Source organism: Gopherus flavomarginatus, chromosome 1, assembly GCF_025201925.1.
Source record: "Gopherus flavomarginatus isolate rGopFla2 chromosome 1, rGopFla2.mat.asm, whole genome shotgun sequence".
NCBI classification, from domain to species: domain Eukaryota; kingdom Metazoa; phylum Chordata; order Testudines; family Testudinidae; genus Gopherus; species Gopherus flavomarginatus.
Window position 1 is genome coordinate 349,192,840 of NC_066617.1, and position 576,716 is coordinate 349,769,555.

A 576,716-nucleotide genomic window follows, 5' to 3' on the forward strand; every position below is an offset into this window, starting at 1 on the left:
TTTATCAACACCCTACTAACGTTGGGGTGCCCTTCTCTCATTGGTTACTAATTCTTTTACCTCAAATTTATTAGCGTAGCAATCCATTAGTTACTATGGTATCCATGTGGATGGACATCTGCTGATATTCCTAACTTTAAAATATTGAAAACTGGTATAAAGTAACATCTTGTGGTTTTCTGTTAGCCATTTAGTCATACTTGTGTATTGCAGCATTCTATCTTGTGATACCTTATGATCTAGGGCTACTCTTAGTTAGCTGCTTATGCTAAGGTTTTTGGGAGCCATATGCCTTGATTAGTTTAGCTAAACTATTGTCTTACAGGCCTTGAGGCTTGTAAACTCACTGCATTACTACCTTAACTTATACTAAAGCCTTACCTATAAGCTACAATATAACCCTTGCAAGGATTTTTCCAACACAATGATTATCTACAGATAATGCTACAGTGATTATCACAGTTTGTCCTATCACTCTTATGTTTACGAAGATGAACAATTTTGGCATCCTTTAAGTCCTGTGGCACTGACTCCTGCTCCCAGATAATGTGGAAGACCCTAGTAAGATGTAGTCTCCAGTTCATCAGTATGAGGGAATCTGGGAGGGAATGAGAGCCATTCTGTGGTCTCCCTGCTAAGAGAGTATGTGGAGGTGTAGAATGTCAGTCATTCTGTTGAGTGGAAAAGGGACAGGAGCTCTGGGTCTCTTTGCTATGAAGGCCAAAGAAAAAACCAACATGGGTTTTGGAAGAAGCTGTGAAAGGACCTGGATAGAGGCAGCTGGCAGAATGGGAACCCTGGGGTGGGGAACTTGATATGGACTTTCAGGATAGAACAGGAGGGTTGGCAATAAAGAGTTTTCCTGAATTATCATGTGCAGAGGGGTTCTGAGGTTAGAGAGCCTAACGTAGTTAAGTCAAGTAAAGGAAGTTAATGGACTGTAGCAGAATGGAATAAGAGATCTTTGGTAAGGGAGCAGAGGTTTGGAATGTGAATTGGTCACTAGCTTCCTGTTTTAGGACCAAAAGCTGGGACTTCTGAGCCAGGGTGGTCAGAAATTCCAATTCTGTCTTCCCACCAAGGAAAGAAGATCACACAAATGTGGAAAACCTGTGAACAAGGATGGATTGGTTCAGACCCTTTCTGGAGAGCCAGTGACATTACCTAGGGTGAGTTTTGGTTTAGCTGCAGAGCTAAACTACCTTATTAGTGAAGAAGGCTGATGCAGTAGTCACTTGGGAAATAAGAGACCTTACCACATTCCCCTATTAGGCTTATGGTGCAAATTATGAGATAATCTTCCTTAGTTACCTATGGCAATTGGTAAGTTTTTAAGGGTGATCATCGAAGCCCTAGTTTGTTAGAGATACACATGGAAGGATTCAGGGGCGGGGGAGAGGAATTATCATCCATTTTAATTATTTGAAATGACAGATTAATTAAAAGTCACAACTTGTACATTTTGAGTGGGCCCTTGCAGAAACTGGCACTAACTCTGCTCAGAGATCCTGTGTGTCCTGTAATATGGATAAACCAGGTAAGGAATCAACGAATGCTGTGGTCTTCTGGCTAAAAAAAAAAATCTTCAAATTTTGGATAAACAAAATCAGAGAAACAATCTCTTTTCTGTTAAGTTAGAAGTTAAAAATTCTTTCCAAAGCCTTTTAGAGTAGGCAGTCTAACCCCCACCACATCTACTGTAATCACAACATATATAAAGCTTAGAGCTGGTTGAATTTTTTTTTGAAATTACATCAATTTGTTTTCCATTGAATTAGAAAAAAAAAGAGAAAGAAAAAATCCCCTCAAAATTCATCACTTTTTTCAATCAGCTTTGCTAAAGAGAGAACATTTAGCCTAGATACATTCACATACACAATTTGAGAAGCATTTGGAATTATAAAATCTGTTTAGATGAAATGTTTTGTCTACTTGCAAAATCAGTTTAGACCAGAGACTGCAAATTTCACATGGAGCCCACACTAAACATTGTGTTCATCTGATTTTAATACAAACCCATAAATGTATAAAATTCAAATGTGTTTCTTTTCCACAGTCACCTAAGAGAAGTCAAGTGTTTTGGATTGTATGAACTGTTGGGGTACTACTGAAAGCAACTAAATATGAAGGCCCTGAAATTGAGACACCCCTCAAAATGCATTCACAGGAAAATTTCTAATGAAGTTTCTCTGTCATGATTCACCACTGAGTCAGCAGGGGTCCTTCCGCAACGTGCTGACCAAATAGACTCACTGTACTGTGCAGTTCTGTCCCTGGGCTCCTTTCTACCCAATCCCTTGAGCGAGCCCCTCCAGTCCTTCCAGCTCATCTGGGTATTCGGCTGCTGGCAGCTCCAGCTCCCCCTCCATTTCCTCCAGCTCCTCCAGGTACTCGGCTGCTGGCAGCTCCAGCTCCCCCTCCGCCTCAGGGTCCTCCAGGTACTCAGCGGCAGGCAGCCCTGGCAGCCCCTGTTCTTCCTCCAGGTCAGGTTTCTCCTGGTCCAGGGCCTCCCCTGGACCAGCAGCAGGGTCTGAAGGGAGCAGCCAGCGTTCTGCATCTGCCTCCCTCCGTGGTGCTGCTCTGACTGGGCTAAGGGCCCCGCCCTTTATACTTCTTGTTCCACATCTCCCCTTCTGGCTGAGAGAGTGGCTTTTTACCCGCAGGTTCGGAGAGAAGCCACTCTGGCTCCCTACGGAAGACAAAACACATAGTAATATGTCCAAGAATATGAAATACAATCAACCTATAGAGAATTTAAGGAAATGTAAGGGTACTGGCACTATTGTGGACTTGCCCCATCCATGCCTTTGGGGAAAGGATAATAGCTAGCCTGATTTTGTACTCCCCTCCATAAACTCTCTTGTTCAAATGCTGGTCACTGATAATTTTAATGATTATAGATTTCTTGAATTGTTTGTTAAAAGGGATGTATTAAGACATGAAAGGTCCTGGAGGCCACTCATGACCTGGATCCGTGAAATTATGTTTAATTTTTTTTTTTGCTAAAAAAACAGAGAAAAAGATTGAGTAAAACTGCAGTTTGGCAATGTGAACAGTTTAAATGTGTCATTGGCTCACAATCTGAAAAATAGAGAGGAAAAATTCCAGGAGTGTCAAACCCCAATTAAAGAGGAAGGTATGTGTAAAAAAAATGAATTGGCTTTTAAAAGATTACCACTAAAAATCCATTTACCTTAATATTTAAATCTTTGATGATTTAAAATATGTAATTACAAAGGTAAAGTAAAGGTCTAAATTAGCTGTAACCACTCAAGAAAGAGATCTTGGAGTCATACTGGATAGTTCTCTGAAAACATCCACTCAGTGTGCAGTGGCAGTCAAAAAAGCAAAATGAATGTTGGGAATAATTAAGAAAGAGATAGATAATAAGACAGAAAATACCATATTGCTTTTATATAAATCCATAGTATTCCCACATCTTGAATACCGCCTGCAGATGTGGTTGTCCCATCCCAAATAAGATATACTGGCATTGGATAAAGTTCATAAAAAGGCAACCAAATTAATTATGGGTATGGAATGGTTTCCGTATGAGGAGAGATTAATAAGACTGGGACTTTTCATCTTGGAAAAGAGATGACTAAGGTGGGATATGATTGAGCTTTATAAAATCATGACTGACATGGAGAAAGTAAATAAGGAAGTGTTATTTACTCCTTCTCATAACACAAGAACTAGGGGCCACCAAAGGAAATCAATAGGCAGCAGGTTTAAAACAAACAAAAGGAAGTATTTTTTCACACAATGCACAGTCAGTCTGTGCCAGATGATGTTGTGAAGGCCAAGACTATAACAAGGTTCAAAAAAGAGGTAGATAATTTCATGGAAGATAGGTCCCTCAATGGCTGTTAGCCAGGATGGGCAGGGATACAAAACCATGTTGGCTAGATTGGTATAGGAATCAGGGCTGACCTTACCATGAGGCAAACTGAGGTAGCTGCCTCAGGTGCAAGACTGTGTGGGGGCGCCACTAGGACCCAGAGTGTAGAAAATTGGGTCGGCTGCTGGTGCATATGTATTCTCTCTGCTCTAGCTGCACAGAGATGGTGGAATGCTGTGCTGGAGGAAGGAGGGCACAAGAGACATAACAGGGAGGCAGAAGAAAAGATGAGAGGAAATAACAGAAAACAGCAGAGCTGCAGGGAGAGAGAGGCAGAGGGGCCTCTCATGTACCTCTCTAGCATCCCGAGGAGCCTGGACTGATTAACATGAACTTCTCAGGGAGCTTCCTTTTTCCTGCTGCTTCCTTGAACCCACTTGAGGAGAACAGGCAGTCAACTGAAGTAATAGGAGCCAGTTAGGCCCTTAAGATGCTAATATCTTCCCTCACTCAGGCCCTGCTACCAGCCTGCTTATTTGTCCTCTTCAACTGAGTGTTGAGAGCCACTATAGCTGGCACAAAACAGCAGTCATGAGTGAAAGAAGAAAACACCCCTCTGGGGCAGCATTCAGAAAAAGAAAGAAAGCAAAGGAAGTTTTTCTAGCTAAGCAGGAAGGAGCTCTCCTGAGATACACAGACACAAATGTTCATGGTGAGCCTTTCTCCGTGAGCCTTCCGGCCCCAGTGAGGATGTGAGTGGTGAGAAGACGCCTGATCTTCCAGTTATTCAGAGTGCAGGTGACCTGGCAGCTACTGCAGCATCCATATCTCCATCTCAAATGGATGTAACCATGCACATTCCTGAAGAAAAGGGTAGATCACAGAAGAGTATGGTGGAGGCGCAAGAAACAGCTGCTGCTGAGTTTAGTTCCTTAAGTCAAGATGGTCCAGGACTGTGGACCCACCTGAGCAGTAGCCTGAGGGACTTCCTTGTGCTGCATTGGCCACAGCAAATGAAAAACTTCATGTTCCCCAAAGACGAAAATAGAAGTTTCCATCCAACACATTACTGGCGTGAAATCCCCAGTGGTGACAAAGTGGAGAGGCCATGGCTTATGTACTCAGAAACCCAGAATGCTGCATACTGTTTTTGTTGCAAACTCTTCTAGTCTAATGTTCCAGCCACATTGGGTTCTACAGGAACAAAAGACTGGAAAAATCTGGCTAGACACCTGGCATGCCATGAAAAGGCAGCAAATCACCAGAGAGTATTCCATAGGTGGAAAGAGCTTGAGATGAGACTAAGGTTAAAGGCCACCATAGATGATCAGCATCAAGAGAAGATTGCATCAGAGTCAGAGGTGAAAGTAAGCCAGTATGGTCTGGTACGGCATACCGGCAAGAGCTGGTACACTGTGCTAGACTAGACCGGCTTCCCCGGTGGTGATTTAAAGGGCTCCAGCCGCTGTGGGGAGCCAGCCTTGAGCCCTTTAAATCACTGCCAGAATCTGACAGCCAGGCTTGGGTGGGAATTTAAAGGGACTGGAGCTCCAGCTGCTGTGGGAAGCCCCAGACCTTTTAAAGCGCCACCGCTGGAGCTCTGGCAGCGAGGCTTGGGTAGCGCTTTAAAGGGCCCAGGGCTCTCCACAGCAGCCACAGCCTCTGGCCCTTTAAATCCCCACTGGAGCCCAGCAGCTGGGCTCGGGCAGGGATTTAAAAGCCCCGGGGCTCCTGCCGCTGCAGGGAGCCCCAGACCCTTTAAATCACCACTGGAGCCTGGCTGCTGGGCTTGGGCAGGAATGTAAAGGGCCTGGTGCTCCTGCCGCTGCGGGGAGCCCTGGGCCCTTTAAATCACCGCTGGAGCTCCAGCAGCAGGGCTTGAGCGGGGATTTAAAGGGCCCAGGGCTCCGCAGCAGCCGGAGCCCCAGGCCCTCTATTTTGCCCCACAACCCCAGGGCTCCCAGCCGTCTCTGCAGCTGGTAGTTCCGGGGTGATTTAAAGGCCCACGGGCTACCAGCCACAGCCGGAGCCCCAGGGCCTTTAAATCTTTAAAGACCTCGCCTCTTCTGGTTGAGGCCATGCCTCTTCCAGTTGAGGTCATGCCCCCCCTCAGGACTCCGGCATACGGGTAAGTCCTTTCAGTTACTTTCACCCCTGATCAGAGCCTCTTTACTGGCAAAATGTTCTGAAAAGGCTCATTTTGCCATAGTGAGAATGCTTGCTACCCAAAACCTGGCACTGCATGGCACTTCAGATCAGCTGTATGTGCCAAACAATGGAATATTCCTTAAAATTGTGGAGTTAATGGCTAAGTTTGAGGCTGTATTCCAGGAGCATTTATGAAGAGTCACCACCCAAGAAATGTACACACACCACTACCTTGGAAAAACAATTCAAAATGAGATCATACAGTTACTGGCAACAAAACTCAAACAGAAGATTGTGGCAGATCTGAAGTCAGCAAGATATTACTCTGTTATTCTGGACTGCACAGCTGACATCAACCATACGGAACAAATGACTTGAGTGGTGCATTTTGTAACAACAACAGAACCTAGTGAAAATGTCCCTGCAATGGTGACTGTCAGAGAGCATTTTCTAGAATTTATTAAAGCAACAAAGAATCCTGTGGCACCTTATAGACTAACAGACGTTTTGGAGCATGAGCTTTCGTGGGTGAATACCCACTTCGTCAGATGCATGTAGTGGAAATTTCCAAGGGCAGGTATATATATATGCAGGCAAGCTAGAGATAATAAGGTAGTTCAATCAGGGAGGATGAGGCCTGTTCTAGCAGTTGAGGTGTGAAAACCAAGGGAGGAGAAACTGGTTTTATAATTTTTGTATATTGCTCAGATATTAGGAATGGCAATATACAAAAACCTGTAGGAGAACACTTCAACCTCCCTGGCCACACTATAGCAGACCTTAAGGTGGCCATCCTGCAGCAAAAAAACTTCAGGACCAGACTTCAAAGAGAAACTGCTGAGCTTCAGTTCATCTGCAAATTTGACACCATCAGCTCAGGATTAAACAAAGACTGTGAATGGCTTGCCAATTACAAAACCAGTTTCTCCTCCCTTGGTTTTCACACCTCAACTACTAGAACAGGGCCTCATCCTCCCTGATTGAACTACCTCATTATCTCTAGCTTGCCTGCATATATATATATATACCTGCCCCTGGAAATTTCCACTACATGCATCTGACGAAGTGGGTATTCACCTACAAAAGCTCATTTTCCAAAACGTCTGTTAGTCTATAAGGTGCCACAGGATTCTTTGTTGCTTTTACAGATCCAGACTAACATGGCTACCCCTCTGATACTAGAATTTATTGACATTGATGATACTACAGAAGCTGGTATGACATATGTGCTTCTTAAAAAGCTGGAAGATACGGGAATTGCAATAGCTGACATGAGAGGTCAGAGCTACTATAATGGTGCCAATACGAGAGGAAAGAACAGAAGAGTGCAGACATAGATCCGAGAGTTAAACCGTCGAGCTTTTTTTGTTCCATGCAGTTCTCATTCATTGAACTTGGTGGTCTGTGATGCAGCACCAGCTTCTAGTGAGCCTGCTGAGTTTTTTAATGTAATTCAAAGCATCTATGTATTTTTCTCTGCATCAATTCATCGATGGCAAATTTTGAAGCAACATCTGGGAACATCCTCTCTGACACCGAAACCACTGAGGCCACACAATGGGAAAGTCGAGTGGAGGCAGTAAAGCCTATCAAACACCAAATTGGGAAGATAGATGATATCATAGTTGCCATTATGAAGGAACTGTTCATGGGAGAACAGTGGCAGAGGGAAATGGAATCACCAGAAACATACATAACTTCAAATTTCTGTGTGGCTTAGTGTTGTGACATGACATACTGTTTGAAATAAATGCTGTAAGCAAGAGACAAGGTGTTGACCTTGATATATCTGGAGCAATGGAACAACTGGACAAAGCAAAGTCATACCTACAATCTTACCAGTCTGATGAGGGATTTCAAAACGTTCTGAGGAGTGCACAGAAGTTGGCAGGGGAACTTCACACTGAAGCTATTTTCCCACCCATTCAAGAATACAAGAGTCACTGAAGAAGAAGACATTTTGATAACGAGACATAATCCCATAAGAGACCCCAAACAACAATTCAAAATTGAATTCTTTAACCAGGTGCTAGATTGTGCAGTACAGTCAGCTGAAGAATGTTTCATGCAGCTCAGGAAACACAGCAGTATATTTGGGATGTTGTATGATATTCCAAAACTCCTCACTATCCCTGAAGAAGACTTGCACGAGCAATGCAGGGCACTAGAGACAGTGTAGACACATGATGACATGTGTCATATTGATACGAGTGATTTAGATGATAAACTGAAAGCCCTTTCAAGATGCATTTCAGCAGGTTCAACTCCAAAGGCTGTTCTGGAATATATGTGCACAAATAAGATGACCACCTTCTTTCCAAATGCTTTTGTTGCTCTGTGCATACTTCTAACACTTCCTGTAACAGTTGCCAGTGGAGAACGCAGCTTCTCCAAGCTGAAGTTAATAAAAACACATCTATGCTCCACAATGACACAGGAGAGGCTGGTTGGCCTTGCAGCCATCTCAACAGAGCAAGAGCTGGACCAGACTATGGACTTTCAGGAAGCAGTTCAAATTTTTGCAACCAAGAAGGCACGGAAAGCACCACTTTGATTATTCAAACAGATAAAAATGCCAGTGTTTACCATGCAGACAAGAAAAGTTACATTTGCTGTTCAGGCATTTGAAAGTTAAGTGTTACTTAAAATTTTTGAACAAGGCATTTTAAGTTGTTAGTTCTCCTTTATCGGGATAGGTAGCAGAGCAGTACGATGAGCGGAGTAGAACAGGAAGAAGGCAGAATTGAGACCTTTCAAAGTTTTGGCCCAAGCGAGGAGATATGGGGAGTCATTTGAGCTCTCCGTCTCAGGTGTCAAAATATTGTGGGCCGGCCCTGATAGGAATGGAACACAACTAGTCACAGAGGCTGATATCCTCTGAAATCTATCTGTGTAACAATGTCACCTCTTGATTACAGTTGCTATTACAGAAAACTTGCAAATTTATTTCTCACTTTCCCTGCCACAAATTAAAAAAAGAATGTGTATAAGACAATAGTACATACATAGACATCCTCAAAGACTCCATTTCCAAGGAATATATACAGGGTACCTCAGATACTGGTGAGACACTTGCATGCCTGGTGACCGGCACGCCTTCTGGACTGCTGCACAGAAGTGCAAGACAAATAGATCTGCCGATGTGATGCCCTAAGAGCTACGCAACCCATCTGTGGTATAAATCATAGTAATGAGATGGAAACCCAATAAAGAAGTCATCTTGACTGCACAGTACAGCTGAATACCTGGAATGGACATCAAATATATGCCACGTATATGGGAAATGGAGAACACTGTGTGGTCACACAATTGTTAAAATACATTTATGAAGGGAAACGATGCCCAATCAATAGTTCAATTGGGGTTTTATTCCTAAATTTGGAATTATCATTGGATCAGTCAAAAGCAGACTTGTGCCCACATTTGTTGAATGAGTAGTGATAAAAAGTCAACCAAGTTTTCATTCAAGGTTATGGAATTATGCCCTAATTTTACAATACCTACTACTATATTGAATCTACATTTAAAGTTTTTGGTAAAACAAAATACAAAATATTTAATTCACATGCAAGAAAATAAAATATAGTATAATCAAATAGAACAAATGTTAAAGCCTGTTAGCTAGTGAAATCAAATAATTACAATTAGGAAACATCCAGCTAAGTCATTTAGTTTTAAGACAGTGTTATTGATACAAGTGTTGATAATTGTAGTAATGCTTCTAATATATTGTAAAATAAAATGTATGTTAAAGGATTGGCTAAAAAAAAAAGGAAAGAAGCATTGGAGTATACCATTTTACATCATCGTGTAAATTAAGCGACACACTTGAAAAACATTATATTTCAAAATGTGTTGAGGGAGGAGACTATTGGGATACCATTAAAAGGAATTGAATATCAAGGCTCTAAAATTGAGACACCCCACAAGATGCATTTACAGAGAAATTTCTAATTAAGTTTCTTTGTAACGATTCACAAATAAAACTGGACTCAATGAAAAAAAATGAGTTTAAAAAAGATAAGAAATAACATATACTGATTTAGAACATTGAAATCTAAAATGAAGAACAGTTAATGGTAAGATTAAGAGTTTTGATAGTTGCATTTTTAATGATTTGTAATTATGAATAGTGAATGGGTAAAGATGAGGTAACACTTAGGTCTAAATGTGGTTTTGCCAATTCTTCTTTTACACAGAATTATAAAAGATACAAGAACATGTAATGATAAATACCTCCTCCACTCTTTTTTCTGGGCAGACCCAAGCCAGAGTGGCACAAAACAACGTAACTCAGAAATTGAAAACACAGCAGGAAAAATACAGTAGTTGGATAATTGAAGCTTGAGCATATGTAATATGTGGGTTACCTAAAACTCAAACGGCAGATGTACAAAAAAACAATTGGATAAAATTTAAGTAATTGGTAATGTAGAAACATATAAAAGTCCTAAGTGAACATGGCCCAAACTGGAGAAACATGGGACCAGAAACTGAAGAACAGGACTGAGGGACAAAAACAAAGGATCAGTCAACATGATGACTGTCATGGAAGGTCTAAGGCTTTCCCAGTGCTACAAAATGTGGTAACTTGGGCCAACTTATCATTTCTGTCTTGTCTGTTCTTATTTGTCTGGCATAAATGTATGTCTGGACACTCTAAGTGACAAGAATTCTATCTGAAATTGTATAAATAATGGTATCTGTAACAAAACATGTCTGCATAAATACTACACATAGTTATCAGTGGAGCTCAAACCTGGGACCATCACCTATGCACCCCTTTTCTACGAGAGAGACAGGAAAACTGTTAACTTCTAATACCATGTCTATACTACCCCTTATGTCAGAAAAACTCATGTCACTCAGGCCCAGGGGTATGAGCAACATAAGTTTTGCTGGCATAAGCACTTGTGTTCACAGAGCTATGTTAGCAGGAGACTCTCTCACTGACATAGCTATCGCTGCTCATTTAGGTGGCTTTATTATGGTGACAGGAGAGCTCTCTCCCATCCGCACAGAGTGGCTACATGAGCTATCTTACAGCAGTGCAGCTGTCTTGCTACAGCTATTCCGCTGTAAGCTTGCTAGTGTAGACATGGCCTGAAGTGTCACTGGAGCCAACCACAATATGATGCTATTCTCTAAAACCAATGTATGACAATAGGATGAATGAGCAGAGATATGTGAGTTGATGCTGCTGGGGACAGATGTGAACTGGGATTACTAACAGCCATTTAGAAGTCTGCACTCCTGAGGGTGAGGCATTTCTGTTGAGGTTATTCAGGTAAATACATCTCATTCTGTGATGCACTGGTCATTTGTAAAGAGCATGAACCCATCTTTCTTTACAAGCAATTGCAAGCCAAAAACTGTCCACAGCTGGCAAACAGCTAGAATGAGGCTTCGACCCTAGCTTTAGAACAAACACAACTCTAAGAAAAGACTAACTGAAACTTTTTAAACAAATGAGGAGCAGTTTTTGAGAGGCTACAGCTTGATGCTGATGGCACTCAATCAAGGACAAATACATTATTACTGGAGGTGGAAGGGAAATAATTCTCCCTTAAAAGAAAAAATCTGTCTCCTGATTACTCACTCTAATCAGACGCACAAGTATTATTCTTCTCTTAAATTAAAAGCAGATGAACAACAGAGTATAATATCCCCAGTCTTGCAATCAGATACAGACAAGTGACAGCAGTCCCTGTCTGAAACCTGCTCATATGGCTCTTGTTGCAGGATTGGGGCCTAAATTCAGAACAACATTAGAAAGTGCAAATAAAATAGCAGATGGCCAAAAGCAGGAGCCATCAACCTGGGAAATGGCTTGGTTCCATGAGAGTTCTGTTTAATTAAGAATAGGCAATACCTAGTATAGTCACAGGAAGCAAAGTAACATACATTAGTTTTTATTAGGAAATGTTCTATGGGGAGATTTTGATAATACACTACAGTACAGTATTGCATGTTACATGAGCAATGATATTCAGGACATTCTACACCCCTTATGCAGTGCATCACAGCAAGCTATTCTGTAAACATGTACCAAACAATGCATGCTTGATTTAGTGTTAGCACCTTAACATCATTGCTGGATTACAGGTGGCTTTTATAAATTTGACTGATAAGACACATTGTGATCATCTTCACTTTCCATGAGTAAAGGCTGTGTTTCTGCAGCTCTTCCCCGTCTCTTCTTCCTACACCCCAGAACAATAAGTCCTGTGATCAGAGCGGTAATTATGCCACCAACCACAGCTGCTCCGACCAACCACTGCCAGATCTGACGGGCTTGCTCCAGGTAGGGCATCAAAAAGTCCTGGAATGAGTCAACTGCAAAAAAAAATGACAGAACTCATTTTATGCTATGTAATGCACTGTCAGTTTGTGGAAGATAGCAGTTATATGATAGCTCATGCTGGAAAACTTTGAATAATACTAATGATTTGTATTGCTGTAGTACCTTTTATCTCAAGGTCACACAGTATTTAAAAATCTTTAATAAATCAAGTCTCTCCTCATTCAATGAGGTAGATAAGTATTATCCATAACTTACACATGGGAAAACTGAGGCACAAAACCTACCAGCCTTTAAATGACTTCACCCAATATCACACAGGAAATGCTGGATGAAATTACAAATAAAAGTAGTGAAGAAAGTAAATAAGGAAGTGTTATTTACTCCTTCTTATAACACAAGAACTAGGGGCCACCAAAGGAAATCAATAGGCAGCAGGTTTAAAACAAACAAAAGGAAGTATTTTTTCACACAATGCACAGTCAGTCTGTGCCAGAGGATGTTGTGAGGGCCTAGACTATAACAAGGTTCAAAAAAGAGGTAGATAACTTCATGGAGGATAGGTCCATCAATGGCTGTTAGCCAGGATGAGGAGGGATACAAAACCCAGCTTCTACTTTGCAGTAAAGCCGTGGTTCTCAAATACAAACAGGCTTATTCTGTCCTAGTTAGGAATCAACTCAGTCTGATTTCTCTTCAGTGATTATTTCAGTCCATTATCTCAAGGGCACCACGAGAGTCAAAGCTCTCAGTTTAGCTCTTCATCATGTAGCACTATAAATGTACACAAGACTCTGGAGTAGGAGACCAAACGTGATACTGCTCACCCAATAGGGTTTCTATTCCATGGGATGGATTCTCCATTACCCTGGCTGTTTTGCATTTATGCATTTTGCATTTTTGCATTTATATCTGAGGAAAGTGAGTGCACAGGGCTAACATGTTGGTTTGGTAATATTTTCCACCTATTTTATACTCTGCACAGATGTAATGTCTACTCAGGGTGCCAGGTAGTGGAAAACGCATCCCTCAAGGTAAAGAATGGGGTGGAGTCCCTAAAGTCTGAGTTAGTTGCATAATCAGGGTGGACAAAGAGGCATTCTTTCTGAAACATGATGAGTCTGAGTATGGTCTTGGTTATACTGGTGAAAATCTACAGTAACTCATTGACTTCACTGATGTTGCACTCTGGATTTACACTGGTTTAATTGATGTCAGAATCTGGTCACCCAACTCTAGTTATTTTCACTGGTGGAACGAAGAGAATGAATCCAATGCGAAATTTATTCATCAGTTTTAATTACAGTTGAGAAAAATATTCAATGAAACCAGGCCAAACTTTAGATGAACCCCTCATCCCCCTCTGGGCTCTTTATGCAGGGTAAAAGGGCCAGAAAGGTATAAAGGGTTGTCAAAGCCATGTATCTGACTGGTTGAGGATTCTCCCAGCCCAGAATTGAAGACGACAACCATAAGTCTGCCCTCCAAAGACCACCTCGCAAGCCCTGCCATAGGGAACTTGCCAGGGGCAAAGCTAGAGGCAGAATAGGCATGTTGAAGGCAGAACTGCCGCACAAAGCACTTCAGAGATCCCTGGTGGTGCTGTGATCCACAGGGGACCACAACTTAGACAGGCCCCCAGGCACTTCAGCCCCTGGTGCAGCCCCCAAAATGGGAAGTGGTTGCTGAATAACTTGCCGTCCACTGAAGAGTCCTGGGATCCATTTAAAGTAGACCCAAGATGGTCTGTGGTTTCCCTGGGAAAGCATGAACTTCTGCAATCTTGACTGACTTGTTTTGATGAAACCAAAATGTCAAAACCAAACTCATTAATGCTGGTGTGACTCCTTAGTGAAGCACAACTGGTGAATTACTCACAGAACCAGTTATAACTACTTATAAGTTATGGGTGAGGAAAGCATAAACTGTTGGATGACTATGCACCCATGCAGTTGGAAATTTACTCAGATGTTTAGAAGTAAGGTTGTTGATAGTAAAAAGGCTGGGAGTTAGTGCTGTTGGATATTAAATATGGAATACCATAAGGATTGCATTTTAAGTCTGAATTGGACCTCACCTCAGCCCTTAGCTATTTTCATTTTAAGCTTTGCATGTGTGGAATATGGCCAGCAGATTTTTAAAGATAATGTATGAGGTGACTTAGACAAGCTGTTCTGGAGAAATGGGGCTCAGAAAGCATAAATATTAATTATGCTTTGAATGTCCTTGTAACATTCTTACTGCTTCTGTCCCACAATCACTTGTCCTAGAAACTTCAGCTGAGGTCACTCAAAGCACCCTTTTAGAAGGGAAAAGCAGTGCTGGGAGCTGTATACTGGTGTATTCCAAATGGTCAGTTGGTCTCTAAAGGAATTTCAAACAGCACTCAATGATTAGTGGGAACCAACACATTAATCTGAAAAAAAAACAACAAGTCTCTCTAGCCCTTTTCTTACGAAGACAGACTCCAAAATGAAAACCAAATCAATCTCTAACATATATATCCTCACAACACCCCTGTGATATAGTTCCCATTTTACAGATGGGGAAACTCAAGCAGTGAAAGATTAAGTGACTTGCCCAAAGCCACGTAGGAAGTCAGTGGTAGAACAAGGAGTTAAACCCAGGTTTCTTGGATCCCCAGAGAGCACCTTAACCACTAAACTATCTTCTATTGCAAGAAAGAGTTTTCCCTGCGATGCTCACATCAAAATTAACCTCCTCCCCTACTACTGTTCTCTCTCTAGTCCAGGGTTGCCCTTTTGTAGGAACATTTTCTCCCAGCATGCCTTTCTGGGACTGGCCCTCACTCAGTAGAGCCAAGCAGCTACAACTCTAAAGGGGCCATTTTGGAGTTGGTTGTATTTTCCTCTCTTCTAGCTAGTAAGTACCTGTTTTATTTCCCCTTTCTTATTGTTGAGTAGATGGCACTTTCTCACAGTCACAGCTATTTTCCATAAAATAAAGGGTTTGTTGCTTTTTTTTTTAAAAAAAAATTCCTATCCATTCTATACCTGCCAATGTATGGGTTTATTTTAGCTCTAACTCTAATTCTAAATTTCCTGGCTTTTAAATGGCTAGTTTTTGTTTGTTTGTTAATACTGTTATTTCAAAGTTTTCCTTTTACCCTTAAGTTTCTAACAATGGCTATTAGAGAGCAAGGTGGGTGAGGTAATATCTTTTATTGGGGCAGCTTCTGTTGGTGAGAGAGACCAGCTTTTGAGCTACACAGAGAACATCAGGTCTGGGAAAGGCACTCGGAGTGTCACAGCTAAATACAAGGTGGAACAGATTGTTTAGCATAAATATTTAATGCATATTATAAGAGACCGTTCAAGGTGAAGCATCCAGTTAACATCTCGACAGTCATAGGACAAAAAAGGGAGGTTAGTGGGTTACAGATTGTTGTAATAAACCATAAATCCAGTACCTTTATTAAGTGAATGATTTTTAGTGTCTAGCAAAGTTATAGTAAGTGGATGTGCTCTTTATTGTTCCAGTCGCTTTCCTATGACCTTGTCTTGCTCAGTTTTTTTTCCACCTGTTGGGCCACAGCATATCTGCACTGAAAATTTCTGGCCCATTGTCTCTCATATGTTTAGACAGTAAGCTATGTAGGGCAGGGGCTGACTTGTTATACCACAATGGGGCCCTTATCCCAGTTTGGTGCATCTAAGAGTTACAGCAGTGCAAACAATAACTGATATGAATACATTCTCTGATCCTTGACTCTAGTTAATGATTTTTGTCTGAGAATAAGAAGAGAAGAAAAATCTAAAACGAGTGATAAAATAGATGCTTTGTGGAAGGGTAACAGGAAGGAGCATAGTTCTTGAGCATTTTAACATACCTAAGAACTTATTTAAGAAGTATAAGAAGCTACTTATGTTGTCGTCCTTATGAGTCTGGCTGATATGTAGAAAGAGTATGAGTGGCTTGCTAGGAAGTATAAAAATATGAACCTAATTTTTGAGAAAAAATGTGAGATTTTGAGGTCTTAGCTGCAACTTATTCTAGGATGAAACTCTGCTTCTCTCATTTTTTATTGGATTCTTTCAATCCCTTTCCCATTTATGTTATGCCTTTTGCTATAAGATTGTGAGTATAAAGAGAACTGTGTTGTGTACATATATTGTATTGGGGTTTTAGGTCTGTGTGTACTTGTGTGTTTACACACACATCACAGAATCAGGAAATATTTTAGCTCCTTAAGTAAATTGGAGCCGGAAACTTATCATGGAAATCTTGATACTGTCAAAATGATACTGAAAATGAGCCTTGTTGTGCAGTCCTCCTTCCTGCAGAGTTTGACTGGAACAAAAAATGTTCCTCTGTGGCTTCTTAAAACCTTACACTGTTCTGCAACCATCTTTTGACTCCATCATTATCAATCTGGAGGACAAGGGCTCCTCATTTGTCAGCCTTATCCTTGGTAAAATGTAACGTGGCACGGGGCCAGCTGGGGCTGCTGCATGATCTAACAGAGGGGAACTATTACTGTCTTCCATATTACCACTGACTTAAATGCAGTTAAGCATGTCTCTGCCCTGTTTTAACCTCAACCAGCACAGAATTTCTCTAACAAGCTAGAGGCCAGTAGCCACCTCCAGGCATCTACTGCCTGTTTTCAGTTTCCTTTGCCACAGAAAAGATCCATGCAATCGCTACCTTGAAGTTACCATGGCAACTCGGATGCCAGAGCACAGAGTGTCCCCAGAGGCAGTGCTAGCCAACTGGGGGCCCTAAACAGGACCATTTTACTCCTCCCTTACACACAACACATACTACTAATTAACAGGGGGTCCCTTTGAACTGCTCAAGGACCTAAGCAATTGCTTAGTCTGCTTATGCCTACTAGTGGTTCTGGCCCAGTGATCTGTAATGCACACCAGTAAAAATCCGTTTGTTCCTGTACATGTATGTCTGCCGATTAGAACCCCCCAGAATTCCAAAGACCCAGTTACCACAGTCAATTACTTTAATCCATAATACTGCCAGGTCAGAGAGCACAGCAAAAATGGCCCCTCTGAAACACTCAGAGTAAAACTGGGTGATTAGGAAATGCCAGTGAACTGAAAAATCCATTAAATAAATAAATGAATGCATAAATAGTTTGGGGTCCAACAGAACATTTTTTTGACCCCAAATGAAACACTTCATTTCAGTTTTGATCATTTTTTTTAACATTTAAAAAAAATCTTTAAAATAAAATTAAAGGAATTTTCTGAATGCAAAGTCATTTTGAATTAAAAAAAATCAAAATGTTTTGTTTAGAAAATGTCAAAATGAAACATTTAGCTTTTGGATTTTTTTTTTCCGGGTGGAGAAGGCTCTGACACAGACAATTCAATGAAATCAACATAAATTCACAAAACATGTTGGTGTCGCTGAATCTGCATTTTTCAACAAAAAAAGTTTTGAGTGAAAAATTTAACCCAGCTCTACTTGAGAGACACTTTGGTGAGTCAAATTCAGTTCAACTTATTTGTTTGTGTTTTAATTTAATAAACTTAAAAGACTCATCCTAAATGCTAGGTGCCATTGTCATTGATTAAAAATGAACTCTTAATTAAGCTATTGCAAAACCAAATAGCAACCAATCCTGCCTCCTGACATCTGACCATCAGTTAGTAACAATTACCAGCAAAATCTCCCAATCCCTCAGTTTTCCAGAGACAAATACAAATAATAACCCCAGCACAGTCCCCACATTCAATTTCTTAACTGCCTATTTTCAAAAACAAACAACCCTGCAATCATTCATTGTGTCTCTGTTGCATTCGTGGAACTATATGGACTCTCTCTGGTGGCTGCTAGGAGTGGTAGAAAAAACCACTCCTATTCCCAAAAACAACGAGGAGTACTTGTGGCACCTAGGAGGCTCCTTGTTGTTTTTGCTGATACAGACTAACCTGGTTACCACTCTGACTCCTGTTCCCAGTGGCTTGTCTAGCACAGTGCTTCCTGGAGATTTTGCCAGAGTGGTGTTTCCCTGAAAAATAGGCCAGTGCACTATCGGTACAATAGAACACTAATAAAGGACAAATCCACCTTCAAATTTAGAAGTCCCTTTAGTGGTACAAAGCTGTAACAAACCTGCTGGGACTTGGAGGATGGAGCACGGGTTGCAGGAGAGAAGAGTTTGGAGGAAGCACCAGAAAGTTAGTCAGTGTGCACGTGATTAGGATGCTAGTTCAATTGCAGCATCTCTGAAAATAGTTCTCTTAATAAAGAATGTGTTTAGTTTGAGAAGAATAGTCATTTTGTGCTATTCCTTGATATGTGATACATGATACAACAGCCTTTTGAACATTTCTTCTACCCAACCTGGGTCTAGGATAAGACCATTTCAGGGTTAAGTTTGGACACATCAAAAACAAAATTCAGCTGGCTAGCAAAAGGGAAAAAACAAAAGCCATTGAATCATTTATTCATTCACATACACCCAGGATATGTTGGCAATGACTTGCTGCTTCCTGTCATATGCATTTCTATTGCCTTATCCAGTTAGCTATTTAACACCATGTTTAAAAGCAATATTTGAGACCACAAAGAAATTGTATGCATCTAGTTCAGCCTTGCAAAATTCTGCTTCCCCAGGGTGAGTCATTATGTGTGTTTGTTTGTTTTTCTTGATGGACAAAGAAAATGTCAGTCAGATTTTAATCGCCATTAGTTATGGGGGGGGAAGGCCAGGAAAGATTTATTTATTTATTTATTCATTCATTCAGCCAGATTCTTGTTTGCTTAGTCCACTTTGTAATCATGGCTGTAGAGATGGTCAGTGGAGAATTCCTGCTGTGCGAGGGACATTTTGGGGGCAGGGCATTGCTGAGAGGATCCTGGTGCTTGATCGTCCATTGTGGAAATTAGAGTGGCTCCCTTGAAGTTCTAACTTGTGTCAAAACTGGGCAGATCAGGGAGCCGTGACTGGGTCCCTGGCAGGCCTTCTCTCACTCTGCTTGGCAGCAGTTGAGAATCAGTTCCTGTGTGTGTAGGCTGGTGAAAAGTTTTATTATCATTTTTAAAGGCTAGGCTTCTACCTCTCACTGCAAAATCACATTGCAGTAGGTTCCAGCATACACACCTACCACTGACGACACACACACACAAAATGGTTACTGAGAAAAATTGGTTACTTTTGTATCTTTAAGTGATATCAGTCAAATGTTCCCTGATGTATCTATAGCACAATAGAGCATGTTTTCTTCTGATTTACCCAAAGTTAACAATTACATTGACAAAGCTGCTCTTTAACAGCTTGCTCATCTTCATTCCAAGAAAGAAGGCTGGCCACAGCTATACAATATCCAGTGTTCTCCAGTTATATCTTTTCTTAATTTGTTCCTGGCTTCCCAAATGATAGTTGCCTGCTACAAAAGGACATGCAGGTAAGGAGAGAAGTTAACTTTTTAAAATCCGTATTTCCTGTTATCAAATAAACAACTTTAGCTAATATCCAAACTTTCCACTCCTATTCCCTCCTCTCTAAGGCTCATTTTTTAACATTGGTTTCCTCCTCCTTTTCCAATTAACCTTATTTTTCACTTTCCAGAGCCTGAGGAAATTCCCATGATTGAAACACTGTCTTATTTTTTCTTTTCTTTTCTAACTTGATAGTCTAATTCTTTTTTTAGTCATGCAATTTAGGGATTTAAACTGCATCCCAAGAGAACAGTTAACATGCACTGTTGATTTTAATTACATCCTATCATCCAGGCATCTGCATTTTATCTCACCTAGCTGTTGCCATTTTATTGTCAGCTCTCCAGTTCCAGAGCCCTTGTCTGTTCTAGCCATAGTGTATGCTGCTGAATACCTCAAAGATGGAAAGAGTCATCAAGGTCTCTTGAAGTTGGCATGGGTCTGTCTGTGTGCTACTATGCTGCTGGTCAATTTGCCACAACAGGATACGTTTGAGTGGAGATGACAAAGTTCGATTCTGGAGATGGATTTCCCCAAAGTCATGGTTGTCGGCAGTCTTGTCTCTCTGAGAACACCTCAGACTAGGCCTTCAGGAGCACACCCAATATCCACCAAACTGCAAAGCTGCACTGCAGGCCTATTAAGCATCTGTGATGCTGGTAGGCCAGATGCCAGCTCTTGCCAAGAGCTAACAAACTCGTAGCTGGAGACCAGACCAGTTGTCCTCTGTGTTAGTTTTGCTCAGAATAGGCATTAGTCTTATAGGAATGTATTTAGTGTTTAGACTCTGTGGAATGCTTGTAAATTGCTGCATATGTTAATCTCACTTGTAACGTCTGTATTCCATGCCACAAGAAAACATGTAAGTTTTGCTTTATAACTTTGAGGATGTTTTCTCTGAACGTCTGAACCCAGGCATGGGAATCACAAAAGATTGGTTAATGGCCCTATTGCACCTGGGAAATACTACGTTTAAGGAAGCTCATCCTGTGGACTTGGAAGCTGAATGAATGAAATAAAATAAAATCACAGGAAAGATTTTCATCTTTTTGGCTGTTTAAACTTTGACAGGGCCAGAGACTCTAAACTGAAGCTAGAGATCACCAGGAGTTGCCTCCTGGGTCCTCCGTGAAAGAGGTTTTGAACTGACAAATCACTTCAACTCTGTCACTCTTAGGATTTAGATGGTAACTCATTTGTGTGTATTTGTTTGCTTGCTTTGACCTATAAATAACTTATTCCCTTTTCCTAGTTAATAAACTTTTAGATAGTTTATTACAACATTGGTTACAGGTGTTGTCTTTGTTGTAAGATCTAAGGTACCAAGTGATCTGGGGTAAGTGACTGGTCTCTTGGAACTAGAAGCAACCTGAATGTGGTGTGATTTTTGGTGTGAGTGACCATTTATCACTAAGTCAGGTTTGCGTGGGTGGCAAGATAGACTGGAGAGTCTAAAGGGACTGTCTGTGAGTCCGTGGTAAGACTCTTATAATGATCCAGGAGTTCACATTTGTTACTAGCTTGGTGAAATCTAATTATCGACCACACCACCAGTTTTGGGTGTCTGCTCTGTTTGTGGCAGTCTGCCCTGAGGTAAGGCAGCTGTGAGCCACTCCAGACAGTATCCATATACAATTTTAATCACACTGCATTATCTTTTACTCTGCCTGCAGCCCAGCATCACCTGCACTTCTCTTCACCTGTATCTGTTGAAGTTACAGCATCAAACACCTTAGTTAAGTATTTCAAAAATGAAAACTTGTATTTAGGCTACTAGGTTTATATTTAAGTATCTGCCTGACTCCTCAAAAGTGTGACTCAGCCATCAATACCTAGTGAGGTCACCAAATATCTCCCATTGATATTAAGGGGAGCTGTTGGGTGAAAGTTTGGCATGTGTCTAAAAACGGATTCAGGAGTTAGCTTTAAGGAATTATTTCTGGAAATAACTTGGCCTAAGCTTCAAACACTAGTACTCAGCATCCTGTTTGTACTATAATAATACATATTATGGCAGGCAGCACCAGGTGGTGCTGTTACAGTCTTCCAAGTCTTTTATTAGCATTCAAGCAAATGTTCAGTCTTGGGAAGATAAGCTGTGTGGTGGCATTAATTTTCTTATGCAAGGTGAGTGGGATCGTGGGCTCCTTGCCTCAGCCGGAGTTAATTCTTGGGGCACAGTTGGTTCCTGGGATTGGGCTATGCATATTTGCATTGTAATTCATGAAAGAAGGGATTACTCTTTGTGGTCACCTCTGTTCCAGCAAGCATATGTCTAAATAAGACACTCTGAATATATGCAGAATCCACCTTACTGATTTCTTCTCCACTGGGAGGCTAGCCTGCAAGACTCCAGACATCTGCTACTGCTCAGCAGAAGTGGAGCAATATAATTCCTGTCCTTGACTGACTCTTTCTCACTGGGTCTCTTTCCATCTTTATATGTCTCCTACCTCCCTGCTCATGTTCTATCTATAATCACAGTTAGTCACTTCATTTCAACATCTTGACTGAATCTCTGCTATTGTCACATCACTCCTTTCCTCCATCTGCTTTGAAATAAAACTTTTATTTGACCATTCCTCATTCTCCTTACTCCTGTCCCATTACCCATCCTCCTACTCATCAGCAAGGTTCTGCATTAGCTTCTATCTCTTCTCAGACCATGATCTATGAGAAAATCATCACTGCTAATTTTTTTTGGCATTGTACCTTTTCACTGTACCTACCATGCAAATCAGCCGTAGCTCCTTGCCTTTGATCACAGAGTCATCTTTTCTAGTCCTTCTTGATCACGTTGCAGCATTTTGGTGTCTTGTAGCATATGAGCTCGAACAAGAAGCCAGCACTTGTCTCTCTGAGGCTATGTCTACTCTTCAAGTTGGAGATTCAAATAGACATACCTGCACTAGCTCTGATTGAGCTAGTGTGCTAAAAATAGAAGTGCTGCTGTGGCAGGAGGGCCTAGCCATCCTCAGTAAAATTCCATCCAAGTCACTAGGTACGTACTTGGGCAGCTGGCATCTCCTGTCACCTGTGCCACTGTGGCTCTGTTTCTATTTTTAGCATGCGAGCTCAATCAGAGCTAGCATGGGTATGTCGCCTCAAGCTTGAAATTATACCTCCAGTTCAAAGTGTAGCTGTATCCTTACTGTGAATCCAGCGCTTCTGACTAGGGAAAAGCCCAACTCCAAACACTCAAACCCACCTGAATCTTTGGATATCCAGAATCTGAATGTTATCGCTCTGGCCTATTTTTAATTTTGAACCAATTATTTCTTTCTAATAAAGAATGACAACTTAGGCTCCAACCCTGCAACTGGGACTGAAGAGGGACTTGAGTGGCACATAGACCTTGTGCAGGTTCTCTGTACACGGATGAATTTCACCCTTACTGCTGATCTTTCAGCAGAAATAAAGAACCATCTTAACCCACCCTCCTGCAAAGCAGCTAGAAAGGACAGACTTGATTTTGTCTGCAGTGTAGTTGTAGCTGTATCAGTTCCAGGATATTAGAGAGACAAGGTCACTGCGGTGGTAATATCTTTTATTGGACCAACTTCTGTTGGTGAAAGAGACAAGCTTTCTAGCCACACAGAGCTCTTGAAAAAGAGGTCTCTCACCAACAGAAGTCAGACCAATAAAAGATATTACCTCACCTACCTTGTCTTTCTAATATTGCACTTAATCACTTTTAGTTCTTTTTTATACCAGATTCCTCCTGTGTCTGATTTCTGGTATACTTCTGCAGTGCTAATGTATTTTGCAGTGTTTTGAACTTCCTCAATATTTGGCATTTTTTCTTAAAGCCCCAGTTCCTGGAATTAAGTGATTGATGTGAAAATCACAGTTTTCATTTAAAAATAAATGAAAGCTTCTAGTTCAAGAGAAAAGCTTGAAATCATGAACCCTAAAGATTCAGAAACTAGAATACAAAATAAGCCCCAAATGTATCACTTTAAAACCACTCTTGAGATTTTTTTTTTTCAATCATAGGAGAAATACTGATTCCTGCTTATGCTGTAGTTCTAAAATGGGCATCGGATTAGCTAGGACAATGATACTTGAAATAATCAGCCATAAAAATAAGTTTTGGGGATAGCAGTGAATCACAAGCTGCTAGACTGTGTTTAACAAAAGAATTGAATGAGCAGGCTGAACACTATTTTGGAGCAGTTTACTAAGCATGCAGAAGTCAGACGCTATCATTAGGAAGCAAAATCTTTCGGAGGGCCAGAGCTGCCTGAAAGTACTGTAGTATTGTTCAGACAGAGTGAAAAAGGCTATTCGGGTAAATGTTAGTCTTGCTAAAATGTTTCTGCTCCCTTTGATATATGATTACTGGACTCTTGGCTGCCGATTGTGTTTGCAACTGAACAGACACATTCACAAAAGATTGCACAGTTCCTTGATCTCATTCATTTCTTGATACTTTATAAAAGTCTTGATCTTCTAGCTGTACTTTGTGTCCCAGGTTTGAATCTCTGATCCAAATGCCCCTCAACATTGGTCTAATCATCCCATTGGCCTATCTTAGTAATTGTCGAACTTAAGTCCAAGATCTGAATGCTCCTCAGCTCTGGGGAAAGGTTAGGTCTCGAACAAAATTTGTCCTTTATCTTAGTGCATGCAGATCTTACTGAAGCCTACACTGCTAAATGGCCCCATCCTATATATCAATACTATTTCTAAATCATGCACATTTAATTCATTTTAAGTTATAATAAAGACCCTCATGTAGCCCTTTAGTTGCATTCTGTAAAAATCAGAGGAGTAGCCATGTTAGTCTGGATCTGTAAAAGCAGCAAAGAGTCTTGTGGCACCTTATAGACTAACAGACGTTTTGGAGCATGAGCTTTCGTGGGTATTTTGACGAAGTGGGTATTCACCCACGAAAGCTCATGCTCAAAACATCTGTTAGTCTATAAGGTGCCACAGAATTGTTTGCTGCTTTTACATTCTGTAAAAATGACACTGCGTATCTCATGGTGAAATTCATCACTGTGCAAAGAGCCCGTACAAAGCTCATGAGTCCTACTTAAGCTTTATTTTGAGGACTTAAATAGTTCATTGGCCGTTTTCTGGGGTGAAGTTAATCCTCGATAATTAAGATAACAGATTTATTAAGTTTCCAAGTATAAAAGGTAATTTTCCAGCTGCCGGTCCTGAAACCTGAGCCTGGGATCTGAAACTCCAGCCGGGTTCTGTGTGTCTTGCAATTGTCACCATTAATAAAGAATCTGCAGGACAGATTCTGCCCTCAGTTATGCCTCTCAGTTATGCAGTTACATAGGACCAGATCTTTGGCTTTTTAAAATTGGCATTGATTTAAGGAGCAGTGCTAATTTACAACAGGCCTGTGGCCTTTGTATTAGGCCCTCAGTGAAATCTGACTTAGTCCAGCTGTACTCATTGGGTTTGCACTAGTATAATTGAAAGCAAAACATGGCCTTGCCTTTGGATTTTTTTTAATAATTCTGTTGATAATTACAGCCTCCCATAGCTGCCTGTGTTGGCTGTGCAGTACTGACAGATGACAAACTTCCTTTGGTCACTAAACCAATCAGATATAACTGCGAATATTCTCACCAAATAAATCTGGTTAAGAAGGCACCTTTTGAACTTAGTCTCTTTACAGATATATGCTATATAAAGGTGGCAGATTCAGAATTTGCCTATCACTAAACATTACCTGGGTCTGCTAGATATTCATAATCATATCCCAGCTCCCTTGATGGGGTAAAAAATTCTCCATTTCTGTAGAGAGGAATAAATGGGACCATGTAATATTCGCGATTGTGTCCAATGGGTGCATTGGCTGCTGGGTAAACTTCTCGCAGAGGTCTGTGTCTTCTAAGCCATTGTTCAAAAATACTGTAGAAGAAAGAGAATGTGGATTAATAAGAACAATGCTCCTCTTTACAAAAACAGAGAAACTCAGTGGGCCTGATTCGCTATCTTGATCCCCGAGGAGTGATTAATACCTGTCCAAAGTGAATTTGAGGGTATGTGTAAAATGCTATCAAATCAGCATGGTAGCAATTTACGCCTACCAGGTTCTCAGTTAGCACAGCTGTAAGTTCCTGCACAAAGTGCAAGCCAGTGAAGACTCAAGCCTGGTATCTGCAATGCTTTGCAGATACTGATTATGTTTTATAATTCAGTGACTGTAATTTATGCAGCAATTATAGTGTAATTACATTGTGGTTGTGCTTTCTGATAGTTAATTACTACTAATTCACATAACCAGAATGTTAACTATGGGACTGAATTAAGTATATTACTGCTCCTTTGATTTCATACTTAATACATGTGCTCTTTAGAATCTAGGCACATTATCTGCATTGCATTTACACTGTAATCAGTCTAAGCATTCATTTATTATAGCAGGTTGGTAGCACTATAGTTAAGGTTGAGACTAGCTTACTTTTAAACAACTGATTTCTCCAAGTGGTCTAAAATCCACATGCTTACTTAGATTGTCTTGAAAACTGCTGGCCGTCATGATGGCTTGGGGCAGTGTTAGTGGTCCAAATTGAAGGTGGTTTGAACATGGTGATTTGACATACAGCCCCTCCCCCCTCAAAATCAGGTGATATCAAAATGTCATGGTTCTTAAAGCTCAAGATGACATGCTGTGGCCACTGAACTCGAACAGCACCACTGTACTGTGAGTTGGAGTCCTGGTAGCTTTCTGAGAATGTGTTGTGCATATTTATTGCTCAGCTCTGTCGGAGCTCCTTCTAGAGATTATGCTCAGGGAACAAAGTTTCTGGCTTATGAGCTGATATTTCAAAGTGCTCTGATATTCACATGCATGCTCAGATTTTACTTAAGAAGTATCATCTAGGAAAATGACATTAAACAGAGGGAGGACAAAAGTTTGTGGTAAACAGAAGCATTATGGTAATGAAATCATGTGGCACAGACCTCATCCATTTCCTGAACAGTGGGACTGACTGAAGAAAAGTAAGTAGCTGTGACTCTCATCAATGTCAGCATTACCAAAAGGGGTTGCTGAGCATCAGGAAAAGTTCTAGTCTAAGGACTGGGGTAAGGTTGACACTGGCTGATACAGTGTCAGGATACAGACACAGAGCAGTAACTCAAGTTTATCACAAAAAATAAACACAGACACCATTACTCATCTCAATTACACAAACCAAGGGATCACACATAGAGTTCTTGGGGAAAGGGAAATGTCAGACACTAGAAAAATGTAGTCACGTGGGCTATGGTCCTTTTAAAAACAGTCATAGCAAACATCCAGTGATATTTTTTACGCCACAAACTGCTGTATAAAATTAAGCAGTGGAAAAGCTACAATAAACTTTTACAAATGATACTCTAACCCAAAGGGCAGAATGTTTGGCCATCTTTCTCACCTCCTGTTAAGGTGGCACCAGATTTTCATTTCAACTGTGATACTATCACTTCACCATAATAGTGCTGTGACATATTAGGAGTAGTGGTATGAGCTGCGGTCATTTGGTCAATGGTGTCCTCAGATAACCCCCATCCCCCTCTCCCTCAATAAGGAGCTGATTTTAATAGTCAGAATGCTCTAAAATCCACAAGCATAACTGATAGCCTTGAAAACTTGTATGCCACAACAGAGGCTAGTATACAGTTTGTGATGCAAATTTGGGGTAATTTGACCAAGGGGTTCCCAAGAATACAGACCCCCCCACCCTCGTAACAGGAGCATCTTTTAATTTTTAAAATACTCTAGAATCATTGTGCGTAGTACGATTCTCAGAATGGGTATACTACTTGGTACAAATTTGGAGTCATTTGGTCAAGAGATTCCTAATATATAGCCCCTCCAGCCCCCATTAAGGAGCTTATTTTATTAAATCCACATGCATAGAGAGATTGTCTTGATAATTCATATTTAACAGGGGTTGGGTTGACAGTATGGGGGAGGGGCTGGGAGGAAGAACACCCATTGAGATGAATGAGTTAGTTCACACTTAGAACTATTGTCAGGCAGCATTCATCTCCATGGGCTATTCTGATTTGTCTGAGAAGAATGGGTCACTTTACACCTCTTTAATCCTCCTATGCCATTGAAGCTTGTACAGAGCCCCTTCTCCCTATATTAGCTCCCTTGCTGGTATGGGGCTCTCCTCCATTTTCCTTGCTCCTCAGAGACCATCAGTTACCACCTGCCTTCCACCCTGTAGTCCTACAGTGCTACTGGGGGCATTGATGAGCCAGGAGGAGGGCAGAGGTCATAGCTGAGTGACAGTGGAAGCCTCTCTCTGCCCCCTAAAAGATGATCCCCCGTCATGACCTCCTCATTCCCACCACTTCCTCAAAATAAAAAAAAGGGGAGAAATTCCCTGTTTAAAACTTTGCCAATGCAGAATTAAGGTCAACCAGCAGTGCCTTGTACCCTTCCAGAACAGCTAGTGTACCTATGCTTAACCTTCTAGAAACCAGGAAAGTAAGAGTTAATGTAAGACAAACTTAAACCTCTGAAAACTAGGAAATGTGGCATTAAGGTACACACTAGCTCTCCACCCTCTGCAAACCTCAGCACGGGAACCTGCGAGTTAATTCTATTAAAATCTGATGCAGGTTTCTGCTCAGAAATTCACAAGGTGCTGAGTGGTATGGGGAGAAGATGTTCTGTGGCTCCAATCCCTCCTGTTCACATCAAAGCCTTAGGGTGCCAAGGAGGAGGTCATGCAGTCTTTTGAGGTAGGTCAGTAAGGTACAGAACCATGGCTTGGGCCTTTTGGCATGAGTTTGATTCCCTCTGTGCTACCCAGCTGTTAATTTCATAGAATCATAGAACTGGAAGGGACCTCGAGAGGTCATCTAGTCCAGTCCCTTGCACTCATGGCAGGACTAATTATCTAGACCATTCCTGACAGGTATTTGTCTAACCTGCTCTTAAAAATCTGCAATGATGGAGATTCCCCAACCTCCCTAGGCAATTTATTCTAGTGCTTAACCACCCTGACAGTTAGAAAGTTTTTTCCTAATTTCCACCCTAAATCTCTCTTGCTGCAATTTAAGCTTCTTGTCCTCTCCTCAGAGTTTAAGAAAAATGATTTTTCTTCCTCCTCCTTGTAACAATCTTTTACATACTTGAAAACTGTTATCATGTTCCCTCTCAGTGTTCTCTTTTCCAGACTAAACAAACCAAATTTCAATCTTCCTCATAGGCCTTGTTTTCTAGATCTTTAATCATTTTTGTTGCTCTTCTCTGGACTCTTTCCAATTTGTCCACATCCTTCTTGAAATGTGGTGGCCAGAACTGGACACAATACTCCAGTTGAGGCCTAATCAGCTTAGAGTACAGTGGAAGAATTACTTCTCGTGTCTTACCACACTCCTGCTAATACAGCCCAGAAGAATGTTCATTTTTTTTGCAACAGCGTTACACTATTAACTCATATTTAGCTTGTGGTCCACTATGACCCCCAGATCTCTTTCCACAGTACTTCTTCCTAGGCAGTCATTTCCCATTTTGTATGTATGCAACTGATTGTTCCTTCCTAAATGGAGTACTTTGAATTTCATCCTAGTTCTCTAGTTTGTCCAGGTCATTTTGAATTTTAATCCTATCTTCCAAAGCACTTGCAAACCCTTCCAGCTTGGTATCATCTGCAAACTTTATAAGTGTACTCTCTATGCCATTATCTAAATCACCTACAAAAGCTCATGCTCCAAAACTTCTGTTAGTCTATAAGATGCCACAGGACTCTTTGCTGCTTTTACAGTCTCTGGGAATGGTTTTCTAACCACTTTTGCATCTACCTTATATTAGCTCCCTCTGGGTTGCATTCCCTAGTTTATTTATGAGACGGTCATGCAGGACAGTATCAACAGCTTTATTAAAATCAAGATATACCACATCTACCACTTCCCCGCCTCCACAAGGCTTATTACAATGTGAAAGAAAGCTAACGTTGATTTGACATGATTTGTTTTTGACAAATTCATGCTGACTGTTATTTATCACCTTATTATCTTCTAGATGTTTGCAAATTAATTGATTGCTTAATTATTTGCTCCATTATCTTTCTGGTAATTCCCTGGATGGTCCTTATTTCACTTTTTATAGATGGACACTATATTTGCCATGACTTTTCGAAGATAATCACTAATGGCTCAGAGGTCTTCTCAGTCAGCTCCTTGAGTATTCTAAGATGCATTTCATCAGGCCCTGGTGACTGGAAGACATCTAATTTGTCCAAGTAATTTTTAACTTGTTCTTTTTCTACTTTAGCCTCTTACGATCCTACCTCATTTTCACTGGCATTCACTATGTTAGACATTCAATAACTACCAACCTTCTTGGTGAAAAGCAAAACAAAAGTCATTAAGCACCTCTGCCATTTCCACATTTTCTGTTGTTATTTCCCACCCCTACTTGAGTAATGTGCTTACCCTGTCCTTGGTCTTCCTCTTCTAATGTATTTGTAGAATTTTTTCTTGTTACCCTTTGTCTCTAGCTAGTTTGATCTCTTTTTGTGCCTTGGCATTTTTAATTTTGTCCCTACATATATTCAATATGTTAGGTTTTGTGTCTGAAATCCCTGTCCTGATCTCCAGGTGCCTACACTGCAATAATCTAACCACACAAGGTGAAATTCACACATTAGCAGCATGTTCATTGACAGCTCAGGAATATCCTTGAATGGGGAAGGGAGTGATTGTCATAAACAGATAGCTAAGGGTTAATGTTCTTTTACCTGTAAAGGGTTATCACAGGGAACCAAACACCTGACCAGAGGACCAATCAGGAAACAAGACTTTTTCAAATCTGGGTGGAGGGAAGTTTTGGGTGTGAGTCCTTTGTTCTTTGTCCTATGTCTGTGCCCTCTTGGCTCTGAGAGTGATTTTTCTATTTCCTGCCTTTCTAATCTTCTGTTTCCAAGTTGTAAGTACAAGGATAGTAAGACAATAGGTTTATATTGTTTTCTTTTGTATTTACATGTGTGTAGTTGTTGGAATGTGTTAAATTGTATTCTTTTTGGATAAGGCTGTTTATTCATTTTTTTCCTTTAAGCAATTGACCCTGTATATTGTCATCTTATTACAGAGACTATTTTTAATGTCTTTTTCTTTCTTTTTTTATATAAAGCTTTCTTTTTAAGACCTGTTGGAGTTTTTCTTTAGTGGGGACTCCAGGGAATTGAGTCTGCAGCTCACCAGGGAATTGGTGGGAGGAAGAAGTCAGGGGGAAAATCTCTTTGTGTTAGATTTACTAAGCCTGACTTTGCATACCCTCTGGGTGAGGGGGAGAGATTAGATCTCTCGGTACTTGTGTTTCCAGGACTGGAAGCAGGGAATCTCCTAGGGTCATCCAGGGAGGGGAGCCTGGGAGGAAGTAACAAGGAAACAAGGGGTGGGGGTTATTTCCCTTTGTTGTAAGACTCAAGGCATCTGAGTCTGGGGGTCCCCCAGGGAAGGTTTTGGGGAGACCACAGTGAGCTAGGCACTGTATAATTCTTAGCTGGTGGCAGCGATACCAGGTCCAAGCTGGTAACTAAGCTTGGAGGTTTTCATGCTAACACCCATATTTTGGACACTAAGGTACAGATCTGGGAAAAAATGTTATGACAGTGATCAGATACAAGGGGTAGCCTGTCCACCCACTACATATGGGAGAGGAGGGCCCAATGCTGGCTTAGAAACTGCTGTTGCAGAGGCATACTTTGGGAACAAGCTAAGGGCGAGATCAATGAATCTATGCTTAGATGGATTCAGGGGTTGGAACTACCAGGAAGGTGCAAGATAGAGCTGTGAGTCACACTTCAATCCAGCTACAGTGACTGGTGAGGGGCTGTGGAGAATGCTTCATGCCCTGGCCATTAGTTGGAGATATGTATTTCAACCACAGGTAATTTAATCTTTATCAGTTCAGGGAAAGGGTTTTTCCAGACGACCCCAACAGCTGAACTCAGCACTAACATGTCTGTAAGCTACACAAGGATTCTGCATGCAAGTTGCACCTTTTGTCATCGGAGAAAAATGGCTGACTCTAATTCAGAAACATTCTGCTTATGCTGTCAAATTAAAGCTCTCTCCCAACCAGGCGGAACTAGGACCAGAACCTCAGTTCTTTTTTTAGGACCAAAGGATTTAATAGATGAAAGAGTTGCTGTGTGCATCCACCTTGTCAACCCCCCAAAATGAAGGTATTAATCTTGATTACATTCTTCATTCATGGTTCTCATCTTTAGCTAATTTCATCAGCCCTGTCTAGAAGAACTCTCTTGTCAGAATAATAATGCTCAGCGGAGGCAATCAGATTGACAAAACTGAACAATTATTTCAAAACTTTAACTTCTATTTAAACAAAAAAAGGAAGTTGGAATAGAAACTCTTGGATCAGCTTAAACTTCCAGAAAACAGTTTGCAACATAAAAAGGTTCAGTGACCATTAAATAAATGTGCAAAACCATACAGGATGGATGGTTCTGTGGTTAGAACACTAGACTAGGGCTTGGGAGACCTTGGTACATCACTTAGTCTTGTCTCAGTTCTCCATATGTGAGATGGGATAATAGTACTTCTCTGTCTCACAGGGGTGTTGTGAGGTGCTCATATACATATGGTACTGGAAACTATAGCAGTATCTTTAGACAGAAGTAGGAACTAAAACCAGAATTTTTGAAGGTGGGTGATGCTGTGGCTGTCTCAACTTATGGGTGCCTCAGTTTTTGAATGCTCAGCCTAGGATGCCTAATGGGTTTCTAAGCTCTTTGGTTCTGAACATCCAGCCTTTGTAAGGTGTCTAGAGTCCGGAACTTAAACTGCGAGTCACTGGAAAACCTGACACTAACCAATATGCAGTTTCACAAACTAAAAGGGAGATTCTCAAAGGCACAACAACTGGCCCACCAATGCTTATGCCTTTGAATATTATTTGTATTATGGTAGCACCTAGGAGCCCTAGTCATGGACTCCATTGTGTTAGGCACAGAACAAAAAGGTGGTCCCTGCCCCAGGGAGAGCTCTCCCACCAAATCAATACATCACACATGCATTTTGCCTTTGTTGACAGAATCTGATCTCTTATATAGTGTAACCAGAGACAATGTGGGCTAGTAGGTAGAGCAGGGAACTGAGAGTCAGGAGACCCGACTTCTGTTTCCTGGCTATGCTAATGACTTGCTGCGTGACCTTGAGGAAATCACCACACCATGTCACCATGCCTCATTAAAATGATTTAAGGTTCTCCATTGACTGTTGCTATATATGTGCAATGTGTTGTTATTACTGTAGCAAAATAACTACAGTAGTTATTCATAAATAGACATTTAGTACCATTTTAATAATATTAGGAAAAACTTTTTAATTATAAGGGTAAATAAGTTCTGGCATAGGCTTCCTAGGGAGATTGTGAAATCCCCATCACTGGAGGTGTTAAGAACATGTTGGACAAACACTTGTCAGGGATTGTCCAAGTTTATTTGGTTCTGCCTCAGTGCAGTGGGCTGGACTTGATAACCTCTCAAGGTCCCTTCTAGCTTTACATTTCTAAGATCCTATTCTGAACTTTGCCACAGACCTGCTCTGTAAATTTCAGCAAGGTCACTTAACATCCAGGTGCCTCAGCATCACCAGGTGAAAAGGGATGGTAAATGATTCCCCAAGATGAAAGGTAATGAAGAGTCCCACTAGGTTGACACTTCAATTGTTTGAATTTTTATGCATGATTGTGTTCTGTTGAAATGTACTTTGCTTTTGCGAAGAGCTTTTATACAGTGAGTTGTAAGGGGCAGACCTTTCCCATGCAAAGAAAATTAAACCCATCCATAAAAAGCAGGAATATAAATTTTTCCTGTGATTACATATCAGATGGATTTGAATCTTTTCCTTGTAGCACTGTCCAGTACATACCAGATTATAGAAAATTAACTGAAATGAGCCTTAGTGGAAAATTAATTTTAAGAAGGTTGGTTTAGGGGTTCAGGGACGGGGGGAGGAGGAAGACAAGAGTCGTTTGATGGTGATTTTTTAAAAAAAGCCACCAAAAAAATGCTGGATATGTATTGTTCCATGAATAATATATGCAGCACAGATTATGGCTAATGAAACAGTGATTCAAGAAAATGAATAAGCATATGATAAAAATAATCACATTTGCTGCCAGTTAGAAAGATAAAGGATAGCATAAACTGCATTGCTGCATGTAATTCCATTATGGCATTAAATAATGTGCTCTCCTAGAACATGTTGTGCACAAGAACATATTGTGTACAAGAAGAGAATCTTAAAACCTGGAACAAGTGATGTAGAATAACTGAAGGAGTTATTTCCATTGTAAGTCCTCTGAATTCTCTGTTACTGGACATTTTAAAATCATGGTTAGATGCTTTTCTAAAAGACATGTTGTAGTTCAAGCACAGTTATTGGACTTGAAGCAGGAAGTCATCCAAGGAAGTCCTATGGCCTGTGTTATGCAGGAGGTGAGACTAGATCAGTAATTTTCAACCTTTTTTCAATTGTGGACCCCTAAAAATTTTTGAATTGAGGTGCGAACCCCTCTGGAAATTCCACCTGTGGTTCGTGGACCCCTACCATAGAAATCTTAGAGCTTGTCTTCACTATCTGGGGAAGTTGACCTAAGTTAGGCTATGTGAATAATGTAGCTAGAGTCAACGTAACTTAGGTTGACTTACCCGGGTGTCTTCACTGTGCAGCATCGACAGGAGACATTCTCCAGTTGACTTACTCTTCTGTGAGATCAGAGGGGTAGCCGTGTTAGTCTGGATCTGTAAAAGCAGCAAAGAATCCTGTGGCACCTTATAGACTAACAGACGTTTTGGAGCATGAGCTTTCGTGGGTGAATACCCACTTCGTCAGATGCATGTAGTGGAAATTTCCAGGGGCAGGTATATATATGCTAGCAAGCAAGCTAGAGATAACGAGGTCAGTTCAATCAGGGAGGATGAGGCCCTGTTCTAGCAGTTTGAGGTGTGAAAACCAAGAGAGGAGAAACTGGTTCTGCAGTTTGCAAGCCATTCACAGTCTTTGTTCAATCCTGAGCTGATGATGTCAAATTTGCAGATAAACTGAAGCTCAGCAGTTTCTCTTTGAAGTCTGGTCCTGAAGTTTTTTTGCTGCAGGATGGCCACCTTAAGGTCTGCTATAGTGTGGCCAGGGAGGTTGAAGTGCTCTCCTACAGGTTTTTGTATATTGCCATTCCTAATGTCTGATTTGTGTCCATTTATCCTTTTCTGTAGAGACTGTCCATTTTGGCCGATGTACATAGCAGAGGGGCATTGCTGGCATATGATGGCGTATATTACATTGGTGGATGTGCAGGTGAATGAACCAGTGATGGTGTGGCTGATCTGGTTAGGTCCTGAAGAAACTACAGCATCTACTCAGGACACTCCCTGCACTTAACACCAGAAGAAATCAACATACTCCTAGAGCCCCGACCAGGGTTATTCTATCTACTACCCAAGATCCACAAACCCGGAAATCCTGGACGCCCCATTATCTCGGGCATTGGCACTCTCACTGAAGGACTGTCTGGATATATGGACTCTCTACTCAGATCCTATGCCACCAGCACTCCCAGCTATCTCCGTGACACCACTGATTTCCTGAGGAAACTACAATGCTTTGGTCACCTCCCAGAAAACACCATCCTAGCCACCATGGATGTAGAGGCTCTCTACACAAACATCCCACACACAGATGGAATACAAGCTGTCAGGAACACTATCCCTGATGATGCCACAGCACAACTGGCTGCTGAGCTCTGTGCCTTTATACTTACACACAACTATTTCAAATTTGATGACAATATATATCTCCAGATCAGTGGCACTGCTATGGGCATCCGCATGGCCCCACAATATGCCAATATCTTTATGGCCGACCTGGAACAACGCTTCCTCAGCTCTCGTCCACTCACGCCCTTTCTCTACGTATGCTACATTGATGACATCTTCATCATCTGGACCCATGGGAAGGAGACTCTGGAAAAATTCCACCACGATTTCAACAGCTTCCACCCCACCATCAGCCTCAGCCTGGACCAATCTACACGGGAGGTCCACTTTCTAGACACCACGGTGCAAATAAGTGATGGTCACATTAACACCAGCCTATATCGAAAACCTACCGACCGCTATGCCTACCTTCATGCCTCCAGCTTCCATCCCGGACACATCACACGATCCATTGTCTACAGCCAAGCACTGAGGTACAACCGCATCTGCTCTAACCTCTCAGACAGAGACCAACACCTACAAAATCTCCACCAAGCATTCTCAAAACTACAATACCCGCATGAGGAAATAAGGAAACAGATCAACAGGGCCAGACGTGTACCCAGAAGCCTCCTACTGCAAGACAAACCCAAGAAACCAACGGGACTCCACTGGCCATCACATACAGCCCCCAGCTAAAACCCCTCCAACGCATCATCAAGGATCTACAACCCATCCTGGACAATGATCCCACACTTTCACAGGCCTTGGGTGGCAGGCCAGTCCTTGCCCACAGACAACCTGCCAACCTGAAACATATTCTCACCAGTAACTGCACACCGCACCATAATAACTCTAGCTCAGGAACCAATCCATGCAACAAACCTCGATGCCAACTCTGCCCACATATCTACACCAGTGACACCATCACAGGACCTAACCAGATCAGCCAGACCATCACCGGTTCATTCACCTGCACATCCACCAATGTAATATACGCCATCATACGCCAGCAATGCCCCTCTGCTATGTACAGCGGCCAAACTGCACAGTCTCTACGGAAAAGGATAAATGGACACAAATCAGACATTAGGAATGGCAATATACAAAAACCTGTAGGAGAGCACTTCAACCTCCCTGGCCACACTATAGCAGACCTTAAGGTGGCCATCCTGCAGCAAAAAAACTTCAGGACCAGACTTCAAAGAGAAACTGCTGAGCTTCAGTTCATCTGCAAATTTGACACCGTCAGCTCAGGATTGAACAAAGACTGTGAATGGCTTGCCAACTACAGAACCAGTTTCTCCTCTCTTGGTTTCACACCTCAACTGCTAGAACAGGGCCTCATCCTCCCTGATTGAACTGACCTCGTTATCTCTAGCTTGCTTGCTAGCATATATATACCTGCCCCTGGATATTTCCACCACATGCATCTGAAGAAGTGGGTATTCACCCACGAAAGCTCATGCTCCAAAACGTCTGTTAGTCTATAAGGTGCCACAGGATTCTTTGCTGCTCTTCTCTGAGATGTGTAGTATTGGGGTTGACTGAAGAGCGCTCTGTCATCGATTTAGTGGGTCTTCACTAGACCTTCTAAATCGACCCCTGCTGCATTGATTGCAGCAATGTCGATCTCCCCGTAGTGAAGACCAGCCCTTAGACTGAAAACTAACTGAACAGAATTAAACCATAAATGTCCCATGTGCTTGGCACAGCATTTGATGCAGCACCCTAAAATGGATTTTAACTGCAGGATGAGAGAATGAACCCTACATGACCGGTGTCACTTAATGCACTACTGGAAGGCTGTCAGACACTGCAGTGTTGTGTATCCTATAAGACCCTGTATGGAATAGAATACTATTCTAAGCTACATCAGGGCTATCTGATGGACTAGCAGGAACCTACTACTTAATTCATTACATTCAGTCTAAAGATCACCCTGCACCTGTATTAGGAAAAGGTTGAGTTTGTCCGGCTTAGAGAACATTAGCTAGGTTTGAACTTAACTATTCAAGGCAGTCTGTTTATTAAATGAGTCCAAGTCAGCAGTATCTCCACAGAAGTGTAGGAGGAGATTCTGTTCCTTGATATAGATACAACTGTGGGCCTCTTTCTCTTCTCATTTTCAAAATGTTGTCACCTTGTTTGCTTAGGTAGCTGTTCCTATTTCACACCAGTGTCACTGGGTATGTCTACACAGCAACTAGACACCTGTGACTGGCCTATGCTAGCTGGCTTGGGCTCACAGGGCTTGGTTTGAGGGGCTGTTTTATTGCTGTGTAGACTTCCCGGTTAGGGCTGGAACCTGGGCTTTAGGACAGTGTAGGGAGGGATGGAGGGGCCAGAGCTCAGGCTGCAGCCTGAGCTCAGAAGTCCACACAGCATTGAAACAGCCCTCTAGCCTGTACCCCACAAGCCTGAGTCAGTTGGCCTGGGACAGTCACAGGTTTTTCTTTGCTGTGTAGACATACCCAGTAAGATCAGAATTGTGCCCTTCTATTGTGTGTAAAACAGGGCCGGCTCCAGGCACCAGCATTCCAAGCTGGTGCTTGGGACGGCAATGTGAAAGGGGCGGCAGTCCCTGTTGTTTTGCCCCCAGCAGCGCACCGAATTGCCGCCCTGGACGGCGGGGGCAGTCCCTGTGCCCTTAGGGTAGCAGGCGCTTTTCCGCGGTGGCGGCAATTTGGCAGCAGCTTCTATATTTAGCTGTCCGGGGAGGACTCAGCTAAACTTAGAAGCTGCCGCTGAATTGCCGCCACTGGGGAAATGCGCCTATCTGCCCTAAGGGCACAGGGACTGCCCCCGCCGCCCGCGGCGGCAATTCGGTGCGCTGCTTTGGATGGTGAAAACTGTAGAGCCGGTCCTGGTGTAAAAGACAAACTAGGTATAAGGGGGACTATGACATCCCTGGCTTTCCAAAAGAGGAGGAATAAGGATTTATAAATGCAGTCTGTGTTGCATGAATAGATTGTTAACTTAAGAATCATCCTCCGAAAGGTCTTATTTCTATTTGGTTCACCAAAGCCACATTTTGCATCTAGGGGGGAATAGAGAGAAGGGAATGGGATATCACTTGAAATAAGAGATGGTACAAATGCCAGCTGCTCCAAAGTTTTGTAACTAGTTTCCCCTGAAGAAAAAGATAACAACATAGTGTCCAAGTAGATTAAAATGGATGGCCACAGAGGTTGCTGGATTGCCTATGTGGAACGTACTTCTGTGCTCTGTAATTTATTTCTTCTGAGCTTGTCATTATTAAGGTGCAAAAGGGCCTCTAAGCACATAGATCACAACCATAGATCATTTCTTTTTGATGAATAAATTCTGCCTGCATGTGGGTGAGAAAAATACCATTTTTCCTGTGATTTTTACAGTATGATCAATTATGGCAGCTATGACTGCAAAGGTGCGGTGGGAAGGAAATTCAGGGTCACATCCATTGTCTGTATCAGAGTTTATCTGGATCAATTGAACTGTGGAGAGAGCTCTCTTCTCTCACAATGAGATTTCTCTCAGCAGCGCCTGATGGCAAAGTAACCTTTTTTTAAAAAATCACTGTTTGCATAATATGTAGCCCGGGCCGTAATCCATTCTATAACTGCCCCAGGTGGGATATGGACACACTTGGGTGGGAATGTTATGGGACCTTTGCTTACATTGAACATACTTACTTGAGAAAGTGCTCACCAGTTGACAGATTGTTAAGGCCAGAAGGGCTAGTCTGACCTCCTGCATAATACAGGCCAGAGGACCTCACCTTGCCTTTAGCCAAGGGGTTAGGTTACTAGTCTGTGACTTGGGAGGCCTGGGTGCAACTCCCTACTCTGTGTGACAATGGGCAAGTTGCTAAATTTCTTTGTGCTTTGGTTCCCCATTTGTGAAAAGGTGGTACTAGCTCTGCCCTACCTCCCAGGGGTGTTGTGAGGATAAATACATTAAGGATTGTGAGTTGCTCAGATACTGTGATAATGGAGGCCATAGAAGTACTGTATCTCAATAGATGTAATGGTTCCAAAAATCACTACCTAGGCATATGATTCACCTCTCAAACTAGACTGGGGGATTTTGTGAGAGATCCTGAGGCACGATGCCCTCTCTCAGTTCCTCTGGGACAGCACAGCCAGCCCCCAAGTCAGAGGTGTGCCATAAAAGCCACAACCCCATTTGGTTCAGCACTGATAGTGCGTACAGCACTGTATGAAAAACTAAAAGGAGACCATCCCTTCCCAAAGAGTTCTCAGCCTCAGAAACAGACACAGAGAGGAGAGGTTACATTGTGAGATCCACAGGAGGGAGGGAAACCTTAAACGTAACTGAAGTGATTCTGATAGTGAAGACAGACTGGCTTGCTCTGCTGTAGATGTGCTTAATCAACACCTCAGAGCAAGTGGGGTGTAGATATTTCCTTTAGCTACTGTAGTCTTAAGATGAAAACCATATTTTCCAAAAATTGCTGTCATACACCCTTTACCAGCCTTCAGAAACTTTGAAAGCCCCTAACCAAGCCCTTCTCTGGCCCATCTACTCTGCTCACTTTGGTTCCTGTGATGTCCTGTCTGTGACATGGTGGCTTTCAGCACAGCAATGGCTGATAATAAAGCAATTTTGTTATTCATTTGGGATGTGCATTGCTGCCTCCCCACTGTCCAACACATTTCCACGCTGCAGAGCAGTCTGCTAGATGTGCATGCTTGCCCTGGCACACTGCTCAGCATGGGTTTTGTAATGTATGCAAGGAGGGAGAGAGGCAGAAAATCTGACAAGCAGTTGCTGACATGGAAGCATTGTGAAAAATGTAATTAATTTGTGTGTAGGCTTTGAGAATAGGGAAATATCCTGAGACTGCTTGACAGCCTAAGACATCTTTGAGCATAGAATCACATTTTTCTAATATTCTTTTAGAGTGAGGCTAAGGGAGTTAGGTACCAAAAATCACTGGTGTCTAACTCCTTTAGGCATATTTGGAAATCACAGCCTTAATGTTTTTTCATGTTAGCAATTAGTGTATTGTTATTTGTATTACAATAGTGCCCCAACTGAGATCTGTACAGAACATGACAAGAGATAGCTCCTGTCTAAAGAACTCAAAATCTAAACAGGCAAGGGTGGGAGGGGAAACAGAGGCACTGAGAGATGAAGTGACTTGCCCAGGTCGCCCAGTGACTGAACTAGGAATAGAACTTAGGTCTGCTGACTCCCAGTCCACTATAGCTCAGTTCAGCTAGCTTTACATAAAAGGAAAGTGTTATGTACATATTAACCAAATGCAAGGTCATGCTGGGGCTGTGAAAGGAAACTGTGTGATCTCTAATGACACCCAGAAAAAAAGGTACAGTTGATACTCCTGAGGGAATTCTGCACCACTGCACAATGCAGAATTTTGCAGAATTTAATGTGTTTTGCCCAGAATTTCCTTTCCCCAACAGAAATGGGCTGCAGAGCTGCTGGCTGCCACTAGGGGATGCTGGACCCAGCAGAGCCCTGTTTGCACATAGAAGACACTGACTGAGAGTGGGGAAGGGAGCTAGAGGGTTCCTGGCAGCTGCAGTTCCCAGCGTGCCCTGAGGGAAGGAGACAGGCAGGCAGGAAACTCCACACAAGCCTGGGACCCAGCATCAGGCTGTTTCTCCCCCTGGGTTTCTGAGTAGTGGAGTGGTGGTGGTAGTGGTCAGGACTGGGGGCCCCATGGCTGGGTCTGAGGAGGAGGGTGCAGATGTCTGAGCTAGGGGAGCCCATGGATGCATTCTAGGTGTGTGTGTCTGGGCTAGAAGGGACCCATGGCTGGGCTGTGGGCGGGGGTGGATGCGTTCTGGGTGTGGAGGGATGGTAGGTGTCTGGCCCCCAGCTGGGCTCCGCAGGGGGGCATGGGCAGAGAAACAGGAACTGGGTTGTCATAGGGGTTTCTTTAATACTCTACTCTTGAGGGAATTTTTGTGTGTCTGTATTGTTACAGACATACTTGCCGATAGGTATTTTGAAATAAATTACAAAAATAATTGAAACTGGCGTGATTATGTACTGTTATTTTGACAAATAAAATTTGCAGAATTTTAAAATATTGTGTGCAGAATTTTCAAGTTTTTTGGCCCAGAATTCCCCCAGGAGTATTGCTACCCCTTTTGACCCAAGCAGTTAGCTACTGTCCTTGGTCTTGGTGATTGTTTCCATTATTAGGAGAAGTTGATCAATCAGTCAGGTATGTCTCTGTTAGGATCTGTTTATTGACAAAATTCTCCCTGAGCTTTTCTCAAGGTCATGCTTCAAGTGTTAATCTGGCTGTCCTTGGTTTTCTGCTGCCTTCTCTGCTTTTATGGTGTTTCTTGACTGCTTCTCTCTCTCTCTCAGGGATGCCGGGGGGGGAGGGGGCAAATGGGGAAATTTGTCCCAGGCCCCGAGCCCTGCAGGGGCCCCGATGAGAGTTTTTTGGGGCCCTGGAGCAGGGTTCTTCACTCTCTCCAGGGGCCTTGGAAAACTCTCGCAGGGCACTGGCCCCCAGAGCTTCTTCCGCTCCGGATCTTCGGTGGCAATTTGGCAGCGGGGGTCCTTCCACTCCGGGACCTGCTGCTGAAGTGCCCTGAAGACCCAAGGTGGGGTGGTCCTTCTGCCCTGGAACCTGCCACTGAAGTGCCGGTTCTTGGCGGCAATTCAGCGGTGGGGGGGCCCCACTGCTGAAGACCCCAGGCCCCCTGAATCCTCTGGGTGGCCCTGATCTCTCTTGCTCTCTTTCTCTCTCTCACGCGCGCGCGCGCGCACACACACACACACACACTTGCCACCAAAACAATATCCATCTCCCTGTATTTGTGTTCAGTCCTCGCTGAAACCCGTCCACCCACAGAACTCAGTTTCTGATGGACCTTACACAGACCTATGTTTTGGGTTTTGGCTCCTATTATTTGAGCTATCTCACTCCAAACAGGGCTTAACTTCTTACAATTTATCCTGAATGAAGGGCAGCTTTTACATTCATCAGCCTCAGAGAGATTTCACCCAACTCCCAGCATGATGATACTGTATATCATCATCATGCTGAAAACTGTTATGGAATGATCCAGCAGTTGGAAACACTAGGGGCTATATTGTTGCAGAACATCACAGCCCTGCCCTGGGAGCAGCACAGAACAGCCCCAGAGGCAGTTATTGTACCGCTCTTGAAAGCATTGCAGAGTCTAGCACTCAGAGTAGTCCTGTGTAGTCCTCGCTGTCCTTGACTGCAAAGATTTTAATTGTGCCTGGCCCTTCTGCTGAGTTCAAGTCAGGGAGAGACTTCTCTTATGAATGAGTGGGGAACAGACTAGTGCTAACCCTCCCAGACACAAACAGATCAGGACCATGAGTTGACAAATCTTTGACATGAAATGTTACGGGTTTACTGTGACTTGGATGGTGGTGCATTTTTCATGGCTGCCTCTTGAACTGCCTTTGTCTAGTAGATCTAATATGACTCCAAGCCACAGTTCATGCAGTTCCAGAGAATATGATTTGTCATGTCATCATTTTTGCCAATATATCTGACAAAGCAACATGAGACTCCCTGAGCCCCTATTGAGTGAAAAATGCAATAAAACTTAGCATTTATTCAGTGCTTTTAATCTTTGCAGTGCTTTATAAAGATTAACCAGTTAATCCATGTACTAATGTCATACAATCCCTGTTTAACCACTGTGACTAAGGTACTGGATTCAGGTGATCCTGATTCAGCTGCCAGCTCTGCTACACGCTTCCCGTGCAATTTCTGGGCAATTCACTTAATCTCTCTCTCTCTCTCTCTCTCTCTCTGCCTGAAGTCTCCATGAGCAGATGGGGGATAATACTATCTTTCTCCCCACTCTGTCTCTTTTTCTATTTTGATTATAGTCTCTCAAGGGCAGGGACTCTAGCTCACTTTGTGTTTTAGGACAGGTTGGAAACCTGAAATGTTTCTCATAAGAAATTTCAAATGAAAAATCCGATAGTAATTTTTCAGCTGAAAAATTTCAGTTTTTCCTGTACACTCTTTTGAATTAGTTTGAATAAAAAAGATCATTTTTTGTATCAGCATTTCAAAATAAGATAACATTTTCCTGCCGTTTTGTGGTTTAAAAAAACCCCCCAAATGATATTTTAAGATGAAATGAAAAAAAGTGTTGCATTTCAAAATGTTGTTTGGAAATGAAAGCTTTTATTTTGACATTTCCTGTGAGGAAAATTGAATTTTTTTTGTTGGAATGAACATTTTTCCAGAAAAAAATTCTCAAAAAAAGTTATTTTTTGGCGGGAAAAATACCTGCACAAAATATTTTGACTATATAAATTACCTTGTACAACAGGTCACTAATTTAACTGGGGCCTCTAAATGTTATTTTAATACAAATAATAAAAATAAGCTGAAGATCACAATACTTGAACGAGATTACACCGAGACATAGAGCTCCAGCCTGCCAGTTAGGCAGCCATCCAGGATGGGCTGTGAGAGCACCTGGGGAAGGGGAAAGAGGAATAGGACATCTGGCATTTCTGTACAGCCTTGACCAGGCAGAATAGTGGAGTTCTCATGAGGCTCAGAGGATGGTAGCTAGAGGAGTGCCAACTGTACCTATTTGGAAGAATATCAGTGGCCTTCACTTACAGTGTCTCCCTCTCTAGCACCCTTTGGGTGGTAGTATGCTTAATTTTGTGTCCTTAGACGGTAGAATGATCACACATACACACATGGACACACATCACTGTGTAATGCTGCCTCCTAAAGCAAGAATTTAGCCCTAGATGGCAGCTAGCAAAAAGATCATCATACAGCCAACAGCAATGTCAAAATTTGGATGCCTACATGTTTATTGTGATGTGAAACTTCAAAGTCAGTAATGTTCCAGTTAGGCTCTGAGGCCATCATTGAGCTTAGTGAAATCCAAAAATGTATCCAATTACTAGGACCTCAGTTTTATTTGACTGTACTAAATTCTATTATTTGTGAGACTTGGGTCCTACTAATGATGGCTTGGTTGAATAGGTGGATCCAATCCAACAGTGCTGTAAATAGGCTGACAACAAATCTAAGAGAGTTGTGGATAGGGCTGGTCAAGCAATGATATTTTTATGGTAAAAAATTTCAAATAACCCCCCTTTTTAGGAGTCGTCAGTAATTTTTTGGGGGTGTCATTGAATTTTTTGCAGAGGGGGAAGGAGGCTGTTGAAAACCCAAACCCAGAAATTTGGGGGGTTTTGGCTACCAATAAATTGAAAGTCTGGGGGTTTGGAATCTTCAGTTTTTTAACAAAAACCTGAAAAGTTTTGACAAAAATGGAAATTTGTTGATGAAAATTTCTGTTTTGTCAAAAAACTGTTTTCTATCAGGAGGAAAAAAAAAAACCCAAAGCAAAATGCGGCATTTCGAGCAGTCCTGGTTGTGAACAAGAAGTTCCAGTGCCTTCTGCTCATTATCCACTAATATCACGTGACAGCTTCTCCAAATGGGGTCCATCCTTTGAGTCCAGCCATTTCAAGAAAGGATGAAAGCCCTGATGAGTTATGTTCAGGCTTGCTTTGTGCTTATGACTTATGCCACTACTTAGGGGTCAGCAACAAAACCCTGTGGCCTGAGACCACTTCTGAAACTCCATTTCTAACACTGGATGCTTTGCTTGAATCATCCGCATAATACCAATTAATAATTGTTATGAATCACGTTTATTATATAAACATGCCTAGGGATCAACTAGTAGTGCCTAGGGGTCAACTAAGAGTGTAGTTTGTGATCCACTGTCAGATCCTTTTCTGCGGAACTCTTTCCTAGGAAATCATTTCCCATTTTGTATTTGTGGAATTGGTTATTTCTTCTCAAGTGGAGTACTTTGCATTAGTCCTTATTGAATTTCATTCTGTTATTTGAGACCATTACTCCAGTTTGTAAAGATCATTATGAATTCAATTCCTGTCCTCCAAAGCACTTGCAACCCCTGCTAGCTTGGTATCATCTTCAGACTTTATACATGTACTCTCTATGCCATTATCCAAATCATTTATGAATATATTGAATAGAATCAGGCCCAGGACAGATTGCTCTGAAATCCACTCAACGTGCCCTTCCAACTTGACTGTGAACCATTAATAACTACTCTCTAAGTACAGTTTTTCAACCAGTTGTACAACCACCTTATAGTAAGTTCATGCAGATCACCTGCTTTTAAAAATTAGAATCTGAGTTTGGTCCTTAGTTACCAACTAATGAGCAAATAATAGGTGAAGAACCCGATCCTGCATTGACAACAGAGATGCTGTGTGGGCACCAAGTTACTCCAATCTAGCTGTATAGGTGGGACTGAAGAAGGGACTGTATTGCTAAGTACCCCATTAGCATAAGGCTCATCTCAGACACATGATGTTCCACCTAAATCTGCTGCCCTTCCCCTTTTTATATCCTGCACACTTTCAGGTAGGGGAGAATGTGACTAGGAGATCCGCTATCACTCAGTATGGAAGAGCATCCGTAGTGCTTGTCAGAGAATTTCAGCCCTGCCTCCCAAGATCCCACCCACACTTGGGGTTGAACATGTCATGGCAGAAGACTGAGGTAGAGAACATCAGAGCTGGGCCACCAGAATCCCCCGGTGCAGGTGTAGTCAAGTTCCATGGACAAAGTTCGTGAATTAATCTACCTAGGCTACAAGCAGAGTGCAAATGGTTTCAGCAAACCGGACCTTCTTGGAATAATGGGTCTCAGCACTTCCTTTGTGAAGTCCATATCTCATCTTTGCACTGAGACAAAGTTCAGGATCTATCAAATCTGTATTGTTATATGAGTCAGAAATCTAAATCCGCTCTTAGAAGTGGACTTGGAGTGTCTAGCCAGCGCCAAATCCTGAAAATAAAGTGGTTTGGCTTTGATTGAAATGTCACAATCTCACAGAGATCTGGCCTTCCTCAATTGCTCATTATTTTCAAAAGTGGCATTGCTCTTTGACTGTCACCAGGATGGACAAAATCACCCCCAGCATATTGTGCTGTCAAACTTTATCAACACATGAAGGGATGCATGTCATGACATTACCTGATGCCATCTGCAGGGCCATGCCAGAGATTTGTGGAATCACAGGGTTGAGCCAGATCTGGGTACTTCACTACACAGTCCCTAGTGGAGCACCGTCAACCATGGTCACCCTGGCTGGTGCAACGGGTCCACAGTAGATTATACATGTTTGATGGTGCCTAGTGCTTTGCTTGCACTTGTTGGTAGACTCCACTCTACATTTGTGCTGGAGCAGAGCAACCATGCATATCCTGCTGTGCATCATGTGCCTCTATGTAAAATCAATTAAAATCCATCTATTGCCCTACTTCTGTGGCCCCCATAACCATAATAGTTGAGCACTTCATCATCATTAATGTATCTGTCCACACAGTAACCGTGTTAGATAGAGAGATATGATGCGGATCCTCAGGGTTATGCAGACATCTAACTTCCATTGATCCAAATTAGGCACCTGAATCACTTGTCCAAGTTCACACAGGGAATCTGGTGGAGTGGGGAATTGGACCTGAATCTCCTGAGGCTATCACCAAGGCTATCACCCAATGCACTGGACCATCCCTCCTCTCTGGAAAAAAGTTAAAGATATAGCACAGTTCTCTGCCTCTACGAGGATCTGAAGGTCGACAGCAGTGGTTGGTATCACTGTCTGTATATACCTACTTTCACTATAGGCATTTTGTTTTTTAAATCTCCCTTGTATAGGCCATTACCTCACAGGTCTCCTAATGTTTACTAAGTACTCCAGTGAGTAGGGAACTCCTATTGAAGTCTTTAGACAGAGAGGGTTAGAAATAGAAACCCACAGACCCAACACTGTAATTACAATCGGAGTTCTAATGCATTCTGACTGAAGCAAAAAAGTTGAGCTTGAGACAAAACTTTTCCCACAGCTGCAGTGATTATTGTTCTCTCTTTCTACACTATTCTTTGTATGCCCACCTGCCTCTCAGAAAAGGAATCCTCCACAGCCCTTAGACTACGTAGGAGAGGAACAGTTTATTAAATGTACTGTACTTACCTATCAGTCACCTACTTATTAATTACAACTAAAAGCATGATTCATCTGCCATGGATAAGGCTGCTAAATAACCCTAATCATGCTAATGTATTTTTTGTCACTTATGCAAAAGGCAGCATTATTACCATTAGCTGCAAGTGTTGGTAACATTTATTCTGCCACAGACAGTATGAGGTTGCACCATAGCTTTTACATTGTCTTCACAGTTGTGTGCGGTGATTTACTTTGTCAATACCAATAGGATCCCAGGATGTTTTCTTTGCAAAGTTTATCTTAGAAAATTGATAATTATTACAGTTTTTGAAAGTGCTCTTAATAACTAAGAGTGGGCCTATGCAACATGTAAGCCTTGATTTCAGTGAGACTGAAGTGATGCATAGGTCTTGTTCTGGTCCCACTGTGTGGGGTGAATTCCACCTGGGAGGACTCTGGCTGTAGGCATTTAATAAATTCTGAAATTATTGAAAGACTAGGCACTGGTCTTCTGCTCTGAGGATTGTGGTCTCATGTCAACCATCCTGTTAAATCTGTCCTGGGGCAGCTGGGATGGTCAGTAAGGAAATATGGGTTGCAGTGTGTGGAAGGCATCTCCTTCATCTTGCCGAACCAAGCACTTCCCCCTCTCGTGATGGCGGGCCTGGGATAAATTAGCCCCAGCCCACTCTGGCAGCATTCATCCTCCCCCTTTCTGTGCTCCTTTGGCCATATTCCCTGGGTAGGCCCCAGGGCAGGCCTAGAGGATGATCCTCCACCAAACAAAAGAGGAATAGTCCCATTAACACAAAACCAAAGGGTGATACCTTCCCCTGCCTCCTGGCTGGGGCTGGGTATTGCCCTGTAGTCTGCCCCAGGATATCAGTCCTTCCCCTCGCAGGTACTCAGGTTTGTCTGCTTCCCCTCCGGGAGAAGCTTACTTCCCTGCTGCCAGTAGCCTAGTAGCAGATCGTCTCTCTCTCCTGGTTTTAAAAGGTCTCAGGCAGCCCTTAACTGGATCTAGGTATTCCTAATTGACCCCATCTCAGCTTATAGGGAAAAGGGCCTTTAACATTCTAGAGCTAACATATATCTGCCTTCCCACACCGTCTTGCAGCTGTCGGATTTAGTCCGTGAGTCAGTGAGAAAGGGCCTGACTTTGTCACAAGTGTCTTTAGTACACAAGTGATTCTCAGCTTTATAGTTTCACCTCTTCCAGCCCAGCTAGCTGATTGATTTACTGAGCAGAATGATGTGTGGAAGAGGGCAGGGCTTGAGAAAACCACTCACCCTCATAAGCAGGAATTTTTCTGTGGGGGAGTGACATCAACTTTTGCAGAATTCATTTTAAAAGAAGAAAAATATATTTCTAGGGCCAGATCTTCATCTGGTGTAAATCTGACCTGGTTCCATTGATGTCCATGAAGCTATTTTAATTTACAACAATAGAGGAGCCCTCTGCTGCCTTCCCAAGTCTGCAGACAGACTATTCCAGTGTCTCTGCTGCTGCTCAGAGCTTCTACAAGTACAGCAAAAGGAGATCTGACCAGAATCTTGCTGTTTTCCATTGCTGCTATTCAGAACCATGTGGGCAGCCACATAGCTGATAAGAATTTGGTAAATTTCAACCTATTTTAAAAGCATTGCCCATCAGATATTTACGATTTTGCAGTTGTCTTTTGATTAACTGTCCATGGTTCTTTCTTGCTTGCTTTCTGGTCTTTACAAATGAATAGCAATACTATAGTACAAATATTTGTAGACACGTATATAAAAATATTTTGGCAAACAAAATATTTTACATTTTTAATTTCAGCTTCAAATCTTGGAAAGTCACAGAAATCACAGAAGTGTAGGGCAGGAGGGGACCTTGAGAGGTCATCAAGTCCTTTACTTTGCACTGAGGCAGGATCAAGTAAAACCATCCTGACAAGTGTTTGTCTAACCCGGGGATTGGCAACCTTTGGCATGCGGCTTGCCAGGGTAAGCAGGTTTGTTTACCGGCCGTGTCTACAGGTTCGACCAATTGCGGCTTCCACTGGCTCTGGTTCACTATTCCAGGAAGTGGTGCAGGATGAGGGATGTGCTGGCTGCCATTTCCCGCCACCCCCATTGGCCTGGAGCAGCAAACCGCAGCCAGTGGGAGCCACGATCAGCCAAATCTGCGGGTGCAGCAGGTAAACAAACCGGCCCGGCCCGCCAGGGGGCTTACCCTGTCAAGCCATGTGCAAGAGGTTGCCGATCCCTGGTCTAACCTGTTCTTAAAAACCTCCCATAACAAGGATTCTATAACCTCCTTTGAAAACCTATTTCAGACCATAACTAGTTAGAAAGTTTTTCCTAATATCTAACCTAAATCTCCCTCCTGTGAAGTAAGCAGATTTCTTCTTGTCCTACCTTCAGGGGACACAAAGAACCATTGAGCACTGTCCTCTTTATAACAGTCCTTAACCTATTTGAGAACTATCAGGTCCCTGCTCAGTCTATTTTTTTCTCAAGACTAAACTTGCCCAGTTTTTTAACCTTTCCTCATAGGTCATGATTTCTAAACCTGTTCTCATGTTTATTGCCGTCTTCTGGACTCTCTCCAATTTGTCCACATTCTTCTTAAAGTGTGGTGCCCAAAACTGGACACAGTACTCCATCTGAGTGCTGAGTAGAGCAGAACAATTTCCTGCTTCTTAAATACAACAGTCTTGTTAATACAACCCAGAATGATATTAGCCTTTTTTGCAACTGCATGTTAGGGACCAGGACATAGGTGGTCTAGCCTACTGGTCAGAGCAGGAGTCAGGTGTAGTGGTCAGAGCAGGCGTCCAGGTCAGGGAACTGAGTTGAGAGTCAGCAACTGAGTCAACTGCTGATTACCAGAGCCAAGGATCAAGCCAGAGTTGGCGTCAGAAGTCAGAGCTGGGGTTAGAGCCAGGAAGTGAGGCAAGGATCAGGCATGGAGCAGGAGCATGGTGGGAACTAGGAGAGAAGGAAGGGCCAGGAGTGGAGCAGAAATCAGGAGCAGGATTGGGTGTAGAATCCAGGCATGAGCAGGGTCTGCTGTTGCGGCTGCTGTGGTAAATCACCTAGTTGCTCAGACAACTTCCTGTGCTTCCTTCTGGCTTAATTAGCATGGCTGGACTAATTGGTGGAGCTGGTGAATCCTCCAATCAGCGCTTTTGTGCATGGTGCCTTGGCTGAGGCTGTGGTCCTGCTAGCTCCTTGGCCCTTGGGATTTCAGAAGACTTCAGGTGGCAGCCAGCATATGATGGCTGTCTGGGAACTTGCAGGCCTGCACATCTCATGTTGGCTCTTATATAGTCTGTGATCCATTGTAACTCCCGCAGATCTTTTTCTGCAGTACTACCATCTAGCCAGTTGTATTGTGTTTGTGCATTTGATTTTTCTTTCCTAAGTGTAGTACTTTGCATTTGTTTTTATTGAATTTCATCTGGTTGAATTTCATCAGTTTGACAGCAAACCATTGATAACTACTCTTTGAGAACAGTCTTTCAACCAGTTGTGCACCCACCTTACAGTAATTTCATCTAGACCATATTTCCCTAGTTTGCTTATGAGACTGTCATGCCAAAAGCCTTGCTAAAATCAAGATACATTATGTCAACAGCTTCCCTCCATCCACTAGGCCAGTAACATTGTCGAAGAAGGAAAATAATCCTTCTTTTAGCAAGTTTGTCCATTGTTTGCAGAACTGAGGTTCTTTTCCTGTTTCTAATGAACCTGGCTTCCTTCGGTTTGATTTTCTTTTTGCCTGCACAACTACAGCTCCTTTCTGTTCCAGCTGAAGACATTCACAGTTTTGTGCGCCACACTGAAAAGTTGGAATTTGACATTTTTGTTTATGAACAATCAATATGATTTTTTTTCTTGTGAATGATCGATTCAAACAAAATTAATATTTGGAATTGAGAGGAATTCCATCGGATCATAGCAATGTTAAAGTAAATCACATTTTTGACTCAGACTCCTTGACACTGAATAAGTTTCTATTCACCACAAAATCACTGAATTATTATTAATACATTTGTCTAGTTTTCAACACTCTTTTAATACGCAAAAAGAACAGGAGAACTTGTGGCACCTTAGAGACTAACACATTTATTTCGGCATAAGCTTTCGTGGGCTACAGCTCACTTCTTCGGATGCATAAAATGGAACACACAGACAGGAGATATTTATACATACAGAGAACATGAAAAGGTGGAAGTAGCCATACCAACTGTAAGAGTCCAAACAATTGAGATGAGCTATCATCAGCAGGAGAAAAAAAACCTTTGAAGTGATAACTGAGATGACCCATAGAAAGTGTGAGGAGAACTTAACATAGGGAAATAGATTCAATTAGAGTAATGACCCAATCATTCCCAGTCTCTGTTTAAACCTAAATTAATTGTATCTAATTTGCATATTAATTTGAGTTCAGCAGTCTCTTTTTTTGGAGTCTGTTTTTGAAGTTTTTTGGTTACAAAATTGTCACCTTCAAGTCTATCACTGAGTGATTACAGAGGTTGAAGTGTTCTCCCACTAGTTTTTGAATGTTATGATTCCTGATGTCAGATTTGTGTCCATTTATTCTTTTGTGTAGAGACTGTCTAGTTTGGCCAATGTACATGGCAGAGGGGCATTGCTTTTAATGCGGTGAACATTCATACAAGTATGAAAATTACAACATGATTTCTGTCAATTAGACTAAATTAGCGAAGAGCTCAGTTATCTATGTCCGAAAATATTGTAAGCTTAATAGCATCTAAATTATCTGAAGTTTGATACTAATGTAAAAAGCACATTTTAAATACACAAAACAGATCAGTTTTATGAGGAAAAGTCAAACTCACCTGTCAACAAAGGCATGGTGAAGGATAAAGATAGGATCATTAGCAGATCCTTGTACCTGGGACATTGAGCCATTCATATAGATGTGAAGTGCATTATGTAAACTGCTTTGAGACATGTTCGCTATTCCAGTCTGTGGATTGGCAAAGCCTATATGTGAAAAGGAAATCATACACTGATATGAAGATGTGCTTAATTATTCTTTCAGTAAAAAAGAAGCTCAAAGTACCTACTAATTAGATTTCATTTATGTTCAGCTCTTTAGTATAATACTAAGATAAATGTTTAAAGAAAGAACATTAGTATACTTGGAAAGCACATCAGAGATGACATTAGAAGAAACTAAATTAAAACTACTGCCATAAAACTAAAGCAACATGCCACTACATGAACTACTTAATTGATTTATATATTTAATTCTTTGTCCAATATTTCTGGCTATTAAAAAAGCATTATAAGATCCCAATCTTGCAAATATTTATGCATGTGAGTAACTTTATTCATATCAATATGAAATTTATTTGGGCCCAAACCTACTAAGGGAATTATTTAACTGACTTACTGTATCTCTGACAAATCACAGATAACTGGTGAAGCAGTAAAAGTCTGAGAAAGGAGATTGACCCTGGCAATTACTAGTCCATAAGCTGTTGTGTTTTGTGATACACTTAGACTGCAAGCTCTTTGGAGCAGGGATCATAGTTTTATTATGTGTGTACAGTGCTGAGCACTTTTCCCTGACTGGGGCCCTTAGGAACCACAACACTGCAAAAAATAGTAGTAGTAAAAGGATAGAACAAATAATTGGTGATGTCATCCCCTTCCATAATCAAACGTACAGGACAGGGCTCTGGGGAAAGAAGTCTCTTTGAGGATTTCCCTGAGGATTGGACTTTTAAAAGCCACAGGGCCCATCCCCAAACCCAGGAGACACTGGAGAATATGTGACACCTGGCCTCTACTCTAGGGGCCATGTGTCCCCATACTGGTTCTGGCCCTGGTAGCCTCTGGTGGTCCCTTCTGGCCTTAAACTCTATGAGCCCTGGCCTATCTTTCTGCTAGCACAGGTGATCCCTAGCCAGCAGGAGATCCATCAGAGTGTCAATACGGCACCGTATCGTCTCTTTCTGGGAGTCTCCATGGCTATGTCTACACTGCAATTAAAATCCCATGACTGGCCCATACCAGCTGACTCGATCTTGTGGGGCTCAGTCTAAGGGGCTGTTTGATTGTGGTGTAGACATTCGGGCTTGGGCTGCAGCCAGAGCTCTGGGACCTTTCCACCTCACAGGGTCCTAGAGCCCAGGCTCCAGCCTGAATCCAGGCATTTACATCACAATTAAAGAGCCCCTTAGCTCAAGCCCTGCCAGCCCGAGTCAGCTAGTACACGCCAGTCACAGCTTTTTAACTGCAGTGTAGACATACCTCATAGTGTCAGGGTTAGGATAATCTGTATAGGTCCTCCTGGGTCCTGTCCTGCTCATAAGGTTGGAGGACTTTCTAATTGCACAAACGCAAACATCTTTGCTCTGCCCCCTTCCCCACCTCCCTTCTGCACCCCTCCAGTTCAGACCCCTACTCGCTCTCCCCCACCCTCACTCCTTTTCACTGGGCTGGGGCAGGGGGTTGGGGTTCAGGAGGGGGTGCGGGCTCTGGGCTGGGGCTGGGGATGAGGGGTTTGGGGTGCAGGAGTGGGGTCTGGGCTGGGGCCAAGGGGTTTGGAGTGTGGGAACAGGCTCAGGACTGGTGCAGGGAGTTCAGGTGCAGGAGGGGGTGCAGGCAATGGCTGGGGGTGTGCGCTCTGGGGTGGAGCCATGGATGAGAGGTTTGGGGTGCAGAAGGGAGCTCAGGGCTGGGGCAAGGGTTTGGAGTGGAGGAGAGGGTGTGGGAGGAGGTTTCTATCTTGGGTAGGGGGTTGCGGTGCGGGTGGAGGTGCAGGGTCTAGGAGGGACTTAGGGTATGGTGGGGTTCTGATGTGGGGCAGGAGGTTCGGGGTGTGGGCAGCGCTTACCTCAGGCAGTTCCTGGTTGGTGGTGCAGCAGAGCTAAGGCAGGCTTCCTGCCTGCCCTGGCTCCACACTGCTCCCAGAAGCAGCTGCCATGTCCAACCCTTAGGCCAGGTGGCTCTGAGCAGTGTGTGGTACCCATGCGTGCATGTGCCTTTCCCAATGGGAACTGCAGAGCTGGTGCTGGGGGCAGGGGCAGCACGTGGAACTTCCCTGATCACCCCTGCGTGCTGGTCATTTCTGGGGATCTGCGCAGAGCCAGGGCAGGCAGGGAGGCTACTTTAGCCCCACTGCACTGTCAACCAGGCTTTTAACAGCCTGGTCAGTGGCACTGACTGGAGCCTCTAGGGTCCGTTTTTGACCAGGCATTCCAGTCGAAAACCGGATGCCTGGGAACCCTAGCTACCCACTGATGCTATAGTGGAGTATTACTGAGGTTGGTGTTTGTTTCTTTAACCTAGCCTACTATGCTTCTACTCTCTCTTCTGAATCACTCCTTAAAGCACTCTATCAGAACACACACAAATTCTAGGGCTCCCTGACACTGAAGTATATCAGAACAGACAGAAAATCTTTTAAAAATAAAAATGTAACAAAAATAGTGGAACTAACGAGATGCCTTCAGCGCTAAACTTCAGTGCTCCATCACTTTATTGTCACATCTCATCCCTGTCCGTACATTTTACACTGTAGATTGTAAATGTAGTAAGGCAGAAACCTTGTCTCTTTGTTTGTCCGGAAAGTGCCTTGCATGCTTTGAGAACAGCATAAATCATAATATCTCATAAGTGACCTGGGAGAGTATTTTATTATATCACGAAGCAGTAAAGTCATGGGGGAAGCAGAATGGTCTTGCACAGTGTTTCTCGATGACTGGTCCATGGACTGCTGTCGGTTCCTGAGAATTTCCTGACACAGGTTGGGGAAGGTAGCAAGCTGGTTCCTGGAATCAAAAAGGCTGCAAAACACTAATCTAGTGTATAGGGCCCTAAATGGGGATTTTGGAGACCTGGGTTCTACTCCCAGCTTTGGAATTTGATCTTTTTGTGTGGCCACTTCACCTCATTTGTCTGAGCCTTGTCTGTTAAGATTATAAAATCTTTTTGGGGTCAAGGTCTGTTTCTTACTATGTGAATGCATGGTGTCTGGTATAAATGGGGCCTTATTCTCATCTGAGGCCTCCGGGTATAAGTGCAGTGCTTCTTATAGAAGGAATAGTCCCTCTCCATATGACTAAAATTTTGAGCTCATTTCCAGTTGTTGAATTCTCACAATGATGTTGACAAATCGAAGGTCCTGGACATAGTAGGGGAGGAGTGGAATTACCTAAGGTGGTAGATAGGGAAATAATTAGTGATTGGATGAAATTAATATAGGGGGAATTTAGATCAGGAAAAGCTTCCTGATAGGAAAAATTAAGCTGAGGGGAAGTGATGGGAGCCACATCACTTAGAAATTTTAAAACTAGGTTGGACAAAACACTAGAAATGTGTTGTATGGGGCAATCTGGCATGGACAAAGAGGTATGTTCTGCTTCAGCCAGAAGTTATTGGGTTTGTTAGAATTACTGGTGAAATTTTATGGCATTTTTTTTTCAGGAGACCACACTAGATGATCCTAATAGTTCCTTTTGGTTTTAAAAGCTATTAATCTAGGTACTTAATAACATGGCAAGTTTCTTTCAGCTCTGACTTCTGTGAAATGGTTCTATGAAAATCAGCTGAAAAAGATCTACTAATGGATAAGACTTCAGACCCTTCACTTATATCGTACTACAGCTCATTATGGAGGGCAAGGTTGAAGGGAGACTGGTAGAGTACTATTTATATTGCTTCTAGAGTACACTGGCCAGGAAAACTAGATGTTCTGCACTAGTCTTAAAGAAGCTTTGACAAGTTTCAGCCCTAAAAATGTTAGCACTTGAGTTATCGTATGAACAGGGTTATACAGAATACGTCTGTATACTAAGATGCACTGAATCAGGGCAGCCTCTTCAGGGGGACATCTCCCAAAGAGCCAGTTTTGCCTAATGTGGACATTGTCATTCATACCAGCTACTGATTAACTGGTAGAGTCTTAGCACTAAAGGCTTAGGTCATGTTTAATACTAAACTGTGGGCTCTTAATGCGGAAGATTTCATATAAATATTAAAGGAGGAAGAAATAAAAATTAAATGCAGTGAATATCACTTTTACCAGTCTGCTTTTACACAGTACGACCTTTACTATGATTTCACTTGAATTCTTTTCAGACTTGTTTGAAAGGGTCTCAGGGCAACCATTTACTCCGGACAATGGGTGATGAACCAGGCTGAGCCAATTCAGAGGAATCTACAATACGAAAAGAATTTCGTAGCACTTAGGGAAAATTATATTTCCACGAGGAGGAGAGGGAGTGAATCTGTAATTCACCACTACGATAAATCTCAAAAGTTCTTGGAGGGAAGCCCCATTAGAACAAGATGTGCTAGAACCAGTAGTTATGGCTGGATCATATGTTATTGAGGACAATAGGATCTTTGCCAGTGATTTAAATTGGAGCTGAATAAAATTCTTAAAGTCCATTGCCTGGTTCTTCTCTTGCTCATAGCACTGTAAATCAAGAAATCAGTGGTTCAGTGGGATTGAACTGACCTCAGCGAAGCTGTGCCAATGTACACCAGTTGGAACTGTGGCCTAAAGTTTATTAGATTGAGCTGATAGTGCCACCTCAGTTGCCCAACACTTTCCATTATAATTCTATATATGCAGTCTTCATAAAGCATTCAAGTGTATCAGGTGTCTGTCTTTTAACAGATGCTATTTAATAATACTAACAACAGTCTAGCAGCAGAGATCAGGAAACTCCATATACCATCAGTCAGGGACACAGCTATATAAATATAGTGCAAGTCAAGTAGTGTCTTCCTTCTCTACTCCTCAATTGCTGCTGAATTGACATTTGGTAGATTTCAGAGTGTATTCAGGGCTTTGATAGTATTATCAACATTAATTACTGCAGTGATGCAGCAAATGTCCCATATATCATACCACCTCCTGCATTCTTTTGGTCTATTATTTAAAATCTGTGACACTCCTTAAGCTATTTAACTATTTTCAGGGTTATTGGATTTTATAAAGGCACTTAAGTAAAATTCACTTTGCACTATTTCCAAGTCAAGTGCTAAGGACATCAATCACTTTGAAGGTGGAATTTCACTATGTAAGGTGCATACCTGGGTCTCACTGGCTCTCACACATCTGGGGATGCACATTTGGGGATGAATGTGACTGTAAGAAGAATTCCATGGTGCAGAAAAGCGCACAGTCAAACTGATGTATCTATTTTAAATACATGAGAAGGGGAAAGTAAGGCTGCTATGGGCACTAATGTAGCATAGCTTCAAGGCTGTAGCTATGCCACTGTAACCCCATGGAGTAGATGCAGATTACAGCAACAGCGGGAGTCTTCCATCATCTGTAGGAACCAAGCAACCAGTAGCTAGGTCAACAGAAGCATTCTTCTATCTATCTAGCTGCTTCTACAATTGGGGTTAGGTTGGCATAACTACAGCATTCATGGGGGTGGATTTTTCACACCTCTGAGTGCCATAGTTATGTAGACCTAAGTTTTAAATGTACATCAGGCCCAAGATAAATAACATGATTCTAAGGGTCGGCTCTTCAGCAGATTATGGAAGATCCTGGCATTATACCAGTTTACGTAAGCTGAAGCTCTAGCCCTTAGTCATCTTTTTATAAGAGACATTTCAGGGCTAAATTCAGCAGTGCCTAATCCATCCTGTTTCAGCCAACACTCCCATTGGTTTCTGTTGGGATCTCGCTGGAGTGAGGAAGTCACAAGGACTGCAGAATTGCCCAAAGGAGCTATAGTCAACAAAAAGCTCAGAGCTGTCTGATTTGGACCATGTCATCCCCTCCACAGTGACTGTAAATGACTATTATGGAACTTCAGTGTGGGCCTGGACCCAACAGTCTCCCTGAAATGTGCCCTTGGTGATGACACTCCAGAGTTTGGCAACAGTCTCTGATTGCCGAGCACAAACTTATACCTCATTGTTCACAAGTTTGCCCCCCCTTTGTACTAAGCATATGCCAGGAGTGATGTTCATATAGGCTAGGGCTTAAAGTATGACAGCACTACTGACACCAAACCATAGACCGAAAAAAGTGCACATCTCTGCCTCGGACAGCTATAGTGATCCATTTTTGGTTTTAGGTGATGCATGTTAACAGCTAGATTTATATTCCATACTCTACCTGTGTGCCCCATATAATCAGGCATGTTTCCCAGGAAGAGCTAGCATTCACAAAAGCTTTTAAAGTGTTTGCCTCTCCTTTAAGGAGCATTGCACAACCTATCATTGACTTGTTATTTTTCAGTTCCATTGGATGGCCATTTCACCATGTGAGTGAACAGTTTGTGCTGTAAGTTCCTTTGGGTGGGGGTTTTATTGGCTGATGTTGAACTTGTGGTTGGTACTCCGATGTAACATACATTCTGTCAGCCTAAATAGTCGTCTTTTTAACTTAGCCATTGGATTGCCACTGATGTTGGTAGCTACATGTAACAATAATAACATCTAGCTCTTACACAGAGCTTTTCATTAGTAGATCTCACTGTTTTACAAAGGAGGTCACTTGCATTATCCCCATTTTGCAAAAGGGGAAACTGAGGCACTGGGACTTACTCAAGGTCACTCAACAAAAGAGGTGGGACTACAACCCTACTCCCCAGAGTTCTAGTTTACCAGTTTAATCACAAGATCACACCATAAACTTTATTCTAGCATATGATTACTCTGATACTTACCTCATACTGGTGTAAAGTAGGAGTCATTCTGCTGAAGTCAATGGGTTTGATCCTGAACTCCAGTTCCACTCATGTAGAACTGGAGTAACTCCATTGAAGTAAATGGAGTTATTCTGGATTTACAGTAACTGAAATAAGAATCTGACCCTACATACAGCAAGTTTGTATCGGTATAAAAGCTGAATAAGATCAGAACCAGACCCTAAGTATCTGGGCTCTAGAGTTCTTGTAAAGCCGCGAGGGTAGCAGGTATCTTGTAATGCAGTGGCAGAGGAGATGACACTGTGTTGTCCTGTGAATTCATAAGCAGAAGAAACAGGCTGGACTCTTCAAAATAAGGCTTTAAATAAGAGCTACATAAGATAACAGAGACTGAAGCTGCTACTAGACTGTTTCCAACAGGTTCTCACTAGCACCAATCCAGTTCTCTCTAACATGTTTTGCTCTTAAAGGTACAGTGCATACTCCTAACATCTCCCCTTTCCAGCAAAAGCAATTCCAAATAATTTAGCGTACATACCAACTGTTTCTCTACAGATAGCACAACATCTCAACTTTGTTAGCAGCGCTCAATGAGCCTTTCAGATGCCCTGCACAGTCTATCAGATCTGTGAGACTCCACTTTCGGTCCATGCACTAGCTGGCTCAGCAAACTGCTCTGGTTTCTGGTCCAAAAGATCCTCAGTGGTTTCCTCAGTGCTTTGTCCTGTAGCTGTCAGTGAATTATCTGCCTCCTTATCTCCCTCTTCTTCAGAAAGATGTTGCAGATGTCTCCTGCTCCTCTGAAAAGTATGTCTGTCAGGAATCTATATCTGATCAGATCATGGGGTGACCTCATGAGTCACTACTGCCCTCTGTGCCCAGCAAGTACCATCATGAATCCGCACAGCATCTCTGAGCTTCAACAGCTCTAACGGACACTGTGACAGAGGCTCCAGCATCTTTATTTACACTTACGTTGCTTATACACATCTAAGTCAATATTGCCATTAAGGGTTGCTACTAAGTTAGGGAGTCTGGTTCTCAACTTCCTGCCAAACAATATCTCTGCAGGTGACAGTCCATGACTCACTGGTGCTGCTCAATAGTTCAATATAGCCAAATATGGATCTGTACCTATGTGAGTGATCTTTTTCAAAAGTCATTTAACAATTTTCACACCATTCTCTCTAAGGCCATTGGGTTGAGGATATTTGGGACTTGAAGGTACATGATTAAACCCATACTCTCTAGCTAATTTTTTAAATTAATGTCTATCAAACTGTGGACCATTATTAGACATGATAACTTCAGGGATTCCATGCACATCATAACATGTTTTGATGTGATTTTTTTTTTAAGAAAACAACCTTGGGATAATGAGAATAATAATCCAAAACCAAAATAATCCAAAAGTTTTTACCTGCATATGCAAAGAAATCTGCACCAACTTTAGACCATGCCCTGAACTGTTCATTGTTTATAAGCATAGACTGTTTTTCCTGTTCAGGTTGATATTTTCGACCTTTTGCACATTTGAACATTTTCTTTATCTTCATTTGTGGCCAGCACAGTATCTCTCTGGCTCTGTGTTTACATTTCTCCATGCCCAAGTGTCCTTAATGTATTCTTGTGAGCATGTCAGCTTGTAACATCTTAGGCACTACTGTTCTATATCCTAAACAAAATGCCATCAATAACAGGCAGTTCTGCTTTGAACTCCATATGCCACCCCCCAGCCCACACATAGCCTATGACTTCCAGGGTTTAAGAAGATTGCTATTTTCTGCTGATCTTCTTTCACACCAAAGCCAGCTTGAATCTCTTCCAGGAGTCTGCTGCAGTACCTGAGAGTTTCAACTCCGTGGGGATTTTTAGTTGCTCCACCTCTACCATGACTCCTTTTCTCCCTCACCGCAGTGCTTTCTGGTACCATGTGGTGTCTTTCGAATTCATAAGAAGGAAAAACAGGCTGGACTCTAAGTAGTAAGGCTTGATTAGAACTTCCCAGTTTTCAGTCTGGTGAAGCTGCTGCTAGACAGCTTCCAACCACATCTCCCCACTAGCACCAGTCCAGTTCCCTCTAACACAATGGTTCCCAACCTTTTCTCTACTGCGGCACACCTTGATACCTTTAATTATTTTGAGCCACACCACCATATTGTCTGCAAATGAACTTGCCTTTTTGTTGCCTCGGTTTACCGCCCTTGCCATTCACTGTCTGTATGATAAAGTTAATGATGGTAACATTAGAATGTTAACATTTATTGTACAAACTGCGACAAGTATTTTCAGTCAACTCACGCATTCATACCAACAAGATGCCAAATAAAAATAAATTGTTTTAATATATGATGAACAAAAAATAATACAGAAGTTGTACCAATCAATAAACATCAGCTAAGGATATTATTATGTATCAAGACTTATGGCATTACCTTTTCATCTTTGAGGCACTTCGTCTTCTTTTGGATGGCTTTGGAAGTGAACAATATCAAATGCCGAACTCCAAGTCAGAGATCCAAGCCAAGCACTGTCTGACATAGAATGGAACTCTGAATTCAATAAACAAAGAAGTGCTGCACTCTGTGATTTGGATGACTACAAATTATATACACAATTAAAAATAAATAACAAAAAAACTTTCGAGACGTCTGAGCTTGTCTTGATGTGCAGTCTTTAACTCTCAGAGGAAACGTGGACAGTGCCTCTCTGAGCTCTTGATCCACCAACCACAGACATTCTTTGTTTCTTCCTGATGTAATTCAGGCTTGGAATATTTAACTTGCACAGGTATGTTGTTGAAAAGGGCAACAGGCTGGAGGCAGCATGGTCACAGATTACAGGATATTTGCCTCCTACCTTCCACGAAAAAGAGTCTAATGGTCTATCATCAAACTTTATTTTCAAAGTGTGGTCCATCTTTAATTTGTCACACTGACCCCAAGCCATTATTGTAACATTCTTAGTGCTTTGTGTTGCAGAGGAACTCCAAGGATTTTGGACCCAGTCTGTATTAATAGAAGGAAAATATGAACTGATTTTTTCTTCCAGACTTTTCAAATGCTCAGAAATGACATTGACCAAATTACTGCCAGCAGGATCTGCTGCATTTGTCAAGAGGAACATTTCTATTGTTCCTTTTGCTACTTTTTCACACCAGAAGGCTAACTTAGACCTAAACCCATGCTGTGCTGGAGAGAAGATGCCTGGTTTCACCTGGCATTTTCCTGTTCAGTTCATTGAGACAGCAGAAACTATCAATCAGGTAGGCAAGCTTTGGGCAACATGTACATAGATTTGATTGCTGATGTGCCATTGATTTCTCCACAGTTAGGACAATTTTGATCTCCTCTCTCAGCTCATACAAGTGTGAGAGAACTTTTCCATGGGAAAGCCAGCGTATTTCAGTGTGCAAAAGTAAACTTGGGTGCTCCACTCCTGTTTGCTTACACAGCAAGGCGAAAAGGCATGATTTTAAGGGCTGGGATTTTATAAAGTTCACTATTTTTAGTGCTCCATCCAACACTAACAACAGTTTTTTTGGCAGTGTTTTGGTGACGAGAGCTTCACAGTGCCGGAAACAGTGGCTCACCAACATGGGGTTTTGTTCCCTCACCTTGCTTACAAACCCCTTCACTTTGTCAGTCATGGAGGCTGCTCCATTGGTGCAAACGCTGATACAATTTTTCCAGTGAAGTTCTCTTTCCTCAAAGTAGACTGTTGTCACACTGAGTATTTCCCTTCTAGTCATGTGACCTGGCATTTTTTTTGCAAAACAAAACCTTTTCTTTGATAATATCTCCATCAACGTACCTTGCATTAGCCAAACATTGAGCATGGCCACAGATATCTGTCAATTCGTCAAGCTTTCTGCTTGATTTTAATTTTTCTTGGACCACCATCTCAATAACACTGGCATGTCATCAGTGCAGTGACGTATGTTATCTGAAAGCAGAACTTTTTCAATTTCCTTGGCTGCATATGCACCTAACGATTACTCTCATGATTTCTTTGCATGCTGGTAAAATTGATGTTTCTGCGATTGTATGTGGCTTTTTTGCCTTTTCTACAAGCTCAGTGGCCACATATCTTGCTTCCAGCACTTTGTCAGAAACAACTGCACAGTCGATCACCAATCATGCTTGATTTTCATTCTGATCCCTCAAATGCATAAAAAAACATGTCTTCTTTGGCAAGGGATAAATGTTTGCTTGTAAGGTGTCATTTTAACTTACTTGGTACCATGGCATGGTTTGAGAGTTTCTCCCTGCACGCAAGACATTGTGGAAGAGGGCAAGATGGTTCCCCTGTAGACTAAAATCCTTATTGCAGATAGCTCTCACAGAAGTGTTGCTTCACTAATTTCACTTTTAGTTTTATGTTCATCCCTGCAAGTAGAGGTAGAACAGCCAAAATCTTTTTCCTTCAAATATTTGTCCATTTTTGGGTCATAAATTGAAATTCAATGCTGTCACTGTTGAGATTTGTAAGATCTGAAAAGCACACTGACCACCATTTGATTCCCATAACATCAAGTTCATATGAGTGTAGACTCAATGTTACGCTATCATAGGCCATTCTTAATGTGCATTCATGAGCCAAGCCAGAACAAGGCTAGTAGGGTTAAAATCAAAACAACCATGGTGGCTAATGTTAGATCATGATCTGTCTTTTGTGCCAAAATTAACGTTTTCAACAGTGGAATCTAACATTAAAGCTAAATATAAGAACTCTGGACAAAAGCATGCTCAGTGGAGAAAGTGACACGCACTTGAGAATAATATTTTGGCATGACAAGCAATTAATAATTAATCATTTCTTCTCATTCCCAAAATATGAATAACTTTCTTTGCAGTTTTTAAATGCAATATAAATAATGGCAATGCTGTTCTGGCTCAGGCTCATTCTAGCTTTTAACCCCAGTCAAATGTAAATATAAAATTTAGGCTTGAGTCGTATATCTTTTTTTTTTTATATGCATCATCGTCAAAGGCTCATTGCAGCACATTGCATTCGTCAGGGTGTGCCGTCTTTGCTTACTTTTTACCCCTCTTAACCTCACTTTGGGGACTGGAATGTTACGCATGCATAATATTGAAAGGGGCCTCCTTGTGGAGAGCAAAAGTACAGAATGTGATCTGGCTCCGACACTAATTAAAATATCAGGGAAGGTTTAGTACTCGCATGTAGTTTTTAAAAAAATTCCACAGCATGCCTCTTCCGCCCTGATGGCTGGGAAACACTGCTCTAACATGTGCTCTGCTCTTAAAGGCACAGTACATTCTCCTAACAACAGTGGCAGTGTTATGTAAGCTGGCAATTTAAAGCTTGCCATCTGAACACAACTAAAAATTAGCCAGTCACAATGACACTCCTTACTCATGGTCGTGAGCATAAACTTGTGGAGTGATCTTCTATGCCCATCAAACATATTTATTCAAGGAAGGAGCCTCAGCAAGAAGCATCCAGACTCCCATTCTTCATGTGGCTTCGTGTCTATGTTTTATAGGATGAGACCTCATGATTCTGTCCCTTTCAAAAGTACAAATAGCTTCTCGAACCACATGGTCACAGGGGTATTGGCTGGATTCTGTGTTCACTTACTCATGATTTACATTTTTTGGTGTAATTCCATTGAATTGACATTAATGTAAAACTATTGTAATAGAAGAATTAGATCTGGTGACTTAGAGGTGGAAGGGAATGCATAGATCACAATCTATTAGAGTCAAAGTCCCTTAAGGCATTCAGGGGACTTGCAGTGTGCAAAAGTCCTGTGCAACAGCCTTATGCGCACATAAAGAGTGTGCACCATTTTTGCTGAACAGAACCTGTATATGCTGTTCTGAAAATCTGGTCTTATATTTTGCTATTATTTGTTTTTCTGTTTAACTCTATTATAAGAAGAGAGCTGAAAAACTTACTTGAAATTGACATTGTGTTGGGTCTTGATTTGGGACTAGATGTCATGTGAATGCAATTATGGTTCTTGTATCGACCTAGTCCTGTGTCAGTACCCCTGCCCCTCTCCAACACCCTCCACACCTGTTCCCTAGCAGTGTGGCTCCATTTAGACTTTGCTACAAGAGCTTCCAATAGCCATGACATCTCCCTTAAAGGGAGATCCCCAGAACAGACAGAGGGAGCCTGCAGAAGTGGACTGTGTTGCCTTCTTTGTGTAATCTCTGCAGAATGGACAAGGTGAGGAAGTTCATGCTCTTAGTGTCACCACAGATTCAACCTCTTCTCCCCAGGCCCATCTTTCCCTAAGGTGGATCCTGGAGCCTGTGAAGACCCCTCTGCACAGTTCAAGGAGCAGGGTAGTATCTGACCATCCTTCCCACCCCCTTAAAACCAATACAGGAATTATCCTATCATGGATCTCAATGGGCCACTTAGTCTCCCTTGGAGTGTAGCTGAAGCTCCTTCACTGGAACCATTTAAATCTGGACTAGCCAAAGCCCCAGTTAATATACTGCCAGCAGCCATCATGCACCGTCTTTCTATGATTCTTTTAAATTAGCATGTGTGTGTGGTGGAAGAATAGATGTTGGGTTAGAAGAAAGATATCAGTGTCGAACTTCTGTGGGGTTATGATAAAGAACAGCGGATTTGCCGTATATATTGTAAAATATGCCTCAATGTCCTTTCAGCTGTAGCATAATCCAAATAAAAGCAATAACCCATTCACAGTGGTGTTAGGAGCACACGTTATGATATTAACAAGTCTCAACACAAACTGCTGTCACTGTGCGCAGCAGCCATGAAATTAAAGTGATGAAGAAACAGCATTGGAGAAAGGGTTCAATGGATTAATCAGACAAAACATTGATTGCTAGTTTAGCAGACTGCAAAATAAGAATGAAAATAGGTCTTCCCAACCTATTCAGGTACTGCAGGTTGTAAGTGTTTTCTTGATTATTGTGCAATTTTGTTGAGCATCTGTACTACTGCCTTTTTATATATCTTTGAAATATTATATATATTCTGGGATAGCTCTTAACGTGTTTTGTGATGCATGTTACATGAAGACACTATGCAAAAATAAATTCTAATTGTAATATGAATCATAATGTCAATACTCTAACAATCCTTGCCTGCCTTTCTGACATCCAGAAACCAATTTAAGCTCAGCAGTGGAAAAAACTGAGCTCTTCAATTTTTTTTTCTCCAAAGTCCTTCACACTCCTTCCATTCTCATGAAGCAGGGACAACACTTTCATCCTACCTGTCATTTGGGCCTACATTTGGGTGTCTTTTTTGACTCTTCTCTCTCTGTACACTCACACGTCCAGGCTGTGTCCAGGATTTGCTGCCTTTTCTTGTGCAACATCTCCAAGGTCCAGCCCTTCCTTTTTGTCCTTGCTGCTAAAACTCTGATTTAGGCCCTCATAATTTCATGTTTTGACTACTTTTATCTCCTCCTTTCTGGCCTTGACATCATCTCCCCCTGCCTCCCAATACTTAAATCCAGTCAAAACACAGGAGCAAAAAAAAAAAAAAAAAAATCAATTTTCCTGGTTCTCTGGCTTGTTTGTCCAGCCATATCACCTCCCTCTTTCCAAAAACTCCACTGCCTCCCCATTTTCCACTGCATCAAGCACCAACTATTTCCAGGGCTGAGGTCATTCAATGTCTGAAATCTCTTGTGGCTTCAATGGAGTTACTCCAATTTTTTTACCAGTATGAGAGGAGACTTTGGCCCACAGTTCTGATATGAGAATACTTCATTGTATGTTGTGAAGGAGGCAAAGTGTTTTATGCATAAATTTAAAGGCTTCAACTGCTGGTCCTTGCTGCAACTTTCAGTGTTGTGGTGGAATATGATCATGGCCCTTTGTTGTGTCCATGTTCTGTGAGAAGGTTACATACCTGCCAACCATATGAGGCATTAATGGAAACATGTCCTGCCCCATGCTCTGGGCATATGAGGCAGCACTGAAGCAGTTAATACACACATTTTATAAATAGAAATAATCTTCCAGTATCATTAGCAAGGTAGCAAGATTCAAAAAGGGACTGATATAGTTAATTGTGCCTTTTGCAACGTTTCGTGAAGGCAAAGTTGCAATAAAATATTAACATGCTACATCTTATATTTCTTATTACTTACTCAGGATGAGGTTAATATATAAGGAACCTGGCTAAAAAGACTCTGGCTTGCTGGCTGAGGTGCTCTCCTCCTTTGAGTACGCTAAAAAGAGTATCCAAATTTCTAACTACCTATCCTCTTTTTGGTGATTTCCTTGTGTACGTACTTGGTGTAAAAGTTTGTCCTTATTTTACTATATCACTTCCATAGGAGGAGAAGTCACACTTTTCCAATAATGTGCATTTTTGGAAGAGATATTAAACCTCATGTCTCAAGGCTTAACCTAATCTCTAACTATGGGTATGTCCACACTGCAGAGAAAAAGCCATGGCACTGAGTCATAGTGCCCAGGTCAGTTGATTTGGGTTTGTGGGGCTTGGGCTGCAGGGCTAAAGATATCAGTGTAGACTTTCCTGCTTGGGCTGGAAACTGGGCTCCGAGCCCCTCCCTCCTCACTAGATTTACAATCCCAGGCTCCAGCGCAAACAGAAACATCTGTGCTACTATTTTTTAGCCCCTCAGCCCAAACGTCACAAGTCTGAGTCAATTGACCTGGGCTCTGACACTCGGCACCAGTGTAGACATACCCTGTGTAGATATGTCTATGCAGCAGCTGGAAGGTGTGATTCCCAGTATGGGTAAACGTACACATGCTAGCTGTGCTCAGGCTAGCAGACTAAGAATAGCAGGGTTGCCATAGGGGCTTGGGATTGCCACCTGAGCACACGCCTAGGACCTTGGATGGGGTTGCACTCAAGCGGGTAGCCCGAGGCACCATGTGTGTTGTTACAATCACATTGTTATTTTTAGGCACTAGCTTGAGTGGAGTTAGTGCATGTACATCTAGTTGAGCTGGGAATCACATCTCCCAAGCTGCTGTGTAGACGTACCCTTAGAGATTTCCAGGAGGAACTGTGAGATCAGGTATATTATCAATTCCACCCCATGAAATCAGTCCAAGCTGCCCCAGGTTTACAGGCTCTACTTATTTATAAGTTACAACTTCCATCTTGAAACAGCATTATTCTATATCCCTGGAAAGGATCACTCTATGACTGGAAATGCCATAGTAGAATAAAATGTGTTACCTTCCAAAGTGTTTCTGAAGCTGAAATTGGCCAATTTATCCATGGACCCTGATTCGTACTGAGTCAACGTTAGACAAAATTCAACCTCCGCTGAAGATGGGAGCCTAGGTGTCCTTGCTTTATCATGGTTCCCAGGGTTTCGAAGTATAGGGCCTTCATTGGTGGCATTGCATAAAGCCTGCCGGCTGTTGTACTCCTCAGATAGGCTGCAAATTACCTGTGTAAAATATCAGCACAGTTGTCTTGGTTACAAAAAGGATAAAAGCAAACATTATTTTACTTTTCAGAATAAGTTCTGTGACCTATAAAAACTAGAGCAGAAAATGCAAATATGATACCCTCTGTATACGAAATGATGTGTGTATTAACTACAAACTGCAAAAATGACTTTTATGTAAGTGGCTCCCTTTCATATGACAAGCACATGTAACATATTTAAAATTGACCCACACTTAACATTTTGAAATTATGTATTTTTCCCCGTATGAAATACACATACCCTTGCCACTTGGGCTAGGGGCAAATTCAGCCCTCATTTAGAACATAAGAACGGCCATATTGGGTCAGACCATTGGTCCATCTAGCCCAGTATCCTGTCTTCTGACAGTGGCCAATGCCAGGTATCTCAGAGGGAATGAACAGAGCAGGAAATCGTCAAGAGATCCATCCCCTGTCATCCACTCCCAGCTTCTGGCAAATAGAGGCTAGGGGCACTTCGAGCATGGGGTTGCCATTGATGGGCCTAGCCTCTATGAACTTATTTAGTTCTTTTTCGAACCCTGTTATAGTTTTGGCCTTCACAAATCTCCTGGCAAAGAGTTCACAGGTTAACAGTGCACTATGTGATGAAATACTTGCTTTTATTTGTTTTAAACCTTCTGCCTATTCATTTCATTGGGTGATCCCTAATTCTTGTGTTATGTGAAGGAGTAAATAACATTTCTTTATTCATTTTCTCTATACTAGTCAATATTTTATAGACTTCTATCATATCCCTTCTTAGTCATCTTTTTTCATGTTGAAAAGGCCCAGTCTGTTTAATCTCTCCTTTCTATAGATGTTGTTCCACATGCCTAATAATTTTTGTTGGCTTTCTCTGTACCTTTTACAATTCTAATATACCATATATACTCGATCATAAGCTGGTTTGTTTATAAGCTGACCTCTCCGAAGATGGATAAGTAAAAATGGAAAATGTTTATGACCCGTTCATAAGTCGATCTTTATAATTCAGGGGTCAGCAAACTTTGGCCCCTGGGCTATCAGGATAAGCTGCTGGTGGGCCGAGATGATTTGTTTACCTCGAGCATCCGCAGGCACGGAGGTAAACCTAAGTAAACAAAGTGTCCTGGTGTGCCAGCTGCTTACCCTGACAAGCCAGGACAGCAACTGGTGGGGAAATTTTTTTGCGGGGAGAAGCTGGGATTCAGGGGAGTAACCCCTGTAATCACCCCCACATGACCCCATCTCTAGCTCAGGACCCCCACACTCTTCCCATCCCATCGCTTCACACTTTATCTGGGGAGGGCCAAGGGAGGATGTCTCTGGCCTGGCTGGAGCTGCTCCGGCAGGCTGGGCAGCGCGGCTGCAGCCTGGTCTGAGGTGTGGGGCCAAGTGGCATGGCTGCAGCCTGCCAGCCCTGGAGCTGCAGCTGCTTCAGAAGTTGGGGTGAGAGCAGCGTGACCAGAAGCAGAGAGACTCTGGTCCCGCCTCTTCCCTTCTGTCTCTGCTGGCTGTGCTGCCTCTCCTTGCCCCCTCTGTTGGGGGTAGGGACTCTGTCCCACCTCTCCCTCTCTATACCCGTTCATATGCCGACTCCCTTCTCTGGTGCTTCCCTTTTTTACTAAAAAAATTCAGCTTATGAACAAGTATATATGGTATCTTCTTGAGATGGGGAGACCAGCTCTGCGTGCAGTATTCAAGATGTGGATGTACCATGGATTTATATAGAAGCATTATAATATTTTATGTTTTATCTATCCCTTTCCTAATGATTCCCAACATGCTTAGCTTTTTTGACTGCCACTGCACATTGAGCAGATGTTTTCAGAGAACTATTCATGACTCCAAGATCTCTTTCTAGAGATGTAACAGCTAATTTAGACCCTATCATTTTGTATGTATAGTTGGGATTATGTTTTCCAATGGACATTACTTCACATTTATCAACATTGAATTTTATCTGTCGTTTTGTTGCCTAGTCACCGAGTTTGCAAGATTTGTTTGTAACTCTTCACAGTCTGTCTTGGATTTAGCTATCTTGAGTAGTTTTGTATCATCTGCAAATTTTGCCACCTTATTGTTTACCCTTTTTCTCAGCTCAATTATGAACAACACTGCTTCCAATACAGACCTCTAGGGGACACCCCTATTTAGCTCTCTCAATTCTGAAAACTGATAATCTATTCCTATCCTTTGTTTCCTATCTTTTAACCAGGTACTGATCCATGAGAGGATCATCCCTCTTATCCCATGACCACTTACTTTACTTAGGAGCCTCTGGTTATGAACCTTGTCAAAGGCTTTCTGAAAGTCTAAGTATACTGTATCTACTGGATCCCCCTTGTCCACACGTTTGTTGACCCCCTCAAAGAATTCTAGTAGATTGGTAAGGCATGATTTCCCTTTACAAAAGCCAGGTTTACTCTTCCCCAAAAAATCATGTTAATCTATGTGCTAGATAATTCTGTTCTTTACTATAATATCAACCAATTTTCCCGGTTCTGAAGTTAGGTTTATCAGCCTGTAACTGCCAGGATCACCTCTGGAGCCTTTTAAAAAAATTGGCATTGCATTAGCTATCCTCCAGTCATCTGGTACAGAATCTTATTTAAATTATAGATTACATTCCACAGTTAGTAGTTCTGCAATTTCATATTTGAGCTCCTTCAGAACTCTTGGTGAATCCCATCTGGTCCTGGTGACTTATTACTGTTTAATGTATCAATTTGTTCCAAAACCTGATTCTGTTACTCAGTACACTGAGAGTACCTTAAACTGCAAGTTTTCCCATTGAATAAGCACAGTTGGGTCTTAGTGCAAATAAGGAAAAGGGCATACTGGTCTATCTTCTTAAATTGTCTCTGCTTTATTCTCTGACATAGCCTTCCTGCGTGAATGTGGGCAAGTTGCTTAGTGTCTGTGTGCTTTATTTCTACATCTGGTAAATAAGGATAACCCCACTTCCTTACCTTGCAGGGATATTGTGACAACAGATACTTTGAAGATTGAGATACACTCATGCTGTGGCAATGGGGGCCATATAATGATTTTAGATGGAAATATACTAATTAATATACTACAGCATGATTTTCTTAAAAGATTACATTTCAGCTCTGAGTAATGCCATCTGTAGTGCAGCTGCTTTGTGCCAATATCACCAATGCACAAGTGCTTTAAAGTTGCCCACCAATCATCCCCAAGAACAGAGTGATGTTCGGGTGATGTAGAATCATGGGTCTTGAAGGGACCTTGAGAGGTCATCTAGTCCAGTCCCCTGCACTCAAGGCAGGATTAAGTATTATCTAGACCATCCCTGATGGGTTTGTCTAACTTGCTCTTAAAAATCTCCAATGATGGAGATTCCACAATCTCCCTAGGCAATTTATTCCAGTGTTTAACCACTCTGACAGTTAAGAAGTATTTCCTAATATCCAACCTAAACCTCCCTTGCTGCAATTTAAGCCCATTGTGTCTTGTCCTCTCCTCAGAGGTTAAGAAGAACAATTCTCTCTCCTCATTGTAACAACCTTTTACATACTTGAAAACTGTTATCATGTCCCTTCTCAGTCTTCTTTTCTCCTGACTAAATAAACCCAGTTTTTCAGTCTTCCCTCATAGGTCATGTTTTCTAGACCTTTAATAATTTTTGTTGCTCTTCTCTGGACTTTCTAATTTGTCTACATCTTTCTTGAAATGTGGTGCCCAGAATTGGACACAGTATACCAGTTGAGGCCTAATTAGCGCAGAGTAGAGTGGAAGAATTACTTCTCGTGTCTTGCTTGCAATACTTCTGCTAATACATCCTAGAACGAAGCTTGCTTTTTATTCAACATTACACTGTTGACTCATATTTAGTTTGTGATTCACTATGACCCCCAGATCGCCTTCCACAGTACTCCTTCCTAGGCAGTCATTTACTGTTTTGTATGTGTGCAACTGATTGTTCCTTCCTAAATGGAGTACTTTGCATATGTCCTCATTTAATTTCATCCTATTTACTTCAGACCATTTCTCCAATTTGTCCAAATCATCTTGAATTTTAATCCTATCCTCCAAAGCACTTGCAACCCCTCCCACTCATTATGCCCTTCCAGCATGACTGTGAACCACTGATAACTGCTATCTGGGGACAGATTTCCAACTAGTTATGCACCCACCATAGAGTAGCTCCATCTAGGTTGTATTTCCCTAGCTTGTTTATGAGAAGGTCATGCCAGACAGTATCAAAAGCCTGATTAAATTCAAGATATACCACATATTTCGCTTCCTCCTTATTCACAAGGCCTTATTCACTCTGTCAAACAAAGCTATCAGGTTGGTTTGACATAATTTGTTCTTGACAAATCCATGCTGACTGTTGTTTATCACCCTATTATTTTCTAGGTGTTCACAAACTGATTGCTTAATTATTTGCTCCATTATCTTTCCGGGTACAGAAGTTAAGATGACTGGTCTGTAATTCCCCGGGTTGTCCTTATTCCCCTTTTTATAGATTAGAACTATGTTTGCTCTTTTCTAGTCCTCTGGAATCTCTCCTGCCTTCCATGACTTTTCAAAGATAATTGCTATTGGCTCAGATATCTCCTTAGTCAGCTCCTTGATATGGTAGTAGTGCAGTCTTAGCATCTTCTATGCATAGCAGCTCTTCCCCACCTCAGCTGTTTGCATAAAATAAGTGACGTGGGGGAAAAAAAGATGTGTCCAGGTTTCCCTGTATCTTGGCTTCCATGTTGGCCTTGTGAAGCCTCACACAACTAACACAAGTTAGGACAAACCTGAGACTACTCTAACCTATGACAGGAACCTACCTGATACTCAGTCTGCCCAGGACTGGGGAGAATTTAATGGCTTTCGGTAGGCAGGAGATCAATTTAGATGATCTAATGGTCCCTTCTGACCTTAAGGTCTATGAAATCTATGAAAATGAAAAAGTGGAATAGTGGCTTAAAAGCTCCTGGAGTTGCACTGTGTGCTCCTCAGCTGTACCCGAGGATCTGGGCCAACAACTGTATCTGTTTAACGATCCTCCCCCCTACAAAACAAACAAACAAAACAGAAAAACCTCTCTATCCCCACCAAAACACAAAACTCTGTGACCAATTGTCTGCCTTGTCTATGTGCTTGGTCATGGCATGTGTGGAAAGTGGATGTGCAACAGAAAACAGGCCAGGGAGAAATTCCCAAAGAATTCTTTCATGCTGATTGTATATTTGTATTTAATGAAATAAAAGACTGAGCAAGAAGGGCAAGAGGCATCCTGTTAGCATGAAGTGGAAGAAAGTAGGATTGTTCATCCTTAAAGGCAATGTCAAGACCAGATGTATCAGTATCACCCAAAATCCAAAAGGCATTTGATTTATTTTTTAATAATTAACCTTATTTTTCCTCCCTTAAAGCCCCCTCTTATGTCTTTAGGATGTAAGTAGATGGGATATAGACTTTGTTACTCTCTCTCTATAGCAACACCTATGCAATTCTGTTGTCCTCATTATGGTCATATGAGTGTAACAGAGCAAACTCTGTCCCTCGTGTTTGTCTGTCATATTTTACCTTTTCTGCAGTGAGCTGTACCTTTTCTACACATGCAGTGCTATACATTATTACCTTTAACAACAAACAGTATACTTAAATTTGACTGGTGATGGGGCCCAAACCGCCCCCAAAGAATCTATGCCTTGCACATAAAAGTTCAAAATAGGGTGGGAAGGTAATGGCTGACTACGATCATGATAGTTTTCCAGAAGGTCAGAGTGGAAATGTGGAATGAGCAGCTTGGATAGGCATGTAGTGAAAGGTACAATGTTTGCTAGTACAGATAGGCCAGGGGTAGCCAACCTGAGTTTGGGAAGGAGCCAGGATTTACCAATGTACATTGCCAAAGAGCCCTCCATCAGCTCCCCCCTTCCTCCCGCGCTCCAAGCTCCTCCTACCCACCCGCAGCCCCGCTGATCAGCGCCTCCCCCTCCCTCCTCGGACCTCCAGATCAGTTGTTTCTTGGCATGCAGGAGGCTGGGGGTGGGGGAGGAGCAAGAACAGGCTCAGGAGAGGGGGCGGGAAGGGGTGGAGTGGGGGCAGGGCTTGTGGCAGAGCCAAGGGTTGAGCAGCGAGCACCCCCTGGCACATTGGAAAGCTGGTGCCTGTAGCTCCAGCCCTGCAGTCAGTGCCTAAACAAGGAGCCACATATTAACTTCTGAAGAGACTCAAGTGGCTCCAGAGCCACAGGTTGGCCACCCCTGAGATAGGCTCTAGAGAATTCCCAGCACAAGCACTTCTAAAATCTGGGAGAAAAGCCGAAGGCGATTAAAATAAAAAATCAGAAGCCAAAGAGAGTTGTTTACTTTGCAGAAGGTAAGATGTGGCTTTTGAACTTCAGGGTGGCAGAGAAAGGGAATCCTGGCTCTTTTCAATTTTATTTGTGTTTTTAGTCCTATGTACTATGTGATGAGGTTTTATTAATGTTGTTAAAGCTAACATCATTAGTGGGCACAGTTTGTATATGCCAATTTTAATATCTAGTATGACCAAGTAGGGTCGAATATCAGAGGAGTAGTTGTGTTAGTCTGTATGCACAAAAACAACGAGGAGTCTGGTGGTACTTTTAAGACTAACAGATTTATATGAGCATAAGCTTTTGTGGGTCAACTCCCCACTTCTTCAGATGCAGCTTATGCCGAAATAAATCTGTTAGGCCATGGCTGCACTGGTGCTTTACAGCGCTGCAACTTTCTCGCTCAGGGGTGTAAAAAAAACACCCCCCTTAGTGCTGCAAGATACAGCGCTGCAAAGCGCCAGTGTAAACAGTGCCACAGCGCTGGGAGCGCGGCTCCCAGCGCTGCAAGCTAAACCCCATGAGGATGTGGCGTAAGTGCAGCGCTGGGACTACACTCACACTTCAAAGCGCTGCCGCGGCAGTGCTTTGAAGTTTTGAGTGTAGCCATACCCTTAGTCTTTAAGGTGCCACCGGAGACCTCGTTGTTCAAGTAGGGTCAGTAAATTATAAGAGAGAATGTTAAGAGAACACTTTCATGACAAACTGCCACAAAATATAAAATATACGCAAATAGTAATACTTAGCTCTTACGGAAGGGATTGAACAGGGCACATTCTATTTTTAAAAAAATTTTAAAAACCCTCTAAGTTAAAAGATTATTATTTAGGATGCAAAGTCAAGAATTTTAAAGTTAGGAAATGCCAGATTTACCATTGCCTGTTCAACCTTAATGATCCTAATACACATGCCGCGAGGGGACAGACCATTTTTAATTAGTTGATCACATGCTATTTTTTTTCCACAGGACCCCTGCCTTATTCAGTGCACAAGATGGATGCACAAGGGGTCAGAATGAAGGTTATACAGGCAACAGTAAAATAGGTAAATCCTAACTTTTGACCTCTTGACTTTGCAACTAAATAAGGCCAGCACATACTGGCTACTCCACTGATTTACATCAGCTGAGTATCTAGCCATAGATTCATGGATCCAGCTTCTGCTCTCTGTTTAAAAATCAGAAGTAAATATAATGCAATAAAATGTGTGAAAAAGAATGGAGATGAAACAAGTATCAGGCCTTCAGTGTTCAAAGTCAGGGCTGCATGTTCTGGGGGGAACAAAATCAAGGATGATCCAAGTTCAGGCACCACTTCTCAGAAAGAGACAGGCAGATCTGGAGAGCCCTAATGGTAAAGTGAACAGTTTTTACAGATTATTGTTAGTATTATAGTAATGCTTGGAGGTCCCAACCAAAATCAGGGCCCCATTGTTTAAGGCCTGTAAAAACACCTAGTAAGAGACAGTCCATGCTCCAAAGAGCTTCCTAACTAAATAGACAAGACAGCAAAAGATGGGGGGAAAAAGGAATTGTTGTATTCCCATTTTACTGAGCTGCAGAGAGATGTTGTGACCTGCCAAAATTCCATGGGAAATCTGTGTATCCAACTCAGAGTCCTCAAGTCCCAGTCAGGTCCTTTAACACACAAGACCATCCTTTCCCCTGGTCTTATTTTTGAAATGTGTCAAACAAATTCATCTCTGATGTCACTTCATTAACTTCAGTTGGGCCTCGTGTGTTAAAACTCCTAGGGCTGCTGCTGTTGGAGATAAGAATGTGTTGCCCTGCAATGGGTTTCATCCCAACTCCTGGATGGAACCGCATTGGAGTCCATGGGGCTTTGCAGGAGTCTGCTTGCACAGAGCAGTTTTTAGAACCACAACCTAGGAGGGTGAGAGAGAGACAGTCAAATCATAAATAAATGTAGGACACTCATATGCACTGGGATTTTTATCATTATTCATTCTATAAATAGATAAAGTCCCAAATATTTCCATCTGCCTCTCAACCTAGCCATCATTACTTGGCTGGCTTCTTATAAGCATTCCAGCAGAGGGGGGATGCTTATATGAAATCAAGTCGCTCTGGGTCAAGAAATGTTGATTTAAGAAAAGAGGAGTGAAAATGACTGTCTGTCACTTTCTATCAGTTTTGAGCCACAAATCAGACAATCTGGCCTTAAAATTAGACTGGGTGTCTTTCTAGCAGTGGTATTCACTAGTTCAAACAAAAGTTACGGACCTAATGCAGAAATTTTTTGGTGAGGTTCTGTGGCCTGTGATATGTAAGAAATCAAACAAGATGATCATAGTAGGCCTTTCTGGCCTTAAAATCTATGAAAAATAGGCCTTTGTCACCCCCCTTTCTCCTAATTCAAGATCAGGCCTCCCTTTTAATAATTGCACTACTGACGTTTTTCTCTTTTGGAACAAATACATAGATTCACACTGGACAATGCTCACTCTTGCAATCATTGCAAGGCCCGATCCTCAGCAAGCGTAAATCACGGCAGCTCCATTGAAGTTGTTATGAGCATACACAATAGCTGCATTTATAGAAAGAGTTAATAGACAGAGTGCCAGTAGATGGCACTCAAGAATATGTAGCATAGTTCCTGGGTTTAATAAAACTTCTTGTTGTGCTCTGGAAATGGGTTCCTTTGTAGAGCTCTTCATATCATCTCTTAGAACAGCTCAGTGAACTTTGCTAATTTGCACGAGCAGAGGAGCTGACCCCAAGAAAAAGGGTCTGATTCTCCACACTTTCAAATGGAATATTAAGGTTAGGAAATATTTGTAAAAGTTTGGTAGCATTTACTGTGACTTTCACACCTTTCTTTAAAGCTGTTGTTTTTTTACCTTAACCCTTAGGCCCTGATTCTGCAGTTGTCTCTCTGCAGACAGATCCCTACACCCATGTGGAACCAGTTATAGGACTGGAGCCTTAGACTTTCTTCAGTCTTGTTTTAAACTTTTATAAATAGCTTATTTTCTTTACTGCAAATATTTCATTTTTTAATGCCGGCATTATTTGTGATAATTCTTTAAGGTTAAGCCAATGAGAACAGTGACATGCACTGCTTACAAACATCAAGCCAAAGTTCTTATGTTAATTATGATAAATATTTTCTCAAATACATGGGAAGCTGTTCAAATATATACAGATCTACGCATTAAAGGGAGAATAAATGGAGGGCTAGATTGAGCCTGTGCTCATTGCCTTCATTAGGGGGTGGTGTATAACTCAGCGTCTCAAATCTTTCACTACTCCTGCCTGGATCCCAGGGGATAATAATTCACACCACCTCTTTGCTAGGTATATATGACTGCACTTCCCTTCAGTTCCACTGGCCAACATATTGAGTGGAGAGAGCCCCTCCCCACCTGCTTGCGTGGGAGTGGGAATGGGACTGGGCACGCAGCCGCAGCAGTCACCTCACACCTGAAGTAAAGATGCATGGAGGCTGCCCAGGGGTATGACTCTGCATGACTGCATTAGGGCCTGGCACAATCAGGCCTTCATTAGGTGCCATCCAAATGCAACTCACTCACCAAACGTAGGGAGATGCGAGAAGAATCCTGAGCTATTGTGGAACAGAACTAACTGAACTTTGGCGATCCTATGACGATAACATCCTGTCTTTAAAACCAAGCAAGGAACTCTGATAGAGATTATGCATATTTATATCCGATTAAGAGCACATGAAGAGCTCTTTTAAACATTTGTGGGACTGAAAAGATAGATTAGCAAATGGACCGAAGAAAAATGTAGAAGTAAAACTTCAAAGAGATTGTAAGAGACAACTCTACCAGGGCATAAGGTGACAAATTATCATCAGTCTATGAATTTCTGACCTCTACGGCATATGCATAAATTAAAGGCGCTACTGAAAGTGACAAGACTGACGCAAACCCAGCCTCTATAAGGTATGTTCTCCATGTTCAGTGAACTTTGGTTGAAATTCCTCCCTATGCAGAGGAGCAGCCCAATGCCTGAGGACATCTTACCTCCCAACAGCACTGGAGTTTGCTAGCATGGAGTGGATATTATTGCGAATCACTGCCGAAAGATTAGTTCACTCTTGCTGGTATTTTCCTTCTGGTTTGCCAGGGTATAACATTGTGCTGCTTTTCTGGTGCCAGGCCATGCTTCTTTGGTGTGGCCAGCCCTGCACACCAAATGCACACTGACCCTGTCTCCTACAGAACAGATCCCTTTTCACTGAATTATTAGTGTGCATTAGCATTGATGAAAAATCTCACCTGGGAATTTCTAAACTTCTGATCATTTCTGTCATTAAGGTTTATTTTTTTTACTAGGTTTCTTTACAGCTACATATGTGGGGAACAAACTAGCAACTATAGGCCAAACTCTCCTCCAAGATGTGAATCCAAAATAAATCCGGTGAATGAAATCAGTGGCATTACTCTGGGTTTACAACAATATAACTGATGGGAGAATCTGGCCCACGCTTCTTGTTTGGGGGCTTTCTTTCTATTCATTTCTCTGCGGCACATAGAGCCTAATCTCCATGGAACACAGCATGTAGATTCATTTCTGCTTGGCATGTAGATTCTAATCTCTCTGTAACACAGCATGTTTCAGATTTAAAATCCCTGTAAGTAGACAGCAAGGAGACTAATCTTCATGACCACCTGATTGACAGCTACTTCCTCACAAACAGCTGTCAGGGGGTTATTTTTTCCTTTTGAAAATGAACCTGTGCAGCAGATATGGTCTTAAACTTATTGTGTTGTGAGTTGCAGTCAGAGGCATAAGTCAGTTTCTGAGATATGGGTACCTGTGGCTAGGAAATGGAGTTAGCTTCAGGGCCTGAGCCGCAGCTTCAAAGTGCTGTCTATACAGGCATTTTTAGAGCACTACTGTGAGCCCCGCTTGCATAAGTCTATCAAACCAGCCTGGGAATCTTAGCTTGCTTTTGCTTGCTCCAAACCGCTGTGTGGATATATCCCTTGGCTAGTGCCCTGTGCTCTGGAGCATCCTTCCTGTCCTGGTTTGGTCACAATAGCCAAATAAGCAGACAGCCCTGTACAAATATGTGAGATGAGATGTGAGGGGTAGTTTGGTTTTTTGTTTGTTTGTTTGCTAAGCAGATATCTTTAAAACAATGCTTGCAATTTTATTCAAAATTTAAAAAAAAATCTGCTTTAACCTAAGAACACTTACCCCCCAAAAAGGGCACAATAAATACTGGAGCAAAGGAGGATGGGCTCTTTTTTTGTTTGGTAACTGGAGGGTGGTGTTTGTTTGTTTTTTTTATTTACAAGTTTTGAATGTGGGTAAAAAATAGTGCTTGGAATCATGCTCTGGTGGCCCCCTTAACTATGCAGCCATCAATCCATCTCTGCGATAAATAGACTGTGCCTAGTCCTTAACTAATGTGCCCAAGTATCCCACTTGCACACCCCTTACAGAGGTTGCTCACCATTGCCGTCCCCAGGCACATCCAAGGTGGAAAAATACTACTATACTGATTCAGCAGCATTTTACACACATTTGCACAGGTGTAAATGTCTGCATGGAGTGCCAGTGTAGTGGAGAATCGAGCCCAGGGTGAAGACCTTACATTTCTGTGACTGAAAGCAGAACTTAATCCAGTCTGGTCAATTACTTCCTCTAGGTCAGCCTATTTTTCAAGATGCCAGAGTACACCAGGCCCAATCCAATCTAGCTGCTTTCCATTACGGGAGCAGGACAAAGCAGCCAATACCAGCAACTCCGGCTAGAATTTATACTGTATTGTCTTATTTTGTCTGCAATGTACCTGGCACCCAAACCCAATCGAATATAACGTTCAATCTCAATAAACAGAGCCAAATTCTGCTTTTACTTTCACCAAAGCGAATCCATGGTAACTCCATAGACTTTAATAGAGTGACTCTAAATTTACCCCAGTGCACCAGAGAGCAGAATGCGGACCAAAAACATTCAAACAGGGCACAGTGCTTATTTCTATTAGCCAATACATTACGTTGAAGAACTAAACCCCCCCACCCCAATCACCTCTCCAACTTCCATGCAAAGCGTCTGCTTTCTTTCTCCCTTGCCCCGGATTTGCATGGGATTGTATAGCTCAGTACAGCATTAATGAGTGCATATGGGTTTTCTTTAAGACAAAGAAATCTAAAGGCCATAGTTCAGCCATTAGTTACAAACACCTGCAAGGATAAGGTTAACTCTAGAGTCGAAAAAACACCATATTAGCTGTTCCTAACAGAAGCAGGAGTCAGAAGTCTTTCTTAGATGATAAACATGAGAAAAAAAACATGGACAGATAATTCACTCAACTAAGTGGTAGCAGTCGCATGCTGAAGAAAAAAAGTGAGAGGAGGGAGCTGGAATTTCAGCATGCAGGCATGGGTATCCATGTTGCCATAGCAACTTTGCAATGGAATAAAGTATTTTGCTCCTTTCTTTAGAAAGAGATGCTGTGCTACAAATAGGCACTTTATGTTTTTTTAAACAAATCCATAACAACCCCTTGAGTGTGCCACTGTGTCTTAATTTTCCTAATGCTGCAGAATCCGCAGTCATTATTTTATTGCATTTTGAAAGGGCATTGTGGATTTTAAAAGGACACTGTGATACTTCTTTATTTTAAAGTCATTTTTAGCTGTTTCTCTTCTCTTCTCTATCACTTAGATTGCACTATTAAAAGCCTGAATTCCTACACATCTCTCAACCCTCCACTCCCTTATTAGTTTGTCCTTTGTTGTTTGAGTGGCAGTGCTTTGGCAATCAGCATACACTGCACTAGATCTATGCCTGCCTTCCGGCTGAAGCTTAGACTGTTTGTTTCCTTTTAGTTTTATGGAATGAGATTCTGATTCTAGTGTCAAACTAAGGCACTTCACTGACTTCAGAGTTACTCCATTCTAAATAGAGCTGGTTGGGAATTTTCTGACAAACCTTTTTATGTCAGAAAATGGCAATTTATTGAAGCCAAAACTTTTCATGAGAATGTATCTGTTGTGATACAACTTTTGTTGGGAAAAAATGTTCAGGTCCAGGAGGGAGGGAGGGAGCAAATGACTCACCTGAGAATGGCCCAATGGTTAAGGTGCTCACCTGGCACGGGGAAGACCTAGCTTCAAGTCCCTAGTCTATCTGATTGAAAGCAGGGACTTGAACTTGGACCTTTCACATCCTGGATGAGTGCCTAACCAGTGGGCTATGGAATCAATATCATATTTCTTTTCTTTCTTTTTTGGGGGTAAAAACCTTTTAAGATCTTGGTTTCATCCAAATGCAGACTGGAAAAAATGGTAGAGGTCTGGAATACCATTTTATACCCATCTCTAATTGTAAGCCATAGTAACATTTGGCCTCAGAGCTACTAAAACAGTGGTCTCAAATGTATTTGATCATGCCCCCAACCCCTTCTATCTATAGTCGCTTACGTCCTTCCACAAGTGCATATACCATCACCCAGCTCTGAACGCAGAGCAGAGAGCAGCAGCTGCTGGCCAAGCACCCAGCTCTGAAGCCAGCTCCACACCAGCAGCAGTGCAGAACTAAGAGTGGCAATGTGAAAAGTGATATTTGTCAATATCACTTTTCTCAGCAGAGTTAGTGCCCCATTGCCACCCTTACTTCTGCACTGCTGCTGCCACCTTCCGGTGAGGGATTTGGGGGAGGGGCAAGGAGAGACCAAGCCTGGGCTGCCTCTTGGTGAGGGTTTGAGGGGACGGAGAAGGAGAACCCTGGGGTGGCGGGGCTCCGGCTGTCACCTCAGGGGTGGCAGGGCTCTGGCTGCTCCCTTTATCCCATCCCATCCCCTCCACTCCTGGCTGTGCATGGCCCTTCTGCACGAGCTCCAGCCGCACCAGGGCTGACAGCCAGAGCTCTTTTCAAAATAAAAAAAGGGAACGCAGCTCACACCTCCCTCAACAGATTCCCGTGCCTTCCTTGGGAGCCTGCCCCATAGTTGGAGAACCACTGTACTAAAGGAACATCTGTCTAACTTGTATCTTGACCACATGCTTCCCATTTCAAAACATGATTCTACTATCTTGCCATTGTAGTTCAGGAGTAAATCCACTGATGTCAGTAAAGTTACACATGGGTGTTAGAGGAGAATCAGAGCCATTGACTGTGAAGTCATAGTTAGAACTGGTTTGAAAGTTTTAAAAAATAGGCACTTTAAAAAATAGCACCAAGTGACTTACATGCCTAAACCCCATTTTCAAAAGTGATTTAGGAAATGTTGACAATGGGACTCAAGTGCTTTTGGAAGTTTTACCCCAAAACTAAACATTTTTTAAATATGCTGCATCCCCTCTTCCCCACAGCAGTACTTTTGTGCTCAAGACATACAAAGACTTTACTTTGATGAGATTTGTCTTATAAGAGAAGCTTTCTTCATTTAAAGGATATCTGAATGACAGCCAGCCTGAAATGGTAAATTATACAACACCACTGGTTTTCAAATGTACTATAGCAAAGCTTTTATGTGCTCAGACACTACATTGATAGGGAAGCTATACATATCTAGCTAAATCAGCCAGACCTTTGAAAGGGTAAGCAAAGCACCTCTCTCTCACCCCTCCTGCTTTGTAGGAAACAGTATTGTGTACATGTGGAGACAGCTAGAAACTTGCTAATCCTGTAAGAATATCTGCACCCTGTTACTATTGACCTGTCATCCAGTGTGCTATATATGTCTTAATTAGACTTCACACTCCACAGGGCAGGCACAATAGGCCTGATTCTAGTTTCACTTACACCAGTTTCACACTGGTGCAACTGCATTAACTTCATGTTATTTCTGGTTTAGACCAGGAAGAAATCAGACGCGGGTCTGCTGTATTCTCTGGGTGAGATCCTGGCTCCACTGAAGTTAATGACAAAACGCTCACTGACTTCAGTGGAGCCAGGATTTCACCCCATGTGTTTAAGTGCCACATGCACATATGGGACTATATAAGTAAAGTTCTGCAGGACTTTGCTAGTTGGAATGAGAAAACCACTCTCTGAGACAAATGACATCTTTCTATATATTGGACCAATTTCAGTACTTTTACCATTCTGAACTGGTGTCAATCCAGAGGAATTCCACTTACATCAATCCTCTGATTACACTGCTGTAACTGAAAGGAGCCATTGCATCAGTTCAAAATACAAGGCCAGATTCATTGGTATATTCTGACTACTTTGTGCTACTCTGGTGATGCAAAGCAGCCACAAATCCAGCTTACCAGTTAGCCAAGTTTGTCTTTGTTTTGTGACACCAGAGCATCACAGAGCTGCTGGAGCATATTGGTGACTTTGTCCGACAGTCTGTTAAATCACGGAAACAAAGGACCAGATCCTCAGCTGGTGTAAATTGGTGTATCTCCAGGTAAGTCAAAAGAATAATGCCATTTTGTACCAACTAAGGACCTAGCCTTTAAAGTTTTAAACTCCAAAAGTGCATTGCACTAGGACACTACGATGTATATTTGATGCACATCAGCTAGATAAATAAGCAAGACTATATTATTTTATAGATTCAGCTGAACTGTGTTTGAAATGTAGGAAGACTCCAAGTGCTAAATTTTTAGCCCATTTTAACAAGGAGATTAGCTTTTATTTTTCTTTTGAATAAATCACAGGACTTTATTTGGAAATGACAACTGTTAACAGCATCGCCAATCCTTTTGGGTGCAATAAAGATTTTTCACTTTAAACTAGATAAGCTTAATTGGATAGTTTAAAAATCTTGGCTGGAAAAAGAGGTTTTGAGGGGGTAGGGGGTGGAAAGCCTTTCAGATTGCAAAGCACATTGATGACAACTCCGTGCCTTTGTTTCCATTGCTCAGACACTAACATTGCCATGAAGAGGCTGTGTGCCGGCGACTTGCATACAAATGCCCTACTTTCTCTTAGCTGGATGTCTGTATCCAGCACTGTTGCAATGTCCTGTTATGCACCTTGCTTTAGGAGCAGTGATGCACCCAAAAGGTGATTTAGGATTTTTTTTTGTGAACTAGATTTCCCTCTTGCCAAAAGTCGATTAGCATGTGATATATCAGATCTCTTAGCATAAAATCACTCTTCCAGCCCTCCCTCCCTGCCAACCAGTTCTTACCTGCCATGAGGAGAAAAAGGATGCTGGGCTGAGTAACTGAGGGTTAGTGGGGTGTCTGCCTCCCATCAATTCGTCAGTGCAGACATCGCAGCCTTCGGCATCTCGCCAGTCCCAGTAAGGAATGGTGAAGTTCTCATCTCCTGTGATCTTCTGGATCTCGTGTTCCCACAGCAGCAAGAACAGCCGATGCCAAGGTAGAAAACCTGGGGCTTCATGGGCAAAATCAATATCCCTCCATATGCTTGACCCACCCAGCAAGGTGTCATGAGAGACGTAGTAATGCATCCATACGAAGAGGTCGTAAACGTTGATGTTCCTGAACATGGGGGTCGAGCCATTGTTCATCTGAGCATAGGTGCCACTGGCGATGACGTAGTCCTGGCTGGGGGTGTGCTTTGCCAAGTTGAGGTAGGCAAGGAACTTATTCTTCTCTCTGTTACTAAGCTGGAAGATACTTCTTCTCATGAGCATCCTCCTATTGGCACAGTTGGGCCCTGAGAACCCAAACCTGCACCCCCCGCAGTTGAATCCCATAAAGTTGCTGTTGCATTGGCATGTTCTGTTATAAAACACAGCAGGCCAGTCCTCTCTGTCATCCACCCCTGTGAAGGGGAACTGCGGCCCGAGTGGGGCACGGGACAGAAGGATCTCCTGGCAGGAGCCCCTGCCCGAGAGTTCCCCACAAGGGGACCCGTCCCCAGCCCATAGTGGGCAGCATTCCTTCCTCAGCAGGCTCTCTGAAGATGCACAGGCTCGGGGGAACTGCCCAGATGAAGGCTGCAGAATCCCCAGCAGGAAGCCCAGAGCCAAGAGACACATCCTCACACAACAGCAGGCAACCTTCAGTGCTGTGGCTCAGTGCATGAATAGATCTAACCCCTGCCACAGCCCTGCATATGAAAGAAATTTTTCCCCTCTGGTGGGAAAGTTTCACTCCTGACTTTTTTTTTTAACTGTGCACCTTTCAATCTCCTTCACCATCGACTACACGTACACACAATTCTCTGTTAATCTGATTATCACATGTTCTGGGTGAAATCCAAGTGACTTATTTTCCCCTGGCCCTTTAGTGTTCAACATACACAGACTTATTATAAGCAGTCATCTTCTGTCTGTCACATGATCCTTTTCCTCTGACAACTGTAGACCAAGTAAAACTTGGATATAGAAATAGTGACAGCCGTTTTAATTCCTTGTTTGCTTATGTGCATTAGAATAATGATTTGGTTTAAAAAAATAGATGAAGTCTGTTGAAATAAATAAGCACAGCAAATCTCTGGATTAAAATAAACTTTATTAATTTATTTTTAAACTATCCCCCTCAATCTGAGACTCATAAAATGATCCTATTAAAATGAGGCTAAAGAGAGTGTGAAAGTAGGATCCAGTGCAGAATTAAGGGTTTGGTTTTGGTGACATGTGTTCAGACTGAAAACACTTCTCTTCCTCTTAGCGTGATTCACTGCAGAATAACTTCACAGAATCCCTTCTCGGACAGAAGGTCCGATTATACATGTCCTCATCCAGTAGCTATATTGAGATCAGTGCAGCTATGATAGTTATTCTGCATGCTTCCTGGCTTCCTCCATTAGTAAAACTTAGTAGTAGGGAAATTACAGGGAGAAAATTGCAGGGGAGAGAGTCAACCTGGGACAGCGCTGCAGCCATCCATACCCTGATCTGGAAAAGGGACCGTGATTTCCCCTGGGAGGGAGTCTGCAGACACTGGATCTACATGCTGTAACTGATGTTACATTGGCTGTGTTCCAGACTATCCACAACCCCTTTCTTCTTCTCCGCTGGCCTAAGCAGAGCCTAGCTGTGCTGCACGCAGGGTGCGGGAGTGTCCCCTATGCTTGCTTTGCAGCAGCACTGCAGTCATACCACTGTGTGTGGATGGGGGGAGCCTTCCACTGCCCCTATGCTGCTGGGTGAATCACACATTTAGAAATTTCCCTCCATCTTGTCTTTTGTGAAACTGGGGTTTCTTGTTATTGAGGAACATTTTTTTAAAAGCAGGGGGATGGGATTACCACTGACTGAGGACAGCTGAGAGTTTCTGTGTGGCTGGAGCATCAGCCAGGCAGGGCAAGGGAGAACTTGGCTGGGGAATGTTGCCTTTTGCTGGAATCAGCAGGTCAGCACATGACCCTGCTGAGGAGCACGAGGTGCCTTAATCCTGTTGCCGTCTATGCTCCAGCAATGCAGACAGATTATCACAGGGTCTCCGTGGGCTCGGGGTCTGCGGTTTGGGGTTGCTTTTTTAATTGCTTCTAACCCCACTGATGTTTATCGTGCTCTCTCCGTTATTCATCTTTCCTTTCTCATGCTAGGCTTGTTGTATATTGCATGACAGAACTGCCACCCATTTAGTTTTCGGTATCAGGACGCTTAGCAAACATGTGCAATTCCATGTCTTTAACTAGCTCTGCCAGGTTCGCTGGTGTAGAGCCAGATAATTGAGAAGACACACAGAAAGCCAGGCAGGAAGGGGGCTAGGGAAGGCTCTGGGTGCACGTTTCACACTGAAGTGCAGAGAAGAGAGGTGCATACACACACGTGTGTGTACACATGCTTACTTTAGAGATAATGCTGTTTTTCGTATTCTATTGGAGTTCCTTGTTCAATGGTCAGAAAAAAGGTGAATCTGAGGCTTTACCACTGTTTCCTGACACCACGTTTCTGAAACAGCTGATTTGCAGGAGACTCCATGCGCAGAGTATAGGCCCCAATAGGACAAGTTATAAGCTTGTCTCTCTCCCCAACAGAATCAGATCCAATAAAATATAGTATCTTGTCCAACTTATCTCACATTGAATCAATGGCAGGATCAGGACTTGAAGGTGGATTTCTGGTCCCATGCTGTAACCTCTAAGCCATGCCATCCCTATAGCTGTCATATGTTGCTCTCTGAATTAATTATGTGAGCCATACTGTTAGAAACCAAATTGCACAATCAAAATACAGAACTATAGAGATCGCACGAGAAGTCACACTGATGTGCAGAAATAGATCTTAATGCCCACTGATTTTCAAATCCATCCAGTGTGTTTTCAGCCCATTCTACTTCCTTTAAGGGAGAAAATGAAAATATATTTAAAAAGGGACATTTCTCATTTGGAAAAGGTCAGTGAAAATAACTTCAGCTCCAAACTGCTGACATTGCAGTAGTTCTTTTCTCGGTTTCACGTTTCTAGTAAAATTACTATATGTTCTTAAAGTCTTTTAACCTGTGTGTCACTGTGCTGATGCTATCTCTTAAAATCATCTTTTAAAAAGGTTTTTAGGCAATTCTGTCCCTTAGAGTTTTAATTGTCTCCTTGGGAGCTAAATAAGTCAATCTGGGATGGTGAAGGGGGTTTGGGAATCACTCCTGCAGTTGCAATGGGTTTTATCACTGATGATAATTCAGTATAATGTTGGATAAAGGGATGTCAGAAGAACACAAATGACTTCGAGAAAGTTAGTGCAGACCAGGTACAGTAGAAAGAAGAATCACACGGGGAAAGAGTTGAAGATGTGACCCTTTGAGTGACACAAGTAAAAGGAATTCTTAGGTAATGTCTACACTACACAGCTTTTAGGGACATGGCTGTGTTGCCACAGCTGTACTGCTAAAAGTCGTGCAGTGTAACCTCTGTTTGTCGGCGCTCCTGCCTTCTGAAGACTTCCACCCCCAACGAGGGCATCCACGTTGTTGCAGGAGAGTGCTCCTGCTGGTAACGTGCAGTTCACACTGGCACTTGTAGCGGCAAAACTTTTGTCTTTTGGGGGGGGAGGGTTTAACACCTCTGAAAGACACAAGTTTGGTTGTTCAGTTGCCAGTGTAGACATAGCCTTAGGAAGGAGCAAAAGGAAGAGGGAAAGAGTGGGAAAGACAGCAAGAGATAACATAAATAGGTCCAAATGGTGCTGTGTGTTGCACAGGTGTCGTGCTACTGCCTATTGGCTAGATTCTGCACCCTTACTCAGTTTTGGAGGACTCATAGATGGGCCCTTCTGGCATTATAGTCTGACCTCCTGCACATTGCAGGCCATGGAACCTTGCCCACCCACTCCTGTAATAGACCTATAATCTCTGGCTGAGTTACTGAAGTCTTCAAATTATGATTTAAAAATTTCAAATTAGAGACTCCACCATTCACACTAATTTAAACATGCAAGTGACTTGTGCCCCATACTGCAGAGGAAACGAAAAATAACCCAGGATCTCTGCCAGTTTAACTCAAGCTAAAATTATTTCCCGGCTCCAAATATGGCAATCAGTTAGACCCTGAGCATGTGGGCAAGACCCACCAGCCAGACACCTGGGAAAGAATTCTCTGTAGTAACTCAGAGTCCTCCCCATCTAGCATCTCATCACTGGCTAGTGGAGATACTGGCTGCTAGGAATCGCAGATCAGCTGTAAGCCATTGTAGGCAATCTCATCATATCATCCCCTCCATAAACTTATCAAGCTCAGTCTTGAAGCCAGTTAGGTTTATTGCTCTCACTGCTCCTCTTGGTAGGCTGCTCCAGAACTTCACTCTTCTGATGGTTAGAAACCTTTGTCTAATTTCAAGTCTAAATTTCTTGATGGCCAGTTTATATCCATTTGTTCTTGTGTCACATTGGTACTTAACTTAAATAACTCCACTCCCTTCATGGAATTTGTCCCTCTGATGTGTTTGTAGAGAGAGCAATCATATCTCCGCTCTGCCTTCTTTTGGTTATACTAACCAAGCCAATATCTTTGAGTCTCCTCTCATAAGGTAGGCTTTCCATTCCTGTGATCATTCTAGTAGCCATTCTTTGCACCTGTTCCAGTTTGAGTTCATCTTTCTTAAATATGGGAGACCAGCAACTGCACACAGTATTCCATAAGAGGTATCACCAGTGCCTTGTATAATGGTACTAACACTTCCCTATCTCTACTGCAAATCCCTTGCCTGAAGCATTCTAAGATTGCATTGGCCTTTTTCATGGATGGATCACATTGGTGGCTTATAGTCATCCTATGATCAATCAATACACCCAGATCTTACTCCTCCTCTGTCATTTCCAACTGGTCAGTCCCCATCTTATAGCAAAAATTCTACTTGTTAGTCCCTAAGTGCAGGACCTTTTGAAATGATGTTGTCACGTACTGAGTGAGGGTGAGAGAAAGGGAACAAGATCTGTGTGATCAAGAGTGCAGTTTGAGCCCTAGGATGGAAAACGGAGACAAACTGGGATGATAACATAAGTACAAAAGTTTGAATCCAGATTCTATTTCATCCAGAACTCCAGTAGGTGGGTGAGTGAAGAATGGAAGGTTACATAAGATTAGATAACATTTTGATTCTATTTTTTCAAAATAAGAGGTCCAAGCCATTACTGAGTGGCATATAGGTAGCCCAGTACGTTTACATTACACACAATTAGGACTAAAGTATTAAATTTCTCCTTAAAATGTAATCTTAAGGTAATAAAAGAAATAATCTCTGGCTGTTCAGTAAGAGGACTTCACCAATTTCATTATATTAAGCAGGACTCTTTAATAAGAAGCAGATGATAAATTACCATGATCCATCTATTTAGCCTAAAACAAATACCTTCAGACCTATAGGAATGATATTTAGGAGATGAAGCTTAAACACACTGGTTTAAATATATGAAAGGAGCATGCTCCTGGCAAAAAAAAAGATTCTGAAAGTTAGAAGTAATCAAGTTTTACCTCCAGACCAGCATACTAATGTCCTGCAAGCACAGCTGATGACCTGATTGATGTGTACTCAGTCATAACTGGAGAGATGGTTCCCTGCTCTAAAATTCAAGACAGACACAATTCTATTAAAACCTGGGAAGTGCAGTCATTCAAATAAATTGTCCCAAATAGGCAGAGGAGAATCCAAAATTTGGTTGATTTCCAAGGAAGAACAAGCCATCACAGTCTAAATATTACAGGAGTCTTCTAAGATTAAAGGAGTTTTGATGAAAACAAGAGGTTTATTAGGAAGCACTTGTGTGATAGTCCAAGTGAAGTTAGGTATAAAAATCTATGCAGAAAAGAAGTCATGCTATGCAGAAAAGGTGCGGCCACAGTCAGAGAGTAACACAGCAATATATTGGTTCACATTGGATTTTCCAGGGACCAACAGATGAAAAAAAGAAGGGATTATGATCTAAAAAGGCTGGGTTTAAATGGACTCAGGGCCATCTGTACAATGGGTGCCCCAACACTTGCAGAAGGGTTGGAAAGACTTTAGCTTACTAGTTTTCCACAGATTAATGGGCAACTCCTGGTGTGTTTAGAGTGTATTTAAATCTGTTTGTTATTTTTGTTTTCTTTGTAATGCTTTTACTTTAAGAATAAATGTACTTAGAAAGAGCTGTGTGGTAATTTGCAACTCCCGGTAAAAACACCATCATTGTCCTCTGAGAGCATTGCACAAGGGCTGGCTTTCAGGGAGATGGAGGATGGCAGGAGACTGCATAGCCTTAAATCCCCCAGTCAGAAGGGTGTGGAACAAGGTTCCTGGCCTATAGACAGATGATGGCTAGAGACCTGACTGGGCACTCCTGGAGTGGGCCACAGAGAGAGAAGATACAGGTCCAATTACTCTGAAACTGTGACAACAGTCTCCAGTGACTAATACTCACCTTGCCTTCACATGCAATGGCCTAATAAAATGTAAGAAGTACAGATGCAATAAACAGTAGATATGTACATTTCTCTGAGCGTGTTTAAATACCCTCCCAATTTACTCATCATCTGCCCAAAGTTTCTTATGACTCCTGATGATGCTCATGAGAAGAATGTTAATAGTTCTTCTGTATGGAATGCTGGAGCAAGAAGAATAACAACATTAAAAAGTTTGGGTCAGTTGATCCAAGTAGAAGTAAATTGAGCTGTTTGGGGGGGGGAAAGGGAAAATAATTGACTTTTTTTTTTAACATTTTTTTCCAATTCTTGTTTTTCAAAATTCAAATGATTGATGTTGAAAAATGTTTGGATTTTGATATTTCCAAAAATGTTGTCCATCTTTAAAGTTAGTCAACATAGGGTTGGGGGGGAGGGGAAGACAATTTGTGAAAATGTCATTGTAAGTTCATGGTGATAAATCAAATTTTGAAATTTAAAAATTCTGAAACTTTGAAAATGTTAACAAGCTGTAGTCAGAAAAATCTCAGTCAGAATTTTAGGGCAGAGGAGACCACTGGATAACCTAGTCTGACCTCCTGTATAGCACAGGCCACACACGCCACCCAGCACCTGCACACTAAACCCAACAATTGAAATTAGCTCAAAGTATTACAGCCCACAGGAAAGTAGACTATTATGCCACATAAAGAGAATAGGAGAGACTGAAGTACACCACTGGCCCCAGGCCAACACAATGGCAGGAAATGGATTAACTGACCTATAATGAGATAATCCTGGAAAGTGACCCATACACATGCTGCAGACATAAACTAGAACTGAGGCCCAGGGTTGCTGAGCCCTACCAGAACAAGCAACCCCATCATACAATCACACTCCTAAATGGTCCATCTCTCTCTGAAAACCATGAAAGTTGTTTGCCCCCACAACTCCTATTGGGCAGCTGTTCCAAAACCTCACTCCTCTCATGGTTAGAAATCTTCTGATTGCCAGCCTGAATTTGTTCATGGCCTGTTTATATCTATTTGTTCTTGTGACATCATTGTCCTTTAGCTTAAATAGCTCTTTACTCTACCTGGTGTTTATTCCCCTTGACATATTTATAGAGAGCAATCATATCCTCTCTCAGCCTTCTTTTCACTAGACTAAGTAAACCAAGCTCTTCCAATCTCCTCCCATAAGATAGGTCTCCATTCCCCTGTTCATCCTTGTAGATTGTCTCTGCACTTGTTCCAGTTTGAATTCATCTTTCCTGAACACAGGTGACCAGAATTGTACACAGTATTCCAACTGAGGTTTCACCAGTGCCTTGTATAACGACGTTAATGTTTTTCCAGCTCTACTGGGAATGCTTCACCTGATACCTCCAATGATCACATTTACCTTTTTCTCAGCTGCATCACATTAGTGGCTCATAATCATGCTGTGATTGACCCACACACCCAGGTCTCTCTCTTCATCCTGTCGCTTCCTGCTGATCACCCTCAGCTTATAGCAAAAGTTCTTCTTCTTAGTTTCTAAGTGCATGACCTTACACTTTCTGCTATGGAATTTCATCTCATTTCTGTCACTCCAGTCTTTAGTCATTCAGATCTTCCTGTATAACGTTTTTGATGTTCTCCTCCATATTGATGATGCCTCCCAATTTTGAATCAACTGGTTTAATTAGCACACTCTGACTTTCTGTGCCAAGGTCATTAATACAAATATTGAATAAGAATGGTCCCAAGACCGATCCTTGAAGAATTCCACTAATAACTTTCCTCCAGTCCAATAATTCCCCTTTCAGCATAACCCACTTCTTTCTTTCCTCTAACTAGTTACTTATCCACCTTATAATGCTTGTACTGATCCCCATCTTCTCTAATTTAACTAATAATTTCCCATGTGGTACCATGTCAAATGCTTTATTGAAGTACAAGTATATTGAATCTATTGCATTTCCCCTATCTAAAAAAAAGAGTTATTTTCCCAAAGCAGGAAATCAGGTTCATCTGGGATGATGTAACTTTGGTAAACACAGGTTACATTACATCCCCTTTGCCACCACTCCATGAATTTAATTATTCTTTCCTTCACAAGTTGTTCTAAAGCCTTACATACTACTGAGGTCAGAATAACAGCCTGTAATTGTCTGGATCACTCTCTCCCCATCCCTTAAATATAGGTATGACATTAGCTATTCTCCATTCACATGGTACCACCTCTGCATAAAAAGATTTATTAAAAATCCTTGCTACCGGACTAGAGGATAGGAAATCTTGTGCATTCTCATTCAAGGTCTTTTCTTTAAATCATCTTATTTGATAAGGTTATGTTTTATTCCTCTGTAGAATAAGATCTGTGGCTGTTCCCAAGATCTGCACAAATTGGGATGACTGTATTTGCAAATTGGATCTCGGCCTCATGGCTAACCTCCTGCAGCTTCCTCTTGAAGCACCTGCCTTCCAGAGGTTCTAGTGAAAGGGGCAACTCAGATGAAAGAACTCTGACTGGGGCTGCATTACAAGGGCATTTCCCAGAGGCCACTGCAGGAGAAGGAATGCTGCAGAGAGTGAATGTGCCCTGCATTCCCAGTTCACAGCCTCTGAACCTGCTGAACCCCATGCAATTCTCATGCAGAGGCTGGTCTTAGAGGCCGGGTCACCTTGCTTCAAGGGCAAAAGTGTGGGAAGGTAGTTCATGGTTGGGGGTCTCTTGCTTTATTTTGCTTCCCTCTGTTCTGTATAACAGAGGGTATCACATGGCTGTTCATTCCTAGACCATAACCAGGGGAAAACACATAGTAAAAAGCAGGCAATTTATAATAGCTTCACTCCTATTTCTATAAATTGAAACTTCTCTCTAGCATATGAGATTGGAAGAAAAAGGCATATATTATTCAGCATTCAAAAAACCTCATTAACCTTCCATAACTCTGTCTAACTGCTCCAAGGTCCAACAGCATTGAAGACTGAGAAATAGTAGATGTAATCTCCGATTATTTTCCCCCTCCTAATGATCAGCCTAACAAAGAATCCAATTGCATCAAATTAGACTCTCTGTATAGAAATTCACTAACTGATCCTTAGCAAACTATATAAATAAGACCTTGAAGTGTTTCTCAGTTTTCATGGAATGCCAAACAGAAATCTCAGCTCCTCGTTTTGAAAAAGGCTCTGTGTAAAAGAAGAATTGATATGTAGCCTGCCTATGCCAGAAAACATTAGGGAAAATAAAGATGTTTTCACCCCAAAATAATGTAGTTCTGCAATGATAAAGCCACAAAAACACAGGTGAAATCCTGCTCCTGTTGAGGCGAAAGGGAGATTTGGAATTGATTTCCTCGGGCCAAGAGATCACCCTGTCACTATTGTAGGACTGTACATTACCAGATGCATATTCACTGAAATCTATTCCTAACCTGGGTCACCAGTGGAATCAGCAAGGGGAATCCAAAGCTTTGCTCTGGTTACTCAAGCTGGGACCTGGGTTTGTCTTTTGAAGATGAAGAAATTGAGAAGTCAACAATTGATTTGTTCCCAATGAGTACTCAAGGGAGGATAAGTGTGCAAAGAAGCTCCATGCAGAGAATGTGATGCCAGATTTTGAGGGCTTCCATGAAGTGAACTAACAACACTAGTATTGAATTTCACTAAATGTTTTTCACCAACCTCTTCCATTCCTTATGGAAGACGGTGTTATATTCTCCTGCAGATGTTGAGCTTTCCATTATTTATAGCACATACTGATTTTGAAGAAACCGTAGTGTTTTCTCTTCTTTAAAAACTTTCAGAGAAACATTTTTTGTCTAAGTGAAAATGGTCAATGGGTCCCATACAGTGACATGCCATCAGTGGAGATGACATTGATAATTGCTCTGGTGGGTTTTAAACGTTATTAAATTTACATATAAATATTAATTATGCTTTTATAAACTGGATAAGGTTAATAGCACCAGCTGACCTACATATTCTGCGGGAACTGTGCACTGCTAAAATGATATAATTGCAGCATCAAAATATGATGAGAGAAGCATATTCTTCATTAAAACGAATGTTGCTTAAGGCTAAATTTTCTCCTCAGTTAGCAGTCTGAGAATACCCATGAAGGTTTGTGGGATGTAGGAGGAATGGAATATTCCACTCTCAGACTGCAGATTGCCATCAGAATCCTCTCTTTCAGACTTAGGGCTCCAGTTGCATCTGCTGCATTCCTTGCCCCATCCCCAATGTGTCCCAACCTGTATCCCCCATACTGGGGCACAGGGAGCCCCTATGAAGCTGTTCTATATATTTTAGAGGAGGAGTCATGGTATGTTTACTTGCAGTATGTTATTCAGCCACTGGATGGCTCTGTTGATTGGCCATTCAGAGTTCCAGAAAGATTGTGGTGAACTGAGGAAATAAAACTGGGACTCAAGCTGTTTTGAAGCCTTTTTCTTCATGTCTATTCTTTGTAGTTGTTTCCCTTAATTCATTCCTCCTGTTTAAGATGACTGTGATTCCAGCAGGAGGTAACGTCCCACCATGGAACCCGCCTCCTAAATTCTACTCAGTCTCACTGGGTTGGTTATGATCAGGATCTTCCACAGCCACAGGAATCAGGATGGGGGATGATTTGCCCACCCCCCAGTAAACTGTGCACATAAATATGTTCCTGTTGAAATCTTATTAGGAAAATAACTGGTATATTTGCACAGTGAGTTATAGAAAAATCTCTTCAAGGTATGTGAATTATTAAAATGTTAAGGCCAGATTCATCAAAGGGAATCAGTAATTATCAGGGGCTGATATTTTGATATGAATTATGAAGCCCTTCAAAAATACTTTGTCAATAGTAAGTCAAAAAAATTAATAGCACTGACTCAGTTTCACAAGACTTCCATTAGCATTCTTTGGGAACTGATAAAATGTTCTGTGCCAGACTCGCTCTTTGATGCCAAAAGGAGCCTTGTGGGTGGACCTTCATAATTTTTTCTTGGGTAAATTAAAAACTACCCAAAGTGCTCTCCTTATTTCGAGGTCTGGCAGGTGCTGAGCACCCTCAACTCTCACTGCCATCAATTTCTGTGTGTTAAAATATCACCATGATAAACTAAGCATATACATACATAGAAAGCAGATAGATGCACCACACTATATACGCATACACAGAGAATAGAGATGTGTATGTGTAATATGTTTGTGTGTATAACTACACACACACACACACACACACACACACACACACACACACGATTGGGGAAGTGATCAAATCACTGAGTTTATTAATCTTTGGCTAATAGAAACTGTGATGAAGCATGGAAGGGACTTTTTAGGAGTCAAAGTTTAGTGTGAACAGAGGCAAGACCTGTTTTTGGTTACACAGTAGTGTGGCCTATAGTCAGTTTAGTTGGTTAAGTTTATAATTAATAGTTTGGAAAGCTGGTGTATTGTTCATTGAAGAGTGAATTGTTTTTGTTTACTGACATTGTAAGGTTTAGCAACTAATTACCACTGGCCATTTTTAAATAATGAAATATGCAGCATTTTTGTGGATTTTCAAATTGGTAAAAATTAATAACATTCCATACTCTGATCCCCGATTTTGATCCCCTGGTTTTGGTGCTTGGACTCAGGCACTGGCCTTGACCTTGGCTTCAGTGCTTGAACCCAGACTTAAATTCATGGACTCAGACCCTGACCACTGGGCCTGACTACTCAAGCCTCAGTTGTGACACTGTGGCTCAGCTCTCCAGCCACAACCCAACTCATTTGCTCTTGTCCATAGCCAGTCCCTAACTGCTGGGCTCCCTCCCTTTCTGAAGCAGGTGTGGCAGTGTGGGGCAAAATTAAACAGGACCAGCTATCCCTTAAAGGGGCAGGCTATCCTGTTACACCCCACATTTTTCGGATTTGCTCAATGTTTCTGCATTTAACTGAATGGTGTCAGCTTTTTTATACACTAATAACAGGGTTCAATGAGTATAATTCATCTTTTGGGAAGAACAGACCTATCTCAGAAATAGGCCAAAATGTATAGGAAACTAGACAAATTTGTTCTTAAAATAGGTCTAATATTAAATGGCCATTGTCAACTTACATTAGACAGTAATGGGGGGAGGAGGGAAGTCTTGAAAATTCTTTTTGCCCCTTGCTTTCTTTCAAATATGTACCAGTCCATGGCTCTAAGTACATATACACGCTCGTTTAAGAAACAAAAATATAGATGTCAAATATATAGTGCGAATGGAAATAAATTCACTGGTCTTTCACATTTAAATAAAACCAGGTTTTTTAGTGGGACATTCCTTCTTGGTACATGGACACAAACACAACAACGTTGTGCTAGTACATGAAACCCGGAAAGTGAAACTAACATGCATTGGATTAGTTCAGTTTCATTTTTTTCCAATCTGTGTGAAACACAAAAATTAAACAAAGATTCTAAAGGAGATATTTGAAAGGTTTTTCCAGACTTTGTAATCTGTCAATAACACAGGTATGTACATGTCTGTAAATATATTGGGCCAGAACCGGGCTGCATGGTAGAAAACTTGGTGGAGCATGCATCAGCAGTTGTAAAGGTGGCTTAAAGTCTTGAGTGCTTTTCCCCAAGCCTGAAATGTGGTGGTGTGTGGTTTATTTTGTTTTATTTTAAGCACTGGGTCAGTCCCTAGCATAACCAGAGCAGCCTTCAAGCCACTCTAATTATGCCAGCTCCCAATGGCCCCCACGGGGCCATTCTGGCACCTGTAACTCACCAGGCCATAAGGATGTCACATGCCTTTTCCCTGGCCTATTCCCTATGCTGGTAGTGGGTGGGAGTGGCATAAGAGCAACTTGGGAAACTCTGTGCCAGCAGAGGAGTTCCCTGTACAAGGAGAATCTGAAAATGGTTGGAGCTGCTGTCATAAACAGATAGCTAAGGGTTAATGTCTCTTTCACCTATAAAAGGATTAACAAACAGCAACCTGAAACACCTACCAGAGGATCAATCAGGAAACAAGGCTTTTTCAAATCTGGGTGGAGGGAAGTTTTGGGTGTGAGTTCGTTGTTCTTTGTCTTGTGTCTGTGCCCTCTCGGCTCTGAGAGTGATTTTTCTATCTCCAGGCTTTCTAATCTTCTGTTTCCAAGTTGTAAGTACAAGGATAGTAAGACAATAGGTTTATATTGTTTTTTTGTATTTGCATGTGTGTAGTTGCTGGAGTGTATTCTTTTTGGATAAGGCTGTTTATTCATTTTTTTCCTTTAAGCAATTGACCCTGTATATTGTCACCTTAATACAGAGACCATTTTATGTCCTTTTTCTTTCTTTTTATATAAAGCTTTCTTTTTAAGACCTGTTGGAGTTTTTCTTTAGTGGGGACTCCAGGGAATTGAGTCTGCAGCTCACCAGGGGATTGGTGGGAGGAAGAAGTCAGGGGGAAAAATCTCTTTGTGTTAGATTTACTAAGCCTGACTTTGCATACCCTCTGGGTGAGGGGGGAGAGAGGTTAGATCTCTCGGTGCTTGTGTTTCAAGGACTTGAAGCAGGGAGGGTGGAATCCCTTTGTTTAGATTCACGGAGCTTGCTTCTGTATATCTCTCCAGGAACCCAAGGAGGAAACACCTGGAAGGGAGGAGGGGGAAGGGAAATGGTTTATTCCCCTTTGTTATGAGACTCAAGGAATCTGAGTCTTGGGGTCCCCCAGGGAAGGTTTTGGGGAGACCACAGTGAGCTAGGCACTATATAATTCCTGGCTGGTGGCAGCAATTACCAGGTCCAAGCTGGTAACTAAGTTTGGAGGTTTTCATGCTAACACCCATATTTTGGACGCTAAGGTCCAGATCTGGGAAGAAATGTTATGGCAGCTGCTTGATTTAAATCCGTGTTGTGCCAGCAGAATTAACCCATTGCAGAGTTAGGGCCCTTATTTTTGTCTTGGCAATAAGCCTTTAAAACTGTTACTTATCCCATTAGTTGGATTTAAGATTAATTATATTTTTCTGTTTTCCACAGAAAGCACAATGGTGTCGCTTTAAAGGCCAATAACATAAATATCACATGGCGAGTGAAATGCTGTAGACAAACACACTTGCCATTTACAGACAAAATGTACTTGGAATGAACAACCTTCAAAGAAATAAATTCAATATCTCATTCTTCTAAATCTTTCCGACTCTGATAACCCTTTAATTATAACGTGACTGACACTTCCAGACTTAATGAGCCCTAGGCTGTAACGGATCATTTCAGTTACTAAATGTTGTAGTTTTTGATATTGTACAGCAGACATTTTACAATCCATCTCCCATACGAGTATAAGAGGGCAACAATAACAAGAGATTTAACATTACAAGAATAGAATTTGAGAAAAGATTTGGCCCAATCCTTCCCAGTTGACTCAAGAAATGCAGGATTGCACCTAGAAGTCTCTTCCCTACAAACAGCAAGGCATGTCTCTAACTTTGTTCAGAGGAGAGGTCACACTGGACCAGAATGGGCCTCCTAGAGCCATATGCAGAGCTCCCCTTCTCACATAGATCTTGTCCCACTATGCAGAACTGGGGGTGAAGGAGTTGTATGCTTTCTTTATGGTAACTTCCTTTCATCTTCCCTTCCCAGTATTCCATGAAGGGCACTCTGTGGGTACCTGTCAAGGCTGAATCCCCACTCTGTCACTCCAAGTGCAGGAAGTGGGGCCCACCAGGATTCTAAAAATTAATACTTGCTGCTCCAGGCTTCTATTAAACTCCTAAGGTTACAGCTTTTCTCTGAACTTGGCTTGGTAAATGCTGCCACCACCCAAATGTAAAAAAACCCAACCTCTTTAACCCAGGAAGGAGCACTGGGGAATTCCTTCCTGTGGGGTACCTTCAAGCTCCCCCCCCCCCGCTGCAGAAGAGCTGAGAAAGAAAACAAAGAAAATTAACTGTTCCCACCAGCTAATCAAACAGCATATGCACAAACCTCTTAGAACACCAAAAATCCAATCCTATTCTTAAAAAAGGTAAATTTTATTAAAAACAAAAAGGAAGAAAATACATCTGGAAATTAGGCTTTTGTTAGATTTTAAAAGAGCGATCCCAAAAAGTAAACACCCAAAATAGCTTTCTTGGAGGTTCAGCTTAAAGGTTACAAGCAAACAAAAGCATTTGGGGTTAGCACAGAGGAGATCCACAAGCTGAAACAAAGAAATAAACCTAATCACATCTATTTAAACATGCCCTGTCCAATGATTTCTTCTACATATGGAAGATGAATTTTTATACCTGGTTAAAGCCTTACACAGCATTCCTGCTTATAGCATTGCTGCTCCCTGTCTCCTTCTCTGGAGAACAACAGACAAAGGGAAGGTTTCTTTCCTAATTTTAAAAGTTCTAGCCTTTCCATTGGCTCTTTTGTTCAGATACCCACTCCTTTTCTTTTACCTGTGGGCTTGTTAACCCTTTACAGGTAAAGCAAGCAGAGAACAGACACCAAAGGGATTATACAGCTAGCTGGTTGGCTGGCTGTTCATAAAAGGGAGCTACCCCTCACACTTCATTTATCACAGTACCTGTGCAGAGGTAGAGGGTAAGGACTCAGCTGGCTATGCATGAGAAGTGGGTGGCTAAGTCTGGAGATTTTCAGCCTGAAAAATGATAGTTTCTGAAAGCTGCATAAAACTGAAAACAGAACATTAATATGGACATGTTCAAACAACCTTAGCCAGAGCGGTAGCTGCCACTCCCACTATGAGACTGTTGGCATCAGCTCTCCACATAAGAACATGTGTAACCCACAGTCACAATAATGAAGGCTGCTGAGGCAAGAGCAGATAACTCAGCTTTAGTTCATATGATTAGCTATTCTGCTACCCCTCAATCCAGCTAAAGATTTCTGGTAGGGTCACCACTTCAGAATTTGTATGGCAAGTGCAAGAATTAAAAGACTTGCTGTTGTCCAAGTAAAGACCATGATCCTTGATCCTCCCTTTGTGATGTCTTATTCCATATACCTCCCTACAAGGAAGGTATGTCGTGGACAGGAAGAACACTGGGTAGCCATGTTGTGACTGTTTCTGTTGAGGGAAAGCCTTTGGAGGACAGGATTAGAACTAAAAACAACGTTGACAAATTAGAGAATTGGTCTGAAATCAACAGGATGAAATTCAATAAAGACAAATGCAAAGTACTACACTAGGGAAAGAAAAAATCAAATGCACAACTGCAAAATGAGAATAACTTGTTAGGTGGTGGTACTGTGGAAAAGGATTTGGCAGATATAGCTGATCACAAAGAGAATATGAGGCAACAGTGCAGGAGAAGACTAATATTCTGGGGTGTATCAATAGGAGGATTGTATGTAAGACAAGGGAGGTAATTTTTCCATTCTGCTGGTCTCTGATGAGGTCTCAGCTGGAGTGTTGTGTCCAATAGTGGGCACCACACTTGATGGATGTGGATAAATTGGAGAAAGACAAGAAGAGAACAACAAAAATGGTAAAAGGTTTAGAAAACCCGACCTATGAGAAAAAGTTCTAAAAAAAGGGGAACGTTTAGTCTTGAGAAAATGACTGAGTAGGGATCTGATAATAGTCTTCAAATTTTATAAGGGCTGTTACAGAGAAGATGGGGATTAACTATATTGCACATTTACTGAAGGTAGGACAAGAAGTAATGGGCTTAATCTGAAGCAAGGGAGATTTAGATTAGATGTTAGGAAAAGTTTTCTAACTGTGAGGGTAAAGATCTGGAATAGTCTTCCAAGGAAAGTTGTGAAATCTCCATCACTGGAGGTTTTAAGAACTGGCTGAATAAACACCTGTCAGATGTATTTGGTACTGCCTCAGCTCAGGAGGCTGGATTTGATGACCTCTCAAGGTCAGGAGCACCAGAAGTTCCCTAGAAGTGAGGGAGCCACCCACAACTGAATCATGACCATGCCCCCTGCTTTGCCCTTCCCACCAAGGCCCCACCCCTTCTCTACCTCTTATCCTTGAGGCCCTACCCACACTTGTTCCTTTCAGCTCCTGCCCCTGTCACTTGCCAGTAAAAAGTGGGAGGGTATAGCCCTCCCCGTGACCCCGCTGGACAGGTAAAAAGTGGGAGGGTATAGCGTTCCCCGTGACCCCGCTGGACCCTCCTGTTTCGGCACCACTGCTCAAAGTTCCTTTCAGCCCTACCTTTCTCTGATTCTGTCATTTGCTAAGAGGTGTGTCTTGCCTTAGGCACTAAACATTTAGTTCATTTTGATTTCCTGAGATAGGGAGTTCCACAATGTTGAGCCATCCACCAAAAATTCCCTGTTCCCAGGAGCTTTGTCCTGGGCTCCCCCTGTTGCATTCTCCACCCTGATTACATCGTCCCTGTCAATATCTTCAGGTTGCTAAATTCATCTGAGTAATTCAGGGATATTAGTGTATGCAATTAACCCTAGTTTTTGTGCATCTATTTTTATAAAGAGGATAAAACATTTTGTGGAAGTCTCTGAATGTGGAATTTTTAGATGATCCTTTTGGTCTGGGTGCATACCACGGAGTAGTTTGCAAACTATGTAATGTTATCACACTGGAATATAGCTATTCTTTGTTTTGTTTTTTAACTGATAAAATAAATGATTCTATCGATTGATTCTGTTTGCATACATCTTGGTAAAAGTATTAACGTTATGAGAGACAGAGTGAGCTTCAGAATTAAAGAGTAACTTAAAGCTATTCAGGCTCCACTTTAATTTATGTGTTTGATTTTTTTTGAAAACTTGTAAAAGTTGAAGGGAAGAATATATGCATCGTTGTGCCTTCGGCAAGCAGCATTGTATTTTATGTCCTTAGTGCTCGCCTTATTAAAGAATTTACCTCTTCTATCAATGAAATACAAAAAATTTTACTGACATAAGTTCTGATCCTGAAGTTGGATCCATGTGGACAGATATTTATGCCCACATCAAATCACATTGAAGTCAATTGTTTGTTTGTTTGAACTCCAATAGCACAGAGCAAACAGATGGATCTTTGTATTGGCGGAAGGGTCAGCTGAATTCAGATCACATGGCAGGATCAGGGTCATAACTTTTAATAACAAGGGGCTAGATTTTTAGCAGGTGTAAATCAGTATTGACCTACTGCAATCAATGAAGCTTAGCCGATTTATATCATCTGAGGATCTAGCTCAATGTTCTCTTGCTGTGCATGCAAAGCTGCATTTCTTATAGTGGTCATTATATGCAGTCGTCTAGAGATGGACCAGCCCCATTCTCTTATTTACTCAGATGTAAATCAGGAGTAATCTCACTGAAGCTGATGAAGTTGCACCTGTGTAAATGATCACAAAACGAGGACCAATGTAACATTTTTCCAGAAGTTGTATATACCTAGCAAATATGAGTGTTACTCTGGGACATTCCCCATGGTACAATCTGGACAGATGGATAACTGTATCTCCTCAAATCTCCACCCTTGGGTGTCTTTTACACTGCTTCTCCATGAGAACAACCACTCCTAGTCGTGCTCTCGAACAGCTTCTAGCATGCAAAGTCACTCCCAGTTGAATTGGAAGAGTGTTATAGCTAACCAATCATAAATTACATTACAGGGTGACACCGGAAAATTCCCAGTCCCAGACTTGTTCCCAGAAATGTGCATCTTGTACTGCCCAGCTCTCTAATGGACAATGGAAGCTCATTTCATCAATTGAAAATGATATGCACAAACCTTATTATCTCAGGTGGAGGTTCAATACAAACACATTGGTTTAAATAATAAAACAAGTTTATTAACTAAGGAAATATAGATTTTAAGTGATTACAAGCAATGAGGGGCAAAAGTCAGAATTTGTCACAAAGAAAATAAATACACAAACTAATACCTATTTTAGCAAGCTAAATAGATTCAAAGCAAAGGTTTTTCTCACCACCCGCTCTTTGCAGTCTCTTACTGGCTGGAAGCCTCCAAGCCAGAACCCCTCTCCCAGTTCAGTGTTTCTTCAGTTGTTGCTGCCGTGAGCAGAAAGGAATGGGGAAGAAAGGCAATTTGCGTTGTCTGTGTTCTCTATTCTTACACCACTACCTTTTTTTGAGGATTATTTCCAGCTGGAGTTTAGGCAACGCTAGTTTGTTTACATGGAAACCTCTAGTTGTTCTATTATTAATATGTAAAGTTCTTGCTTACACCCCTCTTTTTTCCTTAATGGCCATTTAACTAGGTGATAGTACATATGACTTTGTTGACATATGGTTAAGGTGTTGGTTTGTTTTTTGTTTTTGAGGAACAAGTTTGTGCCTGTTTTTCTAAACTTGGAGCATGTTACAGCAATGTTATGCTGTAGAATCTTATAACTTTATGTACAATGTTGCTACACATATTTTACCATGACAATAATGTTCAGCAGATTGAGTTTTCAAACGATACCTCACAAGGCATACTTTGTACAAAATGTATCATGGTCCTGTAAAAAGATGAATATAGGTATACACTCTGTCATACTCAAATACATGGAATGATGCTGGTCTACAGATCGAAGATGAAGGGGGGTGCCTATGTTGCTTTTTACCTTTTGCTGTCCCACAATAAAAAAAGTTATATATACTCTTTCAAGTAGTGTAGGTAAAAGAAGAGAGATAGACAATGAGTATAGTTCCTTGGTGATGCTTTGGTGATTAGAAAAGTTGCACAATATTTCATGATCAAGATTTTTCCAAATATGTTTCAGTAACATCATTGGTGTTGGTATGGAAATCATGGTTGGAAACATGACGGGAAGCTGAAGTTTCACAAATTTAGATTAGCTATAAGGAGCAAATTTTTGACAGCGAGGGTAATTCACCATTGGAATGACTTACCCAGGGATGTGATGCATCACTTGAAGGCTTTCAAATGAGACTGGATGCCTTTCTGAAAGATATGCTATAGCTCAACCAGAAGTTATAGGCTTGATGTAGAAAGTACTGGGTGAGCTTCTTTGGCCTGTGTTATTATGGAGGTCAGACTAGATGAGTTTAATGGCTCCTTCCGGCCTTAAAATCTATGAAGCAACCTGCAGTTGCTGTGATGCTGAAGCAACTTGCATCAAGATTTGAAAGCAGTCGAACAGATTTCACTGAAACAACTAAATTGTTTCATTAAAATCCATTTGAGCGTCATTCCAAATGTTGATGTGAGTTGCTTCTGGGTGGTCACAGATTTTATTAATATTCACAGACTTTAAGGCCAGAAGGGACTATTATGATCATTTAGTCTGACCTCCTGCATTTCACAGCCCATAGCACAGTGTTCTGCAGAATTTGGGCATCGAGGAATCTTGTCATAATGGCTGGTGCTTGTGGGTGGCTCTCTTGTTGCCACAAGGTGGTGCTTCCCAGTGGCTGTGCTCATTACTCTTGTTGGATCAGAACTGGTTTCTGTACTGTGTGGGGGCTTATATCAGACCTTTCATACACCTACAGTTTTATGCCAAAAATAAGATGCAATCACTTGTTTCCTAGGTAACAAAAGCAACTGGCATGTGTAGTACTAACCATAGAGGCATTGTCTCTAAAATGGTAAAGACTGTTACCTGCCTTTCTTGTAATTTGTTAGTGCTGACATATTGAATCTCCAATACTTTAGACTAAACGGCCTGTTGTTTGTGTAGTTACAGAAAATGTTCTTATACTGATGTTTACATCGCAGAATCCATTCTGGGCAAAAGTGATTTTTATGGGGAGAGACTGATGGTCAAGTATACGGGCAGTTGATTTCCCTTGTAAAGTTGGGGTTCTGGAATATTCAAAAGATCTTTTTAGATGCTGTTTTTGAACAGCACAACTGATGCTGGAACTCTGTTCAGCAACAAGTTTCAAGTCCCTAACCCTTTCTTATTGTAAATATTGACAATTGCCCATTTGGGCAAATTACAATCAAATGGGCAAAGCCTGCAATCTGGATACCTACCTGGGTACCTATGACTCCCATCTCTGCCGTATTTTTTTTGTTCTTTAAAATCATAATGTAGTAAAATCTGCTGAATTAAGCTTGGTGGGTAGTTTTTCATCCCATTCAAGCAAACTCCTGGTTACAATGCCCTAGAGCTATGAGCATTATTTTGTTTGAAAGTCTTCTTGCAAGGTCTCAAACAGCTTTACTTCATTTGCGTTGCATTGATCTCACTCTCTGAAGACTCAGCCACTGACATGACTTACAGTGAGCTCTTCCCAAGTTAAGTCAAAATGATAAAGAATGAACCACCCACATTCTGAGTAACCCTAGTCCTCTGTCAACCTGATGGGATTTCATCTCAGACTTACCTATTCAGTCTTCCTTGGTGTAGAAGTGTTGCTTTGCTTCCATAACCCAGAAAATAGTTGTTAGGTTCCTGAAACCATGGATTCCCCAATATCGATACACAAGTTTCCACTGGTTCTCAAGCACCCTGTTCTTCCAGGGTGTCAACCTATCACAGCTAAAGTGGAGGGAGAGAAAATATGCACAAGTTAATATTATCCGGGCTTATGACTTAAAGGTTGTTCAGATTACCTGTATGGGTTTGAAGGGTGGAGAGAATGAAGAGAAGTGTCCAGTGGGCTACCCTGCTCCATCCAGTTCTGATCCACCCACTAGCTAACTTCCTTCCTGACATCACTGCAGAGGAGTCACTCTTCTCTGAGCATAGACATATGGGGAAGAGGTCTGCTATTACTATTGAGATTGTTATTCATTATTTATTATATGTTCCCAATTAAATGAGATGACTGTTCTAATTGAACAGTGGTCATTGGCTTCAAGCACCACATTTGCAAAAGCTGAGGCTATTGCCAATTCTTATACTTTCTCTTTCCTTAAAATAACCAAACAAGGACATCCCCGTTAAGGTTTATATAGAACACTTGTGAGAAGATTGTGACGCTCCTCTTGATTGGTCTTTTTTCTTGTTTTGATACTTCATGCAGTTCCTGTCATAGACATAAATTCTACTCTCATCTGTCTAACCCACTGGTCAGTGTGTGTTATGCCCTCTCCTCTATGCCCAATATACAGGGGATATTGCTCTGTTGCTCACTCAGCTTGAAAGCCTGTTCTTTTTAACTCAAGATGTACAGACTCATGCTTTTCTCTCTGGAGATCTGCAGTTCAATCCAGGGGGTTCATTTTAGAAAAAATCGGGATGGGGGGGCAAAGTTGTGTCAGCATCCCCACTTTTGCCTCCCACGAAGGCAGCAGGTGCTTGTGGGGAGTTAATGGTGGGGGGGGGTCCATCCTGGAGGAGGTAGGCCAATCATATTCTGTGGAATGCAGGGGGTGGCGAGCTCAGGTGGGGCATATCTCATTAATGCCAGCATGGACAGGGTTTGGAGCCTGACTTTCCCCACATTTATATCTGGCCCGGGTCTCTGCTGCTGCTTCCTATTCAGCTGGTGAAGAGAGGGAGCAGCACCAGAGGCTACTCAAGACATCTGCAGCCCCTCTGTTCATAGCTCTAGGGCATCAGATTTGGCTTGGCTGCCCTCCTGTCTTGATGGGAGGCAGCTGGGCAAAATTTGAGTAAGTGGCATTGTGACCTAGTGCCCAGGGTAGCAACACCATTCTGTTTTGGCCCAGCGACCCTTCCATCATGATGAGGGGCAGTTGGGCCAAATCTGCCATCATAAACAACTATCCAGACATCTTCTGTACTAGATAGCTGCCTAAAAGTCCATGAGGGGGAAACCAAGATCAGAGTGCGCAACTGCCCCCTACCCTATAGAAAATGGTCCCCATAGCAATTCCAAGTGTGTCAGCCAAGAGGGGTCAGTCCGTGGGCTATTGTAATGATGTGTAACTGAGCCAGAGTTTCATCCAAGGAGCCTAATCCTGGTTCCATAATTTGACATTAGGGGAAAATTTACAAATATTCCCTCCTTTTCAACAAACACGGAAATTATCATTGTCCATATGAGTCCAGCTCATGTATCAAATTAATCATTCTGCCCAGTTCAGCTGCTGTGTCTGACACATGGGAGAACTCTACTGAATCATCTCCATGAGAACTTGTGCTGCAGCAGTGGCTTCTTCTCATGCTGGCATCAGAAACAAACTAATTACTCCATCAAAAAGGAACCGGAATAGGCCAATGGCTCAAAAAAGAAAATGATGAGCAAATGATGCCTTCTAATAAATGGGTAACTGGCTCCTACATACATGCTTCTCTACCTGGGTTAGGATTTCAGACGTATTTATTTTAACACAGTGTGGAGAAGACCAGTCACCAATCTTCAGTGACATAGGAGAACCCTTGGCCTGTAAAACTTACTATGTACGCACTGTTGTGTTTTTAAAAATGCTAGAGAATTGCATCTTGGGGGATTGTAGATTAGCCGGAGTCCATGACTTCTTGTAGACTTATATCTCATAAAAAAAAAACAATAGAAAATACTGTCTTATTGATCGAACCCCTGCAGCCTAAATGAGCTTGCCATCATTTCTGGACCTTCCAAGTAGCAGTGACTGGAATGCCTGCTTCCCACCTCTAGCAATGAGGTGGTTGGGAATGACATAGGTGGGAAACACATCCCCTCAAGTGTTCTCCTCCCTAGTAATGTCTGCCCAACTCTGCTTGCCCTCTGCCTGGCAAATTACAAATTATGAGGCATTTCCATTCTCCCTCCTCCCCCTCCAGCTGTGTCCCTTGGATGCTACTCCTTTCCACTGGATTGAAATCACAAGGAAGTAAGGTGGGAGAGCGAGACAGTTAGATATACAGGGTAGGATTTCAAAACTACCTTGTCCTGGCCTGACTCTGCTCCCACTGCAGTCATTGGGAACTTTGCCATCGACTCCAATGAGAGGCCAAGACTGAAAATTCTTTCAGAAAGGGACCATCTTTTTGTTTTGTGTTCATACAGTGCTGAGCCCCACGGGACCCTGGCCCAGGACTGAGCACATATGTGTTACCACAGTACGCACAATAAATACCAGTGATAATACTGAATGCTTTAGCAAAATTCTGGGCACGTTAGCCCTGACGTTCAGCAAGGAACAACAAGAAGCCAGAGACTCTTTGAAGTTAACTAGGCACTTTACTATGGCTGTTGGTTTACGTGGTAGATGCTCAGATACTGTGCTCATGGGCGGAAGTGAAAAACCCTAAGATAGAGAGGTTTAAGCACATGGTTTCAATGGAAATATGTAGTTGCTTAAAGTTAGGCCCATGGTAATTGTTAGTCCTGTGGAGTGTTGTTGCTGCTGCAGCGTTGGTGAGGCTGGTAAGTGCTGCTGTTTTTGGAGCTCCAATCTCAGCTGCAATAGCAGAGAATGCAGCATAGCGATTCAGCAGACCTCAATGTTGTTCATAAAGACAGGCTGCAGGCTCAGTTCAGTGGCAAAGGTGCTTGGTCAGGTTTATTGCTGACAAAGTGTAACCCTGGGTGTGATGTTCTGTCCCATCTAATGGCACTGAGACCACTTACAGAGAGAGAGTGTGATTAATGAGTCCGCTCTACAGCGGTAGCTAAGGACCATATGGTTTTTAGCTCATGCAATAGAAGCTCATGCACTAAGCTCCAGCAGGCCCAGGTTCAATGCCGCCCGGGGTCTGTGAGCATTACAAAAGCACTGTACTAGCACCCCATAAGAGTTACAGGTACCCTAACACATGTATGCCTGAGACAATGATATCAGGACCCCAGGATCCTACCCCTCCTATGACGTGTCCTTTTACACGTTGGTACAAACAAGTTCTGTATTACACTCCAGACATTGTTAGTTGTCACCCTTAGTTCGAACAAAACATCCTCATCCATTAGCCTGCCATCCCATCCTTATTTTATGAGGGGTCAGTGTGTTCTTGTACCATCTCGTAGGAATACATTTACATAGTTACTTGAGAGATCTGTATGGTTTTGTACCATTTGTGACATTTTTCACATGTTTTTTAAGTCTTTCTCATTTATTACAGAAACAATATTATTATAATTTGCTTCTTGCTGGAATGATTTGCTTATGATCTACACCGTGGCAGTTTATTTGCTGCAAAGGACTTTTTGAATGTAATGACATAGAAGATGTGTCACTATACATTCTCTGGAGCGCTTCTCACTAAACAAATCATTAGCAAAGCAATCCTGCTAAACTTCATTGCTTCGCAATATATATGTATGTGTGTGTGTATATTTTATTTAATCTAATCTAATCTAATCTAATCTCTCTCTCTCTCATTTATATATATATATATATATATATATATGAAAGCTACATGAAACTTTATGTAAAAAGTTTCATATAAAACTTTAGCTTTAGTTCATTTTTACAGTACAATTTTTAACAGGTATTACTGACTGACAGAGAATTCAGAAGACTCCTCTTGCTCTTGGTGGAAAAAAAAGACTGTTGGCAGTGTCAATCTCAAAGGCAGACTGCAAATATATTTTTATATCCAAAGGTGAAGAAATTCTGGATTGATGTTTCCAAAAGTCTTGCTGTATCACTTGAAATCTCTTCCCTTATCCTACCAGCAAAGCTTTTATATCCTACATCTCAAGAATCCTAACCTCTCTCTGCTTCTAAGCGGGTCTCTTCTGTTTTATTTGTAACCAAAAAGAGTTGTGTCAGGAAAGTGGAAAAGTACAGCTAGTCCTAAATACACAGAATAGCTAAAGCTTCCTTATTAGGAAGGTCTTGGTCCCTAGAAGCAACACAAGAGAGAGATGTGCTTAAGTGTGGCCCTGACAAGCTAATTATAGGTATTATGTGAGCGCACCCATTGTGATTAATTCACTATTGGTGTTTAATGAGAGGTTGTTGTCTTTCTGGTGCCTTTTTATAGATAGATTCATTTATACATAGTAACATGGTGAGTATAAACTCTGTTTTGGGTTGCTGCTATTTTCTGACTGTTTTGTCTCTATTTCAAATAATAATAATTTGTCTTTGTTTAAAAAACCCTCCAATATATTGGGCTTACCTGTGACTCAGACTATACATGTAACCTATTGGTCAGTGTGTTTTACATGTCCCCCACCTACAGAGTATATGACTCTGTTATAGCCATACAAACTCATCTCTCTAGCGCTGAGGTTTCCTGGGTCAGTCTTCAGTGTCAGCCAGGGTGCTGGTCATCAGACGTATATCTATAAAAGAGAAAGAGGGAGTCTGAATCCTTCCCACTAACCTCTGCTTATATCCCTGCAGGCCCTTGGATGTGCCGGACTATGCATTTGCAGAACAGCTGGGTGGGGATAAGCAGAGCCTTGGCTCCTTCATTCCTATTCATGGGCCAGCACAACTTGCATAGGCCAGCGATAAATTACTACCCTTGAGTGCAAAGGGGTGAGAAGCAGGGAGTCTCAGTTACCTCATTGGGAATGTTTCTTGTGTGATGCAACTATGCACCACCCCTTCTGTGAGCAGCGTCCCTGTGGCAAAGTCTACCCCATTTATTGCAACAAGCTGACGTGAATGTTCCAGAGAAAACTGACGTTACAAAGCAGAGATGCTCTTCATTTTTTTTTTCAAATCCAAGTGAGATCACATCTGCAATTTGTGTTTACATTGGTACACCTTCTGGAAGTGGGTGGCCATGTCTGTAGTCTGCCATGTTTACAGTTTTTCTTTTTGCCTTTTCAAGGTACAGCTAGTGTTTGGCCTCCTCCACAAATCAGCTGGAAATCTTAAGCAAGCTATTATGTTGCAGCAAACAGGTAGCAGCTAACAATGGAGTTTCTGGGGGAGTTTGGCCTGAGAGGAGAGTGGTGATTTTGTGTTCTGAAGGTACGGTGATTTGTTCCAGGTGTGTGGCTTGATTTGGTGCTTGCTGATATCCCTCGATGAGGGTCCATGTTTGACTAGCTTTAAAGCCAGTCACTAGAGAACACTGGAACAGAGAACAGCTAGCAGGAGAGATGCTGTAGGAGTTTGTAAGTGGGAATTTGGTGGGGGGAGGGATTTTATTCCCTTTCCCTGTATTTTTTTCTAGAAATAGGGTCTAGGAAAAGAAGACAATGGTGTCTACTGAAGCAGCACTAGAAGTGACTTGAGGATCTGAGGAGACAAAGAAGATGATTGGATGTAAAATATGTGGGAGGTACATCATCCTGGAATGTGTATCTGATGGAAGCTACTTATGCATGAAATGTCACCCGATAGAGTTCATGGCAGAGAAGATCCAAGCATTAGCGATGCAGCTGGGTAGGAAGAAATTCAGATGAGAATTTGAAGGAATAATGCAGGAAAGGAGGTTGTGCAGATAACTCAAGATTTGCAGATAAGCGTCAGAAGAGTAGGGTGATCTAGGGAAGAAGGGCATAGCAGAGAATGAGAACAGCTAATGGTGGTGAAATCTAGTTGAGTAATAGGTTTCCTGTGCTGGGGCATAAGGGGTAGAGACAGGCAGAAGATGGGGTGGTGGGGAAGAAAAGAAGGGAAGCCAATCCCTGCAAAAGAAAGAGGAAGAGATGTTGGAGCTAGCCAGGGACTAGGAAAAATGAGGATGATGTACCAGGGACTGTGAGAGAGAACATAAGACAGATTCATATCAACATCAGGAAGAAACAGGTCTATATGACCAGAGACTCTGTACTCTGGAGAACTGACAGGCCTGTCACCAGACCATAACTGGAGAAGAGAAAAGTATGCTGTCTGCCAAGAAAAAGGAGATGAGATATAGCCATGAGGCTGAAAAGGATCCTGATGGGAGCAGGGAAAAATCCAATGATTGTGTCCAGGGCTGGCGCAACCCATTAGGCAACCTAGGCGGTCGCCTAAAGAGCTAACATTTGGGGGGCGGCAACCGCGGACACCGGATCTTCGGTCGCAGTGGTCATTGACGGTATTTTGGGGGTGGGACCTTCTGCTGCCTCTGTCGGGGGGGCCATTTTGGAGGCAGGACCTTCCGCTGTGTAGGGCACCAAAAAAGCTGGTGGTGCTCCTGATTGTGCCACATGTTGGGATGAATGACACTACTAGATTCCCACTGGAATGGATCAAGGAAGACGACACTTGGCTGGGTAAGACACTTGAAGAAGTGGAAACTCAGGTGATCCTCAGAAAAATATTTCCAGTCCTTAGAGAAGGAGGGTGAAGCATGACAAGATAATAAAGATCAACAGATGACTCAAGGATTAGAGCCATGAGGAAGACTTTGGGATAATCGACCATTCGGAGGCATACACAGAAAGAAGATTCTTCTTGACTGACAAACTCCATTTGAGTATGTGGGGTATTAACCTTCTGGGATCAAGCCTGGCATGATTGATAAAAAGGGCTTTAAACAAGATGAGGGAGAAGGTTGAGAGAGAGAATCATGTAATCTCCATGCCTGGCTTCAATACACAGGAAGAGAAAAATCAGCTAAATGAAGATATAGTAAGGAATAACGGAATACTGCAGAGTAAGAATATGGAGAGCAAGGAGAAAGTACAAATTTTGATTGGAATAGTGATCAGGTATGTGTTACAGTTAGTGAAAGGACTATATCTAATCCAGCTAGAAAACTGGGTGAGATCTAAGGGAACCAAATGAAATTCGTGAGCATGAATGCAAGGGGTCTGGGCAATACAACAGAGGAACTGAAACTACTGGTGGAGGAGGTCAAACTACATTTTACAGGGATTAAAGAAACATGGTGGAATAACAGTCATGATTGGAATGTTGGCATGGAAGGGTATGTGCAGCTTACAAGATATAAGAATAAAGGTAGCGTTTATACATCAACAATGTAGTAAACTGTAAAGAAATAAGAAGTGATAGTACTGAGAAAACAAGATATGTCTGGGTCAAAAATGGTTTGGGAGAAGGCTTGTAAAAGAGGTTCTATTAGGATAACAGTAGCGGTCTGCTATAGGTGTCAGACTCAGATACAGATAGAGATCTCATTAATATTATTAGAAAGATAAATACTGTTAGGTATTGTGTGATAATGTGAGACTTTCACTTCCTGGGTATAAATTGGAGAATAAATGCTGCTAATACTGGCATGGCCCAGTTATTCCTGAAAGTGATGGATGATAGTTTTCTTTCTCAAATTGTCACCGAGCCAACAAGAGGTGATCCAGTTTTAGACGTGGATTTGGTAAGTAGTGAGTACATGATAGAAGTGCTGGTTTTAGGAAATAACCTTGGATTGAGTGATCACGAATTGATTCAATTTAAATAAAATGGAAAGATAATCAAAACAAGGTCATCACATTTTTTTTTTAATTTCAGAAGGGCAGATTTGGGGAAATTAAGGGAATTAGTTAAAGAATTCAACTTGACTGAAGAGCTCAAGGACTTAAATGTGGAGGCGGTTGGAATTTCTCCAAATGCACTATACAAAAACTATCTGAAATTTGCATCCCAAGCAAGGGGAAAAAACTTGTAGGGAAAAGCTCCAGACCCAGCTGGGTGAATAACCACCTCAAAAAGGTTATTAGGAATAAGTAGAGCACTTTTAAGGAATGGAAAAAGGGGTTGATCAGCAAAGAAAGCTGTATCATAGAGGTTAAAAAATATTGGAATAAAGTGAGAATTGCTATAAGTAAAACTGAATTAATTCTTGCCAAGGAAATTAATATAAATGTTTGTTGTTTAGCTATATACAACAAAGGTTGTTTAACTATATACATAAAAAGAGAATAAGGATGAGGTTGGACAACTATGCAGCATGGATGGGAAGGAAATTCAAGATAATCTAAGTATGGCCCAAAAACTAAATGAATGCTTTGCCTTGGTTTTAATAAGCATAATATAGAACATGTGCATGAAGGCAGGAAGGCTGATGAAAATGAGTGCATAGAAATTGAAATTACCACATCTGAGGTGGAAGAAAAACTTAAAGAGTTTAATGCACTCAAATCAGGGGGTGGGGAACTAGTTAATTTCTATCCCAGAATATTGAAAGAAATGGCACATGAGATTTCTGGTTTGGTAGCCAGGATTTTTAATAAATCTATATATTCGGGGGTTGTACTTTATGACTGGAGAATAGCTAATGTTGTAACTGTATTTAAGAAAGAGAAAAAATGATCCAGGCAATTACAGATCTGTTAGTCTGACCACAGTAGTGTGCAAGGCTTTAGAAGAAAGAATAATTAAATGCATAAAGGGGATGTAATGCAACATGGGTTTACCAAAGGTAGATCATGCCAGACTAACCTGATTTCCTGCTTTGAGAAAATAACTAATTTTTTTAGAAAAAGGAAATGCAGTAAATCTAACATACTTGGATTTCAGGAAAGCATTTGACCTGCTATCTCACAGGACATTATTCGTTAAATCAGGGAAGATAAGAATCAGTACAAGAATTGTAAGGTGAATAAGGAACTGAGTAATTGGGAGAAGGCAACGGTTTGTGCTGAAGGGTGAATTATTGCAATGGAAGGAGGTTTCTACTGAAGTTCCTCAAAGATCGGTCTTGGGACCATTCTTATTCTATATTTTTAATTAATGACCTTGGCACAAAAAGTTGGAGTGTGCTAATTAAATTTGCTGATTATGCAAAGTTGGGAGGCATCATCAAGACACAGGAGGATCAGAATATTATACGGGAAGATCTGGATGACCCCATCTGGAGTGACAGAAATAGGGTGAAACTCAATAGTACAAAGTGCAACATCATGCACTTAGAGTCTAATAATAAGAATTTTTGCTTCAAGCTGGGAGCTCATTAGTTGAAAGCCACTGAGACGGAGAGAGACCTGGATGTGTGGGTCGATGACAGGATGACTGAGTCACCAGTGTGATGTAGTGGTGAAAAAAGAAAATGCAATCCTTATGTCAGGCAAAGCGTTTCCAATTGTTAGAAAAGTATGAATGCCATTATCAAGGCCGGCTTCAGGCACTAGCTCAGCAAGCAGGTGCTTGGGGTAGCCAAAGGGAAGGGGCAGCCCATCAGGCTCTTCGGCGGCAATTCGGCGGCGGGTCCCTCAGTCCCTCTCAGAGAGAAGGACCTGCCGCCAAATTGCTGCCGAAGAAGGAAGCAGCATGGTGGAGCTGATTGCGATTGCAGCTTCCCCCCGAACCCGACGCTTGGGGTGGCAAAAATGCTGGAGCTGGCCCTGGCCATTGCACAAAGCCCTGGTAAGACCTCAGTTGGAATACTGTGTACAATTCTGGTCATACATGTTCAAGAAAAATGAAGTCTCACTGGAACAGGTACAGAAAAGAACTACTAGGATGATCAAAGAACTGGAGGGTCTATCTTCTGAGAGGAGACTGAAAGAGCTTGGCTTACTTAGCCTAGCAAAAAGAAAGCTCAGAGGGGATACGATTGCTCTGTATAAATACGTCAAGGGGTAAATACCAGGGAAGATGATGAGCTATTTAAGCTAAAGGACAATGTTGTCACAAAGCAAATGGATATAAACTGGTCATGAAAAATTTCAGGCTGGCAATCAGAAGAAGATTTCTAACCATGAGGGCTGTGAAGTTTTGGAACAGCCTCCCAATAGGAGGGTGGGGGCAAACAACTTATGTGATTTTCAGAAAGAGCTGGGCAATTTAGGAGTGTGATTGTATGATTGGGTTGCCTGGTGATGGTATGGGGCAGGAATCAACATTATGTGTCAGGGTTTCAATTGGCCGCCTGCAGGGGTCAGGGTGGGATTTCGTCCCCCACATCTTGCATCCTGGGAGCTTTTTAAAAAAAATCTCCTTCCTCTGAGGCATCAGCGATGGCCATGGCTGGAGACAGAACATTGGACAGTGAGGCCCAGAGTTCTAAGGTGGCATTGAGCACACTCTCAGGTGCGTGGCTGGTTGGTTCTTGCTCAAAGCTCAGGGTCAAACTAATCGCCATATGTGGGGTTGGAATTTTTCCCCAGGTCGGATTGGCAGTGACTTTGGGGTTTTATGCACTTTCTTCTGCAGAGTGTGAGAGTGGGTCAGTTGCCAGGATTATCTGGATGCAGGGCCGGCTCCAGGCACCAGCACAGCAAGCTGGTGCTTGGGGTGGTTCTTAGCAGGGTGTGGCACGTCCAGCTCTTTGGCAGCAATTCGGTGGCTGGTCCCCCTCAGATGGAAGGACCTACTGCTGAATTGCTGCTGATCACGATCACGATTGCGTTTTTGTTTTTTTTCTCCATTTGGGCAGCAAAAACCCTGGAGCCGGCCCTGTCTGGATGTATCTCACGTAATCAATTCCCTGCCATTGTGTGCATCTCAGTCATGGGTGCACCTCAGTCCCTCCTATTCTTTGTGTGTGGCACATAATAGTCCATTCTCCTGTGGGCTGCAAGACGTTGGTCTAATTAGGTTCAGTTTGTGGGTGCTGGGTGGTGTTTGTGGCCTGTGGTGTACAGGGCGTGAGACTATATGATTGGGTGGCCCCTTCTGGCCTTAAATTCTATGACTTTGTTTTTTTGATACCAAGATGAAAGCTCAATACAGGGACAAATTCATATGAAATAAAAAAGTAGTTTATATAACCTCCCCCGGCTGCCCCCCCCCCGCAAAAAACCCCCCAACCAACCGAAAAAACCACAAAACAAAAACAAAAAACCTCAGCTCTGGTATTAAAATATTTCAGTTACCTTTTGTTTCCCTGGTTTTGCTTAAATTATTTGATCCAAATGCAGGTTCATCAAACTCTCTTCTAAACCAGCATTCTAAGGGATATTTCTCTTGCTAGATTCTACATTTCATCCTAATCAAATGTGTAACTAGCTGTGAGAACTTCTTGGAGTTAACTGGGATTTTTTAGATCCTTTCTGAAGGTCAGAAAGCATACGGCGAACCTCAGAGCACATAGACAGAGGTAGGTATTTCTGTCAGCCAGATAGGTGGTAGGCACGTGAGAAATCCCTACACTAGATTTGGTTAGACAAACAAATAGCTCAGAGTGCACATTAGCTCTCTTGGAGCCACTTAAAGCTGAATCTGACAGTTAACTTGACACAAGGGGAGAAGCAAGAATTTAAATTTCTTGTGATCAGTGCTAGTGGCCATTGCTGAAAAATAGGTTACTTCGGATGGCTGGCAATTAAGATAATTGACATACCATTCTTTTGAACACAGGCACTTTTTCATGTCCAGGGTGCCATCATCCCACTGAACGCCCCCTTTTTAGTAATCTAGTTATCTACTCTCACCATGGTGTCTGAGTAGCAAAGCATTTTAGTAGCAGATAGTTTCAGTCCATCAGCCTCTGGGCACACTGCCTAGTACGCCATGGCCTTAGATGAGGAAACTGGAAGAGAGACTGGGGAGACATTGAATATAAATGAGGTGTGATTGTTTACTGTACTGTAGTAACAAAGCAACTTCAGACTTGAGGGTATCACCCAGCCTCCTAAGGGAAGCAACCCAGTTGTAAAATTCCTCAGTGGACATGGGCAATCATAAGGACAAATGAAACCCACAAGCACCTAGTTGATTTGAGATTAGCTACTGTGAGAAGGTACCTGGATTGGCAGACTAAGCTTTGAGATCTATGGGCCGGCAGAGTTTATCCAGAAAACAATACAAAGCTTGTCCTGAATACATCTTTGCTGCAATTGTGTAAGCAAATAAGTTGCTAATGCCTCTTTCTGTTCAATTATATATTGATGGGAACTGTGCAGCTATATGTAACTGTATATTCATGTATTAATCCTGTTTTTGTGTCATTCCTCTCTTGAATGAAATAACTCATGTCACAAATCTACGAGCTTGTTGACTGTTAAGAAGTCATCCCAGTAGAGATTACAGATAGAAAAGCCCATTAGCGCATTTGGTTCAGGAGTCCTTTTCATAGAGTGGAACCCATATGAAGAGACATAGTATCTAGTGAATAATCTCCATTTTCATTCTCAGTCCATTTGATAATTCTGTGGCAGCTACAGCAATTGCTACATGGGAAAGCAATGTCAGGAAAGTACTGTACCTTCTTCAGGGTAGGAACTGTGCCTTCCTTTATATGTGTACAATAGCACAATGAAGATGTTACTAGAAACAAATAACTGTAATATTTAACAATTCTCCCGTATTTTAACTATTCCACTTTGCTTCTTGAGAGTGAGTCCTGTTTTCTCACCTCCTCCTCTGATATACCAGCAGCTCCTGGCGGAGGCAGCTAAACTGACTCTTCCTTTTTGTTCCTTGCCACTTTTACAAATATTCAAGCTCCTTTTTGCCATGAGGAGCCTGTACAAATACAGAAAGAGCTGGAAGCAAAAAAGTGGATCCAGAACCTTGTGAACACCAGCCAGCTGTGGGCTGACAGATTAAGAACTGATCTAGTCTGTGTCCTTGCTAATTCAGGATTGTTTCCTACCACAAATTGGTCCTTTATCCAGTTGAATTTAAATATCTTGGGAGTGGAGGGGACAAAGATCAGACCACCGTGTTTGAGGGAGACGTTCTCTGGCAAAAGGGAATAGAAACATCAGTGTTTCAACAGAGATTCTGCAAATGGAATGACTTGTTTGTAGCTTTCCTGTGATGTTTTGCCATCTTCATTCATGAAGAAAAGGTTTGGGATATATTTAGGATGATGTTCACCCCCATGGCCCACTTACACCCTATTCTGATGGTTTAAGTGGGGCATAGTCCTGAAGCTACCTCTCCACGAACAGGTGAATGTAATCTGTTTTTCTCCTCCCACTCCTCTGATGTACCAACTGCTATTGGTGGATTCAGCTCAACTGGCTCCTGTTTTTTTCCTGCCACTTTTACAAATAAAATGGACTCAGCACCTTTGAATCTCTGCCATTAATCTCTCCCCCCAGTGGTCCTTGACTGAGCAAAACTCCCACTGAAGACAATGGGCCCCAGAGAAGAACAAACCTACTCTCAAGACCCGGGGCTAGATTCTCCTCTGCCCTGCACCAGAGTTTCATTGACACCAGTGCAAAGTGAGTGTAAAACAGGACTGAATCAGAATGGTAAGGAGTTGTTCTCACTTTGCATTGGTGTAAATATCTTCACATCGTTTGGGGCAATGGAGAAACTGGGCCCCCAACTCTCCCTCCTGTTCATCAGAAGGGGCAATGCTAGGAGCCAGTTGGGAGCACATGTAGCAGTGAAAACAAACAAACAGACAAACAAACAGAATGGGATTTAGCATTAGAGTTTCATCCACAATTCTTGGACTTTATACTAGTCCCTCATCATTAAGTGATGGTAGCTTCTAGTATGTGAATTTGTTACAGCTGCACAGCTGGGAGCTTCAGGACATTTCATCCTTCACCGTGACTACGAAGAACTCCCTGCTCAGATCTGAAACCTTTCCGCAGAAATAGGAAACTCAGCTTCATGATTTTAATTGGTATCACAGCTCCAAGTTACATACTTCTGGGTCAGAAAGAACAGCGTTAGCAACTAAGCACAAAGCTTGAAACTTCCTGAAAACACAGAAGCTTAGTGCTTCTTCCATCTGAGACCCACAAGTGAATTTCATGCTTTTTACTGTGTGTGATACCTTTAAACTGAGGTCCTGTCTGTTCTAGGTCAATTCCTAAATGTAGAGATTTGCTGTGGTGTTGTCATAAACAGATAGCTAAGGGTTAATGTCTCTTTCACCTGAAGCACCTGACCAGAGGACCAATCAGGAAACCGGATTTTTTCAACTTTGGGTGGAGGGAATTGAGTGTCTTTTGTCTTTGTTTTCCGTCTGCCTGCTTTCTCTGAGCTTTGGAGAAGTAGTTCTACTTTCTAGTCTTCTGTTTCTAAGTGTAAGGACAAAGAGATCAGCTAGTAAGTTATATGGTTTCTTTTCTTTGGTATTTGCATGAATATAAGTGCTGGAGTGCTTTGATTTGTATTCTTTTGGAATAAGGCTGTTTATTCAATATTCTTTTAAGCAATTGACCCTGTGTTGTATCATCTTAATACAGAGAGAACATTTGTACTTATTTTTCTTTCTTTTTATATAAAGCTTTCTTTTAAGACCTGTTGGAGTTTTTCTTTACTTCAGGGAAATTGAGTCTGTACTCACCAGGGAATTGGTGGGAGGAAGAAATCACGGGGAGATTTGTGTGTTGGATCGCTAGCCTGATTTTGCATTCCCTCTGGGGAAATAGGAAAGTACTTTTGTTTCCAGGATTGGGAACGGAGAGGGGGAGTCCCTCTGTGTAGTTTCACAGAGCTTGTGTCTGTGTATCTCTCCAGGAGCACCTGGAGGGGGGAAGGGAAAAAGGATTATTTCCCTTGGTTGTGAGACTCAAGGGATTTGGGTCTGGGGGTCCCCAGGGAAGGTTTTTCAGAGGGACCAGAGTGCCCCAAAACACTCTAATTTTTTGGGTGGTGGCAGCAGGTACCAGGTCCAAGCTGGTAGCTAAGCTTGGAGGTTTTCATGCTAACCCCCATATTTTGGACGCTAAGGTCCAAATCTGGGACTAAGGTTATGACAGGTGTCTATAACCAAAAATTTCCATTCCCACTGTGGTTAATCCTCATTCTGAGGTGTATTTAACTGGGGGAAGTGATGCTTGTATGTAAATTGTAAACGGTGATTTGGGCTTCTTTGGATGAACGGCTGTCGAAAATAAACATAAATGTAGAGGGATACATGCATGCGTATAATTGTAATATTTAGCACTAGTGGAAAAACAAGAAAAGTCATGAAAATATCACAAATTTTCCTCTAGTTTTGTCAACATTTGAAAAATTTGAAAAATGCAAATGAAAAAATAGTTTGACTTACCTCTCATAATAATAATTAATCATATTTGGCATTTATTTAGAAACTCTAAGTAAAGCAAAATACCCTACATAGGAGTTCCCAGTAGCCCTGAACCCCGCTATTAGCATGATGTAGAACCTGAGAGAATGCTGCAGAGTTTCTTCTAACTTTCTATGGCAGGTGCAACTTATTAACACCACTCTGGAAGTGAAAGTGGCTCTCTCGGAAGAGAAAAGTTGGAATCAGGGTAGAGGAGAGCACCTGGAAAAAAACACACCTCGCAATGAGCTTGATCCTTCTTTAATTAGAGTCCCTGCAAACTGGTTTCGGCACCATTCACTTTCCGAAAATGAACTCTTCATAAGTTCACCTGTGGCCACACCCCACGGCATCTTCTCTGTACTCTCCCTCCACAAACTACTTCTCTAGTATGGGGGGGGGAATACCTAAAAGTTATCTTGCAATGTTCCAAAATGCCAATTTAATTTTGAGTATTTCTGGTTGGGTATCCAGAAATGGAGGGACCAAAAGTGAGAGACCACTTCTAAAATGTTGGCCCTAGAAATATTGGCCTTAGAGGGTTTGTCTACCCTGCATTGGGGGGCAATGCCTACCAGCCAAGCAGACAGACAGGCTCTAGCTCTGCTCCAGCTAGAACACTAAAAATAGCAGTGTGGAGGTTGCAGCATGGGCTAGCCACCAAATACAAATGCTAAGGGTCAGACAAGCTTTTGTTTGGGCGGCTAGTACCACCCTTCCTGCCACAACATCCACATGGCTAAGTGTAGCATACTGGCTAGTGCGTGTGTCTGGTTGGGCTGGAAGCTGCACTCCCAGCTCCAATGTAGCTGTACCCAGATTGATATTGGGCTCCAGGAAACAGGACACTGGCCTGCAACTTGAAAGCCCTGGGCTGAGTTACTGGTTCTGCCTGTGTAACCTGGTGCAACTCAATGCCTCTATTTCCTGACCCATCCTTTGTCTATTTAAATGGTGAACTCTTCAGAAAAGGGACTCTCTCTTACTTTGTGTTTGTACAGTGCCAAGCACAATGAGGCCCTGATCTTGGTTGGTGCTGCTAGAATATTAATTGTCTTATATGCTTCTATATTTACATACATTGTGTATGTGTTTAAATTTTCATTCATTTACTATCACTTTATAGATAGTATGACCACATACTTGCAGGGAGATGACTTCCACTGTATGTTGTTAAAATATATACAGAATCTGGAACATACACAGGACAATTCTGTATAAGAATACATGGCAACAGAGAAATGAGTAGCCCACTTGTAGAATACAGAAGGTGGAGCAAATTTAAATACACCATATTTTGGTTTTGTTTGCAAAGCCAACAAGCCTGTTTTATTGGGAGCTTTATCAGAAGGTTAATAGCATGCATAACCAAGGCAAGTGCTAAGGCCACCCCCATCCATTTTATTCAGCTAGATTTTAATCTTTGATCCAGCTGCTACAAGCATCTGGCATGCTGAACTCAGACAAGGGAATCTGACATGGAATGACACACCCGTGTAATGATAATAGTAATAAGAATATAGTACTATAGATGTGTGTGTACATGGCACAGATTAAGCATATGTGTTTAAGTATATGTAATATATGTATGTTATATATAATATACTATATATCCTACATTATCATCTAGAGCAATAGAATGAAATCCAGATGCCTAGGTCTCATTTAGTGGTAGGATGCATTCTGTTCTTGCTTGTTTATATTTACACTGTATAAATGTAGTGTAAGAACAGTATTTGGGAAGTGGGTAGGGGGAGAAAGATAGGCAGTGATTGCTCAAACGAACCAGGAAAATCCCTCCATGAAACCCCCAACCCGCAAATCCCTATTGGAAGACACGCAGGCACTGGATAACTTCTCAGTTCCAGACAGGAAATTCATTTCCCCCCACTTTGATCGCTCTCTGTCCCCATTTCCCCCTGCCCCCATCCTTCCTCTCTCTTTATCTCTGGTTTTGCTAAATATATTAGCCACCCTGTTCATCGGCTGCAGGGTCCGGACGTTCTAGGAATTTCACATATCAATCGCGCCGGCTGGTGTCAAAGACAAGGGGGGAGGGGAGAACAGCATGATGTCCCTCCTCGTTGCCCCCACGCAAGCGGGGAGGGCAGGGGCAAGAGCTGGGCGGCACGTGCCCCGCGAGGGGGCGCTGCTGTGCCAGCCCTGTGGGCCCGGCTAGTCCTGACACCTCCAGAGCAGGTGTGAACAGTGTGGCTGGCAGCCGCCTTCCTTCCAGTTGCGCTCCGGAGCCGGCTGGAAGAAACATGTGCTAGGGACACAGACACACACGCGCGCGCGGTGTCTTCTGCATTAGGGAACTGGCTGCTGCCGCCGGCGGTGCTTTAGCTGCTGCAAGGAGCCGGCGAGAGCTTTGGAAGAATGTGAAGCCGGTGGGCTGGGACTAACTGGAGGAGTCCCGGTAAGCGCTCACCTTCCTGAGCCATCGCCTGTCTCTGGTGTCCCGAAGGCTGGATCGTCGGGCCGGGATGTTGTCCTCCTACCAAGGGGCTGTGGGGCGTGTGGGTGGTGGTGTTTGGGGGTGAGGGGTCTGGGCTCCAGCAGCAATCCCCCCCCCATGCCCTCCTCTCTTCCTAGAGCAAGTTTGAGAAAGTAGCCCCTGACCGGACAGGTGCTTGGGAATCGGGCGCAGATCCGAGCTGCTGTCCGTGCAATAGCCCAGCACCCCCAGCCTGCTTGGCTGGTGCAGATCAGTTGGTGTGCGGGATCTGGGTCACCTGGTGTTCGCACGGAATAACGTTTGAAGGGGAAAAAAACCAAACCAAACCAAACCCAACGACTGGAAAGAGCCGAGAATGGCACAAACCCAGGCTGTGGAGCAGCGGGCACGGTAGCAAAAGTATGTTAATGCTATAAAATGGATGCACTGGCTAATCCTCCTCTGCAACGGCGTCCTGGTAAATAGGCAGCCCCAGCAGCAGCCGCTAAAGTCCAGCTCAGCTATTACTTAAATGACATTTTTACATAATAGCCTGGAATAAAGAGGAGATTCCCTCCCCCTGTTGTTGCTGCTGCTGCTGCTCGTGCCGCAGCGCTCTGGGAGGTGTTGAGTTTGTAGAGACTCAGGAACGGCTGCTGAGCTCCCCCTCTCCGCCCCCCTTCCGCATAACCACACACCCGCTGTCGGGCTCGTGTGCCCAGGCGAACTGTTGCACAAAGGTGCAGCTGGATGTGTGAGGAGGGGGATTTGCTGTGGTGAGCGCGCGTGTGTGTGTGTGTGGCTAAGGGTTGGCCTGCAGGGAAGCCAGGCCCGTTTAGGGGGGACGGAAAAGGATAGACGGAGACAGCAGCATTGGAAAGGAGTGTGGGGGAGCAGGGGATCTGCGATGGGGTCCGCGGAGCCGCAGAGGTGCAGGGGATGCTGACAGCGCGAAGGCAAGGGAGCGGAGGACGCTGATGAGAGCCGCTGAGTGAAGGCGGGGAAGCAGGTAATGTGTCTGCGGAGCGTGCGGGGTGAATAAAGGGAGGCGTGGGAAGGAGGGCGCTGGGCAGCGGGGCAGCGGTACCAGGACTCGCAGCAGGAGATGAAAGGCGGAAGGTCTCCAGCGCCGCTAGGGAGTGGGGCAGGTTTCAGGGGTCATGCGGGGAAGGGGGGGGGGTGATACTTAAGGCAGTAGGAGGAGGAGGGGATACTTGTTCTCGGGAAAGGCGAGGGTGGGATAAAGCAGGGAGAAGAGGGGAACTGAGGAGACTGCAGCTGGCACGGATTCTGGCCATCGGAGTTGGCAGCTCTGAATTTGCCCTTGGCCCGTTCATTGCTTCTCGCCTGGCTGTGTCTGGCTTTGTCACACTGGACTGCTGTGGCGTGGTATTGCCCCCATTTCACCGGGGAGGCCTTGTCTAACCCAGCGGCGTCCAATGGTGGGGTACCACCGCAGGAGGGAATCTGGTTGTAAAAAAATATGTTGTTCTCCCCTCAAATAAGCATCAGGCAGAGCCAAGGGCGGTCTCGCTGCTTGGGCTCCTAGAGGGATCTGTGCCACTTGGTGGCACTAAAAAGTTGCGATGAAGACCATGCTAATCTCTCTGCATATAAATTTCAACCTCCACCCCCATCCCGTGCCTCGTCCGCACACACTGTAGGGTCTTAGGTGTGGGCTCCGTGTGATTAAACCAGAAAGAACGAGAAAGAAATTGACCAGAAACCAAGTTCCACTCTGCAACGGTCTTTGCAGGGGGATGTAAAACTTTGTGGAGAAATAAGGTATCTGCCGGCGGAAACAATAGGGGCAAATTAGTCTCTGGAGCTACTTCTACGGAGAAAACACTGTACAGTGTGTGTGGGCGTGTCTATGTCTACATCGAAAGCTTAAGGTGCTACTTGCTCTCAGGATCAGGTTCTAGAGATACATGATTCATGGCTTTAGGTCATCCCCGGTATCATGCATGGCACCGAATTAGCCCTGTTGCCAGACCTGTAGGGAAGCGGGAGGGAGGAGATGGAATACATTGAGTGAGGAGCCTTTAAAACCTTCATACACCTGAAGCAACTTCCCTGCAGTGCGAAATGCAAAAGGACTCAGATCACGGGGAAGGATTCCAAAACCAATCGGTTATAAAACCAGAGACGCTGGGAGTCTGTATGTGGTGCTGAGGAGGGGATAGGAGGCTCTGTCCTGCTAGGTTTGGACAGCGAGAGGTTCTGGAGAGCAAAGATCCAGCTGCTTTTTATCCAGAGAAACCACTGACGCCTCTTGCAAACGAGGCAGTGGCAATGCTGGATGAGCAGTGAGGGAGCAGCGTGTTGCATGGCACGAGGGGGAGGATATACTCGGTCCTGAGTCAGTCTGGGATCGGGAGACAACAGGATGTGCTGGTAGCTGGAGGACTGACAGTGCTAGCCAAGTGGAGCCAGAGGCGCTGCTGCCGGATGGTGACCTCTCCAAAGAGACCTGAGGATTATTTAGCCCCCCAAAGGTCTGCGATAGGATTTGCTATCGACGGCAGTATTAGCAATTGCAGGGGGCACCTTGCCTGCGCGTCTTGACTGACACCCCCTGGCAAGTGTCCAATGCTGCCATCCACAAGGTAATTCGGCCGAGGCGGGCGGGGAAGGCTGTGTGTGCATCGGTCCCCGTTGCAGCCAAAGGAATTCCGTATCCAGCAGGAGATCTCCCTCCCTTTCCCCCTATTCTTCCGTGTCCTGATCGCATGGCTTCTAAGCAAGACAAGGCTGCACGTGAACGCGGTAGGAAGAGGAGCAGCGCCATGCAGCGTGCTTCTCCTGCACATGGCATGGCTGTACTGTCGGTATGTCTGCTTGGGAAGTGTCCGTAGTGACACGGCTCTGGGGCCAGCACAGGCTGTGGTGTTCTGCACGCTGGGACCAGCCAGTTAGTTACCTCGCGGTTTTGCAGGCGCGACCTTCCTCCACGATTAGGTGGAGGAGGAACCTCCCGATACCTGGTTTTTCCTAGTTTTAAATGATCTGGGTGCTCCGCTGGGCAGGGGAGGCTTTTCCTCCCTGGGCAGGAGGGGCGGTGTAGTGGAAAGGCAATGGACTTGCTCTCCAGAGAGAGCGGCGCGGTGCTCAGCTGAGCCCCAGCCCGCCTGTCTGACCTTGGGACAAGTCACACAACCCGCTCTCAGTTCCCCAGCGAATACTTGGGGCTATTAATACCTCCTGGTGTTACCAAAATCCACTGCTGATTGCGCTCCGTTCAGATACTACCGTGATGAGGCCAGATATGTGGAGAGATCTAGCTGGGTCTAAGACCCAATACATAAATGCGTGTGTAAAGGCATATATTATAGCTGGCTACACCTGTAGGTAAGATTGCCCTATACTTTATAAACCCCTGTTTATGTGTGTGTATAATTCAAAACCTGTAGCCCAATTTGGCAGAGTTGTTACCAATACAGGTCCCCCCCCATTTTCCCAGGCCTTAACTTGTCTCTTGAAATGCCCAGCTTGGTGCCTGGCAGTTGAGTATCTGTCTCGGGAGGTGTCCAGCTGTTAGCAGTCTGTTAAGGACCACAGACAGCTCCTTCTAATGCTTGGGGAGAGCTGACTGGACTGAGGATACAGCTCTTAGCAGCTGCTCCATGTAAAAGGGAAGGAACATTTAGTTTGACTATCAAGTGAAACTCCCCACTGGTGAGATCTTTTAGACCATGGAATCACTTCTCCAAAGGGGAGTGGTGGAAACCCCCATCCCTTGAGATATTTAGGCTAGAAAAAGCACTTGAAACTACCCATCAGGGAACAATCCTGAAAAGAGAGTGGGGATGCACTAGGAAACCTAACAGGTCTCTTTTATCTTTGATTTTATTATTATATTGCAAAACATTCAACTGTAATTTACAATAGCACCTCACAGAGGAGAAACATATTCAGGAAGTAGTGCCTGTGCTATGCAGATGGTGGTATTGTTATAGTTTTGTTTGGCTTTTATATTTTCAATGCTGAGCAATCACCCTTTGGATCCTCAATACGTGCTTTAGCCTCTTCTTTACTTATATATTTTGACATATATCTGCTTAGTAAAGTGGCAATATGGAAATACTCTTCATGCCCCCTTGTTTAGCGATTTGCTACGATGCCTTCTGCAGTTGTCACTTTCCCTTGCTTTCTGTTTATCACTTCTTCTGGGTCTGACTGTATTGTGAATAATCAAATCATTAAGCATAGTTGCAAGCACACTGGAAATATTAGTTTCTGTGTCATTCAACATAATTGGGGTTTTGCTAATAACAGTAATACCTTGTATATATACTGTGCGGCCTTCTATAGATCACTGGCTGTTTTACTAGAATATTAGTTGCATGTTAAAAAGTGTATCAAAGAATTAAAGAAATGCAGAATAGACAAAGGAGCTGTGTGGGACTGTTATAGAGCAAAGAATACTAGAGGAGTCAGTATAATCCTTTATGATGGTACAATGTGTATTTCGAAGTTTACTGCATTGGTCCATTTTCTGATTTTATGGTCTTTACATTTTTAATTCATGTCCTAATATTTGAAAATGGAACTACATGGTGGTTTTCATTTCCTGTCCCTTGGTGTACAACAGTTTAGTCTATTCTTAAAGGGCACGATCCAAAGCCCATTGGAATTCACAGTACAGTTAGTTCAATGGCTGGCAACTCTAATTTTTGGTCCATTTTTTAAAAAGTAAAGTTGAACGGCTTTTGAAATCTAAACACAAAATAACCTGGTTAATATAGGTCAAGGTTTCAAAAGCAACTAATGATTTTGAGTGCTTCAATATTTAGATGCCCAACCTGAGACATCTAAGGAACCTGATTTCCTAGCATGGGTGTTCAGCACTTTCTGCAAATCTGGCCCTATTAACGTGTCTCCAGTTCAGCACCCAAAATCACTTGGTCTCAATGTGCAGGGATAGTCTTCAGCCAACAAAAAACAGGAGATCAGAGTTAAGTCTTATCATCCTTAAGTTGCACTCCTTACTCAAGTTTAAATGCTCTTCCTATATAGAGCAGAGCATAGACATCTTTATTCTGTATCCCTTATGCACCCCAAACTCTTTCTGATTTCAGTGGGAGATTTGCCTGTGTAAGAATTGCACAACTGGGCTTGTGTGCCAATACATCAGCGACTGTTTTCAGATGCTTTCAGTTCCCATGTGATGAAAATCTTGAACTTTGAGTTCCCCAGAATTTATTGGTTTAAATCAGATAGGCTTTAAATTAATTTAAATGCTTTAACAATTGGGTGGCAGTGAAGCAGTTATGTTTGGTGTATATGTATGCCTAGGAGGCATTTAATCTGCAGATACTCGCATGAGAAGTGTTTCTACATATTGAGTGAAATTTGTCATTACATATGTGTCTTGATCCCGCTAGGTGCTACGCATTCTGACCCCAATCCAGGAAAATTTAGGTAGGTACTCAGTTGAATCAAGGGATCCCTCCTGTTCTTAAAGTGGAGTATCTTCTTAGGTGCTTTGCTGGATTAGACCCAAAGCCTTCATCACCTTGCAGGATCAAGCCCATACACAGTAGATATCATACATAACTTAGGCATTTAAAAATGTTAAAAAATTATTCAAAAGCACTTAAGACATTACGCACTAATAGGCATTGTTGTCCGTAAGGTTACAGGGCTGTAGAAAAACTGTTTAGGAGTAAAATGATTTTCTTGTTTTCCTAATGTAAAATGGACCAAATCAATCCCCCGCCCCCAAAAAAACAATTAATAAAAAAGTCCCTAACTGAGATTATACCTGAGTAATGGTGAACTACAAACCCCATATAACAAGGGAGTATAACAGAAAAGCAGACAGGCTGTTAACTCTACCATCATTAGTGGGCTCTGCTATAATGTGAGCTGTTTATATAGGAAACGTTTTACATTGTAAAGACTCAAGGAAAGTTACTTTTGCTGGAGCATAAAGCAAAGGAAGTCAGAGATGCCCCACCAGATAAACTCCCAACAATTCATGTTTTGAAGAAAGAGCAAATGTTCAAGACTCCTAGTGGCTTTTGAGGAATCAGGATTAAATTAATGAAAGTACAGTGCAAAGTCACTTTATTGTTGTTATTTTTTATTCCACCAATTATAATCCCAGATAGTTTAGCATTTCAAATTCAAGTAAATAATTTTAGAAAGATGCAGTATTACACACACAGTGCTGGAGATGTTAATTTACTGTGCTTTTAAGCTCTGTCCTTGGCAGAAAACAGCTGGAATATTGCCCTACAAGGATATCTGAGGACTCCTCCTGACACAGGAGAGTCCTAGGATGTCATAGTGGCCACATGCCTGTCTCCCATCCTCTCTAGAGAGTTTGGGCGGGGTACATGCCAAAGGAGAAGGGAGGCAATACAGAGTGCTGTGTGCTCCATCAGATACACAGCTGGAGTAAATTGGGGTAGCACTATTAACTTCAATGTAGCAATACTAGTTTACACTAACTGAAGCGTTCATGCAAAATGTTTCTCATTCCTGACAAGACAGCAAGTGCTCTGTTTCCACCATATATTTTAGTGGCTGCAGATTCCAGTGCGCAGCATAGACTGTATGCACTGTTATATTTAGGTCTGATAGCTTTTTCCTTTTAAAATATTTTCCTGGCCATATCCAAAAAACTGGCATACACCAGTAATCCCATCTTTCTTATGTTGGAATAAATCGGGAGTAACTCTCTTGAAGTCAGTGGTGTTGTACCAGTGTAAAACTAGTGGGCAAACAGATCCATACCCTAAGTGTTTTGTTTGTTGGATTGTCTGTGCATCCGTGAAGAAGAATAAATGCAGATATATTAACAGCAGTTCCCAATCCTTTACTGTGCACATGTTCTTCAAGAGTTCACTGCCTTCAAACCTGAACACTCTGATGGGTCCCTTGCCCGATTTTACATTAGAGATGTCTCCCAGGAAATGCCAGTGGGATGCTCAGCCCATTGAATCTCTGCTCAACTATCTTTTAGCCAAGGAGAACCTTTTAGCCAAGTTGGGATGATCACCATGCTGACCCTGATGACATCCCTCAGTGCCCTGCCTGCAAAGACAGATGATCTCTCTTTAACGCTGGTGTAAATTCTAAATAACTCCACTGGTGCACTTAATGATGCCAGTGTAAATTCCATGTAATTTCACCGGCTGGTTTAAAATCCATGGAAGACAGTGGGAGTCTCTCCATTGACTTCAGTGGGCTTTGGATCAGAGTCCTAGCTATACCAATGTAAATCCCAAGTGACTCTGCTGGTTCTCTTAGTGATGTGGGTAAATTCCCAAGTAAATTTATTCTGTCACTTAGCTACTGTGGTGTAATTGAAATAACTGTCAGCTCTGATGTAACTAAGATCAGAATCTGGCTTTCTGGCCCTGGCTCTGAGGAGTGAAAGAGTTTGAGGGCTCTCAGAGTTGGCCTTTGCGCCCTATGGAGCCCTCAGTGTAGGCCCCCCCTTGATTTTGGTGAACTGGAAATGTAAAGGAGAACCTCAGCTTTTGTTTTTTAGCTCTCTACCTTTCAGAGATAATTTTGCAAACGAACACCAGTATAAACACATGTAAACTGGGGTTGAGAGGAACAGATTGCTGGGCTCTACTTTCTGCACTCTGAGGCCTGGGAAGGCAAACATTGCCAACCTGGCACCCTCTTCACATGCATAATATGCAAATTGAGTTGGTTACCTGAAGCTGTAAATGTAAAGAATCATGTCACTAACCTGCCTGGCTGCATTGGACTGGCCCTGTTGTGATAATGGTACACAGGAATTTGATAACTTGATGGAGAATCATTGTTAAACAAGCTCATCCAAAAATACTCCGTCTGGCTCTGTTTGCTGAGTACACAGCTACCCAGAGAGGCAGGCGGTGAGCAGCACTTTATAATTACACTCCTGCCTTGCTCTGAGCCAGGGCCAGAATTTGGCCTTTTAACAATAGTGCTTTGCTGCCGGAGGAACTGAACACACTTTACAAACATCAGCTGATTTGAATAATAGGGCTTGTAGTGGAATAAAGGTGGAAATAGACATGTTAAACATTATAATAAGTTAAATTAATTTACGGTGTAAGATTTTAATCTGTCCTGATAATTTACAAAAGTACCCTGGAGTGATCTGTCATCCATAAAACAGTTTACAGCTGATACTGAATTGTCTTCAGAGGCACACAATAAACAGTTGGAGGATCTAAGATAAGTAGTAGCAACATTCTGTAATTAAACTGAGACTAGTTAACCTGAATTGCATCACTTTTATTGCTTCACTGCAGAGGATTGTTATAGTGATATTCCAAGTCTTCACAGACTATAAAGCACGTGTTAAACTGATTTACAACAGTTTTGCAAGGTGTATTTCATTGCTAGCGCTTTCTATTAATACTGAAAATTACAAGGACTATTTTTTTCAGTATTGTTTTATTATCACTCCTCTTTGAAGAAATTATTTTGCAGATGTTCAGCTAAACATTGCACGACTGTACTTCTGTGCAAATAGTTTTTTAGAATACTTCTTTAAAACATGATGTGAGGATAAAATGTCCAAATAAAGTTGGCTATCCTTAGACACTAATGTCTTTTGTGTTGGACTATGTGTTTGTTGTTTTCAGCGTTATGAGCTTTAACTTCATTGTGGCACAGGCTTGAACTATATACCTGTGAGTGATGAGTTAGGAATTTGCTAGATTCTGATCTACCCCAGTCTCAATACAATGCTAAGAGAAGGAGTAAGGAAGATATGCAGTATAACTTCCTGCAGCAGAAATTTCTCACAGCTTCTTTTGAAATAGCTGGCATGGGCCATTGTCAGAGACAGGATACTGGACTGGTCTCAACTTGGTCTGATCCACAATTGTTCCTAATTCCATTCACTTCAGTGGATGTATATCAGTGTAATGAGATTAGAATCTGGTCTAGAATTTACAGTTATCTCATTATTAATGGGGTTGGGTATGTGGTTTTTCTAACTGGCTCTGAGCCTTCAGAGTCACATGTGCTTCACTTTACAGGCTGTGAATAGTCCCACTGACACAAACAGGACAACACACAGTGCCTAAAATGTGCTACAGTCTTGGCTGGATCAGGGCATGTAAGAGACTTTGAACAGAGTTCAGCAATGCGCTAAGCACCTGCTGTGAGGTTCTAAGTGTTTTAAAGTCCCTGTGACTTCGCTTTGCTGACCAGGATATGAAGTCTTTGATGACAAATGAAAAATAAGTGTCAAAGCAACAATTAAAAAAAAATCAAATGCAGCTCTTTTCTAGTCTGCAGTGCAGAGTACATAAAATGTTTCGTGCACCATTGTGTCTGCATTGCATGTACGCTGTTGTTTTTCTGTCGTGGGGACCTGTGTAAACAGTTTATACTCCAAAGAGTTACACTTATCACTGGTGTAGGTGGGTTCAACCCTGCAGAAATCAGTGGCATTGCATGCACTTATTACACCTGGTGAATTTTACCTACAGATGCAAAACAAGGAAACACAGTCTACCTTTCAGCTAGTCTGATATTAGGACTAATTTACTACATCTGTGACTAAATACAGAGTAGTCAGTATTTAAAAATAATATGGATATTAATTAAAATTCGGTACTTAGTAGTTGCTAACAAAAGTGATTGTTTTCAAATCTGTCTGTCAATGGAAATCTATAGCCTTTTTTGAACCAACTGAGTTTTGCACAAGATTTGAAGGGCCAGATTCTGCTCCCATTTATATCAGTGTAGGTCTGCAGTGACTCCACTGATGGCAGTGGAGTTCCTTTGGATTTATACTAGTGGAATTGGGCCAGAGTACATTACTGTGCGTCCTATGTATATTCTGAATTACAATATTCAAATGTTCGAAAGGTTAAGGAGGAGATTTTCAAAGGCACAAATGAGAAATAGGGCACATCAATGAGAATTAACTGTCGTTAATGGGAATTAACTGCCATTTGTGCCTTAGAAATTAGCTCCCCCAAGTGCTTTTTGTGTATCCCTTTTAAACATTCTGGCTTCAGTAGAGCTCTGTTGATTTACACCAGCTGAGGACCTGACCCAGCATAATGAAATGGTAAAGCACAAGAAGCTTTTTTAGCTTGCAAGATAATGAAAAAAGTAAATGTGTGATGTGGTGTTATCACCATTGGCAGCAGAGGGAATAGACATCCTTACAACTGATTTTAAAGCTATTTCCCGTATCTTTTTTTTTTTGAAGGTTATGAAGATTATGATCACATGTGCAGCTCTGCCTAGCTGTTCCCTTGGAGACGATGGTGATTCCCTAGAGAATAGGTGGAAATGCCTGGTTAACCATCAGCTTCCTGCTCTTTTTATCCAAAAGATTCTCTAACTACATTTTATCAACTCTCCATTTTATTCCATCATGTTGTCTCTACCAGCTTAAACTATTTCCTAAGATGGTCCTTTTGCTGTTCCTTGCAATCCTGTTATTGAAGGAAGATGCCAGTGGGAACTTTGGGTTTTTGGTTTCTGCACAGTCCAATGAAAGAAGGGTGGTTGCACATATGCCTGGTGATATTATCATTGGAGCTTTGTTTTCTGTCCACCATCAGCCAACTGTTGACAAGGTCCATGAGAGAAAATGTGGAGAGGTAAGGGAGCAATATGGCATACAGAGAGTGGAAGCGATGCTTCATACTCTGGACAGAATTAATCTGGACCCAACACTGTTGCCAAATATAACACTAGGCTGTGAAATAAGGGACTCTTGTTGGCATTCTGCTGTGGCTCTGGAGCAAAGCATTGAGTTCATAAGGGATTCTCTTATTTCATCAGAAGAAGAAGAGGGGATAGTGCGCTGTGTCGATGGATCTTCAACATCTATCCACTCCAAGAAACCCATTGTCGGCGTCATTGGACCTGGTTCTAGTTCAGTAGCAATCCAGGTCCAGAACTTGTTGCAGCTTTTCAATATACCTCAGATTGCTTATTCAGCCACGAGCATGGACCTAAGTGACAAAACTCTGTTCAAGTATTTCATGAGAGTCGTGCCATCGGATGCACAGCAAGCTCGAGCTATGGTGGACATTGTCAAACGCTATAACTGGACCTATGTTTCTGCTGTACATACTGAAGGCAAGTGTTCTGCTTTTTTCATCCAAGCATGATTTTGAATTGCAAGCAGTAGGGAGTTAATTGCTAGATGATTATAGTGTTGTCTCTCTTTTTTTTAACCTGTTAGTTCTGAATGGTGTGGATTACGTACTTTAGTTTAAACATTAATTTCATACACTTGATGTGTCTTGGTGACATTGGGCTGGTATTGATTGAACAGAAGGTTTGAAATCCAGAGTTTTACAGTGTGAAATGTGTTTTTCATATAATTTATCACTTACATAAAGTCCTTTAGGTGCCATTTAAAAATTGGCTGGGTAATTAGTTTAATGTAGCTGCTACTCAATACAGCAGTTAGAATATTCATTATGTTTATGGTGGTGGCAACTGCTAAGGGAGCTAATTCTGGTCTTAGCAGTATGAGCTTCACTGGGGCATGGGAGAGCGGTGATAGTAGCTAAGCCATGTGCTCCTCGTTAGCACTTGATGCCAGTATGAGGGTGTGCCTAAGAGACTTGGGGACCTGGCCAGTGCTCTGACTGACCACACCTCCTTAGGATAAAGGAGAACATTTTGCCAGGACCCCTCTCTAGTATTTAATGGACCACTAGGTCAATTTTTTTATCTATATCTGCTCCTCTGCATTTGGGGATGGGTGGGAAGAGCCTTCTTGCACCTTTGTCACACTCCCATGTTCCATGCAGGTGTGTAACAGGCCTGAATTATGCCCTGCACACCTCTCCTTCCTTTAAGTTTCTTCCAAGATTAGAGATTTTACACTGTACTATGAAGTGCATGCAGTAAAAGCATGGGATAGGGAGGAGTGAAGGTAGATTCCAAATGAGAAAAAGAGCCTGATTCCCCCATGATTTACACTGGCTTACTAAACTGGGGTAAGTGAGAGGAAAAGCAAGCCCAAACCACTATAAGTCCTGTTTTTACATGCCTGAGCAACACCAGAGAGTGGGAGTGCTGGGGCAGTACTGGTCACACAGTGCTTGCAGTGTGGGGTAGAGTAAATGTGTAGGAGTGAGCATGCTGTCCAAAAGAACAGTATATTTCTTTGCCCAGCAAGTGTTGAACACCTCTGCAGATGTGCTGTTTGCTTTATCACAAACTTTGGTCAACAGCTCTTCCCCCCTCTCCCTGCCCCCCCCCCCCCCATACTGTGGATCTGGTGCTTCGATAGGCACTTTACCCATCTTTTTTGGGTAATGTTGACCTCATGCATGGGTGTGGTGACCTTCTCTACTCTGGTTGATACCTACAACACATCATATAGGACTTAGACCTAAGTATTAAAAGACCATTAACCCTAGTGAATGTAAACTGTCTTAGAATTTCTATGCAGATTTTTAAAAGCAATTTTTCCATCCTGATCATGAGGGCTGATGAGTAATTGCAGTCTTATTCAGATATGTATGCATGAATACATTAGCAGTTTAATGTAACAGCGTATAAATCACACAGCATCATATCACGCGCTGAAGCTGCTATGGGGCGTATGACCTCCGTGTCGGACATTCCCATCACAAAATGTGTGTGAATATCAGCTTGGGAGCATGATTTAAAAAAATAGGAGGATATAAGTGATATATTACTGTTGCATATTATCATATGATGTCACTTTTTTAACTCTTCCAACTTCTGCACAAGCAACGCCCCCTTTTTAAGGTCACGCATCCAACACAAGCAGAGTTGAGCTTGTGTCGATGTCTGTCTCCACACGTCATAGACACACAACATAGACCAGACAGTAACATGCATCCCCTGATAATCTTACCACAGAAGGCGGGTACATAGTGGTGGTTGAATGTTGGGAAGGAGGAACATGGGGACGCTGGAATTGAAGCTAGAGATCGCTGCTGTGGATGAGACAAAGGGGGTGGATGGGTTTAGGGATGGGAAGAAGGGACCCAACAACCACCAAATGTGTAACTAGTAAGATGTTTGCTTATCACCATCGTGAACACATGGAATAGATGGTGGTCTTTAAACCAAAGCCTTGGATAGGGTGCGGTGTGGAGCATCCCTGGAGAGATGCCCAGTCTCTCCTAATGCTGTTCTTTGCACAGATAAGGAAATGCAGTTTGTAGAGCAAGAAGCCTCCCTGTCCACTTTTCGGTGTCCTGTTATTGCAAGCAGCCTCAAGAACAGTTGTGGGGAAGCTTCTTGCTTGTCTTTCCATCCCTGCCTGGCCACACAGAGGCTGCTCACCATCTGGGCCTTTTTGCAAATTGCATCTGTGTCTGTTTTTGTCTTTTCAGGTGGTATCCTCTTGGGTGCAGGGATTGTCTTCCTCTGTGTTGGAAAATGTCTTATGCCCTTTGAATGCTACCGCCACCTGAAATAAAAAATAATAATAACCTCCCCTCCCCCCCAAAAAAAGTGTAACTGCCAATGAAGAGCTGGATTTCCAGATGTTTCAAATTAATGCTGTGCTTTATCTTATGATCAATCTCTAGTAAACAAGAATCCACAAGCACAGAAGGAAACATCAAGGACTTTTCTTTGCTTAGTCTGGAAAGAATTGTTAGAACCTAAGGGCAGATTCTCAACTGGTGAAATTCAGCAGAGCTTCATCTGTTTTACACCAGTTGAGGGTTAGATCCTCACTGTTCAAATGTATCGTTTGGTTAATTTTTGCAAAGCAGTTTGAAAGAACCTAACATCTGAAGTACTGTGTTCCAGTAGGGGTGTTTTACATGGAAATAAAGATCTTGCCAAGTGGAAACCTCCAAGGCCTGATTACACCATGTTTACACCAGAGTAGCTCCATTGATGTTATTGGAGGTACTCCTGATTTGCAGTGGGAGTGGGTGAGAGTAGAATCTGAGGCACACATTGGGATCCTAGTATCAGAGGGGTAGCCGTGTTAGTCTGGATCTGTAAAAGCAGCAAAGAATCCTGGGGCACCTTATAGACTAACAGACGTTTTGGAGCATGAGCTTTCGTGGGTGAATACCCACTTCGTCATGCATCTGACGAAGTGGGTATTCCCCCATGAAAGCTCATGCTCCAAAACGTCTGTTAGTCTATAAGGTGCCACAGGATTCTTTGCTGCTTTTATTGGGATCCTACCATCTGATGTCACATGAAGACGATGAGCATGTCCTCTCTGTCTGAATAGCCTCAGAATTCCACAAACATAAAACGTGAACAGTTTGCCTTTAAAATTGACTATAGAAATAGGAATTCATTCAGATGTGCTGGGCACTTTCCAAACACTTGCTGCTGTCCCAAAGAGGGGAAAAAAAGTACCAAAACACAGATGAAGGTTGGGGAAAAGGGATTCAACACATACATGCAAATATATCCTGGTGACGCTATTCATGTGCCTTGTTATTTTCCCTTTTAAAAATATGTCTAAACTATTCCCAACTACTCACACACCTAGTGATTTGTAGGTTTTATTTTTTAACTGTAACTCATCCTAGCCTAATTTCTATTTTTTTAAACCTCCTGACTCTTGCACATTTACCTATTGATTTACACTCATTATTATTATTATTTCAAATACGAGTAAAAATGCTAAATCTCACTCATATGCCTAACTGCTATCTTATCCATGATCCCCATGCATTAACCATTGAGATGGCAACTCCCAGCCCCTCCTTCAGGATCTTTCATCAGCCATTCTCCTCTGCCTATGTTTATATGCACAGCACCGTCAGCCCTGACACGCAATCTCTGACTTCCTGAGGGGGAATGTTTCCATCCCCAGGAGGCAGAGAGATCCTACACCTCATGGCTGCCCTTGGTAGAGGACCCAGACAGGGAGGAACCTGAAGGGAAAGTCCATCCTGGCTGATTAAAAGATGTTAAGGTTAGAAGGTACCACTAGTTTACCCTCTGCATAACACAGGCCATAAAATTTCACCCAGTAATCCCTGAAGTGGAGGGAAAATATTATTACTCATTTTCCAGCCCTGCGCTATACAAGCACACAGAGATTATCCCTTCCCCCGAGAATCTAAATAGACATAAGGTAGGAGGGGAAACAGAGAAGAGAAGTGAGTTTCTCAAGGTCAGTGGAAGAACTGGGTTTAGACCCAGGTCTCCTGAGCCCTAGCCTAGCTCTGACAGTACAATTTATTTCCTTACATAAACAGTGTGTAGCGAGACGGTGGGATATCCCACAGCCCCGCTGCGGGACAAACCTTTCCCAACCCTGCTGTGGGCGGGGCCACTGGGGCTTGCGCCCGCCCCTCAGAGGTCACGGTGCAGAAGTATAAAAGCTTACCGGCAGAGCTCAGTGCGGCCCCAGTCGCCAGAGAGACCAGATGTCTGTGACCGAGCTCCCGCTGGGGAGACAGCAGAAGGTCGCGGCCAGCCTGACATCGCACCAGGCCGGCCAAGCCTACTCCTTGCTCAATACCCCGGGGAGGCCTGGCCGAGCCTACCCCTAGCTCATTACCCCGAGGAGGACTGGTCAGGCTTACCCCACTCCCGCTACCCTGAGGAGGAGCCGAGTCTGCCGCTTGCCCGCTACCCCGAGGAGGAGCCGAGCCTGCCACTTGCTCGCTACCCTGAGGAGGAGCCAAGCCTGCTGCTTGCACACTACCCCGAGGACCCACTGAGCCCACCCGTGAACACTTACCCCGAGAAGCCGATGGTGGTTGACCCCTCTGCTGACACCATGACGATTCAGTTACTCGATGAGGAGGAGAGTGGAAGTGGCCCGGGGGTAGCCGACCCCAGTCTGGCTGCAACACTGCCAGAACCAATGTCAGTGTGTTGCGGCTTGGATCCCCACTGACAGCAGCGACTCCCCGCCGCTGCTAGGGCCCCGGGCTGGGATGCAGTGGAGTGGGAGGGCCTGCGTCCCCCCCCCGCCACCCAACTCTTGGGTGACAGGCTTCCCCTTTTCCCCTGTGCTGAGGAGGCCGAAAGCCACCTATTGACTTACTGTGTTTGCTGCCCCACCCTGACCTAAGGGCCGGGCCTAGAACTGTTACTGCTCAGCCCTGCCTAAGGGCCTGAGCCTATTGACTTACTGTGCTTGCTGCTCAGCCCTGCCTAAGGGCCCGAGCGCAGTGACTCACGTTGGTTGTTGCCTCGCCCTGACCAGGGCCCGGGCTTAAGGCTATGGACAGTGAGGTGGTGGGATATCCCACAGCCCCGCTGCGGGAGAAACCACGGCCGCACCGCGTCACATGGTGAAAGAGCGAATGTCAGATAAATTGTCGGTGTTCACATGCATCAAGGGTGATTGGTGAGCCACCTTTGGCTAATCCTAATGGTGCTGGAATCAGATCTGCATTGGTTAGTGCCTCTAAATCAGTAGGTTGTTGTTTCTGTCTATTGGAGGAGCTACATATAAAAGTAGACTGTCTCCCGATGGCTACATTTCTGATATTGCATATAATAAAAGTTGTCTTGTATTAAAAATCTTGCAGAGTGATGGTTTAAGTTTGTGAGGACGATTATTTCGGAACTGTAATCGTCCAATAGCTAAAAGGGACAACAAAACTTTTTCGTTTAAACTTGTGATGCTGGAGTGAGATTTTGGAACTATGCTTTTTGGCTGGATAGGAAGGAATTGGGCAACCATGAATCCTGTATTCCTAAAATGAATGTGGGTGATGGTCCAATATGTATTTATAGGAAATCTCCAGTAGGATTAAAGCACTTGGCTTTTCAAAATATCACCATGTCAGTGCTCTTTCTCCAGCTGCAGAATTCCTCAAGGTCTCAGCCCTTGTCACCTGGACCTCACTACTAAGCACACAGGCAAATGAGTCAGACACACATGCCCAGTGTGCATCATCTTTAACTGCACACTTTACCAGCTTGGTGAAAGCCCTGTGCAAAATGCATTGCACATGTCCAGCGGGCAGTTCTTAAAGGGTCATAATGGCATGAAAATCCTTTTTCATGGAACATTGACCACTAAGGGTTGTTTCACTGGCAGGTTTCAGATGTCTACAAAAGAGGAAAAGAGCTGAGCAGGCTCCATATCCTCTTTTCACCCCCCAGATTTAGGGTAGGGAGCTGATATGACTCCCAGAATACATTAAAGCAGCCCATGCAGCTGCTCTGCCTTACAGCAGCCTCCCCAGGGCTGCCTATGGACTGTACTGCATTCTAAAAACTCCATTGCATTGATTGCTATGGGTACATTCCTGCCTGACTCCAACCTACCCACTCCCACCAAACCCCCCTGTGCTGTGACCCAGTAGGGGCGGGGAGCTGTGTAGGGCCACTTAGGTTGTCCTTAGGCAGCTGCTGCACTTCGGGAATTCTCCCCTGGCCTGCTGTGACTTTTTGGTGACTGGAACAGAGTAGGAGGGGTGGAGTGGGGACTAGAATCGGGAGTTTAAACTTGTCAGCCTGCTGGAAAGCATCTTGACTAGTCATTGTTTGAATCATTAATGAAGCAGTTAGTGATCTTGGAGATGAACTAAAAGTTCTGGATTTTGCTTTAATTTAATTTAGAATCAACTCACTAGAGATTAATGTAGCCTCCATCATATTAAAAGCTGACTGCAGTCTCTTCACTACTTGGAGTGTGGCTATGCTGCTGTAACATGATGTTATATCACACACATGCACTGAGGAGGATACACGCTAATCTGGACGGCTATTAGCACAAACAGAAAATAATAGAGGCCACTGATATATCTTTGAGACAACCCAATTTATTTTAAAAAGTCCTTATTTCTGACCTAACTGCTTATCCACCTTCTGTGGATGACACTTCACGTAAACCACAGTAAAGATTCACCTAGAGCGCTATCCTTGATTCTGGCTGACTGGATATATGACCAGCCTAAATCAATGCCCAAACCACAAGGATATGTAAGGCCTAAACAATATCAACTACACTGTCACAGTGCCGGCGAATGATGGATGTGGGACAGCCTCTACTGTGTGCTCAGCAAAGGAGTGCAAGGTAATGCGTGGAAGGGCAATAACTGGGCATGTCCATTAGAAAAGGGACCTCTGGTAAACTGTCTCACAGTGTGACTCCACACGGCCAAAACTCAGCAGCTGAGAGAAGACAGGTTAAAAAAAGCAATACAATAAAAAAAAATGGTGCCTGACTGAGAAGATTCTAATTTTAATGATTCACCCTCAGTACGTTTATTCAATTTTACCTGAGGCAGAGCTCTGCTAACTTCCTCTTTTGGTAGCTCTGGCTGAAGCTGAAATCTTGAGGCGTTCCTACTAGCAGGCCGAGAGACATGCATAGTACTGTGTAAGGCACTGCGATAATGTATCGGAGACTGACATCTTCTACCAACACAACAGTTTCGACATGGAACCTGGTTCTCAAATGTAGATGCTTAAATCTGTGTTTGGGAGATTTAGGAGAGGATGGACAGATGCTTTAGGAGCCTAAGTCATTCCTTATGTGCCTAAAGTAGCCATCTACTTGGATTTTGGCACCCAGTTTTAGACACCTGTGTGTGAAGAGAGGGTAGCAGTAATGGATTCTACAAAGTGATGCCAGTGTGCCTAAAATTGTTCATGCCTATTCAGCCTGAGATCTCTATTTTGGGACTGCCATTAAAGACACTGGTTAGTGCAAATTGCAGTGCTGCTGAGACATGTGTACCTGTCTGTTGGAGCCTAGACTGACACCAGAAAAGTCACCAGACAGGTAAACACGTCTGTTACCAACCTAGGCAGGATTTGAACCAGCAACATAGAAGTGAAGTGCCTAGAATCATCCCGACTCCATGTGTTTTTTAGCCTTTTAATCCTAGTCTGTGACTTTATTGATCTGTTGGGAACAGTTTGAAGATCAAAGTGTTTTAATGTGCTCAAAACCCGCAAGTTTCAGTTGCTCTAGCACTGAAGTCACACAGCAAGTCTTCTTGGTTGGTCTCATAGCTCCTCTCCACACTTGATTAATAGATTTTAAAGCAAGTAGGTACCATTATGCTAATCTAGTCTGACCTTCTGCATAATTAAGTCCACGGAATTTCACCTAGTAATTTTTGTATGAAGCCCATAACTTCTGTTTTGAGCTGTTGCATGTCTTTTAGAAAGGTATCTAATCACCATTTAAAACCTTCAAATGGTGAAGAACCCATCATATCCCTAGGTGAGTTCTTTTAATAGTGAATTACCCTCACTATTAACAAATTGTGTCCTATTTCTAGTTTGTATCAATCTAGTTTCAACTGCCAGCCACTGGATCTTGTTATGCCTTTGTCTGCTAACCTTGTCTACACTAATGAGTTGGGTCGATCTAAGTTACACTAAAGTTACATAACTTAAGTTGATGTAGCTTAAATTGACGTACCATTGTGTCTACACCGCACTATGGTGAGGGGAGTTGCTCTCCTGTCGACATAGCTTCCACCTCTAGGGGAGGTGGAGTACTGACGTCAATGGGAGAGCGCTCTGCCATTTACTTATTGCATCTTCTCCTGATCCATGAATCCATGGCTGCAGTGCCAATTTAACCAGTACTGAAGACAAGCCCTAAGAGACCTCTGCTTTCAGAAATCCTCTCCTCATGTAGGTACTTGTAGATTATGATCAAGTCACCTCTTAAATGTCTCTTGGGTCATGGATAACCTAAATCATTCTGGCTCTTAAGTGTCTCTCTTAGTAAGGCAGGTTTTCCAGACTTTGTGTTATTCTTGTAGTTTTTTCTGAACCCTTTTCAATATCCTTTTTGAAATGTAGACACCAGGACTGGGGCACGGTATCTCAGCACGTTGGTTCCACAGACGATTTTCCTTTCTAGGCATGTCTTTCTTCATTGCTTCCTCTGCTAATCAACCAGCAGAAAGCTTCTTCTGTGTGTCAACCATGCTGCTGTTAATGCTCACCTTACTGGCTAGCCAGCACAGCTGCAGCCTGTAAACATGTACCATTTACTGCTGAAGTTTCCCATTAATCAGCCTGCAGCTGCCTCTGATAACCTACCTTTTCATCTGGTTCTTTCTTCTCACCTCTCCGGCTGTTCGTTTTTTCTACCCAGTAGTTTAAAGGTGATAGCAGCATATCTGGTCATGGCAAAGGCTGTAACGGACTTGGAAAGGGTGATGCCAAGCATCATCACAAGGTGCTCTGCAGTAACAAGGTGTCCCAAAACCAGCTATTTGGCTCTTGGGTCACCATGAAATCATGATGGTTATTTTTTCTTTTACTCTTCAAAACTGCCACCAAATGGAAAAACCCTTTATTTGCTCAGCTCTAATTATTCTCACTCACTCCCTGTCCCCTGGAAAAAGACAGTGTTGAATAGGTTAAAAACCCCAAACATAACTACAAGATTGTTCAACACACTTGTGTGTTTTTATGGCTGAGGTAGGGAGTCCCTGTTTTGCATTGATTCTGTTTGTGTTTTGCCATTGATATTTTGAAGGGAACAATTAATACTTACAGCACACTCAATTATGTGAGCTTCTCTGAATGTAACGAAGGAAACTGCACTTTGGCCTAGATGCAGGTCTGCATGTTCTGTATTTTCCCAATGAATTTACTTATAGAGTCCACAAACCTTTCCAAGTGTGGTTCTTCTCAGAAAAAACTGACTGTAGAAATAGTCTCAGAGGTTGCCATATTTATTGTGACTCAATGACTTGAGTATCATGGTTGCTGAGTATGCAAGTAAAAGGTTGTTTTGTCTAAGTACCAGCCCTGAAAATTTAGCCTGGTATCTGAAAGTCAAGCTGTGCTCTTTCTTTCACCTGCATCATCGCCAGTAATAAAGGCCAAATTCTGCCCTCAGTTACACCTGTGCAATCTTATTGTGTCCAACAGAGCGGCATCAGTGTGACTGGCTTAGATAGGTGCAAAGGAGGGAAAACTTTGAATGAGACTTTATAGGAGAAAGTTAGTTAATGGTTCTGTTGATAAAACTTGAGAAGAAATAGAATCTAGGTCCATTTCCCACCTCTCACTGGGTCTGCAGTGCTAGCTGCAATTAAATATTGAAACACTGTATGACTCTCTGATCCTACGGAGCAAATTTGTGGAGTAAGAAGGTGCTACAGTATTTTTGCATGGTTGCTTTTCGTAGTAGAATGGAACTTTAGAATGTGATAATCATTAGGCAATGCTTTTCCTTCTCTCTCTCTCTCTCTTCAAATCACCACTTCACTAAGGGCCTGATTCGAAACTTATTGAAGTCAATGAGTTTTTTTTATTAACTTCAAAGGATTTGGATAATGCCCTGAATGAGAGGGCAAATCAAAATCCAGTATCTATCTATCTATCTATCTATCTATCTATCTATCTATCTATCTATCTATCTATCTATCTATCTATCTATCTAATCTGCTAAAGGAGCACTCAAGGACAATAAAGCCATTGCGGAGAGACTAAATTAATTCTTTGCATCGGTCTTCATGGCTGAGGATGTGAGCAGGATTCTCAAACCTGAGCAATTCTTTTAGGTGACAAATCTGAGGAATTGTCCTAGATTGAGATGTCATTAGAGGAGGTTTTGGAATAAATTGATAAACTAAACAGTAATAAGTCACCAGGACCCAATAGTATTCACCCAAGAGTTCTGAAAGAACTCAAATGTGAAATTGCAGAACTACTAACTGTAGTTTGTAATCTATCATTTATATCAGCTTCTATACCAAATGACTGTAGAGTAGCTAATGTGACGCCAATTTTTAAAAAGGGCTCCAGAGGTGATCCTGGCAATTACAGGCCAGTAAATCTGACTTCAATCACAGGCAAATTGGTTGAAACTATAGTAAAGACAGAATTGTCAGATACATGGATGAACATAATTTGTTGGGGAAGAGTCAACATGGTTTTTGTAAAGGGAAATTATGTCTCATCAAAGTACTAGAATTTTTTTGGGAGGGTCAACATGCATGTGGACAAAGGGGATCCAGTGGATATAGTGTACTTAGATTTTCAGAAAGCCTTTGACAAGGTCCCTCACCAAAGTTTCTTAAGCAAAGTAAGCTGTCATGGGATAAGAGGGAAGGTCCTCTTGTGGATCGGTTACTGGATATAAGATAGGAAACAAACGATATGAATAAATGGTCTTTTTGGACTGGAGAGAGGTAAATACTGTAGTAGTGTCCCTCAGGGGTCTGTACTGGGACAATTACTATTCAACATATTCATAAATGATCTGGAAAAAGGGCCAAACAGTGCAGTGGCAAGATTTGCAGATGATACAAAACTACTCAAGACACTTAAGTCCAAAGCAGACTGAGAAGAGCTATAAAAGAATCTCACGAAACTGAGTGACTGGGCAACAAAATGGCAGATTAAATTCAATGTTGATAGATGCAAAATAATGCACATTGGAAAACATAACCTCAACTATATATACAAAATAATGGGACCTATAGAAACTATTACCACTCAAGAGAGAGAGTTTGGCATCACTGTGGACAGTTCTCTGAAAACATCCACTCAATGTGCAGCAGCAGCAGTCAAAAAAGCAAACAGAATGTTGGGAATCATCAAGAAAGGGATAGATAATAAGACATATTGCCTCTATCTAAATCCATGGTGCACCCACATCTTGAATACTGCATGCAGATGTGGTTGCCCCATCTCAAAAAAGTTATATTAGAATTGGAAAAGCTTCAGAAAAGGGCAACAAAAATGCTTAGGGGTCTGGAACAACTGCTAAATGAGGAGAGATGAATAAGACTGGGACTTTTCAGTTTGGAAAAGGGACAACTAAGGGGGGATATGACAGAGGTCTATAAAATCATGACTGATGTGGAGAAAGTAAATAAGGACATGTTATTTACTCCTTCTCATAACATGAGAATTAGGGGTCACCAAATGAAATGAATAGGCAGCAGGTTTAAAACAAATGACAGGAAGTATTTCTTCACAGAACACACAGTCAACCTGTGGAACTCTTTGCCAGTAGATGTTGTGAAGGCCAAGAACTATTACAGGGTTCAAAACAGAATAGATAAATTCATGGAGGATAGGTCCATCAATGGCTCTTAACCAGGATGGGCAGGGATGGTGTCCCTAGCCTCTGTTTGCCGGAAGCTGGGAATGGTTGATGGGGAAGGATTACTTAATGATTAGCTACTCTGTTCACTCCCTTTGGGGCACCTGGCATTGGCCACTGTCGGAAGACAACATACTGGGCTAGATGGATCTTTAGTCTGACCCAGTATGGCTGTTCTAAACTATCTAATCTATCTATCCTCATTCCACCATAACTATTGTACCTGAGCCACTCACAATCTTTAATCTATTTATCCTCACAGCTCCCCTGTGAGGTAGGGAAGTGGTATCATCCTGATTTTCAGTCCTACTGTTCAATTTGAAGGTGTCCAACTGTAAGGGAAATTGTAAAGCATAAATGTCAGTGTGACTGAGTGTGTTCAGAGATATCAAACTTTATGCACGCTGTATAATAATTGGAATTATCCAATACCCAGTTGCCAGTACAGACTGGAAATGAAGTTCTTTCTGATCATCTAAGTAAGACTCAGTAAGAATGTAAGCTCTATAGAAATAAGAAACTATGGGATAAGTAAAGGTTACTTGGTCCACTGAGCTCACCTCTTTGGTTATATCTTGACCCCACCTCTCTGATCTGATTTTACTATCTTCATTTCTTTGCCTTATGCCTTGTAACTAGAGCTGTCTGAATTATTCATGGCTAAATTGGTCCTTATTTCTACTCCCAAACTGACGCTGATTATTACAGATCTATGCATTATTCATAATTATTCAGTGAACAGTTTATGCAGACAGATTCCATTATATGGGCTGTTCGCAAGCTGTTCATTTAGGGCTAAATTGTGACATTAACGACCACCTTGCAGGAGGGTTGATGTGTAAACTGCACCAAACAAAGAGGAATTGTGCTGAGAGTCAAACCTTTGAATCACAATTCTGGCTCCTGGGGATAGTGATTTACGATACCAGCAGTTAATTACTGCCCCCAGCTCATGCTGGCTCACCTACTCTGGCCAGTGAGTGGGGCTGGAAACAAAGATCCAGAATTAAGCCAGCAGAAAATGTATTCTGAGCAAAATATTTGGCATGAGAAAAGGATGGGACCATGGTTGTTGTGGTGATATCCAACCCAAGGATGCTCAGGGTGCTGTCCTGGTACTTGGGAGAACCAATTCTATGCTCCGCCACAGATTTTGTATGTGACTTTGGGCATTTAATGTCTGTGGCCCAGATCCTCAAAAGTATTTAGGTACCTAAATCCCATTGAAATTAATGGGAATTAGGCATCTAAATACCTCTGAGATTCTAGGCCACTGTGCCTCAGTTTCCCATCTGTAAAATGGGGATAATAATCATACCTCACAGGAGTGTTGTTGGGATAAAATCATGAAAGATGATGAGGCACTCAGATTCTTCAGTGTGGGGAGCCATATAAGTACATAGATGTCGAGACCTTATATAGCTATCCTTATCTACCTCGGGTGTCTATAGCCTAGCGTCTAGGTGCTTACATAATCAAGAGGAAAATCTATCTGTCAAGAATACTCCACAGGGAAGACAGGTGGGCAGTAATCACTGTAAGCTTTTTGGACACGGTAGAAAATTGAAAAATTAAAAGCCGTTTGATTTTTTTTTCTCATTCACACACAGGCTTTTTACCGCTTTTACTGTTGAACAGTTGGAAGAGTGGGTGTTCCTGCCACTGACTCAAAACACCTTTGTGTGACAAGTCTCGTCCACAAAATACCAAGACATTCAATATCATTAAACACATGGGACCAGATTCTGTTGTGAATTGGACAGGCACAACTCCAACAGCATCTATCCATTTCGGGGACAAATGCACTAAAGATTTCTTAATGAGATTTTTAGAGACGTGATAGACCAGGGGTGTCAGACGCGAAGGCCAGTTGATGTATTTTTGCAGCTTGCAATGACCTATTCAAATCCTGCAGAATCTAAGCTTTCATTTTAAAAAAGTGCAAATTTCTAGCTAGAACTGGCTGAAAAAGAGGCTGAAAATTTTAGTGAAAAATTTCATCCCTTTTTTCATCGAAGTTCAAACTTTCAACAAAAACCTATATTGAAACATAGAGTTTTGAAATATCCCAGTCAGCTCAAATGGTTGCAAAGACAACTGGCAAATCATAATTGGAGTAAAAAGCAAACAAACAATGTAGCATTGTCTGCCTGAGTCTGCTAAGAGCCTGAAACAATGATTCTGAGATGTTCAATGCCCTTCCCACCTGATAAATCTCACTGGGGTGTTAGCTCTAAGGTATGAGTAAATGCTCCTGAATGTCAGCATTAGCTATTTCATTGCAGATTATTTTCTGAGATGGGATGTGGGAGGCTGTGGGAATGAAGCCTATCAGGTTTTAAATTGAGAGTGGGTGCCAGGAAGAAAATGAAGAAGGATGGGAAGAGGAGAGATACAAAGATGGGAAAGATGGAGAGAATGGGGAATGGAGAAAAATAAAGGTCAGAATAGCAAAGGTCCTAAAAATGAAACTATGGTCCCACCAAGCAATTCTTAACAGAATTACTGAACAACTGATGATAATACTTAGCTTATGTATAGAGTTTTCCACTTATAGATTGTGAAGTGCTTTACAAATGAGTTCCATATCACTATCCCCGTTTTACAGATGGGCAAACTGAGGCACAGAGCTGTGAAGTGACTTGCCCAGGGTCACCCAACAGACCAGTGGCAGAGCCAAGACAGAACCCAGGTCCCTTGTCTCCCAGTCCAGTGCTTCATCTACTATTCTAATCTGCTTCTCTTTGATAAATATTAATAATAATAGCTAAAAGATCTGCATGAATGACACCATATTCAGTCAGACCTTTTTGTGCCATCCTCCCACTGACATTTGTGAGAATTCTTCGGGGAAGTATGCAACCCCGATTTTATTCCTTCACACACAGCTGTAGCCCATAGGGCTAGCCTGCTTGCTTGCTTTATTAGATCCTTTCTTATGGGCTTCTTGTTTGTTTTATTATAATTGATTTATAGCTTTGTATTAGAGTATTTCTGGCAGTAATGCAAGGAACCTACAGGCCACATCCTGAATGATGAGCTAAAACAAGTTAGCATCCATACGTTCATGACCTTTGGCATAGATAAGTGACCTACTGATTGCCCTCTGTAATCTTAACAGGTACACCACAAAGAACATGGAAATCACCACTACCAAACGGATTCAGGCCAGAAATAACAGATGTGAGGATGAGCTAATTGTCATTAATATGTGTGACTATATTATCAATATGTATGAATGCGCCAGCCTATAGAGTAAGCACACCCAGATATTATGTAGGTGGGGGACATCAAGTTTGGACTTGGGAGGTTGGGCATACAGCATGCAAGCTGTATAGGAGAGACAAGCCACCATGTTTAAAATTTAAATTTAGGTTGTTTTTTCTTGGGTCTTTCTTGGCTTCGTTTTCTGGCTTTCTAACTCTCTAGCTTCTCCTAAGATTTTGTCTTGCACTCAAGCATTGAGTAACCTGGATCATCAGACTCTTTTGGGATGCCAGAGAGAAGGCTGGTCCTTTGTCTCTTACCACTAGGTTCTCAAGGAAGAGAGTGAGTATGTAAATCTAGGGAGTTTTATAGTAAACGATACCACATATGCCTCCAGAACAAGACCATTTCCTTTTTAATTCTGGTTGATTACTTGTCCATTTATGTCAATGTAAGTCTCTAAGGCTGCATTTTGTTCTCAGGGGGTAAGACCTAGTCATACATCCCAAGGGTCCTTGCAAGGTGCTGCGTAGGCTGATTCTGGGACAAGAACCGTATTGTCTTCTGATCAGATAAGTTGGTGGACCTATAACCTATATTATATGAACAATAATATTAATCCCCTAAAATCAGGCAACACAGATCATAATTGATAATGGAATTTGGCTTTTTCCAGAGAATGAATGTTACTATGGAGATAGATAATCTCAAAAAATCAGGCTAATGCAAACTATTGAATACAACAATAAACCAAGCAGCATTTGTATTATAGGTTGTTGGTACACATCTCAAACACATTGTGTGCAGAAATAATTGAATTTTGCCTGGTCCAACCAGTTTTTTGAATCAACCATGTTAATTGCTGTTCATAATGCACCCAGATACTAATGGAGATAGGTGTTCTATAGATAGATATTTCCAACATGACCATGTCAAATTCCTATGGGTATGAACTGGCTTAAGTAAACCAAAGAAAAGTAATTGCTTCACTGTCCAGTAAAGGAATCTGTCTAAAGATCTGTAGCAGAGCTATGCAAGCAAATGTAAACTGCCAAAAATAATGAGCTTTCATTTTGTTTGCTTGCTTGCTTGTTTGCTGGATTTCGGTAAAAATAATAAATAAATAAAAATGAAAACCCCAAATCGTCTTTGGATTTACCTCAAATTTTCCTCTTACCTACAATAAATAGAAGGCCATTTTATTTTGTGGAGGGAAGGAGAGAGGAAATTTCTCTGCAAATTGAAAATTTTCTGTAAAAATGGCAAATTTATGTGGAAATTTACATTATACTGTTTTCTAGCAGTGGAATTTTTGTATATTTTTCCTGCCATGAAATTGCTTTCATTAGTGGAAATCTCCATATTCACATGTGAAAATGTGCGAAATGAAAATGTTGAGTTTTCCTTCTCTTCTAAACATTTGTGGGAGATGTTTTCAAAAGCACAGATATGAATTAGTTTCTTAAGACTCATTGACTTCCAATGGGAAATGGAAGCCTAAATGCATGTTGTGCTCTTAAAATATTATCTCCTGAGAATCGCAGAGAAGACCTCTGAAGTAAAGGGACCAGGTCATTGATTTATTGTGCTAAAAAAAAAGGAAACAAACAAACAAACCCACCACCAGAGATTTCTTGATAACCTGCAGGACTCTGGAGGAGATCTGTTTTTTCCATTCAGAAGAACTGAATGTTAACCAGCTGCATATAGGATGCAGAAAAGGCTGATCACAATGGTTTTAAGAGCAATCCCAAAATCCTGTATGGTAGGACGCCAAGGCCAATATGACTCTACTATTCATGCTGCCCTCAGTTCCCTGAGGAAATTGTACAGGTCAGAAATATGCTTCATACATTTATTCTCTTTTGAAATGTCCTTCTTTGTAAACTGTTTGTTTATTGTCCCAAAGGATATAGCAAAGGTTTTGACTTACTGTGATCTTTAAAATAGAAAAACTATAAAAAGTTAATCAGAACAGCTTATTCTGGTATGAAGTGTTTTTTAAAATTATATTTATTTATTTATTTTCCCCAAAATAAGGGAAGAACAGAAAAAAAAACCCCAAGAACAAAAAAGTAAAGGAATGCAGAAGGAGGAAAAGGTAAGGAAGGAAGGGGGAAAGGAGGGGAAAGAAGAAAGATATTTTAATTTCCATTTGCTAGGACTTACTCAAAAGTTGCTAAAAAGTTAGACCAAGGTTTAGAAAACCTGACCTATGAAGAAAAGTGAAAAAAAATGGGCGTGTTTAGTCTTGCGAAAAGAAGACTGAGGGGGCACCTGATAACAGTCTTTATGTTAAGGGCTGTTATAAAGAGGACTGTGATCAATTGTTCTCCATGTCCACTGAAGGTAGGACAAGAAGTAATGGGCTTAATCTGCAGCAAAGGAGATTTAGATTAGTTATTAGAAAACCCTTTGTAATTATAAGGGTTGTTAAGTTCCGGAATAGACTTCTAAAAGAGGTTGTGAAATCTCCATTATTGGAATTTTTTAACAACAGATTTGACAAACACCTGTCAAGGATCATCTAGGTTTACTTGGTCCTGTCAGAGTGTAGGAGTTGGACCTGATGACTTCTCGAGGTCCTTTCCAGCCCTACATTTCTTTGATTCTGTGATATCGTGTGACCACCTTTCAGTGGTAGATTGCACTACAGATTTCTAAAATGTCTCCTGTCCATTAAAATATTTGGATTATATTTGAAAAATATGACCATGTTGAGTAATTTGTGCTGCTACACTGTACTGGTTGTTAGGGTTGCATGTTACCAAAATCCTGAATTCACCTTGTTATTGAAGATCGTACACGGTGAAATTTACACCATTACATGATCTGTGTAAATCCCTACAACCAGTTGGAATGTGCTTCTGCTCTTTGTAAAAATAGCATCCTGGGCCTCCAGATTTATCGCATATTCAGTTGCTCCCACATAAAATATGTTCAGCTTGCAAGTAAGGAGATTTTGCTGCCAACCATCAGTTCTATAAGCCCAGACTGGGCTCCTTGTCAAACTGGGTTCTTCTTTTGTTGAACACCGTGCCATGGAATAATTCCCCACTCTGAACCTTAGCGTCCAAAAGAGGGGTACCAGCATGAATTCCTCTAAGCTCAATTACCAGCTTGGTACTTGTAGCACTGCCACCAACCAGAAATTCCAGTGCCTGGTACACTCTGGTCCCCCCCCAAAACCTGGCCAGGGGACCCCCAAGACCCAGTCCCTCTGGATCTTAACACAAGGAAAGTAAACCCTTTCCCTCACCGTTGCCTCTCCCAGGCTTCCCCTCCCTGGGTTACCCTGGAAGATTACTGTGATTCAAACTCCTTGAATCTTAAAACAGAGAGGAAAATTCACCTTCCCCCTTTCTTCCCTCTCCCCCTCCCAGACTCTCCCTGAGAGAGAAAGTAATCCTAACACAGAGAGAAATTAACCTTTCTCTCCCCCTTCCCTCCTTTCCCCCCACCAATTCCCTGGTGAATTCAGACCCCGTTCCCTGGGATCTCACGTCAGAATAAAAAACAACCAGGTTCTTAAACAAGAAAAACTTTTAATTAAAGAAAGAAAAAACAGTAAAAATTATCTTTGTAAATTTAATATGGAATATATTACAGGGTCTTTCAGCTATAGACACTGGGAATACCCTACCAGCCTAAGTATACAAGTACAAATTAAAATCTTTTCAGCAAAATACAAATTTGAACTCCTTCCAGCCAAATACACATTTGCAAATAAGAAAATAAATATAAGCCTAACTCGCCTTATCACCTCGTACTTACTATTTTGAATCTATAAGAACCTGTATCAGGGAGATTGGAGAGAAACCTGGTTGCACGTCTGGTCACTCTCAGAACCCAGAGAGAACAACAACCAAAATCTAACAGCACACACACAAACTTCCCTCCTTCAAGATTTGAAAGTGTCCTGTCCCCTAATTGGTCCTCTGGTCAGGTGACAGCCAGGCTCACTGAACTTAACCCTTTACAGGCAAAAGAGATATGAAGTACTTCTATTCCATTAACTCTTAACTATCCGTTTATGACACACTGCCTCTAGTAATAAAGGTTTTGCAGGCCATGATATGCTGTTATTGACGCTTGTGCAATCCCATGACAAAATTATGTATTGCTTTCATTATGATGGCATAGATGTGGTTGATTGGAGTGAGTGGCCTGACTGCACACCACCAATTCCCTTTGATGTAAAAGAGAGCAGTGGATTCTCAGCATATTTGGAAATCAGGCCAATAACCTATTCCATGTTGGCTCTGCACGGCTAACAGAATCAGATCCTTCTTTTTCTCAGGAAGATGAGTAAATATGTCTCTGCATGAACATAGGGCATAGATCTATTGGGCAAGAGGGTGCTATTTTTACATATTTGCTGTACAGAGCATAATCACACTTTAAATGCTGCTTGAGAGGAAGGATGGTTTTGCGGTTAAGGCAGAGGGCTTGGTCTCAGAAGGCAGGGGTTAAATCCTTGTCTTTGCCAAAGATTTCCTCTATGACCTTAGACAAGTTACTTAACCTCTTAGGGCCAGATTTCTAAAGATATATAGGTATCTGAAGATGCAGATGGAATTTTCAAAAGTGCATAGGGACCTAACTCCCAGTGAAATCCCACAGCATCTTAGACACCTAAATACATTTTAAAATCTGGCTCTTTGCCTCTTAGTTCTTCATCTGGAAAATGGAAATAAGAACATTTCTCCTCCCCCTCCCATGTGTCTTGTCTCTTTAGATTGGAAGATGTGCATGGCAGGGAGTCTCTCTGACTCTGTGTTCTATATAGTGCAAAGTACAAAGGGTCTTGACCAAAGCCTGTATTCATCAGCAGGTTAAAAATAATAATAATTATTAATAGTGCTTCCAAACAAGCATGTATGTAGTGAGGACTGAATTTCACCCTTATGCCCCAGGATTGCTCCCCTCCTTCCACTCATCCCAAACTGAGAGACCGTCGCAAGCTTCTGATATTTTTTCTTCTCCAGAGTCAAAGGATTAATTGCAATTAAACAAAGAAGGCTTGCAGAATATCAATCCATCGTGTACACTGCAGGGGATCAGTTCAGCATGTCTCTGGATCCTTCTGCTATTTATACACGGTGGAACATTTCAGATGGCTAAGAAATTGCATGTTTAAACTGTCCATTGTCACAATACAATAGGCTTTTGAAAGCACGTTAGAAGCATTTTTATCATTATCTGCTAGAAAAGAAGAGCAACGTCTTGGCATTTAGGTGGAATCATTGATTGTTTGCCTTATTTATGTATTTTCCCAAGAACTCTTTTAGTTGTTTGGTAACTAATACATTATTTTTTCTCCTTGCCTTATTGTGATTTTCACTGGGTCCTCCTTTCAGTGGCGGCTCCAACTCCTCGACTGGAACGAAACAGAAATATTGTAAGCACTTTATGACATAGAGCTATTTCAATCAGAGCCAACATCTTGACTTGTGTTTGGAGGCTACTGGCAGCCAGTAAAATACCAGTTTTATGCATTCAGTCCCTAGACATTAAAATTGCCTGTGTTGCACCTGCAAGTTACCGAGGGCTGAAATTGCACCTGCTATTTACAAGCACAGAAATGGAGACCAGAGTCAGAAAACCTGTTCTATAGCGTTTCCCAAACTTCTGTATTGGTGAGCTGCTGTATTTTTCTGCATCATGAGAAAATGTCCAGTCTTTGTGAAGTAAATGAATGGAAGCTCTTTGGGAAGGGACTGAGTGTTCTTATTGTGAATGAGGAGATAGCACCTCGCACACCAGGTGCCATCAAATACAAATGGTAAATAATTGCTAAATGTCCAAAAAGATATAATTATTGTGCTTGTAAAACATGTGACCCTACTGCATCCACAGACAACATTGAGTGGTCTCTTGTCCCTGTAAATCTGGCACTTATGAGAGTCATGATGCATGGACTAACTGTCTTTCTTAAACAGGAGGCATTGATTTAAGAAAACAGCTATAAATATAGACATAAACATACAAGCTTCCATGCAGCTTGAGTCCTCCCTTAGTCTCTTTTGTTTACCAGCGCACAGAGATATCTAGTGGCTGTGTAATGTACTGCAATTAAATGTATCATTATATCCAGAAGCAGCACTGAGAGGCCCGTTTATTCAATTTGCTAGTGGTATTTGGTGCATTTTCAAGTGCAACATGTGTGCATGCATTTTGAGAGATGCAACTGTTTCAACCACATCCTAAAATGACTCCCCCAGAATCTTTAGAAATACCAATGAGGAGAACAAACATCAGCAGTGTTGGCATGCATAATCTTGATGAAGAGAATAAGACATAATGAATTGTCAGGTTAGTTTAATTTCACTTCCCAGGAAGTATCATCACTAATGAAGGTGGAAATCAGCGGAGCTACACAGCTGCAAATTGGGGAAAGACTGCAACTGATGAGCTGAATAACTGCACTTACTGATAAATAAAACAGTGTGTGTGTAGCATGGTGTAACATCTATCCTGACATTCACATGCTCCAAAGGTCATGCCATGTTCACATTACACCAGGGGACCCAAATCAAAAGCGGCAGGAAAAGGGAAATGAAAATTGTCTGTAATTCAGTAAGAAAGTTAGCTCTAGCTTAGGATAACTGCTAGTTCATACCCTCACGTCCCCTTCTCTTTTCAAAACCAAAACATAATCAAGAGGAGAATAAGATTGAGTGGAGTGTGGTTTTATTTGGAAATGACCCCCAATACACTCAGATTCTGGGCTGTACAAAATCCAGATTAAACACTGAAAGAAATCAAGGCTTTGTAGGAATATAGTAATATAGTAATTTTTGTAACTGATGGTAAAAGGCATGCAGCTAAAACTCAGCGTGTGACCTCAAACTTTATCCAACAAAGCAAGGATAACATGCAAACTTTAGCCCACAGAAAGGGCCAGATCCTCAGCAACAATAAAGTAGCATAAAAGGGAGTTGAAACTAATCTAATCATGGAGTTGAGCAGTGGTCCCCAACCTTTCTGTTGCAATAGCATATTCATGTTCCCAGAAGAATGTGGCGGGCGCCGGACGACCAGCCGCCGAAATGCCATCAAGAACCAGTGTCATCAAAAAGTGTTGCCACTGAAATGCCGCTGAGAAGCAGCGGCATTTCGGTGGCGACACTTCTTGATATTGCCGCTTCTTGGCAGCATTATGGCGGCTGGTTGTCCAGCGGCCGCACTCCTCAGCGGTGGGTTGTCCGGCGGAAGCGCTCCCTTGTCAGTAGGCGGGCTCACATAAATGCCTCACAGGCACCATGGCGCTTGCGGGCACTGCGTTGGGGACACTAAAGTTGAGCATTTCCCCAGCCTGGGGGGAAAAGGAGCATTCTGTCCTGTCCTATCCACTTGTATGGCCCACATTACAGTAGTATCTGAGTGCCTCTGAGCACCTCACAGTCTTTAATGTATTTATCCTCCAGCACCCTTGTGGTTTAGGACAGCCCTATTATCCCCATTTTACAGAGGAGGAATAGTATCACAGAAAGGGTAAATGACTTGCCTAAAGTCATCCAAGAAGCCTGTGGTGGAGCAGTTCTCCCAAATTCCTAACCATTGGCCCTTTCTGATCTTGGGTTGAAGGTATGACAGTGTGTGTTGGACCAACCTTTTTCTCTTGTCACTTTGTGCAGAGTTTGAACTTGGTACAACTGAGGATCCAGCCAAGAATGTCCACAACACACTCCAGGAAATGTATGTGACTTGCTTGGTAGTTAAAAAAAATGAAAAGAATTTCAGAAAGGGAGGCAGATAAAAGAAGGTGGTATGACCAGTGATGCCAAAATGGGAGACATTTTAGGAAGTACGAAATACAGAATCTCTAGGTATTTGTGCAACTGAAAATGAATGCATGGTCGATGCATTCCTCTGTATTCTTAGTGGGTAACATTAAGTAGAACTTGTGCAGTTATATATATAGAAAGATCATATACCGAGCAGTGAGTGATACTGACAGTCGTTGGAGCTCCATCTTCTCGCTGAATGCTACAAATTTGATCAGGGAGTGGTTGTACCCACAAGCCCCATTAAGGAGTATTTGTGCCTCAGTGTAAGATGCAATGATGTGTGTGGTTTCTTTCAATATTGATGGTTCAAAATAATTTCTGATTAATGCAGCCAGACAAGGAGCGAGTAAGTCAATGTGTCCAAAGATCTAAAATGGATTCTGATGTGAACAGCAGCCGCTTATGCAAACAAGATGGAATGCTTGTGGCTATAGAGGGTAAATCTCAGCAGCCAAAGACAAACAGATGGACTGATTTTTATAACAGGGGAGGCAGGGCTACCTATGTTAATAGAAATGAAGGCTGCATTAGGGCTTGATTCAAAGTTAATGGAAAGGCTCCCACTGACTTCCAAAGGGTTTGATTCAAGGCTTTAGTGAATAGTGAGTTGGACATGGATTAAGCTGATGTTGCGTATGGTGCTGTTTTATCATCCACATGGCAAATATGCAAAATACAGTATATATGTGTGACAGTAGGGTGGCAAAGAGCTGAAGAGTTGAACAGCTGTATGTGTTTCACTCCCTCAAAAAACCCACTATTCTCACTTTCCATAGGTCCAGGGTGGAATTTGGTCCTTTATGGCTTAAGGGCTGCCCAAGTGAAAGGAATGGAAAGAGAAATACCAATTTTCACAGCATTCACATATGCTCCCCCGCGCTCTCGTATAAAAACAGGGCTTAAATTCTTGTAGAGTATTTCCTGGAGGCCCTCCCCCACCTCCCAACATGCTATAAAAACTACAGGAGGGTTGAAAATATTTACCAGAATTCTGCCCCGGGCAGCTCCGGTGGAATTTAAGCCTTATATATGACCACATTCATGTAAAGGAGATGCTAGAATTCTGTTTTCTGTGCACCGCACCTATACATGTGAGGACTCTCTCTGCCTGTCCAGCAGAAGGCAGTGTTGTAATGAATTCAGGAAACCTGGAGTTCATTGCTTCATTGATTTTAAACTCAAAAGGGAGGATCAAAATGATCATCTAGTCTAACCTCCTGCTTGACACAGAGTATATCCCAGTAAATCCTGTATTAGAGAGAATTATTCTTTCCTACAATATACGTAAGTGCTGTCGAGCTTGATAACTTGTGACTCAGCTAATGTATATCCTTGAGATAGATGTCCTGTCTCAATTTAAAGACTCCAGGGGGTGATGAAGTAACTGCGTCCCTTAATAATGTTGTAACAGTTAATTGCTCTTGCTGTTAAAAGAGTTGTCTTATTTCCAACCTGCATTTTTTTCTAGCTTTGTTTTCCAGTCTTTCTTCTAAAGAACAAATAGGACCCTGTGATCACTCCCTTCATGGAGATTTATATTTGTTCTTTGTTTGTTGTTTTCTCTAATCCCGAATAATAATTTGGACTGAAGATGCCTTCTGATCTCTTGGCATACAGCAGAGTTACTCTGGATTTACACCAGTATAAACAAAATCAAAATCTGGTCCTTAAAGTACACATTGTGATCTTTATATATAGAAAATCTATCCCATGCTATTAGGAGAGATTGAGATTGACTTTATATGAGCATGCTAGTGTGAACTCATTTAGAGAAGGCCTCCAGTCTTGATTTCCAGTCAGCTTCTTTTTCAGCTTTTGGTTTCTCTTGCCAATATCACAGATTTCACCTTCGTGAAAGTCATCTTGAAGGAAGAAATTAATCTTTCTGGGAGAGAGACTTGCCTGTTAGTGATGCTGAGCTGATTTTATTACAGTGTTATGTCAGGCAGTGATTTGCAGAGCAGTCAGTACAGATGGTTTGACTAACCTGCTAGAAATGAATCACAGAACCAAAGAAATGTAGGACTGGAAGGAACCTCGAGAGGTCATCTAGTGCAGCCCCTTGTGCTGAGGCAGGATCAAGTGAATCTAGACCATCCCTGACTGGTGTTTGTCCAACGCATTCTTAAAAACCTGCAGTGATAGGGATTCCACAACCTCCCTTGGAAACCTATTCCAGACTTTTACAAAGTGTTTCCTAATATCTAACCTAAATCTTCCTTGGTGCAGAATAAGCCCGTTACTTCTCGTCATCCTTATAACAGCCCTTAACATCATTTATCCAAATTTTTTCTATGAGAATGTCTTGTGGGACTGTGTCAGAAGCCTTACTAAAATCAAGATCTACTGCTTCCCAAGTATCCACGAGGCCAGTAACCCTCTCAGCGAAGGACATTAGCTTGGGTTGGCATGATTTACTCTGCCCTGGAGGAGGAAGGACTCTGCTCCCACTCACCCATGCAGTGGATTTATGTAGGGGGCGCCTGCTCATGACACCCCAGCAGAGCTATGATGGGCTGGCAGCAGTGAAGGGTGCCCTTTGTTGGGTGAGGATGGAATCCTGCAATGGCTTTCAACATTAAGATGAATGAAACATTTTACACTTTCTGTTTCAGGGTCTCTGCAGACTCAGAGAGGTCACTGCATCCCTTATACACAGGGCATGTTTTCTAGCTTTTCTTTCCAATAAGGAGGGATAGGAATGTAATTTTTTAAAATGAAAGTTGCGATTCTCATCTATGCTGGGTCAGACTGATGTCCATCTAGGCCAGTATCCTGTTTTCCAACAGTGGCCAATGCCACATGCTTCAGAAGGAATTAACAGAACAGGGCAATTATCAAGTGAGCCATCTCCTGATGTTAGAGCTCAGCTTCTGGCAGTCAGAAGTTTAGGGACACCAGAAAATAGGGTTTCATTGCTGACGATCTTGGCTAATAACCATTGACGGATCTATCCTCCATGAATTTATCTAATTGTTTTCTGAACCCAGTTACTTTTTGGCCTTCACCACATCCCCTGTCAGTGAGTTCCATAGGTTGACCATGCATTGTGAGAAGAAGCACTTCCTTTTGTTTGTTTTACAGACTGATGCCTAATAATTTATTGGGTGACCCCTGGTTCTTTGGTTATGTGAAGATATAAATAACACTTTTCTATTTACTTTGTTCATAGCATTCATGATTTTTTGGACTCTATCATATTCCCTGCAACCTCTTAGTCATCTTTTTTCTTATCTGGAGAGTCCAAATCTTTTTAATCTCTCCTCAGATGGAAGCTGTTCCATACCCCTAATTATTTTGTTGCTCTTCTCTCTACTTTTCCCCATTCAAATATTTTTTTTTGGGGGGGGGAGTGACCACAACTGCACACTATTCAGGGTGTAGGTGTACCATGTATTTATATGGTGGCATGATGATATTTTCTGTCTTATACCTTTCCTAATCATTCTTAATATTCTATTAGCTTTTTTGACTGTCACTGACAGATGTTTTCAGAGAACTATCCACAATGACTTCAAGATCTTTCTTGAGTGGTATCAGCTAACTGAGTCCCCATAATTTTGTGTGTATAGCTGGGATTGTGTTTTCCAATGTGCGTTACTCAGCATTTATCAACACTGAATTTCGTCTACCATTTTGTTGCCCAGTCACCCATTTTTGGGAGATCTCTTTGTAACTCTTCACTGTCGGCAGCACAGAATGCTGTTCTGGGGTGAAAGACTGCCAATGAGATCGCAGCTCCAGCTGGGGTGGGGAGTTTGAAATCCAAAGGGGCAATTGGAAGGATGAACCAGAGCTGGGTCAGGAAGTGAGGGGATATAATACAAGAAGAACAGGGGAATAAAAGTAGTGGTCTGGGGAGTGAGAAGAAGGAAAGAAGGAAAGTAGGAAAGGTTTGAGGTCAGGAGAAGCAGGAAAAAAATAGACCTGGGTATGTGAGCAGGCACTATTAGAGAATAGAAGTAGAGGGAAATAAAATCAATTGACTTACTAGAGAAACAGTATCAAGGGAAAAAAACCTGAAAGGAAATATAATGGGTGAAAAAGGAAATTGATCAAAAAGCTGTTAGATGAGAACCAGTCCTAAAAACAGTAAACGACAAGCCCACCCACAAAGGACCTAAAGTACATGAACAGAGAGTGACTGTTTGAACATCTATTGATGGAATACAGTTCAAAGGTGTCTAATGAACAAGTGAGGACCACCAGGTGAAGAAACCCTGCTTGTGGGTAAACTTGGTGAAAATAAGTGAAGCCACAGGGCCATTGAATCTAAGGAGCATTTCAAGCTGAAGAGAAGCAAAGAACAGGACAGCAAGAGCGGAGCTGGATTTATAGCCAAGGAGAGGAAGTGATACTTAACATACTTATTAAGTAGGCTTTTTTGGTTTTGTTAATAACAAATTATTTGGTACTATCTGCACAGCTTGTATAAGCTCACAAAGGTTAATGAGTTGGCAACATACAATTTATTATTATACATAGTAAATCTTCAGTAATGTTCTAAATTCTTTATGCTTCTGGTACAAATTTTGGGTTTTTTCCTTATCAAGTTTTAAACATTTACAATGATCCCTTTTGTCTTGGTTTGTCTCTGCCTCTCCACACGGTCTAGCCTAGCCTAGCTGGGTCACCACACTATTATATCAATATCCTCATTTAATACCCAGTTGTCTGCCTTCGTGTGATGTAACTGAATGGGATGCTTTTTGTTTGGCTTTTTCTCTTCAGTTCCTACCTGTACTTTATCAGTTTCTATCCTCTCCTCTTTACAGAGTATCCTCTTTAATAAATCCTCCCCAAAGGATGTCTCTGTCTGAACTATGTGCTCTTCCACATGTGTTGGCTTTCACCCATCCCTTAGTTTAAAAACTTCTCTACGCTCTTTTTAATTTTACATTCCAGCAATCTGGTTCTGTTTGATTTAGGTGGAGCCCATCCTTCCTTCCTGTATAGGTTCCTCCTTTCCCCAAAGGTTCCCCGGTTCCTACCGTCCTCCGAACACCATTGTCTCATCCACTCAGTGACACCTTTCAGTTCTCCCTGTCTAACTGATCAGATGTGAGGAACTGGAAGCATTCCAGAGAATACTATCATGAAATTCCTGGACTTTAATCTCTTACCTAACAGTCTAAATTTGGTCTCCAGAATCTCTCTCCTACCTTTCTCTACAACACTGGTTCCTGTGTGTACCAAGATAACTTGGCTGTGCGTGATTTTATTTTTAATGAAGCACACTCAAGATAACCAAAATAATGTAAAAACGTATCACACAAATAACAAAAGTTTAAAAAGCCTCATTCCCCTCGCTGCCTCCCAGACCTGGCAAATCCCACCCCCATTTCTTCAAGTACGATAAGGCCATTGTGGACAAACTAGATGCATCAGTCTTCACAGTTGAGTATGTGAGGGAGATTCCCAAACCTGATCCTTTCTTTTTAGGTGACAAATCTGAGGAACTGTCCCAGATTAAGGTGTCATTAAAGGAGGTTTTGGAACAAATTGATAAACTAAACAGTAATAAGTCATCATGACCAGCTGGTATTCACCCAAGAGTTCTGAAGGAACTCAAATTTGAAATTGAAGAATTAATAAGTGTAGTTTTTAATCTATCATTTAAGTCAGCTTCTATACCAAATGACTATACCAATGGCTAATGTGATGCCAATTTTTAAAACAGGCTCCAGAGGTGACCCCAGCAATTACAGGCTGGTAAGCCTGACTTCAGTATCAGGCAAATTAGTTGAAACTATAGTAAAGACAGAATTGTCAGACACATGGATGAACATAATTTGTTGGGGAAGGGTCAACATGTTTTTTGTAAAGGAAAATCATGCCTCACTAATCTACTAATGTTCTTTGAGGGGATGAACAAGCATGTGGACAAGGGGGATCCAGTGGATATAGGGTACTTAGATTTTCAGAAAGCCTTTAACAAGGTCCCTCACCAAAAGCTATTAAGCAAACTAAACTGTTATGCGATAAGAGGGAAGGTCCTCTCATGGATCAGTAACTGGATAAAAGATAGGAAAAAAGGGTAGGAATAAATGGTCAGTTTTCAGAACTGAGAGAGGTAAATAGTGGTGCCCCCTAGGGGTCTGTACTGGGCCCAGTGCTATTCAACATATTCATAAATGATCTGGAAAAAGGGGAAAAGCAAGTTACGACCCAGGTAGACTGTGAAGAGCTACAAAAGTATCTCTCAAAACTGGGTGACTGGACAAAAAAATGGCAGGTGAAATTTAGTGTTGATAAATGCAAAGAACAAGATCTTGGAGTCACTGTGGATAGTTCTTTGAAAACATCCTCTCAATGTGCAGCAGCAGTCAAAAAGGTGAACGGAATGTTTGGAATCATTAAGAAAGGAATAGATAAGAAGACAGAAAATATCATATTGCTTCTATATAAATCCATGGAACGCCCACATCTTGAATACTGTGTGCAGATGTGGTTGCCCATATCAAAAAAGTTATATTGAAATTGGAAAAGGTTCAGAAAAGGGCAACAAAAATGATTAGGGATCTGGAACGGCTGCCGTATGAGGAGAGATTAATAAGACTGGGACTTTTCAGCTCGGAAAAGAGACGACTCAGGAGGGATATGACAGAGATCTATAAAATCATGACTGGTATGGAGAAAGTAAATAAAGAAGTGTTATTTACTCCTTCTCATAACACAAGAAGTAGGGGTCACCAAATTAAACTAATAGGCAGCAGGTTTAAAACAAACAGAAGGAATTTTTTTTTCATACAATGCACAGTCAGCCTGTGGAACTCCTTGCCAGAGGATGTTGTGAAGGCCAAGACTATAACAGGGCTCAAAAAAGAGCTAGATAAATTCATGGAGGATAGGTCCATCAATGGCTAATAGCCAGGATGGGCAGGGATGGTGTCCCCTAACCTCTGTTTGCCAGAAGCTGGGAATGAGCAACAGGGGATGGATCACTTGATGATTACCTGTTCTGTTCATTCTCTCTGAAGCACCTGGTACTGGCCACTGTCAGAAGACAGGATATGGGATAGATGGGCCTTTGTTCTGACCCTGTATGGCGGCCGGTCTTACGTTCTTGTGTTCAAAGGGGCAGACCTCAAACCCAACAAAGTGTAAGTTGAGAGACTTTGTGCTGGAAAGGGATCTGAGCATCCTTTATTCCCTGTGACAGTTTGGACACCGCTTTCGGGGGTGCCACCAGATGTGCTGTGATCCCACTGAGCCCGCCTGTCCTACCATCCGGGTTTCCCTCACTCTGGGCTGCTGTGACAGGCTCTCAAGCCCCTTTCCAGCACAGACACAGGCAGGGACACACCCAGATGTTGAATCACACAGCGTCTGTGATTAGCTGTCTGTGGGAGGGCTCAGCTAGGGCAATGCCCAGTTCTCCTGTGCACACAGCCTCTGGAGAGTAAACCCAAAATGATATTGTCTTGCACTGAATAGAGATCTATATCTCTATATCTACTGGGCAACACAGTATGGGAAGGAGGTGAGCAGCCCTCAGTGGTGAAAAAACAGATTAAGGACTATTTAGAAAAGCTGGACATGCACAAGTCCATTGGTCCAGATCTAATGCTTTGAAGGGTGCTGAGGGAGTAGGCTGATGTGATTGCAGAGCCATTGGCCATTATCTTTGAAAATTCGTGGTGATCCGGGGAGGTCCTGGACAATTGAAAAAAAGGGCAAATATAGTGCCCACATTTAAAAAAGTGAAGAAAGAGAACCCTGGGAACTACAGACCGGTCAGCCTCACTTCAGTCCCTGGCAAAATCATGATGCAGGTTGTCAAGGAATCCATTTTGAAGCACTTAGAGGAGAGGAAGGTGATCAGGAACAGTCAACATGGATTCACCAAGGGCAGATCATGCCTGACCAACATGATTGCCTTCTATGATGAGATAACTGGCTCTGTGGATATGGGGAAAGAGGTGGATGTGATATATCTTGACTTTAGCAAAGCTTTTGATATGGTCTCCCACAGTATTCTTGCCAACAAGTTAAAAAAGTATGGACTGGATGAATGAATGTCATAGTTAGAGATTGGCTTAAACCCTAAAAGATGAGTTTTAATATACCCTTCCATGACTTTATTAGCATTAACTACTACAGCTGTTATTCTTGTTATCCATACAAAGGACCAATTCCTCTTTGAGCCTTGCTAAATTCTTGGTGCCCAACAGCTAAAATGACAGCTTCTGTTTTGAAGATTTCTTAGCTCTTCAGCATCTGTGGGTAGAGGCCAAACAGATTTTTCACTGTATGAGTCACTTAGGAAGTTCAAGTCCCATCTTGTAGGATACTGAGCACCTTGTGAGAAGTGCTGAGTGCCTTCAACTTATGCTGGGAGATAGGGTGCTCATTGTCTCCTGAGATTAGATGTTGCCACTTAGCACTGGTGGATGTAAATAGTTCATCCCACTATAGACAACTGTGGTTCCCATTAACCCAACTCCACTTACTGCTGCTCAATTCAAAGCGGGGGAGTGACTAGAGTTACTCAAAAAATGGGCAAAAAAATCCCCCTCCCCAATTATTTTGATGAAATTATTAAATTTGAACAATCTCGACCAGCTCACTTGTTGGTCATAAAAATGAGGAAAAAACATCATGAAATCTAAGTCAAAACATTTTTGTTTGTGTGAAATTTTAAATTCAGAAAGTTCTGACCATCTCCAGGTAGCACGATGGCAAAAAGAAAGGTGCAATCAGCAGGTGTATATACTGCTTGATTCCCCCCATCTCTACGTGCTTTCAAAATTGCAGCCCTTTTATTCCTAACTGTGCTTGGTTTACTCACACAAGAATTCTCCCTGTAGTCAATGGGACTAGATTTTTAAGACCATTAATACTTGTGCTTTTTATTCAGTAGCATTTTACAGAAGAGGTCAATATCATCATCTTTTTTATAGAGGAAGAAAATGAGGCATAGAGAGATAAGGTGACTTACTCAAGGTCATCCATTGGCTGAGGCAGGAATTGAACCCCGGTTTCCAGAATCCTTAGGCCAATGGGCTATCTAGTGCTGCTAGCCACACAAATATGGCCATCTAGTCAAGCCTCACGGGTAACATAAGCCAAAGAATTTCTCCAGTAATTCCTATCCCAAGACCATAACTTGTGGCTGAGCTAGAGTGTATTTACTCCCAGGAGTAAGAGAGCAGGATTTATTTGGTCCTTTGTATTGCAGCAAACATATGCATATTAATAGGATGTGTAACAGCTCAGACTGTTTATTCTGTTTCTCAAACAACAGATGCAAATAAGCACATCTCTGGGGAAATGATTGATATGTAATTATGCTGTTGGTTAAGTACTTCAGAACTGAAAAACACAAAGCACAAATGAAAAACAGGCAAAAAAAACCCCAACCCCTTATAAAGTAACATTATTAAAACAATGTTCTCTGTGGTTCATTTCTATTTTAACAGTTTAAATAATAGCTTTACTTCTTTAAAAAATAGACAAAAATCATTATGCCTCAGGGACGCTGGATCCCATTCAGATGCACACCGTCTGCTTCCAGCATAAGCCAAGACTTGATCACTCTACTCATGGCAAGTCGTTACACTGAAATCAGTGTGATCACAGGTGTCTAGCATCATCTATGAAAGCTGTGCATTCTCAGCACCACTCAGGGACAGCTCGATCGCATGCAGCACAATGTTCAAAAGCCCCTCAGTGGTACGTTGGTGACATCTCCAATTCCACTCCTGTAGATAGGATCCATCATATGTCCTGTTGCACATGTGGGACTGCCTGGGAGAACCCCATCATTTCCACATAGGCCATGAGCTCAGGACTATTGTATCCTTTGTATTGTCTATGTGGAGTCTGAGGTCCCCAGATTCCTTGTACTTGGTGGATTGCAGTACCATGCTGATGAGCTACTCCACCAAGTTGACAGAGTTTCCCTCTGGTGCTCTGTACACCAGTAGGAGTCCTAGGTTCATTTTGTTCTTCACCTCACAGATCATATGGGTATACTCCAATTATTTTTATTTCTGGGGAGAAACATCTTCTGTATCTGAAGTTAGAGAGGACCAAGACTGCTACTCCACATCTTTTCTTTTACTTGGTGCACTCTGAGGTCTGTCTTGGCTTGTGTTGTATAGAATATTCTGTGAGAATGAGCTGTAGAAGATGCTTAGAAATCAGTAATAAGGTAAAATGCATTTTGTCTTCCTTTCACTGGCTCATCTTTTTTAGGGAACATTCGGTTTTAGTAAGTAACAACGATGACAGTTTTCCATGTAGTGTTTGTTTCACTGCTTTATTGCAGCATGTTTGTATAGCATTTTTTATTATGGCATCTTTGACTTCTCTTTGAGCTAAAAAATGTAATGAGATCATTGAGGGCCTGATTCTTAGTGGGTGGGTGGTGAAAGCACTCGGCAACTCCCAGGGCTGAGCCCATAAGAATTAATGACATAAAATCTTGTCAATTGTAGGAACAAAGGCCAAGATTCTCAAAGGTATTTAGGAGCCTAACTCCCAGCAATTTCAATGTTCCTAAATACCTTGGAGGATCTGGACCATAGGAATTACCACTCTGGATCAGAGCCCTGTTCCACCTAGCCCAGTGTCCTATTTCTGACAGTGGCCATTCCCAGATGCTCCAGAGGAAGGTATGAGAAACTGTGAAGTGAACGTTTGGAATAACTCTCTCAAGAGGTGTTGTTCTTCCTATCCCCTGTCAATTTGCTGTTGGGTTGTGCATTGAAGCTTGAGGGTTGAGTACCCTCCCATTTTGTACTGACTATTGCAGTATCATTTTACTTTTGCTGGTAGGGAAAAATGTGCCATTTCCAGCTGCTGAAAAATCATGTTATAGCATCATTGGGGCTTCCCAGGCCAATCGCCTTGACCTTGGTAAAGTCAATCTTTGTGCCCCAGTTCCTGAGATGTAAAGGGGAATAATAAAAACTTCTCACCTCCTTGTTTAGTGATTAATATGTTGTGGATACACATTAATATGTTGTTTACATGCTTCTATGTAAACAGGTGAACTTACACTCAGTATTTTTTTCACTCAGACGATGGAAATGGGAGCCATATAAAATGCCTAGATGGCTGGATAGAGAGAGATGTCTCTGTATCTGGGGCCCAGTCATTTAAGGTGGTGAGCATCCCAGTTACTTTAACAGGAGTTGTGGGCATGCAGCACCCAGGGACGGCTCTAGGCACCAGCACTCGAAGTGCGTGCTTGGGGCGGCAAGCCACTGGGGGCTCCATTAACTCCAGTGGGGTTGGGATCTGCCCTTGAATGTGGCACTGTGTAATACATACAGGTCAGTTAATATACCACTTTGTAACCCCAGTTAATACAAATATCACATCAGGTATTTTAGAAAGTCCATACAAACAAAGAATATGGCATTCAGGTATTCTAGTCTTAATGCAGCCCAGTAACCATGTTATGTGCAAAAACTGTTTCTGGTATCTCTTATTGTTGTTGAGGTGAATTGCTTATTATTTCTTAGGTCAGTGGGCTAGTATTTGATGGAGTTTGGGTGATGGTAAATTGAATGTCAGAAAAAGAAAGGTAGGAAAAAAAAGACGAGAAAGATTAGCGCCCAGGCTCCAATGCTGTAAAGGGCTGAGCAACCACAACCCCAGTGAAGTCATTGGGAACTGCAGTGGGAAAGCCTTTCCTGGACATGCTCAAGTACAAACCAAGTTCTCACCCCAAGCAGATTAGCCACGGCTTTTGGAAGCAGAGCGGAATCCTGTCTGGCTGGGCAGCTGATATTCTATTCTACACTAATAGCTGATGCCTGTTGTCAGCAATGGATACATGTTGTCGTGTGGACATGTCTGAGATACGTAGTAAAAGGTAATGCAGAAAAATTAGAAAGTAGTCCTTTTGAGACTTCACTGGGATTACAAAGAGTTGGCTAGGAAATGGTTAAACAGAATTCAGACACACATAGAACTGACTAGCAAATAACCTCATAGTCATCAATTCCAAGTTCCCATCGTGGGCATCAGGCAGCATGTATATAGTATAAAATCACATTCTCCCCAACTGGAGGGAGCTGTGTTTGAATAGGACCATGTTGAAGAAATTCTCTGCTTTGAAATCATCCTGGCTGCTCACATCCGTGGAGGCAGTCATCAGTAGGATTTCAATACAATTGCCTATGTTCAGACTTGTGCACTTGCCCTAAATAAGGTCAAAAATCAGTTCCCTGTGCCAGTACTTGACATGCGGCTGTAAGAATACTGTCAGTGCCGATGCCAGCCCTCAGCTGCACATCTCAGCTGTTCTGGCTGAGGAATGCTAATTGGCATAGTGGCACCACATATCAATGAAGAGCCATGCATACGTGAATTAAATATTGACGAATGGAGCCTTCACTGTGAAGTTACCTTTTTATTCCAGCTGACACATTGGTTTACATTAAAATAAGCCAAAGAGTTTAGTTTTCCTTCTCATTTCAATTTAAGAGCCTGATCCTTACACCTATGAGTAGTAACTACTGCTTGACTATGTTAGGATTTGGGATCCAGCCTAAATTATTTGAAATCATAATTGCAGGATTCCAGTTAAGTGTCAGAAAAGCGAAACAAATACTTCCTAATAGAAGCTATGAAAGAAGATCCTCACAGCTCAGACATTTTGGCTTAAGGGCATCATTTCAGGATATAAGTTCACTGCCTTCATTATGTCAGGATGATCTAAGATAGCCAATAAAATGTTCCATTTTACCTTTTACCTGCCTCCAGGCATTATTGATGATGTATCTGTTAACATAATTCCTTTGACTTCCAGTTTTCTACTACAAATAGCTATGATGATAATACAGCCTTTTATTATCTACTAGCAAGTTTGTCTTTTCTTGACTAATATAATGCCCGCTTCTGCTGACAGATAAGGACATAAGTAACTTTACTCACTACAGTAATACTATTGACTTCCAATGGAGCCATGCAAATGCATAAAATGAAGCGCATGCATAAGTCTTTGCAGGATCAAAGCCTTTTAAATTCTTGTGCGCAGAGACCAATGTCTTTATTCACTAGGGGACTGATGGAAAGACTTCCATTGACTTCACTGGGCTTTGGATCAGCCCCTATGTAAAGTGTCATGCACTCCTGTGTTGTTATATGCTAATTTCCAACAGTTTAAAATTAAAATAAGCACAACCAAATAAGGTTGTATTGGGAATTTTATATATATTCATTGATTTAATTTTTCATAACATGTTGATACATACATTAAATGAAAGAAGAAAAAAAGAAGGAACAAGCCAAAGCAATAAGATAGGGGAAAAACCTCAACAGAAAAGCCTGTAAATCTTGTATGGAAATGGAAATTGATCAGCAGAAAAATCAATCTGAAGAAATGAATGCTGAATGTAACACTGCCATCTATTGGTTACTCTTTGCAACATGTGTTTTGCCTGATACTGCATTTTGTTCAATGGAACTCAGGCTCGGTGCCCCATTGTACACTGTACAAGCACACAGGAAAATACAGTCCTGATAATAGGTTAACAATAGCACTGTCACAGATTACCTCAATTAGCTCATTATTACCCTACCTATTTTCATAGATTCATAGAATTTAAGGCCAGAGGAACCATCAGATCATCTTGCCTGGCCTGTATTTCTAGTTTTGAAATTTCTTGGCTTCAACTTCTAGCCATTGGTCCTTGTTTCTCAGTTTGTCACTAGAATAAAGAGGCTTTTAATACCTAGCAAAAAGAAACAGAGAGTCCTGTGCCACCTTTAAGACTAACAGCTGTATTGGAGCATGAGCTTTCGTGCGTGAATACCCACTTTGTCAGACATGCATCTGACGAAGTGGGTATTCACTCACGAAAGCTTATGCTCCAGTACATCTGTTAGTCTTTAAGGTGCCACAGGACTCTTTGTTTCTTTTTACAGATCCAGACTAACATGGCTACCCCTCTGATGTTAATACCCACTGTTTTCTCCTGGTGAAGGCATTTATATATTGTACATAGTAATTTGTTTGACAAAGTCAACAGATTGAAAGCTGAGCCTCTCCTTCATGAAAATGAAAAATTGCTTGTTGCCACTCCATCTCAGCAACCTCACCCTATGGATTACATATCTTAATCTATACATCTTTCCCCTCTCCATCCTTACGTGCTTTGATAAGCGGTGAAATAGTTAAAGGGTGACATTTAAAGTATTGTCACTGGCAGCTGAGCTATCATGTGTTGCCATGAATGTTGCAGTTCACACCACAGAGCTATTGCTTCAGCATCTCTGAAAACTCAGGCAGATGTCTATCATTTATATTTTCTTCACATTTTGCAGGTTTTCTTTGCAGCCATAACAGCTAGTGACTCCCGTAAAAGGAAAGCAGAGTCTTTGATGAGCAACTGGGGAGTCTGCATCCACCCCATCCCTCCTTCATGTGCTCCACACTTTGGGAAACACTGAATTAACTATTGATTAGCTATTGTGTCCCAGTGGGAGCTAGTCCTTTATGCACTTCACACTGTGAGAAACACTCGACTAGTTATTGTACAACTTGAATCATGTATAAGATTTGCTTTTCCGTATAAATAAATGAATTAAATTAAATCAGCTGTCACAGACTGCTCTAGCATGGAACTGTCACCAAATAATCAGATTAAGGTGGTATGCAAATGAGAAATCTTGCACAATAACAGTCTGTTTGCTTGAATATTAACTTCATTCCATTTTGTATTTTAAAAAGCCTTTTTTTTTTTTAAAAAATCTTGTTAAAGTGAATTGCATCAATGCTCATATTTCATTCTCAAGTACCTTTCTTGGGACATTTTTTAACTGACACCTTGTCTCCTAAATCTTTAATCTTGGGCTGCTCAGTCTTCCCAAACCCTTAATTGGCTAGCTGTAACCTTGGCCTAGTTTAGCACAAACTTTTCCTGCCTGTTGGCCAAGCAGAGACGTTGATTTCCCCCAAATCCAGAAAACAAAGACATACTGAGACATTCCCTCATATCATCAATGAATTAGAAAAATTGTGAACTTTATTCTGAAGTTGTCCCAGTTCTCCTTGAGTTTTATGAATCATCTTTCCTCTTTTTCATTAAAATAGAGAAAAATCCCAGAGAAATTTGATACATTTATCTTGAAACATAAGATTTTCTTTCTTCAAAGCAGCTTCTGGCTCACCATGTTCCAAAAATAACTAAAGTCAGAAACTATAAATCCTGTTCTATTCTGCTGCTTGTATTGCACTGTCCCATAGTATCAGAACACCTCCAAAGGAGCATTAGCCAGCTTTTTGAGTGTTAAAACATTTTGACTCATGCACCCAAGAAAAATCTCAGTGACCCTAAAAAAACATAACACACAAACTCCACAGCCACTCAACAGAGCATGAAAAATCCTGTGGAATAATGAAAGGAGATGAATCCAAAGTGACAGAATTAGCAATAGCCTCATGAAGTTAAAGAAGACCCCTATATGTGCATGCTCCTTACTTTCATCCAAATTCTTCACCCAGATAGTTACTTACAACTCCCCTTTTTCTAAATTTGGTAAATTTGTTACCAGAGCCTATAGATTCCAAGTCCTCCAGGATCCCAACAGAATTTTAGAGTTGCTGTTCCACTCTTCATCCACAGCAGACAGCAATATGTCCTCATTCATGCATGTAGCAAACATGGCACCATATAACAATCTTATATTTAGAAACAGTCGCACTTCCATCTGAAAGGATGTCTAAGCCCTTGACAGCCATTAAACTGAAATATGAATTCTATTCAGGGAATCTCTTCACCAACCACTGAAATCCATCCATCTCGAGGGTGAAAAGTGGCAGCTGTTTAATAGCAGTCAGAACATCCCACAACAGTTTAGCATGAGAAGAGAAGAACATTCTGAATCAAACAGGCAGGGCCAGTTTTCGATAGGTAGAATCCAACCACCCTTCATCAAATTTTGTCACTTGTGATATTAACAAATGTTATCCCAGCTCTGAGACTACTGTAATAGGGCAAATGTGACAATACTGGCTATAGTGCCAGCATTGCTTGATGTTTAGCCCTTGAGGTCTATTTGAAATGCACTTATGTGAACGTAAAACGCCCACTGTTCTCTCAGACAGAACTCTTGAATTATTCATCGGTACTTCGTTATCTCTATAGTGCAGTTCAAAGGACATGGAAGGCATGATGAGTTGCAGTTCTGTTTCTCAGCAGGGTGAACTGTTGTTACAATGTCAAGTTGGTGTACAGTCTGATTATTTACCTGAGGAAGTAGAATTCAGCTGGCATTCCTTGTTGAACCTGTTGACAGGATTTCAGGAGTGAGATTTATTTGTTGGAAGAATTCCATTTTAGTTATGCAGCAGAATGCTATAGAACCCATTTAGTCGTGGTGTGTGAACCCAGCCTTTTGCTGCAGGAGATTGCTTACTGCACACATTGACTTGCAACATATATATGTGCTCTCTACTGGGACGTGGGGATTGACAATGTCCTAGAGCAACAAGACATGACCTACCCAGAGGGTGTCAATGCTGAGGACATTGTCCAGGGGTGAGAGTCCTTTTCATAAAGTGATATAGTGCCTGGCAATTGTTGCTAAAATTAGGGATATCATTTCCATCTATCCATCATCCTTATGCTTTCACAGCACTTGCCACTCATTTGGAAATTCCTGTCCTGATTGCTAGAATCAATTCTAAACACAAACACTGTGTCCAAAGCAAGAGACGGGACTGCAGGTAGCAAGCAGGAGCAGAGGCACTAGGGAGTGTGCAAGGCAGCCCTGTATTCTGCAGAAGTGAAGTAGCCTCACAGAAGTTTGTATTCCCTGCTCCTTCTCCTGCAGCCCAGGTGCTACCTTCATTGGCAGCCAGGTGTGTCAGAGCAGCTCCATTGGCATTTGGATAACCCTAGTGTCAATAGAAGGTACTGCACTTTTCCCTGCAGTGCATCTGCCATATAACCCAATAATGACATTATTGGTGAGGCTGAGCTCCATTAGCTGCTAAGGAAAAGCTGCCCCTTCAGAAAGAGACCTGGTTGTTTCACACTCCTTGGAGGTTTAAGAAATTCAGACAAGGGAAGATGAGAGATTTGGATCTCTTAGAGCTCTCTGACGAACAAGCCAGCCTTGCTTTGGATTCTTATTCAGGTGGCTTTGGTGAGTTTTCCTCACGTTTTGTGGGGGATGTAGGAGTAGAAGAAACTCGACATCAGTATATTTCTTGGAACTTTCCCTAGATTCTCCTCCTGTTTTATTGAACTTTCTGAGTTTTTCTTTTTCTTTTCAAATGTTCAGCAGATGTTTAGCATATCAGGCCAGGTGCCGAGCTGTTTTGAAAGTTGACTTCCAAAAGATATTCAAACAAAAAGTCTGATACTGATAAGTGGTTTCTGGCTGCTAAAAATTGAGTTTCCTGTCTGAAGTTATAACAAGCTATGCAGAGAAAAAAACCCAAAGAAATACTAGAATGGTCTGATATGCAAAATTATGAGGTTGGTTGTCAATTAGAACAAAAAGTTCTTCTTTTATACACTCTAGTCTTACTCAGTTTTGTTAGATGTTGTTTATATTCCTAATATGCTGTTGCAATTTTTTAAAAAATCAGGTCCGGTATATTGACAATGGCCCAGATTTTTAAAGGTGTAGAGGTGCCTAACTCCGATTGGCTATACATCTATTCCTTTATTGCTACATCCCTATTTGATTTCAGTCAAATACTACTGCATAGTGCAGCATTATTTAGCAGAATACTAACTGAATATTTGGCACACCAAACAGAATGGTAAAATATGATGTCACAAACTATCATCCGGGGGGTTTGCCAATTGCGATTCAAACACTGGATCAAGAGCACAGAGAATCCTCTTCTTTTGGTTATAGCACAAATCCTGGGGTCCTTCTTGGTGTTCTTTACTGAGTCCTTACTCAGCAAACTTATATTCAGAGCTGGTCAAAACACTTAATTTCCATTTACTGGTTACATTTTGAAATTTTGTTATTTGTTACAAACGTGTCAAACGATTAGTTACAACATAAAAAAGAGACCTAAAGAAGAGCTCTGGATAAGCTCAAAAGCTTGTCTCTTTCACCAACAGAAGTAGGTCCAATAAAGGAGATTACCTCACCGAGCTTGTCTCTCTAACATAAATATGAAACACTTTGATGAAGAAAAGAAGGTAAGATGTTTCAGACAGTGCTAAGTAGCAGCTGGCCTTAATGATTTTAAAAATAAAATTTAAAAGAGTATTTTAAATATTATTGTATCTCATAGTATGACACATCAGTAGTAAGCACATATTATGCACTACTGTTAATACTGACAGGTCATGGAATAATGTAAAATATATATATACAAAAATTCTAAATGACATTTAAAAATTTCCAAAATGAGTTATTTCCTAAATATTTTTTTCATTCAAAATTGTTTTCTATGTTATCTTTTATCAATATATATATGATTTTGTAAAAATAATCAGATCAAAAGTATTTTTTATCACAAGAAGCTGTTTCAAGAAAAAATTTCCAATGAACTCTACTCTTACTAACGTTAGTGGGAGTTTTCCTCTGCCAGAACTAAGTAAACAAATCAGTAAGAATCTTATGTTACCATAGAAAACGGGGTTAGCTTCATAACAGAGTGATAATAATCTGTCTCAATTCACTCTATGCATGCTAATGTTTTCATGCTGCCTTTTGTAGTGCACTCAACACTCTTGACTTTATTTGCACTATAGTTGATAGCACTATATAGTCTTTGATGTGGGGGAAGAGCAAAATGTGGCTCTTCATATGACAGAATGAAAAATTAATCTCACTGTCTCAAAAGCTACAATATTGTGGTTATATTGTACACACACACACACACACACACACACACACACACACACACACACACACACACACAGTCTTGTGTTCTATCAGTTCCACTGGGTAATCAAAGAGCAGCTACATTGCTTTTGATATAATTCTTGTTTTTTAAGAAAAAAATTATGTTGGAGAGGCTAACATGCATTCCTGGACCAAGACTGTCAGAAGTTACAAGTGATTTGGGGTGCCAATATTGAGATACTTTTTCTAGAGGCTGATTTTCAGAGAATGGGTGCTCAGCATTTTCTGAAAATCAGGCTCCTTCAAAGGATCCACAGTTTGGGCACCTACAAAATCACTAGTCACTTGTAAAAATCTTGACCTTGATATGAAAGGAAATGTGGCATGTGCTTAGCACTTTCCTACTATCAAACAAATTAATATCCTTGACCATTGGATACAATGTGGAAGTGTATGGATGGCATAATCAAATGCGGTTAGGGATGTGCAAATAAGACCTAATGATTAGACAAAAATGATTAGGGGACTGGAGCACATGACTTATGAGGAGAGGCTGAGGGAACTGGAATTATTTAGTCTGCAGAAGAGAAGAATGAGGCTGATTTGATAGCAGCCTTCAACTACCTGAAAGGGGGTTCCAAAGAGGATGGATCTAGACTGTTCTCAGTGGTGGCAGATGACAGAACAAGGAGCAATGGTCTCAAGTTGCAGTGGGTTTAGGTTGGATATTAGGAAAAACGTTTTCACTAGGAGGGTGGTGAAGCACTGGAATGGGTTACCTTGGGAGGTGGTGGAATCTTCTTCTTTAGAGGTTTTTAAGGTCAGGCTTGACAAAGCCCTGGCTGGGATGATTTAGTTGGTGTTGGTCCTGCTTTGAGCAGGGGGTTGGACTAGATGACTTCCTGGGGTCCCTTCCAACCCTGATATTGTATGATTCTATGATTCTAAGACTAAGCCCCCATCATCTCAATATATTATTTAACATTGTCTCTCATCTGTCAGTGAAATGATATCATCGTATAATCTCCAAAGCTTGTCTCTTTCACCAAAAGAAGACAGTCCAATAGATGATATCACACACCTTATCAATTCAAAATTAGGTCATTATGTTTAAGGACCTTTGAATTCCTATAACCTCAGATTCTCTTCAATCTGGTCCTGAGCAGGAGAAATTTGAACTTTTATCTGCAATTTAAATGGTACAAATTCAGTATTTTATTGTCCTGAAAACCTCATTCAGTGTGAAGTAAGCTGAAATATTGTTATTGTTGAGGGCCGTGAGAAATAAGACTTCATATCTAACACAGAAAGCAGAATGAATCTCAAAGACACAGGTTATTTAATTTTGATCTCCTGTCTCTTAAATTAAACATTAAAAATGCATGCTTGAAAACCATACTGAGATCCATTTGCTTTCTAGCTTTAAGCACCTGGCCACACAACTGGCTCCATTTCAGCTTAGGCAATTACATTCTCACTACACTAATGTTCTCTGCCATTTCAAGTGGTTATCGTTCTGTTCTAAACCTTGCCTTACTATTTGGTAGTTGCTGTGTTATACTCTAGACATGGCTTCTATGAAACAATGATGGCATACAAAAAACAGCAGTACCCTTCCATAGAAACACTGTATTGGGTTATTACTTCATTCCTCCTAATTCTCCTCAGTTCAGAGTGGCCTTCTTTTAGAAGCTTTATTCCCAGCATGCCTTTCTGTGGGCTGGCCCTTTAAATTTGGCAGAGCTAAACAGCTGCTGCCCTAAAATGGCCATTTTGCAACTGGTGGCATCTTTTTACTATATCTCCATCTTTTCCTGCTGGTAAGTCTGTTTAATTCTTGTCACTTGTTCATGAGGAGTGGGCACAGTCAGAGTGTGCTGCATTTCTGTAGTGGATGAAGTTGGTCTAATATATTCTTTCTGCAGCAGTTTAGAGTTGTGATTTGAGATCCTTTAGACTTACACAGAACTCAAATGCCCAGTGGACAAGCCTCTGGGTGCTTGGAAGAACTCAGTTGTCAGGTTTGGGGAAAGTTAAAGCATCAGATGTTTTGTAGTTAAAAAAAAAATCTCTGTGGAGTTGAATCAAATTGGTCTTGTCAGCATTTATCATTACTTCCTTAGCACAAAATGCTTCTTTACCACATAATAACACCTTTTCTTTAATTCTAATAGATCGCTTTTCAAACCCACTAACCAGCTGTCATGTGGCATATTATACTGTTGCTGGATTTAAGGTAGCAAAAAAAATAAAAATAGAAATAAGTAGTTTTAAAATGGCACTGAGACCATGCCAAAATCTGAAATCTTCCCCCATGATCTTGACTGTAAATCCAAATCTGAAATGTTTGCTTTGGCCCATGATAAAGATAAATTACTGTGTGTTTAAAAAATGCAAAATGGAGATGTGTCTGAAACAAAACTCCAGATCCAACCACAGATCTGCATCCAACCTCCCATGTGAGTCAGATTCTCCTCTTCTATTCATTTTACTCCACTATAATTCCAGTTATTTCAATGATGTGTAACCGAGAAGAGAATTTGTCACTATATTTCTATGATACACAAAAAGCTACATTTAAAAATAAATTAGCTAAGTCAATACATCCAACATTAAGCTTGACTGCCTCAGCCCTAGTCTTCCCCTTAGGCTCCTGGTTTGGGTCCCAGTATCTCTCCCCAGCCCTCTCATTTCCAGGATCCTGTCCCAGCAAATCTCAATTCCCCCTCCTGACGCCATCTCTGATCTGGGTCTCTCCTCCTCCTTGGCCTCCAAATCATCCCTCCCCACCCACACACTGGCTCCCAATTCCAAGCTTCCTACCTGTACTTCTTATCCAGTATCAGTCTCTGTCCCCCTCCTCCTCTGCCTCCTCCCCCCAATAATAGTCTTGGAAAATTCAGGATCTGAGCGTGAGCTTTCCCAAATCTGGGCATTATTCACTGTTCAGATTCAGTATCTTCTGGATCTGTGAACCCAAGATCTGGGGGGTTGGCTGGCCCTATCTCTAATGTAAAATAGCACCTAGATGCTTTAGAAATAAAAAAATAGATTAAATGACAAATACATAATAGATTTGGACAGAAATATTTTATTTTGGTTGGGATTTTCAAGAGAGCCTAAGGAAGTTAGATGCTCAGCTCCCACTGAATTTCAAAGAGATTTTGGAACCTAATTCCCCATGGCTCCTTCAAATAACCCAACTTCTGTCTTTATGTTATACACATTATATCTTCAAAAGCTGTTATTCCATTTGTGCTGTTGCTCTTGGATCTTTTAGAGCAAGAAAAGGATAAGACCCAACTTCCATTCTCTTTAGTGCCAGCAGGACCTACCATTACTTTGTCATTCCGTGTATATTTTTTTAACTGGTGGATACTGTTTCAGCTGGACTAATTCAAGCTGAATGTGCCACAGAATTAGGAATGTGTTATGGCTGGACTTGTGCTAATCAGTTATAATGAAAATCAAAGGATCCTGGAAGCCAGTGGAACTCACCCAATTCTGGGTCTAACAGCAAAACTAGCCAAGGTTCACTTATATCTTTCACTGAATCTTTTTGCTCTTTTTGAATGCCAGAAGCAGGAAAAAAGGGAGTCGTGTAAAAGTGTTTCTTTGAGAAATAATTGAAACTCTTGTTTTTTGTGAGTTTTGCAGTTTCTGGGCTTGTATAAACCTCATACCTCATGAAATTGCGCAGAAAGGGTAGTCAAATGGTTTTTTAACTGAAATATGATTTCATTAAGCCCCAGCTATGGTTCCTATCCTTTACATTGCCCATTTACCCACCAATTTGCAGTTAACTTGGGCAATTGCTTTCTCCTTATTCATATAGTCTGGCTCCAAAGAGATTATATTTCTCTGAGTAGCGGTGGTTTAGTTCGTGCTGATTTGTAGCACATGGAACTACTGGGAATCCAGATTTCCCTCTTCAGGATTGCTGTTGTGAGGTGTTTTGTGTGTATTTTCTTCCATTCTCTTAAACAATGGAAAGCTTGCAAGAAATGAGCAGTGAGCATTGTCCTTTTATCAACCTTGCTCCCAGCCCTGGCTCCAAGCTTAGTGCATCAACTTGGCACTTTCCCACATCAAAAAGCTATGTAACAATGATAACTCCTCCAATCAACTGTGGGCATGTATCTTTGTGAGGAGGCCATGCCAATATGTTCCTTTTTATTACCATGTTGAATGTCTGCTATGAATAGGATTCCTTCAGCACTTCCAAGACCTAACAGTAGATTAATTATCTTGATGAAATTATTTATTTTGCTAGAGTCCACTGAGCTGGCTAAATAGAGAGCTTTATCGAGCATCCCTACTACTTACTTGCTGGCCCTCTTCAGTGTATTACAGCAGGAAACAACATCATTTCGACTATTAAATTGTTACAAAACTGCTTCTTTCACACCCACATGCTTCCTGGCAGAGTTCTAATGCCTAGCATTCCTTCATCCACAGATTTCAAAATGCTTTACCAAGGCAGTGAATTATTACCACTATTTTATAGATGGAGTAATGGCATTACTAAAGTGATGAGTCAATGGCACAATTTAGCAGAGGACTCAGGTCTCCTGTCCACTGGGGTATGGTGGTCTCCCAGATTGGAAACAAGTGATGTGTAATCTGAAAGAAAATTGAAAGGCAGTGTGCTTTGGAAAACAACTTTTGGACCAAGACAATGGGAAGCCAGAACCTGATACAGGCATATTTCTGAATTAAATTGGTCTTAGTAAAGAAGAGAAACTTCTGTAGCAATATTCTGGAATATGATGTGAGAGTACAAGGCCATATTTAGGAACATTTAAACATCCTATTTGAAAACCAGTCCCCAGTTTCTTGAATAAATCAGATTCTGAGCTCTCTGCAGCAGGGATTGCTTGTCTGTCTGTATTCATATAGTATAAAATACATAGCACAATAGGGTCCGATCTTGCTTGAGATGTCTAGGTGTTATTGTAACATAAATGTATAATGATTATTTGTTTGCATGAAGAGTAAATAATGAACATTCTAACAATGACATTCTAAACACACAGTTCACTGGAGTGGGGGGAAAGTTATCAGCACATGTTGCTGGGTTTGGGGAAGGGCTAATCTTGTCTAGGACTTGGGACACCTGGGTTCAATTCCCTGCTCAGCTACAGACTTCCTGTGTGATCTTGAGCAAGTCATTTCTCTCTCTCTCTCTGTGCCTTATTTCCCTATCTGTAAAAGGGGGATAATAGCAGAGCCCTACTTCATTGGGGTGTGGTGGGTAAATACACTCAAGTTTGTGAAATGCTCAGGTATTATGGTAACAGGGGCCATATAAATACCATAGATAGAACATTTCAACAATAATTATTCACAGCAATGCTTTGGCTTTAACGGTTGTCAGATTTACCTTACAAAAGAACTGCCTTATGTTATAGCAATTGTTTCCTTGCTTAGCTGAGAAATGATCTAAATGAACTTAAATGTTTCGCAATTAGGGCTGTGGTATTATGGACGTGTTGTTGTCAAGAAGGTAATACATCCAAATCTATCAAATAAACACATAGAGGTGACCAGATGAGAGGGAGAAAATATCGGGACACATGTGGGGGGGCGGGATCCGCCAGCAGAGGAAAAAAAAAACAACCGAGTGCTGCCGGCGGAGCAAAAAAAAAAAGCCAAGCGCTGCTGGTGAAGCAAAATATTGGGACGTGGGACAAACACCTAAATGTCGGGACGTCTGGTCACCCTGTAAACACATAACTTTATGCTGGGAACAGTGGCGACAAAGATAGGGATTAGCATTTGCAGCCTTTCATTTATATGTAAATTTAGGGCATAAAAATTCTAAAATAAGCTCTGATAATGCCCGTTACCTAATATTCTTCAATCGTAAGAGATATGTACTTCCACTGAACTCAATATAAACACTAATTATCACCAGAATGCAAACAAATTGCACATCAGTAACACCATTTAATCTTTTCCTTTGTAGCTTTATACAGAATGCAATCAATTTTGGTCCATAATTTTCTCCTTGTCTTTATTTTCATGGCAATACTTACTCATAGCTACAGGACCAGAAAAAAAGGATAACTAGGTAAAATGCTATTGTTGAGCTAAATGGAATAATGGAAGCAAGTAAGGAGAAGCTGCTTATTTTCCTTCAGCTACAAAGCACTTTGGTGTTGAAACCTCTTGCAGTTGTCTTGTGAAATATAGGCAACCTATTTAGGGGCAGATCCTTAGCTGATGTAAGGAGACATAGCTCCAGTGAAATCAATGCATCTGTCTGCTAAATGGAATTGGCCTCTAACATCAGCTATCTTCTCCCTGTGTTTGTGTTTATACTGTGATCAAATCTCCTCTTCCTGACAGCTTTTGTGTCCCATGCTTAAAGTTTGCCCCAGAGTAACCAACATAAACTCATAGATGTGTTAGTGTATGTCTGCAGTATGAAATTATTTCAAATGTATTCTATTGGAATTTTCGGAAGCGATTTTATACATTCGGTGTTGTGTGTCCCCACTAAAGCACGTGAATTCAGTGGAGTGCATCCACATTACCGAGGCTAGCATTGAATGTCAGAGCGGTGCACTTGGGAAGCTATCCCACAGTTCCCACCTCCCATTGGAATTGTGGGTTAAGCTCCCAGTGCATGATGGGGCAAAAATATTCTCGCGGGTGTTTCTGGGTCTGTCATTGCTCGCTCCTCCCTCCGTGAAAAATACTGCAGAGGCCATACTGCCAGCAGCAGAAGGTGCAGTACTGTGCACGGCCTGTCACCTGGTACTATGAATCCACCTCACATGTCCTCTTGTCTTCCTATCTACTCTTTTATTTAACCATTTCCCGCCAAACCAAACAGCACAGGTTCCGCCGCAAACTCTCTCCCGCTCTTGCATCGCTAGCTAATTTTTCCATGTTGTCTGTCCTGGGCTCATGTGCAAGCTACAAAAGGCAACAATTCCCTGCCGTGTTTTGGCTATCATGAACAGAGCCGCACAGCTTCCACTGCAAACTCTGCTCTCCTACTCTTGCAGCTCTAGCGAGCTTCCCAACTCCATGAAAGCTACAGAAGACAACCATTTACTGCCTTTTATTGGCCATCTCAAACTGAACAGGCCTCCTACATTTCACACCCTTTTTCCAGGATTACCCATGCAATCATGGAGCCCTCTCAGATCTCTGCTACAGTTTTCACCATTGTAAATACCTCATGCATTATCCAGCACTGTGTGCAGTACCGCAAAATGGGACAAGGAAGTGACGACGGTGCGGTTACTATACTAATGAGGACATGGACACAGACGTTCCTAGATGCACGGCATGTGGTGATTGAAGATCATGGTGGCATTGGGTTAGGTTAATGCCGTGGAACGCTGATTCTGGGCCCAGGAAACAAGCACAGACTGGTGGAACCACATAGTGTTGTGGGTCTGGAATGATTCCCAGTGGCTGCGAAACTTTCCTATGTGTAGGGCCACTTCCATGGAACTTTGTGACCTGCTGTCCCCTGCCCTGAAGTACAAAGACACCAAAATGAGAGCAGCCCTCACAGTTGAGAAGCGAGTGGCCATAGCACTGTGGAAGCTTGCAACGCCTGACAGCTACCGATCAGTCGGGAATCAGTTTGGAGTGGGCAAATCTACTGTAGGGGCTGCTGTGCTGCAAATAGCCAGTGCAATCATTAACCAGCTGCTATCAAGGGTAGTGACTTTGGGAAATGTGCAGACCATTGTGGATGGCTTTAATGCACTGGGGTTCCCTAACTGTGATGGGGCGATAGACAGAACGCATATCCCTATCTTGGCCCCAGCACACCGGGGTGACCAGTACATAAACTGCCAGGGATACTTTTCCATAGTATTGCAAGCACTGGTGGATCACAAGGGACGTTTCACTGACATCAACATGGGATGGCCAGGAAAGGTGCATGACGCTTGCATCTTCAGAAACTGTGGTCTGTTTGAACAGCTGCAGGAAGAGACTTACTTCCCAGACCAGAAAATTACTGTTGGGGATGTTGAAATGCCTATAGTTATCCTTGGGGACCCAGCATACCCCTTAATGCCATGGCTAATGAAGCTGTACACAGACACTCTGGACAGTAGTAAGGAGCAGTTCAACTATAGGCTGAGCAAGTGCAGAATGGTGGTAGAATGTGCTTTTGGATGTTTGAAAGTGCTCTGGCACAGTTTACTGACTCGGTTAGATCTCACCACAACCAATATTTCAATTGTAATTGCTGCTTGTGTGCTCTGCAATATTTGTGAGAGTAAGGAGGAGACTTTTATGGTGGGGTGGGAGGTTGAGGCAATTCGCCTGGTGGCTAGTTTTGCACAGCCAGACAACAGGGCGATTAGAAGAGTGAAGCGGGGCATGCTGCACATCAGAGAAACTTTGAAAGCCAGTTTCATGACTGGCCAGGGTACGGTGTGACAGTTGTGTTTATTTCTCTTGAAGGTACCTGCCCCCTATATCTAAGAAAGGAAATAAAGTTAAAATTGTTTAAAAACTGTTCTTTATTATTTGTTGCACAAAACATTGAGAGAAATCTGAAGGTAGACCGGGGGTGGGAGGGGTATTGAGTTAGGGGGTGGAGGAGGAGGGAAGGACAAGTCCAGAAACCAAATCAGAAGTTCACATATGCCAGCTTTCTGCTGCTTGGGTGATCCTCTGGGGTTGAGTGTGTGGGTCCCCGTAGCCTCCCCACTTGTGTTCTTGGGCATCTGGGTGAGGAGGCTATGGAACTTGGGGAGGAGGGAGGGTGGTTATACAGGGGCTGCAGTGGTAGTCTGTGGTCTTGCTGCCTTTCCCGCATTAGATCCACCAGACAACGGAGCACGTCAGTTTGCTCCCCCATGAGCTTGATCATAGCATCCTGCCTTCTCTCATCATACGCGTCCCTCCTCTCTTTGTGTTCCTGTAATGCTTTATGGGACTCCGCAATTGTTTGCCTCCATGCATTCAGCTGGGCTCTATCAGTGCGAGAGGACTGCATGAGCTCGGCAAACATGTCGTCCTGAGTTAGTTTTTCCAGACGTCTAATCTGGACCAGCCTCTGGGACGGAGTAGATAGGGGCCGTGTTGAAACATTTGCACCTGCAGGAGAAGAAAAAGGGAGGGTAGTATTTTAAAAGATACATTTCAGAGAACAAAGGGGACACCTTGGTGTGAGTAAGCCATGACACACAGCCGGGCAACAGAATTCATCTTTCAGGCAGCCTAGGGGCACATGGAGTTCTGCTTCTTCTACGTTCATTTCAATGTTTTCAAACTGCTGGGGCCCCTTTCCCATAGCAAGCAATGCCTGGTGGGTTTGCCATATAAAAGGAGGGCCTGCGGGCTCTCTGGGATGATCGCTTCACACAACACCTCTCCCCCTGCCCCGCACCCATTGCGTGGTTCCAGTGAGGCTCTGAGCGGGGATAAGCCCTTTAAACAAAATGCAAACAGCCCGGCGTGGCTGGGTTTCCGCCCTGCCTCCTACTACATGGCTCCGATCAGGCTCTCACTCACCAGAAGTATCTTCTCCAGGGTCGTGGTCCGGGAGCCCACCTTGGGAGTGGGGGGAGGCTATTGGCTCCAGCGTTAAGAATAGTTCCTGGCTGAGGGGAAAATGGATTCCCCACTTGCCGCCTGTGCACTGTCCTCCTGCTCCTCCTCCTCCTCCTCTTCGTCCTCCAATGACTCTTCCTCCTACTCCACTTGCCGAGGTGGAGTACAGAAATCAGATTAAAGAGCCCTTTAAATGGAAAAAAAATGGTTTGGTCGTGTGGACGGAATAATTTTTTTTTCTGAATTAACTCGGCTAATTCCAAAATAACAGACTCATGTAGACAAGACCTTAGTTAGCATTCTGATAAGTGCTTACTTCTTCATAATCTCTTAGGCTTTCTGGGCCTTTTCAGTTTCATCTTTGAATGTAATCAAATCAGGGATCATTTTTAAATGCAAGAAAATTGAACCGCTAAGGGAATAAAGATAGCATTAATTGGCTGCATAATATAAAAATATTGGAATGTGCCTGGGGGGTTGGGGTGCTAATTAAGAAAAGCTGCGAAAATAGATAAAGGAGAATATAGTTTTTATAGCTAGCGTACAGTGCACTAGTTCAAAAGCAAGACAAGTATGTTGAAGGTGAAATAAATTCAGGCAGAAATCAGATTATGCTCTGGTTGCTTTAAAGTTGGATGTTAGCATTATACATTTTTTATACATATAATATAGTGCATTTGCCTAATTCTAAATGAAATTCAGAAACTTATGTGAATACACATGTCCAAATCCTCTTTAGTCATGCATTCTTTCCATTGAGAGAATGAGATGCAGCATAAAAACAGAGTGATCAGACTCATGATTGGTTAGTGTCATGTATGTTCCATTATTTTTTAAAAAAAATCCTTCAGTGTATACCAGTTCTGTATGATGGAAAATGAATCACAAAATAGGATCAGAAAAATCTACTTTGTGGTTCAATTTAAGCCCCGATATTTTTCATGACTGCACATTATTGTTTTCTCACTCACATTTTATCTGTTCTGAACGTCAATATTTATAGAAACAGTTTTTTCGTGATCTCCTTTGGCAATCTATTCCACTATCAAGTTGTTATTACTATGCAACATTTGAATGTGTATCCTTGTAGCGAGGTGGTGTGGCTCCCCTCCCCCTCAGGGAGGGTCGAGCCCCGTCAGTCATCCACGGGGGCGGGGCCGCTGAGCGGAAGTCCCGCCCCTCAGAGGGTCAGGTGGTGACCCGGAAGAATAAAAGCCAGGCGCCAGCCTTCAGTTGCAGGTGTGCCACCGGCACGAGCAGACGTGTCCACCGACGCCCATAACTGGGAAACTGTCCAAGCCAGAGGCCGAGACCAGGAGCTGCCAGAGCTGCCTCGCCCCTACTACGATGAGGAGCCGCCGGAGCATTCTCGAGGCCACTACAACGAGGAGCTGCCAGAGCTGCCTCGCCGCTACTACGACGAGGAGCTGCCAGAGCTGCCTCGCCCCTACTACGACGAGGAGCTGCCAGAGCTGCCTCGCCCCTACTACGACGAGGAGCTGCCAGAGCTGCCTCGCCCCTATTACGGCCGCGAGGAGCCTCCAGACCAGGCTTGGCCCGCATTCCCCGAAACATTACCGGACCTGCCGCCCAGCCCGGATTGGGAGGAACCGATGGTCCTGGATGTCCCCGGAGCGGAGGCCCTGGACCAGGTAGGAGTAGAGGGGGAGCTAGGAAGTAGCCCGGGGGCATCTGACTCCAGTCAGGCTGCAGAGCTAACCTTGCCAATGTCAGTGTGTTTTGGTCAGGATCCCCACTGACCACTGGTAGCAGTGACGGCCACTGCCAGGGCCACGGACTGGAACACAGAGGAGTGGGTGGGCCTGCGTTTCCCCTGCCACCCATATCCGGGTGGCAGACTCCCCCTCTCCCCGGCTTAAGGCCACTGCTCTGCCCTGCTCCAAAGGCCAGAGCTGATTGTACTGTGTTTGGTGCCCGCCCGAACCAAGGGCTGGGCCCCTTTTGACTTTGCCACTGCTCTGCCCTGCTCCAAAGGGCCAGAGCTGATTGTACTGTGTTTGGTGCCTCGCCTGAACCAAGGGCTGGGCCCCTTTTGACTTTGCCACTGCTCTGCCCTGCTCCAAATTCCAGAGCTGATTGTACTGTGTTTGGTGTCCCGCCTGAACCAAGGGCTGGGCCCCTTTTGACTTTGCCACTGCTCTGATTGTAACTGCAGGGACAGACCTCCCCTGGGGCAGGGCCGCGGGCCTGAGGAGCGGCCCCGGGGACGACAGCGAGGCCGGTGTGGCTCCCCTCCCCCTCAGGGAGGGTCAAGCCCCAGCGGAACCCGCTTACAATCCCAAACACCAAACCATTTTAGACTATCTCTCACCAATATGTTGTAATGATTGCTGTGAAGACTTAGTAGTACAGACACAGCTGGGACTTGAGAGATACAACACTAGCTAGTTACAGGTTAAGAAATAATTACAAGATTGTATAGCCTTTAGGTCAGAATTTTAACTACTTTTAAATGTGCTTTAGGAATTCCCATGGCTTGTGCTATATGTATGCCAACTGTTAATACCAGTGGTGCAAGTAAGCAGGTACAGTCAGGTATGCCATACCATTAAGATGTTTACTGCCAATATGCTGTACTGGAAAGACACATTTTCAGAACCGCCCAGCAGCCTCACGTTCTGTTCCTTTCGCTGCTGTGGTTCCCAGGAGAGCCCTGCGGTTCAATTGGTATCCGCTGAACTAAACCTCAGGGCCCTTCTGGGAGCTGCAGTGGTGAAAGGAATAGAATGTGGCCCCCATGCCAGCAGCTCCTCTAGTGCAGCAGTACCATCCCCAGCCCTGCCCCCAGCTCTGTCCTTCATCAGGGCCGTACAGATCCCAGACAGGAGATGCAGCTGCGTTCCCGGGAAAGCCTTGCAGTTCAGAAATCAGTATCTGGCATAGTGGGAGGACAGACCCCTCCTTCCCCCTGCCCCCAGGTAACATGGGATGGGGAGTGGACTGGGAAAGTACAGGGCCCCTGGGCTGGGGGCAGGGCAGGGAGCAGTCATGTGGGGGGGGGTCACATGGTCATGTGCCCTGCCTTTAGATAGTGCCCCTCATTGTGTCCCTTCCGTGAGTCACCTATGCGTACTGGTAAGAATTAAAAGCTACTTTCACCATTAGTTAATACTATGCATTTGAATAATTGCTTCTATCTAAGGATCTCAAAGTGGTTTAGAAACATTCATGAAATTAGGCCTTATAGCATGCCAGCAAGATATGCTATTATCTCCATTTTACAGAGGGAAAGTAGAGCCATAAAGAGGTTACATAATTTACTGATGATCATACAATAAATGGATCTCCCGAGTTGCAGTCCATGGCTGTGGGTAAACTGAGGGTTGCACATTAGTGGAATGATTTCCCAAGGCACAAGGAGCAAATACGTGCCTAACTCCCATTGAAAATCATTGGGAGAGAGACACCTAACTCCCATTCATTCAATATGTCCCTTAGATCTGTCGGTGGAATGGTCACTGTTCACCCACGTGTGTAAAGAATAAAATGAATTGGGAAGCTGAATATTAACAAAGCAGAAAAAAAGTACTTTATGTATTAGACTTCTCTGCACTGATTGCATTAAATACTTGGCTAATAATGAATTGAATTTAGATTAAGGGTTTGGGGGTCCTTAAATTCAGAGGCTAAGCAGAAAACTTGTCGAGATTGAAAGTGTTTTGTGTGGCAGACAGTGGATTGTCCATTGATTAATCTTATGCAGAAAACTTAATATAGAACAGTGGGAAGAAATCATTAATGTCATCTTCAATGGCAAATCAGAATAAAGTTAGAAGAAATAGAGCTTTCAGTAGCCAAATCCTGTAGCCTTTTCTCAGGCCAAATGCTCATTGAAGTGGGAATTTCAACTGAGTAAAAATGGAGGTGTCTCATGCTGCCCTCCCAGCACAAACAATAGAATAAGGAAGTCAGATTCTGTGACATATTTCTCCTTTTCCCCTCTCCCCAAGAGGTTTCTTCAGGGTTACAGCTGCTTCCCATCACAGATGAAAATACGATAAACAGGCATTCCTTGCGGTATTTGTGCAATTCTAGTTTGCCCATCCCTGATCAGATGAGAAAGAGAATGGAGTGCATGATCATAATGCTCTGCGTACTGGTAACAGGATATCACAAAGGGCTATTTACTATCCATAAAGCTTGTGACCAGGGCCAGTGCAACCATTTAGGCGGACTAGGCGATTGCCTAGGGCGCCGAGATTTGGAGGCGCCAAAAAGCGCCCCCCAATTTTTTTTTAAATGGTTGAGCAGCTGCTGCTGCTGGGACAGAGAGGGAGTCTGAGCTGCTGGCGGCAGCCGGCAGCCCAGGGTGTCCCCGGGGGCAGGGCACCGCCGCGGCAGCCGGCAGCCCAGGGTGTCCCCGGGGGCAGGGCGCCTCCGCGGCAGCTGGCAGCCCAGGGTGTCCCCTGGGTCAGGGCGCCGCCGGAGGGGGCGGCAGGCAGCTCTCCTGAAACTGCTGCAGTGGTGCCTGCGGAGGGTCCGTTGGTCCGTGGCTCCGGTGGAGCTGCCGCAGTCGTGCCTGCGGATGGTTGGCTGCTCGCGCGGCTCCGGTGAACCGCCCGCAGACACCACTGCGGCAGCTCCACCGGAGCCGCGGAGCACCAGACCCTCCGCATGCACCACTGCGGCAGCTCCACGGGCGGCGAAATTGCCGTCCGCCTAGGGCTCTCAAAACCCTAGCGCCGGTCCTGCTTGTGACTTGCTGTAGAGTGCTCCGGAGCAAACGAGTAGCTTTTAGTTTTAGAGTTCTGTGACTGCTTGAACCTACTGCAGTTGAAAGTCAATGGCCAAACTCTCACTAACGTCAGCGATGTAGGATTGAGTCTGCTGTGAACGTAGCACTGTGGGAACGGGTGAGCTGTGTCATACGGTTACCTCCGAGCACAGAGAATCAGTAGAGTTCAAAGAAAGAGTGGTGCATTGTCATTAGAGCCCAGATCCTGAACTCTTTTGAAAAAGTCTAAGTAAACAGCTTTTGCATGGGGAATTATCACAGGGGTCAAGGGAACTTTGTTTCCCCTGATCCCAGACCATAAAATGACCAGCAGTTCCACTCTGAAGCTGTTACTGCAGCCCTTAGTCTGTATTGGTTTCTGCTCAGGAGCTCCACCTACGCTTGATGTTTTTGCTTAGTAGATCTATGTACCTAGCTGTGGACCAGTTGGCTGTGGCCTCAAGTTCCCCCTGCCCCACTCCTTGGTGACCCTCCCCTTGGCCCACCCCATACCTCTTCTGCAGCAGAGAGGAATACTCTGGTCCACAGCGAGGCCAAAGATGCAGAATCTCTCTGACTGGGCTCACCATCCCCTGCTCCCTGCACAGCAGAATGGTGGCAAGTTCTGTTGCTTTTCAAGCCTTGGGTAGCTTCACAAGGGGCTGTCATGATAAGTTACTAGTAGGGCTGAATAGGCTGTCTGAGGGAGAAGAGAAGATACTTGATGGGCATTAACTGGGAAATTAGCCCAAGTGTATGGAGATGAAAAAAAGACATGCTAGCAAACAGGGTACTGCAAACAGGAGAGTTTGAGGGGAGAGAAGGATATCCCCCCGCTGAATGAACAAGGTGCAAGTACTAACCTTTGGGTGAGTGAGTTGGTTTGGCTCTTTGTGTGTTTCTTTCTCTTTCCGTTATTTCAGTTACTGGGTCAGTTGGGATTGTGTGTCTGGGGACTGTTTGAGTCTTTGTTCCCTGGATCATCCTTGACCATCTTTGATCAGCCTCAATCAGCCTTGTAGTCACCCTCTCCCTGTGTGATTAAGGATGGGGTAGGGCTGAACTGGGAGAGAAGGTCTTAAAGGCAAAGGCTAAATGACCAAGGGGAGCTAGTGAACAGGGGACTGCAAACAGGGGAGTTTGTAGGAGGGAGATGTAATATAATCAATCTGATTAGGAAAGGCCACATTGCCAGTGCCAGCACTGCTCCTGGCTCCTCCACCTGCGCCTGTATCCAGACAGACCACCTAAGACTGGAGACCTCTACCCAGATCCTGTTATGGTTTTGTAGAGACTGTGGCCTGCATTTCCCACTCTCAGAAAGCTAGGCTGGGGGTTCATCCAATGCAAAAAGTGCCTGCTAGTGGAATCTCTCAGGAGCAGCTGGGAGAGAAGGAGGAGGTGGCTAGGCTGAGGAGCATCCGTGCCCAAGAGGAATTCCATGAGAGTATTCACATGGAGACATTCAAGGCTGAGGAGTTTATCCAGCTAGAGAGGACTACTGTCACACCACTAGGGGAGGAGGATATGGCTGTGTCACAGGGAGGACACTGGCAGCTGGTTACTTCTGACAGCAGGAAGTGCACCACCCTTGCTCCCAACCCACCCACCAAGGTGATGGAAAACCGTTATGCTGCCCTGGAAATGAGCAATGAGGAATCACCCCCTTCTCATCATCATGGAGGAGAAGCCATGTACCCCAAAGGCTGGGGGGATCCCAGCTACCACTCCCAGGAGGAAATGTAGGGTAGTGGTGGTTGGTGACTCTTTTCTGAGGGGGGATGGAGGCACCCATCTGCTGCCCTGACATGGCATCCTGGGAGGTATGCTGCCTGACAGGGACCCATATTTGAGACCCTAATGAGGGATTGTCGAGGATCATCTAGCCCTCTGACTACTACCTCATGCTGTTCATCTATGTGGGCACTAACGATACTGCAAGGTTTGACCCTCAGAAGGCCAGAAGTGACTGCAGGGCTCTGGGAGTAAGACTGAAGGAATTTGGAGTGCAGGTGGCGTTCTCTTCGATCCTTCAGGTCAAGGGTAGGGGCCCAGGCAGAGACAGATTCATCCTGGAGTTGAATGCCTGGCTGCAAAGATGGTGTCACCATGAGAGCTTCGGCTTCCTTGACTACGGGATGCTGTTCCAGGAAGAAGAACTGCTAAGCAAAGATGAGGACCACATATTCAGGAAGGGAAAGAGCAATTTGGATATAGACTGGCTAACCTAGTGAGGAGGGCTTTAAACTAGGTTCAAAGGGGGCAGGTAAGCAAAGCCCACAGGTAAGTCAAGAACATGGAGACCTGGGAGAAGGTTTGGAATTTGGGGGGAGCATGGGCTGTTATAGCAGGGATAAAGGAGAAACAAGACAGAACTGTGGGGGAGGAATCAAATTAATATCTTACATGTCTGTATACTAGTGCAAGCAGTATGGGGAATAAGCAGGAAGAACTCAAAATTACTAGTAAATAAAGACAATTATGACATAGTTGCCATCACAGGGACCTGTGGGATAATACACGTGACTGGAATATTGATATAGAAGGTACAGCTTGCTCAGGAAGGACAGGCAGGGAAAAAAGGGAGGAGGTGTTGTCCTTACACTTAGACTAAGGTTGATATGGAAGTAGGAGACAGACTTGTTGAAAGTCTCTGAGTAAGGATAAAAGAGGTAAAAACAAGGGTGATGTTATGGTAGGGGTCTAGTACAGATCACCTAACCAGGAAGAGGAGGTGGATAAGATTTTGTTTTTTTTTAAACAACTAACAAAATCATCCAAAGCACAGAACTTGGTGGTGATGGGGGACTTCAACTACCCAGACATCTGTTGGGAAAATAACACAGCAGGGCACAGATTATCCAATAAGTTCTTGGACTGTATTGGAGACTATTTTTTATTTCAGAAGGTGGAGAAAGCTACTGGGGAGAGGCTGTTCTAGATTTGATTTTGACAGATAGGGAGGAACTGGTTGAGAATTTGAAAGTGGAAGGCAGCTTGGGTGAAAGTGATCATGAAATGATAGAGTTCATGATTCTAAGGAATGGTAGGAGGGAGAACAGCACAATAAAGGCGATGGATTTCAAGAAGACAGACATTAGCAATCTAAGGGAGTTGGTAGGTAAGATCCCATGGGAAGCAAGTCTAAGGGGAAAAAAATAGAAGACAGCTAGCAATTTTTCAGAGGCATTATTAAGGGCACAAGAGCAAACTATCCCACTGTGAAGGAAAGATAGGAAGTATGGCAAGAGACCACCCTGGTTTGAACAGAAGATCTTCAATTATCTAAGAAGCAAAAAAGGGTCCTACAAAAAGTGGAAACTAGGTCAAATTAGAAAGGATGAATATAAACAAATAACCACAAGTATATAGGGAGAAAATAAGAAAAGCCAAGGCACAAAACAAGATTAAACTAGCTAGAGACATAAAGGGTAACAAGAAAACATTTGACAAACACATTAGAAGCAAGAGGAAGGCCAAAGACAGGATAAGCCTGTTACTCAATGTAGAGGCGGGAAACAATAACAGAAGATGTGGAAATGGCAAATGTGCTTAATGACTTATTTGTTTCTGTTTTCACCAAGGAGGTTGGTGGTGATTGGACATCTAACATAGTGAATGCCAGTGAAAATGAGGGAGGATCAGAAGAGGCTAAAATAGGGAAAGAACAAGTTAAAAATTACTTGGACAAATTAGATGTCTTCAAGTCACCAGGGCCCGATGAAATGCATCCTAAAATACTCAAGGAGCTGACTGAGGAGGTATCTGAGCCATTAGCAGTTATCTTTGAAAAGTCATGGAAGACGGGAGAGATTCCAGTAGACTGGAAAGGGGGAAATATAGTGCCAGTCTATAAAAAGGGGAATAAGGACAACCCGGGGAATTACAGACCAATCAGCTTAACTTCTGTGCCCGGAAAGATAATGGAGCAAATAATTAAGCAATCAATTTGCAAACATCTAGAAAGTAAATAAAATAAGTAACTGTCAGCATGGATTTGTCAAAAACAAATCATGTCAAACCAACCTGATAGCTTCCTTTGACAGGGTAACAAGCCTTGTGGATGAGGGGAAGCGGTAGACATGGTATATCTTTACTGTAATAGTTTTTGATACTGTCTCGCATGACCTTCTCATAAACAAACTGGGGAAATGCAACCTAGATGGAGATACTATACGGTGGGTGTATAATTTGGTTGAAAAATCATTCCCAGATAGTGGTTATCAGTGGTTCACAGTCATGCTGGAAAGGCATAATGAGTGGGATCCGACAGGGATCAGTGCTGGGTCTGGTTCTGTTCAATATCTTCAATGATTTAGCTAATGGCATAGAGAGTACACTTATAAAGTTTGTGGACAATACCAAGCTGGGAGGGGTTGCAAGTGCTTTGGAGGATAAGATTAAAATTCAAAATGATCTGGACAAACTGAAGAAATGGTCTGAAGTAATAGAATGAAATTCAGTAAGGACAAATGCAAAGTACTCCATTTAGGAAGGAACAATCTGTTGCACCCATACAAAATGGGTAATGACTCTCTAGGAAGGAGTACTGCGGAAAAGGGTCTAGGGGTCATAGTGGAACACAAGCTAAATATGAATCAACAATGTAACGCTGTTGCAAAAAAAGCAAACATCATTCTGGGATGTACTAGCCGGAGTGTTGTAAGCAAAACACAAGAAGTAATTCTTTGGCCCTACTCTGCTTATTAGGCCTTAACTGGAGTATTGTGTCCAGTTCTGGGCACCACATTTCAGGAAGGATGTGGACAAATAGTAGAGAGTCCAGAGAAGAATGACAAAAATGATTAAAGGTCTGGAAAACATGACCTATGAGGGAATATTGAAAAAATAGGGTTTGCTTAGTCTGGAAAAGAGAAGACTGAGAGGGGACATGATAACAGTTTTCAAGTATGTAAAAGGTTGTTACAAAGAGGAGGATAGGACAAGGAGCAATGGGCTTAAATTGCAGCAAGGGAAGTTTACATTGGACATTAGGAAAAACTTCCTAACTGTCAGGGTGGTAAAGTACCGGAATAAATTGCCTGGGGAGGTTGTGGAATCTCCATCACTGGAGATTTTTAAGATCAGGTTAGACAAACACTTGTCAGGAATGGTCTAGATAATACTTAGTCCTGCCATGAGTGCAGGGGACTGGACTAGATGACTTCTGAAGCTCCCTTCCAGTTCTATGATTCAGTGCAAATTCTGCAGAAGCTGCTCATGCTGGACATGGTGGGCAAAATCTTCCCTTGCCTTCTGGCCCAGACATCCCCAGGGAAGTCAATGAAGATGTGAGGTGTGAAAATCAGGATTCCTAGTTTCTCCACTGCCTGGTATCACTGCAACCACAACTAGGTTACCCAGCAGCATTCATTTTTGCTTGCTGTTATTTGAAAAATCATTGTTATGTGCGTAACAGACACCCTCTAAGAACTAACTGTATTTAATGCTATTGTACAGCAGAATCAGGTTACCAGTTCTGATCATTTTCAGTGCTTGGAAGAAGGGTGGAGGAGCCAAGGGAAAAAGAAATAATAGATTAGCTAAAGGGACTACAGTACACTGATTTTTTTTCTTCCACTGCAGAAGCATTGTCTGAAAGCTATGTCAGCTTTTTCCTGTAGTTGAATGCATGCTATAAAAGACAAAACTGCCCCAACAATAATACTCTTCCATCTCCATATTCAGCAGCCAGCAGATTTGTCTGAATAAAAAACCCCTTCAACTTAAGCACTAATCAGCATAAAAAATATCTAGTGCCCCTATTGAAGAGTATATTTAAAAAACCCAGCTGTTCTAGGGAGGATTTGAGATTTTCTTTGTTTTATTATTTATATTGTTTAGTGCCTAGGACCTAAGTCATGACCAGAAGCCCCTTGTGGTAGGTACTGCATGAACACAGAACAAAAAGACAGTCCTTGCCCCAAATAACTTACAATCTAAGTATAATTTCTATGGTAAAACATTCTGATGTGATGCTTTGATTTTGGATACAAATACACTGTTGTTTGATTTTATTAATAATTTTGTGCTTATATGGAGTAGTACATCTTATCTCAAAGTACAACCTTGCTGGGAGCCAGGTAAATATTTCATACATTTTGAAGCATAGAAAGGTACTGTGACTTTCCCAAGGTTACACAACATCTCAGTGACTCCACAGTAGTACACAAAAATTGTGACACTTCCCTCTTTCCCCCTCTTTCCCCTAGTGCCTTGCTCTGATCACTGGACCCCACTCCGCTGCTTTTTCAGAACAGGAATTTTATGCACAACTTGTAATTGGTCCAGGGAAAAAAGCATGAATTTGAGAACCAAATTTCTACTGTCCAGGAAATTTACCTGATTTTTGTAGGTTTTGCATAGTCACCCTGAAAAAATAAAATGAAAAACCTTCCCAGGTGAAAAGGGTGGTTGGGAAGGGTGGGCAGGGTTTTTTCCCAAAGTTTCTTGATATGTCCTACTAAAAATACAATCACCATACTATGGGTGTTTCTTCCATCTCCCTTGTTCTACCCATTGTGCTGTTCCAGCAATCTTTGTAAGCATGCCATCCAGGGACAAGTCTATTGTGCTGGCTGACCAACTATCTTATCTAATCTTCTTTTATGACCAGTACCATTGTGGTACCTAAGCACCATTCCATTGCCTCCTGCAAGCTTCAACTCAAATACACTTGATTTAAGCCAGTTTCCCTGGTATTTAAAAATGAATAGAAATATTAACTCTGGTTAATATTAACCCTACTGCACCCTTAGGAACTATGGGAGCTGCCAGAAATTCTGGGACCCAATGGCACAGATGGGGCTGGAAACTGAACTGGGTGTCTGCATGCTCCTCTTCTTGTTTGATTGCAGCCAAATTTAGTATTCCAATTCCATGCATTCAAAACTCATGTGTCAGCCCACCCTCCCCGCGCCCTCAAAATCATGTAGTTGTCTTAAAAATCATGATATTTTTAACAAACCATATGTGATGGATTCTTTTTATTTGCCATTTAGTTTCTGAGCCTGTAGGGGTGCACTTGTGTTGTGTTTTCAAGCTTTTCTCTGGAACCATGAGGGCTAGAAACCTACTTTTTCTTCTAAATGAAAGCAGAGTCTCCACTCATCACATGAATCCAAGATCTTGGGCTTTAAGAAAAACTTTCAGGTGTCATTAAACGAACAGTAAAATTGAGAGAGTTGTCGGTACTGGGTATAGGGTAAGCAGTGTCCTTAACACGCTCACTTTTCCTAAGTGTTCCTCATTTCACAGGCAATTTTGTTTTGAGGCTGATTTTCATGACCTATCCTGCTATCTCACCACTGAGATACATTTGAGATAGTTTGATATACCATGTATTAGAGGGTAGTGGTACACACACCAACTAGCTGTTTTAATTAGATCAGAAATATTGTCGATATTGGCTTTGTAAACATAGAGATCTACAGGCCCTACTTACAATGTTCTGTCAGACAGATGTCTTATTAAAAATGTGTTTGGAAACAGCTGCTAATGAAGGAATTGGGGGGGGGGGAAGTTACTGACACTGTTAAATCTCTTTTACATGTATTTAAAAGTGTGACCACAGTGAGTGAGTGATTTGGAAAGAAACTGGGGAAGCTTTTAAAACAAAACCTACAACTGATTTGCTTTTGAATTAAATATAAAACAATTTAAAACAAAAGGAATGGAGCCGGGGGAGAAAAGAAGTCATTGACACCATTCATTCTATTTTGTTTTCTAGGAGAGTACAGTTTCTGTAAAATACAGAAGCCTCTTTTCTTGGTAAAGCAAGAAAAATAAATACAGAGTGAAGGTTTTTACTTAGAATTCTTCATTTAACACTGATTTGTGTTTCTCTATTTTCTTTTTAGCGTGGGATAATTTAAAAAATATTACATCAGCATCACCCTTTGTGTATCTGATCCTAAGTGCTTAATTTACATAATGTTGTACTAGCTAATTGGAGAAGTATGGTCCAAAATATCTAATGTATCCTTATTCCAGGAAATGGCAATACCACACTAAACTCTATTCATATTAACATTCGAATAATATGGAGTTTTAAGAGAGCAAATTTAGCAATTCATCTATTAGAAAGTTGTTTAACCTTTCGTGGATGATGTGCATACTAAGTAGCCTTGCTTTAGTATGTGCGGTAGTGAAAACGACTGTTGTCTGGAAAATTCAATAGGAAGAGATAGAGGAAATCACGCCAAGCTAATGGCATTCAATATATTCCACAGATAAAAGTAGAACTCTCATAAATTTGGTCCCTTCCATTTGACTGTATCTTTACACAAGTTTGGTATAGTTCCCCAAGGGGAACCATATTGTAAGAAACATTATCAATGGAACTATGGTTATGACTAGATACTATCAACCTTGTATTACGGGAATGGTGAAGAGGTGCCAATTGAGATCAAGGCTCCATTGTGTTAGGTTCTCTCCATACACCTAGTGAGAGACTCTCCCTGCCCTGAACAGCTTGTAGTTTTAACATCTCTATTTACACTGATGGTTTGATAGCTAGAAAGCACACTCTGAGCTCAGCACTTTCTTCACCAGAACTCTATTATGAAGGATCAGGATCACAGTTCCTTTGTTACAATAAATGAGTTTGTTGAATAGTGAATACAAAAAAGGGTGGTAGTGAAGCTATAAGCACACACAGGCTGGGAAATTCAAATATATTATTATTTGTGTCACAGTTCAGGTCAGCTGTTCCTGTATTCCCCACTACGGTCTACCTAGGGCAGCCCTTTAGGCTTCCAGCTTCCCCACTGTTGCATTTCTTGGGTGTAAGCAAGCACATTTGATTCTTAAGGGAAGAGCATTACAGAGAAAACATATTAAAAACAACAGAAGAATCTCTCTCTCTTTCTAAAAGAACCTCCTTCTCTCTCTCTCTGTATGTAACACGCTTATTAGAGACCACTCCACCTCCAACATGAGCTCTGGCAGGTGATTAGTCTTTCAAACCCCACAAAGGAGTCTCTTCAGTGGTCACAACTTCTTATGGCCTCAGCAAGAACTAGCACGCGCATGAAGAGTTTAGCTGATCCTTTATACAGTTTGAGAGGTCTTTGACCTAGAGTTTCCAGGAGCAGGTAATCAGCAGACAAATGGATTTTTCTCCCCAGGGCATAGCTTCAAAAGGCCTCCCAAGTACCTCCTAGGAAACGTAGTTCATATATATTGTCCCTAACAATTCTTTGAAACTCCTAACATTTCCCTAAGGTTTACAGTAGTTACATCACCTAGAAAAGTTACATAAACAATTGCATTTTTAATACAATTGATCCCAACGGTATTAAACTTACTGAATTAAGTTAAACCTTACTGAATTATGGTTTATCCAGGATATGGCAGGAAAATGCCGTCTGTCATAATCTGTACTACAGTAATGCCTAGAATCCCCAGCTAGGTCAAAGCTCCATCACATGAGACTTACCATGCCTGCTCTAAAGAGCTTATCATATTGGTTTAAGACTAGGTGGGTTAAACAAACAACCTCGGGAACGGAGAAGGACAAGGATAGTACTGCTAGCACATTCTTTTAGTGGAACAAGTTGCATGCACAATGTGAAGGCATCGCATATTGGGTACGGGGATGTTAATGAAGAAGCAGTAGTTTCAACTCATCAACGGCCTAGCAGTTAGCAGCTGTAAGTGTTTTCTAAGCATCACAGTAGAAGAGAGTCTTAAGGAAGGTTTTGAATGAGGATAAGGCAGATTTTGGGACAATGAGGATAAGGCAGATAAGGGATTTCCACATGTGAAAGCTGTCATGAAGAAATCAAGAAGGTACTTGTCGGATAAGCCAACAACCAGCAGATTGGGTTTGGAATCATTGGGCTGGAGCAAAGTTGTGGCTCCCATAGTAACTCTTCCAGCTAACACAGACAGGCCCAAATTTTCAAACAGATATGCTTAAATGCGCACACATTTTTATATGCACCTGATTTTCACACACAGCTGCCTTCCCCATAGCACACAGGTTTGTGCATGCATACGTAGACATGGCCTACATCTCACCATCCATACACCAGAACAGTTTTTACACTGGGAACATGTGCGTCAGTGGTAACTGTGTACAAAAATGCACATGCACATGCACACACAGAGGAACACGCCTGCCTGAAAGCTTGGACCACTCTGTAGATGTTTTTCGTGACTGTGTATGATGTCAATCTCTCTGCCTTGATCAAGGCCCCATGTATTCTGCATCACACTGACCTTTTGCTCTTGTGATCTGCCCTCCACTGCATTTCCCCTTTGTCATACTTATGTGGTACAAGTCCCATAATGCCATTTCCTTCATGTGATATGTAAATTTCAGAACCCTACAATGCTTTAATTAAATAATGTAATTAAAAATGTGACTTGATGATCATAGATCACAAACCACAAAAAGGAAAGTGCACAAACTTTATTTAATATTGATATAAATTAGTGCAAACTGTCATAGGTGCTGGAACTAGGAGTGCTGGAGGTGCTGCAGCACCCCCTGGCTTGAAGTGGTTTCCATCATATACAGGGGTTACAGTTTGGTGGCTCTCAGCACCCCCACTATAAACATTGTTCCAGCACTCCTGCTAACTGTGCTGTGGCTAATTAAAGACAAGGAATAGGAAAAACCCCTGTTACATAACCTAACAACACCATTCTTGTGCTCAGTCTGTTTTGGGAACATTAAGAGACTTCTAGGCTGGTCCATGTTGTTTACTGTGAGCAATTAAATACATTGTTGTAATGTCAGTGTCCAGCTAAGTTTAACATTCCTAGCTATGGACTCAGCACAGGCAAGCATCACTATTCAAGACTGTACTAGCCTAAGTTACACTGAAGTCACTGGAACTTCAACATGTGATTAAGTGCTTTGCTAAACCAAAACTTAATTGCTCTAAGACATAAGTACTTGGATTCAGCAAAGCACATAGATTAGCATGTGCTTAAACATTCAGCAAAGCACATGCTTAAATCCCACTGAAAAGTAGGCACACGCTTAAGCACTTCACTGAACTGGCACCATATATCTCAGCCTTCATGATAACCACCAAAAGGATAATGGAATAAATCATTTAAAAAATAAATCAAATTAGCTCATTCATTTTGTACCATTCTTTTGATCATGGAAAAAAAGAGATAAAAATGTTATCAGAAAATATTGTCCAAGCTAGAAAATGTCTTTCTTCAGAAGAAGCCTCTAACATTACATGTACAGATCTCAGACCTTGATAAATATTTTAAGATTAGAAGAAGGATATTTATCATGCAGACTGTCATCTGTTTTATTGGCATTCTCCTGTATGACCTAACCTGAGAGGTGAGAAGAATATTGATTGCCAGCAGAGCTGGAAATCCCCTGGTTGAAATGTAGTATGTGATGGTTACTATAAACCTGTATGCAAAGCTATAATCTAAGTGAACAGCTCAGACATATAAAACTCTATTTGTTTGAACAGTTATAGTGAATTTCAGAGTCAAAAGTAAGTGCTATGAGGTCTGGGTATTGTTTACTTGTCTTTTGGACACTACTGTTCTCCCTTTAATGCCTTATGGCATTCTTTATGATATTAGAGAGTCAGGATTTGATTGCAATCGATTTAAAGTGAATTCTTTATTGAAACCACTGATGATGGACAGACTCGGATTGTCTAGCTCACAGGCTAACAACATACAGCTGTGATTACTAATGTCACACTAAGTCTTTGCTTGGACTAAGTAAACATAACAGGGACTGATGTCTACCTTATAACGTACCATGAATGGCATTACAGGATCAAGTTAATTATGGTGTAGGGAGGATATGTACATTTTATTAAAAGTGTGGTAGTATGATTGAAATATGTCCATTCAGTGAACTAGGGAAGAATGGCTGTTAAGGTAACCTCATATTTTTTTTTGTTACGTTGTAGTGGTAGGTGTTCAGCAGCAGTCTCAAATTCAGAGAATCCAACAGGGCAGCAACATGAATGCCCCTGGTATGGCCCCCGCAATAGGACTACAGAGTGGGCTTTCCCATGTGCCTAACCCTGGGAAAACCTATGATTGTGGTGGAAGGACATGAGAAGAAGCAGCTAAACTCAGAATTGCATTATCTGCTATCAGAAAAAAATTGACAGCATCTTGGACACTGTGCACTAACATGCTGATGTCACATTTATATGAGGACATCCTCATGAAAGAAGCAGAGCCTTTGATCACAGCTGAACCTTGTTTCAGGGGACAGGGCTTCCCAATTCAGCAGGTCTATATAAACAGCCAACTGTCCAGCCAGTGGCACAGAGTCAGCAAACAGAGATGAAAACAGGAAGGTTTGAGTGGGAGTTTGGAGAGGATATGTGTAGTGTTTTTCTGTTTTTTCTTCTTCTTTCTTGATGGGAGCTTAGGCAGGAAGGCTCTGACAGCTGCAAAGGCAGCAATGATAGTGAGTCAAAGAATAGAAGAGACAAGGAAGGTCACTGGATGAGGAAGCTGTGGGCTGTACGTTATTCTGGAGGTCACCTGAAAGGTGCTTCGTTTGTATGAAGCATTGCCTGATAGATGTGATGGAAGAGAAGATCTGAGGTTTGGAGATGCAGCTGGAAGCTATGGCTGAGTTTTGAAGTGGATTTGAGCGGATGATGGAGGGAAGAAGAAAGGAAACTGAAGGGAAACCTCAAGACTTGCAGATCCATGCTGGACAAATGAACTAGGAGGGTAGACTGGATGAAGAAAGTGGCCAGTGAAAGCGTGTGAGTATGAGAACAAGGCAGAGGAAGGAGAAATAGAGCTGAAGAACTGGTTTGGTGAGTTGGAAAATGAAGGGGACAGGCAGCCAGTAACAGAAGATGAGAGAGCAAGGAAGAAGAGAAGAGGAACTAGTCCTGCAAGAGGGGATGAGTCAATGGAGGTAGCCAGAGTTTGGAGCCCCAGGAAGATAGAGGATGGATCGCAGAAGATTGCAAGTGACAACATAAGACAAGAAGACTTGAAACCAGAAATAAAAGACAGGGGAAAGCCAGAGACTCACATCCACACCAGGAAGAGGCAGGTCTATGTGATTGGAGATTCCCTACTAAGAAGAAGGTTCTTAAGAAGGCTTGTCACCAGAGTTGATCTGCAGAACAGACAGTTGTGCTGTCTACCAGGAGCTAAGATATGAGAAGTGGACCTGAGTCTGAAGAGGATCCTAATGGGAGTAAAAACTATCCACTGATTGACCTTCACATGGGAACAAATGGTACTGCTAGTTTCTCTCTGCGACATATCAATGAAGACTAAACCAGGCTGGGAAAGATGCTTAAAGAAATGGATATTCAGCTGATCTTCAGTAAAATTAGAAGAACAGGTTGTAGAGGACAGCCCTGGTTCGAGTGATCATGATTTAATTCAGATTAAACCTAAATGGAATTATAAACAAAAATAAGTCTCCAGCTAGGGTCTTTGATTTCAAAAGGGAAAACTTAAAAAAAATTAAAGCAATTAGCTATGGAAGTGTATTGAACTGAAGAACTCAAAGATCTGAATGTGGAGGAGACCTGGAATAACTTTAGGTCAAAGTTACAAAAACTGCATCTCAAGCAAGGTGAAAAGATATGTAGGGAAGGAGGATGAAGAAGCATCTCAAACAAGTAATATAAAAGAAAGAAGAAAGCCTACAAAGAATGGAAGATGGGATGGGTCAGCAAGGAAAGCTGTCTCTTAGAGGTCAGAAAGTATAGGGATAAAAGTGAGAACTGTCAAAAGCCAGGTAGAGTTGGATCTTGCAAAGGAAATTAAAACCAGTAGCTAAAGGTTCTTTAGCCATATGAATAAAAAGAAAACAAGGAAAGAAGAAGTGGGACTGCTAAACACTAAAGATGGGATGGAGATTAAAGATAATCTAGTTATGACCAAACATCTAAACCAGTGGTTCCCAAACTTGTTCTGCTGCTTGTGCAGGGAAAGCCCCTGGCAGGCTGGGCTGATTTGTTTACCTGCCATGTCCGCAGGTCCGGCCAATCGCAACTCCCAGTGGCTGTAGATTGCTGCTCCAGGCCAATGGGAGCTGCTGGAGTTTAGAAGTGCTCATGGCTTGTAATCACTGGAAAATTTCCACAGGGGTATGGTGGATTCGCCATCCCTGTAAGTCTCTAAAACGGGATTGGATGTTTTCCTAAAAGAAAAGGTCAGCTCTTCGTCAGCCAGACATTATGGGCATGATGCAGGAACCACTCGGTGAAATTTTATGGCCTGGGTTATGCAGGAAGTGAAAGGAGATGTTCATAATGGTCCCTCTGGCCTTAAAATCTATGTATTTCTTGCCTTGCCTGCTTTTAGGAGGCTTGTACTCAATGGATGTTGTGAGATATGGTCCTAGTGCCCTCCCCACTCGCTTGCACATGGTGTGCAAGGGAGTGAAGGCTGATTGGATCCTCCCCGTTGCCCTTATATTCCTTAAAGTGCTGTCTAGACTGCAATAAAACACCCACAGCCGGCAGGTCAGCTGATTTGTGCTGAGAAGCTGAACAACTGCAGTACAGATGTTCACATGTCAGCTAGAGCCTGGCCTCTGGGACCCCATGAGGTCTACATGGTAGTTTTCTAGCTCTGCAACCTGAGCCCTGTGATCCGGAGTCAGCTGATACAGGTCATCCATGGGTGGTTTATTATTATTAATACCCAAAGAATATTAAATATCTACCCCGCGGTCCTACTTCTAACACTTTTGTGACTGGAGACTGTAGTATTGATAACATTTCATTGTGTGATTACTGTATTTCTGCTGCCATCCAGCAGAGAGAGGAACTGAATTTTGATGTATTCCCATTACTCCCAGAAGAGACATCATGTGTTTTTCTATGCACTCAATAAATCAGCAGACACTGAGGGAAAATCTTTCTTAAATAAATTCAAATACATTAATAATAGTATCTACAACACCTCATTTAAAGTTTCCTGTGTGTTTGGTAAAAGTTTTTTCTACTTATCTATTGTTTTTGTTTTTTTTTTTAAAGAAGAAAACCTAAAGGGGGGAAAGGAAACTATAGGCCAACCTCTGTCAGGCAATCCACAGAGATGTAGGGAAAGTGAGGTGGTGAAGTACTTCTGCTGTCATAAGGCGATTGAAAAAAAATAAAGCTACCCAAAATTCTGTGTGTTCTGTTATTTATAATACGCCACAGTGAGATTGTGTTACACATTCCTACTATCCTGAATCACAGCAACTGCACATGTTATCATTTGAATCTATTTAAAGAGCACCCAACTGCACTCTAGGTTAGACCTGCAACTGTTGTGGATGGCAAGTGTTAGCTAATTAAGCATTCCAAGTGAATTAACACATGGAGGGACTCCTCGGCTTGCCTGGGACTACTGCAGACTTCATTTGCTAACGCCTTTTACTTGTGACTCACAGGTAAAAGCCCTGGCTAATGCTCTGTTTCCCAATAACAGATGTGCTGTTGCTTGCAAAAATTCAAAGTTTAAAATGTGCTACTAACCCCCCTGTAAAATGCATACAGTGTAGGAGAACAAGAATTACATTATTCCTTTATTCTGGCTCTTGGAGGAAGTGTTTGGAAGAGTCCCACATTTTCTCATTAACAAAAGAGAAAAGAAAGCGGAAAAGAACCTAACATTGCAGTTGTTGTGCACCCACAATTATCAATGATGCAACATTTATATAAGACCTGAAGCGTTTATTTTGTTCTCGACTCTGCCCTACCATGAGTTGATTTTATGAGAGTGAATCAGCAGGATTAGACTATAGAACTGGAAATTATTTGTATTAGCACAAATGTGTGTGTGTGTGATTTTCAATAAACCAGCTCTTTTAGGGGAAATTGTTCCTTTATCAAAATCTATTTTTGTTAGGAAACAAATGTAACACCGGCAGACCCCTCTGGAGCTAAATGAATGATTCTTACCACTTGAGCTAAAAGCCACATGGCGCTTAGCAAAGGCTGTAGCAGACTCATTAATCTCTGAATGGTCTTGGTACCACTAGAGGGGACAGAACACCACACCTAGGAGGTGTGTTGGTTACACAAGGAAAATAGTTTCCATTGCAACTTTCTCTATTTACTTGTGAGGGGTGCCCAATGCATTAATATATTATTGAGGCTTTCAGTCAAAATATTATCAGAATCTAGTTGAGCATTGAGCATACAGCCGTTACCATACAAAGCAATGATAAGTGGATTCTAGATATTCTTGGGCTGTTCCAGTACATGAAGCTTAAAACATTTAAAGCCTTATGTGTCAACTTTTTGTGTTCAAAGTTTTGGGTTACGTATGGCTTGGGGTTAGAGATGGGCAAAGACACAATTAATGGATGTTCAAAGGGAGGATTTTGGTTCAAGCCCATGTCTACTGTGGGTATTCAGAAACTCTGCTCTGAACTCACAAATGGTATCTGCACAGGTTGCAATTCAATCTAATTGTCTTGCTCCTTATGTGAGTATGAATCTGAGCTTTGGGTATCCAAAATCTTGGACACATGATATTGAGTGTTTGACAATTTGAATGTGTAAATTTGAGCAAGCAAATTTTGATACCTTGAAAATTTCCTAAAATCTCACTTTTGTTAGCTGTCGCCATCGTTGGACACTTCCACAAGAATTTATCTTGAAGAAAATTTCTGAGAGTACTACGTTCCCAATCAATACTACTTCAGGTGTCACTGAGGTGGAATTCTAGATCACCTGTCAGTATTCTGGCATTATCCATGAGTTGCTGGTCAGATTAGTAAGGTATTTTGGTCTCAGCTGACTTCCAGTGTTCTCTAGTCCTGTTCCAGAAATTAAAGATGAGGTGTCAATGTAACAGAAATGTTTCTGTTGCAAATAAGACTAATTTGTCCAGTTTTAATCTCAGTTGATCTCTTCCTTTAAAACAATTTCTGCTTCATAGCTTGGGTCCAGCTGTACTGCACACAACAGTAGTTGTATGTGTGTCTGAGTGCATACAAAGATTATGTAAAGTGTAACTTTGCACCTCTCAATCCTTGGTAATGGCTGGGCCCCTGGCATAAATTAGAACATTTTGAGAGGTGTTGTAACTCGTGGCAGCAGCTCATTGCCAGATTTTCAAATTACCATCAGTAGGAGGATGGTCTGGAGCCATATTGGCCAGTGATGGCAGCGAGATTATCCAGTTGCAAGGTGGTACAAAGCAGACTCTTATTTTAGAGACGGTGATAAGAGACCTAGACCTAGATCTCACGTGCAGGCTTGAAGACTCCCAACTCCTGCCTCCAGCTGTCATGGAATCTTGAGACCCTGGCCACTGAGCATTCTTGTACTGAAGATTCCTGCTTTACTCTCTGCTAGTCCCTTCCCCTACATCTCAGCAGAGGGCAGGTTACAGTTGTTTATTGTTTTATTAAATTAATCTCATCTTTATCATTTATTTCTTTCATTGTTGTTCAAATGTTCTGCTTGATTTGCATTGTAGCATGTGGTTTAACTAAGTAGTTGGGCGTTCCCCAGATGGCATATAGCCTTTATGGCTAAATCTATATCGTCTCTGTGCCTTCCCAGTCTGGGCATAGGGGACACAGTTGGAAGATGAGGTGGTGCAACCAAAGCATTGTCCTTCTGAGCCATTGCAGCTGGAGGTCATTTAGAGCAGTCCCGAGATTGCTGTGGGCCTCAGATGTTCAGGACAAACTCCATCTGTTCCGGGGAAGTAAGTAATGATCTGCCAGAGCATGTTATCCATCCCCCAACTTGCTCAATCCACAGAGGGCGCAACTCTGTTACAGCCCCAGGTAGAGAAGCTGGACTCATTAGTTCAAGCTCTATCAGATCATGCTTCTACCTTGTTTCACCCCTGGTGTATCAGCCAAGATGGCAGTCATCACATTACATGTCCCCATCTTTGCCTAGTCCAGAGGATATGAGTCTGTTATTGCTCCCAGCTAGACTTCACTGAGACCAACCAGACAGGTTTATCCATCACAAAACCACCAGCTGGCATGCCAATGCTACTTCTTGCAAATCATCCCATGGACTCATTGGTACCCTGGAGTTGGGTTATAGAACTGTGCCCCTTGTTTTCAGGATCAGTAGCGAGGACATAGATTAAATTCTTAAGCTATAGGGACTGACTATCCTCTCTCCCCTAGTGCTGCATTATCTAGGTCAGGGTAGAAGGCACATTGCCAGGACAGTGTGAGGGATGTCACTCTGCTGCTGCCCATGCTAAAGCTATCCTGTGACTAGAGCGAGATCACCATTGCTGTCAATCCAGGATGGTTCATAAGTACAAAATTGAAACAGAATTTTAAATGAAGGTGGAGAAGAAATTTCCCAAAGGGTTGTGTGAGGCTAATGCAGAAAAGAAACAATCCTGATTCTTTCTCAGTGCCTTTTGCTATGGTACACAGCTCAGCAAGCTTGTGAGTGCTTGTCAGTATGTGGGAGTGCAGTGGAAAACTTGATCCTTTGTCCTAGTGGAGTAGTTGCTGGAAAGCAATGTCTATAACAGGATCAAAATGCTGAACAGTTTGCTTTAAAAACAAACCATATGTAATCGGCGTTTTACAATTTTTTTTTCTAATTGTTTTCTTCCAGAGAAGGTAAAGGCTGGGCAGATGCAACGAATTGTACACCCTCAGAAAATCATTCATGATAATCTGGATACACTTTGTATTAAGGTTCCATTTATAAAGGGCTAATAAGTTGTTAATAGGTATTATAATCATTATGGACAGGAGTAGTATGTGTTATAGATAAGCACATAAGTAGGTGTTATAGATGGTTACAAACAATGGTTGTAAGAAATCTATTGGATTTTAAAACAATCTATAACAACTGACTAACCATTGATTAAAACATATGTTAATTATTTATTTACTCTTTTAAAATATAAAATACAACCAATTATCTTTTGGTTTTAAAAGAAAAATTCCATGCAGATCATCCAAGGGCCCATGTAACCCACAGCAAGCTAGAGCTAAATTCTGCAGCAAGGCGTCTATATTCCCCAGAACTTGAGTGAAATAATCATCATTAAGCTTTAAAGTTAACAGTCCATTAAGATGCATGGAGCAGTTTTCACCTCCCAGTTATTGTTTTGGGCTGTCTGCAGACTCAGGCAGACATCACTCCGTCAGTTTAAGTTGGTTTGCCTTTTCAAGATTATCTCCTCAACCCTTAGGGTAGAAACATATCTACTGTTAAGTAATTAAAGCTGAGATTCTAGAATACAATTCTGCAGCCAGGGGTGAATTTGATGAAAAACTCTGTGGCTGCAGAATCATGGAATACATAAGGCGCTATGCATCTGCCTGGCTAACTTGTAAATGTGTGTTTCACTGTGGCTGTTGGGTCCCAGAATCCTCCTGTTCCTGTGCTGCAGTTCTCTCTCTCTCTCTTCAGCCTCTGATGCAGGCATTGTAAACCCACAGCCTCCCATTTTCACAGTCATGACTGAGTTTTAAAAAATCCACTCTTCTTCGGATACCAATCCACTTGGCAATGTTCTTGAGATAACTAGCTCTCTTTCTTCCTCTTCCTGGCTTGCATGTGATCTTGCCTGGTAGTCTGACTGCTGGACCTGAGTTACTCTGCGATTGGCAAGCTATGTGTAACCAGAAATACAGTATTCTTTCCCTAGGGTTTCAAGTAGTTGTGCTCTTTTTAAATTCAGGTTATCCAGCTATGCTTATCCAGGTTTTTATAACACCAAAATGTGAACACTCTGAATCATCCTTTTTAAGTGCCTTGCTCCCACATCCATATGGGAGGGTTCAAAAATAAATCACAGACGTTCATTTTTAACTTTCGACAGCAGAGAAGTTTTTGGAGTTGTCAAATACATTGTTGCAAGCTGTATCCTCTTGATTTTTTCGCCACAACTTCCATCTGATGATGTCAGACTGTTGACCATTGAGGAATAGGTGTTGCCTACCTCATATGTGACTGTGTTTACTTATTAGCATAGTTGTTGTCTTCCTAGTGTTGATTATCGTTCTGTATTTCTTTCTGGCACTATTCATGGTGATGAACTGTGCTGTACTTGGCACTGTTAAGGCACCAATGAATCGTCCCCCCTTCCCTTCACGGCATGCAGGTTGGCAACCAGAGATTCCCCAGTTTTCTAACATGGTGTGTGGGGGGGTCTGGCTATTATCTCCCCAGTTCACTTTCTGCTTCCCTGAAGAGCAGAACAGTGCAGACAACCCCCTTCATGTTTGCCTTCCAGCAGTGTTACATGTGCTGTTTCTTCAGCATTTTGCCAGATGGTTGAAGAATGGCTCGAAAGGAGGCTCCCATCAAGGAAAGCAGAATATGCAATTGCACCAGTTATGAAAACATAATGCAAAACCTATCCTGGCCCTAGCAGACACTTGGAGAATGCATAGGCTAGACTAAGCTATACGTATCATAGAATGAACCTCTGAGGAAATGGTCTAGAAGGCAAAGGGTAGTCATTGGTGCAATAGGAAATAATTCATTACATGACACTGCAAGTTATCACCCCCACATTTATAGAAACAATTCCAAGTATATTCTGTGTTCTTTTACACTCTTTGAAATATTTTTATGCTGATTGTTATAGGGAAATAATGAAGGAAAATACCGTTCTATTTTCTTTTAATAAATGTAATGTGAATAAATTATATCACCAACTTGCATATGACATTGGAGCACAGCATTTAGATGTAATGAATGTAAATAGATAGATGACAGGAAATGGGAGATTTTTCACATTATTTCAGCAATTCTTGATGCAACGCATACACTTGTGTTATCACTCAGCCTATTAACATAATCCAATTCACTTCAACAGCTGCTACAGTTTCCTTTGCAGTTTGAAGTGGAGATCACGCATTATTTAGGGAAATGCTGCTCTGTGACTTTGTTAAAAGAAATCTGGATCACAAAACTTAAAGATTAAATCTAAATGGCATATCCAAGCCCCTGCAAGAATAAATGAGTTGCAGAATATGTCTCAATTATTTTCCAAAGACAAACTCATGCATTAATATAACTAATCTAATAATTCTTTATGGGAACTTGTCTGAGAGCTAATAGTTAACCTACAAATAGTTAACCTACAAATAGCTATGCAGAACATAAAATGTTCTGAGAAGTCAAAAATGTTTGTGCCTGGAGTAAATATATAACATATTTAAGGTCTGTCTGTCTATCTACTTATATGGCCCTTCTCAATGTAGTCTCTATGGACCTGCTGTGTTTACAATTTTAACAGACATTAATGTTTGTTTTAAACTCTTCACAAATATACAGGATTTTCAAAAGTCCTCAGAGTTCATCTAACTGTCTCATTGAAGCCAATGGTAGAATCCCTATTTGCTTCAATGGGCAGGTAGGCCATTTTAATTAGGGAGTTAGGCTTTGGAAAATTCCAACCACACTATTACTTCACTCAGTTGCAGAAATCCAGTTAAAATTCACTTAAAACCCACATTTCCCATGAGAGAAAAATAATATTCTTGTGGACAGAGCTTCTTTTTCACCAGATGTAATATTGATGCGTTATGCTCTTATTTACTTACATATTGTGCAGTAGGAGAGAGTTATTCTTTGTCCCTCTCTAGTAGCTTCTGGGTCTGCTCCTGCTTTAATTTTTCACATTTTGAGTCCTGCACATTAGTGAGATCCTAGTTGCTAAAATCTTGATTGTTCTTTTTCAAACAAGAGGAATGCCAGGCTATATATGTTATCAAATGGCATGTGGCTTACAGATCTAGAAGTGGTGATGGACAAACCCAAGTGAGTGAAAACAGAGATGTAATGTAGAAACGAGGGCAGAGTTAGTGGATCTGAATCAGATATGTTTGCAACTTGTAGTAATACGGTGTCAAAACAATCACATCGTGTTGTAGAATTTTGATACTCTTAGATTTCCTAAGCATAGTGCTTCAAATGTCTAATTGAGGGAGGGATTTTGTCGTTAACTGAAAGAGTGATGTATCCTGTTTCCTCACAACAACAGCATATCCTGTTTCTGTTTATAAGCTGCATCAACGCAGACAGCAGTAACTTACACGCTTTTGCAGGCAAATGAACCAATGGGACCTCACTCAACTTTAGGGACACTATGTTATCCCAATATACATATTATTAAATACATTTCTAACGTACGCATCACTATAGTCTCTGGCTACTCTTCACATACATTTTCTTGTGGAAGGATTTCTGATGAAGGGGAACATATATCTCATCTTGTTCTTCATCATATCTTTGTTTGATCACATTCTAAGAAGAGTCGATGTAATCCTGACTAGCCATTAGGAAGATTGGGAGTTCTACCTACTTTGCAAAGTTCCATTGTTTGACATGAGGAACTGAAAGGCCCACAGTCGAAAGAACGGATGTAACTATGAAGAAAGCAAGATCGCACTGAGAGTATCCATTGCAAGAACTTCCTCTCCTGTGTGCAGCAAGGATCCAACATCAATGCGGGAGGAACCTCCAGGCTCACTGGGCTCTCCAGGGCCATGTTGCAGGATTGGCAGCCTGTTGAATGTTACTCACTCTCTCAGCCATGTACAATGGGACACAAAAACACCTTTGGCAGTTCTCATGGCATGTACAGAATCATAGAAATGTGGGGCTAGAAGGGACCTCAAGAAGTCAGCAGGGTCCTGCCCACTGCACGGAGGCAGGACCAAGTAAACTTTGATCAACCCTGACAGTTGTGTATTCAACTTGTTTTTACAAACCTCCAATTGCTGGGATTCCACAACATCCCTTGGAAGCCTATTCCAGAGCTTAACTGCCCTTACAGTTAAAAAGATTTTCCTAATATCTAACTTTGAAATCTCCCCTTGCTGCAGATTTAGCCCATTACTTCTTATCCAACCTTCAGCAGGCATGGAGAACAATTGATCGTCATCTCTTTATAACAACCCTTAACATACGTGGAGACTATCAGGTCTCCCCATAGTCTCCTTTTCTCAGGACTAAACATGCCCAGTTTTTTTTAACTTTTCCTCATATGTCAGGTTTTCTAAACTTTTTATCATTTTTGTTGCTCTCCTTTGATCTCTCTCCAATTTGTCCACATCTTTCCTTAAGTGTGATGCCCGGAACTGGACACTATTCTAGCTGAGGTCTCACCAGTGCCAAGCAGAGTGGGACAATTACCTCCCTTGTCTTATGTACAACATTCCTGTTAATACACCCCAGATTGATATTAGCCTTTTTCGCAGCTGCATCGCATTGTAGATTCATTTTCAATTTGTGATCCCATATAACCTCCAGATTCTTTTTCAGCAGTACTACTACATTAGCAGTTATTCTGCATGTTGTGGTTGGGCTTTTGCATTTTCCTTCTTAAGCATAGCACTTTGCATCTCTCTTTATTGAATTTCATCTTGTTGAATTCAGACCAATTCTCCAATTTATCAAGGTCATTTTGAATTCTACTCCTCTCCTCCAGGCCCCTGCCACTCCTTCCCAGCTTGCAACCCCTCCCAGCTTGGTGTCATCTGAAGATTTTTATAAGCATACTCTCCATTCCATTATCCAAATAATTAATTAAAATACAGAATAGTACTGAATCCAGGACTGACCTCTGTGGCACTCCACTAGCTATGTCCTCCCAGATTGACAGCAAATCATTAATAATGACTTTCTGAGTAAGGTCTTTCAGCCAGCTGGGTGCTGAACTAATGATAATTTCATATAGACCACATTTCCCTAGTTCGTTTATGAGAATGTCATGTGGGACTGTGTCAGAAGTCTTATTAAAATCAAGATATGTCACATCTACTGCTTTCCCCCATCTTATCCCCTATTGTTTCCCATCACACTGTACCTTAAAGTAGTTGTCCTCCTTAGTGAGGCCATTAAGAACATTTAGATAGTGTCTCCATGGCTCCCAGAGGAAGCGCCACTGAAAAAAATTGTCCCCACATTTTTCAGTTCAAAGTATCCCTTAAAATCTTTCTTATGTACGGTAGCTCTTTCATGGGGAGTGAAGAAAGTCATTATTAGACAGTGCCAGGCTTCCAGTTTAAGCAGCTAACTGGGATAAATGAAACAGCTTGTCTCTTCTAGCTCTTCACAGATTTTCTCTCAGGAGATGTAGTTTTATATTTTACAAAGAGCATAGTGCAATGGCTTGGAACTTCTCCTCCTGCCCACGATGACTGTAAAGCAGAAGGCTCTTCTCAGTATCTGTTCCCCAAGAGGTGATAAAGTGGAATAAACGTACAGCACCTTTGTTCTTTCCAATAGTGAGAGGATTTTAGAGCATTGTTAGGCACTCCCGGGTGTCAGGCATTCCATCCTTAAATTGGTTTATAAATTATCCTTGCAGTTTGGGGTGTAGTTCCTAAATTAGAACCTGCTGTAGCAACATTCACTAACCCCCACTCCTCCCATCTGTTCTGTGCATGGCAATGACTTTCTAAAAGAGCCTGTTGGGTGTAGGATGAATACTTAGGCAAGGACTATGAGGCTTTTGTTGCTAATGCTTTTAGTGTGGGTTATGTACTCCCCTCTGTACCTCTCGGAGCTATAAAAATGTATCTTAAATATCAGTTGCTAATTACACCATTCTTAAGAAAAATCCGAGTACTCAAGCTTTCATTAGCCCACACAGAAGATTTTCTTTGTGTGAGATCATGCATTTAGCTTGTAACCCTGAGTGAGGGGCATGCACTGGCATACTCCTCTTCCCAGGAAAGGCATCAGGAGGAGCACAATGGCTCCCAGGCTACCCAGTTGCAGGGGGAGGAAGGGAGTAATTTGTGACACTCGTTAGGCGATGCGGCGTACTCACCCTTGCTCAGTCGTCATTGTGCAACATCACTGGCCACTGTGCTGGGGGGATTGAGTCATGGGTGCACCTACTCCTTGACCATTCATTCCCATCAGGGAGCCTGGGGTGGGGGGAGCAGCCTGGAGCTCTCCTAAGCACTGAAACTGTGGTCCACATAGCCCTAATACAGGCTGCAGAATGCAGATGGGTGAGTCCTTAGTCCCATGCCCCAGTGCAGCCACTTATGGACAGGACATATTCTGGCCTTCTGTGCTGTATATGTATGTGCAGTACCTCCCTTGTCTCATAGCTGAGCACCCTAATTTATAGCTGACTAACCAGAAGGGCAGCATAAATGACTAAAACTGTGAGCCACAGCTTTTACGTACCCATGGAAATGGATTACTCTATCCGTTAGTGGAATGAGGCTTTTTTTCATTAAAGTCTACGTGAGCATTGAAAGATATTGCAGACTGACATTCAAGTTTCCCAGTTCCCCAGGAAGACAGGCTACTTCTCACCTGAATTTACAAAGTCAGGACACCTTTATGCTCCAGGGGAAATTCAGGTACAAGTTTTATATTCTCTCTGTTACTTTGGAGTATACACAGTTACTCAGGGAGATGGTCAAATGAACACAATATACTAGCTATGGTCATCCCTGAGCTATAGATAGAGGGCTTATTGCTTACTGTCTTATGATGACCTCTCCTGTGCAGCCTGTGGTGGAGTTTCCCTTATAAGACATCAGTTCCACCCATTCCCTTGCTTTGGGGTGGAGAATCATCATATGGTTTTTGGGGCAGGCAGGAATTCATCTAGAAACCACTCAACCTTTATCAGCAACTGTCATCTTTATTAGCAAACACACAATCCCTCAGTCACCAGCCAGGGGCCTCCTTCACTTTTGGCATTAGCTGTTTCTCCTGTGTGGTGGAGATTCATGGAGGCCACATGCTCTGGCTTCTCCCTAGGCCTGTCCCCAAACCTGGAGCTCAGAATCTTGGCCTGTAATGTCCCTGCAGCAGCAGCTGCCACGTGTGCGCAGCTCATGCAGTTCCTTCTCCAATTCCAGGAGAGCTGGCAGCAGGGAGTAGTGGTGAGATTCCCTGCCAGCTCTCTTTCCAGCCAGAGCATTGTTTGCTCACCGGCCCTGCCAGTGAATGCTCTGGGAATGAGGCAGTTGTCCCAGCAAGCTGCTAATCTGTGGGTTGGGTCTTCACATAGCCCAAAATACATTGGCCCATTTTGTTGCCACTGCAAACTCATGTGTAATTTGCCGTCTGCTTTTACCCACGATCTGTGTTATCAGGTTTATCTCTCCCATTGAATATATGTGTTTAGGATTATATTCCTCTATCTGTAGAGTCGTGCCCATTAATGTTTACCACTTAGCGAGTAATTAATATCACCACAAAATGCATCTATGCTTCTTCCCATATTTTGGGGATGCTCATGCATGTGTCGCTTTAAGGGGGATTTGAAGAGCCATTTGTAGGAAATCAATATGGAGGAGCAAAAATGCTAACTAAAATCTAGGGAAAACCTTGACTGATCCTAACAGTTTTACTTTGCCATGTGTGACAGATCCAGACCAGTGGGGTACAGAAGTCTGGTAAAGGGTAAATATACTGGTCACTGAATGAGTAGTTTTCTGTTCCCTGAGTGACCAGAGCAGGGGCTGCACTAGAGTAATCAGGAACCTGCTAGAACCAGTTAAGGCAGACAGGCTGATTAGAACACCTGTAGCCAATCAAGGCAGGCTAATCAGGGCACCTGGGTTTAAAAAGGAGCTCACTCCAGTCAGGGAGGGGGGAGCCAGAGGAGAAGAAGTGTGTATGAGGAGCTGGGAGCAAGAGGCACAAGGAGCTGAGAGTGAGAGGCTGTGCTGCTGGAGGATTAAGGAGTACATGCATTATTAGACACCAGGAGGAAGATCCTGTGGTGAGGATAAAGAAGGTGTTTGGAGGAGGCCATGGGGAAGTAGCCCAGGGAGTTGTAGCTGTCATGCAGCTGTTACAGGAGGTACTATAGACAACTGCAATCCACAGGGCCCTGGGCTGGAACCCGGAGTAGAGGGCGGGCCTGGGTTCCCACCAAACCTCCCAACTCCTGATCAGACACAGGAGGAGTTGACCCAGACTGTGGGGAAGATCACTGAGGTGAGCAAATCTGCCAATAAGTGCAGGACCCACCAGAGTAGAGGAGGAACTTTGTCACATGTTTGTTTTCATACAAATGCCCCTTTTTAAAAAGAAATGTGTATGCTGTCATTGATAGCTTCTGCCATTGATAGTTTTTCCATATTGTAACTCCTCTATGTGGAAAGAAATTCTGCCCCAATTAATTTAGCGCCTGTCTCTTTTTCAGGTTAAGTTCATGGTCTCTTTTTCATGTCCTTGGCACTTGCTCAAATAGCCTTGTAGCAATTATCCTTCACTGTATAGTTATCTACATCAAACAGCTTAAGTCAAACTTCTAAATCAGTTTAAATTGTATGGCTCTTTTGCTTTGCATTGACTTAATATCATCCATGGTTTCAATTGATGCTAAAAGTTGGGAAGAACTAGAATTCAATGAGAACATTAAACACAACTCACAGGCAAGATTAGCTTTGCAGAAGAAAATGGTAATGATTTGCTCTGAGGAAGAGGAGTAGGTTGTTTGAGCAAGGGGAGATAATTATGTAAAACTCCTGGGTTATATTCTATCATTAGTAACACCGCTGTAACCCAGAGAAACTTCATATCAATGTACTAGAGCAGAATTGGCTTTTGATAATATACCTATTTGTGTAGCTCTATGTTGAAATTTTGTTCAAAAAATTAAATGTTTATTTGCATATTTTAAAATATTTTGCATATAACGCTAATCTTCACTTTAGAAATATTGTTTCTATTTTGTGCAGGTGAAAGCTGTGGCTCAGCAGCCATGTTAAATGAAGTCCTCTGATTATCTATAAGACAAAAACAGGGTAGGCTTCTCCACAAACTGTTCTCCAAGCATACCTCAGCCCTCCCCTAGCATAGAAGCAACTATAGTTTCACCCATTTTTCAAATAGATGGGAGGCTGCACAAGATCATTGTGTGTGACTATTTCATTTGTAAGCATTGCTTTCATTACTTGAACACACACTTCCCCCCTCAGAGCCATGAACAGAACTCAAGAATCTTGAGCCAGGGATGTAGGCAACCTTTTTTATATGGGGGTGCTGAGGGGGTGGAGATATATAAATTAAACTATAAGCTGTTAAATATCATTGTATTAAATAGTTTTATACCTTGACTAAATTTGTCCACTTCTAATAAAGTGAGATAAATGAGCTTCTGTTCCAAACTCAATGTTATTTAAAATAAATTAATGCAATCCCTATTTTTGAGAGGGTAAAGCCCCCAGTTGTGTATGCCCATGTACCCAGCATTCCACTTCTAACAATCCATTGGCAAAATGTGTCATGTCCACTTCTAGAAGTTGTTATATATGGAGGATAACTGCCTACTTCAGCTACCAATTGTGCCTTCACCTCTAGAGGAAAAGGTCTGTGCTGTGGATCTGAAGATCCTAGTCTCAAGCCATGCTGATTACCCTTGTGAGGAAAAAATAGTATATGATCATGTAATACACACAAGAAGACAGAATTATGGCAGCAAGCATACAGACCCCATTTACCTGTAATGGTCAGAACTAGTGATTTAATCACAGGAACCCAATGCTGAATTTTAGAATGCATCTATTACACTTACCATATTCTCTTTACTCATTTTTAAAAGGTGTACTTGAATATAGGAAAAGGGAGTCAAACCACAGATTTTAACTTTGGTTTCACTGAGATCATCCTGCTACTGTTTTAACTCGAAGAAATGTACAATCCTTTGACCAGAGCACAGAAACAACAGCTGCCATCTGTCACTTATGTATCATACCATGTGTTCAGTTAAAGAAACATTCACTTAGCTGGCAATTATTGAACATGCAGTATCCTCCCTGAATTTGAATTGGCTTATTCAGAATCCAATCATAGTGTGGTCTCTGATAGTCTAAGATTCAGAATGGTTAATAATTTCCTCCATATACTATGACAACACTTATTCTAAATGCCCGAGAGACTCAGTTTTCCAAATATGAAATGGTTAGGTAACATACAGTAGAAGTATCAGAGGGGTAGCCGTGTTAGTCTGTATCCACAAAAACAACAAGGAGTCCAGTGGCACCTTAAAGACTAACAGATTTATTTGGGCATAAGCTTTCATGAGTAAATAACCAGTTATTCAGAAGTGGTTGTTTACCCATGAAAGCTTATGCCCAGATAAATCTGTCAGTCTTTAAGGTGCCACCATGCAATAGAAGCAAATTCATTTGTTTGGTGAGGGGACTGATGACAGACTGCTTTATAAGTTATATATTAACATCTCACAAAGATGTTTGATTACCATTAAATAAATTCTCTTATTGTCTCCATTATTTAATTACTTATTTTTTTTCTGGTCCTGTAAAAACCAGATTAAACGGGTGAATATGCAGAACTGTGGGAAAATAAAAGTTTTGTTGAGCTCATTATCGATTACTTTATTTTACCGAATGTAATTCTTGCATCTATGTGTAAATCCTTGTTTCTTTCTTTGTGTTAATATTTTAATTCAGATACAAAGCAGAGTCTTAAGGAAAATAAACACAGGCTTAATTAGACATACATTAGGAATTTTTCTTATAGATCATTTACTGTGATTTGATTGTCAACCTATTTCAGTACAGCTTCTTCAACCCAATAGAGAAAAAATAAAATAATTTACCCTATCCAAAAATGGACTAATTTCAAGGCATGTAACATACTTCTGTCTTTCACACAATTTATTACACATTGGAGTGATCTTATCAAATTCTTATGAGAGAAGTTTTAACAAGATCAAAAAATGTCACAACACAGATCTATTCTTGCAGTGATGATGGCACAAATTTAGCTCAATCTAACTACATGTCAAGATTCTGTGATCTACCTAATCGATTATATCTGTTCAAAGTGTTTCTAGGGAGTTCATCACTGAAGCACCTAGGCACCAATAATAATATCATGTTTTTCTCTAGGAACAATTTGCTACAATTATTCATGAAGGATCAGAATGAAAAATGTATAGTGAATAATTCACAAATCTAGCCTTTTCTATACTCATGGAACATTCATAAACAGATTGTGATATCGTCAATAATTTGGTTGGCTCAGTCCTTTCTTTTTAGTGATTGTTTCTGTCTGTTTTACTCAATGGCTTCTTGTAAACCGTTTGCCATGAGTATTTTCTACTGAAAGTTTCAACTATGTTTATTAGCTGTGAATGTAGGCAGTATAATAGTAGCTGTGTTGGTCTCAGGACATTAGAGAGACAAGCTGGGTGAGATAATATCTTTTTTATTGGACCAAAGTCTGTTGGTAAGAGAGACAAGATTTCAAGATGGACAGAGCTCTTCTTCAGTGCTGGTAAAAGTACTCCCAGAGTCACAGCAAAATGCAAAGTGGAACAAATTGTTTAGCATAAGTAGCTAGCACATATTGTAAGGGACAGAGTGGCCTGTTAACACCTCTGCAGTCACAGGGAAAAAAGTGGGGATCAGTGGGTTACGGTTTGTTGTTATAATCCATAAATCCAGTGTCTCTGTTTAGTCCATGATTTTTACTGTCTAGCAGAGCAATGAATTTAAGCTCCTCAGCTCATCTTTTGGAAGTGTCGTGCAGGTTTCCTTTGAGGATGAGGACTGAAAAACATGGGCAGCGGGTATGAGAGCCTTGGGGAGGCCAAGCCTCCCCAAACAGGGCAAGAAATGTTGGATGCAGTGCACCTCCCTTTGGAGGTGTGCCAGCCCACTGCCTCTGGAGTGCTGCCACCAGAAGCTGCCGAGAAGTGGGGGGGGGGTCACTGGCACCCAGACTGTGGCTCCATTCTCGATCCGCCTCTTCCTGCCCCCCACTCTGCCTCTCTCCCTGAGACCCACCCCACCTGCCTCTCACTTCTTTCCACCCTCTCTCTCCGCATCGCTCGCCCTTGAGGGGAGGGAGCAGAAAGGAGCAAGGGGCTTGAGGTAGGTGGTGAGCGGAGAGCACCTTGGTGGAGGGGATGGGGAGGGCAGGTGGGGGAAGCTTGAAGGAGGAGAGGAGTGGATTGGGGACCATGGGGGGGTAGAGTGGGGGCAGGAAGAGGCAGAGTGGGAGTGGGATCTCAGGGGGAGCAGGGAGGGACTGAGGGACAGGGCCTCAGGGCGGAGTGGGGGACAGGGCCAATGTCCAGGTGCCAGTGGCCTCTCCCACTTCCAGGGAGCTTCTATCACTCATGCCCAGCCTCCCCAAATGCAAAAGTCACGCACTGCCTATGCTGAAAGCTCAGATGTATATTGCTCACTTTGTGAAAAGTGTGCACCCACAGGTAATGTCGTGTTGTTGTCTTTTATCATTTTTCTGTGAGAATTCATTCGATGGTGTAGCGATTGTCTGGTTTCACCCACGTAGTTGTTATTGGTATTGGGGGATTGTGATTGGTCACAAAAGTGACATCATATTTAAGTCACATGAAGGCACCTGGGGGGACGAGTAACTCAGTTTGAGCAATGGTCTGCTAGACCCAGGGTTATGAGTTCAATCCCAGGGTTGTGAGCTCAGTCGTTGAGGGGGCCACCTAGGGATCTGGGGCAAAATCAGTATTTGGTCCTGCTAGTGAAGGCAGGGGCTAGACTCAAAGACCCTTCCAGCTCTATGAGATAGGTATATCTCCACATATTTTGGGGGGAGGGATAGCTCCATGGTTTGAGTATTGGCCTGCTAAACCCTGGATTCTGAGTTCAGTCCTTGAGCAGGCCATTTAGGAAATGGGTAAAAATCTTTCTCAGGATTGGTCCTGCTTTGAGCAGGGAGTTGGACTAGATGACCTCCTGAGGTCCCTTCCAACCTTAATAGTCTATGAACATAAGTCATAACCAAGAGCAGTGCTTGAAGCCACTGTGGCTTTCAATCTTTCAAGAAGAGGGAACAATTTAAATTGTGTTAGTAGATAAAATGGTGAACATTCTCCTTTCTGGACTCTGCCTGATATATACTTCCTAGGTTGTTTTTGGTTTTTTGTATTTCTTTAAGCTACCATCAGATTTATTGACTAGGTAGAACTTACATTTATTTTTCCCTAGTCATGTTCATACAATGTAATGATTGTGTTATTCACCATGCTGACTAGGCAGGTTGTGTTCAGAGCCTTGTGTTGTTCATGGGATTCCCTGTGAAGGTGTAACCTACACATATACAGTGGGGCTCCCTGTCCCCCTCTAGTGGATGAGTCGCATATAGCAGTTTGAATCCACTACAAGCCTTTGATCTAACAGATTTTGGTCTTTTAACTTAGGCAGTAGAGGCTCATTCTTCTAAATCCTGAAGTCCTGTGTTTGATCTCTTGTCAATGACTTTCCTGGGCTGTTGCATTTCAAGCACATCAGGTGTATGTATATACGCGCATGCATATATATAGATATAGCTATTGATTTTTTAACTGTCATTAATCCCACATTTCCAGATTTCCCTTGCGTTGATTCACTGTAATAACCCAGAGGAGTCAATTTTGTACCACTTAAGTCAATGCAAGCTTTGTCATTAACCTGTGTCGCTGTAGGATTTCAATAAAGAAATATATGAGGCACTGTACATAGGTGTCTGAGGGTAGACTGAGATCTGATTATTATTCTCATGTATTGGTACATTGCTATCAGTGTAAGTGATTTTAAGTTGCTGAACATTTTGCATAGAGTTAAAGAAATAATATCAATAGTGCAAAAATTCATAAGAGGGAGGATGAGAAAAAAAATAACTAGATTGAGTTGGAAAAGATATAAAATGATTAGATATGCCTTCATGCATGAGACCAAACTGAGTATCCAGGGATAACTATGTTGTGTTCTGATTACCAGAATGGAAAAATGGGGGATCAATATGAAGGAGTGATTATTGTTTCATAAAAGATGTTACTGAAAACACAACTGTGAACTGGAACAGGAAAATAACAGCCTTTCTGTACAATGTAACCAGTTAGACCTGCAGTTATATAAATTCATATACTGATTAACCCAAACAGAAATACACTCAGCATATAAATGATTTTAAAATTACCTCTTGGTCTTTTCAAGTGTCTGGAAGTCAGCGTTCACCATTTCTGGACTTGTGACACATCTCAGGTTAGTGCATAGCAGGTAGTTATTTTTCTTTTAAAGATTTGCAGGTTAACTTAGTTAGACCTTTCATAACATGGAAAAGAAATTCCATCAATGCAAGTTCCACTGGAGCAGGTCTCTAGCGGTTTGGTTAAGTGTCTCTTTCACTATATGTTATGGTTTTGCTAAGTTTTTCTTAAGTAGTAGTATTTTATTCCCTTTGGGATAGGAAATTATAATGGCAATCCTTTGTAAAACCACATCACTTAGTTTAAAAAAAATAGCACTTTTCTGATCCAATTTCCGTGATCCACCAAGGTTTTGTTCTGGTTGTCATTTCTTAGATTTGAAGATGTTAAGAGACCACTAGATCATCTATTCTGACCTCCTGTGTAACACACCATGGAATTTCACCCAGTTACCTCTGTATCAAGCTCAGTTGCTTGTGCTGGATAAAAGCAGATCATCCAGTCTTAATTTAAAGACTCCAAAAGATGGAGAATCCACAACTTCCCTTGATAGTTTATTCCAGTGGTTAACCACCCTATTAGAAATGTGAAACTTATTTCTAATTTAAATGTGTCTGGCTTTACCTTCCAGCCATTGGTTCTTGTTATGCCTGTCTAGATCAGTGGTTCTTAACCTATTTACCATTATGGGCTGCATATGCATCTCACTTGGTGTTATGTGGGCTGCATCCACACAATATATATACTACCTATATGGGCTGCAGCTGTGTGCTGATTGGGCCATGAGCGGGCCATGGGTGATGCCACTGGTCTAGATTAGAAAGTCCTTTAGCACCCAGTATTTCTTTCCCACCCCATGACATTTCTTATACAGTATAATGAAGTCACCTCTTTATCCTTCTTTGTGGGATATCTCACAAAGCAGGAGTTGGGGTCCTATGCAATTCCCATTGATGTCACTGGAAAGACTCCCACTGACTTCAGCAGGAGTTTGACTAGATCCATGGTGAGCTGTAACTATAAGAAACCTGAAGAAAAAGTTAGATTTCAAATTAAATATGTGCTGAATGCTCCTCTTGCTTTCATTTGGGGCATTTGTCTACCTACCCTAGGGTGTTGTACTGCTGTCCATCTCCACTGTATTTGAGTGTTTTCCATGTAAAAATAGCTTGGCAATAGCGACGTCCCAATCCTTCTCCCTTTTAGAGTTATAAAAGATCAAGTGTAAGGTGTCTATCAGGGTTAGGGCAATACTGTGAATTTTGCTCTGGTTGTATTGGAAATGCTTTACCAGATAGAACAGTTTTGCTGCTTTTCCTAAACATGATCAGACTCTGGATCCATCTAATCTCTCCTGGAAGTCATTGCATAGCTCAATCTCCTCAGCTGAGAATGCTTTGTCTCATTTGTAGTGCTCTGGGCTTTGTGATCTGCACTGTCCCCAAAGAGCATAATTGGCTTGGTGGTGCAAAGGTGGAGACATAATCTCTAATGTAGCTATCTGGATCCCTTAACTGCTTGAAGATTAGGATTCAGATTTTAAACTGCAAACTGAAGCTGATTTGGGGGAGCCAGCAGAGGGGTGCTGATCAAAGCAGCCTAACCTGTGGAAAGCTTTCAGCACTTACCTCTAGTTAGCTAATTTTTAGATACTTGATCATCATTTTTAAACTGACAAAAGCAGGGACATCCAAATTTAAGATTTAACTCCGTCCTTAACTCACCCCAATTATGTCAACATATCGTCATATATCTGATAGCAGTCCCACTGGTGGAGACGTCTGCAGTCCACATGTATAAGGGGATCAGGTAAGGACAGACTTTCAGCCATAAATTCTAGTTTACTTGCTTTTCTGTGGCAGAGTCAGAACACAATATGAACTGTTATTTCTGTTGGATTCACTCATTATCTGCCAGAGGTGTTGGCTGTTAGTGCACAGAAACAGCTTTAGCTTGGCCATGCAACATGTTGAAAAATGTCGTTCATTCTGTAGCCTCAGAGTCATGCAGCTTCTTCATTTAGGATTTGATAGTCCCTTTTCAGGCCGGTGCACCTTCCCACCACAACTCATGCTTGGTCAAATATCTCTGACAGAATCCCGATTTAAAATCTATTAGATGATGCTGTGTGTCCACCTTCAGCCATTTTTCTAATTTAGGTGAAAATTGGCCTTCTGCAGTGGAGCAAAATAGGTCAGACAGAGCCTGTTCCTGGCTAGTGTAATCTGCTGACAAAACATGTGCGGGTCCCCAAGTTGGATATACAATCAGGCAGTTTGTTTGGTTGCATTAATCAGGTTGCTCACATTGACTCTCAGCTGACAGCTGTAAACACTGAATCTCTTTAAAAATTGAATTTTGTGCCCATGAAAAAGTGTGTGATTGATAGCCCTGGAGACCAAAGTCTTTTATATAGCAATAGAACAGAGGCAATAAGAGAAATGCGATGTGATCTTCCCTACCAGAGTATGTCACCTGTGAGTCTGAGCTGGTGAGACCATTTATAGGCGTGAGAGGAGAGAGAGTCATTCAGTTCTTCATCCTCACTGCTCACACGACCAACACATGTATCAGTTTTAGTGCTGGGATCCACAGAACATACACCACCATGTCTGCAAGGGAAATGGACTGACTGAACCAACCCGTTTCTAAAGGGCAAAAAACCAGGGGTTGGATGGTAATGATTTTGAATCACATATAATTCTGACAAATTTTGGAAGAGAAAACCTTTGATTTCCTTTGCCACTTACAGTAGCCATACATTGCCACCATCCAAGGACTGAAATCTCAATAAAAAGGGTAAGAAGTTTTGCCAGGGATAAATTGAGACATACAAGTAATTTACAACACCGTGGAATACTGCAATGTAAGAATAAAGAGTCTATATATATTGTGAGAAGCTTAAGTGGAATGAAGAGCATGTTTTCTTCTCATAAAATTTTCCTGGCAGACAAAAACATATTTTGTAAAACTTGAACACACTATTATAATATATTGCACATTTATTCTGCAGTGTAAGAAAAATCCCACAAATTAAATGTGAGGTTGGATAGATTGGTGACTGGGTTTTGAAAACATTTCCAGCTTTGGAGCAGAGTTTATTTATTGAAAAACAATCAGCCTGTGTATTACTTTCCACAAAGAACTTCACACTGCTTTCAGTGCCTTAACGTTCTTTCTGCTCCCTTTCCATGATCTTCCCCAGAGGTAACTCTTACAGTGCCACCAGCACCACTGGAGACCTGTAAAGGCCTGTAAGGCTCTTGTAACAAGACTTCATTATTAAGAATTTTATTTAATTTTGAATGAATGACCTTGGTGGAGAAGATTCTCAGAGCAATAATACCAGTTAGGTCTGGGACTGCTCCAAAGAGTCTAGAAAATTGTTTTTAATTTGAATTCAACATGAACTTCATTGCAAATTCTTGCTAGAGTAGCATTCCGTATGATATGCCTATAGGGATGCACTGATAAGAACACCATAACTTTGGGCTTGAATAAAAGTTTATTATTTGTTTTGTTTATTATTTGCATTATCATAGCACTTAGGAGCCTAATCATGGATCAGGACCGTGTTGTGCGAGAACCAGTACAAATACAGAAACAATGAGATAATCCCTTCCTTAAGGATTTTGCAGTCTAAGTATAAGATAAATGGCGGATGGATGGAAGGCACATAAAAGATGGATAGATGCTGACAGAGAAGAACAGGGAAATAATGAGACAATGTTGGTCAGCAGGAGAGGCAGTAGTCTCGGCACACCATCAGCCTGTTGTCAAGTTTTTTATAGGTGTCACAGTAAAGAGAGTTCTGAGAGAGATTTGAAGGTGCATATGGGGTAGAATAAAGGGTTATTCTGAAGGTTTTTATGAATTTCCCACAAGCCTGCGTGGAGATTAGAAATACTACTGTTATTATTTATTTTACTATGGGCCAGAGCAGTGACTATCTTTTATGGATGTTGGTTTTAGGTTTTATTTAAAAGCAGGTACAGCTGACAGCAGAGTGCCCCCTCACATCATGCCGAGGCCTCTCCTGAATCAATAACTCATTGTAGTATTTAGGCATTCCTAAAAGATGTCCTATTCCAATGCTCATCATAATCATCAATCACATGCGGTCTACTGAGGATCGTTGTGCCAGCCAGAGTGACCATGGTTGACAGGTGAGACTGGCCCCTGCTCAGGATAATGACCAAAGGCTAACAATGGACCCAGCAGATGTGGGTCAAGTTCCCCGATGGTGGTGAATGTGATGAGCAGATGCATGAGTCACATAAGGCAGAAGAAGAGCTAGAACTTCATAATGGTCATCCACAACCTCAGTAACCAATGGCATATGACTGAAGAACTCCTGGGAAGGGGGATGGTTTCCCAAAAATAAAACTCCTCTACGTCTCTCAGTCCCAAGGATTTCAGTACTGATCCAGCCAAATACTACCTATTTTCTGACAGATCATAGTATGGCTGCAAGCATAAAAAATATAGTTGAAAAGATCCCTTTAATTTCAGTAGGTAGAATGAATATAGCATTCTATTTCTAAGCACGAAAAGTCTGTTACTTGAAAATTTTTGAAATGTCCTTGAATTATATTCTGCTAGTGGTGTTCTTTATGCATTTTATAATTGCTTCTATGTATTATCTAGGGCTTTAAAGAGACGTTTTAAAGATAGTTCACCATATCAAGTTTCAAAGGTTTTCAAACTCAGTTTCACTCCATTCATTGTGCATTTGTTTATTTTTTGAGGCCAAGATGTGTTACTTTACATTAATATTATGTTTTATTTTTCTCTTGTCAGCCTAGTTTCAAAGTAAATCTGAGTTCTTTTGAAGGTAGTTAGGAGCTTTGCCTTCTAAATTCTTGCTAGTTCTTTTGATATTAAAAGGGATTATTTTATACTCTCTTAATTTGGCTTACTTTTTACTCTTTTGCGTATTATGGTTATTAGCATTTTCAAACTTGTTGGCCTGGAGTTCCTTAATGTTATTTTTATCCCCTTAATTTGAATATTTATCCTGATACTCCAGCAGTTTTTTGGCAACCTCACATGGGGTCTGCTATGTGCATTCCTTGAACTTCCAAAATTCCCATTTATGTTGGAGGAATTAAATATCAGGCTCATAGACCAGAATTTTCAAAGGAGCTCAACACATTGCCCATTTTGTGCATGATCCAGCCCCACTCACATCAACGGGAACTTTACCATTGAATTCAACATGTTCAGGATCAAGCCATAGGTTCTGAGTGCTTTTGAAAATGGTGGCGCTCATCTAGATGTCTAAATGGGAGCTGAACTCTTTAGGAAATCTGTTGCCAACTATAGTTGCTGAATACTTGGAAGCTTGGCTCTGAGATTTTTTGAAAAGCTGACCCATTACTATAGCAAGTTGCTTTATCATGGTTCTGTTCATAGTTCAGCATTTTCAGCTTCATCCTTAGTGCCTGTTGAAGGCAACATAAACCAAAGGCATTCAACAACTCACAAGACCATGTCGCAGGTAGGATTAGTGGCTTCAGATTTTCAAAAGTGATTTAGAATGCCTCAGTTTTTGGGTGCCCTACTTGACACCCTGATTTTCAGACATGCTGAGCACCTGCTTCCCCAGTTGAAGTCAATGACTGCTGCAGGTGTTCAGCATTTCTGAAAATATAGATGTCTCAAATAGAGCACTGAAAATTACTGGGGCCCTGTGGAAATTTTGACCTAAGGTTATAAAGCGTGGGTTAAAATAAATAATTGAAAACTTTCTCTTTATCAGGTTGTCTTTGTATTTGGTATCAGAGGGTAGCCGTGTTAGTCTGGATCTGTAAAAGCAGCAAAGAATCCTGTGGCACCTTATAGACTAACAGACGTTTTGGAGCATGAGCTTTCGTGGGTGAATACAGTTGGCAACAGATTTCCTAAAGAGTTCAGCTCCCATTTAGACATCTAGATAAGCGCCACCATTTTCAAAAGCACTCAGAACCTATGGCTTGATCCTGAACATGTTGAATTCAATGGTAAAGTTCCCGTTGATGTGAGTGGGGCTGGATCATGCACAAAATGGGCAATGTGTTGAGCTCCTTTGAAAATTCTGGTCTATGAGCCTGATATTTAATTCCTCCAACATAAATGGGAATTTTGGAAGTTCAAGGAATGCACATGCATCTGAGGAAGTGGGTATTCACCCACGAAAGCTCATGCTCCAAAACGTCTGTTAGTCTATAAGGTGCCACAGGATTCTTTGCTGCTTTCTTTGTATTTGATTTCTCCAGTCAATGCCTATGAAAGGTGCCAGATTGAGAACATAGGAGACTGAACTCACCTATCCATTGAACAGGTATAATGTACTAAGCAGTCATTGAAATGCCCACACACTGTCCCACAATTGTGTCTTAATCTAAATCTGGAGAGATCAGCTTTAGAGGTAAATACTGTAAGTCAATGGTGGGCAACCTGCAACCCCACGGGCTGCACGCAACCCATCAGGGTAATCTGCTGGCAGGCCACCAGACCATTTGTTTAAATTTGGACGGCTGCCCACAGCTCCCAGTGGCCACAGTTCACCGTTCCCGGCCAATGGGAGCAGCGGGAAGCAGTGCAGGCTGCAGGGACATGCTGGCCACCACTTCCCACAACTCCCATTGGCAAGGAACAGTGAACCGCAGCCACTGGGAGCCGCGGGTGGCCATTCAAATGTAAACAAACAGTCTGGCAGCCCGCCAGCGTATTACCCCGTCAGGCCACATGCAGCCTGGGGGCCGCAGGTTGCCCACCACTGCCATAAATTCTGTAGTTTAGTCTCTTTATCCACTTCATTCTTCGCCTCTGTAGTTTTGAACATAAAGGGAGTGCCAGTTTGATACTAAAAAACCATTTGCCTTGTTGGAAAGTAGGTAATGAAGGTGATACAAAGCCATCACTTACTTTTTGTATGGATATATGAAAGCTTGACAGTCAAAATCCTTTATTTTGTGTTGTCCATATACTTCAGTTAAAGAAGTAGGAACTATGATTTAGATGTGACTTGTCCTAAGTATTCCCACACATGTTTTCTCCAGAAAATCAGCCCTTTACAGTTAAGGTGAAATCACAGCAGGTGTGAAGCAGGCAGAACTCCATTGAATTCAGTGGCAGCTGTAGGATGTTCAGCAGCACCTCTGAAAAAAAGACCAACGTTTAATTTAGGTGCCTAATTATGGAATTAGCTCCAATTTTGGTCCATTCCTCTATTTAATAGAATAACTAAAATGTAAGGCCTTTGATAAATAATCAAGTGCTGCCCCTTGGGCTAAGGCAGGACCAACAAAACCTAGATCAGTCCGGACAAGTGTATGTTCAACTTAGTCCCTCCAATGAAAGCGATTCCACAACCTCCCTTGGAAGCCTATTCCAGAGCTTAACTATCCTTATAGTTAGAAGGTTTTTTCCTAATATCTAACCTAAATCTCCCTTGCTGCAGATTAAATCCATTGTTTCTTGTTCTACAATTGATCACAGTCCTCTTTATACCAGACTTTAGCATATTTCAAGACTGTTATCAGATTCCCCCTCAGTAGTCTTTTCTCAAGATTAAACATACTCACTTTTTTAACCTTTCCTCACAGGAACATTTCTTCACATTGTCAAATATGTTCTTTGAAATGTTTTCTCTCCGTGATTCTTGGGGCACTTTTTCTGGACTTATGGAAGACTTGTTGCTAAAGTAAGCTACAGACTTTGACTGTGGGTTGGACACTTTGGATCTGATCCAACTCCTGATGAAATCAGTGGAAATTGACTTCAATGGGAACTAGATCAAGACATTTGAAAGTAAGAGTTGGCTTTCCTTCATAGTACTTCCATCTCTATTAAAATAATAGCATTCCCATTGTTGCTGATGATCCTGTGTTCATACATGCTCTCTCAACTGATTAGCTGTTTTAGGGGTTTGGCTTGTCACATGATACCCCGCAGGATCCAAACATGGCTATTAAAAGTCCAGATACAACCCAAATTGCTCATGGCCTTTGATTTGTATGCATGTATGCATTTGTCATAAACAGATAGTTAAGGGTTAATGTCTCTTTTACCTGTAAAGGGTTAACAAGCTCAGTGAACCTGGCTGACAGCTGACCAGAGGACCAATCGGGGGACAAGATACTTTCAAATCTTGGTGGAGGGAAGTCTTTGTTTTGTGCTTTTGGGGTTGTTCTTTGTTCTCTCTTGGGATTAAGAGGAGCCAGACATGCAACCAGTTTTCTCCAATCTTTCTAAAACAGTCTATCATGTTCTAAATAGTAAGTACTAGATAGGAGGCGAATTAGTCTTCATATTTGTTTTCTTGATTTTCAATGTGTATTTTGCTGGAAGGATATTTTACCTCTATTTGCTGTAACTTATACTTAGTCTAGCGGAGGAAGGGAGTCCCTCTGGGCTATGTAAAGCTGAGACCCTGTAAACATTTTTCCATCTTGATTTTACAGAGATAATTTTTACTTTTTCTTTCTTTAATTAAAAGCTTTTCTTTTCAAGAACCTGATTGATTTTTTTTTTATTCTTGTATGAGATCCAAGGGGAGTGGGTCTGAAGTCACCAGGGAGTGGGTGGGGGAGAGAAGGGGGAGGAAAAGGGTAATTCCTCTCTGTGTTAGGATCCAAGGAGTTTGGATCAGTGTACCTCTCAGGGAAAGTCTGGGAGAGGGAGAGAAGGGGGGAAAAGGTTAGTCTCTCTCTGTTTTAGGATCCAAGGAGTTTGGATCAGTGTATATCTCAGGGTTCCCCAGGGAAGGGTTTTGGGGGACAGAAAGTGTACCAAACACTATATTTTGGTTGGTGGCAGCATTATCAGATCTAAGCTAGGAATTAAGTTTAGAGGGGTACATGCAGGTCCCCACTTTCTGGACGCTAAAGTTCAAAGTGGGAATGAGACCTTGACAGCATTTATTTATTTATTTGGTAGCAAAGTCACTGCTACCAATGCTCACAATTGCATTACAAGTCTTGTGTTCTTAGGGGTTTCTTTAAAGCTCCATTTCCTAGGGTCATGTGATTAGATGAAAATCTCAAATTTCACGTAAAAAAAAGTTTCTAGCCCTTATGGTTCCAGAGAAAAAACCTGAAAACATGATCCATGGGGACTCTAAAGCTTTAGAAACCATAAGATGAATAAACAGAATCCCAAATTTATTATTTTTTTAAAAAATCTTATGATTTTTAATTCATAATTTTTTGGGGAGCCTTACTCCTGATATTTAAACATTTGTGATTGACAATATTGGACTCAAAGATAGTGACAGTCCACAATAGGGAAAGACATTGCTAAATCCTGTTCTCAGGGCATGATGTGAAGGATTCATTAACTAGTAATTTGTGGAAAGGCTATAGTGCGACTGTGAAGATTTTAGAATCGGAGAGCTTTGAATCTGATCGGGTTGGTAGAGCAGCACTTGACATCAGTGTTCCTCTGTGTGAGACAAAAGTCATTTTTAAACAAACTCTGAGACATCAGTGATGACATTTGAAATATAACTGAAAACTTGTCCTTGTGATACCAAAACAGGAAAAAAAATATTCCAAATGAGTCAGAAAAAAAATCACCTTAGCTCTTGACTCAACCTCCAAAGGAATGAGTCAGAAACGAACTATACCAAGTAGGCTAAAACCATGAAAAAATAATTTCAGCAGAAGGAGGAAGAAACAATGGTATAGTTAAACCTCGGGGCTCTCAACTTAATTCAGACACTGGCTGATGTGATCAAACCTTGGGAACTAATTAATTCGTATGAAGAAGGGCACAACATATTTTGATCAATTTGCTCCGGTATAATAGAGTAATTTGATTACCTAGTGTCATAACTTAGTCCCAGATTTGGACCTTAGCGTCCAAAATATGGGGGTTAGCATGAAAACCTCCAAGCTTAGTTACCAGCTTGGACCTGGTACTGCTGCCACCAATTAGAGTGTTTTGGGGCACTCTGGTCCCCCCAAAAAACCTTCCCTGGGGACCCCAAGACCCAAATCCCTTGAGTCTCACAACAAAGGGAAATAATCCTTTTTCCCTTCCCCCCTCCAGGTGCTCCTGGAGAGCTACACAAAAGCAACCTCCGTGAATCTAAGCAGAGGGACTCCACCCTCCCCGTTCCCAGTCCTGGAAAACAGAATTACTTCCCTCTTCACCCAGAGGGAATGCAAAGTCAGACTAGTAAATCTAACACACACAGATCTCCCTCTGACTTCTTCCTCCCACCAATTCCCTGGTGAGATGCAGACCCAATTCCCTGGAGTTCCTCACTAAAGAAAAACTCCAACAGGTCTTAAAAGAAAGCTTTATATAAAAAAGAAAGAACAATACATACAAATGGTCTCTCTGTATTAAGGTGACAAATACAGGGTCAATTGCTTAAAAGAATATTGAATAAACAGCCTTATTAAAAAAGAATACAATTCAAAGCACTCCAGCGACTATAGACATGTAAATACCAAAGAAAAAACCCACTTTGTACTTACAACTTGGAAACAGAAGATTAGAAAGCAGGAAATAGAAAAATCCTTCTCTAGCTGAGAGAGATTCAGGCAGAAGACCAAGAACAAAAGACTCACACACAAAAAACCCTCCACCCAGAGTTGAAAAAATCCTGTTTCCTGATTGGTCCTCTGGTCAGGTGCTTCAGGTGAAAGAGACATTAACCCTTAGCTATCTGTTTATGACACCTAGCTCTAGAAAAAAGTGAAAAAAACAGATTCACAGATCCAGAAGAGTACCCAGAAGCCACCTACTACAGGACAGGCCCCACAAAGAAAATAACAGAACGCCACTAGCCATCATCTTCAGTCCCCAACTAAAACCTCTCCAGCGCATCATCAAAGATCTACAACTATCCTGAAAGATGATCCCTAACTCTCACAGATCTTGAGAGACAGGCCAGTCCTTGCTTACAGACAGCCTCCCAACCTGAAGCAAATATTCACCAGCAACCGCACACCATACAGCACTAACCCAGGAACCTATCCTTGCAACAAAGCCCAATGCCAGCTCTGTCCACATATCTATCCAAGTGACACCATCATAGGACCTAACCCCATCAGCCACGTCATCAGGGGCTCGTTCACCTGCACATCTACCAACGTGTTATATGCCATCATGTGCCAGCAATGCCCCTCTGCTATGTACATTGGCCAAACTGGACAGTCTCTACGCAAAAAAATAAATGGACACAAATCTGACATCAGGAATCATAACATTCAAAAACCAGTGGGAGAACACTTCAGCTTCTCTAACCACTCAATGACAGACTTGAAGGTGGCAATTTTGCAACAAAAAAACTTCAAAAACAGACTCCAAAAAGAGTCTGAACTCGAATTAATATGCAAATTAGATACAATTAATTTAGGTTTAAACAGAGACTGGGAATGGTTGGGTCATTACACTAATTGAATCTATTTTACCATGTTAAGTTCTCCTCACACCTTCTATGGGTCATCTCGATTATCACTTCAAAGATTTTTTTTTTCTCTGGCTGATGGCAGCTCATCTAAATTGATTGGCCTCTTACAATTGGTGTGGCTACTTTCACCTTTTCATGTTCTCTCTATGTATAAATATCTTCTGTCTGTGTGTTCCATTCTATGCATCTGAAGAAGTGAGCTGTAGCCTATGAAAGCTTATGCTGAAATAAATTTGTTAGTCTCTAAGGTGCCACAAGTACTCCTGTTCTTTTAGCTCTAGAAAGTTATTCTTTAACAAAGGAAGTCAGAATTTCAAGTGAAAAGGAACAAAAAAAGAATACCCTCAAGGAAGACACATGTATGAACAAAACTGCAGTCACTGGGAGTGCTCAATGGAGAGGGCTTCCAGAATCAAGGCACTTCTTTTGACATTATAAACACTACATGTGCTGTGATATACACAACGGGTAGTTACATGTATTGCAAAATCAGCTGCTTATTTCGAAGCAATGGAAAAGGACTCTAGATACTACAGTGAGCACCTAGACACCACAATTATTGTACTTCAGAAAGATGCATATAAGAATATAGGGCATGATTCACCACTGCTTGCCTCTTGCATAGGTATGGAATGTGGGTATAAAATGGAACCAGACCCTAATTCTTCATTCACTCGAGTCACATTTTACAGTCAATTTGCACAAGTGTAAGTGACTAGCTATGATTCAAATCAGTAGAAAATCAGACCTATAACCTTTATAAGTTCATAGTGAGCAACAACTGGAACATAAATGTTTTCCTGGTGGAAAGGGGAATTAAGGACATCATCAACCAGTCCTTCTCCCTCCACTCCATAACCAGCACCACATAAGAGTTCAGACAAAGCAGACTTGGGCCTTAATAATAGAGTATCTGGCTTGTTTGTTTGTTTGTTTTAAAGGAATTTGTGTCCCATCCTGACTCGTTGAATGAATTCTTGTTCAATTTTTCACTCTTAACATGTGGCTTTTGGGAGAAGTATTTCTTCAAATAATAAATATTTGCTTGGGAGCTTGTGGATGGAGGAGAAGGAGGGATAGGTATCTTATTCTGTTTGATTTCTTCTTGGTTAGTGTATAAGAAGAGATAAATAGCATACATAGTAGATGCACATTCTCCCACATATGGGAAGACATCCAATGAGGAACTTTTAAATTATGTATAGCTTAGAGATGCACAAGTTATTTGTGGGATTCAAGAAATCTTCAAAAAGTCCTTGAGTTGTGTAAATATTCATCCTATAAATAAAAAAGAACAGGAAGAAAATGTAAGGAAGAAGAGTAGTGGCACAAAAGCTAACCCCATTAGTTTGACATGACTAATGTACAAGATAATGGGAATCTGCACTAGGCAGACGATAAAATGATCACCTTTAGAACCATTGTCTAACAGCAGATTATCTGTATGAGTCAAAAAGAGAGGATCTGAATAACTTAATGCTATTTTTTCATTCTTATCACAGATGGTTGCAATCTTTTGCCATTTAAAAGAAAATCACCTAAATTTGGCTTTTCACCAGTTAAGTGAGAAAAGTAATATATAATATCACCCTGTTCATATGTTGCAAATTGTACCATGGAGGGGCGGGGAGGGGAAAAATCCCCCTTTTCTATTGCAAAAAGAAAAAGACCTCCGTACACTCAGATAAATCAATCAAATTAATGGTCAGAGACAATCATTTGGGAACAGCCTCAGGGTCATACCTTCAGCAGGTGTAGATTGGCATAGATCTTGTAAGGTCATGAAGCAATGCCATATTACACCATTTGAGGATCTGGACTGCTATGTTTTGAGCTAAAACCATGAATCTTAACAGTCCTGACTTAGGGGAGACTTCAGATTCAGTCTAGATACAGGTTATGTAAAATGGCCTTTATCTTTGTAATGGGCGGAACCAAAAGCCCTGATCTAAATAGCCTCTGAAAACTTTGGTGTGTTCCAAAATGAGATTTGGATGTAAATGCTGTATCTTGTGCCTGTCTCTGATGTGCCATCAAAACATTCTTCCTACTGGTAAGACTGAACTGCTGAATATGTATTGGTGACCTTTCTACATTGTCCATTCTGAAATATCATCAGTGAAATGAACTATTTAAAGCCCATGTATAAAAAGGTCACAAATCATTTCTGTAGGGTTTTGGGGAAAAATTGGTCAGGAATTAAATACATCTACTTATTAAATAAATGTTTGTTGTACAGGCAGCAATATTATTTTTTGAGCAACTACAGTAGCTTCCTGTTCAAAAGACACTCAGCCTGCAAGAAGAGAAATCTGAGTAGAAAGATGTGATTTATTTAGAAAATCAAATCAATCCAGGTCAGAGGCTGAGTATTCAAATTAACTTATTTTAAATTTTGTCTAACCTAATAGTGGTTAGTGCTTCCCCTCCCATCCACATGGATCTCACTTAGCTTTGCAGCTAGTTAGTCCTACATTCTCGTTCACTGCAAAAAAGGAAAAAATGTGTGCTCTTAACTCAGGTTAGTTAACCCAAGTTAGCTAAATTGGGTAAAAGAGCAGTGAAGACACAGCACCCTGGTTTTTAACGCAGGTTGACAGCTCAGATTAAAGCCAAGAGCAGAGACGGAGGTTGAACTTGAATTTCTAAGCTGAGTTAAAGGCTGAGCTGTCATGTCTTCACTGCTATTTTAACTTAAATTAGTGAATCCAAGTTAAGAACACACCTTTATTTTTCAGTGAAGACGTACCCTTAGTCTTTCCTAGCTAATCCTCCACATTTTATGACCTTTTTGTACCATTGTACCACACATCTGCTCCACTGCACTTAGATTTTCCAATGAGCCATTCCTGCCTGCTGTATTTCGTGTTGCCTCATCTTTATTTATTTAGCCATTCAAAAAAAAACAAAAACAAAAAAACCCGTAGAATATTATTTCACTAGCAAATTGCATTGTAATAGCCCTTACTCGCTTTGATTATTGCCTTACATCATGAATACTCACAATGAAGTCAATGGGAATAGTATTGGTTGGGATGTACATTGTCTCTTGTTGTTTTAGAAAGAAAAGGTTGTTACTTCCCAGTGTCTTTAGCTATTCTCAGTCAGTCAGTTTCAACAGGAAAATTTTGCTCTTAAATAGTATATTATTGGAATGCTACTCTTGCACTATGGTAATAGGTGTCTTAGAAATACCTAGAAAGGCTGGGTGAATAATTGGCACAAATCTAAATTATGATACAAGTGGATATTTCTGATCAGTCAGGATACCAGTTACCAGTCTGTCATAAACAGTTTGTTTTGGTGACTACTGTTTATTAATTATATTACAGTATCAGCCAGTCAGGACTGGGACCCATTGTGCTAGGTACTGTACAATAATAAATACTGTTTTTAATAAATAATGTCTATTATCCATAATTGCCCCTCCACCTTGCCATCATTAGCTGGCTGATTTTGTTTTGTAAATTTCACAGCAGAAGAATCCCAGCAAACCCCATTCTTTAATTAATGTCAATGGGACTAATGATTTACTAGAAGTTGACCAATAAATGTTTTGCTGAACAGGGACCTTGAATAGGAACTTGGAGAGTTTAGTGGCCTTATATGTTTTTTTGAGAAGAATGTTCCATGCCTAAGAGAAAGCCTGGACATTTATATGGGGGACTACAGCTGTGCTGGAACCAAAATTTCCATTTTGTGGAAAATTCCATGATTTTTAAATGTATTTTCATTCCAAACTGGAACAAACGGTCAAATTTTGAAATTTCCCATGAAACGAAATTAAAAGAATAAATCTATTTGGGTTAATCAAAACATTTTTAGGTTAAATAAAAGCTTTTTTATATTCTTATTGGGCAAGTCACTTATTTGTATTATCTTGTATGATGACAATAATAATAAATATGATTTTTGAAAAGAAAAATTGCTTCAAAATGAAAAATTGAAACATTCCATTCCAAAAATGTTGAAATAGAAAGTTGTCAACATGCTTTCTCCCCCCGCCCCCAAATGAATTTTTTGTCAAAATCATCATGTTCCTGTGGAAATTGTTGATTTTTGACCAAACAACATATTCCAAAGGAAAAATATGCTGATGGAAATTTTTCAACCAGTTCTAATAGAGACATTAGTTTTGTATCGTAAGCAATACATACAAATATTAGTGGATCCATGAACTTTGGCTCCAGAAATGAAAATATTAGTCAACCTTTATTCCTTTAGGTCCAGATCCTGCAAACACATATGCACATGCTTAACCTTAAGCACATGAGTGGCCCCATTAATACAAATGGGTCTACTCAGGCCCTGATCCAGCAAACCCTTAGGCATGTGCTTGACTTTACTATCCTGAGTAGTCCCAAAGTTAAGCATGTGCATAAGTGTTTGCAGGATTGAAACCATAGTTTAGGGGTAGGCAACCTATGGCACATGTGCCGAAGGTGGCACACAAGCTGATTTTCAGTGGCACTCACACTGCCTGGGTCCTGGCCACTCGTCGGGGGGAAGGGGCTCTGCATTTTAATTTCATTTTAAATGAAGCTTCTTAAACATTTTAAAAACCTTATTTACTTTACATATAACAATAGTTTAGTTATATATTGTAGACTTATAGAAAGAGACCATCTAAATATGTTAAAATGTATTACTGGCACGCAAAACCTTAAATTAGAGTGAATAAATGAAGACTTGGCACACCACCTCTGAAAGGTTGATGACACCTGCCATAGTTATTTCAGCATGTATGCATATTTGACAGGATTCGGTCTCTAGATGGTGGTAGCAGTAGTAGAGCTTTTATCAAATGCTCCATGGGATCCTCTCTGCTTGTCAAAAGAGAGAGAGATTTTCTTCAAATGTTATAGTCAGCCATTTCCAAATTTCTCTGTGGTTCCCCTTCTTTCTTTGTTTTTCACTCATATGAAATTAACAATATTAGGATGATTGTGGCATACTTTTTACCTTCCAGTATCCATCTCCTTCCTTTAGACTTGTAGACTTTCTTGTCAGAGAATGTAAATTGTAAAAACAGAACTAATGTTTACTGAACCCAGAAAACAGCAGCACCAATATGAAATTGTATAATAATTGTATTTCCATTCAGAGAAAGATATTAAATATTGAGGGTCAAAATATTCTGAGATTAAATTATTTCTTTTATTATTTGAAAAGCCCCATGTTGATTTATTCCTCTGGTCTAGCATGAGGTGTTTGCCTGACACAGTGTGTATTCATTAACAATATAGTGAGCTGTAAATGATGTCTCTGAATTATTTTAATCAAAATGCTTCTCTGAATTCATTATACATAATTGAATATGAGAGAGAGAGAAAGACGCAGACTCCATGAGAAAAACAACAACCCTATTTTGTATGGTAAGGTATATGGATTTCCTCTACTTCATACGATTTGTGGTATATTATGTATTATCATCATACTTCAATTTCAATGAACCAGAAACAATGGATGTTTCTTAATACAGTAGTTCATAAATATTGAAGAGTGCAATCTTCAGCTAGGCAGGACAGCTGTCAATTCATGCAGCTGCTTGTTTCCATGAGACTAAACTTGTTATGAAAGCTGTTTAAAAGTATGATGTTTAGACAGTTAAGTATAGTTTTTAGACAGTTTAATACAGTTAAGACAATTAATTTAAGAGATTATAAGAAACAATAACTTGATTGGTAGTTTTCTCATATGGGTGAACACAACGATAATCAGTATATTTGAGGATACTTTGTAGCGGTCTCTTAACACAGGAGAATAGCTAAATGGAACAAAATATCAAAATTTGAAATTTTCAGAGGAACAAAAAATATTTAGTTTTGGGTTGATAAAAATGTTTTGTTTTGATAAAATTGAAACCTTTCAATTTGATTTCAACATTTAAATTTGTATATGATCATTTATAATGTAATTTAAAAGAAATTTTGAAATTATTACAGTTATTGCAATTGCATTTACATAGCTGTTCAAGTCACACGTTAGTAAAAATGTCTTTACCATTCAGTAGCAGAGAAAAGTGCATTGTGCAAGTCCATGAGGGAACTAGCCAGCCTTTGCCAACAGATGCAAGTATGTGATCCACATCATCTAAATGGCCATAGTGGCAAAGGAAAGACTCATGAAGGCCCCACTTATAGTCATTAGCAGCACATAGGATCACTCTACATCTAAAGCAATTGAGCTTTGCCCACAGATGGTGTGAAATAAAGGCTGGGCTGTTGGATCCATCACAAGATAGGCATTAGCTGTATATGAAGCTTGTTCTTGATACCTACTATGCTCTCTGGAGGTGACATTGAGTTCGTTAAAGGATTTGTCCAAATGGAGTGCCTTGAACTAAGATGGTAGATCAGTGGATTGGACATATCTTTATCAGGGGTAGATGTGTCATGTGTTGCATCTTTAAGGAGAGATTCTGCAAGGCTACTTGTTGCCTGATGTCAGAAGAGGCAATGTGGAGCAACATCGGCAGCCAGGCCAGGCTGGTTGGTCTCATGGTACCCGTTGCTGTTATATACATAGTTTAATTCAGCTGAGTGCCCACTACTCCTGTGTGAGAAGAGCTGAACCACACTGGGGAGCAATGCTCTGTGAGGGAAGAGCACAAGGCAAGCCCAGAGCTTCTTATTGTCTGTGCACAGTCCTTTCAAAATGAAAAAGCCAAACACCCCAGTGTGAAAATGTGGAAATAGAACATTCTGACCTAATCAAAATGCTTCATTAAAGTTGTTTTCTGAAATAAAATTTCATTTACCTTTTTGATCTGTAGTATTGACCATATTTCAGATATCACAGAGGTGTTCAGATATACATTGATGTGTGCAGTATAAGAATATGGGTCAGACCTTATATTATCAATACACTGATAAATAGTTTATAAGGGATTGTTAAATGATTAATAGATTTCTTAATAAAATTTAAGCAATTGTTGTGCCACAGGTCAACAGGGTATTTATAACCATGACATATAACTATAACTCATGCTACTCGTGTTTGTAATATGTTTATTACAGCAAGCATTTGTTTGTTAACCCTTTATAAAGTACTCAATATTAAGTATACCCTTGTCACGGAGTCACCGGGCGATGCTCTGGAACAGCTCACCACCAAGCCAGTCAGGACTTTGGGGAGCCTCCTCTCCCTTGGAGCAGACTTGTTCAGGGCAAGAAGCTCACACGTCTTCACCTCCTGGGTCTCTCCTTGGAGCATTCAGCATCCTCTGCCCCTCCATGCGCTTCCCACAGCGAGCCCGCCTCAGTGGGGTCCTGGGGAAGCCACCGGGTCCTGCACCCCCACTTCGCAGTCAGACATGACTCTCAGCCAGCCAGTAAAACAGAGGTTTATTTGATGACAGGAACAGGGTCTAAAACAGAGCTTGTAGATACAGCGAACCGGACCCCTCGGCCGGGTCCATTCTGGGGCAGTGAACCAGACCCCCCACGTCTGCACTTCACTCCTCGACCCCAGCCAGCTCCAGACTAACAACCCCTCCCAGCCCCTCCTCTCTCCTCAGCCCCTTTCCCGGGCCAGGAGGTCACCTGATCCCTTTGTCTCCAACACCTTCAGCTGGCACCTTTGCAGAGGAGGGGCCCAGGCCGTCAGTTGCTAGGAAACAGAGTGTCAGGCATTTAGGTGCACTGGCCCTTTGCTCTGCCAGATACTTAAGAACTGCCATGGGGACACTGAGGCACCAACACAGTATTCAGAGAAAACATTAAGAACTTTCCCAGTTCGTCACAACCCTGAAAATATATTGTGTTCCCTTTGACCTGAGTGGTTAGCCAAAATTTGAGTCTTTCCAGAGTTGTTTCCATCATATAAGCCAGGTGTATTCTTGGTGGATGTTTTTTCGAGAAAAAATAAAATAAAATAAAAATAAAAAAGCGCAAACTTTTCTGTAGAAAGAAGATATTTTTTGTGAAAAATTTAGTTTAGTCAAAAACCCAATTTTCTGTCAAATCTGTTTCAATGCAAAAATTTTGACCAGACCTTGTTAGGAGACTCCTTTGTTCTCTTCCTAGCTCTGCTAATGATTCACGTCAGGCAAGTCAGTTAACCTTCTGTCTCATTTTACTGACTTGTAATTTAGGTATAATACTTTTCCAAGTGACAATGCTATGAATGAATCCTAATTCATTAGTGTTTTAACAATGCTTTAAGACCCTTCTGTGACATGCCATACCTCAAAGTAACACCCTGTAATCCCCACATTCATCATTCAAATATGGTTGTGTATTTCATAAAAGGCATGGATTTCATACGAGCCATGAAAGGCTTATCGAAAAAACAAACACAGCTACTGTTTGCTTGAGCAGAGGCAGGTAGGGGGATCCCTTTGGAATGTCATCCCTTTTTGGAGCTGCTGCTTATCTGGTCTGTGAGGGAAAAAAACAAAGAAGGCTATTTGCATTTAGTGAATGAGAGAGGGGTGTGAGAAGGGGTTGGAACTTGCAAGGCAGGGAGCTGACACAGTGTCAGCTCCAAAAATCCACTCTCTCTGTCTCCCCCACGCACTATCTCCCTCTCTGTCACACTCCACCCCCACCCCCTTTTGAAAAGCACACTGCAGCCACATGAATGCTGGGATAGCTGCCCATAATGCACCACTCCCAACACCACTGCAAATGTGGCCGCACTGCAGCGCTGGTAGCTGTCAGTGTGGCCACACTGCAGTGCTTTCTCTACTCAGCTGTACGAAGACAGCTTTAACTCCCAGCGCTGTACAGCTGCAAGTGTAGCCAAACCTGGGTTTACAAGGCTGTAAGTGAGCTGTGCAAGCATCACACAGTGGGGGATTGCTCAACTCTGTGACTCAGCAAAGCCCACCAGGATATGTCTGGACTAGTGTTTTCCAGGCACATGAACTGAGAATATAAAATAGGAGATAGTGGCATCATCCTTTTACCTTTCTCCTCCCCCTGCCCTCCCACCTGTGCTGGAAGCAACAAGAATGCTGGGAAGACAAAGACTTGAACTGAGGAGACTGGTCCCATGCTTAAAGGGGAAGCCTGTGTATTAAGAACTGTAACCCACCTGCTACATCCAGTGGAGTGAGAAAAACTGCTTGATCCAAATACTGCCTAATGACGTTTCGGATTTAGACTGCACTCTTACCTTTTATTTTTTTGGTAGCTTTCCCTGACCTTTTGTGCCTACCACTTATAATCACTTGAAATCTGTCTTTCCCTAGTTAATAAACCTGTTTTTATATTTTACCTAAAACTGTGTTTTGGTTGAAGTGCTTGGGAAATCTCAGTTTAGTTCACAAAGGCTAGTATGTGTCCTCTCCACATCAGGGGAGGGGTGGACTGGGTAATAAACTTACACTGGTCAGGCTTCTGACCAGGGCACAATGGTATATTCCAGGGGTGCAAAGCTTAGGGCTTGGGAGATTTGGCTGGTGCCTTTGTCTGTGTGATTCATGAGTGGCTCTGGGCGCACTCATGCAATGTAGCTGGGTGAGAGGCTCCATGTGATGTTGTACTGAGTGATAACAGCACCTAAAAGGCGTCGCTACTTGTCACTAGCAAAGCTTTGTAAGAGACAGCCCAGGCTGGAGAGTGAAGGGGGCACAGTGGTACCCCAGAAATCCCATCACACCTTGGATGAAAGGTGCTGTATAAAGGTAAAGTATTATTTCATCTGGATCTTATCCTTTAACACAGTTCCTTAGGGTTATTGAGACGGAAAAAAACAGATTTCCCTTCAACAGTAGATACTTTCTGTTCACTGTGGAAATAGATGCAGTATACAGATATCAAGAAAAGGAAGATGTAAGTGCTGACCCCATTTCAGAAACCTCCTTCTTTTATTCTTCGGAACCCAGAACTGTCAGGACTTCTACATCTGTAGCTCAGATTTTGTTTCCCCAGCTTGTCCAAAGTTCTTACAGCCTGAAAATCAATCAGGTTTATACTCAAGTCCTTCCAACTGGATTTACTTTGATACGCCAGTAGCTCTGTGTCAAGTCATGGTGATACAGGTAAACTGGCCATTGGGCAGGTCCTTTACAATTTCACCACTCACAGTACTAAGGATGTGTAATCAATATGCAGAAAAGGCCTTTCTATCTCTCAGAAGAACTGTCATCTGAGATGATTACTCAGTTTCTGGAAGGATCTTGTACAGTATTTTTGTAGTAAGAATGCCTAGAAATCATGGACCTTTCAAAGTTAAAGGATCATCCAAATTTCTTGGCAACACAAAGTATTAAAGCTACTTGGCTTGCGCCCCCACATTTTCAGAAATGTCCACTAATTTTAGGTCCTTCAGCTTTTCATTTCCTAACTTGAGACACGTATGTTGTGTTTGAGCTTTCATTGTCTTAAACTGAACTGTGTCTCATCTGCGCACTTTAATGTTACAGCAGATCTCACAATAGACTGGACAATAATTCACCCAGGACACAAATTCAGGAAGAGATCTGTCTTCAAAGAGATTTGGCATCAGTTGGAGTGGCCCACTGACAAACCAATTCCCTACAGAACTTTACGGAGTCAGTGTTTGAATCTGTGTATTAGGACTAATTTACTGTCTGAACTAGAGATGGTCTCCAAAAATTCTAATCTTGGTTTTGAACTTCCCAAAGTTCAAGGATTTCTGGACACAATATTCCAATTCAGACTCATCAGTAATTTAACCCATCAATTTCCGCATCTGACTTTCTTTTTAAAAAGCTTTGTTGGTGGCACTCCCTCCTGCTAGGGGATTCAGAGACATTGAAGCACTGGCCTGTTGATTCCCCTTCACTACATTAATCCAGGAGAAGGTAGCACTAAGAGCTGTGTGCAGTATTGTTCCTGAAACATCTGCAAGTTTTCAAGTAAATTCTTCCAGCATTTCCAAGACTCTGAATATTGTCTGTCCATTAAATTCTTCTCTGAACAGGACAGAGATCTGGATACTCCATTTTCTTTCCAAATATTTTAGGAGAACTAAAGGACTTATAAATTCATAGATTCCAAGGCCAGAAGGGACCACTCTGATCATCTAGTCTGACCTTCTGTATAACAGAGACTATAGAACTTCCCCAAAGTAATGCTTGTTTGAGCTAAAAAAAATTCCCGATTGAGTTAAAAAAAAATCCAGGGTTAATGTAAAAATGTCAGTGATGGAGACTCCACCACCACTGTTGATAAATTGTTTAAATAGTTAATTGCCCTTAATGTTAAAAATGTAGGCCTTATTTCCAGTCTAAATTTGTCTAGCTTCAACAACCAGCCATTGGATCATGTTATACCTTTATCTGCTAGATTGAAGAACCCATTATCAAATATTTGTTCCTCATGCAGCTATTTATAGAATGTAATCAAGTCATCCTTTAACCTAGTAGTATCTTAAGTATGATATTTTAGCTTATTAAAAATGTAGAAAATGTTAAAGGACCTCCACACACAAACTAATTAAACAGGCCTGAAATAAATTTTACTGGATATAATTTATACTCAGAGAAAGCATGTTTCCTCTGTTAAAAAATGAATCAAACTTTCACCTTTTCAGTGCTTCTTATTCAGTGCTATATTACTTTTTAAATGAAGGACTTAATGCATTCACCATAACAAACTACACCTCTACCCCAATATAACGCGACCAGATATAACACAAATTTGGATATAAAGTAGCACTCCGGAGGAGGGGGGCTGCGCACTCCAGTGGATCAAAGCAAGTTCGATATAACGAATTTTCACCTATAACGAGGTAAGATTTTTTGGCTCCTGGGGACAGTGTTATATCAAGGCAGAGGTGTGTAATTAAGGAGAAGAAAGAAGGCAAAACTACAAATCCAATGTACAGAACTGAAGTCTTCTTCAGGACTAGCCCTGTTTTTTTTTTAAATACAATTTCTTCCTAGCCTGCAAGGCATACTTTATTATTTCATTAGTTCTTTAAAAGCTATAGAGGTATTAATATGTAAATGCAAGACAATCATTTCAAGACAATACCATTGCAAATAACAAAAGTTTATTTCTAGTATCAAATGGCGTAACAGTATTTTTATTTTTGTTACATTGATAAGGAGCCAGAAAGCCTATGGAGATAAGTGACTTGTTTATTAGCTGCACCTAGAGAACGGGGCTTGTTAAAAATTTCTGTGATGTTTGAGTGTACAGTGAAGTTTTTAAAACATACATTTAACTTTTTAGAAGTCCAGTACACACGACAGGAGGGTTTCTTGGTGGTCTGCCTAGAACCAGATCTACTTTCCCTATTATGTATTATGACTAAAGTAAAAGACGTGTCTGAGTTAATTTGTGGTGAACAATTTATCGGGTGTATTTAACTACTTTTCCTGTTGGTAGAATGTCAATATACTGCAGCACTTATTATAAAAACAAGCCCAAGAACAGCATGTTAGAATTAGAGCTGTCTGACAAATGGAATTTCTGTCCCATGGAAAATGTCAAGGTTTTACCAAAAAATGTTGTCCCAATTCAGGAAAAAAGTAAACCTTTGAAATGTTTCATGGGACACAAATTAAAACACATTCCTTTTGGAGAGAACCAACAGGAATTTTTTCGGCTTGCTGGCTGACCACTCTGATGGGAGCAGACCTTATCCGTGGTGCTGTCTAGGGGTCCTAACTATTCCCCTTCTCTGGCATTTCTTGCCGGCAATCACTCCAGCCCTGCAGCTAGGTCACAAATGGAGTCAACCCCTTTCTATGGTAAGAGTCCAACAGAATACATAGAATCCAATGTCCACACAACAGAAAGGGTCTTCAGCCCACCTCCCAGCATCTGTTGGTGGCATACCCTTGACTCAGGGTTTACAAGGTATCTACTCTATCCTTGTCTCTGGAGAGGCGATGTGTGGGAAAGAGAGCGACAGGGTTTATGCTATAGGTGGGCAACCTGCGGCCAGTGGGCCACACGTGGCCCATCAGGGTAATCTGTGGGCGGGCCACCAGACCGTGTGTTTACATTTGCACGGCCACCTGCAGCTCCCGGTGGCTGCAGTTCACCGTTCCTGGCCAATGGGGGCTGCGGGAATCAGAATCAGAGAAATACAGAACTGGAAATGTTCCATTCATTCACCCTCACTGAGACAGGAATAAGTTTACCTAGACATAATATTTGTTTAGTTGTTCTTTATCATTTATTTATTGTGTGATGGCATTTGGAAAATGCATTTTAAAATTCCATTGCAGCACATATTATTTTGTTTTCAGAAAAAGCCCACCTCCCTTACAGACTCTTTCCAGATATGGTTGGCACAGTAGGACTTTTTCTTTAAAATGTCAACCTTTCCTAAATTTTGGAGAAGCCAGAGAGAAAGAGGTACGTTTCATTATGACTGATACATGTCTGCATGAATAACTAGCATCTTCGCTGAGAAGACTGCCTTGAGGATATTGATGTTCACATAGATGAAATAGCCACACACAATGTTGTATTATCTTGGCAGATGTTCCAAAATGAAACTTAAAGAACTAGAGATGGTTACTCCTGTCAATGTATATCAATAAATAGCAAAATAAAGGGAGACATAACCAGAAAAACTATGCTCAAATAATAGTAAGGATTGACAAACGCACAAAAGCAAAACAATTCATTGTAAAGGCTGAAAGTCTATGCTTAACTTACCCTGTTGGGGTTTGTTATTCTAGCACATCTATGCTGTGCAGGAGGAAGTGATTATTCCTGGTCATACAGGGGACTGGAAATCAGGATTTCTATATTCTACTCCTGGCCCTGCCACTGGCTTGTTGTGTGACCTTCCTATGATCTTTCTGTGCCTCCATGTGCCCTTTTGTAAAATGGGGTTAGTAGTGATCAGTTTCATAGGGATGTTGAGGCATAATTAATATTTTAAATTGCATTGAGATGAAAAGCACATTACATACAAATTAGTATTATATCTGAGTCATCCACAGGTTGAAGACCCCTACAATATCTTGACTTAAGTATAAGGTGAGTGAAAGGCAGAATTTTAGCCCTCATTGTGAATTTACTTGATTTTATAGGTTTAAACAGACTTCCAATGTTAAATGAATATCGTAGACATGGTGATAAGTATTTGCATATCTTGTACATATTCGTTCATTTTTAAAAGGTGTGTGACTTACCTAGCATAGGAGCCATTTTGGTCTGTTCTGCTAATATAAATTCTCAAAAAAAATGTATTATATTCTTGCTAAATAACAGCTTCTTTATGTTATTATGAAATGCCAGTAAAATCATTATTCACACACCCATTTCAGAACCATTATTCAAATCTTTAATTCCGTGAATCTTGGTAGTCATTGTTTAGCAGAGAGATGTTGTTGTCTTAATACAAAGGAATAATTTAAAATTTTGTCATAGATTTTCACCCCTAATAAATAGTGATTGAACTGTGATTATCTTTTAGAAAGACTTCTGTGTCATAGAATCATAGAATATCAGGGTTGGAAGGGATCTCAGGAGGTCATCTAGTCCAACCCCCTGCTCAAAGCAGGATCAATTCCCAACTAAATCATCCCAGCCAGGGCTTTGTCAAGCCTGACCTTAAAAACCTCTAAGGAAGGAGATTCCACCACCTCCCTAGGTAACCCATTCCAGTGCTTCACCACCCTCCTAGTGAAAAAGTTTTTCATAATATCCAACCTAAACCTCCCCCACTGCAACTTGAGACCATTACTCCTTGTTATGTCATCTGCTACCACTGAGAACAGTCTAGATCCATCCTCTTTGGAACCCCCTTTCAGGTAGTAGAAAGCAGCTGTCAAATCCCCCCTCATTCTTCTCTTCTGCAGACTAAACAATCCCAGTTCCCTCAATTTAAAGACAGGAGATCTGAGTTCTGTTTCTGGCTCTGCAACAGACTTTCTGTGTGACATTGACCTGTGTGTCCACTAATTTTGGATGATTTGGATTTTGAGTGTCCAACTTGAGGCATCCACAGGCTCCATTGTGGGGAGGTGCTGAGCCCTCTTGTAAGATTCTGAGCATATGCAGCTCCCATTTAATTTAATGGGAGTTGGGGTTGCTCAACACTTAAGTAAATCGAATCATAGCTGTCTCAGGTTGAACACCAAAAATTACAGGGCCCTTTGAATATCTAAGCCTTAACCTGTCTAGGCTTCAATGTACCAGTTTGTAAAATGGAGAAAATCAGTGGAGCCGGGACACTGTTCCCGTATTATCCACTGAGCTCCCCACCCTTCACTCTCACCCTGCCCCCCAATACCCCTCTTCAGCACCCCACCAACCTGACCTCATCCTCCTTATGCCACTGCCCCTTGGTTAGGATGGCATCTGGTTGTGTGGGGGTTGAGGTTAGAGGAGTGTAGGGCAGGGGTCAGACTGGCAGGGATCTCTCCAGTCCAGGATGCTGCTATTTAGGACAATACCACTGGAGAAAATACCTCAGCAGGGGACTGGGAGGTTTGGCTTCATTAATGTTTATAAAGTGCTGTGATCTGCTCAAATAAAAGAAGCAGATATAAGTGCAAAGTAGTATTATTAACTGAAAGGGTCCAACTGTGTTTTTCTTAATTGTTCAGATGCTTGTTCTCTTGCTCAGAGTGGTTTTAGTGACATGAAGGCATTTTTTATAACTGCATGTTCCAGGTCCCGAAGTACATACTGAAATACATAAAGTGATGACTATTGCTCATGTGTCCCAAACCCTCACATTTTCAAACTTGGTCACCTACATCAAACCCTGTGGATACCTAAATATGAATTTAGGTGCCTAACTTCAGGCACATTAGTTTGAGAGGCGAGATTGGGGGAGGGATAGCTCAGTGGTTTGAGCATTGGCCTGCTAAACCCAGGGTTGTGAATTCAGTCCCTGAGGGGGCTATTTAGGGAACTGGGGTTAAAAGAAAAAAAAATGGTCTGGGGATTTGTCCTGCTTTGAGCAGGGAGTTGGACTAGATGATCTTCTGAGGTCCCTTCCAACCCTAATACTCTATGAATGTATGATTTTCAAAGGCACAGAGGGCAGTTCCTTTAAAAGTGGCCACCTGATAGTTTGTTGTCCTCAGTTTCTAGCACTGTCTAAAGCAATTTATAAAAGTCTCAGTGGTGCCACCAGCCACATTCTGTTCTCAGTGACCCCTGTGCAACCCATGCATTTCAACGCAGCTACATGGGGCAAGAGGGGGTAACTGACTGTAGATCTCTGGGCAGAACTAAGACTTGTTCTCAAGAGTTCTGTACAAGGTTATTCCCAAGTGCTCTCCTACAACTGCTGATAGGTTTTCAACACTAAAGCGTGCAGGTGCTCCATAGTACATAGTGTGTTCTCTTTCAGAACAAATGAGGGGAAAGGCCCAATGCTTGGCTCTTAGATCTTTCTCCAGGCTTTTCTCTTTCTCTCATTGTGCAAGGGAGTTCAGTTTCATGTACAATATAAACCCGAATGATTACTTAATTAAAACCTACTGGACAGGGTGTTTTAGAAGAGCACACTTTCTCACCTGAATTATGAGGAAACACTGATAGTGTTTGGTTTTCTGAAACTCTAATGGTGCATTTTTGCTATGGACCTTCTGAAGATAAAATGATTGTGTGCCCCTGAAAACTGAGACTAGCCCGTGTTTTCAGGGCCTATCCCAGTCAGTTTTACAGACGAACTCAGTGTTTTGGAATGTGCCTTGGTGATATCACATCCATATTCCTCATTGTGTATTTGTTCATTCTCAAGGATTTCTTAGACATTTACTTTTTGACCTTCAATAAAGCATTAATAAAAGCAGAGAATTGGAAATCATTAGATGTGACCTTTTCCATGCTCTGCCACTGATTTTCAGTATGATCTTGGGCAAGTCAATCTGTGCCTCAGTTTCCCCAGCTATAAAATGGAGATAAACACCTACCTTTTGATAGCTTTTTAGAGATCCTTGAATGAATGGTCCAATACAAGTGGAAATTATTATTATTATTTATTATTATTAATAATTATTAGTTTCAGGCAATAGATTGTGCCTTCTTTCTTTTCTTTTTTTTAATTAGCTCAGTTATCTTGTCTTCCCCAGTGGATTTTACCTATTTCTTTTTTGTTTGAAGAGGATTCTAATTTCACTGTGCTATAGCAGACTTCCTTTAAGCAATTTGACAATGATAATAATACTAGTAATAACTGCTACTCCAGGTTTTGGAAAATATGAAATAACTGAATTAACGTAGTAAATGCCAGATTGCCTTAGACCCATCGTCCACCTAGTCTTAATCCAACAGTGGCTAGCACCAGATGCTTCAAAAGAAGACACAAGAGACTCTGCAGTAGGTAGGTGAGAGGTAATCCCCCCTCCATGAAGAAGGTTTCATCTAAAACTCTAATAGTTAGACCCTAATGAATGAGATTTTATATCCCTTGCAAAAATGTTGTTAGCATTAATCAGTATAACTTCATATTTTTGTTAGCCATATAACATCCAATCCCCTTTTGAATCTTGCTAATTTTTTGTCCTCGACAACATTCTGTGGCAATGAGTTCCCACAGTCTTATGTTTTTTGAGGAAAAGTTTTATATTAGTCTTCTATCCATTTTGAATTTGTTGCCTTTCAGTTTCTGGAATATCTATTCATTATTTTATATACTTTTATCATATTCATGAACATTTTCATGTCAACATTTTCAAAAATTACAAAAAAATAATCCTCAGCTTTCAGTAGTAATTTTGTTTGTATAATCAGAGTGCCCGAAGACCCCACTCAGGGTTAGGGCCCCGTTGTGTTGAGCACCATGCATATTGGAGGACATGGCTCTTGCTCCAAAAGGTTTTAAGTGTCAGATTTCAATCCTGCAGTTGACGGTGTGCAGGCACATCCCTGTACCTAAACTGAGCCCTACTGGGGGACTTCACACAAAACCATTTGCAGGAATGAGGCTTTAGGCAAAGTATTCAGGGTGATGGCAGGCAAAAGTCACCTTAGATCTTTATCTTTTTCATACTTATTTAAATATTAGTTATATAAAAATTGTAACACCTTTGTTTCCAGAGATTTTTTCATGGGGACAGTAGCATTCCGGGTGCAAGTGAAGGACGAGATTTATAGACTAATAAAGGGGACTGGGTAAAAGGAGAGGGAATATGGAGGAAGGGCAGGGAGATAGGAAGAGGAAAGAAAAGAGGGGAGCTCTCAAAAGGCAGAGTTTGGGGGAGATAGGCTGAGCCTCTGAGATCTTGCAGAGATAGAGGGAGCCAACTATCAATGGTAATTAGAGCTGGCAAAAATCTGAATTTCTGTTTTGTGGGAAATGCCGATATTTCAACATTTGTTTTCATCCTGACTTCAGATGATTAGCTGAAATATCAATTTTTTTCATAAAAAATTTTCATTTTGAATCCGGTTAACATTAAAGTACATTGTCCTATGGTGGTACATTACCTCCTGGGGGCTGTAGTTCAAGTTTCCTGACACCCCAATTCTCTCCTATCGGCCAGGCTCCCTGGCTGGGCTACATCTTCCATGAATCACCATGAGCCCAGAACAGGAGACTACCTTGCACCATAGCCTGAGCTCCCTCCACTTGATAAAATGGATGATGGTGGAGAGATCCTGCTTGCAGGAGATCCACCAGATTTTTCTTGTTGGTTGGATGTTTTCCACTAGGTCCACCTACCTCTCTAAATGGATAAGGTTTGCCATCTGGGCACAGCAGTACCAGCAGCCCCTAATGCATCCTGAGATCCAGGTGGTCTTGAAGTACTTGTTGCACCCAAATCAATCAGGGTTCTCACTGAGTTCACTGTGGGTTCATCTGGTGGCAATTTTAGCTATCCTATTGACCAGTCATCAGTCTTCTCTCATCCTACGGCAATAAAGTTCCTGAGGGGCACTCCAGGATGTATTTGCCAATCAGGGACCCAGCTCCTGAATGGTACTTTAACCTGGTTCTCATGAAAGTGATGGATGCTGTCTTTAAACTCCTGGGTACATGCTCACTGCCTTCTCTCTCCATGAAAATGGCTGCCTTCCTGATAATCACATCTGCCAGTAGAGTCAGGGAGATATAAGCCCTAATGGCAAAGCCACCCTTATACAGTTACCTAGAAAGACAAAGTATCTATGAGGCTGCATCCTTCCTAAAGAAGTGTCAGAATTCCACACCAACGAGGTCATCCATCTACCTGTACCTCTTCCCAAAGCCTCCTTCCAGGATAATGGAACAAAGGTTGCACATGCTGGACATGCATTCAGCCATGTTGTTCTACCTGGACAGGACAAAATCCTTCCAAAAATCTCAGGTTGTTTTTGGCTCATGCGGCGAGAATCAAGGGACAAGCTATGTCTACTCAGAGGATATTGAACTGGAAAGCTCAATGCAGTCAAGACATGTTACCAACTAGTGGCCAGGCAGCTGCATGGCAAAGTAAGAGTCCACCATACAAGGATTCAGTCCACCTCCATGGCCTCCCTTGTCACCCTACCAGTTCACGACATCTGCAAGGCAGTGACCTGGTCACATTCACAAAACACAATGTGTGGGTGCAAGCAGCCAGGGACAACCCAAGATTTAGAAGATCCATGTTGCAGTCCCATACTAAGAGGTTCCTAATACCCAACCCAGTGAGGGTTACAGGTTTGGAGTCACCAACTGTGGAATATATATACGGACTAGCACTTGGAGAAGAAAAAGTTGTTTGCCTCACTGTAACTTATGTTCTTTGAGATATGTAGTTCCTATACATATTCCATTATCCAACTGCCTTCTCCACTGCTCCAAAGTCCTGACATTGTGGGCTCTTGTGGTAGTGAATATACAGAGGCAGCATCGGGTGGTTCCATCCATTATGTCTTTAAAGAGAGGAACAGTTATGTGCTGCTCCAACGTGTACTGCTGATTAGATGTACTCTCCAACATGTGTGCACTCAACAACTGTGGAATAGGTATACAGACTAAACACCTCAAAGAACATGACATACTGTACTGTACTCATTTTCTTCTTCAGCTGTTAATAGCCTTACCTGCAAGGAATGTAAACTCTTTTTCTTTGACTATTGGCATAGAACATAGTTTCCATCCCAGTTATTTTGCGTGTGATGTTTCGTGTATTACTTAGAGAGATGTCACCCTAGCTCTTCTCAAGATGCCACCTTATACGCCTCCACAAAGCACCCATGACTTGAGAGTTCCAAGATTGCAGGCAATCATGAGTCTGTTATCTGATACTGCAGAGTGCAGCCATCCTTCCATTTGTATGGCTGACTCTAAGAACTGAAAGTGGGAATTAAAATCTGAAACTGAATTAAAAATAGAATTTCTTAAAGCCAATTATTATCTGCTGTCACAGTTAACACTATTGTTGAACTTAGTCTGAATGGATAAGAACATCCTTTCTCTTTGAATGTGAACAGATGAAAGGGGACCAGTATGAAAGAAAAACTGTTTAGATGTTCTATTGGACTCTTCCCTCTGTGGATATGTCTACTAGGGAGTGGGGTGGGCTTCAGAGTCTTAGCTCCAGCCCAAGCTGCACCTTCAAAGCACTGTGTACACAGCTATTTTTAGAGCACAGGTGGAAGTTCTGTTAGCTCAAGCCTTTCAACCCAGGCTGTGAGGCTCATTCCAAAATGCAGTGCAGACATACCCTGTAATGCTTCACATTGCAGTAGAGCAAAAGGTGCTTAGGCCAATCTCCCTAACTCACATATCTTTTTCTCTCTCTGTCTTTACATTGAGTGAAAAGTTTAAAGCAATTGCAGGGAAGAACACCATTCCACACAGAGGGCTGGAATAGTTGAATGTGATAACCCCGAGAAAATGGATTGAGAAATTTGGACTCATTTTCTCTTTCCACAATTCCAAAACAAAACTCATCTGAAAAACTTGACTAACTTTTAGGGGAAATAATATATTGGGGGAATTAATGTCTTGACTGAATCCTGGAGTCTGTCCTTTTAAACCAACTGCTGATGTGAGAGGGTATAAATATTATTTGGGTAAATCCATCACGTTTACAAAAGAATATATAAGCATAGGAATATCCAATAGGAGTAGAGAGGTTATATCACCTCAGTATTTTGAACCAGTGTTACTGCTGCTAGAATACTGTATCCAGCTCTGGGCTCAGCGGTTCAAGAAGAATGTTGATAATTTGGAGAGGAGTCACAAGAAAGATTGGAAACCATGACTGATGGTGATAGACTCAGGTAGCTCAATCTATTTAGTTTATCAAAAAGAAGATTAAGGGATGATTTGATAATAGTCTATAAGTACCTACATGGAGAACAAATATTTGATAATTGGTTCTTCAGAGATAAAATACATGCTCTAGGGACTATTTCAGGGAAGTTCTATAGTCTGTGTTACACAGGAGATCAGACTGGATAATCATAATGGTCCCTTCTGGCCTCGGAATCTGTGGGTACATCTACACTGCAAGAAAACCCCCTGTGACACCAAATCTCAGCACTTGGGTCAACTGACTGGGGCTCTTGCTATGGGGCTTAACATAGCAGTGTACACTCTGGTTGGAGACCTATCTCTGACACCTGAGGGGTAGGGGAGGGTTTCAGGACCATGCTGCAGCCTGAGGGGGAACATCTACATAGCTATTTTAAGACCTTTAGTGTGATCCTCATGAACCCAAGTCAGTTGACCTGGGCTCTGAGAGTCGCTGCGATGGTGGGTTTTTTGCAATGTAGATGTACCCTATAAATCTAGCAGACAAAGGTATAACAAAATCTAATGTCTGGAAGTTGAAGGTAGACAAATTCAGACTGGAAATAAAATGCCAATTTTTAACAGTGAGGTTAATTAACCATCAATTTAACAAAGGATGTGGTGGATTCTCCATCATTGGCACTTTTTGGCTGTTTTTCTAACAGATATGCTCTCATTCAAAGAGGAATTAATTTGTAGAAATTCTATGGGCTGTGTTATGCAGGAGGTCAGACTAGATGATCTCAATGGTCCCCTCTGGCCTTAGAATTTATGAATCTATAACCTTTTAAATGAGTATGATTCTCCAGACTAGTTTTTATTTAAATAGTGCAGAGATTTCACTGGGCTTAGAATCACAGAATCATAGAATAGCAGATTTGGAAGGGACCTCAGGAGGTCATCCAGGCTTGGATTGGTAAGGCTGAAGATAAGAGAGAATTGCAGGACGGTAGGTTGCTGTATATAAGAATGGGTAAGAAATCTGATGAAACCACCTTAATTATTGGTCTGCATAAGTAATCCCCCCTGGAATTCCTTCGTGACTCTAAATACTGAAGATATGAGATGTATTCTAAACTGAACGAGATTGACAGTGTTTGAAAAATATTTATTTAAGAAAGGTATAAAGTACCAAGAATATTATATTGTGCAAAAAAGTGCCAGACCTTCAAGGCAGGGACTGTCTTCTTTTCTTTATCCAACAGCTAGCACCTTTGGATCTTAGATTGTGACTTGGACTTCTGGAAAAATGCTGCAAAGAAATGCTGATTATTTTGCAAAACATGCTCATCTTTTACTGTTTCCTCATCCCTCCTACTCAGACTTTTGTCTGTTTCTTCCATCTGTTGCATCTTGTCATAATCCTATATTGTGGGCTCTCTTAGACTGAAACTATATTTCACTTGTTTGCACAGTACATAGTGCAGTGGGGAGTCTTTATGTGATACTCTAATACAAACAAATACTAATAACAGTAATACTAATAATAGTAAAACAGCAGGTTAGGACACAGTAGAGTGTCCGACATTGACATGATCAGCTAGAGACAAGTCAAACCTAGGTTACAACAGATAATATTGACCCAAATCTTCATGTAGTAAAGCGAATTGAACTTTCTTAAGGTTCTAATATATTATTTTTCTTCTTTTATATTTTTTTGCCTTTACGTTACTGCACAGGGTTTTCTGTGCTAGATTCAACCACTGCTCAGTCTTGTTTGCCATCCTGCCACCAATAATCATCAATGGTTTAGACTCTAAACTTTAGAGGAAAGAGAAGAAACCCCATAATACTTTTAGCCAAATGTGCATACCCCTGTAAGGGATTGATAAAATGAGGTTTCTTTCTGACTGCATCACGTCTGTCATCTTAGGCTTTGAAACATGAGGTTTTTCATTTCCAGATAATTCTAATAGTCCAGTTTTATCCAAACTTTATGCTGCAGATCTCATGGGAAAGTTTCTATTTATGAGATTTTCAGTGTAAAGATCAGATTGAACAGAATCATCCTGAAGTTTTACAGTTTGTTCATGATATAGCATTGTCACATTGTAATATACTGCTTAATCTGTATGTGTGAGTGTGTGCGTGTGCATAGGAGAGGTAGCTGATGTCTAGTGGCAAGCTCAAAGGGTTGAATAGAGACCTTTCTACTGGTGGAGGAAAAAAGCATTTTCCTTTAGCTTAGATTAGAAAGCTGTTTGGTTTTGTATCTGAAGGACAAGGATACTAGTCACAGCTCCCAATGTGGATGATTCATATCATAACTGAGTATTGATATCAATTGCTTCTATAGAGAGGAAAAGCAGCATTATGTGGATAAGCCTTATCAAGGGACCATACCTATGAGCGAAGTGTATCATCACCCAGAGTGTTATCCGTATGGGAGATAATAAATTCTAAACATTTTACTTACATGCAGATCCCGTCACTTTCGGGCAGTGAGCATCACTGCAGAGGTTTGAAGCTTAAGGACCATGATAACATTGTTTTCACTTATGAGGCTAATTTATATTGGCTTATTATAAATTTTGGTTAAATTTACCCACATTATTCACATACTCTTCAGAATTACAAACCATTCCATGTGCCATGGGGATATGTGGCTATGCGAAGTAGCTCTTCTTGTATGTACCAACAAATACAAGTGTAAGTCTCTCCTGAAACATATTTGTCAGCAAATTAAAGCTGCTGATAACAAATTGGAAACCTGTGGTGCAGAAATATTACACACAGCTTTGTATCCGATTAACTAGCATTCCTCCTTTCACACAATACATTCCATAGGGAGCATGTGTTCAAGGCAGTGACCAACTCTCTGGCTCTGGATCAGAAAGCGTTCTGTTTTCTGCACTAATTTTGGAATCAGTCCAGCTGAGAGCATCGTTACTTAAACTCAAATCTATTTCACACTAAGGTTAACACACTATGATACCTGCACATTGTGGGCATTAAATCTTGCTACATTTGAGCAGTCAACTTTACAGTTTTCAGTAGCTGGCTATGCCCGGTTTGAAATGTTAATACGTTTCATAACATCAAATTCCACATTGTGTCTTTTTACCAAACACTTCATTAAAGCAGACTGGGCAATTAAAAAAGCAGATGTGGTCAAATAAGTCTTTATAACTAAGCTTTTCAAATCCACATCCACCAGACCTATTACTTGCATTTCTTTGAAAATGGTAAGTAAATGTTGGTTTATTATATGGACAGTGTTAGATCTGAGGTAAATGTTCATTTAACAGTGAGGGTGATTAACCACTGGAACAAACTACCAAGGGAAGTAAGTGGTGGATTCTTCATCTCTTGATAACTTCAAATCAAGATTGGTTGCCTGTCTGGAAGATCTGCTTTAGTTAGTACAAGTTATCAGGTTTAATACAGCAGTAGTGAGATATGGCCTGGGATATACAGGTGATCAGAACAGATAATCCAGTGGTCCTTTCTGGCCTGAAAATCTCTGAATTTCCTTGCCTAAGAGCTAGATTTTTGGAGAACTATGTTATTATGTAGCAGCATCAGCTTGTTTTGCAGTGAAGTTTCCAGGGGGTTATATTTCCCAGGAATTGTTTTAACAGCTTTATTTAAAAAAAAAGAAGTGTTCAGGTAAATGAATAGAAAGCTTTTAAAATGGAAAATAAATAGGTTGGAAGGGTCATCAATTTATTAAATTAAGGGTGTGTAAGTAGTCCATATTCCTTTACTAACTTTGATATTTTGGGGGGAAGATTCTTTGAAGCAAATTGTACAGCCTACAGACAGTATGTCACTCCCAGTGTCTTTGCTTTGCTTTGTCAAAAAGACTTGTCAGCACGGCTGCCCAGAGGATTCCGGGGGTTTGGGGTCTTCGGCGGCAGGGGCCCCCGCTTTGGTGGTAATTCGGTGGTGGGAGGTCCTTCCGCTCCAGGGTCCACCTCCAAAGTGCCCCGAAGACCCGCAGTGGGGGCCCCTCACTGCCGAATTACCGCTGAAGCGGGACCCGCCACGGAAGTGCAGCCTGGTCTTCAGCGGTAATTCGGCAGCAGGGGCTCCTTCCATTCCAGGACCTGCCGCAGGTCTTCGGGGCACTTCGGCGGCAGGTCCCGGAACAGAAGGGCCCCCCACCATCAAATTACCGCCGAAGACCCAGTTGCACTTCGGTGGTGGGTCCTGCTTCGGTGGTAATTCGGTGGCAGGGGGTCCTTCCGTCCTGGAGCAGAAGGACCCCCCTCCGGCGAAGACCAGGAGCGGAAGAAACTCTGGGGGCCCAGGCCCTGCGAAAGTTTTCTGGGGCCTCCAGAGCAAGTGAAGGACCCCACTCCAGGGGCCGCGAAAAACTCTCATACGGGCCCCTGCGGGGCCTGGGGCTTGCAGCAAATTGCTCCTATCTCTGGATGGCCCTGCTTGTCAGTGACTCTGCACTGGCAATATGTCAACACCAGTGTCTGTCATAAACAGATAGCTAAGGGTTAATGTCTCTTTCACCTATAAAAGGGTTAACAAACAGTAACCTGAAACACCTGACCAGAGGACCAATCAGGAAACAAGACTTTTTTCAAATCTGGGTGGAGGGAAGTTTTGGGTGTGAGTCCTTTGTTCTTGGTTCGGTCACCCTCTCGGCTCTGAGAATGATTTTTCTATCTCCAGGCTTTCTAAGCTTCTGTTTCCAAGTTGTAAGTACAAGGATAGTAAGACAATGGGTTTATATTGTTTTTTTGTATTTACATATGTGTAGTTGCTGGAGTGTATTCTTTTTGGATAAGGCTGTTTATTCATTTTTCTTTTTAGCAATTGACCCTGTATATTGTCACCTTAATACAGAGACCATTTTATGTCCTTTTTCTTTCTTTTTATATAAAGCTTTCTTTTTAAGACCTGTTGGAGTTTTTTTCTTTAGTGGGGACTCCAGGGAATTGAGTCTGCAGCTCACCTGGAAATTGGTGGGAGGAAGAAGTCAAGGGGAAACTCTCTTTGTGTTAGATTTACTAAGCCTGACTTTGCATACCCTGTGGGTGAGGGGAGAGGGAGATTTGTTCTCTCAGTATTTGTGTTTCAAGGACTTGAAGCAGGGAATCTCCTAGGGTCGTCCAGGGAGGGGAGCCTGGGAGGAAGTAACAAGGAAACAAGGGGAGGGGGTTATTTCCCTTTGTTGTAAGACTCAAGGCATCTGAGTCTGGGGGTCTCCCAGGGAAGGTTTTGGGGAGACCACAGTGAGCTAGGCACTGTATAATTCCTGGCTGGTGGCAGCGATATCAGATCCAAGCTGGTAATTAAGCTTGGAGGTTTTCATGCTAACACCCATATTTTGGACGCTAAGGTCCAGCTCTGGGAAGAAATGTTATGACAGTGTCTTTGCACCTTGAGAGTGAAATTCTGTGTCAAGGGCTTTCACAAGTCCTATGAACAACTCAGGTCCCATTATGGGTAAATATCAAAGATGTAATTGTTGACATGGCCTGTTGGAGGAGATACAGTTTGTCAGCATGTTTTCTCCATCAGCCTCGATTTCAGATAATTGTCTGATTATCAAATAATGGGAATTTCTTAAATGGTTTACTCTTCTTATCCTTGAAGACAGCTTATTGCATGAGTCAGTGTCAAAAATCTAATCCTTTTTTAATCTTTCTGCTTTTATAAAGTATGTATCACTGTGATCTCAAAGCTCTGTAGGGGAATTAAAAAATAACAGTGAAATGTACATGGATACGGTCAATAAAACCAACATATGTCTTAAATTTTAATCTATAATGTGATTTCATTGGACTGGAAAAAGGGAGAAAACAAATGTTAGATGCCTCAAAAAAGTAAAAGAGGAAAGCAATGTTAAAGTCTTCTAATCTAAGGCAGTCCATTTATTGAAAATGACCAGAACAAATCCTAGTTGCCAGTGAAACTTACTCTTAAACAGTTCCAACTATGAGGATTTGATTTTCATTTGAGTTATGAGATCAAAATCTGACTTATAATGAGACCTTGGTTGCAGTCTTACCGATGGAGAGGCTACCAGCCACTCCATAATAAATCATTCACATCTATAGATCTGGGTCTAAAACTCTTAAAACAGGCTGTGATTTAATGAATTTCTCTGTCCTCTATTATTTGTAGAAGGGCCTTTATGTTTTTCCCCCCTTAAATTGCAACCAGCCAATAGAGGACAACATGCTCCCATACATATAATGGGACAGATTTTCAAAAAAAACTGGGATGGGATGGCTCTGTTAAGGAAGTCAGGCATAGCTCTACCTGTGCCTAACTAGCTGCTTTCCAGATGGTGAGCTAAAAGACCAATAAGCAGCTCAGTTGTGGGGGAGAGCATTTCCTCTACAGCAGCGGCTCTCAGCCTTTCCAGAGGATTGTGCCCTTTCAGGAGTTTGATTTGTCTTGTGTACTCACAAGTTTCACCTCACTTAAAAACTATTTGCTTACAAGATCAGACATAAAAATACAAAAGGGTCACAGCACACTGTTACTGGAAAATTGCTTCCTTTCTCATTTTTTGCCATATAATTATAAAAGAAATCAATTGGAGTATAAATACTGTACTTACATTTCAGTGCTTAGCATTTAGAGCAGTATAAACAATTCATTGTCTGTATGAAATATTAGTTTGTACTGACTGCGCTAGTGCTTTCTATGTAGCCTGTTGTAAAACTAGGCAAGTATCTAGATGAGCTGATGTAATCCCTGGAAGACGTCTATGTACCCACAGGGATGTGTGTGCCCCGGTTGAGAATCATTGCTCTACAGCATTCTTAGACCCTGGCAGTCTACAAGTCAGAGCGTTGGTGCCTCTCCAAAACTAAGGTTAGATCAGCTTCCAGTATAAAGCCCTTTCTTTCTTGTTTATTTAGACTGTACACTGTTCAGAGCAGGGGCTATACAGCATCTAGCACAAAATGGTGCTCTGATCTCAGCTGGAGCCTCTAGGGGCTACTGCAATGCTAATAATATTCAAAGTGCATCAGTGAAGCGTATCGATATCTAGCTGGTAACTACCTACCTACAGCTAAAAGCCTGTGTGAAAGGAAAAATAGAGGTGGGAATAGGCAGCAGGTAGACAAGGGTGGTGAATTACTCTGACTGTGGGCTAAAGTGCCACACCTTTAATGAGGTAGATAAATAATTGCAAACTTCCTCTCTCCCATCTTCTCTTTTTCTTCTCTTTCCGTGTCTGTGCGTCCTTTATACACATACAACTAATTTCATAAGGTGACAGCCTTATAAAAAAATTGAGTTTAACCCTGCACCAGGACCAGAGTGCTATGGTATGGCTTGATTTTTTTATGATCACATTGAATATCTGGAGTCAACACGGTATTTCTAGTATATATTTTCATCAGAAGAGCATCCTCCCCATAGCTGATAGAAAATTTAGATGGAATGTAATCTAGGGCAGGAGTCCTAGGCAGAATTGTAACTTCTTTCTAGACAGAATTCAAAGGCAATAGATCATCTCTGGAGCTGCCTCTCACAAAATGGCTTTTCTGGAGTTCACCCTAGAGGTTTGCGTAAGTGACATTTTGCAATGAAGAACCTTCACTGATGATGGATGTTTGTATTAAACTCGACATCAGGTGTCTAATCAGGTCCATAATGGTGTCAAGAGCCTTGCAAGCTAGTGGTCTTGAACAAATAAGGCTGACAATAAAGCTGTGAAAGAGTGTTAGAGATGAATGGGAGAGAAATCTTTTGTAGCACAGCCTGTGCCCCCACAGTGGGAAAATAAATCAATGTAGCCTAAAATAACCTCAACGTAGCCTACTTCCATGTACACTTCAGTTTGTCTCTACTGAAGATGCAGGTTAACTCCTTCTATCTCAATGTTGTAGGTCAATGTCAGCCCACAATAAGGTAGCTAACCTTGATGGATTTTTCTGGTGAAAATTAGTGCTCTGTGTGTGTGTATATGTAACACTGACAGACTCTGGTCACTGGCGGGGGGGATCGAACCAGGAGCTTAGTGCATGAGTCTCTGTGGGTCTCAAACTTTTTCACTGGTGACGCCTTTCACAGCGCAAGCCTCTGAATGCAACCCCCCTAATAAGTGAAACACACTGTTTAATATACTTAACAGCATTATAAATGCTGGAGGCAAGCGGGGTTTGGGGTGAAGGTTGACAGCTCGCAACCCCCCATGTAATGACCTCGTGACCACCGCAGGGGTCCCGACTCCCAGTTTGAGAACCCCTGCTCTACCACATGAGCTAAAAGCCAACTGGCTGTTAGCTAAGGCTGTAGAGCAGACTCATTTTATCTCTCTCTCAGTGGTCTTGGTGCCACTAGATGGGACAGAACACCACACCCAGAAGGTGTGCATATGCATGCACACAGATGTTGCCATTAATCTCAGATTCTGCCAACAGTTACCACACAGTGTTACCACACCATTGATTGTTTAAACTCTGCTTGAAGGAGGCAATAATTGTGTGCATTTGGGGCTAACGTTGACTTTGTAATGATGATTCTGAGTGTATTCTTCTTTATATTTTTTCTCCAGTTTTTCCCTTCTGTTTCAAGTATTAGAGTTATTAGGCTTTGAACAGTGCCTAAAACATAGGATCCCCTGTCATCAGTCATTGACTGATGCGAGGCATTGTACAAACACACAATAAAAAGATGGTCCCTGCCCCAAATCTAAGGAACACTTTTGTACATTTTCTTTGTGCTGAAGTTTTTCAGGCTGGGGAAGAATGACTTTTCTCTTTTGCAGATTGTCTTGTTCTCTTGTTAGTGGTTATCACATTTTTTTTTTATTTTGGAAATAAATTTCAAATACCTGCAGTGATGCTTCATTGCCCTTTTCAATTCCATGTGACAGATTGAGCTTAATTCACTGGATCTCTTTGTTCTTGTATTTAATATAATTGGGAACTCTATGAACTCCACATAATGATGCTTAAGAAACTTGCTGCCTCTCACTCCAAACAAAAGCAGTTGATACCCAAATAGGACTGAAATTTTGCTATTGCAACTGGTATAGAAAAATAATCATTTTTGGAATCAAGATTCTCACTTCACTGAGAATCAAGATTCTCACTTCAGCATCTCCTCTTAACTGCAGAAATAGTTTACAATCCCCCAGATGACTAGTAGTTAAGAAATATGCTTTTAATGGAAATGCTTTTGGTTACTATTATTTCCTGAATACTGTGGATTACATTTTCTGCTCCAGGACTGTTGCTGATCTGTTTCCTTGCAGGAAAGATAGGATTTCCCTTCCACTTTATTTTCAAGTGTTTTCTGTAGTCTAGCTTTAGAAGTCCCATATGATACGAGGTCTGTCACTTCACTCAGGAGACTATTCCACAATGTGGTACATTATAGTTGGGATATTTTTCTTTTTACGTACATTTCTATCTTTTTTCTTCTTTCTGTCTTTCTTTCTATTCTCCATCCATCCATCCAGTTACTTCTGATTACATACCTGTTTTCCTTTCTAAATCATTCTTCTCTCTGCTTGGTACATACAGCCTTCAAATATTTGTAAGCCATTATCATATTCTCTGTCCTTTTCTTATTTTCAATTTAGCAAAGTTCTTATTTCACTCTTTCAGTATATAGAAAGGGACGCTTATATTCCTTCTTCATGCCAAGATGCACCCTGATGTGCCAATGGGCATTTTTTGAGCCATATCTCCTTGCAAAATTATGTCCCATTTGCTGTAATCCCTAGTTTCTGCTGCTCCAGGTGTCCCTCACATGTTGACAATCAATAAATCTTGGATTATTTCTCCCAAATGTTTTAATTGCAGTTTTATATGTGGAATTTAGGGTTTTTAAACTTTTTAAACTTTTTTTAAACTTTCTATCCAATGTTACTCCAGTGTATTAACTCTCTGTCCTAATTGGCATTCTCAGCATTTAGTGTCATCTGCAAGTTTCATTAACATGCTGTTTACTCCCTCTTTGAGATCATTAATGAAGATGTTAAATAAGACAGATGACAGTTAAGCACGTCATATGAAACTATTATCTCATCTTCGCTTAAGCATTTCAGAGGCTAAAGGAGTGTCAATTCTGATGGTCATTTCAGCCATCTGCTATGTGAACAAAAGGCTTTTGTGTTACATACTTTTTCAGGAGAGGCCTGTTTTCTGAAAAACAGCATTCATCTTTTATGCACGCACAGGCAAAACCTGTCTGCTGTGCTGCTGTCTGTAAATATTTTGTCAGATGGCTTTCTTTCAAGGGCTGGTGCAGCAAGTGGCAAGTGCAACTGGCCAAGAGCACCCCTGTTTTGGTGTCAGTACTATCCTACTAGTCAATGACAATGAAAATGGTAGTTGTTGGTTAGATCTGGTCAAATGAGCATAGTAGATATTGATCCATCTTTGCAAGTATCTATACATTCATTAATCTGCCACACCAAGTGTCAAAACTGATCTTGCAAATGCTGCTGTGTGGTGTGATGTCAACTGGAATATATGATCAGGAACATGTAGATCAGTTCAATTGGTTGCAGCCCCCTTTCCCCTCCCACCCCTCCAGGAGTGGCAGCACTTGGCATTTTTGTTCTGGGGAACGTTCCTGGAGAGAATGTTTGTGCATAAAGATATGTGACATAATAGCTAAATGAATGGAAAAGAGAAAACAATATTAATATATTCTGTTCCAAAATAGAATGAAGTGGGATTAATCTTAATCCACCAAGCCTTTTGCCTGTAGGTAACAGATTGGAGTGCAGGCCCTAGACAAAACTAGAGCTGGTCAGAGCATTTTCATCGGAATATTTTTTCATGAAATATGCTGTTTTGTCAAAGCTGTGAGAGAGTGTGAATGAGAGAGAAACCAAGTCCCAGCCCAGAACAGCTGGTAGCCTAATGGCTCGGACACTCATCTGGGATGTGAGAGAGCCTGATTCAAGTCCCTGCTCTGCCTAACTCAAAATGCCTGATCTTTGGGGCTATTTTGTTGTGTGTTTTGACCAGAAATCCCATTCTGGACCTGAGACAATTTTGTCAAAACCAGCCCAGTACCCTTTCAACATTCAGGCAAGTTACTGGCCAGACAGTATAGGTTCTCTTTATAAAAGAAATTTCCTCCTCCACAATTTTTCTTAAGTAATATCTCCCAAGATTCTTCATATTAACTCTTTCAAAATCTTTTGTTAAACACTTCTGTGAAATTCAAGCAAGTGCAACTTCAGCATCCAGTTGTCTCTAGATATGTGCAGACTCCTACGAGACCTCACTGCACTGCCAATCCTCAGGTACATCTACTGGTGCTGCAGACACACCTCCTGATTGCAGGGCAGACACAAACGGAAAGTGCAGACAATTGTTAATATCTTCAGACTATAAACAAAGAAAGCAATCTGAGACACCATCGTGTTTCTGCAATAGGTATCACGCTGGAAGTCTTGTACTAGACGTTAGCACCATGGAGGACTTCAACCATTATTCAGGGCAGAAGGGAATTACAGAGCTGTAGTTAGAGCTAGTTAATAAAGTGGATCAAAGGTGACCAGTCTACAAGGAAAGCTATTGACAAGACTTCTCTGGAGATTCTCAGTAAGTTCTGCTCTGGGGATTCTCAGTAAACAGGAGTGTTTTAATGAGACTTTCCATTTAAGTTTAAGCTGGGAAGTGACAACTTTAAAAGGAGACACAAGTTAGATGCATTAAATTGTGGAACTGGGGCAGAGTTTCCTAATGGGGGAAAGACTTTATTCATTTAAAGTAGCCAAAAAAAAGATGTGCAATTACCCCAAAAGGATAGCTTATCACCAAAGGAGATAATGGGCAGATGTATTTAATTTAATTAACTAAATTTGAATGTTAAAATTCATGTATTGTATTTTGTTTAGTGTATGTGATGTAATTACTCAATTAAAAATATGAAGTATTTTAATTATCAAGAGACAATAATCATAATTTAAAAGTAAAAATAACTACCTGGTTGGGAATTTTTCAATGAGATTTTTTTCACGGGAAAATGCCAGATGAAGAAAATTTAAGGAGAGGGTTGGTTTCAACAAATTTCTTGATTTGAAAAATATTTTGACAAAATTGTTTAGCAATTGTCAATGTTTTGCATCAATGGGCCCTGACAAACATTTCCGGGACCACTTATAAACAGACGTCTTGTTTTTCCAAAATACATACATCAGCAATTTCAACACTCTCAGCAGGAAGGGCGTAGGGTCAAGCTGCCCTGTTTGTGGCACCCAAAACCTCCTCCCCTCCTGTCTGGTTACACTGAGGCCACTGCATTACCAATTTATGACCTGCTGACTTAGCTACTTTTGTTAGCAATAAGCAAGAATGGTTCAGTATGGCCTGCTAACTTGACTACTGTTAGAAACAAGTTTAGGCACTTTACTGGTTTGTCAAAATCTCCCCGAACAGATCTGCCGCTTATTCACAGAAAGCCCCGGTGGGCCGGGCCGGTTTGTTTACCTGCCGTGTCCACAGGTTCAGCTGATTGTGGCTCCCACTGGCTGCGGTTCGCCGCTCCGGGCCAATGGGGGCTGCGGGAAGGGCGGCCAGCACATCCCTCAGCCTCCATTGGCCTGGAGCAACAAACCGAACCTGTGGACGCAGCAGGTAAACAAACCAGCCTGGCCCGCCAGGGGCTTTCCCTGAACAAGCGGTGGACTAGCTTTGAGAACCACTCAGTAGATCACTGGTACATTTTCTAGTGATTTCCCCAGTCTAGTTTTAAATGTCACAAATGATGAGGTTTCTAACAGCAGGGAAGTCAAGAGTAAACTTGAGTAAACTGAGTTTACCCATTTCTCATTTGGGGAAAATGGAATTTAGTTAAGGTAAGTTTACCACTTTTTTTATTTGTTTTGTTTTGCAACTGCACCACTGGTTTCTACCATTTCGCTTTGGGATACTGTTCTGCATCCTATCACCCTTGACTTTCAGAAAGATTGTCCAGATAATCAGACAGCACGTTGCATTTTAATAATTTCTTCCCATTGCTCCAAGTTATATATAAATCATTATCCATATTCAGCTCTTCAAATACCTCCTGCAAGATGCTGTATCTTGTTAACTCTCAAGGAAGCCAGTGAATTTTAGTACAAGATGTGTGGCTAAATCTGCTGTTCTGCTTTGAAAATCTCTACTAGGATCTCTCCCTACCTATCAAAAACACAGGTGGTGCTTCTTGATTAAAGAAATACCCTCCCGATGTCAGGTAGGATTATCACTAGCTAAATAAATGATGTAATCCATTTCTTCATTCTTGACTGACCATTCTGTTTTTCTAGAAAATTACACTATGGTGATTTGACTTCTCCCCAACATCTGTATCAATTTTATATCTTAAAGTTCTCCAAATGGCCTCCTTTTTAGTTCCCATGCATTAAGCCTCATTTCAAAATGGGACAGATGTCTGATAACAATTTGCATTTACAGATTAGGACAAAAAGCAATAAAACAATTTTTGTGTCTCTATCAAAATTCTCTCAGCATAGTATTTCAGTCAGCTGGGTCTTTATTATCTTGTATTGGTATCCTCTAGTCTGATAGAAGCAGATGTCAGTGTGTTTTGTTTATTATTTTTAGACTAAAATCCCTGTTGCTTTTGCCTTATAATGCAGATTAGATCTCAGAGGTTTGTATTAAGAGGGTTTAATTGGCTCAATTGCTGGGCAGAAGGAATAGTAGGAGTAGAAAGTAATTTGCCAGACCCCTTTCTATCAGATCCAAGTATTATATACTGTACTACATTCACTTTCATCCTGGGAGGAGGCGGGACAAAGAAAAAAGCACAATCTGTTCTTTTTAAGCTTCTTAATAGTCACTAGTACTGATCCAGCTGAAGATGAGCTAGCAGGTGGTTATAGTTATAACATAGGTGGTAATGCATGTACCTTATATTGAACTAAATTGTAAATCAGAGGCAGGGCTAAGTCATTAGCAGGTGATGTAATACATGATTTATTTATACATGTTGAGACATATGGGAGCAGATATTCAAGAGCTCAGCTTTCATTTATTCACATTAAAAAAGGGCCAAACTTTCAAACATCCTCAGCGGTCACTTCTGGCCACATTTTCAAAAGAGATCAGCACCCAGCGAAAATCTGGCCCACATTCCAGTGTAGAGTCAGCTACAATATAAATTCATAGTTATTAAGTGCTTTAATGAAGAAACTGTTTAGGGGGACAGAGTTTGAATGTAAATCACTAGTTTCTCATTGCAGATTCACCTCTAGGTGTGGTTTAGTGAGTCTTAGGCCTTGTCTACAAAGTATAACTCAAAACGATGTAGCAAAGATCTACTTATCGCTGGAACCACACTACGCAACATCGATGGGAGATGCTGTCCCATTGACTCCCCTTACTCTTCTCAATCAGGTGGAGTACAGGAGTTGATGGGAGAGCGACTGACAGTCAATTTAGCGGGTTTAGTGAAGCCCCGTTAATCGACCATTGATGCATCGATTTACACAGCATCCATCCTCCTGTAAGTGTAGACAAGCCCTTACATACTTAAATGGTGAAACAAAGTAACAGTAAATCAATTTCTCCCTTCTGTTTCTTACCTGGGGCAAGTTTTGCTCATTGTTAATGATTGGCTAAGAATTGTGCACACCTTCTAACCCTGCCTCTCCCCATCTATTTACATCTTATCTTTTTAATTTGTAAGCTCTTTGGAGAAGGAATTATCATTTTTGTATGTTTTGGACAGAGCCTATGTGATAGGGCAAATAAGCCCCACCCTGGTAGGAAGGTGGGCCTGTGGACATGGTTGCCCCCACCCTGCTTCACCTACAACAGTTGTCAGGAGTGGAGAGGGGATTTAAATGGAAGAGGCCCAGCTCAGTTAGGGGCTGACAAGGAAGGCAGAGCAGAACCCTGTTTCCTCGTCAGTGAGGGAAGCCTGGCTCTAGCCAAGAACTGGAGACAGCTTGCTATCTGGGTGAGCCTCCTGGTGGATGTGGCGATTGGGCCCAGGAAGACTGACAAAAGGGACTGGCTACACAGAGACGTGCCCTGAGTAGAGGGTGGGGTCCTGCTGATGAATCCTTTGAAGACTCTGCTTTGAAGTTCACAAGTTTCCTTTCATTTTGGACTCTAATGTCCCAGAAGGGGTGGGACATAAGTGTGTCATAGGCAGAAGGCTTAAGGCATTATGGTGCCAGACCCATGAGGGGTGGAACCCAACTGACAGGGACCCATAACTGGGTAATTCACACTTTGGAGGGGGCACCAGGGAGTGCTGCCTAGGCAACCCACTTGCAGCTTAGTACAACAGGGCCAACCTGGTTGTGGCCTTTATATTACTACCACAACATAGATACCACATTTCCCTTTTTATACATAATTTCCATGGATAATATCAATATTATCAACATTTAATTTTAAGCATTTTTAAAACTTTTATCAGTTTCAGATTTCATAGTTGCACAAAATTATGGGTTTTAAGCATTTCTTTTATTTTCAGCAACTTAATTTTCCACAGTTGTGGGAGGAACAGTAAGCTAGGTCAGACAATAATTATTTAATGACAGTAGATGCTGAGATTCAAACAGTTAAAGCTTTCTAACCATTAAAGAACACATTGTCAACATCACATGTCAAAATATACAAAGTAAATGTCCTTAAATCAAACTCTAAGTTCTCAAGCTACATTTTCTTACTTTGTCTATCTGTAAATTTAGATTATTACTGATGGAAATATTTGTTCATTGGTTTGGGTGTTTAGGGTGAAATTGACATTTACTGACACTTACAATGAAAATCTAATCCTTCCAAGCCTACTCATAATATGAATAAGATCTGGTTTCTTTGAGAAGTCTTACCAAGCATCTCTCCTTCCATGAACTCCCCAATCTCCAGCCCCTTTCCCCTTGAGGGAAATGTGTGGTGGAAACTCTTGATGAAAACTTCCCATTTTCTTCCTTCCCTGTTTTTTTTTTTTTCTTTTTCCTGGAGGGGAAACATGGCTTTAAGGAAATTCAGACTAATTCATTTTTGTGATATAAGGGAATCTAACAGTAATGATTATTTTTCCACCAAAGAGCGTTCATTACCACTACAGTATAGCTAAAATTAAATATACATATCTCATCAAAAGTACTCCACAACAGGGGAATTCTCTGTGAATAATTAAGTAGTTTAATCAGCAACGATTATGACAAGTGGATTTGTACAAGTACCTTGATGCAAAACTGCATTCTGTTTTTGTTGAATCTCCCACAAGCTCATACTGCACAGCTAGAGTTTTCCCAACTCGGAAACTCAGTCATTTTCAGAGTTAGAATATCAGGATTTTTTTTTCTGAATGCTGAAAATCTGCATAATTTGGTAAGTGTCTTCATTATTTTGAAATACTTTCTTTCATTTTATTAGAGGCACCTCTTACTCTATGGTGTAACAAAATTACAGGACCTTGAAATATTACATGACCAGTACATCTGTGACATAATCGTATTTGTTTGACTATAAAAGAGTCAATGGTTGGGACGTTCATTGAGAAAATGCTACTTGTGCTGCATTGTAGTTAAATCTATCCTCAGTTTTAGAGCAAGCCTCAAGGTAATAATTTGTACTTGCACTTTCATCTGAGGAGTTCAGTGTTTTACATTTTGAAAATATCTGGTTCTGTAGGTGAATTACAACTGGTTGGAAATTTTCCACTGAAAAAATTTTTTCAATGGAAATGCAGTTTCTGCAAAATCCAAATTTCCCATCAACAAATTATGAGTTTGCTGATAATTTTTTAATTTTCTGTGGGAAAATCAAAAGAAAATACACTTTTTTTTTCAAATCAACTTGATGTTTCATTTTGGGTCAATTAGCCATTAGTTTGTGTAGGCCTGAAGTGCTGCAGGACCTCATGGGAGTTGTAGTTCGAGTACCTAATACCGCCATTTAGTCTATCGACTGGATTCCCTGGCTGGACTACATTTCCCATGATGTACTGCAGGCTCAGCCTCTGGCTGAACTGATGCATTGGCTCACGTGAGCCACATGACCATGGCACATTGTGGGAGATGTATTCTGGCTCAGGAGCCAGGGTCATAGATTAGAATGGGTCATGAGACATGCAAGCTACAGCTCCATGAGACACCACAGCAGCTTAGAGGAAAACAAACACATTGAATTAAGCCAAAATGATACATTGTAACATTCCCAAATCAAACCATTTTTGAACTTTCTGTTTTGTGAGAACTGATGATATTTTGATTGTTCATCCGGATTTGAATCGGCAGAACTTCTGATTTTGGACCAGTTTTAATCCTAATATGGGAGGGAGGGTAGTTTTGTGGTTAAACCTCTAGACTGTAAACCAGGAGGTCTAGGCTGAGATCCTGGCTCTGCCACAAACTGACAGTATGACCTTTCACACACAAGTCACTTAATCTCTCTATGCCTCATTTCTCTTTGCGTAAAATACTTCCTTTCTCTTATCTTTGTCTGTGCTGTCTATTTAGAATGAATGCTCTTCAAGCTGGAGCCAGTCTCTTATTCTGTTTATTTATGGTGCCTATCACAACAGGCCTTGAGAGTCTACCAAAATACAAATGATGTTCATTTCATAGATATGTTAGCTCAGTTGCGGAGGGCTGGAATGACTTGCCCAAAGTCATAAAGCTAGACAGTGGCAGAGCTAGAAGTAAAACTTACGAGTCCAAATTCCTGGATCCAGCTCTAACCACTCAACACAATATCTTTCCATTGTTATTATTTTAGTATATTCCTGTATAACGTTGATATGCTGTAAAGTTTGCACTGTTTAGAGTTTCTTTCCCTGAGGTGCTAATAGATGAGTTGAGGATCAGCAGTTCCCACCCATTGTGCTAGGTGCCATTCGAACAAATAACAAAAAAATGGTCTCTGCTCCAAAGCCCTTGCTATCAAAACCAAGGGGCAACAAGTGAATACCGGCAGAGAGACAAGGAAACAGTGAGACAATATTGGTCTGCATGTTAGGCCTCAGTCTCAGGACACCAACGCCCAAATCGTTGTCAAGTTTAGCAAAGGACTGTTTTAAAGAAGGATTTGAAAGAGACAATGGGGGGGATGTGTGAATGTTTACAATGTTTCTGTGCATGAGGGGCAGCATCGGAGAAAATATGAAAGTTCTTCTATTTTGGTTTGGATTTACGTTTGTACTTTAATAAAAAAACAAAAACGAAAAACAACATTTTAACTTACCATGACCCCTATGTCTTCTGTTTTACCACATTTTCTTTAGAGATGCGCAGAAAAGGACCTTTCCTCAGAGGATTACTTGTGCCATGCACACATTGTTAGCATGTTTAAAATACTGGTATGTTTCAGATTGCATTATGTACAAAGTCACATTTTTTTGCTAATTAGTCTTTTTTAACATTCAGAATATTTTAAAGCAGGAAGACAACAAACAAACAATTAGTTCTGAACACTTATTTTTACCTTTTAAAAACTGCCAAAAACCTCAAAGCAACTGAGCTAATTCAGTCCATTGAGCAGACTTTGAAGGGTTAGGTTAGTTCTGTGATTTATAAACATTTTGTTGTAAGCATTGTGTTCTCTCTCTCTCTCTCTCTCTCTCTCTCTCTCTCTCTCTCTCTCTCTCTCTCTCTCTCTCTCTCTCTCTCTCTCTCTCTTTTAAAAGAATATTTCTTAATGGTACCTTGTTAGTGTCAGTGATGTGAGCACCATTAAAATAACAAAGCATTTAACCTGATTTTTTAATTTCCTAATATGGAAAACCTTGAAAATTTAATCTATTTATTTACAGTTTGTGGGTTTCTTTTGTTTCCATTTAGGAAACTACGGTGAGAGTGGGATGGAAGCCTTCAAAGATATGTCGGCTAAGGAGGGGATCTGCATTGCCCATTCCTACAAGATCTATAGCAATGCCGGTGAACAGAGTTTTGACAAGCTGTTGAAAAAGCTAAGGAGCCACCTGCCCAAAGCAAGAGTGGTTGCCTGCTTCTGTGAGGGCATGACTGTGCGAGGGCTGCTAATGGCCATGAGGCGCTTGGGTCTGGCTGGAGAGTTTTTGCTTCTAGGCAGGTGAGTAACCCTGTATGATTATAGGCATTCACTGATATGCATAGTACAACTGGGTCATGTGCAGATACTTGTGCGTGCATAAGCATACACACACACAAGTTATGTACTGTGCGTGTGTGTTCCCTGAAGTTCAGGATATCATTTTAGCAGAATCTTTGTCATCTATGATTATAGATACCAAAGAGGTTTGTGTGTATACATTACACTGTACACTGTGTCTCTGTTTGGAAGGTATTGCTACATAATACAGTTTTTCAGAGAGTGGCTATAATAGATAGATAATTATTTCTGAAGTATGTTATCCTTGTTCTTGGCTACGTTATTTTAAAATGCATATAAATATGATGCCATTAATAACTAAAACTATGGCTGATCTGAATGTTGTTTTAAGACACAGCTGGTCTAATCTTTGTGTGGAAAAGAAGTAAAAGTCTCTTCAAAATGGAGAGACTATTTATGAATGATTATTTTCCTTTGGGGGTAGTGCTGTTCCATTAACATTGTTCTAAAGAAAGTATTCAGCTGTTCTTTCATATGATCTGGTGGTCAGTCATCCCAGGGGTGGCTCTAGACATTTCACTGCCCCAAGCATGGCGTCATGCTGCGGGGGGCGCTCTGCTATTCGCCAGTCCTGCGGCTCCTGTGGACCTCCCGCAGGCATGCCTGCGGATGGTCCGCTGGACCCACAGCTTTGGTGGAGCCTCGGGGCCAGCGGACCCTCCTCAGGCACGCCTGCGGGAGGTCCACCGAAGCCGCGGGACCAGCAGATCCTCTGCAGGCATGCCACCGAAGGCACCTGCCTGCCGCCCTCCCGGCGACCGGCAGAGCGCCCCCCGCGGCATGCCGCCCCAAGCACGCGCTTGGCATGCTGGGGCCTGGAGCCACCCCTGAGTCATCCTGGCTCAAATGCTCACTTCCATCTGCATGGAAAGGGGCAAGAGGAAAATATTAGCTCAATTAATCAAGCAGGAAATGAGACTGTGGTGATTGCACAAAGAGGAAAGGTGACTGCTGTATGTGCAGTGTGCCTCTGTGTATTTGCCACACATTCCACATAAACTAATGGACCTTGGGTGCTGGAAGACAAAGATGCCAGGCTACATGAAGGGGTGTCAGAATAGTCACTTGACTGTGACAATCTCCCCTTCCAAGGAAGTGCAACTGGAAAGGGGAGCATATGCTGCCCTAAGAATGAAGGTTCTGTTGGAAGGGTCACAAGCATGCTGTACAGCTGGCAGAAAAAAGAGCAATGTGACAGTGAAGCCGGCTGTACTGGAGATGGAAGGGTGAGCCTGTGAAGAACATGGAAGGGAAGCACCTCCATGCAGTTGGCTTGGTATATATGGGGCTTGGGCCCTTGTCAGCTATAAAATCTAGGCCTCTATCCACTTCCCAGATCATGCTTCCTGCCCTTTTTAGCATGCTGTCTATTCCTCTTTGGAAGGTGAACAATGGAGAATAGCATGGGCTCCTGCCTTCTCCCATTGACCCATAACAAGAATGAAACAATTGTGACACCTTTTTGAATAATTGTAATTGCTTATTTATTTCTGCATCTTCAACCAACGGGAGTCCATTACTATGGCTATTTTTTTTCCTATTGAGGTTGCTCTGTTGTATCATCCATGTTGTCTTGCCTTATTCCATCCATTTGTGGCCTGTTTTACAGAGAATCTGTTGACTTAGTTGGACTTGTGGGAGCTCATCACCTTTTTACCTCCTTTTACACTTAACACATGGTGATGTTTCTCTGTTGCAGGCCTCAAATTTTCAAAAGGACCTAAGTCCCACTTTCAAAAGTCACTTAGTGCTTTGTTCATGTAAACTTCAAAGTCCCACTGATTTTATTAGAAGTTGCTCATTTGCAAAGTATTAGGAATTGGTGCCTAGTGGGTTCTCTATGACCGTGAGACAGAGTCAATGGTTTTGGTTAGAAAATGTCAAAATCAAACATTTTGGGTTTTTTTATGAATTTTTACCTCCTTCCCCTCCAACAAACGTTTGTCAAAACTAATATGAATTTGCAAAGCCTTTTGGTGTTGCTGAATCTGCATTTTTAACTGAAAGAAGTGTTGGCCTAAAAATGTCTCCCAGCTGTATCTGAGAAACATATTTCTTCACAATTCAGACGAGAGAGAAATGGAGGGGCAGGTAGCTATCATTTGCAATAAAAAGCCCATGGTGATGAGTGGGACATGAAATAAGTGGTGCCCAGTATCCACGAGGGACAGCAGAGCTGGGAGAAACTAATTTGCAGCTACCCAACCTGGGCCTGCTTTAAACTATAACAAGCTGGCTGGGGCCCCAAGGGGCTATCAGCCAACTGGAGATTAATGGAATGCCGCATGTTCTCTTTATATCCTGCTGTCCCCAGGAAATGATCCTGGAGGCTGCACAAAGCTCTGTGACTGTTGGAAATGTCCTCTTCACTGGAGCCATCCTCATTTTGGAAATCTGTTCACCAGGAGCAATGTAAAGAGACTGATGCATGGCTCAGGATGAGTCTGTATACCATAATACATTCCCATTGCTGCAGCTTGTTATTGTCCAAGGTGACTTGTTTCAGCACAATAGCATTTGTTTGACTATAAAAGGGTCAGTGCTTGTTTCAGCTGAGCATCTGAGTCGTACTGGTAGCATGGCATGTTTATTTGATAAGCCATAGTGAGCAGCAAGGTTCCTGAGAGGCAGTTTAATCAGTAAGCTGCACGTCGGTGTACATTAGCGAGCTGATGGGCAAGCCTGAGGTGTGTTGCAAAGAAAAAGGTCTAAGGCCAACCACTCTGCCACAGCGCAGTGAGCCTAGAAATACACACCATGGTGCGAGGGGTGACAAACAGGAGAGGTTTCAGAAACTGCAAAAGACTTTTTTGAAGCATTAGATACTGTCTAGTGGTGGGGCCTTTATGTGCATTATTTTTGTGAGGAAAAAATACAGCTTTTAAGAAGAGCATGGAAAATGCCTTCAAACCATGGGGGTTGAGGTAGGGGGAATCATGAACCTGGCTATGCATCTACCCAGGGAAGGCAGGGTCCAAAGTGCACAATCCACTGCACAAGTCCATCATCACCAGACATGCCTGGGGAAAGTAAGAGCAGCTACTGGTGGGCTGCAACTCTTCTTTCCACACAGGTAGGTGGGAAGGGGTGGGAAGTGGCTGGAGCTTTGGATTTTCCCCTTCCCCCATATACCAGCTAGTGCAGCTTAGCCAGGGCAGACCACACCAAGTCCTAAGCTAGCCCACTAACCACTGGGATAGCCTTCCATCATGGGTTTACTTCCCTTGCCCCCTCAAGTTTTTACACACAGATACCTTGCATAAATCATTAGTAAGGCTACCTATATGTCACAGATGTCATGGAAGCCAAGGAATCTCTGACTTCCAGAGACCTCCATGACATTCTCTGCTTCAGCCCCTAGAGCTGACAGCCAATGGGGCCCTGGTAGGGTTCCAGCAACAGGCAACAGAAGCAAGTTCCAGTGACGGGTGACAGTCTCGCATAGGGGGAGGGGGATGCCTTGGGCGAGTGCCTGGGGTGTCCCATTTTCTCTTTGAGAAATATGGTCACCCTGCAGCTCCCAGCCGCCATGGGCAGAGGGAGAACCCCACAGATCCCAGCCATCACAATGGTGGGAGAAACCATGGAGCTGCAGCAGCAAAAGTCAAAGACGGGTCACGGCTTCTGTGAATTTTTGTTTATTGCCCATGACCTGTCCATGACGTTTACTAAAAATAACCATGACAAAATCTTAGCCTTAATCATGAGTATGATTTTTGATGCAGACAGAACTTGGGCCTGAAGTCACATGCCTACTGAACTTTGGTTTTCTCTTACAAAGGTAGAACAAAGAACAGAGACCAAAAACTTTGTGAAAATGTAACTCCTAATGAACACTAAACTCTCAGCATTCTCAGTAGTAACCATGATTGCATTGCCTGTCTGTGATAGTATTCTACGGAGATGAAAGATAGAAAATGTTTAAGTGACAATAGCTCTCTAAGGCTTTTTTTTTTAATGCATGGAAAACATTTTAAACGCTCAGCAAATGTTTACCTCATAGGCCTAGTGGGATTGGATTCAACCCTAAATGAAAAGGTGAGTGCACTGAATTTCAAGTGTAAAAAATTATGTGCTACTTTAACCCTGCAATTATTCAGTTTAGTAGAGATGTGTACACAAGGCTGCATCCATCTGTGCTTATTGCTTGTGGCCTCCTCAGGTCGCCAGACAGATAATATTACAGATGGCATTGATTAGAGTACAAGAAATACATCCATTAAACAGTGTATTTGTCTGCAGAACATATTGCAAAAAGAAATATGGAGTATTAATGCTGTTGGGTTAAATCATTTTATTCTTGGTTATGTGGCTAAATTACAGTGTGGTTCATTGGGTCAGGGACTGGCAATATCAGCATTCTTTTCCTCGTTTTATTTAATGCTCATTGCTAATAGCAAAAGTTCTGTTTCATACTGTGCACCTGGCTTTCCTCCTCACCGTCAGTCAAGACTCTTTTTTGATATTTGAACAAAACTTGACCACTCTCTGCTGCTGATCTAGCCACTGTGCTGCTCAAGTGTTGTTCTGCAGTGAGGCTGCTCTTACGTGAGATAGGCTAACTCAAGGCGAGTTAACTGAAGTGTAGAAAGCTCCAGTTAATTCTGCAGTGAAAAGATAGCCCTAGTTTCTTTTCCTCTCATTCATACCTGACACTTTCTCACCAGTACAGTTGAAGACAGGATTGAGCCTTTGGTATTTATTGTTTTTCTGTATTTTTTTTTTAAAATTCAAGTCCACTAATTTGCATCCAGCAGCAGTTCCCCATGCTACTTCACTATAAATAATACATATGATTCCTAGGTTAGCAGGGTGCTGTTGTAGCAGCATCTAAGATATCCCACCCTCTGGAGTAACGAAGAGGTGGATTTTCTCACTACTGGAAGCCCCTCGTCAGTCACATGGTGCATTGAAACCATAAATAATAACTTTCTCTTTCCAAAAAATAATCTTGCAAAAAATTTTTTTGCATTCCTTTCTGAGCAGCTTGGTTTAGCATACTGTCCCTGACCCTAAAGTGGTTTTAAACAAAACAAAACTAAAAAGCAACCTTCTCCTTTGTAAAATAGGGCTAGATCATGCCCTTTGGCATAGCCCTGAGAAAGTGCCTTGGGAGGCATTGTGCCTCAGACCCACTCCTGTGAAGCACAGTTTCTTCAGGACTTTCCTCTTGGACTGTGTGTGTAACTTAAAATTGCAACATCCCTTTATGAAGTAAAGTATACTTCCTGCCTGTGCACCCATCCAGCTCCACTAGATGGCATGTGGGGGAGGGGAAAGAAGTCTGCCACTGCTAGCCCTCTCATTCCCTTGCCTTGGGGGCAGCATGGTCCCTCTGTTCCATTGAGCACTAAGGAGCTATGATGGGGGTAACACGAATACAGCCACATAAAGGAGGAGGGAATTTTCTCCCTCTTCCCTCCCCCTGCTTCCCTTCCTGAATATGCCAGGGATAAGGGCACACTAGCCCTTAATTTGTTGAATTTGCTAGATTTTGTGATGCTCAAGAAGCAGGCGGGGTTGTGCATTGGAAAGAAGCCGCATCTCTGTGCAAGAAATGGCTGATGTGCAACTTAGCTAACTGAGGGTACATCTACACAGATCGGGCGGGTAGCGATCGATCTATCAGGGATCGATTTATCGCATGTAGTGTAGATTCGATAAATCGATCCCTGATCGCGCTCTTGTTGACTGCTGAACTCCAACAGTGTGAGAGGCGAAAGCAAAGTAGATGGAGGAGTCACGGCCATTGATCCAGCGCCGCAAGGATGCGAAGTAAGTAATTTTAATTCAATCTAAGATACGTCAACTTCAACTATGCTATTCTCATAGGTGAAGTTGCGTAGGTCGATCTCCCCCCCCGCCACCTTCCCAGTGTAGACCAGGCCTGAGCAGGAGCAAGTCAGTTTGGGAAGTGGGATTGGTCACAAGGAGCTCAGCTTTGCCTGTGTAGAACTAGATGTGTGTAAGTGGCTCAGCTATACTTGGGTAAGGTCTGGCCAAATGCACCTTAGTGTTACAAAGTCGTCTTGTTCATAGGGGCATTCGTCTAGCACTCAGGAGAGCTGGGTTTCATTTCCAATTCAGCAACTGATCTGTTGGTGATCATGGGCATGTAATGTACCCGGTGCCTCAGTTCCCTCACTAGCGAGGGGGTTCAAAGTAAGATATGCAAGTTCAGCTACGCAAATAGTCAAAGTATCTTAGTTCAACTTACCTGGCCGTCCTCATGGCGGCGAGTCGACTGGCGCGGCTCCCCCGTCAATGCCGCTTACTTCTCCTGTCGAGGTGGAGTACGGGCGTCGATTAGCAGATCGATTTATTGCATCCAGACAAGACGTGATAAATCGGTCCTGATACATTGACCACTACCTGCCGATCTGGGTACCCTTTTTCTCAGTAATTTAAAAAGAGACCTTTACTAAGAATTACTAACTGTCTGTATCACAAAGACATCCCGGCAGAGGGCTTAGCCATTTCCTTCCTGTAAGATGTATCAGCAGGGTAGGTCACTATCACAACTAACAGGCCTGATCCAGGGTTTGTACACGTTCCTTTGCTTAGGGGCTCATTTAAAATAAATGAGGATGTGAAATTTTAGAGTCATGGAAATATTTGTGGTAAATTCATTTTCACTATTTCTTCCAATTTTGGGGAAAGGAAACCAAAATGTATCTCACTAATAGTTCTAGTGGTGGAGGCCTCAGCAGAAACATGGAAGTAAAGTTCCACACAAGCGTGCTGCCATCCTCTTTTGGGCTAAAATAACCAGGAGCTAAAAATGGCTTTACAGTGTGTTTGTGTAGCCCACTGGGGTGTGTGCACTACAGGTTCCTGCTCTGCTCAAATCCACAGAGGACAGGAGTCTCTTACAGCACCACACAAGGCTTGGGGGATCTTTAGCTCAAATTCTTTTTAGCTCCAGAGGTTCCCTGGTTCAGTCCCCAGTGTGTCAGCGAAGCTGGCAGCTGTCACATTAGTACCTATTAATTAGATAAATACTACTTTTAATCAATATTAGTTGTAAGTAATTAATCCAGAAAAATTACTTGGGGGCAAAATGGCTTAAAGGAGGTGCAAGGTCTTCACTCACACCTTGCACAGTGTCTGGATTGCTGTCCTATGCAGAAGGAAAGAGCAGCTTCCATGGGGCTGTTCCACTCCCCACAAGTGAGTGGATGAGGAGGGGACAAAGCTTTGGATGAGTCCCCTCACACATACATGCCAGCCCATGAATCTGAGATTGTGCAAGGGGTGGGGAACTGCATCCCCTAAAAAGCTGCAATAACTTGCATGGAGTGAATTGTTACTGAGTTAATTCCTTCTCGTAGCTGCTCCTGGAGTGACATTGCTATGCTCTGTCCCTTATACAGCATTGGAAATTGGATCACAATGTAGCCCTTACTTGTCTGTTTTATAGATTATGGCAAAGGATGAGAGGTGTCAGAGCCTTTCCCCACTGCCAGAGCCATTCCCCACTGCCCCATACTTCCTGCAGCCTTTCACTTCAGGCTCTGGAAGAGGGGATGCAGCAGGACACTACACTGCTAAAAATGTGCTTGGGCCTTTAGGGAGCCATATAGGTTATATAATCTGGGAGGCACTCTAGGCATGTAGGGCACTCTATTCTATTGCCTAAGCTGTATCTCACTGTCTACACTGCTATTTATACCAGTGCTAGCTGGACATCCCGTGACTGTATTCTACATGTTGCTGTAGGCGAAGACATGATTTGCCTGACCCAGATCCAGGCTCCTACCCCAAACTTTGTGTGTTTAAAATCCAGATCCAAAAATTTTGTGACTCAGATCCCTATCTAAGAAATATATAATCCTGTGGTCCATATTCATGGATTAGTTTCTGGTGGGGCTGTGGGAGTCAAAGTAGTTGGATTTGGTGCCAAGTGGGCCCTCTGTGACTGTGAGACAGAGTCAGTGTAATGGATACTTATAGATCTTAAAAAAAGTATAAATTTGTTTCAAATAATACTTCTCACTGCACCTTTATGCAAATCCTGAATCATCACAATGTGCTGTGGGACAAATGTTGGACCAATGTCATAGTGGGCTAAGCTGTGACCGTGGAGAAGTATGTGCAATTCTTATTGATGCCAAGTGGGGATGCACATGCTTCTCTTCTCTGAGAGAGAGCTTGACCCCATATAATTTAAAGGTAAAAATGAATTTTTCATAGTGGTCTAGATAAAAAGATGAGGCATAATCCAGTGACTTGGGCATGGAATTGGACTTGTGAGACCTGGATTCTGATCCTGGTGATGCCATTGGCCTTCCATGTGGCATTGCAATGCATAAATCAATTCTCTGTGCCTACATTTTTCCCACCCACAGTTTGTCTTTCTTGCTGTTCAGGGTAGAAACTGTCTCTTCCCACATGTATGTACAGCACCAAGCACAATGGTGCCACTGTCCTTGCTGGCACCTCTAGGTGCTATCAGGCTACAGAAAGTTAATAATAATAATAATTAATAATAACTAATTAATAGCAATAATGAAAAGGTATTGGGTCATAGCTGTTCAATGAGTGTTCCTGTGGATTTTCACTTTATGAATCTGTTTGTAATAATTAGTGTAAAGCACTGGTCTATGCTGCTACTCTAAGGTAACTCTTTAATGGTGACAATGTTACTCTGCTCCTCCTGCCACTCTAACATTGCATAATAACAGGCCCCAGCGTGGCTACCTCATGAATACAACCCTGTGCTCAGATAAATGGTTTATTTATTGAAGGTTCTAGTTCCCTCCCTCACTCCTATTAATACAAAATGTGAGTTTCATGTGTATTATAGGAATAGGCTACTTATATTGTAAAATACACCTCCATGAGGGCTGCATTACCTTATTTTTGATATGCAAATAAACCATAAGCACATAGGATTTGCATGAAATTTGTATTCATACAAACGCACAAAGACGTTGGAAAAAAGACATTAGAAGAGAAGAGAGCAGGTAATCCTGAAAGTTTTTGTTAGGGTTCAATTTTCTCAGTAGATGAAAGAACAAAATCCCTCAGAAATAAAGGCAAACTCCACATGAGGCAACCCACACAAGCACAGCCAGCAACCTAACAATGTGACAGCTTCAAAGAAAATTCCAAGCTGCTAACATATTTGCATAACAGGCACAGTAGATGGAGTTGCTGGGATACTGTTGTCATTGGGGGGTCAAATTCTGCCCTCCTACAATATGTGCATGCAGCTGATTTTACAGTCACATATGCCTGCATGTAATGCCCTGCTTTGTCCAAAAGTCTGTTAAAACAGAGATTGAGGAACAGAATGGAGACATGCATAGCACAGGGTGTATTTGGGAAGGTGTCAGCCCTCTGGACCCTCTCTTTAAATACTGCATTTCTCCTGTTCTGAGAAAGTTCTGAAGTGGAGGACATTCAGCTAGAGATTTCTGGACTGAGGCCACCCTGGGCTGAGAAGGACGAGCACACTTAGTTTGAGAAGGACTCTTTGCTTAGAGCAAGATTGAGGACGCTAAAAGTACTCCTTAGGAGTCCTGCAACTTAAAAAAAAACAAACAAAAAACCAAACCCAAATTGGTTTCCAGAACGATGGTCTAAAGATGAGAACTCAATAGAGAAGAAATGTAGTGCTTTGACACCACACTGGGCATTCCACCATTTGTGGCAATGTCTGAATAAAAAAAAGAGACCTGAATACAAAGAGACAGATTTTAGAAATGATGAAAATTGGACTCAGAATACTGTATGCCAACTAGTTTCCATCTTAGAATGATATAAGGTCATGTTGAACACTATGTTTAATTTAATAATAGGGGATATATCAATCTCCTAGAACTGGAAGGGACCTCGAAAGGTCATTGAGTCCAGCCCCCTGCCTTCACTAGCAGGACCAATTTTTGCCCTAAATCCCTATGTTGAGCTCACAACCCTGAGTTTAACAAGCCAATGCTCAAACCACTGAGTTATCCATCCCCCCATGGAAATGGTCTTATGTTATGTCAGTCCTCATCTTCCAAGTTTACTGTCTCTAGTGTGTTAGTTAATGAGGAAAAGTGATTCTCAAAATGTTGCCCACTTCCCCTCACCCCCAGTTCATTCAGTAATTGGTACCCAACTATGATTTTGTTTTGCTTTTCTCTCCATTTAATAATTTATCCTAAATATTGTATTGCCATTTCTTACAGTTTCATATACAGGACTTGGGAAAAAATGTTTACTCATTTAAAGTGCCTATTCTTAACCACAGAGGAGAGTTTAATCTTTCTGCAAATTCCTATTAACGTTATGGGGAGCCATGCATCGAACTGGAAATATATTCCAATGTGATTAACTGGGAAAAGCTATTTTTAAAAAAAACTCTTGAGAAACATTCCAAATACTTGCAGAGATGGTAGATTTAATGGTAGCATTATGAGACCCTTGTCATTAAGGTAACTGTACTTATTGCCATTATATTGATAATTGGTGGATATGAATGTAGTAGTCTATCTATTCACTTTAATGAGCTTTGGTTCAGGTCCTTAGAAGCATCAGTACCTGAGTGTTAACATAAAAATATGTCTAATATTTCTGTGAGATTTGAGGGGGAACTGTCTGGAGTGACCCTCTTCTTGTTTGATATATTTTTAAGGCTTTGTCATCTTTGTTATAGACCTCACTTTTCAAAGGCTAAGACTTTGTTTCCTAAATATTTCCTCTGAGATAAAAGGTAACATAAATATATAGAAATTGATACAGTAAATCAAAATAGTGGCCTGGTGACTCCAGTCACCCAGGACCAGCTGCTTCAGATGAAGGTGCAAGAAGCCTTACAATAGCTAGTCCAAAAGTAATTAAAAAAAATTTTTTTTTTTAAAATACTGATGTTTTTCCACTAGCTGTTCAAAAATAATCAAAACTCATAATGTATTCTTTTGATAGTCAAAGCAATTCTGGACTATTGAATAACAGAGAATTGATGCTTTCCAAAGTGTAATTATAATGCAATTAACATTTAAGAATCATTTAAGAACTCCAAACTACAACTATGTAAATAGCATTGAGTAAAATGGTTTAAAATATCATAGTTTATCACAGTGTTTCTCAACTTGTTCCATAACAGAAGCATTTATGTACTCTGTGACTGCCCAGAATTGGCCTTTCATTTAGCAATGTGACGATGGCAAGGTGGTCATGACCCCTTGTAAACTGTTTGACCTAGCTGGAAATTGAGAACCCCCCCTACCCCCAACCAGGCTGAAAATGCGTGGTCAGTATTATGCCTATAAAAGTAGAAGTCAAGAGCAGTGACCAGCATACATAAATAAAACAACTGAGGATTGTTGGCACATTTTCTGATGATGCTGGGAAATCCACATGGTTTGGGGTGAAAAACAGAGTATTTATAATAAGTACAGGAATATCAGAATTTTCGCAGGTTGATGGACAATGGCCCTGATCCAGTTAAGCATTAAGCACTTGCTAAATTTTAAGCATATGATTAGTCCAACTGAGTTCAATTGTTATTAAGTAGTACCATTATTCTTTTTCATGCCACTGATGCTGAGCTTGGCACAGGAGCATTGGGAAAGTAGGAGGATAAATTATCAGCCTTCTATGGGATTCTTACACCTTCTCTTATGTTTCTAATTCAGGCCACTGTCAGAAACAGAAATGTAATAGAATCAACCTATAATATAAAGAGAATTATATCCCCACTATAGCATTCCATAGGATAACTATCAATTTCTATAGGTCAGTGGAGCCATTTTTGTTGAGCTGTATTAAATTTGAGTAAAACCTATTGGCTCCACCTCTGTTAAATTCTGTATATTTCTTTATTGGACATTAAACTCCAGAATTCGATATCATCCACAGTAGTTAACAGTGTTGATGTAGCTGTGTGGGTCCCAGGAGATGAGAGAGACAAAGTGGGTACGGTAATACCTTTTATTAGAGCTATTGCATAGCTCAAAAGCTTGTGCCTTCCACCAACAGAAGTTGGTCCAATAAAAGATATTACTTCACCTACCTTGTCTCTTTCATTAAACTCCAGAGTAACCCTTGGCATTTTGGACAGGACTGTGAAACAATTTTTCCTCCTACACAATAATCTTGAGATTCCCCAAAGGATCATTTCACTAATCACAGTGTTGGCCTAAGAATTTAGGGGCATGCTAATGAGACACTGCTTTAAAACAGAATGGCTTCATTTTACCTAACAAGAGCGAGGTGTGACAGGGTGCTAATCAGAAAACTGCTGAGCCAACCTTCTGTCACTCCAGCTCCAATTAAGGGAGGTGAATTGGAGCTGGGTAGATCACCTGGTCCTGACTGGGGAAGCTGGAACATCTGCTGCCTCATCAGGCTGGGGCTGGATAAGAGCCCCAGGGGGAGGAAGCCAGTGGGGAGGAGCTGAAAGAGGGAAGCTGTAGTAGAGGACTGGCAGAGAGAGAGAGAGAGAGCTTGCCCCCTCTCTCTTACTGGTGGGCTGTAAGAAGGGGACTAGTGTATGGTGGAAAGGTGGTGGGAGCAGAGCCTGTAAATAAAAGCACCAGGTAAACACTGCACTAGAGGTCTCTGTGTGACTTTCTCAGCCCAGTGGAGGCAGGAGCCAGGAGGGCCCTGCGGGGTCCCCATTACAGAGAGGTAAAGAGGAGGAAGAAGGTTCTTTAGGTTTGCAGTAGAGAAGCCCAGCTGCTTGTTTGGAGTTATGTGCATAGCTGGCAACATTTAAAAAAAAAATTCTGGAAAGGACAATCATCCAGTAAGCAGGGAGTCTGGGGTCTGCTGGGCCTGCAGCCACTGGACTTTTCAAGCACTGACTTCTTCATCAGCAGCCTTTCCACTACTGATTCCCATAAAACAGATTATTTCATACATGGGGAAATGAAGGAAGAAAAGTTACAGCCCAGATATTTGATAGTGGCCTCTGATTTGGAGTACCTCAATTTTTGAGTGGTCAATTTAGCCTGAATTTCAGAGGTGCGGAGCATCCACACCGAGCCCTTGCCCTGATTCAGGAAAGCACAGACCTTCTCTATGTGCTTAAAATAAAATGAATAGGGAGGCTGTACTGAATTGTGGGCACTGACCTATTCTTGAAAATCTAGTCCAAAGTCTTTCAAGTTGGGCAGAAAAAAACAAAAACAAAAAAATCACAACCCCCCAAACCCCAAGGCATCTCCGTCACTGAATGCTTTTAAATTTTTTGGCCTTCTTGGCCAAGCCCATAGAAGGAGTGTGTGTCAGAGTTGGCATTAGAATTCAAGATCTTTTATGTTTGCCATTCTCAGCATAATATGAAGACACCTGAAAGGTTAAATCCAGGTGGGTAAACACTATGGGAAATATTTTTTACAAGGAAAGCAATATTGATGACGTGTCAATCATTCAAAATATTTTCTATTTTATTGTCATGATTATTTTCTTGCAGGTGATATTGTTTTCTGTCTTTCATCAGAACTATAGTCCTGCTCTTTGGAACGCTGTATCCGGCAATAAAAAGACTAAGTACAGTCCAATACGCTCTGGGGATTGTGATAACAAGGACAGTATCCAATACACTAAATAAGATTGTCTGAGTACAATACTAATACCAGACAGTAAAATATATTTCAAATACATCCGGGTTTCTCAAACAGGGGTCCCCGCTTGTGAAGGGAAAGCCCCTGGCAGGCCGGACCAGTGTGTTTACCTGCCCCATCCACAGGTCCGGCCAATCACGGCTCCCACTGGCCTTGGATCACTGCTCCAGGCCAATGGGAGCTGCTGAAAATAGCAGTCAGTAAGTCCCTCAGCCCGCACCACTTCCAGCAGCTCCTACTGGCCTGGAGCAGCAAACTGCGGCCAGTGGGAGCCGTGATCGGCCGGATCTGTGGACAGGACAGGTAAACACACCAGTCCGGCCCTCCAGGGGCTTTCCCTGAACAAGCGGAGACCCCTGTTTGAGGAACCCTGAAATACACCTTATGGTACTATAGATAAGTTGCTAAGTTTCTAAATATCATTAATACTTATGCCCCTTAGATGATTATTATAATTTGAGGGGAGACTTCAAAGGCTAAAAGGAAATAAGGTCCCCAACTCTCCCATTGACTTTCAACAGAAGCTTGGGGCCTTACTGCCCTTTATGCCTTTGAAAAATCTCCCCTAAAAGGCAGCAGCCTTTGGTCCTGTGATGGTTCTTTGTGTGTGCAGGACAGCAAGTTAGGTTGTTACCCTTCATCAAGAGAGAGAGACTTGCTTGTGCTGAACTGGGTGTCACCTCCCTGACACCTCCAGGCCATTAGCCACCCAAACTTTCTACTCTGGGCTTTGCAAGCCTTTACTTTGCCTTGCAGGTTAAAAATAGGTGTACCCCAATTGCTGAGCTCCTTTGAAGCATTCATCTGTAGTGTCTACTCCTTTATCCCCTGAACACCCACAATAATACCAGGTTTGCTGTTCCCAAGGGAACAGCATACATACCAGCTTGAAGGAATTAACTCAGGATCAGATCCTTGTATAATACCACAGCACTGAGATATAGTGAAAATAACATTAAGTTTAAGGTCAAGTTTCAAGAGGCAGTGAGTAAGAATAATGAAACAACGGGTTCCATATAACACAAAAGTATAACACACTTTCTAGAGACTAAATTTAACAGACTAAACTCCAGTCTAAATATGCTTATCTCAACTCCAATGTCTTCTGCCATGTTTCAGCCAAGCCTGGTTGAGATCCCGTTTTTATGAATGTAAACACACTTTCCATTTACTTTCTAGAAGCAGGATAAAGGAGTGTCTTCTTGCCTTCCACTTATATTCCCCAAGTTCATTGTTTGTACCCCAACTCAGGACAACCTCTGGGATTTATTTTCCTGCCTTCCTGCCTATGGCCTTAATCCTGAAAGTTGCCTCATATGGGCAAGCAATAGCAGATGGAAGGGGCAGATTAGAGAACAGCAATGGAAACATAAGGAAATAGATACCAGTTATGTTCATCATCCATGATTATTATGTAGTCATGAGAGCATTATTTATTTTATTTAATTTAGATCCATAGCCATGTTTCATGTCCCATTTTGTAATCAAGAGTTGAAAGCAGGAATCAGAAATGGAGAGAGACTTTCCCCACCGTTCATACATTTAAAATGATTTAGAAGTATTTAAAACACCCAACAGACCTCACCATAAAGCTTGACCATTACCTTTGCAATGTAGATTTATACTGACAATTCTGTTTTACTAGTATCTGTGAGTGATTATGAAGAATCTCAATAAAAGTCATAAAAACTTCTGATTTGTAAACTTGAGATATAATTCATTTCTCTATTACTCTATTAAAATGACAGAGTAACAAACATAGCAAATGCATTTCCTTGAGTATGACTGAATTGATATTTTCTGCTGAAGCTGTTGTGTCTCCAGACGTTAAGGCTGAAGGCGACTGATAACGTGGATGAAATACTAAAAACCTTTAAACTTCATTCTGATAGAATTCAGCTCACTAGATACTTGAAAAGACATTGTAAATCTTGGCAAAAAGAAACCATTTTCAGGAAGGTGGGGGGGAGGTGGAACATGTCTCTGCTTAAAGAATAGGGCCCAAGCTGAACTCTGTTGATCTTTATCTTTTTAATTAGAAAAGCTGTCATAAATAAGAAGATAAACTGAATTGTATTTTGAATTGTCAAAGCAGAGACAGTATAAGTAAAAAATAGACTTTCAAAGGGCCAGATTTCACAACATTTACCCATGTTGAGTAATACTTTATTCTGCGAGTAATATCACTGAAGAAAATATAGCTACTCTTTGAGTAAGGGACTACTGGGAAATGTATCATGTTAGTTAACATGTTAAAGAACAAATTTTAACTGACACAATATTAAAAACAATTGAGCATGTAGTGGAGATACTGGAGATGTTTGCTGGTCATAGGTAATCCGAGAACCTCACTAGGATTAACCATGCCCATGTACATTTTTATACACAACTAAGACTGTGCTTATCCAAATTAAAGGCAAAATTATGTTTAAAATCCTGTTAGTTACAACCTGTTAATTAACATGTTTTCTGACATGATGCATCTTCTCAAGATAAAGATGGCCAAAAGACGACAGAATCTGACTAAAAAAAGTAGGTTTGGCATAGCAAATAGATTAACATGTTGACACCTCCTATGAACTGTATTATAGCACAAATATTTAGTGCACAAGTTGAATACTCAGAAATTGATCTTCTAAGCATAAGTAAGCTTTTCTAATTTGACAAGCATTACATTGTCATGTAACGTCAGGTCAGCTACAACATAGAGATTGTTAGTGATGAAATATAAAGCTTTAAGTAATCCCACAGATGTAAAATTTATATATATGCTGAAGTGTGTTATTTAATTACACACATGCTAGGACCCCAGAAATTCACAGTAATGTCTGGAAAATCCAATGTAGTTTTGTGAATCAGGACATGAATAACCACATTTAAAAATCATCACAAAGGGCACTTTGTTTATCTATTTTTATCAATTGTAGTTTAATTTTAAGGATTTAATATTGCATGGGATGCTAATAAATGTACTAGTGGTTTGTAAAAAAAAAAGTCTTAATCAGATTGCTCTACAGCATCTGCTATGAATTCTGGTAGTTTGTGTCCTTTTAAAAAAATATAAATATACCTGTTGCCATGTGTTTATATTAGAGAAGGCAAGATCAAAGAAGAGCACCTTGCAGTTGGAGTGAAAAGTGGGGGTTTTGTTGATGGTTCTTAGTTTCTAGGAGAGCCATTTCACAGTCTCAGCCCTAGAAGAAGAATAGAGGACCCACACTGGTGAGCTTTACTTTTATTGTAGAGATGTCCATTGTGCAGTTGTCAGCCACAGTCTTCATCCTGAAGCTTTAGACAATCTTTTAGGTAGCTGGGCCCAGGCCATGGAGCTCTGTGAAGATAAGGACTGAGACCTTGAACTTGATTTGATATAGACTATGCAGAAGAATGCAGGATGGGTCTGATATGTTCCCGGTAGCCTCTATTGCTGAGGAGACATGCTGCAGCATTTTCTACTAGTTAGAGTTTCCTCAATGCTGAAGGTTTCATGCCTAGGTCTATAGCATTGCTGAAATCCATGCTGACAGGCATGAATAACTGAGGCCACTCTTCATTTGCCAGGATGGGACAGAGTGTCCTAGTCAAACGGAGATGGTAGAAAGCAGATGCTGCTATGTGAGAGTTCAATGTGACACTGGCAGACCAGGTGCCAGCTTATGCCAAGGTTCCCCATGTCTCAAACAGAACACAGACAAATACATAGCTGGAATCAGTCTGGCTCACCTGTGTGTCAGTATTGTTAAAAAAGGTATTAGAATTATAAGAATGCATTCAGTGTTTAGACCTTAAGAAATGCTTGTAAATTGCTGCATGCATTAATCTCACTTATAATATCTCTATTCCCATGTTATAATATAATATATGTGTTTGCTCTGTAGCTGCAATACACCAAAGAGGAGAGAAGGATTAATGAGGGTGAACTGCTACACCTCTACCTTAATATAACACTGTCCTCAGGAACCAAAAAATCTTACTGTGTTATAGGCGAAACCGCGTTATAGCGAACATGCTTTGATCCACTGGAGTGCTCAGCCCCGCCCCCCGGAGCACTGCTTTACCATTATATCCGAATTTGTGTTATATTGGATTGCATTATATCGGGGTAGAGGTGTAGTTTCAATAAAGAAGGCCCATCAACACCAGACAGACTACTGTGGAACATCAGAGGACAAGAGATCAGACTAGATGATCACGATGGTCCCTTCTGACCTTAAAGGCCAAGAGTCTAACGTCCTCCCCCTCACACAACCACCCTTCCCCATGAAAAGTAGATGTGCAAGTGAATTCCCCCCAAGAGCTAATTTGTAACTTGAAGGAGAAGAAATAAAAAGATGCAACAAAGAGGAACTTTGCTACTTGGACTCTAGGGGGGCACGCTTGTCTAGGCATAAGAGGCCCCCAGTGTTTAGCCTGGGTTAGCCCTAAAAGACTTATAGAGCTTGCTTATTATAGAAGTCTATTATTTTTTGAAACTTAAGACTGTAACTCATTTATGTTTACCTGCTTTAACCTTATAAATAACTCTTATTTCCTTTTCTTAGTTCATAAATCTTTAGACAGTTTATAGGATTGGCTGCAACCATGTCTTTGGTGTGAGATTTAAGGGGAAATTGACCTGGGATATGCGACTGGTCTTTGGGACTGGGCTTAACCTGAATATTGTGAGTTTTGGTATAAGGGACCATCTGTCACAAAGGCAAGCTCGCCTAGGTGACAAGATTGATTGGAGAACCCAACAGAACTGTCTGTGACTCCATGCTTAGGCTGTTATAGTGCCTGAGAAGTTTACACTGATACTTGGTGAAATCTAAGTATATAATTCACAGCCAATTGAGGTTTGTGCCCTGGTTTTTAACAATCTACCCTGAGTTTGCGCTCTTGAGCCACTGCATGACAGCTTGACACAGGTGAAGTCTTGGCAGAACACACATACCACAGGTCAATTAGGGTTATTGATCATACTCCCAGTGCTGTTAAGATTTAAAATTGATATTGAGAGTTTTTAAGGTTAAAGAATATACAAAATGAGTGAACTACAGTCATATGATGGTCATGGAAAGTTTCGGAGAATAACAGAGTTCTCACTTATTTGTCTGGGTACAGCAAAGTCAGATACTTTATTCTGTTTAGCAGCTACAGCAGGGAGAAGGTGCACTAGGACATAGGGTCTCCCCTTTCTAGACCGGTCTCTCAACAGATAAGCAATTACAGCAAGCATTTATACTATACAGACAATAATAAGCAACAGCTGCATTTTGTTTATACATAGGTCATCCTGATATCTTGATTTTCTCACTTAAGAGACTCCAGTCTACATTTCGTATTATCTACACATTATCTACACAAGGTCGAAACAACTTCTCACACAGTTCTTTTCCACTCACCTCACACAATCCTCACTTCTACAAATCTCGCATTATTAGGGTTATAGTTAGCCTAACTCTTGCTAGCAGAGACTCTAATGCATGAAGATCCCCTACAAATCCCTGTCAGTTCTTTCTCTACTTCCACAAAAGGAAAGACCTTGAACAGTTATGTACGGAGAGGGGAACATGCCATTAAAAAAATTCCCAGTTCAGGAACTGAGAGCTTTGCTCGTAAGTTCTGAACAAGGGGAGCCTGATATATATAGAGAGGACCCTTTGCCCAGACACTGCAGAGAAAACCAGTGTAGTGGAACTGGCCCGGTTGCAGCTCCTTAGAGACAGGAAGAACATGAGCACAAGAGCCTGATGGCGGAATTGCAGATCAGGAAGACCAAAGCAGTCGAGGAGAGAGCCCGCCAAAGACACATGGAACAAATAGCAGCAGTTAAAGCCAGCAGAGAAGTTCAGGAGAGAGCACGCAGCAGGTAGATGGAAGCCCAAACGTTTCAGCTCAGAATATTGGAGCAGCAAAAGGAGCTTCCCCAGCCAGTGATTATAGCCTCTCTTAACATAAGAGAGTGGGAGAAATTCTGCCCAATTTGTAAAGAAACTGACTGTACAACAGAGTTCCTGTCCTTTGAGAGACTATGTGGGATGCACAATACCCCAGTGGATAAGCAAATATCTATCCTCATAACCCTGTTAACTGGGAAAGCCAGACAAGTTTGTAATGATATGGAGGAGAGTTATGCTGGGGGACACATGAAATTTAAAGAAAATGTGTTGAAAAGATTTTAAACGACCCGAGACCTATCAATGAAAGTATAGAAATCTCAGGATGTTTGACAATATTACTCATGAAGGTGATTATGGAAAGCTGATTGTTATTGGTAGCTGCCTTTACCTTATCTTTAACTATCTGTAACCCCAAAAAATAAAAAATCCACAGTTTTAAGGCTGCAGAAATTGCTGATGAATCTGTTGAATCAAGGGCTGATGGGGGATACAAATCCCAGGTGGACGCAAATCCCCATGTCACCCAGATTAAACGGGGAGAAGGGTTTGACTATAAATCTTACCCCAGCTTTGATTAAAAAACACAAGGGAGCGAGGCTTTAAAGTCCCTTGCCAAAAGGGAAGGCAGGTAGTCTACTGTCACTGTGGGGCTCCCAGCCATATAAAATGATATTGCCCAAAAATTAAGGTAACCCTATGATCCACACCTCCACGTGTCCCAGTGAATGCCACTACCATTGCTCCAAAGTCAGCAGTAGGGGAGAAGAAAATCCTAATGAACAGTATTAGGACTGAGTGTTGAGAGGGCAGTGAAGATTTTATTAAAGATGCTAAGGTCAATGGCATAGATTATAAGGGCTGGAGGGATTCAGCATCTCAAGTCACTTTGGTCAGGGTAAGTTTGGTAAAGGAGGAAGACAGGCTTCCTGGTAAGAGTTTAAATGTATTAACTTTGGCTGAGTTCCCTATAACTGCACCTTTGGCCAAGATTTATCTTGAGTGCAAGGATTTTAAGGGAGACGTTGTAGATATTAGGAATCTGTTTCCCACTTATATTTTAAAGGGTAATGGCGTTTTAGCCATGTCTAAGCATGGTTAATGTTATAACCCACACCCAGAAAGAGTATGGCTGTAACTCACCTGTCTTGTCTGTGGACAGCAAGGAGGCCTGTGAGAGGGAGAGAGTAAGCTGAAAGTAACCATTTGTCTCCAGAGGAGAGATTTGGAGATTCTATTCCTTTGTCAGAGTGTGCTCTTAATAGCCTGGCTGGGGAAGGAAAGGGTAAGTTTTTTCTAGAGGGAGTTTTTTGTACAGGGAGGATCCCATTGGAGAAAAAGAGGCGCCCTAATGAGGTTTGCAAACAGATGCTTGTGCCTGATAATTACAGGACAGAATTGCTGCAAGTAGCTCATGATTGCCACTTTGCTGGACACTTAGGAGTGGAGAGAACCTGTGATAGGCTCAAACAGAGTTTCTATTGGCCTCACATGTTTGAGACTGTAAAAAGTTGCTGTCAGAGTGTTTCCAATGTCAGAAGCATAAGAAGTTAAAGGAACTCTGCAAGGCATCTTTGCAGCCATTGCACCTCCTGTTGGAAACTAGTGTTTCACATTTGTTAATGCTTCTCTCCTGTCCGTGATGTACAGTTACAGAGCAAACACTTTAAATATTACCTTATAACATGGGATATGGATATTATAAGTGAGATTAATGCATGCAGTAATTTACAAGCATTTCTTAGTCTAAACAAATTCTTATAATTCTAATAATTTTAACAATACTAACACACAGGTGAGCCAAACTGATTCCAGCTATGTCTTTATCGGTGTTCATTTGAGACTTAGGGACCTTAGCATGAGCTGGCACCTGGTCTGCTAGTGTCACACTCAGCATCAGCGAGGAATCCAAGAATACTCCTAGACTGCAGACTGAATAGACCAATTGCCCCTCTATCTTCAATTAAGAGAGATTGCACTGTTGCTGCAGACTCTTCCAAATTCTTTCCTCTGACCACCAGCATCACTTCTGTCTCACTCAGGTGCAATTTCAGCCAGCTATTCTACATCCAAGGACTATTTTTATCCAAGCACTGGGCCATCTCGATGGTAGTGGTGTCGTCCTGTGTGGTGAAGAATAGGTAGAGCTGTATATCATCTGCACTTTAGTCTGGGTTGTCTGACAAATTTACTTAGTGGGTGCATATAGATGTTAAAAAGGAACAGGAGGAGAAGTGATCTTTATGGAACTCCACAAGTGAGGGGACTAGGGGTGGAGGTCCTTCTATCGTTTCATGGTTGACTGAGCTTAATACTTCTTCTTCAGCCACTGGCAGGAAGGATCTGAGTTTTCTATAGGCCAATAGGGATAGTGTCCCTGCCATTGGTGAGATGATCCTAGAGGCATCAGATTTTCTCCTTCATCAGACTGGGTGAACTGATATCACTCAATAAACCATTTCCATATCTGGAGGTCCCTAGTCCCACCAAGTGTGTTGAATATGATGGATGAGTATTAGATTCTTTCTAGCTGTCTGTTTCCTGTCTGAGAGTTGGGAAAGTAACAGTTTTCTCCTAAGAGATCTGGGAGACTGATCATGTTGAAGACCCTGGACATCTCAGGGAGGGAACAAAGTATGGCTTTCCCTTCACACTATAAGGTCAGATAGGGCCATTGTAATCATCTAGTCTGACTTCCTGCACATTGCAGGCCACAGAGCCTCACCCATCTACTCCTGAAATAGACCCCTAACCTCTGGTTGATTTACTGAAGTCATGGTTTAAAGTTACAGAGAATTCACCATTTACACTAGTTTAAACCAGCAAGTGACCCAAGCCCCATGCTGCAGTGGGAGGCAAAAAAAACAAAAAAACCACAACAAAAAAACCCACCACCACCAACAACAAAAAACAGAGTCTCTGCCAATTTGACCTGGGGGAAAATTCCTTCCAGACCCCAAATATGGTGATCAGTTTGACCCTGAGCATGTGGGTAAGACCCACCAGGCAGATACCTGGAAAGAATTATCTGTATTAACTCAGTCCTCACCAACCTTCACCTAATTTCAAGCATAAACATGTTGATGGCCAGTTTATATCATTTTGTTCTTGTGTCTGTATTGGCACTTAACTTAAATAACTCCTCTCCCTCCCTGGTATTTATCCCTCTGATGTTTTTATGGAGAACAATCATATCTGTACTCAGCCTTCATTTGGTTAGGCTAAACAAGCCAAGTTCTTTGAGTCTCCTCACATAAGGTAGGTTTTCCATTCCTCAGATTATCCTAACAGCCCTTCTCTGCATCTGTTCCAGCTTATTTTGAGATGAAGAAGTTACTCAGAAGAAGCTGTTTGTCTTTCTTGAAGGCTGGTGCTGACAGTCTCATGGGTCTCTTAAGTGACATGGCTGTAGAGAAAAGGCACTGATTCTTTCCAAGATAAATCAGATAATTTGTTACATTGTAACCTCAATTTTCATCCAACAGGCTTGAATCTAGGCCTTTTATAGAATCAGGGCATACCTTGGGGTGAAGTGTTCACCTTTCCTGCCACTTTTGTTTTTGAAGCATCTCTATATACTCAAGTGGCAGATATGTTTCTTGGGGAGCAAACCAAACTCTGGCAGTGTTCACCTAGCAGATGGATGCGTGTCAGCTTCTCCGTGGTCTGTCTCTATGGATGATTGTTCTTCTTAGAGAGATCCTGAGAGCCGACTCCCAAGAGTGGGATTTTTTTACTGTCAACTTTGGAGAGAGATAATTTCTTACCTTTCGTTCTTTTTCCAGAAGATATTTGCAGAAATAAATTCATGTCTACTCTCCAACCTCCCCTGCATTCTTGAAAATGTGGATTTGCATCTCTTAGTGCTTTCTACTTTTCTCTTGAAAAGGAACTGACAGTTAAAAATGCCATGGGACTGCTGAGCTCTCTAAGCAGGGACAGAATTTTCTGCCCACAGACACAGAGGAAATCAGCAGACCTCAAAACTTTCTAGCTTTGGGAGTTCATGGCCTGGCTTCTGCTGGAAGCATAAGACCCAAGAGTATGACTCTATCACAATTTATACCATCTCAAAAGAAATATTACAGGTGAGTAATTTTTTTTCCTGGTTTCTGCATTTCTGCTTCTAGTCTTCTGCTGCCTCTTTGTCAGCTGACAGGGATGTTTTAGATGTTCTCAAAGCCAGGCTACAGTAGTTCTGTGTTCATGAAACAACAAAATTGCTTTGCTGTGATACAGATTGTCTCATAATTCCTACGTAAAGCTGCTTTAATTTTATACTTACTTTGGACTCTTTCTACAGACTGGTACGGCAAAGTCCACATTCTTACACATAACTTTCAAGTGTCTTATATGTTGGTGACATATGAGTGTTTATCACAGAAAGCCCAGAGATCTTCTAAAATTTTCTCTAGACTAACATAGATGAAAGACATTCTTTGAGCTGCTTGCTTTTGGAAATAAATATTGATTAAGCAAAAGCCAGGATTTTAGACAACAATTTGCATAAATAATCTGTAGCACTTGTCAAAATATTGAAAATTTTTGAGAAAAATATTAGACTTCTCATTTTGTTTGAAACTGGTCTATTTTCCATTGGAAAATAGTTTGGGAGCTGTGTGTGTGTGTGTGTGTGTGTGTGTGTGTGTGTGTGTGTGTGTGTGTGTGTTACCAAAAACTGACAGTCAACAATTTTCCATACAAAATTTCATTTTTGAAAAAAGGCCATTTTATTTAATGGAAACAATTTTTGTCCAAAAAATTATCAGCCATTCTAGAAATCTGTGTGTTCTGGATAAAAACAATTCTCCTGTAAAGCATTCTGAAAAGAGCCATTCTCCAAGAGTCAGGGGACCTCGAGTTCAGAAAATTAGGTTGGTTTCTGTTCAGTAGCTATAAAATTTTGCAGCTAAGAATTTGATCTTTATACTTCTGCTTATGTTTTTTTCCTGTCTGCATTGCCCACAATTCACTGTGTTTGTGTCACATTAGAGATGTGGTCCTCCTCATCACTGTAACTATGCCACTTAAATGGGCACACCAGCTGTAAGCAATACCAATAAACTTTTACTGTTTTTCTATACAGAGGCAGTGCTAAGATGGCTACGGCTATCTCAAAAATGTTAAGGTAGGCTGTTAAGATGGACTGTTCATTCTGTGCCAAGCCACACACAATAACAATAAGTAAACTCCATGAAGTAACTGTTTTCAATAAGCATATATGAGTGTTGTATAATTTCTGAAGAGGCTCAAGAATGCTTTCTCCAGTGCTGCCCCTCTCTCCACATAAAACATCTGCAAAACTCACTCCTTATCCTCCTTCAAAGCCCTCCTTAAAATGCTCCATTTCCATGATGCCTGCAAAATCTTGACAGTGATTAGGCTGCTGATGTGCCAAGACCACTGCCCACAATGCTGGCCAATGTTGTCTTATTGTTTCCTTGTACTCTCCCTTCAGTATGTCTCCACCTGTTGTAGCTACTCTTATACTCTTATATAGCTTAATCTTGTAAGCTGTTTGGGGCAGGAACTCTCTTTGTTCTGTGTTCATACAGCATCTAACACAGTGGGGTCTTGGTCCATAATTAGGGCTCCTAGGTGCTGCAATACTACTACTACTAATAATAATTAATAAATAATTATGCTTAATAAAGAGGCTCCATATCTACTTGTTTCAGATATTAGCACAGAAATACTTTGTGCATGTGCATCCAATGCTTTTTGGGGGATTCTCCATTACAACCCTGGAAAATATGTGGATCTGGAGAGTCATGCTTTTCAGAAGAGGACATGTGAACCAATCACTTAGAGCAGAGACTGCTCTCAGCTGTTCCTCTACATAATTGATTCCAAGGACAACAGATTTGCTGTGCAAATCTTAGGGCACAATCTATTCCTTATTTCAGAATTAATGTCCTAATCAGCTATCAGGATATTAGATCAATGTAGGTGACCCTCTACATTGAATTTGGTGTCCCTGCAAGTATGGTTGTTCAAAAATCAACTGAATTGAAATAAATGCCCTGTACTTGGGCTAATGCTGATTAAAGAATCTGTCGTGAAGCAGTGAGTTATCTCTATCTAGAGCTAAACGTGTTGCAAAAAAAAGTTTTCCTGCCTTTCCTATATGTACCTCACTCTTTACCTCAACCCAGTTTTCAGAGATGAAAAAATGGTTTGGTTTTGTGAGACAGTCACAGAAATTAGACTGTCCATTCACCTTAGCTTTCTTATGTACTGTATCCTTGAGGTGTTAGTTTAGGGACAGACATGAGATCAGCTAATTAATCTGTATTTGAATCTCATGCAGACAAATATTGGTTGTAGAGGGGAAATTCCTTGTTCAGTAATTTTCCATAGTTCTATTTTAAATACTTGTTTCAATATTGAACATTATGGTATGTTTGCCTTCTGGCTGTTGAAGTAGCAGAAGAATAGGACCGAATCTGGCTTGCATTTTTCGGTACTGGGCTTCCATACTGCTATTGTTAACCACTGGGTCAATTTTTAGAAGATGAGTGTTGGCCAGTAGAAGATTGTAGGATTATAATTATTATAATTGATTTGTTAAAAATTCTCAGTGATGTACAAGGATGCACAAATGAAACCAGTCCCTGTCCCAAAGAACTTAAATTCTGCCATCAAAAGCTTTATTTTCAAATGCTTTGCATAGCTTATAATGGTAAGTGTTTCTTATCTTTAGACCTTTCAGAATGCAAGGCTAAGCAACAAGAATGACGTTTTCCTACAATCTGCACTTGCATTATTAAATAGCCTGGTGTCTTTACAGTTCTCTCCCGGATATTTGATTGGCCCTGGGTTATGGAATAAATGTGATCTGGAAAAGAGAAGAATTTTAATGGAGAGGGCAACTGCAGAGTGTGGGACATGATCAGGTGCGTGGGCAGTGGTCCTCAAACTATGAACTGAAGGGAGATGTCTGGCAATATAGTCCTGGCTCTCCTCCTTTCCATCTGCTAAATCACGTTAAATGAAGTCAAAATTTATTAAGTGCTTTCCTACAAATTTTATTTTGTGTCAAAATTTGTTGTAGCTTCTGCCATGGATGTTTTGTGATTTCGAATGAAGGGGAGGTTGCCCATGTGATCATGAACAGAACGAGTGGTGGTCTAAGAGGCCAATTTTTGTAGAGGTGGTTGGGAATTTTCCTTTGAAATTTTTGCTGGAAAATGCCAATTTGTCAAAACTGAAATTTCATGAGGGAACATGTCAGTTTCAACCAATTGTTCATTTTGAGGGGGAAAAATTTCCAAAAAACATTGAATTGTCCCTTTCTGACACTTTTGGAATGAAGCATTTCAATTTTTGGTTTGAAATGACTTTTTTGTTTTCAAATGTTAGTTATTTTTAGTTAAATTTTAATAGGTCAAAATTGAAACAATATGTGAAATGTTTTGTTTTGATAATTTTGATTCAAGCCCAATTTTTTGGCATGGGGAGGGGTTGATAGTGAAAATTTTTGAGATTTCAACTTCTTGTCCCAAATTGGGCAGGAAAAAGTTATGAATCCTCAAAAATCCTCATGGAGCAGGAAAACCATTTTCCACCTATTTCTAATTCTTTCAGTGTAGATGTGGTTCACCCTATGAAGAAGTATGAGTCCCCCTGCAATAAGGTCTTCTGTGCACCCTAATGTCTATTGGAATAAATAGATTTTTTCCCCTGTCACAGTAGTGTCACAGTTTAGGGCTACTGCACTTGTATTCCCCCTTATAGTCTACCAAAGGCACCCACCTACTCTCAGTCTTCTGGCTTTCCAGACATCACCACTCTTGGGAGGAGACACACGTGTCTCTCCCTCCTGACTAGGGTATTTCCAGGTTGCACAGTTCCCTGTGCACATGCTGAATTCCCCAGCAAAGCAGGCTCCCTCAGCAGGCCTGCTTTGCTTTCTTTTCTATAAACAACATAATTGCCCACAGTTAAGTTACCACACCACTTTTTCTAAGCACACACATTTACTCTTAAGATGAAAGGTGTCAAGAACCAGGATCTGCAGCAGAGCTCATCTCTAGGCAGCCTCATCAGTACAGCTGGCCTGCAGCAGCTGTCTGATTAGCCACTCAACCTGATTGGCTGCCGAGGCCAGCAGAGTGACTCTTAAGCCATCAACAGCAGCAGCTCAGTGGCTTTTTGGTGCTCGTACACACCTCTGTGCCTGATCCTATGCTACCTTGTTCCAGCTGCTCCAGTCTTGCACCTAATTGTGCCTCTGTCCAGTCGTTTCCTAGACTCCTTCCTTTCCTGATACGCTGCTCACTCCAGTTCCTGACTTCTGGTTCAGACCCCTGATTGTAGCCCCAGACTATAGACTCTAGCTCTGGTATACCACTTTGTATCGGTTTTAACCTTGGCTCTGGTGACTGACTACAATGCTGACTCTGGCCACTTGGCCTGCTGCCTGCTCTAGTCACTATGCTACACTGTCCTTATCCTGGCCAACTGACAAAAGCATTACAAAGAAAACAGTGAAAACAACTAAAAGAACCTGCAACTGATGCTAATAAGCTCCAGAAATACTCCAGCTCCAACAAGGGCTCTGACAGGTGAACAGTTCTTCAAACTCACCAAAGGATTTATTCTGTGGTTACACATTCGTAACCACCTTGACTCTTAACAAGCACACTCATGAATCCGAGAGTCATTTCTTCATACAGTCTGGGGCTTTGATCTGTCCTCATGTAACAAGTGATCATCAGACAAAAAGTCCCCTCCTCAAGACAAAGCTTCAGAAGGCTGAGTTCTTGTGTAACTGGAGGGTTTATATTTGCATACACCTTCCCTAGAGATTTCTTGGGAAACCTACTTCACTTTAAAAGTTCACATTAGTCATGTATCCCCCAAAGAGATGTTACATGTGATTCCACAATAATACATAAATATTTGCATTTTTAATAAAACAAATTCCTAAAATACATAAACATATTTCGATAAGGTTTGTCTAGGATATTGCAGGAAATTGCCATATCTGTCAAAAGCAGCAGAAGTGATTTGGGGCATTCTTATTTTAAATCTGGATTTAGTTCTATCTGTGGGTAGTTGGGGTAATGAATTATCTCTTCTTTGGTGTGTTTCATTTGATTTTATGCTTGTGCTTATCTTTGATGACTCCAGTGTCCTCTTAAAAACAATAAGCACAGTAACTGAGAAGTCTATATCAGATGATAAATAAGCAATTTGTGAATGAATATCCCATGATGACACAAGTTTAAAAACAAGCTCTTCCAGATTGAGTGTTTTGCCATGGCAGCTGAATTTTTGGCAAGCCAGAGAACACAGACGGAAGATACATCTGTACTGCAAAAAAAACCAATGACCCAAAATGTGGTAGCAAGTCTCAAAGCCCGGGTCAGTTGACTTGGCTTTGCTGGGCTCAGGCTATGGAGCTAAAAATAGCAGTGCATACATTCCGGCTCAGGCTAGAGACCCACCCCTGTTGCTGGGTTTCAGAGCCTTTCAAAACAAGGTCATTGGTCAAGCGGGCGGGACATTGCAGAGCACACTGTTTGTGGGAAATTTAGGAGTGGGAGCATGTTGGGGTCATCTTGCTGGTTGTAACCAAGACTGGTGAAAGCCAGAGTGGAACAGTGGGGCTGCAGACAGGCTGCCAGGGTCAGCACTGCTGAACCAGGGCTTTCTAGCACACTATTAGGGTGTGATCTGCAGTCTTGTAGTCTGGCTGTGAGTTCCCCGTACTGGGAGCTACAACAGCAAAGCGCTGTAAGACACCCCAGGATTACAGGGGTAAGAAGTGACACAACCCCGTTCTGGTCTGAATTGCACCAAAGCGAGACAGTTCAGAGGCAAGTTAGAGATAAGTTAGGACATAACCCCAGGTCATAGTGTAAACATGTTTTGGTCCACTCTGGTTTTTACATGTGTTTTAGATTAAATGTTGATGTTTCAGCAAATGCTATTTATATTAATGTAGGCACTAATTAAGAGGACGTTTAATGTTAAGTAGTCAATGAGAAAGAAGAAAATATTTAATTATGGAAGCAGAAATATAGATATGGTAAAAGATGGATTTAATGTTAATTAATGCAGGTTGTTTTTGTAATTGATTATATAAGAGTAGCACACTGATTTTAGATTAGGTGCACCCATCCACCATAAAAGTACTGATAGAGAAAAGATTATACCTATTCTCCTCATTTAGGGACTGAGCAGCCCTAAATGCATCATTTCATCTTAGAATGTGAGTATAAATGTAGTGTTTGGTTTTCTTGTCAGACCTGTTTGCTTAATTACCTATTTTATATTAAATAAAATTTTCATGTTAACACTCGTGTCATTCACAGTCCTCCACTAAATTAAATTATCAGTAACCTCCCTGGAGGCTTGAACCTTAAAGAATTCTGTTTGGTTTTATTCCTCATTTTTTAAATTACTATTTGGGCACACATAAATCAAAGAATACAATAGTTATGTTGACCAGGAGGTGTGATTTTTCTTCACACTCCCTCCTCACATAGCTATGCCAGCAAAACTTTGTAGTGTAGACTTGAGCTTTACTCCCACTCCTCCACCACTCTCTGGGGACAGCAAGTAAAATTATCTCTGGTCCTGAACACCTGGAGCATCAGCAGTGAGACCTGCAGGTATGCAAGAGACACTGTTTCCAGGATCAAACCTGCCAATAGGGGGAAGTTATTTTGTCTTGTATCTGGCTAGGTACTTATATGGCTCTCATCACCGTGGTATTGAGTGCCTCACAAACATTAACAAATGTATCATCTCCATAGCCCTATAAGTTAGGGAAGGTGAAGTGGCTTTCCCAAGGTCACACATTTGAACTGAGATCTTCTGAGTCCCTTAACTACAAACCATCCTTCCTCCTTTTGTCTGTAAACTGTTTAGGTTCTAAGTCATACAAGGAAGGCAACTGTCCTAGCTGCCTGTAGATTATCCAGCATTCCTTTGGTTGTCATATCAATAATAAATAAAACAATATGCAAGACTCAAATGTATGCTGTCTTTTCTAACTTCAAAAGAGACAAATGGAATTTCCTTTTTCTTCCTCCCTGAAAATTTGTAATCAAAACATTTTTTTTGCTCCCAGACTGAATCCCTTAATGTCAATTGTTTTCCCAGAATCAATGATGACAACTCATTACATACTCCTGGAAAATGTTTATAGCAGCCATTATAGAAAGTACTCTTGTGGTCTACATAGATGGTACCAAGCATTGTACTGTAAAGTGTACATTTAGCTGAATGTGGAATAAAGCCAATACAATCTTTATTTAAATTAAAATAAAAAAGCTTTCATCCTGACCTTCAGTGTCTTTGAGAAAACCAGAAGTAGAAATGGTGGGGAAATAAGAGGTTGCAAAAAGAGATATCATACACTGTGTGATATGGTAGAAGGAGAGACAGACACTGAAAGATGGGGCCATTTAATATCTATAAAACAGAAATCAAAAAAGAAGTGAAGAAAGGAGAAAAGGGTAAGGAGGAAGAACAAAGGAAGAAATTGTGCTAATGGGACAGATTCTTAGCTGTGACTGTGCTAGCAGAAAAGCTGTCTTAAAGGGACTAGCTAAAACCTTCCCCTAATAACTCTGTCATTTGCTGGCAACCCTGTCCATGTGAGGGGGCAGGGTGTGTGTGTTGGGGATAGTGTGTGGGGGGGTAGGCTTTGCCTGAACTGTGTGGGGCACAGTTATCCCCTAAGCTTTTCTGAGTTAAACCATGGGATCATTTTGACCCCGGACAACCAAGGAGCAGGGAAACAGAAAGGTGACCTAGTTGCGTTCTGGGATTCTGGTTTGTGCCTTTGTCTTGTTTAGTTAATACGAAAACTAAAATACTTCCAGTAGGTGACATAATATGTCTTCAGTTTTAATCAGTCATTTTCCTGCACTGATTTCAAGAAAAGAAATAATTAACAATCCTTGCAGTTTTAATTGGTAGTGATTATTGCTCCCTACCACAAGACACACATTCTATTCAAAGACAGTGGGGAGTGTGTTGTGAAGTACTGCATCTATTCATTTCAAGGAGTGCATGAGAATGTTAATTAGAAAACTGCTCAAGCTAACAAATCCCATAGACCATTCTGCAGAAGCATCTTGTAGAAATGGCAACATAAAAGTGCACCTTTGGGACCTGAAACAAGTCCAGGTAAAGATACTCCTTTTTAAGGTATGCCATTATCATTTGTGAAAAGACAATGACCCAACCCACTCAGTGACAACAGAATATTTTGCAATGTGATGACATATGATTATTCAAGCCCCCAAACACAGAAGCAGTAACACAAGTTGGCTTCTTAACTACTGCCATTTTATGGGAGATTTCCATCAGAAACAAAGGCAGCTGGAAATGACGGTAATGCAATAGAAGGCTTTGTTGTATTGTATTATCTCCCAATAGCAAGGAAGCAAAGTATCCCACTGTGTTTAGTGGAAATGTGTTAGAAAACTGACTGATAACACTGCTCTACAGCCAAAATGCTTCTGAAATAAATGTAGTCCAACTTTACTAATTCTGGGTCACTGAGAACGAAAATGATGCTTAAAATTGTTGATTGGCTCTAGTTTTCAAGATATGCTATTGGGTCAGTATATACAACCCTTGACTTGGGGATGGCGGAGGATAAATGAGTTATAAAGGGAAGAGATCTCAATTTAAACCAGAAATGACTAAAATACATCTTTGACTGGATCTATGAATAAATCTGTGACTGGGTTTGGACAGTACTTGCTTTAGAGGTAAAACAATGAATGATGCAATCTGAAGCTGGTATTGCGTCATACATGATATGAATTGCATCATGTTATTCCTAGAAGTCATGGATGATGCAATCATAACGAAGCTTACATCATTCTGCTGAACAAATTGCCCTATATCAGCTCTAGAAATCATACGGTGTCGTGCTCTCTTATTTGTCAGTGTTTGATTTTGCAAAGGGACACATTTCTGTTTAGCCAAAGTGAGCAGAGATGCCTCGTACTTATGTGAACAGTGCAGATAACTTCTGCTATGTTTGTGGTGAAGTTACTTTTGCATCACAAAAGCGCAGTATAACCACTATGGTTAAGAAAGCCTATCACCTTTCTTTTGGCTGCAAAATTGGAGATCAGGACAAGAGGTGGGCCCCACACATATGCTGCAACACTTGTGCAACAAATCTTGGCCAGTGGTTGAACAGGAAAAGGAAATCTATGCCTTTTGCAGTGCCAATGATTTGGAGAGAGCCAACAGATCATACCAGCAATTACTGTTACTTCTGCATGGTGCCTCCAGTTGGGAAATGTGTGTCAAAGAAGAAAAAGTGGACTGTGCATTATCCAAACATTCCATCAGCTATACGCCCAGTACCCCACGGAGAAGGACTGCCGGTTCCTGATGCACCAGAATCATTCTCACTTGAGTCAGATGAGGAAGAGGAAGAGGATGAAACTTCTGGTCCTGAACCATCAATGTCACAGGACCCACATTTTCTCCCATCCTCCTCCTCTGAACCACACCTCCTAACACAAGGTGAACTGAATGACCTTGTCAGGGATTTGGAACTACCCAAGAGTAAGGCAGAGCTGTTGGGCTCCAGACTACAGCAGTGGAATCTCCTGGCAGGCTATCAGGGCAAATGGAGCCCAGCAATGCTTGCAGACTATTGCTGGACAGTAACGAGATGCTCCATTTAATTAACACAAGAGACAAGCCAAGAAGCGCCAAATAGACACTGAATAGGACTAAACTATGTACATAATAGATTTTTGCCTTTTGTTTCATAATAAATTTTATTTATATAACCCTTTTGCTGATTTTTAAAGTGTTACATAAACAGAACAGGTGAAATATTATCATGTAAAACAATCATAAACACATGAAAAGACCTAGGTTTACAATTTATGATTAAAACTCTACTATCTACACAATATACATAGACATAAAATGTAAAAACTTAAATATCTTAGAAACATTAGCCAATCAGTTGTTTTAATTGTCATATTTGAATTCAGCACATCAAAATACATAATAAATACCACATTTTATCTCTGAAGCAGCCAACTTCTCAAAAACTGTAGACCAGTGTAATAAGATGCATGTAACTCTAGGAAGTGATTGATTTCAAAGGTTTGGGTGAAGCTACCAAGAGTCACTGTTCTGGGGTCATATGGAATGTCTGGGCCAATAAGGGCACATTTACCCAGCAATTAAACAACTGCGGCTGGCCTGAGTCAGCTGACTTGGACAGCCAGGCTTTAAAATAGCTGTGTAGACATTTGGGCTTAGCCTCGAGCCCAAGCTCTGGGACCCTGAAAGTGGGGAGAGTCTCAGAGCCCAGGCTCCAGTCCAAGCCCAAATATCTGCACAGCAATATTTACTCCTGCAGTCTGAGTTAGCTGACCTGGGCAGCCACAGGTCTGTTATTCCAGTGTAGATATAGAAACCTTGTGTAAAACCTTGTCTCGGATTTAAGGTGTGATGTTAGCACCTTGGACACACATGCTAACTAACAGTTTTAAAGGCCTTGTGTGGACAAGGCACAGTGCTTTAATATATGCTAAACTGGTCCTATTTAGTAAAGCATGTGTTGAAATATGTTCATTAACATGTGTAGTCTAGACTAGGTTTAAAGAAGCAATTTTAACTAAAGCTCATGAGGGGACTGGGTTGATACTCCTGCCTGGCTGAAGTCATGCTGTGTCTCAGAACACCCTTGCAAGGATCCCATACAAAGCTACTGAAAAGTTATTCCAAGATAACGTTAGTTTGTGGAATTACAGCATTAGTCTAATGATCAAAGAAAAAAAATCAAAGACTTTCCTTTATCTTGAACATTATATACATGAAAAAAACAACTAAATGGTCCCAGTACATAGTAAAGTTCAAACCACAATAGTGGAGAGAGGAAAAATTAAAATGACGGAGGAGGAAAATCTAATAGTCATCATCCGCTTCAATATTGGATCTCTTCACAAATTTTGATAATTTCCAAGCTTTTACAGATGGAATCTATATTCAAGTCTTTGATTAATTTAAATGGCTAGGCTGGCAAGGTATTACATAAAAAGAGATTAAATTAATACATTTTTCCCATGAGTCTGTATTTGGTATAGCAACTTTAGTCCAAAGGTTTAATTTTGCTTTCCATCCAACAAATAAAATCTGTATTTTTTTACTAGGAGGTATAAGCAATCAGTCAGTCATTGGAACCATAACTAAAGCATTGCAGTAATCTGTATGAGAAATTCTAGAATTTCTTTCTGGCCCCTTCAAATATGAATGCATACTGGAAGCATGTTTTCAGTCTACATTTCAAATAAATAATGAATGAGATTCCATGCAACAATGGTTTTTCCAACTATTTGGGGGAGAAGTTGGCAGTGTAGGATCTATGATGTCCTTAACTATCCATTTTTGTGCTTCTAAATGAAATGGTGAATGTTTACTCTATTGTCACGTAGGCCCTGATCCTGCAAATTCTTATGCATGTGCTTAACTTGAAGCACAGGCATAATCCTTTGGGAGTCAGTGTAAGTATTGCAGGACTATGAATTTAGCAAACTTAATTGAAAATTTTTCTGTTTTTGCTTTTTTAGGTCTTCAGCAAAAACTGGAAAATTTCAAATAAAATGGAAGCTTTATTTTAAAAAGAGGCTATTTTTCATTTTTAAAAAATTTCAGATGAAAAATTTGACCTGCTCTATCTCTATCTATAGAAATATTCTTTCTGAATAGTAACCAGAAAATAGATGGCTTAAAAACGCAGAGCCTGATCCTTCTCTCACTGACTTCAATGGCAAAAACACTCCCATCACCACTGAGATCACAGCTGGGCCCCAAATGATACACAACAGAAAAATCACAAATATCTTTGTTTGATTTTAACCTAATTTCTTCAACAATAGGTTTTAGTGCCTGGATTTCCAAGGAGATTTAACAACATGGAAAGTTTGAAGGGGAAATGACAGCTGTTTTCAAGATAAGGGCAGACAAAGAAATGTTAGAGAAAATTCAAAATTTTAATCCTGGTAATTTTGTAATGGCTTGTAACTCATAAATCATTGAGATTTTCTCCAAACTTTGCAGAAATATTCTAGAGTCAATCTGCCAATTGTCAAGCCCGAAGCAATTTCCCAAGGCAAAATTATAGTAATGCTTTAATAGGACTTCATAATGGAAACCTCTCTATAATGTTTAAGCTTTTTAATGATTGTACAAACTATAAATGAAGGAAAATAAGTGTCCCCATAATTTTTGATGATATCTTTTTGGAGTAATGCTTTGCAGTAAATGACTAGTTCTGTATTGTTGTGGATGAAATCTATAAAATTCCATTAGCATTCCAATGTATTTTACCATCAAGGATGAAAAAGTCTGTTTTGTTCCAGTCCAAGGTAAGCATTTTGGCACCAGTCCAAGGTAAGCATTTTGTTCCAGTCCAAGGTAAGCATTTTGGCTACCTGGAAGCTGTATAGGGGATGAAGACCTCCCTCCTGGATGTGGAACCACCCTGACTCACTACTGACATCTCAGAGCTGTGGTAGCTTCCATGGCTGTTGCACTTCCATTACATGTATGTGTTTGTATGAGGTTGCATGATGGATTTCTGAAGCTGTGGCTCCAAAAGTCATTCCCCATCCCACCTCTATTTTTGGGTAAATGGAGTCCCTGCAAAAGGCCTGTCCTTGAGGACAAAGATGGTGCAGATACTACACCTGCTCTTTCACTTGAAATGGAAAAGCTCAATTTTGTTTTATTCAGGACTCTTCCTTTGTTCAGAAAATTTGGCCATAACTGCAGTAATATGTACTTATTCTAGATATTGGTTTGTCTACAGGAAAACATATTGACTTCAATTAGAGTTCTGCCTGTGTAGCCATTGTTCTGTGGGTGTTACATGACCTCCTTCAATCGCTAGTTCACAAGGCTACGTGCCTACCACCAGCTAGTGGAGCTACTCCTGTAGCTCAAACAACAGAGCAAAAAGTTCTGGGTTCAATTCTTGGTGATGACCTGGTGATATGTATAGGATCTGCAGGCAAACAGATTTTTTTTGCCTTATCTGGGCTGGGATTGCAAGGAACATGCTGTTCAATCAGCCTCCTCTTCAGTCTTGGTAGTCTTCTGTATACGGACTTAGATTCACAGAAGGTAGACATAACCATAGTTAATGCTAATTAAATGTTATATATTCCATCCACAGTAATTCAGAACTAAACATTTACCATGAAGTGTTACTGCAAGAAGATGTGTTGTGAAATGGTGGGAATGTTTATTTTCCCCCAACTAAAACTGTTGCAAATGCATTAAGATATTTAAATGTAATATAGTGCCATAGTCATTCTGCAAGCTGTACCGAATGTCTGGAAGGAAATCTTACTATGTATTTCTAAAAGATGCACAATAGAGGAACAAAGCAACAGTAATTAAAAATATACACTGCCAGGTGACAATCGAGTTAGCTTATCACTTGCAGATTTTGGAAAGCTATCTGTTCAGTCTCAGGCTTGGATTATTCATCATATTTGGTGTTTTTCTATTCCTTTGCTTGAATTGTTATGTAAAATAATGCAAAGTAAGTGAGCTGCTTCTTGTTGAGTGGAATCCATCTTTTGAATAAGATTTTCAGTCACATGCTTAGCTGATCCTTAGGCTGAGCATGGAAGCTACTTAAAGGCCTTCTGTGGCCCCATATGTCCTGGGCAACTTCCTCGCATAGCTCATAAAATATTTACATTACTATTTTTGTTTGATATTATTTATATTATTTTATTCCCCAGAGACTCTGATCAAGATTGGGATCCAGTTGTGCTATATGATCACATGGGTAGACGTGGCCCTAGTCCCAAAGGTTTATACATGCTAAGGACAATATTTATAATACATTTTCATATTATGGTCACACTGTTAAGATTGATTATAGCTGACCCTAATCAACCAGAGGCAAGTAGAATGAAAAATTAACTTGAAGTGTTAATTTCGTATAGCTTTGTCTCTAAACAAAAAAAGGGTAGCTTGTATTAGCTTTAAAGGTTTGGAGACAATGAACATTTTTCTATTGAAGATATCTGTGATCAAGAGAAGCTATTTTTTGTTCAGCTACTTGCATAATTTGACTCAGCAACAATTCTGGGAAGGAGAGGTTGAAATAGGAGCAATTTATTATAGCTTGCTTTTGATCGGAAGATCATGTCTCCCAATAAGTGAGTGAGAGAATCTGCCTTTGTAGTTGGGGCTTCAACTCTAAATTCGAGATTTAGTTTTAAAAGGATCTACCATCAACATGAGCAACACAGGGAGATGAGAAGTAGAAAAGGGTGAACAACAATAAGAACATGTAAATACTCAGTGAGTCGTGAACACATCTTGATGATTCTTATACATTAGGGTTTTTTTGAATAATTGATTCTCTTCTGATAGGTGACACAGCAGAAGTGAGTTCTTAGGAAACATGAATGACATGGTCTAGCAAATGGCTTTTTGGACTGCATTCCACTACATAAGATATATAAGGAGGGGTGGAAGATGAAGGGATTATTGAGGCTGGCATCACAGTGTAAGCTACGGAATGTGAGGGAGAAGAAAGGAGACCAGGTCAATTATAGGCCAGGTCTGAGTGAAAATGAGGACTAACCACTTGAATTTGATATGTGGAGCTATGAGGAGTTGACGGAAACGTTTGAAGAAGGAGGTGACTGGATTACTGGTTTTACAGCTTTGTTCTGTGTTCAAATAAATATCTGACTAAATAATAAAATGCTTTGAACCAGGAATGTGTTCCAGGCCATTATCTGCTCTGCATATCGTTCCTGTCAGAAGATGTTCAGTCAGTGACTTCTCACTCAGCTCTCCTGTGGTATTTCCTTTAGATAATAGGAAAATTAGGAATAATGCCAGAAGCTTTCTCTGTCCCTGGTATAACCAGGGCTCGTATGTTCTTCTGTCATTTTAGTTTTGTCAGTTTGTCACAATGAATTTTTTTGGTTGTAGTTTCTTCTCAGTATTACATTTGCAGTGGGAAAGGCCTTGTGAAGGTGTTCATTCATCTCTTTGGGCTGGATCTGATGGGCCAAGCTCTTCTGTCTTCAGGTCCTCCCCTCAACTGGATTCCCCATGCCAAGGGTAGACTTCTGCCTTTGGCATTGCCTTAGAGTTGGTAGGAGAACCCAGGCTCATGCTCTCCATTGAGTTTTGATCCAAGGCCCAGTGGTAAGCAGCTAAATCCTGCACCTCAAAGTGGTATACTGCTGCCTCTCTGGCTCTCTGCCTACTAGGTCCCTCTCTTCCCAATGGATAAAGTACATTAGAACGGCCAAACTGGGTCAGACCAATGGTCCATCTAGCCTAGTATCCTGTCTTCTGACAGTGGCTGGTGCTTGGTGCTTCAGAGGGAATTAACAGAACAGGGTAATTTTTGAGTGATTCATCCCTGGTTCACCAGTCCCAGTTCTGGCAGTCAGAGACTTAGGGGATGTTTACATTACCTGCCAGATCGGCGGGTAGCAATCGATCTATCGGGGATCAATTTATCACATTTAGTGTAGATGCGATAAATTGATCCCCAAACGGTCTCCTGTTGACTGCTGAACTCCAGCTCTGTGAGAAGTGGAAGCAAAGTCGACGGGGAGCCACGGCCTTTGATCCCGCTCCTCGAGAATGTGAAGAAAATAATTCTAAGTCGATCTAAGATACATTGACTTCATCTACGCTATTCTCATAGCTGAAGTTGTGTATCTTAGATCGATTTCTCCCCTGCCCCCAGTGTAGATCTTAGGGACATCTAGAGCATGGAGTTGTGTCCCTGATGATCTTGGCTAATAGCCATTGATGAACCTATCCTCCATGAACTAAAGTCATTAAATAACTGAACTCAAAGATAAAGTCTCAAACCTTCAGATTGTTGTAAATCCCTCCTTTGTGGGTATGACCAAGTCGCTATAGCTGGGCATCAGATAGCAGGAACTCCTGCAAAGCTCCTTCCCAGGAGCTCAGACTGTAGATCACTACCACTGTCTGCCTCCTATTGAGCTGTTCTGCTCCCTTTTTAAGCTCATCCTCCAACCTGTGTATGTTTTGCAGACGTGGTAGTATGACCCAGGGACCTCTGGTGCCAAATGACAGAGGATACTGTGAGTTCATAGGGTTTTACAGGAATCCCTTGGTTCAGATGTATGTATAAAAGTACATGTGAGGTCTTTTCTGAAAACCAGTAGCGCACTGGCTATCATAAACATTACAAAATGCATTCGTGAATAACATTTAAGGAGTTACATATCTATACTAAAACTTATGGTAAAGTCTTGGAGTTCAGTTAAAGTCTTGAAGCCTTGGGCATGTTCCTTTCAGGGGGAGGTAACTGACACTTATCTCCCTGTCTGATCATTTGTGTATTGTCTGAAAAAATCTATAAAAATCTACAGGAAGAAACAAAATAGCAGGTGTGTCCTGTTTATGAATGAGGACAAAGGTTGGGACCTGTATATTTTGGTGGGGCAAAGGAGCACACAGGGTCCTTCACCTAGGAGGCAGGCGATCAGTCTGCCTGCCTCATGAAAAGAGGATCACAGGCAAGCCCGTGTGTAAAACATTGTGAGGATTCTGGGTGAGCAATACTCTACAAGACATGAGAGTATCCAGGTAATTAAGTCTAGGTTCTAGAATGCATGTTAGGATTTTATTTCATTTTATTTTTGTAAACATTTTTTCCAGTACTTCTACTTGGTATTACTTGAATCTATGCTGTGTTAACTCATGCTTGATTTCATGATAGATGTATCTAAGCGCTGTGTGTTAAGCAGAACAGTGAATTGCAATAGAACTGGTAAGCTAGGGTAAACTGTTTCCCTAGAAGCAGCAAATCTGTGAATACTACAAGTGTCCAGTGGATCAGAGTCTGCACACTTCAGGGAGATGCTTGGGGGTTGTAGTGTGCCTGATGCTAAATAGTAAAGAGACAGTGAGGCCTGCAGAGGCCTAAACAGGGGTGCTTGTGTTGCCCATGGCTGGTGGTGTTGGGGAGCTGACCAACAGCAGGCACAGACAAGGCTTCCTCCTGCTAAGGGCAGATGATAGTGAGGTGCCTCACAACCCTAGGTTTCCATAGGAAGCATCACAGGCAGGGTGGGGACACCTGGGCCCAGAGCAGCTCTTCAACTGCTTTCTTTCCAGTTTTGGATTTGTGTACCACCTCACCGCCCTGCGTGGACAGGGGTGTGCTGATTCCTTTCTATCTTGTGTTTCCATCTGGCAAGCTGGCTGGAGTGGCCCAGGAGCATAAGTATCAACCTCTGGGCATACTGTTGAGAATCAGGGCATTCACCCCAAATTGGTTGTGAGTTGTATACTTAGATTTCACCAGATATCAAGTGTAAACTCCTCAGGTATTACAACAGCCTTAACATGGAGTCACAGACTGGGATTGGGGAAGCTGAGTCCCTTAGCTCCTTTGAAAATTTCAGCCTCAGTTATTAACAAACTATTCTTTTTAACAACATGGTATTTCAACAGCTGTAATGTTATAAATTTGTGTATTGACAAATTTACCTAAAGAGATTAAATGACAGAAGCAACTATTTAGATGTTTAAACACATACCCAAAGATTAATTTACGCTAAGAAGGAATGTCCGTTATCTCATAAGCAGGATTTTTTTATAGGCTTTTCTAGTATCATGGTTAATTCTGAAAGAGAAAAGGGGGGACTGGATATATTTAGTAGAATTTTTTAGAAGGTTGAGTCTAGAGACATTTCATTTTTCTAATGCCTTAGTGACCTTGAACTATAAAGCCCTTAATTTGAGCCAAAAATGAATGATTTATTCGATGCCATAGGAAGGCACAGCAATCTGTTGGAGGAAAAACATGCTTAATCATGAGTCAGAAGCAAAAAAAAAAAAAAAGATAAATTGTTAAACTACATATAAAGAGTAGCTCATTTGCTCTGAGCAAGGATACTAGAATCTCCTGTCAATCACTGCAATGCTGTAGTTGAAAGGATGGCGTGAATGCCAAGCCTGTGCAATATGGCCAAGCCAGAGAGAAAATTTCCAGCCTCAAAGCTACCAGGTGGTTTCCAAATGCTCTTAAAGCTTCCGATTTCTATTCAGTGTTGTGTACTTGACAGCTGGGGCTGGCCAGAAGACAACAATTCCTTTTTGTGAAAAATATCTAAGTTACAAATGTTGTTTTTGTTCTGATGTGGAATGAAGTGGAGACCTTTCAAATTTGAGAAAGCAAGAGCTAGAGAGAGAAAGAGAGACCCTCTTCCACTCCGGAATAGTCAGTAGCTTCGGAGTTCGGGCACTCACCTGGGATGTGGAAGACCTAGGCTCTAGCCCCTGGGTTGTAAGATGACACTATTGCCTGGTGGTTCAATGTGTCCTGTTAGAGATGTTCCACTTTCTGTAAATATATATTCATTAGGCCAGAAAGAGAAATTGACTCTTCAGCCCAGTGGCTGGGGTGCTCAACTGGGGTTTGAGAGATGAAAATTCAAGTCCCTGCTCCTAATCAGCCAGAGCAGGGATTTGAACCTAGATCTCCCACATCTCAGCTGAGCACCTTGTCCTCTGGGGTGAGCCTGTCTCATCTGATGTGTTTCAACTAGGTCTACAGAATATCATCTCTGTGGCTAAATACTTTATCCTGCACCAAGACTGAATTATTGGGCTGTAGTAAGGAATCAAATTCTTCTGCACAGATGAAGGGAATGTTACAGGAGCTGGTTTGTAGCATCCATCCATCCATGTCATGAGCTGGGTGAAACCATGTAATGGGTTGAATTTAAAACCAGTTGAGATTGGTAGGTGTGAACTCACCTGTTAATTAATATTACTGTAAGAATCAGCCCCCACCTAAGACAAGAGGTGTGTGTAAATCTGCCCAGAAGCTTTTGGCTACATATTATTTTAGCTGCAGGGAGGAGGAAGCGAGAACCTACAGAAATTGACATAAAACTGAAAAAGACTGAGAGACTGAAGCAGCAGCTGAAAGCACAGTGGCTGCCTCTGGAAGAAACCTGCGGGGGAGGTTTTTGGGTCGGGGTGCAGGTTGAAAAGAGCACTCTTGGTGCTGTAACAAAAGAAGTTGTTTCCTGCTGTTTGATTCCTTCTGTGTTCAGAGACACAGGACTTTGTACACTCTTTGTAAAAAAAAAACAAAAAACAAAAAAACCCCTAAACTGCATCAAAAAAGTACCTGACTACAACTGATTTCTACTCCCGACTAGAATACCCACAAGGTATTTGACTAACTGCTCGGGTTGAAAAGGAGCAACATATATAGAGAATTCCAACCACTGTAATATCTACGTGCCAGCCTCAGTTCTTCAGTAGTGGTTATGTGCAAACAGTGTATGCTGGGCATGTCCTGTCTTTATCTGGAAGGATTCTTGAAGATTATGAATTATATGAAAAACTCTTTTGGGTGTCAAGCCCAAAATGTCTGTAGGTTTATGGCTATGGCTTGCTGCTCCTGAGCAGCCAGCCATGGGCTGGCCACAGACTTTAAATGTTCTGGGTAGAGTTGGTTGAATTTTTTTTTTAATTAGAATTGAAATGTGTTTTAAAAACTATTGATTTTGATGAAATTTTGTTTCCAGAAAGTGTTTTGATAATGTTGAAATGTCCCATTGTAACATTTTTAGAATGGAAAGCTTTAATTTTTCATTTCAAGATGACTTTTCAAAATAAAATTCATTGGTTTTTTTTAAATAATTTTTTAAATGTTAAAATAGGTCAAATTGGAACAAAATGTCAATTTATTTGAAACAAAATGTTTTGATTGGCCTGAAACAATTTATTTTTCCAGAATTTTGTTTTGTGGGAAACTATTTATTTGTGCAGCAGCTGAATCCCTTCCCCTGTGTGGGGAAGTTTGGTCATTGGATTCACCTACTCAGGTATCCAAAACCTTTGCCCGAACACAACACTGATTCACCCCAAAACAATCTGCATGCTGTTGCAGGTGGAACCCCATCCAGCACAACTTTGTTGTGTGCTAGAGACATGGAATTTCCTGTATATATCATGCCCATATTCAGTGGAAGCAGAATGGTGCATATTTGCCTATTTATGAGAAGAATTAGAATAGTGCAAGCAGACATCATTAGAAGTAACTAGATGAAATTGAAAGGAAGAGCTAAGCAGAATACCTGGATGAAGATATCTGTTAAACTGTGGAACAAGAGATGTGCTAAAACTCCCATTATTGCAACATTTAAAATTAGACCAGAGAAAACATGAGAAAATGTAATGTAGGGGATAAGTGTGCACTAGACAGGGGAGTAGATGAGGTGAACTCTGAAAACTTAGCAAAAGTATAAGAGGGGACAGTTCTACATTGGAAGGAAATGGAACAGGTGACCCTGAAAAGTCTTCAATGTGATTACTCACATACATAAAGTTATGCACATGCGTTACGTGCTTTGCGGAACCAGGGCCTAAGTGATTGATGCTGACAGATAAAAAAAGAGGAACTAAGCAAAACACAAATATGTTACCTAAGGATTTTAAGATAATGGAAGGAACTGTCAGTTCACCCTATGCAGACAACTTAACTGAAACTGATTGTGATAGCTATCTCATCTTTGTATTATTGTCCAGGAACAATGCCATGATAGCGCTACAGGAAATTAGTCTATAGATGATCTCAGTGCTACTGCTTCACCTAAGGAACTGAAAAAGTATTTACATGGTCTGAAATGTTTCCAAGGCTAAGTTTCACAAAGCATTACATTTCCCATCTAAATGTAGACATTTGGTTTAAGTGGATAGAGAACAATGGAGAACTTGGCCCTGTAACTTTTTGAAAAATTCCAGAGTATTTTCTAAATTGCTAGTTTTATATCTAACTAAATATAATCACACACTCATAGTCCTTTTCAATGGACTGATTTCTCAGAGCTGAATAACTTCTTAAGGCCCCATTTTCCCTCTCTCTCTCTCTTCCTCTTCAAGGCTACATCTTACTCTCAATGGACCCAGTCCAACTCTCAACAAAGTCAATGGAAGACTCCGGTGACTTTCAGTGGGAATTGGATTGGACTCACTGTTCTTTATGAATCTACTCCGAAGTATCTTTCCTTCAGTTACTAGATAATTCATCTCTCCACTCTAGTATCTCCTGCTCACTTTCTGCGCTATCTACACTTCTTCTGCGCTATCTGCATCTGACGAAGTGGGTATTCACCCACGAAAGCTCATGCTCCAAAACGTCTGTTAGTCTATAAGGTGCCACAGGATTCTTTGCTGCTTTGACAGATCCAGACTAACACGGCTACCCCTCTGACACTACACTTCTCGGACTCTCTTACAAACAGCATTAATTATATATCTTCGTATAGACAGAGTTCACCATCTGAATAATCAGCATAGCAATTTATCAAGCATGATTAATCCAATCTGTCATGAATGTAAGTTTCCTGTTACCAAGAGGAGACAATGAGAGGTCCTAATCCCTTTTATTTAAGATTTTAGGATCACTAAAATGACAAGTTGTACGTCTATTCTAAGTGGGGTCTTATACCAGGATCTACATCGTAACTGTACATGAAGTTTAGCAATCTTAGTGATCTGTAAAGAATATTTTCAAAATTTTCAAAAGCACTCACGTTACTTTGGATCCTCAGTCCCATTTTTCAAGGTGACGTAGAAACCTACATCCCAGTGACTTTCATTGTCATTTAGACTCATAAGGGCCAGATTTTAAGGTACTTAGGCATCCAAAGAGGCAGACAGATGCCAAGTGGGATTTTCTAAAGTTCCTTGCTCCCAAAATCCCACTAGAACCCAGAGTTTTAAATGTATTTAGGTACTGCTGCACTCAGCATTGCAACACCTTCACTGATTTAGGAGCCTAAACCACATTTTTAAAAAGGACTTTAGTGGGATTTTGGTTTCTAAGTGCCTTAGTCTGTTTTGAAAATGAGATTTAGGCTCCTAAATCAGTGAAGGTGTTGCAATGCTGAATGCAGCAGTACCTAAATACATTTAAAAATCTGGGCCTGTGTGTCTATATGTATCTTTAGGAACCAGAATACCTATGAAAATCTGGCCCTAAGTGCCTAACTCATTTTGAAAATGGGACGTAGGCACTTCTAAAAATTTTACCCAATATTATTAACTACTTGTATTATTGTAGCACTTGTTTTGTTGTAAAGAAGTTTTAACAATAAAAGTGAAGGGACATTGAATCTCTTTGGAACAGAGGTAACTCGAGGACTAAAATGAGCAACATTCTTAGAAGGATGTCCCTTCTGATTTTCAGACAGTGCTGAGCACCCACCCTCTAAGAAACAGGCCCTTTAACGCTGCATCAAGCTGGGTACTCAGAATCACAAGTCACTTTTGAAAATTTAGGATCCTGTATTTTTTCTTAAATCTTATGTTTAAAATCCTTTTGGGCACATAAGTATCAGCTGCTATAATCAGGTAGAGGAGCCTGGGGTGCAGGAGGGTGTCCCACTGCAACAGCTATCTTGCAGTGGAGAGATTTCATGCAGAAGAGAGAGTACTTTCAGTGTATACAGGCTGCCCATTTCAAGGTGCCCATTGGCACCTACAGTAACCACTATGAATCAAACAAGCCAAGAGACTGGGAGAACATTACTAGCTTCAGAAATGGGTATTATTATGGGCAGCCAAGAGACCATCTGTGAGTATCAAATATGCCTGCTGCTGATGGCTAGAATCCCAGACCAAAAAGACCTTCCATATGTGATAAGGGGCCAGACCATTGCATTTCCTGCTCTGGGCTGGATTAATTTGCACAAACACGATTTAAAAAACAGTTCCTGTCGCTGCTCTATAAGAGGCTTTGCTCCTGTTGAATCATGCATTACGGGGCGGAGGGTAGATTTGTAACGATATCTGCATGCCCACCACTGGTTCAATTATTTGTATAGGCATCCATGTAATGTTCTTAAAATGGTCCTGCACACTAACCAACTAAACAGGTCAAACAGGTGTTAATCTACATTTCAGGGTCTTATGCAGACACAAGTGATGAACAACATTTCTGCTGAAGAAAGCCTGGTAGTTACTGAGAGAGATAATATTGATATAACACTTACATTTCAAAATAAATACTTTAGCAAGGAAAGGGAAAGTTTAGATTCCATTTTACAAAAAGGATAATTTGCTAAAACCCAATATTTTACTTAGCTTGCAAATTATTATATGTCAAATCTATAACGGTGTCTATGATATATTTGCCCAGTTTTCTTTTCACTCCACCTTACATCTGTGGGGATGAAGGGCTTGTCTACATGGGAAATTATATCATTACAACATAAGTTGTGAATTTACATCACTCTATATCATTCATATTACTCTCCCTTTGGGCACTCTGTTCCAGAATGCAGAGCGACTTCCGTTTTTTTAGCTATCCTGGAAAAAGCCACTCTTATTCCAGACTTAAAGTGTCTGCAGGGTGGTTATACCTGCATAGTTATAGCAGTATAAATTCACACCTTATCTTATACCAATAAAACTTCCTGGGTAAATAAGGCATAGGTGGACTTTGTACCTGCTAACACTTTACATCTTTAAATACGGATGTTTGGATAGACACATGGGGACATATCTTTTCACTCAGCTGAAATACATTGGACAAGGAAAGTGAAAATTGAGCAAGTCGGAAAAAGAAAGAGACAGTTGTGCCTAAATAGGGACCATTTGCAGATATAGTCCTGGTCCCTGAAAATTCTATGAGGACTGTAGGAAAAGAGTGTTTTATGTTATAGGAAAGCAATGGTATTCAGTGGAACTCTCCTTTCAGGGCAAGAAACACTCTGCAGGTCAAAAAAGGAATTTTCAGGCTAAAAAGACTATGTGTAGATGACATGCCCAAGGCCCTATAGGCTGAAATTCACTCCTGCACAGTAAGCCAGCACATGGCTGTATGCCACTGGCACAGAAGTGGGGCACAGGTCTTGGTGGACTCTCTGTATAGGGGTGATTTCACTGACAAGGAGTGGGTTGCTAAGGTTAGATTTGAACAGCCCTCTTCACAGCTTGTTGCACAAAATATTTTTCTAAAGGAAATAGCGTTCATTGGCCACCATCTTTTGTTGTCACTGTTACTGGTGCTTTCAACTGCCACCATTAAGCAAGTGTCTTACCTTTGAAAACTATTCTAATATACATTTATATATATATATTTAAGAACATATGAATAACCCATGATAATGTTCCTCATGTCATTAGCAATCACTGATATAGAGGTCAGCATAATTCTAGATATTAACACATTTTCATTTCTGGCTCTGGTCTAGGATGCATGTTGATTGCTTCTCTTGGTGCAGCAGGATAATCAGACAATCTGAAATACAAGAGCCCAGTGCCAAGCAACACTTATTGTAATATTTCCCCCCCTTGGAAAGATACTCGTGTTTTCTTGTGAAAAGGCAATCTGTTTTCTCTCTCGGTGTTATGGGCATCAATTGTTCACCAAGATGAAGATGAAGAATTGGAGGAGAGAGATTGCAACAAACAAATTAGATAAAATCAGGGGAAGGTGTTGGAAGGTTGGCAACCACAGAGATACGGCACAGGGAATTTGAAGCATTACCATAGGTTGCTGTGGTTTTAAGGCATTATTTCCAGTTGAAATAATTGCATGCTTTACTGCAGTGTATCATGACATTTCATGGGAAACAGAGTGAGATTACACAGTGGGGAGCAAAGTTATCCTTGTTGTGACACTGCACCCCATATTCTTCATAATGATATAATTATGATATGGTTATAGCATAATTATGATGTTTTTTATGCAAGATGGGTCATGTGAGGTGTCATTGGAAAAGTTATAATTTTGGGAATATGATTATCCTAATGGAATGCATGTATCATTTTTATATCTGAAGCTTTGAATATTAACTATGTATCTGTATTTCAAATGTAGTTACACCTGGGTAATGCCCACTATACAAGATGCTTTCAGTATAGATAATGGGTGGGGAAGGGCCTATTCAGGGCAATAGGCCTGGAAAAAACAATAGCCCTTAGGAGAAACTTATCTCCCACCTGGAGAGCCTTCCTGAGAACACTACTGACAGCCTCCAGATAATGGCTGCTAGGACTTTTCACGGACATGTGACCCCAGATCACATGTCTCTGGACTTCTCTTGGGGTGTCAGAGTTTTTCTACAGACTGGTCTGGGAATCAAGCTTTGGAAACAAAGGATTCCTGCCATGTGCATAAGCTATATAAACCAGGGAGTGACATCATCTGTGGTTATTCATTCCCCACACAAGAAGACTCCTGGAAACACCTGAGGAACAAAGACTGAACTGGGGGAAGTGCTGGACCCAGGCTAAAGGAATTTCTAGCCTGTGAATGAAACATCTGGGGATTCCAAGTTGTAAAGCAAGTCAACTTCCCCCGTAAGAATCTGCAGCCTGCCTGTATCATCCCTTAGGGTGAGAATCTGCTAATTCATATCCAGTCTATTTAGTATATTAAGCTTAGTTTGCTTTTTTTGTTTATTTGCTAGGTAATCTGCTTTGATGTATTTGCTATCCCTTATAATCATTTAAAATCTATCTTTTGTAGCTAATAAACTTGTTTTTGCTTTCTCTACACCAGGGAGTTGGAGTGAAGTGTATAGGAATCTTAGCTCAAGGGGCAAAGGCTGTTGCATATTCCTCTCTACACTGAGAGAGGGAGCAAACTTTATGAGCTTACGCTGTACAGTTTCCGGTGCAGTGCAAGATGTTTTAATTTTGGGTTTATACTGCAGAGGGAGTGTGGGCCTCGGGAGCTGGGAGTTGCTTTAGCTGTAGACTTTCTATTGTGAGTTCAATGCAGTGGCTTTTCAAAGAACCTGCATATCATTGCAGCTGGGTGTGACCCTACCTGTATGAATGCTGGTGAATGTGCAGGCTGGAGGACTCTGCAGCTTGTTGCAGCAGTACAGTGTGAGAGGGAGCCCAGGCTGGTGAGTCAGGGGGCTCAGTGGTACCCCAGTTCCAAGTGACACCCCAGAAGGAATCCGTCACACTTGTGTCATTGCTACTTGATACTCAGTCAATAGAAACTTTAACTAATAAAATGAAATACTATACACAACCACAGATGCAGGGGACAAGAGCATCATCTGGAATGGAATTTTTCAGCATGCCACTGCAAAAGCAGTTTAAATATCTTATATAAACAGGTTTGTTTTCTGCTGCTCTTTCCTGCTGCCTTCATAGTAGTGATAATGTTAATAACAATCACAATTGCTTATAGTTGTATAACCACTTTCATCCCAAAGCACTCTCCAAATGCTAGTTCAGATTATCTCATTGGTTACCCTGATGTACCTCCACCGAAACCAAGAAACCTACATTACAGATTTACACCAGAGTAACTAAGAACAGAATTCGGCCCTTAAACTATGTACAAGGATTGATTTTTCCACCACTGATGGACAACCACCTCGGCAGTGGAATGTAGTGGTTGGAGGCTGTCTGGAGTGTTCTCAGGAAGGCTCCCCAGGTGAGAGATAAGCTTCTACTAAGGCCTGTTGTTTTTAATAATGGCCCATGGCCCTGAACAGGCTCTTCCTCACCCACTGTCTAGCAGAATATTTGGGGATCAACAGTGCAGAATAATTTATCCATCTTAAACTATAGAGGGAATTAAACAAGGCAGACTGTAGCTACTGAAGGTGAAATGAACACTTTGACTTTGACTTGATTGCATTTTTAAACAAAAAGATATTTTGGCTAGTTAAATTTTATAACAGGCAACATGGGTAAAATCACTTTTATATAAAGTATAAGAGTTCTCTGAGTATAAATCAAAAAGCTGCTTTCACCATTAACAATATGTTATAATTATTTACTGAACAGCTCATGCACACTGGCATAAATCTGCAATACTTATTTTAGTTCTGAAAGTTTGCCATATTGATTGTGATTAAAAGTAAACAGATTAAGAATAAACCCTGATAAATATCCTTTCCAAGGCTGGATTGCTGCAGGGAAGGTGTTGTCTGGACAGAAGGAGAGAAGACTATACATAAGGCAACTTAATGAGACATTGGTCATAGTCAAACAGGACATTTTGCCAGGTGGTAAGAACTTGCGACTGGGAGTCCAGGTTCCTGGGTTTTACACCTGGTTCAATACAATAGCAGGGCAGTGCTATTATCCCCATTTTACAGATGGGAGTTGAGGCAAAAAGAGACTAAGTGACTTGCCCAAGATCATACAGAAAGTCTATGACAGCAGGGACTTGAATACATGTCTTCTGAGTTCTAGGCTGGTGCCTTAAGCACTAGAACAAAGTATCAAACTGTTTCATTACAACAAGCAATAGACACTTTGATCTGAAAAAGACCATAAAATGTTTCAATTAGTGCTGCCTTTAATGAGTGAAAAAAATAAATTAATAGCATATTTTAAATATGATGTTATGTCTTATGATGCCAGTAGTAGTAGCGCTTACTATACATTACTCCTTACTGCTAAAACCTAGCTCTTATATAGCAGTTTTCATCAGTAGATTTCAAAGTGCTTGGCAAAGAAGGTGCATGTCATTATCCATATATTACTACTGATATGTTATGAAATAATATAAAATAATATAAAAATGAAAAATAAAATAAAATGAAATTTGAAATGAAATTTCAGAATTCCAAGCCCAATTTTTTTATTTTTTTAAGAAAATTTGATTTGCAGGAAATATCTAAATATTTGTTTTTTGTTCTGATTTGGACCAATATCAAATTTGAAAATGTCAACATTTCCAGCAAACCAGAAATTGAGTTTCAGCCAGCTCTATTAGGAAGACCTGCAATTTATTTGGGCCTGGCAGAAGAAAGGTCCTGTCCTAACTCTCTCCATGCTTGGGGCTAGGTTGGAGAAATGGCTGACACAGAGGAGAATAAAAGGTAAAATAGTGGGATGCATTTTTGTGTTTCTTTTCCCTCCTCTCCCGTTACCCACAGCTCTGACCCAGGCCCTGCTCATGCACTGCTATGCCCACATGAATACAGAGCAACATTTAAAATGGATCAGCCCTGTAGCTCAGCCTTTGTAAATACAAACAGACAAGCTGTGACTTCTAGGCTGAGTCAGGGTAACGGGAGGGGGCGATGATCCACTCAGTGTATTGTGTTATAGTATAAATGGCAGTCAGCCATTATTGTTTACTGTCTACATCAATTACTGCAATGCCAACCTGTTTTTAAGCATAGCAAAGGTTTACTTACATCCTTTGATAACCAGTTTCTGTCACATCTAGCCCTGGTTCCAGACAGAGCTGAGCTGCTGAATTTGAAGGACACTTAGAATTCTTGCATTTGGATGTATGCATTTGTAATTTGTATGGCAGTTAGAATAGCTCTCTAAAATTAGCACCATTGGCTGAGCCATGAATAACACAAGAAGTCTCACTGTAGACGTCAGGAAATTCTCACCATATGCAGATCTATAGGGCACTGACTATAGAATTCCCCTCAAAGACTCTCAAACATTAGCAGAAGGAGAATGTCTGTTCCATTTCACTGCCTTCATTGTCACTTTAAGAGTACATTTATTGGCGAGGAACTGATTCTTAACTCTCATTTCTCTGCTAATAATAACCCATGACTTCCTACTTTTATGAAGATTCTTTTTTGGAAGGCAGGTACTTTGTAAACTGAACTATCAGACAAAGGCCAGATTCTGATACCTTTCCTCTCACTTTGTATATTCTTCTGCCAGTAGTTCTACTGAAATTAACATGGAAAGGTCTTACCAGCATGAGTAAGGAGATCAGAATTAGGCCCTAAGCTATGTGCACAAAACCCTTTGAATGAAGTAGGTAGTTTAAAGAGACAGGTAACTATTTAAATATCTTTCAGTAAAAGAAATGTTTTCATCCTATCCTCTTCACCCACTTGAAAAAGACCATTGGGTGAAATCTCTGCCAGGGACAGTAACATCTGCTGAATAAAAGTAACAAGTAGATTTTAACCCTTGTTGCCATTGACATGGCTTGAGAGGTGGAAATAGACATAACTAGTGGATTCTAAGAATGTAACTGCCTTTCTGTTAGGGAAATCATGAATTCTTTCTGATTTGGGCAAGCTTTGCGATCTTTTTGTAATTAGACGGACATGTTGGGCAGGAAATATGTTGGATAATATGAATAAAACACTACTGGTTACATTGATAGGTAATGACAGAATTCTTTTTGTGGAGCTTTAGTGACTCTCTTTCCTTGGTCATCATTAATAGATTTCACGTTTTTCTGTACACAAAGATAAGCTGAAATAAAGTCATGACCTATAAAACTTAAATCTGAAGGCTTTGGCCTCTGTTGGTGCCTTGATGAAGTATATGAAAAATGACAAAATGTCAAAGAATATAAGTAGCAGAATCACCCTTGAGCAGAGCCATTCTTGGAAGATGATATTAAAGATCTTCCAACTGGGTTGTAGCACTGCCATCCTTCGGTATGAGAAAAGTCCTGGTGTACCAGTGAAGTGTTGTGTCAGAACCCAAGTGTTTATTGCAGAAACTAATAATGGCAAAGGGAGCATACTGTGAGAGAGGCATAGCCTGGTGCTGTTTGAGTGACTCCTCAGTTGTAATCCTGGCTTTGCCACAGGATCCTTCCGTAGCCTTCAACAAGTCATGTGGGTCCAGATTTTTAAAAGATCTCAGAGCCAGATTTTCAAGTGCTCAGTACTCACAGTTAAGGCCACTTATTTTGGTGTCTAAATTGGAGCTTGCACAGTTTTGAAAATCAGGAAAATCTGCCCCAAAATCTCAACTTCTGACAATGCTTTGGTACTGCTCAGGAAAATTATTGTTCAGATGGAGTAACAGAAAAGTGTAAATGTAAGTGCTGAGTTTTATTCTGCGGTTCACAACTGAGAGAAGGAAGCACATTTTTATCCTCTTTATCATAACTTATTTATGGTTATGAAATATAATACAGAATCATGATGAAGCCACTGAATTCTTATAAATTCTTATAAATATTTATGAGTTAAGCCAGTCACAGTTGGAAAATCCACTCTCATTTTAGAGATATTACTAATTCCAGCAATATTCTCCACTTAAGTATAGACCAAAATTAATTTTTAATTGTGACCACTATAGTTATAGCTAGAGCTAGTTAAATTTGTGCTGCAGGGAGGTTTACAACATATGCATATGATATCCAGTACTGGTACAGAAGACTTTAATAATGAGGGCCAGGAAACAGATTCAGTTCAATGCATTTCCATGACTCCTAATGGCATGTCTGTGGCAGCCTACAAACCTACGGTAATTACAGTCACAGTAATGATTTGAGCTGCTATTCACTAACATACAATTCCCACACGCTGGCTCTCTGCTCACTTCATGCTGCTTTTCTGCTCGATAATCATTTTTATCCTCATGTTGCTTTTAAGAGCACATAAATGCTCTCTGCTATGCTTATTTTTTGAATAACTAATGATATAAAAGTTAACATCATCCAACATAACCTATTCCTACGACCTTTTGATAAAGTTGTTTCAATAAGATCTTTGTTTGCATCAGGACTAGTGACAAGAAATACAATTCTACTGAGGGGAAAAAAATATTATTTTTTTATTTTAATTTAGCCATGTTGAAATCTGTCAACCATGTAGAACTGCATGCTAGGAACTACACATTTAAATCAGAATCATATCTTTTTCCTTTTGGTATCACAACATGGCTTCTCAAGAGAAGAAGAAGAGAAGAGAAGAAGTGTTGTGGGAGGGGTGTGTATATATATTGCCTGTGTGTTTGCCTACCTTGGCAATGCTTGTGTTCCACATCATTTTAACCAGTGCAATGAGGACAGTATTGAAATTGTATCTTCCTGCAGAAGTCAAAAGGCAGAGCGGAATGGCATGAGGTCCCAGTTCACCAAACAGACTAGGTAACAGTCCAGCAAAGGAGTAACCTCTGTGAAATTGAAAGATAATTGAAAAATGCATTTTTATCACCATCAAACTGGAAGGAATATCTTGATATTATTTCCACTAAAAAATTGAAATCAAAGTAGTGAATTAATAGAATAATTTACAGATGAGCAATTTTTAATTATGTCTAAATAGTATTTGTGATCACTTTTGTAGTTTAATTAATGAGTATAATAAAAACCACCTAGTCTGGAATTGTACATGATTTGCAGTTATTGCTACATTAGAAAGGAAGTTTGTTAGCTAGATTACTACTGGAATATTTTGTAATAGACATAATACTGTTCCCAAATTTTGCCTCTTTATTTCTTATGTCAGTGTCAATTGCCATATTTTAATGTAAATCAGAAGATAGTAAAATCTTTAATGAAAAGTGCTAACTTTTGTACAGACCTGAATGAGGTGAGATAGAGTATAAAGATCATAGATATAATATGCACTTTCCAGGACAGTCATGGGAAGGTCCCAGCAATCTTCAACCTTTGCTTTGTACTGGATCTAATATTGTCAGTATATTAGTGGGAGTTGTAGGAACATCATTGCCTTCGTGAAATCATTCTCCTTTAGGCTGAGATCTAGCCATGTGTGATGGCTGCCATCTTGGACAACACTGGGGCTGAAACAGGGACATTTAGATCTGAAACTGGGAGTCTCTGCAGCTTGAGTTAAATAAATAGGGTCTTTAGCAGCAGTCTGTAACAGACTTGCATTCTCTGTGGATCAGGCACAGAGTGAGAAGTGTAACACAATGATCAGTGTATTAAACATTCTCACAGCCATAGTAATAGACCTCTTTTGATGGCTCAGCCCTGGAGGTGGATGAATCTGACTGGAATCCACTATGAGCGATAATAATATGCAAACATTGGATTGCTTCATTCATGCAGTTGAATTATTATATCAGATTTGGTTCCCCAGCATCGACACACTTTGCAATGATATCTTTTACTGATGATGACCTGGTGACAGCCAGTGTTTACCTCTCAGACCTTTCCACAGCCTTTGGTAAAGTGGAGTTGTTGATTAATCCACAGCTCATGATTGCTTTACAGTGACTTCCCTCCTTGGATTCAGTGAGGACCCAGAGGGTTGTGCTGATCAATTTTTCATTCTCTTTAAGGTCTTTTTCTTGGGACCCTCCAGAATCTTGTTTGTCATCTTCCAGTTTAACATGTGAGGCTTCTGGGCAAGACTGAGATGTCTGTCGCTTCAGTATCACCGATATGAACCACAACTCTCTACCTTTCTCTTTCTTCAAATCTGGATGGGCCATTCTCCTTGATTTCCCAGTGCCATTCTGTGATCGAACCTAGGATGAAAGCTAGCTGGCTTAAGATCAATCTAGATAAGGTAAAGATTATGCTGAACAGCTGGAGGAATAGATGGGACTTGGAATGAAAATGAGACCTTTCAAAACTTTCTGAGTGCCAGACACCTCAGAATAGCCAGTAGCACAGTGACAAAGGCACTTACCTGGTATGCAGGAAACTCACATTCAAGTCTCTGCTCTGAAACAGGCAGAAACTCTGTGGTGGAGAGGTCTCTCTGATCTTGACCACAGATTCCATCCTGGATCTGAGTAAGTTTTAACTGAAACGAAAACTTTCCACAAAACATTTTGTGTTCACAAAATGGAAATTTTGGACAAAAACATTTCGTCAAGATGTTGCAGGAAGCTCACTGCTTGGTGACTCCAAATTTCCATTCTAACCAGTACAGAGATCACCAAAATATAAACAAAATAACTATCTGCAGACTCCATTCTTTGGAAGGTATAGCCAGAAATGTCAGCATGGTCAGTTATCTATAGAAACTGTGATTACAAACAGGGGTGGCTCCAGGCCCCAGCATGCCAAGTGCATACTTGGGGTGGCAAGCCGTGGGGGGTGCTCTGCCGGCGCCACAAGGATCCGCTGGTCCTGCGACTTCGGCAGACCTCCCACTTCCCTCGGGCCAGCAGACCGTCTGCAGGCAAGCCGTGGAAGGCAGCCTGCCTGTCCTGCTTGGGGCTACAAAATTCCTAGAGCTGCCCCTGATTACAAATATCTGCTTCTTGTGGTCTGTCATTTTTGATCCAGTATTTGCCAACTGAAACAAACTGTCAAGGGGTTCTTTTTGTTGTTTTTTCTTTGTTTTGGTTTGGGTTTTTTACGAAATATTGTGACTTGATTCACCCTGATTCAGTTTGAGGCAGGCTGTTTGGTTCACTGACAATGTGAAAACAGGCAAATTGGCCTTTTGCCAGCATGTGAATTTCATACTCATACCCTATTTGCAGTACTGCTAAAGCAAAAAGTAGGCCATTAGTACTGCTACTTCTCCCTTGCTATTGCTGTAGGTGTTTTCTTTCTCTTCCTTGCCTCCACTCCCTTTCAAATTCTTTTACTTTTGCTGATCTTGATGTATCTCTTCCTCTGTTTGTCTGTGTCTGTGGTTGCCTGTGCCGGGTTCCTCTGTTCTTCTTTCCCCTTGCTCTTTCTTCCTCTCTTGTCATATCTCCTTCTTCATCCTCAAATTTTCTTTCCTCCCCCCTCTCTTTTTTTTCTCCATCCCTCATCTATTCTAGCCCCCAGTCTTTCGAGCCTCTCCCATAGACCAGTGTAACCGCTCATGTACACTGCATAATGGAGAGTGGGGAATAGGGGGATTCAGCAGCAGCCGCCAAGGATTAGGGAATTTGGGAGTAGAGCACAGCTGGGAGTCTGTTCCCCTGTCCATGCTGCAAGAGACAAGTATTCTGCTTCAGCAAGGTCATTGGGTTCTCCAGCTCTTTAGTGAAGGGACTTCAGGAGATGGGATGATTGTTTCCTCATCTTTAGTAATAGAGAACAATGAGAGGAGATTAATTCCCCCAGTGCATAGCAGCCAGCCCTCAGCATGCCCTGTGATATTGGTAGAGCAGTGAGTTAGTGAACCTGAGCAGCAGGTAACAATTGAGGGTTACCCTGCCAGTGAGGGTCTGCTGTGTATGACATACCCTACTCCACATCCAGCAGCCTACAGAGTAAGTGAGGCACGTGAAGACATTGATTGGTTGACCGAATGCCCTTGAAAACTAGGAATATCCATGTGTTCGGGCCCTGTCTCAATCTTCCCATTGACTTTAAAAACAACAACAGTGTTTAATCCCAGTTTTTGACTCCCTGCCACAAGCCCCATTGTTGGTATTCCCTCTGAGACCTCTTCCACTCAGCTTATCCAGTACACCTCCTCCAGTTCTCAGAGAACACTTTATCCAGTGCTCTGGAATCCAAGAAATCAGGTCAACTCTGGACTTGTCACTGTGTTTTCTTCACTGGCATGCAACTCAAATTACACTTGAGTTGGTCAGGCTTAAGTATAGAGGGTGGTTACAATATAGGCCACAATTCCACAGTATGTACATACACAGTTAATATTATTGCTTAACATGCCATATTGCACACTTTATGATTGATCTATTCATTTTTGTAAGCAGGTCCTGTACTGATCATGAACTGTCCAAGAGCTGCAAAGTATGCTAGTAAACAAAGCTGCACCTATAAGCTTATCACACATTACTCTGCTATTTCTTTATCTACCAACTACATATTATTTACAAGGCCACTTGTGAGTTTATGCTACCTCTGTTCCCTTACTTCTTTTCCTTACTTCTTGCATTGTTCATGAAAGGCTGTTATTTCCACTACTTTCCCCCCTCCTTCTTTTTAGTATAACAATGTTTTCATTTCAGACATATTCTTTTCTCTTTTTGCCTGCACTTTTTCAGGCTTATTACCCAGCAACAGATTCCCAAGACTACAGTGGTGGTTACTAATTATACAGCCATTAAAAGCAAACAATGTCTGAACTATTGATTCTAGGACTGCTTCCTCTGGAATGACCCACCATGGGTTAATTGGTTTTGCCATGATGGTGTCTCTCTCATTATTTTGTTAGATATGATCTCAGTGATGAGTACCAACTGTTCTAAAGTGTGTTCCACTAACCCCTTGTCTTATTTCTTCTATTGCCTGAACCAAATGAATTACATGTTTATTACTGTATATATCACCTGCAATATTATTGTTGTTGTTATTATTATTATTATTATTTATTATTATTATTTCCAAGACTATTGTATGTGATATACACAGTAGTAAGCATGTAATTTATTTGGTTCAGACAATAGAAGAAATAAAACAAGGGGTTAATAATAATAATAATTAATATTTAAAAAGAATAAGGTGCTCAGAGGTTCTAACCATTAAGTTTTTTAAGATCCAAGCTTAAGGAGGAATAGAATGCCAAAGCTTGGGTACCGGTACTACAGCATCCTTCTACAATTTTAACTTTACCTATATTTCAATTGCATTATAAAAAAAAGGTAGGGGAAATAATGTTTTTATTTATCACCACAGGAAATTCAGGTGTGAAACAGCATATAGGCCAATTCAAATGACATACCAGAAGTGGTCCCCCTCAGCCACCACACAATACTTGCAGTTTTAATTTACCAACTTCCCAGCATCTCAACCATAGTGCACAATTTTCAGTCTGTTCCCTCAGCATGAACTAACATGTCAACAACTCTGTCTGTAAGACATTACACCTGCACATGTTAATGTCCCCCCAGGTGCAAACAGCAGTACAAGTCTGGGGCCCTGTCAATGACTAGCAATGTTATTCAGGGAGGGAAAACAACCTCCTTCCACACCTGCAGTGTTTCACATTTAAATTCAAGGTATTGGACCCTGGTTAATTTCCTTACCCTGCACCCATTTGTGTCACCTCTCTTGTACAATTTTTTTTAACTTTTCTGTGCTTATAAATGAAGGCAAGCTTTCTTGCACCTTATCGCTTAAGGCTGCTTTTACTTTGTGTAGCATGTATCCTCCCAAAGTACTACACATCATTATTAGAACACATTGACTTAATCCCATACTTCCTTAAAACAATTACAACAATGTGTATAATAATATTAAACTGCATTAATGAGTCCTTGCTTGTGCTCATTCCATGGATGTAGTACTTTTGCTCCTATCTTTTGCTGAAATGCTTGGTTATGTTACCACAGCATCTTTATGTTAGCTTGGTTTCAGAATAACATACCAATGTCAAGCAGTCCGGTTCCCATGCTAACCCTATAAAGTTTCTTTCAGTGCAGTTACCCTCCACCTTGGTAGTCTTCTGAATTCTAGGGGTAGCCGTGTTAGTCTGGATCTGTAAAAGCAGCAAAGAATCCTGTGGCACCTTATAGACTAACAGACATTTAGGAGCATGAGCTTTCGTGGGTAAATACCCACTTCGCCAGATGCATGTAGTGGAAATTTCCGGGGGCAGGTATATATAAGCAAATAAGCTAGAGATAACAAGGTTAGTTCAATCAGGGAGGATGAGGCCCTGTTCTAGCAGTTGAGGTGTGAAAACCAAGGGAGGAAAAAGTAGTTTTATAGTTGGCAAGCCATTCACAGTCTCTGTTTAATCCTGAGCTGATGGTGTCAAATTTGCAGATGAACTGAAGCTCAGCAGTTTCTCTTTGAAGTCTGGTCCTGAAGTTTTTTTGCTGCAGGATAGCCACCTTAAGGTTTGCTATAGTGTGACCAGGGAGGTTGAAGTGTTCTCCTACAGGTTTTTGTATATTGCCATTCCTGATATCTGATTTGTGTCCATTTATCCTTTTCCATAGAGACTGTCCAGTTTGGCTGATGTACATAGCAGAGGGGCATTGCTGGCATATGATGGCGTTTATTACATTGGTGGACGTGCGGGTGAATGAACTGGTGATGGTGTGGCTGATCTGGTTAGGTCTTGTGATGGTGTCGCTGGTGTAGATATGTGGGCAGAGTTGGCATCGAGGTTTGTTGCATGGATTGGTTCCTGAGCTAGAGTTACTATGGTGCAGTGTGCAGTTACTGGTGAGAATATGTTTCAGATTGGCAGATTGTCTGTGGGCGAGGACTGGCCTGCCACCCAAGGCCTGTGAAAGTGTGGTATCATTGTCTAGGATGGGTTGTAGTTCCCTGATGATGCGTTGAAGGGGTTTTAGCTGGGGACTGTATGTGATGGCCAGTGGAGTCTTGTTGGTTTTTTTTTTCTTGGGTTTGTCTTGCAGTAGGAGGCTTCTGGGTACACGTCTGGCTGTGTTGATCTGTTTCCTTATTTCCTCGTGCGCGTATTGTAGTTTTGAGAATGGTTGGTGGAGATTTTGTAGGTGTTGGTCTCTGTCTGAGGGGTTAGAGAAGATGCGGTTGTACCTCAGTGCTTGGCTGTAGACAATGGATCATGTGATGTGCCCGGGATGGAAGCTGGAGGCATGAAGGTAGGCATAGCGGTCGGTAGGTTTTCGGTATAGGGTGGTGTTAATGTGACCATCACTTATTTGCACCGTGGTGTCTAGGAAGTGGACCTCCCGTGTAGATTGGTCCAGGCTGAGTTTGATGGTGGGGTGGAAGCTGTTGAAATCGTGGTGGAATTTTTCCAGAGTTCTAAAGTTTACATTTTTCCAGAATTCTGAAGTTTACGTTTTTGTCCATAAAGTCCTTTCAGCAGTTCTTAACCTATTCCACCAAACACCAGTGGACACAATCCTTTGGGTAACTACAAATTGGTAAAATTCAATAACACTGAAACATAAAACAACTGAACATCATTATACAATATTTCCCTAATAGGTTTTAACCCTAAACCTTTTGGACCTGTTTCCAGTGTAGGACATTTTAATCTCTTCCTTTTTTTTAATTTACAAAACTTTACCATAGAGTTTTTGTTTTTACTCCCTTAGTAACATTTACTTTACACATTTTTAACAGGATTTCAATGGGTAGAGGTTTTGTCATGTTTTTCAGTGGTCACTGGACTGTTCATCATCATCCATAATTAATAACCAATTCAAAGAAAACAGAATTTGGATGGCACTTCTGAATAGGATTTCAGTGGTTAGGCATCACTGCTTATATTTACTGATTTTCCTTGGTGCTGGGTTAGTTTCTGCTTTTAAAGCACACAACCACCCTAAAAGAAGAAAACATTACTGATCATGGCTTCTCTTTGTAATTCTTATAGGATTTTAATTAAGTAGCATACCTTGTTTACATTTCTTTTACCCCTTTTACTGTATACACTGAATGTTTCACACTCCTTTCATAATGTAACTTATACTTTTTATTTGCTATAACATTATATTAGCTATATCAATTTAATTATGTATCATATATTATATATTATTATTAATATTTTTCTGCAGCTCTTTTAGCTGTTGCTTTATTACTGGCAAAGTGATCCAGGGTGTCTCCTTACTATTTTCTGGCTGCTCATTTTAGACCTTATTTTTATTTGCTAATTTATAATTTAATATTTATAACCTTATTTTTTTTTAAATGTTAAACTTTGTGAAAGCACTGAGACACCTAAAGTGTTAACTAACAAAGTTAAGACTGTCAGGAGACATGGGCTGCTGCCCAGAGAGTGTCTGTCAGCTTTGCAACAGTGAATGAAAGATTCGGGTGGATTTTGAGTGGAATCTTTTAAAAGCCAATTTATTTTACATGTACATTTTACATTTTCTTTTTAAATTCTGTGGTTCTTTCCTGTGCTGTACACAGTTTATTACAAGAAACCAAATACATATTTTAAACCTGTTCATCTTAGCATTGCCAACTTATTATTTTTTCTCTTTCTTTTTCAAATTAGGTGTTCTCCCTCTTCTCTTTCTTACAATACATTGTTTGAGCTGATCAATGCCCCTTGTGTTGCTCTTAATTGTTTTTGTACACAGCTATGTGCAAGTTATATCCCTATTAGTACATTTGAAAGCAGTCGAGCCATATAGAAATCTCTATTTCCTTTTTAGTGATATTGACTAAATCATCCATAGTCCAGTAATTCAAATCGAAATGTCACTCTGTGCATGCAGCATAGAACTGATTATTCACAGACATAGAAGGAAGGGCCCCATTTCCTTCAGAATAGCTGTAAAGGCTTCCTGGGGAAAAAAGCATAATGGTAGTAGTTGTCCTTACCTGTCCTGCACTTTGCATAATTTGTTTAATTTCTAAGGATTTTACTGGGCATGACTGCACCAAGTTATACTGCCATAACCAGGTTTTATTCTCAAATCAAGCATTCTGGTTTTTTTAGCATCCTCTTTAGTACTTTATCACTTCCACTACCCTGGGCTATCTAGTCCCCTAGAAGCTCTGCAGTGTTGATTTGTACAAAAGTTTCTTTTAACCTCACATACCTTTTTCTTAAGTCGCTCACTTCAGTTTGTCATTGTTTAATAAGACACTTCCAAAGACCTCACTAGCTACTAAAGTCTGGGACCGTAACTCTTCTATGTTATCTCCCAGAGTAACAGATTTCTCAGCCAACCTTTTTTGGTGGCTTTAAACTTATCTTTTAAGTTTTTTGAACTTATTTCTTAACTTAGTACACTTTGCCTATAAAGCTGTCTTCACTATATACAATGCTTGAACAACAGCAGTCTTTTACTTTGGATTTATGCAAATAGGTAACAGACATTGTTTTCTCCATGACCTTCCAGGAATCTTTTCCATTGTTTCCTCCTCTACAACTTTGATTTGCGCTTTATGCTGTCTGCATTCATTGCTCAAAGTGGCACATTTCCTTTGTAAAATTTTAGCCACCAGAAATAATCCTTGTGAAACTGCTGCCTTGATGTGGTCTTCCTTTGTCTCTAGGATAAAAAAACTAGATTCTCTTTTTTCCTCTTGCTGCCAATGGTTCCTATTTTTTGAAAATTTCAGTGTCATTCAGCAGACCTTTTCTGTGATCCACCAATAATTTATTTATGGTATTCAGTGAACATCTGCCATGCTCTGCCAGGTATTCTTTCTGTTTTTAATCTACTACCCACTCTCTGGAGTTCTTTTTTAAGTACAAGTCTCCCCCTAATACTTCTCTGAGGAGTCCATAGAGTCTACCCTTAAATTTAACCCACTTCTGCAGCATGCTACTAACATCCTCACATTTAAACCCTTAAACTCTTCCGGTGCCATTTTCCTTACTGTTAGGTAGTGGCCCTTACAGTCAGGGGTGTATACTTATGTAAGCAGAGTCAGGATGAGCTCTACCTGACATCTGGTGTTGAATTGTGGCGAGTTGTGGAAAAGAACTTCAGGGGCTGATCTTGTTTGCATAGGCACACCCACCCCACCTAGCATGAGCCCAAATGGTCACTTTAGCTGCTGTGGAATCCCCAGTTTCTCTGTTATTGGGGCAGAAAGAATAAAGTGTTGTTACCCTGTTTATGTAAATCAAGGACAATGAAATTGTTTTATGACAAAGGGACTTGCCATCAACTAAGTAGCACTTGCTAGACAAGGAACATGGGTTCCAAAACCCAGTGAATTGAGAGAGGCTGGGGACAGGTGTTTGTACCTGATGACATTGGTCCCTTTTGAGGGCCTGAAACATCAATGGCTCCGGCTCCGGCTCACTACTGTGGAATATCAGAGCTAATTTTAATTCCATGAGGAGTCTAATTACAGGGCTGCTGAGCTGAGTTCATTTTGGGCCCATGATGCATCAGCACTGAGGCTCCCCTGCTACAAGCTGAAATCACTAAACAGCTAAAATTACTGAGAGCTGAAATCACTGAGTGCTGGGGGGGTGCTGAAGATATGTCGCTGAGCAGCTGACGGAGCAGAGCAGTTAGCAGGATGCCTGGAGCGGCTCGTGGGACAGCTGGTGGAGTGGACTGGCTGGCAGAGTGGACCCAGTTTGTGGAGCGGCTGGTGGAGTGGCTCACGGTTAAGGCTGCAGCAGAACCCCATGGAGAGGCGGGGCAGTCAGCCTCGGACCATGTAAGGTGCCCCTTAACTCCGCTGCACCGGGCTGGGAGGTAAAACTCTGCAGATAAACTTTTGAACTCTGGGGCTGCACTGACCAGGGACAGAGACTTTTGGGTTGTTGGACTTTTGGGTGATTTTTGGGTTGCTGGACTCAAGAGACTTTTAGAGTGTTGGACTTTTGGGACTTTGGGTGATTTTTTGGGTTGCTGGAAGTAAGACCCTGAGGGGAAAAGGATACTGCCAAACTTACTTGCAGGGGTGGGTCTTTTGCTTATGGTTTGTGTTATGAATCCTGTTTGTAGCGTTTCCCCAACAAGATGCCACATTGTTTCCCTCCTTTATTAAAAGGATTTTGCTACACTCAGACTCCATGCTTGCAAGAGGGGAAGTTTTGCTTCTTACAAGCGCCCAAGGGGTGGTATGTAATTGTCCCAGGTCACTGGTTGGGGGCCCGAGCTGAAACAGAACCCCTAGATACTGAACCTGGCCCTTGTTGCCGCCAACTCAGACAGGCTGAAGGGTTATATTTTACCTACTCCAGACGAGGCGATTCCGTGTTTACTCCACACTGGTCACTGAGGTTACTTTACTTGCTCCAGACAAGTGGCTCCCAAGTTTCAGCACCAGTAATGTGATTCTCTCGAGACCTTTTTCCACTTGGCTTATCCAGAATACCTCATCCAGTCCTGCCATTTTATCCAGTTATCTGGCATCCAAGAAATCAGTTCAACTCTGGACTCATCACAGAGGTTTCTTTATGATCATGCCATCAAACTATACTAGAGTTGATACCACACATCCAACTTACCTAATCATGAATCAGCTTATATACACACTTATTTAATACTACTGGTTAATACATCACATTACACACTTTATGACTGGTCTATTACGTTTTGTAACCAACTCCTATACAGTTCATGAACTGTCCACGAGCTGCAAAGTATGCTAGTAAGCAAAGCTGCACCTTTCATGAAAGACTAACACCTATAAGTCCTCTCAAGGAGCATCCATTCTGCACAAATGCACATTCCATCAACCCCGTCTGCACAGTGACTCAAAGAGACACAATGGCTGGGGAGAAGAAGATGGGTATAGCTTGGCTGAGTATGGGGAGAAAAAGGACTGGACACCCTTTCTCTCTTGCCTACTTATCGGACACAACCATCCTTCCCCACCTCTCTGACATCTTCCAATCCTTCCTCCATGTGATTGCCAGGACAGGTATCGTGGTTTTCACTTTGAAAATCAGGGCACTATACATATCCCATCCAAACTTATTAAAGGAGGGGGCAAATTGTCATGTGAACAAAGGAAGTGGCTGACACTTGCCCAGAAGGCCCATATAGATTTTTCTAGATCTGAGCAGTGATAAAACAGCCCTTTCTATGTCTATCAGGAGAGTATTTCAGAGGCACCTATGAATTATAGAAGTCCATGTGTACACATGCAAGTTCTGAGGCCATCACTGTGTTCAGGAGAATCAAGACTGGTGGTGATTCCAGCTGCTGTCTCTCTACTGCTGCTGAGGCTGCTTCTGTCACCTCTAGCCACTGTCTCTACTCACAGCTCCCACGATGTCATGTTCTGAGGTTCTGCCACTTAAGTCAGCTCTTAGTGATTTCAGCAGCTAGTGGGGAACCTCACAGCTGGCACAGTCTCTGTGTTGTCTTTCACTATCTCCACAAAAGGTCTAAGGCTCAGCTCCTAGACCTGCTCAGCAGTGACATCAGCTCTAGGAATCACCAATCGGAAACAAGAATTCTGAGTTGAATCTAATCAGCTCTGTCACTAAACAATCAAATGGTCTCTAGGACTTTTTAGGCAGAGTCAACACCACCAGATAGGAACCCCACCCCATCAGTGGGATTTGGCAATTCCTACCCCCTGATTACTGAATGAGCTTCAGTATAAAGTGACTCCCTCAGTCAGTCCATTCTAAGGAAAGTTCTGCTGCTCTTTACTCTTACAATAAGGATAATAACATTCCATCATCCCTGCATTCACATTTAAAATTTTTATTAAAGCTAATGTTTAAAAAAATATGTAATACATAGGCTGAGAAAAGAGTGTCTGTATATCTGTATATAGTGCTTAGATTATCCGCAAATACAGAGTTTGTTTTTAAAAGTCAGATGATACATAATGTACATAGTCAGCAATAACCCAAATTTGGGTGAATACAGTTTAGATATTAGCTGTGATGGTGCAGTCTATATAATTTTATAAAAAATATGCTAAGGGAGTGAGTATAATGTAACTGGAATATGCTTTATGCAAAAGGTTTTTTGTAACGCATTATTATAAATCTTATAATTTACTAAGTATGGTCATTCTATTTGTATAAATGTATTACTTTTGTATCTGAAACTAGAAATATGACACATAACTTTGAGGGCTTATTGTAATTATGTAAAGTGTGGGCCATTAATGGTTGTTTGAAATCTTGATGACTCCCATTAACCAGGACAATTAATTGTGGATGGCTCTGTTTGTCAGGCTGGGAGGAATGAAGGCTTAAAGTCTTAGAGTGACATGTGATCATGTCACCTGAACGGAAATTCATCTTTAACCTGGTGTCTTTTCATTGAGAAAGTAGGGGTGGGAACCCAAAGAGGGACAAAGGATTTCCGCCTTATGCAAAAGATATCTAAATAGGTGGAACAGAACAAAATAAAGAGCCATCATGAAGAATCCCCTAGCTACCACCTGAGCTGGAACAAGAGCTGTACCAGAGTAAAGAATTGTGCCCAGGCCTGAAAGGAGTCCAGTTTGAGAAAAAAAACTTACTAAAGCATCTCTGAGGGTGAGATTATCTGTATTTAGTTTAATTAGACATAGATTTGCATGTTTTATTTTATTTTGCTTGGTGACTTACTTTGTTCTGTCTGTTACTACTTGGAACCACTTAAATCCTACTTTCTGTATTTAAGAAAATCACTTTTTACTTAATTAACTCAGAATATGTGTTAATACCTGGGTGGGCAAACAGCTGTACATATCTCTCTATCAGTGTTATAGAGGGCAAACAATTTATGAGTTTGCCTTGTATAAGCTTTATACACGGTAAAATTGATTTATTTGGGTTTAGACCCATTGAGAGTTGGTCATCTGAGTGTTCAAGACAAGAATACTTCTGTAAGCTGCTTTCAGGTAAACCTGCAGCTGTTAGGGGACGTGATTCAGACCTAGCTGTGGGTTTGCAGCAGGATAGCGGGTCTGGCTCAAAAGAGGCAGGGCACTGAAGTCCTAAGCTGACAGGGCAGGAAAGCAGGAACAGAAGTAGTCTTGGCACATCAGTTGGCAGCTCCCAAGGGGGGGTTCTGTGATCCAACCCATCACATTAGCATCCAAGTATTCGGGTACATCACTCATGAGAAATTGTTCAGAGATTTGGTTGTGGAAAGCAAAATATATCAATGAGTGGAGATTGCCCCTCAGTAATCGAGAATTAGGGTAGGTTGTCCATTTAGGAAATACAGTCTATCAGGGAAGTCTTTCAGTTACTTTCCTTACTGCGCTTCTCATTGGCACTCCAGCTAATCCCTCCTGGTATTGCCAATGTCCTGTGATGTTTTCTATGTAGATGTCCCTCAACCATCTGATGGCATCACCATGAGTTGCCACATCAGCTGAGCGTAGCATTGACCAATTCCACATTTTCTCAGCACTCACTCATTACTGGGGTCCCATGCACCCAAGGCTCTGACAATCAGCGCATCTGTCGAACCCTGGTAACCCTTAGCTCTCAAGGTGTCGGCCAGAGAGGCGTATTTCTCCACTTTTCGAGCTCGGGCATAGTGGAAGGACGGGGTCCTGTTCTCGAAGGGCACTGTGACGTCCACCATGATGATCTTCTTCCGGTGCTCATTGGTGATGACGATGTTCAGTTGCAGTTTTGTAACCCAAAACAGCCAAAATTTATCATTTTGGCAAAGCAGCTCCATCTGTTGTGCTCCTAGCCAGAATAGGCGTGTCTATACCTGCTCTGCTTCTGAGCTCTTCTCCACACAGCTCATAACTAGATTTCAGGGGGGAGCCCATTCAGATCCTGCTTACACTTAACTTCAGGGAAAGTATGTGATGGTACTGTATCTGAAAAGCTGCTATTTTAAAAATCTGAGCTCCTATTGCTTTCCCAGCTTTCACATTCCAAGTTTTCTTCTTGATTTATTTTAGATAATAGTACATTGCGCTACACGTTGGTTTAAGAGAAAAAAGATATATTTTTAAAACCATTTGGAGTGGTTTTGTAGTCTTTTGTAGTTTGCTGCAAAGCACTATGTGCTTAAGTGATTGTTCTTAGAACCACTTTGTGGGTATTTTCCAGGGAAGTGTAATGTCACCAAATAGTTTGCAAACTATAGAAACAGAAATGTGAGTTGTTTATCACAGAAATAAATAATAGAGTCCACTTTCTTTTGGTGCATATTTCTTTTGGCTACAGGATTTAGTGGGCACAAAACTGCAAATGGTTTTACAGATAATTTCTGAGGTCGGAGTTCAAACTTAGATCTTGGGCTACACTTTCAGGGCTTTGAAAAAATGTGTTCCCTGAGCCATGTAGTTAGGGTAACCTAACCCACAGTGTGGAGGTGAATAGATTGACAGAAGGTTCTTCCATTGACCTAGTTACCACTTCTCACAGAGGTGGATCAACTACATTGATGGAAAGCATCTATACTACAACACTACAACGGCGCAGTTGCAGTGCCGTAACTGTACCACTGTAGTGGTTAGTGTTATTTACCCCTTCACATAACACACAAACTAGGGGTCACCCAATGAATAGGCAGCAGGTTTAAGACAATAAGGAAATATTTCTTTACACAACACACAGTCATCCTAAGGAACTCATTACCTGGGGATGTTGTAAAGGCCAAAGGTATAACTGGGTTAAAAAAAGAATTAGACAAGTTAATTGAGGGAAACAACCCCATGCTCGAGGGGTCCCTAAACCTCTGACTGCCAGAAGCTGGAACTGGTTGACAGGGGATGGATCACTCGATAATTGCCCTGTTCTGTTCATTCCCTCTGAATCGCCTGGCATTGGCCACTGTTGGAAGGCAGGATACTGAGCTAGATGGACTATTGGTCTGATTATTGGTATGGCCATTCTTTTGTTCTTGTGTTCATATATCCACACTCAGCAAGTTGCAGGATCACAGATTCAGATTGTAATTAGTCTTTGAGGAAGAGGTAATGCCTCAAGTGCAGGGGTTCTCAAACTGGGGGTTGGGACCCCTCAGGGGGTCACGAGGTTATTACATGGGGGGTCGTGAGCTGTCAGCCTACACCCCAACCCCACTTTGCCTCCTGAATTTATAATGATGTTAAGTATATAAAAAAGTGTTTTTAATTTATAAGGGGAGGTTGCATTCAGAGGCTTGTTATGTGAAAGGGGTCACCAGTACAAAAGTTTGAGAAGCACCACTCTAGTGAACATCTTTGATCATTAAAGCTAATATTTTATCATAGATATTTTTAGTAAAAGTCTGGGACAGGTCCCAGACAATAATAAAAAATTCACAGAAGCCTATGACCTCTCTCTGACTTTTACTAAGAATATCCATGACATAATGAAGAGCCTGGCTAACTGGGCACGGGCTGGGAGCTCCAGGAATGCCCACCACCCAGGGGGCTGGGAGCTCCAGGGTCTGCCTCTGCTGGTGGCTCTGCGCTGCTGGGGTCCCGCTGCCTCCTGCAGCGGCTGGGAGCTGCTGGGGTTCCCCCCACCACCCGGGATGGCCAGGAGTGGCGGGGGTCCCCCCTGCTGCGCCCAGCAGCTGGGAGCGGCGGCAGTCCCCCTTGCCACCATGGCAGCCGGCAGGGGACCTTGCAGCTCTCAACCAGTGCTTGCTGAAGTTGTGGAGGTCTTTGGGAGTCACGGATTCCATGACTTCTGTGACTAAATCGCAGCCTTACTGATCATTATCTGAGGAGGCAGAAGAGCTGGTGAGAAATTTAATGTCAATGTTTATTCCATTGAAAATGAGGTTTGTGTAAGACATGAGAAAAAGTTGATGTTGCTGAGAATTTTTGATCGTCCACTGGGAAATTTATCTTTAATGGGGATTATTTTGGGTCCATTCAACATGAATCTCTGTGTCTGCCTGAGCCATCACATGACCTCATGCTTCATGCCCCCATTCTCCCTGTAGGTCAGGCTTCCCAGTGAGACCACATCTCCCATGATGCACTGAGGAACTTCAGCGCTAAGAAGAGACCACATTACATCATGGGAAATGTTGGGGTTCAGGGGCATTGCTAGAGCACTCCATCTAATACTGTTGCCTTGAGGTCCATAGCCAACTGATACAAATTAGAGCAGGCCTAACCTGTGCCAGGGCACACAATCAGGGAGCTGTTAAGTGATTGTCAAACTGTCTGGAGTGGTTCATGACCATGAGTGCCAGCCTCAGGGCAGACTATCAAAAAGCTGGGCAGACACTCCAGATGCTGGTTGTATGTTCTATAATTTGAATTCACCAACCCAGTAACAATTGTAAACTCCTGGGTCACTGTAACAGTCTTACCATGGAGTCACAGACCGTCCCCTTGGGCACTTCAGTCTAGCTTGCCACCAAAAAAATCACAAAATATTCAAGTCATTTATCCCAGATCAATTTTTACCTTAGATCTCACACCAAAGACAACCCTGGTAGCAAAACGTATAGTAAACCAACAAAGAATATATTAGCTAGGAAAAAGAAATGAGAGAGTTATTTGCAGGTTAAAGTGGGCAATATATAAGCACAAATGAGTTGCAGTCTTAGGTTCCAAAAAGTGACAGAGATGTAGTCATCTGTCCACTGAATGTCTTCTAGGGCTTACCCAGGTTGGCCCTGGGACAGTCTTCTTTTATATTTTAGCTCCAGCCCCTGCAAGAGTCCAAACAACAAAAAGATAACCATTTCTTCTTGTGATAATCTTTATATGCTCTTCCCCAAGAGTTCAAAGCGATGAGAGGAGGGCTCCAGCACATAACTTCTTCATTGGTAGATGGGGCAGTCAACACAGTTTTTGTCCTTCAGTGGCCTATTTAGTCTTGATAGTCCTTCTTGAAGGGTGGGGAAATTATTCTTCCTGCCTAGGTTCACAAGTTCAGAGCAGGCATGTTTACAGCTTTAAAGCAAAACTTACATATTCCTTTATAGCATAGGCTACAGACAATGCAAGTAAGATTAATGCATGCAGCAACTTACAAGAATTTGATGAAGTCTGAACAATAAAGAGATTCTCATAAGTCTAACACCTATCTTGAACAATACTAATATGTAGGTGAACTGGTCTGGTTTCCAGCTATGAACTTATCAGTGCAGCTGATGCCTACAGATTTAGCAACAAATGGTACCTGGTCTGCCACCATCACAGTGGTCATGAGTTCTCAACTTCTCATCTTTTCTCCCCTCTCCAGGGCTGCCCTGGGTGCTGCGTTTCACAGGGAGGCGTACTGTAAGGGGAGCTTCCCTAGACTCAGGCAGAGCCCAGTCAAGGTACTATCCCGCTCTTCTGCAATGGGATAGCCATAACGATTCTCTTCCCTCTCTCTTGCAATGCAGCAGGTGGTCAGAAGGGGAGCATTTGAGCAGCTGCAGCAAATCAGAGTTTAGGGCTGGAGAGTCAAAATATGGGAATTATTATTTTTTTGTGAAAAATTGAACATGAAAAATATTTCTCAAATTTTTTGGCAAAATTGTTTGAAATGAAAAATATCCATTTTGAAATGAATGGAATCTAACCAAAAACATAGTTTTCATTATTGGGGTTTCCTTCTCTCCTTTTCTTCGTCCTACCCCTTTTCTGCCCTTTTCCAGTGGAAAAAAGGGCAATAAAGGGAGAGAAAGGGGGGAAATCACAAACCTTTCTGATATTGCTTCCATTTGATTCAAAGTAAAATGAGAATAAATGGTTTAATTGAAAAATCCAAACATTTCTCAAGATATATAACTTCTTTGTGAAAATCTTCAGAGTGTTCAAAGAGCCATTTTTCAATGAAGAACCTTTTTGATGAGAAATTTTTGACCAGCCCTAGAAGGGTAATCTGTTCCTCCGAGCACTCTTGGCTCATTTGGGGAAGTGGTGGAAAACAGAGTTCACGCTCTGTAGCAGTGGATCTGATTCAAACGTGTCTGTTTTCAAATTGCAGGGTGCAGATCAGGGGGCACAGTTTCTGTTTGTAATCAGATACAAATTTCATTCTTAACACAGTCAGCCTTTGGAGTGAGAGTCTCAAGTGCTAGAAGTGGTCATCAGTTCAGACCCACTGCGGCAGGGCATTGGAGATATTAACCTAAGTCAGAGAGGGCATGCTACTTCCTCATCAGCTGTATTTAGTCTCACAAGGGAAGTGTCCTGGAAAAGAATATATTTTGACGAGCAGCATTGTACTACAACGGTTTGCCAATCTGTGAAACAATTATACTGCTGATCCCTTCACTGTACAGGGAAAGACCATTACGGAGCCAAGAGGAATAAAGAGCTTGCATTTGGTGGTGACCCTTGTGTTTGAATAACTGCAGCCAATGCAAACTGCATTGGGCTTTCACTCATGAAGAAGCGTGGAAGTCCCAATTGTAATTTGGGATCGGGAGTAGTGTTAAGAGTGCTAGTGCCAATGTAGGATTCAGGCCTGATTATTCGCCTGAGATAGTATTTTGGGTTTTCCTTGCATGTTTGATTTTTTGAAACATATATGTGTAAACAAAGGACAAAGACACTGTATATGTTGCTTCTGCCTAGCCAGATGGGTTTGTTAGTATAATGGGAATGGATAAGAGCAGTTAGTGTTACTGGGCATGGTGGGAATATAATATATGAGCGCACACTTGAAGACTGCCTCAATTCCTATCTCAAGGCAAGGTCAAGCGACCAGTCAGGAGGGGCAAGCAGGGTTTCGAGGGGAAGGTAAAGCACTAAAAGGAAAGAGAAATCCCTGCCCCTGATGGTAGCACAACCTCACTCCTTACCCCTCCCATGGAGTACAAAAGAGGTGAGATGAAGACCCCAGACCCATGTCTACTCCCCCCCAAACGGAACATGATTATAAATTGTAAGGGATGGGACTGTGGGCATGTATTGCAGGTATAATTATGCCTGCTAAGGGGCGGGATGCTGGGAAACAAGGTTCTGAGGCATCAATGTTATGGACATACTTACTGGAAAATAACTCCAATAATAATCATATCGTCAGCACCTCGAACATCTGGTCTTCTGCTTTCTGGCTGCATAACAAGAACTGGGGAGAGGGTGAAGGGAAAGCCCTCTACCAAGTAGAAGAAATTGGAGGTGGTTTCTATGGTTCAAACTGTGATTACAGATGAGGATTATTGTTGTTTGTGCCAATGGACATTATACTGATACACACACACACTCTTTACAGCTTCCCCTCGCCCCCATGCTGCTATGCACAATTATAGATAGAAACATCAAAATACTGTCAGATAATTGTCAAATCTATCAAAACACTGACGTTCTAAATTTGCAAATCTGCATGTCACTGCTTGTCCAACTGCAAAACAGCAATTGCATTTTAAGTATAAACATCAATTACTAAAAGGTATTTATTGAAGATTTATACGGCTGCAATAGATGTTACTAATCTTCAACATGTATATGTCATATTATTTCCTTATGTAGCTGCTATAAAAGAATAAATGCCTTGCCCTGAGGACCTTTCAATCTAAGGATTTGATCCAGAGAACACTTTCTTTTGCAGTCTGTCTTTATAGGTCCAATCCAACTTCTATAGGATTTTGATTCAGCAAAGCAATTTTGCTTAAATCCATCCTGATTCAGCAAAGCACTTAAATACATATGCAGCAAAGAATCCTGTGGCACCTTATAGACTAACAGACGTTTTGGAGCATGAGCTTTCGTGGGTGAATACCCACTTCTTCAGATGCATGTGGTGGAAATTTCCAGGGGCAGGTATATATATGCTAGCAAGCAAGCTAGAGATAACGAGGTCAGTTCAATCAGGGAGGATGAGGCCCTGTTCTAGCAGTTGAGGTGTGAAAACCAAGAGAGGAGAAACTGGTTCTGTAGTTGGCAAGCCATTCACAGTCTTTGGCTTGCCAACTACAGAACCAGTTTCTCCTCTCTTGGTTTTCACACCTCAACTGCTAGAACAGGGCCTCATCCTCCCTGATTGAACTGACCTCGTTATCTCTAGCTTGCTTGCTAGCATATATATACCTGCCCCTGGAAATTTCCACCACATGCATCTGAAGAAGTGGGTATTCACCCACGAAAGCTCATGCTCCAAAACGTCTGTTAGTCTATAAGGTGCCACAGGATTCTTTGCTGCTTTTACAGATCCAGACTAACACGGCTACCCCTCTGATACTAAATACATACGTAAATCCCGCTAAACATTAATCTCATGCCTAAATGCTTTGCTGAACTTGACTGGGAATCTTTCTCTTCACTTCACTGAAAATTTGATCAGTTCCTTACTTGGTTAGTCCTATTGATTTCAATGGCCTTATTCACAAAAGTAAGGAATGCTTTTCAGAATTAGTCCCTAATGTAGAAAAAGGAGTGGGCGAAAGGATGCAGCACACTCTCATTCTTTTGTTTGTAATAATAAAGGGACATCATCCACTTAAAAAATTATACTTCTGTTTAAAACTGTTTTTCTTGCTGTTATAACATACACATAAGCTTACTAGAACTCTAAGTCATTAGAGACAAAAAATAGATCTCAATTTTTCCAGTTTGTTTACTCTGACAACACCTTGGTCCAGATCCTCAAAGGTATTTAGGCTCCTGCCTTGCATGTGGACCGTTTTCCCTAGTCAGTGTTATGACTTCCCCTATGAAGTCAGTCAGTGACCAGAAATTAAAAGTATTACCTTGCATTTCCATGGGGCCTTTCATCCATCACTGGAACTGTTTAAATCAAGATTGGAGGGTTTTTGTCTACAAAATATGTTCTAATTGAAACAAATTAATTCAAAGAAGTCCTGTGGCCTGTGTTACACAGGAGGTCAGACTAGATGATTACAGTGATCCCTTCTGTCCAAATAACCTATGAATTCATAATCTATAAAAGTAACCAAGTGCTAGAGCACCCCTGCCTTTAAGGTAGGTGGTATTATCCTCATGGGCTTCTGCACAACAACGAGAGAGAATATTTTTTAGAAGATAGCAAAATGTGATGTAAAACAATTGGCAGAGAGATCTGGTGGCAAGTGTAGTACCAGAAACGAACATTGTTAGTCTTTGAAACTAACTAGATTATAAATTGATAATGTCACTCTAGCTTTTCTTCCTATGAATCTTGAGTGTGGTCTTTCTACCTGTGTTAGCCTTAGCTGATTATTTTTTATGTGCCATGCTGTATTGTCTATTTTTGTTCAGTCTTTTTCAGCATTCTGAATGTATACATTTTTATTATACATTTATGTCTCTCTTTTTAATATTTCACTGAATCCATGGTGATTTAGTCACTTAGGTGCTGATATTGCACCACAGAAGTTGATGGGGTTTTGCCAAAAATGTGATTGGGAGCAGAATCGAGCCATTAACTCTTTCCTACTTTTGTGTAACCATCTTTTCTGTTCTTTTCCTGAAAGGTTAGTCCTTGCCTAGTTAAAGAAATCTCTTTCCCAGCCTCCTGCTTGTACCTCCGTCATTAAAATAATGTCCTCCTCCACCTGCTCACCCCAAACCCTCCACCCTGTGTGAATGAACAGTTCATTAAAAGTTAGCTCCACTGACATCGGAAGGTCCATAGAAAAAGTGAGCTGTTGCCCAGGAATTGTGCACAGTGCACAGCTTGTATTATTTCTGCCTTCAGCCACTAGCTTCATGCCACCTTCATAAACAAAATGCACATTTAAAAGTGAACATGTTCAAGTTCTCATGCTCCTGGAAGCAGTTTAGAGATGCAGACAAATGAAGAAAAACAAGCTTCCTCCATGCTGTGCTGCTTGTTTCATGCATAGACTCATTTATTGTCTGGGTAATGGAAGCATTAGAATTCAGCGCTTTACTTCATTCTCAGAAACATTGTTCAGTGCTCTTAAATCGATGCAATTCGATGGGTAATTCATAGCTGGAATTAAATCTAACTGTACTTGGGCTTTGATCCAGTAAAGCACTTAGCATGTGCACATCTTTAAGCATGCAAATAGTCCCACTGAAATCAAGTAAAGTTATTATGAACTTATTAAAAATAACTTGATTTGGGGACAGGATGACTTATTTGATTGCTAACAGGATAGGTAACCTATCACCTTCTAAACATTCTCTCACAGCCCAGGCCAACAGTGCCAAGAAGCTATTATCTGATGACTATTCAGGACCCTATATTATGTGAGATGAGTTTGGGGTCACATTCCAATTTCTCGTGTACAGATATCCATATTGCAAAAATCCCCATTGCAGCTAGAACATTTTATCCCTCTGAGAACTGAAGCAAACACTTTCACATTTTTCCCAAGACACTGGCTCCTTACAGAATTTGAAATGTCTGATTTAAAATCTGATGTGTGGGTTACACCATTTTAGTTGGTGCAAATGGGCATTGCTCCACTGTTGTCAATGGAATGATGCTAATTTTCACCGTCTGACAATCTGGTACCCAATATCGAATGTTGTGCCTGATTCTGTGATCCCTTATTCATATGAGTAGTCCCATTGACATCCACATGTGAGTTGTAAGCACCTTGAGAAGAGTTAATGTCTACCTCATGCCTTGTGCAGAGCTGGGCAGACTTCAGGGGCTCTGCAAATAATAATAATAATGCTTAAGAAGAAGAATAAACTTGAGTTCTCCTTGATTTCTTCTGCATACTCTACCACCTAGACACCATCTTTCAGAAATACAATACTCTAGACTGAAATCCTGAAATCCTTCAAGTTGATGACAAAACTCCCATTGACTTCAACAGGGCCTGGATTTCGTCCTCATGCTCATAATTCAGAAAGGGAGGGTTAACTATCAGCTTCAAGTGTGAAATACCTGGAGTTTCCCAGCTTTGAATCTCGACAGCGTTGATTCAGCTCATCATTCTTTCAAGGTAGATAGAATAGCTTCCATGAACTTTAATCTATGGGGCCTTTCAGGTGGGACATTTAAAACCTCTGTATACTATGGTATTTTTTATCAGAGTGGGCATTTTGTCCTTGACTGAATCTTCCCCTCTTTATTCATTGTTGTTCTAGGTATTGCTAGCCAGCCTGCTCCCCTCCACCTCAGAGGTAGCTATGTTCCAGCTGCGAATGACGTGATTTCTTTACATGCAGAGTTTATAAAGTGCTTTAAGATCCCAGGCGCTTTAACAATGAAAGATGTCATTAAATCTTCATTCAAATACAATAAAGTGATCCTTAAAATAAGCAATTTTTGTTAAGATGCTTGACACATGCATAACATTTTTGTGATGGTTTTCAATTATCTTTCCAATGTAAACAGTTATTGTTTACAACACCCAGTTCCTTAGTCATAGCCTGATTAAATAGTTTATCATGTTCTCTCATTTGCACATCTTTTTGCTGTATTTCTTAGATCATTTTTCTGATTATTATCCATTTAAATTGTTTGAACACAGATGGTCTGATTATTCTCTTGACTGGTATCATAGCTGACATCAGTGGGGTAAATCCGGATTTACACTGGTGTAAATGAGGTAAGGCCCAGAGTCTATGACAGTCCAGTTCTGTCACCTTTACCTCCATTGTGAAATCCCTTGCTGCACAATTAGTCCCATTGATATTAATAGGATTATTATAATTTATTAGTCTTACTGCCGTGTCTAGGGGCCCTAGTTGTAGACCAGGACTCCATTGTGCTAGACAATGTAAGTACACAGAACAAAAAGATGGTTCCTACCCTAAAGGGCTTACAATCTGAGAATAAGACAAGAGGCAAGAGATGGATAAAGTAGAACTCAAGGAAACAATGAGAAGATATTGGTCAGCGTGATGGGCAGTGCTCTCTGCACAGGCAGTCTAGCTGATACCAAGTTTTTTGTAGGCATCATGCAGTGAGCATCGACAGTGTGATCGTCAGTAAGAGGTGGTAGATTGGGTGGAGATTGACTCTTAATGTCTTAAAAAGGAAAGCAAGTCACCTATGTTCAGAGACAACCCTTGTCTACCGATAGCAGGGAGTGGGGGATAGAGTGAGGGCAGTCGGCTTCAGGAGTGTTACTGAGCATGCTCAGTCAGTGTGTGCATGCTCAATACAAGCCATTCAGTAAATCGAGAGGGGGCCTGTGACCACACATGCACCTCCCATGGGTCACCTCTGTTTATGTTTGGTGTTGTAGAGAAAGCAGAGCCAGTGAAAGGATGCAAGGAGAGAGGTGACATGGTAAAAGAGATGGACTAGGAAAATGATCTTTGCAGAAACTTTCGGAAAAGATATGAATGGGGCAAGATTGCCTTTGCCAAGGCCAGACAAAAGGAAATTGCGGTAATCAAGATGCAAGATAAGAGATTGGGCGAGAGTTTTCATTGTGAAGATGGACAGGAAAGGCTGTATCTTGGAGATGTTATGCAGAAAAAATCAGCAAGATTTAGATATAGCCTAGATGTGAGGACCTAAGGAAAGATCTGAGTCAAAGATGATGCACAGGGTATGGGCCTGAATGACAGCAGGATGGTAGTGTTGTCCACACTGGTCAAGAAAAGAGGTAGCAGAGAGGGCTGTGGGCTTGGAGGGAGATAAGGAGCTCTGTTTTAGCCACGTTTAGTTTAAACTGATGGCTAAACACCCATGAGGAATGTTAGAGAGACAGTCTGAGGTTTTAGTTTGGACAGAAGGGGATGAGTCTCGAGTAGAGATATAGATCGGTGAGTTGTCATCATAGAAGTAGTAGTTGAATTTGTTTTTCGGAAGAGATTGCCCAGAGATATAATGTACAGAGAGAAGAGAAGAGGACCGAGGACAGAGCCCTGGGGCATCTCTGCAGATAGCTGGAGGGAAGATGAGGAGAATCCTGGAAAAGACACATTAAAGGAGTGATTCGAGAGGTAGGAGAAGAACCAGGAGAGGACAGAGGGAGCCAAGAGAGAACAAGATTTTAAAGAGAAAGGTGTGGTTGACAGTGACTACTTATGGAATAAGAATTCACTCAGTGTAGTTAAGGCTGACAGAAATGGCACCTTAATGTTGTGTCTGTCGCGTACAAATGAGCCATAATAAATGTAGTTGCAGATCCATCTCTCACCCTTCATAATACAATTCTGTAGAACTTCCCTGGGGCATAACTGCTGGAACTAGGGTTGCTGAGGTTCGACAGCACCCCCTGGCTTGAAGTGATTTCTATCATATTCAGGGTTTGCAGTTTTGTTCAATGGTTTTCAGCACCCTCACTATAAAAATTGTTCCAACCTTCCTGTCCTGGGGAGACCCAGATTAAACTCTTGTAACTGTTTTATTTAATATTATTTAATACTATTTTAAAGAGATGGATGGATGGATGGAAAACCACATCAAGAAAATTATGATATTTTGGAAATTGTGTAACCTAGGCAGGGGACTAAAATCTCAACCATCATTTGCTGTTGACTTACATTCACAATAGATATGCATCTATTAGAAAGATGGTGTTAACTCAAAAAATATCATGAGTATCAAATCAGTTGTTTCTACAAGGAAAAAACATAGCTGAAGGAAAATTAATGCTAAGAATGAAGACCTAGAAAAGTCATAGAATTCTCATGTAAAGGTGCATATGCCCACCATAATTTTGCTTCCCATGCGTACATGTACAAGAGACTGTTCTCTGCACGTTAGCATGACAACTTTAACTTGTCACACTGTCACTAACAATGTGTCAGCTTTTCCTGCTTGGGAGGACATCTCTGTAGAACACGTCTTGGCAAGAGCATGTCTTATGTTTTTCAATTCAGCTATATTTTAATCTCAATAGACAGGAGTGCCCATGGACACAGCATTTTTACATACTTAATTCTTCAATATTGTGCTGTTAAAAAACAAAGTTGTAATATATTCATACTAAGAGAACGATACTGAAGGAATTTGCATTTCCTCAACACAGTTTCTAATTGCTAATCCCTTCCCTATTTGCATTGTGCAACTGTAATGGAGTACATCCAAAGTTAGCAAGGTACTTAATATGCTTACAGCAGTATTAATTTTAGAAATGTCTCTTGACCAAATACACTCTGTTAGCCAATGTGTTCTGCCTGTGATAATAGGATACCAAATGTTGAGTACAGCTCCAATCTATTTTTCTGAAAAGAAATTAGGAAGTAATGAGATGTGTCTTTATAAAAGTGAACTGTATTTCAGAATTACATGGCTCACTGTGGCATTGATATCTCTCTGTTGTCATCTGATTTACAAGTCATTTCTTTATATCCTATTCGGAGAAAACAATGGTAAGCTGGTGGTAGCATTCACGTTTTGAGGCACTTGTGGCAGGAAAATACAGCAATTCAATAATAAATAATAAGCTTGTTTCTAACCTCACTCTTGTTTGACTTTTGTGATGTTACCCCTGGTTCTCATTGGTTTTAGAGAAAGGAGAATAAAGCGCAATGAGTATAATTAATACATCAAACCGCAGTGGTAATGGTACCTTACTTTTTTTTTTAGAATCAACAAAAACATCAATTTTATATTGTTGTTGTTTACATTGTGTTTTGTTTAAGCTGATTGGGTCAAATAGTTTGCTGACTTGTACTCTGTACAATACCATTCAAATCCATAGGACATATGGGGAAAGTTGTGAAGAATTTCACTCCTCCTCCTTAAGATTGCTTCTGCAATAGCATAATCTATCATTGGCCCATACGCCATGGAGAATTCCATTCTAATCAATGGGACTCGGTGCAGCTGTAAAGCAGATCGCAGGGCATTCTAGCAGATCGCAATGCAAAACTGAGGCCTAAATATATACTGTATTAGTTTGTGCAATATGCAAACATATGGAAGGGTTAAAGAATGCCCCAGTTGGGAATGAAAGCTTAGCAAAATGCATCACCGAACTTCACATTTTTATGAATAATGTAGTGGATGAAACATGAAACTGTATAATACAACTTCTATCAAATATTCTTGGACAACTGCGCCTAAAAACCTGGGCTCCTCTTTAGGGCTTTTAACTACTAACAAAATCTAAAGGCTAAAGTACAGTAATCACTATTGAAAAGTGCCTAATGTGAATGTTGTTTTAGTCCATTCAGAGTGTGTACTGCACTGTCTTGCTAAATTATAGAAAATTACATCCCATAATTTTCATGCTGCCTTTAAATTGCTTTATATGAATCTCCCAATTCATCTTTGATTTTAGTTCATTGTACTGTATACATTGTATTAGTTTTACATAACATTATTGTTCCTTGAATATCACTGGTTTACGATAATTAGCTTGCCCGAGAGTCTGATGATGAGCAAGCAATTGTCTTTGATGCAAAACTCTTCAAAAGAGCAAGCTCTGTGGCTTTATCTGCCTCTGCTATTTGTAATTATTAATTGTGCTGCCCTACCAAAGAAAATTAATGTTTTTCAAAGTCCATTTCATTGGAGCAGAGAAGAAGCTTTTATGATAACTGGCATCATGGCAGAAAGAGGCAGTGGAATAAATGGTTCATTACTTTTTAATAAAAAAGAAACTGTGAATAAGGCAGAGTCCTTCTGACTTAATCAACTGCAGTTTTTGTACAACTGTTGGTCAGAGTAAAGAAAGTAAAACAAATGCAGAGATTGTTCTGAAAACTGTCTCAACCTTGAATGGAATTATCTAATCCATGACACTCCTTAAACACTACCAAAATTGTCTGTGATCCTACAGCAAAATCTGCACGCAAGCATATAGATACAATGTTTTGTGGGAGAGTGCATTATTCTTGTTCTTTGCATTTAGAGATAGACCCAAACAACCACTTTGTCCCAAACCCCTTCAGCTTTGGGGAGGATCAGAATCTGAAGCTGGATCTATATTTCGGCTTTGGGCCCAAAGGTATGAACCAAAACCCTAGTTCTAAATCTCCAGCTGATTTTGGTAGGTGTTTTATCCCTGGCTTAAAACCAAAGAACAGCTGTAAGTGGAAACAAAATGTCAGCAAAATAAGCAGCCATGTGCTAAATTACCTATGATTTTTTAGATAAGTAATTACAGGGTACTAGCTACTATAAGGAGATTGAAAGTATGTTGATATCCACAGCCACTGTACTGATGTTGAAAAAGTTATGGAATTATTGGAATAATGTTTGTTTCCCTCCAGCCTAATAGGAACATTGGACCAGATTAATGAATGCAGGAGAGATCTCCTTGATGCAATAGATAAGGGTAGGAATAATCAGTGATCTTGTTATTCTTCTTGGACCTTTGCTAGTTGATTCAATACAGTTCACGTGGGATGGACATTTAGTTAGAAACTATTGATATTTCAGATATGCATAAATGGTGCTTCCACATTTCAGAATGGCTCAGAAGGTCTTTCTTGCTTCATAGGTGGCAATATACATATGCATACTGTTCTTTCACCGTCTTATCATGTGTCCTGTATTGGCACAGCTATTTCCTATTCAAAAACTCTTCTAGTTGGCACTATAAACATTTACACAAGAAAAAGTTTTAGTCAAAATATAATTGAAGAGTTCACTCATTTACTGTGGATATATCCACTTTAGATACTTACAGAACCTTCAGATCTAGTATCTGAGCACCAAGTGGAATACAATGAGTGAACTAGTCTTGGCAAATTAGGAACTGACTCGAAATCAGACCTGATTCTGAAAACTAACTCAGGGACTTGAACTCTCAATTCCCTTTCATCTCCCTGTTCCTTTCATAGGTTAGGACAGGGGTCCCCAAAGTGGTGCCCTCGGGCGCCATGGCACCTGCGGGGGTATCTAAATGCGCCCGCGTCCTGGCCGGCGGTGGAGCATCTGCCAAAATGTCGCCAAATTTCTGTGGCATTTCGGTGGTGACGCCTCTCGATGACGTCACTTGTTGGCGGCAAGCGGTGTCATTGAGAGGCATCACCGCCGAAATGCCACAGAAACTTGGCGGCGTTTCGGCGGATGCTCCACCACCACCATGGTCCTTTGTCTGGTGCCCGCCAGATGAAAAGGTTGGGAACCACTGGATTAGGACCTCAATCCCTTCTCGCAGCCAACCCCTACTTTCTCTTCCAGATCTTGTCCTGATTTCTGACACCATCTCACTGCTATTCTGGCACCTGGAGAGTTTAATTTGCAATGGCTGGTACATTGGGGTCCAGTGGAGGGGGCTAGTGTCAGGGTAGGATTGGAAGAAAGAAAATGCAGAGGGCAGTCAAAGGAAACAGATTGAGATTGGATTGGACTAGAAGTTAAATGAGTGGGAGGCAGCTCATGCTTGACTTGTAGGAGTCTGGCCTCTCTAGGTTCAGTTAAAGTCTGGATGAGGAGAACTTGTAAATGTTTGTCTGAACTCTCTCATCCCATTATTGTTACTAACACTGCCCTTCAAGGACATTTTTTTGGCTTTTATAGTAGTCTAACTCCTTAAAATACCTTTTAGTTTGTAATATAGTATCTTGTTGCCTTGTTGCTATAGACATATAATAATAACCAGTAGTGTATTAAATAACAATATATCTTTGAGAGAGAGAGAGAGCATGGCTTGAGTTGTCCTTAGAGTGGGAACACCATTCTGCTCATTGGTATGCAAACAGATGCACCAAGGATATGAGAAATTCAGAAGCAAGTGAGATGTTTGCTCTGTTCTTTTGCTTGCCAACAGACATTATGCTCTTCCAGCTCAAGCCAACCTATTTTATTGCTGATCTGTTGTCTGAGCTTTGGGAACAAACACAAAGGACTGGGTGCATCTCTGTGTGCCTGGAATTCTTATTTCAATATTGCAAGCAAAAATCGTAGGAGGACAGCTCTGGAAGAGGTCGAAGCTCTGTGTGTGTGTGTGTGTGTGTGTGTGTGAATATATATATTTGGAGATGATGTTGCACTTGCAACCACTGCTGGAAGTGGATAGGGCTACCCTCAAAGACTTCCATTTTTAATTCTAGAGGATCTAGGGGGCAGTGTTAGGCGATTGCTTTTATGGCCCGATGGGTTCCTTTATGTGGGTTATCATGAGTATCTAATTTGTCACCCCTGTTACTCAATGTGTTTGTGAGGCTGGTGGGAGAGTTAGTGAGGACATATGGACTGAAGTGTTTTCAGTGTGCTGGTGAGTTCCATCTTTATAACTCTCTCTCATCTGTTGCAGAGAGTACAGCTAAGTATTAGGGGAAAGATTAGATGACAGTGACCCAGTGAAGCCCAGAACTGAGAAGACGGGTGTTAATAATGGATTGGGGAAAACAAATCAAATATACAGCTGAGACTATATCAGCCTCCTTGACTGAGGCTGTCCTTTCATCAAAGTTCACAGCTCAGGTGTCTGACTGGCTGCTTCTAGACTAACAAACAGGGTCAGACATCAACCTGGCTTTTTATATATCTTCTCCAGCTAGGACTGGTGTGATTATTTCTTTCAGATTTAGTCCTAGCTATCAGGATCTTGTCTCACCTGTGGATTGGTTCTCTACAATGTGCTCTGGATGGGTCTGCACCTAAGTCCATTCAGAAGTTGAAGCTACAATAGAAAGCATCAGCCCACTTCCTTTGTAGGGTCAAGAGAAGATCCTGATCTTTCTGTGACTTTTGTCTAATATCACTGCATCTAGTTCTTGCCATGACTGGCGCTTCGTCCTGTTGTGTCTTTCACCTGACAATGTATTTTGGTTCTGAGTAATTCAGTGCAAGGAAAACAACTTGTTAAATACATTGACCTGGTACCTTCCGTGACCTGTTTCCCTCATAAAACTGCTGAATCCTCCTTTTTTAGGGTCTGTGCAGTTTTAGGAGGCTTGTCAGTAATGAAGAAGTTTCTCTGAACTGTGTTGGATTTTCCTCAAAAGTGGTCATTCCTTCTCTGACAAGTCTTTGCCAGTTATCCCTATCCTGGGCTGCTGTGTTCCAGTGTGTGGTGTCGATGCCACATCTCTTGATGTTTATCTTTAGGGTATCTTTGAAATGTTTATTTTGGCCTTCCCATTTCCTTTCTCCTTTGGTGAATTCGGCGTACAACAGTTGTTTTTGGTAAGTGTACATCAGGCATGCGCACACAGTGCCCGCTCCACTGTAGTGGCTGTGTTTCAGTACCAGCACTTGATACCTTTGCTCCATGAACTGCCCTGGCTACCTACGGTCTTCTGCGTGGGATTTAATACATTGTTTTAAGCTACCTAAATGTCCGGGGATTCTCCATCCTGAGAGAGAGCCTCTCTCTCTGTACCATACTGCTGAAGAAGAGATCAGTAAGGAACATCAAACTGAAACTCTCTTGGTCTGTATGTGAAGGAGCTGCTGGCAAGGTGTTTTCCATGAGGGTCCATCACCTTTGCCTTCTATCTATGTAAGGTACCTACATGTCCCCCACCTCACAATCTTTAATGTATTTATTCTTACAACATCCCTGTGATGTAGGCAAGTACTATTATGCCCACTTTACAGACAGGGAACCGAGACACAGAGAGGCTAAGTGATTTGTCCAAGGTCACACAGATAGCCTGTGGCAGAACAGAACTTGTACCTGAGTCTCCCAAGTGCTGGGCTAATGCCCTAACCTCTGGACATCATGAGTTCATCTCTTCCCTCCTGGTCTGAAATAGCCTGAATTTGTTGACCTTCGAGGCATGCTGCAAAGTCCATCTCTTTGAACAGACATATGAGGAGGGCTGGCAAGACTGGAAGTGAGTTTTCTCTATGGAACTTCAGAGGAGGAAAATTTCATTGTTTTAAATGTGTTTTTACTGCCTCTCGGTTTTATGCATGTGAGTGGGGCGGGAAGGGGAACATGCCACGGTTTAGGTTTTGCAATGATTTTGTATTGATTTTTTAAGTGATTGCAAAGGCGCCTAAAGCCAGGGTTTGATGTGCGTTTTGTTAAACCCAAGTAAATACATACAGTATCTAGCTGCCCTGTTTATTTTTAATACTGCAACCACATTTGGTAATAAAAAGCTCAAGGAGACCATGTGTTGCCTATGAAGAAGCGATGCCATTTCCTCTTCCCAGTACACAAGCCAGTGTGTGAGCCACCAGCACCACTGCCCACATCACCTACTGTAGGAGCTCACTGGTGGTCTTTAACCAATTTCCTGGTCCTGCGTAGATGATGAGGTGATAGGCCTCCTGGCATTGTTTTTTTTCAACAGATTTTTTGCTAGTCTGGCTACTACAGTTATTTAGTATCTTTCACCCAGTATTGCCCATTAATATAATTTGTGAAGATATGCAATTTTAATTAGACTTGATACTATATTTTTGAAGAAATTGGTTACATAGCAGCTTAAAGCATGTTACTTTATTTTGAAATGAAGACCCGTAAAGCCAATGCTACTGTCACTCATCCTGAGTCACTGTGACCGTCCAATCTGAGTTGCATTCTCGTGGAACAGTGCCTCTGGGCTGGTGACTATTAGCTCTTCTCTTCGTAGTCACTGCCTGGGGTTTTTTTAGTTCAGAGGTTAGACATGGAATGTAAATTTGCTAAAAATAGATCATGATTTGGTCTGAAGAGTCTGCATGTAAGTTTGTATTTTTGCAATAAATTGTAAGACAGTGTCTTTTAAAGCAAGATCCCTTGATATGGCATTAAAACATCCAGCATGAAAACATCTGACATTTCCAGACAAATTGAGAAACCCAAATCTTTCTGGTTTGATGCTTTTTTGCACAATCAAATGAGCATATAAAATCAATGCTGAGCTTTCTTTTATCATTTCTCTGTATCTCATTTTACTGACAGTTCAGCTCTCCAGATCAAGAACTTAGAAGTGCAGTATTCATTGTTTCAGTATGAATTTCACCTATCACTGTGGTGTACCAATGTTTCATCTGAAATTCACGTATTAATGAATGTTAGAAATCTCATTTATTTTCTGAGAAAACTGTCAACAACTTCTGAGCAACCTTTCAAATCAAGTTTGAAGAGCTAACATTTCAGTGAATTTCGGTTACAAATAATGACATTTTTATTAGATCTCTTTTCTTTAAGATGTCTACTTTCACAAGTCATACATGTTCTATACACTCCAATATTCTGTATTTTCCAGAGGTATGATTTAGAATTCTGTACCTTTTAAGATAAAAAACCAAGAAAACATTCCTCCAACGAAGTGGTTATTCACCCACGAAAGCTCATGCTCCAATACGTCTGTTAGTCTATAAGGTGCCACAGGACTCTTTGCTGCTTTTGCAGATCCAGACTAACATGGCTACCCCTCTGATACAAGAAAACATAGATTACGGTACTCCATTTTGTATATAGCATATTAAACTGAAGCTGCATCCCAATGAAAGAAAGAAAATAAGAAGTGTAGGCAAAGGTGAAGTTTTGGGGGGAAAATGGACAACTGATGAAGCACAAAGATACTGGATAGCTGTTCCAGGAGCTTCATAGAATATTAGGGTTGGAAAAGACCTTATCTAGTCCAACCCCCTGCTCAAAGCAGGACCAATCCCCAGACTTTTACCCCAGTTCCCCAAATGGCCCCCTCAAGAGCTGAACTCATAACCCAGGGCTTAGCAGGCCAATGCTCAAACCACTGAGCTATCTCTCTCTCCTCTTTCAGAAAAGAAGGCTTTCTCCCCAGGTGAGCATATGCAGAGGAACAGCGAGGCGGTACTAGATGAACAGAAAGAAAAGGGATGGAAGCAGAGATAAATATAAAAATTCTCCTCCTCTCACTTGCATCCTTTTTCCACTACTGTAGCTACATCAGCTCCAATGGAGTCACTCCAGAATTACACTGGTTTGAGAAATGGTAAAATCCTGGCCCCAGTACAGTAATGTCAAAATTCCTATTGACTTCAATGGGGCCAGAATTTCACCTCTGTTCAGCAAAGTTGGGATCAAGCCCCTGGTGGCTTTAAAAACAGGAAAGGCAATTAATCAACCTGGTTTATCTATTGATCAGTCAGGAAAGATGCCAGTTCTTTGTGAAACTCAGTGACTTCTGTGTAGCAGCTGAGAAAATACACCTTTTACTTTGAATTTTACTTTCACTGAGCGAGAACTGATTTTCTCTGTGAATTTGTCATGGCAAATGAATGAGGTGAACATCTGAGACTGCTCCAAGGGCCTCGACTCTGCATCTTTGTGAAATGTGAGTTAATTTAACAAACTTATTTCATTTAAAAAAATAGGAATTTTGGGAGTGTGTGTGAAAAGAATGCAAGATGGGTCTCCCTGTGCATGCAGTGTTATAATTGCTAAATTTTCCCTAGCAAAATGCCTAAGCTGATATGCTAGGGAATATGTTCATTATTTAGTGCAAAATGAACCTGCTGGCTTATTATGGGGAGAAACTGAGATGGGCATGTCAGGCTGCTGGCAAAGATGGGTATTTAGCTAGTGATGATCCCTGGCTGGCAGGGCACTCTTACACGCCAGCACAACATAGAACAACCTGCAGACTGCTCTAAGTGTCGCCATGGGACAATTCAGGGGAGGGAATGGAAAGATGGGAGAAAACCACCCCTGCCTTCCTCCTTTCTCAGCTGAGTTCAGCTCAGCAGCCACTGAGAATTCTTCCCTCTAACTCAGTTGCAATCAATGGCATTATACATTGGTATAAAACTAGTGTCAGCTCAGAACTGGTAAAGGCGCATTGCCACAGGGAGTATGTCAAACTGGAGATACCATATGGTGAAAGGAAATGTGTGAACATAGACTAATGTATGCCATACAGCGGAGTCTGTGGCAGTATCCTCGAGCACGGATGAAGCTAATTTGGTAACAGACCCTTTAAAACTGATCTGTACCTGCATAAGCTACTGTACTGTACAGAGACGATCTACATTGCGTATGAAAATGAGCAGTTTTATAAAACGACTCTATGACATAAGCATGCTACAGTTATGAGTCTGCTGACATTTAGACGGATATGATGATTGGACTGCTTCAAAGATAGTCACATAGTTTGCCCTGAACAACATGAGTCAGTTCCACCGGAGCCAAGAATAGTGCTAATCAGCTTCCCACAGTAGAAATTTAAAATAATTCCTTCAATACTGAAATACATTGTGAAATAAGGGCCCTTAGATTGCTGTGCAGTTTATAAATAATCGCACTGAAAAGGCTGGAAATTCATAGGGCTGGATCTCAAACACTAATGAAGTCAATAGGAGTCTTTCCACTGACTTTAGTGAACTTTAGATCAGGCTCAAAGAAGGGGCTGGTCACTTAAAACCCGTGAATTCTGCTTTTCCTCTCACTTATATTTGTGTAAATCAGGTGCAATTCTGTTGAAATCAATGGATTTTTACTACTGTAAAACCTCTAAGAGGGGAATTCGGCCCGTGGGGTGTGTACTGAACAACAGAATTGGACTAAGCTGTAGCTTTACAGATAGTTAATCAGCATAGGGGACTGGCTGTCCCAGGGGGAGTTTAGTAACAGCACAGAGACAGTTTTCACTTCTAGGTTGCTGGTTGGATTCCATGCCCACGTGGTTAGTAGAAACCAAAATTTATCTACAGCTATTGACTTTAAGATGGGCTGTAAGAAAAGAATCTGATGGTCTCTATCCAGCTCCCAGTGGAAAAATGCTCCCAGCTCCCAGTGAAAAAATGCCCCCCTCACAACAATCTCAGTTTGCTTATCTCAGCCCAGAGGCTAGGAATTGAATGTGTTTTCATATATCCTTTCCCCCTAGACATGGTCCCTCCAAAATAAGATCCAGGTTCTTTAGCTCTGTGCCTTCCCTTATTTGAATGAATTGCTAAATCCATTATCCAAGTCCCAACATCATGCCTTCATTAGCACTAAACTCACACACACAAACTCTACAGATGGCCTTCAATGAACAATTAGACTGACAAATTTGTTGCATCATAACTATTTTACAAGCATTTTGTCTGTTTTCTTTTTATGGACAAATAAACCTTTTCTGTATGTATTGTGATTAGGCTTCACCTTGAAATTATTTTAATGAGATAAATAATTGGGCTGTTGTAGTTCAATACCAGGAGATGAGGCTTAGGTAAGTTGATGGTAATTATGATTGCTTAATAATATAGTGTTCACCATCCTATGATATAACTTCCAATTCTGCTCTCTGATAAACTGGTGTAATTAGAGTAACTCCGCATTAGCATCACGGAGAGCAGAGTTTAGAGCACAGTTCATCTGGAACTCATTCGAAATCAAGTTACCGTTGAGGTGATTCAGACTTTAATCATCACAAGTATATGTAAAAAGCAGGGTAAAATTTTTAGGGAAAAACTGTTGTTGGTGACATATGCAGATTCAGCAATACTGGAACATTTTGCCAATTCATGTTAGTTTTAACTAGGTGTTTCAGCCGGAAAAAAATATATTCTGAAAAAATTGAAATGAAAAAGTGAAACATTTTGATATATTGTGATAAAATCACTTTTTGTTTTAAAATTCGTTTCAATTTAGTATTTTTAAAATGCAACTATATAAAAAAATCCCTGCTCTACATCAAACGTGAAACACTTAGACTCAAAACAATTTTTTTCAACTTTTCAATTCACCAAAAAGTCCCATAAATTTTATTTTTGGAACAACCCCAAATAATTTTTTTCCCTAATTTTTCAGAATGGACAGAAGAACTAAAAAATCTGTTATTCACACAGCTCTACTGATGATGAGCATTGTTCGTTGAACCACAGCAGTTTTAATTTCATTAATAGGAAAAAGTTATCATCTTTTACACTCTTTTAAAATATTACCAGCTTGATATATTCACTTTTGTGGATAAAAGGCTGTCATATCATATACCCTACTGTAGACAAGCATGCAAGAAAGTACCTTCTAGATTACAACTACTTAAAGCACTAATTTATCTCTTATCCTCTTAGTTAAGACAGTATTATGTTAACTGAACTATATTTGAACGAACCAGGTCTGATTTCCTAAAGCAAGAAAGAAGACAAGCAGACTGACAAAATGAGTTTAAGACAAAATTACTGTTCCCAAAAATAGGCCACAAGACTTTGCAGGGATGGCTGTGGCAAGCTTTTGACGTGTTATTTTTAATACGACTTCTTACACTAAGTGGCCAATGGTAAGCATCTTACATAGTGAAGGAAAAGGGGTTTTTCCCCAAACATGGCTCCATTCATCTGTCTTTATCTGTGTCATTCATATAGATACTCACAGACTCCCTGGTTGTTATACATCTCACTTCAACTGAACTTCCTTTGTGGAGAATTCTCTCCCATTTGTACTGGCATGTCGAGCTAGACGTATAACAGACTTTATGCTTTGCTGGCAATTCAAAAGCAATTAGTTTGGATTGAAACAAAAAACATTTTTTGGGGAGAAAATTTTGGAGAATCAAAATGCTTCATTTTGCTTTGATTTTGAGCATTTTTGATATTTTTAAAAGGAAATTGAAATCAAAACTCATTTTGGACAAAAAATCAAAACATTTTCATTTTCTCAAAACAAAAGTATTTGATTTTTTTCAGAGGTTTATTTTTGACCAAAACAAATTGATGAAATTGACGTGAAATCATAACAAGTTTGTGTGTCACTGGATCTGCATTTTTTGCTGAAAAAGGTTTTGTGTGAAAAATTTTGCCCAGCTCTCTCGGCATGACAAAATGTAAAAATCTTGTCAAGTTTCATGTTGACTGGAGCATCTGTATATGGGGCAGGATTTGGTACATGTCTGTTTCTGATTCAGTGCCAAGCATATTATCAGAAAGCTTCTACATTCACTTTCCTTTTTCTGAAAGTTCTGATTAGATTTCTTACACAGTTTGAGCTGCATCTCCCTCTAATGGTGCCTCTAAATGAACCATCTTTTTGTTCTATGTTTGTACAGCACCTGGCACAGTGGGGCCATGGTACATGATTGGGACTCCTAGGCACTACCACAATACAAATAAATAATAATAGTTAGTCTACTTAGAGGATAACATTGTTACCAGTTAATTAGGTTAGTTTTTTTAGCTCACAGAGTAAAGATCTGTTATGAAGTTGTAGGTTACTGGTTCCAAAATATTTACCATCCCTGCTCGGTAACTATGCTTGTTTTTCTTTTGACTGGGACATCTATATTTTCTCTTTCCAGGAGCCAGAAGAGAAATCTTCAGAATATTTATTTGTATGTTGTACGTTCAGTGAAATAAAAAAAAACCCTCTCCATTTCAATTTCTTTTCAGACATATTGATTACATAGTCTGTCCTCTTTCGGCTTCCATGATGTCTTATCTATATTCCATAATTTCTATTTGCAGTGTGTTATCATTGCTTCATTATTTACTGAGACAATTTTAGCAGCATCATTTTGAAAGAGACTGAAGGAGATGACTATTTTGAGGGGACAGGTTGCGTAATGATTACAGAGAATCATCCTCATTCTTTTCTCCCTCACTCTGATGCTGTTGTGTAACCATCATTACCCTGTCACGCAGCCCCACCCTACCACACTGAGAAATGTGTGTGCTGTGCTGAAATCACAAAGCGCATTTCTCACTGTGGTTATTATTTCTATTAATGTAGCAACTAGAAGACCCAACTGCAGTCAGGGCCCTATTGTGCCTGGTATTGTCCATTCATAGAGTATAATTGAGAATCCCTGCCCCAAAGAGCTTGGAGTCTAACTAAACAAGACTAATATAGGGTAGGAGAAAATAAATATTATCCTCATTTTACAGGTAGAGACCTGAGACACAGGGTGAGCAAGTGACTTGCTCTGTCACATAGGGAATCTATGGCAAAGCCAAAGATTGAACTCAGATATTCTGGGACAAATTGCATGTGTACAAGTCACTTTCCCTATGGGTAAAAGGTCCCCGGAGACCTACAAAACAGATCTATCAGCCAGAAGTACTCCATTACTCCATTGCTTTGAAACTTCATTTCCTATCTGACTCATGTTCCACTTGCCAAGCAGACATCTGCCCCTACAAATAGAGAACACCTTCTATAGCATTTAGAGTAGCTGGAGTCACTGACTCTGCTCTTGGAAAGTTCCTGAATTTCACAGCACTCCACTGGGGAGCTAGCTTTCATAGTTTACCATGTCTCGGTTTCATTGGGTCTGGGAGAACATACCCTCTAGTGAGTGCCCACAATGAGTGTGTTGTTCCGGATTTCTAATATTTCTTTTGATATCTTACCACTGCCACACCTTGCACAGTATGCCCCTGGGACTGCCTTATGTATCTTCCTCTGCTGAAACTGTTGAGCAATAGTTCATCCGTTCAAGGGTGTTCACTGATCACATCGTGTTTCCTCTTGAAACCCATGCAGATGTGTGGAGGAGGCTGAGGAAATCTCTGCTTGAAGCACAGAAAACATGTGAAGGAGTTCAGCTTCACCTTGCAACTAGCTTATGTGCTTATTTCTCATTGGGCCTCGTAGGTCTGGTGGAAGGACAGAGCTCTATGATCATAAGGTCCCCTTCACATGTGATATGGGGGAATCTTTTGTTGTGAATTTAAGAACATTCCCCACTATGTCTCACAGAGATGCTTTCCTGGTAATTTTCATGTTTCCTCTACCAGTTGCCACTACAGCACCCACTTCAGCACTGTGCCTTTTCTCCTCCAATACGCCTTTTTTTACTGTAGCTATTACAGAAATACCATAAGGTTCCCTTATGTTGAAATAGGAGGCTTAGCTGAGTTATACCTTAAGCAGTGAGCATATTCCTCATACAGAAGCTTTCAGAAATGCCAGAGGAGTACAGCTGTGCTCATCAACAAGTACTTTTGATCCTACTAGGTGCTTAATTTCCTAACCATACTCATAATATTTTAATTGTCACTCCATTCCTACATTGGAGGTATGGTTTGGGATTAAATAAATATATTTGCTTTTAAATATTTGCTTTTAAATGGCATGTGACCTTACGGGTTTTTTTATGAGTATCTTTTGTCCCTCAATGGACCAAAGAAGAAGGGCAGCATAGGAGCTTCTGTGGTGCCTTTAAACAGACTATGGATCCCCCTTCCCAGGGACACCTTTGTGCCAGCAGAACAGAGTAAAGTGGCTCCAGCATAGCGGAGAATCGGTGTCTTATGTTGTAATGATTAAGTGAGCAACGTATATGCAGTGGGGCAAATTTTGTCTGGAGCTGTATTCTCTACTATTACCCATACACCATGGTCCTGCTCTGTAGCAGTATAATTCTTTTCATGGTACTTAGGGCCTCAATTTCTAGCCAAATGCCTAGTTAGACCACTATAATATAATTAATAACAAATACAAGAAGTATGACAATTTGGGCAGAGGCATTGTGACAGTCTGAATCCCTATGTTCATCATTTCAACAAGACTATGATAAATTTTGTACAAAGTATGCCTTGTGAGGTATCATTTGAAAACTCATAATTTGCTGATCATCGATGTCCTGGTAAAATATATGTGACAATACTGTATGTAAAGTTACAAGATTCTACTTTATGACATTGCTGAGACCTGCTCCAAGTTTAGAAAAGCAGGCACAAACCAGTTTCTTAAAGACAAAAAGGCAAACTGATGTCTCAGCCTAGTGTTAACATAATCAAAAGGACTCATACCCAGTTCAGTTTCCATTCTTTGGCAGGAAGAAAGGTGGGAGTGATTCATTTATATCTTCGCAATGGAATACCTGCAAGTAGACATTCTGCCTCTGAACCTCAGCTGGAGATGATTTTCAAATACAAAAATAACTATAAGAAGTAAGAACAAAGCGCACACATTGTTTCTCCTCCCTTTCTCTCTGCCTACGACATCACCAATGCCTGAAGGACAAGGAAAGGTTCATTGAACTGGGAGAGGGCCCTAGTTGAAAAGCATCCAGCCAGTAAGACTGCAAAATCATGCAGTGGGAGAGACATTTTGGTTTAAGTTCACTTAGCTTGTTAAGTTAGATATTAATTGTGTTTTACCATTTATTTTCTTGTAACCAAATTCAGACTTTTATGCTTCATTACCGGTACTTGTAATCACTTAAAAACTTTTTTTCTGTAGTTAATAAACTTGTTGTATTGTTTTATCTAAACCAGTATGTGTTCCATTTGAGATAACAAGATTTGTGCATATCATTTTCTATTAATGAAATGATGGGCTTTCTATGAGCTTATATTGTCCAGGAGGGTGCTGGATAGTACAAGACGCACATTTCTGTAACTAGGAATTTCTGGAACATTTATGGCACTGGGAATTTGCTGGTGTTGCCCTGCAATATAATTTATGGGTGACTGGCTGGCTAGCTATAGCACTCATACAGTATAGCTGCGGGTGATTTAGATGCTGGAGGCTGTGTATAGGCAGACCAGAAGTGGTTGCTCTCACAATGAAGCCAGGTTGGAGAATTGAGAGGACACAGCTGTTCAACAGTATAAATTGTACCCTGGGTATGTCACATGCATAAAGGCCAAAAGCTCACTATTTTTCTGTATTCAGGTCTTTGAAGGTGGCTATCTAATTGTTTTATACTGTAGAAACACAAAACCTTACAAGTTGCCCCCAAGATATTATAATTGCAGTATTTGATATAGTTATACAAAGAATTATTTTCTTAAATCTGTTCTGATGGAAGTGATTTGTTAATTTCTTACTCTGAACCCCTTTTCTTTTTCTTTCAGATAGAAAGTAAAAATATTTGCACTCCTATTACACTTTTAGTTCAGGATCTCAGCACAATTAACTAAATGCAGTAATTTTATTACTTCATGATCTATCAGTGCTTTGCATTGTGCATTATCTGTTGCATTGTAAGCCTGTTCATTTGCAGTTCATGCTACTATGTTTCATAGGGCTGGTCTACACTGGGGGCAGGGCAATGTAAGATACACAACTTCAGTTACGAGAATAGCATAGCTGAAATCAACTAACTTATTTCGACTTACCTCCCACCCTCATGGCGCGAGATTGACGGCCGCTGCTCCCCCGTCAACTCCGCTTCCGCCTCTCTCCCTGGTGGAGTTCCAGAATCGACAGGGAGTGTGGCAGGGATTGATTTATCACGTCTAGATGAAATGCGGTAAGTCGATCTGCGATAGATAGATTGCTACTCGCCGATCTGGCAGGTAGTGTGGATGTACTCATAGTGTAGGCAGTAAGCAATATTTTCCTAAAAACCTAGCACCAAGAAGCTTAGGGCACTGACTGCAGGCAAACCTAAACTAAAATATAGCACCTGATTCTGATTTCACATCAGTGTAAATCAAGTCAAGAGCATTACAATTGCATAAAAGTAATGTAAAGAGATATCAAACCAGGCCCTTCATCTTTTTGAAGATATTTTTCTAAAGAATCAGTCATTTGTATAATAAATCTACAGATCAGTTGGAATCTTTGTGTTAGTTTTAGGCAGTGGAAGGAGGGATGCATTCTTGATGTTAAAATATTAACTCTTTGAGAAAAAGAGGGGCAAAATTCTCATCTCAGATCAATACAAAGGGATCTCAAATCCAATCTGTTTCTGACATTACTGAGATTTCAGTGTCTGTAAATCATGACAATTAATGGAATTGTGGAAGGGGATCAGATGCTTTAAGGATTAGGGTAAAGTAAGAACTTGAATAAAACAGAACATTGGAGTGGAGATCAACTGTGCAAGAACTAAAAGGAGAATTCTACTTTGAGAAGACACTCTCCTTGCTGGCTGATACATCAGCATTAAAGAAGCTCTTCTACCACAGTTACTAGTATGACAGCATAAAGCTTGCCAAAACTCATACCTTCAGGACTCTTGAAGTCTCTGATTAGTTGCCTATGCTATTACCACTTTTCTGTTTTTTATATTTTCCAATTCATGTTTTACTAATTCATCCTTCATTATAAACAACATTCCCATAATGGTTAAAATATTGTATATGCCTCTGTTTTGAATTTTGGAGTTGGCAATACATCTGCTACTATCTTCACTGCACCCACTCTATGATATCCTAATTTGTTGTGTCTTGACTGTTATCATGGAATCATAGAAATGTAGGCCTGAAAGAGACTGCAAGAAGTTATTAAGTCCAGCCCATTGTGCTGAGGCCAGACCTAATAAACCTAGACCATCCCTGAAAGGTGTTTCTCCAATCTGTGTTTGAAATCCTATAATGATAGGGATTACATAACCGCCTTTGGAAGCCTATTCCAAAGCTTAGTTATCCGTATAGTTAGAAAGTTTATCCTGAGTTATAGGGACATCCAGAGCATGGGGTTGCGTCCTTGACCATCTTGGCTAATAGCCATTGATGGACCTATCCTGCATTAATGTATCTATTTTTTTACCTCAGTTCTAGTTTTGGCCTTCATAACATCCCCTAATAATGCATTCCCTAGGTTGACTATGCATTGTGTGAAGCAATACTTTTCTTTGCTTGTTTTAAACCTGCTGCCTACTAATTTAATAAAGTGACCAGACCTCTGTCATATCCCCCAGCCCCAGCCATCTCTTTTCCGAGCTGAATGGGCCTAGTTTTTTTTTTTAATTTTTCTCATATGGAAGCTGTTCCATACCCCTAATCATTTTTGTTTCCCTTCTCTGTATCTTTTCCGATTCTAAAATATCTTTTTTTGAGATGGGATGACCTAAACTGCACTCAGGATTCAAGGTGTGGGTGTACCGTAGGTTCATGTAGTAGTATTGTATTATTTACTGTGTCTTATCACCTATCTTTTTTCTAATAGTTTCTAACATTGTTAGCTTTTTTGACTGCCTCTGCACATTTGAGCAGAAGTTTTCAGAGAACTATCCACAATAACTCCAAGATCTCTCTTTTGAGTGAGAATGGCTAATTGAGTCCCCATAATTTTGTATGTATAGCTGGGGTTATGTTTTCCAATGTGCATTACTTTGCATTTATCAACACTGAATTTCATCTGCCATTTTGCTGCCTATCTCCCAGTTTTGTGAGATCCCTATCTTGAGTAATTTTGTAACATAAGAACATAAGAATGTCCATACTGGGTCATACCAAAGGTCCATCCAGCCCAGTATCCTGTCTGCTGACAGTGGCCAATGACAGGTACCCCAGAGGGAGTGACCCTAACAGGTAATGATCAAGTGATCTCTCTCCTGTCATCCATCTCCACCCTCTGACAAACAAAGGCTAGGGACACCATTCCTTTACCCATCCTGGCTTCTAGCCATTAATGGACTTAACCTCCATTAATTTATCTAGTTCTCTTTTAAACCCTGTTATAGTCCCAGCATTAACAACTTCCTCAGGCAAGGAGTTCCACAAGTTGACTGTGCGCTGTGTGAAGAAGAACTTTCTTTTATTTGTTTTAAACCTGCTGCCTATTAACTTCATTTGGTGGCCCCTAGTTCTTATATTATGGGAACAAACAAATAACTTTTCCTTATTCACTCTCTCCACATCACTCATGATTTTATATACCTCTACCATATCCCCCTTTAGTATCCTCTTTCTCAAGCTGAAAAGTCCTTGTCTCTTTAATTTCTTATATGGGACCTGTTCCAAACCCCTAATCATTTTAGTTGCCCTTCTCTATTGTATTGTCTGTAAACTTTGTCACCTTGCTGTTTACCTCTTTTTCCAGATCATTTATGAATATATTGAATAGCACTGGTCCCAGGACAGATTCTTGGGAGGCCCCACTAGTTACCTCTTTCTATTCTGAAAATTGACCGTTTATTCCTACCCTTTGTTTCCTGTCTGCTAACCAGTTACCGACCCATGAGAGAACCTTCCTGCTTAGTCCATGACTGTTTACTTTGCTTAAGAGCCTTTGGTGTAAGACCTTGTCAAGTGCATTATATCAACTGGATCACCTTTGTCCTCATGTTTGTTGACCCCCTCGAAGAATTTTCATAGATTGGTGAGGCATGATTTCCCTTTAAAAAAGCTGTGTTGACTTGCAATAGCTAAGATCAAAGCTTTGTGTTATATTTTGGTGTCAGCAGTGTACTTGCAACTTGTGGCATGATTTGTTTTCTAAAGGATTTCAATTACTAAGATCAAAATAAAGTACAGCCTACTGAGTAGTATAGTGTGACATTGGACAGCTACTGTACATGCAACATTTGAACTAACGAATATAGCATCTATTTCAAAAGTGAGAGCTCTAGCAAATAGCTTTTTCAGATCTTCTTTCTTCTCCTTCCTTCAAAAAGTTCATAAATAATGTTGGCCTCTGAGGCTCTGCCAATCCATTATTATTTTTTTTCAAAAGTGAACAGATTTTTTTTGTGCTTTAATTATATTCTGTGAGAAAACTTGACTGGATTTGATTTTTGTGACTTTCAATGTATTGTAACTGTTTATTTCCAGGTGTTTTGCATTTATTTCAAACAAGTGTTTCTCAAGCAAGGTATTATTATGAACCCCTCTTCCCACTCCTTCCACTTCAGATACTCATTCTGATTTCAAAATATTACAGACCAAATTCAAACCTGTTATTAATTGATACTACAAAATTACAATTAAGGCCTCCTCCCAGATCAGGGCCCCTATTGTGCAGGGCGCTGTACCAGCACACAGGCAATGTGTAGAGGGGAAATTGAGACACTAATGGGTAAAGTGACTTGGCCAAGGCCAGTGACAGAGCTAGGACTAGAAACCAGGGCCCTAGCTACAAGATGATACCGCCGCTGTACAGTCACAAGTCATTACCAATGTTTCCTTATTCAAAGCGGATTTTTCTAAATCTATATGTGAAGAAGTTAGGCAAGACTGCCCCCAGCATAGAAGAGATGAAAACTATGTAAACTAGAAGCAAAATAATCTCAATCGATAATTAATTGTCACAAGATAATATCCAAATCCTGTTTAAGCAGCAAAGTCTGACTAAATATAGGGCTACTGCTCTGAGAGATCCTAGGGGAAGATTTCCAAAGGTGACTTGTGATTCTGAGAACTTAACTTGAGATACTTTTAATGGGCCTGACTTTTAGAAAGTGCTAAGCATCTGTCCTCTGAAAATTAGGCCCTTTTAAGGTGTCTTAATTTGTAACCTGGAAAATGGACTGATGCCAAATCACTAGTCACTCTTGAAAACCTTGCTAAAGACTTTCAGCTACTCAGTGTGTGAATATCCTAAAACAATGATGATCAACATTCAACAGCTGAAGGATGCAGAAAGCACTATCATCTAATCTAGGCTTGTCAATCGATCTTTTAGGGTTTATACTGCTTCTCAGTGAAAGCAATGAAAGGTTTGCCTACAATAAGCCAGGAGTTTGCTGAAGTGGTTACTTGCTAAGTGAAGTCACAACAGGTTTTACTGCAGAGTGGTTTAGGTTAAATGACTACGACAATAGTCAGCACGTAGATGCTGAAATGAATATGAAGAAACTTGGCTTCTGGATTCTTTCTGCTCAATTTTCAGGATTCCCTTAAGGTCAGCAGCGAGGGGAAGGCGCAAGGCCGTCCTTAGGATTTATGGTGCCCTTGGCGGGATTATTAAACTAGTGCTCTTGTGCCTGTCTTGCTCTTAGCAACACAAACATAAGCTTACAGTGTTGGAAAACTTGCCAGATGCATGTTATTAAAACCAGTTAAACTTAATGAAGCACACTGTAATGCTGATGGACTAGCACTAAAGAAGCAGCACTATAGAAAAAATTCTGATTTGACAGAATGATGCAAATAATATATTTTTTTTTAATTTGTCAATGTTTTAGTGGAAATTTCTATGAAGAGGTATTGAAACAAGGATTTGTTTTTAATTAAAAGCAATCGTTCTGGCTTTTTTGGCTGCAAAATCAGTAATAATGTCATCGTATGACAAAGACAAAGTGATGTCTTATTTGATTGCAAGAATAGCAAGACCAGTCAAGTGTTCCTCACTCGTTGTAGAGCGGAGATTGTTTTTAATGAGCTTTAGTTTTGAGAAACTCCCGTCTTCTGATGCTACTGTTACAGAAATTGTCGGTAGAATACGGGTTGTAATGTACACATTAGGATATATATATATATATATATATATACATCAACAAATTTGCTGGTATGAATAAACTGTACAATGTCCATCATTGATTTTACATGTGGCAACACTGATGTGGCAACACTGAAGTGTACTCAATTCTTCGTACAGTTTAAGTCCATTTAAATCAAAACGATCGCTGTGCTTCAGGAGGCTCTCTAAGTCAGGGGTCCCCAACGCGGTGCCTGCGGGTGCCATGGCGCCCGCAGGGGCCTCTCAGTACACCTGCGTACTGCCGGCAGACAAGCATCAGCCGAAATGCTGCCGAAATTCAGTGGCATTTCGGCGGCGATGCCTCTGGATGACGCCGCTTGCCGCTGACATGCAGCGTCATCCAGAGGCTTTGCTGCTGAAATGCCTCTGAATTTCAGCAGTATTTCGGCGGATGCTTGTCCGCCGCCACGGTAAGGTTGGGGACCACTGCTCTAGGTTCTTGCACTTTGTCATTAGTCACTCTTGTTTTCCTATTTCATTGAATTTAGTCCTGCTCAGCCCGCTACCAACTGAGTGAATGGAACCCCAGGCTGATAGCGGGTTGAGTGGCTCAGTCAGGGTATCAGCCACCAGCCTGCTCAGCCTGCTGCCAGCCTGGGGTTCCTTGGGGGTCCCCAGGCCAGCAGTAGGTGCTGAGTGGGGCTGGCAGCCAGGACCCTGGGTAGCAATGGGTCAGCAGCTGGAACCCCAGAGCATCGACAGGCTGAGCCACTCTGCCCACCGCTGCATGCCATCGAAGATCAGCTCGTCTGCTACCTTTGGCATGTGTGCCGTAGGTTGCCGACCCCTGCTTTATACATTAGTAAGGAGATGAGCATATTACAGCTGTTGGAGGGCTCTATTTAGCAGTAACAGGGCTATAGGAAAGTCAGTCAACATTTTTTGTTTCTCTGATGAAAACTGGCCCACTCCCTTCCCCATACCAAACTTATGACAAATAATTGTCAACAACTTAATTTTCTGTTTTTGGCTAAGATATTGATTAAAATAAAATATTGAAATTGAATTCAGGATTGTAGCAAGCATTTTTGGTGAACAAATTTGTTAAATGACAATCTAAATGGCAACACAGTACTGCTTTCATGCTTGGCTCACCCCCCAGGCTGCTGGTCCGACAACTCCAGTAGAGGAGGAGATAGGTGGAAAACTGCAAGACCCCCAAATCCACCTCTTGGGGTGCAGAGTGGCAACAGCAGCAGCAAACCCTCAGGTCTGATTACGTGCCAGTGGGCCCCACCGCCAGCCCAACGGACCATGGTGAAGTTAGCACAGCATCTGATCTCAGGGACGGGGTACCCATGGAGCCACAGCGGCTCATCCTGCCCCGTGCAGCTCCCCCTGGATGAGATGGATCGCTGCCAGCCCGAGGGAGAGACGTGCTCCCCAGCTAGGGTGACCAGATCCAGATGTCCTGATTTTATAGGGCCAGTCCCGATATTTGGGGCTTTGTCTTATATAGGCACCAATTACCCCCACCTAGGGTGACCAGGCAGCAAGTGTGAAAAAATCAGGATGAGGGGCGTGTCATAACATTTTTCCCAGATTTGGACCTTAGCGTCCAAAATATGGGTGTTAGCATGAAAACCTCCAAGCTTAGTTACCAGCTTGGACCTGGTAAAGCTGCCACAACCCGAAAAATTAGAGTGTTTTGGGGCACTCTGGTCCCCCCAAAAACCTTCCCTGGGGACCCCAAAGACCCAAATTCCTTGAGTCTTACAACAAAGGGGAATAAACCATTTCCCCCCTCTTCTCCCTTCCAGGTGTTCCCTCCCTGGGTTCCTGGAGAGATACACAGAAGCAAGCTCCTTGAATCTAAACAGAGGGACTCCACCCTCCCCGTTTCCAGTCCTGGAAACACAAGTACTTCCCTCTTCACCAAGAGGGTATGCAAAGTCAGGCTAGTAAATCTAACACAAAGAGATTTTCCCCCAGACTTCCTCCTCCCACCAATTCCCTGGTGAGTTGCAGACTTAATTCCCTGGAATTCCCACTAAAGAAAAACTCCAACAGGTCTAAAAAAGAAAGCTTTATAAGAAGAAAGAAAAATACATAAAAATGGTTTCTCTGTATTAAGGTGACAAATACAGGGTCAATTGCTTAAAAGAAATATGAATAAACAGCCTTATCCACAAAGAATACAATTTAACACATTCCAGCAACTACACACATGTAAATACAAAAAAACAAACCTATGGTCTTCCTATCTTTGTACTTACAACTTGGAAACAGAAGATTAGAAAGCTGGAGATAGAAAAATCACTCTCATAGCCGAGAGGGTCAGACACAAGACAAAGAACAAAGAACTCACACACAAACTTCCCTCCACCCAGATTTGAAAAAGTCTTGTTTCCTGATTGGTCCTCTGGTCAGGTGTTTCAGGTTACTGGTGTTACCCCTTTACAAGTAAAAGAACATTAACCCTTAGCTATCTGTTTATGACAGGGTGGGATAGGTGTCTATATAAGAAAAGACCCAAAAATTGGGACTGGCTGTAAAAGTGGGCCATCTGCTCACCCTTCCCCAAACCCCTGTCCTGATTTTTCACACATGCTATCTGGCTATCCCCAGCCCAGCTTTGTATGACCATTCCAATCCTGGCTGCCTGTGAGGAAGTGAGTTACTTTCATTGTCATTCCTCAGCAGGCAGCCAGCCTCCCCTCCCACCCAACCCAGCCCTGACAAAGGGGGGGGAGGAGAGAGGGGTGCTCCATGGTGGAGGAGGGAGAAAAAGGCGGGCTGCTTTGTGAGGCAGAGGAGAGAAGAATGGATGTTATGGGGGACAACAAAGGATACTGCCAGAGCTGCTACGCCTGCCTCACCTCACGCGTTGGGGGAAAGAGTCACACTCACAGGTGAGTTCCTTCCCCTACCCATTCCCAGAGACGTCAGCAGCCAATCCCCTCCCTCAGACTGTGCTGCATTTATCTCTCTTTAGGACCCAGCAGCCCTGCTCTTACGTTTTCCACTGCTTCCCGTTTGTCCGGGCTCCCGGCAGAGTGGTGCCCCCAGAGCTAGTGATGCCCTAGGTGTCTGCCTGTTTTGCCTATGGCTAAGGACGGCCCTGGGAAGGCGGATTTTCAAAAGTGCTCATCCCTGAGCTAATTCTGTTCCTTTGAAATCAGTGGGCATTTTACTATTGTCTTCAGTAAGAGCAGAATTAGGGAACACAGCACTTCTGAAAATCCATCCTTTTTGAGGATTTTTGTTTGAATGAGGGGAGGAACGTAAATCCATTGATTTAGTATCTTTGAATGTGATTTTCTAAAGCACTTAGTTGACTTAGGCCTAGTCTACAACAGAAACATTTGCCAGTGTTGTAAGCAAAATAAACTATTTTGGCAAAAGCACTTTTAAGCCACTATAGCTGCATTTGCACTGGGGCTTTTCCAGCAATGCATAATTGTAAGAATGTCACCCCCTAACGGAAATAGCTATGCAGGCAAAGGTTTCTAGCATGGATCCTCTCTCAGGAGAACAAGCCTGCTTAAAAGTCAATAGGGCATGTGGTCATAGGCAGTTATGACCTGATTTTTAAAAGTATTTAGGCATCTAACTCCTATTGAAAATCTGGCCCTTAGGTGATTTTAAAAATCCCACTCGTTATCTATTTTGATCTTCTTTATTTACACTTCTTCTTGTCTCTGCCATATTGTCATTGTAGTACCTGCACCTTGAAAGTCAAGTAAATACCTATTTTTGTTATTATACCAATTCTATGTTAGCCAACTGGAGGAGTGTCTTAAGCCCTGACTCAGGAGAGCATCCCTATTCAGTTATTCTGTAAGCACTTGCTTAAAGTTAAGCACGTGTGTAAGTGTTTTTGTTGAAGAAGGATTGACCTAACTATGTGCATAAGTGAGCCATAGAATCAAGCTCTGGTTTGGGATCTGGCATGGTGAATCTTGGTTCTGAGATTCTGCAGTACTGACTCTTTTTTCTTCAGATATCTGACTTCTCACTGTGTAAACAGTATGCCTGGCAGCAAGTGTTTGGAGGCTTACACCTTTGTATAGTGGTTATCCTTTAAAAGATTGCTAATTATTCCTTGGGTAAATAGCTACATTTTCCTCAGCATTTGCAGTTTTACCAAAAATTATCCATATTTAATATTGGGAATAGCTAGAATACTGTAGTAGATACTGGGGTAAAGTTATTTAGCTATCGCAGGCATTACCAGAGACAATGGGAAAGCTTAAGGGCAAAGGGGATAAGAGAGCCCTGTGCAGCTGTTAGTTCACACGGATAGAGGACAATCAATTTCTACTACAGGTAGGATCAGGCCACAAAATTTGGAACCAGTTTTCAAACAGAGTCTAAGGATGTTCAGATCTGGGGTTTTGATTCAGATCTATTCTAGTTCCTGGAGTCAATGGAACTACACCAAGTAATAAGCACTACATCTGGCTGTGCTTGGGTAATTGGATCCTAGAAACCAACTCATAATCCCTAATGTCAGTGGGAGTCTTGCCATTGATTTCAGTGGGAACAAGGACAGGCTGTGAGAGTAAGCCATATGGGCCTTGCATGCCTACTCAAAATAAAATGAAGATTCATGTGCAATGACATTTAAAACAAGCAGTGGCTCTTGAAATCTCTGTGCCATTTGGAAAGGAAAAGCTGGAATGTATATGGTGTATTTGAGCCATGTAGTTTATTATTTTACTTTGGAGACCTTTCAATTATTCAGATATTACAGAGCAAGACCCAGCTACTCATTCATTGATAAATCTGTGACAGATTATGGTCTATTGTCATAATTTACAATTTTTTTAAATCTTCAGACATGATAGTAACCTTGTAGATTTATTCTTATATAATTTCAGATTAAACCACATTGCACTGTGCCATGTATTATATTCAGCTGTGAAATATTTACAAGGTAATGTTATTTATCAAAATCCTATGTGAAATATGACTTTAATATATCACATCAAGCTGTCACTTATTTTACTGAAAAGAAGATTCTGGGTTTACACGATTGTTTTGAGAAATTTATAGCATCTTCTCCCTGCTGCTGTATATTATTTAATTCTGTAATGTGTTTTGGGCTCCATTTTGTATGAAAGATGCTATACAAAATGAAGTTAGGTTGTATTATTGCGCTGTAAAATAACCATCTATCTAAGCTGTCTTAAATACTATCACAAAATATCATGACTCTGCCCTTAGAACATGAATTCTCCTTTCTTTTCAATTCCTTTTATTAGCAATTTTGTATTCAGAATATAAAGCTGCAGCAAAATATTTGTAGAGTAGTATATAGACATAATGATAGAGTTCATATCCTGTATTCATTACTCATATTGGTAATCATAACAAAAACTTTGGAATCCTAGTGTCTGGGTCTGATCTTTTAAGGGCTTTACACAAACATAACCCCATTGGTTTCAGTGGAGTTACTCTTTATTCCATTGTAAGATAAGGCTCCAAATTCTTTCTTTGTGGTAGATGATGATGCTATGTTAAGGGATTAATTTTGTTTTTATTTCAGGAACAGTGTAATGGCTGATGCTGTAGAGTATGTACTGTGCAGTATGTGACTTTTCACTTTGTGCACCAACTATTGAAATCTTTGAGCAAATCTCCATTTTCATGCCCATGGGACTTATATTCATAGGTTGAAACTCACCTCTGGATTCTCATATGCATCCAGGCCACAGTACACCAGTCTGGTGAATGATGGGCATTACAGTGGGCATAAATTCCATTAAGTGAGAATCAGGCCCACCTGTGCAGAAAGCCCAGGCATCATCTAATGGTCTTGAACTAACAGTTTCTTCTGGCCTTAAAAATCTATGAAGACCTCTCAGACCACTTTTAGCGTCACCTTCTGCAAGTGTAATCAAGTGGTGTGGCAGCTTAAAGGGATCTTTGCACTTCTTACACAAAGGAAGAGTTAGTCTGTTCTGTGGCTTTGGACATACTGATGTGGAGAGCAGCAGCTATAGGGGCTGGGAGAGGAACAACTGTAACCAGAATTTTGAAGACCCCATACCCTACACCTTATACAAGTGATGTGGGGAGAGGGCTCTAATCAACACCCAAGTCTCTGTACCCTGGGCTTCAGCCCTATGCCTTGGCCTAAAATTGGAGTGGATTCTTATACACAGCAACCCCAGCACACTTGAAACTGGATTACTTGAGCTTTATCTGGATGACATACATTTTCACCCATGTGTAACACCTACCCACAGAGGGGCCTTGGAAGTGGGGATCAAACCTGAGACATGTGGAGCTTAATGCATGAGCTTCTGCTGTATGAACTAAAAGATGTGTTTCTCTTAGCCAAGGCTGCAGCAGGCTTATCAATCTCTACCTGGCCTAGCCACGACTAGAAGGGGACAAAATGCCACTCCAGGCAAGCAGGGGTTACACACGTAAAATATTAGTAGAATACATGAACTGGCATGTGCTGAACTGAGGTGAGGGCAAAATGTTACCTTGTGTAATGGAAATCTCAATTTGAATACAAGAATTTGGTACTTGCTGCTGTTGGAGACAGGAAACTAGACTAGAAGGACCTTGGTTCTGATCCAGTGTGGCAATTCCTATGTTCCTATGGTGTAGAATTTGACATGATATACATATGGTCATAGAGGTCAATGGGAGTTCCTCACCTTTGAAAATCTGGTCACTGATTGAAGGTGTCTCACTTTAGGCACTCAAGTTAAAACATTTGGCCTAAAATAACACAGTATTTTCCTTCTGATAGAAAAAAATGTGTATTATAAAACAAGTTATCTATGTAAAAATGTTTTCTCTTAAAAAAAAATAAAAGTTGTAAATGCTTTTCAACCCCTCATCTTCCCTCCTGACCACAGTAAGGAAATAAGAACTACTTTAGCTCGATAAAATATATTTATACAGGAAATGAAATTATTCTGTGTTTTTCGATTACTTCACATTCTTAAGAAGTGTGACTCTTCTTGTTTAAACTTGCTGTGGGTCCTGAAAGAGATTGGTGGCTCGCTGCAGCAAGGCATCTTTTATTCCCGCTGTGCAAATCTTTCAGTGTATATTATAGATTAAATCTGTCATTTCAGCGAGTTTATTGTGATACACAGTGTTCAGGAAGAAGTTGGCTTTGAATGTTATAGTGCAGATGATGTTATGCTGGCTATGTGAGGGCTTTCAAACCTTTTGCCTCCTTTCTTTGTGCAAAGAACCTTTCTTACAATGTTCATATCTGATCAGCAGCAGGGAATGAGTCCATCTTCCAGGACAGTTATTTGAAGAAATTCATATTTGGGGACCATAACACTTGAGTAAGTTTGAATTTAGCTTAGAGAGATGGCAGAGCCTCGTAAGGACATTCAAAAGCAGATGCAATTCAAAGCAGCAAGAGGGAAACTATAAGGGGATCTCATAAGTGTTAGTAGGAACCAGCAAGAACCACTGCATGTGGAACCAGCCTGTGCTGGGTGAGAAATCATGAGAACAGAGAGAAAAAAGCCCAGTGGTTTGAGGACGAGGCTGGGAACCAAGGTGAAAGCCTGGCCCCACTGAAATCAATGGCAACATTCCTACTTACCTTAACAAGGTCAGGATTTCATCCCACAAATCCCTCTTGGGGTCTAATCCTAGCTCTGACAATATAAATTGTTAGGTTATCTAAATATAGGCGTCATTAAGAGCTCCCTCTATAATATATAGATAAATGTCTATCAGGGATGGTCTAGACAGTATTTGGTCCTGCCATGAGGGCAGGGGACAGGACTCGATGACCTCTCGAGGTCCCTTCCAATCCTAGAATCTATGAATCTGTATATATTTGTCAAATTGTACTATATATATAAAATAAACCCTGTGTGTGTGTATGTGTACACACACTTACATACACCACACTGTCTATTGCCATAAATGTTTTTACAGACAAAAAATTGAATAAGTAAGATTCATAGAATCCAAGGCCAGAAGGGACCATTGTGACCATCTAGTCTGACCTCCTCTGTAACACAAGTTATCAAATTCTTCCAAAATAATTCTTAGAGCATACATTTAAAAGGATTGTATATCCTTTCACATGAACTCACAGTTTCATTGAAACAAATGTTGTGTTCTGTGTTGCAGTATTCATCCAGTTTTAGTTAAAAGCCTATCTCTGATACCTGTTCACTATTGTGACTACATGTGAATTTATCACACATACTCCTGTTGCTTATCTATAAAAGTTGTGTTTGGATATCAAATGGAAAATCATTCAGTAGATGGCAGCTCAAGCAAATCGTCAATCCAAGAGAAATCCAATTAGATATAAGCTATTTTTTCTCCTGGTGGACATGATGCAATGAAACATCCTATCAGTCAAGCACAAGTAGAGTTAATCAGTGGTAGAAAAATAGCCTTGATCATGTCCTATTGTTATGGAACAAATTATAGAACCTTTGGGAAGTGGCTCCTGCATTGCCATCTTTGAGCTATTTCAGATCTGGGTGTGGGGGATGCAGAAACATGTGGCTTTGTGACACTGTTTTAAGGAAATAGATGTTCACTGATTATTTCTGCCTTTATCTTGGTATAGTATATAACTCTAGGTATTTGCTGTTATGTAGATATTAGGTAGAGAGCAGGTATGTATTATATTGTAATGACGAATAAACAAAACTTAATGAACATATTCTGATGAGTTAGAACAAACATTTTTATGGTACAGATATTCTTTTTCATATAAACAGTTTTTTCCTTAATGATTTTCTTTGCTGCTAGTGGTGTTATGTTATCTCTTTGGTAAACCCATATTTTTAAAAGCTGTGACTATCAAGAAGATTGCAATGTAAAGAGTTCAGAGTGACTTATCACCTTCAGAAAGCAATTCTAAATTCTGATTAATGGAAGGGCAAGTCCTTTTATACAGGTGCAATATAAACAATCTTATTTCAACCCTTTTGACTCCCAGCGAATGATTATATGAAAGTCCTTTTGAGGCTTTGCTCAATAAATGCTAATGCCCTGTTTCCTAGACTAAATATTCTGATATGGATCTAATTAAATAGCTGAATATAGCTGCCAATGCTAAGCATATTCTTCATAGGATTAATGTTCAATGTAATCTCAGATACAAAGGTAGGGCCATTACTTTACCTTTTGTCAGGGTTACACATATTGAATTAAAAGTAGGCCCTTAGAAAATTGTATAGGCATAGAGGTGTTTTTATTTTCAATCATTGGTCCATGATCCCTTTATTTTTATGAATCCAAGATTGTTGGTTGTACACCAATTGTTTGCTTGCCGTTCGAACTGTTTGTATGCAGTGTTGTTGTAGCTGTGTTGTTCCCAGGCTATCAGATTAAGCTTTTCACCCATTCACCGCTTTCTCAAAGTTTTCCTTTTGGCTGAAATTTCCATTGCAATTATATTATCATTGGAGAGACACAAATTTAAATACAGAACTCTCTGGAGGGCAGCACAGAGTGTGCATTCTAAAACATTCTAAAAGATGAGTGAGGCAATGTCTTTTGTTGGACCAGCTTCTGTTGGTGAGAGAGACCAGCTTTTGAGCTTTCACCAATAGAAGTTGGTCCAATAAAAGCTATTACTTCACCCACCTTGTCTCTCTCATTCACCACTGAGCAATTCAGAAGTGGGCAGATAGGCTGAAAAATGCTCTTGGTATTCCACAATTTAGCATTCATCTACCCATCTCCTTAATACAGAATATACAGGTTCCGGCAGGCTCCATTTTAGTCTGAGCAGCTAGACAAGACAACTTGTATCAAGGTGGAGAGTTGTGTATTCTTTGAAGATCTCACTTCTGAACTACAGATGTCAGCAGCTGTAAATGCAAAAAAATAGATTGTTCAGCAGCTGAATTTTTTAAACCTTATTGTTTTTATATAAAATATAAACACATAACAAAACAAAGCATATATAAATACATGGACAAGCTGGAAATAGCATATAAATAACAAAAGTCAATGTTCATTATTTGCAAGATCTGGGGAAAAAAATCTAATAACAACAAATACAGAATTTGAATCCTTAGAGGTCATGCAGAGCATCAGTTATTAAAGTGACTAAAAAGATAAATAAGTGAGAACATAACCTATGAGTATCAGGGACTAATACATATAAACTGCAAAAGTATGCAATAGTTTCTTGTGTGACCAGACATCCTCATATTTTTCCAAAATGTTTCTATTAGGCAGTTATTTTTTCCATTAATGCAGTAGCAGAGAGCTCACTATCAGTGTATGAGGAAGGAATTGAAGATTTCTTTTTGTTCAAAATAACTCTTTTGGTCAGTTAAATAGTTACTGCAATCCACTTCTTAATGTTAAGTAGCAATATCACTCAGCCAGAATCCTGCATCTGAATTTTGATGATGACATGCTTGTTTATTTTTTAAAATTCTGATTATTTAGAACTGTCAAGTTGTGAAATAACTAACATATGTAACAACTTGATCTTATAGCTACACTCATACTCTCACCACCCTTCCTCTCCTGTTGTGCATCACATTCCCCTGTTACATCTTGAACCAAATTAGAATGTAATTAGGATTGTACCACCACAAAAAACAATAAAACATAATAATAATGCATTGATGACATGGAACTCACTGACAAAACACTACATTTAAGTTTCAGCTTTATGTTTTGATGCCCTGAAAAGATTTCAAAGGCTTGACAGAGATTTAACTTCTGCATTTTGCATGGACTCACAAGGTCATTGTAAGATTACTAAAAGTGGAGTTGGGCTGATCGGGGGAGAAGCTGCATTTCGACCATGACAATGACTAGTGGCATTATGAGTTCGATAGCTCGCACAATGTCTCCAAGTGCACCCATTTGCAGTCCTTGCTGCAACTTTGCCAAGGTATAGTTTGGGCTCCCCTCAGAGTGGTCTCTAGGGTACACCATTGTGGGGGGTGGGGAGGCGCGGTATGGCTGACAGTGCTAGGGTAACCTATCCTGGCATGATTTTTTGTCATTTAGTAACTGGTTCACATAAAAAAAGGAGTCAATTAGTGCTCCCTGCTTGAGGAGTTACTCTGTTAGCTCAAGCAGTGGTGATTCTAGTTTTAGTGCTGATGGTCTGGAGTTCCTCCTGTAAGTGAGGTTATTACACAAGCACATACTGCTTTTTGGATGCATTTTGTACAAGAATGTGAATTCTTGTGCCCTCTCGCCTGTTCCCCTAAACCTCCCAGTACACCTGCCATGCAGCAGCTGTGGTTTTAACCCATAGAAATTAGAGACGGAAAATAACCTATTCAATCATCTAGTTCACCCCCACGCCTGTACTTTGGTTCATTTTCTAGTGTGTTATCCAGTCTGCTTATAAAGTAACAAGCAATGGAAACTCCACTACTACCCTTATTATTAGGTTATTGTATAACCTAACAGAATTTACTGACAGGAAGCTCTCTCTAGAAGCAGTGTTACTTACTGAGAGAAGGCTAAATCCAATGGTTAGGGCATAAAAAGGTTATAAAATATGCCAAGGGATTGTAGCATTTTTGGTCATAAAAAGAAGCTTGCAGAAGTTGCAAGAGGAGACAGTTTTAAATCACAGGTACAATCGGTGGGTGGGTCTTTTTGGTTGGTATAAGCACATTATAGTTATTCAGACCTACTGTAACTCCATTGACTTTATTGCTATTATAGCTTCACATGCCAGAGCTGAATATAGCCTGAAGTGTTTATCTGTGAATTTAACTGGAATTTGCACATAGGTCAATAATACAGAATAAGAGCTTCCAATGCAGGTGCCAACATTAAGTATTGTGACAGGGTCAGGCCAGATGGCTACAGGAGAGTGATCGAAGGTAGATATGTTAGCCCCAGATTAAGCAGGGCCCTTTTCCCTGAGTAAGATAATGGGTTGTTCCAGAACAATCAGGAAGTTGCTGGAACCAATTAAGGCAGGCAGGCTAATTAGGACACCTGGAGCCAATTAAGAAGCTACTAGAATCAATTAGGACAGGCAGGCTAATCAGGGCACCTGGTTTAAAAAGGACCTCACTTCAGTTAGTGAGGTGTATGCGAAGAGCTCAGAGCAAGAGGCGCGCAAGGGTCTGAGAGTGAGATGGTGAACTGCTGGACGAATGAGGAGTACAAGAGTTATCAGACATCAGGAGGAAAGTCCTGTGGTGAGGATAAAGAATGTGTTGGGAGGAGGCCATGGGGAAGTAGGCCAAGGAGTTGTAGCCATCACACAGCTGTTACAAGAAACACTGTAGACAGCTGAGATCCACAGGCCCTGGGCTGGAACCCAGAGTAGAGGGTGGGCCCGGGTTCCCCCCAACTCCCTATCTGATACAAGAGGAGGTGACCTGGACTGTGGATCCCACCAGAGTGGAAGGCCTTTTGCCTGTCCCCTGACCCACTAGGTGGATCAGCAGAGACTGCGGGGATTGTTCTCCTCCTTTTCCCCATGCTGGCCAGTGATGAGCTTAGCTGAGTGAACAGCAGCTTTGAGCCACTAGCAAAAGTGGCCAAACTGCTGTGAATCTCTGAGGCGAGCAAATCCACCAATAAGCTCAGGACCCACCAAAGCAGGGAAGGAACTTGGTCACAGTATTAAGATCCATATTTATCCAAAACTTTTGGGGAAAGAGTCTAGGTTAGAGATGGTAGATTTTTTTTAAATGACTTTTTCTAAAAAATATTTTAACAGAAAGATATTAGAGGTAGAACTAGTCAGGAAAAGCATTTTATTCCCATGGAAAAAAATTCTATGAAGACAAAAACATTTTAACTTTCATTTAACATTTTCTTCAAATATTTTGGAGTTTTCATTGAACAAACCTACAAAACATCCTGTGCATATATCAACTCCAGCATAGGCAGAGTAAAAATGAAGCATAGAGAATGGTGCTATTCTGGATGGAAAGCTATTAGGTGCATATTACTAATAAAGTTGAGTATTTCAGAGTAGATGACAGACGTGAAAGACCAAAACAGAGAACACTCATCACCTGGAACTGTATTAATAGAGTATTCAAACTTCCCACCTCTTACAGTAGCAATCATAATACTTTTACTTACATTAAAAAAGTCAGTACAGCCAGCTTCTATACAGCACATTACAATGATCATCCTACTTGCCTACTCATATTTTAGGAAATCAACAAGTTTCGGTCATAAAGACCTAGACCGTTGTGAGTCAGTGTCCTGCAGGATTTATTGCTGCTGTTATGTTTATTTGTAAGTGCACTAAATGTGCAAGGCTTTCTAGTGACATTATTGGAGCGCTGCTGTGGAGTAATACTGTAGTGCTTTTTAATACAAGTAAATTAGGCAACCCTTTTCTCCCAATATGAAACTCCCCTCTTTCATTTTTTTCTAAGGGTTATTTTAGACTAAACTCTCTATCATTCTGACTCAGCTCCTGAAAACAAAAACCTGTGGCAATGTAATCATGCAAATAAGCAATAATGTCATATATGGAAAATTGTGGACCAATATCTGCTCTGGGGCTCTAGTAAAGTCAGTGGTATTGTCTCAGATTTAGATTTAGCACAATGGAGCAGAATGTGGCCATACACAACTTCACTGTTGCAGCATTTCACTACGGTCTGCCATATTTGCAAATAAACACATCTGTCATAGATTGGAACATCCTTTTTTACATCTGTAAGATACTGTACATGCAAGGTGTACACTCTTGTATGTTGCCAAATAAAATTAGAAAATAGAGTGCACACATTCTTTGATCCTGATCATCTTTCTCATGTTTTTGTTTTACAAAATAAAGCTTTTAACTCTCTACCAAACTTTTCTTCAGGGTCAGTTTTTAAATGAAGATTGGCTAGCATATTCGTATTTTAGAAAAAAGATCCTTTTTCCTCAGAACACCAGAACAATTATAGACTGGTAAAATATTTGCTGATAGAATCACCTGTATCACTAAACTAAATGTTGGTATTTGATGAATTTACATACACGTGATATTTGTATATATATTCATATATGTACTTTGTACTCACTCATATTTTTTAGTATGTTAAATATGTGTGTATAGCTATATGACTATCTACACACACACATAAGATGTATGTGTACAAATATATGTGTATGTGTAAATATAATACATTGAAGAAGAGCTGAATGAAGAACTGATTATTTGGTTCAGGTGGCAAAAAAAAAGTTTCATTTTTTTTTTCAGTTTTTCTCACCAAAATTAAAAAAAACAGAGAAAAATTTTCTGCTCTAATTAAATGGTTTATTCAACCCAAAATTATTTTTTTCAGGTTTTTTGTGTTCTTTTGAGTCATTTTCAAGTATTGTTCTTCCCCTTTTTAAAAAGTTACATGAATTTAGAAATAAAGCACCACTTCAAAATGAAAAGTCAAAATGTTTCTTTTTGAAGTGGCTGAGAAGAGCCATTTTGACTTTAAAAAAATCCATTTTTTTTCAGCCAAAACGATTCATGGAGTTCAACCTGAATTCACTAGTCATGTTGGTGCTCCAAAATAATGCATTTTTCAGTGATTTTTGGTGAAATTTGTTCCCGGTTCTATATAGAATACTTCTTTTAGTGTTTCACTTTTGATAACCTGTTAAAGATCTGGTGCGATTTACTTTGTGATGGCTTGTTGTGAGTTTAGCTATAATTGACGCTACTGAGAGCAATGCCAATTTTTCCCTCCTCTTTCATGATATAATCGTTTATTATCTTGGGTTTGCAAGCGTTTTAAAATTTTTTTTAAAAAAATCCATAAATGGTGACACAATCTTTCAAGATGCAGATACTACCGTACATTACAATGTGATGGTTTAATAAGAAAGTTCCAGTCATTAGGCTGACAGCATGGAATAAAAAGACAAAATTTAAAAGAACCGGAGAAGTGGAAGAGATGAAAAATGATCCTGAAAACAGAATCCCCTTCTGCGTATGTGTGTCTAGTATACGAGTAGCAGCAACGTCTGCTCATTGCATAGTCATCTTTCTTTTACTGAAAGTCTTCTGTCATGACAAGATGATGAATAAGTTATATTACCACATACCTTGTAAAAATCTCCATGTGAGCTTTTTACCACTGCTGCTGGGACTGTTTATTTTTCCAGGCAGCCAGGATTTCCTGATGTTCAACCCTAGTTATAACTCCTTGTGGTAAGAAAATTTGCATATGACATTTGTTTTTTTTTAAATCACATTTATTTGCACACACACATACACACACACCCCACATGCATACAAAGGAGTTAAGTAAAGGATCATACTTCAAGACATACAGAACATTTATTGTTGTTCCACAGTCTTTCTGATGGGATTTCCTTCTGATCTCAACCTTCTCACCTCCTGGCAAAGAGGTAGGCATCTCTGCTTACTATGCCACTTTGATACGTGCTAACAGCCAGGTCTTCAGACTGGGGTGACTCCAGTGATTTACACCAGTTGGTGATCTGTCCCCAAACATTTAGAGACAAACCTTTTGAGGGTGGGTAGAGAGCCACAGAAAAAGGTGGTTTGAGGGGATGAGCTAGAGGAGGAGCGAGGCCAGAAGAAATGGAAGCACATCAGTTCTAGGGCTTCAGTAATGTCTTTGGCCTGGAAGTTCAGAATCTTTCTTTCCCTCTTGCCCCCTCTTTTTCTCTCCAGTACACAACCAGGCTACTCAGGCTGAGGTCAAGAGTCATACATCCTTACATGAATATAGACATACGCTATAAAACCAAGGCAGAAATGCATTTGGTACTGCCTATTCCAAGCTAAGTAGAGTGGTCATAAAATGGAGAACTTGCCCAAAGAGTTCAACTTTTATAGTCGGGGCCTGCGTTGTTTTAAATGGAGAAACAAATAGAGCAATGCAGCCAAGTACTCCATGTGCTTTGCAGTGCACTGTGAGGGCAGGTGCTGGTTTGCATTGTAGGAAAAGGGGCAGAAATCACTAGTGCACATACTCTAATGCCTAAGGCAGTAGCCAAAGCTTTAGACACAAACAGGGAGAAATACAGTAGGGTGGCACTGGCAGAAAAAGAGATGAGAGGCTAAAGAGAAGTCAAATGCTCTACCAGAAAATACCCACACAAAACCTCTGAGAGAAGATGGGAGTGAAAGTACCCAGCATTCCACAAATGACAGGCATGGAGAGTGTAGTGCCAGCCAGGATAACAAAGAGTGGCTTGTGTATTTACTGAGGACATGCCTACTCTGTCTGTGATATTTCTGGACCCAGCAGAGAAGGAGATAGACACAGAGGGAGCTGATAGAAACACAGCAGTGTGCTGTGCTTACTTTATTCTGGCAGCAAACCTGAAACTAACATGAAAGTGAGATTTTTCACAGGGGAGGGGAGAGTGCTCAAACATTTAAAGGGATGGGACATCACATTCTTCTACCCTACTTTAAAACACTTCCCAAGCACATATTGTTTACATGGCTAACAATAAACACAATATGACCTAAGAGTTGCAGGTGGACTACTGCAGACTCTTCAACTGCAAGGGATTATTGTGCCCTGGAACAGCAATTTACTAGCTAAACAATTTATACGCTCAGGCGCACAACTGGTTTTCACACTGTCTTGGGATAATGTGGTGATGGTGGTGTGGCAGTGTCATGAGCAATATGAACAGTAGGTAGTAAGAAATCAGCTAGATTGGGTATGGAATCAGCTGGATCCAGTACCAGAGATTCTTCTACCAAATTGAAATTAGGAGTTGTAACAATAGCGGTTCAACAGGAGGATCAGAAAGTCCTGCTGGAACATCCCTTGACTCTGGTACTTGTCAAGGCTGCAACTGCTCCATATATGATTTCCATAAAATGCTGTTGGATAATTTTACCATGAACCAAACCGATCCTGTTCATTTTAGAAGTTCTCCAGGTACCCATTTCACTTCACAACTGTAGCTGCAAGCTCACACCAAGTTTCCAACTTGAAAAGAATATTGACAAGTCTCACACTGAACACATGAGGCAATATCAGGATGTAACAGGTCCCAACAGATATGTAAAGATGACTCCTGGGTACTAGCATATGATATGTTCCTGTAGACCAGCAAGAAATTGTCCAGTTTCTGCTGATGTCTCAAAATAGTCTTGTTAGCTTTTAAGGCATGCTCTAGCATTTGTGCAAAGTGTTCCTCTAGTCCATGTGTAGCAGGATGGTATGGAGCATAGTATATGTGCTGAATTCCATTTAAAGGTAGAAACCTCTGAAATTCTTCAGAACGGAATTGAGGTCCAATGTCACTCACCAACTGTAATGGTAAACCAAATTTGCTAAACAAAGTATGAAGTTGCCCACTTGTCTTTGTAGATATAGCAAATGTCATTCTGAAAACTTCTGGCCATTTTCAATGGGCATTGACAGCAATCAAAAACATATAACCTTCTAGTGGTCCACTAAAGTCCATGTGAATACCTTTCCAAGGAGTCTGAGGCCATGACCCAGGGTGTTGACAAGGTAGGCCAGGATCATACTGAATTTGCTGACATGTTGTACAGCACTTTGCCTTCCTCTCAATGTCTTTGTCAGTCCCCAGCCACAAGACATGACTCCAGGCCTATTGACTTCATCTGCACAGTGCCAAAATGACCTTCATGAAGAGCTTCCAAAACCTGAGATTGAAGTGATTTCTGAATGATCACTCACATTTCCCATAAGACACAAGCATTATTCACAGATAATTCATGTTGACGTTACACGAATTGTGTAAACTGGGGATTCTTTTGATCCAACACTGTACCTTCTAGTGCCATTCCCCTCACAAGAGAAAACACATCATCCTTAGTGGTTTCTTTGTTGATATCTGTGCTAAGTGATGTCACCGGGTTGTCTTAACCGAAAGCTATGGTAACTAATCTCTGTTTTCCAGGCAATGTCAGGAAATCAATCAGTGGGGGACACAGCAGCTCCATCTGATAAATGATTGGTACACAGAAGAATGCTTCCACTCATAAATTCTTTTTTAATTGAGTACTAAACGCACATCAGATTATAGCAAAAGTCTAGAACACACCAAAATATAGTTACTCAAAGTCTGAGGTGGTATGGAGTGACAGCAGAAGGGCTCCGGAGACCAGCCTCTCTCCTAGCAGCTGGGGAGGTAGCAGTCAGACTCCAAGCTCATAGAAATCCAAACTTCTCTGAAGTATACACTCCCACTGAATTCTTTATAGGTTTATCCAGAAAAAAATACATCACTCATAATGGCCCCTAATATGCTAACGATTTCCCTAGGAACAGCAAATAATAACTCATTATTCTAAATAATAAATCATTATCAGCAAAGCAACTTCAGCAAGAAACTTATAATTACATACACCCACTAAGAAACGTACAGAAACTCTAGGTCCGTTATCCACACTCCCTTCCATTCCCATAAATCTGTCATTTCACTGGATCTATCCTTGTTAGTAACATGGCAGCTGCAGCTGTTTTTGTCTGCCTAGGCAAAGCCAAATTCCTTTTCATTATGAGGTATCCTTGCTTCCAGCTTATAGTGGCTGAGTATACAAGATGACTGCAAGTTATGTCAAGTCCAGGTTATGCTAAATCCAGTTCTCTCATAACAGTGCTGGATAACCTATCCATCAAAGGGGAGGGATAGCTCAGTGGTTTGAGCATTGGCCTGCTAAACCCAGGGTTGCGAGTTCAGTCCTTGAGGGGGCCATTTAGGGAACTGGGGTAAAAATCTGTCTGGGGATTGGTCCTGCTTTGAGCAGCAGGTTGGACTAGATGACCTTCTGAGGTCCCTTCCAACCCTCATCTTCTATGAGACAGAACGCTTTGTCTGAAGTTTCTTTGGGTTAACATGAGCTTTGGGCCAGGTAGATATGACAGCCCATCAGCATTGCCACACTGAGTCCTTTTATGGAATTGAATAGTTTAGGAATGAGCTGAAAGTAGCAATGCCCATTGTTAAATACAAATAGCAGTTAACGATGGAATTCGATGTTTTGGTCCAAAAATTGAAAGTAACGGGTAATGATCCATCAGTAAGGTAAAATATCTACCATGCAGATCGGCATGGATATTCTGAATTCCAAAGATAATGCTGAGAGCTTTTCACTCTGTTTGTGCATCATTCTTCTTAGGAGTAGTGAGTGTTTGTGATGCAAATGCAATTGGTTTCTCCATGCCATTAGGAAAAATGTGGGAAAGAACATCATCCACTATATAGGGTGAAGCATCACAAAGCAATTGCAATGGTAGCAAAGCATCAAAGTGCGTAAGAACTTTGGCTGATGTTAGCCGTTTCTTTGCTTCCTTAAATGTATCTCTTTGCTTGTAACAGTTCATGTCAAGATGCCAATACTGTCACCAGATTAGGTAGAAATTTACCATAGTAGTTAAGCAGACCTAAACTCTGTTCACTCCCTTCAGAATCTCATCCATGGCTTTCTGCAAAAGGATTGGTGCCAATGTGATACCGAAAGGCAACCTGTTGTAACAAAATAAGCCTTTTTGTATGTTGATTGTGAGATGTTTGTGAGATGCCAGATCAATCTCCATTTGTAGGTATGCACTGAGAAAATCCAATTTACTGAAACACTGTCCTCCACTAAGAGTAGCAAACAAATCTTCAGTATGAGGTAATAGATATTGGTCTGCACCAAAAAACTGGATTCAATGTCACTTTGAAATCTCAAAAAAATCGGACTGAACTAATGGCCTTGATCACTGGTACAATGGGTGAAGCCAGTAACAAGTCTCCAGTGTTCATTAAATGATCCAGATCAGCTTTCACTTGAGGCTTCAGAGCAGAAGCATAGCTCTGGGCTTGCAATACTTTGGCTGGCTGTCAGACTTAACAGAGATTTTCACTGACACAATGTTCAAGCTCTTTTTCAAAAACTTTGGAGTACCTGTCCAGTGTTTCCTGAAGATTTTTAGGTGCTTTTGTAATTGCCTCAATATAAGTCCAAGTCACCTGGAGCTTCTCAAGCCAATATCTGCCCAGTAATGGTGGATGCTTTCCTTCAGTCACACACAAGGGTAAAACAACTGATTGTCCATCCAGCTGAACTTTCCCCTGGAGTATTGCTTTGGGGACCAACTTTTCTCCAGTATAAGTCTTCAAAATCATGGATGTTTCTTCCAGAGGAACATGTGACAAAGTCTGTTGATAGGTAGATGCAGAAACCAATGAGACGGCAGCTCCCGTATCAAGCGCCATTCTTGTAAGAACTCCTTCAATCAAAGGTGTAACCCAGATGCCATCTCTGAATCCAGCTTGCAATAACACGTGTAGTGCTAAATCCTAGTCAATGTCACTAGAGCTGTCGTTTTCTTCCAGATTATGAATTCCCACCTTCCGTCCTTTTTTAGGTTCAGTTATCATAGATGTTTTCTTGAATATATAGTTACTCTTTGTTGCTGATCGTTGAACTGTCCCACAGCTCATAGCAATGTGTCTCTTCTTGTGGCACTTTCTGCAAATAAACTGGCATGCCCAGCAGTCCTTTTTAGCATGCGTATTTTGTGCGCTACAGCCACATGGAAATTCCTTATGTGCCCATGGTCCTCTGTCTCAGTGATTCATGAGATGAACTTTTTGGTTCACACTAAATTCCAGAGAATCCTTCTTTGTAGTCTCCATTGCAACTGTACTTCAACAGTCTTTTTGGATGTAAGCACTTACATAGTCAATAATGTCTTCTGGACCTGGTCATTGCATTATCTGGAGACTAACTGGTCACGTGGGGCAACACTCAGTGTTTGTCCAAACAGATGATGCTCTGACAACCTCCTGAAAGCAACATCAAACTGTGCTACTGACTCTCCACTTCCGTGATGTTGTTGATGAAACTAATACTTTCTGCTATCACTGATGGAATACGAGAAAAATGTCCCTGAACTGCTGCAATAATTGTGGTGTACATGGCAGTGCCAGGCACTCGAGATAATAGGTCACACAAAAGTCCATGTCTTCTCACCCATCACTAACAAGGATGAAACCTGTTGTCCATCTAGAAAGGTGTTGCAGGTTACAAATTGCTCGGAATGTTTGAGGTACACTGCCCGTGATTCACAGTTGTCATCAAACTCACCAACATTGCCCACACCATTTCACTGCTCTCCTGTTGCCTCCTGGACATCTCCTGCCACAGGGAGACGGTTTTTATTTGTTACTGCACTATTTGTACCCCCTCTGCTGGCCATGTGCTTACATGGCAAAATGCAGAATTTTTCCTTTGGCTGTACTTGGTCTCCATCACAGTTGCTAACTTTCAGACGGTAAATAAGCACCCTAACTTCCACAGTAAACCAAAAATCAAGCTAAACTCATTTCAAAACAAGGCCAAAACAAGTCAGTCCCTAAGAACCCCAACATTCTCTGTGACTAGAACCCCCCAACGTGCAGTCTGGGACTGTGGTAGGCCCTCTGTGCACAGCTGACTCCCTCTCCCGTGACCCCCCTGCTTGTCCCTTGCCCCCGCTTGCTCCCCTTTGCCCCTGCTTGCTGGGAGCCAATCAAATAAAAGAAGCAACAAGCTACAATAAGCAACGAGCTACAAGCCAAACAAGCACCAAGCCAAAAACTAGCCAACAAGCAACTCACAAGCCAATTAAGCCAAAAACAAGTTAAAATTCTGCATTTTTTCATGGTTTGGCATGTCTGGTCTCCCTCTGCTGGCTGTAGACCCTCAGTGCAGGCTGCAGGCTGTTTGCCTGGCTGCCTGCTTGCACATGGTCAACAAAGATGGCTGTTTACTTCTCCTTCACTGCTCTGTTTGAACAGTTCTAGCAGTATATGCAGAACTTGTATCCTTTGTTCTATCTTTATTTACGTACTTGCCCCCTCTAGCTGGTTGATTCCCACTGTCTCAGGAGCAAAACCAGCAGTCTGACACCCTGTGCCAATAAGTGAACTTTGTCCCCTTTTTCATGGTATTATTTACGTAGTTTTTCTTCTTCATGTTCAATCAGTGGGAACACTGGACACTCATGGGATATAAATTCCTTGTCGTCAAATGTTATATTTCTGGATCCAGTAGAGAAGGAGAAAGACACAAACATAGAGGGAGCTGATATAAACACAATTGTGCACTGTGACTGCCTTATTGTTCTGGCTGCAAAACTGAAACAAAGACAAGGTTTTGCACTGGGAAATGGCGAGCGCACCAACATTTAAAGGGACAGGACACTGTGTTTTCTATCTAAATTCTTACACTGTGGTACCCAAGTAGTCTTCAGATGGACTGATTTTATTTTCTAGGCTGAAGCTGCTCAAGACCATTTATCTGCTGAAAAGATGAACTCCCTGTTTCGTATCGTAGCACAACCAGCATTTCATTAGTTACAGCATATGCACTTACCCCTTTATTTGTGCGGATGCCTTCTTCTGGAGTCTTCTGTACCATTTCTGGGTCTTCATGGCCATTTGCTATATCATGCATAACACCCTTTAGAGTGCACCTGAGAGGTTGCTTTATTAGTACTTCCGCATGTCTTTGCATGCATATTTTCCTATCTCACTTTCCTCCCTTCATACCTTTTAGACCTCCTCAGAACATAAGGATGTTGCACGTAAAATTCTGTTGAAATATCTATATTTCATATGCAAAACCCCTAGTTCTCTGATGCACAAAGAGGCTAAGAAGGGCTATTTCCAATGTTATTGAAACAAGGAGTCAGTTCATTTAAAACGAGGGAAGGGGAGCACGTGGCCTAGAATTCTCATTTCTAATATTTCAAAACTTTAATCATTAGCATCCCCGAAGTATTTTATCATTGTTGCTTTAACAACCCATGACATTTACTATAGAAATAAGATCCTTTCTAAAGGTGTGGCCTTGGAGTTTTTTAAACAATCCTATACAATTCTATAGCATGGACATAATTCTGCTAAGATGATTGAAAAAAACTATAGAAGAGCTGCTATTTGTTGTTCAGTTCTATAGGACTTTGCCACATGGGATGGAAACATTTAAAATCTTGCTGAACATAAGATGAACATTTTGAATATAGCAAATCTATTTAGATAATTCCTACACTTAACTGTCTAAAATGTGTTTTTATTGTAGCACCAAGACAGACCTGTAAATGATTCCAGCCCTTGGGCTAGCAAATATCCTTCTGGGGGAAGCTAGACTTTTTGCCAGAATTGATTCCAATTAGCACATTCAAGAACATTGACTCCTGTTTCCATCCCTAATATTATCTTAGTCTTAGGATAAATTTCAAAGCAGTATGTTGCACATCTCTGTGATATCAACTAAAAACCATTGCTCACCTCTTTTCCTTCATAAATGTGTCTCATTCTCTCTTGCAGTAAATAACTCATTTTACCCTTTAATGTTTATTTTGAATCTGAAGCACTTTCTTTCCTCCCAGTATATCCCCTTCATCAGACTATTAGACTATTCAGGAAGGCACAATCTTTTTGTTCTGTGTTTGCGAGTACAGTGTTTATAGACCTTACAATCTATGGCCCCAATGCTGTATGGTATAGAGGACAGGTAGACTTCTGTGCCAGCACAAAGCCAATATCCCCAAACAAGCACCACCTCACTGAAGTGAACAGGGGTCATGCAGTTCCAACAGTCTTCCTACATGTTACAAAATTCATGATCAGGTTCTAAATAGGGACAACAGCTGAATTCAGAATACAATGAGTGGAGGGGCTGATGGTAATAGGAAAGAAAGGTTGCTTCTGTTAGTTGCAGTATTTCCAATCCCCAGGATTAAAAAATCAAGAGATGGTCTTTTCTAAAAAATCACAAGATGATCTTGAAAAAATCATGAGATTTTAAAAAATAAGTAATGTTGGCTTCTTTTTATTTTCCTTATAGTTTTTGAACCTTCAGAGTGCACATTTCCAAGCTTTTCTCAGCAACTATGATGGTCAGAAACTCTCTATAATCCCCTACGAAAACCAAGATTCTCCCATAATCCCATGGCCTCAGAAGCTGGGGCTCTATGAACAATACTAAATATGGCAATCATGGTAAAACAGCAGGAGCTGGCAACACTATGCTTAGAGATGTATCATTTGGAGATGGAGCCAGATGAAACTTTCAGAATTTTAATTTTTCTATGGAAAATTTTTGTCAAAATTTTGAATTTCTATGAAAGAAAAAAAACACTTGTGCATGGAGAATTCAACTGGAATGTTCATGACTTTTTTCCTGTATTTCTACCAGCTCTGCTTGGAGTTCAGAGTCAGAGTTCTGAGGGGATTTTAAGTGAAATAAGTGGAGGAGAATCGCTAACAGACTGCTTGATGGCCATTATCATTTGGTAGTTTGCCATTGGCATCTCAGTTTACTGTGATGCTCTTTTAGCCATGATTCTAAAAGCCAGCTTCCTGTCTGGTTTTTGCAAAGCCATTACAAATTCTGTGGAACTTTCGTTAAGTTATCCCCTGGCTAGAATATGCCCAAACAAGCACCACCCCGCTGAAGTCACCAGGGCTCAGTGCAATGCAGAGGTGCACATGCACACAGTCAATTACAGGACTGGGGCAGTGGCTTATAATGCTGGTCTGGATTCCTTGGGATACAAGCTTAAGAATACACTATATAAATAAAAAATGCTGATTACACATGAATGCTCAGTGTAAGAAAATAGAAGATGCTGAATGCTACTAGTCGAAGTATTACTAATACTTCACTGAACTCCACCCTCCAGATCTCTGGTGTGAGTGTGCATCTATTTGCTTCTACTGCTATTTGCAAAGGAGCACTTTCCTTGTTCTTTAGAATGGCGCATGAAGCAGTATCTTCACAGTGTTTTCTCTCTTTTATTTCTCTCTGCAGTGATGGCTGGGCAGACAGGTACGATGTGACAGACGGGTATCAGCGGGAAGCTGTTGGCGGAATAACAATCAAGCTTCAGTCTCCTGATGTGAAATGGTTTGATGACTATTACCTACAGCTTCGGCCAGAAACCAATCTCCGAAATCCATGGTTTCAGGAATTCTGGCAGCACAGGTTCCAGTGCCAGCTGAAGGGGTATCCACAGGAGAATACTAAATACAACAAGACTTGCAACAGTAAGTAGTTGGATTTATTTATGTATTTGTACTTAAAATCACTAAGGTTAAAGCCTTGATTTAACTAGATAATACCATGCCAAGGCAGCAAGATTTGCAGGAATAGACGTCGGAAAGTCTGGAATTTTAATCCCAGATCTGCCACTGAGCGGATGACTAGTCAAGAAGTTAAGAGTACTAGGCTGCTTATGAGACCCAAGTCCAGCTCCCTGACCTGACACTGATTTCCTGTGTGACTTTACTGTTACTTACAGTAAAAATTCTCAAAAGTATCTAAGCAATTTAGGAACCTGCATCCCATTTTCAAAACCAATTTAGGCACTTAAAAGCTGATTTGGAAATGTATTTAGGTGCCTGAAAATTCAGAGAAGCAGCTAGTGGGATTTTCAAAAGTGACTAGGCACCCAACTCCCATTGGTTTTACTGGGAGTTAAAAGCTTAGGTACTTTTGAAAACCTCACAAGGTGTCTATCTGCAGTGACCAAAATGCATTTAATTTAAGTCCCTTCATAATTAAGTCTAGTGGAAAGTCAATGGAATTTAGGCTCCTAAGTGCTTGTCACTCTTGAAAATGAAATTTAAGCTCCTCTTAATCTGTTTGCTATCAATTTGTGAGCAGAGAAAGAAGGACTAAATTTGTCAAATTGGTCTCGCTGAATACTTTCTCCAGCTCTGATGCTTTGCCCAATGCTACCACATCAATGAACTCTGGAAGAGGAGCAGACTAGACTAGGCTATAATATCCTTAACTGCTTTATTGTTGTTTTTTTGCACGTAATTAACATAGTTCCATCTGGTAAAGATTTAATGGTGACCACTATTCAGACACCATTGATGTGTCCAGGTTGTTATCCATTTCAATATGCATTGTTTTGCAAATATGGAGTTTATGCTCAATTTTATTGGTCATCATGCTGCTTTAGTTTCCTAAGTTTTACTCTGATCTAACCATCTTTTGTTAAAACTCACAAGAGGGGAACACAAGGCTTGGCTAATAACTCTGATGTTCACCTTGCAGAGTTTCTTTGAATGTTGCCCTCAGGAGCAAGAAGTCTGGGGGCTGCAGAGGTTGGCCTCAAATCCTTGGGTTTTTCTCACAATAGCTTCCAGTCCCCACAGTAGCAGTATGGCTTCCTCATGAAGTCAATGAGTGCTCAGCACCTCTATGAAAATCTGTCCATTTATTTAGGTGCTTAGGTATGGATTTAGGTGTCTGCCTTTAAGCACCCAAATTTGAAAGTTTGGACTTAAACTTCTGTCCAGCTCAATATCCTCATTTTTAAAACATACTAACTGCAATTCTATGGAACTCTATGGGTCCTTTGTCCAGCTGACTGAAAGAACAAGGGTGAAGCCCCTATAGGAGCTTCCTCTGCTATTGGTGACAGAGGGGGAGGACAGGGAAGGCTTACCTGAATCGAGCAGGGAGGAACAGGAAGTGGCCATACCAGGTTGGGGGGAGGGTACTGACCTTCCAGGTGACCAGAGGAAGGTGTGGTATTTGTATCCCGAGCAGTTCCAGAGAAGCCTTCTCTCATTGGGATCCAGCTGGCACCATCCATCTTCCCACCCATAGAATCAGAGTAGGACCGGATGCCTTCAGGAACCACTGTGGGCATTACGCTAATCACCTCTTTCCTTGGGGGATGGGAAGGAATGTTTCCCTCCCTGTTAGTCTGGCTAAGTCAGGGTGGGTTTTTTCACCATCCCCAAAGTACGCTTGGCAGGGAGGTTCACACATCACAACTTAGTAAATTGAAAAATGTGGCAGATGTGCAGTGCATCCCTTAAGGAAGCTGCGGGAGGGGGATTCAGGGCTCCTGTGTTTGGTACAGCAGGAAACCAGCCCCCAATAACTCCCATACGAGGGGAGGGCAGTGGGATCCCAGCAAGGGGCTTGCTGTAGCTAGGACAGGAAGTGGGAGGACTGGCCGCAGCACTCTCCAATGGGGGAAACAGTTAAGGAAATAATGATGAACTGCACTATTTATTGTAAGGTACTCCCATATACTTCAAGTGAGTAAAGTTGTGGCCAGATTGTACCACAGACACTGTCTCCTGTTCTTCTGGTATGATTAGACAAAGGGTGATATTGATACTTGCTCTCCTTACTAAAATGCTTTGAAGCCTACAGTTGAAAATAATATATTGTTGATGTGTCATATTTATCCTGCTATGAGTGCAGAATTTTGCCCTTAATTTCATCCAGTTAAATATTTTCAGCTCAATAGGAGTTGCATAAAAAATTATTACAGTATCTTCTAGTGACTCCAGTCAAAGGACTCCCAGCTGTATTGGGAGCTGTACAGAAAATTTTAAAAAAACACAGCCCCTACACAGAGACCACATAGTCTAAGACAGTGGCAAGAAGATATCGACAAAAAGGTGGGATAGAGGAGGTGGATGAAGTAATAGTTAAAAGAACAACTTGGTGAATAAGCAATATGCTAAGGTCACTACATGAGTGCAGAATTTGACCTATAGTCAACCACTTCATTTTAATGCAGTAATGTCATATTGATAATAATATCTATTCATATAAACAATATATTTTTTAAATATGGAAATAAGTAATGGGAGTTATGGCCAAACTTTGCATATGTGGATGCCTAAATCTGGATTTTGGTACATAAATTTAGTCATCCATGTTTGAAAACTCTAGCCTGTGCTTTCAAATCCCTGTATATTGAGATGATGAGATAGATTCACTCTCACAAATGCGAAATGTATAGATTGTGATGGAGTCCACTCTCCACAAAAGTGTCTCCTGCTGGCAATCAGAGGGATTAGCTCTGCCAACTGGAGTGCCCTCTCAAGGTGGTGTCTCTCCCATCGTCGTCTTTGCCTGCAGACCTGCCTTGGTCCAACTACCACAGCGTCTTCTTCATAAATCAGACCTCTGAATGTGTCGCCATCTGTGCTTTCCCCCTTCCAAGTGTGAAGTAGCTCAGTTCAACAGTCTAGTCACTTCACCAGTTGCAAGTGGGAGAACCCAGGCCTGCCCACTACTCCGGGTCCCTCCCCAGGAACACTATAGATATCAGCCTCCTGACCTTCGCTCAATGCTATGTCAATTCCCTGGGTCACTTCCCTGCCCTCTTCTCAGGGTACTCAGCCAGCAGCAAGCCAGGAGCTCACTCTTGCTCTCCTGGTCCCTCCAAGCAACTGCTCTGTTCAAGGTGCTCCCCTTATTGCAGCCAACTAGGAATACAGTCCTCATTCCTTTGGCTCTCCATAGCAACTGACTATCTCTGGCCTTGCAGATCCTTTTATGCGAGTCTGCTGGGCCTTGACTGGCTGTCTGTGCAGCCTCCCTCCACTTGACTGCTTCCCATGCAGCCTCCCTAGGCTCCTTGGAGGACTCACCTCCACTGCTTCTTTCTGCGATAGGGTATGGCAGGTCTCCAGAAGTATGGCAGGGTATGACAGGCCTCTTCCACTCCAGTGTGGGGCGAACACCCCATCACAAGATTCATGAGTGATGCTAGCCTTGTAGATCTCATTTTATAGTAGGCAAAAATGTACACAGTCATTGTTACACAGTCACTATTTATTAGGGCAGGAGGAAATTCAGTGAGTCATGCAAAATGAAAATGTGATGATAAAGTAAAGAGCACATGAAAAACAGCCCCAAATGAATATAGCTTTTCTTCTTTCATTTCTATCAACTTCTGATACGTTTCCATCTCTTCACATATACTTTGACTCATGTTGACATTTTAGCATCAAGCCATTTTTTATGTGCAGATTGAGTATATTTACCTAATCCAAATGGGTGCCACTTCTACTGCTGTTGTTAAGTACATTGATTTTCTGCCCAGCTAGAGCACTACTGAAAGGGAGAAGTTTCCAGACTTATCTGACTTCATGCTCAATGTTATCAATTCTGTGTCACAGGAGAATTGATGTGAGCCACCTAAGTAGACTGAGGGTCACAGCAAAGGATTTAAATTACACCTTTAACTGGAGACTTTCCATAGCCCAAGAACACTTGGGGTTTTACAAGAATTGGAGTGTGCTTCCCCTCTGGCACCAGTCAGATGCTTTTGATTAACCAAGGCCCCAGTTCAGCTAGGCAATTAAACATGAGCATAGCTCTAAGCAGCTGAGTAATTCCACTGAAGTCAATGAATGTCCAACACCAGCACCATGTCACAAGAGGTTAATCCAATCCCTTGATGTTATATAACTTTAGACCTTTGCAACCTGAGTATATATCAGTGTCTCCCTCTTTCACAAAAGAAAATACACACACAGAGTTCCAAATTCCTCGTGCCTTTTCTCCCTAGCAACAATGTTTTCCTAATACATCTCCTCTCTAGGCAAACTGAAACCTCACCAAAATAAGTCATGGGGTACAATCCTGGATGCATGGAAGTTAATAACAAAACTGCCATTGACTTCAATGGGTCAAGGAATTTATCCATTGAATTTACCAATCTGTTGTTGTCAGTCCAGAGGCCTCTAATATGGGTGCTTATGGCTCAAACAGTTACTGTTTTGTTTATTTATTTGTATTACTGTAGCACCTAGGACCGCATTGTGCTAGGCACTGTACAAACCCAGAGCAATAACATGGCCTCTGCCCCCAAAATCTCATGGTCTAAGGCAAGAGACTACTGATGGATCAGACAGACAAATAGGGGAGTACAAGGAAACAATGAGACAACATTGCCTCGTTATGATAACCATTGGTCTCACCACACCAGCTGTCTGCTGTCAAGTTTTTTGTAGGCATCACAGTGAAGACACTTTGAATGAGGCTATTGAGGCCGCTTTGCAGATGTTTACAGAGTGCTCTTCCCATGCATGAGGAGCAGCATGGGGGAAAGCACAAAGGTGTTTGTTGGAAAATTGAACAAGTGGGTAACGAAGGCTGGGATCATTGACTGATCAGAGGTGAGAGTTGGCATCTTGATAGTGAATGAGAGTTGATGAAAGATAGGGTGGGGATAGGCCATAACTAACCTAGAAAGTGAAAACAAGGTAACTTATGTCTGGTGTGATAGAGAAGAGAATGGAGGGATGCAAAGAGAGGGATGACATGGTCAAAGCAATGAGTTAGGAAAATCATCTTTGTACCAGCATCCTGAATGAATAAGAGCAAGGCCCCAGAAGATGAGAATATCTTTCCATTAATGATTAAACTACTTAACTCTTCACTACCTAAAAAAAAAGAGATGGAAATGCCCAAATAGCAGAGGGAAAACTTGAAACAGTTTTCTACCACGATTGCTGTAGAAAGCACAGGCACACAAAAGCCAAATGCAAACATATCTATGGTGTTCATTGAAACAACCAGCTGGAATGGCAGATACTTAACAAGGTTGAGAGGACTCACCAGTTATGGGAATTCAGGTCCAGCCACAGTTGTTGTCAAATCTAGACCCCTTTTGATGTTGGAGGTCCATCACACATTGCTTTTTTGAGACTTTTTGATATAATGTTGGAGTCAAATGTAAATGTCATCTTTTTACATTGCAGAATTGAAAACATATGTTGGCTAAACCCCAAAACAAAAAGCCAAAGTTGTTTTTACATGGCTAGGCCACAGCCAGCATGGGCAGGTCCCAGTCCCTGTCTGAGACTGTGCCTCTCAAATTTCCCTCATTTTGAGGGACATCGCTCATTTTAGCTGTCTACATTCTACACTAATTTGGCATCTCCTCACTTTTATGGTTAATTACTTATATCAGAAATTTAAAAAAAAATAATCGGACTGAAATTATAGAAGAATTCACTTCACTTTTTAAAAGAGTGAATTTTAATTTTCCTCCATGAATAATTTTTGTGTCCTTCAGTTTGGCGCTTTGGCGCTCATTCCATCCCACATTTGGGCCTTGGCAGGTTAAGACATGTTCTAGCCTTAGAATTGATTAGAAACATGCCCAAGCCCAAATTTCAGGGACCCTGTAATTCTCTCAAAATTCAGGAGGGTGGTAGGTGTGATTCAAATCCAGAGGTTTTCAATTTAACTCATTACAAAGATGCAGGCCAGCTACAATGTTTGGCTCCAGCTCTGAGGTTTCCCAACATTTGGAGGCATTCTGATCTGGGACTTTAATGCAAATAAATCTCCATTTTTTTAGAGTCGCTCAGAGAAGAAAACAGCCTGCAGTGAGGAGTGCTATAGACAATGCTACACCTGACTGGAGAAAGACGCTTGTGGTGTTCCTGGATTTAAAACATTAATAATTCAGTCTCTTAAACAAATTTATTTTTCCTGCTACAGCTGCTTATTTCCGAATTCTGCAAACTCCTCTGAACTCTGACTTCAAAGATAACACTCGTTTTCTTCCACCCTAACTCTCCCCATCTCCCTCCTTCTATGCATGCTGGTATCCTTTGATATTGTACATTATGATTTGATTCCTTACAACATCATCATTCCCTCTTTCTCTCCCCATGGACTACATATCCGAACTTGAACAACTCCTTGGAGTATCTAATGTCATGGATTAGGTAGATGGAGTGTCTCTATCCTTAATAACAAATGTAAACTGTAACTAAATGGATGTAGGTCCTATAATGTTTCTTATCTGATGGCTTACTTAGACCAATTTCTTTAGTTTTTTGTTTCAGCAGTATATTTTCCCTGGTGTAGAATTTAAGGACTTCATGTGGTGTTTTGCAAATGCAGCAAATTTTCAGTATAACAGCCCAGATTTTCAAAGATATTTAGGCACCTAAAGATGGGATTTTCAAAAGTGCCTAAGCAAATTAGGTGCTTAGTTCCTATTGATTTCAATAGCCTGCTTAGGTGATCTTGCAAATCCAATTAGGCACCTATTTGCACATCTTTAGGTGCCTACATATCTTTGAAAATCTGGCCCCTGATTCAAAACCCATTACAATCAAACTGAAATCCATGAAAAGAGTCCTTTTGTTGGGGCAGGTCTTAAATGCAAATCAGGCTGTGAATAACACAAGTAAATATTTGTTTCATGATACAGTTGTTGGTGGTGTTGGGGTTGTTTTAAAGAGCGTGTTTAGCCTTTCAGCTTCTACGGAACTCAGATTCTTTGACCATAAATCAGAATGGAAGATCCGCTCTTCTGGACACAAAAGCATATTAAATGTATCACCAGCAATTCACTTCAGTCCCAACGAGTGAAAATTAGAGCTGTTCAAAAAAAATTCTCAGTGGAACAGTTTTCCACTGGAAAATCCAGTTTTGCTGAAATCAAAACATTTCTCATGACTGTTTATTTGATTAAATTTTCAAGAGAAAACATGTAAAACATCATTTTGTCTTTCTCATTTCAACTTTTATTGTACAAGAATGTTAATATTCTATTATATTTATATATTATAGAATATAATCATTTGATATTATTCAAATTAAACTTTTCAATGTTCCTAAAGCAATATTGGGGGGGGGGGATTTCTATTCTATGACAGAATTTAAAACTGAATTGCAGGGGAGGGCATATTTGCTTTTGTACAGTGCCTAGCACACGGAGGCCCCATTCTTGGTTCGTCTCGAGGCACTACCATAATAAACAGGATTCCTTATAATTTCCTGTTACTAACCCACTAACTTAACATAAACACAATATAAAAACAATTTGATTCATATTTAAGGCTTATTTGTTTTGAAGGAGACCCTTGAGAGACCCTCATTTTTCCCCACCTAATTCTTTCCACTTGAGCATGCTCTATCATAGCAATAATTCTTACCAAGGCTCAGAGGGATGGACCTAGTTCTAGAACCACTCAAAATGACCTTTCTCATCCACCAGAGGGAATGCTCAAGAGGGATGCAAAGTGCGTCATTGCATCAGGCCTAAGCAAGTTCTCTCTACAGTGCTTCCAGTCCCTGCTGGCTGAAAAAAGTTAAAAGCCAAACTGATTATCCACACATGAGAGCACTGAATACCATCAGGTTGGCTCTTCTTGCTTGTTTGATTTTTTCCTGTAGAGTTTAACCAACTGTTCTCACCGTGAGTGAGACAGCAGGAGATTCCCCAGATTGGAGCACCAGGGAATGCAAAATCAACACACGTTTGTTTTCTTCTTTTTAAATTCTTCCTCTATATGAATGCACAAGACAGAGCAAGTAAATCCTGAAAATCATGCAGCATGTAATAGAAAAGTATCATATACTTTCTATGGACATTTTAAACCAGCACCTGGAATGCATCATTGCCTATGCATCAGAGGCATCATTGCCTATTTAAAAAAGAACAGGAGTACTTGTGGCACCTTAGAGACTAACAATTTTATTGTAGCATAAGCTTTTGTGGGCTACAGCCCACTTCATCGGATGCATGCAGTGGAAAATACAGTAGGAAGATAGATAGATAGATATATACACACAGAGAACATGAAACAATGGGTGTTACCATACACACTCTAGCGAGAGAGATCAGTTAAGGTGTCTATTTAATAATTCTAAAGGACGATATAAAAATAGAATTTCATAGTTGTTCTCCATTAGATTCTATTGATTGTTTAAGAGTAATTTCTATTGAATGCTACTGGTTTCACCCTCGTTACAATCTTCAGGAAGATCCCTAATGAGGATAGTAGTTCAGTATGTGCCAGAGTGTACATTCATGTTTATGTTCTCAAAGAGAATGGAACTTAAGTACATGCTTGGAAGTTTTAACTGTATGCTTAAATGCTGTTCTAAATGGGAATTGATTTAAGCATCTGCTGAAGTGCTTTCCAGAATCAGGGCCTAACACCCAGTTCAGTAAGGTATTTAAGCATGTGCCTTACCTTACATGCACAGTCCCACTGAGGAGAGTGGGAATACCTGTATGCTTAAAGTTAGGCACGTGCTTAAACAATGCTTAGTCAACTGGCCTCAGATCACTTTAGACTTTGTGAAAAATTAGAGATGCAGGCCAAGTACAAATTTTCCCAAAGTTTGGGACTATTCTGATTTGGGACTTTAATGCAAACAAATCTCCATTTTTTAGTGTTTCGGTATTAAGAGAATTTATTTCCTTCACTTTGGTTTTTAGATTTTCTCTAACTACAGAGCCTTGATGTATTGCAGACCAACAGACACATGCTGTGGGGCAAATTTGCTGCTCTGTGGCAAGTGGGAGCAATCACATGTAATAATTGCTTTCCCCAGCTGCAGAAACCAGAACAGCTAATTCCCTCAGATTTCCTTTGACAATTGCTAGCAGGTTCTATGAAGAGCTAAGCAGCCTCATTACAATGTATCAGGTGAACTGAGTGAGATCAAATGTGTAAAGAGAGGCTGGGTAATAATTCTATAAAACAGCAGCACAAAGCCCAATAACTAGAGTTCCTACAACTCACAGTAAAGTTATTACATTTTCAAGCCGTCATTAGTAATAAGGCAGGTGGAATATCATTTTAAAATAAATATTGTTGCTGATGCACATCAGATTCATTATATCGGTCACTCTAATTAATAGCACAGTTTGTGAGCTGTTAATTTTGAGGCTGAATAATTGGATAAAGTTGTGTGCATTGTAATGTAATACGCTTGTTCAATTTTCCACTTAATTTCGATTAATGTGGATTTTACATGTAATCTATTGTTACAGTTATTATGCCTATTATTTTTAATTAGGGAAAAACATTTCCTCGGGAGAATGAAACAAATAATTTGCAGGTTTTAAAAAAAAAGTTTGTACTCAGTCATAGACCTAGGAAATTTGGTTTTCAGAGAAGTTGAGTGCCCACCGCTTCTCCCAACGTTCATAGGAGCCGTGGGAGCGCAGCACCTCTGAAAATCAAGACTAGAGATTAGAGAAGAGAAAGATCTTTTACATCACCTTGTTCATCTTTTGACCAGTGTGAAATGGTTTTCAATGAAAAAACAGTTTTATAGACATATTTTCCCCTGGTGAACTTTTGCACCACTCCTACATTTTAGACGTGATTAAGAACTAGATTGTAATCCTCTCATCCTGCCCCAGGAAGGGCAAAGCACATTGGTGCACTGCCCAACAGCAGGGAAGGAACCAAACTGTGCTTCTCAGTGCCACAATCTGGCCCTTGCTTCTCCAAGGTGGATGAAATCTGAGCTAGTTCTTTTACGAATGTGTGGTTGCAACCAGAATAGTGACTGTTTGGAAAAGATATTGTAGAGCTCATTGTTTATTGTCACTTATGACTGCCCACATCACAGTTATTCCCATTACATATGAAATTGCTAGTGCTGCGTTCACCGCTCCTGCTTCAGGCCCACTGACAGCAATTCCAGGCCCCAGGGCAGAACAGTCAATGGGCCCCCACGTGCGGATGCGGTCCGCCTGACGTTTGGGCGGTACTGCGCCTGCGCTGGTTGGTGCCCAGCGAGCTGCTGGCTGCATTGCTGGGCACACTCTTCTGGCATGGCCAAGGCTTCCACATGCCCGCCCGATAGGGTTGCCAACTGTCTAATTGTGCAAACCCAAAGACCCTTGTCCCACCCCCTGCCCCACCCCTTCCCTGAGGCCATGCCCCTGTCACTCTCCTTCTCCAAAGCCCCACACCCTGCTCATTCCATCCCCCCTCCCTCCAGCGCTTACTCTCCTCCACTCTCACTCACTTTCACCATGCTGGGGCAGGGGTTGGGGTGTCGGAGAGGGTGTGGAGTCGGGCTCTGGGAGGGAGTTTGGGTACGGGAGGGGGTGAGGGGTCGGGCTCTGGGAGGGAGTTTGGGTATGGGATGCAGGTTCTGGGCTGGGTCAGGGGGTTGGGGTGCAGAAGGAAGTAAGAGGGTTGGTGCTTACCTCAGGCAGCTCCCAAAAGCGACCAGCACACCCCTACGGCAGCAGCTCTTAGGTGTGGGGCCCAGGGAGTCCGCTACCTGCAGGCACCGCTCCTGCAGCTACCCTTGAACGCAGTTCCTGACCAATGGGAGCTGCAGAGTTGGCACTCAGGGTGGGGACAGCATGCAGAGATCCCCTCCGCAGGGGCCACAAGGATGTGCTGGCCACTCCCGGGAGTGGCACGGAACGAGGATGGGCAGGAAGCCTGCCTTAGCCTTGCTGCGGTGCACTGCCGGCAGCAGCGTCCGGGGACCCCCGGGCCCTTTTAAATTGTCCAGGCCCCTGGGCAATTGCCTGCTTTGCCGCCTCCCCACCCTACCCCTGTCTGCAGGCCTGTCCTGCTATTTCTGCCTCTTCTATATTCATTGATAAAGATGGCTGGAATGTAGCTGACAGTTTTGCTGATGGTACACGAGGCTTAGTAGCATCCAGTCTACTCTCCCTTGGCTGTATCAGTGCTGCCACTAGTAGGTTATAAAGGAAACCCTGTAGGGTACATCTCAATGTGACTATGACTAAAGTAGGCCAAAGGACCAAGCTTAAAAGGAAGGAAAAAAGTTAAGCAGCCTGACGTTCAGCATAGCTAATGTTTGTAAGCTTGCATAAAATGCTGAATAATGGCAAAACAGATAATGCAATGGGACTCAATGGGGAATTATAAGATCTTGGAAGATAAATGAATGGATGCTGAAGGTTATTAATGTCATCTAGCGATAAATATACTCTGGATATAAAGATCAATGAAAATGAGCAGGATATGCAAGGAGTAATTTAAAAACAATAAAGGAGAGACACATATGAAAGATGAAACACCAGGAAGAGGGAAGCAGCAGAAAGATAAGGGATTAAGGTAAGAGATTAGTACTGCATACTAGAAGTAAAGCAATAATGACAAATGAAATCTTAAATTAATGCATTTTCCAGGGACATTAAAATCAAGAGGTCACTAAACCACAGGAACATAAGAATTGCCCTTCAATTGGTCTCACTAATAGTTAAACATTTTCTTAATGCAGCATGAGGTTTTATCTCCCCTCCAAGACTTTTCTATTGTTGCATTAATTGTTATATTCTCAGGGAATATTCTTGTCAGCCACATACATGCCCAAACCCTCTCTGAGGAGAGACAGTGGCAGAGCCAGGTTTTGCAATGGGAGGGGTGGGGCAATGAGTCAGTGTTGATGCCACTTTCCATTATACCTTTTGACTTGTTAATTTCACACATGTTGTCATGCCTGCTGGATCCACCACAAACTTAATCTCAATTTAGTGTGGCGGGGGGGAGGGGCGGGGGTGGTTAGTGGGGGCAGGGCTGGAAAGCAAGCCTCCTGCACATTCACCTGGCAGGAGTGACTCTTATTTTATGGGACTGGGCCTGGGTCCCCACTCTGGATGTTGCAGTCCGGTGCCCAGGATCGCAGTGCCTTTCAGATTTGGCCTGGCTGCCCCTAGGTCATGAAGAGAAAGGAGCTGGGCCCAGCTCTACGAGACAGGAATCACCACTGCTGGGCGAGTGCAGAACAGGCTGGTTCTCCAGCACCATGTGAAAAATCATGTTAGATTCCTCCTTTTGTCAATTGGACAATATACCTAAGGGCTGCTAGGCCAGGCAGGGAGGTTGGGGGTCAACAATGGAACTAATTGTGTGCTTAAAATTGATTGGAAAAAAGCAAATATAGTGCTCATATTTTAAAAAGGGAAGAAAGAGAACCCGGGGAACTACAGCCTCACTTTGTTCCCAGCAATATCATGGAGCAGGTCCTCAAGGAATTCATTTTGAAGCACTTGGAGGAGAGGAAGGTGGTCAGGAACAGTCAACATGGATTCACCAAGGGCAAGTCATGCCTGACCAACCTGATTGCCTTCTATGATGAGATAACTGGCTCTGTGGATATGGCAAAAGAGGTGGATGTGATATACCTTGACTTTAGCAAAGATTTTGATATGATCCCCCACAGTATTCCTGTCAGCAAGTTAAAAAAGTATGGATTGGGTGAATGGACTATAAGGCAGCTAGAAAGTTGGGGAAGGGGTAGCTCAGTGGTTTGAGCATTAGCCTTCTAAAGCCAGGGTTATGAGTTCAGTCTTTGAGGGGATCACTTAGGGATCAGTACTTGGTCCTGTTAGTCCAGCAGGGGGCTAGACTCAATGACCTTTCAGGGTCACTTTCAGTTCTATGAGATAGGTATGTATATATATATTTTAAGCTGGCTAGATTGTTGGGCTCAATGGGTAGTGTTCAACGGCTCAATGTCTAGTTGGCATCCAGTGTCAAGCAGAGTGCCCCAAGGGTAGGTCCTGGGGCCAGTTTTGTTCAACATCTTTGTCAGTGATCTGGAAGATGGGATTAATTGCACCATTAGCAAGTTCTCAGATGACACTAAACTGGGGGATAGGTAGATATGCTGGAGGGTAGGGATAGCATCCAGAGTGACCTAGACAAATTGGACAATTGGGCCAAAAGAAATCTGATGAGGTTCAGCAAGGACAAGTGCAGAGTCCTGCACTTAGGAAGGAAGAATCCCATGCACTGCTACAGGCTGGGGACTGACTAGCTCAGCAGCAGTCCTGGGATTATAGTGAACAAGAAGCTGCATATGAATCAGCAGTGTGCCCTCGTTGCCAAGAAAGTCAATGGCATATTGGGCTGTATCAGTAGGAGCATTGCCAGTAGATTGAGGAAAGTGATTATTCCCTTCTATTCGGCACTGGTGAGGCCACACCTGGAGTATTGCATCCAGTTTTGGTCCCCGCACTACAGGAGAGATGTGGAAAAGTTGGAGAGAGTCCAGCGAAGGGTAACAAAAATAATTAGGGGGCTGGGGCACATGATTTATGAGGAGAGGCTGAGGGAACTGGGGTTATTTAGTCTGCAGTTGAGAAGAGTGAGGCGGGATTTGATAATAGCCTTCAACTACCTGAAGGAGGGTTCCAAAGAGGATGGAGTTAGGCTGTTCTCAGTGGTGGCAGATGACAGAACAAGGAGTAATGGTCTTAAATTGCAGTGGGAGAGGTCTAATTTGGATATTAGGAAACACTATTTCACTAGGAGGGTGGTGAAGCATTGGAATGGGTTAGCTAGGGAGGTGGTGGAATGTCCATCCTTAGAGGTTTGACAAAGCCCTGGCTGGGATGATTTAGTTGGAGTTGGTCCTGCTTTGAGTAGGAGATTGGACTAGATGACCTCCTGAGGTCTCTTCCAACCCTAATCTCCTATGATTCTATGTTCTGGAAATGGATGAAAATCCAAGTTCACTGTATGGGAATCTTTCAGGAAGTGCAGGTTTGTGTTTGTTTTGGCTGCAGTCTTCTGGTGTGGAGCCTTCCAATCCTTCTAAGCTACTGTTTGGTCTGCTGCCTGGCACAGATTTTATTTCAAAAAGAGGCAGCAAAACAGATCCAGGAGCCATTACCTAATATATTTAAAATCTTGTTAAAGGGGGAAAGTATTGATTGAGCTGGGCCAGTTTCTTAAACAGATCCTAACTTTCTTTAAATGTATTAGATACTGAAGTATTTCATGAGTCAAAGGTTTGGGTTTGATACTCATTCCTGAAATTTAGTCAGTTCATTTTTATGACCTTTCACTATGTGGATACAGAATCCCCTGTATAGAATGTGTCTGAGCAGAGTGACCAAGTTGGCCAACTTTCAAATTTTATTTATTTATTTAACCAGAGTCAGGTTTCCTTACAAAAGTTTTCTTTGTAAAGTTGAACATTCTTTCTAACAGAAAAGGATCACTTTAATTTTTTGAATTAGTAACTTGTCTCTTGTGAAGGGACAGATGAGATAACCAGGGGAGGCCTGGCCAGGTCCTCTCATCATTAACCATGTGGGCTGCAGGAAGAAGAGACAGGCACTATTATTTCAGCTGTACACCACTGGAGATCCACGTAGGCTGAAGTGATGGTTTTGCAGGCAGCTAAACTCGCTTTAGGGTTGCTCTGCACTTGCAGTTCAAGGGATAATCTAGGCCATTATCTACATGTGAGGCCTAAAACTAGAAATGTGTGTCTCTTTAACGCTGTTACCAGACAAAAATTCTACAGGGTCGACTGACAGTTAGATGCTCGTTTCCAGTTGCACATATCCTGTTAACTTCCAGACCTTCTGCCAGACATAAGAAGGTTCAGTTTTGAGTGACTCACAGAAGCCGTAATCCTGAAAGGTTCTGAGTGTTCACAACTCCCACAGATTTCAAGAGGAGCTGTGGTTGCTTAGCATCTCACAGGACCAGGTAGCAGGATGATGTTAATAAGATCACTTTGCTGACAGAATATCAGTTTGCCAATTCCACTCAAGATTTCATTTCCATGGTAGCATTTTGGGTTGTAGTCAGGGGTGGCATGTTTGCAGAAATTTTGGTGGTGCCCAGAACCCGCCCCTGCCCAAACTCTGACCCCCACCTGCCCAAGGCTCTGGGAGGGAGTTTGGTGAGGAAGGAGGTCTGTGGTGCAGGCGCTAGGCTGGGGCAGGGGATTGGGGTGCAGGATGCAGGCTCTGGGAGAGAGTTTGAGGATAGGAGGGATGCAGAGGGATGGGGTGCAAGGGTGAGGGCTGTGGGGTGTGAGGTGAGTGCTGTGGGGTGTGGCTGCAGATGAAGGGTTTGGAATGTAGGAGGGGCTCAGGGTGAAAGTAGGGCTGTAGGCGGTGAGGGCTCTGTCTGGGGCTGGCAATGGAGGGTTTGGGGTGTGGGAAGAGTTCAGGGCAAGAGTTGGAGTGTAGGGGGTGAGGGCTCTGGCTGAGACTGGAGATAAGCTGTTTGGGGTGCTGGAGGGGCTCAGGGCTAAGGCAGAGGATCAGGGTGTGGGGGTGAGGGCTCTGACTGGGACTGAGGATAAGGTGTTTGGGGTGCTGGAGGGGCTCAGGGCTCTGGCACAGGGTGGAGGGTGTGGTGGGGGGGTGAAAGCTCTGACTGGGGGCGTGGGCTCTGGGATGGGGCAGGGCTGGGGATAAGTTTGGGGTGCAGGTAGGCTGCTCTGGGACAGGGGACAGAGAGGAGGACTCCCCCTAGCCCTTTCCCTGCTGCCAGCAGCAAGCTCTGGAGGAGCCCCCCCTTCCTGCCCCCACCAGCAGCACTGTCACTGTATGTACTCCTAGGGCCCCACTCAGGTCCAGGAATCTTCCTCGCCTCCCCCTTCGTGGATGCCAGCGGATGCTGCATGCGCCTCCTCCCCTGCTGTTGTCCCTGACTGTAGCCTCACTGGGGGTGAGGGATGGGGCTGCGTCCTTGCCCAGCATCGGGCAAGAGCAGCGACTGTGGATTTGGTGGGGGAGGGGGGGGCTGTGCTGCTGGAGGGTCCTGCCAGAAAAGGGAAGGGTTTGAGGGGGAAGGGCAGGCTCACAGCAGGGCCGCCCGGGGGGGGGCAGAGTGGGGCAATTTGCCCCAGGCCCCGGGCCCCGCAGAGGCTGCCAGGATAGTTTTTCGGGGCCCCTGGAGCGGGGTCCTTCACTCGCTCCTGAGGCCCCGGGAAACTCTCACGGGGCCTGAGTCCCCGGAGCTTCTTCCGCTCCCCACCGCCGAATTACTGCTGAAGGAGGACTGGTCTTCGGCGGTAATTCGGCAGCGGGGGGTCCTTCTGTTCCAGGACCCGCAGCCGAAGGGCCCCGAAGACCCATGATGGGGACCACTCGCCGCCAAATTACCACCGAAGACCAAGCTGCACTTTGGTGGTGGGTCCCACTTCGGTGGTAATTTGGCGGTGGGGGGCCCCCGCTGTGGGTCTTCAGTCACTTTGGTGGCAGGTCCCAGAGCGGAAGGCCCCCCCCGCCACCGAATTACCACCGAAGCGGGGGCCCCCCGCCGCCGAAGACCCCAGGCCCCCGGAATCCTCTGGGCAGCCCTGGCTTACAGTCAGTGTGCCCTGGCAGTGGAGAAGGGGGCACTAGGACACTGCGGCAGCAGTTACTGCAGGGAAGCAGCGTGGAGGAGACAAAGACAGAGACACTCTGCTCCAGGGCCTGGGAAAGGCAAGCAGGGGGCAGGGGCCAACAAGTCGGGGCCATGGGACACTCAGGAGGGGGGGCGCAGGTCGGGCTGCGGTGGGGGAGGGCGCCCTGGTCCCAAATTTTGGTGGTGCTGGGCCCCGGCTCTGAATATTGCTGGTGCCCGAGCACCACGTGGGTATGGAACTTGCAGCCTATGGTTGTAGTGGATTTCTCAATTCCTTGCATAAGAAGGCCATATTGGGTCAGACCAAAGGTCCATCTAGCTCAATATCCTGTCATTAGACACTGGTCAATGCCAGGTGCTTCAGAGGGAATGAACAGAACAGGTAATCATCAAGTGATTGATCCCCTGTCACCCGTTCCCTGCTTCTGGCAAACAGAGGCTAGGGACACCATCCCTGCCCATTCTGGCTAATAGCCATTGCCTGACCTATTCCCCATGAACTTATCTAGTTATTTTTGAACCCTTGGTTTCCCCATAAATCTGGAAACACAGAAGATGATACATAACGTTCCTATTACATAGGCACCCTCCATGGCAAACCAGCCACAAAGGGCTGCATCAATTAGTTTTGAGGTCAGTGGGAAGATTCTCATAGACAGTGGTCACTTCCAGGGAGCTTCAAAGTATTACAGTATGATTTAATAGATCCATACTCACAAAAATATAGGGTGAAAGAGTGATAACTGAAAATGAAGATGCACAGGTTCTATTGCTTCATTGAGATGGAGACCAATGAGGACTTGTTCTCTCCTCCCTTTAGGGTTTTTTGATATTAATAATGGATACACAGCAAAAATGTTTGAAGATTCATCATGTTTCTGTCTATGGTAATAACTAAACTTTGTGCTGTTTCCTAACAGGCCAGTTGACTCTCAAAACGCAACATGTTCAAGATTCTAAAATGGGATTCGTAATCAATGCCATATATTCTATGGCATATGGTCTTCACAACATGCAGATGTCACTATGCCCAGGCTATGCAGGTCTCTGTGATGCCATGAAGCCTATAGATGGTCAAAAACTCCTGGATTCCCTCATGAAGACTAACTTCACTGGGGTTTCTGGGGAGGTGATCTTGTTTGATGAGAATGGAGACTCACCAGGAAGGTACTGTAAATATTTATCAGAAAGTGCAATGTCAGATATGCTGCTTTGTTATTTACTCATGATTTTTATCATAACCATCCCCAACAAGATGCTCACTCACCAAGGGAAGGGCTCCAGGTTGACTGTGCTCTTTACTCAGTGAGGCAATGTGGTTGCCAAGAAGCCCTGCCTCACTGAAGGTACACTGAGTAAAACATGGCTCTCCACGTGCAAACTAATGCATCATATAGAGGAGGAAGGATTCTAAAGACCTTGTTACTTAAAAACATAGACCTGCTTTCTGTGATCTTTCAGCCCAGTGAGAGACACATTATTAAATCTAGCTCTAGTTATAAAGTTTGGGCAATATTTTCTTTTCAAGTATGAAGAAGAAGGCTTTTTAGCAGGGTCTACCTCTATTTCCTAGCTTCTGATTTGTCTTCTAGCTGGACTGGTCCCTAGTTCTTTCAGGACTCAAGCAACTGTAGTTAGCAATAGTGGGAGAACAAATCAGAACTCATCCCCACCTCTTCCTATCTTAAATATCTACATTAGAGTTGCCAACTTTCTAATTCCAGAAAACCAAACACCCTTACCCTGTCCATGCCCTACCCCTTTCCAAGGCCCCGCCCCTTCCTGAGGCCCAACCCCCACTCACTTCACCCTCCTTCCCCCACCCTCTCTCACATGCTCATTTTCACTGCAAGGCCCAAACAGGCATATTTATTGTTTTGACTGATGTATTATGCTAAGTTCAGGTTTCATTAAGGTTACAGGATGCTAGAGCTGGCAGCAAAATTGTCCAAAAGGGTAATTTAAAAAAAAATAAAATTTCACAGAGGTTTTCATGATTCTTTCCCTCCTCTCTTCCCATTTTTAGTAACCAGCTCCATGTTTTTTGTTCACTAAAGTTATTGTGATTTTATGTGTGGAATTAGGACCACACATTCTCACAGCTGCAATGGGTCCATTAAAGACCCACTCGTGAAGCCCAAATACAAATCCGTAAAGCACAACCACAGAAATGCACCTGTCCAGATACCTATATAAATAAATCTGTAGCAACTGACTCCCAACCTACATGCAGATACAGATGCATATTCCTGTGTACACATCTAGCGTGCGCTAACACATATACAGTATTTCCACATTATTTAACATCACAGTTGTTGTTCAGTGCCTAGAGACTAAACTAAGATCAGAGCTCCAGGGTGGTAGGTGCTGGGCATGCACATAAAAAGAGTGAGTCTGCAAGACAGAGTTTATATGTAGCTAGACAAAGATGTGGAGAAATGTATGATACATTGGCTTTTCTGCATTTACTAGTCAACAGCATTCATTTTTTAAGAAATAATACATATCATTTAGAGTTTCCTTCTCTTTTAAAAACTCATCATGAAATGAATACACACATATTTTATGTCATCAATTCTTTTGTGGGCAAGCCAGCAAAAGGAATAAAAGTCAAAGTTAGTCTGCAAATTTTATTCACGCAGGTATCCACACATGTGGCAAGACACACACCTCCCTACACAAAGTCTCTTACACACATACAATGCATGAATCACACACTTGCCTACACAGAGACACTTGTTCATACACTTTCCCAGAGGCTGCCTAAATCACCCAACTGGGAAGGGAGGAGAGTGGGCTGGAGGTGAAAAGATGGGGTTGGGGGTGGAGGAGATAGGGTGACCAGATGTCCCGATTTTATAGGGACAGTCCCGATTTTGGGGGCTTTTTCTTATATAGGCACCTATTACCCTTACGTAAATATGACAGTGTGGCTTGGCTTTGTGGCCTCATTTTTTGCCCACTGTCTGCAACAATTTTAATTATCAGTTTAAGCACTGAGTAGTCACTAATATTTTTATAAATGCTTGTGGTGACTACATTGCTCTCAGCTTCACTATTTTGAAATTAATTGATCATTTACTTTCATTGTCATGCACTAATGTCTTGTGCAATCTTGTTCTGTACAATTAAGATACTCAGTGAGGGAAAGGTTGTTAGCATAACCTTAAAAAAACTGCACTGCTCTCCAAGTATGTTGTTGCTACTGAGGATATGATTATACTACCTGCCGGATCAGCAGGTAGTAATTGATCTATCGGAGATCAATTTATCGCGTCTCGTCTAGACGCAATAAATCAGTCCGCAAATCGATGCCCATACTCTACCTCGGCAGGAGGAGTAAGCAGCATTGACAGGGGAGCTGCAGCAGTCAACTCGCTGCTGTGAGGACGGCCAGGTAAGTCGAACTAAGATACTTCGAATTCAGCTACACGAATAGCATAGCTGAAGTTGCGTTTTTTAGATCGATGCGCCCTCTTCCCCAGTGTAGACCAGCCCTGAGTAAACACTAAGGCCTGGTCTACATTATGCATTTAAACCGCATTTAGCAGTGTTAAACCGATTTAACCCTGCACCCGTCCACACAACGAGGCCCTTTATATCGATATAAAGGGGTCTTTAAATCAGTTTCTGTACTCCTCCCTGACGAGAGGACTAGCACTGAAATCAATATTGCCATGTCGGATTAGGGTTAGTGTGGCCACAAATTGATGGTATTGACCTTCGGGCGGTATCCCACAGTGCACCATTGTGACCGCTCTGGACAGCAATCTGAACTCGGATGCACTGGCCAGGTAGACAGGAAAAGCCCCGCAAACTTTTGAATTTCATTTCCTGTTTACCCAGCGTGGAGCTCTGATCAGCACGGGTGGTGATGCAGTCCCAAATCCAAAAAGCGCTCCAGCATGGACTGTGCGAGAGATACTGGATCTGATCGCTGTATGGGGAGACAAATCTGTTCTATCACAGCTCCGTTATGGAAGATGAAATGACAAAGCATTTGAAAAAGTCTCCAGGCTATGATAGACAGAGGCCACAGCAGGGACTCAACACAGTGCTGCTTGACAAGCGTAACGGAAAGCAAAAGAATCAAATGGATGCTCATGAAGGGAGGGAGGGGGGACTGAGGACTCCAGCTATCCCACAGTCTCCAAAAAGCATTTGCATTCTTGGCTGAGCTCCCAGTGCCTGTAGGGTCAAACACATTGTCTGGGGTGGTTCAGGGTATATCTCGTCAATTTATCACACCCCCGTGAAAGAAAAGGGAAAAAAATCGTTTCTTGACTTTTTTCAATGTCACTCTATGTCTACTGCATGCTGTTGGTAGATGCAGTGGTGGGGCACTGAACAGCAGCATCCTCTCCCCTCCCCTCCACGGTGGCAGACGATTCAGTACAAAATGACTGATAGCCATCCTCATCATCCTGTGAGTGCTCCTGGCTGGCCTCGGTGAGTTCGGCCAAGGGCGCCTGGGTAAAAATAGAAATGGCTCCCGGTCATTCCCGGCAGATGGTACAGAACGGCTGGTAACCATCTTCATCATAGCAACTGGGGGCTGAGCTCCATCAGCCCACCCCACCCTTCATGTCTAAAGAAAAGATTCTGTACTGCCTGGACTATCACAGCAGCGGGAAGCTGGGCTTCTCTCCCTCGACACCGTTTAATGTCCTGCCTGGACTATCATAGCAGCTTGAGGTTGCCTCCGCCTCATTTAATCTTACTAAAAAGTCAGTGTTTCTTATTCCTGCATTCTTTATTACTTCATCACACAAATGGGGGGATACTACCATGGTAGCCCAGGAGGGTTGGAGGAGGAGGGAAGCAACGGGTGGGGTTGTTGCAGGGGCACCCCCTAGAATGGCATGCAGCTCATCATTTCTGCAGGATCTGACACGGAGCGGCTGTGCTCTCTGGTTCTCTGGTACACTGGTTCTCTAGTACACTTGCCCCATATTCTAGGCACGACTGACTCTATTTTTAGATAAAACATAAAGGAGGGAATGACCCGGGGAGTCATTCCCATTTTTGTCTTTGCGCCCCCGGCCGACCTCGGCGAAGGCCAACCAGGAGCACCCATGACAGCAGCAGATGGTACAGAACGACTGATAACCGTCATCTCATCACCAATTTACAGTGGCATGGCAGACGGTACAATAGGGATGATAGCCATCTCTGCTACCTTGCAAAGGCAAATGAATGCTGCTGTGTAACACTGCAGTACCGCCTCTGTCAGCAGCATCCAGTACACATATGATGACAGTGACAAAAGGCAAAACGGGCTCCATGGTTGCCATGCTGTGGCGTCTGCCAGGGCAATCCAGGGAAAAAGGGCACAAAATGATTGTCTGCCGTTGCTTTAATGGAGGAAGGAATGAGTGACGACATTTACCCAGAATCATCCGCGACACTGTTTTTGCACCATCATGCATTGGGATCTCAATCCAGAATTCCAATGAGCGGGCGAGACTGCGGGAACTATGGGATAGCTACGGGATAGCTACCTACAGTGCAATGCTCCAGAAATCAATGCTAGCCTCGGTACGTGGACGCACACCGCTGAATTATTGTGCTTTGTGTGACCGCATGCACTCGACTTTATACAATCTGTTTTACAAAACAGGTTTATGTAAAATCGGAATAATCCTGTAGTGTAGACATAGCCTAAGATTACTAGGCTAGCAGGAGGGATGATTCAGTGATTAGTGTCCTATTCTGGGACTTAAAAGGCTTGGGTTCAAGGCTTGGCTATCCCACAGGCTTCCTGTGTGACCTTGGGAAAGCCACTTTGTGCCTCAGTTCATCTTTAAAAGGGGCTAACAGTACTTCCCTACTTCACAGGGATGTTGTGAGGACACACGCTGAAGACTGTCAATCACTCAGACAGCACAGTAATGGGAACCATAGAAGAACCCAAGATAGAGCTCTCAGAGATTAGAGAACAACATTTTTCCTTTTTTATTGTTTCAGTTAGTGCATTTGACAGCACTTTGTGTATAGTCTGTTTCACCATTTCCCCTACTAGGCAGTTGTCAGTCAGTTTTTCCTGTATTCTATAAGGATCTTTCACACAGCAACAGGGGAGAGAAAAACTTTGTTTAAAAAATGATAGGATAATAGGCTTATAAAAATGCAACAATATGCAGGGGAGACTCAGTGGTCCACGTAGCACATGAAATACATCTAACTTTTTTTTAATTGATTAGATTTTGATTTGATAGTGCTCTTTTAAATTGAAAAGATTTAGTGGAGCAAAAGATTGTATCTTTTGTATCATATTGTATTATATGTATTGTATATTTTGTATCACTAAATCGAAAAGATTTAGTGATTACAAAACTACTCAAGATAGTTAAGTCCCAGGCAGACTGTGAAGAGCTACAAAAGGATCTCACAAAACTGGGTGACTGGGCAACAAAATGGCAGATGAAATGTAATGTTGATAAATGCAAGGTAATGCATGTTGGAAAACATAATCCTAACTATACATATACAATGATGGGGTCTAAATTAGCTGTTACAACTCAAGAAAGAGATCTTGGCTTCACTCTGGATAGTTCTCTGAAATCATCCACTCAATGTGCAGCAGCAGTCAAAAAAGCAAACAGAATGTTGGGACTCATCAAGAAAGGGATGGATAATAAGACAGAAAATATCATATTACCGCTATATAAATCCATAGTACACCCACACCTTGAATACTGCGTGCAGATCTGGTCGCCCCATCTCAAAAAAGATATATTGGAATTGGAAAAGTTTCAGAAAAGGGCAACAAAAATTATTAGAGGTATAGAACGGTTTCCGTATGAGGAGAGATTAATAAGACTGGGACTTTTCAGCTTGGAAAAGAGGTGACTAAGGAGAGATATGATAGAGATCTAGAAAATCATGAGTGGTATAGAGAGAGTAAATAAGGAAGTGTTATTTACTCCTTCTCATAATACAAGAACAAGGGGCCACAAATGAAATTTATAGGTAGCAGGTTTAAAACAAACACAAGAATGTATTTTTTCACACTATCAACCTCTGGAACTCTTTGCCAGAAGGTGTTGTGAAGGCCAATACTATAACGGGGTTCAAAAGGGAGCTAGATAGATTCATGGAAGATAGGTCCATCAATGGCTGTTAGCCAGGATGGGCAGGAATGGTGTCCCTAGCCTCTGTTTGCCGGAAGCTGGGATTGGGTGACAGGGCATGGATCATTTGATGATAACCTATCTGTTCATTCCCTTTGGGCACCTGTCATTGGCCACTGTCAGAGGACAGGATACTGGGCCTGATGGACCTTTGGTCTGGCCCAGCATGGCCGTTCTTATGTTCTTAGTGACTGTATCATAAACTCAACTGTTTGTTCATTTTGTGTTTCAAAAGGTATGAGATTATGAATTTTAAGCAAATGGGGAAGGATTACTTTGACTATATCAATGTTGGAAGTTGGGACAATGGTGAATTGAAGATGGATGATGATGAAATATGGTCAAAGAAAAATACTGTAATCAGATCGGTCTGCAGCGAACCATGTGAAAAAGGCCAGATAAAGGTGAATAGGGTGCTTTGTACTGATTTGTTATTTGCATAGTCTTCAAATGTTACCCGGAATGTTTGTCAAAATCTTCAACCCTGAGAACCTAAAGTTATGACCTTAAAAATAGTTTTGTCACCTAAATAAAACGTGCAAGAAGTTGTTTATGTGATTACTGCTTCTTGCTGCTCTTTTCCTAATTGTCTCATTATTTTCTTATACACCCTCATTGTCTGTATCCATCTGTTGCCTTCTGTTTTATACTTAGATGGTAAGTTCTTTGGGCAGGGATCATCCTTTTGTTCTGTGGTTTTGTACAGTGCCTAGCACAGTGGGGTCTCAATCCAGCCCAGAGCAAATAAACTCATAATAATTATCATCATTTAGGTGCTAAAATCTAGATTTAGGAACATCACTTTTAGTCACCCAATTTTGAAATGTTTAGCCTTAGCTCTTAAGAGCCCTTAATTTCTTCTTATTAACAATAATACACTAAACACAGGAAAAATCTTTCATTTATAATTAATAATATGTTTAAAGGAAAATCTCATGAAAAGGTAAGTAAGCTAGCTGGATTTGCTAAAATCACAATCTGTTTTGCTTAGGGACTGTCATGTTCCTATTTTCATTAGCGGTCTGCAGTCTGCAAGTTGTGTTAATCTATAATTAAGGGGGCAAAGTGATGTGAATCAGGAGTAACTCACTGAAGCAAAAAGAGAATCAGGCCATGGTCTGCAATAACAAGAAGTGTTTGTGGGGGTTGAACTTAGTTATCTGGCTTCAAAACAATCAATACGTGTGATGAACAGCATCACTGTACTAGAGATAGGCCCAGGTCACAAGTTTTAGACCTGGATCTAAACCTTCTGAAATTTCAGGATTGTTTGGATCCAGGATTTGGTTAGTACCTGACTCTACTCTTCACCATAGATCCTAATTCAGCAAAGCACTTAGAATGTGCTTAAAGTTAAATGTTCTACACCAGGACCCATATCTGTAATCTTCTTTCTTTTTACATTTGATTGTTGAATATAAATCCCAAATTTTTGTTCATGGACAAAAGCGCATGTGCTAAAATAGAGGATGAGGCCTGGCTCCATTGAATGAAGTCAATAGAAGTTTTACCGTTGACTTCAGTGGAGTCAGGATTTGACCCAAGGAATCTAGACGCACACAAAGCAAGTGTCCCATTATTTAGCAGCATCCAGCATGTCCCTTCCTGCGTGGACTCATGCAAACCAAAAACAGTACAACCCAGAACACCTGAAATATTCTGAAGACATCAAAACTCTTTGAAGAATCACAAGAATGACCTGCAGGAGAGTGGCCTGGGGAAAATAACTGCAGTTGAACAAAGGATGAGATTTAGTTAAATAGGGCTGGATAAATTGGGGGAGGAGTTACAATGGCATCAACTGTAACTGATGCAGTCGGATGTTAAAGAAATGGACAATGAAGCAGCTGAAAAGTCCATTTAACAAACACATCCAACAGAGGGCTTGATCCTGAGGTTTGCTAAGAGATTTTTACCCAGTCCTATGGGAGTTGTTCCCAACCCTTCACAATCAGAGGAAAGTTTTTGGAAATCTCCCAGTCTGTTTTCTCATTTACTTATTTCATCAGATGATTTTGTCCTTTAAGAATCTAATGTAAACAACCACCTCTTTTTGTAAACTCACTCAAAGCCATTGAAGGAGATTTCTTTCCCAGGTTTCTGAGCTATACAACAGCCTTTCAGGACTTTGGTTGACTATGCTCCTTTGCATTTGGTTAAAATCCCAGTCCATGACATTTGCTTGTGAAACCAAATTCTGAACTGATCCCTACTGAAGAGTTAAAATCCATGTGCATTTTATATAACAACCTGGTATATGGATTGTGCCAGCTCTTTTTCAGACCCAAAGTCCAGAGTTTGGTCTGGAGACCAGAGGCCTAGCAAATAGTGATTAGTTAAGAGAAAGCTGGGATAAACAGATAATCTTGTTTTGCTAAAAGAGGCCTGGTCAGCAAATTGCCAGGTGATGGAGCTAAGAACTAAATAATTCTGTCTTATTCAGAGTTGCAAATTGAACAAAGGATCCCTGTTCCTATTGTGTCAGTCTCTTCTTTAGGGACCGTTCTTCCCACAGATCCAACCCTGAGTCTATGAAAAGTTGGCACATGTCAATGTAAGATATGGCATCCTTCCACCTCTCTTCCCAGGGACCAATGCCTGCCTTAAGACATAAGGGGGACAATCATTATTGTCATATACTTTCACTATTTCTTTGCTTTAACCCCTAGGAATGTACCTGTTGGACAATCAAAGGAGTTGCTCCATTCCTACGGACCCCAAATCAGAATTCAACATACATATTTTATACTAATAACATTTCATCAAAATATTAATTAAATGTTAACTTGCTAACTTGAGACCATGAGCGGAGACATTATGTAACCTTTTAACCATTGGCAAATGTGCTATCTTGTCTTGCTGCAAAACCGATCCCGGGGTGTGGAACTGCCTACCCCATCACTTTTCTTTGCCCATGGAAAATCTATATATTCTCTTGTAATCGATTGATTGACACTGTCTCTGAGCCTAATAAGCAAGGTGACCCTCCGCCAGCGCTGTGTATAATAAACTTCTATGCTTGACCTCTACACGGTGTGGATTTATGTCCTTCACCTACGAAGGCGAGACAAGTCAACCCAATGCTGTACTTGGTAGTATTTGTTTAAAAACAAATAGAATATGGTGAGCACGGACACTGAGAATACTTTATCTCAAAGAGGAAGGGACCTTCCCATCACCCTTGGCAGATCGCCAGGGATCACAGATGTGTTCAACGCCCAAGAGAAGTTACATGGGGGATTTTGAGAAACTCACATTTGAATTGCCAGGGTTCAGTAGGATGTAACATGTTGAATGGAAAGAGATGAAAATCAGTCCTGAATGTTAAAATGGATACACATTACACTCTCCTTATTAAAAGTTAATTTAAAATGTGGCTGATCTGACTCAGTTTGGAAAAGGGACATAAAACCTGAATTTTCTCAGACTGATCACAAACTGAACTCTACCCCAGCCCAATCCTTAGGGAAGCAAATCTGGTTTTCCATTTTTTCATGCTGCATTTGGACTAGAACTGGGTAAATTCCCGTATCTACAGTGAACAATATTATTCCCCTTTTTCTGTGTGAAAATGATCACTGAAGCGATTTAGACCTTTACAACGTTGCTTGCTTGACAAACGATTTATCTGTACATATTTCAGCCTATAAGATGGTTGCAAACTATCCTAAGTGATTGTTTCTTCCAATGCCCATGAGTCACAGTTCATGCTGTGTGAATGATCAACCAGTTCTAATCAGAAGGATTTATAATGGTAAGAATAATATTAGCAAAAGGGGCTTCCTCAAAAAAACGGGCTCATCTCTATTAGAAACAGTGAGTAAAAAAGGGACTTTGAAAATCAAGTAAGGAACCTCAGCAGCATTAAAGAAAATTGATTTTAATAACAAGTCTAATTGTTCTGTTAAATATTCATCTCAGGTGATCCGTAAAGGAGAAGTCAGCTGCTGCTGGACCTGTACACCTTGTAAGGAGAACGAGTTTGTCTCTGATGAATACACATGCAAGGCGTGCCAGCTGGGCTCCTGGCCCAACGATGACCTTACAGGTAATTGAGTTATTGTTGTGTTTAAAACCCAGCAAAAGCCAATGGAAATATTCATACACTTTATACCTGAGTATATATGCACTATGAAACTAAATATTAGGGGTGTTTAGATGTTGTTTAGGCTAGAGTTTGGGTCCAAGTTTGAACTGAGGCTGGCATCTGTATTCATGGTTCAAGCTGTTCTCCATGAATCTTTGTCACAAACCAGGGGAAAATTCGTCGGAAGAGCTATTCCCAGAGTTCTGAGCCACAGGATCTGGAAAACGGGCTTATTCTGGCTTTAGATCCAAACTGAGCCAAAATCATTGGGGGCAGGTTCGGATATGAACCTTCCAAAAATGGGCAGGAGCTAAGTTGTTGCAGAAGTTGAGTGGGGCCCAATTTTAGGTGCCTCTGTTTTTCTCCAAAACGGCACAAAATAATTCTGTGAAATGTCAGAGTTTTCCATCCAAATTCTAGCCAGTTGAGAGACCCTCTGGACAACTTCCTGTGCAGCATACTCCTCCCCAAAACACAACTGATCCAAGAAGCATCAACATTTTTAATAGCCTTGGGTGCACCAGACAGTCTGAGCTAAAACACACAGATGATGTCCTCCCAGCTCTGGATAATGTGCCTCTGTGTTTCAGTGCAAGGAAGTCTGCTGATTATCTGTTAGCAGATTTTTGAGACCGTCAGTGTGTGGTCTCAAAACTGGTACTGCCTGGGTTTTCTCCTAGCTGCCTAATCATAGCATTGGCGTTCAAATATTTTTATTACATTAACATCTACAAATGCCAGCACGGATTAGGTTCTTATTAGCTGGTCTGTGTACAAACAGATAGCAAAAGGCAGTCCGTATCCCAAAGAGCTTGGAATCTTGGTTCATAACAAGATGGATGAAACACATGAGTGGTGTGTGGAAAAGGGAGAATGAGATCATAATAGAGAGAGAGAAAGTGTGTGTGTGTGTGTGTATGCGTGCGTGCCAGAATTTGGATTTAGGATATAGAGATGATATTGATGTTGTTAGACTAAATATTTCTTTTGCTGTGTAGGAAAGCTATAGTACTGTAATGTGTGCACCACTGAGGTATCTATTTACCATATACACAATTTTAAAGTAGCTTTTTTTACCATTTTCATGCTTACTGCTTCATATCAATACACGCACTGCTACATTTTTATCGATCATTCTTCTGCTTGATTGATTCCAGTTAATGTCCTCACTGTTGCTGAAACTGACACATGTACATATAAAACTACCTGTGGGTTTCTGTGACAAACAGTGTGATCTGACCCCTGCTCTTTAGCACTGTATTAAAAACCAGCTTCTAAAAAATGCTTTTCTGGGGGATTTTTAGGGTGGATGGAGCACTAATGTTTTATAATCATATCTAAGGTCACCAGCTTTTATAGCTTGTAAAGAAAATGCATTTCACTCTAGCCTTGTTTTTAACATAAGTTTGAGGGGGGAGGGGAGAGGGAGAGAGAATATTTTGTATTCTAGCAGGAAATTTCCTTCAGTTTTACAAAGCACACACTAGTCTCCTTGAAATGCCCTTTTATGTTTGCTACTGCAGCAATCTGTGCCTCCTCACTGCAGGATAAAGCCATGTCATAGGTAATAATGACAGCTTCACAAAGCTTCGTTCATAAAAAGCTGATTGGAAAAAGTCTTTCTTCCACTATTTCCTTCAGATGAAAGTCTTGATGCTGTGCCTTCCTGGAAATATATCAATGCCACACCTGAAAAGGATGGCATCTCACTGTTTGCCACATATTGGCAAACAGCTATTGGCACACCTGTCGCATCTCAGTGTTTGCCAGATATTGGAGCTCTGATAAAATCTCTCCTGGCTCATTCGACAAAATGTTGCTCCATCTTTCCTCTGCTCAATGGCCAGGATCGGTTTTATGCCACAGACTTGATTAAATGTAATGAGGAGGAGCTGGGACGTTGCCAGTGGGGAGAAATTGAGCTTGATGTGTTGCTTTACGCATATGTTTATAGGACATCAGAACACAAATGTGTCCTGGTGAAAAACAATTGTTAGAAGCAGAAAATGAGGATTAAGTCTTGAAGGAAAAGTTTAAAGTCCAAATGTATTCGGGAGGAGAGATAATTTCTGTTGATAAAGGCTGTCAGTGGAAAATAGCTCTGACACCATCTAAGAGTAAACACTAGAGGCCAGGAAAACAGTAATATGTGGCCAAAATTTTAACTATAAGATCCTTCAAAACTTTTCAGCCATACATGCAACATTCCCTGGGTAAAATACTTCTCATCCGCTTAGATAGTTCGTTCTTTCCCTTCCCAAAACCCATCAGTTCCATAATCTTCCCACTCCCAAATCCATCTATCTTTCCATCTCCTCCCCAGCCTGATATCTCACAAACTCCTGTACCCCTTCCTCCCGAGTACCTCCTCTTGGGGGCTTCTTTGCACGGCAGCTGCTCTTCATAAAGTGGTGGTTTTTCCTGTAGTAATAATAGTGGCAAGGAGGATGCCCTGAAGTCTCTGATAGTAGGGTGGTTGATTGGATGATAATGAGACTGCACTGGTAGTGGTCTGGGTTGGAGGACGGGCAGCCCTGGCTTCTTGATTGGCATGTGTCCTCTGATTGCTGGAAGTCTCCATGCAGTTGGTGTGTAGGGATAGGGAAACAGGTGCCCCTTGGCTGGTGTGTGGGGAAAGAAAGCTCCGGGCTCCATTCCTTTGGGGATCAGGGAGGAAGGCACTGGTGGAGGAGAAAGAAGTCTGGGTGCTGTGACTACAGGACTCTCACTCTACATCGGAAACTTTGCCCCCTGCTCTCGCCTAGCCCTAGTTCAGCTGGAGGAGGTTGAGAAGAGTGTGTGGAGCATCTCCTGTGCTCATTTAGAGGCACTAGTGGGTGACTCAAGAAGGGACTGACTTTCAGAAAGCTTTGATCACTCACTGTCTGAAATTCAGGCCCTTTTAAAATGTCTCAAACTAATCATCTAACAATGGAAGCACCCAAAATCACTAGTCATGTTTGGAAAATGTAGGCCTTACTGAAGAAAAGGAAGTGCTAGCAAGCAGTTCCAAAGAAAAGACAGAGATGGATACTTTTCAAATTTGCAGTAGGACTCTTTATTAAATGTTATATTAATAGCATCCATGATTATTCAGGGTGGCTTTCTTCCCCCATATAAAGATTTAAGAGACTATTACAGCCTTTAAGCTAACACAGCCGTGTCTTTCAGCTCAAGGCATAGTAGCTCATGGGTTTAGATCCAGAGGTCCCTCATTTAATGACCCACCCAAGGGTATTGTCTGGATTAACTCTACAGTGGAGGGAGGAGAGAATCCAAACATTTTCAGACAGAAACAAGGGGATTCGCTAAACAGGCTGGATCCAAATTCCAGTAAAATGAATGGTAGTCCTTCCAGGGACTGCAGTGGAATTCGGATCAGAAACAATATCCCATTGGTTCTCTAGGTGATCACATTGTTTTTGAGGACACTGCCTTCTGTGTCCAAAAAGAAAGAGTGGGCTCAGGAAGAGTGTTTCATATTAGAGTTGTTTGAAATTCCAGTGCTGCCTTGATGTATCTTGGGGATATCCTCTTTCTTTGTTTCCTTTTCCTTAATGGCTGATTTCAAAACATTTTTTGTGGGGAAGGGAATAAGTCACACTTTGTGTAACTTCTGAGACTGTGCAAGAGTGATAGCAACAAAGTTTTAGTGGCAACTACTTTGGGGACAGGAACGGAAGGTAAATACTTTTAGTATCGGTGACATTTGGTTCTTCTTCCTAATGTACTCTGCATGTGCTGGCGATTTGATTTTTTTAGCTGGATTCAGATGAGATTAGGAGGAAAAGTATTTCATAGTTCATTGAAATGTTTTCGTTTTCTTTTTTCTTTCCTTCTTTGGATGGCTGTTGGCACACAATGACTGAATATCAGAAATAGGTTTCTTTTTTCATCAGTTACAAGAAATGTTTTCATTTGATGTGGCAAAATAAAGCAAGGACATTATTACAACTATGGCCAAGTCTTGTGGTCTGATGGTCGTATTGGTCAGATGTAGCCAGATTATGACCCTGTTCTGAGCTCCTAGCTGTCAGGGATTAGGTTTGCATATGGAGACTGCATTCTAATCCTGGAGAGGCAGGGACTGGGAAAATCTGCTTCACCCTTAGGCAGCCCATTTGACTGCCATTTGGAGTAACAGGGAAAGGCTGCAAAGAGTGTTGCGTTCTCTCTTCTTTGTCTGGGGGCAGGCGAGTAGGAGCCCTGGATACTTCATGAAAACTGGGCTTGGATTTAATAGTGTGGCTAAACAGTGAGAAAATGGGAAGAGCGCAAACCCAGAAGACAAGATAACTGGCATTTGCAGTGCACTTTCCATAGAAAGAGCTTGACAATTCTATGCTGTATTCCATACAAAGCATTCTGTCAGCGAGAGCCCAGGATCAAAACTGGTCTAGTTTTGTAAGTACTGAACAAAAATGACCCCTTCCTTTGTACTGTGTACAGTTGCTCACTCTCTCACTCTCTCTCACTGAGAAGATCAACAGAAAGTGACCAATTCCCAGGAAGCAATCATTGCTCAGTCTTCGTTTCTGGCACAGTTTGTATGACAGCTTATGAAAAGCACAGACCAGGGTTGAGTGGCATTGGCAAATCTCTGCGGATGCTTAGAGATGCTTATTGCCTGTTTCTGCTAGGTGCCGAGCACCCTCAATTCCTACAGAAGTAACTGGGAGATATATGCAAAGCACCTGGTAGGATCAGACTCTAGGTACTTAAGCAATAGAAGCTGCTAAAATCATGCATGCACACACATACACAAGAATATTTTACAACTTTAGCTCACAGTTACCCTTCTTATGTCATCATAAGTAAAAATAAAGATACTGCAGTCAGGAATTAGCTGACAGTTCTGATGATAATGCATGAGGCAGAACAGGATTTGGCTCATGTCTCATATTGACTTTGCCGCTATAATGACATTCAAATCTTGCTTTTGTCAGTAATTTGAACAGCTGTAACTCAGACACACAGGGATCAGATACAGGGAGAGTACAATTTTACACTATTGCTTTTATGACTCCAAACACTCCTCGGTACAGAACATTTATTGCTTCCATCATAACTTATTGTTTTCTTCTTTCTTTGCAAAATTAGATTTGATCATTTGCATAAATTATTCTTTTGCCAGGCTTTGGGGGAAGAAGGAGTGAGTGGAGGGATGAATCAAGGCGTAAGGCAGTTATATTGTCATCTGGGATCATTGAATGGAGAAGGGTTTTTTTTTCTCCCCTTTCTGGTTGAGGCGAGCTGCTGTGTCTTAGTTGTTTAAGGTGCTTTATATTTAGTAAGGAGAGATTGTAGTTGGCCTTGGACTCAGAAGATCTGGGTTTAATTCCTGGCTTTGCCAAGTGATTTTCACTGGGATCGATCCAAAAGTCATTAAAGTCAATGACTGTCTTTCCACTGACTTCAGTGAGCTTTGGGTCAGGCTCTTAAATCTCTGTGCCTGAGTTCTCCATCTGTAAAATTAGGGTAACAACATTTCCTTTCTCTCGCCCTTAGTCTACGTCCACACGGCCCTACAGTTTGGACTATGAGGTGTGAATAACAGTGTGCACCAAAATGCTGTGCTGTAACTCCCCCGTGTGGACCCTGTAGCTGCAAACTAAAACGTTCCTAGTTTGTGATAATGTAATTCTGTTTGAAGAGAGCGCCTGAAGCATCCATACTGGGGCAGTTCAGTGCAGCACATTGGCACGCGCACTGCTATTGACATCCCCACAGTCCAAACTGTGGGACAATGCAGCTAAGCCCTTAGTTTATCTTATCCATTTAGATTATAAGGTCTTCAGAGCAGGTCTATGTACTTATACATTACCTAGCATAATAGGGCCTCTAGGGTTTCAAAGGAATTCAGAGAAATAAATAACATTATTACGATCAGATCCCAAGGGTGAATACTACATGTCTTTAAACTTTTCTCACTGCTGAAGCAATTGTTCAGCAATACAGATCACAAATGAATGTAATTCGTAACACCGTAGAGAGAGTGCTCTAGCTAATGTCATCTATATTTTTCACAAAATGTAGCTGTTTCCTGTCAACATGTGAGCTTGCCTGTAATTTGTAGTTTTCATATCTCAGAGACTGAGAGACATTTTTATGGGATAGAAGATCCTGCATATCAGAGTACTGTGCACACAACTAAGTGTATATAAATGTTGCAGTATGTTGGTGCGAACGTCTTTATATAGCAATAAAGGGGGAATTCTTTTCTGTCTATATATCAATTTATTTCTGAGGTGCTCATCCACTTGGCCTGTAGGCAGCTACATTTCTAGCCTCAGATACATTCATGCAGCTTTATTCCACCTTTGCACCACCCCTCATCCAAACCTACGGTGATCCTGGGGTCAATTTGCTCTCAGCACAACATAGTGCACCCTCAAGACAGTGCTAAACTTCCCCAGATGCTAAAAGCCTTTCCACCAAGCCAAGATTGCCCCCAGTGTACCTGAGGGGGCAGGAGAGAGGTTACCGCCTGAAAATGCCTTTATGACTGAGAAGTCCCCAGCCAACCAGTCAAGCAAGCTTTCCAGATGATTTGCCCTGCCAGTGGGGTGCAAGTAGGTGGAAGGTGTGTCCAGGCATATGTCTGGTGGAGCAGAATTGGGCTCCTTTATGTATAATGCATTTTTCAGTATTGACATTAGTTTAATCTTGGCCAATTAATCTGGCGTAGTGTTCAAAATCTTTTCCTCCTTTTCCTTCTTTTACTTTACATAATCCTCTCCTTCAAAATGCCATTCTCAGAATCCATTACTTGCAAACGTGTTTATATGATAATCACGCTGATCATCATTTCATAAAAAACATTCAGTCTTTAAACTTCAAAGTTTCAGAAAAGGGCAACAAAAATTATTAGGGGTATGGAATGGCTTCCATATGAGGAGAGATTATTAAGAGTGGAACTCTTGGAAAAGAGACAGCTAAGGGGAGACACGATTGAGGTCTATAAAATCATGACTGGTATAGAGAAAGTAGATAAGGAAGTGTTGTTTACTGCTTCTCATAACACAAGAACTAGGGGCCACCAAATGAAATTTATAGGTAGCAGATTTAAAACAAATAAAAGGAAGTATTTCTTCACGCAACACACAGTCAGTCTGTGGAACTCCTTGCCAGAGGATGTTGTGAAGGCCAAGACCATAACAGGGATCAAAAAAGAACTTGTTACCTTCATGGAGGATAGGTCAATCAATGGCTATTAGCCAGGAAGGGCAAGAATGGTGTCCCTAGCCTCTGTTTGCTATAAACTGGGAATGAGTGATGGGATAGATCACTTATGATTACCTGTTCTGTTCGTTACCTCTGGGGCACCTGGCACTGGCCACTGTCGGAAGACAGGATATTGGGCTAGATGGACCCTTGGTCTGACCCAGTGTGGCTGTTCTTATGCTCTAACAAGTTCAGAGAAGGTTCCAACATAATAAGAATGATGAGAAGACAATATATGAAAAAGGTATCTAAATTATGGGTTAATTATATTCAAGAAGATAATAGTTAGGATTTTGAAATATAGACTCCTGCCACCATCATCAATATTTTAGGAAGGGTTAAAGCTTTTAAAAAATACATGTTTCCCAGTGGCTGGTCTTCTTATTTCCCTATCTTCCTTGACGTTCCTTTGCTGTTAGAGGATTTTGGTCCCATAGAGCTTTCCTGGCTCCTTTCCTTTCAGGAAGTCCCGACTCCTGCTCACAGTTTCAGTGGCTCCTGTTTCCTCTCCTCCTCCTTGTTAAGTAACAGCAGCCCACAGTGGCTGGCTCCTCCTCCTTATTTCCATCTGCTTCCAGAGGTATCCAGGCTTTCTAGTGCAAACAAGGAGATGGATGGATAGAAACATTAAAGGGATGCCAGCAACAAGTCACCTGCTAGCTCTTACTTCAGTTGAGTGAACTGGACTCAAAGGAATTAAAACTTCATTGGCTTAAAATGTCATGTTTCTCATAACACCAGCAATTAAAGTGCTTCCTCATATCCAAGGCTCCTCACAGACACACACAGATAACCTACATTACAGAACCCTAACTGGGGGCTGTGTGGGCCAATGGGCCAAAATCTTGCAAAGAGTAAAATATTCAGAGAAAAGGAAAAGTGCATTGTTAATACAGAGATCCATCTAAGAATAAGGCAGAATGGGAGCAATGCAGAAACTCAGAAGATTTACATAGAAGCAGAGAGGCAAAGGCAGATGAACTGGTGATTCTGCTATTTAAAAATCTTCCCTTTTCTTTCAATTCCCACTCCAATCCCCACTTGGAAATGCAGAGGGTTTTATATTGGAGCCACTAGTGTCTTTTTTTTAAAAAAAAAAAAAAGACTACAAAATAGTAGGCAAAATCTGTGACAGATATAAATTGGTCTAACACCATTGATTTCATTGGTGTAATGCCAGTTTATGCCTGCTGGGGATCTGGCCCAATATTATGTTATCAGTGTGTATAGTATGCACCACCCCAAAGAGAACAAAGTGCTCCATTAACATAGTAGACTGATATACAAACACTATGTAGGGCTCACTTTCCTCACCACTGACATTTACCCAGCTCTGGATTGAAACATGGCAGGTATACGTTTTTGTAGGCAGAATGCAGTTAACTGAGTTAGAATTTGGACAGAGTTAACACTCTACTCTTTTCAAAAATGCCATGGGGGCAGGTAGTAACTACAAGTGGTCCAGTCCTCTATTTTGCATATCATTCAACAAGGCCATTTGGACAAAGCATCACTGTCATGTGTGTCACCTTGGAACCATATGCTTATAGGGCCTGATCCAAAGCCCATTGAATTGACGTCTTCAATTGATGTCAATGGGCTTTGGATCAGGTCCACGGTTCTTGCAGCTGCTTGGCTAAATGCCCCTTTATGATTCTCCAATTGTAAAGGGCCATTGTAAAGACTCGTGATCTGAGATAAACACAGATTTTCTCCCACACAAATAATGGTGCAAATAGACAATAGATTTAATTACTGACAAAAGTTCCTTCTCAATAATAAAAAAAATGTTCTCTGCAGAACTCTGCAGAGTTCATTTTTTCTTGCAAATATGTATCACCCTTGTTATTTATTTGTTTATTTGGTCCATCTCATTCTCAATCTGTAAACACTTGGCACCTCTGTTTAGAACAAGTGTTGTTTTGAAGCTGGGGAGACCTCAAATTGGCAAGCACCCTATCCAGGTGCCAAGTCACATTCTTGAGTACTGAAATGAGCTTCCTTAGGCAATGGTTTTGCTATACTGACATTCCCAGAAAGGAACCTTCTGTAATAAGAGCAGAGCCCTCAAAAACTCAGTGCACATGTGGAGAGCTGAACTTGGGGCAAAAAAATCTATAATCTTTAGGCAAGATAACTATAGCAGGAACGCTTGGAAATAGTAACCATAATACAATAGCATTCAACATCCCTGTGGTGGGAAGAACATCTCAACAGCTCAACACTGTGGCATTTAATTTCAAAAGGGGGAACTATGCAAAAATGAGGGAGTTAGTTAAACAGAAGTTAAAAGGTACAGCGATTAAAGTGAAATCCCTGCAAGCTCCATGGGCACTTTTTAAAGACGCCATAATAGAGGCCCAACTTCAATGTATACCCCAAATTAAGAAACACAGTAAAAGAACGAAAAAAGAGCCACCGTAGCTTAACAACCGTGTAAAAGAAGCAGTGAGAGATAAAAAGACTTCCTTTAAAAAGTGGAAGTCAAATTCTAGTGAGGCAAATAGAAAGGAGCATAAACACTGACAAATTAAGTGCAAGAGTATAATAAGGAAAGCCAAAGAGAAGGTTGAAGAACGGCTATCCAAAAACTCCAAAGGTAATAACAAAATGTTTTTTAAGTACATCAGAAGCAGGAAGCCTGCTAAACAACCGGTGGGGCCCCTTGATGATAGAGATACAAAAGGAACAATTAAAGACGATATAGTCATTGCGAAGAAACTAAATGGATACTTTGCTTCAGGCTTCATGGCTGAGGATGTTAGGGAGATTCCCAGACCTGGGCTGGCTTTTGTAGGTGACAAATCTGAGGAACTGTCACAGACTGAAGTGTCACTAGAGGAGGTTTTGGAATTAATTGATAAACTCAACATTAACAAGTGACCAGGACCAGATGGCGTTCACCCAAGAGTTCTGAAAGAACTCAAATGTGAAGTTGCAGAACTATTAACGAAGGTTTGTAACCTGTCCTTTAAATCGGCTTCGGTACCCAATGACTGGAAGTTAGCTAATGTAATGCCAATATTTATAAAGGGCTCTAGAGGTGATCCCGGCAATTACAGACTGGTAAGTCTAACATCAGTACCGGGCAAATTAGTTGAAACAATAGTTAAGAATAAAATTGTCAGACACATAGAAAAACATAAACTGTTAAACAATAGTCAACATGGTTTCTGAAAAGGGAAATCATGTCTTACTAATCTATTAGAGTTCTCTGAAGGGGTCAACAAACATGTGGACAAAGGGGATCCAGTGGACATCGTATACTTAGATTTCCAGAAAGCCTTTGACAAGGTCCCTCACCAAAGGCTGTTATGTAAATTAAGCTGTCATGGGATAAAAGGGAAGGTCCTGTCATGGATTGAGAACTTAAAAGACAGGGAACAAAGGGTAGGAATTAATGGTAAATTCTCAGAATGGAGAAGGGTAACTAGTGGTGTTCCCCAAGGGTCAGTCCTAGGACCAATCCTATTCAATTTATTTATAAATGATCTGGAGAAAGGGGTAAACAGTGAAGTGGCAAATTTTGCAGATGATACTAAACTGCTCAAGATAGTTAAGACCAAAGCAGAGTGTGAAGAACTTCAAAAAGATCTCACCAAACTAAGTGATTGGGCAACAAAATGGCAAATGAAATTTAATGTGGATAAATGTAAAGTAATGCACATTGGAAAAAATAACCCCAACTATACATACAGTATGATGGGAGCTAATTTAGCTACAATGAGTCAGGAAAAAGATCTTGGCGTCATCATGGATAGTTCTCTGAAGATGTCCACGCAGTGTGCAAAGGCAGTCAAAAAAGCAAACAGGATGTTAGGAATCATTAAAGAGGGGATAGAGAATAAGACAGAATATATTATTGCCCTTATATAAATCCATGGTATGCCCACACCTTGAATACTGCATACAGATGTGGTCTCCTCATCTCAAAAAAGATATACTGGCTCTAGAAAAGGTTCAGAAAAGGGCAACTAAAATGATTAGGGGTTTGGAGAGGGTCCCATATGAGGAAAGATTAAAGAGGCTAGGACTCTTCAGCTTGGAAAAGAGGAGACTAGGGGGATATGATAGAGGTATATAAAATCATGAGGGATGTGAGAAAGTGGATATGGAAAAGTTATTTATTTATTTCCATAATACAAGAACTAGGGGTCACCAAATGAAATTAATAGGCAGCAGGTTTAAAACAAATAAAAGGAAGTTCTTCTTCACGCAGCCCACAGTCAACTTGTGGAACTCCTTACCTGAGGAGGTTGTGAAGGCTAGGACTATAACAGCGTTTAAAAGGGAACTGGATAAATTCATGGTGAAGTCCATAAATGGCTATTAGCCAGGATGAGTAAGGAATGGTGTCCCTAGCCTCTGTTTGTCAGAGGGTGGAGATGGATGGCAGGAGAGAGATCACTTGATCATTGCCTGTTAGGTTCACTCCCTCTGGGGCACCTGGCATTGGTCACTGTCAGTAGACAGATACTGGGCTAGATGGACCTTTGGTCTGACCCAGTACAGCCGTTCTTATGTTCTTATGTTCTTAAGGTCAGCTGTGTTGTGTCAGATGCCTTTGACTGTAGTGAGATATTCATCTATATAAGGGGCATTCAGTGTGGGGAGCAGTATGGGCCTGACCCAAACCCCATTGAAGTCAATGGGAGTTTTTCCATTAACTTCAATGGTTTTTGGATCAAATCTTAAAAGAATTTTAAATAAACACATAGATTGGATAAGATATAAACAGCTCTTGGCTCACCGTGCAGCCCTCTGGCCTGGCCTGCTCCTCCTCACTCTGTTACTTCCTGGGTCCAGCCACATACAAAGTGTTTCCATATCCTCCCCTATTAGCTAAGAAAAGGGACTGAGTCATCTCTTCCAGCCTGGAGAGTCACATGTTGGCAACATGGAAGCTGATGAGAACAGTAGTTAGTTTCCTGCTTAGGAAATATTTCATTCACTGTAAGGTTGATTGTTAAAGTTATAAGTACAGGAAAATGGAATGACTTGTTAATGCAAGATTACAGGGCATCCATTAGTGTCCTCTCTGTCAAGTTTGTGTTTTTCTTAAGCACCTTTCATCATGGTAGCTAAGTGCATTTTGAACTGTAAGCTCTTATTAAAGACATGCAATTTTTGTACTGTTACTTCTGTAATAATTTGATTAAATATTATTAGTATCATTATTAGTGGTAATTGACAGGAGGATATGTTATTAATAGCTAATCAAACTGTATGGCCTTAAAATTATAATTTACAAAATAATCAGTGTTTGAATTATGTAGGCATGGAACAGGTGTAAAGGGCCCAAGAGCCGTATTATTCTTCATATGGACTGCTCCTGCATAGTGCAGGCAGTACTGCCATGCTCAAGCCTTCAAAAATTCAAAATCAATCTACAGAAATTCAAGAGATTGGCTTAAAAATCATGCTGTGGTTTTAATACATAAATAAATATTGGGGTTCTTTTCATTTTCCTTCTGGTTTTTGAGTCTTTAGGATTAATTAATTTCACGTGTTCAAGCTTTTCTCTGTAACCATGAGGGTTAGAGACTTACTCTTTTTTAAGTGAAAGTTCAGATTCCCACACAGTCTATGGATTCCAGCAACTGAGGCTTTAAGAAAAATAACACACATTGTGAGGCCTGCAACCAAGTGGCAAGAGTTGGCACCACTGGCTCTGTGAAGGAAACCTCAGATTTCTGCAACTAATCTTCCCTTGAGGGGGCTGTGGTACCCCTTGTAGGACTGGCTGGGTATTTGGCCACAAGATAAACAAGATCCCTTGGGATTCTCAGAGGCAGCTGCATCTATTCAGAGGCCCCTGTGCAATGCCAATCAGCCCTTATCACAACAAAGCTCTCATGGAGCCATATTGCCAAGAGCTCCCCACCCAGCTGCTCCCCTGGGAACAGCCCATCACCCCAGAAGAAGTTCCACATTGCAGAGGATAAAACCAGCCAAATCAAGGCTGACAAGAGAGACAGCACTAACGTAGGCCTTGCCTCCATGAGAAAATTTATATATAACGGTTTGGAGCTGGTTTTGTTAAATTGGTGCAATACTTGGGTGTGAATGGCCTTAATGTGGTTTAAAAGTGAATTATCTTGAGCTTCATTTGATTCCTTACTAGTTGAAACTAAATCCATATAAACACTAGACCAAACTACAAGTGTTCATGAGAAGGCTTTGCACTGATTTATCTCAGCTGGTTTCTAAACCCGTTTAGTCAACTCAGTCCATTGTCTTGTGAAGACAAGGCCTTACTTGCGAAATGTCTCATGAGGATGAAGGGAGGATACAATGATGTAGAGAATGATTGTTATTGGGACCCACCATTACACCCCAGCTGTGCATTCTGATCCCATAGAACACCCAAAAAGAGGAGCAGAAAAAGGGATAACAGTGCTGAGGAAGCAGCCCTCTGTCCTTCCATGCCCCTGAGAGACAAACAGGGCCAGCTCCAGGCACCAGCCGAGCAAGCTCATGCTTGGGGCGGCAGATTCTAAGGTGCAGCATTCCCTCAAATCCCCCTTTTTTTTTTTGCTTCACCACTTCAGTCGTCCCACAGGTTTTTTCTTTTTTCTTTTTGGTTTACCTCTCTGGAGGTGGGGAGCGCCCCGCTAGGAGCAGGCTGCACCCTCCATCTGACCCAGCTGGTGCCAGGTCTGTAGCAAGCCTGGCAGGGCAGCCCGTGTCCTTTCTTCCCCGCAGACCGGAGCGGCACGGAGCCCTCCTGGCAGGTGGCGCGGCGGAAGCCCTGGCCGCCCCCCTTCTCTCTCCGACCCTGCTCCCTCCCCCTCTCTCCCACTGCCTGGGCACGTCTGCCGTGCCGGAAGTCCCCGTGCACTCACGCTCTGGCCACCCTAAATGGGTATTTTTGCTCTGCCGCTCTGGCCGCCCCTCAAGTTTGCTTTTTTTTTTTTTTTTTTTGCTTTGGTGCTCCAGCCACCCCGCAGCCAGAGACAAAGCAAGATCCCTGTCATCTCTGTTCCCACAGAACTATATAGTCCACAGAATATAACATACCTGATCATGCTGAAGATGCAGTGCCTCACTGAGCTGTATATTACTACAGAGTAACTACCTTCAATTTCATGTAATATGACTGTGAAAATGGCTGATAAATTATTATAATTACAAATAAAAAGCCAGAATACACAGCATGGCTATAGGTGGCTTGCTCAAAAGCTCTCAGAGTGGCCTAACTCTCCTCCCACTGAAGTTAATTGAAGTAGGCCAGTGCTAAGTGCTTTTGAAATTCCTGCTCTAAATGTCTGCTTGTACTGGCCTTTTTTAGAAGATGTCATCACAGGCTCAAAATAAGATGATCTATGTTACTAAAATAAGATAACACTGAAAAATGTCTCATGTCCCATCCTAGCAATGTCATCTTAACTTTAGTTGATTGTCATTCTGTATACATAAGCCTCTGAAAAATTCTGGAAAGATTAAAATTAGATAAAATTAGCAAGAAGAAACTTTAATTATACAAATCTGACTCTTTATATTTCAATTTGCCACTTTTTCTTTTAAAACAGGTTGTGATCTCATCCCAGTCCAGTACCTCAGATGGGGTGATCCTGAACCAATAGCAGCAGTTGTTTTTTCCTGTCTGGGTCTACTGGCCACCCTGTTTGTTACAGCTATATTCATCATGTACCGCGATACCCCAGTTGTCAAGTCATCCAGCCGAGAACTCTGCTACATTATTCTCGCTGGCATCTGCTTGGGTTACTTGTGTACTTTCTGTCTCATTGCAAAGCCTCAAAGGATTTATTGTTACCTTCAAAGAATTGGCATCGGTCTGTCTCCGGCTATGAGTTACTCTGCCCTAGTAACTAAAACCAATCGCATTGCAAGAATTCTAGCTGGTAGCAAGAAGAAAATCTGTACAAAGAAACCTAGGTTCATGAGTGCCTGTGCCCAGTTGGTTATTGCATTTATCTTAATATGTATACAGTTAGGCATAATTGTTGCCCTTTTCATAATGGAGCCACCCGATATAATGCATGATTATCCAAGTATCCGAGAGGTCTCCTTGATTTGTAACACCACCAACTTGGGTGTCGTAACTCCCCTGGGATACAATGGATTATTAATTTTAAGTTGCACCTTTTATGCATTTAAGACTAGAAATGTCCCGGCTAATTTCAATGAAGCAAAGTATATCGCCTTTACAATGTATACCACCTGTATCATTTGGCTGGCCTTTGTGCCCATATATTTTGGTAGCAACTACAAGATAATCACCATGTGTTTTTCTGTAAGCCTGAGTGCCACTGTGGCCCTCGGCTGCATGTTTGTGCCAAAGGTGTACATCATCCTCGCTAAGCCAGAAAGGAACGTACGCAGCGCGTTCACCACCTCAACTGTGGTCCGCATGCACGTAGGGGATGGAAAGTCATCTTCAGCTGCAAGCCGTTCAAGTAGTCTGGTCAACCTGTGGAAAAGAAGGGGATCGTCTGGTGAAACTCTAAGGTAAATTTTGCTAATATGTGAGTGTTTGGAGCAATTATGGTCTTCTGAGTGTGGAATAATACTAGTAGGAGGATAAATGGAAGCCAATTTAATTTATTTCACCTCTGCACTGGGATGTACTTCACCTAGGATTAGCAAATATGCGCTCCTGTGTTATCTCAGTTTCATGGTAGGTCTGTTTCAGGTAAAAAGTTGCCTATGGGTGAAGACCATTTTGAGTAGCAAACCAAATATAAGTAAACATAATTACTAGCTTGAAAGAATCAGCTGAGTCAACTGCATGCATGTTAAAGGGAGGGAAATAAGATCATTTAAAAAAAACAAGAAATATAAATTATTACATTTTCCTGAACATGTTCATTCGAAATCTCTTGCACTCTGATGAAAGTCATAGCCACTAACATACTGTATTTATATCTAGTCACAACAGTAAGACAACAGAATTGCTACTAAAGCTACATACTCAGAGATGAAGCTATCAATACAAATAAGGTCATTAGTAGCAACTCTTAAGCCTCCAGGGATTTATTTCATAGGACTATTCTATCCCTTCTCTACCATTCTCATGTTTTCCTTTCTCCTATACACTCTTCCAGTCTTTGCCCTCATCTACCTTCTCTTCTTTTTCCTGATACGTTCTCTTTTTCCATCCTCTCAGTCTCCTCAATTCCTGCTGTGAACAGGTTACAATCTTGCAACCATACTTTGTCCTGCCATTAACCAAGTACTACTTCCCAATGAAGCATTTGCCCTCAATGGTCATCAAGAAAACATGCGTATTCAGGGTGCAGGAACGATTGTAGGTGAACAGCAGAAAGAGATACAGTCTGGCCTTGGAGATAGACTAGGGAAGGTTCATTTACTTCTTTTGGTCCTTACCACTTGTGGCATGGTTGCAATGGGACTGATTTCAGCTGGCTAAATGCTGCTAGGTGAGAAAAGACCTGACTATGTAAAGGTGCAGAAAACATACCTTTTCATTACTTAGCTGTGTTTGTATTGCATTGAAATTACAGAGGGACAAATTCCAATCCACGTTGAAATAAATGGGAGCCAGGGCATGCATTTTAGGGCTTATGAATTAGATGCCCTCAGATATGCAGGCCCAATGGCCATTGAAATCAGAGGGAATTTGCTTCTGTATGCTTCTTGATGCAGGTCAGGGTCAAGCACACATTTCAGTACTTGTGCCGGGTGGAAGGAGGTGCAGCTTTTGCCAAAGGAACCCATGCTTTTGTCACCTCAATTATTACAGTGTACTCTGCGAGGCGACTGCTTAAGACCACTCTGAAATTTTCCGCTAATGCAGACGGTGCCTGTCTGTGAAGGGTTATGTTATAAAAGAAATATGTTACATGGGCACACTGGAATCAACACTCACTTCCAGTTCATTTCCAGGTGCAATTTAAGATGCGAGTTTTAACCTATGGAGGCTTAAATGAGTTGAAACATAGGTACTTCAGATACAGGCTCTCTCCATGCAATACCTGGGCAGTTGAGATCATTCAAAGTGCTCAAGTTAACAGCTCCATGGTTTGTCTGTAAGTGGGTTAAAGGAAATTGTTCTCCATGAAAGAGCCTCAGCTGTGGAATATTCTTCCTGCTTTGGATCATTAGAGTCCAAATGTGTTGATGTTCAGGTCAGGCTGCAAGGCCTATTTCCAAACCCAGGCTTCTTCTAAGTAATAGGAAGAAGCAGCTGGTTTGATTTGGTGGAAGCTCTTAGTTTTGGGGGAAATCCAGATGGAAAAGTTTGTTGGACACTGATCTTAAATTACTGTTGTGTTTTTAACAGTCGATACACATGTGCCCTGAGCATTGAATTCTAAAAAAAATAACAATAAACCAATAATTTGTTCTTCTTTATTGTTACTATCTTGCTGGTAGTGAGCTGGGCTCCATACAGCACTCAGAATGCAATGTATGTATGTACAAGAAGAATATGCCCCCAGACTATCAGGTTGACATGTCTGTTTGAAAACGGAACTAAATTAAACTGATTTACAGTAGGGTATAAATTAACAGCAAGTCCATTTAATCTGAATTCTAGGGGGACATATTTCCTTGATTTGTGAGGCGCATGGATAAATGACTTCTAAAATGTATGAAAGCAGACCCGCAGGTGAACCCAACTAGAACAGCTCCATTGAGGTCAACAGAGCTATGCCAATTTACAGCAACTGAGAATCTGACCATGAATTAAAAGGGCCAGTAGAGGCCATTAATCCATCAGAAACTTTCTCTGTGGTCAGGCCTTTTTTTTATACTTTTTGGGTTTGCATTTTAAATGGTAATATTAAATTCACAGGGTAAATTTAAGATTCCACTCCTGAGTCTACCCAGGTCTGATGTCATCTCCAAGGTGGAAAAGAAAAGCGCTCTCAACTTTAATTCTGCCAACTATACTGTATGGGCACCTTTTTATTTAATGGTCAAACACTTCTCAATAATAATATGGTGTATAAAGTAACATATTTCAGAGAATAAATCAGTACTATGTTCAACAATTTGTTTGGAACCTATTCAAGTCAACACTAAAGTACTTGCAATCAAAGAAAATATGCACCAGAACTACATGACATATTTAAATAGCATAGAGGGGTTTTATTTAAATAGGGAGTGAGTCATTGTTGAGTTTTTAAGGAAACGTGCTATTTAAGTCACCAGTGCAAGGAAGGGCCCCTATCATTAAAGTTTTGCTTCTTGACACTAATTTATACCACAATGTAGTGTTCCATCAAATTATTGTCAAACAGATAATGCCATGGCTCCATTCAAAGCTTTCACGTCAGCTGCAAAATGACAGATGAAGAGACTGCTCTTGCCTAAATAAAGTAGTGCATCTGTTAGAATCCTAAATGACTTTTTGCATAGGGTGGTGTTCAATTCAAAATCTCAGAAATATCATGGCTATATACTGAAATGAGCATTCAAATGCTAAAATATGTAGAGAGTGCTACTTACAAAAATATTCATTACCCAATGAAATGAAATTCACTTTGTGAATTTAATGTGAGCTCTTCTGGTTTTGCAGTATCCACCCAAATAAATTCCCTCCTCAATTAAAAGAAAAGATCATATATCAAATCAATGCACAGCATTAATAGAAGCAAATCCACTAAGATGTATTTCTGCATTTCTAGAGTACTTAGTCACCATAATATCTAGGGGACGAGAGATGGGCAAACTGGTTGAGAAAAAATGAATACCATATTCACTCCAAAAGCCTCTGCAATTTTTAGCACAAAACATCAACCAAACATTTTTTTTAAGATTCTGAAATATTTGGTTGAAGTTTCTCATCCTCATTTTTCATGGACGTCCATCCCCCAGCCTGGATGAAACCACAAAATGTTTCCACAAAATCTACTCTGGTAGCATTCTTAGCTGGGACCAGAAGCAAAAGGTCTGGAATATATCTACTATTGCACAGAGACTGCAAAGATAGTTAGCTAAGAAGACTAATGGCATTTTGGGCTGTATAAGTAGGAGCATTGCCAGCAGAACGAGGAACATGACCATTCCCCTCTATTCGACATTGGTGAGGCCTCATCTGGAGTACTGTGTCCAGTTTTGGGCCCCACACTACAAGAAGGATGTGGAAAAATTGGAGGGATTCCAGCAGAGGGCAACAAAAATTATTAGGGGGCTGGAGCACATGACTTATGAGGAGAGGCTGAGAGAACTGGGATTATTTAGTCTGCAGAAGAGAAGAATGAGGGGGGATTTGATAGCTGCATCCAAAGAGGGGTTCCAAAGAGGATAGATCTAGACTGTTTTCATTGGTACCAGATGATAGAACAAGGAGTAATGGTCTCAAGTTGCAGTGGGGAAGGTTTAGGTTGGATATTAGGAACAACTTTTTCACTAGGAGGGTGTGAAGCACTGGAATCGGTTACCTAGGGAGGTGGTGGAATCTTCTTCCTTAGAGGTTTCTAAGGTCAGGCTTGACAAAGTCCTGGCTGGGATATGTTAGTAGGGGATTGGTCCTGCTTTGAGCAGGAGTTGGACTAGGTAACCTTATGAGGTCCCTATCAGCCCTGATATTCTATGATTCTATGTTTCTATGATTCTATGTTTGGAAGTGATGTGCCAATGGTTCTGTTATATCTAATTTCTTAGGTCTGAATCTCATGGGAAAGTTCATTCAGCAGTACATTTGTGTCAGTACCTATCCCTTAAAATGTACATTCTCAAAAGCACACAGGTATGTTTCCTTATGCCCAGCTCTTACTCACAAATACTGTGATAGGTGTGCATTCATCCAAGACCTCCTCCTTAGCTCAGGCCTGGGCCATCACTTGCTCATTCATTTTCCTTTTGAAGGGTGATTTTTAGCACTCCCTGTCCTCAGAGCTGGGGAGGTCTCAAATGCTCCTTCCCAGTTGCCTCCACTTAGTCCCACCACACCCAGATCCACTTTTTTTAAAAGATGGTGGGAGGTAAGGGTAACCATCTTATGATTTCTGCAGCCTTTTCAGGCAGCTGCTTCTGTCCTAACTGGCCACACCTTCTGTGATGATGTAGGAGCCCACCTGGGTGGAACTCCCGTCAGCAGTCACACAAGAGACAGGGTCAATTTGGAGCATCAAATGTACACAAAAGCCACAAACAAACAAATCAAGATTGGCCACTTATGGTGACACTGATTGTTATGGAAAGTGAGGGTCCATTTTAAAAAAGCATGAGACATACTGTAAAGCTAGTTGTAGAGATAGTTACATAGCAGGAGTATGTACATAGAACGGTACATAGTAGTCACTCAACAGCTGCTGATGGTCAACTAACCATGTGTTTCAACTCTTCAGCACTTAAAACTCTTCACCCATCCAGATCTGACCAGCAAGATAGAGCCTGTAAACAGAGAAGGATTCCAATCAACCTCTGTTTCCCATATGTAGAAGTCCACAGACAACGTGCAGATGCTCTTAGCATTAAAGTTTAATAACAAAGTGTGGCAGTGATATCTCGCATTACTAAAACTTCATTAGCACATTGCTTAGATTTGTAGATTTGTGCGTACTAAGGCCCAAAGGGACCATTGTGATCGTCTAGTCTGAGTTCCTATATAATACAGGTGATAGGACTTTCCCAAATTAATCCCTCTTTGAACTGGAGCATGGCATTAGAAAAAACATCCAATCTTGATTTTAAAATTAACAGTGATAGAGACTCAACCATAGTCCTTAGAAAGTTGTTCTAATGGTTAATTATCTTCACTGTTAAAAAATTGCACCTTATTTCTAGTCTGAATTTGTTTAGATTCATCTTCCAGCCACTTGATCTTATCATACCTTTGCCTAGGGTCAATGTCAGCGTAGCAGGCCTACAAGTTATTCTGGTCATCCCATTTACCCTTAGTAAATATTGGCATGACATTAGTTTCTTCCCATCATCTGGAACTTCCCCAGTGTTCCAAGACTTCTTGAAAATAAACATTACTGGTTGAGAGAGCTCTCGGCCAGCTCTTTCACAGCTTTTGGATGCAAGTTACCCAGACTTTCTAATTTTCAAAATGTCTAGTTTTATTAGCTGCTGTTTAACATCTCTTCTGAGTTCCTGGTAGAATGAAAAGTTCATTATGCAGTATTCTTAAAGGAATAAAATTAAACTGCAGTTTTCAAAGAAATTAATAAAGTATATTTTGTGATGTTTTCTCCTGATCTTCTATTATATTTGTCCACAATTTGTGAATTCATAAAATTCAGTAATTCACTATGGGACTCCCAATAATTGGTGTGACTTAGCGAGATTCTACTGATGCAAAGGAATTGTGCAGTATTTTGAGAGTATTATTAATGAGTGTGATTAGTTGTTGTTTGTATTTCACTCTGGAGATTTACAGCGTTACAACTAGAGACTCTTTAAATGTGTTTGTCTTTGCTGCAGTACCCTCAGCAAAGCCAGTGCATCACAATGAAGAAATCAGTCCTCTTCTCCACAGCTGCTGAGACAAAGCAACTCTTTTAAGAGACTCCACTGTCATATAAGAGTGAATTGTTGCTATTATTTGTTATTTTGAAGACTCATGAGAGTGCCCTGAGTTTCCAGCCAATTGGGAAACCAGCCCATTCAAGTCAAGTATTTGTCATTGAATCCTGGCATTAGACCAACCTGCTGTAGGATAGAGTCTAGTATTCGCAATATTTTAGCCATTCATATAGTACAGGTAGCAGATTTTGAGTGGTTGGAGGACAAGTCCATGAACCAGTGGACAGACTCTGAGACATGGACCTCAAGCTGTTGGGTCAGGTGCTGTCAGTATGCATATTCACTAGCAATGCAATGCCAGTGATGAGCCAGAGAGAGATTCAAATTCTATGTACCTTACTGAGATGAAAATCCTAAGGGAAGTAAAAGGACTTTTACCTGATATGGAACTGTTTAGCCGAGGAAAGAAGACAAGGCCATGCTGTGAAGAACACAAGCCAGAGTGATGCAGCAGGAGAAGACAGCTGGTCCTTGCTGAAAACTGGGCCTTGTTGTTTGATGGCAGGCACTTTTTTCCATATCCCCACTGAGTAAGAAGTTTGTTGTGTGAGTCGGCTACACCTTATTCTGTCAGGACACAAGACATTTATTAGTACCAATGCTGTTTTGCAAAGACACAGTTACTGTCTTGATTAATCTGAGGTGTGGACAAGTTCTTTAACACATGTATAATTCTTTCCCAAGTCCCAATTAGTTGAGGCATTTTTTGCCTACCAATGTTTTATGTCAGGGCGTAGTCTCTAAGAATCAAGATCACATCCATTACAACCAAAAGGCTGAGAAAATCTTAGTGGTCTGTTGGACTGAAAAGACTGATGAGTTCATAGGTACATCAGCTGGCAAGATAAATTGATAAATACAGGGATGACCTTAAAAGAGCACTTCTTACACATAGAAATAACAGGCTTTGGAATTTTATAGATTATTTGTTTACAGTTCTTACAAATTGTTGTAGTTCTACTCAGGCTGGTGTTCTGGCCAAAACACAAAGGTACACCTCTATCCCAATATAACGTGACCCGATATAACACAAATTCGTATATAACGTGGTAAAGCAGCACTCCAGGGGGAGGGGCTGCACGCTCTGGCAGATCGAAGCAAGTTTGATATAACGCAGTTTCACCTATAACGGTAAGATTTTTTGGCTCCCGAGGACAGCGTTATATGAGGGTAGAGGTGTACTAACAAGGTGGTAGTTTCACTATGTTAAGATCAGTTATAAGGATGGCTCCAGAGCCACTTGTAATGACCTATCCCTACTTTGGGTCACTATTTATATAGACTACACACACCAAAAGAGTTGTATGCTGTACTCATTTAGCAACAGAACAAGTTTGAAAAATGACTGTATTTATTAGGTGAACATTGCAAAATGCTGAAAAGAAATGTGATTATTCATAATTCAAACAAACGCTTCCTGACTTTTAGAATGTGGATAATGAGAAAATTTAAAGGAAAATTCTAATGTGGAATATAAGATGATATACTAGTTACTATACATAATTATAAATAATAGTAAATCACTTTCAAAAACATTTGTCTTCAAAAAATTTTAAAATTCAGTCACAATTAAATGTTCTTTATGTCTCTGCCACTTACTATATTTCCCTGAAAAATTAAGAATGTTCAATATCAATAGCATTGTAATTGCCACTGGCTTGAGTAGTGATTTTACTGTCCACTGACACAGTATTCTGTGATTGACACATAAAGTACAACCTTTAACAGACACACATTTCTGCTCATGAGAAACAGTTTCTCTGTTAGCAGTTTCTAGTGGTTAGATTTATCTTCAACTTCCTATCAGCCACAGGACTGATGGCTCCATGAAACTCCGGCTGCATTTTCACCATGTATGGTGTTTGCCTCCGTAACTACTAGAACATCTGTGAGATGCAAATGGCATCTCTAGTTGCATTCTCACATAGAAAATTTTAGCCGTCTTTCATAGCCTGCCTTTTCTTCTAGTAATTATCAGAGGTCAGAAGCAGAAAGCCTTTCTGTAGGACCTATCCTTGTGAGTTAGGAGAAACCAGCCCTTAAGAGGTAACATACAAATAATGCATCCCTTGATCCAGAAATGACTTGAAGTTCCAGAGACAATACTCTTAGAGTAACTGTTAACTTCTGAAGAGAAGTGAAGAACTATAATGGATCACAACCCCATATGTTAGTAGAGGCAAAGTATGACTTCACAGCCACTGTCAATGTAGTAAATATAATGGAACTTGCTCAATAAAATTACTGCTTGAAAAGGGAGAGGAGGATGCAAGAGATGCTAAGGATACTTTTTATTGGAAGAGAAGTTTAAATTGTGCAAATACAATTGGAGGAGCAATTTAAATTGTGCAAATGCTAATTGCACATATGTGATTGCAGAAGTTAGTTTTTGAACTACAGCATTCCCAAAAAGACTAGGGGCTAAAGCCATAGGAGGCATAAACTTGTTTAGCTCAATGAACTCTAATGGAGCTGTCAATTTACGCAGCTCAGAGAACAATTTTGACAGAAGAAGGAAAAGACTATGACTCTTCAAAGAAAACAGTCATCTCTTTGACTGATTTGATTGCACTTACTAATTGCTCATTTTCCAAACAGATAATTTGGAGCTGTCCTAAATTCGTATACCACAAAAATTGAGATCTGGAAGTTGTTGAATGGTTTGAGTGATTCAGTTCTGCATAGATAATTTACTCCAGTGTCTTTCTGGGCAAGTGTGATAATGTGATTAATTAAACTTCAAGGATTGTAAAATAATTGAGGAATATTTTACAAAACTCTTTGTAGGGTGTTAGGTCTGAATTATTTTGATGAATTGCTGCTAAAGCACTCCATCTGTATAATGTATTGATCTTCTTGAATGCTCTGATTACAATGAATTTTAATTTGTGTGCAGTGCTAGAGTTGTTTGGGGATTATTTTCTCAACTTAAAATTTAATTAAAACATTATTGATAGATTGATATAAATTGTTTGGCTACATACACTAAGTTCACTTTCTGGAATTATTTTTGTTATTAAGACTTTGCATTGAGCATCATAGCTGAGTTGTACAAATTAAGTTAAATACAAATTTCCTGCCAACTTTGACACAGTATGCGCTAGCAGATAAAAGAAAGTCTCGCCTTTATATCCTCATGAAGGAAAAGAAGAAACAAAGAAGGTGGGCCCCTGCAGTATTGCTCTTTTAAAACAAATTGGTTACTATTTTGCCTCATAACAGCATCCTCTGTTTATCTAATTTTCCATCATTGCACTAACCCACAAATTCCACTGAGCTGCAAGTAATCGTTTGAGGATGGCACGAGTGCATGAATGCTGGCCATTGATGCAAGTTGACAGCAATAGGTAGCTATTGCCTGATGTACCTGAACTTCTCCAAACTAGTTTAGCACAAACTCTGGTTATTCGTATTAAAATGGCTACTCTTTAAAATCAGGCTTTACATCCATAAAACTTCTTTCATCGTCCTACAGCTTTAGTTTTGGGTACAGTTATATTTCTTTTATAGGCTGGTAATATGGTCCATGTGGTATGTTGCCCACTGTTGAGGTTGGTTTACAGCACAAATAAGTTGACCAAAAGAATGCATTGCTCTGCAGTGGTTTTTCTCCTGCTTGAGAAATTATTGCAGCCTTATTTCTCCAAAATCCAAATAATGCAGTGGCAGAATAGAGCTCTGAAACCAGATTAGAAAGACTGAAAATTGAGTAAAGAAGTAGCAAATTAATAATACATATAGAAAATAATTAAAAAAGGAAGAAAGCTGACTTGCTAGAAACATAAGATGGAGTTAAAACAGTGTTAATCAGAGAAGATCTTCCTTGCAGAGTAATTTACTGAATGCTGATCAACTGTTTTTGGTGATTTTTCCATTTGTAAATATTTTGGGATTCCAAACCACAACTCAAGTAGCTTGAAAATGTCCAGCATGTTGTAATGTTTAATTCAAAGCCAGGATAAAGCATCGTGCACTGTTCATTTTCCCTTATTTATTACTAAAAGTAATGAGGTCTTAGTAACGAGACCTCCCCCGCTGCATATATTATTATATTTTTATGGGGAAATGAGGTGAGAATACTGGCTTTGTGCATGGACTAGAGTGTGTAAAACAGCAAGGTTCTTCTATTACAGGGATTTTGTGGGTGGGATTTCTTAAGATCTATATTTTCAATAGCACCCCTAGAGGAAGAACATAAATGGAAGCACTATTCAGTCTGCGCTGACAGTCTGCTCTTTCCATCTATCTGTGCAATCCTCAGAGCCTTTGTAGATCTCTACATCAAGAAAAGTCATTTTAACTCACCAGTTGCAATTACATATGATTGCCTATTTATAACTGGCTATAAAAAAAAAGATTACACCCTACATGGAAAAAAATAAGTTGTAAACTTTGCGTTAAAGTAATTCTGTTTGTTGAAATTGTGCCACTAAGCAATTATGTTTATATTCTGTTAAAAAAAAAACCCTGAAGTGTTCAATAGTATATAACTTATTTTAAGCATTGCAAAACTAGTATAATATAAGGGAGTGAGACCATTTTAAGCCAGTCACTGCATGATGGTACAGTATGGAGACATGCCATTAGGGTATGCAAGTTATTGCACTACTGAATTTCAAGGACTTTAGTGTGTTTTGTAGCTCAGTGTAGCAGATCAAGTGAATATTATTAAACATTCTTCAGAGTTCTGTCTTTACCAGTTTAAAACTGTGCAGAACTCTCCATGCACAAAATGTTTGTTTCTGTAATCTAGTGTGAAGGGCAGAGCTTATCCTGTTGCTGTGAAATGCAGAATCTTCATCATTTCCTGGTGACAGGGCCAGATAGTATTGAAAAATATTGTGCGTGTATGAGCTGACACTGTTAAAATTTGTCACTGTCTGGGAAGATGGAGGATTAGTTTTATGCAAGTTTCTAGATAAATTCCAAGCACAAATAGATTAAAAAGCACCATTAAAAAGCATAATTAAAAGCAACTCTGGCAACAAAATGACAGCACTTCATCAATGCCTAATTATAGACTTTAAATCTGTGGATTATTAACATTATATATTACATTGGCTCTTCCTTACATGACACTTAGCGTTTAGGGATTTAAACATACCATGCTTATAGTTTGCTAAGAAATATACTCCACATGCACAGAAAACCAGAATGAGGCAGTCATTAATCCTGAAAATGTTCAGAGAACAAACTGAGGGCCAGGTTCAGCAAAAGCACCTAAGCAGTAATTTTGTTTCATTGAAATCAGTCCGACTTAAGCATATGCATAAATGCTTTGCTGAATCAACCCCTGAAGGACACAAGCAGTCTTTTCTGGCCACATGATTCTGCAGGCCAGATTTTGCCTTCCTTTCATATGGATACCAGAAAACACGAAACACATGGCCAATGATTACCTTGAGCCCTGCCTAACCTGAAAAATCCTGGACAGTCTGCTCTGCAACAGGAGTCATGGAGGGGAATGAAGGAACTTGGCCAATGAGCCAGGAAGCAATCAACATGTTCACATGCATGCTTCCCCAACATAGTCCTGACCCCTGTGCACAGCAAAAATGTAGTCAAAATCCTAGAAGGAAACAAATTCATGAGAGAAGCTTTCTCCAAAGAGTTTACAACCAGATTGTAATTGCACCAATTGAGGTCAGCGGTTACATCATTTCCCCCATAACTAGAATGCCCTCCCCCCACATGTAAGAATATTTAAACATTTGTCTAGACTAGAGTTTATGGCCCTGTTTTGATATGAGTTAGCTGGTTGCCAGTCAGCTCAAATTCACCAACACTGTCAATCTCAGCGTAGACAAACATTGAGACACAAAAGTATGTGATTTACCGTAGTGTGGAGTTAGGGTCTAGTTCAGAGGCTTATTCAAACTGTTCAAATCTTGGGAGCCTGCAAAATGTACCTGGAACTCTCATGAGAACCAGTGTTCTTACTGCATTTTAGTATCTTATACGTCTCTCGATCATGAAATGAAGAGGTGGGTGAAATTTTATTTTAAAACTTCAAATACAGATTAATCAAACATTCCAGGAGGTTCAGAAAGTCTTGGTTTGGGTTCCTCTCTAGGAATGGTCTACTGCAAGGCTGTTTGTGAAAAAAGGCATATTTTTTAACCATTTTGTCCATTCCTAAAAATAATGGCCAGATCTGACTCCATTTTTTTTTCATTATGCCCATTGAAATGTCACCTTTTCCATCCCTCCAGGCTGCAGTTTTATGAGGACATTACTTCTGCCTTGAGAAGGAAAAACCTTGATCAGAGATGCTGTCTTTCTCTATGATTAATCAGGACCAAGCACACTGTTGGCATTCAATAAATCATAACAATAAAATACCTGTATGGTAATGGAGGAGCCATTTAAAATGCATATGGAGAGAGATTTATATCAGTTCTCTAGTCTCTTACCCCAGCAAATTATCCTTGCTTTGTGGTGAATGAACGATGGGCTAAATTCTGCAGTCCCATTTAATCCTTATTCAGGCAATGGAATTCAGAGACTGATGATGAGGATTTTGAGACAGGGAAACATTCTGACATGATCAGAGAGATTGGTTCTACTCTTTTTAGAAAGCATAAGAAAAAACTAGTGAATATTACAGAAAAGTAGATCAAGATCTTCTATTTACCCTTTCTCATAATACACCAGGTATCGGCAACCTTTGGCATGCGGCCCATCAGGGAAATCCGCTGGCGGGCTGGGATGGTTTGTTTACCTGCAGCATCCACAGGTTTGGCTGATCAGAACTTCCACTGGCCGCGGTTCACCACTCCAGGCCAATGGCGGCTGCAGGAAGTGATGGCCAGCACATACCTTGGCCCATGCCGCTTCCCGCAGCCCCCGTTGGCCTGGAACGGCAAACTGCAGCCACTAGCAGCTGTGATCAGCTGAACCTATGTACACTGCAAGTAAACGGACTGTCCCAGCCTGCCGGCAGATTTCCTTGGTGGGCTGCATGCCAAAGGTTGCTGACCCCTGTAATACATGATAAAGTGAGAGCCAGTGAAATGTAAAGGTGGCAAATTCAAAACTAATAAAAGGAGAAAGTGTTTTACGTAATCCTCAATCAACCCATTTAACTCATTGCATCAAGATATTGAGGCCAAGAACTTAGCAAAATTCACAAATGTATTAGATGTGTAGGGATGTAGGGAGACCAAGAATATCCTAAGTCATTATATTAATCTTTTTTTAATTTTGGAAGGGATAGAAACCTTCATGCTTCAGAGCATAATTCTACCAGTTACCCCATAAATGCCTACTGCAAAGTTTCTTGCACCTTCCTCTTTGTAAGTGGTACTTCTATTCTGTTCTATTCTACAGAGGCCCCCTGGGTTATGCAAACCCAACTTAGGCAAATCTGCACTTTTGGAAAAAGCTTCATAAGCTAGAAATAGAAGGGTTTTTTTGTTTTGTTTTGTCTAATTGTCAGGTATAAGTTTCTGACTTATGCAAAATTCAAGTTATGTAAGGCGTTCCGAAATGGAACGCTTGTGTAAGTCGGGGAGCAGCTGTATATAGGTTTTTATACCGTCCTCATAACCAGAGTATCTGAGTGCATTCCAGTAGTGCATTAAGCAATGTGACTACATGTCTGGCAAGTGTTATTCTCTCCTCCTCTCCCCAAAAGGTGAAACGTTGCAATGGAGTGCCCTGTGGTAGGGTATTTTTATTATTCTTATTTATAAATATCCCTGGTGCTATGTGTTTATATTAGACAAAGCAAGGCCAAAAAATGTGCCCTGCACTTGACCATTCTCAGTGCCAGAACTACATAGACCACTGGTCTGATCCATGATGGCAATTCCTTGGCTTTCCAATGGCTCAATTACTGCTAGTCTTCAATGGGAGTTTTTATCTGAGAGAGGACTGCAGAATTAGGCCATTGTTTTCTTACACCTGAATATTCTACTTAGTGTTTTCTATCTAACATCAGCAGCTCACACTATATTATCATATTTTCTTTCAGCCTGCAAGCAAACTCTTCTCTCCATAATAACCTACTGATCACCCATAGAAAGTGCAGATCACCTTTAAATTCCCTGTCTAAGGTCAATGGGAATTTTGTAAATGGAGTGAGCGCAGAAGTGATCTGCATGATGGATTACTTTTGAAATTTCCTACTATTGATAGGATTGTATGGTGTATATCATTGTATATAAAACACTCCTACCTCTCGATGCAACTCACCCTTGTTCAGAAAACCAGCAGAAAACCTATATGCCCTTATGCCCACAAAATAAAGCTTAAGTAGTACATGGCCCTTCTACTGACCCTCTGCATAGGAGAAAATCTCTCTTACCCTTTCTGCTGAATAGAGTCATCATGATGTTTTATAGTACAGGTGCTTGCCTAAAAAAGAAGAAATCATCTTGACGAGTAGTTAAGTTGAACTTAGCTGTATTTATGACTGTATTTAAAGTGAAAAATAATTTTTGCATAGAACTTCTTAATGCTAACTGAAAATGTATATTTGAAGGGGTTTTTGCTTGTTTTTTTGCTTTCAGATTTAATATATTTTTTAAAAATCCTTTGCATTTAATGACTAGGATGAAAAACAAAACTTTTTATAGTATTTCCAAATAAAGACAACATTGGGGCAAAATCAGGCCGCACATTCACTGCCCTCCATTGGCACAGAAACCCTATATCCTATAGAGCCTCCATGGTTCCACTACATGCAAGCATGCAGACTCTACTGAAGCCGTGCAGAGAGACTCACAACTTTTATGTGCTCTTTGTTGCTTTCTCTCCATTGTAACATGACGAGGACTTTAGGAGGTAGGTTAGGGAGAGATCTGTCCAGGGGGTTCGTAACGACATGAATACATTGGCAAAAATTAGTGCTGCATAAGCAACCATGGAGCAGATCCCTTCTTTCAGGTCCTTGATGTAACCCTTGATCATATCAAGACTTCTTTCACAAGTGTCATTGGGTCTCAAAAAGACTATAATCATTGGGATCTCCCCAGCAGTCTTTCCAAGATCCAGCATCCTGTTTATCACATTTAACATGGGACCTGGGGGACAGAAAATTATCCTGTTTTCTTTATCTGGGCTACAGGTGTCCCAGCCTAGGTTTCTCAGTATGACATCACCAATCAGGATTACTTATCTCCTCTTTTTTTTCTGGTGGCTATGTTTCACCATTCAGCTCATAGTCAGTAGTTTGACCTCTAACCTCCCTGGGTTGCTGTTGGTCTTTTCCTCCTTCTGCCTTGTGGGGAGCAGAGTATCTGTTTTGGATACCAAGGTTAAATGTGTCGATATTTCTCTCCTGCGTTTCCTGCCCCCTTTCCTCCATGATGTCACATTCTTCCTCCTCTTATTTGCTCCTCTCTCGTCTGTGTGATTGAAACTTTTCCAACTCTGAAACCTTTCTTTCTTTCTTTCTTTCTTTCTTTCTTTCTTTCTTTCTTTCTTTCTTTCTTTCTTTCTTTCTTTCTTTCTTTCTTTCTTTTTCTTTCTTTCTTTCTTGTTCTCTTTGTTTTCTAAGGTTCCTGTGCAAATGGAAGTGTCTGTGTGATCCAGTTTGACTCCCTTTTATATCTTTCAGTGATTTCAACTGCTGTTCAAGCCCCTCCACTTTTTCCTCCACTGTAGGAATCAACTTGTAATTCCGATGTATGTATCCTGCATGGTAACATTCATAACTGGGAGCACGTCACATGCAGCACCATGGGTTACTTTGGAATCTTTGGTAGTGGTTCTTTTTAGCATTGTCGCATCTTCCTTCAGGATGGTGCCTCACTTGTTAGAACCTTTAAATAATGCAAGAGTTTGCTACACTGAGCACATCCCACATGGCAGTCTCCAGCTCACTGCTACACTAACTTTTTGGCTGATCTATATTAATTCCTTCCTTTGCCACTCACTGTGGCACCGTTTCCCTATCCAGCATTTACTGGAACTGCCAGTCAAAGTACTGCTCCCTTTTTGCTTGCACTCAGATTGTTGCTGTCTTACTGCGTTGCTGGCTTTGGATTAGCCGTTTGCTACTTGGCTTTCCTGCAGGTTAATAAATTGGCAACAAATTAGCTATATGGTTATGTTAGTGATCATGTCATGTTAACTAACTTGTGTCAAACCAAACAGATTTGCTTTAAAGAATTTTGCTAAATGTGAGTGATGCAGATCACGGCATCTAACGATGGAATATCACAATCAATTATTTAAAGAGAGGGGACATAATTTTCAGTATGAGTATCTCTATAGGCTTTCTGAATCACAAATTCAGGCATTTAAATGGATACTTGAAGCCATAGAACTTGAACAACTAGGGTGAAATTCACCACTGCGCAGAGAGCCAGCGTAAGACCTTTGCATTAAGTCCCACTGTAATTCTGTTTTGAGGACATAAGTGGTGAACAGGCCTTGCACTAGTCCCCCACTTAGGGATGAATTAGACCCTTGAGTATCAATTGCTCATCCAAGTGTGAGCTATGGACATTCACTCATAGTGTTAAATTGTGCTCAAGGTGTATCCAAACAAGGGTCAGTGTTCAGGCTTCACAAATGGAGAGAAGGAGTTAGATGCTGCAGAGATGCAGAGCTCAGTGGTTTAGGGAGGGATATTAAGGTAGGAATGAGAATTCAGGCCTTGTTCTTTGTGACCCAGGGAGCAACTAGTTAACTTCTCTTAGCTCCTTAATTTCAAATTCTTTTTCCCTTAATCTTCCATTTGGTCTGTGCATCTGATTTACCTAGTCCAAGTGAAACACTAGAAAGAAAAGGCTGGTTTGGTTTTAACTCTGCAGAATTACTTCACTCCTGCTAGAGCAAAGAAAGTGCTTGAGCTCACTTGTGCACTGCTGCTTGTGTTGAGCACAGGCCTGGAGGGCTTATGCAGCTTCTCCAACACCCCTAAGGCGGGCTGGTGCAATATTCACCATTGCAATCCCAAGTGTGGCATTCTGCACAGCAGCTGTAGCACAGGGTGGCAGCTGAGCACACAAATCACTTCTTTCTGTTTGCTCCTGTTGTTGTCATGATTTGTTAGGTACAAAGGCAGGAGGCTGGCCCAGCACAAGTCGGAAATAGAATGTTTCACCCCAAAAGGGAGTATGGGAAATGGTGGGAGAGCTACAATGAGCAGGTAAGCAAAGAGTGGAGTGGCCTGGGGGCAGTGTGATATGTCTGTGAGCAAGAGGAGCACCTCTGGGACAGTTCTGACCCAGATCCTCTATCTGTAATGACTGTTCATCCCATAGAGTATGTCCAAAAGAAAAAAGCTTGGCCACCACTGGTTTACATGTTATGTTTGATCTGCAAAAATGCACCATGTTCATTTAGGTGATCGGAACCACTTGTCATTCATGATGTTGTCATAATATGGGGCTCTTGTCAAGACAAACTTTAGACCTGATCATACACCCTGGGCCAGCCCATTAGAAGGTAACAATAAGCAATGGTAATACAGTATCTAGCTATCAAGTAAGTAAATTCTGAGTTCTATCTAAATGTGGGTTATACTTTATATAAAGGGTTACATTAATAAATAGTTTCTAAAGGGTTAATGAAGAGAGCTAGCTGGGAAAAAATCGATGGAACTGTCAGAATTGAAATGTTTCATGGGAATGTATTCATGTCAACAAAATTGTTGATGGAAAAGCTTCACAATTATTCAAAATCAAAATGGAGCCTGGCTCAATGGTTTAGTTTCATTTCAATGTTCTTGTTTTGTTTAATTCTGACTGTTTTACTTCATTTAGATTTCCACATTTCATTTTGACTTTTATATTAAATGTTACTATTATATTTCTATACTATGTTTAATATTATATGTATATTCACTGTGGGTAATATTTTATATGATATTATAATGTTTTATATTAGTGAAATGAAACATTTCAATGATTTTTTCCCCTATATATCCCAAACAAAATATTTCAAGATTTTTAATTTTCATCCTAGGTTGGGACAAAAACAAATACTGATATGCTGGAATTTCCCGTGGATTGGAAATTCCATTTTCCAACCAGCTCTGTTAACATATGATAAATATGATAAATGTGTTACAGGCAAGTAGCCTGTGTCATACATGGTTATAAGCACATCGGTAGAAGGTAATATAGAGGATTATAAGACATAATAATAAGCAACTGTTAAGATTCTATTGCAGTCTATAACAATTTGATTTACCACTTCTTAAAAGATATATTTAACCCTTTATAAACAACTTAGAAATGTATCCTTAACATAATACATGACCAAGGAGGTGAACAAAACGTACCTTTGGCTTTACTGATTTTTATACCAGGGAGCCATCCTGTAATTGCAGGAAGACATTCCAAGATGCACACCACATGATGTTCCCATTGTGTTTAACAACGCTCACTCAAGCACACAAGGCATGTGATTACAACAATGCACTCTCTAGGGATCCTGGCTGCTTAAATAATGTCAGCACCATTCATTCACATGTGGTTGTTCGAAATTTATTGACACCTGCTGTTTGTTTGTCAACCTGTCTGTGTTCTGCAGTCTGTTCTGTGGGAATATTTTTAACTTGCATTGCCTGCAATTAGATTTGTCTTTTTCTTAAAAGCAAGTTAGAGTCAGTGAATAAGAGAGAATTGAAGAGGAAACAAGTGCATGTAAATGTGAAACAATTGTATTTCATTTTACATAGTTTAGTTCCCCTTTTTACAAATACTTTACACATACATATATATAAACTAATGTATAAAACTGTATATCTATATATATATAAAATCTCCCTATATTTTATATCTTCACAGTGAAGAATCTATGTGCATTCCAGAGTATAATCCATCTGAGCCAAGTAGAGATGAGAAAGAGGTTCCTGTGAAAGATGATGCCCTAATAGTCAGAAAGACTGGAAACTTTATCAGTGTAATACTTCTATAGCAAGACTGTCATTCATAAGACCTACTCAAACAGTTAAGAATATTTGTTGTTTACCAGGTTTTAGATTTGTATTTTATGGCTGTGTTTTGTTGTCTCCAGCCACACTAGCCCAAGCTGTGGTTCTGTCAGCTCTCAGAAGCTAACTAGAGCTGGAATTGGCTAGGGTGGGAGACTTCCAAAGAAAACATAGGTGCTGCAGAAAGCAGTGTAGGTGGTGTTCTTCCTTTTCAGTAAGTATCAAACCTGTATTTAGAGGCACCGTGATGCTTGAAGTCTTGAGGAAACATAGAAACACGGCTTTGATTATTTTGGGATGATTCAAATATCCCAGCAGATTTTTTTTTTCACAACTGTAGGGGGTACTGACCAAATTGCAGTTACGTCTTTTTGGTTTAAAATACCCCATGTTGTTTCAATTACACATTGTTCACTTCTATAAACCTCTTGTGCAGTATTGCTATTGTATTCCAAACTAGACGTGGGTACATTTCTGAGGTGGATGAATTATCCTTATATTTGCATCTTATAATAAGGTTTGGGTTTCTTCAAGATGGAAAGTGTTATCTAAATGTTAGCAGTTCTTATTTTTGTGTTACTGTATGCAAGTTACTCTATATGTAAGGGGAGTTAATTTGTTCTGAATCACATACAAGCATCTTTCACCTACATCACATAAACATCAGTTATGAAATGGAATGTTTTATGAGGCTGTCAGAAAGTAGGAGTCTTGGTAACATTGCTATGATTTAGAATTTAAATTACTGGCTTAATTAAATGCAACAAATAAGAGGCTGATTAATAATTCACAAGTGATTTTTCCAATGATGACATAAATCCCATGTGAATAAATGTCTCTGCAATAATATATCAGTCAAGCCATACACCCTAAATTACCTCCATGCTAGATACTCTGTGCAGACTGGAAATAATCAGACTGGAAAAATTCAAGATGAGTCTAGAGACTGAAAACAAAATCCAGGTAGTGCTAAATCTTTCTCCCTATTCTGCATGGTGTATGGGTGTGGGTGTGGGTGATACTCATTTCTGAGAGATGAAATGGACTTTCTCCACTTTTACTCAAATAGATATTGTAAATGGTGTAATGTAAAGCCCATTAAAATCAAAGGAGAGACTGCCACTATTTTCCATGGGCTTTGCATCAGGCCTCAGCTAAGCAGGGATGAAGAACTGTAAAGAATACCTAGCTCCTGTAGGAAGTGGAGTTGATGGTTCGATAGGTGAAACTCTTCTCTCTCTGAATCGCACGGACTTGAGATGATTGAGCACCGCGATGCTGCAAGTGCCATATTTCAGACAGAAAATAAAACACAGGTCCTGACCGCTTGTGTTAATGAGCAGTCTCAGGGTCATCTCTGTAAGTGAAGAAAAATGTTAACTCTGGGGTTCTGACCAGTTTCCAGCTTGGGTAATTATATTAGGCCTACTAAAAATCCCCCAGTAGTTTCAATTAAATACCATATATTTCACTTCCTGTCCTAAACAGCTGTGTATTGTTAAAACAGATGCTGTGATTTGCCTCGGTGGTTTGTATATCTATTTATAATTTGCTTTGGGTTCCTTTGGGATGAAAATTGCTCTGTCAATATTGGCTGAGATTTTCAAATCTGTTAAGTTATTTGGATACCCAGTTTCCATTAAAATTAGCAGGAACTGGGTGTTCAGATCCCTCAGGCAGATATAAAAATCTCAGCCATCAGTTTTTATAGGATGGACCCTGGACATGTGCAGAAGACTGTACAAGCTTGCCAGCCTAGCAAAGAGTCTGACACTTCCGGGGGTACCCAGCATTGTGAGGCATCTTACTAACACCGGTCCTGAGCATGAGGGAGCCTTGTCTGTGGCTGCTGTGGGTTTGGTTCTCCAACTCCATCAGCCTTTGGCAACACAAGCACGGACTTCCAGGCCTCTGCAGGCCCTGCATTCTGTGTACAGGTCAGTGATAGGGCTCTCCAACCATCCCTCTGGAACAGCCAGGCCCTGTTCCTCTGACCATTCTCAGAATTCACAGATCTGCTACTCTCTAAGAATAGCCCACACCCGCTTACAAGTTACACCTCAGCATACTACTCTGCTCAACTCCATGCATCTAAGAGCTGTTACAGTAAATACAAGAAATTTATTTAACAAGAGCAGAGACTTGAGAAGAAGCAAGTAGACAGAATGAAAACAAATAGTTACATGTAAAATAAAAGCATAACTTACTTTCTGGAGTTCTAAACGGAACTAACCAGATATTTTCTTGGGCTGATGAAATTTAGCTCACCCAAAGTTTTTACGGTGGTTTTCAACCAGGCAGGCTGTGACCCTTCTTTCAAAAGACAGAACACGCTGGCAGTTCGTCTCCTCAGGATGTCCCTTTGCAGTCTTAGATATAGTTCCAATGATCCATTGTCTTGTAAACAGGGCTTCCTCTTGCTGATTTATTTCTTTCTGTAACCTCCCCCTTTAGAAAAATCTCACAATCCCTTCCTTAGCATTTTGCTCAGACTGTAAATCAGCACCTATTGTGAACCGTAAAATACTCAATTTACATGTAGCCAGACAGATAGATAAACATCTCTTGCCTGTTTCCAGCCCCAAATCGTTGGCCTTGAGAATATATATTTTCCTGTACAGATATGTAACTCTTTACATGTCATCTGTAAATACATGTTACAATGCTTATGAGGACCAGTGTGACCCAGGCTTTTAGCAGAGACTTTACATGGCACTCTTTGGTGAATTAGTATGTAGCTACCAGACCCAAGGTATCTTTGCTATGGTGAATCTTCTACGAGGTCCCTGGGTAACAGGAAGTGTCTTGAGGAATAATATGAACCAAGTTCCTTGTTCAGTGTTAGAAGAAAGCAACTCTTTTTCATTCTTTGCCATACACTTGTGAAAGATCTGCAGTGAAAGTGTAATGGGTGAACAGCTCCCTTGGGAACACAGGCTAGGACAAAATGGATGGTTGCTTTCCACTATTCAGTGTTCATTTCCAGTCTGATTTGTTTGGTTACCTCTTATGTTTACAAAGCACACAGCGTAGGAGTCATTTAAGCAGTATGGCTTGATGGATACGTCACTAGTGGGCTACTTATGTACAATGGAATTAGAGTGTCACTGGGCAGCCGTTCTGCAGAAATGGACCTTGGGGTTACAGTGGACGAGAAGCTGGATATGAGTCAACAGTGTCCCCTTGTTGCCAAGAAGACTAACAGCATTTGGGGCTGTATAAGTAGGAGTATTGTCAGCAGATCAAGGGACGTGCTCATTCCCCTCTGTTCAGCACTGGTGAGGCCTCATCTGGAGTACTGTGTCCAGTTTTGGGCCCCACACTACAAGAAGGATGTGGAAAAATTGGAAAGAGTCCAGCGGAGGGCAACAAAAATGATTAGGGGACTGGAGCATATGGCTTATGAGGAGAGGCTGAGGGAACTGGGATTGTTTAGTCTGCAGAAGAAAAGAAGGAGGGGGGATTTGATAGCTGCTTTCAACTACCTGAAAATGGGTTCCAAAGAGGATGGATCTAGACTGTTCTCAGTGGTAGCAGATGACAGAACAAGGAGTAATGGTCTCAAGTTGCAGTGGGGGAGGTTTAGGTTGGCTATTAGGAAAAACTTTATCATTAGGAGGGTAGTGAAGCACTGGAATGGGTTACCTAGGGAGGTGGTGGAATCTCCTTCCTTAGAGGTTTTTAAGGTCAGGCTTGACAAAGCCCTGGCTGGGATGATTTAATTAGGATTGGTCCTGTTTTGAAGGGGGTTAGACTAGCTGACCTCCTGAGGTCCCTTCCACCCTGTTATTCTATGATTCTATGGAGGAAAGAATGATGTGACTATTTATTCACTTTATTTGCTGTGTTTAATAAAGCTGGTCATTAAAATCTTAACCAATCTAGACGGGAGGCATCTCTATACTTGCCACCACTTCTCTCCTGCTGATTGTTCAGAGGCAGTTGGAGCTGTCAATCAGGGTGAGCCCAGGGGGCCTGCCCGCAAGTATTTTGCCAGAAATGTCTGCCTTTGCTTCATTCAGACCTCTCCACCACTTCAGCAGTGAAACACTTTGTTCTTCCATTCTATTTTCCTTCTGTTGCTCTCCATTTCCTCTCCTGCTACTCCCCCAGTTACTGCTCTCTCCTCCTCCGCACCTGGCGAAGCTCAGTGGGTGGGCAGCTCCAGACTGCAGTATGGCAGGGGACCACTCACGTTCCAGGTACAGGGGCTCTCTTTTCCCCTCAGCTTCAGGCCCAGCCTGTGTCTTCAGCTCACAGGTACCACAGGCTGTTGGAATTTGATGAGGAGGACTCTGCAGAACAGCCTCCTCAAAGCAGCACTCAGCAGGCAGCAGCAGCAGCTGCTGAAGAGAACAGGAGACCTGGCACTGAGCCAAAATGCATTCATTCCGAGACTGATCCCAACAGCAGCTCAGTTGATGCAAAGTAAGATCACCAGCAGTAAAACCAGGCTAATGCACCTGCCAACAACCACACACGATTAAGGAAGGCAGATGAGTAATGCTAGTAGAGGACATCAGAGGTGCTCCTCTTCTATCCTGTGCCCCATGACCTCTACCTCCTCAGAAGTACTGTTTTGAATATGGCTGTAACACACGCAAGCAGGCCTCATCCCTACGCTTCTGGGAACCCAGCTCAAAAGTGTGGTTTGAGCCTGGTTTAAAAAAGTAAAAGAAGACATAAAAGAGGCATATCGTATGAGCAGTGAAAGAGCTCACCTGCTTGTGTGGGTCTTCCTTCAGAAGCGATCCTGAGCATTCAAACGATTCATTAAATCTAAGGAGGAAAACAAAAAACAAAGAAATTCCTCATCTCTTCTTTTCCTGGACTTCCACGCTTTCTTGGGAAGACCTTTCCCTCAGACAAGAGGGATTCCTTGAGTCTCATTCAGAGAAATATAGAGCAAGATCCAGGGCACATTTCTGCCCAACCCTGGATAACAGAGTAATTCAGAACAAGGGCAAAACAGATAGATAGCAACCGACCAAAGCCATCCACACAGAAGTTCCAAAGGAATCTAGAAGCATCAGCTTTACAGTGCAAATGGCCAGGATTCCTTTGGTTGTCCACCAAGTTGAAGGAAACGGTCATTGCCGGCAGTGCTGTTTTCTAAGAGACCAAGTGGACAGAAAGGTTGAGACGACACTCTGGAGAAACTGTACATTCTCTGTAGGCTCACTGGAGCTGTCCATATAAGCCACTTAGTTCACCCAAGTGTCTGTAGCATGGTGCAAGAAGTTGGATGGGTGGCAGTCTTCAAAGGATAAAGGAACTTGAGCATTTCAAAAATTTCTATCAGCCTGAAATTGCCGGTTGCCCAAGTGACCAGTGCCAAGACACACACAAAGCTCCAGTCAGGAAAAGCCAATTACTAGATAAAGTATCTAATATTTTTCACCACTTTTTATTATTTAGAGAGGTCGTCAGAAAGGTGATGGCAGAGAACTCTGAGAAGAGACTCTTGTTATCAGTTTTCTTTGCATTTGAAGAATCTTTCTTGGCAGAAGGTTGGAGGGGCCTCTGATTAAACAGATGGAGTAAGACAATGCCCTAATGACATTAGTTGCATAAAACAATATGATTATTTCTGTTCAAGTCTGTATGTGGGCACACTAGGCTAGGAACAGAAATGGCTAAAGTCAATTTAGGTGCCGACTATAGCTAATTGAGTTTACTCCAGAAACAAGACCGTCCATACCTACACTTGCACCGAAATAGCTAAACCAGTTTTAACTGAGACCTTTTCATTTCCGTGAAGGTTTATGTTCAGACCAGGACTTTGTCAAGACTTGGATAAGAAATCCAGAAATACATAACTGAAATCAGCAAAATAATTTTGGATTTTCAACAGTGTAACTGAGGACTGAATCTGGTCTGTATAGTTTTAGGCAGCATTTAAAAATATAGTTTCATTTTATTCTGCTTTCAAGAAATATACAGTTTTAAATGTGTAGCTCTCTGTTTTAGATTGTCTCATAAACATGGAATTCCGTGGGTTTTATGTATATTTACATACTGTAGCCAACAGATGTTAGCAAGAAAATAAATGACTTATTTTCAGCTTGCACTTGCATACAATAAATTACCCACTATTAATAAGAGAGGAAGACTGTATGTCCACACAGTACTACTAAGAACTTTTCACCAAATTACTTATATCAAGCTCAAGTAATCCATGGGAATGACAATCTTGCTATAAAGTTAATAGAGTGTTTCCAGTTTATGTGACTGTCAGTATGTTTTCTTCTTGTTTATCCCCTCCACAAAGCACAGTCACTGCCCTCATGTTTCCGTTGCTGATTCTATGATGGCAGTTGGCTAAAGAGTGTTGCCCGTTCTTTTATATATCAAGAAACACAAGGAGAAACACAAGGAGCAGAATTTCAGTTACATCAACAAAAACAAAGGGCAAAATAATATTTGCTAAATTAGTAATGCAGAAAATATAGAGGAGAAAACATTAATTTGTATTGGCTTCATTTCCATTTTTTTCTTTCTTAAAGACATTGGTTTACTAGTCATAAATAAAAAATTATTGAAAGCCCAGTTAGAAGATTAGAAAATAAAGAGTGGAAGAGAATAAGGAATGTACACAAGCCATTGTCATACCAGAAGATGTGGACACTTGGAGAGGGAAGTTGTGAATGTTAAGGACTTCAAAGACCCCATTTAAAGCCTTAAATTTCTTGTTCTTGTTAGGTCATGGTAAGCCAAACTGGCTGAGAATAAAATTTATTAGGTGACAGGTTTGTTTTGAGGAGATCTTCCAGTATATAAAACTGAAGTTAGCCACCTTGTAAAAAAGAAATATAAATCACAAAAATGTGCCACCACTAAATACCATTTTTTGCAAATAAATAAATAAATGAATAAATAAAATAAAAAAGTGCCCAATGTACATTGTGGGCTATATATTTGTGGCACTATCTCAAAGCTTGCATCACTGGATTGTAATCAGTGACCCATCCAGTGAAGCACAGTGGAGCCAAAAGATCTGCACGACAGAGTAGCATATTAATATATATTCTGTACTCCTCAAGACATTCTGGCATTTATTTGGAAGCTGAAAAGAGTAAATATACTGTCCCTATGAGAGAAACTGAGAGGAAGCAAGGTTTCTTAGTGAGACGAATCCCTGATCTAGAATATCACTGACCAAAAGGTTCCCATCACTCAACAGAACATGGCATGATCTGGCCCAATAAATGTAAACAACTGTTTGTGATATTCCATTAGCAGGCATCATGGTCTATGATGTCCATGTGTATCTATTTATTTCTCTATAAAGTGTGTACTTTGTGATGTGATTTAGCTAACTTGGCAATATATAGTTGGAGTAAGAATTGAAAAGGTGATACATTAATCAGTCCCGCCCCTCCACTCACCAATCACAAGGTGAATCACACAGCCATACCAAGCACCACACCACCCTCAAAAGAAAAAAAACAAATTACTTTTACAGAGAGATTAGCAAGCTCAGTTCTTCTTATGACATTATTAATTTTGCATTAGGTCATAGAATAGGAATTAGGAGCAGCAGGATATAACAGAGAAGCTGGATGTCTGAAATTAATGTTCTAATTATTGCTGAATGTACTGTTGTTGACTTTTCATGTCTGGGCTTTTTTTAATGGATAAATTGCTATTCACTTGGTGCATGCTAAATTCAGCAGGTTATAACATGGGACATGAAATAGTTAAGGGCCAAACCATTCAGGTCATTCCTCAGGAAAATTCCATAAGTAGCCAATGGTCCTTCTTTTAGTCACAGATGCAGCTAGATTGAGCCTTTACTTCTACCGCTGTGTAAGGGAGAGTGCACAGTGGCATCAATCAGGTCTGGCCCACAAGAGAGTCGCAGCTGCTCCATGAAAGAGTTAATTTGCCACTGTGGCTGTCCCAGGTGAAAATTACTTCTCCTAGTTTCTCTCCTCCTCCCCTCCCTATGCTGGCTCAGCTCTTCACTCCCACCCCTCTAATTCAAGACGCTATCAGCTTCTCTACTAACTTGTCACAGAGGTGCAGGGGCTCAAGAAGTCTACTTGCACCTGGTCCAGCCCAGTAACCCAAGAGGCCACGCAGGTAGCTGGGGGGATATTACTCCTCTTATTTCCCCTTTATATCTCTTCACAACCACATAAGGCTGGTCCGGCATCTGGCTGTTAGTGAACAGGAATCATGTCAGGCCCTTTGGCTTAAAGTGGCAGTCGCTAGTTATGAATCAGAATGACAGAACGGTGAAGAGTAGAATGGATCAAAGCTAAGGAGAAGAATGGGCTGTTTCTTCTTGCCCTGTTTAAGGGGCCGCACATTGTTGTGTCACCCCAGGCGCCGCAGAGGCAGGGAATCATACCTCAGGTAAACACAAGTCCTTCCCTGTTCCTTCCTTCTGTCAAGGGGCTAGTGATTTGCTGCTGATCCATACTAGTCACACATTGCTAGCCTCCTTCCCCTGCCCCATGAAGCACAGCTATTCTGATTAGCATGCTGAGAGTGGTAGGGGAGAGAACCAAAGCTCCATTCACTCCCCACCCATTTGTTAGGAATGGGGGAACTATAGGTGCACAACATCCACTTACTTGTGAAGACCTGATGTTCAGTGAGCTGTGTAGAAGTGCAAAGAGGGCTTGCAGGAGTGGAAATTAGGGTATAATTGCTCCTTATGCAGTTATGCACCCACACAGGTTATCGGACAGCTTAGACTAAATTTGCTTCCAAACAGCTCGTACCCTGGAGGTTTAGGTTGTGTTCGTCTGCTAGAGTTTGTTTGTAAAGAAAAGGTGTCATAGTATGTCATGTTATGTGATCCACTGTATCTCCATATATTGTAACCATAGATAAGAATCTACCAGGAGTTCTTTTGTTCACACTCACTAGAAAGTTTTTAGATCCCTGGAAGAGACAAAAAGAGCAAGGAGTGCTTGTGGCACCTTAGAGACTAACAAATTTATTTAGGCATAAGCTTTTTCAATAGCAACTCCCTGCAATCTGAAAGCACCCTATGAAGCTCTATACGAAATTCGCATTGTTCTAATACTGCAAACTATTTCGTAACAAACTAAAATGTTAAAGTGTAGTCTCTTCCGGCTTTAATACACATTGTTTAAGATAACTTGGCCTAACACAACCAGGATCTCAAATTTGCTTAACTTTCCAAAACAGTAAATGGTTGTTGCAAATATTTTGTAAGCCAAAATAACTTGTTAAAAATTCTGTTATTTTGTATATAAATCATGCCTGCATGTAATTTTGTATGTATGGACCTATGTTTTTATGTGGACATCATTTCTTAGTCATTTTTTGTTTTTCTGGAGAAATATTTCCATTACTAATGGTCTTTTTTAATTCTGAGAGCCACAGGTGAATGTATGGGCATTATATGGTCATGCCCAGGCACATGCCTATGACCGATCTCACAGAAGGAGGGGAAGAGGTGAAAGGAGCAGTTGCATACCGTGCGTGAGAGAGATCTGGAACTCGCTCACTCTTATAGGGGAGTGTCTTGGTGCTGGGGAGGCTCTGAGCAAACAGTAAGGGGAGATGGGCCCGTCTCTGTGATGATGGCCTGAAGGGACATCAATTTTGGAGGAGGGGAAAGCAGGGTGTTGCCACTATTTCTCACTGTGTGAAAACTCATTCTGCCATTGGGCCAGAAAAATGGCTCTTGTAAGTTTGTGGGTCACTTACTTCCCTCAAGGACGATCTCCTGCTCTGAGCTGACCTGCAGTTAAAAATCCTGGATGCATTAACTGAGTGACATATCTGACCCAAGGCTGGAAATGAAAACTGCCCACCAGTCTCAGTCTCCAGCCAATGTCACTTCTCTGATGCCTCCAGCTGTGCTCGGGAAGAGCGGATGCATCATGATCCATTCATGAGTTTTGTTCTGAGGCCGAGGTGAGGTGTAAGGGGAAATCGCCACGCTATTATTACACAAATGTCTATAATACAAGTATTAGAGCCAGGCTGGCACAACTTCATTTCTCCTGTTCTTCAGTGATGTTTATAAGGCAAGAGACCAGTTGTTATTTTCAGCCTCTGCTCAGACAAGATGGACAAGTGATGCTGCTGGGATTTTTAAATACAAGTCAGCAGCTTCTCCAGAAAGTTGTATATAATTAAATTTCACTGGACCAGACCAGATTGTGGCTGCTCTGAGTTGCCAGGAAGTATGATCTTTTTTTTCCTAGTTTGGGATTACCTGAGCTTAATGCATTGAACAGTCACTTTTTGTACCCTAAATACAAAGGAAGTAATGAGTAATGTTGTGGGAAGTTAATACACCAAGTTATTGTAATCATTGCAAGATGAACATCCTTGTAGCAGATTGCCACTTGTAGTCTCTGCTTAACTGGTGCATGCATCAGTGCTTACTCTTTTCTGTAGCATAATACTTTTTTTTTTTACCATCAGCTTTACAACGCGTCTGACGTATCAGTGCCAGATTGTCAGCTGTCCGTGTTCGTGATTTAATGAGCTAGTAAAAGTGAGTCCTTGTGATTAAAAGATAAACGTAAGCCATCATCATCTCTCATTTTCATTCACAGCTCCAATGGGAAATCAGTCACGTGGGCCCAGAATGAGAAGAGCAGCAGCAGGGGAGCACACCTCTGGCAAAGACTCTCAGTCCACATCAACAAAAAGGAGAACCCTAATCAAACCGCAGTGATCAAGCCCTTTTCGAAGAGCACAGACAGTAGCCGACATAGCAGCAGCACCACATTTCCAGAGACCAGTGCCAAAATGCTTTATGACGTCTCAGAAGCAGAGGAGCAATACCCAGCTCAGTTCCAGCCACAGAGCCCCTCACCTATCAGCACGGTGAGCCACAGGACTGCCTCCATTAGCCGAACAGATGATGATGTCCCCACATGCCAGACAGAACATGCCCAGAGGAGCAGTTCCTCCCAAGGCTCTCTGATGGAGCAAATCAGCAGTGTGGTCACACGCTTCACAGCCAACATCAGCGAGCTGAACTCTATGATGCTTTCAACAGCCACACCAGGGGCAATGGTGGCCACTCCCCTCTGCTCTTCCTACCTGATCCCAAGAGAGATCCAGCTTCCTACAACAATGACCACTTTTGCAGAGATCCAGCCACTCCCTGCCATTGAAGTCAATGGTGCATCTCAGTCTGCTAGGAAACCTTCATGTGGCAGCATCAAAGAGGGTACTTCGGAGGCACCAGCGATGAAACAAGATCTTGACGAGTTGGTGGCTTTAACTCCTCCCTCACCTTTTAGAGACTCCATTGATTCTGGGAGCGCATCTCCCAGCTCTCCAGTGTCAGAATCAGCTCTTTGTATTCCATCCTCCCCCAAGTATGACAAGCTTATCATAAGAGATTACTCTCAAAGTTCTTCTTCATTGTGAATGTAGTTCAAGACACCATTGGAGCTCAACAGCTACAAGCAGGTAGAGCGGGGACAGCCAAGCCTTCAAGGTCTCCAGTCTTTACACAAATACAGTGATAGGCATTGGGTCATCATGTGAAGAATGGTGGGGGCAATAGAGAATTATTCAATAAATGGAAACATCGGATTAATTATGCTTTTTAAAGAAACAAAACTACGAGCAGATTTTCGTGGCCTTACAAAACATGGGCTTTTAAGAAACACTGCATATATTTTTGAGGGCTTATAAGGAGTTTGTTAAATCAGTTACATACCAAGTGCTTTGCTTTAGTATAACAATGAACTGTGTGTATAATATATGAAAAAAGTAGACTGTAAGCAACTGTACAATGTTTTCTTTATTTACTCTGAATCCTTACCCAGAAGTGAACCTTGATCTATTATCAAGAATAGAAGACCAAACATTGAATGTACATTTTCTAACAGACTCAAAATCTGGCACCAATATGTCAGGCTCTTTTTTTTCTATGAAGATCTCAAAAAGCAGTAACGTATGTTTAGTAACTACCAAACTTTTGCTGAAGCGTATCATGCTGGTGATACCCTACGTGTAGATAAAAATTAACTGTGGCTTTGCAATGTGTCACTGCAATATGGAGGGCTTTACAAGTGACTTCTCAAACTACAGATTTGTTTATGAAATTCTCTTCTATAAGTATTAAAAGTTCAATTTATTAACATTGGATACACCTTCATTAGCAACAAAATGTGAGGACGATTTCCTGACTCTTTCACCACATTGCCAGCCAATGATGGAGTAGCAAAAAATATTTTCTGGAGCACTGTTTTGTAATTCCCTTATCAGGACAAGTTGTTGAGGAGAATATTATGTTTCTAGCAGTATTATTGAGCTATAGCCTAGCTGCATTCCCTAGTGAAATTAACACATTTTTATGGTCATTCTTATGGTAATATTGCCAGTTAAAATACTATACTTCTTCAGGCTCCCATATCCTTTGCTTTTAAGGAACCAGGTAGACACTCTGGTTTTTCTCAGTTATTATGAAGGTAGAATACTGAGAAAGCAGTCTGGATTATGATGAACTAATACTATCGATGGAAGGATTGTCATGATCATAATTCATTTACGAAAAAAACCCTGTGTCAAAGTCTGCTTAGAGGTGGTTTAGCTACTCTTCAATAAGCAACAATTTTAACTCTAGTTAGCTGCGGATGCATTGCAGCTATGAACTGTGACAAAAGAAGATTTTCAAAGCAATACAGAGTGTATGTTCAAACCAGGGGGACCTAATGAGATACAAACTATCGGAGTCTTTCTTTGTTTCTTAGCATCTCATAGAAGAGGTGAGGGAATTATTGAATTTTTTTTTCCTGTATCAAAGTACAGTTTAGTACACTTCATGCTGCCATAGCACTTTTTAAATACATACAGGAAGAGATTTAAAGTTTGAATAGAAGCAAAATAATTTTTGATAGCTATGATAGCTATGTTGAAACAGTGAACACTATAATTTGCTTTCTCCCTTCCCTCTCCCAAGGACACAGCAATCCTCAGGTGCCAAAATGTTGTGTTTTTTCTTATAAATAAGGATAGTATGAAGGGGCAGATGATTAACTGTAATTCAAAGTCAAGTTGATGCATCCTTGTACAGAAGATAGCCTTGTGGAAGGAAGCCTGGAATAAGGCTGCTGTGTATTATTTTTTAAACCCTGAATCTTATTTCTTTGCAGATCTGCAAATACTTTTCAATCAAAATGTATTTTTTCAGGCATTTTTTTTTCATTCATGAAAAAAGGTATAACAACTATATGATTAAAAAGTGAAAGAACATTTGTTCATTTCCGCAGAGTATTGCTATTCTATTTTTACATTAGCTCTATCATTATTTTATACCATGAATCCCAATTCTCCATTCAATTAATTTTTTGTAACAAAATGATACCAGGTTAACACTATAAAATAACACCCTCAGCTAAACCTGATCCAGTACATTTTGCTCAAGGAAAAGTAATTCTTTGTTTAACTAGCTGCCTGTGTCTTATGAAACACAGACCTTTTAACTTTTCTTAGTCCATCTGGAAAAATGGGCATTTTAAATCAGGAACACCTTGATGTAACGCTGTCCTTGGGAGCCAAAAAATCTTACCGCTTTATAGGTGAAACCGTGTTACATTGAACTTGCTTTGATCCACCAAAGCGCGCAGCCCTACGCCCCTGGAGCACTGCTTTATCGTGTTATATCCAAATTTGTGTTATATCAGGTGGTGTTATATCGAGGTAGCAGTGTATATGTTCTTAGTAGGGACTCTAGACCGTTATGAAACTATCTGAAATATTGTACATGGAAGATTTGCAAGGTACTGTATATGTTTTCCTTTAACACAGAACTGCTTTGATTCATGGATAGTTTAGGTGGGTGGTTTACCTGCATTTCAAAGGGACTATATTATTGTATTATATATTAAGTCATTGCCAAATATCATTAACAGAGCCCCCCCCTCCCGCCCCTTAAACAACTGCCTCAGTTGTATAGCCTGCCTTTCTCATGCTTGCAGGTACTTACACAATTATTCCTCAATGGGATTGCTTGCATGAGAAAGTGATTACAGTGTAAGTAAGGATTGTACAAGTGGTCCCTTAAAATGTGTTGTTAATCAGTTTTCTTTAAGAAAAAAGGAGAAGTAAGAAGGGAAGGCTAGCAAATCATGATTCAATATAAATAATGCATTCACTGTTACACAGCTCCTAGGTCATAATTCTGAAGAATCATTCAGTCTAGCTGGCCATAGTTGCTGTTCAGAGTTTGTTAATCGTTTTTATATTGCCAAGAATGCATTCATCCCTAGGTTTAATGGTTGGGTAGCACTTCCATCTATTGGTTGATTAGGACCCTAACATTATACTAGCCATCTTTTAAACACTCCTTGCTTTTGTCACTAAGGGTTCACTTTCCTTGTACTCCTGTTTGCTATAGAGGAAGTTCTGCATGCACAAGGAATGCAAGACTGGCCCTGTTGAGACCATACTTTTCTTCTCTGTTTGACTTCCAAGACTTTGATATCTAATCAGCAATGAAGAATAGCTCATTATTAGTACTAGGCATGGAATGGTAGAACACATTTTGTTGGGCAGGCTGGTCCTTGGAAGATTTACATGAATTTTATAGGAGAGAGGAGAGGTTGTGGGAATAATGAGGAGCAACACAAAGGACTGAGGCATTGTAAGAGTATGGAACTGTAGGGTACCAAGCAAGAGTCTAGAGGATTTGGTGGAGGAAGGGAGAGAAATTGGGGGTTCTAATAATTATTTTCACTGCACCACTAGTATACTATATTCTTTACAGGGAGATGTGAAGACAAGGTCCCCACCTGGAAGACCTCACAGTCTGAATAAACAATGTGCAAGTAGATGATGGGTTACCTTCCAGTTCTGCTGCTGGAAAGGAAGTTGTTTACACTGCAGGGGAAACACTAACATTCTTGACAGTGAAGACGCCTGGAAAAAACCACACTTGTTCTGAAGGGCAGCCCTGGGAGAGTGCAGGCCTGACCCCTCTCTGGAAGGCATGCTATTGAAACAAAGTGAACAACTACAGCAGCCCAGCTACAACCATTTGTGTAAAGTACTAGAAAAAATGAGGCAGAACTGTATTTGAAAATTAGCTGTTTATTGTATGACTTTGGAGATGTATCCCTTCTATTTCTCATCTAAAAATATTGAAGATACTTTGTGATTGGCCTCCTACAGATAGCTTAGACCAGAGGTTCTTAGATCATGGTCCATAGAGCACTTGCTGATGGCTCTTGAAAACCTAGCAATCCACATGGTGCTGGCTCCTTCTCCTGACTTTCTGTTGTGAAACTACATTAAAAGACAGCTAAAAATATGTTAAATACTTTCCTTAACTTACTTGGGCAGATATGCAATTGCCGTGGTTGGTACAGGAATGTTTGTGATCACAAATGGAGGGGAAGTCATCTATGTGAGTGTGATTAGGAGGAGAGGTGATCCATGAGTCAGTCTCTGGATTATCATGTGGTTCACACTAAAACTTTTGGGAACCTTTACCTAGAGAGCAAAAGAGACTAGATAGAGAACATAGGTGCAAATGTTGACGCCCAAGAGAAAATTATCTTTATGCTCCACCCCCTACCAGACAGAAGAAGAGAAAATAGGGGAAGATTTTATCGCAAATGCCAGTTTCTGAGAAAAGTCAGATTACTGTGCTTGTGATGAGTAATTATGGCTAGATCGTTATCTCAACAGACACCAGTGGAAATCCACTGAGGTCAATGGAGTTACTCCAGGTTTATGTCAGTGTAAATGAGGTCTGAGTCTAGCCATGACCAGTGAAGTCTAGACATTGACTCTTTACTCCAGAAGGGGATGGTAGGATCCATACACCATAAATAGTTGATTAGATTAATTCTTAAGAGAACTCTTCTAGTTCAGTTGCTAGAACCTTCCTTATGGATTTGCTTTACCACTTTCCTAGCAGGTATCCCTATAGACAAGTAAAATTGTGGTTGGAAATGTCAAAGGTTGTGAGGATAATTTATCCATAAGTAGGAAACAGGCCATGGCTTTACTGCAGTTTCCTGATTCCCAGCAAGAGAATTAAAATGTTCCCCCAAGAATCATATGCTACACTCCCAGTATATATGACACATATAGGACACTTTGACTGAAGTCACTTTTTTGCTATGGCTTATCAATACACCTAAGCTTTGAAATCTCTGTAGTTACCATTTACAATTTTATACTGTGACAAGAATAAATAAATAAATAAAGAATACAGATCAGTGAAACATGAGAGTAAGTCAGAAATTCATCTCCTTGATGAATTGGCATAGGTGGCTGGTTTTCTCTTGTCTGAGCAATGACAGTGTAAACTCTAAATAATAAACAGCTGAGTCACTCTGATCTGCCAAATGGGAATAAATATACTATGTATATTACATGTATTCTTAGAGTTCAATGGCAGCTGCTGGTGGTATTTGTAATTAGAACTCTATATAGAATATAGATGTTTTAGAGAAACGGTGCCAATTCTAAAAGATTTGTGTGGGCTACAAGTGCTTGTAATTATTATTATTTTTTTTTTATTTGCTAATAACTTATTATGAAAATCTGGTTTTAAACATTCTGTGAGTGTTTGTCCCTTTCTTATGTTGCTGCTTATACTATTAAAACAATAGAGAATGTAAAATTATTTTGATGTGAACTGAAAAAGATTTTTCATAAAATTTAACATTTTTATCAGCTTTGGTTTTGCGGTCTACTTGTAGAAATGTAATTTATTTTAGCATTTAAAAATACATTTGCTTGTTTCTCGGTTGTCTACATCATGTTATAGTTGATGTTTATGTAAAGTCAGGTACTTTTTGAACAGTATTAAAAAAAATCCTGTGATATGACTTAAACTTTTGATTTTTTTAAATAAGATGTTATTCACATGTTTTTCTGTGGATCAAGTGAGCCAGCATACTAACCGTATGAGGGTCCTACACAGGCCCACATTCTGCAAAGGGCTAACCCCTCTCCACCCCTATAAACACACACACACACATGCACATGCACACAAGCATGCATAATTCACAAAGATGGGTTGGTTTATCCCATTTATAACTAGCAATGTTGGCCCTGATCCATAGATTCATTTATAGATTTTTTAAGACCAGAACAGACCACTGTGACCATCTAGTCTGACTTTCTACATAACACAAGCCATAAAATTTCACCCAGTAATTCCTCCATTGAGCCTGCATTGTGTGTCTAAGCTTGAATATATCTTTTAGAAAGACATCTAATCTTGATGTAGAAACTTCCAGTGATAGAGGATCTACCACAGCTCTTGGTGAGTTGTTCCACTGGTCAGTTACCCACATTGTTAAAAAAAGTTGTGCCTTGTCTTATCTCTAACCTGAATATATCTAGCTTCAGCTTCCAGCCACTTGATCTTATTATGTCTTTGTCCTCCACACTCTATTCCAAAATTCCCCTCTCTGCTATACTAGTGCAAATCAGGAATGATTTCATTGAGCACAGTGGAGATTGGTACCAAAACAATGTAGGCTCCCATTCTTCTGATCAGGGCCAAAGTGACATAAGAATCAAGCCTGTTATTTTCTGAACAAGTTCCCATAAAGTCTATTGGAGTTTTCTCTTTGCTACTTAAGGTTGAAAGGGAGGGTTTTCAATGGCACGAAGGGCATGTAGGCCCCCAACTTCCATTAAAAATCACCCAGCTGTCCTTTGTGCCTCTGTTCATCTCAAAAATTCAGATCTCAAAGTGAACAATTCCACTGCAGGGAGAAATTTCTTCCAGCAAAATACACTGTTACATTTTAAATTGACAGTTGTTTAAAAAAACAGGAGAAATGTCAGCCCCATGCAGTCGAGGGTATGCACGTTTTATTACACAATGGCTTATTTCACTGAGTTATATTTGTCTGCTGTAATGTCTGGTAGACACAATCTCTGGAACACTGCCTTACTGTCCTTTTGATGGCAAAAGAAAACCAACCTCCTTCTAATGGCAATCTCCTACTAACAGCTCTTCCGCTCCTAATACTGCCCTTACATGGAGCCCATACAAATATTGTGTGGCAGCATAAGAGGGTAAGAGGGTGTAAAGCGTGCACTAATTCCCGCTATCTGGATCACGGTAACAGCGTAGGGGGGGAAGTGGCCCCTGCTTCACAAGTAGGCAGATCAGGACAAAAGTGGGTGGAGTCCTGGCTCCCCATTCTCCAAACACCTCAGGCCTGATGCATGGTACTTCCCCCCAGAGTAAGGAGGACCCTGGAAAACAGATGGTGAATCTCAGAGTCACCATGGCCCAGATCTTAAAAGGTATTTAGGCTCCTAGCTCCTGTTGGTTTCAAGGCATTTAAATACCTTTGAAGATCTGGGTCCAACTGCCTTCAAGTCTGCTCCAGGTCAGTGCCCCTTGTGAGGCACTTGTGACGAAATCACAGTGGAGTGCATTGTGTATTAGTCATGGAGACAGAATTAGACTTGGTTCTTTCCAATAGCTGAAGACTTTAGTGATGTATTTACATTTACCCAGAGAAGTTCAATTTGTAAGCAGCATCTGGTGTTTAGTGAGGTCCTGTATTTTATCCAATTTTCTAGCCAGTTCAAGCTGGTCAGGTCACTTGCTTAGTATCACCCAGTAACTCAGTAGTTCCACTTGGCTTCAAACATTCCATCCCCATGCTTCCTGGTAACTTGCTGACTACGATACCACATGGCTTCCTTAAACAACAGTGAAAGGAGCCCACCATTTCACTAATAAATATTGCCAGTTCTTTCCAGAAAGAAAAATGGGCCAGCAGGTCTGCTCTCTGGAGGGAACTAGGGACTCTAGGTGAATCTGGAGCTGCCAATAGAAAGGAAGCACCACAGGTGATGGGCATCCAACAACTTTGCTATAAGAAAGGCAGCAACAGCACAAGCTCCCCGACCCTATCTTGCCAGTGCTCACTCACATCTGAGCTGAAGGAACTGCCGAAGGGATGAAGGGCTAATTCAGTCTCTGAGACCACTCTGTCCACCAGAGAGTGCCAGCAAGGCTGCTAGGGGGAGTCACTCAACCAGTGCAGCAGAAATGAGCTCCAAGATGTCTCCATACAAGTGCAGCTGCTGTGGAGCCTCCTGTATTTGTGTTGCATACATGGAATAAGTAAGTTGCACAGAGCTGTACTATAAAACTACACTATGAGACACAAATTAAAGCATTCATTGAATGGGTTAATAACAGTGGATTAGAGAACTTAAATGACATAGGCAATGTGGGAGAGGGATGTTAAAGGTTTGAAGAGAGATGGAGTGCCAATTAAGCAGATGGATAGAAGGTGGCTGTTTCAGGCGGCAGGAATGTGATGAGATTATTGGAGAGAACAGAGAGGGAGTAGATGCTATATGCAAAGAGAGCAGGGAGAGAAGTAGAGACAGACATGCTCCCAGTACTGGCTTGGAGTAAGACCATAAAGTGTTCTGAGAAGGAGAGAATTTTTTAATTGTATCCTGAAATTAACGGGAATCTTGTAGAGGTATTTGAAGACATGGGTGATGTGGTCACACTCCTTGGTACACATGAAGAACTGCAAGCAGCATTCTGCACATCCTGACACCTGAAGATCTAGGATTTGGGGAAGCCATAGACACAGATATAAACAGTGTTGGGGATGGTATCCAGCCATTGGAATATGTCAACAATATTCCAAACTAGTGATTTGGAGACATACCAATGAAGAACAGTTCAGGGTCAAGGCTCTGGAGACAAATAGCGGGAGTTCTGAGCCAAGGAGGGAGATACCAGAGATGGAGAATGGCTTCTGCATTCTAGCCATTTGTGTCACACAACAAGCAAACAAAAAAATCACACCAACTAAATGACCTTGTGGTTAAGGTATTGGAATCTTGGACTCAAGGGATGAAGGTTAAGTTCCCAGTTCTGCCACAAAAGCCGTGTGCTAACTTGGGGAAGTTATTTAATCTCTATCCTCATCTGTAAAATTGAGATAATAAGCCTATAAATGAAATGTCAGCCCATCAAGACAGGCAGAGGGCAGATGTCAAAGCAGAAGTCGTAAAATGGGTGAAAAGAGATGACAGTTCAGATATACAACCTAAAAGTAGTACCTTAAGAGTAAAAGTTGAGATAAATTGACTCAGAAGGAGAAGGGAGATAGAAAAAAGGAGAGCCCAAAATAGAATCTTGAGATGCCATTAAGAAGAGGTGGAAAGGAAAAGCTATTGCCAGACCTAGGGAATGATCTGTTATATAAGAGTGGAGCCATGAAAGGAGGCTGCCAGAGATGCCTGTGCTACTCTGGAGGCTCACATGAAAATGGAATAATCAATAGCATTGAAGACTGCACTGAGATCAAGCAGAATGCAGAGGGAGGAGCTGTCAACAGCAGAGGGGAGCTCATTAACTACCCTAGAGGAGATTGATTTCCATGCCATAGCCATATGGAAACCCAGAGAGAAATCTGTCAAGGCTTGTGTTCAGTGTAAACTAACTGCATTTCCTCCTAGAGTACTTTGCTCTGTTGGTTTGCAGATTTTCACTGCTATAGATTGGCTAAAGAGGCACTGGATAATTATGCAATTGCCATATAAAATGTTGCCCACAAGTTAGAGCCACAACATTTAAAATAAAAGGACTTCTTTCAGCAGATCAGCCTGACATATCTGGCTTAGTACAGCTTGATAAAGATTTTTAACGGTGTCAAACCTCACCCATATGTGAGTACCATCTGTTGAAAAGCTTTTGGGCCAAATGGCAGGTGCCACCAGCCTCCATCTTAAAACAGACTGATGGAGTATCTTGGTTTGTGCCAAGGTTACTTACAAATCACTCCCACTGCCTTCAAACGAGCGCTGTGAGGCAGTTGGAATTATACTTCACTTTGTTACAAGATACTATGCATCATGGCTGTGCTGCTATTCAAATGGAAAAAAGCATCTGTTCCGATGAGGGGAAAGCACAGTGGCAACCCAGTTAATATATATGTAGCTTCAATGAATTAGAATTCCCTAGTCTATGCTGATCCTCCACAGGACCAGAACAGAGCATGGCTACGATGGAGTCAACATTCTATTATAAATACTTATAGAAATCACTGATCTGAGCTCTCTATCAGTTCTTTACTAAATGTAAGGCTTGAATTTAGTCAAATGGTGCATGTATTTCTTACTACTGAGCAAAACTATCTGTAGTACCTTTAAGGCACATTGAGCGCCAAAGCAAAGGTAAACAAAGCAATTAAGATTGTGCAGAAAATTCAAACTCTGCTGTAATGCATTATATGAATAGGTATTGGGTGGCAGGCCAATCCTTGCCCACAGACAACCTGACAACCTGAAACATATTCTCACCAGTGACTGCACACCACACCATAATAACTCTAGCTCAGGAACCAATCCATGCAACAAACCTCGATGCCAACTCTGCCCACATATCTACATCAGCGACACCATCACAGGACCTAACCAGGTCAGCCACACCATCACTGGTTCATTCACCTGCACATCCACCAATGTAATATACGCCATCATATGCCAGCAATGCCCCTCTGCTATGTACATCGGCCAAACTGGACAGTCTCTACGGAAAAGGATAAATGAACACAAATCAGACATTAGGAATGGCAATATACAAAAACCTGTAGGAGAGCACTTCAACCTCCCTGGCCACACTATAGCAGACCTTAAGGTGGCCATCCTGCAGCAAAAAAACTTCAGGACCAGACTTCAAAGAGAAACTGCTGAGCTTCAGTTCATCTGCAAATTTGACACCATCAGCTCAGGATTGAACAAAGACTGTGAATGGCTTGCAAACTGCAGAACCAGTTTCTCCTCTCTTGGTTTTCACACCTCAACTGCTAGAACAGGGCCTCATCCTCCCTGATTGAACTGACCTCGTTATCTCTAGCTTGCTTGCTAGCACACATATATATACCTGCCCCTGGATATTTCCATTACATGCATCTGAGGAAGTGGGTATTCACCCACGAAAGCTCATGCTCCAAAACGTCTGTTAGTCTATAAGGTGCCACAGGATTCTTTGCTGCTTTTACAGATCCAGACTAACACGGCTACCCTCTGATACATGAATAGGTAGTAAATTATCTTTTTTATTATCCTTTGGGTATCTGCTGATGAGAGCACATGAGACAGTGGGTTTCCAAGCCCTTTGTTATCCTTTTACTGTCCTGGTCAGACAAATTGACCACAAAGTGGCAGACAGGAGCATTTCATTATCTGATTATTCATATTGTACCATCAGCAATTGTCTTGAAAACAGACCTGGAAGTCCTTGTTAGCGCACTCCTAGAAGGAAAGTGCAGATAGGGGAACACAGCAAAACATCAACAACATTATACTGGACAAGGAAGAAGTAGAGGAGAGGTGTAAATGCAGAATACTACCACTGAACTCACTGGTCATCTGTGTTATATGCACTTGTACTTGTGTATCAGACTAGAATCTGGCCGAGAGAGTTCAGATGAACCCTAACGGGATCCAGATGCAAACCCGCCTAGAAAACAAATATGGAAACAGACAGTCATGGAGTTTGACACAAGACTTGCCATTTTATGGTTAGGTATTTTGTTTTTCAGCTTCTATATTGGCTCATTTTCAATGCTGACCATTTTTTTGTCACGACTGTTTCCTTAAAAGATTATTTGAATTGTTTATTTGAATTGTGGCTGAGCAAACTTGAGCAGAAATTGGTCATTTAAAGAACTAAACATAAAAGTTATAAGTTCACGCAAACTGTTTTTAAAAGCCTCATTTACCATTTTTACCCGGTCCTCTCACCTTGTTTATAACCTTCCCAAAGAAAGGGCAAATCACACTAATACTATTCAACTTAATAACTACAAAAGGAATGAACCGAAAACGATACAGGCTGTTGTTGACAGTGAACACTAGGAGCAGGAAGTGAATTTCACGAAGAGCCTCTTTACAGAAACCTTGCCAGTTCTTCAAAAACTGCACTTGGTGCTGTTTTCTTGGTGGTTTTTAGTTTAAAGTGAAAAAATGGAGGATCAAATCCTGGTTCCAATGAAGTCAGAGGGAGTTTTGCCACTGAATTAATGGGGCAGATTTAGCCCAGAATATGTTTGTTGTAGTAGCTCATAGTAGCATATATACATAGGTAGGCGTTATGCTCCCATTAAACAAGACAATTTTTTTCTTCAGTTCTCTCTTGCACCTATTTGAAGACTGAATCAAACCAGCACTATGCGTTTCAAAATTATTTTTCACAATTTATTTTCCTTAGTGACATTTTTAATAGAGGCAAAGAGTCCTATGGCACCTTATAAACTAACAGACGTATTGGAGCAAGAGCTTTCGTGGGTGAATACCCACTTCGTCGGATGCATGGATTTTTAATAGAGACCTTCAGTGAACATTTTAATTCACATGTGCAGTTACAACATAAAAATATATAGATTCACCTAATAGGAACAATAAAGCAACACAGCATTTATGTTCCATGACTATAAACGGGTAATGCCAAGCTCTACAATTATTTAATGCTTGGGCCCTTCTGACAATATAGTTCATGGCTACAGTTATTGCCTCTCCTGAATTAACTATTTGTCTTATTTAGAATTCCTAGTTCTGGTAGATGCAAAGTTGAGTTTCACAGCACTACTACCTTCCGTAATGTCTGCTGTCTTCGTCTGATCACCAGTCCAAATGATTCTTCTAAGAGTTCAGTCTAGCTCCCAGCTCTGAAGCTGCTTTACACTCAACCTACTCTCTCTTCAGAAGAGCCCAACAGTCTCCACTAACACTCACAACACCAGATTGGCAGAGGAAGGAAAGACAAACCTGCATACGCTATTTATAAAACCAAAGGCTCCAGTTTAATTTCATGATACGCTGAGAGGAATTAAATGCCTGGCACTTCATGGAAGGACATGTGAACAAGTAAGTAATATAGCTTTAGTTCAGATGAAAGTAAATGTGAAGAGAGGTTAAACAGCCTTTGCACCTTCTCCCATTCATTTTAGGCAACGCTCAATTCACCGGCAAAAATTGCAAATGTCCCTACTTTGTTGATAAGAAGACACTCATGAAGATTTTTCTTCTAGAAATTTACCTAGTAGTGAGCAGCCTGAGCTGGTGAAACAATAGTTAGACCAGTGATGGGCAACCTGTGGCCCATCAAGGTAATCTGGTTCACTATTCCTGCATAATGAGATCTGCGGGAAGCGGTGGGTTGCAGGGACATGTTGTCCACCGCTTCCCACAGCTCGCCACTGGGAGCTGTGAGGGGCCATGCCAGTGGATAGTCAACGTCAGTGAAACGTCTCATGGCCCACAGTCAGATTACCCTGATGGGCCACATGCAGTCTGTGGGCTGCAGGTTGCCCACCACTGGTCTAGAGTCAAGAGTAAAGCTGGTCAAAAAATGTGGGGGAGGGGGAATGGGGCGGGGATTGTTCATGAGAAAAGTTTTTGGTGAAAAATCTAAACTCAAAATATTTTGGCCACAAATTGAAATATTTCATTTCTGAAATATTGCCCTGGTGCCTCAAGCTCCCATTCTCCTCTTTAGGCCAGGCTTCCTGGTTGGACTACATCTTCCATGATGCACCACAGTCTGCCGCCCTCATAAGGGAAGGCAGTACACCATGAGAGAGGTAGTGAGGCCGGGACCCCAGCATACACAGGAGAATAGGAGCACAAGGCAATAGAAAGGGAACTCCCATGAGGCACTACAGAAGTATTTCAGAATAGATATATTTCAGTTTTCAAACATTCAGCTTTTTTGACAAAAATATCAACATTTTCCATGGAAATCAGACTTTTTTTTTCAAAGTTTTGTTTGATTGAAAACCCAATTTGCTGTTGAAAAAAACAGTTTTCACAGAATATTTCCAACCAATCTTTGTCATCACCCCTGTGCTACTCAGTACTGGGTGGAAACTCTAGAGTGGAGACACCAGGGACCATGTGTTAACCCACCTCCTGTATAAACACATTCAGATCCAGGTTTTTGTGTTAACTGCTCATATAGCTGGGAGGCACTATACATAGATCATGTTCTGTTTTTCATCTGTGCTGGTGACAAGCACTTTTCGCCCAGATAGAAGTTTTTCCTTACACAGGCTTAAATATACCCTTCTACCACACAGCAACCAAGGCCATGGCTACACTAGAGAGTTGCAGCGCTGGTGAGGGGGTTACAGCGCTGCAACTTAGGATGTGGCCACACTTGCAAAGCACGGCCAGCGCTGCAACTCCCTGGTTGCAGCGCTGGCTGTACACCCGGTCGAACCTCGGGTGTAGGGATTCCAGTGCTGGTGATCCAGCGCTGGTCAGCAAGTGTGGATGCCCACCAGCGCTTTTATTGACCTCCGGGGTATAAGGAGGTATCCCAGAATTCCTCTCCACAACAAACCGGAAGAAAGGGAGAGCTCGGAGTTCAGCCAAACTGCTTATTTAAAAAACAAACACAGCTCCTGTTTGCTGAGCGAGCGGAGGCAGGCAGGGGAATTACTTTGGAATGTTCACAGCTGTTTGCTTGAAGAGAGAAACAGCACTCTCACACGGCAGAGGGGGAGGGGGAAGTCCGTGTTGAGCAGTTGCTTATCTGGTCTGACGGGTATTTAGCAGTACATAATTTGCATTTAGTGAATGAGAGAGGAGTGGGGGAAGGGATGATTGTAAAATGATTGAAGGTAGGCACTGTGTATCTTCCAGTCCTTAGAACTTGCAAGGCAGGAGCTGAGAACAGTGTCAACTCCAAAAATCCATTCTGTCTGTCTCCTCCACGCTCCCTGTCACATTCCACCCCACCCCCCTCTTTTGAAAAGCACGTTGCAGCCACTTGAATGCTGGGATAGCTGCCCACAATGCACCACTCCCAACAGCGCTGCAAGTGCTGCAAATGTGGCCACACTGCAGCGCTGGTAGCTGTCAGTGTGGCCACACTGCAGTGCTGGCCCTACACAGCTGTACAAACACAGCTGTAACTACCAGCGCTGCAAAACTGTAAGTGTAGACATGGCCCAAGATTAAGGAGTAGGAGAGGAATCCACGTCCTTGCAGGCATCTCCTGTGTAATGCTAACAACAGTCTTTATATACACTCAGGATGCAAATGGAAAGAGTCCAAGTATGGGGGCGTGGCAATGCAATTACTGGCAATATTACAGGCAATGGAGAGAGGCACTGAATTCCACAGGAGCGTTGCCCTTTCCATATTCTCAGGAGTACCACTGTTTGACAGCTCTAATTGCATTGTGTGGGAAGCTGACTAAACCAAATAGGTCTACAGGAGGAGTTCTGTTTCAGCTTTTGGAACTATATATATCTCTCGGGTATGGCTACATTTGGAATTTCAAAGGGCTGCCCAGGCAGCGCTGCGGGAGCGCTGCCGCGGCAGCGCTTTGAAGTGTGAGTGTAGTCGGAGCGGCAGCGCTGGGAGACAGCTCGCCCAGCGCTGCATGTAAACCACATCCCTTATGGGTGTAGCTTGCAGCGCTGGGAGCCGCGCTCCCAGCGCTGCCGCCCTGATTACACTGACGCTTTACAGCGCTGTATCTTGCAGCACTCAGGGGGGTGTTTTTTCACACCCCTGAGCGCGAAAGTTGCAGCGCTGTAAAGTGTGAGTGTAGCCATGTTGCTAAGTGGGAGAGGGATCCCAGCTGGCTGAGCTAGGGCAGCAGGCAGCATCAGAGGAGTGGGGCTCAGTATGGAAAAGGCTAAAAATCACTGTCCTAGCTGACTCCAATATATATATCTCCTTGAATTAAGACCTGATCTTGCTTCCATTAAAGTCCATGGCAAAATCCCCCTTTGGGGCTTTTAATGAGTAAGAAACAGAAGTTTCATAGAACTTTTAAAATTAATTTGTTTCATTTAAAAAGTTCATACGGATGTCACAAGTTCTGTGACACAGGGAAAATTTGCATGATGCACACCACCAAGCATGTTGTTGCAGAGAACTCATCGATTAAAATCTGTTTTTTTTCAGGTGGCAGAAGATGCTGTGAATTATATAGACTCAGTGGTTTGCACATTGTTCTGCTGAGCCCAGGGTTGTAAGTTCAATCCTTGAGAAGGCCATTTAGGGAACTGGGGTAAAAAAAAAAAACTGTCTAGGGATTGGTCCTGCTTTGAGCCACAAGTTGTACTAGATGGCCTCCTGAGGTCCCTTCCAGCCCTTATATTCTATGTTTAAGGTCTTGATCCTTAACATTAAAGTCAATGGCAGTTTTGCCATGTGCTTTAGTGGCACATGGCAAATTTCATTTATAGGTAAGTAGCCTCTCAATATGGCTCAGCTTTTTCAGCTTTGACATTAGTTACTTTATATACAATGAAATGCCCCAAGCCCCCAAATCAGTAAGAACATGTCTTAAAAATTTGCTTAACTTTTTGGATGACTCAGGACTCATGTATGATTTGGCAGCAGTGGCACAGGGGCTTTGCAACCTCCAGGGCATGCACAGTATAATGCCATGTATAGTCGCACTGGGGCTCACGCATTATAATTAAAGCTTTGGGAAGTGACCACACAGCCCACTGCTCAGAGTGTCCTCATCATCCCTATGGTGCCTGGTCTACACAGGATATGAGATTGCTGCAGCTACGCTTTAACTCAAACTGTAAAGATTCATGCTCTTAGCTCTGGAGCGCCAAGATCCAGTTCCCAGTAACAACTATGATGCTGTTTATTACATATACAAATAAACCAGGAATCATGTGGTACTCCCCTGATTTCAGGCTAACAGACTTGAAACAGACTGAGAGCATTAAGGGTCAGAAACCTTTTGAGCAAACCTGGGGCCCAGTTTCGAATACCACATGGACATTTTGGGCTTGCATCAAAATCATTCAGTGTGCATGGGTTTATGTGGCATTTCAATGCAAAGCCAGGGGCAAGTCAGCAAGTCTCATCAGGTCTTGTTTTGAGTTTCAGAGTTCATTCAAATATGAAAAGCAAAGAAAAATTTGGTGGTGAGTGGGGGATAGTGGGCTCAGCCATCACCCCCCACCCCCCAGATTAAAACCAAGGAGAATGTTCCTAAGTGTCCCTCAGCAAACAAAAGCCCACTGATTTTCAAAGAGCTCTAGTAACATTTGGACACCTTCCTCTGTTTTTCCCTTGTGGGTTAGGTGAAGTCTCTCAGGTAGATCATGCAGTGAGCAGGGCAACAGTTTATGAGGTGGGTTCAATTCTTGGCTCTGCCACCAACTTTCTATGTGACCTTGGGCAAATTGCTTAGCCTTTCTGACTCTTTTCCCTAGCCGTAAAATGGAAATACCATACCTCCCTACCTCACACAGGTGTTACTCCAGAGGCATGCACAAGTAGGAGGACGCAGGGGCATGGATCTCCCCAATAATCTGCAGGGACGTGGAACTTCCCTGGCTCCGGGGCCACGGTAGGACCTGACAGCTCCTCCTGCCCTGGTGACGTGGCAAGGGGAGAAAGCTCCTCATACCCGGGGTTGCAGCATGGCACAGAACTTCTCCAGCCCAGTGCAAGGAGGAGCTCTCTTTCTCCCCGCCATACCCCGGACCAGAGGAGCTCTGTGACCCACCCCACAGCCAAATACATGTGGCTACATTTATTCAGATGGCTCCACAGCGCATGGATTTTCATTGAAATGGTGAATATACTGCTCTTTAGTTCTATGCATATCATGTATGTGCCTGTGGTGAAATGGTTTAATGTGTATACAGACACATTAACATTAACGTTCCCCCTCCAAAAGCAGTCAAATTTAAATTCCTGTTCATATCCCATGTTACTCTCAGAAATACATCACAAATTGTGAGGTGCTCAGGTACTGTAGTAATAGGGGCTGTATACGTACCTAAGCTAGATAGTCAGGCCGTTGGGAATTGAGCCAATAACTTAGCTAAAGCCTGTTCTTCATGAAATGGCTTCACCAGTCTTGTGTGAGGAAAGTCAGCAGGGTTTGGCCCATATTGGCCATCCCTAAAGCCTGTCGGCTTGGTAATAAAAAATCTAACTTAATTAGTGCTATATACAACTGTATTCTTAAGAATGGCTTGGTACGGCCTTGGCAACCAGGGCCAAGGGCTGACAGTCTTTGCTCGCATTGCTGCTTTTTCCCGCACGGCTGGATGTGTTCTAAAGATGTTCTTTGTGCAGGTGCTATAAGTGACTGGTTTGCTTTACTTGGTTATTTATTCATTTTTACTATTTAGTCAGCAGGAAAACCATCTGAATTGCCCATTTTGTTTGCTCCCTTGTCTTTCTTTACTACTGCCTCGGAAAACAGATCAATGCCCTCGGATGTTACACTTCAGCAACGTGTCGGTGGAGGTTTGGGTGGAGGTTGGTAGTTGCCTCCACTCCCCCGCTCCCGGGTCAGTCCCCTCCCCCGCAGCTAGTTCTCAGAAGAAAGACCACTTAAAAGGTCAGATATTATTTCAGGTTTTCATAACATGTTGCTTTTTACTCAGAATATTTCTCTTTGTTAATTGGCAATTTGTATTTGACTGACAAGAAGAAGCGTTCCAAGATTCAAGCCATAGTGACAGTGTTTATAATGCTGGGGTTTGGCATTTTCAGGGACTCATTATATTTGTATTTTGGGGACTAGTATTTTTATATTAAACCTTGTTCTATAAGACAAATCCAGCTGAATCCTTGAGGATGAAGTCCTACGGATTTGAATAGACAACTGTTACTTATGATAATCATAGCGTATGTAATAAGCATGATGCTAATGAGGGAAATGGGATTCAAATTATTTCCTTGGGAGGGCTCTTGCCCAGGTAACCAACCACTACCTGACATGTTTTAGAGGCTTCTGGTGATGATCCAATCACAAATATATTGCCTTAATTCTCCTCAAGTAAACAGAACCTCCGATTTTTAATAGGAAAGGTAAACTATGTGGCTTGAGCACGATGGGTAAACCAGTCCAAAGGAAGGGGGAAAAATGTGACTAGTACATGATGGGATGAAGCAGAACAATGAAAACATTTCCTAGCCACGAGCTTGCCAATACAAAGTAGAAGCTGATCCATCAGTTGAGTAATCCAAGAATGGACTAGACAAAGTGTTCAAAAGTATGACGTAGGGAATAATTCTGTATTGACAGGAAGATGACTCAGATGCACTAGCAGGTATTTCACCACTCTGATGTCCTTGGCTATGTTTCCACTGCAAAAAAGGTGTGTTTTTACATCATTAGCTAATGCCAAGTAAATTCCTAGTGGAGACAAAGCACGGGTAGTTTTTAGCTCCATGTAGCTAGTCGAGGTCAACCCAGGCTAGGTGGCATATAGTTGACCTTCATTAGTTTCATCAAGCTAAAACCTACCTGTGCCTTGTCTCTACTAAGGTTTTACATGGATTTTAGCTATCTCCTTTATTTGCACTTCTTTATTTGCCTTGATTCTGTAGCCCAGTATCCCAGTCCACTATACCAAATCCTGCACTCCAGAGCCTTTGCTTTACCGTATCTTATCTTCCCATGATATCAGCTTCCTGGCCAGGGAATTCTCATTCCATACAATGTGCACAACCTCAAAAGCCCTCAATAAACAAATATTTTAATGAAAGATTTCTGAGGCTTGTGTATTTCCAAATGCTGTTACTGAAATCTTGAAGTGCACGTCAGTGGCATTAAAAGTACACCTGGCTGTTATTCTAAGCACTGATGTGCTTCCCGCTAATGGTCAGCTTTGTTAAAAACACAAAATGTTTGTACAGCACCTAGCACAATGGAGCCCCAATCCTGATTAGCCTTTGGATGCTCACACAAAACAAATTAGGAGTTCTTATCAATGATTAGTATTATATGCTCATCTTCTGCCACACACAAATCAAATGCAGTTTTGATTGACTCAACTGCTGCATCCCGGCTGTGCCTGTGGATTAGAGCCTGGTCCAGCCTTACCCAAGCTAATTGATGTGAAAAACAGAGGGCTGGTGGTCAGCTGTGGCCTCCAATAAATAGGGGGAACGCTCCACAGCATCATTTGAAGGCAGCAGCAAAGGGAAAGTAAAGGGAAAGGAGGATGTCTAATTCCAGGGGCCTACAAAATGACTTCTTAAAGAGCAAATGAAAACCAGAAAGGGTTTTCCGGTGAAAACAATCATGCAGAGGGCAAATATCTATCTATACATTTTTTAACACTTCTATCAGAAAATGGAAAAGAAACATCTGACTGTATGTTGGCACTTCTGAGATTCTGACTTATCTTTTATAAACCTTGGGGCTGCTCTGGACCTTCAGCACAAAATCAGCATTGGGTGAAGATTTTATTAAGGCTGTTGGCAGAGTCCGTTGATACTGAATCTGTGCTACAACAGTCTGTCTACGTGCATGATCCCCGTTCCCACAGTATGGGAGCACTTGCGTACAAATCTTGCACCAGTTGGGAAGGGTTAATAAGAACCTGAGTGTTCAGTTAGCCCTGCCCTACCTCACCTGCAAGAGGTGCCAAGCCTGGAGGGAGGCATTACAAAGGGGAAAGGCCAGTTCAGCAGGAAAAGGAGAGGATCTTTTGTGCTAACCCCTTGAGAAAAAGACCTGGCTGAGGCCAGGACCTATCCCAGGACTACCTGAAGGAAGGCCTGGCTCAGGGCTGGAAGATGACCAGGCATTGCTAGATACCAGAGCCGCCTTATTGGGAGGTAGGCATGACGTTGGCAAGGATCTCTTATATGTACTTTGTGCCTGGGTCTATGGGTTTTTCCTTTGGGGATCTGCAGGAAGGAGCTAGTGGAAAGAAACAGAGGCAGGATGTGGTAGGAAGTGGCCCAGGGATTACAGGCTCAGTTGGCCAGACCCCAGAGTAGAGAGAGAGCCTGGGTTTCCCAAGTGGCCCACTGACAAAGATAGCATGGAGGACCTGGACATAAGGGCTAGAAAACACTTCTGTTCTCAGGCTGAAGATCCGGTGTGCAGTTGCAGAGCTATGGATGTGTGAGTCTTGGTTTACATCAAAGGGGAGGGACCATATGTGACCTGACCAGAGGGTTAAGTCATGAGAAGAAGCAGACCACTGCAGGGCTGGAGTGGCTGTTGGCAAGGGCACCAAATGGGGAGAACCTGCTATGCAACACAGAGCCACAAGGGGGCATGCTAGCAGTGAATCAACTCATTGACAACACTTTACAAGCCTTATCCTCACAATATCTCCATGAAGCAGGGATATACTATTAACCCCATTTCATAGATGGGGAGATGAAGCACAAAGAGACTAAGTGACTTGCCCATGATCACATAAGAAGTCTGGCGGAGCAAGGAATTGATCCCAGGTATCTGAGTCCCTGCCTGTTCCTTAGCTATTTCTTGCGTTCATACAGTGATTGACACCCAGCTCTTTCTTCACTGAATGCCTGGTGCCCCTTGATGGGAACTGTTTTTCCCAGCATGCCTTTCTAGACCTGGCCCTTTAAAGCTGGCAGAGCATCACAGCTGAAGTGCTAAAGAAGGTTTCTTTGTGACTTGCAGCTGTTGGCTGTATCTCTCCCCACCAACACGAGTTAGTATTTGTTGTGTATTTTATTTTATTTTGTAGATGCACTCAGAAATCAGTATGCTTCTTTTACAAGTCTAATCAATCACTCAATCTCCAGGCAAGCACAATGCAGCGTTCAGTAATTAAGTCATGGCATAGTAAATGCTTCTCCGCATCTTGGTTCAAATTTTTCAGCTTGACCTGGCTTCCATGTGTAAACAGAGGAAATCAAACGTTTAACAAATTCTGCACTGGCCCTGATTTGTATCATGCTCAAGACTATACACTTAAAAAGATGTCTGCTTTTTACAGTCATTGTTAAATGTCAGATGGTTTTCGGAGAGATTAAAATGCACTCATGCATTGTATCGTGTTGTGCAACTGATTTTTTTTCAACATCTGTGAAGTTATTATCGACAGACAAAGATTGCTTTATGAACTGGTGCGTCCTTTGAAATTGCATCTGCCATACTGCATTAATGGGCCATGTTTCGGTAGAGTGGGTGGGTGGTGAACCACACAGAGCTACTTAGCATTCATGGAGCCTTTTCTTTTCTTCCTTTCCAAAACAATTCTTTAAGACTAGAACAAGTGCTACTGAAGCTGTTTGGCTTCCAATGGTGCAGCTGGGGATAACTCTGCAGTAAGTCTGGTGTAAAGGAAGGACTTTACACTGCTATTCACTAAATGGCATCCAAGCAAATAGAGTAAAATAAACAAATAAGAAAAAGGACTGTTTAGATGGAGACTCTTCACTGGAGAAATATGGGAAGGAATGTTGCTTGGTTGACATTCTTTTCTTTTATCCAAAGGCCATATTTTTAGAGACAGACATTAGATCAGATTCTTAGTTGACGTTTATTGACTTAGGTCTATTGAAGTCAATGGAGCTAAACCGATTTATACCAGCTAAGAATCAGAGCTAGCATCTAATGTTATTTGTATTATTGTTGCACCTAAAGTCCCCAGATGAGATTGGGGACCATTATGCTAGGCAATGTTCAGACACATAGTGAAATCCAGCCTTAGATGGAGCATAACTGCCAACAAGCTAATCACCTTAGCCCTGGAGACAAAGAATCGAAACACGCTCTTTGTCATTTATACCGACCAGCTCTTTCCCATGGTCTGCTGGAGAGGGTGGGACTTTCAAAAGCTGTCCCCTTCTAAAATTTTGTATTAGTGGAATAAAAATCACATAAATTATGATGACATCTATCTGATCACTTGGCTGCCCAGTGCAAGTGGGTGGATCTCTTCTACAGAAATAATGTAGGGTTTTGCTGCCACCTAATTAACCTTTATTTTGAGTGTCACTGGCTACGTCTACACTTACAGTGGCACTTAGAATAGAGACTCTGCATGCCCAGCTAGCATGGGTATAAATAGCAGTGTAGATGGTTAGACATGGCTTAGGTGAGTAGAGTAGATGGACGTACAGATAGGAGCCAAATTTTACTTTTCCCTGGGGGTGCTGGTTATAGGATCCCATGTCTCGAACCCTGTATAGTGGGAGGGCCTAGGGTTCCCCTATCAGCAATTGGTATGATGGTGTGAGGCCGGAGAAGGGGACGAGGGCATTTAAGAGCCCTGAGAAAAGGAACTGAGGACCACATGACCCAGAGTTGGGGCCGAAGACTTGATACAAGAGCTTGGATATTGGCTTGTTGGATTTCTTGTTACCCTTCAAGGAGTGGACTGAAATTGTGACCTGGCCAGAGGACCAACTTGCAGGAAGCAGCAGACCACTGGAGGACCAGAGTTGCCATTGGCAGGGGTACCAGATGGGGAGAGAATTGCTACACCTCGCCCAAAACACAAAATGGTGTTCCAGGATGAGTTATCCCTTTTACAGATGGACACTTCACTTTTTACTCTATGCCTGCTACAGTCTGGGAACTACTGAAGCTGATGTAAATGGTCGTCACTGTTTCTGTTGACTAACTTATCTAGCTTTGTGTATACTGGTGGCTGCTACACCACAGAATAGAATTCAACATCTTGGGATTTAGTAATTAAGCCCTATATAGCTAGGCCTTAAATACCTGAGTACCCTTTTCCCTAGACCCCTTCCCAGTAACTGTGATTGTTCACAGCAGATTTACTCTAGGTCTGTAGGTGTAGTTATGATTGGACTGGACTGGGGCAGTTGAGTCCTGGCCCCAGATGCAGAATTTTCTCTGGGACTAGCTGCCTTTCCAGCATAACATAAGTCTCAAGCTCATCCCTGATTGCTTTTGGGCTCCCCCTCCTGGACTGCTGGGGATTTGTAACTGCTGTCACATTTTTACTGCGACTGACCCCTTTTCTCTGGTAAGCGACTTTCCTGGGTGCTATTGTATTTGTCCCTGGACCGGGTGCTTTGCTTGAGATTGCTTTGTACTTGAGTTCATTGAGACAGTATGTAGATTTTAATGGTTTTTATCAGTTTTATTCTATGGTCCTTAGATGCCTATAGGATATAGATCTATAAAAGTATTAAATAAAAATAAATACACCGTAAATCACGGGTAACATTTTCAAAGGTGCCTAAGTCTCATTGAAAATCAGTGGGACGTAGGTTCCTGAGTGCCTAAGTCCCTTTTGAAAGTTGGACTTGGGCTTCTCAGTCACTTAAGTTTTCTCGGTTTCTTAGGGTATGTCCACACAGTTGCTGGGAAGTATAATTCCAAGCTTGGGCAAATGTACATGCTCTTGCTCTTGCATGCTAAAAATAGCAGTGTGGCCATGGTGGCACAGGTGGTGGTTTGGGCTAGCCGCCGCCCAAGTGCAATCCCATGTGAGGTCCTAGGCACGAATGGAGTTATAACTCCCAGCTGCTTTGCAGACATACCCTCTGGTGCTTTTAAAAACGTCCCCCACATCTAGTTGTCTGAAGTTCCTCTTTCCCCTGACGGAACAGTGTGTTTGTACCCAGCTGTTGAATTACTCTTTTACTGAGGATGGCAACTACTATTTCAAAGAGCAGCTCTCTCTTTCGTGTGTAGTATTTTCACTGTTAAATGTGCTAACACAAAGTGGCTATATGATGTAAGTAATCCAACATTTTTCTGCAGGAATAACTCTCCATGTCACTGCTGCATGCATATCCCTGGGTCAGTGGTGATGTATCATTTCACCTGTGGCAGCATGTTATCTCACATCTTACTATCCCCATCTGGTGCTTCTCATCTGTACTATCACTTTCATCTCCAAAGCCTTGTTTGTGCTCTGTCAGTCAGAGTGGGTGGATCCCAGAGCTCAAGGAATAATGCATGCTAATAAAGCCATAGATCGTGGCTGATCTACACTAAACTGCCTTTCATTTGTTCAGTCAAAATTTCAGTATAACATCCACTAGGGAAATCCACAAACAGTGCTACAGCCAAAGAACAGCGACACCTCAGAGTCCTCAGGAGGCTCTTCGGAGACTACAAAATGTGATTTCAGACAGGACATTTTTTTCCTCTAAGACATTTATTAAATATAAGTGTAAGCAAATGGAAACAGCTCAGCAAGCAAATAGCATAGAATCACACCTCACTCTTATATAGTGCTTTCCATGAGCCAATAGCAAAGCACTTTACCAAGGGACATAAGTATCATTATCCCCATTTTACAGATAGGGAAACTGAGGGACAGAGCGGTGAAATGACTTGCCAAGGTCACTCAACAGGCAGTAGAACCCAAGTCCCCTGAATAATAGTCCAGTGTGCTAGCCACTAGGCAGCCTTGCTTCCCTTTTATAGCTCACTTCCTGTATTTGCACATCACTCTTGTAAGCAACAAATTCAGGCATAATCCATACACTGAAATTTGCCTCTTCTTACTTTCAGAAGTCATCTTTTTTTATTACTGTTGCATGCTGTAATAAACTTTAGTGAGTACTGCATGTGTGCTGCTGCCCTCTACTGAATGTAATGAGAACTGCTGAATTGTGTGCCATATATACTACACTGCTGACACACAATTGAGACACTCCATTAGCTAAAGTGCCCAGGGGTCTATGTTTATGAAGCAGGGGGATGAGAGTTCTGGAGCAGGAGACAGAGTGTAAACAAGGCAAGAAAGCGATAAAAGAGTGGAATGAATGGTTAAGTTGAAGTAAAATAATGGAGTATAATAGGTAAAATGAGAATGATGGGTGCTTTTTGCTGCTTTGGGATGTGTAAAGAAATCATGACAAAGTTTTTTACCTTTGGAATCTCCGGCTCTTGTGCTCGAAAGACAAAGAGACTCCTAGGATCTGAGTTAAAGGAGGCTCTCCTTACTGTGCAGCAATATTAAGACTTATGTAGCCAACATAGGGTGACCAGATGTCCCAATTTTATAGGGACAGTCCCGATTTTGGGGTCTTTTTCTTATATAGGCTCCTATTACCCCCCACTCCCATCCCAATTTTTCACACATGCTGTCTGGTCACTCTAAGCCAAGGTGATCCTGCTTGCTTTGACTAGGTCTGAGGGAGTTTCCAGTAAGGAGTGGTGTATCTACATGCACTGGCCTCCATTGGGAGTACTGGTCCCAGCTACTGTAAACCCTGAATGAGGATGCCCCAGGGTACAAATTGCCTTAGCCAGTATTCCCTCTGATCAACGTTTCTGTGTGTCAGGCAACAGGCTGGATGAGGGCAAAGATGATGTTCTGAGCACAAATCCTTCCCCCTTCCCTATTAATACACTTGCTTCCTCCCTTCCTCCCCTCCTTCACTCTCACCCCTTCTCCTCCTTCATTCTCACATGCTTTGTGCTGGCTCTCTGCACAAGGGTGAATTTACCCTCAATCCCTTTCCTGCTCATCCTCCTCTCTTTCCCTATTGTCTCTCACTCTTTCTCCCTTCCCAATTCTGTCTTCCCATTCTCCCTCATCATTGCTATTTCCAGCTGTGACAACACCAGCGTTTTCTTCTGATAAATTTCCGTCTGCATGAACCCCTCTCCCTAAATCTGGTTCCCTGCCTTCCATGGCAGTCCAGCTCAGTCCCTCCTCCCTGCAGGGGTGGGACACCACCTTTGTGACAACAGGGAGGGGAGGACTTGCCCCATAATGTATTGCCCTCTGCCAGTTCAGGCTGGCATTGGAATATGGCAGCAGCAGCCATCGTGGGGAGAGTGAAGTCAGCATCAGAGAGTCTATTAGATGGATGCAGTGGATCTCTTTTCTTGGTGTGAAAAACAGTCTGATCCCTGGTGACTTGCACAAGAAGAAATAAACAGATTGTAGGAAGCACATCAACTCTGCAGAAGCCAGGTGCTGCTTACCCTGTGTGTTGGTTACAGCTTCAGAAACACTCTCTGGCAAAAAAAAATAAAAAATAAAAAGTTCCAACGGTAATTAGATGCCTAACTCCGTCATTTAGGGATTAGTGAAATTTTCAGCATACCATGCATTTTCCACCTTGCCCAGTAGGTACCTACCTTCTCTAGACACCTACCTTTCTGCCAGCTGGCATCCACAAAACAACAAAGCCCTGGTGCTACCCCATAACTACTGAGCAGATACTAGCTCAAACCAATGCCTTGAAACCCTGAAGTGGGAATCTCAAACGATAAAGGGGACACCTGTCTTGCCAGTGAGGCCCGACCCTTTAGACATGCTCTGAGCACACCTGTGACCTGATTCCTGTCAGACCCCACTGCAAGAGAGCAAGATGTGAGCCACCAACAGGTCGGGGAGCAGCACAGCACCAGGGCAAAAGACAGATGGGGACAAACAAAAACCTAGGGCCAGTGTGAGACAGGTAGTGAGTGTGAGTGAGAAACAGAGAAATGATTTCAGCTTCTAGGGTTTAAGCTACCTACACGGCTGACCTGGCTTAGGCGCCTAACTCCAGCAGCGGATTCATGGCTATGGATCCTGAGCAGAGAAGACACCTATCTCTGGCCTGTCAGTCAGGTGCACCTGGTCAGATACAGATGCCTGGTCTAAGTTAGGTCAACCCAAAAAATCCATACCCTGAGTACCATAGCTATGCCAACGTCGCCCCCATGGTAGATGTGTCTTGGTCAATGGAAGAATGCTTCCATCGACCTAGCTTCTGTTGCTTGGGGAGGTGCAGTTCCTGCAGCCTTGAGAAAATCCCCTCCATCCTTGTTGGACGCACCTACACACGGTGCTACAGTGGCATAGCTACAGCATCATAGCTGTGCCGCTGTGATGATGTTCGTCCATCGTTGTTGATGAAGACCTCAACAATTCATTCATTCGATGACCCGGCTCTGTGCGTCCTAAGATGACTGATCAGTCCGATTTGGGCATGGAATGTCCTGTCACACGTCAGGCAGACATGTGATGGCACTGTCGATGATGTGCAGGCAGCTCTGGACTTGCGCAGCTTACACTTTCTTTCAACCTCAGCAGTACGCCTCGCCTCAGAGGTATTACTGCCTGTGTGAATGAGGCTGCGCCATGCTGGATGGTTCAGTGCGAGGGTTTCCCATGTGGTGGTGTTGATCTCGAGGGACTTCAGAGAGGTCTTCATCTTCTTTTGTCCTCCATGGGAGCGCTGTTCCTGGGTAAGTTCTCCATAGAAGAGCTGTTTAGGAATGCGCTCGTCTGACATTCTCACGACATGTCCGGCTCATCTCGTCTGGGCTCTCATCAGCAGTGTGTGAACTGATAGCAGACTGGCTCTGGTAAGGACTTCAGTATCGGGCACTTTGTCCTGCCATCTGATTTTTAGAAGCTTTCGCAGACAGGAAATGTGGAAGTGATTGAGCCTTCATGCATGACTCCAGTAGACAGTCCATGTCTCACAGGCGTACAGCAGAGTTGGAAGCACCACTGCTCGGTAGACCTTCAGCTTCATTGGTAGGCTGATCCCTCGACGTTCCCAGATATTGACGTGCAATCGGCCAAATGCAGAGCTGGCTTTAGCAATTCTGCGTTTGCTTCATCATCTATTGACACTGCTCGGGAAAGGGTACTGCCCAGGTACGTGAAGTGGTCCACTGCCTGAAGTCTCTGTCTATTTACAGTGATGGATGGTTCTGAATACGGAGTGTGGGGAGCTGGCTGGTGCATGACCTCAGTCTTCTTGATGTTAATGGTGAGACTGAAGTTGTTACATGCAGATGAAAACTTGTCCATACTGGCTTGCATTTCTGGCTCTGTACTAGCATTCAGAGCACAATCATCGGCAAAGAGAAAGTCTTGAAGTACAGTTTCCTTCACCTTGGTGATGGCACGCAGTCGCCTCAGATTGAATAGTTTCCCATCAGTTCTGTACTTCAGGCCTACTCTTCAGTGCAGTGTTGAAAGGCATCAGTCAGAGTGGCAGAAAATATCATGCTGAACAAAGTGGGTGCTAAAACACACCCTTGCTTGACGCCGTTGGTGACTGGAAAGGCCTCAGATGTTTCACCGTCATCCAGGACATGAGCCATCATACCGTGATGAAATTGACGTACCAGTCGTATGAATCTGTCTGGACAGCCGAATTTCAACATGATCCTCCACAGGCCCTGGCGACTGACAGAGTCGAACACTTTCATGAGGTCCACAAAAGTTGTGTAGAGTTCACGATTCTGCTCTTGACATTTATCCTGTAGCTGACACGCAGCAAAGATCATGTCAATAGTCCTTGCGGAAGCCACACTGTGATTCTGGCAGTAAGCCCTGCTCCAGGTGAGTGATCAATCGGTTCAACAGAACCCGTGCAAGAACTTTCCCCGCTGTAGAGAGCAGCGAGATTCCATGTTGATTATTGCATACCTGGCGATTGTCCTTCCTCGTATAGAGGTGCACGATGGACGCATCTCTAAATTCCTGTGGAATGGATCCCTGCTTCCAGAAGGACTGAAACAGCTCAGTGAGTTTCCGTAGCAGCAAGGATCCACCGACGTTGTACACCTCTGCTGGTATGGCATCTGACCCTGGGGCTTTGCCACTTGACAGCTGGTTGATGGCTTTCTTCACTTCATCCTCTTCTGGTGAAGCATCCATGGAGTCATTGACTGCAACCTGGGGCATCTTGTCAATGGCCTCATCATTGATGACTGAGAGGCAGTTGAGAACTGCTTCAAAATGTTCAGTCCATCTCTGGAGAATCTGCGTCTTCTCTGTAAGGAGCACAGTGCAATCAGAGTTCAGGAGGGGAAAGCTCCCAGAAGACTGTGAACCACAGAGTGTGTTGAGGGCTTCATAGAACTGCTTATAGTCATTCCTATCCGCATACGCCTATATTTCATCTGCTTTGGCGCTCAGCCACAAGTCCCACATTTTGTGCAGTCGGTTCTGTACTGTTCTGTGAGCATTGATAAAGGCGGTCGTCTTTGCCGCTGAGGATGGGTCGTTCTGATATGCATGATGCAGGGAGTGCTTCTCAGCAAGTAAGGCCTGGATTCCTGCGTCATTTTCATCAAACCAGTCTTGCCGCCTGCATGTGGAGGGCCCCAATACCTTCGATGCAGCTGTATGGACAGTGTTGCGGAATCGCTCCCAGTCTTTCTCAGCATCATCCTCAATACGAAGTTCAGCAAGCTCATTCTCTAGGTCTTCTGCTAGATTTTCAGTGATGCGACTGTTCTTCACCTTTGACACATTGATCCTTTTGAGAGCCTTACAGCCTTGTGGTTATCTCTTCGGCATGATATGGAGCTTCATTTTGGATACTATGAGCCTGTGATCCGTCCAACAGTCAGTGCCGCACATAGCTTTTGTAACCCTTACATCTTGTCTGTCCCTTCTCCTGATGATGACATAGTCGATCAGATGTCAGTGCTTGGAACGGGGATGCATCCACGAAGTCCTGTTACGGGTAGGGAGGCGGAAGACCATATTGGTGATCAGAAGGTCATGTGCTGTACAAGTTTTCAGCAGTAACAGGCCATTGCTATTACACTTTCCCACTCCATTTTTCCCAATGACTCCTTCCCAGGCTGCAGCATCGCATCCGACTCTTGCATTAAAATCGCCAAGCAGGATCAGCTTGTCTGTGTGGTGCACTGATGATAGCAGAGCATCTAGTTCTTCATAGAATTTATCCTTCACATCCTCTAGGTTGGTCATTGTGGGAGCGTATGCGCTGATCAGAGTAGCTTGTTTTCCTTTTTGAAAGCAGAAGCTGCATTGTCATGAGTCGGTCATTCACACACTTGGGGGGACTGGCAAGTTTCCGAACAAGATGATTCTTGATGGCGACTCCAGATTCGCAATGCTCATCACTGCTGCGGCCACCCCAGAAGAATGTATAGCCTCCGCCTGACTCGGACAGCTGTCCTTCATTAGCAAGACAAGTTTCGCTAAGGGCTGCAATGTCAGTGTTGTAGCGTGCGAGGTCTCTGGTGACAAGTGCTGTTCTTCTCTCCAGTCTGTCTGCCATGATATTGTCCAGTAGCGTGCGCACATTCCATGTGCCAATGGTGATCGGTGTCTCTCTAAGTTTTGTTTTTGTTTGACTGCTTTTATGGGATCCCCGCCAGCCGCGGTATGCTGGCCAGGGTAAGGTGAAGCAGATAATGTTTAGGGCACCTTTTCTAGCCCCCTCCTCATTCTTCAGAGGTGAGCAGTGCAATCCTGAATAGGACTGCTCAGTCGCTCAAGAAGACGCCGAGCTCCGCTGCTGCTTCGGTCAGTGAGGAACGACCATTATACTGAGCTGCCTGTGTGCAGGTCCGTGGCTACAGCTCCCAGTTTATCCACGCCTGCTGCTTCGTTGCTTGCCCATCGCCACAGGACTTGATATGATGTGATATGATATGATGTCGAGACTTGCACGTAAATTGGATTAAAGTGAGGGAGAGTTGCGCGACGTCAACCTCATTCTCTCTTCCCAGTTCCTATCTGTATGCAGTGGCAGGACAAGAGTCGAGACGGCTGGAAATAGGGCAGGGCCCAGTGGATGACCAGGACACCTATGTGTCGTGTCGTGCTCTTGAGCATTCCACAACGCTTGCTGTCGTTGCCTTCCTGATCGTTAAACCGGGTTTCCTCAGTCAGTGGGATCCAGCATTTGCATGCAATGGGTAGACAGGCCCTAACTCACCGAGGGTCTCAGACTCATCGGCTACCCTCATCTGGTTTAGCCCGCCAGTCGAGACGGTTTCCGGGGTGTGGCCGCTGTTGCGTGCTGACAGCTACTTGGAGCCACAGGTGACAGTAGGGTGTCAAGTGGGGACCAAAGTGGATGAGCTACTCCTAGGAGTACGACTGCTCCCCCATCAGAGGTACTACCCCTCCCTGACAACCCCATACACCCCTGTGCTGCTGTAACACCCATAGCGTAAACATGGCCTTAGGCACCTCTTAGGCACCCTCTCTTCCTCCCAGCTCTCTCCTTGGCATGTCACTCCTGGCTGGCTTGCTGGCTTCTGAGTATCCCTTTCTTAGGCACCTAACTCCCCAGGCATCGTATGAGGAACCTGGACATCTAGATCGGGGCTGGGGATTCTGGTAGGCAGCAACATGTGGTAGACGTGGCAACACCTAAGTACCTTTGAGGATCTGGGCCTAACTGACTTAGCCTCCTAAGTCCCATTTTCAGAAGTGATGCAGGCACTTAGAAACCTAAGTATCATTGAAAGTCAATGGGACTTAGACACCTACATTCTAAACACTTTTCAAAATGGGACTTAACCTTCTAAGTCACGTTGGTGCTTTTGAATATTTTCCCCTTCATCAGTTTTGACATGATTTTGCAACCTGATACTTATTTGAGTAATCTCATTGAACTCAGAGGAACTCCTCGTCTAGTATGTACAAATCAATATGAATAAGGTTTCTAGAACCAGACCTTATGGTTGAAATCCTGACCCCTCCTCCCATTCAAGTAAGTGGCAAAACTCCCATTTACCTCACTAGGGTCAGGATTTCATCCTATATCTTTAACTGAACTATTTTCTTCATATTGACATGCTTGAGCTATTCAGATTTGCTGTGGGCTTACCTAAGGCCTGTTTCTGTATGGCACTGAGCACCTTCCACTAAGTGCCAGATGTACCCAAATCCCCCAAAGTTCAGCACCCTGCAGATCTGAGCCCTTTGTGTGGAGCCTTGTCATATTTGTTTGCTGCGGATGCATCCCCCAAGGTGGAACAACAACACAGAAAGGAGAGACTGACACACCACAGCTTCCTTTGGGGGATTTCTGCAGAGATTCTTGAGGATGATCGGAGGAATACAGCGTGTGTGACAAGAGGAGCAAGGCACTTGCAAGTGGAGCTAGTCATCAGAAGCCATGCATCAAAGTAAACATCAGTAAACACCCAAAGGAACAGGATTTAATAAGCTGCTGTCAACATCAAAAGGCTACCTTGTGCAAAAGGAATCCCCAATTTAGCCACATCAAAAGCATTTACCAACAAGAGTCACAAATGCAGTGTGATCATCGATGGTGACTCCAGAACTTGACTTATCTGTTACCTGCAATGGCCACAATTTCAAAAGTGACTTTAGGGGACTCAACCTGAGACACCTTAGAGAGTCCTGATTCTTAGAGGGCCAGTGACCAACACTTAACGTTCAGTCTCCTTGAGATTGTCCAGAATCACCAGTCACTTTTGGAAAATCTTGACCAGTGTGTCCAAACCTAGGAAGCAGCTCTGGAGCTAACTGATTTTTCACTAGTCAGTGGAATTGAAAGGAACTATGTTCCTTGCTTTACTTTCTACATTCCACAATGTACTTCCCGAAAACAAACTCATCTCTGCTAACTAATTACCCATAATATGGCAAGTTAATAAATTAGTTTAGATTCTTTATTGAATAGGTAACAAAAAATACATTCCCTACATAAATAATAAACCGGTTCATTTTCTGGATAGCATGGAATGAATTTGGTTCAAACTGTAGTCATCCATGAGGTAAATGGTGTCCAGTTTCAGGAATAAAACATTTAAGGGCAAATTCTGCTTTCAGATACCCCATTCTGTGCATTTTCCGTTGAAACAAAAGGAAAGCTTTGGGAAAGAATTTGTCTGTTTTTCATAAGACTTTGTAACTCTTTTTAAAAGAGTGAAGGCCTCTGAACTCACTCTTGTGTTTTACTTGTGGCACTTTAGAGACTAACCAATTTATTTGGGCATAAACTTTTGTGGGCTAAAACCCACTTCATCAGATGCATGAAGTGGAAAAATACAGTAGGCAGAATATACATACACAGTTCATGAAAAGATGGGTCATACCAGTCAGCTATGTGTTCTTGGTGAACCAGGTGCGGTACGCAGCCTGACTCATGAAAGACACCCTCCGCCCCCCAGCCTCTGCTTAAACCAAAACCCATCAGAGGGGGAAAAAAACTTGCAGAGAACAGTGAAGGGCATTGTGAGACACACCTAGACCCCTCCTGACAAGAGTGACAAGAATAAGACATCTCCATTAGCATACAGAATGAAGAACAGAGAAAACTCCCCTAGCCTCATCTGCATGAAAGATGGGACAAGGAGACATCTCAATTTGCATACAGAATGAAGAACAAAGAACCGCACTGAACTCTGGGACCAGAAAAAGCAAGAAAGCACTGCATCCTGGGAATCTCTGCTCCAGATGTTAATGAACACCTGCACACACCCAGCTCAGCAGTTACCAGACCAATTCTAGTAATGAATCCTTGATTGATATCCAAAATACTGAAGCAGCCTAGTTGCATTGTGAGCTCCCTGGAAGAAAACACTACCCATAGCCAAGAGTGATCAGCTCCTATTGTCTAACCTAAAGAAAATCCTTGAGTCATCAGCTTACCTATAAAGAAATCTAGTGTTCTCCCTTGAACCATTGTTTTTTCTCTACAAAAATCCCTACTCGTTCTCCAGTCAGTGTTCTGATGCTTAGACCCAAACTATGCATTAGTTCCACTGGGACTCCATCTTCTCCTGACTGTTCGTGCTGGGGGCTCTCAGGGCCGCCCAGAGGGGGGGGCAAGAGGAGCAATTTGCCCCAGGCCCCGGGCTCCGCAGGGGCCCCCATGAGAGTTTTTCGGGGCCCTGGAACGGGGTCCTTCACTCGCTCTGGGGCCCCAGAAAACTCTTGCGGGGCTGGGCCCCAGAGCTTCTTCCCCTCCCGGTCTTCGCTGGCGGGGGAGTCCTTCCACTCCGGGGCGGAAGGACCCCCCGCCATTGCATTACCGCCAAAACGGGACCTGCTGCCGAAGTGCAACCCGGTCTTCGGCGGTAATTCGGCAGCGGGGGGCCCTTCCGTTCAGGGACCCGCCGCTGAAGTGCCCTGAAGACCCGCGGGGCCCCCGCCACTGAATTACCACCAAAGAGCAGGCTGCACTTCGGCGGCGGGTCCCACTTCGGCGGTAATTCGCCGGTGGGGGGCCCCTGCCGCGGGTCTTCGGGGCACTTCAGCGGCGGGTCCCAGAATGGAAGGGCCCCCCGCCGCCAAACAGGGCCGGCTCTAGACATTTCATTGCTCGGGGGGTCCCCTGCCGCTTGCTGGTCCCACGGCTCCGGTGGACCTCCCACAGGCGTGCCTGTGGATGCTCCACCGGAGCCGCGGGACCAGCGGACCCTCCGCAGGCACGCCTGCGGGAGGTCCACCGGAGGCGCCTGCTGCCGATGGCCCCAGGCCCCCGGAATCCTCTGGGCGGCCCTGGGGGCTCTGCCTGTCTCCAGTACTCAGGACCCTGAGCTACCACCATCACCTGGGAACCCCAACCAGTTCAAGCCTCATGGAGTGAGTGAGATCCCTCTCTCTTTCTCTCTCTCTATTTTCCTTTCTACCTTAGGTATTAACCTTTAATAATGTATGTTATGTTGGTTTGGACTCTCCTTGTGTAGTTATCACTATTATTCAATAAATAACTTCTATGGTTAACTTGGTTGCTTCTCTCACTCTTGCTGAACTTCACTCTTTTGTGTTTTTAGCTTCCCCCATTCACTCTGCAGCAACGCTTCTTTAACCTAAACTAAAGATCCCTGCAGCACCCAAAATACTATGGGGTTTGCTCATCAGCTAGGTTATTGCCAGTACAATTGTGATGTGAGAGTGGGGATAGGGACGTGCTGAATCTGGGACGCATAAGGGTAACCCAGTCCATGGAGTCCAGGGGCATATAAGGAGAGGCAGCTTGAAAGTGCTGCTTCATCCAGCCCAGTGAGCCCAGAGACATATAAGGAGTCAGCTTGACAGTGCTGATTGACCCAGTCCTCTCAGACTTGCTCTGTTGATGTATGTGGGGGTGGGTGGGTGTTCATCCGGTTCTGGGGCTGGAAAAACCCAGCCCTAGGGAACACAGGTGCTGCAAGATCACTCCATTGGGAGGGGACTTGCAGAAGGGAGGAGTAGAGCTCCATATGAAAACACAAGTGACATAAGCAGTACATTGATAGAATTACAGAATCGTCTCCCCCCAGAAGAGTAACCCGAATAAATGACATGCATCTGACGAAGTGGGTATTCACCCACGAAAGCTCATGCTTCAAAATGTCTGTTAGTCTATAAGGTGCCACAGGATTCTTTGCTGCTTTTACAGATCCAGACTAACATGGCTACCCCTCTGATACTGTATAAATGAGCATACTCCAAAGTAATGGGCAAATCTGGTAACAATGGGAGTTGTCTTACCAAGTGCGGGGGGGTCAGTGCTAACAAGAAAATTCAATTAAAGTGGAAGTGAGCTATTATCAACAGGAGGGAAAATCACTTTTGTAGTGGTAATCAGGGTGGCCCATTTCAAACAGTTGACAAGAAGGTGTGAGTAACAGTAGGGGGAAATTAGCATGGGGAAATTAGTTTTTAATGTGGAATCTTTGATTTTTGCATCTTTAGCAATTTTCTTTAAAAAACCTCCTATTATTTTGTGTCACAGAGGAAGACTTTTGCCCATTGAACACTTTTGCCCATTGAACAGTGTCTTTGTCCCAAATAGTTGCTCACATCTCTTCTTATACTGACCATACTTCTTCTTTTAAGCTAATGAATGGAACTAATATTTTTCACACTGCTCATTAGAATTTCTAAACAGAGAAGGAAAAGCTAGTAGAAAGAGATGTTACATGACTGGTGCTTACATCTGAGGAACTAATGGAAAACCAAACTGGATGCTATCCTGGTGGCTATCTATTTCATATTATATGTTGTACAGTAATTCATAGATGCTAGGAGAATCAGAATGTAGCTGCTCAAGGGTTTAAACAGAAAACAGAGGGCTGGTGACTCTGTTCCCCCTAATAAAATATGCTTCAATCCCCGAGAATACAAATCACGCACAATAAACACAAAAGACACAATCTTGGGAGCCACTGTATAGTAATGAAAAGAGAAGGGTGAATGGCACTCAGATTGGATACCCTGGGAAGTGGGATTTTCCTGAATATTGATTTTGAAGGACTTCTATTTATCACAAGCTGAGCAGCAGCAGCTGGCTGTGGCAGGAACAGTTTATCAGATAAATACACCAAGTTAAAAACAATAGTTAGTGACATGATGAACAATCTATCCAAAAACACTAGCTTCAGAGTAACTTCAATCCTTAGCCTTCCTGGCTCAATTTTCTCATTTTCCAGAGGTGGGATAATAACCCCACTTATTTACCCACCTTACAAGCCAACGAGAGGATTAGTTGGTTAATGTTTATAAACCACTTTGAAGATGAAAAGTGTTATGTAAATGCTAAGTCTTATTACCAGAAGTAGGAATGACTTAACTTTATGTAAATTACATCGTGTCGTCGTGCTTTTGAAGTCCTAGACACTGCATGTAAGGATGTAATAATAGCTGAGTCGTAACAGGGTTTTTTATGTTGTACCGAAGCCAGGACTGAATTCTCATTGATTTTAAGAAGAGGGACCGTTAAACCATCTAATCTGACCTTCCATGTGACACAAACCACAGAATGTCACCACTGTATTGAGCCCAATAACTTTTTCTGACAAAAGCAGATCTCCAATATCATAGTATCATCTTCAACCGCCAGAGCTCCAGATATCATGGAATAATTAACTGTGCTCATTTAAACACAGACATTGTTAACTGAGTTGTTAATTGGGAAATAGTCACTTACCTTAGGGAATTATTTTAATCATCACAAATTTTTATCAGTGCGGCTGCCGGTGCAGAGCTCATTCCAGGATTGGGGCCTATGTGTCTTGGTCCTGTAATGTGAGACTCCAAACTTGATGCAGCCTTAAGAGTCCAGGCTATGAGACCCTGCCACAGGATCAGAGACAACAAGATTGTTTTTAATACGTACTATAATATGGGTTCTGGACCTTTATTTATTTGAATTTGAAATTTTGCCATTAAAATAAAATGAATGTGTGTGAGTGATTTGAATATAGTCAGTAACTTTAGTGGGGTAAGTGATTGGGTCTCCCTGCGCTTCAATTGACCTTATCTTCACCTTGTGTTTGCACAGCTCTACTTCCAAAAAAATCACACCACATTTAAAACAAGAGATGCATTTTTATACATACCTACAGGGGGGTGATGTGGTCTGGAGGATAGTATGCTGGACTGTGACTTAGGTGGAAACCTGCATTTTATTCTTGGATTTACTGCTAGTTTGCTGGGTGCTCCTGGGCAAGTCAGTGCCTCTCTCTGTACCTCAGTTGCCCCATCTGTAGAATGGGAATAATATTTACCTTCCTTTATAAAGCACTGATAGATCTACTGATGTGATAAGAGTGAAGTATTATTATTGAACCTTTGAAAAGTTTCTCAGCTATTCAGTTGCTGATGGCCTGGATCCAGGCTATGGTATTACTCACTGAAATGTCTGGCTTGAAATGAGGCTTTTTAGATGCTTTACAATTTGGGCTCCATGAAACTATGAAAAATGCTTTCTCTAATGCTCCTGAGTGGGAGGAGGACAAAGGTTCACAGCAGAATATATTGAAATGAGGCAAACTGTGAAGGGTTTGGTAATAACTCCTAACTTGCTCGCATTTAAAATGGTTTTTTCCATTATTTAATGTTATGAAGGCAGAAAATGAGATCTATCATGCAGTGTTGTATAAACTGCTTCTCTTTAATGTTTCTCCAAGTAAGGTGCTGGATGTCACAGGGACTTGCTAATGGGTATGTTGACACTGCAATTAGACACACATAGCTGGCCTGTGCCAGCTGACTCGAGTTTGCAGTGCTCAGGCTAAGGCACTGTTTCATTGCTGTGTAGATGTTCTGACTCAGGCTGCAGCCCAAGCTCTGGGACCCTCCCACCTCATGGAGACCTAGAACCCAAGCTCCAGCCTACACTGTAATTAAACAGCCTTTTAGCCGAAGCCCCATGAGCTCCAGTCAGCTGGCATGGGCCAGCCACAGGGTTTTTAGTTGTATTGTAGACATAGCCTTTAGCACTCATACTCCATTCAGATTCAACCCAAGTTAGTGACCAAAACTGTTAGCTTTCTCTAAAATGAGATGGAGCTTTTCGTCTGGATCCTACTGAACAGTGTTCATTGCATGGACCAAACTGGCATCTTTCTTGGCCATAACTAGTCAATGAGGTGGAACTGTCATCTGAGTCAAGTCATAGGCACACTCCTAAGAGGCAGCTTTGTCTAGTGGTTATAGCACAGGCCTAGAAACTGAGCCTCCTGGGTCTACCATTGATGTGCTGTGTAGCCGTGAGCAAGCAGGCCTGCTCGAAGGGTAAAAGAGTCAATTGCCCAGGGGCCCAGTGATTTAAAAGGGCCCGGGTGGATGGGATAGATATGGATTTTTTAAAATAAAAATTAAGATTAAAAAAAGAAAGAATTCCAGTTTCCTGCTGCTGCTGCTCTATGCAGACCGCCGTCCCTCACTGTGACAGTAACAGTTTGCCAGAGCACTGCTGCACCTTGCTGGTCTGGCAGAGCCTCAGCAACAGCAGCCTGGGAACCGAGGAGCTTGCTGCATCCTCTGGCTGCTCGGAAGCCACTGTGCCTGCCTTGTTGGCTTTCCGGCTGTTGGGAGGAGGACAGGGAGACTTTAAATAAGAACAAGCTCCCTCTGTGCTACCAGATTTCCTCCCCCAGAGCTGCACCTCCTCGCCTAACACAAGCCAGCAAGTTCGGCCACCCAGTCAAGCCATCCTAAATTTGCCAAGACACAGCCGGGGCTAGCCCCCTCTTTGCTGCTGATAGCACTGGCTGACGAGCCGCTATCATGAGCACAGATTGAGAGACCGCCTCCGCTGCTCAGCGAGGGAACGAGGCGTGGGTTTCCCCTCTGCCTTCATGTCCGACCACCTCCTCAGAAATCTGGTAGATGTGGTGCACCAGGCCTGCCATCTCCTCATTGCTCTGGGTGTTGATGTCGCACAGCAGCAGCAGAGCAAGTATTGTATTGTATATTTTACCTTTGTTGGTCAGATTGGGTTACATCATGTATATCGGTTTTTTCCTTGTCTTTAGATTACACATGAATCATGATTAGGTGTTTAATTAGCCTACTTGATACTTTAGGTGTTTTTTTACTTTGTGCTTCTTCAGATGTTTTATATATTAATTAATTTCATTCCCTAATGTATTTATTTAATTTAAATATATAATTCGAAATAACAAATTCTACATTTTATGTTTAGGCTCACCATTTGTTTAATACTGACGCTGTAACTGGAAGAATAAAGTTAACTCAATCAAGCAATGCCACAACTTATGCATAGTGGATTCTAGGTGTTATAAATAGGATAAAGTAGTATCATAAACTTCAGCCATCCCTGTCTAGGAGGGCCATTGACTGTTCTGTCCTGGGGCCCAGAATTGCTGTTGGCAGCTCTGGTCACAAGCAACCAGATTTTCAAAAGTGGTCACTGATTTAAGGCTATCTCCATTTTTTGTGGTGGTCTCCGGATTAATGCAAGGAGCGCTTACATTAAACAAAATTAACATATTTCTTTAATTGTAATTTTTGCATCCATTTAACAGCGCACAAACCAATGTGTACTCCTAGCCAGAGCAGGCAACTCTCTGACCTGATCAGCAGAGAGCTCTGCATTGCGCTGGGAAGGTTGGGACCCTTTGACCCAGAGTCATTATGATTTATATGAAAGACAACTGATAGTCACTGGGTCTGGGAAAGAGATGACAAATGTCCCTGTAGCCTGGTGGTTACGGGTCTCAATCAAGATGTGGGAAAGCCAATGTCAAGTCTCTGCTCCTGTCAAGGTTCCTTCCCACTCTGAACTTTAGGGTACAGATGTGGGGAACTGCATGGACACTTCTAAGCTTAATTACTAGCTTAGATCTGGTATCGTTGCCACCACCCCCAAGGACCCCCTTTTCCCTGGGTAGTCTTGAGGGACTTCACCAATTCCCTGGTGAACACAGATCCAAATCCCTTGGATCTTAAAAAAAGGAGAAATTAACCATTCCCCCTCCTTTCCCCCCACCAATCCTGGTGAGTCCAGATCCAATCCCTTTGGATCTAAAAAACATGGAAAAATCAATCAGGTATTAAGAAAAAAGGCTTTTAATTAAAGAAAAGAAAGGTAGAAGAAAACCCTCTTGGAGAGATTAGCATACCAGCTACTCTCACAGACAACAGATTCAAAACACAGAGGATGTTCCCCTGGGCACAAATTTCGTTACACAAAAAAAATACCCAGATACCCAATTTGATTCTACCTCATTTGCATAAGAAAGGCTACAAAGAAATAAACATAAACCCATTTATTCCTTTCTAAAACTTACTACTCTGATCAGAGGCTGGTTCCTTGATCTTTTTCACTCCGGCTGAAACTGAAAAACTCAACAAAGGAAAAACTTCCCTCCTTCCTTTTGAAACATCTTGTTCTCCCATTGGTTCCTCTGGTCAGGTGTTAGCTAGGCTAGGTGAACTTTTTAACTCTTTACAGGTAAAAAAGGCATTAACCCTTAACCATCTGTTTTTGACAGCTCCAGTGACGATTTAATTATTTATAAAAGGTGGAACTGCTTCAACGGGACAGATTGAGAAAGACACAGACCACAATATCCCATAGTCCAGCAGTTGGGTCACTTATCCAAGAGGTGGAAAACCCATGTGCAAATTGCTGCTCCTCATCAAGCAGCAGGATATTCCATATGACTGCCTTAATCACTGGGCTAAATGTTATAAAGGAGGCTGCCTTCTCCTCACTCGCTGGCTATTTTGGGAATCTAATCCTCATTGCTTTTTTCAAAATGTCCAAATTCAAAACCAAAAACTTCAAGTTGGATCAAAATGAAACATTTAATTTAAACTTGAAGTTTATCCAACTTTTCAATTTGCCAAAAAAAAATTCAAAAAAATTCATTTGCTCTTTGACCCAAAACAAAATTTAGATGTTTGGAACTTCCAGACAACTGAAAAATCCATTATTTTTCCAATTCTACTTGTAAGCTTTGGTGCCAGCAAGTCAGTGAATGCTTTCACAAAAGATACTACAACAACAAAATTGTTGAAAGGAAAGCTGTAGCAACTTGCATGGCATTTGGAGACAGATCACCAGCTGCAGGAAGGAAGAGTTTGGAGGAGGCAGCAGGAAGTTAGTCTGTGTTCACGTGGCTTGAATGCTAGCTGCAGTTGCAGCATCTATGTGAATCCTCCACTTAGTTTTACAGGCCTGGAGTCTTCTCATGTTACTACTCAGAATATTTTACATGAAACAGGTTACACTTGCATCCTGTGTAGTCAATTACACATGGGAAAAATCACAGTGGGTATAAAACAGCATCTGATAAAACTCTGATGTAGTTTTGCACCCAGTTGGCATGGCCTTGGCACAGCTCTAGTCAGTAAGAATTTAGTTATTGACTTCTCTGGAAAGCAGCATCAGAACCCAAGCAATGGACAATCAGGCCCTTTGTTTTTGTAACAGATTTTTCTTCCCCTTTGCTTTGTGCATTTAGTTCACTAAACTGAAAATAACTACTGCAGTGAAATAGATTCAGTAAATCAAAAGTACCACATCTGTCAACTGTAAATAAAACACTGAACATGGTCTAGTTTACATTATTATTATTTTTCTGCCAGAAAAGGATAAGTTCAAAACTCATCAAGAGAATCATTATGATAATGTACATTTCAGACCAAATTTGCATTTAGAATGCTCTGGTGGAGTGTCTCTTCTCGCTCATTCTTTGCCATTTAAAAAGTGTAAGTCAGTCATACTTAGAAATATTCCATTAGTAAAATAGCAGCATAAACAGACAGTAAATTATACAGTTAGATCACAGCATACACAAATGAATCCTTTCACAGGAAAATATTCCCTCAAAGAGAGATCTCTAATGAGTATCGTTCTCTTTCTTTACCCGCACTGAGCCCTACATGATATAGGACCGGGCGGCACCAGATTACATTCCCTTTATAGAACCTTACAGGAATACAAATACTCATCACAATGTGAGAGAACTAGGAAGTGCAGGTGCATGTAATGAGGATTTTGCCACCAGATTCTTGTCCAGGACTTTGGAACAACCTAAAGGAATAACGTGTCCCCAGAGAATCCATTTCCTGGTTTACTCAGTGCATGTAGGGACAGGATTTTGTGAATGTAGTCACTGCTCTCAAGCCCTCATCCAGCAAAGCACTTCTTCACATGCTACAGTAATACAAATAAATAATAATAATAACACATATACTTAACTTTAAGCACGTGATTTGTTGAATTCAAATAAATAATTCCTGCATTGAACCTAATAACCTGTTGAAGTCAATGTGACTACTCACTACAAGTAAGTACATGCGTAAGTGCTTCGCTTGATCAAAGTCTCAATTGCATAACTACATATGCCACAGCTATAATAGCAGGATATAGCATCAGTTGTGTCTATGAAATGCACCTTATATTGGACATCTACTACAGCCAGCTGGTGTATTGCTGTATATAGAGTTTCACTTCTCTCTGGCCTGCATGCCTCATTGAAGTGATTTAGCTTTCAACACCCGTCATGAATGGTCTAGTTATACCTAATCCAGCCTTGGCATGGGGGATGGATTAGGTGACCTCTTGAGGTCACATCCTGCCCTACCTTTCTCTCATTTCTATGATTTCACATAGTGCCGGTCATTTGCAGAACAGGCCTTTTAAAATCAAGGCTGGATGTCCTTCTGAAAGCTATGCCTTAGTTCATCCATAAGTCTGTCTATTTCTGTGAATGTACAGCTCTGTTACAGAACTCTACAGCAGGGAGGAGAGGAATGCCCATGGTTTTGGATCACAAACATACCAGCAAGTTCAGAACCATAGAGATTTGGAGGACTTGGTATTACTCTGGTCCCTAGTGTTTCTGTGGTGATGTTCTCCAGGGGTGCATCTGTCCCTGCCTTGGTGAGAGCAGGAAGTGTTGTCCCAGTGGCATCATTCCCCACATTCCTAGAAGCCCATCGCTGCTCTTCTCCTAAGGCTTCATGCTATAGGGACACCACAGTGTTTGGGTAACCACAAGCTACGGTCGATGTAGCTATATTCCTTGCATCTGGGAGACAGTACATCTTACAGCTGCCTTAACTCCCTCTGGGTCCCCTCCCTGGTTCCAGCAGAGTCTCCAAATTGCTGCTATGCAACTGCATGTGGACTGGCCAATATCTCAAGTTATCCTGTCAAAGGGGAGCTTGGAGGGCAGTCAGAAGCAAGCGAGACACATGGAGAGGCAGCTCCTCCCTTTCCATATGTTGGGCACCCTGGATGTGCAGAGGTAGATGGCCTTGCACTCTGCAAACTTTCCACACCCCTATGCTGCCCCCTCACTTGCTCAGCTTGAGGAGATGCTTCCTAGGAAATGTCATGGAGTTTTGCTGCCTCTCTGGCACCCTTCTGCAGGTCTTGCTGTGGGATCCTTTAGCCGAAAGGGATGCTGGAAACTGACACGCTGCTTAATGATATTCAAGTAGGCATTGATTATGTATATAAATGACTAACTAAACTTCAGGGCAATTACCCACACTATGTTGACCTGAAATGTGAATTAGAGGTCTTTAACCCTTCCTGGGGGGATTATGGAAGTCAATTAACTGCTACTGTAATGCTGGCAAATATTTTCTTTGCTGAAGTGATGAAAGCAAGAAGGATCCTTACGCTGGATATTTACCAGATTAATGGAGTATGTCTTCATTAATGCAATTTGTCAAATGTCAACTCTAGAACACAAGATCAAGCCAATTACCCTCCACCTGGTGTAAGTCAGTCTTTTACCTATTTATCCTTAAGCTTGGCAGAATTTGATTTTTATATTCTTATAATTTTGACAGATATCAATGTTTATTTTTAAGCTCTTTTCCTGATTTTATCAATTTTAATCTTCACAATTGCAAGAAATTATTGGAGGGGGTCAGACAATGGGGGAAGGGCCACAAAATAAATATGTCATTTGAGTAGATGTTGAGAGTCAACAAGTTATAACGCTTTAAACATTAAAGCAGAACTGGTCAATTTCATGTCAAACTATACAAAGTAAATAGCCTTAAATTATACTCTAATTTCTCAAGAAATCATTTTCTTACCTTGCCTTTATGTACATTTTGATCATTAATAGAAATATATTTGTCAGTTTGTGTATGTACAGTGAAATCGATATTTACTGACATTTACTGGTAAAAAAACTAATTCTGTCCAAGCCATCTTACCCTCGTGGAGAATGGCAGTTATAGGACCTATTAGAAGGTCCTATAAAATAAAAAATATTGTGCAAACAGTTGCTGTGCAGACCTCCACTTCCCTTGCTAAAATATACTGACCTGTAATACTGCGTGTTTCCTATATTGTGTGCTGGGCAATAACATGAAAGGACTCTAGCCTTGTAAAACTCAATGGGCTCCTCTTCACAAGAGCTATTTACAGAGATGTTGCAACTGCAGCTAAGCATTCAACCCATGCACACACATATTAACTTCCTCATGCCTCCTGCAAACTCTCTCTGGCAACCTGTGCTTCTCCATCCATGCAGGTTGCTTGGCATACCTCCACTGTCCTAGCTCTGGAATTTTCCATACCAGAGACTGCCAATTGTGTCAGATTTTGTAGTAAACTGCTGGTGATTGGACATTAGGAAAAATTTCCTAACTGTTAGGGTGGTTAAGTACTGGAATAAATTGCATAGGGAGGTTGTGGAATCTCCATCATTGGAGATTATCTAACCTGCTCTTAAAAAAAACACCTGTCAGGGATGGTCTAGATAATACTTAGTCCTGCCATGAGTTCAGGGGCCTGGATTAGATGACCTCTTGAGGTCCCTTCCGGTCCCATGATTCTATGATATCCTGAACTCATTTTCCTCTGAAACAGAGCAGGATTTGAATTGAAGTTTTCAGTGATATTTTATCTAGTCCAGATAGGATCTGAACCTAAATCAGCCACACGCACTCTGGGGATCCAAATGGCAATTTGTTTTTGCTAGTTTTTATTTTTAAATTAGGACTGTCAATTTTGAGCCATACAGTAGAACTTCAATTTTTAAGAACACCAATTTTAAAAGTGTCCAGTTACGCAAACCAATTTTCCCCAAGAGAAAAAAAAGTAAAATCATGTAACGATGTCACTGAAGAACAAGTAGACATTGCTTCACATTCTAGTGCTTTCAGTGCACAGGAAATCACTTTGTAGTGGTTAAAATGGCAAGAGGTAAGTAAAGTGGTATCATAACTACTGCAATTTGAAATGTTCAATTTTATGAACTTTATCTTACTGTAAAATGTTAATTCAGAAATTGTTGATAATCCAGGCAGAACATGGATTACTCCTTCTCATAATACTAGGGGTCACCAAAGGGAATTAATAGGCAGCAAGTTTAAAACAAACAAAAGGAAGTATTTCTTCATGCAACTCACAGTCAACCTGTGGAACTCTTTGCCAGAGGATGTTGTGAAGGCCAAGACTCTAACAGGGTTCAAAAAAGAACTAGAAAATTCATGGAGGATATGTCCATCAATGGCTATTAGCCAGGATGGGCAGGGATGGTGTCTCTAGCCTTGGTTTGCCAGAAGCTGGGAATGAGTGACAGGGAATGGACCACTTGATACCTGTTCTGTTCATTCCCTCTGGGGCACCTGGCATTGGCTACTGTCAGAAGACAAGATACTGAGCTAGATGGATCTTTGGTCTGACCCAGTATGGCCATTCTTATGGATATCCTTTACTATTGATCTTCAGTTTTGCAACATCTCAGTGTTAAAATGATTCTCAGGACAGTCTTTGTTCCCAAGATGGGCTGTATGGGCCAAATTCTTCCAAAATCTGTTCCAGAAAAACCAGGTCAAACTAGGTGAAAGAGTCATCTATAGTTATTTTTTATTTGATTTAAGACATGCCTATAACCTGTTTCAACATCAATAACTGAGGGGCTCATCCAGTAACACTTTTGTGTAGCACAGCTAGACAGCTGTGAGCACGAGTCTTCCAGATTCACAATAGCATAGTCCCATTTAAATCTGTTAAATGGATGCAAAATTACAACTAAAGGAATATGTTGTTGTTTTTTAACGCAAACTCTCCTTGCATTAATCTGGAGACCACCACAAAAAATGGAGATAGACCCAAATCAGTGACCACTTCTGAAAATGTGGTTGCCTCTGACCAGAGCCATCAACAACAATTCTGGGCCCCAGGGCAGAACAGTCAATGGCCATCCTAGAAAGGGATGGCTGAGGTTTACGATACTACTTTTTATCCTATTTATAACACTGCAGAGGATGTGAGGAAGATTCCCACACCTGAGCCATTCTTTTTAGGTGACAAAGCTGAGGAACTGTCCCAGACTGTAGTGTCAATAGAAAAGTTTTGGGAACAACTTCATAAATGAAACATTAATAAGTCACTAGGACCATATGTATTCACCCAAGAATTCAGAAGGAACTCAAATATGAAATTGCAGAACTTCTAAGTGTGGTATATAACCTATCGCTTAAATCAGCCTATGTACCGAATGACTGGCTAATGTGATGCTAATTTTTCAAAAAGGCTCCAGAGGCAATCCTGGCAATTACTAACCCAGTAAGGCTGACTTCAGTACCAGGCAAATTCGTTGAAACTATAGTAAAGAACAGAATTATCAGACTCATAAATGTACATGGTATGTTGTGGAAGCATTAACATGGCTGTTGTAAAGAGAAGTCATACCTAACCAATCTTTCAACATTCTTTGAGGGTTTCAACAAGCACATGCATTTGGACTTTCAGAAAGTATTTGACAAGAGCCCTCAGCAAAGGCTCTTAAGCATAGTAAAGAGTCATGTGATAAGAGGGGGCGTACTTGTGGACCTAATGTGCTCATGGATGAGTAACTGATTAAAAGATAGGAAACAAAGGATAGGAATAAATGGTCCATTTTCACAGCAGAGAGAGGGAAACAGCAGGGATCACCCAGGGATCTGTACTGGAACCAGTGCTTTTCAAGATATTCATAAATGACCTGGAAAAAGGGGCAAATAGTGAGGTGTCAAAGTTTGCAGGCAATACGAAATTTAATTGCTCTGTTCTATTTGCTCCCTCTGAAGCATCTGACACCAGCTACTGCCAGGAGACAGGATACTAAGCTAGATGGACCATTGGTCTTATGCAGTATGGCTAGTCTTATGTTCTTATGAGACAGGCCATGAAACCTTCCTGAAATAATTCCTAGAGCATTTTAGAAAAAACGTCTAAACTTGATTTTAAAATGGCCAATGATGGAGAATTTACTTCAACACTTGGTTAATTGTTCCAATGGTTAATTACCCTCACTTTAAAAAAATCAGTATCTAACATTGGGCTCCTTAGTGTATATTTAGGGTCCTAAATAAGTGGCCTGATTTTCAAAAGCACTTGAAGACCCTATTAATGTCTATGGGAGCTTCTGAGTTCTTAGGATCTCTGAAAATTAGCCCTCTAAGAATCACATTCCCTTCTTTCAGTAGTATCTATAGGAGGGAACAAATCATGTATAAACCTGGCAATAACTCACAGTCTATTTAATATGAGCAGGAAAGACTTGACGTCTTGCATTGAGGAAAGGTTTATCAGAAAAGCCAACCTAGGAATAACTAAAAAATAGATAAAGAAATGGAGTAGGGATCTAATTCTGCTTTCACTTTCATTGGGATAAACCAGGAGTAACTCCATTGAGGCCAATGGCTAACACCTCTGAAAGTCAGGCCTCTCTTGTTCAGCAGCCTTTCTTGCTTTGAACAATCAACTTTTGAGCAAAGTTTTGAGAATGTTGGATTACATCTCTTAGAGACCAACACTGTCTGACTCATGACTGAAGCATTAAATCTTAGTGCTGATCAAATGGTCTTTGCCCTGAGTGCTTCATCCAAGGTTTAGCCTGGCAAAGTATTGCTGCTTTTGCTTTTTTCCTTCAAAAGTCTTTTGGTCTGCTGCCCGTAATCTCTCTGTTTCATAGATGTCTACAGTGAGCAGCACTCTTCTTCCTGCACTTTAGATACAGCCTCTCTTTCAATGTATATTGGCTCTTCCAGCTCCATTTAATGTACTTTGGAACCAATTGTTCTAAAATGAGCTACTTGCTCCATCCACCTCAGGAGCCCAATCTAATCATTTAAACTCTAAATTTGATTTGCCAGAATCTCCATTGCCTTATATTTAATTTTCCTTACTAATGGCTGGATAGATGACTTACTCATGCTGTACTGGAGCTTTCCAGCTCTTTTTAGGTCCTGGCAGTGTCAAAATGGATCTCCAGGTTTATCTCCTGTGAAACCTGGTTGTTTGTGGTTTCCTTGGTGGGCATGTTAGCTGGGGAAGGGGAATTCTCGGTGTCTTTGTTGGTCATTCTGTTATATAAGTAAGTGCACTGATGACTTACAGAGCATGGCCCAGCTCATGGAGCACTGGACTAGGAGTGAGAAACTTGGTTTCTGTTCCTCTGTCTGCCACTATGGGTATGTCCACACTGCAGCTGGGAGTGTGCCTCCCAAGCCAGGTAGACCGACAGCATTAGTTCTGCTTCAGCTTGGGCTGTGGGCCTGTTTAATTGCAGGATAAACCTTCAGGCTTGGGCTGCAGCGTGAGCTCTTGGACCCTCACACCTCGCAGGGTCATAGAGCCCAGGCTCCAGACTAATCCTGAACAACTACACCACAATTAAACATCCCTTTAGCCCAAGCCCCACAAGCCCGAGTCAGCTGGCACAGGCCAGCTGTGAGTTTTTAATTGTAGTGTAGACATACTCTACATATTGTGACAGAATATACCCCAATGTTCACACCTACACACTATTGTAATAACTTTAAATAAGGCATGTCTTGTAAGGTATCATTTGAAAACTCATAATTTGCTGCTTGATATCATCCTGATAAAATATGTGTGGCAACATTGAATGTAAAGTTATAAGATTTCCCTGTATGATTTTATTAACACATGTTCCAAACCTCACAGCCATGCCCAAAGATAAGTTGGCAAACAGGTCTGTCCTAAACAAAGAAATATGTGCTTTACTTAATTTGTATTTAAGCAGTAAACAAAGTTATCAAGCAGGCTCTGTGGGTGGCTCTTATCATGTTCTGGCTCGGGCTTCCAGCCTAGCCAAGGGACAGGACCTCAGTGGGAAGAGGAGCAGCAGGGGTTGGGGCCTAAGGGGAAGAGGAGGACCAGGGATAAGCTCAGGGGCAGAAGTGGGACTGCAGAGGGGGTGGGGCTCCTGCACGTTTCCCACTTTTGCCTTGAAAAGGTGGTCACCCTCAGTGTCTGAACAACTGTTTGACATAATAAACTGGCACGTTGTTCCCTTTAAGGAATAACAGACAAAATATTTTGTACTGTTGAGGAGACGGTGGGGAAATCTGGGAATGGGGCGTGTTGGGGTCACTTTGCAGAATAACAGTCATAGTATAATTCCCAATTCTGAACCTTAGCGTCCAAAATATGGGTACTAGCATGAATTCCCCTAAGCTTAATTACCAGCTTAGATCCTGTAGTGCTGCCACCAATCAGGACTTAGAGTAGAGTGCCTGATAAACTCTGGTCTCCCCCAAACCCTTCCCTGGGGACCCCCAAAACCCAAATTCCTTGAGTCTCACTCAACAGTTTCATAACAACAGATAAGAAAAGTTAATAGCACAGAAGTACTTTATATCTCTTTGACTATAAAGAGTTAACAAGTTCAGTAAGCCTGGCTGTCACCTGACCAGAGGACCAATCAGGAGACAGGATACTTTCAAATCTTGAGGGAGGGAAGTTTTTGTGCTGTGCTGTTAGTTTTTGGTTGTTGTTCACTTTGGGGGCTCAGAGGGACCAGATGTGCAACCAGGTTTCTCTCCAATCTCCCTGATACAGGCTCTTATAAGTTCAAAATAGTGAGTACTAGATAGATAAAGCGAGTTAGGCTTATGTTTGTTTTCTTTATTTGCAAATGTGCATTTGGCTGAAAGGAGTTCAAATTGGTATTTTTGCTGAAAGGATTTTAATTTGTACTTGAATACTTAGGCTGGGAGGGTATTCCCAGTGCCTATAGCTAAAAAACCCTGTACCTATTCCATCTTAAATTTACCAAGATAATTTTTACTGTTTTTCTCTCTTTAATTAAAAGCTTTTCTTGTTTAAGAACCTGATTGTTTTTTTATTCTGGTGAGACCCCAGGGGACTGGGTCTGGATTCACCAGGGAATTGGTGGGGAGGGAAGAGGGAGAGAGAGGCCGATTTCTCTCTGTGCCAGGATTACTTTCAGGAAGAGTCTGGGAGGGGAAAAGAGAAGGAAGGAGGAAGGTGAATTCTCCTCTCTGTTTTGTGATTCAAGGAGTTTGAATCACAATGATCTTCCAGGGTAACCCAGGGAGGGGAAGCCAGGGAGAGGCAATGGTGAGGGAAAGGGTTTACTTTCCTTGTGTTAAGATCCAGAGGGTCTGGATCTTAGGGGTCCCCGGGCAAGGTTTTGGGGGGACCAGAGTGTACCAGGCACTGGAATTCCTGGTTGGTGGCAGCACTACAGGTTCTAAGCTGGTAATTGAGCTTAGAGGAATTCATGCTGGTACCCCATCTTTTGGACGCTAAGGTTCAGAGTGGGGAATTGTATCATGACACTCACAACAAAGGGGAATAAACCATTTCCCTTCCCCCTCCTCCCCTCCAGGTGTTCCCTCCCTGGGCTCCTGGAGAGATATACAGATTCAAGCTTCGTGAATCTAAACAAAGGGATTCCCCCTTCTCCTTTCTTCCTCCCAGATCTTTCCTGCCCTGAGTACACTAGGAGATCACCGTGATTCAAACTCCTTGAATGACAACACAGAGAAATCAGGTGGGTTTCCCCCCTCTTTCTCTCCCCCTCCCTTCTCCTTCCCTGTTGAGTACAGACTCAATTCCCTTGAGCCTCAACAAGGGGAAAAATCAAACAGGTCTTAAAAGCAAAACTTTTAATAAAAGAAAAAAGAATAAAGAAAATCACTGTAAATTCAAGATGGAATATTGCAGGGTCTGTCAGCTTATAGAAACTGGAGAAAAAGCCTCCTCCAGCAGAAATACAATTTAAAATACTTTTAGCCAAATACACATTAGACCCCTACCAGCCAGATACACATTTGCAAATAAAGCAAAAACAATCAAAAAGACTAAACCGCCTTTCTACCTTTTGTACTTACTAAATTGGAATAGAAGATTAGAGAGCCTGTAGGTACGTGTGGTCACTCTCAGAGCCCAGAGAGAACAAAGCAAAACCCAAAAAACACAAACAAAGGCTTCCTTCCACCGAGATTTGAAAGTATCTTGTCTCTTGATTGGTCCCCTGGTCATGTGTTTGGTTCCCTGTTTGTTAACCCTTTACAGGTAAAAAAGACATTAACCCTTAACTATCTGTTTATGACAATAACCCAGGCTGGTGAGAGCCAGAGTGTAACCCAAGTGTGGCTGACAGGCTGCAGTTACACACAGACACTCAGAGTGGGGCTTGTATGCTGGAAGGCTGTTTGTGAATGGCCCAGGTGGGAGCTAATTCAGCAAGGCATTGTAGGGCACCCAAGGTTGCAGGGCAGGGCAGGGTGACAGCTGCTCATTAGTCTGGATTGTGTCCTGGTGTGTCACACACGTACAGAGAGTGTTCACAAAGGGACACTACCCAATTCCTATGCACTACACCTTTCTTCAGGGAAACCAGAACGGTATCTCACCAAATGGACAGTGTGTTGACAAAGCTTTCCCTTCCTTAGGAAGCCTCTTATTATGGTTGCCATCCCCAGACTAGGAACCCAGCTCCCTCTGAGCCTCTAGGGATGTTGTTGTTTGTTTATTTGTGTTGCCTAAGAGTTCTAGTCATGGACATGGTCCCTGTTGTGCTAGGTGCTGTATAAACACAGAACAAAAAGACTGTCTTTGCCCCTAAGAAACTTACAATCTCAGCATCCAACAAGAGACAGACAAATACAAACAAACAGGGAGCACAAGGAAGCATTGAAAGACTATTGGTCAGCATAATGAGTGGTGGTCTCAGCACACCAACCACCTAACCATTGGCAAGTGTTTTGTAAGCATGATGGAAAAGGAGAGTTTGAAGAAGGCTAGTGAAGTAGTTTTGCAGATGTCTACAGGGAGCAACTCCCCAAGGGGGAGGGGCATCATGGGAAAAAGGATGAAGGTGCTTGTTTGAAAATGTAACAATTGTGAGCCGAATGGAGGTGGGAGTCGACTTATTGATAGTATATGAGAGATGATAGGCGGGGTGGAGCTAGGTCATGAGGGGCCTTGAAAGTGAAGACAAGTATTATGTGTCATGCGACAGAGAATGGCGAGCCAGTCGATGGGTGACATGAGCAAAGTGATGGGCTAGGGAAATGAGGTTTGCAGAAGCATTCTGAATGGGTATGAGAATTCTTATCGACTTTAAGGTCAAAAGGGACCATCATGATCATCTAGTCTGACCTCCTGCACATTGCAGGCCACAAAACCGCACCTCCCACTCCTGTAATAGACCCCTAACCCTTTGGCTGAGTTACTGAAGTCCTGAAATCATAGCTTAAAGACCTCAAGTTACAGAGAATCCACCATTCACACTAGTTTAAACCTTCAAGTGACCCATGCTACGGAGGAAGGCAAAAAAAACCCACAGTCTCTGTCAATCTAATCCAAGGGGAAATTCCTTCTCAACCTCAAATATGGCAATCAGTTAGACCCTGAGCATGTGGGCAAGCCCCACCAGCCAGAAACTTGGGAAAGATTTCTCTGTAGTAACTCAGAATCCTCCCCAGCTAGTGTCCCATCACAGGCCATTGGAGGTATTTGCTATTAGCAGTCGCAGATCGGCTACATGCCATTGTAGGCAGTCTCATCAGATCATTCCTTCCATAAACTTACCAAGCTCAGTCTTGAAGCCAATTAGGTTTTTTGCCCATTGGAAGGCTGTTCCAGAACTTCACTCTTCTAATGGTTGGAAACCTTCACCTAATTTCAAGCCTAAACTTGTTGATAGACAGTTTATATCTATTTGTTCTTGCATCCATATTGATGCTTAACTTAAATAATTTCTGTTTTTCCTCAACAGCACATACTCTTCAATACCTATACTCCAGTCACAACTACTATTCCACCATGTTTCTGTTATCCCTATCATATCTGGTTTCACTTCCTGTACCATTAGTTCTAGTTCCTCCATTTTTTACTTAGACTCTTTGCATTGGTGTACAAACATCTCAGTTGTTGCTGCTTGGCTTTGCCCACATTCCTCGCCTGGTTGAGTACAGACATTCTACTGCCAGTATTGCCTTTCTGGCTGGTATCAGACCTGTCCTTCCTCTGAAAGTCCATTTTCCTACCCACTGCTGTTCCCTTCTTCATTCCTCATCCTCTCTTACTTGATTTTCCTTGATCAAAGCAGCTCCCTTTGAAGTCTGCCTTCTCCTTTGTGTCCTACTCCTTCTTGATTAACTACAGAGGCTCTCCCTATAGGCTTAGCACTGGCAGGTGCTGCTGGGTAAAACACACGTAAATTTCTGTCTTCAGGACAGAGCCTTAATTACTTCCTGCCTTGGCCCAGTGTGGGTTCTGACTATGCCATCGCACACCTACTGACTCCATGAGGAATTTTGCTGCATTAAAGTCTGCCTAATTTTGCCTTTAGTACTGGATTGTAATGTTGGATTTGGAAATCATAAGGCAGAGTAGCTGCAAACATCTGGAGCTTTTCAGTTTTAATGGCACGTCTCTTATAGCAAAACTCAAGAGCAGTCACATCAAACATTATGACTGCTGGGCTAGTTAGAATTCTCTGAGCCAAATTGTGCCATTGGATGCATGGATAAGTCTGTCATAGAAGCCAATGGAAGTCTGATACAATCACCAAAGGACAGAAAGTAGCCCTTAGGAAGAACATTGTGAACAGAATTACTTTCTCACCATGTTATTCTTTTAATTAAAAAGGAATGAGAATGTGATGGAAAAATTCTGATAGTAAACAGATGCCTTAAGCTGAGTAATTGCTGTAATTCCACTTTCCAAAAGTAACATATATAATGGAACATTCAATATTTTCCTGCAATCCTTAGATCTCTAATTAGCCATTATTATTAATTCTTTCTATAGCATCAAAAGCATGACCGGTGCTTTAAAAATGCCATTTCTAACTATGAAACATTTAGTATCTTACATGTCTGGAATAGAAGTAATATGCTGAGCATAATCATTGAGTTATGATCAACCCACTAAGGTCAACACAGTGCAAGTGTAGCCACTGTGTGACCTGTGTCAACCCTAACAGTCCTCCATCAGCTGTCCCATAATGCTTCATTCCCTGCAAAAGTGACCACCCTGGTCACAACCATAAACTTCACTGTCCAGTGGTCATAGAGACTGTGGTACCTGAGTAGAGCAGGAACTTGAACTTACCTCTTCTGAGTGCTATGTGAGCACCCTAACCACTGAACCATACTTCTTCTCTAATTGTTCCTCTACCTAAAATTTATTTGCATGATTTGCAAAAGGGACCCATTCTCTGCAAATCCTCTGAGCATCTCATAACTCACACAACAGAAACTGTGTGAAGAGCCAAACACGGACCTGTTATAATAGCAACTTTATTGAACCTACAAACTTACGAACAATTAAACACATTAGTATTCTTCTATGTCATTAGATGGTGACCTTCAATTATACCAGCATACAGCACTACAGACAAATAGAGAAATTACTTTCTAAATGAAATTCTCTGAACATTCTGTGTTCAGCAGCTGGGAAAATCAGGCTGGAGAGTGAGTATCCTGTTGGGATCCCAAAGGTTGGGATCCCAAAGGCTGATTCTCAAAGCACAGGTTTCTCAAAGCATATTTTTGTGATACCAAGTTTATCTTACAGTGAAGGAAATCTTGCATGCAGAGCACCTGTGTACCAATGTCTATGATATGACATGACATGGTGATACATGGTTGTAATATCTGCAAGTGAATTAAAGAAATGACAAATAATTAAATGCATTTGGGTCAAGTCCTTGTGTTCTAGCAGGCCAGGGAAGCAGAGAAAAAGCCTTCTCCTTCCCACCTTCCCCATGACAAATTGTAGAATGGTAGTGTAGGGGAGCAGCTACCCCACTCTGACGTGGAAGGGGTTAGAGCAAGCCAGAGAGGCTGCACAGACTCCCCAGCCAATCCTAGAAGGGCTTATTAGGAGCCAATCAAGTGGAGGCTTGAAGGCAGCCAACCAGGGGCAGGCTGGGCCCTATAAGAAGGCTTTGGGGCAGAGAGGAGCTGAGTCTCTCCCTGGAGGACAAAGGGAGAAGAACTGGCCCTTAGAGAAGCACCTAAGACAGAGCAGGATCACCAGAGGCTGGGGGAGCTTTACACTGATGACTGCCAGAGGACAGTGTTCAGAAGCGGTTGCCACAGTCTGGGAGTGACATGGGTTTGATTGTGAGGATGGTGGAGACTGAGAGAGTAATGGTGAGTGAGACACCACTAGTGAAAGCGCACTGCTGAAAGAGCTAATTCCCAAACCAGCCAACAGGAGGCGCCACTGTGGTGAGTCTGTGCCCTGTTACAGGTAGCAGAGTCTCCCAGGAGTCATAACTCAACCCTCAGGACTGCAATAGTCCCCTTGACTCTGTGATGGAGAAGCAGACAACATATCCACAAATCCTGCCCCTTCGCTCCATCTTACCCTTACCTCCCAACATCTCATGCAAGCTGGAGTTAGGAGCAGGGTACCGAGTACAATATCACTGCATGCAGGGGGTGTAGACTCCTTGTCTGGGGTTAGAGAATCTCATCCCCTTATTCAGTGAAACCACTCCAGATCTGCTGCATCTAGGTACTTCTGTGAGCATAGAATGGGTGTGGGAATTAACTCTCAAAATGCTAGAATAGTGTCATTTACAGTTATGCATCATCTTTTAAGGAACAGTTCTCTGGTGATACACAAATACCTGCTGCAACTCCTTTCGCCTTCAGACAGTTGAATGCTGTGGGGGTTTGTTTCGTCATTGCCGAAATCTGTATGTCTAAGACCTTCAGTGAAATACATACTTTGGGGGAATGAACAGCTGATTTACACTCCCAGTAATGTCATTTGCTTTACTGGTAGGTTATTCTTTTTAAAAGCTACAGAGGATGAGATACTGTCAGGGAAAATAAATAACTTAGGTTAGATGTATTGTGTCATTATAAAGTTTATCTGCAATCTTTCATGTTTTCCCTTGTGCTTTCCTATAATGGTATCCTCTCAAGGTCAGAGAGCCAAGCACTCTGGAGAAGCGTGGATGGAAAAATGGAGCAGTGTGTTTTGAGACAGAGAAATGTTCATCTACAAAAAGCATTTCAGCTTGGCCTGGATTGTGTTTGATTTTTAATATCTTCTTCTCCTGCTTTATTTTCACAACTGACTGCATCCACTATACTTGGTTGCGGCTTATTAATATTGTGGCCTTCCTCTCACATCCTCCAGTGCAACTTCATTGACTTTAATGGAGTTACTCCTGGTTTACACCAGCATGAGTGGAATCAGAATCAGTCCCTATGTGAGAAGTTTCAGGGGAACTAGTTGCTTCCCAGGGAATGCCTTTAAAAAAGTGGAGTTTCACACCCTAAGACAGAATTGAACCCCATGTTGAGGAGTTTTTCTATTGATTGGTGCTTACATGGTCTTACCTTGTTTTCTTCTTAGAAATGCTAGCTCCCAAGGAAAAGACCTTGCTGACCGCCATTTTGTTTTTCTTTTTTCTGTTGAGTCATTCCACCAATTTACTCAGTGGAATGGAAAGGAGCTGAAGGGGGATTTGCAGTTAATCTTCTTTACTTTCAGTGTTACGGTTGCTGAGAAGAGAGCCGGAAGAAATTTTGTTCAAATAATAAATTCTAAAATAAAAAAAATGCCATTTCAGGGTGACAGAAACTATTTGTGAATTTGGCAAACAGTTTCAGACAAATAAAAATGAGGAATTTATTGTTTTTAAGTCAAAACCTTTTGACATTTTCTAAATGATGTGTTTTGACATTTAGTTTCAAAAAAGTTTCAAATTGACCTGAACTAGATGTTTTCATTTTGTTTTCTTTTTTTGACCTGAATGGAAAAATCAATTCTAGTTGTGAGTAACATGGTTCCATTTTCGATTCATGTAAAGCACTCACTGTATCCATGATCCTTCAGACTTTGCCTTTGTCTTCTAGTGGAGCAAGATCAGAATTCAGTATCATCATCAACCTATTCCACTGATTGATAAAGGCCTCCACTGTGGTTTTGTGTCCCAGTCTTAGTTTTGGTTCTCAATTTTTCCAGCCCTCCCTTGATGTAGGGAAGGTTGAACTGAGCTCTGATATAACAGCTAGAGTCTCTGCAATGACCAGGGAGAAATGTGTATGAGTGACATGAAGTGCTCTTCTTATCTCACCCCGGGAGCTGAGCACATTGCTCTGATTCTCCACTGCCCTGCACTTGTGGGTCACTTCCGCCTGTCCAAAGCGGGTGTAAAATGCTGTGAAATCAGAATTCTCTGCTCAGACGAGTGGTGATGTTTTGACCCATGCTTCACAGATGTAAATGGCTACATACTAGGCAGTGGCCCTCTCACTCTAATATGCTTCCAGTCCCTGAGTGAAGGACCAGTTCATCAGAGCTTGAGTCCTGATCACTGCATGGCAGTAGATTGTGCTGCTATTTGGCTCAGCCAGACTGCCTCCTAAGGCCTGGTCTACACTACGCATTTAAACCAAATTTAGCAGCGTTAAACCAATTTAAACCTGCACCTGTCCACACAACGAGGCCCTTAATATCGATATAAAGGGCTCTTTAAACCGGTTTCTGTACTCCTCCCCGACTAGAGGAGTAGCGTTGAAATCGATATTGCCATGTCGGATTAGGGTTAGTGTGGCCGCAAATCGATGGTATTGGCCTCCGGGCGGTATCCCACAGTGCACCATTGTGACCGCTCTGGAAAGCAATCTGAACTTGGATGCACTGGCCTGGTAGACAGGAAAAGCCTCGCGAATTTTTGAATTTCATTTCCTGTTTTCCCAGCGTGTAGCTCTGATCAGCACGGGTTGCGATGCAGTCTCAAATGCAAAAAGAGCTCCAGCATGGACCGTACAGGAGATACTGGATCTGATCGCTGTATGGGGAGACAAATCTGTTCTATCAGAGCTCCGTTCCAGAAGACGAAATGACAAAGCATGTGAAAAAATCTCCAGGCTATGATAGACAGAGGCCACAGCACAGTGCTATGTGACAAGTGTAACGGAAAGCCAAAGAATCAAATGGACACTCATGGAGGGAGGGAGGGAGGGGGGAATGAGGACTCCAGCTATCCCACAGTCCCTGCAGTCTCCGAAAAGCATTTGCATTCTTGGCTGAGCTCCCAATGCCTGAAGGGTCAAAAACATTGTCTGGGGTGGTTCAGGGTATATCTCGTCAATTTACCCCCCCATGAAAGAAAAGGGAAAAAAAATCATTTCTTGCCATTTTTCAATGTCACTGTATGTCTACTGAATGCTGCTGGTAGACACGGTGCTGTGTCGCTGAACAGCAGCATCACCTCCCCTTCCTTTCCTGATGGCAGATGGTACAAAATGGTGGAAAACCATCATCAGCCCATGAGTGCTCCTGGCTGGCCTCGGTGAGGTCAGCCAGGGGCGCATGGGTAAAAATGGGAATGACTCCCTGTCATCCCTGGCAGACGGTGCAAAATGCTGGGTAACCATCCTTATCATAGCAGCTGGAGCCTGAGCTCCATCAGCACCCCTCCCCCACCCCTTTCGTGTCTAAAGAAAAGATTCTGTACTCCCTGGACTATCATAGCAGCAGGAGGCTGCGCTCCTCTCCCCCTCACCCTTTAATGTCCTGCCTGGACTATCATAGCAGCTGGAGGCTGCCTCCCCCTCATTTTATCTCACTAAAAAGTCAGTGTTTCTTATTCCTGCATTCTTTATTACTTCATCACACAAATGGAGGGACACTGCCACGGTAGCCCAGGAGGGGTGTGGGAGGAGGGAAGCATCGGGTGCGGTTGTTGCAGGGGCACCCCATAGAATGGCATGCAGCTCATCATTTCTGCAGGATCTCTGGGACTCGGATCCGGAGTGGCTGTGCTCTCTGGCTCTCTAGTAGACTTGCCCCATATTCTAGGCAGGACTGACTCTATTTTTATACAAAACATAAAGAAGGGAATGACCCGGGGAGTCATTCCCATTTTTGTCCATGCTCCCCCAGCCAACCTCAGCGAGGCCAGCCAGGAGCACCCATGACAGCAGCAGACGGTACAAAATGATTGATAACCATCATCACCACTTTCCAATTGCAAACGGTACAAAATGATTGATAACCGTCATCTCATCGCCAATTTACAATGGCAGATGGTGCAATAGGGATGGTAACCATCTCTGCTACCTTGCAAAGGCAAATGAATGCTGCTGTGTAGCACTGCAGTACCGCCTCTGTCAGCAGCATCCAGTACACATATGGTGACAGTGACAAAAGGCAAAACAGGCTCCATGGTTACCATGCTATGGCGTCTGCCAGGGCAATCCAGGGAAAAAGGGCGCGAAATGATTGTCTGCCGTTGCTTTCACGGAGGAAGGATTGAGTGGCGACATTTACCCAGAATCACCCGCGACACTGTTTTTGCACCATCATGCATTGGGATCTCAACCCAGAATTCCAATGGGCGGGGGAGACTGCGGGAACTATGGGATAGCTATGGAATAGCTACCCACAGTGCAACGCTCCAGAAATCAACGCTAGCCTCGATACATGGACGCACACCACCGAATTAATATGCTTAGTGTGGCCGCGTGCACTCGACTTTATACAATCTGTGTTACAAAACCGGTTTATGTAAAATCGGAATTATCCCGTAGTGTAGACATACCCCTGAGACATAGCTAAACTCTCTTCCCCCATTTAATCATTTCACCTGAATACAGACAATCGGTTTATCTTTGAACGTTGTAACTTGAGCAATTCTGTCATTTGTTTCCATAGAGCACAAGAGGAGGTTTAATCATCTGAACATATTTTAGTTTCACTTGAATGCAACCCAGTTGGTTCTTTGTATTTTATTATATCATTGTCATTCATTTGCTCTTCAAGGACAGTCAGGTCTATCAATCAGAGCTCTAGGAACTTGAAAGTTGGGGAGATTTCCATTTGCACACTGATTTCTCCCATCCAAATTATTTTTTTCCACTGTTTTGCCCCTTATAAGGTCATTTGCACATGGGCAAAGTGTTAAATATACATTCCTGATTTGATAAGGTTCTATATCCTGTTTGCTCCAGGGTAAATGACTACACAAAGTACAAGGCAGCTCAGAGCCATGAAGTAATTAACTGGGGATCGACCTTGCTTTATTACCGTCTTCGTGTGTCAAACGTCATTTTTCATCAGTTAGAGTGCTGATTCAAGTCAGAAATAGCCCTCAAAATCTTCAGGTACCTTTTTGCTCCTGAGGGAAGAATTTGAAGTTATTCTTCAGCATTACAGTTTTCAAATTGGAACACCATTAATTGATAACGTAACAGAGAAGAATCGCTCCTCAAGCTCATAAAAACCTGATGAGATGAACTGATCGGCTAAAGGTGACAAAGCTATCAGCGCTTGTTAAAATTAGGCTTATATAGGGTTAATGGTTAATATATACAGTGTCTGTCTTTAATTTGATTTGTCCATCTGAAGCAGAAATATATTGGATTCATGCCCTGCCTGCAGTAAGCTTGTAGTTCAAGAGGTCTCTCTTCCCCAGCAGAGTTGTGGCCCTCGAGGATAAGGAGAACATAATCAAAGTGAATGGAGAATTTAACAGTGGTGGGGAGGGGGAAGAAAAAAAGGCTTGACAAAAAATACATCTGTGAGCATTGTGGATGACCCACCGTGTGGGCAAAGTCCCTTTTTGTTACAAAGCTAGTTAACTAGTCACAGAGCCCTGGTTCCCACTAAATGTGATCCCCTACTATGCCACTAGGGAAGGCCTAAGCTATACTGTGATTTTAGCCGCCATTGTTGCTGCACTGGTACAAACCTCCTGTGCAGACGCGATTCATGCCAGTGTAGTGTGATTCACCAGAGCAGTTTTACCCTGGTTTTCAAACCCTACTAACTCATTCAGGGACAAATCACACTACACTGGTGTCAGTGATAGTTATGCTATATTATCTGTCTCATCAGTGTAGTGCTGAGTATCCTAGAGGAAGGATTGGGACTGATTAGGGCACTAGCCCAGGACTTGGGAGATACGGGTTCAATTCTCTGTTCTGCCACAGACCTCCTCTGCAATCTTGGACCAATCACTTAGGCTCTGTCTGCCTCAGTTCCCCCATCTGTAAAGCAGAGATAACAGTATTTCCCTACCTCAAAGGATTAGTTTTAACTAGTAAACCAGTTTGAAAAATGCACACCCGAAAGATGCAGCTCAGATGGCCTGATTCCTGGTGTAGACATCGCTAACGCCTCTTGAAGAGGTGGGTGGAAGGGAAAAATGGAAAAACCCCTTCTGTTGCTGTAGAACGTGTCTACACTGGTGCGGCACCACAGGTGTGCCACTATAGCATCTGTAGTGTTGCCAGCACTTTAGCATCTGCAGAGCTGAACTCTCGTGCCTCTGAAGGTGGATCCCTCCCTCTGGTTGATTGTGATGTGTAGCCGTTCCATTCCCTGATTCATGCTGAGATGTGCATGTGTCTTGTGCTGATTATTGGGTTTGGTCTGGGTTCTCGCTATGAGGCAGCAGCTCCTAAACACAAGTTTTTTGAGGGAGATGTGGTTGGGGGAGAGGTATCTAACGCTCAAAAGATTTCTGTATTAAAGCTAATAGGCCCTGAATGTGGCACAGAAATCTGTCACATGGTCAATCTATTCCTTGTTGCTGCATTTCCGTTCACTGTCATCTAAGTAATTCTGTCCTAAAGAGTGACTGATCGCGTTCACTACAGTGCTTACCAAATGGGAGCCACAGAAATCAGTGTGTTTTCTGAACTTGATGCCTCTTCATACAGCCCTGCCTATCAGTACCAGTCGCCTTTAGCTTTCTAGCCTCCCTCAGCTCCCACTGTCTACCAAAAGAGACTCACTCACAAGTGGGTGGAGAGCTGTTTACTGGCTCTGGCTTATTCACCAGCACAGAGATTGCAGCTGGCTGAAATTGTTTTTGACCAAACAGTTTTCGGTCAGAATATACAATTCGGTCAAATGCTGAACATTCCATGGGAACATGATGATTTAAACAAAATTTTCAACAGGAAAAAGTAAAAACAAATAGTTTCTATTTCCTTCATTTCAAGACTTAAAAGTGTTTTGCTTTGATTTTATCACTTTGATTAATTTCATTTTGACTTGTATATTGTATTATATAATATTAACTTTAATAGTTTAGTTTTACGTCATGTTAAATGCTATATATAATATCATATGTTTTATGTAATGTTTTGATATTATCAAAACAAAATGTTTGTACCTTGTAAAAATGAAACATTCTGACATTATCAAAATACAACGTTCTGATGGTTTGAAATAGTTCAGAATTTTCACTCCATGAGAAATTTCCACATTTTGGGTTTTTTTTTCCCATTCGTAAAGAAAAAAATTTGAAGCAGCAGAATTTCATGCAGAAATTTCATTTTGTGAACAGCTCTAATTGGGATCCATGCCTGGGAAGTCTTGCTTAAGCTTCCACTGCAGCCTTGAACTGACCATTTCCAGCAGGACCCCTGAGTGAAGGACGGGGCGCATCTTTAGAGCTTGTCTACACAGTGCTTTACTCTGCACCAGAGGGATGTACATTTTAATCTGCACTAATGTGTTGCACAGTCACTGGCACACATGGACCCTGTTAGCACACACTAAAGGTTCCCTAGTGGCCATTAATGTAGACCCGTTTCAAACACTACTACATGAACACACACTAAGGAACTTTTAGTGCTCACCAGTAGGGTCCACACAAACCAGCTAATGAACAATACGTTAGCAAGGACTAAAATTCAGACTACTCTGGTGTGAACAAAAGCGCCATGTAAACAAGCTCTGAAGTGGCCAGTCAGAGAAGTGAAGTGAGGCCAGTCAGGAATCCCAGCCTGGTTCTTTATTCCAGCAACCACGGACTCCCTTTTTTCACCAGCACAATGACCACTAATGGTCCCAAACTTAGCTCAGAAATTAGCCAGTCTCCAGATGAGAGCCTCTTGAAAAACGGTCCATTTCCTAAAGGATAATATGATCCAGTTTTGGCAGCCTTTAAGCGGTACAAGGACTCCTGTTTTGATCCTCAGTGGAGGCTCTATGGATCTTAAGACAGCACTGTCCACCTGTACTAGGATAAAAACAAAAAGTGTAGATTGTATAAAGCATTTAGCCCATAGCAAACCCTTTGATCCAATGCAGTACAATTTGGTATGCTCTTCCTATCGTTCACTGCTGGTAAATTCAAATGGAGATCTTATTTTCTTAGCAATGACATCTATCCCCATCTTTGTAACAATCAGCCACTTGAGGCCAAAGTTTCACAAAACTTTGTGTGTATGCAAACTATACAGACGTGTAGGCAAACATGAAAAGCCAGGCCCTAGGAACATAGTGCCTTGTTCTGCATATACAGGTTGTCATAAACAGATAGTTAAGGGTTAATAGAACAGGAGTACTTCATGTCTCTTTTGATTGTAAAGGGTTAACAAGTTCAGTAAGCCTGGCTGTCACCTGACCAGAGAACCAATCAGGGGACAGGATACTTTCAAATCTTGAAGGAGGGAAGCTTTTGTGTGTGCTGTTAGTTTTTGGTTGTTGTTCACTCTGGGGGCTCAGAGGGACCAGACGTGCAACCAGGTTTCTCTCCAATCTCTCTGATACAGGCTCTTATAAGTTCAGAATATTGAGTACTAGGTAGATAAGGCAAGTTAGGCTTATAGTTGTTTTCTTTATTTGCAAATGTGTATTTGGCTGGAAGGAGTTCAAATGCGTATTTGGCTGGAAGGAGTTCAAATTTGTATTTTGCTGAAAGGATTTTAATTTGTACTTGTATACTTAGGCTGGGAGGGTATTCCCAGTGTCTATAGCTGGAAGACCCTGTAACATATTCCATCTTAAATTTACAAAGATAATTTTTACTATTTTTCTTTCTTTAATTAAAAGCTTTTCTTGTTTAAGAACCTGATTGTTTTTTTATTCTGGTGAGACCCCAGGGGACTGGGTCTGGATCCACCAGGGAATTGTTGGGGACAAAGGAGGGAAGGGGGAGAGAAAAGTTATTTTCTCTCTGTGTTAGGATTACTTTCTCTCTCAGGGAGAGTCTGGGAGGGGGAAAGAGAAGGAGGGAGGAAGGTTAATTTTCCTCTCTGTTTAAGGATTCAAGGAGTTTGAATCACAGTGATCTTCCAGGGTAACCAGGGAGGGGAAGCCTGGGAGAGGCAATGGTGGGGGAAAGGGTTTTCTTTCCTTGTGTTAAGATCCAGAGGGTCTGGGTCTTGGGGTTCCCCGGGCAAGGTTTTGGGGGGACCAGAGTGTACCAGGCACTGGAATTCCTGGTTGGTGGCAGTGCTACAGGTCCTAAGCTGGTAATCAAGCTTAGAGGAATTCATGCTGGTACCCTATCTCTTGGACGCTAAGGTTCAGAGTGGGGAATTATACCATGACACAGGTACACATCCTCCATCTTGGCCGGGGGTTAAACTAGATCAGGGGTTCTCAAACTGGGGGTCGGGACCCCTCAGGGGGTCACAAGGTTATTACATGAAGGATTATGAGCTGTCAACCTCCACCCCAAACCCCGCTTTGCCTCCAGCATTTATAATGGTGTTTAATATATTAAAAAAGTGTTTTTAATTTATAAGGGGGGGGTCACACTCAGAGACTTGCTACATGAAAGGGGTCACCAGTAAAAGAGTTTGAGAGCCACTGAACTACACGATCCTTGCAGTCCCTTCTAACCTTATGGTTCTGTGATTCTTTACTGGAGATATGTATTGTACTCACATGTGCATATTTTGCCTGCCCAGCTTAAATGCCTATATTTTAAAATACCAATACTTTACACATCAGTGCCTTTCAGAGAAGTATCTCAATCAGTCATCAGTGAATTAATCCTCACAACACACTATGAAGTTTCCCATTTTACAGATGGAGAAGCTGAATCATGGAAAGGTAAAGTGACTCCAACAGGATGTACAGGGATTTATAGATTAGTAGACTCATAGACTTTAGGGTCAGAAGGGACCAATGTGATCATCTAGTCTGACCTCCTGCACAAAGCAGGCCACAGAACCCTACCCATCCACTTCTATAACAAGCTCCTAACCTATGTCCAAGTTATTGAAGTCTTCAAATTGTGGTTTGAAGACCTCAGGCTGCAGAGAATCCACCAGCAAGTGACCCATGCCCCACGCTGCAGAGGAAGGCGAAAAACCTCCAGGGCCTCTGCCAATCTGCCCTGGAGGAAAATTCCTTCCCAACCCCAAATATGGCGATCAGTTAAACCCTGAGCATGTGGGCAAGACTCACCAGCCAGCACTCAGGAAAGAATTCTCTGCAGTAACTCAGATCCCATCCCATCCAACATCCCATCACCGACTACTGGGCATACTTATCTGCTGATAATCAAAGATCAATTGCCAAAATTAAGCTATCCCATCATACCATCCCTTCCATAAACTTATCAAGTTTAGTCTTAAAGCCAGATATGTCTTTTGCCCCCACTACTCCCCTTGGAAGGCTGTTCCAGAACTTCGCTCCTCTAATGGTTAGAAACCTTCGTCTAATTTCAAGTCTAAACGTCCTAGTGTCCAGTTTATACCCATTTGTTCTTGTGTCTACATTGGTGCTAAGATTAAATAATTCCTCTCCCTCCCTAATATTAATCCCTCTGATATATTTATAAAGAGCAAGCATATGCCCCCTCAGCCTTCTTTTGGCTAGACTAAAAAAGCCAAGCTCTTTGAGTTTCCTTTCATATGATAGGTTTTCCATCATCCTAGTAGCCCGTCTCTGAACCTGTTCCAGTTTGAATTCATCCTTCTTAAACATGGGAGACCAGAACTGCACACAGTATTCCAGGTGAGGTCTCACCAGTGCCTTATATAACGGTACTAACACCTCCTTATCTTTGCTGGAAATACCTTGCCTGATGCATCCTAAAACCGCATTAGCTTTTTTAACGGCCATATCACATTGGCGGCTCATAGTCATCCTGCGATCAACCAATACTCCAAGGTCCTTCTCCTCCTCTGTTGCTTCCAACTGATGCGTCCCCAATGTATATCTAAAATTCTTATTATTAATCCCTAAGTGCATGACCTTGCACTTTTCACTATTAAATTTCATCCTATTACTATTACTCCAGTTTACAAGGTCATCCAGATCTTCCTGTATGATATCCCGGTCCTTCTCTGTGTTAGCAATACCCTCCAGCTTTGTGTCATCCGCAAACTTTATTAGCACATTCCTGCTTTTTGTGCCAAGGTCAGTAATAAAAAGGTTAAATAAGATTGGTCCCAAAACCGATCCTTGAGGAACACCACTAGTAACCTTCTTCCAGCCTGACAGTTCACCCTTCAGTACGACCCATTGTAGTCTCCCCTTTAACTAGTTCCTTATCCACCTTTCAATTTTCATATTGATCCCCATCTTTTCCAATTTAACTAATAATTCCCCATGTGGAACCGTGTCAAATGCCTTACTGAAATCAAGGTAAAGTAGGTCTACTGCATTTCCTTTGTCTAAATAATCTGTCACCTTCTCAAAGAAGGAGATCAGGTTGGTTTGGCACAATCTACCCTTAGTAAAACCATGTTGTAATTTGTCCCAATTACCATTGACCTCAATGTCCTTAACTACTTTCTCCTTCAAAATTTTTTCCAAGACCTTACATACTACAGATGTCAAACTAACAGGCCTATAGTTACTCAGATCACTTTTTTTCCCTTTCTTAAAGATAGGAACTACGTTAGCAATTCTCCAGTCGTACGGTACAACCCGAGTTTACCGATTCATTAAAAATTCTCGCTAATGGGCTTGCAATTTCATGCGCCAGTTCCTTTAATATTCTCGGATGAAGATTGTCTGGGCCCTCAGATTTTGTCCCATTAAGCTGTTCAAGTTTGGCTTCTACCTCAGATGTGGTAATATCCACCTCCATGTCCTCATTCCCATTTGTCATCCTTCCATTATCCCTAAGCTCCTCATTAGCCTTATTAAAGACTGAGGCAAAGTACTTATTTAGATATTGGGCCATGCCTAGGTTATCCTTAACCTCCATTCCATCCTCAGTGTTTAGCGGTCCCACTTCTTTCTTTGTTTTCTTCTTATTTATATGGCTATAGAACCTTTTACTATTGGTTTTAATTCCCTTTGCAAGATCCAACTCTACTTGGCTTTTAGCCTTTCTCACTTTATCCCTGCATGTTCTGACCTCACTAAGGTAGCTTTCCTTGCTAATCCCACCCTTCTTCCACTCCTTGTAGGCTTTCTGCTTTTTCTTAATCACCTCTCTGAGATGCTTGCTCATCCAGCTTGGTCTACAACTCCTGCCTATGGTTTTTTTCCCCTTTCTTGGGATGCAGACTTCTGATAGTTTCTGCAGCTGCGACTTAAAGTAATTCCAGGCCTCCTTCGCATTTAGATCCACAAGTTCTTCAATCCAGTCCACTTCCCTAACTAATTTCCTTAATTCTTTAAAGTTAGCCCTTTTGAAGTCAAAAACCCTAGTCCCAGATCTATTTTTGTTTATCCTTCCATCTAGTTTGAACTGAATTAGCTTGTGATCACTCGAACCAAGGTTGTCCCGTACAACCATTTCTTCTATGAGGTCCTCACTACTCACCAAAACCAAATCTAAAATGGCATCCCCTCTTGTTGGTTCTTCAACTACTTGGTGAAGAAATCCATCTGCTATCACATTCAGAAAAATCTGAGCCCTATTATTCTTGCTAGCACTTATCCTCCAGTCTATATCTGGGAAGTTAAAGTCTCCCATGATCACACATTTCCCATTAGTGTTTACTTCATTAAAAACATTAAAGAGGTCTCTATCCATATCCAAATCAGATCCCGGCGATCTGTAGCACGCCCCAAGCACTATCTCAGGGGAGGCTCTGGTAGCTTTCTTTCCCAGTGTGATTTTTGCCCAGACAGACTCTGTCTTGTCCATTCCATCACTTCTTATTTCTTTACAGTTAACCTCCTCATTGATGTACCATGCTACTCCACCACCTTTGCCTTTATTTCTGTCTTTCCTAAACAGCACATAGCCTTCAATACCTGTACTCCAGTCATGACTTCTATTCCACCATGTTTCTGTTATCTCTATAATATCTGGTTTCACTTCCTGCACCAGTAGCTCTAGTTCCTCCATTTTGTTCTCTAGGCTCCTCGCATTAGTGTACAGACATCTTAATTTTTGCCGTTTGGCTTCACTGACATTCTTTACCCTGTTAGGCAGAGACATTCTACCACCAGCATCACCTGTTAGTCTGCTATTTACACTACTCTTCCTTCTTGTGTCAATTCTTCTGTCCACGGCTGTATCCCCTCTTACTTTGTTTACTTCCCTCTCAAGGTTAAATTCCGGTGTGGAGATCTCCTGGACATCTCTCAACCATCTCCCAAAGTTCCTAGTTTAAAGCTCTCTTAATCAGTTCAGTGAGCCTCCATCCTAGAAGTCTATTTCCCTCCTTACTCAGGTGAAGTCCGTCCCGAGAGAACAGTCTTCTGTCCATAAATGCTTCCCAATGGCTGTACATTCCAAAGCCCTCCTTATAGCACCACTGCCTGAGCCATCTGTTGATCGCCATAATCTTGTTACACCTTTGTTGCCCTTCTCTAGGAACCGGCAGAATCCCACTGAAGATCACCTGAGCCTTGATTTCCTTAAGTGTCTTCCCCAGTGTCAAACCTTAGTCCCAGATTTGGACCTTAGCGTCCAAAATATGGGGGTTAGCATGAAAACCTCCAAGCTTAGTTACCAGCTTGGACCTGGTACTTGCTGCCACCACCCAAAAAATTAGAGTGTTTTGGGGCACTCTGGTCCCCCTGAAAAACCTTCCCTGGGGACCCCAAGACCCAAATCCCTTGAGTCTCACAACAAAGGGAAATAATCCTTTTTCCCTTCCCCCCTCCAGGTGCTCCTGGAGAGATACACAGACACAAGCTCTGTGAATCCAAACAGAGTGACTCCCCCTCTCCGTTCCCAGTCCTGGAAACAAAAGCACTTTCCTCTTCACCCAGAGGGAATGCAAAATCAGGCTAGCAAATCCAACACACACAGATCTCCCCCTGATTTCTTCCTCCCACCAATTCCCTGGTGAGTACAGACTCAATTTCCCTGAAATTTCCCAGAAAAGAAAACTCCAACAGGTCTTAAAAGAAAGCTTTATATAAAAAGAAAGAAAAAATACATACAAATGGTCTCTCTGTATTAAGGTGACAAAATACAGGGTCAATTGCTTAAAAGAATATTGAATAAACAGCCTTATTCAAAAAGAATACAAATCAAAGCACTCCAGCACTTATATTCATGCAAATACCAAAGAAAAGAAACCATATAACTTACTATCTGATCTCTTTGTCCTTACTTAGAAACAGAAGATTAGAAAGCAGAAACTACTTCTCCAAAGCTCAGAGAAAGCAGGCAGACAGAAAACAAAGACTCAGACACAAACTTCCCTCCACCCAGAGTTGAAAAAATCCGGTTTCCTGATTGGTCCTCTGGTCAGGTGCTTCAGGTGAAAGAGACATTAACCCTTAGCTATCTGTTTATGACACCCAGTCTCCCTTGATACATTCCAGAGAGTATCTAGCCGTATCATTCGTTCCCACATGAAGGACAATCAACGGATTCTTTCCCGCTCCCGCTAGGATCCTTTTCAGCCTCAGGTCCACATCCTGTATCTTAGCACCCGGCAGACAGCACACCCTTCTGTTCTCCTGATCAACTCTAGTTACAGGCCTGTCTATTCTTCTCAGTAAGGAGTCTCCAATCACGTAGACCTGCCTTTTCCTGGTGACAGTGTGATTCTCCGGTCTATCCCCTGCACCCACTGGCTGCAAGTCCTCTCGATTCCTATTCACCCTTGCAATCCTCCTGGGGCTCATATTTGGTATTGCCTCCATTGACTCCTCCCTTCCTCTTGTAGGACTATCAGCTCTTCTCTTTTTCCTTGCCCTCTCTCCTTCAGCAACCACCTGCTGTGCCCCTTCTTCATTTTCCAACTCTGCAAACCTGTTCCTGAGTTCTATTTCTCCTTCACTGGCCCGTCTTTTCCTCTGCCTGGTTCTCTTAGTCACATGCTTCCATCGTCCACTTTCCTCCCCCAGCAGTCTCTCCTCTGAATTCTTTGGTCCTGCTTCCATCTGCATGTCTGAGCTTATCCCTTCAACCCCCTCGTGTCTGTGCTCCATCATCTGCTCAAACCCCCTTCTAAACTCAACCAGAGTTTCCACCTGCATCTCCAGTCCTGTGATCTTTTCTTCCATCAGCTCTATCAGGCGGCACTTCATGCAGACAAAACTCTTTTCAGGTACCCCTTCCAGGATCATGTACATGCCGTAGATTCCACATCCAGTCATCCTCATTGTGTCTTTCACTGCTACCTCTGTATCAGTCATAGTCTTCCCACCTAAAGCCTGGTAGTGCACGGAACAGAACACAACACAAACCCCCAGCAGGCACTAGACCACCACCTACTCCCTTAACAAGCCTATCGGTTCCTCTGTCTTAGTCTCCCCCGCAACCTCCCCCTGTAAACTCCCTCTGAAACTCCCCTGTTGGCAGCTCTGTTTGCTGGGTCCTGTGCCGCTGCAGCTGTGGCAGAGGCAGGGAATAGAACCCCAAACATCTGAACCCCTCTGCTTTCACCACTAAACTATGCATCTTCCTTAATCTAGCCCTTGATTTTTGTGTAACTAATATAATTCACATACAGCCAGGCTCTTACAATGTTATACCCATTTAGCATCATACTCTACAAGTAGATGGGACTATTTGATGAGTGAATTACTATTCTTGACTTAAAAGAGAGAATCATAGAACTGAAAGGGACCTTGAGAGGTCATCTAGTCCAGTCCCCTGCATTCATGGCAGGACAAAATATTATTTAGACCATCCCTGACCAGGCCCTCTCAAAGGTCCAGAGAGGCCTGAGCCACTTCCAGCTTTTGAGGCCCCTAACCATAATAAAAATAAAAAGCGACAACACATGAAAACAAATTAAGGCACCAAAAAAACGAGTGAGACATAATTTGATTTTTTTTTTATTTAACAAATGCTTTTCTGCCTTTTTCTGTGTGAATGCACTAATTATTGAGGAAAAATCAAGCTTTCATGCAACGTCACAGTTGATATTACGAATGGCGAACCCATTCAAACGCTCTTGTCCCATAGCTGAATGGTGATAGTTCTTTACCTGCTTCAACACATTGAAGGTGCATTCTCCTGAAGCCACTGATGCAGGCAAACTGACAAAAATACGCAATGCAATTGTGATATTAGGAAACACCCCAAAGAGTCCAAGTTTGAGTATTTCTTGAAGCATAAATAATTCCTTAGTCAACTAGACGTAAAACTATAAAGACACTAAAATGTAACAATTCTCTACCTTTCAACATGCACTTGATCCAACACCAGCCACCAGTAGTGGTTTGTTTATATAATCAGCTGATCTGAGAGGACATGTTCATCATGGTCTAATCTTCTGCCGTCAGAACCGATGTATTTTATTAATATTTATTAATATTTTAACTCTTTAATATGACAAAATCTATATCAGTTAACAAAAAAATTATGTCTTTACCAAAACACAGCACTTATTTGCTTAAATTTGCAGCTGTAAGCTGAGAGAGTGTGTCACACTTTGGTCTGATAGGGATGGGCATAAAAACAAGTGGCAAAACTTATCAAATGCCAAAAAGTTAACAAGTGTCTAAATTTGAGGCCCCCTTTGAGCTTGAGGCCCGGGCCAAATGCCTTCCCTCCCTACAATTGGCCCTGACCCTGACAGGTGTTTGTCTAACCGGCTCTTAAAAATTTCCAGTGTTGGAAAGCCCACAACCTCCCTAGGCAATTTATGCCAGTGCTTAATCACCCTGACAGTTACGAAGTTTTTCCTAATGTCCAACTAAACTGCATCAGAATCTGACCCATATGTAATAAACGTACCACGCAGGGGCAGCTCTAGGTGTTTTGCCGCCCCAAGCACGGCAGAGGTCCAGAGGTCCTCTGCAGGAGGTCCGCTGAAGCCGCGGGAGCAGCGGACCCTCTACAGGCATGCCACTGAAGGCAACCTGCCTGCTGCCCTCGCGGCGACCGGCAGAGAGCCCCCTGTGGCTTGCAGCCCCAAGTACACGCTTGGCTTGCTGGTGCCTGGAGCCACCCCAGTACCAAGAGCTGCAGACTTCTTCAATGCTAGTTTTAAACTTTTAAGATTAGGAATCCTAAAATCTAATACTAAGGACAATAGTTAAGATCATTTTGAAATTACTTTTACACTTATCTTCTGAGATTCTAATACTTGCGGAGAATCATAAGTTAAAATTTAAAATACTGCTTTTGGCTGAATTTGTGCTACACTTGTTATGTAGCTTTCTGGTGCAGAGATTTTAGCTGTGGGGAGAGAAGTTTCTTATATAAATCCTCTGCTTATAGTGGTTGGGTGCATAATTAACAAACCAATACAAGTGCTGCTTATTAAAAGAGGCATTAAGAAGGCAAAGTCTAATTGTGGCTCTTAAACTTTATAAATGAGACAGAGCTATCAGGCAGAGTCAAAAAAGCCCCTTCTCAGCAGAGAATAATATCTGCAATGCACTTTGTCCTTCAGGAAGGATGTGAAACTTTCTGACAGAAACACGAGATGGCAACTTAACTGAGTCATAATATCACAAGATCCAACAGTAAAAAAACACAGAGGAGACTAGGCACCAGCAACCTCCTTGCCTGTAAATATTGAGGCTGTTCAGTGCTAAATATACCAAAACCCTAAGGTGCCAGTAGCATGCCAGGTGTGTCTGAGCCCTCGTCCAGACTAACCCGCGGCATCGGCGGGTTAAAATCGATTGCTCGGGGATCGATATATCGCGTCTAGTCTGGACGCGGTGTATCGATCCCCGAGCGCGCTTACATCGATTCCGGAACTCCATCAATCCGAACGGAGTTCCGGAATCGACACGGAGAGCCGCGGACATCGATGCAGCGCCGTCCAGACTGGTGAGTACCTCGATTTTAGAAATTCGACTTCAGCTACGTTATTCACGTAGCTGAAGTTGCGTATCTAAAATCGATTTTAATTTCTAGTCTGGACGTGGCCTGAGAGGCAAGAGCTGTAAGTGCTTCAGCAATGAGGCCTTGTAGGCACTAACCCTGGTGGGTCCCAATAATCACTTACACACATGGCTAAGTGAGATGGTATTTTACTAGGGCTGGCAGGAATGATTGCCCATATCAGTTACAGTTCAAAGTGAGCACTAGCATTTAAATGTTTGAACGCCTGGGGAAGTTCAGTCGAAGGTTAGGTCTCTTCAGTCCTACTGTCTCTCCAATCCTGTCTCTATTCAAGCAAATGGGTTTACAGACATCCAGGCCAGGCTCAGAGAGAGGGCATCACTGGGCTCTGCCCAGCTGCCGCTGCTGCTCCCCCAGAAGTCCCACACAGACCTGCATTCAGTTGTAATGTCCAGCAGTCACAACCTGTTCTACCACATACAGCTCTGCATAGCCTCTGGGGAATCTGCCTGCATCCAGCTTCTCCCAGCTCCAGCATAGCAATGTGGTATCTGCTATAAAACAGAGCCAGCCAACTAACTCCTAGCTCAGGAGCTTTCCCCTGGGGGACAGGACAGGATGGGAGGGTCCCTCTTGGCCATTGGAAATAGTAAGTGCAGTGAGGAGGGGCTGGTGGGAGTTGTAGTCCCCTGCTTAGCAGCTCTGCCATATCTCTCTTTTCATCCTGTTTATTTCTGAGTGATAGCCTTCAGGCATTGTAATCTATTGGCTTCAGCTCAATGTTTCTGTTGCTGCGGCCTCTTTGGCTGTGTATATTGGGCACAATGTTTCAAATGGCCATTTGCCACATGATATTATTTACATTCTCTGCACAGTTAGTGCTAGTCCCTATAACTTTAATGAAACATCCAGGGGATGGCCTCTTTACTCCTTTTAGGGGCTACCTCACTTATGTCTTATTCAAAGGTACCATGAGGTGGGCATGTTTTGACCCCCATCCTTCTCACCAATGTTCCCTGTACACAGTATGCACCTGCGGTCTTGCAACAAGCCTCTGTAGGCCACGTACATCACAAACCATGCCACACACAACTTCCTCTGTCCTAGCGATGGGCGCTGCAATGGCCAAGCCAGTGACTCATGCCAGGCAGGGCTCTGTGGCTGCTGTGGATGGAAGCAGTGGTACCTAAAGAGGCTTGGGCTGGATCGGGCCAGGGAGCAGGTAGGAACCAGGGTAATTGGGCCTGAGACCAGAAGCAGCTATCCGTAGTGAGAGAGACAGGAGCTACTGAGACCCCACTTCCCAGCCTGGAGCCAGCTTGCCATCCCACTGTGTCTCAATATCTCCCCCCAGTCCCGAAGCAGAGCACTCACCACACTTCTCCTCCTAACCCTGATACCCTTATGGTCCCCGGCTCACCAAGCAGAGCACCCACCCTGACACTATGACTCACCCCACTCCTCATACAGAACACCCACCCCTACATCCCCCCACAGCCTGGCATTCCCCTGCTCCCTCTACACTTGACACCTGTTTCCTCATTTCCTATGCAGAACAGCCACCTCAACTCCTCCTATGCCTGACATCCCAGCTGCCCCCCCCCCTCCCTACGCAGAGCACCCATCCTGACACCTTCTTTTTTCCCTGCTACCCCAGCTTTCCCCCAGGGACCTACTTCCCCTGGCTCTACCCATGAGCACAGACTCAGCGGAGCAGCAGTTGTAACAGATTGACAATATCCTGAATGAACTTTACTAAATTAAGTTAAACTTTATTTAACCTTATTCAATATCGTTGGGGTCCATTGTATTAAAAAATGCAATTGCATAGGTGCTACTGTGGAATTGTATGTACCTTCTCTAGTAGGAGGATGTTAATGTACTTTCTGTGTTATCACTCCTTTAAGTCACCCCCACCGCCCCGGAGTTCAGACAGGATTCTCCAGAGGCCAAGAAAGGATTTTTGAATAAATAGCCTGGTTTTAAACTGGCTAAGGACCTTCTTCCTCATCTAATAAATGGACAGGACCCCTGGTCCACAGAGATCACCAATCCTTACAGAAGGGTTGGAAGGACTTGGCCTACTGAGAGGTCCATAAGACTGAAGGCTTGTTCTGAGCTAAAGTCTGCTGCTGCCAGAGCCCATGTGAGAGTTGGGGTGATGTCTGGTAAGCTTGTTAGCACGAGTGTACTTTTATTTAATGTTTCTAATATGTTTTTGCTGTAATGCTTTTACCTTAGGAATAAAGTAGGCTTGCATAGAAAGAATTGTGAGATGCATTATAACTGTAGCAATTACACTTGGTAATGGTCTCTGAAAAGAAAGTGAGCAGGTGTGCCTGGGCAGCCTGTCTCTGCGGGGAATAACACAGTAAAGGCAGGAAACTCTGCAGCCTGGAAGTACCCCAGTCAGAAGGGATAGACACAGGTCTTCACCCAAGGCAGGGAACTGTTGAGGAGTTGGAATCCTGAGAGTGGGTGCCCTTGCTGGGCCACCAAGAGGAATAAAGCTGCAGCTGCCTTGAACTGTGACTGCTGCGTCACCTGCAGCTTCCTGTGGTGGAAGCGTTTGGCCCCCTTGATTGGGGCCCTGTTGTCCTTTGGAGCAATAGTTTCCCTCCCCCCTTCTGGGTTCAGCCCAGCAACACTGGGCTCAGGCCTCTCTGGGTGCTGGGGGCGAGCCTAGATGTTGGGAGCAGGGCAGCCAGTGACCCCATCCCAGCGAGCCTCCTCAGAAAATCCACCCCTGCACACACACACACATTGTAACTGTCCATCCTGACAGACATTTTGCTTTCATGGAATTAGGGTATTAGCGGAAGGATCTGAGGTGAGGGTCAGAGTTAAATCAGAGATTTACAGAGGGCCTGATCCTAACAGAAGAAGTCCTTAGTCACCCAACTGAAGGCAGGGGAATTGAGAGCTGCTGGGTTCTGAGCAATTTGGAAAATCTAGATACAGGACTTCATGTATGTGCTTCGGTGGAAGTGGTTGGGCACTTAGCTCTTTTGAAAATCGAGTCCAGTATGTCCATCAGGACTGGAAACCCTCCATTACAGTTTGTGTTTTGAGAGTGGGCTTGGGTGTGTTCAAGAAACTTGAGCCCCTGTCCTAAAAATAAACTTTCCTTCTTTCATTAAGGTCTCCTCTACTTATTTCCCCATAATTTGAGCCCTGAGAACATCCTGTAAATACCACTGGAAATGTAACTACTATGGCTGGCAAATGTCCAATGGCACCCAGTGAAGCTTAGCATGTAAGCTTAGATGTAAATAGGAAGCACAAGGGACTGGCATGGGGGGAAGGATTTGTGCTTTCTGTGCCCAAATAAAGGGTCTGATCCTGCAAGGGCCTCAGTGCCGGCATCTCCCACTGAAGACAAGGGTACATTGAACTTTTTTTCATTTATATTGCAGTCTTTAAGACAGGCATTATAACTTTGTTGGCATTGGGGACATTTTGCAAAAAATGAAAACAAATAAAAATATCTCACCCTTGCTAATGCTGGTTCTGCATCACTGCTGTTGGAAACACTGGGGAAGCTAGAGGGGATGGTTAATTGGCTTCCACTGGTATTTCAAGTTCTATGCCAGTTAAACCTGTTCATAGCAAGATTAGATATCAGGGACTTACTAGCTACATGCTCCCACCATGACTGGTACCAGCCACAGAGCCAAACTCATGGTTGGAAACTACTGCAAGTGTAAACTAGGGTCATGAGGCATAGACAATCTGATGTGAAGAAATGCTGATGTATCAGCCGTCAGAGGTTTGCAGGAGGAAGTGGCGAAGTCACAAGATGTTGTGCTGTGGTTTGGCTGCTTCAGCCCTTCTTCCAAGCAGTTTTGTTTGAATCCTGGCTGCTGGTTAATTTTCTGCATTTAACTATTCAGACCTAGTTTGACTTCCGGAGTAATGGTCAATTTAATTAGCTCTATAGCGAGCAATTGAGAGTGGGAGTTAGCAGATTTTTATTTTTGAAGGAATAGGGAAAACTTCAAAGCTGTCTGAAAAGGAAACCCCAACCTATTTATTATATTTGTTCTCTGGTTGTAATTACCTTGCCTCTTTCCCATTCTGTTATTAAACCTTGATTCCAAAACGGTATTTTAATAAACCTTATGTGCTCTTCACTTCCTGTTTAACACTTGCTCCTTTTTTCACTCGCTATTATTATACTGCAAAGACCGTCAACTTGTACAAAGTTGTCTGGTTCTAGGAAACATTTTCGTGCAATCAGGGCTCACGGGTATGTATGAGGCACTGATGAATGAGTAAATTTCATTATCTTTTCTGTTAGCAAGGAAAGAAAATAGCTTTTGAAAAATAAATGATTAAATGGATTAACAATAGCAAATAGAACTGTGTGTTAGAGATGACATGGCTGCATGGTGGTAGAACACTATATTCTAGCTATTGCATCAGGCAGGTACAAGTAATGGGCTAGACTCTCAGGTGGTGTAAATCAGTGTTGTTCCATTGACATCACTGGAGTTATGCTGATTTGCACCGTTTGAGAACCTGGTACAGAGATGTCAGTAATTTATAGGAAGTATTACGCACTTAAAAATTAAGTAAAGACCAAATTCTGCCCACGGCAGCTGTACCCTGCTGATAAACTTAACGGAAACAATTCCCTCCACTGCGTGTGTAGCTCTCAGAATTACATGTGCACATCAAAGGGAGTATAGAACCCTGAGGCTAGCTCCAACTTGCTTTAGACTTTATCCTTGTTTTACTACAGCATATTTTATCTGGAAATTTGGAGCATTTCATCATGAAAAGAACATCCTGACCAGTAGTGCATTTTCCTGTAGAAAAGGATTTGTTAATTTCAATTTGTGGACACTGTAAAAATTAAAATATCTTTAGACCAAAACAGCAACTCCCAGTCAGAATCCAGCTCAGGCCAGTGGTTGCTGATTGTTGTTGATCTCATGGCCTTCTGGAGGCATATGCAAAATGAGTTTGGCGGTCTGTTTCCGGACTCTAACGGACAAATGTCCACGTCCCAGCAGCTGGCACTGATTGGTGGCTTCTCAGCTATCTCAACAGAGAGACTAAGAACTGATTAGATCAGAATAACTGCCCTCTCGTCCACAAAGCTAATTCCCTCCCAAGCAAGATTGAGCCCTATTAGCAGAACAGGAAGGAATCTGTACTCATACATCCATAAGGTACCTGGGTGAATACAGAGGGATCTGGCAGTTTGATGTCTTGCTCTTTCTGAAGTCTTTAAATTTGTGCATTGTGAGTGTAAAATACTAATGGATCAGATTAATGTTTTATATATTTTGTCCTGATGTAAGGTGCAAAGCATTAGGGAATCCAGACCCAGAGGACTTCAGTCTCCAGGGTTGACTATCTGGTACCTTTCATGAGCCCACATTATTTAGAAAAGTTTCTTCAAACAATAAATTCCATATAAACTTCTTCTGCCAGCCATACATAACCACAGAGTCATCATCATCATCATCATCATCATGTTCCTATTACATCTCTGGCGTTTAGGGCAGTGACAAAGCTCCTTCACTCCTGTCTGTTTCTGGCAAGTCTTTTAATGGTTCCCCAGCTGTGCCCCAGGTTTTTCAGCTCAGCTTCCACAGCTCTTTGCCAGGTTGTTTTCGGGCTGCCTCATTTTCACTTGCCTTCAGGTGTCCATTGTATTGCTACTCTGGAGATGGAATCAGTTTCCATCCGAAGCACATGACCGATCCATCTCCAATGCCTCCTGGCAATGATGGTGCTCAGATCCTCTTGGCTGCACTGTGTCAATAGAGCGTGGTTTGAGATTGTTCTGGGCCAAAGTATATGGAGGATTTTTCTGAGGCAGGTTGTATGGAATGAAGACAGTTTGGACATGTCATACTTTCTCATTTCCCAGCATTCTGCACTATAAAGTAGTGTTAAAAGTACACAGCTCTGATAAATTTTGAGTTTGGTTTTAGTGTTGTATGTTGATGATTTACAGACTGTATTTAAGCTCCTGAAGGTGCTCCTGGCTTTATTGATTTTGTTCCGGATGTCCTGGTTTGTTCCACCCTCCTGGCTGATGGTGCTGCCCAAGTATGTGAATGTTTCTACATTGGTGAGAACATAATCCTCTATCCCTACTGGTGATGGTGAGGCAATACTAAAGATCATGATATCTGTCTCACTGCGATTAATTTTCAATCCAATTTGCTGGCTGAATGCGTTGAGTCTTTGCATGTCTTCTGTTGTACTCCGCATTACCCAGTCAATGGCAATATTGCAGAGGATTGTAGACATGTACTCCTCTTTTGACTTCAAAACTGAGCTCACTGTGATCAACACTGCATGTAAAGTTGAAATAGAAGCTTTTGATAACGTTGATTATACGGAAAGGAATTCCATATGCCTGCAGAATGCACCATAGGCTGGTCCTGTTAATACTATCAAAAGCCTTCTCAAAGTCTATGAAATATATGTAGAGTTGCTGTTGCCATTCTAAGCACTGTTCTATTATATTTCGTAGATTGAAGATCTGGTCTGTGCATCCATGCCCTTTCCGAAACCAGCTTGCTCTTTTCTGAGAACACTATCAACTGCCACTGATATACACTGGACTATGATCTTACACAATACTTTACTTGGCACAGAGAAAAGTGTGATACCACGCCAGTTATTACAATCACTGAGAGTTCCTTTCTTTGCTATCTTCACTATAACCCCATTGGTCCACTCATCTGGCATTTTTTCCCTTTCCCAGACTGATGTAAACAGAGGGGCCAGGATAGATGTTGCTAATTTAGGATTTACCTTGAACAATTCTGCATTCAAATTATCCTTGCCAGGAGCTTTCTCATTTTTTAAGGATCTGATGGCTTGAAAATCTCTTCCTTAGTTGGTATCAAGATCTTCTTCTGACTCCTGGATGTTTGCTTTCTCTTTAGGTGGCTCCCTGTTCAGCAATTCTTTGAAATGCTCTGTCCAGCACATTTCTTGTACTTTTTCGGTTATTAGGAGGTGTCCTTGTTTGTTCCTAATGAGAGAGTTTGTTGGTGTCTGCCGTTTACCACTGACAAGCCACTTCACTTTGTAAACGGTTCCTTGTTCACCATGAGCAGCTACATCCTCTGCTTCTGTTGCCAGATTATCAATATAAAGTCGTTTGTCCGCTCTCACAAGGCGTTTGTGCCTCGCTATACTGCTCGTGGTATTTGTCCTTTAGCTTCTGGGATTTTATGTCTAAAATCTTTTTCTTCAGGGCTCGTCTGGTTTCTATGGCGTTCCATGTGCTGGGTGTAATCCACTCCTTCCTCTCTTCTGCCTGTAGCCTAGACAGGCTTCACTGCTCTGTTTATAAATTGCTGTTACTTTGTCCCATTTCTTGTTGATCTCCTCATCTGCATTCCCCTCCTCTTCATCCAGGTCTGTAAGTGCTTGGAACCTGTTCTTTAACTGCTGAACCACAGAGTAGTGTGTACATATTTAAAAAAAAAACACATCATACCAAAGCAAAACACTTCACAGCGCACACAGTTCTCCCCCTGAGGAGTTGGTGAGAGAGAGAGACTGAGCCACGCATGACAGATGTTAATCACCTGAAGAAGAGCTCTGTTTTGTACCTTCCACCAACACATGTTGGTCAAATAAAGATATTACCTTACTTCCCTTGTCTCATGTTGTTTAATGCACTATTGGAAGGTCCCCGGAGGCTATGCTGAGAAGAAGGTGGCATATGAACCTATATACAATAGAATTCTCCGATTTGCACAAGTATTTGACCTAACTGCATGCATAAATTAGGCACACAACTGCAAGTACATTGAAACTTTTAAAAAATCTAGCTCTTAATGCTGAAGCACTAATCAAATCCTTTTGTTCCCCAGCTCAGATTATATAAGGATATATGTCTGAATAGATAATACAGGGTCCTTTTCCTTTTGTGTTTTATTTCTGTATATAAATCACATTCTCTACAACATTCTTTGAGTTTGTATTTAATTGAATAGCCTATCAAGATTCACTCCACAGAGCTAGCCTGGTAGGAAGGCTGCACAAAGTAAATTGAGAGATTCTGAGAAATAATATTGTTTCGTTTTGTTTTTTTGAAAATACACTAAGAAAAACCCCTGAAATTAGTCTTGTTCTTAGTGGGATCCTCCACTGTGCAGTAATAATGAAAGAGCCAAAGCCTCTGTACAGCCGCCCACATATATGGAAAATGTTCACTTAATAGGCTACATCCAGCTCAACTGCTGGGTAACAATGGCTGCCTCTTGCGGGCCAAAAACTCAATATGAGAGGTGGGTGTTACAGGGTAAATTGTTGCTTAGTTCCTCTCACCATCATCTCTCTCCACAGTTAGTGGATTGTATTTTAAACCCCATGCAGACTACTGTGCCTGAGTCCTTTGAACAGAGTTTGGCATCACACCCGTGTTCTAGTGCTGTGTGCGTCAGCCTGTCCTCTCTGGGCAAGGAAAGGGATGGACTATAATGATCAGATCCATAGAACTGCACCTGTCATTCCTGGCGAGCCTGCTGGGGCCTAAGCATCCTCAATTCCTATTGCTGGCAGTGAGAATTGAACTTCTCAGCAGTTCTTCAGCATCTTGTATGACTGGGTCCAGGAAACTCAGTGGGAGCTGCAAATGTTAAGCATCTTTCAGGATATAGTCTCTAGTAATTTCGGTAGTAGTAACATAGATAGTCTGCTGCTAAAAATAATTATCTTGTTATCTATAGCTATAGAGTAGGATATGCTTGACAATGGCTTTCCCTTAGGTGCATCAGAGTAGAAGGGAAACCTAAATCCATGGAGAACTGCCTGGTTTTGGCTCCTGCTGTAAACTCTGTGCTCAGCCCAGCTGTGTCAAAAGGTTAATGAATTATCTGAATGTTTGTGCAGACAGCTAGTCTATGCTAAAACATCTTTGTTGTCTTTCCTTCTCCCCACCTGCTTGTTGAATTCATTCTTCTGCTTTATCTTGTCTTTTAGTATCATATTTTGGGGGCAGGGATGGTTTGTATATGTTTATGCAGTGCCAAATATAATGAGGTCTGATTTTGCAGATGCCCATGGGCACTACCACAGTATAAATAATCAATTTTCAAATGATTTACAGCTTTGGGCCAAAACCTTGAAAGAGAGAAAAAGGGGGTAATCTCATGGACTCAGCAACTTTGAATGTTTGGCTTTGGGTTTTCCTGTTTGTTTGAAACCAAAGCTCAAACCAGAAGTAGGAAGTGGGAAGTAAGGGAAGCAAAAGTACTGTGTTTAACACTGATCTTTAATCTGTTAGAAAACAAGCATGGGAAACTCTCTAGTTTGCAATGTGATGGGGCAATTTCCTGCCATGTATTGGGAATCCCATGTGGCATTGAGTGTATGAATAGTTTATGTATCATTGTGGGCCAGCACTCCATAGAGGGAGGGGAGCCACAGCTCCTACAGGAAGTGAAAACAGCAGGGGATGATTCAGGCAAATCACTCAGGTTCTAACACCTCTAGAGAGGAACCACCTCCTGGGGAGGATCAAGTATTCTGGTTCAAATTGAATTCTCCAGAGACCAACGGACCAAGAACGGACAGTTGGATAAATAGTCCTAGCTTAAGGTGACTCAGGGCCTCTCCCTGATCCAGCAGACAGGATCTGCTGTCCAAGGAGGGCCCAACCCTTGTGGAAGAGTTGGAAGGACTTTAGCCTCCTGAGGACCCATAAGACTGAATGGTGACTGCTGGTGAGCTGTTAGCATGCATATAGGAATGTTTATTCATTTTGATATGTTTTCTCTGCCGTGCTGTTACCTGAAGAATAAATGTGCTTGCTTATAAAGAGCTGTGTGGTGACTTGTAACTGCTGGGAATACACAGTTCTTAGTCCATGGAGCAAAAGCAAAGTGCAGGCACTGGCCATTTTATGCAGACTGACTTGCTTGGGGTATTGCAGTGTAAACTATGGAGCTGTACAGCCTTAAAACCCCTGGTCAGGAGTATCTGCCCAAGAGAGGTAACAGCTGGGAGCTGGAAACCTCTAAGTGGATGCCTTTGAGAGACCACAAAGGGGGAGGGGAAACAGGTATAACTGCTGTATTTGCAATTCTCTGTGTTTTCCTAGTCAGGACCTTGCTTAATCTATGGATGGGAATTGAGTGATAAACTCCCCACTGTCTTTTCATTTCCATGGCACAGGTGTGCTGAATTCTATGGAAACCCAGAAATTCTGTGACAGGGTGAGATGCACAGGAGAATATTAAAAAAAAGAAGGGGGTGATGGCAGTTCTAGTGTCAGAAATTAGTGGTATCTTTTTACAGAACAATATTGACTGTGTTCACCTTCTAATATTTAATTTGTTTAAACCCCCTCTCTGGCTGTCTCTTCAGCCCTTTCAGGTTCTTCATTTCCAGTTTGCCACAGGATCCAGTAAATGCATGGCACAAAACCCCAGGAATTCTTGATGCAGAATTCAGGGCCAGTGTTCTGTGTCCCTCCCTGTGCTTCCTAGGGTGGAGAGGGAAGCAATGGGTGAGGGGGAAAATGATGAGAGACAATGACCCAGAATTGGGGAGCAGGTGGGCAGACAATGGCAACAAATGAAGTGTTAAAGTCACTAGGGAAATCAGATGGAAGCAGCACCAGGCAGGCAATCCACTCAGGGGTGGGATGGGGGGGTAAAGGGAATTCTTGTAGCCTTGTTTGCTAGCAAACAAGAAAGTGGTATGATCTCAACAGTTGTCCAGTATTTCTTTAGATAGAGGATTCATATAACCTTGTCCAATCAAATACCAACTATTATTCAGGAACCCTTTAATGACCCTGGTATTGGATGACCCATCAGCACACTGGTCTCCAGAGCAAGAACTTCCTTGTTCTCTTTCTCCTTTGTATGTGTGCAGGGTCAGGCAGGACGGTCTTGCAATGTAAACACTTGCATGGGACACAGGTGATCTGGCTTCAATTACCAACTCTGCCAGAGACTCGGTGTCCCCTACTCTACTGATTTCAGTGTGAGTCTTGTGCTATATCTATTCTTCTTAAAGCCCCACTTCCTGGAGTCACGTGAGTATGTTATGATCTCACTTTTCCTATTTCTATGGAGTAAAAGCTTGGAAATGTGAACCCTGAAGGCTCAAAAACCAAAAGACAAGAACAGTTTCATAGGCTACTGTGATACTCCCGCAAACACTGGAGATTTGTTTCCCACTTCACACTTATCCTTGTCCATTTCTTGCACTTTAATCCAGCTGTGTCTTCAGTTTTCCAAATCAAGCATTGAATCCCCTGGAAAAAATGTTTCTTTCAGAGAGTGCTTCATGAGCAAGCTGGACCTTTCCACGCACAGGCAGAAGGAGGGAGCATTGTAGGTCTGTAAGGTGCTCATGATTTTCGATGTAAGTTTTTCCAGTGTAAAGGATCTTTTGGTTTCAGCACATACAGGGTCCACATGTCCATTCTGCCAGTGTTCTGCATAGCATAGCAACTGAGATGTAGGGACAATGGTGTCTTAATTCCACTTTAAAGCCTTCTCAAATTCTGAGGCTGGCCCCCAGCATAAATCAAGAGAGCTTCGGGGCTGCTCTGATTTATTCTACACCTCCAATCTGTCCCCTACACTGGGGCCTTTGAGTAGGAGTGATGAAAGGTCAGCATAACAGCTCTGTTCCATCCAGGGAATCCTCAAGTGCCATAGGTATTCTCCAGTGACCAGATCTGCTGGCTTCATTGCCACTTTATAGCACTGGGTCAGTGTAAAAGAGCCATAGGACAATGGAGAATAGAGCCTAGAGTTTCTCTGGAATTCTTGCCTCCTTGCAAAAGAAGCCAAGGGTTTGCTATCATTTACATCCATGGGGGAATGATTATGGGGGAGGAATAGCTCAGTGGTTTGCACATTGGCCTGCTAAACCCAGGGTTGTGAGTTCAATCCTTCAGGGTGCCATTTAGGGAACTGGGGTAAAAATCTATCTGGGGATTGGTCCTGCTTTGAGCAGGGGGAGGTTGGACTAGATGACCTCCTGAGGTCTCTTCCAACCCTATGATTCTATGTCCCCAGAATGCCATGGGGACACTGCTTTCATATGTCAGGCACTTGCCTCCACAATGCTGCCTAGATTCCTCTCTCCCTCCCTTGGTTTCTGCAGGAGCCTTATCTCAGGGGCTTTCCCAGATCTATTACAAAGAAGTGCAGTGTTGAAACCCAAAGCTATGCAAGCAACTGCAGAGTCTGCAAAACTTTGCCCCAGAGGTTTGGGTAGAGAGGAGGAATTGCCAGAAGTCAAGTCAGCCCTAACCTGTGGAAGCAACATGCAACATAGGCTAGCCAATCCAGAGGGACTTCTGTGGGGTAGGAACAAAGGGAGCATGCCATAAACATATCTCCCCTTTTCCTGTGTTTCCAGAGTCCTGGGGTGTGGGTTTGTCTCTGCTCACAGAAGCAGAAGGGAGCATTTGGCCCTGAATTAACAGGTAGTATAAATATACACACATACTGGCAGTCCCTGTTGATATATACCATAGGGAAAATCAAGCATTGTTCTGAAGTGGATTAAGGGTGGAGGCAAAACCTTTGAGTTTCAGGCTTGTCTTGGAATGCCAATGTTTTTATGAGACAAAATCGGATCCTATGTTATGTTTAACATTTTTTTCCCATTCCTTTTCATTGTTGTGGTGAGGGGAGTTTTTTGTTTGTTTGTTTGTTTATTTGCTCGTTAAAAGCATCCTCATCCTAAAACCACTGAAAATGTAGCACATAAATAGAAATGAACTGGAACCTATTTAAAAAAAAAATCAAGATCTGCGTATTCAGTGCTAAGATTTTGTAGGTAAAGAAAAAGGCTTAAACCAGGTTTACTGCTTCTGGAAGGTGCCAGCACAAGGCTCTGCAGTGTTTTAGTTAACCGATGAACAGGCACAACCCATGTGGTGTTAGTGTGACCTTTTCCACACCAGAAATATCCCTCAGAGCTTGATGTGAGCAGACCTCCTCTCAGAGTAAGAAAACAGGACAGTTCAATCCTGAATGGCCATAGAATGCCAAATGTTGTGGAGGTTTGCATCGGTGGCAATCCCTCAAGGTCGAGGATAATCTCTTTCACAGGTTTTATTTTGCATGGGTTCTTTGGTGACTGAAGAGTCTGATTCTTGAGCCACAGGTTCGTTGGCAGACATTGCAGGTAGAGGTGGAAGACAGGTTGGGCTGCGATTGCTGTGTGACCACTATCTTTCCTTTCTTTTCTGGCATTTTTCTGCGACCAGGGCAAGGCGATTTTCCTCAAGGCAATTTTCCTCAAAAGTGGACATTCCCTTTCTGACAAATCTTCGTCAGTGATCTCTATCCTGGGCTGCTGTCTCTCAGTGTGCGCTGTTGATGCCACATTTCTTGATGTTTATCTTGACGGTGTCTTTAAAGCATTTCTTTTGGCCTCCTCAATTCCTTTCTCCTTTGGTGAGTTGGGCATACAGTAGTTGTTTTGGTAAGTGTACATCAGGCATGAGCCCACAGTGTCCGCTGCACCTCAACTGGTGCTGGATAATCAGGGCCTCAACCCTGACGTTGGCCTCTGTGAGGACGCTGATGTCCCAACTCTTCTCTGTGGCTGTGAGACTTGGGTGACCGGTGTTCCCTCTAATTTTTTATGTCCATGGGTGGAATGAATTTTGTTATGTGCAACAATATGGAGGTGATGTGTGACACATCAGCTTCATATTGGTACACATAACAAAATGCATGTGGTGGGGCCAGGGATGAGGGATGCAGGAAGGGGCTCGGGACTAGGGCAGAATGTTGGAATGCAGGGTGTGTGGGGCCGGGGATGTGGAGTTTGCGGTGCAGGCTGCCCAGGGACTACAGTGGAGAGGGATGACTCCCTCTCACTCCCAGCCCTCTCTCACTGCAGCAGCTCAGAGCCGGGGCAGAGACACCTACCCCCAGCTGCAGCAGTTCTGGTGGGGCTGGGCTGTGCCGAGGGAGACGCTCCTCTCCCCTGGCTGCAGCAAGTCCGGGGCAGCTCCATGCTGGGGCCGGGGGGGAAGGAGCACCTCTGCCTCCTGCATCAGCTCCACGCTGGGGCCATGAGCCCCTGCGTGGGGCTTAATAGGCAGCTGCGCTGCCGTGCAGCTTACAGAGAACTTAGTGGGTGACCTATAGAAAACACCTGAAAAACCTGGAACTATCACTTCCTTTGGAAGATCCTCAACATAAAGTGGGAGGATTGTTGCAGAGAAAGAAGAACTGGAAAATGTAGAACACTTTGCCTATCTTGGCAGCCATCTCTCACAGAGGGCAGACAGAGACATTGAGATTCAACACAGAATTTGCTGTGCCAGCCTCTCCTTTGGCAGACTTTTTCACCGGGTGTTCAACAATCACAACATCAGAATACATACTAGACTTTGAGTTTATAAAAGCAGTAGTAATCCCAACTCTCCTCTATGAAGGTTTATGCCATTTGTTCATTGTGTACTAGAAACATTTCATACAGGCCACTGAACCACCATTTTGCAGTCAAGCAGTAACTGTAAGTCACTATACAGAAATAATGAGGTTGAGAAGAGGCGGCATCCCGCTCTGATGTCAGACACCGAGTTCTGTCCAGTGCTGTGGCTGACCTGCTGTTAGACTGTGACCAAGCCTCTTCACTTCTCAGGGCCTGTTTCCCTCCTTGCCCTTTGTCTGCCTTGCCTGTTTGGATTGTAAGCTCTTGGGGGTATGTTTGTCAAGTGCCTAGTGCTACAGAGCCTGGATATCATCTGGAGCCTTTAGGCACTACCATTACCAACATAACTGACCTGGGCTGCATGTGAACTGACAACCCAGGTGAAAGTTTTCATAGAGATGAAAGTCTGCATCTCATTACCCATGCCCAAGCCATGCCACCCCGGCCACTAACTATAATTTTACAGACAATGTACAGTTGGTTGTTCAGCCAGGAAAGAAGAAACAGCCTGCACAGCTCTCTCTCCCCTGGTGAGTTATATGAGAACTAACAAATAATGTAGTAGATTTTTATCAATAATGGTCACAGAGGAAACGTTTCTTGCACAAAAACAATGCTATCCTCAGAACATGAATCCCGTTTCCATTGTATATGTTCAGTCTGGCACCTTTCATCATCATCATGGCAGATTGAGTGCCCCCAAATCAATTCTAGCTGGGTCCTTATGACAGTCTGGCTGGATCGATGTTCAGTCTGTGTCATCCCTGGCAGTCTTATCACACTACTGAAGCTTTTGGCAATGATGTGATTGCTGGCCATGTTGCAGAGTTATCTGGCATCTTTCACATATATTCAATTCACTTGCGGGGAAGAGGGAGAAGGGGAATCCTCAGCAAATCTGACAAACAGTGGCCCCAGCATTCACAGGGACCCATGAAGGCAGGCAGATAATTGTCCAAAGATGCATGCTGAGCAACCAGTTGCTTTTTTATAATGCACATATTTTGTGGGCAAAGCTCGGTTGCCCCGTAAAAGCGATTTAGCTCAAAAGCTTTTGAGTTAGAACAGCACAAAGGATGATATAAAAATTGGTGAAATTAAACTCCAGGAAAATTGAAATGATGCTTTTTATGTCAAGCATTAGATATAAATGGGATGTGCCTGGGCATGTCACCAGCCTTTCCATCTTTGATGGAGAAATTGCATCAGAGGCTAGAAGAGGAAGTAATGCAGGTATCAGCAATGATAATTGGGCTTTTCCCACCTGAAGAATGAGGTCAGGTTTCAGTCCCATCTCCCACACAATGAGCTGATAAATGTTAGGCACAGACTTAATGGCAGCAAGACTGGATTACTACAAAGAGCTGTATTGTGGGCTAATGAAAAGACTGCCTGGAGCTAGTACAGAATGGAGCTGCATGATAACCAGAGGTGTACCAGGGGATTCTGCATACATGTTGCTTCCTTCTCTGCTAGCTGCCTGCTGGTAAGCAGAATGAGTTCAAGATCTTGCTCACATTTGAAGCTGTAATGAATGGATCCTCGGGATATTACTAAAAGTCTGGCATGTTAAGGACTTACTGAATGTGGGTAAAGGGCTACATAAGTGCTGATTAACATTACTGCCAATTTGCCTCCCCTTCTCAGGTCAGAGGGTAAGAGCACTTGTAGTGGGATGTCTGCAGAGAGAGTGGATTTTGTACCTTCTTCACTACAGCCCTGGAGTGCACTCCTCAGGCAGGGCACACACTTGACCTTATCTAAACACACATGTACATATGACTTCAAAGGGCACTCAGCATTTCAACTGAGTTGGTTTTAGGGGTTACTGGTAATGAGGTTTTAGTTGGCTTTATTCACGGTGCACAATCATGCTGCCACAAGCAATGCTGACTATTACTGTGTAGTGGCAAGTATCAGAGGGGTAACCATATTAGTCTGGGTCTGTAAAAAGTGACAAAGTCCTGTGGCACTTTATAGGCTAACAGACATATTGGAGCATAAGCTTTCATGGGTGAATACCCACTTTGTCAGACGCATGGTGGCAGCACCTAGTAGCTCCCATCAAGGACCAGGACCCCATTGTGCTAAGTATTGTACAAACACAGAACAAATAATGGTCCAATTTTCACCAGCAAAGCTGGGTTGGGCCTAGTCTGTACTTGGAAGATTGGATATAAACTCAGGTAGATATAGAGGACATGTAGAGAAAGCACAGATGCTTCAGGAAGTAGTGCTGGTGATTCAATAGGTGGCACCATTCACCAGTATGCCAACATGGTTCTAAGGGTCACTATACTGCTGGGTGTCCATACTAAGCTCCTGATTAACTGTGGTCATTATGAATTGCATGGCATTTTATGCAAGAACTAGAGCTGCTATCTAGTACCTTGCCTTAATGTCCACCAGAGTAATTATATTCTGACTATATGAAGGCACTCTGCATTGTCAACTGGAGATGGTATTCCTCACTTCCTATCCCAAACTGGTGTGTAGCATAGCTGTGTGCTGCTAAGCACTTTGTCCCGTTAGTAGGGGAAGTGAGATATATAGGTCTTATCTATAAGGGGTTTCTTTTCACTGATAAAGTTACACTCATGAGGTGTCCCTGCTCCCCAAGTGTAGCTACATTGTACTAATGTAAACTGAGGGCAATAACCAGAGCAATTTACCCCAGTAATTTACTGAGTTAAGTCACACTGCACAGCAAGCCACATTTCACACCAGTGTAGCGTGCCTACATTCGGGGTTAATGACCCTTTAACACCGATGTAATTACATTTTTATTTTACCTACATTGATGAAATTATATCTGTGGAAATTACTTTAATCTAGGGGAGCCTGTAATGTATTATGATGTGTAGTATTTGGTTTGGGTTTTTTTTGTTTGTTGGTTGGGTTTTTTTGTTCTTTTTTGCTTTGTAAAACTCGACCAGGTCCATCTGGATGAAAGGTGGATACAAGAAAGAACCTTACCCTGCAGTAAAGAATGCTACGGAAAATAGGGACTAGCAGCTTTATAAACTGTATACATGTATTGTTAAAGCCATTGTTTTGTAAAATACCCAAGCATACAAATCTTCAGATATAAGACAAGTTTCAGAAAGGCTCAAATGCTTGAAAATTGGTGAACAGGGGAACCCTTGACACATCCTTAAATCCCTCATGGGCCTGAGTCTTACTTACATGGAGGCCCCTTTACACTGCTTTAGCTTCTACAAAATTACATTAAATTAATACACTTACACCCTTTATCACAGTAGTAAGCAGGAGCGCTAGTTCTGGACCCTACTGTGCTAGGCACTGAACAGACAGTCCCTGCCCCAAAGAGCTTACAATGTAAGGGCATGTCTGCACATACAGCACTGCTGCGGGGCAGCTGCACCAGCGCATCTGGTGAAGATGCTCTATGCCGACAGGAAAGAGCTCACCCATCGGCATAATAAAACCACCACCGCAAGTGGCAGAAATTGTGTCAGTGAGTGAAGCTCTCTCACCAGCTGTGCATACCAATGCTTATGTCAGTGTAATTTATGTCACGTGGGGGGAGGGGTATTCACACCCCGGAGTGACATAAATTCTGTCAACATAAGCTGTAGTGTAGACATAGCCTAAGTATAAGTGTAGCCATGTCTACACTACCACTTACGTTGGCAAAACCTGTGTCACTCAAGGGTGTGAAAAAGACAATCCCTGAGCAACAAAAGTTTTACCGGCATAAGTGGCAGTGTGCACAGAGCTTCTCCTGCCAACCTAGCTACCGCTGCTCATGGAGGTAGTTTTATTATGTTGACAAGAGAGCTCTCTCCCATCAGCATAGTGCAGCTATACTGAACAGCCACACAGCTGAATCAGTACAGGCTGTGCCCTTGTAAGCTTCCTAGTGTAAACATGACCTTGGACAAGAGAACAAGTGGATACAATAGCTGGATGGAGGAAGCATGAGATAGTATTGCTTGCATGATAGGCAGTGGTCTCAGCACACCAGCATCCTAACCAAACTGGTGTAAAGTGGCCTTAGTGTAAATAAGAATCAGGCCTAACGGTTCTATAATGGAGCTAAGCGGCTCTCATTTAAATAAAGACTCTGTGTGTGTGTGTGCAAAAGAAAGCTACAATGGGAAATCAGAAGGGGAAAATTGAGAATGGTGAGAACAGCAGGACAAAAGGGAAAGGAGAGGAGCTAGTGGGGAAAAAAATGGAGAATCTGTTCTTTCATAACTCAAAGACATATGATACTGTGAGGTGTGACACTGAGCAGATCAAGAGTGACTACAGGGCTCTGGGAGTACGGGTTAAGGAGTTTGGAGCGCAGGTGGTATTCTCTTCGATTCTTCCTGTCGAAGGTAGGGGCCCCGGCAGAGACAGATGCATCGTGGAGGTGAATGCCTAGCTGCGAAGATGGTGTCGCCAGGAGGGCTTTGGCTTCCTCGACCACGGGATGCTATTCAAGGAAGGACTGCTAGGCACAGATGGCGTTCACCTTTCAAGGAGGGGAAAGGCCTTATTTGCGCACAGACTGGCTAACCTAGTAAGGAGGGCTTTAAACTAGGTTCGACGGGGACAGGTGAGCAAACCCCACAGGTAAGTGAGGAACAAGACCTGGGAGATCGGTTGGAAACAGGAGGGAGCACGGGCTATAATGGCAGAGAGAAAGGAGGGTCAGGGCAAAGCTGGGAGGCAAGATCAAACCAGTATCTTAGATGCCTATATACAAATGCAAGAAGTATGGGTAATAAGCAGGAAGAACTGGAAGTGCTAATAAATAAATACAACTATGACATTGTTGGCATTACTGAAACTTGGTGGGATAATACACACGACTGGAATGTTGGTGTGGATGGGTATAGTTTGCTCAGGAAAGATAGACAGGGGAAAAAGGGAGGAGGTGTTGCCTTATATATTAAAAATGTACACACTTGGACTGAGGTGGAGATGGAAGTGTTGAGAGTCTCTGGGTTAGGCTAAAAGGGGTAAAAAACACGGGTGATGTCGTGCTAGGGGTCTACTACAGGCCACCTAATCAGGTGGAAGAGGTGGATGAGGCTTTTTTCAAACAACTAACAAAATCATCCAAAGCCCAAGATTTGGTGGTGATGGGGGACTTCAACTATCCAGATATAAGTTGGGAAAATAACACTGCGGGGCACAGACTATCCAATAAAGTTCCTGGACTGCATTGCAGACAACTTTTTATTTCAGAAAGTTGAAAAAGCTACTAGAGGGAAAGCTGTTCTAGACTTGATTTTAACAAATAGGGAGGAACTCGTTGAGAATTTGAAAGTAGAAGGATACTTGGGTGAAAGTGATCATGAAATCATAGAGTTTGCAATTCTAAGGAAGGGTAGAAGGGAGTACAGCAAAATAGAGACAATGGATTTCAGGAAGGCGGATTTTGGTAAGCTCAGAGAGCTGATAGGTAAGGTCCCATGGGAATCAAGACTGAGGGGAAAAACAACTGAGGAGAGTTGGCAGTTTTTCAAAGGGACACTATTAAGGGCCCAAAAGCAAGCTATTCCGATGGTTAGGAAAGATAGAAAATGTGGCAAAAGACCACCTTGGCTTAACCACGAGATCTTGCGTGACCTTCAAAATAAAAAGGCGTCATATAAAAAATGGAAACTAGGTCAGATAACAAAGGACGAATATAGGCAAATAACACAGGAATGCAGAGGCAAGATTAGAAAGGCAAAAGCACAAAATGACCTCAAACTAGCTATGGGAATAAAGGGAAACAAGAAGACTTTTTATCAATACATTAGAAGCAAGAGGAAGACCAAGGACAGGGTAGGCCCACTGCTCAGTGAGGAGGGGGAAACAGTAACAGGAGATTTGGAAATGGCAGAGATGCTTAATGACTTCTTTGTTTCAGTCTTCACTGAGAAGTCTGAAGGAATGTCTAGTATAGTGAATGCTTACGGGAAGAGGGTAGGTTTAGAAGATAAAATAAAAAAAGAGAAAGTAAAAAATCACTTAGACAAGTTAGATGCCTGCAAGTCACCAGGGCCTGATGAAATGCATCCTAGAATACTCAAGGAGTTAATAGAGGAAGTATCTGAGCCTCTAGCTATTATCTTTGGGAAATCATGGGAGACGGGGGAGATTCCAGAAGACTGGAAGGGGGCAAATTATAGTGCCCATCTATAAAAAGGGAAATAAAAACAACCCAGGAAACTACAGACCAGTTAGTTTAACTTTTGTGCCAGGGAAGATAATGGAGCAGGTAATAAAAGAAATCATCTGCAAACACTTGGAAGGTGGTAAGGTGATAGGGAATAGCCAGCATGGATTTGTAAAGAACAAATCGTGTCAAACTAATCTGATAACATTCTTTGATAGGATAACGAGCCTTGCGGATAAGGGAGAAGCGGTGGATGTGATATACCTAGACTTTAGTAAGGCATTTGATATGGTCTTGCATGATATTCTTATAGATAAACTAGGAAAGTACAATTTAGATGGGGCTACTATAAGGTGGGTGCATAAGTGGCTGGATAACCGTACTCAGAGAGTAGTTATTAATGGCTCCCAATCCTGTTGGAAAGGTATAACAAGTGGGGTTCCGCAGGGGTCTGTTTTGGGACTGGATCTGTTCAATATCTTCATCAACGATTTAGATGTTGGCATAGAAAGTACGCTTATTAAGTTTGCGGACGATACCAAACTGAGAGGGATTGCAACTGCTTTGGAGGACAGGGTCAAAATTCAAAATGATCTGGATAAATTGGAGAAATGGTCTGAGGTAAACAGGATGAAGTTCAATAAAGATAAATGCAAAGTGCTCCACTTAGGAAGGAACAATCAGTTTCACACATACAGAATGGGAAGAGACTGTCTAGGAAGGAGTATGGCAGAAAGAGATCTAGGGGTCATAGTGGACCACAAGCTTAATATGAGTCAACAGTGTGATACTGTTGCAAAAAAAGCAAACGTGATTCTGGGATGCATTAACAGGTGTGTTGTAAACAAGATACGAGAAGTCATTCTTCCACTTTACTCTGCGCTGGTTAGGCCTCAACTGGAGTATTGTGTCCAGTTCTGGGCACCGCATTTCAAGAAAGATGTGGAGAAATTGGAGAGGGTCCAGAGAAGAGCAACAAGAATGATTAAAGGTCTTGAGAACATTACCTATGATGGAAGGCTGAAGGAATTGGGTTTGTTTAGTTTGGAAAAGAGAAGACTGAGAGGGGACATGATAGCAATTTTCAGGTATCTAAAAGGGTGTCATCAGGAGGAGGGAGAAAATTTGTTCACCTTAGCCTCCAATGATAGAACAAGAAGCAATGGGCATAAACTGCAGCAAGGGAGATTTAGGTTGGACATTAGGAAAAAGTTCCTAAGTGTCAGGGTAGTTAAACACTGTAATAGATTGCCTAGGGAAATTGTGGAATCTCCATCTCTGGAGATATTTAAGAGTAGGTTAGATAAATGTCTATTAGGGATGGTCTAGACAGTATTTGGTCCTGCCATGAGGGCAGGGGACTGGACTCGATGACCTCTCAAGGTCCCTTCCAGTCCTAGAGTCTATGAGTCTATGTTGGCCATGTTTTCTCTACATGTCCTCTATATCTACCTGAGTTTATAATCTGTCAGCATTATTCATTTAAAACATAGTTCCTGATTTCTGTTTCTAAAACCACTAGAGATTATTAAAAATAAAATATTTTCTGTCTTCTGATACCTTTTAACATTTTTGCTTTTTTGTTCGCTTTGGCCATTGTAAATAGACTGGTCAATAGACTTCTGTCCCTTATAAATTTCACTCTCCGGTTCCCATGTACTAATACAACACAGTCATTTGGGTTTACAACACTACCTTTCCTGAGGGATTTCATAAAATCTCTTTATGAATAAAGTAAAAAAAAAATCTCCACAAAACATTCAAACATTTCTATTAATATTGCCCAACATTTTCAAAAGGGACTAGTGATTTTTGGATGCTTGACATGGAACCTGATTTTCAAAGAACACGTGTTGAGGCCTGGATCCACACAGAGAGTGTTACAATGCCTAACTTTTAGGTGCCTAAAAAATCACTGGAACAGCAAGGGAATTAGGCACCTAGGTTCCCTATACAATGAACGGGGAGGGATAAGTGTCTAGGAATGGTATCCACAAAAGCTGGCATGCTTGGCGGGGAACCCCATGGGGTAGTCAATGGGAGATACTGCCTTTCTCATACAGTTACAGTTCAGCAGCTAACTCCAGGCTGCAGGGAGGCACCTATCTCTGCTAGCGATCCACAGCCAGGAGCTTGAGTCACGGTAGCTTAGGCACCTAAGCTGGTTCTTACCAGAAATGACAGAGGAAGAGGAGAGAGGCAGGGATCCTTTACCTCTCAGGAGGGTGCCCTACCTACTAGGCTGTGGGATGTTCTGATGTGGGTCTTCCTCGATCCCTCCTGTTCAAGCCATCCACTTTGGATAAACCATTAGTCATTGGCCCAGAGAGAGCAAGAATGACTCTATATGATGTTAGGGCACTCACCTGGAGGCCAGGAGACCGTCAGGTTCCCCTGCTCCAATGACTCGGTGGCTTCAACAGGAGAGAGTGAAGGAGTCCCACATTGGAATATCCCATATCCTAGTGGCTAGGCCACACTCCTGTGAGGCTCCTGTTCAAATCTTCTCTCCTCAGCAGGCAGAGAAGCGTTTGACCCTGGGTCTCCCACACCCTGGCTGAGCATGCTAACCAGGGGGATGAAAGTTGTAAGGGAGGTTCCACCACCTCTTCTGGCCAGCTTTTGAAAGGGATCTGATTTGTAAGACATGCTTAGAGTCCACCTATTGGATTGAGCCCCTCAGACAAGATAGGTGGGTGAAATCCTGGCTCCGCTGAAGTCAACAGCAAAATTCCTATTGACACAACAGGGCCAGAATTTTACTCAATGTCTCTAATCACAACCACTTGGGTTCTCTCACTAGCTCTAAGAGCCATGATTAATCTCTAAGGCTTTATCCACAGCACATCCTTTGTATCTAGTCTCCTCTAAATATCGTTTGGCCCAAACAATATGTGGTTAAAACTTGATTAGTAACCATGGCAGCAAACGGTATTTCACCCAGAGGCCTAGCCTGTCACATAGTTCTCTTCCTCTAACCCAGCGGTTCTCGAACTGTGGGTCACGACCCCGTTGTAATGGGGCTGCCAGAGCTGGCATTAGATTTGCTGGGGCCCAGGGCCAAAGCTCAAGCCCCACCGCCCAGGGTGGAAATCAAAGCCTGAGCTCCACCGCCTGGGGCTGAAGCTAAAGCCTAAGACCCAGCACCTGAGGCCAAAGCAGAAGCCCAAGTTCTTCAGCCCTGGATGACGGGGCTCAGGCTTTTGGCTTTGGGTTCCCTGCCCGGGAGACAGGACTCAAGCTTTGGCCCCCCTGACAGGAATGGTAGAGCTCGGGCAGGCTCAGGCTTCAGTCCACCGTCCTGGAGTCGTATAGTAATTTTTGTTGTCAGAAGGAGGTTGCAGTGCCATGAACTCTGAGAACCCTTGCAAACCCCAGCTTTGGTGCACTATAGACAGCCTCTCCTAGCCATTTAACTAGAGTGGCCAGTATTCCTTCCCCCCCCGGGACAACCCAGAGCGTACTGCCCACATGCTGCTGGTGCAACTCTGTCTATGTGTTCTCCAGGCATTTGACCTGCTGCTGAAGCAGTATGGAATAGTCAGGGCTGGCTCCAGGCACCAGCACGCCAAGAGCGTGCTTGGGGTGGCAAGCCACGGGAGGGCGCTCTGCCAGTTTCCGCGAGGGCGGCAGGCAGGCTGTCTTCAGCGGCTTGCCTGCGGAAGGTCCGTTGGTCCCACAGCTTCAGCGGACCTCCCGCAGGCTGCCGCCGAATTCGCGGGACCGGGGACCTCCCGCAGGCAAGCCACCGAAGGCAGCCTGCCTGCCTTGCTTGGGATGGCAAAATGCCTAGAGCCACGCCTGGGAATAGTTACCCACTTTTCCCCAGAATGCACTGACTATTAGCCCAAGGGTGTACTGTATATTAAGAGGCTGCTGATTAGGCCACAATTTGATTGTGCATAATGACATAATGAAGTGCTTTTTGTTGTTTTTTGCAAAACTATAACAGGTTCCCTTTAGCTAAAGCCACCAAAATTTAAAGTATGTTCATTAACAGCCTTTAGTTTTGTGCCATCTCTAAAATTAGCAAATCAAAGGGAAGTTTGTACAAAGAATGGTTGGGATCTAGGTTCCATTATATCTGAATCTCCAATGTGCCCAGGAGGGACGTGAGATAAAAGGCTTTGGGGTTGGACCATTTCTAATATAGATAATATATGTTGGTAGGGGGGCAGAAGGCAGGGGAGCTGTCCAGGAGGGAGTTTGTTTTTTTAATACAATGTCAGAGGGTGAAAAACAATTAGGCATGGAAGCTGCTGATAAACAGGCAGGCAATTATAGTACTTTTTAGAGGAGAATGTTACCCCCCCCCCACAACCCTTCAAATCTGATGGAAAAATGGAATGTTAGGTTTGACAAGATTTCAGGAAACCTGCTAGAAATTGACAAGCTCTTGACATACTTAAAATGCTTCAATTCATAAGGCAGCTTGGATCAACAAGCAAAGAACTGAAAGATGAACATGTAAAAAGAAACCTCGAATAAATAACATTCGTTTTCAAAACCCCAGGGAGAAAAGCAATTGTTAATATATAGGACACTGAATAGTCTTTTAAGTGCATATAGAGGTTAATTGCTACTTAGTGTAGAGGTCACACTATGCAACTCAGCATGCATATCCATCATATGCGTTACCTAAAATACAGCTTCATTTTAAGGTGAAGTGTGATTTGAGCTGGAAGAGCAGGCAAAAATAATAGATTAAGAACAATTCTATTAAACAGTTGCATGATTGCAAATTTCGATTGGTTTTCATTTCTCCTCAACAAGGAGCATGTTGCATATCCTACCGAGACAGAAGCTTCTCTTACATTTGGCAAGCAGCTGTAAATAGCTATAAAAACCCAGGGGCTGATATTTAACTGAAATCTTGCCTTGTTCACCCTTACCTTATCAGCCTCTACAATGCAGTAATGGCTCATGAATGCCATGTTACACCCTGGCCACTTGTCATGTACACATACACTATCTAAGCTGTTATTTTTTGAAAGTTTCTGAGGTCTATTGCCATATTCTATAATACGAATGTGCTCAGATGTAACTGATGAGCTCCTTGTCTAGTATAGACGAAACCCTATGTGAGCAAACGTTTTAGTGAACTGATGACCAGTACCACAGTGTAGGAATATGTGCATAAGGGTGGGGGAAAGTGTTTGAAGTAAATACAAACTAACCTTAATCTGCAGTCCACCCATCAGACCAATCCTTGAATTTTTAAATGGCCTAGTTAGCCTTTGTTTCCTCATGCATATTGTGTGTTTCTAGGTCCTAAACAGGTCCAGCAGGGGCTACAGTAGAACCTCAGAGATACAAACACCAGAGTTACAAACTGACCAGTCAACCACTCCTCATTTCGATCTGGAAGTACTCAACCAAGCAGCAGCAGAGACCAAAAATAAATATATAAATAAATAAAAACAAAGTAAATACAGTACAGGGCTGTCTTAAATGTAAACTACTGAAAAATAAAGGGAAAGCAGCATTTTTTTCTGCATAGTAAAGTTTCAAAGCTGCATTAAGTCAATGTTCATTGTAAACATTTGAAAGAACAGCCATACTATTTCCTCCCTTGGTATCCTGCTATTAATTGATTTGTCTCGTTAGACTGACCTCACACTTGGTAAGGCAACTCCCATCCTTTCATGTATTTATACCTGCTCCTGTATTTTTCACTCCATGCATCTGATGAAGTGGGTTCTAGCTCATGAAAGCTTATGCCCAAATAAATTAGTTAGTCTCTAAGGTGCCACAAGGACTCCTCGTTGCTTTTTCATAATATTTTGTTGAGTTATGAACATTTCAGAGTTACAAACAACCTCCATTCCCAAGGTGTTCGTAACTCTGGGGTTCTAATGTATTCCAAAATACTGAAAGAAAAGCTTTTCTCATGAGAGCTCTAGTCCTACGAAGTAGCAAAAATCTGTTTGGCTGCAATAGTTATCTGTGAAACTGCTGAGTTTCCATCTACAGCAAATTTACAGAAGTTCCTAATTTTTGTGTTTAAGAGGAAGGATGTATAATTTTTTATATTTTCACCATTTAAAAAACAAAATGCAGAAACAAAAGTTTTTAAAAACTATTCCATTTGGTTCTTCCACTGACTTCATTCTGAGATTTAGGCAAAATACTTAATTTTTGTGCCTCGGTTTCCCCATCTTTTAGAAATGGAGAACAGGTTTGGAAATAACCCTGAAGTTAAAAATTTAACCAAGCAAATACTTGCAAAGTGAAATGCTTTAGATTTGTAACTACTTATTTACATGAGAGTTGATTGGAAATTCCAAAATTTCATTTTTGCTCTGTTCTTATTTAGTTCAGACTGATAAGGTTGTCCCTGGTATCAGAATTTCTAGTTTCCATTGCCACCCATTTTTCCACTTGACCCAAGTACAGAGGCATAAGAACATAAGAATGGCCATAGTGGGTCAGACCAAAGGTCCATCTAACCCAGTATCCTTTCTTCTGACAGTGGCCAATGCCGGGTGCCTCAGGGGGATTGAACAGAACAGGTAATTATCAAGAGATCCATCCTCTGTCACTCATTCCCAGTTTCTGGTAAACAGAGGCTAGGGACCCCATCCCTGCCCAGTCTGGCTAACAGCCATTGAGGGACCTATCCTCCATGAATTTATCTAGTTCTTTTTTGAACCCTGTTACAGTCTTGGCCTTCACAACATCCTCTGGCAAGGAGTTCCACAGGTTGACTGTGCATTGTATGAAAAAATACTTCCTTTTGTTTGTTTTAAACCTGCTACCTATTAATTTCATTTGGTGGCCTCTAGTTCTTGTGTTACGAGAAGGAGTAAATAACACTCCTTATTTACTTTCTCTATGCCACTCATGATTTTATAGACCTCTATCATATCCCCACTTAGTCATCTCTTTTCCAAGCTGAAAAGTCCCAGTTTTATTAATCTCGCCTCATATGGAAGCCATTCCATACCCTAATCATTTTTGTTGCCCTTTTCTGAACCTTTTCCAATTCCAATATATCTTTTTTGAGATGAGGTGACTGCATTTGCATGCAATATTCAATATGTGGGCGCACCATGAATTTATATAGGGGCAATATGATGTTTTCGGTCTTATTATATGTCCCTTTCTTAATTATTCCCAACATTCTGTTCACTTTTTTGACTGCTGCTGCACATTGAGTGGATGTTTTCAGAGAACTATCCACAATGACTCCAAGATCTCTTTCTTGAGTGGTAACAACTAATCTAAATCCCATCATTTTATATGTATAGGCATCAGCCTACAGGATACTAACTAAACTCCAAATTAACTTCTCTGCTTTCATTTCCTCATCCTTCAAAGTAAAA

At 41.8% G+C, this 576,716-nt stretch overlaps 3 protein-coding genes across 3 annotated transcripts; 2 read left to right on the forward strand and 1 right to left on the reverse strand.

The window, feature by feature from the left end:
• Positions 1 to 12,101: 12,101 nt before the first annotated feature.
• Positions 12,102 to 85,691, reverse strand: TYR (tyrosinase). Its single transcript, XM_050941686.1, has 6 exons — positions 84,873 to 85,691; positions 68,232 to 68,448; positions 52,254 to 52,401; positions 25,408 to 25,589; positions 23,139 to 23,141; positions 12,102 to 12,325 (listed from the first exon to the last, which is right to left on the reverse strand). The coding sequence occupies exons 1-6, from the start codon at positions 85,689 to 85,691 to the stop codon at positions 12,102 to 12,104; spliced, it is 1,593 nt and encodes a 530-aa protein (XP_050797643.1).
• A 39,473-nt stretch (positions 85,692 to 125,164) lies between these two features.
• LOC127043852 (metabotropic glutamate receptor 5-like) lies at positions 125,165 to 135,522 on the forward strand. The gene is made up of 2 exons (XM_050938072.1): positions 125,165 to 125,432; positions 134,610 to 135,522. Exon 2 carries the CDS (start codon positions 134,812 to 134,814, stop codon positions 135,520 to 135,522), a length of 711 nt encoding a protein of 236 aa, XP_050794029.1. The 5' UTR covers positions 125,165 to 125,432; positions 134,610 to 134,811.
• A 71,256-nt stretch (positions 135,523 to 206,778) lies between these two features.
• LOC127045118 (metabotropic glutamate receptor 5) lies at positions 206,779 to 480,858 on the forward strand. Its single transcript, XM_050940737.1, has 9 exons — positions 206,779 to 206,799; positions 275,480 to 275,729; positions 401,435 to 401,670; positions 419,229 to 419,475; positions 425,677 to 425,845; positions 429,363 to 429,489; positions 444,285 to 445,224; positions 462,221 to 462,316; positions 474,658 to 480,858. Exons 2-9 carry the CDS (start codon positions 275,500 to 275,502, stop codon positions 475,481 to 475,483), a joined length of 2,871 nt encoding a protein of 956 aa, XP_050796694.1. The 5' UTR covers positions 206,779 to 206,799; positions 275,480 to 275,499; the 3' UTR covers positions 475,484 to 480,858.
• The last annotated feature ends 95,858 nt before the right edge of the window (positions 480,859 to 576,716 follow it).

Coding starts and splice junctions, on each gene's coding strand:
- LOC127043852 (XM_050938072.1), top strand. CDS start 134,812: ATGGTCCTTTTGCTGTTCCTTGCAATCCTGTTATTGAAGGAAGATGCC.
- TYR (XM_050941686.1), bottom strand. CDS start 85,691: ATGTGTCTCTTGGCTCTGGGCTTCCTGCTGGGGATTCTGCAGCCTTCA. Junction 68,449..84,872: donor CCTTTTTCTCCTCATGGCAG/GTAAGAACTGGT, acceptor TATTTTACACAG/GTAATTTGCAGCCTATCTGA. Junction 52,402..68,231: donor CTTCAGAAACACTTTGGAAG/GTAACACATTTT, acceptor TTTCACATATAG/GCTTTGCCAATCCACAGACT.
- LOC127045118 (XM_050940737.1), top strand. CDS start 275,500: ATGGAAGCCTTCAAAGATATGTCGGCTAAGGAGGGGATCTGCATTGCC. Junction 275,730..401,434: donor GAGTTTTTGCTTCTAGGCAG/GTGAGTAACCCT, acceptor TTCTCTCTGCAG/TGATGGCTGGGCAGACAGGT. Junction 462,317..474,657: donor GGGAGAGCTACAATGAGCAG/GTAAGCAAAGAG, acceptor TTTCATTCACAG/CTCCAATGGGAAATCAGTCA.